General features: G+C 44.1%; 1 protein-coding gene across 2 annotated transcripts; it reads left to right on the top strand.

Annotated features, from left to right (window-relative positions):
• The first annotated feature begins 247,261 nt into the window (after positions 1-247,261).
• Positions 247,262-487,162, top strand: FSTL4 (follistatin like 4). 2 transcript variants are annotated; one of them, XM_075715510.1, is made up of 16 exons: positions 247,262-247,280; positions 247,372-247,514; positions 261,497-261,530; positions 320,170-320,418; positions 375,954-376,144; positions 379,712-379,832; positions 446,717-446,883; positions 460,226-460,346; positions 468,305-468,466; positions 469,497-469,631; positions 471,095-471,121; positions 476,295-476,413; positions 479,294-479,443; positions 480,045-480,152; positions 483,267-483,376; positions 486,460-487,162. In XM_075715510.1, the coding sequence occupies exons 2-16, from the start codon at positions 247,386-247,388 to the stop codon at positions 487,160-487,162; spliced, it is 2,526 nt and encodes an 841-aa protein (XP_075571625.1). In that variant the 5' UTR covers positions 247,262-247,280; positions 247,372-247,385. The 2 variants fall into 2 exon arrangements, with proteins under 2 accessions (XP_075571625.1, XP_075571624.1); XM_075715509.1 differs by lacking the exons at positions 247,262-247,280; positions 471,095-471,121 and having other exon boundaries at positions 247,386-247,514.
• The last annotated feature ends 89,554 nt before the right edge of the window (positions 487,163-576,716 follow it).

Raw genomic sequence — 576,716 nt, 5'->3', positions numbered from 1 at the left:
GCTACCAGAAAACTTAACTAAACCCAGGTATTAGATAGATATTTGAATATTAGCAAGCACTCAAGGGAATTTTTAAATGGCTGAATTTGTCAGGAGCAAGCAAGTCCTCACGTCTGTCTTGCATGTGTTTGACATGTATGTAAATGGCTGCACAGCTTCACAGGGCAATGAAAAATTAAATCCTAGGGGGAAAAAAAAATCCCAAACTATCAGATTGCCAAAAATTAGGAAGTTCAGGAACACGTTGCCCCACAGAAGCTGCTGCGTTGTCTGCCGGTTCCAGTTCACAGCTGCAGCGTATTTTCCTGGTTTGGTGCTCTTCTCTGAAGAGGGGTACTCAAGTGTGTGCTCACGCTCATCTAACTCTGGGCTAGACGAGACTTACAGTTTGATGGCAACTGTGAGCGTGTCATCTGCAGAAACCTCTTCTGAACAACTCTGTGAAGTGACAGGTTCACCTGGGGAGCCAGGGTGCGTGCATGATGTCTCCAAATTTACCTTTCTCCTGTATGACTGACATCCCGGCAGCCCTTTCCTGAGTGAAATCACAGGTTTTGTTCTCAAGATGTGCCAGAGATTTCATGGAGTCTCTTAGGAATAATGCTCTGAAAATACTATACAGGGAAGGCACTTGGCTATTGAGACAGTTTTACCTGTTCTGCAGTCTCTGGGGCTTTAGGTAGGGCACCTTTTCTTGCACCTGAGAGGAGGATTCACATCAAGGAGGACAGAAAGTAAATTACAGCATCTTCCTCCTTGGTGACACAGTTCATGGGTCACTTTCACATCTCCCATGCAGGACTTCTGCTGGGAGCTCTCCAGGAGTTGTGCAGACCCAGTGTTTTCTGACCTCTCCGGCCCTGGTCAGCCAAGTATGGGGCAGGTTCACCTTGTTTGCTTCCCAGATTTGGGCCTCTTTGGAAGGGCAGCAAGAAACTGCCACGGCAGGTCCCTGCTCTGCAGTGGTGCTTCTCAACTGCAGAGCTGTGGCTTGGGGATCTAGGTAGAAAGTGGTTGGATTTACTGAATGAATCTGTCTTATCCCATAATTGCTGGAAAATAGATATGATTTGCCAACAGTGACTTATACCAGGAGAGTTGTTGCTCCTTTTTTACCCAGAGAGAAAGTGAAGGAGAAGGATTAGTCACTTGCTCATGGCCAGGGATTAGGAGATGTTGGTGCCAACATTCAGGCATGGACAAGTCAGAAGTTTTGGCCATGCTTTGGGGCAAGAAGTCACCCCAGTGGGGTAGCAGCCAAGAGGATGGGCTAGAAATCTGTGCCTTGTTCTAGTGGAAAAATGTCCAATATCCACCATCTGAATAGACACAAAACCATGGTAATCCACAGTCCCTGATCTATTTAGAACAAAATAGTCTCAGGTGCCCAAAGTTCTGACGGAACCAGGATAAGTTGGCTTTTACTGTCCCGCGTAACTCAAGGCTGAGTGAAGAAGAAATCACATCATTTGGGATTTCATGTTGTGGCAAGACAATGAGGATGACTCATTTGGACATTTTATTATAGCCACTGGGAATGAAACGCGAATTATATACTTAAAAAAATGAAGCTGGTAAAAAGCAAGGAGATTTAAATAGGAAAGTGGCACATGGCAGTCAGATTGAAAGCCAGCTGGAGGTTATGTACTGGCAATGAGATTAGGAAAGCCAAAGAGAAAGCCCTGGGACATAATAGAGCTGATTTGTTATGGGTACATAGCTGAAATAATAATAATAATAATAAAATTCTATTCTGCCTGTTGCCACACTCTTCCCCTGATCTCATAATGTTAATAAGATCATAATGAAATGCTGGCAAATTCTGGTCTCAGTCATGAAACTTGAAGGGCATGCTCTGGTCTTCTTCTCCTGAATGTCATAGGACAATGCCTCTCAACGCTGCAGACTGATAATGGTTTCTTCTCATGCAATCAAGTTATGAATATTTTGATGCATGTTCTCTTAGGCAGGATTTAGTGCCTGAACTGTGATCAGTGTCAGTAATGAGATAATACCTTTCTTTTCCCTTCTCCTGTCTGTGCATAAAGAACAAGTATTATCAAATACAGCGAAGGGGTGAGTTTGATGCGAGCCGGGAGAACTTTGTGATTGTATTCCTTTGAAGGAAGCCTGATGCTCGGACCTGTCTGTGGACATGGGTTGATATCTTACGGATGTGTGCTAGTAATTTCCATGATGGAAAAAGATATTAATCTGTTATCTGGGAAGACATTTCTTGGTCCATTTGAATCGGGTTAATGTGTTTCCTGAGCTCCAATATCTGAACCTCATGAATCTGGGAAACAAAATGAGAGCTGTTGCAAATGGATCAGCGCAGAAGCTGGTGTAAAGAAAATATGGGCAAGCTGCTTTCAAAGAGTTAGTGTGGTCTGTGAAATCGGATTCACGGCTCAACAATGCGAGCGAATGCATGAAGAGGCCATGCCTAATCCCAAACACTCTCAGAGCCTGAGAACAGTCGCTCATGGATTTCAGGCTTTGCGGTCAGACGGTTACAGACTCCCTGATGCTTATCAGTGGTCCAGCTCAATCATTTTCTCATTCACTTCTGAGTAATCCCCGTTTAAAGCATAACTCTTTAGCTTTTAATTGCTCATTTTACTCCCGACTTTGGAGGGATGCACTCACGCCCCTCCAAACCATCCCTCCCTCTCCCAGGACAGGATTGCTGCCTCCTGCATGGCATGTCCTGTCCAGAGCACACCATGACCTGCGTGGAGGAGATGGCCGCAGCCAGTCTTGTCATCTCCTCGCTTCATTCTGCTCCTGCTTGCAATTACAGACATCTTCCTATTTCTTAATGCTTTGTAAGAATGAGTAAGCGTATTCCATTGCTGTTGCAACCCAAGCTCATTTCTTGCTAGGAGAGCAAGAAGGATTGTGCATTTAACTTCCAGGCTTGTTCAAAGGGAAAGCCGCGTGGCTGCAGGCAGTGGCGATGGTTGCTGGTGTTTGTAATGCCTCCATCTGTAGCTCTGCTCCAGGGGAGGCTTTGTTAGATGCCAGGATCTAATAGAAGTTCCTGCCTTGCTGGTACCAACGATGTTTTTATCAAATGCTTTCACAACCTTGCTCTGCCACACTGCCCGTATCGAGTGTTGCCATAGAAATTCCAGCTGTGCAAGCTGATGCTTTTACACCCATAAAAAGTTCCTAAGTTGGTAGCATGATAGCTTCAGACACAAACATTGCTGCTGCTTTTTTCTTCCTTCGCTTTCTTTCTAACTTTCTGCACATTGTTTTCTTTTTTTTTTTTTTACTTCTTTTTTTCCACTTCTCATCTCACTTCTCTCTCTGAGTTATTGACCCGTGGACTTACTGCTAGGCCAAGTATGGGGGCCCTCCCAGGCAAAGGACCCTCTCCTCCTTTGCTTTACAGCCAGTTTGCATGCTGTGAGTTTGTTGGTTAACCCAAAAGGTACAGAAATGGCATCGTACCCCACTGCTCCAGCACTCAGCAACTAGTCGGTGTTTCAGGTTAGTCTTTCATTAAAAGGTAAATGAAGTAGAAAAGTTTTTATTTTGACTCCTGAAGATAAGAGTAAATAATACCTTGTTACTTAATTGGATGCATGTCCAGTTTTAATGATCTGTTGTGCCTCAGGCGCAGCAGAGGAAAAGAAAATGCGCGACTGGGGAATAACCAAGGCAAAAGCTGGAGTTTAGCTGAGAAAAAGGTCCTCCTTGGATGTAGCTTTTTAGTTGTAATTATCTACGTAATGTTATCTCAAGAAAATCCCATTTTTTGGCTAATTAGTTAATCCCTGTCTGGTGCTAACAGAAAACTGTTTCAGGGAGGTTTGTTGTTGCACAGCTGAGGAGTAAGGCAATTAGTAGTAACATATACTAAAGCTGAGTCTCCAAACTTACACAAACTGTTTAACGAGACAACTGGGATAGATACAATTGGGAGCCAAATGTGTTGCAAGTTGCTTGCTGTTATTAAACCAAAAGCAAGTGGTTTGGAGCGTCTCCCTTCTATCTGCCCAGTTCCTCCCCGTGCCGCGTTGGCTGGGTAGTGCCTCTCGGGGCAGCGGCTGCTGGAAGCGGGGTGCTGTGATCAGAACTCCCTGTCCAGATGTTTCGCAGAGCTGTTGAGCGCTTTCTTTCGCTGCCAGGTCTCCAGCAAGGTGAACAGCTTTGTTGTAAGCACCGGATCGCGACGTCAATAATTGATTTTTTTCAATTCCTACTGAGAACTTGGCAATGAAATCCCTGGCAGCTTGGAAAATCTCAGCAGTGAGGTAGAAGATCTTTTGTCTTGGAAACTTGTATTTTCTGAAGAGGTATGTTTAACTGATGTGGCTATTATTTCAGCTGAAAGAAGGCGCGTTATCAAATAAACACCCTAACTGCTGCTTTAGTCAGGAGCCTTATGAATTCCTGTAATTCCAGCCTTGCACGGACCAAAAGAAACACATACCACGTGGATCTTGACCTACAGCCATCATTCACTTAGCTGATCCCCAAACACATATTTGAGGGCTGTTTCTCGGCAGGCCAGCTACCTGGCTGTGCACAGGCTTTGGGCTGAGAAGAGCTGGGTTAGGCAGTGCCGTTGGACACCGCTGGCGTGGGCTGAGCTTTGGGTGCAGCTTCTTCAAACTGGAGTTTCGTCTGGCGCTGGAGGGAAGCTGTTGCCCAAAGCGCATGTGGTGGAGGGGAGAGCTGGCTCTCCATCTGCTCGCGGTGGTGATGCTTAATTCGTGTCTATCAGTATCACAGGGGATAGCAATCGTTGTTCCTGGACCGTTATGGGCTAGTTGGTGAGATGCGTTATTCATCCGATGGTGCCTTGGGTGGGAGTCCAGCTCTTCATCCCCTTGGTGGTAAGAGGAGGCTCAGTTGGCTGGTAGGGTGGAGACTTACGGGTTTTTCGTTTTATTTTGGAGAAGTTGGACAGGACTCAGAGGCACAGCGTGCTCCACATGTGTGTCCAGTTCAGCTCATGAGCGTTACAGGTGCTCAGCAGAAAGAAAACGTCCTTATTTTGGAGGTTTTCTCCACGCGTGTCTATGAGGTCAGGATTAGCCCCTAGTTTCTGTCTGCTTGTGTGTAATGGTCTCAAAAATGACTTAGAACGATCGCTCTCAGATTTCTTTCATGTATGCAACTTCCACAGCGGAATAATCTCTTTTTCTTTTAGTTATAGAGCTGGGGGTGAGAAACAGTGCAGTAATTACAGCCATTACGATCTTTCTGCCTAACTTCCACCATCTCCCCCAGCTACACCCCAGCAGCATTATTATAAAACTCAAACAAATAATTTTCTTGAAAGAAATGACACGCCAGAATGAACTCCCAGGGTGTCTGTCTGGAAAAGTGGTTGGCTCCCTAGCAGTAAATCGCACTGTAGTAAATTAGGGAGGCATTTCATAACTTCAAAATTGATCATTTTTTTAATAAATGTTAATATATTCAAAGGAAATTCTGTGATCCAACTGTGCCAGCCAATGCAAGCTTTAAGGCAAAGAGTCAATCAAGACATAATTTTGTGATCATATAATTCAGAATGGCTGTGTATTCTTTCTAAGTCACTTATTTTTTATTGCTGAGGCTCTATTACTGATAGCCATAAAATGCTGTTTATGCCTATTTATTCATTATCTTGACCCTTATTTAAAATATAGTTTTTCACAATTCATTTTAAGCTGAAAACATGTCAAACTCTGCAGGTAATGAGTGTTAATAGGAAAACACTCTTTAACTGCAGGCTTTCTCAATGCATTACACATCAGTTGCTAATTGGACTTGGAGAAATTGCTGAAATATCTTATGGAAGTTGGGTCTGATCCACCGAAGCATTCCTCTGGATCTGTGTCAGGACAATCAATTGCCTGACATCTGGTCCTTTTCCAATTCCTTAAGCCCAAAATAGCCTCTGTATAGTTTGGGTTTGCAGAGCGCAGAATTAAAAACTGGCTAAAAGCTGACATAAATGATACAGGTCACAGCATGGACCAATTTATTTTTTTTTAAGCTTGGTTTCCTAAAGAAATGACGCTTGCGTTACCAACCTGCCAGTGTACACGCTTGCGTGAGGGTGTATCCTTCTTGCAACTTTTGAACCTGTTAACACATTTTAACCCTATTTTCCTATAGTAGAGGCTTTGAAGTGATGATATTCCTACAAATTTAGTGACAACAGACAGACAGCGGAGAAAATCCTTTTCAGAGCTTTAGACTATGGGAAGGGCTGAAGCGTTACCTCAACTCCTTGCTAAGCATCAGGGATTCAGCAGAGGAGAGGCATCACCTTGCTGGGATGCTGCAGGTAGGGGCAGAAAGCTTCCCCAAAGCTCGGGCTTCTGAAGGCAAGCAGGAGCTGTGCTGGCTCTTGCAGAACTGTTTGTTTAGATGAAAAGCAGAAGAGCCTTTTTTTTTTTTTAGCCAAGGCACAAGCCCTGTTGTTTTTCTTAATTGCTCTAAGACGTCTTTTACGCTCTCGCTTTTATCTTTGGATCCTTTGCCTTGGAGCAAATCCAGAGATAAAGCAATCTGAAAGATTGCATGAGTGCACATTTTTAATATTACTGGTCTCATGCGCAAGGTTGTATTTCTGGCTGCAGTAGTGTATTGGCTACATATATTTTTTTTCAACAATCCATCTATGCAGCACCTTTGCAGGGGCTGTGTCAGGCAGTAGCTTGCCTTCCTGTTCATCTGGTGGGTTTATTGTTACTCACAAAATACTCACAAGGCTGCTGGTTGCTTTCATCTTGCCTTTTTACTGCCTTGCTTATTTTTATCTTCATCCTGTTGTCTCTAAAGAGGTCTTTATAAAACAGTGTCTATCTGCTATGCACGTCTCTCTTTTATTAATAATTCATTAATCAATTTAGACTGGAGAAAAAAGGCACCAAAACCAACAGCTAGAAGTGATCACAGCTTGGGAACTGCGCTGGGCAGTGTTTGCACCTCAGGCTGCATCGTTCGCTAGCGCAACCTGCAATACTTCTGCCAGAGATAGCTGGGGGTCTTTCTTTGTAGATCTGCTTAAAAAAAAAAAAAAAAAAAAAAAAAGTAGTGTTCTTTTTCGTTACGTGGAAAAACGTTCCCTGGGAAATCGATTGATATTGAGCAGAAATGGCACCGTGTTTCTGGAGCTGGTGTTTGATTTTGCAGGGAAGCAGGCATTGGCGTGTGCGCTTACCAGAGTCTGCTGGGCAAGGCAATTACAGGTTCATCAAGAATTAAAATTCACCAGTGACTGCACAGTCATTTCACTGAAGCTTCTGGTAATAAAGTCAAAATTGGTTCGATGACATGTAGGAATTAATACCTAATTCTCAGCAGGCAGCTTGTTTTTACAGCCAATATCATTCACCAGTTACTTTTAATACACCCTGGAGAGGGAGGTTGTGACTTTGCGTGCGCGTGGGCCGGGGGAGTTCCTTGGTCTGAGGCGTGTGAAGGAGCCTGTCTCGTGCCAGGGCAGGACCTGGGCACACACCCCTGTGCTGCCCCTCAGTTTCCGTAGCTGTGGCAGGAGCACCCGATGGATAGCGCCTGGGTGCCAGCTGGAGACGCAGTGTGACCACTGCCGCTGTGCTTATAGCTAATTGCTCCCGAATAAGTGCTCTCCAAGACCCGACGCTGCCTCCCATGCCCCTCGAGCAGCTCGTGCGGGGCGGTTGGGTGATGCTGCTTCTCCCCAGCTTCGCCTGTGCACAAACTCCTCCTCCCTGGCATTCGCCACTGAATTGTTTCCAAACCCCGTTATTTTACCATAACCAGATCCGCTCTACGTGCCTCAAAGCTTCCTGTTAAGATTCACCTTTACTCCTGTCATCCAGACAGAAAATACAAAGACTTGCTCGGGTTTCCTATAACCTTCAGCGCGTTCGGTGCTAATCCTGCAGTGTTAAGGCAGTTTAATGCTCCATTAATTATTTTGGAGGCGGTCTGGGAACTGCGCATGGGAGCGACCGCGCTGCTTATTCAATGGGAAGCAACTTCTCGGCACAATGTGAGCCCCCATTAATAAATGCTCTCTGGTCACCAAGGAGAGACTTTTTTCCCTCTAAGGAAAGTTAAAGACTTTTCTCAGTCTGCTTCTGACCCAGAGTTTGCCTCCTATAATCCTCCTTTCAGTAGGCACAAAGCAGCACGCTGTGAATTAACGGAGCTTGAGCAACCCTCTGGAGGTAGATGAATCCCCAAATACGTAAGATGTTAAACAAGTTCCCATACTTCATCCAAGCTTCTGCCACTAAGTCACAGGAAGGGATAACATTATGAGTTTGTAATTTATTTCCATATTCTTTAATCATATTTCAGTGGCTGTTTGGTTTATGACCTTTAAAACCACCTTAGATTTAGATTGATAAATGGGTGGCAAATAAATTTAGCAAAATAAGCAATTTCAGCCTATGGAAGGTCAGCAGAGGGCTGTGCAATCACGGCTTCCATTAATATGTTATATTTCAGTCAAAAGCTTTTAAACGCTGAAGGTTTTCAGAGGGAAAACCTATAGCTTTGATGAATGGGTTCCTTCTAATAGCTGAATGGGAAATGAAAAGCAAAGTAAGGGAAAAACCACCTTGTATCTGAAGCAGAGATGAAGTTAGGCAGTGGGTTTTCCTCTGGCATCGGGGCAGGACAGTTGAGTGGGTTCGGTAACGAGCAAATTACGTTTCAGCTCGTAAGGCCATTTGCATAGTCTTGTAAATTAGTTAATTGACAGACATTATTCGTAATAACTGTTATTATTACTGACATGGGGCTTGAGCAGAGGGGAGCCACACAGGACAGGTAAACTAAACAGGCATCCTTATTAGCAGATCTTAACAGGGAGAGAGAGGAGAGCGCTCAAGGATGTTAACTCTCCATTTCCCACTGGCAGTGCTTCCAGCAGTGTCAGCTGAGGTCCGAGCTGCCCAGCCAGGGGATTAGGTCTCTTTGAAGAGGAAAAGTTTGTTAAATTAATTACTTGCTGCGTATTAGCTCAGTGACATTCATAACCATGTGCAGGGCTCCCCTTTTTGCTGGGATCTAAGAAGTCAAATTCATGGAGAAAGTAATGCAAAAGCTTCCTATGGGACTGAGATGATCTTTTCTTCGTGTTTAAAGCTATGGAGCTTTTGTGCAGGGTAGGAACTCATATCTGTCAAAAGCAGCGGTGAGGGAGAATCATTACAGGAGAGATCCAGGAGATGCACGGAAGCAGCATATTAAAAGCTGAGTTAGAGCTTATTTCTGATTCTCACAAAAGAGTATTTTTGCCACAAGTGGAGTTAAAAATCCATTGTACAATCTTTTTTTTTTTTTTTTTTTTAACAGTGAAATAAAGTCAGTTGTTGCCTCTAAGAGCTGTGGGTCAGATCACTGGCCCGGATAAAAATATCCTGAATAGCTCCTGCAAGTCAAAGTTGCCTTTGAGGTGATGTGACTTGCGGGGCCAGGGTTCGCGTGGGACAGGGAGCTGGGATGGCTCTGTCCCCTGCGCGAGAGGTCGCTGGGGCGGGCTGCGGTTTGCCTCTCTGAGGTGATCGATCGGGGTGGCCTCGGTCTGCTCTGCGCCGGGGCTGGCGGGGGGAGGTTTCACAGCCCCCGGCTCCGGGGAGGAGCAAGCAGAGACGTGCCATTGCCCCATTCCTCCGGTCCCGCAGGAGGCACGGCTCAGCTGCAGTCCTCTCCCAGCACCTACCACCAGCCGAGGTGGAGATGCGGGGCAAAAGGTGGTTGGGGAGAACGAGGATGGGCGCTGGCTGTTCTCCAACACGGGTGTCATTGCTGCAAAAATGCAACCTCCCGCTTACACTGAGCCGCTAAAATTAAAATGCGTGTGACAACCGAAGCAAAGGCTCCTCCGTGGGACTGACGTGCACAGCAGCAGCGATGTGGGACAGGGCGGCAGGAGCAGGGTTGGGGCTGGCTTCGCGGGGAGCCATGAGGTTTATGCCGGCAGAGGACCTGTTGTCTCTGGAGCGGGGAACTGGTTATTAATGCTTGAATTGCCAGCGGTGTTTGCTTCTGATTTAGTATCACTTAAGTAAGTGATGTATGATTTCAATTAGGAAGCAAAGATGCTTACTGCATCTCCATGATATGTTTGGATGGAGAAAAGTGCTTTGCACAGTCTTTCTGTTTCGGGGGAGGTAAATGGAGCACGGGGTGTCTGTGGGTTGCTTGCTGCAAAGTTATTTCAATGTCGGCTGGGGAAGCAAACTGCATCAAGTTCATCCCATGTGTGCCAAAGTCGATGTAAAGTCGCTGTGAGGGGACTCGAGGGCTCTGGCTGGCACTGGAGCCAGGCTGGCGAGTGCCATCGGGGGATGTTTTTTCCTGGGGTCGGTGCTCTCTGCCAGCTGGAAGCAGAGCAGCTCTGCCATGTGCTGCTGGCCCTGCACTGCTGACACCCAGTAGATTTTCTTTTAGGGCTGTAAGAACCTGTGGTTTTGGAGGAAAATGAAAGTTTTGTCCTTGTTGCTAATGTGAAGATCATCAATGTCTGTACTTCCAGTGGTCTGAGGAGCCCCTGGGTTTATTAAAATGCTAAAGCTTTTTCCTGCAATACGAGGCCAGCATTAGTGCCAAAACAAAACCCGAGGCTGAGCAGGAGCAGGCAGTGAAGTGAGGGAGGGCAACATCAAAAGGCTTCTACCCAAGACCAGCTCGGTGATGCTTGAGTCGTTCACATCTGAAAGGGCTTTGTGTAGCGGGATGCACGCACATTTCTGGCTGGAATTAGTGCAGCAGAGCTATCGGCATCCCTGCTGCCGCACCCGAGGCAGCACCTCCTGCTCCAGCTGCACCCTGGTGCCCAGCTCTCCTTCTGAGCCCCAAGCCGAGATGTCAGTGCCACCATCACCCCAAAAACACCCCCAGTCTCTGTCTGTGCTGCTGGTGTTTGCCTTCGTCTTGTGTGTTTCAGTAGGAAGCGGCTGGAGATCAACTGTGGTTTGTGCTGCCCAGCAGCTGCATGGGCAGGGGCAGAGATTTGGGAGCTGGCTGTATGGGATACACAGGAGATCCCTGGACCCACTTCCATTTATTAGGTCTCCATTAATTCTGCTTCCAAGTCTCTCTGCACTTCGCTGTTCTCCAAGAAATCCAACTTTTGCTCTCATTGACTTCTTGTTGGTGGCAGTCGCACAGGGTCCACTGTCTGACCCTCAGAGAATATTGGCCTGACACAGCGGACAGTTTTGCTTCCATACTAGTATTTCACCTGGAGTGACAATGTTAACTAGTTTGGTTAACTGCAACGGGGGGTTGAGATAAGGCTTCATCCCTGGAATAGCAGCTGGCATTTTCATGATGGTCTCTAAAGTCTTGCCTGTCTTCTCAGATCACTGGTTGAGAATGGAGAGGGGTAAGAATCAGACTGTATTGAGGAATAAGTAGTAGAGTCTCTCTGACACAATAAAATTTTAAATTTCAGGAGGGAAAACATACAGTGCCAAGAACAGCCAAAGCCAGAATCCGTGATTTGGTGTTTTTCACATGCTGCCCAGCATTCTTGCTTACCTGGAAACTGGCATTCTCCAGGTAGTTGGGCTTCAGCTGGGAAACATGCAAGGTACAGAATGTGTGTAGGTGTGGGTTTGGGTACCAGAGCTATGCTGGAGCTGGTGGGAAAATGAGATTAAATGGCTGGCACACGGGTCTCCTCACACTCTCTGTGCAAATGTTGCAATAGCGCTGTGTTTCTTAGCAAATTAGTTGATACCAGAACTGTTATCCTTATAAAAATATGCCAATGGTGATTTAAAATATTGTTTTCAGAACCTGGTTGCTACTACCTCTCCTGGCGAGAGATGTTCCCATGTTTCAGCCATATGAACTTTCAAACTGCTGAGCTAAACAAAAAAGGTATAATTTTCCTTTAAAATAACACGGTGAAGTGCTGACAAACAAATTAAGTTACCTTGCATGATTAGAGAAGTCGTTGGAAAGCCCCTCTAAAGCAATAACAGAGATCACTTCATTGCTCAGAGAGTGATGCAGCAGCAATTGTGGCAGCGTTGTGTTTCCTACCAGATCCCATCCGATGTGTAGGCAGAGCAAGTTTCCTAGAAAAGGAAAACTGCAGCCCTAGTGCTTTCCTCTGGTAGCTGGGAGCCTTTCTTTCTCAGTGAGAAGGTAGCAGAAATCTTTTATGGGTTCTGGAGTGACTGGAGGTGCTGGACAACGGCTGCTTTGCTGCCTACTGGAGTATCCTCTAAAAAGCGGGATCCTTTCTCTCCTGTCACCTCCAGCCTCTTGCGTGACCATTCCTGCTCTACCTGCACAGTCCATCACTTTCATGCATCGCTCCAGCATGCTTGTTCCACCTTCAGGAAGGGTTTTCCTCTTAATTAAATGTGATTTATTTACATTGTGCTGAACTCCAAAAGAGTGTGAGAAGCCAGCCCCCTCCCAACGGATGGGGTCAGCTCCTGGGCATGTTATCCATCCTCTGCCAAGGGATCCTTCAAGTCCAGATTCCAACAAGCCACATTTTCAAGTTGAAGGTGAGGCTGACAGCAAGCTCTTCAGATTCATGCACTATTCATGCAGTCCTCTAGGCTCCAGTGAAGCCCTTATAAGATAATAAGAAATTAATGAAACGTGGCAGTCTACACCTCCACTACAGTTTTCATCCAGGGATCTCTGCGTTTCACTAATATTTATTAACTGAGTCTTGCAATAGTCCAGCAGGGTCTGAGATTCATTTTAGATCCGAGGGACTCGCTCTGTGCAGTGAGTCCATGGCAGGGTTGGGGTAAAACCTCAACCCCTGCTTCCACCTACTGATCACTGTGTGAGGACACGGGCACCCCATTTCGGACTCCTCACCTCCATGGCTATCCCTAGGGTGCTACGGGGTTTGCTAACAGAGCTGCTTGCACATTTGGGGTACCTCTGCCTTCAGCACTGTGGGAGTGAGAAGAAAGCTTTAGATCCTGTGCCTAAGGAGGGTGAAGACGAGGGAGCTCAGCAATATTAAACACAGCTGCGAGTAGAGGTGGGTACAGCGGAAGGATAAAATGGGCGCTGAAATGGAGGACAGGGTCAAAAGTGATGTCCCGCTTCTCAGCTCTCCTGAGGTAGACATAGGGAACTGCGGTATCTTGGGACAGAAAGTTACAGATGAGAAAGGGCAGGACAGCAAGCAGGAGGATTTAGAGAAGGACAGACCTGAGTGAGAAGGGAATGGCAAAGACAGGAGCTGGAAGGTGAGGAGAAACAGGGGCAGGAAAAAGGCATTTGAACAAGGACAACAAAAATGGGCTGGGAAAATGAGAGTTACCGAGAAGGATTAGAAAGCATCTGTAGATGTTCATGTGCCCTTCAGTCTGTAGGATGGCTGTGACTGAGTCATTCCCTTGCACATTTCCTATTTTTACAGAGTTATAAATATTTTTTCCAGCTAGGTTAAGTGTGGTTTTGGCTCTTATTTCCATTTGAAGCTGACTCAGATCACCCAGCGCCGGGGGCCGTACTGCCCTGCTTTGGCACGTGGAGCTCCAGGCAGGGCAACAAGTTGACCCTAGCAGTGCCTCTTGCTGAGAAAGCAGAACCCGATACTGTTCACTTGAAAAGATATTCTAAAGAAAATTACTGCCATGATTGATACGAATGTGTATCTGCCACGTATTGTGTGTAGCAATGAATGTGAAGGAAAAAGTCCATCATTTTTCAGGTTATTGAATCTGTCTGTGTAGCCCACAGATATGAGGCAGTTGACATTCTGTGTTTGCTTCAGAAATCAGAATAATCCCAACCCACAGGCTGGCTCCCTTTCACAGAGATTTCATATCCTTTTTTGCTTTTTTAAAAAAGAAATTGGACAACTAGACTGAAAAATACCTTTTTATTCTCTATGCTTCCCAAGCAATGTTTGAAAGTAAGCTCCTTCTGTACTTGCACCAATTTAATTTTAAACTGCTTCTTTAGATCTGCGATATTAAGGAGCTACACATCTTTCCCCCATAGTTAGTGACATCTGTGCAGAGGCAAGGATGTTAAAAATCACCTGAGTGACTCCACTCCAGCCCTTGTTGAGTCTGAGACCTGTGTTTCATACGGTGGTGGATACCAGATGCTGTAAAAGCCCCACCATAGGCAGGTGTGAGAGAATCTACTCCTGCCTCTCAACAGCTGATCCTAATCCCTAATAGTCAGCGAGTGTCTTAGTCCCAGAAAACCCAAGGCTTGATATTTTTTGCAATGTTTTCTCCTGTTGTGAATTATAAACCTCAGTCTATTTGTTAATGTTCCGTTAAATGTCTGCACCTTCAGCTGCACCTTCAGCTGCAATCTTTGGAAAAAATCTCTTACCAGCAATTTAACTAAGACTGGTATTGTAATTTCTTTTCTTCACCTACTAAAATTAGATTTCCTATATATTATTTACAGTTGTTTACTGCTGTGATGAAGACAACAGCTTGGTGGCTTTGCTGCAAAAATCTGTTGCTAGCTTGCCATGACATCCCCTCACACAACTCTATGTGTCAGCACAAGGTTGTTCCTCATGTGGCATATTGAAAGCCAGAAACAATTTACATCTGCAGAGTGTCACTTACCACTGAGGTTACTTTTATGAAAATCGTGCTTATAACAGCTGCTTCACATGGGTTATTTGTGCATTGGTTGTTTTTTTTCTTTTTTTTGCGGTATCTCATCCTCTTCTGTTGGTTTCTGCTGGGGGAGGCAGCGCCTCATAGGAATGAAGAAATTTGGGGTCACATGGAGCTGTTCCTCTTCTCTAGAGCAAGGTGAGTCCTGTGATCAAAGCAAGCAGTGCCGGTGACAGAAGACGCCTGGCCATACCTCTCCTTTCGTAGCCCCGGGGCGCTGGTGGCAGCACACCTTGTTGCTTCTCAAAGATGCAGGAGAAGGAGGAATTTCAAAGCACCGAATGGGATCCTGCAATGAGAAGCCTAAGGGAGGCTATAGACCTGAAGTCTTGAGTTACTGTAGAATTGCTCTTTCAAAGGAATGTAGTGAGTGAGAGAGGAAGGTGTTTGGCTTCTGTAAAGGAAATAAGGTGGCTGAGCAGAACCCAATAGCTCCTGAGGGGCAGGACCAAGCCAAGCCTCTCCATCTTTGGGGTATGCTCACCATTCAACTCGGGACATTTGTGACACTGAAATCTCACGTCTGAGGCACTCATGGTGACCCAGATGTCCCCTGGCACTGAGCGGGGCTGGTGGCAGGGGCTGGCTCCCCCTTTCCTTGCCACAGACCAGAGAGGGGCTCTTTAGGGCACACTTCCACGTGGCTTTGAGTCGTCAGGTACCTCATGTATTACCGAAGATGCAGAAAGGTATATCCCACCTGGCAAGGTGCTCTGCCTTTGCACCTTCATGTGTGAGAAAAGGATAATTTATTTAAATTTATGATGGCTAACAGGCTTATCTAACTACAGTTAAAATAACTTGCTGAATTATTCATGTGATATTTGGAATCATGATTGTGGGAACAAATTAGCTGACTGAAAACTGGAAACTGATGTTGCTGCTCATTAATAATGCGTAGAGGGAGGCCGGGTGCTGGGCGAGCGGGCGGGCTGGCTCCGAGCATACAAATAGGATGTTTCCATGTTAGAAATATTCTTCCTGGGCAGTGGTTGTCTGGAAAAGTGTCACTGGCTCCGCTGCCGGCTGAGTGGTCGGATGTGCTTGCAGGAGCAGGAGTCTGCGTTGCATGGGGTAGGTATTCTGTGCCTGCTGCTAAGGGTGCTTCTGAGCTGAAGGAGCACATCCCACACAAATGCATGGCCATCCCATGGAGAATTTACGCTTTTTAAAATGTCTCCAACAACAGTCCAAATGTTGCCAGCTTCACTTGTGCAAGTGTTCCCAGCAAAGACCTTTTCTAGAGAGTTTCGTTTTAAAGATAAGGTGGTACCCTAGGCCACTGGGTATTTAGCGCAGTGACGCTTTCCTTCTTTCAGGTCTTGTTTAAAAACTCAGATAATGTGGTGGACGTGTATAGAAAGCCATCTTATCAGCTGGAGATCATCTAATGGGCATTGCTCTATGTAGAAATCAGTTCTTGCAGCACCAAAGAACTGGAAGATATTTAGGGACTCAGGATCACATTAGCTCTGAGGATTTGCCAGATGGTTTGGTGTGCCATCAGATAAGGATGATATAATACAAACAGGGCACGACTTGGATAATGAGGGGCTATATGTGAAGTGACATGATTGCTTGATTAAGATAATAGTTGAAGCATGTGGAGAAGGAAATTATAATTTATATATTGCTGATTGTGAAGTTTATTTTAAGGACATAATTTAAAGATTGTCAAAATCAGAAAGAAAGATCCTGAGCGACAGGGAGTCACCGAAAGAAAAAAAGAGAAATTCCTACTGAACAATAAATGTCTGAGGCCAAGCAGGAGGTGGGCAGCAAAGGCTGAAGGTGCTGGAGAAGACAAAGACAAGAGCTTCTGGTCTTAGCAAAGAACAGAACCAGGAGGCAAACACCTGTTGGGGTCAGGAAGGGCATTGGATGTATCTACCCCATCTTTTGTGGGTAGATGCTGCCTAAGTTCAGCTGGATGTGTGGAAGCTCCTGCCACCGGCTCTTCCAGCCACCCACGCCCATGTTGTTGGGGGTACCGGCACGCGGGTCTGAGCTAGCCGGTCCTGCTGCATGTCTCGAGCCATCTGCACAATGCCATGCATCTTCAGCTGTTGACAGATATCTGGAAAAATTAATTGCTGCATGATCTTAGAGTAAATCATGGTGTTTTCAAATCAGGCCAAAACATCTAGTGTGGGTGTAATTGCATCCAGCCTTTAGCATCTGGGTGATGCTTTGGTGATGATGAATGTTGATGGGGATGGGGGAACACTGCTGGGTGCTGGGGACTGGGGAAGGGGACAGGCTTGGTGGGCGAGGTGCTAGCATGGCCCACAGCCACCTGCAGCGGCAGATAGGCAACCCCGTGTCTCCAGTGTCAGGAGCATGTGAGGACTTTCTCCAAGGCAGCCAGTTTTCTGCCTGCATTGCTGATTTGTTCATCTGCAATGTCTTTAATATGATTAATGTAGAGGGTTTTGCAAGCTGATCAAGACAGACCTGGTCTGCCTGTAATTTCAGCTAAATTACAGTGATGTTCAATTTCAAACATACCTTTGATACGGTAATAGAAAAAGCTAATTTAGCATACTGCACAGGCTTCAGGTAAAGTGGAGGCAATACTGAATATTGATCAAACACACACACACATGTAGTGGTACTGGGGGACAGTGATAAATATTTCTGTAGAGACTGAGTAGATTTATATTGTTATCCCTCTGCAAGCTTGTACCTTAACTCCTGATACCTTTAATTAGAGCTGTTCAGGGCAGGCTTTCAGCTTGCTTCCATTGTATTCCCATTATGAATCAAAAGTTTATTTGCTTCTCTGGTTGATGTGTGGGAAATAATGATCTGGCGTATAAGCTCACAACTTGCGCAGCCACCATCAAAATGCCACGGTGAATGAAACTACCCATGTGTTATGACCTTGATGCACAATTTAAATAGATGATTTTTCAAGCCAAATAAAACCTTTCACATTAGGCAGTAGATGAGCCACTTAGATGTGCTACAAATGCAGCTCCCCCCTCCCCTAATTAATAATACAAAGTAGTGGTGGAATAGATTTATGCTTGTCAGCAGAGCAGTTAACTGTCATGCCACTGATGAGTCAATGGCTTGTTGTATCATAAGTGCTGATAATACCCAGATCTGGGCTGGGCACTAAGCTGTGATATGGCAATTTAGTTTTCACACACCATTTAGTTATGCTTTTATTTCAGATTAATCTCTGTTTTTTTCCCTTTTTATTTCAGTTCTAATGCAATAGGCTCAACAGTGACCCCGGTCACAGTGTGAGAAATTGCTGTCACAGTCTGAACTTCAGCCGTGACTGTTTCTGCGGGTTTTGGAGAGAAGGATGCCTGGCAGAGCCAGGGGAACAACCATCTCATGGGCCCACCAGCACCTGGCAATAACTAAGGACCAAAGTCCATCCTACAAGCAAGAGAGAAACACCACCACATGTAACGGAGGTTGCATTTGCCTTTCCACAGTGGCATCAAATTCAAAAATTTCAACAAATTGCAAAAGGAAGAGGTGTCCTGTTTCCCACCATGTGTTTTTTAGAGGGAAGGTAATGTCAGGGCTCTTGGACACTGCATCAACGGAGGGTTGTTGCTACTCCACGTGATTCAAGGTGGGATTTAGGGTGAGTTTAGGTAGCGCAGGATGGGCCTGGGTCAGAGCTCGGTGGAGATGGTGCTACGTTTGATTGGAAAAGGGCTGCAAGTCTCTCTTTGTTAACCCACAGACTGTCTCCAAAACAGGGGCTTGAAATATCAGCTTGGTGGTCTGTCTTATTTTGAGGGTCCTCAGCAGAGATTCTACTTTAGCAAAATACGTGAATGTAAACCATCAGAGATTGTCTCTGGGCAACCCCCGGCTGTATTTGGGATTTCACGCGTTTGTCCTGGGCTTTGTAGTACCTCTCAGGTACTTTTTCTTCCCCTGAGGACTGGCACACTGGTAATTTCCTTTTGGTTGATAACATCTTCACCTGTTTTCCTCAGTAAGGTTCACTTGGATTCCTGATGAACCCCGTTCGTTTTGCAGGTGACCACAGCCCTTGGGGCACTGCCGTACCTGCTGTAGACGAGCATTTAGTCCACAGCAGTGGAGTTTAAGGAGCATGATGGGTTCAGGAGATGATGGTATGTGCTTCACAAAGCTCTCACCCCACCTTCACAGGCCTGCAGAGACTCTTTGGCAAAATGGTCCTTGTGAGGTGAGTTTCAAAACCTTTTGTGCAGCAAAAGACTTTCCCTGCAGACGTGGAAATGCTCAATACTGTGCAGACCAGGGGTACCCTGAACCTGGTTTTAGCATTGCTCCATTGACGTTTCAGCCGAGTTGGACTGAATGAATTCATCTGGGGAAGGAAATCTTGTAACCCCGCACACACCCTTACATGTGGGCTTCCGAGTGTTAGCAGGAAAATGTCATTCAGGGATATGTACCTAAGACACTCAATCACTATTTTTTCAGGAGGTGCAATGACAACCAGAAAAAAGGAAAATCAGCCTGCAAATAATAATGCATCTTTTGAATGTTTTTTCAGTGAAACGATACCTATTATATTAAATCTATGTGTATTTTCACACATAAAATAAACAGTTCTCCTGATGCTAGCTTGAAGCTCTGTCAGACTGACCCTGACAGGTAGAGGAAGATCTCCCATGCATGTGGGACGAAGATGCCTGCAGCAGAGTGGAGGGCTCTCTGTCCAGCAGCTCTTCTCTGTATTTTATCACTCATGGTGATATTATATACAATTCAGAAGGATTCTTTATTTCTGCTGCCCCAAATCTCCAAGCCTTTTTAAAAATTCAACCTGACCATTCTTTGTGCTTGTGAACATCTTACACCCAGGAAAGGTTTTAGTCCTTCTGGAGCAGGGCCTGGAAAATCATTGAAAAATAAGACCTAGTAAAATTAAAATGCACGAAGATCATTGCTCCAGCTCGGTGGTGAGAGATGCAAGGTAACTTGCTGCTTCCTAAAAGCCCGCTTTGAGAAGGATGTATCTGACACGCAGTTTTTGACAGGGTTCCCATGCCGGTCCTCCCGTTTCCTAGTCGGTCACCACGATGCTTGGAGTAGAGCATTTCTGAGGCAGCTTTCCACACATTTGACTTTTAAATTAAGGTAGGATTATAGCGATAGCACACGGTTACATGCTTAAATGTGTGAAAGAAATTGCATTTTATATTCTTTAACCCTATGATAATGGGCTTTGGGTGAAAACTTTCATCAGTAATTTCAGATCCCGACTTTGCAGCTGGATTTGCATGGCTCATCCTTCCCACCTGGCCAGCTGCCGGTGGCTTCAAGGTGACTCCACGGGGCCGTAGGGACGCATCGCTGGCAGCACAGTCCGTGCAAGCCTTTGTGTCCAGGGTTAGTGTCCTCTGCAGTCGGTTCAGTGAGCATCTCTCCCCATCAACACTTTTTTTTTTGATTTTTTTCTTAAACATCTCAATTCAGAGTCCCTGTTGTTTGGTGCAGTGTAAATTAGGCTGCATGTCCCTCGCTGCTGGGAAGTCTACCTTTCCAAAAGTAGGCTTTAACATTACTATGATGATAGCCTAATGCCGGTTTCTCTTAGGGCATGGCCTGAATTTATGGATTTACTTTTAGAAGGAAACTAAGTGGGTTAAACTGAAAGCAACCCAAGTGCTCAAATGTCAATGCACGGCGGAATTTAAGCACAGTGAGTAGCTGGCCAGTAGCTTTTGAGCTACGGTATTCGGGCAGAGGATGTCCAAGGCTCTTCTTATTTGTTTGTTTCAGTATTTTTGCATATTGAAGTTTTTGGACATTTGTCTGCATGATTCCTGTTGAATTTTATGAATTATAAACTAGGTAAATTTTGGAGTGTGCAACACAATGGGCAGACAACCCCAAATAGACACACATTTCCCTGGTCATCCTGTTGTATTTGCATTTGGCAGACACTCCACAGCGGTGAACACCCTGCTCTGCCAATGCAGTGAAACTGAAGACTTTCATCTCATTTTTGCTCTTCCCAATGCCCTGCAACTTGCTTGGAATAGAAAAGTTTGCAAAGGTCACGTATTTGCAGAATAGGTATTTCTGATATATTTTCTGAAGATCTATGGATAACTGTAAGAAGGCGGCATTGAAAAAATACAAAAAATGGTAACTAAATGAGTTACAAGACCTGGAGTATTTAAAGTTTCTGTTATAAAGTCTAAAAGCAATAGAAATGCCATACAAATTCTGAAATGGAGAGGGGGCAACAAACCTTTTAAAACTAACTCCAGAGTGGAGTCCGTTTTGTTGCATGCTCCAAAATTTACCTAGTCTAAAATTCATAAAATTCAACAGGAATCATGCAGACAAATGTCCAAAAACTTTGGATGGAAGGGATGCTGGAAAAGCGAATACTGAAAGAGGAAATCTTGTGTATGTGCAGGTAACCACTAACACTGCGACACCTAGCCTGCTGCTCTGAAATATTAATGATTTATTCTATGTACAGTGGCAGCAGATGCTACCGGAGATAGTTCTGACCATTTCTTTATCTCAGTGCTGGAGCAAAACGCCTGTTCAGGGCAGATGTCCCACATGCTGCTATTTCCTCTGCTGCGCACAGCTCTCTGCAGAGGGTCCTGCAATCTCAGCAACAATAAGGAGATGGTTTGGTTTTTTTTTTTTTTTAACCTCATACTCCTGTCTGGCAGCATCAGCTCTGGAGCCTCCAAGAAAGGGGAGCCATGCGCAGTGTTTATGTTTTAGCTGTGTTCCGGGACCAGCATGTGAAAATACAGATGCTTTGCCTAGATGATAACCACTAACGTCAATAATTTTCATAAAAAAAGAAAGATGCAGAAGCCCTGAGCTTGGTCTTGGCAGAATGGCAGCAATGTTGTCCTTGTTTAATGGGTGGAGAACTGAGGTGCTGGAAAAAGCGTGTAGGTGTCTGAAAGTACCACCAAAGAGGGAAGGCAAGGCAGATCCCGCTTTGCTTTAAGCATCAGGTTGTCCTTCCCTCGGGCACTGCGCTAGAATTGTGTCGTATACCCGATGTGCCTTACGCTGAGGCTGTTCTATCTGAGCCCGGGGGAGCTGAGCTTGACTTGCCTGTGGCCAGTTAGGGCTGGTTTATGTTTCCACTACCCATCGCCCTTTTATATTCTTCCTTCATATACATAAGATAATAAGGCTGAAAGAGGAAAATGGGTATGGTGATAGAGAATATATAAAGAGAGCAGATGATGCTAAGTAATGACTGTTAAACTACGTAATAAATCCTTGGCGATAGTACAAAACCTTTGCATCTGCTCACAAGGTAGAATTATTTCATTGCTTCCAGGCCCCGTACATGGATATATAAGTCAGTGCATCAGCATCTTCAGGGACACATCCATAATAAAGATAATACTAATTTTCATAGCAATGTTTTTTCCTGTCAGCCAAAGGTAATTAAGTGGTTAAAGGAGAACTCAGTTTGCTACCTAATGTACAAAATAACTCATGTGTTTTATGTCTCCTAGTCTTCTAACTTTCACCAGTGTCAGGCCACATTGGTTTTGCATTTACTGTAACAGCCTTTCAGTAGGTAGGAGACAGAGCATGCTAAGTGTGGGGTTTCTAATCCCTTTTTTTGTGTCTGATGTCCCAGCTGTCCACGGACTTTAGGCATGGTCAGATCGTGGCTCTGAACTAATCAGATTTAATGTAGAAATAAAAGAATGGATCCAAAATGAGGTGGAGCTAACAAATGAAAATAGTAAGAAAATTAAACGACAGTAATTGAAAAGGTTTCTAATGTCTTAGATGCAGCACAATAACAATCCTTTACTATTTATCCAGCCTTAAGACCAGTTATTTGCTTTTGAAAATTTTTGCAAAGGTATATAGGTTGATACAAGTGCTATATTTTCTATACCTGCTCTACCTAGACTAATTGAAAAGCTATCATGGAAAGGAAATTGGGTTGGTGTTGGGAGTTCGTGCCTGTGCTCTGATCTTCAGGAAGCTATAGAAAATCTCCAGAAAATTAATTGTTTAGACTTGGAAGTGCTCCATTAAGCTGAGGTAATGGGCATATTCGGCATTCCTCAACAGTGATCTCGCGCTTCTTTCAAATCTTCCTACACTAATCATTATTTCTGCACCATTCAGTCCTGTATTTTCCAAGTTTGCAGAACTTATATTGCCAAATTACCTCTGCAGTTGACGAGGCATCATGGCAGAGGCAGGTACATTTTAAATTACAGCAAGTTTTGCACTATCCGTTTCAAAAGAGAAGATCATCCCAGGGTGGCGGCGTTCCCACCCCCCAGCACTAGGAGGGTTGTTAAAAATCCCTATAAGAATAAAAACAAGTGTTGAAGCTTCGTTTTTAATGCGGTTTATGTGTGCATATAAAAGGGGAATTTAAACCTTGTTTTCTGGCCAGGCGCCATGAAGCCCATCGCTCCGAGGACTGCAACCCTCCCGTGCTGCGGGAGCGGTCCCTCCGCCGTGCAGCTCCCCATCGCAGGAGATGTGTCCCGTGGTTTCATATCCCATGGTTTCATATCCCGTGGTTTCATATCCCTTCCAACCTGCAGTGCCTTCCAAGGGCAGGAAATTCTTTTCTTTGTTTGCTTGTTACGCTTTTCCTTTCAACGGTGTATTAGTGGCTGAGAAGCCCGTGGAAATAAAAGCTCTCCACAAAAAGGCTACAACAAAATACTTGATACCAGGGAGGGGTGAATGAGACCTTGAAATTACAGCCTGCAATATATGGCTCAGTCCTGCTCGTGGGTACTAAAGGCATTAATTTCTGAATACTGTCTGCTTTAGTAGGTAATTTTTGTGAAATGCCTGGAGAGGCTGGTGCATTTCACCATATACTATAATGAAGTATGGCAGGTTTTAAAGAGATGAAGGACTTTGCAAAGGTGCAGCAGCCTGACACCGGGATTCATTTTGAGCATGAGCTGGTTCCTATTTTATCTAAGCCTGATTCCGTCATCCTTGGAAAGGAGGCAGCTTGCTTTTGATGGTGAATCTTGTTATAAGTACTTATTTGGCATGCCAGTGAATAAGAAAAGCTATCATGATTTGACATGTGAAACGTGAAGTCTCAATTACTTTTATGTTGTTTTTCCTTCTGTAGATCGGGAGAGAAAAATATATTTTAATTAAAAAGTGAAATATGATATCCAGATCTCAGCGTGCCTGGTGGAGAACAATCTGAATTTTGGAGTGCTTCATAAGTCTTGGAGCAGAGCTTACGCTGCACTTCACAGGCATGGGCAGCAGCCGCGGCTGATAACGCTGACTGATTTATTTGGCCATTATCTGACAGTTTCTTTACTTAAGGGGAAAGGAGGCTGCGGATGACATCCTGCATATTCAGATGGCTGTTATTGTAATGTTCCTTTATGTATTTTATATTTTAATCTTTTTTTTCCTTGCAGGCCTAATGTTTTAAGGAAATGAGGGTTATGAGATTGTGCTTTTTGCCTTCCTTCCTCACCTCCTGCCCGGCCACTTCTGAATCCCTTCACCAGACTCACCTGAATCTGATCATGAGATGAAAGCTCAGAGACATTAAATTTCTGAAACTGCTGCACCAATCAGTGCCGAAGCAAAGATATTGCTCAGGTAAAACCAGGGAGAAGTTGGTGGTTATGCATTTTTGCTGATAACGTGTGGGTTATTAGCTGGTACCTGAGATGGACCGGCTGCAGCACGTGCTCTCGACCGTGCAGCAAGCCAAAACAAAGCCAAAAGCCACAGAAAATGCCAGGGCATTTCTGAACATGTTATGGTGCTACAGTCATGTTGGGAGAACGCTTGTCTCTGTATTAAGGAGTTTAGTTTCTGTCACCTATGTCAATACAGTATGGCATTATATTTTCCACTGACCAGAAATATAACCAAGTTAGCTCTCTTGTTCAAATTAATATCTAATTTAAAATAAAAAGGATAATTCTCGGCGCGTTGGGCAAAATGTCTCCTAATGCATTTTGAAGAGCCATGTCTGACAATGTAGAGGGTGTTTTCCTTGGCTGTGTTTCCTGATGGTTGTTAAAGTCACCTCACTATTAATAAATAGTAGCACGTTCCTTCCATCAAGCTATTTAGGATAAAGACCTCGGCTTCTCCTCCACCACAGTAAGTCAACCAAACCCAAAGCTTTTTGTAGAGCTCCCTCTAATTTCCAGCTGTAGTGCACCACCAATAAAGCAGTATTTGTTTTCTTAACAGAAAATTGTATTTACCCAACACTTTGCTAAGCTAAGTGTGTTGGAAGCTAACCATCTTTAATATCTAGCCCATAATGCTCCAGCTGCTAGGGGCTGAGATCACTGCATATTGATGGATACTTCAGCTGGTGCTTCCTCCAAGCAGCCTCACTAAGCAAGCTTAGATTTAGTCCACGCCTTACTGAGTAACACTAGAATCATAAAATCCTGTGCTATGAGGTTGGCAACCACTATGTTTTGTGGTGCATGGTTTAAGCAGTAGTCTGTGTATCTCGAGTCGTCAACAACTTAAAAAGGAATCAAAATCAGTTATGACAAAAATATAGATGGATAATTATGCAGTATTTTAATAGATTCATAAAAAATTCATTGTATTATCTGCATATCTTGCTCTCTTGAAAAAAAAAAAAAAAAAGAAAAATTTTAAAATCCTACCTCTGTTAAATCAGAAAGTGCCACTGAATTTTTTGTGCTTTGCTCCAGAAGTGACCCACTGGAAGTTCATGGCATAATGACCCCAAATCCCAGTGACATTAGGACTGCAGCAGGTGGGACTCTCAGGAGGAAGGAGGGGGAATGGGGCCCCTCGCCCAGCCCCTCTGGCATGCCCCAGCAGAAGCTGGCGTTGGGGTATCAGCACCCTTCCCACAGAGGTGGCAGGGTTTGCCCTTTCCCTGCCAATGCTGGAACTGGTGGAAGATGTGGTGGAAGATCTCTGCTCCCACCCCCTGTCCTCCCACGGTAGGTGTGGCCAGGGGACCCCAATCCTCTTCTCCAGGCGTGTGGAGATGGGCAGGACTTGCAGAGATCAGGGGTTCCTGTTTGTAAGCTTTCTGCCGAGTGCTCTGCTGCAGATTTGGTGGATGTAGCATGCACTTTTAATTGGGTTAAGGGACCCATGAGTGAGTAAACAGGGTCTTTCTACATTAGCCCTTTCGGCACTCTAGCTAGAGCTAATAATAATTGTTTATTTAGTACTTAGTTTATGTCACTAATCACCTTCACTTGCAAGGAACTGATTATATTTAAACGCTGGGAAGTCAATGAGTATTTTATTACGGCTTTCATTAAGACCAGCATTTTAATCCTTGCCATCTAAATCTCCACATTTGAGTAGAAATTTCTCCAGAGCTCGTTACTTTAAATACGAGAGCAATGGGTGAACCTTACCCGTCACACCATCTATTATTATATTTAGTACTGGGGTAGCTGCAGTGCTAGAAGGACTCTTCAAATAAACAGTCATTAAGTATGACAGTGATAATGGAATATGCACTGTGAAATTATCTAATTACTGGCACTTTGAGTCTGTATCAACAATTTGTTTTGAAATAGAATATAATTAAATTATTTTGCTCCAAGTACATCCCAAAGAGCAATAAACTTTCAGACTTCAAATAACAAAGAGTGAACAAAAGGTGCCATGTAAAAATGATTTTGAACATTTGGAGGATAATATTCTTGCAGAAAATGTACGTCATGACTACCGTTCTTGGACCTGTTTGCTGCGATCTATTAAAACCTGTGGATGGTTATGGAAATGAAAAGGGTGTTCCCAAAGGAAAGGGAGAAGATGAGAATAGTAACAGATGCTGCAGCACCCCAGAATGCTTTACTGTTGGCTGTGGAAGATATCTAGAGCCTGATTTGAACAGTAATTGCTTTATTGGGTCATAGCTTTGAAAAGTAATGTGGAAAAATGAACAGATGCATCTAATCTGTTCTTCAGAATAAGAATGATCATAGACGCTTCTAAGTGTGGAAAGGTCACCATTGCGATTTGTTGATACAGGCTGTGAAACAGAAATATGAGTCAGTGTGCTAAGTAACAATTAGAGTTAACCGGACACTTGGAAAGGTGTCTGCAAACATGTTTGATCCAAACGGGTTAGTTTTCCGCAAATCTGTTTGTTTTCCATGGATCCGAGTGTATGAGTATTGCGGAGAGCGGCTTGAATTTTGCAGGTGCGGAAGCTGCGGACGAGGCCGTAGGAGCGTGCCTGCGGTGCAAAGGCAGAAGGGGACCCGCGAGGAGGGCAGGAGCTGCGAGCCCATCCCTTGCTCGGTGTCGCTTGTGCAGCGGGTGCTGGGTGCGTGGGGTGCTGGCCCACAGCCTGGGACCCCGCGCCGGGCAGGAGGCTCACAGGAAAGCATTGCATTAGCTTTGCCAGGAGCCTCGCGTGGGGAACTCGACTCTAGAAGTATTTTGAGGGGGGTCTTTCTGGGCACTAGCACATGTACCCTTGTCAAGAGTAAGGGTAACATTCAGGAAAGAAAAGGCAGCAAAGGAAAGAAAAAATGTTTTCCAGATTACATTGCTTGTAGCTTGCTAGAGCTCCTCCCTGTTTACGTCTCTAACAAGAAATCTAGGTCGCGTGCATTTAAAAAAAAGAAACGTTGCTTTTCATCTACTAGCAAGAAAACTACGGAGTAGTGTTCTCTTCTCGTCATTTTTTGGAATTAATTAGAAAACGTATAACCCCGCAGTATAAACCAGCCGAGAATGTCATCTCTCAAGTATCACAGCCTTTAATAAAAGTCAGAGTGGCACCCGCTCGCGACCGTCTGACGTTTACGGCTGCTGCTTCTAAAGTGCATCGTGTTTCAGCGCCCACCTTGGCTCGTGTCCATTCTTGCTTTAACCTCAATGACTTTGGCACAGCTATTTCAGTGCTGAAGTTCGCCCATTTTGTCTTTGGCAGAATAAGAAGTCTGCTGCTTGCTTATCAAATATGAAACTGTGTACAACTGGGCAACTTAATGCTAATGGAATCGATATAGCAAAAGAGATCTCACAACCCCTCTGTACTTTTTACAATTTACTTTGTTCGTCACCCATTAATTCTTATATTGATTTTGCTATAAAACACAAACCGCATTCCTATCACAGCCCAAGAAAAAAGCACATTGATTATATTGGAACAAGGTATGTTGTAAAAATGAAATGCCTAAAACATTTAAATGTAGTAAGCTCTGCTAAAGTACATAAATCACGCTGTTTAATGTTGTAAATGAGTGGTGCTGCCTTAAACAAGGGAAAAATATGGCGCCATAAACCAATTTTGACACAAAATAACAGTCTCTGTTTCTCTGTACCTGCCATTTTAGAAATGCTATCAATAATGGTTACGGTTGTTTGCAAGTGGGAGGGGGGAAATGTTCTCAACATCCCCTTTAAAAAGTTCCTTCAAAGTCACTTTGTAAAATTGACAGCAGTGGTGTTTTACCTAGCTATAAATAAAGGCTGATTATTACTGTGTCCTGTTTACTTTTATCATTCACTCATCAAAAACTTTTTGATGCATCATTACTAATGACCGTTTCAGGAGCCGAAGTCGAGCCACGTGCTCGACTGTTGTTGATGGGGAGGGAGCTGCAGCTGCTTCCTACCACCTCGGTGACCACACCGTCTGCTAAAGCTCATGGACACCGTTCCACCAGCTTGAAGGGAACGTGGTTCCAAGGGAATTCATCTTTCCGCACCGCTTAGAGTTGAACCCCAAGTAGAGAAGACTACTGATGAGGTATAATTCTGCGCTGTGAGAGTGTCCTGGCAGCGGAGAGTGAAAAGGGGCTGATAGGAAGGGTGGGGGCAAGCTTTTAGCAAGGCCTGTTGGGACAGGACAAGGAGTGATGGATTTAAACTAAAGGAGAATAGATTTAGACTGGCCATAAGGAAGAAATGTTTTACAGTGAGGGCGGTGAGGCACTGGCACAGGTTGCCCAGAGAGGCGGTGGAGGCCCCATCCCCAGAACCATCCCAGGCCAGGCTGGACGGGGCTCTGAGCACCCTGGGCTGGTTAAAGCTGTCCCTGTCGCTGCAGGGCTGGGCTGGGTGGGCTCTGAAGAGCCCTTCCCACCCAAAGCATCCCATGATTCCATGAAAGGAGAATCTCACAATGATTACAAAATAGGTGCTTTTTGTCACCAAAGTTATGACTGCAGGAATCTATTCTGGTTGAGATTGCCATAGTGCTTCGGAGCCCTGGCCATGATCCAGGACTCCACTAAGCCCAGTACGAGCCCAGGAAAGGCGCTTTGGAGAGCCTGCAGTTAACGACAAGACAAGAGGCAGCGGCCAGGCAGGGATGGATTGGGGTCCAGCAGGAAAGAAGGGGAGGATGGTGGTAAGAAGGATTGGGAGTGGTCTCAACAGCTTAAAAACCTAAGCTGTTTCCAAGGTTTTCACGATCCATGGAGGTAGATTTGATGGGGAGGAAAAAAGAGAGGAAGGCAGGAAGAAAGCAAAAATGAGGGTGATTAAGGCGGGTATTGTGCATTTGCTTCGTATTTAAGCTGGTCAGAGCGGGGGCCTTGGCTTCCCGCTCAGTGCTGTGTCTGTGCACGACACTACAAAGTCATCCCTTGTGCCAGATTTTCTTGAACGAGCTTGGGAAGAGGCAGAAGAGGAATTAACTCATCTTGGATTAGAGATCATAAAGCAGGGATGAGACTGCTGTCCGCTGCCCAACCCTTGGATGTGTGCTTCTGTTATTTTGAGTTCCTGCTTCATCTTGTTCGGCACAGTTATCTTTTTGACTCAACTTTTCTTGTGTGTTTCTCTCACCTGTGAATCAAAGCAGCTGCTGCAGAATCTGGGATGGCTCTGCCAGGCTTTGTCAGCCAAAGCCTTCTTGCAGCCAGCTACATGAATCCAAAACCCAGCAAAACTCAAGTGACTGTAAAGAGGTTGCTATAGACCTTACCTAGCGAGAGCAAAATTTGGCCTGTTTCTCTGGAAAGGAGAGGAGCAGAGGATTTGTTTTAGAGGGTGTGAAAATTCACTAAAGCTGCTGAGACTTCCAACACGGGGCCTCCCCCAGGACAAGGCTGATGGAAATGAAGCTGGGTGACAACCCTCGGTGCAGGCTGCAGCACTAAACAAGTGCTGGGGGAAGCCAGCACACCTAGAAGATGTGCTGGGAATAACCCCTTTTTTTGGGGAAGGGAATATTATCTGTAGGGAGGTGGCAGATGTGAGACTGACTGTGTTCAGCAGGAAATCCGCAGCTGCAAAATTCCAGTTAATTCCTGGGTGCTTTGTTATTTGAATTCATTAGCACCAGTTTTTCCTGCGTGGCTGCCAATCATTCCTCCTTGAAAGTTATAACGTGCTCTGCTGATGGGAGGTGGCTCTTGGCTCTGTTGGGTCAGCACTGTTTTCTCCAATTCTTTGGGAAATGGCACTGTTGGCAGAGCACCGCAGGTCTGTTCTCCACAGGTTTGCAGGGCAGCAGGACTTCTTCCTTGCCCACCTCCACCCACTCTCTTCCTGCCAGACATGGGGGGAAAAAATTCATAGAATGACTTTAATGTTGAAAACCCTGTGAAATGGATTCCTGTTCCTGCAAGAGGGAACTCCGTGAAGACTGTGTTTATTTAAAAGGTCAGCTCCAAGGCTTTTCTAAGTTGACGATTAAAGGAAATTATCTCGGATCTCTCATCAGGGAAGGCTCTATTTTTCCAGGTTGAAGCTCTTAATTTTTTATTGCAAGGATCCTGTAAGATCCTCAGAAGTTCAGTTAGGGCATTTTGTCCTAATGACAGCTCCTTTGGTCAGCTGCTGCAAATGAAAGCAGCTGCCAAGAGTCCCCCAGGCCTCTGTGGGTGGTGGAGGGCTGGTCCCCATCAAAACAACTGTGGGAACACAGAAGACCTGAGGAACTGGAGAGGAAAACAATAAAGGAAAGAGCCTCATTTATTTTTTTATGAGTGTTAAGCCCATATAGCTGTCTTGCTTCACCTGCAGGCAGCACGTCTAGGAGAGCAGGTTCCTGTGATAGATGGACAGGAGCTGTAATTGCTCGGAGAAGTGGCTTTAGATGGGCATTTTGGTACAAGTTGCTGGAGCTTTTACGAAGGCACAGGTGCGAGGAATTAGAGGCAATCCTCTTGCAAACAGCAGGCAGCTGAATGTCTGGACCAGGCTTTTATGGGCTCTGCTCAAAACCCAGCTCTTGCTGCTCCATGGTGACTGTTTCCTTACCGGTACCACAGCCGCACGATGGAGATGTGTAATAATAACTAAGCCAGGAAATATAGTTTGTGGGGTTCTCTGTGGGATAAAATGGGGACTTTGTCCGAGGCCAACGAGTGGAGTTACAAAGGGGCAAGTTCAAACATCAGTCCCCGAGCTTCCCTTTTCTCTTTTGTGGAGGTTTATAATGAGCAGCCCCTGCAGTCCTCTTCCCTTATTACGCCCCCGCAGCACATCGTGCGCCTGCAGGAGGTTAATTAGTGAGCCAGGCAAAGCTGGGGCTCTCTACTCACACGTTTTGAGTCACTAAGTGCTTTCTTCTCTTAAAACTAACATGCATTTACAAGCCTGTCTTGTATTTATCTAACGAGGATAATTATCCACCTCCAAAATGACATGATCCATTTGAGCCAAGGCAGCTCTTCTGGAGATGGGGAAGGTGTTTTGCTGCTGGTTTCTTTTGACCTGTTTCTGCAGAGCAGCCTGGTGGTGAGCTGGCCTGGGGCAGCAAAAGCAAAGCTCGGAGCCCACAGGATGTTGATCCTGATCTGAGTAAGTTGAAAGGTTTTAATTTGTTTAAGCTGAATTGAGTACATATCTCCCAAAGTGAAAACTGAACTTGCTCTGTTGCAGTGCCAGGAACCTAGTGGTAAAGGTGGTGTTTGGAGGGGGAAACCTGGCCTGCCTGGTTTGTTGGTTTTTCTGGCGTAGGATTTTCTTTTTTTTTTGGTTTGCTTTACTGTTTCCCAGGTTTCTGTAGGTCAGCATCATGGCCATGGTATTAGTCAAGTAGCTGCTTGCACTTAACAGATACTGCAGAGAGGATAAAGTAGCCCAACCTCTGATGGGCTTTAGACACCTGGTTACCAAACAGGTCTTGTTCTTTCTCCAGGCAGTTTCTCTTCTAAGCAAGTTGTTATTAATTATAAGCGCTGGCTTGTGATGGCCCAGTCTGCGCTTCTAAGAAGGCGCTGAGCCCTCAACTTGAAGCGTTTCGTCTCTGTAACTACTTGAATTGCAATTTTCTGCCTTAGACATAGGTAATTGTTATTGCTGCAAAATGCTTTCTTGGATGATTATCAGCTGACTTGTATTAACATTTACAATAACTTTTTTGTTAGTCATTTTTTTGCTATGACAGGAAATGAAATGTAAATTAACGTAAATGTAAAGATTAAAACATAATGAAATAGGACATGAACTCCAGAGAACTAATGAATAAAGTGGCTCAAAGGCACAAGAAGATGTCCTTCAAAAACAAACATAGAGATAAATAATAAGATAAATAATTTTGAGGCATTAAACTGGCAAAGAGAAAGAAATACCAAGCATGGGATAAATTGTTTTGTGCCAAAGTTGTAATTGTATTCCTTTTTCTTAATAAAAAGATGAAGTTTCTCCCCAAAGTTAACCAACTGTGTAATTGCTGCATGGTAGATTTTTTTTCCTGACTTACAAATCAGCATATCAAAAAGTCTTTCTGTTTGTTTACCTTTACTGTCCTCATTTGGCTATTTGACAAATATATTGGGCTAATGGACAGAAACAACTTTTTAAAAATTTTTATAGTATTTGTCTCTTGTGCTTTCTGTTTTCTAAAGCGGAAATGCATATCTGAAGCTGCTGGGTGATTTTATGAGGTGTTTAAAGCCTGTCCAAGCTGATAGGTATTAGTCCCTTCTTCAGCAAAGCTCCCAAGCCCTGACATCTTTTGTCCTTCATGAGACTTGTTTTGGCATTGGCTTTAAGACAGTGCGTTGCTCCTTTGTTTAACCAAGGGCTGGGGGCAAAATCTGTGCGTAGGTGTTGCTGGCTGCTTTTTGGGGAAACCCCCTCGTTGACTAGATAGCTGCGTTGGTGCATCTGAACCTGGAGCTGACCCTGAATTCGCTTGCGTTGCTGTAAATCTGTTGGTAGTGTTTTGGCTTCATTGGTTTAAGTTGTCTCAGATCTTGTGAAATCATGAGATATCTCTGTTTCAGTGCATCTTCAGTACTCCTTCACGTGCTATTTAGTATGGTATAGCTTCAGCATGATGCAGGCCTCTGTACACCTCAAGTCTTTAGGTATGAGTCTAAAATACCTCCTCTTAAAACCAAGGAAGATGTTCCCAAGGCATTGCTCACGGTTGGGTTTATCCTTTAGACTGTGAATGTTGTCAGGGCTGGGGTTCTCCCTTCTGCTCATGGTTAAGCCATATACAGCTTTGGCATTTCAGAGGAGATGGAGAGGAGCCTTCAGGGAGCTGCTGCTCCATGACATAGGGACTTGGTAACATTAGGACAGCCCTTGTTGCCCAGGAGGATGCAAACCTCTCTGTAATCCCCAGCCACTTGGATTACCCAGTTATAGCCTGAGATGCTTTGCCTCTTGGTCTGCCTTCCATCACTAATGGTTTTGTTAGGGAAAAGGATTAAGGTTTGGATTTCTGAAATACCTGGGTACTCCCAGGTGAAGATACTTGCCTAGCTGGATTTTCAGGAGTGCTTGAGCCTCCCTGGAAATAAATTGAAGTTAACATTGAACCTGGCTGAATTCCCAGTTTTTTTAAAAAATAACTTTTTGCAATTTCCGCTCACCTATTGTTTGTGAATTTTCATGACACACTTTGAAGACCAAGGTGGAACCTCACAGTTGTTACTTGCCCAGGTGAAGCTTGTTTGCATGTGTGAGTCAAGGCAGCCAGGCTCTCCCATAGCTCATGTCTGGAGCCTGTAATTGTCTGTAAAGTTTCAGTTTGGTTTTACTCCGATTTTCTTTTTTTTTTTTTTTTAGCATCTTTGTTCTTGATGACAAGGAACAGTGTCATAAAAATAAGAGCCTCTTGTTTCTTAAGAGAGTTCATGCAAACACTATTTCTATGTATTCTCAGCCTGATGTCAGAATAATTCTGTGTATGATATCGCATTCATTATCATACATTGAGTTGTGATCGTAAACAGAGGGCTTCATCCAAAGAGCAAAGAGGAGGAATGAACTCTCAAAACTAGAGCAAACCTCAAAAGTTAATTTTAAAAAAGAGCTAGCTGTACAAAACAATGTGTTTTTTTTTTTTTTCTTTTGCCATTTGCACTTCAAATTCTCTTGCGTGGCCAAACCCTGGCACAGTAGGTATAGTAAAAAATCCTCTCCTGATTTGAAATGTTTTCAGCTTTTTATCATGGAGTCTTCTTGCCTCTTAAATGTCATCTTTAATCTCTAGTTGCATCTTTGTATCATCTAGCAGTTTTTGGTGGCCTCAAAACTGCAGCTTGATGGTCAAACTTAGTGCTTTCCAAGTTGGTAGCACCTCATGATGTCTGAGCAATTAGACCAAGCGTAAAAATAATATCTTGTACCCTATTACCTGTAGAAGGTGATCTGTCCGAGTAAATATATCTGGGGAAAAAAAAAGTCAATCAATATTGATATATATTCTCCTCCACCTTTCCATAACCTTGGTGGCAAGTTACACAAATATTTAATCTGCTGAATGCAGACTTGGCTTTAGAAAGTGTGTATTTCGGCTCTCCATAAATAAAAATAATGGGACTAATTTTCATTTTTGAGACCGCTTGTATCTTATTTGGGGATAGATCCTCAGCTAGTGTGAGTTGTCATAGTGTCGCTGTAGCTGGTGGATTTTGGATGCTTCGCACCTACTGAGGGTTCGTTCCTGGGTATGTCATGGTCCCATTGAGTAAGTGCAAATTTACACCAGAGCATTGCACAGGGCCTGAGCCAAAATGAGAAACTGGTCTAATTAAGTTTTGTAACTGAAATCATTATTAAGGTCTCTCTCATTTCCACTATACAAATATTCCAGCTGAAAGGATTATATTTACAAGTGCTATTTATAATTAAGCATTTCACTTGATTCACCTGCAAACAGAATGTAAATCATACTTTTGCCTTTTCCTTGCCTTTTAGCAGAGCAAAATGTCTCCAAGTAATTTATATTACATTTTGTAGTTAGCAAAAACACAGGTTTATGCAAATATGGATTACTTGAAGTCTGTGTATTTTACTTGTAAGAGTGCTTTATCTCAATTGGGCTCTGTTGGGCAGAGGAGAGGGGGGAAAAAGATGAACTTGCTCATCCTCTGTGGTGCAGCTGAGCAACCCCTGGAGATGCCTGGGCTCTGCAAGCCAGGTCGGGGGGTGAACGTGTGCCTCCATCAGCGGCTGTTGCAGCCAGGCTGTGCTCGCAACAGGCATTTGCAGCGGTCCCGGGAGGTTAACAGCTCCCTGAACCTCTGTGGGATGAGAAAGGTCCCAGCACATCTGTAAGGAGGCTGCCTGACATCCAGGGGATTACCTGTTTCAATCCAGTCTGTCAAGATGTAAGGGAAGATTAAACCCCTGCTTTGGGCTGCCTCGGGTAGGGGAAAGCCATCTGGAACAAGACACTTGGACGCGTAGGGAATCCTTTTATGCATGGATGAGATGAAGCTTGTCAAAGCACTGAAAGATGAGGGTAGCCAACTCCTTTGGTACCTCGTGGCTCTGCTACAGATCAGATTTTCTTGCAATAAATGAGCTCCTAATGTTTCTTAAAGGCTTCTGGGGTTTGTTCCTGAAGATGGAAGGAGACTTAAAGACTTAATGCGCAGAGGGCACTTCTTTACCCCACCACCTCGGGAAGCCAATGCCCAGGAGGTGACCCCTCAGCTACGCGATAGGACGCTGTGCAAGAATCGCTGGGTAATTTCACGTTGTTAGCGGTGTAGCCCATCTCCCTCCATAGTTCAGCTGCACTCCTTGCTCATGTCAGGGTGGATATTGCGTTTTGATAGACACCAACTTACTTGCTTTGTGAATCTTTTTGTAGCTGCTACAGCTATATAAATTAATTGATGTGAATGGTAAGGATGAAATGAGTTAGAAATTATACTCCTGATGTTAACTAGGCCTCAACAGACAGCAATTCATCTTCAGTTTGCACATAAACATCCAAATAAGATTGTTTTTTTTTTATTATTTTAGCTTGGTTACTTATTCCCTCTTGTCAGCTAGCAGTTCAAGGCTCTTGTGTGTGCTGTGTGGGTTGGCTTGTTTGTTTTTAAACAGCTGATTTAATAAACTATTATTTTTTCACTTCATCTGCTGTTCCTATGGGAAGAGGATCTTTCAGGAGTATTCCTGAATTTGCTACAGAACCAAATCCTGTAGCCTTATATGCAAAGCTAAGTTCTGATTTGCATTCGATAAATAATCCAAGATTTTTCTTCTTGCTCTTCACTGAGTTTCAGTAGTTGCAGGCTACCATGAGCCCTCCTGTTGAAGGTCGGAAGAGCCAGCCACAGGCTCACACTGATGAGATGGCTTTGAGGTGTATTAGGAAACACGGCATTGCCGACGCCCGTGGCTGATGAAACTTTTTGGTTTCTGGTGATGCTAACACCAGTGGAGCTGAAAAGGTGGAAGCAGTAGATAAGGGCAGTCCCTTATCCTCCCACAAAATGACGGTGTTTCAGAAAATTGCAATGATGTCTGAATGGCCAGGTAGGGTGGCGTGTGGCTGTGTCTGACTGTTGCTGCTGTTGTGTTTCCTGAAAAGAAGAGAGCCGTCTTCTAATCCGAGGGTACGGGCTCTGCATCGAAGATGAGGGAGCCTACCTTCCTCAGGTGTAACTCCACGCCCTGGGGATAGTGTGCTCGGGCTTTGGTGTTTTGTGGCGCATCATGCCATAACCTGGAAGTGTGGCCTCTGCAAAAGAGCAGTGCTATGCGGTTCATGGGTAAAATGGGGCACAGGGGAGGCTTGGACTCGAGCAGGGGGCCACGATGAGGTGGGCATGGGAATGGGAGCCTTGGGCTCCATCCCAAAATGTCTCCCATCCGAGCAGTGCTGGAATGGCCAGTGTTTGCTGCTGTGCAAGAGAAAACATGTGCAGGTGCTAGTTTTGGATAAACTTTCCTGAATTCCAACTGTTTCTATCTGACACAAGCTGAACAGGGAGAGAAAAACCAAACCCCCAAGCCAACATGTCTCGGAGCCTTGGCTCCCTCTCCTTGTGTTTTCCTGGACTGTGTTGCTTTTCCAGTTGCATTGCTCATTCCCAATTCCTTGGGCTGCCTGCTGGCCACTTGTTTTATCAGTACTTCGTTGTCTTCTGTGCAGCAAGGACTGGCGAAGGAAATCAGTGCATCGAGGGGGAAGATGAAATACTTCTATGCCACCATCTGTCCATGCTTTGGGTTGTTTTCCCTCTTTCAAATGTGCTTTGTGAGAGGGTTTGCTAAGGAGATTAAGTTGGAAAGAAATGGAGACAGATTCTGATTTATGCATTGATACAGACTGGGAATAATTCAGTGCTGAGTTATGGTGTTCAGGTACAACCAGATCGGTGGGATTCAAGTCTACAGAGATTCTGTGACTTGCTCAACTGTAACCACCATTAAATGGAGAAAATGTGCATCCTTGGCCTCCAGAGGCACTTCTGCTCTACACCCGGTTAAGAAAATGAAGCTTAAAACAACTTTAGTGAATTGTGAGCAAATGTAGATGCCTTGTTTCCTTATGGGTACTTAGTATTTTCTGCCTAGTATTAAGTGGGTTGTTGTAGCCTGCACTAACGTTATGGGTGGTTTAAGCTGCTCAAGATGCTGCAGCGGACAGAAGGGGTGTTTCTGACCTACCCTTGGCTGTAGCGAGTGTTTCCTCTTGGAGCGAGGCAGGGGATCCCATCCAAAAACGTTCCTAAAGAACTGGGAAAGAAGGAAACAAAAGGAAATGTTTCCAGTTGGATCTGTGAGCTTAAGCCTTTCCATGGGCATGTTGTCAATAGAGCTGACAACAAAGGGAACGTGCTTTTATGCAATAACTTTGATTTTATACATAAGCTATAAAAGCATATTGTGTTCAGTTTAAATTACACACCTTTTAAACCATATTTTTGCCCCAGGTATTTATCCTTTGGTTATCCCAGTTAATTGAGAACTGACTCTTCAATTTACAACTGAAAATGAAATATTTTCATTACCATGATGATTAGGAGCTCCAGCCAAGAGTCAGACTCTGGTTGTGTTAGATACTGTACAATCATAGCTCAAAAAGATGATACCTGCCTTAAATACCTCATAATCCAATAGGAAGACAAAGAAAATATATGTATCTAATTACAAGGGAAGGGTCTGATGAGCGGAGGTCTGGGAAGGCAATAACTAACTGACGGCTCGTGTGGGGCCGTCATCAAACCCTTCCTTACAGGGGGGAAGCGAGTTGCTCTGCCAGTTCTGCCTGAGCAGATCTTCAAAATTAGGAAAATTTAAAGGCCATCTGCTGGTAGATTAAGTAAATAAAAATATAACTTAATTGGATTGGGTGCTCGTTTCAGCCTTCTGGGTTATAAAAGATAGGGGAAAAGGTTGCGTTTCTTCAGGCTATCTGAAGTTGAGTGGGCTTATTGTCTCAGCTTTTCATAATCCTCAGTTTAAGATGTAATATCAATTTCATCGTTATCTTTTTTTAGCCGTGGAAAATCTCTCTGGTGATGCTGCGTGCGGCACGGTGCTGTCGATGCTGGCTGGACCTGTGCCAAAGGGCTGCGTGTTTATATCTCTCCCAACTGTGTTTGGAAACAAGCGGATTTTTAAATGACAGGACAAATCAGTTGGGCTGGAAGCTTCCAGCTCGAGTAATTACAGTTCTGTAATCTCCTGCTTCAAAATTTGGTGTTGCAGATACCAGCCTCCAGGCATTATGGGACTAGCAGGAGCTAGAGCTAGCACAGCTGGATCCCGACCGGAGAGATTCTACGGCACCGGGGGAGCGGGAGGGGAAATGTGGGGAAGGACGTTGCAGGCAGGAGATGTGTCATGTGAAGTACGTAGGGGATGAGATGCAAGCCTAACACAACAGTGATTGGCATTATTTTGACTTTCCTTCAGTTAATTGGGAAGCCCTGGAAGTGTATGGTGTGACTGAGGCAGAGAAGAGGGATGCATTAAATTATTTTCAAATGTGAGGCACCAAACCTGGAGTATTTGTATCTATTATCAGTGACGCCAGAAGGATGCCTGGTTTAAGAGAAAACACAAGTCAGAGGAATGCCATTGAGGTTTAAATCATAAGCATTCTGTTTAGAGAAAGAACCAGATTTGGAAAACAAAATAACTGCTCACGCACTGGTGTCCGTATTTTAAGAGCATCCTAAGGAGGAGAGGGAGGTTTCACTACTGTATCTACTGAAGTTCAACCAAATGAAAACATGACTATGTGGAAAACAAAGGACACTGAGGATGTACCTTTAGTTCTTTAAGTAACTTCTTCAGAGCTTTTATCTAGAAGCATTTATTTTTTTAAAGTTTGAAATAATAACACTACGTTTTTTACAGAATATTTGATTTTAATTCCAGGAAATAATTTAATCTCTGTGTGGAACTACACTACTCTTAAAACTTTCAGACTGATTCATCAAAGGTACATGTTTTGTAGAGAAATGAAGGAAATCAATGAAACGCGATTTATTTTCACCCCAATGGGACCAGTTTCATTACAGCACCATTATGCAATGGCACCACGCATGCCCAGCTGGAATTCCCGCTGTTTTATTTCTGATATTTTAAAAAGCATCCAAACAGTTTTAGGCCAGCTTTCTTTAGATACAGCCTCCCACAATATATACCTATGTCTTGTAAAAAGTCCAAACTATTGAAGGGCACAAGGGTGAGGATGAGGGCTGCTGTGTTGTGCAACCAGTAAGAACCCGGAGGAGGAGACAACCTCCAAACTAAAACGTGAAGGGTACCACATTGAAGGCAACAGACTCGGCGCACAAGGGTTATTTAGGCGGTTAGGAGCTGGGTGTTACATCCTAAGAAAGCAAAGCTCGGTTTTCCCCTGTTCTCAGCCTTAGATTTGCAAAGGTGCCGTAGGATCTCTCCGGTAAGGATCTGGCAGCCCCAAGGTAGGCAAAGTGGAGAAGCTACTGAAGAGCACGTTTAATAAAGTAGAATAAAACCAAGCAATATGGGGTGTGGGTGCACAAAAATGTAACTGAAGGGAAAAATGAGCTCCCCAGGCCCTGTAATGCAGACATTAAACAGCCCATTTCTCTTCATCTTGTTTTATTTATTTCTTGCCAATCTCTGGCAATGGCTTGTTTGGCCTGTGCCTGCAGAGGTAAGAGGAACCAACCCCATGCCGTGGAGCTTGGAGGGGTTGGAGCATTGAAGGGTTTTGGGGTGAAGCTGGTGTTTCTGAGCTCATCTCGCTGGCGGGACATACATGTGCCAGCCTGAACATGGTGGGATTTTTTTTTTTAGGTGCCCAAAGTACCCTGCTTGGGCCAGCGCAAACGTGTTTCTGGGCTGGGTGAAGCAAAGCCATGGCTTTTCCTGGCGGACTGAAACAAATCCGTGCGAATCGAGTCTGTGTTCAAGGAAACACAGCCTATGAAGATAAATAGGGCTAATCCCACCACAGCCTGCAAACAAACACCACTGTTCAAACCCCAGACAGATAACACAAACAGCCCTGGGAAAGCAGTTTGGAGAGTGTCACATCACATGACAAAGCCAATATATTGCTCTGAGACTTCCAATTAGAGACTTGCTGCTGTATAATTAAGTTTCTGACGACACTGTATTTAAAGTCATGTCAGTGCTTTCATTTATAAATACTGCTCCGCAGGTGCCTGAGCTCCCAGCTGGAATCTGGCTTTCAGGATCTAATCCTAGAAGTGATTTTATTTTATTTTTTTTTTCTTTCATTTCAATTTTGGGTTGAAAAAAACCCTCCCTCTGAGCAGTTAAGTTACACAGGAGGGAAAAGAATTAAGTATTTTCAGTACGGTTTAGTTCTGCTTGAGGTCCCAGCTGTGGATGTGTACATTTGGTTATTGGCATAGGGGTGTCTGTACCCATGTTTGCACATTTCTGTGAATTAGCAGTAATCAGACCTGGAGCCTGTGCTCTCTGGGGTATTTTATACTTTACATAAATTGCAAAGGACATCAGTTCACCTATTTGGTGGTGGTTTTCTTCTTTATTTATACTCCTTCCTTCTTAAGATTCATGCATGCAGAACAGAATGTCCTTGCTTTTCCTGCACCGCTTGTGGGTTCCCGAAGTCTGGGTGAGAGCAGGGCTCGGGTGGTAGTTGGTACCTGCCGGTGCAGGCAGGCCACGTGCCTCTCCGATGTATTTATTTGCAGTCACGGTCAGGATCTGATGGGCGAAGAGTTGGGGCTGGCGTGTGCCACGGTGTGATGGAGGTAGTATGTGATGTTAAATCTCCTCTTATGGCTTGGCGTTTAAAGCAGCAAGTCAAGTGGTTTGGGAAGCAGCCTTCCCCAGACACCAGTTTGTACCTTCATCTTCCAACGTGCGCAGAGCTGAGAAAATCCAAACTGGAGCCAGCAGCCAGTCCCAGCCAGAATGACCGTGCCTGCGCTCTCATTTTAACTCTTGTGTTTAAAAAAAAAAAAAAGAGGCAATAAGATGATGAGCATCACCTTTGGATTCTGTTTTGCCCCGAACACTAGAGCAGACGTAGTATTTCACCCCAGCTCATGCATGCATGCAAGCATCATCACGCAGGAGTGATGGGGATGAGGATGGCCAGGGCTGTGCCCCTCTGCCAGCCTGGGCTGGGGACCAGGCTCTCGCCTGGGCTTTCCCCTCCTGGGCAAACACAGCTCACAGCGTGGTGAGAGGCGTCGAATGCCGGCGACTGCTCCTTTGCGAAGGCTGCACCCCCCGAACCCGGCACGATCGCCGCTCTCGGCGGGCTCCTTGCCTCGGCGGTGGCTCTGCAGGCGTGGGGGTGGTGGTGTGGGGTGGCCAACTCCGTCCCTTCTCCACCTCCTCCTGGGCACTCGCTGCCCGTGGCAGGAAAACAGTCTAATGAGTTGGTTTCCTTTTGAATATCTTAAAAAGACACTCAAGCCGTTGGTCATTACAGTACATTTCAAGCCAGATGCGGATGCCCGCTGGTCCTTTTGATTATTAGTTTTTCCTGTGCTGATTGAAATTATGCGGAGCCCTGAAGGATGGGGAGTCTGCAGAGTCCCTTGGGGCTGTCGGCACCTTTCCGCAGGAGGGATGGCAGATGCGGGTGCTCCTCCATTCCAAAAGGCACTTGCTCCATCAAATTCAGCAGACATAAATAATGATACCCACAGAGCTGCGAAACCGTGTGTGTGCCTTCCTGAGGACTAAACCATTTGATTCGGTCTCGCTTAAAGGTCTGAAATTTCCGAATGGATAACTGAATTCCCAAGTCCATTAAGCAAGGCAATTTACAGTGTTCTCACGCTTTGCCCATGGAAACACATTAACACAGTTGCCCATTAGGCTTGTCAAAAAGCCATTATTATAAATACAAAAAGGGGAAGAAAAATAATTTTTTGCCTTTTCAAAGTTTATTTGTTGTGTTTGTACCAGCACAGCAGTGTCACGTGGTGCTGTGTGAAGCTTTGGACAATATTGGAGGAAAGTCTGGAGGAATGCTGTGTTCCCATTTTAGGAGTGCTCTCACCAGCCTAGATCTATCCAGGTAGCACCTGCTGCTGCCACAGAAATCTGCATTTTTCTGTTTCAGACATGACCTAGCAAATGAAGAATGAAGGCAGCCCTTGGAGCGGATCAGAAAAATGTATCTTGGCATACCTGACCACTCCTGAAATCACCAAAATATACATGAGGAGAGGTGCTGAATTGTCCCTTGTGCCATCTCTGATAATTTAGCATCTCCAAATAGATCTTTAAGATAATGGATCGCCTGTGATAAGATCAGTTGTGTTTGGGGTGTTTGGTCATGTTGGTTTTTTTTTTTTTTCTTCTTGATGCTCTGTCTCCCTCTTTACAGTGAAGAAGTATACTTCTCCTTTAGGTGTGAGAAGATGAATGGATTTCAGGGAAATAGGTGATGTGAAAAGAGGTTTCTTGGCTGGGGTTGGGAGTACTTTGTCTCCCTGGGTCTCAGCTTCTCCTCTGTAAGGCAAACCGCTGCTCACGACATCTAGTTTCTTGCTTGTGGCTTTGGCTCTCAATGGCATCTGTGGACAAAGCACAGGTACTGGATAGCTCTAGGGATGTAATTTGTTTTCTGCACATATTGGTTAGTCACTTCTTAATGCTAAGTTTGAAGAGAGGTGGAATTTAGTAGTTAATGCACTTTGTCTCAGAGAGGCAGCCCATGTAATCTCGCTGTTCAATTTAATGCATTAACGCTATTTTCCTTTCTGTCAGGGTGATGCAGCCGAAGGCAGGGGCAGTTGTGGAAAGGGATACCAAAGTAAACAGTACACATTTTTCAAGTAGATGGGTAACTTTAGCCTTACGCTGCTCCCTTATATTTCCAGCGGAAAACACTTTCAGCACATCAATATGGGGAATTAGCAGCAAATCTTGCTTATCTGTCGTATGCTGGCGACATAAACACCATGTATTATCTCAGGCCACCTATGAAAAATTCGCTTGAAGATGACAAAATGAGTAGGACCTTCTACCTTTCAGTGGTGACAGTATCTCCAGGAAGATCTACGTTAAGTTAGTGTTGTATAAAAATAGCTAAGTTGGGTAGTAAAGGGTCTCCTTCAGATGGAGTTAATTGCTGGTGACCTCTGAATTCATTGTGCTGGTCTGCCTTTTGCATTTTTAATTATTAGTTACTAATAATCCTTTATATCAGTAAGGGGGAAATACAGGTTTGCTTGAGTAACTGTGTTCCCTTGTTGACTTACGAAGGTGCTTCCCAGCTCCCTTTGATAGGATTTCACAACTTGCTGGTAGAAAGTTATTCTTTCTGTTGACTTCAATGGTCAATTTTTTTTTTTTTTTCAGTTTGTTGCTTTTTCAGTCAGATTGCAATAATCTGTCTGGTTATTTTTGCTTTACTTAATAGTCTCTAGAAACGCACACTACCTGGCAGGTGCAGCTGAAGCCTTATGGGTGGTCAATAAGAGGGTCTTATGACACAGCATCAAAAAGTGGTAGTTTATTTTGCTTTTATGTTCTAATTGCTATCTGCTAGTTGAAATTTTGGCAGACAGCTTATTTGAACAAGATGACGTGGACAAGGGTAGGAAAGAAAGGAGAATACAGACAGGATATTGCTGCAAGAGGAGATGCATTTGCAGGAGAAACTCGCTTCAAGCCTATTTAGAGGGATGACAGTCGAAAGATGACACACTCGTACACGTACAGGAAGAAATGGTGTTTAGAAGTAAGTGGGCACTCTTTATTATTATTACTTCTCTCAGTACAGGCGAAAGAAAAACTTTCTTCCAAGATATTTCCACAGCACACAAGTAACTGGAACTTGGTACCAGGAGGCAGAGTTGTAGCCAGATGCTTGAGAAGACTTAGGCAGGAAAGAAAATTAGAAAACGGTAGAAAAGAGAACTCCAGAAGATCTGGAGATGCTAATAGACTGTCTTTGTGAAAGAAGCAGCATAGAAACAAGCTGGTTACTTCAAACCAGAACAGTGATGACAAAAATGCCCAGACCAGGTATTTCACTGTGACTAGTAAGCAGTCGGTGCGTGGGCATGTGTGTACTCACGCTCATCTATGTATGTGTGATCCTCGTGCCGATAGGGATAATTTGAGCAGAAGTACCTGGTTGCATGGCTTTGCCTTGTTCTTTCATCCTTTCTTTCATGCTTTTTCAACTCTTAAAGAAAATATAGCTTTTAGAAAGGTGGGAAATGGAGGTTTTTCATCTTCTTTACCTTGCCTTGAGGTGCGCTCTCAGAGTAATCAATGTGGTGCTTCAGGCTTAATCTGGACCTTAGTAGACTCACAAACCTGGTAGGATTGTCCATTTCTGCTCATCAGTGAAGGCAGAAGCGATGCAGTATAAAAAGCTCCTGCTCCCAAGTTACCTTGCTGTACAGAGGCTTCATTGGAGTCCCTCTTTGGAGCTGTCTGAATTTCCCCCCGCTTCCTGGTGAGATTTAGAGTGTGTGTGCCTCTCGCAAAGCTCATGATTCATCACGGGCTTAATGGTGCTTTCACGCTAGCAATGCAAGGAGAGGTTTGCAAGATCACCCTCTCTGGAGGTCACAGTTTGAAGGTCTGGCAAGCTCCTTGCTGTGCCATGCTTTAAATAAAGCAGGATGTTATTTCCTAGATTATCTTGTGAGACTTACCACTGGGCTGCGGAGTTTGTCCGTTGCTGAACCGCTGCAGCATGCTATAACTAGAGTGATATGAAGGCTCTACAATTCCAGCTGATGATTCACAGCAGATCATTTGATATTTAGGGCTCTGTTCATTAATAAGTTATGCTCCATTTACCTTGTTTTCTGTGGAATTTATGAGTCAAAAGTGCAGAGTGCACCAAAAATGATGCATTCATCAAATTCCTCTTCTCTCTGTATAATTGGCTAACCCATCATCACAGCCCCCAGGGGCACATTGCACAAAAAGGTGTGTCCCGCATGAGAGAGCAAAGTGGCCTTAGGAGGCGAAACAAGGATTCGGCTTTTGTTCGAGTCTGCAGGTTGCCCCAGTTGATGTCTTTGAGCTGTGTAGGCAAGAACCTTCCCGAGCAGATTTGTTTCCTTGTTTGCTCTGTGCAGACCCCAGGCATTGTGACAGCAAAGGGGATGTCCTGCTTGTCTGTGGGTCCCACCGAGTGCTTGAATGCCAACGTTGCAACTGCAAAAGTCAAGAGGCAGAGGGAGAGTGGAGGGAGGAAAAGGCCGTTCTGATAATCTAGATCCATCTGCAGTTTGCTTGCGTGCACGTTAGCCTAACCAGGCCTGTGACATGGAATAAAGGTGAATGTGTTGAGCGACAGAAAAGCCCCAAGGTGCTAGAAGTCTAAGGGACTGCCAGCTGTGGGAACACAGGGAATCGGTGAGGGGGGCAGGTTATCTAAAAAGCAGAAGAAATGAGATGCCCCTGTGCTTGTAAATAACAGGGAAATGTCTGCAGAGCACATTGTTTCTAGCTGGCATCTGAACAACTAATGTTGGTTTTTTTTTTTTTTTTTAATGTTCTTTTAGTTAAGCACATAAATACTTACCTGTTGGCACAATTACTTACACATTGACATAAGCTAGAGAAGCAATTTAATAGCAATGAAGACGAAAGAATAACTATTGCATATATCCTTTTGATTTTCCACCACTTAATGGGTAAAGCCCTGAACAGAAGACAAAGCAAATAATAATTAGAATGTACTGCTTTACAGGATGAATTGTGAAAATGTCTCTATTGCTGTCTGCAGCGTAGTGTAAAGATACTCGCAATAGCTTTAAATGACCTGTCTAGCTGGTAAAGCAGGGAGACTAACATAGATTAATTCACCATTTGTAGCACTTGGTATCTTGTTTAAAGCTGCTTTGGATAACTACAGCGTCCTGCAGTATAGATATGCTGCCTGACTCCCTTCTTTCCCTGGGTTGCTTGATGAATAACCATTCAACATTGCGGGTATCTGGGATGTGGTCTTGGCTGACTTTGGGAGAACTGAGGTTGAGGGAAGTGGGGTTTAGAAATGCAAAATAAAACTTAATTTCATATGCAAAGAGCTGAATTCAGCTTTGCTGGGCAGCTCATTTTCATTCTTTTCAGATCTAATCTTCTCAGTATGAGTTGGATATAAACTCGGAATAACAGACCAGAGGTTTTATTTTATGGTAAAAGGAGATACTGAAGCTTGCCAGGGGGCTAGGATTCAGGTACGAGTAATGATTCTTGAGGAGAACATTTACATTTAAAAAATACCTCGCCCAAAACTGCTTGCTCCTTACCACAAGCAGGATGGGTTGGTACTTCACCAGGCAGCATCAGCGAGATGGCAGCCAGTCCCGGCAGGTCCTGGTCATGATTCCTGGCTTCTCCTGTTGGATAAACCTATCATTCCACCCAATTAAAAACATGTAAAAATGTCTTTTGGCTTTGAAGCTCAGTCAGGAGAGGCTAGACATGCTGCTTGGTCTCCCAAAGCCTGTGCTCCATTGGTTTCAACAGAGTTGCCAGGTGTCGAAGAGGTTTCTTGTGCTGAAGTCAAGGTGTGTTGGACAGTGGCTTAGACTGAAGGCGATGTAGATGGCTGCTGCCTTGGACAAGTCCTGGCTGCTGCATTCAACACGGCTGAACTTGTGTGGTTTGATTCAACACGGCTGAACTTGTGTGGTTTGATTCAACACGGCTGAACTTGTGTGGTTTGATTCAACACGGCTGAACTTGTGTGGTTTATATGATGCAGAAGTCTGCACTGATTTATAGGCGGCCTCAAAACCGATGCTTACGGGAGCTCTGGCTTCCCCACGCTGCCTTTGAGCAGGGTGCAGCCAAGGCACCGGCTTGGGGAGGGGAAACCCAGTCTTCCTGGCACATAGGCAGAACTGAAGTATGATTTTATTATGCACTTCAGCTCTGTGCACAAAGCATGCTTTTTTAGTGCTTCTCTTGAAGCAGGAGCTAACTCCACTTGATTCCAAGCCAGTTGACGATGTGCTCAGCTGCTTCCAAGAAGGAGGGCTCCAGGCTGAATCCGGCCTCTCCAGTGCAGCTACGGGACTGGCAGCTCACGTCTCCATGCACCTTACTGCACCAGGGCTTGTGTCTAGAGGTGCCAAGTTTGGAAAGATCAAAGATTTGCTTTTAAAATAGACCTGCTGCATGCAACTCATGATGTAAGCCCAAAAGAAGAAAAATTAATCTTGATAATTTGTCTTAATTGTTATAGTACTTAAAGAAGAAAAAAAAACCCTCTGTGCATATGAGTGGAAGCAAGAAGAAAATATTTGGAAGTGTTTTGGAGGTCATGAGTATTGGATTGGAGCTTGTATGAATGTAATTGCTATTGGGAGTCAAGTCTAATAGCAATGTAATTTATACAAAATATATAGCTGGGGGCTATGTCTCCGTTCTACTGAAGTTAATGGTAAAACTCCAGTGTCCTCAGTGGGGACAGGACTTGATGCCTGGAGAAACACTTTTTTTTATTAAAAGTTTATTAACACTTTGTATGGAATGGCTATCTTCCCTTGCCATGTTGTTTCTTCTGTGTAGGCTTAAGAGCTGAAGAACTGAACAATAGAAATAATGCACCAAACCTTCCTTTCAGTGTGAAATTCTCAACACAACATTGTATTAAAGGACTGTATTGAAAACATTTGGCAAATAGATTAAAATATGGCTCTTTTAGACAAAGACTCCTCAGAGCAGGGTATACAGAAGAGCTGTAATGGATTTTTATCCCCTCGAATTTTGCACTATAATAACTTGTACTGAATTACAACAGGCAACCTACGCAAACAATGAGTAATTTGACTTGTTAATTTTACATCTTCTGTCGCTGCTCCTGGAGGATTAGCTCTCACACACCTGACGAGTCTTTCCCTTTCCTTGGTTCTGCCTGCCTGGGATTAATCTCGCTCTGCTTTTGTCATACACATTTTGAAATATCTCTTACATTTTGGAACTTAAAATAAATTTTGGGGCGACACAAACATACTTGGTGACCGTCTTGTTCCAGGAGCGTCACATGTCATTTTCTTTTCATTCGCATGTACTTCAGTAGCACTTTTTTATGACCTTATAGTCCTAGCAAACCCGTACTGCAGTTACGGGTATTGCTCTGTCATATCACTTTAGGGGATTGTTAATCTTATAATTAATTCCCACCATAATCTCAATTAAATGTGCAGACACCTTAGCTTTGCGCTCCTGTCTATGGAAAATGGATGGTCTCTATTATTGCATGCTGATGACTGAAGGTGTATTGCCTGCATATGGAACTGCCGGCTGCTTTTTTAACCTTGAAAAAAGGTGCCGTGTAGTAAAAGGTAACACTTTGCACAAACAAAATGTTCTTTTTTTGCTCTGTTTCGGACCAGTTCTGCTGCCAGATGCGCAGAATTTGCGGGGGGCTTATGCATGCAGACGAGAAAGTAAATTGGAGTTACTCGCTTAAAGGATTTCGGCAGCTCTCCCTGGGTGTTTTTCTGCATCTTTAGGCAGCTAAATACATTTATCAACCTGACTGCTCGTCTTTGAGAAGTGGCTGACTGCTTAAATGCAAAGCTAGGATATCCCTGGATAATATTGGGATGGAGAATGTCTCTGACTTGTGATGGCTGAAGGACAGTGCTGGTGATCCTGTTGCTTGCAGTGGGGTGCAAGCTTGTGGGCTGCTGTTACCAACTGACATCCCGAAGACCCGCGGGACCAAAAGAGAACTTGAAGATCTGCTGTACAGCTCTTCATCTTTGTTAGAGGCTGGAGAGAGACAAATTTATTAGTACTTCACAACATTTTTCCTGTTAATATTTCATACAAGTAAGTTCCTGAAAGGCTTGAAAGGAGTTCTGAAAAATTACTGAGTATTAGTTGTTAACACTATTGATAGCAGTGGAAAATTCAGACTACTGAGCACTTGGGTAGGACCTGCCAAGATAAAAAGGCTGTGATTATGGGGGTGGATTTTTTTTGATGTATCTCTAGAGCTAGCCAAAGGGTTATAAGGTTGTATGACTTGTGAGAGAGCATTTCTTGTAATAAGCATTTGCAGAAGAAAAGCCTGTTCCTAATCAGTTTTGAAGTCTGCCTAATTCAAAAGCAGATATTACAAAACTAAATCCGAAATGACAGCTGTGTCCACAGCTGCTGTGCAGCAGGTTGTAACCTTTGCTGATGTCTTGAAAAAACAGAAGAAGAGTTGATTCTGAGCTGTCAGTTCTGCTTTCCTCCTTTTGGCTGCACTTTGAGATTTCCATTGACTGCACTATTTTCCTTTAAAAAAGCCGACTGGAAGATTTCTTATTCTGCCTCTTACTGGGTTTCTACTGTTACGTTATCGGTCCCAGAAATGTAGCTCTGGTGACATGATTTTAATTGGAAGCCATATTTATTAACTCGACGTCTGGTACAGCATGCAGGATCAGGGCCAGGGGAGATGATTTACCTTCTTGGGCTTTGTGGACCACCACAAACATGAAGGTGAGGAGCAAACAGGGCTGGTTCTCAGGAGTGGTGCTGCAGCTCCCAGCCCGAGCATCACTTATCTCCAGGAAAAGCAAGCTGGAGCTGCTAAATCAGCTGCCACCTGAAAGGCACAAGCATTTAGGAAATGGGATTTGGAGAGAGAGTGTTTGAAGCAATAGAAAGCACTTGAGGTCTGCTTCATCCATAGTTAAATGTCTTAGATATTTGCATTTGAAAAAGCAGCCACCCCAGGTAAGGCCTCTAGCCAGAGTCTGTTGTTAACAGCTTTGAAGTCCAATTCATATTTTCTTTTGCAATTTTTTTTTTTTTTTCCTGAAGGCTCCATTGTGAAGGCCTGGAAGCAAACAAATATTATCCACAATGTTTCATTTTAATTCAAATTAGTCCAAAAGCCTTCACGCTTCAATAGCTCCAATCTCGGTGACTTACTGGCATGTTCAATAAATAAATAATAAAAAAGGGAAAAATAGTGTCTAAGTGTTTAAAAACAAACCAAAAAAACCCCCACAATCTCCCCCCCAACCCCTCAAAAAACCCAAAACCAAACCCCACCCCACAAAAAAAAAAAACCCTAAACCCCCCAAAAATCCAAAAAAGAACAAAACCAAAGCCCAACAACAACAAAAACCCCCAGCCCCCCCAAAATGCCCTGTCATTTGGAGGTTGATTCTAGGTGCTACAGGTGGGCTAGGATCAGGATACCCCAATAGCATTAAGGATTTTCTGCTGCCTCGAAGAAGTCTCCGAAATGGATGTATCCAGCACAGATTTGCAATTCGGAAGACTGGCCATACGAACGTACTAAGATTTTTGTCCCCCAATCTCACTTTTAAATAAGACCTATAAACTTTATAGCTTTACCCAACATTTAATGAGCTTGGCTGGAACAATAAATTGTGGCTTATGAGACACCGTGAATTAAACCCATTTTCCTTATTTTGATCCTTTTCTTCCTATGTTACTGCTGAAGAAGGAGCAACACTCAATGGCAAGAGAGAATTGCATATAAATTGTGAGATTTAAAGTAGCAGCAATAGATAGCTATTTATTAATCAAACATTAGTTATGGTAGTTAAGCATTTAGGGGTAATAAAATGTAAATGTGCTTTCAGCACAAGTTTGTTTTTTTTTTTTTTTTTAAAAAAAAAATTCTTTAAGAAAAATTGTTGCAGTAAGGTTACGGCTAATATTAATTGCTGAATTTACTTGCTGTACCAGACACTTCTTATCCTAAACAACAACTTAAGGAATTGCTTTTATTAACATCTACAACATGACTTAAATCGTCTGATTTTCTGCAAGGTAAAACGTGAAGTCTTTCCTGGAAGATTCTCATTTTAGCCTCCTTGCTAGCGCATCTGTTTTAAAAGGCAGTAGACAAGTTGACCCTGTTCTTCATCTAGAGAATATATGAGCACAGAATATAGTTTGCTGGGCTCTAAAGATTGCTCTGCTGTGACAGGGGAAGTCAGACCACAAACATGCCCTTCGGGTTGGGATTTGGTGTCTGTTTTTCAGCAGGAACTATATGCCGTCTGTTGTTGTTAGCAGGCTTTGCGGTTGTAGAAGAAGATTTGCAAAATATGATGTAGGTGAGTTATTCCTCACCTGTTCTCCCATCTAGCTTTCTTGCATGCATAATGCCATGTTGGCATGGTAAACGCATTTAGTTAAAGCAAAAATGTAATTATATTTTTTGTAGGTAAACATAAGTAAATAAAATTCAATTAGGCAATATTGTGAATAGAAGTATCAGATACGGTAGATAATTGTGAAGCACGTCTGCGAAAAGCAGAAAATGAGCATATGTGATCTTGGTTGGTTAAGTAGGAGCAGCCATTTAGGAACGTGGAGTCCCTTGGTGGTCTGTTGTGGAGAACATGGGGAGCAGCTGCTTTCCCCCCGAGATGATAAAGATTTCTGCTAAAGGGATGCTCTATCATGAAAACTTTGTCTCTGTATCCAAGTGACTTGGGAACACTGGAGCGAGCTGTGTGTCCGTAACCATTGCCTGCCCCACAAGCACCCTGGGAGAGGTGGGGGAAGTCCCCGTGGTGGTGCCAGGCTGTGCTGGTGGGATCACAAAATGGGACCGAGGTGCTGAGACTGGGAATGGCAGAGCAGCTGTGCCAGATCTGGCCTTTTTGGGAGCCTATGGCAGAATTACGGCCGTGATCGGCAGCTGCACCTCTCCTTGTGGAGGGCTACCACGCGCAAAATTGCAGTGGTAACGTAACGGTGGAGGAAAATCCCTAAGGTGGAGATGCTGAAAGCCCAACGTTGCAGCCGAGCGCCCGCACCCGCCTGCTGACTGGGGTTGCTCTTTCCGTGTATCGGCATATTAGCTACATTAAAGAGATTTTTATGGGATAATCTATACTTTTGATTGGCTTTAATGATCTTTGCAGTCTGTTATTTATACACAGCATTATTACACAGCAAGCTTTGTAATGTATTAGGTCATTAATGCATTCGCTTTAAAGCTTGTTGGTTTTGCTGCTGAGCTAACCCGTCGTGGGTGTTCCTGGATTATGTGCCTTGCTTCTAGATGAGTCTCCTTTATTGATAAAGGCAAAAAAAAATAGTAATAAAATGAGAAATCTAAAATGGCTCAGTAAGTGAGGGGGTGGTGGCTGTCTGATGCAGCTCTTTCCTTGGGACCTGCTAGGACAGGATCTCGTTTGTCCTAGTCCTGGTGAAGTTGGAGCTTTGTTGACTTGTTCCTTGAGAGGATTGATTCCCCTGCAATATGTAACAGGACCAGACAAAAGGATTTTTTCAGTTTTACTTCTAATTCCTAGATAATATAATGTAAAATCCCTCGGTGAAGGTGATTAATTTTGTATAAAGCTTTATAGCCTCTTCACTACTTTTTGTTTTGTTTTTTTCCCCCCTGGACATTCACTATAGTTCTGAGAATGGGAGAAAGACAAGTAAGTGTACAACACCGCTTTCCATGGCCGGGTTTTGCAAGGTGGATCATCATCCATCAAATCTTGATGGAGGTAGTGTCTCACACCCTACAGCTGTGAGATAACAGGCGTGCTTCAGAAGGGTGCAGAGTGCCGAAGGAATACTGAAATACTGAACTCCCCTTTGCACCCTCCCTGGGTTGGGATGGTTTCTTTTTTTTCAGCTCCATTCTCTGCCACTATTTCCATGCGTTTCCCTTTGCTACCTTGTGCCACTGGGCTGGGACTTGTCCTGTTAGTGAACGTAGCAAAAATTGCCTGAATTATGTTTTATCATTAATTCTAAAAATCGGTTTTTTTGTAAGAAAGGTACAACTCGGAGGCTCCTGCTTTGACCTGTGAGGCAGAAATTGTTCCCCCACTGTGAAGTGTGGGGTCTTTAACATCAAAAATAAACAAACCCACCCGATGTGAGAAGGTCCTCATTAATGACTAATGCAAAAAGCTTGAGTAAAAGGCATTTCTGTTGTAAAAATGTTTTGGCAGAGCAGACAAGGCTGAGTGACTGAAAAGTAGAGCTTTTTATGCCAAAGGAAAGCGTGTAAGTGCAAATGTGTAGCATTTCTCTAAGCTGACTGACAAAACACAGGCTTTAAAGTATTGAGGTAAATTAATTTGAGACAAGAACCCCAAGTGACGTTCAGGTGTTCAACGCCAGGACTTGGCTTGGTGGGTACCGGAGCCGGGAAGCCGGTGAGCGTTTGGGAGAGCTGGTGTCTCTGGTGGTGCGGGCTGGCAGCGGGGCCCTGCCTATTTTTGGGGCTGGGTTTCAACGAGGGGTGCATCTCCCTTCCCCACCTGGGCTGCCGGCGCTGAGCCTGCCGCCGGCGGGTGCGGGGCGGTGCTGGGGCTCCGCTTGTGCCGTTGGGGTAGTTTTTGTACAGTCCACTTAAATGCTGATGAGTTCCTGATTTAGGGATGGAGCTGTTAAGTGCTGTAGCTCTGATTTCTACTCCTGGCCCTTCGGAGGGTTTCTGCATTTGCTAAGGGCGTTGCTCAGTCTGTGGAAGCAGCGGGCGATTTGATAGAGGCTATTTCCGTGACAAGCGTTTGGCAAAAAAGGATGCCTTTTTGTGTCCCCGCCTGTGGTGGGGGGTCTGACAACACCCCCCTGCTCCATACCAGTGTTAAGTTGCTGAGCAAATGAATGTTTTGAAATTGCACTGAGCAGCCAAAAAGCCTCATAAATGGAAATAACCACTCGCATCCAGTTTCTGTTTTATTTTCCCCGTCTTATAAATTAGCGCAAGATGAATTTTCTGTCAAGGACTGGAACCAGTCAGAAGCTGAAATTTTCTTCTGGTGGGAAATTCTGTCATATTAAGGCTTTTTCACCTAGAATTGGAATGAAAAGATAAAATTATGTGAAGAAAGAAAACTACTGAAGAAAAGTATGTGAACTACTCACAACTTTTTAATTATTTCAATAAGACCAAATTATTGCCTTCCTATAATTCTGAAGTTTTAGTATGATAAAAAGTTTTACTTAGATTACTTGAAAACATGTTATAGCGCATTAAACATATATAAGTGGAACAAAGTTAATATTTCAGCACAATATAAAATTTGAAATGAAATTAATTGAAATAACAGGTAAAATACAAGTTACATGAAGTTGCATTTCAGAACGCGGTGAGAATTGTCCACATTTTTCTTTTGACTTTTTTCTATTTGTCCGGGATGGATGTATTGCTACAGATGGTTTTGGTTTTACAGGCATGGGTCTTCTTCAGGAAAACAGCTCCATCGGAGCGTGGTCAGCAGTGCCGGCGGGGTGCCCATGGCACCTTACTTGACCTGTACAAAATGGGAAAGCAGTATCCAAAGAGATGTCCCTGCCCATGGCCAGTTTGACCAGCTGATGTATTATAACCCTGAATAGATCAGATATAAGCAATCGGCAGCTCAAAAATAGCTGCGGTGTTCTTATATGTATTCAGTCAACAGCTTGTAGGGATTTTGTAAGTGGATTCCAGGATTGTGCTATTAGCTGTGTGTTGCTGCTCCACAGGATCCCAGGGGTGGTTTTCGCAGTATTTAATAGTAATTCACAGTATTTAATAGTAATTCGCAGTACTTAGGGAACCTATGGCTGCGATGTTGGCAGAGTTGCAGTGTTGTATGTGGTACCGCAATTTTTAAAGTGCTTTCTAAAACAAGTGAGGCTTATGAAATTTCTCTTCTGTTGTGGTCTGCTGTGCAACTGCAAACACTTCCACCCTTCTGAGAATATAACCCGATACGGTTGAAATGCAGAATAATTCACAAATGGAGTTATTCTGGTTAAATAAGTAGCTCATTGATTATGTACTGTACCTCTGGTGACTAACTCTTGGGCAGAGCATGTCCATCAGGGTTATTACTATTGCACACTCGTAGGGCAAAAAGCCTTTCTGTTTTCTTCTGTTTGCCTCCTGTCCCTGAAGAGTGGGAGCTGGTGAAGGCAGACCCTGGCCTCAGCACCCTTGCCTGCAGCCGTCCCAGCCACCGTTGTCCCTGGGCTAATTCCTCTCTGGGCCCTGTGCTGTGCCTGCTTGGGATGAATTATCTCATGGCAAAGCACAGCGAAGGAAAGACCCAACCAGTGCCTCTGAAAGCAGCCGCCGTAAAGCACTGCAGTTTGAGAAGATGGCTTTGGGGTGAGATTGAAGGAAGGAAACGGGAGCGATGGGAATCCTGCAGAGAGGACGTGTTGTGTGTCCTGCGGCGGATGGTGGGCGGTCAGATCCTCCTGGAGGGGTCCTGGGGGACTGTCTTGGACCTGGCCGAGGTGGGAAGGACCCACACATGGCACCACTCTTTGCTTATCTCGGTTTCTTACGCAGCTCATGCAATGCAATGGGTGCAATGACCAGAAACCAGGTGATGTGCAGTGGTATCCCTCGTTAGTGGTTATTTTTTTGGTCCCTATGTGTTAAACGTGCTGACCCCACCCCGATTCACCCTGGCCCCTTGGGGCATACCTGTGTTCCTCCTAGGCTGGGTCCCTAACGCGGCTCCTCTCCTTTGAAGCAGGGGCTGCCCTGTGGCTGCCTCCCAAAAGTTCTATTCGGTGCACGTATAGAGCAGTGCCAGAACAAATGGAAAACCTTCAGCTTCTCAGTCTGATTTTCAGTCTATGCCGAGAGGAACAAAAACTTTAATGGGAACATGAAATAATAGGAACCTGCCCTGTGCTCACAGCACGGCTCTCCTCTCCCGGTGACCCCGAGCACTGGGGTGTTAACGTTGCTTTCTCTTTGGAGCACACAAAAATGAAGCTTCTGGAATTTGAGGCGGGCACTGCCTGTTGCTTGGGCTGTGGCATGCTGGGGTTTGAGATCTTGCTCTGAATCTAGTATTTTATAGCCCAGAGAAGAGCTCAGTGTGGAGGGTGGAAGTGGAGGGAAGGAGCCACTCTCGCTGGCTCAAAAAATTGTCCTTTCTGATAACATTTCCACTGGAATAAATAAACTTCAGGGAAACCAAAGAAGCTTTCTCCCTCCTCTGTGTCTCCTTGTGGATGATGATGGTAGTTGTGCTCAGCTGGGATGCTTTTGACAGCTCTCCTTGCCTTTGAATATCCAGCGAAAGGAGGCAAAGCGTTCTTAATGGACAACTGTTGGTGGTGGCATCTGCTGCCCGAGAGAGCCAGGTTCCATTGGCCTCTGAGCCTTGGTGTGTGGCTCATCCATTTCTTCAGGACTCTGAGGATGGAAACAGTGAAAAATATACAGAATTTCCTTTTGAGGCAAGAGTCTTCTGGACTGAGCATTTTTTCTTCCTCCTCCCCAATGTACCAAATGTGGTCTGTGTCATGAAGTGATGATGTTGATGCCAGAGAACTTCCTGATAGAGCGCGTGTTCCTAGTGGGCTAGAATTGGTGCAAGGGGCCCATGCCAGCTGAATGTGTGAGACACACACGCGCTGTCTTTGCTGCTGGAGTGGAATAAGAAATAAATCTTGTCCTGATATTAAAAAAAAAAAAAAAAAAAGCCAACAGCATCCAGGGATTTTGTGGCATCTCCTTAGCGAGGTGTTCTACCTTCTTTGCGGTGAGCTGAAGGCCGATCTAACAGCACCTGGCTCGGGGGGCTGGTACCTGCGGCGGAGGAGGATGCTGGGGTCTGTGCCGACACCGTGTGCTGAGCCCGTTAAGGGGTGACTCCTTCCCACTGGGGTGTGCCGGGGCTTTTCCCTGGGTGAGCCCCTTCCAGGAGCTCCTTCTGCCCAGAGGTATTGTCTAGTTTCAAAAAAAGACCCAAACAAAAAAACAACCCCCAAAACCAAACAATATTTTAAGGAAACACTTGTTGTAGCTGAAGGGACAGCCCCTGCCGGGGGTCGCTGGGGGGATGCCCACCTTCCCACCCGCAGCAGAGGCCGAGCACCGCTGCTCACTGATACAGCGGAGCCCCGGGGGGAAGCAGGTGTAGCTTCTCTGCTTGGGGGAGAAAGGAGGGGAGATGGCTGGCATTTGACTGGCATTTAAAGCCTCAGAAAAGCAAGGTGATTTAAGGTATCTTGTGGCAGGCACTTGGCTCAGCCAGTCCTGGGCTTGCTGTTCTGTCAGTAAACCTCTTGCCTGGGCTCCCTAATTCTAGCTAAGGTGGACAAATCCGGAACAGCAGAGCTATTGCCAGTGTAGTGCTGCCGAGCATCTCTGCAGCACGAATAACGGGGCCATGGGGTCCTTACCCCGTGTCCTGGTTTCGGCTGGGATAGAGTTAATTTTCTCCCTAGTAGCAGGCACAATGCTGTGGTTTGGATTTAGGATGAGCAGAATGCTGATAACACACTGATGGTTTAGTTGTTGCTCAGCACTGCTTATGCCAGGCAAGGACTTTGCAGCTTCCCATGCTCTGCCAGGGGCACAAGGAGCTGGGAGGGGGCACAGCCAGAAGAGTTGATCCCAACTGCCCCAAGGGCCATTCCATACCATACGGCGTCATGGGCAGTATAGAAACTGGGGGAGTTGGCCGGGGAGCAGCGATCGCTGCTCGGGGACGGGCTGGGCATCGGTCGGCGGGTGGTGAGCAATTGCATTGGGCATCACTTGCTTTGTATATTATTATTACTATTATTATTATATTGTTATTATTATTATTTTACTTTATTTCAATTATTAAACTGTTCTTATCTCAGCCCAGGAGTGTTTCTCACTCTTACTCCTCTGATTCTCTCCCCCATCCCATCGGGGTAGGGGCAGCGAGCGGCTGCGTGGTGCTGAGCTGCTGCCTGGGGCTGAACCCCGACGCCCCGCTTCCTCTGGGACGTGGGCGCAGGGGGCAAGGACACATGCTCCTGGCTGGCAGCAGGGAGGCAGCCCAGGATCCTGTGCACGGCAGAAAGTTATTTACAAGCCCGTTGTGTACAGATAACGAAATATTAATAAGCTGCGTGTGGAGTTCTGCACATGTCTTTGTTTAGGTCTTTGGTAACAGAGGCTGCGTGTCCTCGCGCTTGCCGTGCGGGTGTCGGGAGGATCCTGGGCTGGGACTGCTGCTGTGGTCTTAAGCTGCTCCGCAAAGAGATCGTTAGACTACGTGCTGTCTGCGGTGGGGATCTTGCCTGCCCTGCAGGGATGAAAGATCCGTGGAGCTAACGCAGGTGTTGCAGGAGCTCCGCGCCCGCCTCTTTCTGCTCACCCTGGCCGCGCTCCCGCAGCCCCATGGAGGGTGGTGCGGCGGGAACGGGGCGATGCTGCGTCCAGCTGTGCAGCCTGCAGACCTCTGCGCCTCGCTCTCCCTCTGTGAGGAGCGGTAACGATAAACCGTCTGTAAAACAAGAGAGATTTGTAAGGTTTACATTTATTAAAGTTTGTAAAGCGCTTTGTGCTGCTTCAGACATGCTGGTGCTGGTACACGGGATTATTTTACTTCTGCGCTGCTTTGGAGAGCTGCTGTGATTTGCTGTTCCCCCGACTCCTGGGGAATCTGCAAAGACTCTTGGCTTCTTTGCAGTCCCAAATGAGATTTTTTGGCATCCTTAATGTATTGAACTTACTGTAATACAAAGAACATCATGACACCCAGGAGGTTTCATATTAGATTTCATATGAATAGCGTTATGGCCAAGCTCAACTTTTGATAAGGAACTGTAACCCCCTGCTCGTGGATGTGTCAGTGTTTGGTTTTTATTGCTTTTGTAATGAAGAGAAATAGGTTGACACAAATGCACACCGAATATGATCACCAGCGGGGAAAAATATTGCCCTGTATCTCAAGTGTTGTCCAGGATGGAGTTTTCCGGTCTAAACATGGATGCATTCACGTTTTGGTTCCTGAATAGGACTCGGATAGGAAGAAGAGAAGCCTGAGCTCTGAGTGAATGTAGACCCAGGACAAACATTTGCACCTGGGCTGGGGCGGCGTTTGCAATTGCAGCAAGCAAAGGATGGGCATCGTTGCTGTTCATGGTTGCTACCAACGCTTTGTGTATAGAGAATGGAGTCAGGTCAGGAAATTCCTCATTCCTAATGCTGGATTTTCACCCCCTGGTTGTTTCTAGAAAACTTCCCTCATCTTTGTTATCGACAGTAATCACACAGAGTTTGTGAAATATTTGTGTGTTCTATTTTAGATATAAGGAAATAACATTAAACATTGAAGAGGTTTGTGTCGCATGTAGGGGGAAATGACGTTAAAATAGAAAATCCAGTGGTTTAGAAAAAGAAAAAAAGTCATAAACAGGACTGAACCAGTGCCTATCAAGACAACTTGAAAGAAGGCAGCAGGAGGAGAAGCCCTGCTTAGCATACGGCTAATGACTTGGCCAAATTGCTCTGAATTGCCATGCATGTGGCTGAGAGCAGAATAAAGCCCAGAGGTAATCTGCTCAGTTCAGGCCAGAAAGGTTGCAGGATGCTTTCTTCGGAATGAAGCTTTCATCTCTGGTTTCGGTGTGCTTTTTTCGCTGGGTGGGTTTTTTTGGTGTTTTTTTTTTTCCTTTTGCACAGCAGCTTTGATGTTAGATTGCGAGCCTGAGCAGCGTTGAGCGGAGCCCGCCCGTGCCGGGGCGGCAGACCGGGTGGTCCAGAGCCCCCTCCCCACCGGCTGGTGAAGAGAAGCTTACTTTTTTTTATTTACTTGGTTTTTGCAGAATCTGCGTTTTCTGTGGAAATGAGCTGAAATCTGCCGAGATAATTTTGTGCTCGGCTATTGATTAAGCCCATCCTGTTCCTCAGCAGGCGTTTGTTGTCCAAATGCTCCTTTTCTTTTCTCCTTGCTGATTATAATGGTGGAAATGTAATCTGTGCCCTTATGAGAAAAGAAAGGGCACTTCTTTATCTAGCCATCGATTCGAGACACAGCGCTCTTGTCCAGCTGTGCCCTTCTTCTAACAGCTGCTGGTGGGTGCCCGGCATGGGCACTGCAGGCGGACGTGGAGCCTCTGTAGCAGCTGAGCGACGGTTTGGATTTGGTTTTTGCTAATGAGCACATTTGTGAGTTGATTGAAAGGGGTGTTAATATTGAAAGAGGTGCTGTGATGCTGATCTGTGCGTGCAGACGGGTTGTATAGATCTCTGCTACGCTGTTCCAGAGTGAAGTTTGTCTTGGATGAAATTATGAATTAATGCCAAAGTGGGGAGTATTGAAATATTTAATTTATAATTTATAAGATATGTCTCATTATAATAATATAAATCTCATTTTGACATTTCCAAAACAAAGCGTTTCTCTCTTTGGCTACAAAAGTATGATTTGAGAGTAAAGTTTGTCACTATATAGATTTTTCTTTTAAATCAGAGGAACTAAAAGAGACATTCTGACTGCAAACAACACTTTTGTTTGTTCTTTGACTGAAGAGGAATCTGGTAGATTATTATGAGGATGAAAAATTTTTTTTTTTTAAGCACTTTTGGGTTTTCCTGCCTGAAAGCCCACTTTTGCCACAGCTCCACTTGGTCCCTGTTTCCTGAGTGTCCAGGGAAATGTGCTGCAGCCAAAGAGAGGGTGGAAAGGATGGAAAAGAAAAGGGCTCATCCTTTTCTGGGATGCAGCAGCGGAGCCGAGAGGTCCCTGTGACTTAACACGGCCGCTTTAAAATTCTGCCAAATTAATTTTCTCCCTGTTGTTAAAATGACAACCTCTGGCGATGGGATTGACTTGAAAGGCAATAAACAAGGAAATTGCATATTCTATTGCCAGTGTATTAATTTCATAATTTGAAACACGGACTCATTTTCTGCTGTTGCCCTGGGTGGTGTCTCTGTGAGCGTGTGTGCAGGTACCCAGTGCTTGGGAAGATCAATTCCTTGCTGTCTGCAGCCGTACTGCAGTCGCTTCCCCTGCAGAGGAGGGGAGACAACCAAGTGATTTGCTTGTTGGTATTTTGGCTGGAGACCCTCCTTGGCCCCTCGGCAGCCGGGAACCGTGCAGCTCCCTGGAAGGGGGTCCCACATCGGAGAGGGCAGGAGGTGTCTGCGGTCAGACTACCGCTACTTAGCATATGGGGAAGGGTCTGGAGCACAGGGCTGGTGGGGAGCAGCTGGGGGAGCTGGGGGTGTTCAGCCTGGAGAAGAGGAGGCTGAGGGGAGACCTGATCGCTCTGCAGCTCCTGACAGGAGGGGGCAGGGAGGGGGTGTTGGGCTCTTCTCCCAAAGAACAAGCGATAGGATGAGAGGAAATGGGCTCAAGCTGCGCCAGGGGAGGTTTAGGTTGGAAATTAGGAAAAATTTCTTTACGGAAAGGGTGGTCAAGCATTGGAACAGGCTGCCCAGAGAGGTGGGGGAGTCCCCATCCCTGGAGGTGTTAAAAAAACGGGCAGAGGTGGCACTTGGGGACATGGTTTAGTCTAGTCTACCCTTGATTGGTTTAGTGTGGGCTTGGTAGTGTAGGTTAATGGTTGGAGTGGATGATCTTAAAGGTCTTTTCCAACCTAAACGATTCGATGATTCTATATCAACCATTTATCCAAAATTTCTGACCTTAAACTACTGACTACTCCGTGATTGACAGCTTTGATTTGTATTGTAAGTTGTTGGCTGAAAATGTCCTTTTCAGAGAGATAATCACACCCAGGTGCAGGGCTGTTTTTGCAGTGTTATCCTACTGAATTATCATTCATGAAAGAGATTGGAGATGGTTTTCAGGCTGAAATTTAAAAATGCCTGGAATTGGAACAGAGGTTAAAAAGTATTTCTTGTAATACATGCTTAGTTTCACTGGAGAGCCTATTTTCTTCAGGTTTAATCAAGGTCATTAGAACTACACCAAAGTTGAATGTATTTATAATTTCTGTGTCTGGAAGCAGAAGTTGCTGCAGGTTCTTCACGTGGATGTGCAGCATGTGCTGAATATCTGGGCTGATGTGCCACAGAGGTTAACTGATTTATTGCAGTATAATAAATAAGTAACTCTCTGTAAGACCCTGAAAAACTGTGGCTCTGGACTGTAGCTGTGTTGTGGACAAGGTGACCATATTTTGGTAGAAATGAATCTATTAATAGATTCTTTCCCTTTTTTTTTCTTTTCTTTTCTTTTTCTCCCCCTTCTTTTCTTTCCTGGACTGACTTACCATTTTTTTTCATGTCTCATTACTGTGGTGCATTGATGCACAGGTGTTTCTGTGCTGGAATGCTACTTAGCTCCTGATCGAATGTCTAATTTAGAAATATCTATAAACTAAATTCTTGGCCATCTGTAAGAGCACATCTCCACTGAAGTTAATAGATATAGGAGAGATGCTGCGCACTAAAGACGAATGAAGAAATCGTAAATTCATGAGCAGCTGGATCAGTCCCACCTGTTTAACTCGTAAAGTGATTCTTTCTTCTATTCTTTGGGAAAGACTTTTCCATTGACTAAACAATTGGGATGCGGTGATACTGAAGCAGGGTGGTGAATAAAATGCTCCCCCTTGATGTTCAAGAAGCCAGATGACAATTTGAAGTGCTCCTGAATCCAATACTCTTCCAAGTTACATTTAGAACTGATGATTAAGCTTCCTTTAACTTTTTAATCTTGAACTGATATTGAGAAGTCTTTAAAAAGATGTTAGAGTAAAACAACGGACTTTCTAATCAATCACACAAAATTATAATATATTGGAAACTTATTATTAATAATGGACTATTATTCTTTATGTATCACGTCTTACTATCTAATCTATCTATATTAGTTACTTTTAAAAGGAATAGGGTGATAAATTACTCCATTAAAACAGAACGAAGAGGCTTAAGTTCTTCAACAGGGAAAATTATAAAGGGATTTTTAGAGTGACTTAACATTTTTGCCAAGCACGCTGCATGCAGTTGGTGTCCTGGGCGCTAAGCGCCGCAGGGGCCGTGGGGTTTGGGCCAGGAGACGGTCGCTTGTTTAAACCCTGCGTCGTGGCGGAGCGGTGAGCGACGCGAAGGCCACCTCCGCTTGGTGCGGCGTGTATGTGCTGACAGCAGCGTGCGGATTTGGTTTGGGTTTTTGACTTGATTATGATAAAATGCAAGTTTTAAAAGCGTTGTTTGGTTTGGGCTCCCATCACCTTTCATCAGGTCTCCGCTGTGTTCAGAGAGTCCATACAGTGAGTTACGGAAGCTTCTCTGCTTGACCCTATGCAGGAGCTGGTAAAAGGGAAAGGAAACATCAGCCATTTCCTCAAGCACTTGTGAGAAAATACATAGGAGAATTTGGTCAAAGGACTGTGTCAGGACATTTGCATTCCAGGTCTTGCTTTGTTATTTGCCCGTGTCTGTCTCATTTTCTATCACTTTGGGGTGAGTTTTGAAAAACTGACTGAAACAGTCTGCTCGTGAGTGGTTTGTTTCTGTGGGCACCTTTTCCTGACAGGTGTGGATTTATTACACCGTTTCCTTAATGCACTTATTTTTTTCCCCTCCAGCGTGCCATGCAAGTCTCTCTTCTCACGGTCTCTTGGGTATGTGCCACGCTTGAGGAGATGAAAGTAGAGAGATGAGCACATATGTGTTTGCATTTGTAATGGGTGGAGAAAAAGGCTGCAAAATAGCACTTTGTTATTTTCCTGCAGGCTGATAAAGAGAAAATGTTGTGGGTTTTGGGGAGAATCCCTTCCAGCTTTTAGGGCAGGTTCAAACCAAAGACCTGGACTGGGCAAGCTGCTGGGAAAATGGGCTGTGTGGGGCTGTTTGAATGCTCTGGGCACCCCAGGGCTGATAATATTCATAATATTTGCATAATAGTGATAATATTCGTACCATTATGTGCAGGCTTAAGTTCATCCACCTCCTCTGTTGCTACGACTTATTGCTGTTAGAATAGCACCTAAAAGATTGGATTGGCATCGCGCAGCACTGGGCGCTGTGCGCACCCCGGTACATCGAGAGGTGCTGTGGAAGAGCTGCCAGGTGCAGAAGGAGAATTTGGAAACTCAGATGAGTGGGGAGAGAAAAATCAAATAAATGAGCAGAATGGGATTCATCTATTTAAATGTTTCAGCTGCGTGGTGCACATATAAGGGAAAAATCAATTTACTGAAGTCCTAAATAAATAACTGATAAAAGATTACATTCATCTTGAATTGAAAACAAAAATGGAAATGGTAAATAAATGATTGTCTGAATGGGTAAAAGTGTTAAAAGCAGCAGTAGCGGAGTTGGAAGGCTAAAGGCACTACATTTTCATATAAAACAAAATATAAAAGCGGCATAAATTGAGGATAAAGGCCTACTAGTAAGAGGCCTTTGTTTGTTTACTGATGCTTTAAACAGCTCATTTTTCTCCTCATTTTGATTTAAAATAATCTAAAATGGTGGGGAGGGATTTGCTGGGAAGAAGCACAGTGTGCAGCCTAATCTTCCATCCTACAGACTTACCAGCATTATCATAAAAATGCTGGAGGTTTTCTTGGTTTTCAACTCATTTTGTGAAAGTCTTGACAAATGAGCCCAAGTGTATTAATAATGGAACTAGAGTGATTTTCATGTGTATAGGGAAACAGGCAGTCTATTTGAATTTTGTATTTTTGTTGTCTTTGACAGTCTTTGTAATGCCCCACAGGCAATAACAAACCCTTCATCTGGGGTTTGGTTTGGCTGGGCTGGGTTTTCCCAGTGCACTGCATCATCCCAGTTCCAGCTGGCCCTGTTTTAAACTTCAGTATCGATGGCTGGAAACTTTCCCGCTGATTTTTTGCGGGGAGTAAGCCGGGAATAAATGACAGTGCATCTGCTATTTGTATGACCTTCTGCATGGAGATATCCTATCTGTTTCCCAAATACAGTATCTGGGGTTGATTCAGCTGTGTCAGTCATAACTGGCAGTAGTAAATCCATTGATTTGGGGTGTGTCAACGGATTTACCTACTGCCGCTGCCGAATAACAGTGTGATGCCTCAGCTGAGGATGCGATCCTCAAAGCTGGATCTCCACGGCCACATCCTGAGCGCCAAGGATGCTGCAGGAGCCCGGGGTTCAGTACCGCGAGCCCTCCCTGCGCTCCCCACGCGCACGTACGTGTTTATCCACGCCAAGGTTTGTGCCACCTCAACATCCTTGTAGTCGGTACCTGGGCTGGTAGGTTAAAGCAAGATCTGTTACGCCCACCGCTGCTGTCCGTCTCCTTTGGCAGCGTAGGTGCGTAGAGGGGCTTGGGTCATGCTTGGATGTTGTACCAATAAAGCTACAGCTGGGAGCTGGAACCCTTAATGCGGGTGAAGTTAACCTGCCACAGAGGTGGTTTATTCCATTACTGTTATTGCTTACTGCAGTATCTGAGAGAGAACGCATTTGGAGATGTGGCAGGAAATAAACTCATTTCTCTTCTTTTGTTGCCAATTAAATGCACCGTTGTATATCTTGTGGCTAAGTTAGTTGTGTTTTTCACCGCAATGCTGTTTCATGGGGAACGGAAAGAAAATAGTAAAAGAAAGAAAGTGAATTTCCTGGGACAAAATGCTGTTTGAGTGGTGTTTTTTGGCTGTTACCCTAATCTATCAGAGTAGTGCTAGTAGTAGCTGTACTTGGAGAAGATTAAATGCCGCAGTTGTTCTGGGCTGTGGCTGCGCGCTGGGCACATAGCAGCTGCCTTTCTCTCCTCCTCTGAAGTGGGGGTCCCCAAATCCAGCTTGCTGGGGTCTCATCACCACCAGCAGCTCCGGGTTCAGTGCTGCAGGTGGTATCTTGCTATTCGACTGTACGTAGCTGTGGCTTAGCTAGCTTCTCATTAGTGGCAGATGCATTCAGTCTACCTTATTTTTTAAATTTTTGTTTGATACAGCTGCATCCTGAGATCCTGCGTACCTGTGTATGGTTTTCAAGGGTTGCTGAGCGTGTGAGAAGTTGGAGTGAGGTGGTCCACGGACCTCCATAAGCAGGACAAAAAGGCCTTTTGCTATTGCCTTTTTTTTATCAGCACCTTTAAATATATTCCTTTCGTCCATCCAGTGCCCCCCTGTAGATCTACTAGGGGGTTATTGTGCTTTTGGGGTGCCTCAGAGCAGGAAAATGACATTCGGGGACTCTCCTTGCGTGCGTGCCAGTGCTGTCGGTGCTGTGGTCCGTGCTCCCGCTTGTGCTGCCCGATCCCTTTGAGGTTGGGTGACTGGAAAGCAGGCACCCTTCCACCCGTGGGGTGTCACTGAGCTCTGTGACAACACCACAACACTTTCGGCCTCCCCTTCCCTCCTCCCTTCTCTCCTTCGTAGCGCTTGGTACAGAGGAACCAGTTATAATGCCTTTGTTTCCTTCAGAACTGGTTTTATTAAATTATAACATGTATGAACGCTTCAAAGAAAGGAACGTTTCATTACAATAAAACATCAGATGCTTGTTTTGGTTTGTTACGCGCTCTGTTTGACTTAAAGCGCAAAGACATTTTTCTTTTCCCGCGGCCAGGCACTGGCAGCTGTGGGAAGGACACACAGCAAACTTGTGAGAACCCCAGTAAAAAGGTACAAATTTGGAGGTAACTGTTGCATCAGTACCTGCCTGTTTTCCCTAGCTATGGATCTTGGAAAAATGCTTGATTTTTGGGGGTTTTATGCAAACTACCTAAAAAAAGCAAACTAGTGCTGGTGTGAGATGGAGAGTAACAGATTATGCAGCTTACCGTAACAAACTCCCTCTTTCTGAAACAGTAACTAAAAGCTGTAAAATACATTAATAGGTCCAAGTAACATGTCTAAAAGTTAGTGTACTACAACCTAGCTTGCTTTTTAACCATATTTCCCAGTCCAGTTTTAAGAGCACAGTACTTATGGTCGTGGGAGTTAGAAGCCTAAAATATTTATTCTGTATTTTGCCCTGCAAATGGACGGGGAAGCCACGGCTGCTGCTCTGGATCTTCCGAGTTGTTAGAGGTACTGCTTGTTATTGGGGAAAAAAAACCTGTTGCATTAGCTTCCTGACGCCGTAGTTTCCAGTTAAATAGGGCAATGTGTAAGAGCCACAGACTGGTTAATCCTACATCTTTTTAATTGAGTAGTTCAGCATCATTAGGGGAATGCCAAGCGGAGTCTATACCCGGACAACGATGCTGGGAAGGAAGCTGTTCTGGATAGCGGTCTGGGGAGAGTGATGGCAAGTAGTCTAATGCAAATATGATTATTCTTTTCTTTTTCTTTTTTTTTCTTTTTTTTTTTTTTTTTTAGGTCGGGTGAGTTCGTTTCAACACTGCAATACTCGCCTTCCCTAAACACCGTATTCAGTACTCTAGGAAAACCTACATTTCTACCTGTTTTGCTAGATAAAGCAGAATGTCTCTTTCTCTCTTGGCTTTTAACAATAACTGCGTGTTGCAGTGCATTTTGCCCTCTAGAACAATAAATATCTTGAAGGACAGGTGGAATTTTAAGACCTTATTTTGCTGCTGCTGCTGCATGTTTGAAAGTTCTATTGAAATTAATGGCAATTGCACTCTTGTAACTGTGTTAGGAGAGAACCCTGTGACCTTATAAATGCAGGCAATATTGTGAAGCAGCTAGCTGCCTTCAGGTGGTGAAGAGCAAACAAAACTGCACTTTATATTAGACATCACTCATTTGTCCTTTCTCTTCTTCTATTGCACTCCAGGTCCTGATCCTATTAGCCACTGTGTCTTTTTGTAATTTACAAAAGTAATGCTTCGCGCTGGGATCTGGGAGGTGATTTCCTGCACTGCCTCCATCAGCATCGCTCTTAACGGAGCCGGTGCCTGCAAAGAGTTGAGCTGGGGCAAGTTCTTGCAGCTGCAGTGCATGCCAGAGAATCTGTTTTATTTGCTGGCTATGATATAAATCTGTTTTCAGTGGCCTCTCTCTCTTTCTCCGGCCCTGTAGAGGCAAACTGATGGTATTTGAGGGAGGAGGAAATGCTGGGGGTGGGAAGAGGGCAGGAAAGTAGATAAATGCTCATGTAATTTATCTCCGATTCTTCCCAGTTAGTCTCCTCTTACCCGTTGCTGTGGTTAATGGAGGTTTTGCCCAAATATGACCTCTCCTTCTAATTCCCATGTGCGTAGTTTTCAGAATGGCCGTGTAACTTCATTCCCTATAGTCTCCGATGGGTGTTTAAGCTCCTAGGAGTGAGGGGAGGATGGTGAGCATCGCGGTGTTTCCTGAAGGCACCCCATTAGCAGCCATTCATTTTGATGTGTCATTTTCAGAAACTCGGGTGTTTCTTGACTTTTGCTAAATAATCTGTTTTGATTATTTTTTTTTTAATTCAAGTGAGGACATGCTTATCACAAGACTGCGACTCATACTCTCAAGTCACTTGCCTGCTCTTGAAAATGTCTTCATTTTTTTTTCCAGAATGCAGTTTTGTAGTGTGTTCAAATTTCCATAAGACTTAACCTTGGCGTTCTGCATTACTGATAGCAGTGAAAACGTTGCATCACTGTAAATGGATTTGGAGACTGTCGCTTTTCCTAGGCGGATCAGGGAACCTACGTTTCCTTCCATTAACTTCTTTAAAATGCATTTGAATGTTAGTTAGTTTTCCCCCTAAATGCATTTTAATCCAAATGTTAGAGCACAGCGCTTACCTTCTGAAAAACATAAAACTTTTTGGCTGCTTTAAAAAAAAAAGATTTGAGCACCAACAGTGATCAAGTTCTGTGGGGTTTTTTTGTGTGTTTTTTTTGCAGTGTGGTGGGTTTTTTTGTGGGGTGGTTTTTTTGTTTATTGTGGGGGTTTTTTGGTGTGGTTTTTTTTGTTTGGGTTTTTTTTTTTTTTATGGTGGGTGGGTTGGGGGAAGCAGTAGCTCTCCCTCCTCACTCCCCCACCCTACCTGTGGAGAAATCAAAGGATGTAGGGGTGAGCTGACCTTCTGCAGCTGGCACAGAAACCTGGATTAGATTCCTGCAGAGGTTTCCCAGCCCTGCCTTCATCACAGGCAATATTTCTGGAAAACGAAACAGTCAACATGTTTATAGCTCAGGTTCAAAAGACTTGCAAAAAGCGAACCCAAATAGAAATTCTGATTTGTTTCCCCTCCTTGTGCCCCTTCAATCACCGTGTGTCAAAGATGGTGCTGTTGGAGTAGCTCCTCTCTTCTCGGCTACCGAGAAGGGACGTTGAATCTTACTGCAACACTAATTACTGAAAATGTCTTGGTGTCCTTTATCTGAGTCTTCAAAGGGTGAAACTATTATTATAGAGAAATATCATATCACATGAAATATCGCAATTGAGTGTGCAAGGCCATGGATCAGGAAGATTGCCTGAATTAACTCGACTCGGTGATGAATTGGAAGGGTAATAACTTCTCAGAAGAGCCATAGGAGGCAGGCAGCAGCTTGATTAGCAGTGATATATCATGGGTAAGGATTTAAGGAAACACAGATCCAGAAAAAAATGTCAAAATTTGACTCCCTCATGAGGCCATGTTCCGGGGAAGAAACCAGCAGTGAAGGTAGGGGAGATGGACCTTCACGGGAAGCAAGAGAAGCGTTTGCTGGATGCCAGGGTCAGCAGCGTGCGGGTGTGGGGGCAACGTGCACCCGGAAAAGAGAGAATTGGAGAGGGGAAGAGTTCCCCATTCTCTGCAGATCACGCTAAAGTCTTCATCCTGGGAACAACTTATTATGACTTATGAGGCAGCGATAATACCTCTGAAATAGAGTTCCCGGTTTTCCCCTGGCTTACCCAAAGACAGATCAACGACTCTACAGAAATCAGTGGAGTTTATTCTGATTTACTGAGTTTAAATGAAAGGATTATGCCAAAGGACCCAGAGTCTTTAAGCTGCTGTACTTTACTGAAATCAATGAGACAGCATCACATTATACTAGCTAAGGACATGGCCTGATTTATTTTGTTTCTGGGATGCAAATACGAAATCTCTTAATGGGGACAGATATTCTGAGATCCTTCTCCATTTGCTCTAAGTTGTGTGTCTCTCCTAATTACTTAGTTCTACATAGGAATAGTTCTAAATAGGAAGAAAATTCAGCTGTTGATCGCTGGCTTTGTTATATTGGTTTCTAGGCATGGCGTAGTTTCAAACAGCTGGGATTCTGGCGATACTGTAACGTGGATTAACATTTCCTAATCTGATAACAGTATTTAATAGACCAATCATTATTTGTTAATTCATTGCTTCCTTTTTCTGTTCTTCCTTAAAATACCACTTTATCTTATTTTATTTTTAAATCCAGTAAAGTCTCGAGGTTCTTGGGCTGGGGTTTTGTATTTTCTTATAGTACCATGTAGCAAAGCTCACTGAAGTAGATAGGAAGCTTTTGATAGACGTTGGGTGTTTGCTGCTCACCGTGATGTCCAGGGGCTGCCGAGCAGTTGAAAGCAGAGCCTGAGCATGGGTGCCCAGCTGGGTGCACCACCCAGGGAGCGGCGGGCAATGTCAAATTTGCAAACTGCAGCAAAAAATACAGGGCTCTCCCTTCCTTCCCCCAGTGTGTGTTAATGGTCTTTTCATTTTACATTGGGATGCTTCATCTGTAAGGGGGGAATAACCCTGGGGTGGCAGGGAACGGGGAGTGAAACCCTGAGTGTCCCTGTTCCCAGTAGCAGGGGGTTTGCAGGGCGGTCACCCCAAGACCCCTCTGAGGTAGGAGGGAACTGCAGCCTCCCAGGGTCTCTGGTCTGTGCCTTTCCCGGTGCTCCCGCCTCCTCTCAAGCTGAGCGTGTGCTGAAGCACCCCTGGCTGGTGTATACCGTAGGCGCATCGCCTCTGTTTGGTGCTGATTTTTCCCGATTACATCACTGGACTCAGAAAAATCCCGTGGCTCTTTAATAACTAAGAAGGGAGGGGAGGCAATAAAGCAAGTCTCTTGGTAAAGTGCTTGTAAGTACAGGCAACCCACAGAGTAAAGTCAATGGGTCCCTCCAGTGCTGGAAGCACTTGAATTTCCTGCGGCGGGGTGAGAGCTCCTCAGCTTAAATGTTGAGCTGGTTCAGTGCTTTCCCCCCTTGCGCGCCTCCAGCAGATGCATCTTTAACAGCCAGCTCCTGAGCAGGCAGGAGGTTACAAACTCCCACTTATAGATTTCTTTTTTTTAATACATTAACCAGTTCGCTAACACAAGATTATCACTGAAACACAGACAATTTAGCTTTCTTCCATGACCATAAAACTGCAAGATTAATACAAATCCTGCTTCTTCCTTCCATAAAATCTTTGTAATACGTAAAGCCACTGTACCGTGACAATTTTTACGGAAGTTGCCCTGCAGATTGCATGTAATGTGTGTAGGGTTTGGGGTTTTTTCCTTTTTTCTTTTTTTTGGTTTGTTTTTGTTTTTACTCATGAAGCATTCAGAATTCCACCTAGTGTATTTAAACGCAGAGCTTTTCAAGATCACTCTAGGTGCTTTGGGATTAAGCTGCTGGAGAACAGTCTGGTATAAAGGGACTTAGTTTTGAAGAGCTGTGTGTGCTCTAGGGTGGGTGGCCATGTGAAACCTTCCTGAGAAGCAGATGTGGGGAGAAGCTGGGCGTGATGCACCATGCCCGAGTGCACACAGCCAGCAAGTTCTTTCAGCCCAACACAGTGCAGAAGTGGAAGAGTAACCTGGGTCATCTGCTAAAAAGGAAGGCTGAAGATCTGTGTCAAAGGGATTGGTTTATTGTAAAATATATTAGTGGCTCATTCCATGCCAAGTTTCCTTCTAGAAATGGACCTCGAGCAAATCTGCAAAGTGAACTGCCAATATTGTTGTGTTCTCTCACTGTCCCTCCCCAAATAGACTCTGCGATTACAACCTTAACTTATTCCAAATCCTTTATATCTGGGCTGGATGTGCTGAACGCCAGGTTTTTCTGTCCTGCCTGTCTCTGCTTGCAACACTAGAAGCCGATACAGCTATGACAGTGTGCACCCGGTGCTCCTGGCTATCAGGTCTACATGCGATGGAGTCCCTGGAAACAAGAGAAATTGCCACGGTCACGGTGGGCTGCCTTTGTTAGCTATTGTAGTAGGACTTGCTCCGGAAGGTGCTGCTTTGATTTATCTCATTTGAGATCTGTAGGTAGGCTGTGCAATTAAAAGGTGGAAGATGAAACAGCTGTCAGCAGTTCAGAGCGCCAGCCTTTTGCAAGGCACTTTGAGGTTAAGACACTAAAGAAACCTCTATCTGGGGTTTAACTTCCAAAATGAGATGAGCTTTAGGAAGCTTATGCAAGAAGCAGCAGATACCCAGCTGAGTGTGCAAGGATTAAAAAAGAAAAAAGCAAGGCCATTGCAACTACCAATTTAAGGTTTTCAGACAGACCTAGCAAAGTAATGGACAATATTAAGAAATGGGCTACACTTGACAGAACAACATTTTATTTTCTACCATGCAGAAGGCTTTTAGATCCTAAAGATTCCTTATGGTAGAGTCCTGAACCTTAGCCTTGCCCTGATTCAAGTTCTTATTTCTCCAGTTCTTATAAAATGCTGTGAAGTTAAAAATGTCACATTTTTAGAGATTATTATAATGAGTTTTAGATCCTTTTCCAGTTCATAGATAAAAATGCCTTGTTAAATGTAAGCAGTATTACGTTTTGGCTCTCACTGGAAGACAAATCCAAAGTAGACTAAAGAAGAGTATTTTTTGTAATGTAGGTTTATGGCAGCGCACAATAAAGCGCTGCTTCTCAGTTGCAGGTATTTTTGGCATTCTAGTTAAAAGTGTCAAAATAAATGATTAAATTTAAATTACCCAGTAGCAGCTCTGCTACCCCCATACCAAAGTAATAAAGCAAATACTAAAACTGGAAGAGACAAATCCAACAGCATCCTCCTGCTGCGGCATTAACTTTCTCCCAATTGCTGAGATATTTGCCGAGATATTTGATCCGTGTCTACAATACAGAGGAGGGAAACCGAGGATGCTTTTAGGCTGAGGGCAGCAGCAGGAGATGTCGTGGGTCGCCCCTCCAGGGGAAAAGCAGGGAAGTGGCGAGGTAAGGATTTAACTCTGTTTGTGTTTTCCCCAAACCAGACCCTGGCGGGTGCGAGGCAGAGACCCCGTACTGCACGCTGCTTGCTGGCTCTCTAATGCAATCCTTGGCAATTACAAGGGAAAAGGGGCCTGGAGTGACTCAGTGGGTTATGCCTGCATTGAATTAGGATCTCTGTTTTGAATTATATCCTTGATTTTACTTCTGTGCCTGAGTGGGGTCTTGGGGCAGCGGGAGGAGGCGTAGGGTAGCAGTGCCTGTCTCGTGGGGGGCCAGCGAGCCATGAGCCCATCATTGGCATGTGCTCAAAATCAATGGTCTTCGTGGGCAGAGCCTTCCCGGCTGGAAATATTGGGGCCTTTGGCTTTGGTTTGATGTGTAGATCCCACGACTGAGGAGATGAGCCTGTGGTTTGTTCACATTTATAGTCTTTTGAGGAGAGCAGAAAGAGCACCAGGTAAATTGCAGAGCAAGCGAAAGAAAAATAATGTTAATTTTAAGCCAGTAACATCATTTTGAGGCCCTGACTTGTAATTTTTTTCTTTTTTTTTAATATTTTCCCTCCCCATTAATCCAAAAACATTGGCAACACTGACTACATAAACCAAAGCCGGGCTAAACGGAAACTAATTCTCCAGAGAAAGATTGTGACAAAGCTAAATCTGCAATGAGAATTGCCAGATACTTGGGCTGGCAAATAAACAGCGAGCGCAGAGGTGAAGTTCTCCCGTTTTGTGGCCCACTGAGGCAGAGTGTGCGGTTCAGCTGCGGTGGCAACCGGCGGGCCAGGTGTGGCAGAGGTGATCTCTGCATTTTAAACTTGACACCAGGGGAAAACCACGTTGGTCTGGGCTTTCAATTACATGTGTGGAATGTAGAATTTGATGATATTCTATGAAAATTCAATAAACCTTGAGAACAGCATCAGGGCTGATATCTGTAATTTAAAATAATGGATATCAAGAAATTGTTTCTCATTTATCTTTACTGCTGAGTTTCAGAGGCACCAAAGAGACTTCATTAGGCTTTTTTTTTTTAAATAGCTTCATTTATCTCAATCAATGATGGGTTCTAGAGGTGGCTGACTATTATGTTTAATAATACACAGGACAAAAAAAATCCGCATCCTTTCACAATTTTTGACATATGTGGAAAGGATGTATGAAATCTCTTCTCAGTGGGAGATAGAAATAGACTTTTTTTAAAAAAAATTCATTATGTAAGATAAATGTGTTTTTGTTGCACAATGTGATCTGTAGGCAGAATATTTAAATCTTTGTTTTACATGGATTGAAGTTTCATTAGAAGAAATTACTTTGGGAGCTCGGGTTTAAGCAAATACTGCTACCTAAACATGACTTTATTTAATCCTGCGAACACTACCCCGGAGAAGCCTCTTCAGGAGATGCAGTTTAGCCTGGGCCTTTGAATAAAAGTTTTATGGAAACCTGAAAATTGGAAGTAGCTGGTTTTAATCTCCATCCCTCTCTGGGTGCTGGTTGCCTCAGGCAGGGGCTGTTTAAGGAACATGGGTTAGTGTTATTCCCAAAATACATAATCTGAGCTTTGGACCTGTCTAGCTCCCTGCAATGCCGTCACCCGTTCCCCTCCCCTGGGCCTTGTGCTCCGCTGCAGAAAACTTAAAACTTGAAAACTTAAAACTTAAAAACTTCAAACTTAAACTCAGGTCCTGCAGTTGGGCATCCCAGAGCGGAGGAGGCTCTGCGGGTAGGTACCTGCTGCTCTGGCTTGTTGTGGGCTGGTTCAGCCTCTTGTTGCCTGATGGAGGTCGAAACAGGTTTCACACCTTCCTTTTCTGCTCCCCTCTCAGAAAATTTATTTAAGGGTTTGGCACAGCTTAAGAAGCGATCCTGAGGAATTAAGCTTACTTTTGCTCTTTAGGGTCCTTCAAAAATTTTCAAAACAGTTGCCAAGTGATTTCTTGCAGGCTACCAAAGGCAGGCTGCTTGTTGGGTCTGACCAAAGGAGCATTGTGTTTGGGAATGAGGTGAGGTGCAAACAAAAAATTCATCCAGTGAAAAGGAGTAACGAAAAATTATGTCCAGGAAATGAAGAAACCCAATAGATCTTACTGTTGTGGGCTCACTGCCGATGCTACTGTCTCAAATGCTGCTCCCTGGGCTCAGAGGAATGAAAGGTGATGACATTAAGTGGGTTCTAAAGCAGAGGTAACAAACCTGACACCAAACATGGGTGGCAAGCTCACATCTGTGACTCAGTATGGTGATTCCAAGTGGACAGGTCCTCTGACTAAATCTGGTTTTCTTTCTCTGAATAAAATGTTAGTCTGCTCTTGCATACAGTGTGGTTCAAATCCCAAAGGCCGGTGTACAGGCAGACTGAAACCCAAGAGTTTCTACGAAAGGGGATTCTAAAAGGGATTGTCCTTCATGGTTGTTAGAAAGGTAACTTTATCTGGTAGATTTGAACACTGAAGTCTGCCAAACGAGATGCGTTCCTCCATTTGTGAATGAGGAACTTGGGAAGCTCCCTTTGTGCTCTAAACTTATTTTGTTAGGATTTGGCAGGGAAGAAAGGCTTGTTTTGGATTCCCCCAGTGCCACTGGGGAATGGCTTAGTGGTATAAGCTCTGTTTTGAAATAACTCGGATGGCATGACAGTGACATGTAACCAGTTCTGTATATAGGCAACAGATGCAAAATACATCTTTATTTCACTTTGATAAATTGTAGGTGAAACATAGCGGAGCTGTGCAATTGCCAAGAGAGAAAAATGAATTTCTGAAGAGAACTTTTGGAATAACTCCTCCTGGGAAGAGCTGGGCTGGCAATTTCCATGCTCCAGAAGCAGTTTATTTCCTCTTGCTGCAAAATCTGAATGTTTGGTATTTGGGAGTCCATGTTTGAACCCCAGGAACATCAGTTTGTTAATTCAAACCTTGCAGATAATTTCTATGCAATTTTCTGGTTGAATGGTCATGTTTCCAAAGGGTAAAGGACAGAGGAAAAAAAAATCAAATGCATGAATGGAAAGAAGGCCTTTGACTTCCGTTGGCATACAGGGGAATTGGGAGATTTGGTCTACTCCTGTATGGCTGCAGCGGTCCCAGCCTTTGCATCAACAGAGGATGAGGTTGGGAGATGCTAACCCATACTAGTTCTAGGGGATCTGGGTGTGCCAAGGAACTTGCAGAAGTAGGTAAGCAGATGGAGTAGGTGGGTGATAGTGAGTTTGTGGCAGCTAATGCTGCTGATTTCAGTTAGGATAAAAACATTATTCAAACACTCAGAGTATAAATATCCAGATCAAAGATAATGGCCATGTACCTTGAGGCTTCCTGCAGGACATCCATAAGTATCAGCAAAACCAATCTGATGAAGGCAGAGAGGTTTAAACTAGTGCATAAATAAGATTAAATCAGACAAGGAATGTGTGAAAATGGGGATCCTTGGAGGTTTTGCTGTATTAGACCCAAGATATATCATCTGGTGCAAATATTAAGGCTAGCAGTTTATCTTTGCATTAAGAGGCTACAGAATAATTTACGTGTTCTGGCAAGGATTATTCTGCAGCTGCAGAAGCAGGGAGAGGCTGGTTGGTGTGATGGCAATTAAGGGGTTAACTGGAGCGCGGAACGGAGGCAGATGTGTGCTGCTTTGGGAGGTCCCATCAAACGTTAGCACAGTTAACATCCGACAATGCAGTTCTCCAGATAAGGGCAGAAGATTAGACCCCTCTCATAACTTACACCAACAGTCCGCCTGGAAGGGGATAATCCGACATGATCTTTGCAAGTCACAGCTTGCTGAAATCCAGCACCATGTCTCTAAGTTGTTCCATTCTTAACACAAATAAACAATAAATCCCAGGGAATCTCTTTTAAAGGGATCTAAGACACAGTGTTTTCTATCAGAGTTTCTTTCTTTCAATTCACTCCTAAGAAAAATCCCATCCCTTTCGGTCACGTAGTTTTATTTCATCATCTTATTGCAGCTCGAACATGGATCTGCACTGACAATGCGTTTTCAACAGGCTACGTCTAGTATCATGCACAACTAGAGGTTTTCCCAGCATATATTGTGGAACAGTCTAATTTAACTTTCTGGGTTTAAACTACATCTTCTATTCTTACGGTTTGTTAAAAATCGAAGACTGGTCTTCAGGTAGGTGGTTCAAGGAACTCTTGAAACACCAGAAAGTCGGGGCCGAGCTCTGTTTCCAGAGGTAAAGCTTCCATTGGTTCACTGAGAGGGCTGGGGCAAAAGGGTGTCACTCGTTTTAAAGGCAAGGCGGTTTTACCTACGCTTTAAAAATGGACTCTACATTCATGCTGGGTTTCTCAGGCTTGTGGCTCTTTGAGATCCTATTCGTTCTCTTTGCTCAGTGTTATTGAGAAATACAGTTTTCAAAGGTTACAGCCGCTCCTGGGATCAATAATTCTGGCGCAATTGTGTACAAGAAATAAGTAAATCTCAACTTCACGACACGTTGGAGTGGAGGTTTCTGTGCGTGAGCAGGATGTGACTGATCTCTGGATTTGCAGGGGAAGGTGGTGCGCTCGTACCAAGGTTACTCTGAAGTTACTGCCGCGTGTGTTTGCTTAATTATGAGCTCCAAGCAACAAGGGAAAGGTTAATTTTGTTGCTCGTGGGGGAATAAGGGCTCTCGGCTACGTGTAGCGTGCGCTTGAGCCCTTACGGGCTGATCGTCAGAGGAGCTGCCACTGTGTCGTGGGTAGGAAATTTTGCAGGCGAAATGATGGACGTGACCTGGTAGAACAAAGCTTGGGGCCGCTGGTCCCCAGTGGGTGCTGCGGGGCTGTAGAGATGCCCTGCAAGTGGAGCGCTCCCAAGGGCAAAACCAAGAAACCGGGCAACATGCAGTAGTTTTTCCTCATGTTTACAGTGGAATTATGACACTTTGAGCAATGTGTGAGCTATAGAGACACTGCATTAGCTACTGTCACATCTAATAAACCCATCATTAATCATCAGTCCTTGTCTGTGTTCAGAACGTGTTCACTGTGTATTTGTACATATTTCTAAGCTAATGGTTCTTGATAAAGTTGTATCGGAGACCTAAACGTGTCACTTAAACTTGTAAAGTGCTTTTTATTAAATTCATTTTTTCATGTTAGTGTTTTCAAGGACTGGTCTGGAATTTTCTATGAAAATATTGGGCAAAATATTTTTTTTGTTTGTTTTAAACAAAACCTGCTGAACTGAATCAACCATCTAACAATGTACCAGACCATCTCAAACGGGTTCCCGCATGGATGTTGTCTTTCAAATGCTCTTCCATCCTTCTTGGTGAGGCAACCCATCCCACAATGCCTCACAGCCCTACCAAAACTGGTACCATCACTTCATATCGTTTGACCTGTTCTGGGGGACTAACCCCAGAATATATATTTTTTATTTTTCTTTTTTTAAACTATCGGTGTCTACACATACATGCTGAAGGCCACAGATTTCATCCAGGCAGTTTACCAAAACCTTTTTGAGATTAGAGTTTTTTTTTTTAATCCCATAAAAAAAATTTTGGCAAAGGTCCAAAATCTGCAATCTCTCTTGTTTGAAAGAAATGGCCCATTCCTCCCTGTTACAGATTATCTTTTCCCTCTCAAGGACATTTAGGACGTATAGCTTCTTGTACGTATGCTATTGTGAATGGTTTTTTAGCAAGACATTATGCCTAGATCCCACTGTGCTTGAACTCACTTGATGAAGCCTTCCGATGGAAAAACTTAAATTTATGTGACTCATTCTACCTGATTCATATAAAAATATTATTCCTTTTGAGTGATATTTATGATTTTGAAAATGAAATTCAGAGGGGAGCAATCAGGGCTCTCCCACTTCCCACGCCAGTGCTCTGACTCAGAGTGATTTTGCGTACAGGACCAGACAGTCTATTACAGGGAAACAGGACGTATTTTAAGACCTGTTATAACTCATCTGTGGCTCTGGCAGAACATCCATCTCTGCTGAGCTTTCTTCTCTATCTGCATCAGCAAGGGGAGTTTGGCTAAAATAATAGGCTTGAAAGCTCCCTAATATGAATCCTGTCAGTATAAAAATACTCTTCTCTCCTCTTAGGTTTTTTACTTGTTGGTTTTCCTTGAGATTTTTCTAATATATTTGAATTATTTCCTCCTCTTAATTTTATAAGATTCCTTCCATGTGAATAAATTCAAACTCTAAGACTGCAGCCATTCATACTGACTGTAAATCTGGAAGAAGCTCGAGAGAAATGAAACGCCGTTCCCCGGAGATACATTCCACTTTACTTAATTTTCTCGTGTTATGTTTGTGTCATGTCTAGTGGGGCTGATTACAACTGTCTATGTGGTCTTGTCATGTAGTTATAACAGGAGGTTTTTTAATACTGCTGTTACTCAGAAATCTTTATAGTACTCACTAGGACACAAGAAAGCTAACCTGGAACACAGCTGTCGGAGCCTAGACCCTCTTTTCACTCATTTTGGTGTGAAATTTGACTTAGCTTCAACAGGCTTCTGAGGCAAAATTTAAAATGAGCTACTCGCTGGAGAGGATTTTCTATCGGGGATCTATTCTTGAGCAGTTTTCATGCCTGCCTATCTACAGGGCTGATGGTGCATGTCCCTGTTCTGCTAATTAAACGAGAATTCAAGCATGTCTTCATGGTATTGTTAAAGCAACACCTGCAGGATGCTGTAAGTAAGGGTTGATCTTGCTCATGGCAAGAAAGATCTATACACAAAGCAGTGTGGTGGTATTTCTGCAACAACCAGCAGTCTGGCAATTTCGCTGGAAGAAAGTTAAAATAAATTGTTTCAGTTGTTGATTTTTCTGTAGTTTTCTGGGCTTGGGACAGTTTCCGCTGGTGCTATAGAGACAATATAATGTATTAACTGTGCAAAATTGGTTTAAATGGATCAGGCATCTGAGAGATGTTCAAAAATGGCCTTTGAGCCCAAGAGCCATCTTTGTTCTCCACGTTTTGGAGAATGCTTTCATGATCTCCTGTTTATCAAGCATTCCTCTTTTCCTGGCACTGAGATACCTACTTCTCAATGGAATTTAAGATATGAGGCTTAGGTACGTTATGGATTTTTTTTTTTTTTCCCCTAAATGTGTATTGTCTATGGCTGCTGGTGGATATCTACAGATAAAGATGACCACAATTCCCCAAAGGTCTTTATGACTGTTCCTAAATGGTTTGACATCGTTGAAGGGGAGCACTTACCAGTTTGAGTTATTTCTCTTGTCTAGTAGCTTAAATACAACCATGAGCTATCAAATCAAAGGTTTGCTTCAACAAATGTCTGGGTGATCTTGGTTTATAAGGATCATGGACTGCGGTGGGATGAAGTCATATTCAGTGAGGTGCATTGAGCTCTTCTAGAACTGAAAAGAAAGGGTAAGAAAAGAGGGGGGAAAAAGTAGTATTAAAACCTAAAAACGTTAACTTTATCACAATAGGAGTTCCTAAAGCACTGCTTCAGTATGGGGTGGGACAAAAAAAATAAAAAGCCAGAAGAGATTGCAGGCTTGTTACTACTCTTTGGAATCAGGTGGGACCAGTCTCTGTCCTCCATTTATACTCCTCTAGACATTTGCTCAAGTTTTACTTGGCCATCTAATTGGTTTATTTTCCTATTTCACCTCAGGCTTCCTGGGAAACCTTGGTTCTCTATCCCCTAAAGGTCACAAACTCTACGGTTCAGTAAGGCTGGTTTTGTTACACGGACTCCTGCTCCATTAACACAGTCCATAGGTTATTTCTAATCCCCAGAATTGATTTATTTAATCCTCGTAGATGCCATTTGTTATGCATTATTCTCAGCGTTTATTCACAGCACAAACAGATGGCCAACGAAACCAATTAACCTTTCCCGATCTCCCTTTCAGCCTTTCCATGTTTTTTTGAGTCTGTGGACAAATGAACAAAAACTATCAGGAGACTTCATGCCAGAACATGATGAATAGGAAAGCATACTGCCACGCGTGCTGCGCTCAAATAAACCTTGGCCCCCCTAGGCTTGGGCGCTGGAGGAGGACTATTGCTGACCAGACAGGGAGGAGAAAAGAACTGCCAAGAGGTGGAGTCACCTACGTCTGTCTGTCTGCTTGTTTAATGGTGTGGAGGGTAGGGAGAGATGACAGCTTAACCTCGTTCCTCAGTTTGGGTTGGTTTTGTTTGGTTGGTTCGTGGGGTTTTTTTTTGGGTTTGTTTTTTTTTTTTTTAAAGGATTTTCAAGATATGAGGAGTGTGTGTTTTGAGGTTAAATGAGAGGTTTTGTTATAAAGGGTTCTTTCAATCATCAAAGCCTTCACTAAATGCCATGGGAAAATTTAAAAAAATCTATTAGCAATAAATGTAATATATGTGTAATTATAAATCGCATCCCTGCCCTTGACTGATAAATGGGAAGACAGACCGTGTAAATTCAGAACAGTGTTCATTGTTAACTTTTATGACAAAACTATAAATAAGTATTGAGGTGGATCCTATCTCAATCTAGTTATCCATGTAGTAAAAGTGCAACCGCATTTGCATTGTACAAAACATCCTTTGATAGTTTCATGGCTGATTAGTTTATTATCAGAGCATGTAGCCTGTTGGACGGACACATCTAACTTGTCCTTTTTTCAAATTCTGAAGAAAAAGGACTGAGGGGACTTGGCAGGTGCAGTAGGGCTGTGTCAGGGCTCAGGGCTCTCGTTTTTGAGGGTTTTGTTAGACTCCCCGGGATTTCCTGGTCCTACCTAGCAGATACTCTATTGTGTGGAGAGCTGCAATTATTCTATCTCTAAAAGCTATGTCTGTCTGTGTAATGACCACAGTGATGTTTCTTACATGTCTAACGCTATCTGTGTATCCAACGCAGATTTTGTATGTGGTAAGTGGAGCCAAGACTTGACAAACCTACCCAAAATCCTCTCTCAGACTATAACTGGGACAGCATAGTCTGTCCCAGCAGGAATAACATCCCACACCAATCGCTCACCACCTGTTGGAAAAGTTTATTCAGGGTCTGAGGGGATGATTCATTGCCAGTAATAGCCACGTGCTTGTCTTTGCCCGGATACCTGCCATTTATCCCTACTTTGGCTTAGGCTGTCAGGGTTATTTAAGCTAGGAAGGAGAAAGCCAAAGGTATTTCTCTTTATTTACACCAAGCATGCCAAAATAAGTGACTCGAGGTATCCTCTCAAAAGAGTGCAGACGTTATTGATCCAGTCCACTGGTTCGTCGGATTGTGCGCCGTTAGCAGGCGAGGGACTGCGGGCCGTAATTACTCATTCAGCTTAATCCTCGTCTCAGATTAGTATGGAGACAAATGCACGGTCCTGGGGCTGTACCTGCTCTGCATCGCAACAGGCGCTGAAGTTCAGCCCCGGGTTCCTCCTCTTGGGGAAGGTGGGAAGTTGCATTCATTAATTCTGCAGATTCTTTTCCCTTTGTTTCCCCCCTGTGTTAAAAAAGCTGGGTCTGCACGGAGACAGCTGATAGAGATATTCCCTTCTCCCTCCAGCCCTGTGCTTTGATGCCTGGGTGTGCATTAGGCTCCGTCTGCAACAGGTCTAAGGCAGGAGGCTGAATCCCTCTTTGATGAAATGTGCGGCATAATAATGCAAACGAAACCTCTGCAGCTTGGGCCCCTCTCTCGTTATGGCAGGAAAGAAGCAAAGATTGAAGTAGAAGTGACTGTGTTGTTCTGCAAATCTGAGTCTGATCTCTTCTGTTTTACAGACTCTGCTCTTTTGGGGGGAAAAAAAAAAATCCTAGATTTTTCAAGTGGAATCAGGGCTCTCTTATGTCAGGCTGGATCTTAGCATTGATATGTAGAAAGAATTTCTATAACTGAAGTAAATGTTTGAGGACTTCTTGCGTTGTACTTCTGAATCCCTTTATGCTGTGTGCATCTCACGGGTGGGCAGCCCCTCCGAGCAGAGTTGAAATCAGCTGGGGAAGGCTTGCACCACAGACCCTGTGCTCCTGGGAAGGTACTTTCCTGTCCTGAGTGTTCCCAAAATTGGCATTTTCTGAAGAGAAGGTTATTCCAATTTAAATATCCATGCTCTGCTTATATGTTCAGTTACAGATGGTCATACGTTTTTTCACAAATATGAAAATGATTGTCTAAGAAGGAATTCTTAAAATCCCATTATCATACATAGTAAAAATAAATTAAGAAATTCTACCTAAGGCAGCAATGGTTGATGATACTTATAAACCAAACTATAAATCCATGCAGCTCTCGTGACCAGAGGAGGGCACAGCAGGTTTGAAGTCTCCATCCTCATCTTCACAAAGCGTGGCAATGGCGTGCGAACATGTCAGGAGGGGTGCTGGCCTTGTCACCACCTGCCTGTCGCTCTAACGGCAACCCCCAAAATCACCGCATCCCCATGGCATGCCGGGTTTGGCTCAGGATCTGCCCCGTGCTCTTATCCCAGCTGTGGTGGGTGGCCTGTAATTATATCGCAGTAATTGGAGGTGAAAGCTCAGTCATTGGATGTCCAGTGGTCTCACGGGGTGGGGGTCCAAGTAGGGTGTTTCTCTGATCTTGCGTTATATGTGAGAATATTAGCATTTACAGTAAAGACTTCTCAGCAGTAGAAAGATTGGTTTGAGCTACACTTGTTATTGTTTAGGTTTTGCATAAAAAAAAGGTGTTAAGTATGGTGGCTTTTTAAATTTTATTTTATTTTGAAAGCATCATTGAGTTGGCCTGGCTGCGTGATATCCTCCTTCGAGTCTTCCACAGGAAGCTCCTGTGTTTTGTGAGGGATGGAGGGGAAATGACTTGCCTATGTGCCTGCCTTTCAAAACAGGAATGACGCTCCCCCTCCTTCAAATGAAGGGCATTTATGGCTGATAAGGTATTTCATTCCCCAAACCTTAAAATCAGAGGCTTAAGTCTAATTTTGAACTTGACATTCTCTGATTAAAACTTAAAATTTAATAGAGCTCTGTATGTGTCCAGCTATAGGGAAAGTGGTATCTAACTTCCAGCTGGTTGCTCCATCTGTTAAAACATCTCTGCGTAACTGGTGTGACTGTTTGTAAGCTAACATGGAGAACAGTGCAGATGGGGTTGGCTTTCTTTTTTTTTTTTTTTTTTTTTTTTTTTTTTTTTTTTTTTTTTTTTTTTTTAGAAAGGGGTTATTGACACCTTCCCTGTTGGGTGGTTTTTGCAGCCCTTCTTTGGCCATCGCTTGTGTCTGAAACCAGAGCTGCTGCTCTTTGCCTGAAACTACTTCTCATGGGCATCAACCTTGCTGGGGCCAACCATATCATGACATAGCTGTGCCTGCAAATGAGAGCAAGAAAAGCTGTCAGAGAGCTGCTGCTTTGACAGAAACTCTTTAAGGCAAAGATATTTTTAATTTTTTTTTTCTTTAGTAGCCTACCTCTGGTTTAGAGAAAGCTGAAAGGCAGTAATGTTTATTTGCCGTCCCTTTGCTGGTTCTCTCCCTTGTTTTTGTTGTTATTTTTGTGGTAAATGCCACAGTTCAGGCTGCTGCAGAGCAACCGTCTCATTCAAAGCGTACATCAAGGGTGTTTTTAAGAATTTGTTAATAAAATCAAGTAACTGGTGAATATTTGCCTTTTAACTCCCATTTAAATCATATGTCAGAACATAACGGAAGCTGACGAGGGTGCTGTCTGGTGGAGAAGAACTTCTTATGAGTTATCTACCTGATTTGTCGTGGGTTTTATTTTTCTGGAAAAAAAAAAAAAAGACTGAACTGGGCCTCCAAGTTGGGTTTAGGAATCTGTGTATTTTGAATTTGCTAGAGAATGAGCTTTATGGCTCGTCTATAGGTGAAAAGATTATCTTTAATGCAAACAGATTAGCTGGCTTAGTGTTTCATCCCTGTGGATGGGAAATGACTCCCAGTTCTCCAACGGGCACCTGCCGTGCGTCAAGCAGGATACGCAGGCGAAGGCTGCGAGCAGTACGTGTAGGTACCGAGCCGGAAGGCAAGCTGCTGTATTGAAGCAAAGATGAAACCTGCCTCTTCATGAGCAGCTTCATCGCCGAGTTAAATTTATCCTCCTCTTTTCCTTTCAGAGGATCTTTGCAGAATATATACTGTAAAAGTCATTAAAAGCTTTAGAGAATAAAGACAAATCTGCCTTCACCCCTCCCTCTCTCGCCCAAAGAAAACCCTACCCAACCCTAAAAAAAACAAAAAAAAAACCCCACAAAATGTTCTCCTTTCTGTCCTGTGTCACTTCTCTCCATCCTCAGCAGAAACATAACCCAAGCAACACTTGCAGAGCTAGAAGATAATGTGCCAGTACTAGAACATTTCTATGGGCAGAAGAAATCCATAAGTAAACCCAAATTTAGCTTCAGACAGTAAATTTCTTAATTCCCTTCATGAACAGTTTCTTGTAGGAGTTAATTACATTTTAAAGTGATGATTGATTATCCTGATGTGGTTGAAACCACTGCAATTAAATGTAAGAGCAGTCAGAACAGTAAGAACAGTATTAATATGCAAAATGCTCAAAGAACTCTTTTTTTTTTTTTCAGCTCCCTCTTGAAACGTTTCCACACCTACGTGTGCTTAGCTCCATTTTTTTTTTTTATAGTAGGTAATTAGCAAGCAAATTAACTTGACAAACAGCCGCTGTTTTATACGATGGTAGTTGTGAGATATCCACTATAGATATATTTCTGCTTGCATTTAATGTTTTTAGATTAAATCTAAGCTGCACAACTCAAGTATTTTAGTGGCTCTAAAGCAAACTACATTTTACTCTATAGTTTTACCCACTCAGATTTGTGGATTTGTAGCTATTGATTTGTTGGGAAAATAAATATTTTGGGAAGTAATTCCTTAAATTGAGAGTTAGGTGTCTTGGTTCTCCCTGTTTTAAATCAAGCTTTGGTAGCTTTGCAGAAAATTCTCCTGCTCCCTCTTCCTGATTCCCAGCTGGAGGAGACTTAAAATCTTTTAAAAGTTTGAAACCAGTTCAGCTTTTAGCATAGGGGATCCAGTCATAAACGCGTACTTGTGTTAGCATTAAAGGTGAGCTAGGATAAATTGTCCCAGTTCCACTGAGCTCCATCAGTTTATTCCAGTTGGGAATACAGCCGACACATTCAGCAAAATCCTCCCTAAGACGCAGCTAACGCACACGAGTGGTTTCTGAGGGTTTCTGGCGGTCTGACCGCAAGCTTTTCTATTTTTGTCTGTTGAAAGATTTGCTAATTGTTCTGCCTAATGGGGCCTTGTAAAGCCTGGAAAAGTAGGCTAATTTCCTGCTTCACACAGGTTTTCTGGTTTATTTTTTTTCTTTGCTGTCAAAAACTCCCCAAACATCCATTAGTTTCATTTGCTATATAGACAATGAAATAATTTCCTATTTTTTTCCTGTCATTGTGCTCACTGCAGATTTAATTAACAATAAGTAATCTCTCTGTATTCTTGCTGCCTGTTGCTTCTGGGTTTTGGGGGTTGGGTTTTTTTTTTCATTATTATTATTTTTCTCACAAAGGATCCAGCCCCTAAATCCTTTACTGGGTCCCAAAATGACCTTTGGGAGTGACAGACCTTCGCGCCTGCTTCCCTATCCCTTGGGAAAAGGCTGTAAATACAGCACCGGGACAGCGCAGTCGGATCGACAGTCGTTGCACCTACCGACTGGAGACCCTAAAAAGCGCCCGTGCCAAATGCGTGCCTCCGTTAGTTAACAGCTACTCCCATAAGCACCACCTCACAAGGAAACTATATAACTGCCAGGATGATTTATGGTTTTCTATTGTTAAGCTCCCGGTCAGATAATTTTTCAGTGTCCACTTTTCTGCGGTACGGTGTAAAATAGAATTAAAATTTAGAATTCGGTTAGAGCCTTCACTTTGGGAAATGACTCGTTCTGGGGAACGACTTCTTTTTTTTGGGAAGCGGACAGCGAGGGTGCGGAGGGGTGGCGGCCCTCGGCTAGCAGCGTGCCCTGGAGCACGTGGCCGCTGCGGTGGCTGTTGGGTCTGGTAGGTTTTTGGGCGCCGTTCCCACGCACCCAGCTCTTGCTGGGGCTCAGATGTCACGGGGAGCCGCTGAAGTGGGTGCATGTGCTGCGAGATTAAACTGAAAAGCTGCCCAGAGCATCGCAGAGGGTCTGGGAAGAAGAGACCCTCGAGGTTTAGGTGTGAGTGGAGCAGCTTGTTTTTGCAGGAAGGTTTCTATGGGAAGGGTGCCAGTATAATCCTGGGCTGGCAGGATATCCAGCTGGAGTCTGCAATATAATATTGTAAGCAGAAACCTGGGGATGCGGCAGGGGGAGAAAGCCCACCTTTAAAATATGAACAATTCCAGGGAACTTCTTGGGTCATCCTGCCCTGCGCCTGCTAAATGTGAGCTTGTGGCTTCTCTGTCCTTATGGCCTGACTGTCCTCTGCTGCCAAGCTGGAAGCTTCAGGAATGAAAAGGCACGCATCAAGTGGTGTGGGAATACTTCATAAATACCCAGTCGTGACCACAACAGCGGATGTTGGTGCAATTCTGTTCCTCCAGGCTGGCAGCTGGGGGATGCGCCAGGTCCTCTCCTGATGGGACTTGGTGCCTTGGGAGGCCTGGAAGTGTTTGTAGCTACTTCTCACTCTCTTGGCTGTTGCAAGGGGCGATAAAATCGTGTTTACAAAACGAAAAGCATCATTTGCTACATCTTTAAGCCACTTTTCTGCAGTGGGTGATTGCAACAACTCATTCCTTCAGTGGATTGGTATTGCATCGTGCGCTGCTAAGTTCATTGCAACACCTCCTGTGCAATATTTTAGAGTTCCTGCTGCTAGCAGGTAAGGGAGGATGCGTTTTTACTAGACACACACATATTCGTTGCTATTGCACTTTATTTCTGATAAAGGTGCAGAGTATCCACCAGCAGCAGGAGCCGGTTGATGGCTGTTCTGAAATGAAGTGCTGAGATTTTCCTGGTGGGAACTTTTTCAGCATGTCATGTGGTGAAACTCCATCTTGCGTGTTTTTCCTCACAGTCTGGTTTCTGAGCTTTTATTATACTAGAGCACTGACTCTTCTGAATATTTGATTAATGAAAATCGGCCTTTTGCATGGGTGCACAGTGCAATATTTTATATTTTGTATTAGGCGCTGTAGTGAGCCTAGCAGCTCTGCAGAGATAGGGATTATGCAGCTCGATGATAAAGTGTGAAAGGTGACGAGAAGTTCACAAGAGAGGAAGGAAGGGGAAAAAAACCCCAAACCATAGGCAAATGTGTCTGGGTATTACAGCTTCTTGATGTAGCAGCTGCACTGCAATTCTGATATACAAGTGCAGCATGAAGCACTGAAACACCAGATTGAATGAGACGATTTTGCCCTTAGGATAAACCTCCAATTTATTTACATTTGTATAAGCGTGTGGTGATCTACAGATAAAAACCCCCTGGAGAGCTGCGTGGCTTGTAAGGGATGAGCAGAAAGTTCCCGATGCAGGCAGCAGCAGCGGGGACGGATGGGTATGCTTTTGCTATCCTTCTCCCTCCTTAGAAAGCAAGAAATGCCTGGCTTAGATAAAATAAGTGTATAAATCACCGTAAATGTGTGTAATATTTATGGTGCTAATTTGTAATGTTGGATTTATCTCCTGCCTGGCAAGAGAGAGAGAGAGTTTTTTCTGATGCCCTCAATAGCTGCTGCTTCCCAGTTTATATCACTTGTTGTCATCTTTTATATCACTTTTGAAAGGCTATGTGTGAAAGTGGAATTTGTACCAACATGTTACAGTACAGTTAAAAATAACTTTGGTGGTTGTCCAGGTTTCCTCCTGTTTGCTGGAGGAACAGAGGGCTTTCTCTCGGAGGACTGGTTAATTGGGACTCTGTCTAAAGGTATAAGTTTATTTCAAGATTTAAAACAAATGCTGTGAAGGACTCGGCAAAGCAGAAGATGGAACAGGATAAAATGTTCCATCCCATAAAATGTAATCCCATAAAATGTAATCCTAAATCTTGAAACTGCACCCAGTTTCTGAACTGCTTCTTCCTGGGAAGAGCTTGGTAAGATAAATAACCTTCCCCTAAGAAATGTGTTTTCCTTTGTGATTCCAAGAATAGTGATCAAAACCTCCTCCAATTTGTTTTTTCTCCTTTGTGAGAATTTGTGGTTCAGGTTGTCTCTGAAACATAATGCCAAAAAGTTATGCTGGTGCAAGCGCTGATGGGCACGGGGCAAGGTTGGGGGGCCAGGGTTGAAGGAAAGCCATCCGACCTACAGTGCTTGTGCTGCAGTTTTTAGATAACTGTGAGCGAGCTTTGATTTTTAAATACCTCTGGACAAATTAACATCTAAAACCTGGGTTATGTTCAGATCTTGTTCTTTGAGATAATATTCCTGAGGCCAGCAAGATAGCACAACTACTAAGGTATCAGGTTAAACCGTTTTACCTTGAACCCTGAGTATGAATTATTCAAAGCTTCCTCATTAGTATTCATCCGTATAACCTCACTTGTCACTCATCAAAGGTTACATTTTCCATCTATGCCCAATTCTTCTTGTCCCTGTCTAGACCTCCCAAACCCTTGTATTTTTTAATAAGCACTGAATTACAGGGGCACAACTGACGGTGCCTCTTCCCCTCTCTAACTTCTGCCGGTGCTGGAGCTTTTAATTTTTATCCAGGCCTCCTAAACGCCAAGCCAATGGCAGCACAAGCTTTTGTAGTTAAGCAAGCCCGTGAAGAACACGGACAAGCCGTTTGCTGGCGAGCGCTTGTTTTTTCCAAGGTTATGCTCTGCGGCAGATTCCATCGGGAATCAAACGGCGCAGGCTGGAGTGCTTTGGTCCCCTCAGGTCTGGAGAGAGAAGCAGTCTGGAGGAAGCGGTGAGGGACAGGTTGGTGGCGAGTGATTGAAGCAGGAGGTGATCTGCGAAGGTAGGGACAGATGGAGCGTGCAGGTGTTCAGCTGCCGAGGGCTTGGCAGGGAGCTGGGAAGACTTGAGACTGTTTTACTGAGAAGTTGCAAGTATTCAGACATAGCAGATTTTAATAGTTTGCTTTTTTTTTCTTCATTATTTGGAAGCTGTGTTCTATGCGTGCCTTAGAAATGTTGGATGAAGAGAGACCCTTCTTGCAAAGCCATCAGGTGACAAAAAGGAGCTGCTGGGGTCAGCGGGTGCTTCCCACAGCTCCAGCTTGACTTTTACTACTGTTGACAGCGATGGATGGTGCTTATCTGGTGACTTTGCTCTTCATTTGGGTGTTAAACTCCTTTTTTAAAAAAAAAAAAAAAAAAGCATGCAGTGCTCAAGAAGGAAAGACTTCTGCTCAGCTGCTCCCCAGGGACTTAGCAAGGACGCAAATGCGGTGGAGAAGGTGGCAGGGAAGGGAGAGGTCTTCAAGGAGGAACAAGGAGCCCCCTAAAATGGTGGTGGGATCAAAAAATGTATGGTGCAGGGAGCTGGCCGAGGGGAATGGGAAGGAATCTGTGCAGGAGGAGCAGCGGGTTTTCATGACATCCCATACACTTGATCGTAACTTGAACACCAAACCTAGGACCGCATCTGGGCGCAGGAGCGGGTTGTGAACGGGAACGGTGCCCCGGGGCAGCTGAAATGGGACTTCCAGCTGGCTCTCTGTTCTCCTCCTGAATCCCAGTGGCCTTTGGCAGACCCACAAAAAGCCCTCAGGAAAGGGAGGACTGAAAAAAAAAAAAAAAAAGCACATTCGAACTCCTGTCTGCCAGTCTGCCTCCACTTCCCCAGTGACTTTTGAGCCTTTTTCAAGTGCATCTTGATAGGGACCTGGAGGGCTTAAAATTCCCAGGAAAATTTGTCAGTAGAAAAAGCAGTTGGCTGGAAGGAGGAGACTTAGTGGACACCAAAAAATCCAGACAGAAAAGTGCCACAGGCAAGCAGGCGTCATAAACCTTTGTTTTTCCTGGAACACGTGGGGTTTTTTTGGTTGGTTTTTGTTTTTTTTTTTTTTTTTTTTTCCTGCTGGCTTCAGGAGGTGCAAACTTGTGCAGATGTTTTGCCCGGCGGTTGTGCCTGTAGCACCACCGGGAGCGTGTTGTGACGGGGGGAAGCGCTGTTAAGCCAGGCTGGGCCGTGCTCTGGCATTGCAGAGGCAGAAGGGCTGCAGGCAGTGGGAAGCTTTTGGCAGCTGCAGGCACCTGGAGAATACCCAACTGTATCACACAGCCAAAATGATAAAGCGAGAAAATCGGCGTTCTGCATCCACATGATTTCCTGCAGTACCGGTAAAGCCACCACTCGGTTTCATTCTGATTCGAGATCAAATGCAAGTAGTGCATTCAAGTTAATTATAAAATTAAAACATTTTAGGAAATAATGCATTTACACATGAGAACTACAACTTGTTTAAAGGTCACTGGGTAAGGACTGTTTAAAAATCTATTAAAGATCTTGTATCCGCAAGACTCTGAATTGTTTGCTCATTCGGTAGCAGACTTTTGTCAGTTATTCAGATTTATCCTTGGGCAAAAGGAGGCGGAAGGGGCCTTTTCAATTACTTTTATTTTAACATTTCATTTCACCTTTAAGGTAATGTGGATGCTGATGGTTCAACCTTGATTGCTATTGCGATGGTGACGCTGAGTTTTTTTCATTGGACAGTATGGATATATAATAAGAAATCTGCTCTGCTGCAGGTGTTGCTTTGCGTAATGTGTTGCTCGCTTTGTGTTTGTGTATTTGTGTCCTATCTGAAGCACGGCAGACCTACGCCGGGGCTTCTCGTGCTTTCTGCTGCCAGATCTGCCTCTTCCCCAGCCTGGGTCGCTGCTGCAGCCAGAGTCGTTTCGGGTCTCTGCTAATAGAATCCCATATCTGGTCATTTCCTCCACGTTGAATCCAGACCCGTTCTTGTGTCCACTAAAACTCCCGTCAAAGGTTTCACTGGTGGAATGAAGAACTGGGGCTGGACTGGAGAGGGGGAGTTTGTCCCATTTAACTTTAGGACTGGCACCTCTATGGCAGGGGGAGCCGAGAAAGCAGCGGCTGGATGTTGGGTGCCTGAATTGGTGATTGCTGGGATTGATTCCAAGGTATGGATGCTCTTAATGTGATGGTATTGGAACAGGGGAATTCCTGATAACTGGGACTTGTGAAGGGATTAATATCCTTATTGCAATCTGCTGATCAGCTGCATTGGCTCCCTGCCATCTTGGGGCTGTGCCACTGTGGTTTTTCTCTTCCTCCGCCACCGTGCATCGGCACAGCGGGTGGAGAGGAGTAAGCAGGGACCAGCTGAAACCTGGGCACCACTGCTCCCATTACAAGAAGTTGGAACCCACAACATCCGAGCAACTCCCATTTTTTTTTTTCCAGAATCAGCTGCTGTTATCCTTGCTTCTCTGGCTGAATGAACTGACACAGTTTTATTAAATTAGCCATTTGTTATGTCTCTTGTACACCATGGAAAGCAATTTCGGAGACTAATGACTGCAAGGCCCCTCACAATAGCAGGTGTGAACTCTCCCTGCTGCAGCTCGTCTTGCGGAGGACAGTGTCACCAGCGTTGGCATCGACGGGGCAGAGATGACAGAGCACTGGTGACTTGCAGCGTTTACCCTCTTCAGACAGAAAGCACCTGAACCCAGGTCACACATTAGTGGGGAGATGTCCCCTTACTTAAGATGAGATCCTGAAAGAGGTCATGGCATTTTTCTCCATTTCACACCCCAGCGCGGTGCCACCGGACCAACTGCCCTTTGGAAAAGGGGCTGTGGCTTATTCGGTAGATGGGTGCGTGACCTCTGCTCGCCTCCCCAAACCGCATCCATGAGAAAGGTAAAACAGCCTGGGTTGGAGGAAAGTATTCCCCGTCTCCTCCTACTATGACAGTGATGGCCTTGGAGAATACAAGAAATCAGAGACTGAAAACAGGAAGATACCATTTTATAAAAGCCATACATGGGAGGAAGGATGGCAAACCATGTGGTAAAGTCAGGAAACCTCTTTCTTTGAGGGACAGGAGGAGGGAGGAGACTGCGTGCAGGTCTGGAGGAGATGGCAGCAGATAGGCAGCATTGGTGCTACTGAATCATGTTTGCTTTACCATGGAGCTTTGCTCCTCCCTGCTGCAGCAACCACCCATTTTTTTGCCCAGCTCTTCAGAGAGAGAGGTAAGATGGTGCAAGAGCTCCGTGGCTGCCAGCCACTGCACGGTGCTATTATCCTCCTCCTGGCAAGCCACCAGTCATCATCCTTCTTCTGTAGCACCCATGAATCAGCTTTTTATTCCCAGAAATCTCCAGAGATGGTAGCTCTAAAAATGATGCCTTATCCTGCGTTCTGTCCCTGCAAGTAGGTGGAGTTAGGAATTGCACCCATTCCAGAAGGTCACTTGGGTTCCTCCGTCTTCAGAGGCACCACGATATTTATGGGGCACCTCGCAGTGTTTCTGTCAGGATCCTTTCTCCTAATATATGCGCTAGAGATTTTGAGCTTGGTGTGCAAGAAAGATTATAAAGCCTGCACAATAAATCTGCTCGTATTAATTCAATGGGTCTCTTGTGCAAAGCCTTTTTACTGCTACCGGTACCGAATAAACACAAAGCAAAGTCAAAGCACGCTGATATTTTGGAACAACTCATGGGTGATGCATAATGCTGAAGAAGCCCACGCAGACGACGTTAGAGCCAAATCACGTGAGATGTTAAGCCCTAATAAATGACTGGGCTTTTTCCTGTGTGAACGGAGGCAGAGGATGTCTAGCAGTGCTTCAGGTGGTCTGGTAAGCTGTTTCCAATAGAGGACAGTGTTGCACAGTCACACTGGCTGCTTATTAACTAGGATTCAGGATCGAAAGTTATAAAATTATCCAGTTTAAAAATCCTGACCCAATACCTTAACGGGCTCTCCTGGTTTTTAAATTCTTGCTGTTGCGGTGTTTGACCCCAAACCTTCCCCGCAGCAGGAACCACGCTGTGTTGGGCTTCCTGGCATCACTGCCCGCTGCTGGTTCTTTGCCTTTTTTGGTGGGTCCTGTCAAATCTCACTGTCTGACAAGGAGGAAGACCAAATTGAAAGGGAAGAGCGTCAGAGGAGGTGACGCTGCCCAAACTGCTGCGAGCAGGCATACCTACCTGCCTGTACCCATGGGCAGGGTGCTAGGCAATGTTCACGGACAGCAAAGCCTGGTGAGAAGCTCAGGTTAAATGATCGTGAAGTTCCTTGAGGTCACCTGGGCTGAAGTCATCTTGTTCCCTGCTAGTATGGCTCATGGTCCACTCCTTTGGACCATCCGAGTACTTTGCCTAAGAAATTCTTTGCTGTCGAAAAGATCTTGAGCACTGATGCATCCTCCTTTTCTTCTCGGGCATTTTGACTGGTCTCTTTGTTAAAGTCTTAGGTGTGTTATAGACTGTGGGGAAGTGTTTTGCACCTGTGCCCAGGGAGGTATGCTGTTGACTTTTAGTCGGCTTTGCAGATTCAAACACCCATTACAAGGCTGTGTGGGATTGCCAAGAATGGTATTTGTAAGGGAAGGGTCTTCCCCAGTCCTTGCTTCCATAGAATAGCCTGAGGAGTTCATAAATGAGCACTAGATTGCTGATTTAGGAGCTAAATTTTGTGTTTGCTGCTCTGTGGCATGAACAGCAGCCTCTGTCCCTAGTGCTGGGGTTTCACACCTTTTAGGAGCACAGGTTAATCCTGCTGTTGGGAGGCTGCTTGTCTCTCTTGGAAAGTGAGGTGTTCTGGATTTGAACAGGCAAGTAGCTGGTTTTTCCTTCTGGGAAGAGGTTCTTGCAGCATCCACTCACCCCTAACCTGGAGGGACGGGCACTTGTCTGTGCCATCAGTCACTGCCAGCTACTCGGGGAGAAGCCGGTGACATCTGGCACGGGATCACATACTGCTTTCTTATCATATTTCCGTACCAGAGTGGTTTTGGTTATAGTATCAGAAACCTGGGGGAAAAACTCTTGACAAATTGGGCAGATAGATGCTGCCAATAAACCCCGTAAGCAACAAAGCCTTTTTTATTGCATTGTGAGGCCACATTTTATTGCTGAATTAATAGGAATAACCAAACTATTTTAGTGGCTAACTGGGAACAGTATATTAGTAGCAGTATTAATAAGTGTGGAGTGACAGGAGACTTGTAAGAGTGGGAAAATGAGACACAGTATTTATCCCTTGTGCAAAATCTTTTATTATTAAAGACATTGGGTTAACTAGGGATAGATTTAATACTTCAACTCTATTTTTATTGGATAATTAGTAGTGAGCAATCCCAACCCTGGGACAAGGAGAGAAATCTGAAAATCAAGGAAGTCATGAAAGGAGGGGAAGGAAAAAGAAAATAGGTAGCAGGTTTGGGTTTTTGCCTTATCTTTTATGTAGTCAGTGATGATGGAAAACTTTGCTGGAGTAGGTGGAGGGGCAGCTCCTTGCTCCAGAGACAGAGACGGGGGGAAGGACGTGGGTGCCCCTTCGCAGCCCGGCGCTCTGCCTGTCTGTGAGATAAACCCTTGCAGGAGGGTTTGCTGACTTTTCATTAAACATCTCGTGCACTGCTAGGTCTGTTACAAGGAAGAACAAAAAAAAAAAAAAAAAAAGCATTAGTTATGTAATGGTGAACGTCTTAATTTTAGCTTGTCGGATAAAAGCAAGTACCAAGAATAATAAACCTAAGACGTGATTTTTCAAAGAATCAGAATAAGATTTAAAAGGTAGGAGTTGGAGTTTTGAAAGGTTCTGGAAATGTTAGCTGTTGATGAAAGGCACAAGAGATGCCAGTATTTTGGGGGGTTTGAAATGTAAACCACACTTCCTTAGGCTAATTGGGCAGAAAAAGAGCCTAGTGCTGCAGTTTTCCCCACAAAATGGTGCGATTGTGCAGCCGTACTAACGCTTACTGACTATGGAGTCTGCTTATTTCCCCCATCTTTTTATTATCAGCAAAACTTTAATTACAGCTTACCTACCACCTTCTGCCTACGTTTACAATGCAATAAATTTTCAGTCTCCCTTATGCAATCTGCATCTCAAACAGTGCAGTGCTCCGGCAATGGACGTTATTGATTCCTTGAAGAAATTATAACAGCATTTGTTCCAAGGAAAACAGGAACACAGAGGCATACACGTGTGCATGCCAGATATTAAAATGTCCCCTCTCTCCACCAGCACTCACTCGTCTGTGCTTTATTGAGCAACACAACTCCAGGTTAGAAACCCAGTACAATTATTTTAAGGTGATTGATGGGAGTCAGGAGGAGCAGAAGGAGGAACAGGAATTTGGACTGAATTTAATTCCTTACTTTCCAAAGACAGAAGCAGTTTTTGTTTGTTTTTCCCCTCCCTCATCTGTAGGACTATTTAAAACTGTTATGCAGGAAAAGATGGTTTCTTAATGATTTTAAAAGTAAATGAGATATTACTTTGCAGTGTTTAACTGATTTCCGCCCCCCACCCCCGTTTGAATACCAGGAACAGATGTGGCTGTGAACAGTAATTAAAGGTGGAATCAATGGGCTCTTAGCTGTTGGGAAGGGAAAAAATAGCTAGAAGTGGAGTAAATGAAATACTTGAAAAATATTGTCTGTCAGATTACTGTTGGCTTGAAAATATATACAATGGAATTCATTAAAAGAGTCGGAAGGTGAAAATTTGCTTCTCATTTATAGTTTGTGTTAATTTGTCATTAATATTCAATGACTTAATGAATGCCATAACTGCTGCAGCATCTGGCTGACCTCGGACGAAGCTCTGTGTGCTCCGGCGCGCTTTACGGAGGAGGAGGCTTCCCAAATACTTTCATCTAATAAACACGATGGCCACGTTCTCATTTATGTAAATGAGTTTAAAGTGAAATCAGCAGAGCTGTACTGATTAACATCCAGGGGCGATCGTCACGTGTTAGAAGACGCTTGGTCCGAAGGTGTAACCCAGCAGGTGTGTTAGTGCAGTGCTGGCATATAGAATAGAATCGTTTAGGTTGGAAAAGACCTTTAAGATCATCCAGTCCAACCATTAACCTACACTACCGAGTCTACTCTAAGCCAATCAAGGGTAGACTAGACTAAACCATGTCCCCAAGTGCCACCTCTGCCCGTTTTTGAACGCCTCTAGGGATGGTGACTCCACCACCTCTCTGGGCAGCCTGTTCCAATGCTTGACCACCCTTTCCATGAAGAAATTTTTCCTAATATCCAACCTAAACCTCCCCTGGCGCAGCTTAAGCCCATTTCCTCTCGTCCTATTGCTAACTACTTGGGAGAAGAGCCCAACACCCCCTCCCTGCCCCCTCCTGCCAGGAGCTGCAGAGCGATGAGGTCTCCCCTCAGCCTCCTCTTCTCCAGGCTGAACACCCCCAGCTCCCTCAGCCGCTCCCCACCAGCCCTGTGCTCCAGACCCTTCCCCAGCTAATATGGGAGCTTTTTGTTACTGTCCAGGGACGAAATAGCTAAAATACTACTAACGGGCAAAAAACTGAACTGTTGAGGTGATGAGTGAAACGCAAAGCCTGCGACTTTGCTATTCTTGGTGCGGTGATGAAGAGATCAGTCAGAAGGGTGATGTGATCCATTCAATCACCCAGCAGCGAAAGCCACGCCGCGGCTGTCTTGCAGCTCCTGCTCCTTCAAAAAATGAGTGGGACTCCGCATACACGTGTCGGGTGAGGTGTAGATCTGTAACAGCGAGTGGCTGCATGCCAGGCATCACATCGCGGCTCTCGAGTGTGCATCCTAAGCAAGAAAAATGTCCCTGTTCTTTTCTAGTGCCAAGTATTGAATGTCGATAATGATGATTTATCTCTGGAGTTAATCTGGAGGAATATTAGAAGGTTGTAATTGTTGGAGAACAAGCCTCGTTTTAAACACGCTGCATCTTACTCCCCTCTGTAATGAGGAGAGGAAGACAACTCCCTTTTTTCCGAATCCCCTGTGTTTGCATCATGCTCTGACCAGCACGGTTAGCTCAGTTAGTTAGAACGTGGTGCTAATAACGCCAAGTTCACAGGTTCAATCCCTGCTCACTGCAGGGGGGTTGGGCTCGATTATCTCTCAAAGTCCCTTCCAACCCAAAGTATTCTATGATTCTGTGATTCTATGATCTATCCCAAAGCAACATCCTATAACGTTATCTGATAAGACAGCTTTGAGGGGAAAAAAAAAAAAAAAAAGGCACAAGTGAGGGGTGCTAATTCATTTTACAAAAATATTTCTGAAAATGACGGTAGTGTTGGTGCTGGTTGGGCTGTCTCTGCCGGCCCCCGTGACCAGAGCATCGCCGCGGGTACGGGGTCTGCAGGAGGGGTGGTGTGATGCTGGCGCCGGCTGTTTCTGCTCTTTGAACGGATGTGCGTTGCGTACGGGCCGTGCCTCTTACTCACTATCAAATGTTGCTTATATGCATGAGAATATTATTCTGTATTTACAAATACTCCCGCCTAGCCTTGCTGGCTGAAGGTGATTGAAAGCAGAGGCTGGAGGATGGTTTTGGCTGAAGACATACCCCAGTTTGCAGAGAAATTAATTCAGTTTCCTTCGGTTCTGTGATTCTTTTTTATTATTATTTGTTTTCCCAATTCATGCACTATCTTCTGCGTCAGTTCTCAACCTCAGTGATGTCGTGAGGGTTCAATTTAAGGCTTTTTCAGAATTCTCAGGTATTGATGATATAAGAAAGGCTGGCATCTTTTGTTTAGTTCTTTTTTTGTTTGGTTGGTTGGTTTTGTGGGTTTGGTTGTTGGGGTTTTTTTGTGTATGGGTTTGGGTGTTTTGGTTTTTTTTTTTTGGTTAATGTAAGATGTGGTTCTTGGCGGTGGCACTAGATGGTGTTTAACCAAGCAGGAGTGGGGAGATAAACTGGAATCCCAAACAGAAAGTCAGTGGGGTTGAATAAAGGAGAATTACGGTTCAGGTGTTACCCAGGTGAATGAGCACTGCATTTTTGACTCCAAAATTTGTTTGCAAAATTCAGGTTTCAGCATCCCTTTTATTTTGAAAATCAATACCACTGACATGTAACCTGCTCTTAAAAAGGAGGGGGGGAGGAAGTTGAGATTCCAACTCAGCCCTGTCTTCAGCCCTTATATAATCAATAATAATAAAGGAATAAATCTAACAACGAACCTTATGGATTCTGAGAAAATGAAAAATATCATGCCTGGTTCCCTTGAGGAATTTCACTTTATACTAACTCTTAAACAGGAGGAAGATGTTTCTCAAAATGAATTACACTGTCCTTGTCCGAAAGGTTCCCCTCGGCGTGCGTGGTATATATGTGAGCATAAACCCTGCTATAAACAAGCGCCAGGTGGAGTGCAGTTACGCCAGCCCGGCTTTCTGGGGCCCTCTTTTATCTTCTAGGTGAGAGAAATCGGGTGCTGCGTCTTCATAGCAATAACAGGACACGTGAGGCCACCAGATGAGCAGACTTGGAAAAACCAAAACAAAATAGTAACAGAAGAAAATGTCGTGGTTTAGCCCCAGGCAGCAGCTCAGCCCCACGCAGCCGCTCGCTCACTGCCCCTGCCCCGCTGGGATGGGGGAGAGAATCGGAGGAGTGAGAGTGAGAAACACTCCTGGGCTGAGATAAGAACAGTTTAATAATTGAAATAAAGTAAGATAGTAATGATAATGATAACAATATAATAATGATAATAATAATAACAATATCCAAAGCAAGTGATGCCCAATGCAATTGCTCACCACCCGCCGACCGATGCCCAGCCAGTTCCCAGCAGCGATCGCTGCTCCCCGGCCAACCCCCCCAGTTTCCATACTGCCCATGACGCCGTATGGTATGGAATGGCCCTTGGGGCAGTTGGGATCAACTCTTCTGGCTGTGCCCCCTCCCAGCTCCTTGTGCCCCTGGCAGAGCATGGGAAGCTGCAAAGTCCTTGCCTGGCATAAGCAGCACTGAGCAGCAACTAAACCATCAGCGTGTGATCAGCATTCTGCTCATCCTAAATCCAAACCACAGCACTGTGCCTGCTACTAGGGAGAAAATTAACTCCATCCCAGCCGAAACCAGGACAGAAAACAACAACAAAAAAAAGAAATGCAACCCCCCCGATGTTAACAGTCCCCAAAGTGCTTCAGGCCACTTAGGCAAATTGAGTGGAGTTAGCTAAATACAGTACGCTTTGTGTACTCACTGGTATATAATCTAAAAATAACTGTCACAAGGCCTTATCTAGGAAAACCATTTACAAAAATCATACAAGAAGTGTTTAGTTTGGCAAGCCAAGTGTTTTCCCACGTGTTGATGCTGCTTAATACCTCGTGTTACAGCGTAAGCCCCAGAAAACTCTGGATTTGGTCAACCTCAAATGAAGTTCTGAAGCGCCGATAAACAGAACATGCACAATATTAATAAAAGGTTAGAAGCGATCATCCTTCAGTTGGATCTCAGTCCTAAAATGTATTTATAGTGATAGAATTAGCAGCTCTTATTTTCATTTAGGTTTAGTATTCCTAGATGTTTTCTAAACCCAGCACACACGGATACGTGTACAGCTGAGATTACTCATCTTAATATCCAGAAGTAGCACAATTTACCCCCAATCATTGTGACAGAGAAGTGCTTTTAGCACTAGATGCATTCCATTTTCCTTGTCATACTGTGGAGCAACAAAAAATAGCTGCAAACAGCAACATTTAAAAAAAAAAATAAAAAAGCTGAACATCATCAACAGCAGCGAAGGTGCGCTGGCAGGGGGTGGCAGGTTGTGGTGCAGGAGCTGTGGGGCCACCACCACCACCCCTTCCATCTTTGGGATGTTTGCTCTGAACGTGCCACTGTGACGGTGAGCGACAGTTGCTGTAACCTGATGGGTGCTGGGTGTCCGAAGCAGGTTTGGCAATTCCAAACCCGTTCCATGTAAACAGCACATGCTGCTGGCCGTGGGTGGGCTCTGATCCCCAGCCAGCTGGGGTGACTCGGTGCTCTCCGTGTACAGGTCAGGCATCCAGCATCACTACCACTCCTAATGTCCATGCTTGCACCTACCTGCTCATTTCGTCTCCCTGTCCTTGCGGAGGGATGTTGTGTCCCACCTCCTGGCACCAGCAAGGGGCAGGGTCCCCAGGCTTGGGGCCGCCTTGTTGCCTCTTGAGCTGGAGCAAGAGCAAGCAGCTCTTCTGGGGCTTTTCTGATGGACCAGGACTTCTGGTTTCATGCCTCCACACCATGTTTGTGCCCCTGCAGAGAGTCGATGTAAGGTTGTGTATGCCCAGGCTGAAGTGCTCTGAGCCACTTTTTGGTTTTAAGAACACATTGCCCTTACGTTAAGCTTTTTCTCTGTAGCTCTCCAAATGTTCCACGTACATGAATTGCAGCTGAGGTCCCTTCTTTGGGTGAATCACCAGGTGACTCGGGGACAAAGCTGGGAGCAGGGTGCAGAGCTCCTGACCCAGCCCTGAGCCCAGCCCATGGGCTGGCAGCCTTTGATGTGGTCAATGGGTTGGGAAGCTGCTACCAAACACTGGGACCAAAATAAATAGTGAAGCCCAAGGTTTACCATGTGAGATCAGACCCTCTATGTTAACGTTTGTGGGTTTTTCCAATAGTCTAACTCTTCCTGTGCTGATGCAAACCGAGTCCCAGCTTCAAAAGACCCTTTGTTTAATCAACTGATTCCTCTTTTTTTATTTTATTATTGGTTTACACATTTACGAATGTTGCTTTGCATAACTTCTATCGAGCCAGAGTTTCTTCCCCTACAGCTAGGACAATCGAGTGATGTATGAAATATATAATGCTCTTTGATTAATATTAAATGTGGAGAACAAATACATGTGGAAGATCTTTACCTTCTGATAGACTCGGTTGTTTGCAATACTGAGGCTGGGGTTTGTGACGGCTCCTTGGGGACACGTGGGGAGTCCTCCTTGTTTTCCAAAGCCTTATTACGATTTAGTGGAACTTAGACCTTTCCTCAGTACTGCTTTTTTTGTTGCGTTTCTAACATTTTAGATATTTCTTGGTTCTTTATTGTCTCACACTTCAAATAAGTTTTGTAATTGCTGCTTTTAGTTTACTTTTAAAAGGCAACAGTTTATCATTATTAAGGCTCCATCCTCCATTGCTCTGTCCTTCCTGATACAGCAGAAAAAAGGCTCCTTTACACTTTGGAAGTCAAGGTTTGCTTTATGTGCAGTACAGTACTACCTGAAATTTTGCTTGAAATAGTAAACAGGCATCTATAACAGCTTGGCTTTATTGCATTTTAGATTAATTTCATATTCTCTGGAGATGACAAATGTTAGGAGGAAAAAGGTATTTTTGTGAATGAAAGATGTATTAAGTATATAGGAAAAGAAATGCAATAGTTACACAAGGTTCTGCAAATCTGTTATTTTCTGGCCAGAAACAGCTTTCTCCTGCTTACAAATTGCTTTGAACACAATCAGTGGTATTACCATCAGTCATTACATATTTCTGCTATGTCTCTTCTGTCTTTCACAGCTTTTCTTGGCATTTTGTGTCCAACTGTTTGCTCAGTGAGATAAGGAAAGTGCTATATCTGTGAGTAAATATTCCAGACTTCCAGGAAACTCTGAAGAATTGTTGAAGAATGATACTGTGGGGGATTTGGGAATATTGCGCACTTCTGCCAGCATTGACCAGGGTCGGAGGTTATCAGAGAGGAAAGAAAGGACGTCTGACAGCGATAAGTACAAATGCTTTCAATACATTTTGACCTTGGAATCGGTGATGTTGGCTGTGGTGAATCAATAGCATCTCTCTGCGGTGGCACTGACCTTGGGCGTATACGGGTTACATGTGGTGCATACCCTTGTCTGAGGTGGGCAGGTGGGTCCGTGCATTGCTGGCTTATGCTTTCAGTAAGTCATGTTAGCAATTAAAAACAAACAAAACTAAAGATTGAGATAAAATCTGGATGTGTCAGAGGGACTGGGGGAGAGAAGACCTCCCCATGCCATAGGGAAAAGCTGAAGGCAAAGACTGAAAACTGCTGGCACGCCCACCCATCATTTCATCTAACATCCAATGTTGGACACCAAATTGGTGGAGCTTTCACTAGGGCTTCATCAGGCGAGCCGTATTATCTATTACAGCAAATCTTCTCTCGTTGTTGCTCACCTTTACAAGTTATTTGTAAATAAAAGAGCTTTCTTTTTGCCTAGAATAGAATTACATAGATAAATCAGTGCTCAGCTTCTTCCCCTTGCTGTAGCCTCCTGCAATTTTCTCTGTGAAGTCTTCACATTGGATGGCCTCTCCAGAGGCTTAAAATGAATCACAGAACAAAATGAAACCTGACCTTATGCCGTATGTATTTTTTATGACTAGAGCTTATCTTATCAGGTTGCCTACCTTGCACCGGAAAGAAATTCTGGCTGACGTTTCCTAGCAGAAAAAAAGAGATGTTGTTTCTTCAAGACTTGATGATACCATCAACCTTGTATATACATTTCACCCAGTCATGACCTCGCTTAAGAATAAAGCCATTTCTGAGCTCTGTGTTAAGTGTGACCTAGCAGAAGCCCACTTGCTTGGTGGCAGTTGAGTGTGGAGGGAAGGGGTGTTGTGACTGGGCTGACGGCGCCGCTGTTTCCACTTGGCGTTGATGGTAATCAGGTCGGGCAGATGTCTCCAACAGCTGTGGCTAATGGGCTGCCGCGCTGGGCAGGGACCAGACCTCGAAACACTTTCTGCTCCACAGCAAATGTATGGGCCTGAGTGCATGGGAAAAATAAAACCTGTTCTGCATTTAACATGACTATTAAATTCTGCCCTCACTAGTAAATCAACAAATTGCTGGTGCTTTACACTTGCAAGTTGGCCTTTTCTGCCTAAGGTTGGGGTTTTGGGGATTTTTTTTTTGTTTGTTTTTTCTATTTTATTTGTTTGAGAAGGCTATTTGAATTATTGATAGGATCTTAAAACTGAGCTAAGTCACTTCAATTTGTCCAATAGACAAAACTATTTATAATTAACGGAGAAGCAGAGGTCACTTCGGTGTATAATAGCTGCCAAGCCAAATGAATAACAATTAGGCAGTTTTTTATGCTAAGCTAAAAATTATGCAAGGACTACCTTCTGAATAGCCTTGAAATGATTAGCCAGAGATTCAGGTGGCAGGCTCTGGGGAAGGAGGAAAGAAATCCGGGGGGGTCCTGAAAACTGTGCACTTATTTATCTGGTTAGACTAGCTATGCTGGCACTGGAAACAAATGATCTTTTAAAATAAACCTTATCTTTAAATCGTAGCGACAGCAGAAGCTATTGTTAAGAACATGACCATACATAATTGAAAAGGACAAAGGGTGAGGGTTTTACATAAAAAGAACAGGGTTTGAGTGGTGGCTTGCTTCATCTGTCGGCATTTGCCTGGGCAGTTCCTAGGGCTGTTGGTATGCTTAGCTCAGGTGGAGACTACTGTTATCAGTTACACAACCTTTTGTTTTTCTTAACATTAAGACGGGGAGAAAATGTCCCTAAAATGTCCCTACCACCTTGCTATAGGTTCCTCTGGGGCTTGTATGCTGTTTGAAGAAGCAAGACGTGAAGCAATGGCCTTGCTCATACACTGTCTGGGTAATGTGCTTTTGTTTGCACAGCCTATTTTATTACTGTGAAAAAATGAATGGTTAAAAGAAAAAAAAAAAATTAATGTAGGCTACAATGCAGAGTTATTGCACCAAAGCTGAAAGAAGGGTAAAAAGTAGCAACAACTGCATAATGGAATGATAAAAAAGGCTCCTTACCTTTGCTTGCAGGACATAATACCAGTTCACAACACAATATAATTAGATTGCTACATCAACCCTTGTAAAACCAGAAAGAAAAGAAATGTAGGGGTGCATTAAAACTCCTTTCATTTTCTAATGCCTTTAGAGAGCTATTGGACATAGAGGAGTTGCTCTGGCAAAAAGCTCTAGTGAGCTATTAGGTTTTTAACTATTTTATAGGTTTTTTTATTGTCGCCAGGCCTAGTTTTTCAGTACAATGACTTTGTCCTCTCTCCCCCTTCCAGCCTGTCGCACGTTTATCAATCTTACAGATAACGTTCACTATAAAGATAAGTCCAGGCTCTTATGAAGCACTGTGTCCTGCTGACATATCCTTCCTTCCCCCTGCTTTTTTTAGCAAGTCTCACGTGACTTCTTTTATCTGATGATCTTCTGATACAGATTTCTTGTGGCAGCTCCAGATCCCACAGACAACAGGAACAAAACCCTGTCATGCAAGAAGTGGACACCATCACCTCTGGGCCAGGTTTAAGTGGAACACAGCAAAGGAGAGCAAAGACTCTTTTGGGTCAGAAGATGACCTTTCCTAAACAGTTAACCATGAGCAAAGCTCTCACTCTTGTTTCCTGTTAATTAATCTAATTTTTTTGCTCCGCATGAAGACTGTAAGGCTAAAATGCAAGCGACCAGAAGGGAAGGACTGAATGTTGAAAAGCAACTTCACTCTCTTGGTGAAGCTGATGAAATTTACTTCTAGAAAAAGACAGCTTTTGCCAAGGACAAATGGATGCAAAAATCGTTACATTGCCGTGGGTTGATTAGAATTGGGCCTTTTCAAAGAAAAACAATATTACTTATTAGTGGACCTGCCAAATTTTGTCCTGACTCAAATTTTTTAAGATCTACGGAAATGTCAGAGCTGCTATAAGCGTGCGCAGCTGACAATGATAAGTTGTGTGTATCTCTAACCAGGAGTTTTAAAATTATGCATAGGGAGAGCGGTTGAAAGAAAACTTGTAAACTGATACGAGCAAGAAAAATGTTCCTGATTAATGCAGTGGAAAAAAAGAAAGTTGAAACTTCCTTGTGTTTTTATGGCAGTGGGAGATGTAGGCTTAGCTGGGAGTTTAGGGATTGATCGTGACTGTCACCATCTACGCCAAGCCCTTCAAGGCTTCCCAGGCAGCTTGGGAGTGTGCTGCCAAAAGCAGACTGAGGAATAGATAGGATGCTGATCTGGTAGGTGAATGTGTCTTGATGTGTCCTAGTTCACCTCTTTCACCCCTTTCACATTTAAATGGCTGTGACTGGTCTCCAGAGCAGTATTCTTGGATCCATGATAAACAAATTCATGTTGCTGTAGAAAGACCAGGACAGCCTGCCTGGTTTCTTCCCCGTCCAGCCATCCCTCCTGAAAGCTGGCCCTTGGGAGCTGAGATGGGGTTTGCTTCCAAGGCACTGCTGCAGCTTCTGGGGCTAAGGCTGGACTGCCGTGTCTGCCAGCTTCCCAGAAGTGTTTCCATGACCTTTTCCTGGTCTTAATAACAAAGTTCACAACGTTATTTTGGCACTAGTGGAGACCTCAGCCGAGCATTTCAGTTTAGATCTGCATTTTGCAGTGAAGAGGAGATCAAGAGGAATCTGTTCTTCGCTCCATAGGTTGAATTTCCTACCTGAGTTACAGGACTAATGTGGCCAGCAGGAGCAGGGAGGTGATTGTGCCCCCGTGCTCAGTGCTGGGGAGGCCGCACCTGGAATGCTGTGTCCAGTTTTGGGCCCCTCACTACAAGAAGGACATTGGGGTGCTGGAGCGTGTCCAGAGAAGGGCAGCGGAGCTGGGGAAGGGTCTGGAGCACAGGCCTTATGAGGAGCGGCTGAGGGAACTGGGGTTGTTTAGCCTGGAGAAGAGGAGGCTGAGGGGAGACCTCATCGCTCTCTACAACTGCCTGACAGGAGGGGGTAGTGAGGTGGGCGTTGGGCTCTTCTCCCAAGTAGTTAGTGATAGGACGAGAGGAAATGGGCTCAAGCTGTGCCAGGGGAGGTTTAGGTTGGAAATTAGGAAAAATTTCTTTACAGAAAGGGTGGTCAAGCATTGGAACAGGCTGCCCAGAGAGGTGGGGGAGTCCCCATCCCTGGGGGTGTTAAAAAAACGGGCAGAGGTGGCACTTGGGGACATGGTTTAGTCTAGTCTACCCTTGATTGGTTTAGTGTGGACTTGGTAGTGTAGGTTAATGGTTGGAGTGGATGATCTTAAAGGTCTTTTCCAACCTAAACGATTCGATGATTCTATGACTTTTAGCAGGTTAAGTATGCCGAGCTGACAGAATAAGGCTAGACCACATGGTTCCAGAGACAAGATGTTTCCAGCTGGCCTAGGCTGACAGGATCTATATGCTAAATTCAATACCACAAATATCTGACAAGGACAGTGTGAGGCACCTCTATGAGACTTTTTAAGCTTATGCAAGTACTACACATGTATGAGTGTACACGCACGTATATGCCACAGTTTTTATATATTTATATGCGTAATATGTCTGTTGTTCAATTATTCCTGCTATTGTTAACTTTTATTTAACCCAGTGTGTTGACTTTTGCTGCCTGCAGTGCAGCAATTGAACAGCGTATTTGTAAGCATATAGAAGATAACAAGAAGAAAAAATAATTAACAGGAAGTCATGTCAAACCAATTCAGTTTTCCTTTATAGCAGCAACAGACCTTGTGGATAGTGAGCCCGTTTCACATAATGTTACCATAAGCAAACATTTACAGGGTAAGTACAAAACTGGCTAAAAAATTGTACTCCAGCACTAGAATATATAGCCTGCTCCGCACAGAGGGGAGTGAATGAAGGGAGAGCCAAGAGGACAGTTTTTGAGCACAAAAAAGCCTGTAATGAACAAAAACTGAACACTATGGTCTTAGAATAGCGTATTTCAGCTGAAAGGGACCTTCCAACTGAAAAGTCTTCATGTGGATTGGACTAGAAAGAATAGGCTTAAATTGAAATAAGGATAAATCAGGCTGGATAAGTAAAAAAAAAACCCCAGACAACAAACTAGAAGAGCAAAAGCTGTTGGATATCAGAGAGGTTTACCCAGGAAGGTGGGGACTATCACTGGGGACAGGTGAAGAAGATGCTTGCTCTTTTCCTCTCTCTAGGGAAAAATAACACCATCACCCAACGAGGGGCTGGGGTCTTGCTCCCTTTTTTCTCTCCCTTTACATCTCCCTTTTGCTAGACAAGGCCACCAAGGTCCCAGAATAACCAAGCAGTGTGCCCAAGTGAGTGGCAGCAAGGTGCTGGCAGCATGGTAGGCAGGAGGTGCAGGAATTGCCCCGGCTACGTGCTGGTTCGGTCCAGCTGGTAGTGATGCTTTAGGATACAACCTAATGACCATGTAAATGCCTGGGAATGCAGCCAGTATTTCTGCACTGGCACTCAGCATGATGGGAAATACCAGAGAAAATAAAATGAAACTTTAAAAGTGAAAATGTCTCTTAATTGTTCAGTGGTCGCAACCTCTCTCCATCAAACCCCCGAATGACGAGTTTCCCTTCAGCCCTGTTTGGCCTTGTCTTCCCAAATTAAGAATCTGACCTTTCAAGCATGAGTGACAAAATTGTCATTGTTTTCTAGACTTGTGTGAAAGGATGTGCTTTTGCTGAATACAGCAGCTCCTAAAAAGATGAACTTACCCCAGTTTTGAGTGATTTTTCTCTATGATGACAGTTCAGCAGTATAGGAAATGGTCTAAGGAAAGCAATTTTAAGAACATGCATTAACATGTTAATTATTACAGTGTTTCTGCACTAAATCACCTAAGTTTACTCAGAACATAAAGCGTAGTGCTCAAGTGCTGCTGGGTGATCAGCTTCCAGAAACAACCAAAGATGACTTTTTTTATTTATGTTTGATGTTTCTTCCTAATTTAAATGTCACAGCTCATATCTATGTCTCTGTTACCTCAAGGGTAGGCTACTCAAGTGTGAACTATAATAGAGCTGCATCTCAAACAGACTTGAAAAGGTACTTCAATGTGGAATGCCTCTGTTTACATTTAAAATGATATATTATTATTTATTATTTATATTGCCGTAATACCCAGCAGCTCCAGACATCTATTAGGAAGCCTTTACGGTCAGTGCAAAACAGACCGTAAAATAATGTCCCTACCTCTGATAGATTTCATTTATAAGTAAATCCAGCCATGAATATATCATGTCTTCTCAGAAACCAGATACCTCTGTGTTGCAGCATTGAGGTATTAGTTTTCAGTTATACGGCTGCCAATGGGCTGAGATTTTATGACACGCAAGGCTCCATCTTCCTTCTTCCACAGCTAAAATCACCTCAGGCGTTCAGGCTTGGGGCTACTCAGATAAATGAGACAAAGTAGTTGAAGGAGTATTTACGGTTTGGCTTTTAAACTGGCCTTATTTGGTGCAAATAACAACAATTTGATAATAGGCAAGTCACCTTGCAAATGTCCTTTGAGACTTCTGGGACATTACTGATGGAGGAGTACTATTGGGGTATTCTCTCTCTCTCCCCCTTTGTTTCCTGGAGCTGAAAGGTTAGAAGCCCACCCACACTACATGGAAGCCATTTAGATCTATTTACCCAGAGATTTTTTTTTTTCCCCTACAGATGTGTACAGACTGATTGGCTTTGACAGACAGTGCAGGCTCTGCCTCATCTGATGGGAAAGGGCCTGTGTTAATAAGGTAATATTCTCACTTGCACTCATAAATGATGCAGTGATCCCAACAGGCTTTTCAGCTGCTACCAAAGGTCCCTGATCCATATGTTTAAGTGCACTCATAAACGCTGCAGGAACAGGGAAGGTTTGCTGCTCGTATCAGGGAGCAGGTATGGCTGCTAATGTGGTGTTGCCCTTTTCCATTCTTCTATACATCTGTTGTTAGATGAGCTGAGCTTAGCTGCGCCGTGTGTTGTGGAAGAAAAAGGCAGTAGTACTGAGCGTGGAAAGACATTGCATCTGTTTTATCTCGAATGAGATGGCAATCTGATCTCATACTGGCAATACTTCTTGGTATTGGTGGATGGAAGGTGGGTTCTTTAATCTGGGTGCTCACACGTCAGAGGATATGGCACCCCAATCCAGGTGGTGGTGGCAAGTGAGAGAAGACTTGGGCCGAGGTCCTGGAGACTTCGGGCTGCGACCCAAGATTCACTCATGTCTTCTGAGACCCATAAGTAGCTCTACAACATGTCATAGAAGGTGTAATGGACAGGCTTCTTTATATGGAGAAACCAAAATTGCCACCCCTCCTTGTTAACCTTGCTAAGTGCTTGGTGGCATGGTCAGGCTAGTTGCTGCAGCAGCCAGGGACCCTTGCGTTTTGTGAAGTTAAGGCTTTCCAGAAACGTTATATTTTATGAACTTGTCAGCATCTCAAGCAAGTTGCGTTGTCTGCTGCCCAGGCTGGGGTCTTGCTCCTCCTTTGTATCATGTACTGTTGTTTGTTTTTCTGTTAAGAGAAAAGGGAGTTAATTAAAACTAGTATTTGATCTGGGTTTATTTAACATGCATCTATTCAATATGCTAGAGGTGTATCTTTTCCTGAAATTCCCTTTGTTTTCTTTCCTTGACACAAAGGCATTTCCTCCACAGTCTTGGCAAAACCAAGACTCTGCTAGAGCTGTCATGACCAGCCCAAAAGTTAATCCTGCTCCAAGTCAAGGCTTGTGAGTCCAGATTCCCACGCGGTCGGTAGGAGACAGCTATGCAGAAGATGAAGGAGAGCAAGGGACTGTTTGTGTCCGCTAACTGTACTGGAAATCTGGGGAGAATGGTGTCCTCTTGTTAGGTTCAACTTGCATATCCAATGATTCGCATCCACACCCACGCTAACCATCACAGTCATATGAAGATAAACACAAAATCCACCTTTCCTCATTTTTTGCTGCCAAAGTTATCTCCCCCCTGAGTCTTCCCTTTCTACCTTGAAAAAAATCCCCACGTGCTAACCTGGAGCCTCCCGTTTTGTGTGTTTGTCTGTTGACAAAGAGATATATTTTCAGGCTAAATTGTTGCTTTGCTGCACTACCCCAAGAGCAGATCAAGGCACGGTTTTTTCCTCTGTTCCCTTTCTGCCGCTTGAGCGAGTGCCTGTGTTTAAAAGCATTTGCCTGAATTGAACCCAGTAAATTCACTCGCAGTATTTAAGAAAAGCTGTCGGCGGTGCTGTGTTCCTTGCATTTAATCCAATAAGTATCATATATGTTCTGAAGTACCTAACTCAATGTGAGATGTCTTTGTGTGCCTGTGGGCATGTATCTGGCTATTTATCTTCTGTTTTTCTGACTACTCTTCAATAGCCTGGACATTAACGTGATCTGGCCTGCAACCGAAATTCCTTTGTCACACTATACTCATCAGAGTTGGATTTGATGCGAGGGCTCTGAGTGCCTGTTTTATGCTTGGCACTGGATTATGAGCAGAGCAGAGGGATGAGCTGCTGGAAGATGGAGCCAGCAGTGGCTGATGGTGGTAGACCCTAGAGGTTCCTCCATGGACTGCAGTGCTCTCCACGATGGCTCCAGTTCCAACACGCTGTCCCATAAAGAAGGCATGCAGGGAAGAAGTAGTGGGAACTTATAATAGGAGAGTACCTGGGGATTTGATTGATTTGTGTGGCTTTTGCATGACTAGAGTTGAGGATGTAGTGAAATGAAAGCCCTGCAGCTGGTGCCCCTTCACCAGCGCTGGTACTGTGTGTCTTTCCCAAGGATGACAAAACGCTCTTTTGGGAGGACAGAAGTCAAGGCTATGAGTAGCAAGTAAATCTGTGATAATTTGGAGCTGGATCAATGAGAGTCACACTGAAAATCCTTTAAAATCTCTCTTGTCCCCTTCCCCATCTCCCCCAACTTTTCATGTATTTTGGACTAGACTTTCAAAGATGTTTTTTTTAGCTTGGTGCCTTATGAGTCTTCCAAATGGTCACAGCCATTTCTTAAAAAAATCTTGGAAGTGGAAATATGGCTGTTAATAGTGGCTGTTATTAGGAATGGTGTCATAACGGGGAGACTTTACTTTGTGGATAACATCAGAAGAACATATGGTGGTAATAGATAGTGGAGCCTAATTATTCCTTGATGTAATAGCTCATGGATCTCTTATCCAACATGCCTTGAACCCATAGGAAGAAGTGCTTTCCTACACCTGGCTTTGTAGATTTCTTGGAGAAAATAACCTTTAACCAAGTGACATGAATAACTCCATTTAAATTAAATGGTATAATAAGAAAGATTAAATCTCTAGCTAATTTTTTACTTCAAAAAGGCAAACCTGAGAAGGTAATCTGTTGGAATGAGTAGCTCATGAGAGAGGCTTGGGCCATCTCTGTGCCAGAGGTATAAAACCTGCCTGCCAGTGGCATCCCTCCCCTGCATGAAAAATAATTGTACGTAATACCTCCAGGTGTGTTTACCTTTTCTGTGGATATGTAGGAAACTCGAAAGGGAAGGAAAAGTGAAATTGATTATGGGCTTAGAAACTTGCAGCGAGGATTGGTGCTATAAGGTGGAAACTCATCAGCTAGAAATGTCTAATGAGGAGAAAGACTCTGCTGTGGTGTTTGATCACAGGGTGATTATGAACCACTAAAACAGTATGGCTGTATAGAAACCAAATGCACTGTAAGATTAAACAGCTGAAGTATTTCCTCCATTTATACAGAGGCATTAACATCTTTGTGAAAATTATCAGTAAGGGTGCTGAATACAGCACTGATCCCTTATAGTCAAAATAGGTAGATTCAAGCTAAAAAAAAATGCAGAGCAAAGTGTAGAGACTTTGATAATGATGTGGGACAAAGTATTGTACAGGATGAAACTAAAAGAGCCAAACCCATGGCTTATCTGGCCCAGCAAAATGAAACCTTTGAAGGTTGCTCTATATAAATAGAGAGCAAGAGTAACGCACGAACTTCTTAACCTAAAAGATGATACTGTCATGATACTGTCATGACAGCAAATGAGAACAGATGAGCCATAAATTAACAGGAGCTGGGAGCAGCGTGGTTTTGGGAAGACCTTGCAGGAGCTGGCAGAGTAAAAAAAAAAAGTCGTCATGCAAGATTATGCTTGACCCAAGTGATGCAGCTACCTGCCACTCAGGGGACAAAGTGACCCAGGAGAGTCCTTCCAGTCCCATGTTTCTGACTTTTTTTTCCTTCTCTTACACTTAATCAAGTAATAAGTACCTTCACTTATTAATTGGATGACTTTGTCACTGTTTGCAAAGTAATTCAATTCAGATATCTGTTCAATAGCCACGAAAATATTCATGAATCCTGATTGTTTTGTGGATTTCAGTACCATAATCAGTCAAATAAGATGTATTACACCTTGGTGACTAGACAGTAAAACACTAGTTCTTTGCTCCATATAAAGTGACAGAGATTTTAATTGCATGCTTGAAAGGTCTGGGGTTGTTTCTGAATGAATGAATGAATCTATTAGTGCTGTTGTCTTTGACTATAAATGCTCTCGCATAATGATGAGGCAAAGCTATTACATACACTTGTACGGAGCACTCCCACTCCCATGTTGTTAAAATTGTTTTTAGCCCATGGTCAATACTGCACTGAAATAGTGATCTCAAAGTGAAGCGGAAAACTAATGTAAAGTACCACTGACCCTTTCAAAATTTAAATGGTTTTCAGATTATTAGAGGAAGTATACCTTCAGCTTACTCACACCTCATTCCCTGGCTGCAGAGAGTGTATCTTGCATGGCTTTAATGTGAAAGCCCTATTTATGCTGGTAGGCTTATTATGCTAGCAGGATTGGTCAGCTTAAGGGATCAAAGCCACTTTTTCTCCTCAAAAATAAGGAATATATTTTATTTGGCTCTATCTAGTATGATATCTTTGCAAAAGGCAATCCCTAATGCCCAAAATACTAGTGGAGAAAACCACAGGGAAGAGTTTTGTATCAAAAGCAGTATTGTATGCTTTATTACTGACAAAATATTACGATGCCTGCTGGCTGCATTGTTCTGAATCTTGCTTTAGCATCCAAAGTCTTTTAAGAGATTCCTCTGTAGGTACGAAACCCTGTGATACGTGGAAATCCTAAGCACTGGCTGCAGGACTTTCTGGCGTGCTGAAGAGCTTTGCCAAAACAGCTGGAATAAACAAGAGTTTGTCTTTGCTGCTAAAAAAGGTACATTTTTCATCTTAGAAATGAATGTTTAATATAAAGTAATATGTGTGAATGATGCCGGCACAAAAATCACCCTGAAGGTTGGGTGCATTAATTGCAGTGCCTTGACTACGGCAAGTTTATTTGTGGTAAAAATGAAGTGGTTTGCTTTTGCTGGAGTCTGTGCGCTGAGTATTTTTAGGCTAAAATGACGCATCCTTTTTGTTCAGTAACGACAAGCCCCTGCTGTAGCCACAGTTAATGTCAACCAAAGAGTGCTTTGGGCACTGTCATTATTTATATCAGTTCTGTGAACAGTGTCTTGCTGGGATAACTGGATCTTCAGTGGGGTTTTTATTGCTGCAAAATATCAGGCTTATAATTTTATGCTTGACTGGATCAGTTACCTAGCCAGGAGTTAAGTGTCCCAGTAAGAGTGAAGGGTCTGCAGACTGGGGGAAATTACCTCGAGTTGTGGGTTGACAGAGAGGGTGAGCCTTGGGCAATGAAGAAATGGGCAAAACGACTTCAGCAAAGGTTGATCCCCACCATCCTGCATCAGGGCTGGATTTCTGCTGCTGAATCCAACTGTTTTCCTCCTCTTTGTGCCAGACTCCATAAAACAGATAAAAACACTTCTATATGTCAGTACAAAACTCAGCAAGTGGCTATCGTAGACCATAGAGAGAGTGGAGAAGAATGGTAAAAAGATGATGTTTAAGGACATAACAATTATTTGCATGGGAAGTGCTACAGTTCAGAATAATGGATGGGGAGAGGGAGAGATTTCCATGTAACAATATTCTGTCTGGGTCAAAGGGACAGACAAAAATTTGGAATTAGACCTGGCCTCTCTGAGTACTTGTCTGCATATTTAGGAGCCTTAAATAGGTGGACCCTAAATTCTGTTCCCACTACTGCAGATTTGTGGGTTTTCTGCTCTCATTTCTTCTTCAGTGCATATATATCCTGAACAATAGCGAGCCTGAAGTTACATCTTTCATTCCTAGCTGCACAAAACCAATAAGATTAAATGACTGAAATACAGCATTATGGAACAAAAGCTTCCTCCTCCCTCATTTTCTTCCTACATGACATGAGCTGATGACATGTCCTCAGAATTGTTATATAGAAGAATATAATCGATGAAAGAAATCCTGAGCATCACTTCTTTCCTCTGTGACATGGGGAAGTGATATCTCCGTGGCACGAAATCAGCACGACTGGGCACGGCATCAGGTTCCAAATGTGTGATGATGTCTTAGTGTAATAGGATAAATTAATTCTTGTAAAAGAAAGCAGTATACTATTTGTCAAGGGTGTCAATAAATTTCCGCCTATGTTTCCTGTCGTGAACGGAAAGCAGACAACAAGAGAACTAACAAACAGTTCCTCTCTTTCGATGCCTCAAACATCACTGTAATGATGGGAGAACAATGGCAACTTCTATAACCATCATGCAACTAAGAATTTACTGTCATGTTTCTCATGGGATCTAATTTAAAGCAGTGTTCTTAAAGAAACTCAGGTCAAGAGTAAAGAAGAAAAAGTTGACGGAGATCTGGTTTGACAGCTGGAATATCACAGAGTGTACCAGGTTAAACTCTGAAGGGCTTTATGGAAAAGGACTTATGGGGAATGTGCTTGAATCCTAACTGACTGAACATAAATAGCAAAGCTTTTCTGGTTTTTTTTTGTATATAATTTCCCTTATGCATGCTGTAAGTGTAGACAATTTTGCCAGAAATGTTTTCATGATCTGCTATCTTCTTGCAGCAGTCCTGGGACATGAGCCTTTCCTTTCCTTAGGAAGAAAGTCCTGGGTCTTGCACTAGGGTCAGCGAGCAGATATGGCTATAGCTCTTTGAAGAGAATGCAATCTGATGGCAGAGCATACCTCAATCTGTTGCTGTCAGTCTTTCACAAGGATTTCTTACGTCTTGCTAGTTCGTAGATCCTGTAGCTAGCACGAATTAAGAAGTTATCTTTCTGACCAGTGAAGATGTGGCTTTGGTCACCCAGCAATGTGTTTAATCCATCTTCTGGACTTGAGCGCTTCTCTACTGAAGTCCAAGAAAATGCAGTAAATGCCTAAATTAAGCAAAACTTGACATTTTTGCTTCAGATTTCTGTGCACTGTGTAAAATTCCTTCCACAATTACCCTAGGACTAAATTTGGCACAAATGTTTGTCAGAAGCACAACAGCTATTTCTTTTTTTTTTCCCCTAGCTTCTCTGAAAGGATGGGAGAAGAACGTACCCTTTAGTCTTAGTCGATATTCCTAGCTTCAGAGAAGGAAAGAGGTATCCTTAAGGTCTCAATCCCTTGTAATTTGTTTTAAACTTTTGCAAAGGTCATGTAAGTGAAGGCGTGGGGGGTACCTGCAGAGAAATGTGTCTTTTTTTACAGTAAAAACAGGAACCTATAGTTAAGGTTATTTCTGTAGATTTTGCTAACAGAATGGGGTTTTTAACTGCCTTTATATCCTAGATTTTTTTTTTTTTTATTCCTAAAGGTAGCAGACCACTTAGCACTATTTAAAAAAAGAAAAAAAATGCCCCATAAGGTCTTCGAATTAAACGCTCCTTTTTCTTTCAAAGGTTCAAGACTTTGAAAACATGGATGGTGAGGCCTCCTATATTTGAGGGCTTTCCTTTTTGTGAAGCATCGCTTTTGCTTTACCATCCGAAACATCCTCTGGGATCCTGAAAACACTTTTACAAAGCATGAGTCCAAAAGTCACCTGTTTATGGCAAACCGCTCTCCGGAGGAGGGGAGTAAGTGGAACTGAAGTAATTCCCCTCAAATAAAGATAAAAATAGACACAAATATTATGAAGCTTTAATAAAAGATTAAGTGTTGCCAGATTGGAGAGGAGGAGAGTGGAGGATGAGAAAGAGAATGGGGATCATTGAAGAGCAGGGTCTCATCCTAGGGGGTGATCCTCCATTTATTGATATTGCTTATTTTAAGGGTAAGCAGGTCCTGGTCCAAGGCGATATTAAAGATCATGAGCATTAGGGACATTGCCCTTGTAATCATGAACTGGCTGGTTATGGTGTAAACCTCTGCCAAGCCTTTTAACAGCATTAACGTAAAAAGCAAACAATGTCATGTTTGTTTTCAAACTTTACAGTTGTCTTTTTTTTTTAAGAGAAGCTGTGTTGTATTGGCTTAGGAACTAGATGGATCTACTAGCCTTACTAAATGTGGTGCCAGTCCTCATCTTTTCAGTGAATAAAATGTCATTGAGAAATATTTTTGCTTTCTCTGATGTGGCATATTTGCTTAGAAATATCAGAAGTTTTCATGGGTTATAATCAACAAATTCGGGGACTAATGTATGCTACTGAGTTTTTTCACATGCTGGCCATATTGTGTTTTCTCTAAACAAACCTGTGCTCAAGAGCTGCCATAAGCTGGTAAAGCTAAAAGCAATGTGTCTACAGGAAAGTCGAGTTTTGCTGTCTTTATTCTTGTAATTTAAATGGAATAGCAAGAGCTGCTCCACATGACCCAAATTTTTTTCTTGCCGAAGTGGGACGACAGAAGATGGTTCTTCTCTATGAAGAAAATAGCTCAAGGCGGGCTAGAGAGAGATGATCTCAGCCATTAATGAAGCCAAGCTGCATCACAGCTCTTCAGGTCTTTGCTTTCGGTTCAGGCAAAAGACATATGCTTTTGCATGCACAATTTAGAAATAGTTCATTTGATCTGCATTGGAGGAGGGATATCCAAACCCAGGGACTTAGAGTACCCCCGAACATGTCCTCTCCTGGAGAGAACCCTCTCTCGGGTCACCAGGAGTCCTTCGCTTTGACCTCCTCTGTATGCTCTGGTCTTACATCTCATTGTATATAAAGTGCATTTTTTCACATAGAAACCCATGGTGTAACATAAAAGTATATTTTTCCAAAAAGACATTTTTGGCAACCTGACAAAGGTCATCTACACATGCCAGCTATGCTTTTAAAAACTCAAATTCTCCAGTCCAATAATGATGCTGAAATATGTTTTCATGCTTTAGAAACTTGTTTATTGGGTCTTTTAGTTTGGCTGCTACAGAATGAAAAAGATGATCTTCAGATTGGTTTAAAGTCTTAGATGAAGCCTTCTTGGATATACAGGTTTGTTAATGTGGTAAGTTTGGGAATTTTTGAGCTCTTAGTCTGTGAAGGTGAATTCTAAAAACCTTAACAGCAGTGGAATAATCAATAAATGGGTTAAATTTAAAAAAAAAAAAAAAAAGGAGCTTTATCTAAAGAAGGATATAATCCACAGCTATTATCCAAAGTTTATCATAAAATGATGAAAATAATCCCAGCTGGTGTTATAACTGCGATGTAATGGAAAAGGTTGCATCTGAAATGGACACTCGGCTTTGCAATTCTCAGTCGAGGCTTCTCTTGGGAGACTCCACAGCCAGCAGCCGACCTTGTGCGTTACTTCCATGTAGAGCTACAGCTGGATTGAATGCATCCCAGGTAGGGCTGCAATTTCAATGTGCCAATCACCTTCTCAAAACCTAAATGACAATGTTACCAACTAATAAGGTCTAATTTCATCATCCTTAAGTGCTAGAGATGAATAAGTGCTATGATTAGACTAACGCTGTCAGTGGCCTTCAGAGGAGAATTGGTTTTGAGTAAAGCTAACAGAAGCTGAATAAGAAAATAATCAGATTTATGGGCTTTGGGATGTAGATTTGATAGCACTTTTTGATGAATTGGCTAGTGTATAAACAGTGAAATCCCACAAGGGGTCAGGCATAGGAAGGGCTTGAAAGGAAGGTGCACAGCACCGTACAGCTTCTTTATAGAAGCTATAGCGATCTGACCTTCCTGCTGTAGGTCTCTTCTTGAGAAGCATCTGCATCCTTAGTCCACATTTTATTGTGATTCTCATGCACTAATCAGCTAAGAGTACATTTAACCTTAAAGTTAGAAATATGCAGGTCTGTTCAAGGAGCTGTTAGCTCAGGTAGAGCATGTTGACCTGGTCCTTCAATAGGTTTTGCCACCTGCCTAGTAGCAGCTCTTCCCCCCAAAAGTTCTTTGCAAATTAACTTAATTAGCAAATGACCTACTGTTAAAATACAATGCTATTTTCCATCCAAAGAATTTCACTGACAGGTCTCAAGGTACTGGAACATTTTTATCTACAAATCAATAGCAAAGCTCCCCAACACTTGTACTATCAGACAATCAAAGCTCTGATAGCACGGCAATCAGTCACAGCCACCGAGAGCACAATACTGGCTTCTAATGACACGAGTGTGTCCTGGTTTCGGCTGGGATAGAGTTAATTTTCTTCCTAACAGCAGGCATAGTGCTGTGTTTTGGATTTAGTAGGAGAAGAATGTTGATAACAGGCTGATGTTTGTAGTTGTTGCTGAGTACTGCTTATGCTAGTCAAGGACTTTTTCAGCTTCCCATGCTCTGCCAGGCGCACAAGAAACTGGGAGGGGGCACAGCCAGAATAGTTGATCCAAACTGACCAAAGGGCTATTCCATACCATATGACGTCATGCTCAGTATATAAACTGGGGGGGGTTGGCCGGGGAGCAGCGATCGCTGCTCGGGAACTGTCTGGGTATCGGTCGGCGGGTGGTGAGCAATTGTATTGTGCATCACTTGCTTCGTGTATCATTATTATTATTATCATTATTATACTGTTACTATTAGCATTACTATTTTACTTTATTTCAATTATTAAACTGTTCTTATCTCAGCCCAGGAGTGTTTCTCACTCTTACTCCTCCAATTCTCTCCCCCATCCCATCGGGGTAGGGGGAGTGAGCGAGCGGCTGCGTGGTGCTTAGTTGCTGGCTGGGGCTAAACCACGACAGTCCTTTTTTGGCGCCCAACGTGGGGCTTGAGATAACAACAGATTAATCAGAGTGTATTAAGGAGTCTGTTAACAGTTGCCGATCACGATATTAGTTCTTCTGATCTGCACCATGTTCTTTTTTTTGCAGCACGCGTTAAAGCTTGCTGTCAGTTTGTGTAGTGTGCTATGCTCTGCAGTGATTCATGATCTTTTGCTTGGGAGGCTCCTTATCAAAACCCTGACCTTGAGCATTCTTTGGTATTTGGGTTTCATACAGAAGTCACTACTGTACTTCGGGTACTACCTCATAGAGAGAGTTAGCAATTATACTTCTTACTCTGAGAGGCTTGTTGTGGAGGAAATACAGAATGGCACCTTTGCTGCTTTCTTCTATGATGTTTCCTCCTTCATTACAACAACTTTCCTGTATCTTGAACACCCCTGGGCAGTTAAGATACTTCTATTGATACTTCTTGGGAATGTTGTTTCCATTTTGATAAAGGTCAGTAAGCAGTTTAAAAATACCATCCAGAGATCTACCCCAAGGCTGGATAGTTATGAGTGGCAGGGTGTGTGGGATCGTATGCGCAAGTACCTAGGGCAGTGGGGACCTCCAGTGTTTTGGAACTTCACCCCTGAACAAGTGCAGAATCCTGAAGAATTAGTAAAGTATTTGGAAGAAGTATGTTGTCACCCTGGTAGCTCCAGAGAGACACAAATCATTGCAACATGCTGGGGACTGGCCCATGCCTATCGAGCCGTGGTCAACGCTAATCAGTACCCTCAAAAGAAAGAGAAGGTCTCTGGACCTGATAACAAAACAACAAGCACTGTGGCTACTCAAACCCCCACTACAGGCCCTGCGGCTACTCCAACCCCCACTACAGGCCTTGCAGCTACTCAAACCCCTGCCCCAGGCACTGTGGCTACTCCAGCCACAGCCATGAGCACTGCGGCTACTCAAACCCCAGTGACAGACACTGCGGCTAAACCAGAGAACCAACCTGCGCCGGTATCAGTTGCCCCTATACAGAAGAAAAAATACACGAGGAAATCAGTTCGTTTAGTAAGGGATGAAGATGAACCAGGGCCATCACGAGAACCAGAGGAGGAAGAACCCATAAATGAGATGGTGACCACCCGATCCCTATCCCTGAGTGAGCTGCGAGATATGCGAAAAGATTTTGGTCGTCATCCAGGCGAGCACATCATCACCTGGCTGCTCCGATGCTGGGATAACGGGGCCAGTAGCCTGGATTTAGAGGGTAGGGAAGCCAAGCAGCTGGGATCCCTTTCCAGGGAAGGGGGCATTGACAAAGCAATTGGAAAAGGGGCAAAACCGCTCAGCCTCTGGAGGCGACTTCTGTCAAGCGTGAAGGAAAGGTATCCCTTCAAGGAGGATGTTTTATACCGCCCAAGCAAATGGACCACCGTAGAGAAAGGTATCCAGTACCTGAGGGAATTAGGCGTGCTGGAGGTGATTTACAGTGACCTGAATGATGAGCGGTTAACCAAAGACCCAGATGAAGTCAGGTGCACACAATCCATGTGGCGGAAGGTGGTACGGAGCGCACCAGCATCGTATTCCAACTCGTTGGCAATACTAGCCTGGAAAGACGACGAGGCACCAACGGTGGATGAAGTGGCTAGACAACTCCGGGACTACGAAGAAAAGCTCTCTTCCTCCCTACGGGCCTGTGTCTCGGCTGTGGAAAAACTGTCTGAAAAAATATGCCAAGAGTTCCAACAACTCAGAGAGGATCTGTCCTACTCCCCACCTGCACGGACCAGTGTCTCAGCCATTAGGAGTCAACGTCCCTATGCTCAAGAGAGAGGATATAGAGGATACACACCACGGGGCACCCTGTGGTTTTACCTGCGTGATTATGGAGAGGACATGAGAAAGTGGGATGGAAAACCCACCTCAACCTTAGAGGCACGGGTGCGTGAATTGCAAGGAAAAACTATTAGAAAAGGCGGTTCTCCCAGGAAAATTGCAGCTCCAGTTTCCAGTGAGCAGTTCCCGAGACAGAGTAAGAGGGCTAATTTTACTTCCGACCTTGATCAGGGAACTTTTGATTCACATTTACAGGAAGTGAACAGCGAATACTGTGACCAGTGTTAGAGGGGCCCTGCCTCCAGCCAGGTGGAGGAAAGGGACAACCGGGTTTACTGGACTGTGTGGATTCGATGGCCTGGAACGTCAGACCCACAGGAGTATAAGGCTCTAGTGGACACTGGTGCACAGTGCACGCTAATGCCATCAAACTATAGAGGGGCAGAACCCATTTGTATTTCTGGAGTGACAGGGGGATCCCAACAGCTCACTGTACTGGAAGCTGAAGTGAGCCTAACTGGGAATGAGTGGCAAAAGCACCCCATTGTGACTGGCCCAGATGCTCCGTGCATCCTTGGCATAGACTACCTCAGGAGAGGGTATTTCAAGGACCCAAAAGGGTACCGGTGGGCTTTTGGTATAGCTGCTTTGGAGACAGAGGAAATTAAACAGTTGTCCACCTTGCCCGGTCTCTCAGAGGACCCTTCAATTGTAGGGTTGCTGAAGGTTGAGGAACAACAGGTGCCAATTGCTACCACAACTGTGCACAGGCGGCAATATCGCACCAACCGAGACTCCCTGATTCCCATCCATAACCTGATTCGTCGACTGGAGAGCCAGGGAGTGATCAGCAAGACTCGCTCACCCTTTAACAGTCCCATATGGCCAGTGCGAAAGTCTAATGGGGAGTGGAGACTAACAGTGGACTATCGTGGCCTGAACGAAGTTACACCGCCGCTGAGTGCTGCCGTGCCAGACATGCTAGAACTTCAATATGAACTGGAGTCAAAGGCAGCTAAGTGGTATGCCACAATTGATATTGCTAATGCATTTTTCTCCATCCCTTTGGCAGCAGAGTGCAGACCCCAGTTTGCTTTTACCTGGAGGGGTGTTCAGTACACCTGGAACCGACTGCCCCAGGGGTGGAAGCACAGCCCCACCATTTGCCATGGACTGATCCAGACAGCACTGGAACAGGGTGAAGCTCCAGAACATCTGCAGTACATTGATGACATCATTGTGTGGGGCAATACAGCAGAAGAAGTTTTTGAGAAGGGAAAGAAAATAGTCCAAATCCTTCTGAAGGCTGGTTTTGCCATAAAACAGAGTAAGGTCAAGGGGCCTGCACAGGAGATCCAGTTTTTAGGAATAAAATGGCAAGATGGACGTCGTCAGATCCCAATGGATGTGATCAACAAAATAACAACTATGTCCCCACCAACTAGCAAAAAGGAAACACAAGCTTTCTTAGGCGTTGTGGGGTTTTGGAGAATGCATATTCCAAATTACAGCCAGATCGTAAGCCCTCTCTATCAAGTGACCCGGAAGAAGAACGAATTCAAATGGGGCCCTGAGCAACAACAAGCCTTTGAACAAATTAAACGTGAGATAGTTCATGCAGTAGCCCTTGGGCCAGTCCGGGCAGGGCAGGATATTAAAAATGTGCTCTACACCGCAGCCGGGGAGAATGGCCCTACCTGGAGCCTCTGGCAGAAAGCACCAGGGGAGACTCGAGGTCGACCCCTAGGGTTTTGGAGTCGGGGATACAGAGGATCCGAAGCCCGCTACACTCCAACTGAGAAAGAGATACTGGCAGCATATGAAGGGGTTCGAGCTGCTTCAGAAGTGGTTGGTACTGAAGCACAGCTCCTGCTGGCACCCCGACTGCCGGTGTTGGGCTGGATGTTCAAAGGGAGGGTCCCCTCTACACATCATGCAACTGATGCTACATGGAGTAAGTGGGTTGCATTGATCACACAACGGGCTCGAATAGGAAACCCCAGTCGCCCAGGAATCCTGGAAGTGATCATGGACTGGCCAGAAGGAAAAAACATTAGAATATCACCAGAGGAGGAGGTGACACGTGCTGAAGAGGCCCCACTGTATAATAAATTGCCAGAAAATGAAAAGCAATATGCCCTGTTCACTGATGGGTCCTGTCGTCTCGTGGGAAAGCATCGGAGGTGGAAAGCTGCTGTATGGAGTCCTATACGACAAGTCGCAGAAACTGCTGAAGGAGAAGGGGAGTCGAGTCAGTTTGCAGAGGTGAAAGCCATCCAGCTGGCTTTAGATATTGCTGAAAGAGAAAAGTGGCCAGTCCTTTATCTCTATACTGACTCATGGATGGTGGCAAATGCCCTGTGGGGGTGGCTGCAGCAATGGAAGCAGAGCAACTGGCAGCGCAGAGGCAAACCAATCTGGGCTGCCGCATTGTGGCAAGATATTGCTGCCCGGGTAGAGAACCTGGTTGTAAAAGTTCGTCATGTAGATGCTCATGTACCTAAGAGTCGGGCCACTGAAGAACATCAAAACAACCAGCAAGTAGATCAGGCTGCTAAGATTGAAGTGGCTCAGGTGGATTTGGACTGGCAACATAAGGGTGAATTATTTATAGCTCGGTGGGCCCATGATGCCTCAGGCCATCAAGGAAGGGATGCAACGTATAAATGGGCTCGTGATCGAGGGGTGGACTTAACTATGGACAGTATTGCACAGGTTATTCATGAGTGTGAAACATGCGCTGCAATCAAGCAAGCCAAGCAGTTCAAGCCCCTTGGGTATAGTGAACGATGGCTGAAATATAAATATGGGGAGGCCTGGCAGATTGATTACATCACGCTCCCACAGACCCGCCAGGGCAAGCGCTATGTGCTCACCATGGTGGAAGCAACCACTGGATGGCTGGAAACATATCCCGTGCCCCATGCCACCGCCCGGAACACCATCCTGGGCCTTGAAAAGCAAGTCCTGTGGCGACATGGCACCCCAGAAAGAATTGAGTCAGACAACGGGACTCATTTCCGAAACAACCTCATAGACACCTGGGCCAAAGAGCACGGCATTGAGTGGGTATATCACATCCCTTACCATGCACCAGCCTCCGGGAAAATTGAGCGATACAATGGATTGTTAAAGACTACCCTGAGAGCAATGGGTGGTGGGACGTTTAAACATTGGGATACGCATTTAGCAAAAGCCACCTGGTTAGTCAACACCAGGGGATCTGCCAATCGAGCTGGCCCTGCCCAATCAAAACTTTTACGTACTGTAGAAGGAGATAAAGTTCCTGTAGTGCACATGAAAAATATGCTGGGGAAGACAGTCTGGGTTACTTCCCCCTCTGGCAAAGGCAAACCCATTCGTGGGATTGCTTTTGCTCAAGGACCTGGGTGCACTTGGTGGGTGATGCGAAAGGATGGGGAAGCCCAATGTGTACCTCAAGGGAATTTGATTTTGGGTGAAAATAGCCAATGAACTGAATTGTATAATATTAATTGCTTTATAATACTGTATGTTATCTCTTAACTATATGTTATCTCTTAACTGCATGTTAATATAATAATATAGTAGGTTAATATTAAGTATATAATACTATATATTATGATTGCTATATGCCGCATCAATGGTATTGCAGTAAGAATTGCCCAGCCTAAGGAAAATGAACTTTGATGAAACCATGTTGGAATGAGAACTGACTTCAGCATGCAACAGTCCAACACTGCACACCACCTGTCCTGCTCTGAAAGACTGTGATGACAGATGGAACCCAAAGTCATGGGCTAAATGAACTCAATGGACATTTTAGAGGGATGGGCCATAGACGAAGGGAATGATATCTGTGTGTATATCAAGATAGGGAAAGGGGTGGTGATTAATTGGAACACATTGGAAAGGGGAGGGCCTGTGCATGACGTAGATGGTATAGAATAAGGGGTGGATACTGTCCTGGTTTCGGCTGGGATAGAGTTAATTTTCTTCCTAACAGCAGGCATAGTGCTGTGTTTTGGATTTAGTAGGAGAAGAATGTTGATAACAGGCTGATGTTTGTAGTTGTTGCTGAGTACTGCTTATGCTAGTCAAGGACTTTTTCAGCTTCCCATGCTCTGCCAGGCGCACAAGAAACTGGGAGGGGGCACAGCCAGAATAGTTGATCCAAACTGACCAAAGGGCTATTCCATACCATATGACGTCATGCTCAGTATATAAACTGGGGGGGGTTGGCCGGGGAGCAGCGATCGCTGCTCGGGAACTGTCTGGGTATCGGTCGGCGGGTGGTGAGCAATTGTATTGTGCATCACTTGCTTCGTGTATCATTATTATTATTATCATTATTATACTGTTACTATTAGCATTACTATTTTACTTTATTTCAATTATTAAACTGTTCTTATCTCAGCCCAGGAGTGTTTCTCACTCTTACTCCTCCAATTCTCTCCCCCATCCCATCGGGGTAGGGGGAGTGAGCGAGCGGCTGCGTGGTGCTTAGTTGCTGGCTGGGGCTAAACCACGACAGAGTGTTATCTGAGATTTGCAGGACCTGATCAATTGAACGAGACAGTAGCTGACAATCAATAGTTTTCTATCATTATAGCAACCCCATTCATACTGCTAGAGTCAGAGGTTTGTCAGCATTTTTATTTCATGCATTTTCTGGGTTTTTATCCACTCAGATGTCAGAACTCAAACTCGATTTACCAGATGTGTGCTTGGAAGCGGGCTTTGCTCACATCCCAAAGAGCTGTGTGATATTTTTTTTTTTAATAATTACTTTTTATTGAAAATTATTTTTCTGCATATCCAAAAAAGGAAGGCCAATGAGCAATTACCTTAGAGAACATCTTTGGGGGGGAGAGCTGCAGAGGGGATAACGCTGCCTGAGGGACACAACTGCTGTTGTCAGTGTCGGTACCCAAGGCAAGGTGGCCCATATCCCACAAAATTGCAACCAGCTCAGTTGCTACTCCATCTGTGTCTCTCATCCATAGGTGTGCTTACATCAGTATTGGAGTACAGAGTTTAAAACCTTGAATTTTGGCATTTATTTTATGAATACTCCTGTGCAAGTAGAGCATGACATGAAAGTATTCTCAGGCAATATTTTTTAAAAATAGAAGCCAAAATCAGTCTCCTAAATCTGTAGCCAGGCTTTTAAATAGAAGACCTGATTTTCTTAATGCTAAGCCCCAGATAGCTCCTATAATTAATAGGAGTATCCAATTAGGATACTTAACAGTCTTGAAGTCAACTTATTTATGAGCTGAATTACACATTGAGGAGCTTAAGTTCGGGTTTCTCTTTCCAACACCCCAGTTTTTGTCATGCCCGTATTTTTAAATTTGGTGTTCCAGTCATGCTGAGTGTCTGGTTGAGAGACTCACCCCATCTGCAGTAAATATTTGCAGCTTCACCCTTGGGTTAGCAGCTCCAAAGTTGCTTCTACCCTTCCTCATGGATGCTGTGCTGAGCAAGGGGCCGTTGTTTTGCGCCCCTGTCCAAAATAACCGAAGCCTCGCCTCGGCTTACCAAAACAATGGTGAGTTTTTGGATTGCCTTTAAGTAAGGGCTGGAGCGAGACTTCGGTGATGACAACAGCTCTGCCAGGACTAGCTTCTCCATTAAATTTAGGACAAGATGATTGGATTCAATAAAGAGGAGGTAAAACACCCTTGTGCCCTGGAACTACTTTGTGCCTTTGCTTGTTGCTGGCTTGTTAGCTGAGGTCTTTTAACATGACCGCTGGCCCAAAGTAACCCAAAACTTTCATCTGGGAGAGGAGGAGTGCTTGGGATTTGCTGTTTGGCAGAAATAATATGTTCTAGCAGAGAAGGTGGCCCGGGAGGGTGATTCCGGGGCCAGCAGGTGCCTGCAGGGCAGAATGGGACCCATAAGTTACCTTCAGCTCCAAAGTGGCTTTCTTTGCTCGGCGCACAAACCATTGCCTCTGTTTGATGGGAGCTAAAGTTCATGGTCTGCTTATAAGACCAATGGAAAAAATGGTTCTTATTACATAGGGTCACACGCTTGTCCTTGCCCGTTAAAAAAAAAAAAATGGAGGTTTAGGATTAGATTCCCACCTTTGGCTGGAACTTAAACTGCTGGCCATGCGGTAAGCTCTGTGCCTTGCTTTCATTCATTATTTTGTTGTGTAAATAATTCAGTTTAATATTTCCTCGTGATCTCTTGCCTTTGCTGCAGTTTGCTTATCCCCACAGCCATCAATTTAATCGCATATTACAGCTGGATTTGGGTTGCTGGCTGGATATTATTTTTGGGCTCCCAGACAGGAGCATATCTGTTTATAAATTCTTTATCATATTTGTAGAGAAATATACTATCTCATTTGAATGTAATTAACTTAGTCACTACACAATTAGTTTATAGGATTTATTAATGCCACTATTAAAGCCAGCTAACAAGCTCTGGCAATCCCGATGTGGATTTTTAAACCACAATACAGACAGGCATAATAATAAAAGGGAAACTTTTTAATATTCTCCTGCGGGTGAAATCCTGGCTCCCTTACATGTTTTACGCTGTCTTCAAATTAAAGTGCCTGCCAGCAGTTCAAACCCCGAGGTCCTCACTCAGTTTTCACTTTGGCTGCTTTAGGAAAATTCCTATCGCCTTTTGGTTTTGGGGGGGGGGAATATTTTTTGTATTTATAAGAAAGGGTGGAATTCGAGACAAGTATTTCTGATAGGACTTTCCCCGTGTTTAAGCTGACACGATCATGGGAATTATCTTGCTCAGAAAGATGAGTATTTGTGGAGCTCTCAGTTTTTCTGGGTTTGGCCCTGGCTGTTGCTCTAGAAGTCAGTGTACTTTGAAAGGAAAATTAGGACTGCACTAGTTTAACAAGAACAGACTCGAAGCATGGAAATGTTTATGATTTCAGTGTTCTGTTTGAAAGAATGTGTTCTATGTTTATGTATTCATAGCAGTTTATATATAGGATAGATTTAAAAGAAAGAAAAAAAAAGAAAGTCAACCCTCCCAAGCCAAAGCTTCTACTTACCACACTTTTTATTTATGAGGAAATTAGAAAATGCTAGCCTTTTTATCTTCAAGATTCTTACTTGAGGTAAAATGGCAAAGATCAGGTTTTCATTGCAAGATTTGGCTTTATGTGGATTCAGTTTATAAGAATTAAAGGAAAGCTTAACTGTGCACCTTGCCTTGCCCCTGTGGCTCTCATGGCAGAGAAAGACATGTGATCTGTTCCCCAGAAAAACAATTATGCCCTTAAACAAAATATAAAATGAAGCAGTCATAGGTAAGTGCCATAAAGGCTGTGTGGTCCGACCCATCGAACGGGCGTCTCCATGCAGGGGGACAGCGTCTGCAGTGACCCCAGCCCGTGGGCATCGTCCCCGCGACAAGATGGGGATGTCTCCTTTCGGCAAAGCAGCACAGTGCAGAGCTGCAACCCGTGACGGGAGGAGAGGAAACCTGATTGTTGTAATTAAATCACGGGGTGCGTAAGGCCTTCAAAAGCAGCAATGGCTTGGCGAGCCATAACATGTACTTCTGTGCCTCGGTTTGTCTATAAATTGAAAATAACGTGACTTCACACCAGAAGGTCTAAGTGATGCTCGTATCTTGCTGTGAAATCTTTAGATGAGGAATGGTGTATGGGGTGAATACAACAAGTCTGGTGGATATTGTTTATTACCAAATGTGGAGAGAATTGATGAATATATCTGTCCACTAAAAAAACCCCAAGTTTCCTGCTGGCCATGCAAAGACCATGCTCTTTGTATGGCCACCCTGTGCCCTCCATTTCATACAGATTGGGCTGCTTTTCTTGCACGGGACTTGCTCTGCTCTTGGACTTGAGTGAGAGGTTGTCCCTGGAGCCCACAGATATCTCTGATGGGCCCAGGTTTTTCCCTAAGAGCAGAGGTTATCTGTAGGGGATATTGAGTTTGTGGAGCTGTGCGCCGCCTTTGAGGTCAGGAGCTGTGATTTCCCTGATTTAGACACGTGTTTGCTCTCTTTCAAAGCCTGTTATGCAGATTTGTCATGTGAGAACGGGTGCTCCCAGCTGTGTTGGAGGTGTTTTGCCATATGTCACGAAATAAGATTTCTGACTTTACTCCAGGTGAAGCATCAAATTGATTTAAATTTTCTATGGAGAGATGGAAGTTATTTTCAGAATAATATTTTTCTGTTTTCTCTTTAGTAGACCGTTATTTTCACAAAAAGATATAGGAGGAGCTGTTACCAGAAACATAAGTGCAGTCTTTGAATGGAAAAATAGAGGATTTATGTTTACATAAATAAACATAGAAGGTAAGTAGGACATTAGTTAGAAATCTCAGGTTTTGAATCAACATACATTGAAGAAATGGCTGAAGTTATAAGCATTAAAAATGAATAACAATAATTCAAGTTTGATAAGCCCAGGTCATTCTATGTAGTTTAGAGCTTCAGGTTTGGATATAGAGGCTGAAATTCTGGCTGTGCTGAAGTTAGACAGCTTTGCTGTTACCTTCAGTGTGGCCAGAATTTCACCCTGAGGGCAACTGCTGCAAGAGCACAGGATGATTTTCCATGGCAAATTCAGATTTTCTTCTCATTAGAGTATTCAGTTCAGAGCAGAGTAATAGATGTGAATTTCAGTGATTTTGTACATCTGAACAGTGGTAAAAATGGTTTCCCTTCTCCCTGTCCTGCCACCTGGAAGGGAAATCTCAGTTGTATGAAGGGGAGACAGAAAAATTACACAATAAATTCTCATTTGAAAATGTTTCTGTAAAGCAACAGTCATATAGATGTGACAAAACATTTGAAATAAACACAGTACCTGAGAGTCTGATTCTGGACAGATAATACAATTTCAATATTTAATACTATATTGTTATATTTTTTTCTAAAGTTCGTCAGACTTTCAGGTTGGATTCAATAACATCTGCCATTAAAAACTGGTTGTATTGCTTCTTTCTTCTCTCCTCATATTGAATAATTATATTTGCTCTTTGATGGAGAATTGTATTTTATAACAGTCATTGCTCTCTGAAAAAATATTTTCCTTGGAAGTGAATTAAGCTTAATTAGACTGACTTAATTCTGAAAGAAACTGTCCATCTAGAGTTGTAATGCTGTTTAATTTACCCATTCTTATGTTGTCCTTTAGTTAACTTGGAGGATCTTCCTTGAGAAGCTTGTTCTGGTTTGAGAGGTTTTGAACAGAGAAGCTGTGCTAAGTCATGCTCATGGAAGGTCTCCATCATTTAGAAGGGGCTGTATGGAGAATATAACTGGCTTTGCCCCAATGTGGGCTGCCCAGGACTAGGCAGGCATGGTCACTGCTTCCTCCTGAACCGTGCCCTCCCAGCTTCAGTCAAGTTTATGATGGTTGTGACCCTCAGGATGTCTGCATGTGGCTCAGTGAAGAACATAAACCCAGAGATGAGTCCCGGCGGGGCCAAGAACAACTTGTTCTTAGCCAAGCTGCTTAGGTGTGAAATTAATTGCTGGTGTAATTTGGATGGAGACAAACCCTGTTAGGACATGCCCATCTGTGAGGTGAGGAGACTCTTCCGCAAGTGAAAAGGTGTAAAGAAAGAAGGCAAATACCAGGAGAGTTTCCCAGCCTCCGGGGCGAGGAGTGTTATCGAAGAGCTCGGCAGGCTTTGCACCACAGACCTGGCTTACTGGGGTGTGCCTGGGGACTGGGCTAATCTTCCTTTTAACTCTGTGATTGTGGAGCAGTAAGAAAAAGTGACTTGCCCAAAATGTCAGTCGAGACACAAATTCAGCAAATAGCATTTTTGTATGTGTTGTACACAGGGACAGAGTTAAAGAGCAGGGTGGCACTTTAGCTCGCTGGAAACCCAGTGGTTTTTTTGTGTTTTGTTATTCTAGTGATGTTTCCTGAAGGATCTGATGATTATTGCAATCTTCCTTCTTCTCATTTTGTGGGTGATTTTGATAGGATCTATAATTCTGGAAAGAAGCCGTTTCTTGGAAGGCAGGAGCACCTTCATGTTGTAAGCATGGTCTTCCTGATAGCACCCGGGAGACCCTCCGGTAGCTTATTAGCCGGCACACCTCTCTGAGCTCGTCCTGAACCTCCCACTCGCAGCTGCTTCATTTCCCTTTCCGTGGCCCTTCGCCTTTACCTGCTCAGCCCATTTCTAAAACTGCCTGTGACAAAACCAAACCTCTAAAGAAAACAGTTGCTTCTCTGGTCAGAGAGCTGTCATCACATGCCTCAAACCCCGTTTCCACCCGGGTTATGCTGACATGCCCAATCTATCATTATTTTGTTTACTCGGCAAACATTGAGCTGTCTTTCACATGTATTGTCTTTTGGTCTTAAGTGTTCCCACGAAATTTTAAATGATCTGCATCTATTAATGGTTTTGGCAGCATCTCCGCGTTATCTACGGTGAGTCTATTAACCCTCTCTAAATGTGGCTATCTTCTCTCTTAATTTCCCGAATCAAACATCAGCACAAAGCCACAGACCTGCATTCAGTTAAAAGGCAGAAAAATCAGTATTTTTTTCCACATCGAAAGATATTAGGAGAGATTTGTATTGTATTTGCACTGACATTTACTTATACACTTCTGCATCAATGAGCTGTGCTAGTTTACTACTTTTTTTTTTTACTGAAACAAAAACGGCTGCAGGCATTAATGCATTGAAAAAAACCCCTATTCCCTGACTTCTTTCCTGCTTCTCTTCTTTTTCAAACTGAAATCTTCTCAAAATCCTGCCCTCCAAATAGCATATACTACACCCAAATCTAATTTAATATGCACAAGTGAGCAGTTTTGTACAGGCACATGAAGAAGCTGCATTGAAGCCCCTTTGGAAACATCATGATCCAAGGTAGAGAAGTTTAAAGCTTATATTTTCATGTTATTTTCCTCAGCTACATCTTCAGGAACTGAGAATCCATCTATTTAAACATATAAAGGATCACATTTTTCAGGCCATGTGTTCTGATGGAGATTTTCTAGGCACAAATAAATGGCCGTTCCAGCTGGCCCTGGCGGGGATATTGCTGACTGCCGGGTGCTGTCTGTGGTACAAAATAATTCCAATTTTAGTATTTGAAATTATACCTCTTCAGCCAGTACCTTATTTCACGTCTCTGTTGCTCAGGAAGCAGGCTTTCTACCGTGCAGGTGGAAATATGGCACAAGCTTGTGCTGACATCCAGGTAAGACGGGCACCACCTGGGAGCAGAAAATGTTGTTGACTCCATTTTACAGAGGAAGAACTGAGGCACAGAGTGAACAAATGCCTTACCTGAAAATACAGTGGAAGACTACAGTAGAGCTGAAATTGGACCTTGATAATTTAAAAGGAATACATAAACCTTAACTGCACATCTGTATTTTCTCCTGCCTCTCCTGGGGTGTCGGAGTTGCTTTCTATAGTCTCACCGCTGACAATTGCAAAGTCATCCTGAAGTACCCAGTTTGGTGCAGTGTAGTTTAAATTTTCTCTCTGATTTTACACTGAGCATCTCACACAGAAGTCCCTTAACATCTGGGCTTCCAGCTGTAAGTTTTTCACCTCACTCCCCCTCTCCCACGCTTGCTGCTGAACCTGAATTGGTTTTGTGATGAGATGACAACAGCCGTGTCCATTTACAGTTAATTTGTTCTGACTACCAAGACACAGACCAATGGTTTAGGTTTCCCACACTGGAAATGCCCCTTGGTATCTTTTAAAATGTGCATTAATGTTCAGTTTCCTTGTAGCTAGCTTTTCTACTAAGAGCACAAGCGCAGGATTTCTTTTCAATGAGATATTTAGCATGGAACTCCCCTTTGTGCGTCCTTGTGTTGAAAATATCCTCAGCTAGTCACTAGATTAGGCAATATAGATGCATATTCCTTCTAATTTTCCTCCTTTACTCGAGCTTTTGCTTTGCCCACATACTGGATGTTTTTCCAGTCTTTTAAATTTCAGAGTGAGAACAGATACCTGGATATTCCTTATTTGTCTTTGGTTAAAACAGGACTGCATGAATAAAGAATCATATTTTATATTCTGAACTTAAGGGAAACCTGATCGTTCTTGAAAATTAAAACATGAAATCGAAATTAAATCAAAGTTCAGTCTTTAATTAACCTGAAAAATGGGAAACAACTGAGTTGATGAAGGAGAGCCAGATCGCTGCATGACATCAAGTTGCACAACTGCTGTGCTCCTACGGTTCTGCGCCTTTAGGTTGATCAAAGGAACCCTGTCCCCACCACCACTGGCGTTGTGAGGTGAAACATCACTGTGCTAATGCAAATGCGAGTGGCTGCTTATTAGAATTTGAGTTTTAAAATCCGCTTAATTCCCTTTGTCTCTTCTCCTGCACAAGTGCAGCTCGCTGGTGCTGTGTCGCTTGCCAGGTCGTGAGCTGCTTTGCAGGTTCTCCCCTCCGAAGGCAGCTAAAAATATATTGCCAAGCCTTGCAGGATCAAACCTGGAGATTTGCTAAGCTGTCAAAGCCAGCCAACTCCGCAGAGCACAGTGGCACTGAGTACATCTAAATCCTCGAAGTAGAAGTTTCCTTTGGAAGTTCACTGGCAGATGTAACAAAAATCCGTCGCTTCTTGGAGTAACTCATGCAGCCGTGGATATTCACGCTGGCGTGGATGTGTTGGTGAGGTGTTGAGCACCTTTGCACGTTGATCTACCATATGGCATCTGCAAATGCTGAGTGGCTCTTACATTCCTCCCAGGTCAATCATGGTGGTCATTATTCTTGTTCAGATACTCTCAAAAGAACATGATTTCCAGGTGGAAGACCAAGAGGTTCTTTTGTCAGCCGTTCTTATGCACCCTGGCACAGCAATGGGATATTCCAAAGCAGGGAGCCGGAGCAATAATATAGACTTTAGTCTTATTTGCAGGCCAGTGAGGAGTGGCACTAATTTCTTACCTTCGGGGCAGTCTTGGGACAAAAGGAATTCCAGTGAGAAAGGCTCAAGACACCGCTGATGTGAGACCAAATAATTCTCTGCATTTTGACATTTGCAGATACAGATACTACTGTCAAAAACTGCAGCCATCAGGCAAGCTTTCTTTCTCTGAGATCAGATTTGGCAATTTCAAATCTTGGGGAAGAAGGGAATTATTGCCACTATACCATAAAGAAAAGGCTCGCTGCCCAGACTTTCACAGCCACTTCCAAAATGATCGTTCTTTCTGATGCACAGCGTGCACGTTTCCCCTTTGCGTGCTTGGCTGCTGACCTGATCCCCGATGGCTGGTTTTCCTGTTTGCATAGGTAGGAATGCACACCCCTACCTTGTGTACACAGTCATTACTGCCGTATTTTACACCGTGTGCGTGGGGACACTGATTACTAACCCTTAACTGTTCCACATGCCGATAGCTGCTTTGGCCAAGCTACTCCCACTAAGTTAATGTGGTCACTGCCTCCCAACCGAGGTTCATCCTTAAGGATTCAAATGACTTTATCCATCAGCTCCAGGAAAAAATACGGCAGGATAGAATGGCTTTTTTTTTGGATTATTATTCAGTATCTTGAGCAATTTGAGCGCTTTTCTCAGTGGAATTAGGTGAAGGAAATTGGAAAGGAATTGGATGCCTGTATTTCTGTGGGAAAACACACAGTCCATTTTCTTTACATTATCTCCTCTGAGGTCATGAAAGGATGATGAAATGGGTCCTAGGGGATGTGTTTGAAGTAATTATGTTCCCAGGTTATTTAGTGAGTAGGGTCTCCTTTTACTTACAGCTCTGCTCTTTAGAATTAAATAAATAATTTGCTTTAATAGTTAGTCTCCAATCATTGTATGAATTATGCTTGCCGCGCATAATGAGAAAATTGCACTGTGCAATTTTAATGTGTATGTTAGCATATTTATCGTTGGATGAGGTTTATGTTTAAAGAGATGAGTAATCATCTAAAAATGTGTTAAAATGATATTTGAATATTTTTTGATGGCTTAGCAACTAAAACAGGAGTCCAACCCTCTTCTCTCTCTGATAAGTAGAGATGACCTGTGGTGCTTTGAGTGGGATGAGGATGGTGCTGGTGGGGTTTGGCTATTGATTATCTGCTCACTTTAACTCTGCATGTTTCACTATGGCTCAGGGCATGACGATAAAACTGGAGGGGTAGGGAATAATATATAAAACCAGGTTTTAGTAATAACGCCTAGTGTGGAGAGAAGTTAATGCAGCAATAGGGCACTGAGGCACGCCGGGAGAGACTTAATTGATTTCATGGGTGCAGCCCCTGCCGTCCGCCAGCCAAGACTGTCCTGGAACTGGCACTGGGGGAAGTGAGAGAAGGAAGGAGGGTGGAGAACAATAAAAAGAAAAAAAACGAAAAAAAAAGAGAGGGGGGGAAATCCACAAGGCAACAGAGGATGCTGTGTGCGGTGTCAGAGCTGCACTCGGTAAAGGATTGGGCTGAGAATACCAGACTAGAAGAACTGGGAATTCGTGTCGCTTTGATATAGCTGTAGTTGTTTCCTTGGGCTGCTGATAATTCACTACGTGTGTGTCAGGGTTCAGCCCCAGCCAGCAGCTCAGCACCACGCAGCCGCTCGCTGCCCCTGCCCCGATGGGATGGGGGAGAGAATTGGAAGAGTAAGAGTGAGAAACACTCCTGGGCTGAGATAAGAACAGTTTAATAATTGAAATAAAGTAAAATAGTACTAGTAATAGTAACAATATAAGAATGATAATGATGATAATAATATTAATATACAAAGCAAGTGATGCCCAATGCAATTGCTCACCACCCGCCCACCGATGCCCAGCCAGTTCCCGAGCAGCGATCACTGCTCCCCGGCCAACCCCCCCAGTTTCTATACTGCCCATGACGCCGTATGGTATGGAATGGCCCTTGGGGCAGTTGGGATCAACTCTCCTGGCTGTGCCCCCTCCCAGCTCCTTGTGCCCCTGGCAGAGCATGGGAAGCTGCAAAGTCCTTGCCTGGCATAAGCAGCACTGAGCAACAACTAAACCATCAGCGTGTGATCAGCATTCTGCTCATCCTAAATCCAAACCACAGCCCTGTGCCTGCTACTAGGGAGAAAATTAACTCTATCCCAGCCGAAACCAGGACAGTGTGACATACTCGGTGGTGACAGGGGAAGTGTCTTTGGGAGCTGTGGCTGGGATGCTGCAGCTGTGGGCGTTACAGCTGGGCTCAGGCATTTCCCCTGGGCTGCTGGGGCGAGCCACGCTCGCGCACCCCTGTCCTCCCACCAGCCCGTGGGCCTTGTGCGCACGATCAGCTCCCAGCAAGCCACCTTCCGTCAGCCCCTAGCCAACGCGTTAAGGGAAACCTTAAAGAATGAATATCTTAATCGGGATTTTTAATCAGTTCAGGAGGAGAATAAATCCATTTCTCGCCCCTCCCCTCAACCCCAGCATGTTTCTGAGAAAAGAGGGCTTTAGTAGGTCTCAACCGCCAGAACTATGAAATCAGCAAAAGGCAAAAATATTAAGGAAGGAACGTTTTCTGCCACATGTAGTTTCCTCCCCCTGTGCAGCCAGGGAAACATCTCCTTGACTCATTTCACATAAAAGGTTTTAAAAAAAAAAAAGAAAAAAAATCCATGATTCCCTTTATTAAACTGATTCTTAGTCCGGACCAGTCTAACGTGGGGAATATGGGCTGCTTTTCCTCTTGTCCTTTGGCTCCCGGGCTTGAGGGAGAGCGGTGTAGGGGTTTAGGTCTCCGTTCCTCCTCCCACAGCAGCTGTACGGGCAGAGGTGCTGCAGTCTAACTCACATCCTGGGCAAGTTTTATTTCCAAAACGGAAGAAAGCATTACGGTTTGATGTCCATGAGAAAGGAATCAGAAGATGCAAATCTTTTTCGCTTTAAAAATCTCCCATCTCTAATGCGTTTGGATAAATGCAGACCTTGCGCGTGCATTCAGAAGGGCTTTAGTAGCCTAACAGGAATGGCTTGCGATGTTTAAAAGGTCTGAATCCCTAGGGCCCGTAGCAATCCAATAGGGCAGCACAGAAATTTCTTTTAGGCCCTCACAGAACTCCGTGGAGAAGCGAATCTGTTCGCTGGGGTGGGGGCTCTGCCCATCCCATCCGATTCTGACACAAGGATATAATTTTCTGTTCAGCTCTGCATTACAGGTCAAAAGCTGCTATTTTCTATCCACTGAACTGCTCTTTAAAAGTTGTCATGGAGGTTAATAATTGTACCTCTGGGGATCTAAGGTTAGGGATGTGATTTTTCTGTCAGTATAATAGAGTCTGCTTAAATTCATGGATTTAGCTCTGCAGTGGGATCAGTAGAGAATATTTCCAAGTGCATAATGAGCAAAACCTGTCAATAGCGATCAATATAATTTTCACCTTATGGAAGACAAATATTTCACCTTCATGTGCTTTGCACAGCTGTCAGTCCCTACTATGCACAGTGAATTTAGATCTTTCTTCATTTTACTTTTTTTTTTTTTTTTTTTTTTAATAACATAGCAAAACAAAGCAAAAACTTGGCTATTTAACCATGGACGGTCCAGCGAGAGCATGTCCTGCTCTGAGATAGCGAACATTATGTTAAACCGGCCTCTGGAAGCAGGCGTAAGCGTTTCCATATGCTTGCTATGCTTCTATAGCTACGGCAAATTGAATGAAGAGCAAGAGATTGTCATTTTCCAGGATACGCTTAGTTTCACTGTTTTCCTCCTATAAAACTACTGGATTGTTAAAAGACCCTGCCAGGGATTTTTCCCCCTCTAAGCTGATTTAAGCTGACCTGCTGCAAGCTGGGACCTGCCGCACCACGGTGCTCATCCCGTTCTGCTCATCCCGGGGCTTAGCAGGGAGGAAAGGTCAGGCGGGCGCGGAGGTTTCCCCATCACGGAAGGTTTTACTCCTTCTGCGTTTGCCAACGCCTATGTTTCCCTGCACTCAGATTGCAGGTACCTGGAGTTGCACGTTTGCCTGTATGTGAAGACAAAATATTAATTTAGTTTTCTCATCCTTAGAGCATTCCTGCATTTGTGAAATGTCTTAACACCGACTACCTGGGGCTGTGCTGGCTGCTCAAGGTGAGAAGCTATGGGGGTGTCTGGTGGACAGTTGCATGTTGCATTCCCAGGCTGAGAATTCAGAAGGGCTGGGAAAAGAGGTACAACAGGGACAAGGAGGTCAGAGGCTCTCTTGGCAAACATAGAAGGAGCTATTAAGACCACAGCTAATTGCTAGAACTATCAGTAGGGTATTAAGGGGGCCTTGGCAATCTCTGACTACGAGTCTATATTGTGATTGGGCTCCAAAAATGGGCTTCCTGGTATTCATAGACTTATGGACTATGAACATGAGCCAGCAGTGTGCCCAGGTGGCCACGAAGGCCAACAGCATCCTGGCTTGTATCAGGAACAGTGTGGCCAGCAGGAGCAGGGAGGTGATTGTGCCCCTGTGCTCGGCGCTGGTGGGGCCGCACCTGGAATGCTGTGTCCAGTTTTGGGCCCCTCACTACAAGAAGGACATTGGGGTGCTGGAGCGTGTCCAGAGAAGGGCAGCGGAGCTGGGGAAGGGTCTGGAGCACAGGGCTGGTGGGGAGCGGCTGAGGGAGCTGGGAGTGTTCAGCCTGGAGAAGAGGAGGCTGAGGGGAGACCTCATCGCTCTCTACAACTCCCTGGCAGGAGGGGGCAGGGAGGGGGTGTTGGGCTCTTCTCCCAAGTAGTTAGCAACAGGATGAGAGGAAATGGGCTCAAGCTGCGCCAGGGGAGGTTTAGGTTGGAAATTAGGAAAAATTTCTTTACAGAAAGGGTGGTCAAGAATTGGAACAGGCTGCCCAGAGAGGTGGGGGAGTCCCCATCCCTGGAGGTGTTAAAAAAACGGGCAGAGGTGGCACTTGGGGACATGGTTTAGTCTAGTCTACCCTTGATTGGTTTAGTGTGGGCTTGGTAGTGTAGGTTAATGGTTGGACTGGATGATCTTAAAGGTTTTTTCTAACCTAAACGATTCTATGATTCTATGGAAACAGAGGCGATGGAGCAGAATTTCCTTGGGTGTGTTATGAACGTGGAAATGTGCCACTGTCCTACTTCGCATGCCTCTGAGCTGCCCGGTAGCCTGGAACAGGAGGAAAATTATTCCTGTGTCTGCCAAAATGGTGGAGGAGTGAAAGGAAGGGTCATGTATGCTAATGTCATGATCTGGCTCATTGAACTTTTCTATTCGTGTCTCCTGTAAGGGACTGTGGACATGAACTAAATACGTTCTACTGATACAAGAGGTTTCAGCTTGTGTCTGGAAAGGTGACCTTTTGGATCTAGGGGCTTGGCTATGAAGAATTGTTTGTTGCTCTGGCACTGTCTGTGTTTTCAGTGCTGCAGAGATGCAGGATGCTATGAATATAAATCTTTACTAAGAAGAAAGAAGAAAAACAAGAGCAGTAGAACAGCAAACCTTCCAGTAAAAACTGTCAGTCTTAACACTAGAATGTATACATACAGTGTGTTCTTATTTAACGGACCTATCTGAAATTTAGCATTTCTGTTCCGTGGAAGACTGACAATTCAAAATGCAATGAAAAATTAGACATTGCAAATGTAAATGAAAAAAATATTTCCATGCAACCAAAATTTAAAATGTTAAAATGTTTCATTTTTATTTTGGTGCTTTAGCAATACATATTTTTGTTTTACCTGAAATTCCAAGTTATTGCTCTGAGAGATACACTTCAAATGGCGGTCTACTTGGAATTGGTAATCTAATAATAACTTGTTTCATAATTTTTAATTGGTATTCTGATTAATTGCTTTTCTCATTGGTATTTTAATTGGATCAGCAATTGGTGCTTGGTTTTCATGTGTGATTGGTATTCAAAGTATCCTTTTTAACTGATACCTAATCCCGTTAGGGTGGAAGAGAGGGACTGTGGTTTGGGGTTTTGTTCCAGTTTAGCTGCTGCGGTTAATGCATGAAAAGAGCAGAAACAAAGTCCCAGGCTCTTTTTGTTAATCTATTTTAAGTTTATTTCTTCTTTTCTACTCCGCATTTATTCTCACAGAATGGTATTAGAAGAGGGACTATGCTTCAAATGATACCTAGAAACCAGTAGTTTCTACCAAAAAGTTGCACAGGGTGCAGTTAATTCACTTTTTGCTATCTAGCTCAAAGTCATTAAAACAAAATATAACTCCCCCCCCCCCCCCCCCCAATAACACTTAAATAACCCCTTCAGTTCATTGTCGCTATGTTTTATTTAATGCACAAAATTATACTCTATAAAATACCAGAAGCATCTTAGTGCTTTGAGGACAGAAAGTGGGCTTGCAGAAATATTTTATTCTGTGCCTGGTTTCAAGCCTTTGTAATAAAACAAAGCAGGACCTGGTTACGAAATGAACCTTAATTCAAGCCGACACATTTCTCTCTCTCGAGGGGGACACGCTTTCCTGATCGGTATGTGTGTTGGTTTAGCCTTTATTACCGGGTTTTTGCTTCAGTGGTAGACATCCAACTTTGAGTGGAACGTGAGGGAAGTTCCCTTCTGGTGGACACCGTCTGGCAAAGACCGGCTGTGATGCGCAGTCCCTGGCTTGTCCCATTCAGGGAAAAAAATGCATTGGAGGAAGAGACTCCTGACATAGTCCGTGGGAATGGCAGATGTCAGTGGAGCTGGAGAAGGTGCCATGATGGTGTGGTGCCTAAAATCTTTACCAAAGGCAACACGCAGAGCTTTTTTTTTTTTGTTCATTTTGATTCATGTCATGAACTTTAAAATGCAAGTCTAGAAAGCGCACATCATATAAATAGCGTTTTCTTACCCGTTTCTGCAACAGATATTGATGAATTCCAACTGAGTGGATACGGATGACAGACAAATTCCTTCTGTTGAAGTTACAGGGGCAGATTTTGGTCAGGATTACACCTGTGTAACCCCATTAGTGCCCTGCTGATGTCAGTGAAGGTGGGAGTTCACCTGCAGCATCTCTCTCACTGGGAATGAGCTGAATGCCAAGAATAACTGAGCTGTATTTTTGAATTCCAGCTTGAGGTTCCGGGCTGCTCCGATTGCAGGTTTTTGGTAAGGACTTGCCATGAAGTTCCTGAAAGACAGTAAATATGCAATAGTGCGCATTGTTATCTTTAGAGCAATGCCTCACACTTGCACTACCCTTTTAGAGATGGCGTTTTGCATCTTCCTTTTTCTCACACTGGAGTCAGTAAAGAATTGTAAACTTGCCCAGCTGTGTGAAATCCAACGTGTAAAAATGTGTGTTTTTATGAATTTTTATGGGTTTGTGAAAAACCAGTTTGAGGTGAAAATGGTATTTATTCTTCTGCAAAGCAGCCTTATGTGATGGAGCCAGGAGATACTGTGACCATTAGAGGTGTCGCCGTGCCCACACTGCAAACATACAGAGTTGCTAAGCAACATCCAGAAATGCATTCATACCTTGGCACGTGGGCATCAATCCTGCAAAATTTTTCACGTGTACCCAGGCAGTTCAATTGGATTCCACCAGTCTATCCATGTAGTGCCAGACATCGACCCATCAGCAGAAGTGGGGCCCTATCTTCTGGACTAACTAGTGCTTTAGGGATAGGTGATGGGTGTTGCAGTCCGTGTCTGCTGAGATGTTGTCTGGGTGTCCCCATGGTGCTCCTAAGGTGCAGTTGCCCTCATCCTCCCTAAAATCCTGTCGTCAGTGAATGCTGTTAAGTGGCTTATTGGTTTTTGGTGTCCTCAGCTTGAGGGTAAAACAAGGGGTGCACAAGTAGAGGAAACCCAGTTATGTTTCAGTGATAGGTTCACAGGTTCCCAACACAATCAGTTTGTCCTCTGTGATCTTTGGCTGAAAGTTACTGACTAAATGTCGGTCTGTATCATCCTCTGCAGACCTTTGCAAATGCGTGAATGTTACTGTGTAATATGTTGCTTATTCTGAACTCTATTATAAGTTTCTATTTTTAAGGCTATTGAAATCAAACTAGATTAGCTAAAATTTAGACTACTGAGACAACTAAAAGAACATTTTGTTATCAGTTATTACTGTAACACTGAGCTTTTAAGATTCAATTATTGTTTTACTTCGCTGCTGACAGCTCCTACACCCTTCACCCATTCTGATTTAACTTCTCAGCAGTCCCTTTTGGTTTCCCTTGTCTGCCATGTATTATTTCATAAATACTGAGGAGAAGAGCTTTCTTTCAGCAGGTAGACAATAGGTGGAAGGAAACCCTTGGGAATCTATTGAGTTAAAACCACAGACGTGTAAGTGAATTATTAGCATTTTGAGTAATTCTTGGAAGGATAGACATTGGCACATTAACAATTTGTTAATTAATGCAGGCAATGAACATAGCTTGGAAAGGAGTTCTGTGCAAATCCTAAGCTTGGTTTACTACGTTTTCTTACCTAGCTCTTGCTCAAATCTCATATACCAGCTATGAAACCAAAACTCCTGGTAGAGTCAGTAACGTGTATGTCTGCATCAAGCATGGGATCATGCCTTTAGCACAGTAGCCCCACACCTGAGCATTCTTATTGACTTGCCTGGGGCTCCCTGACCTTCCCTGAAGCTCTGCACTGTGAAGGATAAATAGCTGGGTGTATTTAAACCAACTGCAAGAGAGGAAATTCATAATATAGTTTGCTCCACGTTCTGCCTAGTTTGTTTGGCAGTAATCAGGGTTACAAAACATTTATACCAGCTATTCTGGTAAGCGTACTTTTTACGTAAATAAGGAACAAAGAGATGAAGGTCCAGAGGGTATTCAAATCTGCTTGACCTCATCCCGTAACTGTGCCAAGATTCACGCTGGGATGCAGCAAGTACAAGAAAGGGAAGCACAGCCGATGATAACCATCACAGAAAATTCTCCAGGAGCTCCTGGTAGCCAATTCATCATAATGGGTGAATTTCACCCTGGTACTGAGTGTCACTACAAGCCCTATTCATCATTTATGTCTCAAAACGCTGTATTTGGAGGAGGTAAGTGGTGCGTAGGCATTTTGCTGGCTTGCTGCTCAGGATGAATTTTGACCTACATGCTCAGAGTTACTCTAAGCAAGCAGAGTAGAAAGCGGATGTATCTAGCCCTGAGAAAGAAGCTCTCCTTCTCGTGATAAGAGTTTCAGAGGTGACAGTTCAAAATGATGAACGGTGCGTACTGCAAACAACCGAAGATTAATTAAAGAGAGAGTTAACATTTTGCAGTATTTCATAATGCTGATATTCTCCTTGAAATATATACAACTTGTGTGTGCTGAAGTTCAGCCAGGCACAAGATATCAATAAATACTCTGCTTTGAAAAATAGAACTTCTTGATAAATATTACATTAAAGAAGATGATGCTGGTGTCTGCTCAGTGTCTGTTTGGTAGCCTGGCAAGACAATATTGAAATGATGTGCTGTACTCTCTGCATGTGTTGCATCAATTAGGGCTCGATCCATCTCCTGCTGAAGTCACCGCTTTGTTACTACGGTGGCTGGAGTACCTTTTGCTTTGTACCATCTCCTTCTGTATGGTTCCCATCCGGGAAGGAGCCCAGAACAGCCTTCTAGAAAAGAATGCTTTCTCACCAATTCTGCAAGCATTATTTCCATCAGTATCAAACTAATTAAAACCTTGGTGATCAATATTCTAGCCTTTGTATTAGTTTCTCTTATCTATTTAAACAAGCTTGCTCTCACTCTTCCTTTTTGCCCAAGAGGTCTTAATTCCAGCTGATTAGTTAATCTTTAATTGAATAAGAGCAACTGAGCCAAGGCAAAAATATGAAACCCTAATGCAAGCTTGGAAAAATTATTTGGGTGTTGGGTTTTTTTTTTTTTTTTGACCACTTGCAAAACAGCTCTTCTTCATCTCACCTTCATGGTGCCCTGTAGAGAGAGAAAGAAGCTCATCAGTGCCGCTCCCGTGTGTTTCTTCTGATGCAAATAATGGCATTGAGAGTGCTGTGGCTACCAGTATTCCTACCAGGAAAATACTTTACTGTTTATTTCAGTGAAGTGGGTCTCTGAATGTAGGAAGTGATTTGTTTTGATTTAACAAGGTTGTCTAAAATGTAACAAATTCAGGAGTATCCATAGCACCTGTCAGTACCACGCAGTGACGGGAAAAAGAACCAAAAACACTGAGTGGAGTGTGGGAAGACAGCAAAGACAGCGAGATCGTGAGAGGAGAGCTGCGGGTGTAGATTACAGATTATGAGAGAAGTGTGTCATGCCAAGGGACTGCTAAATTATCATTAGTGTTAACTAGTGAATAGGGAACATGCATATTTGTTTTTGCTGAAGTTTCTTAGCCTGACTCAGCAACACTTCCAAAGGTTTTTGAAAACTAGAAAAAACCTCTTTGTGTCTGTTGGACCACCTCAAGACAAAGGCCAATGGTTCAAAACTGCCAATGAAAGCTATTTGGGGTTTGAACCGAATTCCAAATTTTTCCCATAGTCTTGGTGGTGTCTCATGCCACACAAATACGAGAGGTTGAAGCTGTAATGAGCATGAAGAAGAGTCTTCCTGAGGCTAAAAGCTCTTCTCTCTGAGCCGTGCAAGATCTTGGTGGTTTCCCAAACCCTGACCTAGACCTTGCACTTAGAGACCTCTGTCCTGCAGAACAGCCACCACCCTTATAAAGGGGTGCGCAGCCATCCCCAGCTGGAGCCAGTGCAGGCAGGGGATGGGCCAAATCCGCATCTTGGTTTCACCTCACCCCAGCGTGAAGAGCTGATCAACGTAAACACTCTTATTTTATTTATCCCTTTATTTGAAGAATCAGATCACTTGGCAGTTGATGATGTTTCTCTCTTCAGCTACACAGATACAGTGCCAAAAGTGAAGCTTCTCCTCCTCCTGCTCCTTTTTTAATCTGTTTTGTTTTTTTTTTTTTTTTTTTTACTTCTTTGGCTGAAAGCAGCAAACGGATAAATGTGTTGACAAGCAGTAGCTCAGCAGAGAACAAAAGTGGAAAAGAACAGCTTGAAAGAGGTAATCTTCTCCTGCGTGAGAAGCAAATGCACATGGGAGTGAGAGATGAGCAGGTAATAAAGGTACTTTTGCCTTTAATGCATCCAGCTCCTGGTATGCAAGCAGAAATGAAATGAGAGAAACTATTTCTTATCCAGACAGAACAAACATCTGGCAGCATGGACTACATACATGCAGTGCTGTTGGGTCTGCCACGGACTTGCTGCTTTCTCCGTATCCAGCCCATTCAGAGTTACCAACAACAAGAGATAGATGGATGTCTTGGGGTTTTTTTTTCCCCCCTTTTTAGTAGGTATATAGAACTGTGAAAAAATTGCAATAAAACTTGCAGCAATAAAGGAGAGAGAAGATGCAGACACTTGAAAGAGTGACTCGGTGAGGAAATAATGGGAAGGATCACACCACAGAGTGGGATTTTCCACCCATGCTATTTTTGTTGTTTTCCTCATAATTGTTAGGTTTTGTTCTCTGAGATGGACCTTTGGGATATACAGGCTGCTTTCATCCACCATAACCATCCATAACTTCCCTGCTATCTGCTCCTTCTCTTTCACCCTCCTTCTCTCTTCACCTCTCCTTCACCCTTAGGAAACAGGAGGTAGAAATTGTTTTACACAGATTCCTGCTTTAGTTTGTGCTGAGGTTGTGTCATGCTTAGACTAGGACATGGTTCTGGTTCTGGTTGTGGGTGCAAGTAGAAACAAATACTAGTAGCCAAGCAAATCCAGAATGTCTGGGAGAAATACCAGCTGGAATATCAACATTAAAATAGAAATTAATTTTAGAAGTCTCTGCCCACTGTGGGTTGTGCCAATACACAAGCCAAACGTATTTGGAAGTGGCGAGGTCTAGGTCTAGTCCTGTGTACCCCTGCATGGTCTCCACATCCAAATGCTTTTCTAGCCCATACCCGTCTTGCATGATTAGACACGTTTCTCTTATTCAGAGTAGACAAGTGGTAGGATATTTTTTTTTTTTTTTTTTTCTATTGAATCACATTTATGAAAACTCATGCTTGCTTTCTAGCTGGTGGGGCCATGGTTAATAGTGCTTGTTTGGATACTGAACAGAAGAATATTTAGCTTGAACCCTTCTCAAACTAAAATGAGTTTGCAAAAAAGAAAGCTTGGCCAGCATTTCCTAGGCCCAGGGATTACCGAGATGGCCTGCACTAACTGACCTTGTCACCCACTGTCCCTCCATGCCAATTAAATGTTCTGCAGCCTTCTGGGTTGGCAGGTAAGAAACCCATTCTCACACATTATTTTTTTCTCCTCTGTTTCATTTGGTTTTTAAAGAGATTAAATTTCCTGCTCTAATATTTCCAGTTTCTATTGGAAAGAAATGTCTCCCTCAAACAACCTATAAACATAAATAACAATGCACAGAGACTGGAAATATATGTACAAACTCTAAGATGTACATGCAGAAAATGTAACAACAGAGATTTAAAAAAAAAAAAAAAATCCATAAAACATAATGTAATCTCACTCTTGATTTAGAATTATGCCACCCCTTCTACAAAGCCCACCAGGCAAAGTTTATATTTACAAATCTAGTAAATGCCCGTGCAAATGAGTAATTGCTTATAGACTTACCTGTTTGGTGCCTGCAGCTTCCTTTCCACAGGACAAATGTAGCAGATGGGTGTAATGGGTGCTCTGCTGTTGGCGTTGAGCTGTCGTGAAAAACAAGTAGACCAAGATTTTGCCGTTAATAAGACTCAATAGACAGTTGCTGAAGACTATCATTCAGACTAACTTTGGATAAACAGTTTGTGCTGTTATGGGTGAACACAACATTTCCAAAAGGTTTCAGTTGTCTTTCTGAAAAGCTGAAGAGTAGTCTGAAGGTGGCCAGGGGAGAGGAAAGCTGCGTCTCAGCAGGTAGCAGGGCTTTGCCGTCAGCTGAAGAAAGGGGCACCGGCAGCAGCTGTGAAGAGGTCAGCAACATCTGTACGAGATCAAAGCTGCAGCTTTTCTGTCTGAGGATACGATGCAGTCCTGTGGGTGCCGGTCTCAGCAGCTTCCCTAACCCCAGCAGAGATGGACGTCTGTGTGGTTCCCGTCTCCGCTTTGTTCAGGTCTTCGTTATGTCTTGAAGCGTTCTGCTATGCGGGAGAGCCCAGTCCACAGCCTGTGTGTATGTGAGGTCTGCAAACTGAATTATTAAATCCCCATAGTTCTGAGGGGAATTCAGACGTCTAAAAGTTTTCTGAAGGTTTAGGTATATCCTTGCACCAAATGGAAACGTGCCTAGGAGGTCAGAGTGGATGAAGGCAGTCATTCAGCTTGTCCTGCTATGATTTTCTCCTGCTCGTCCTATTTTGGAAAAAGCCTGCAGAGTGTCTTGTTCACAAGGCCCTTGCTAAGCTTATGTGCTGTTTAAGCGTTCAAAATAGGGCGTAAGTAGAACTTAAATAGTTCACGGACGTTGGCCCAAGGGGGAACGTCACACCAGCAGTATTCAGATCTCCCTATCTTCCTGGCTGTGCCTTTAGCTTTTATTCTGCTTAATAGCATTGGTGAAAAGCCAAAGAAATGATAAAAAATCTAACCAGGTACAGAACCAGCAACACCTCACAGTAATGGATATATGACTTCTTTTCCCCCCTCTAGACCTTGCATGTAAAGGAAACATCAGCAGTTTGCCTATGCGGAGGACCAGAATCGAGCAGCATGACCGAAGAGGTAGATCAGTTCTCCCTTCCGTGCTGTTACAATACTGATATGGGTTGTCACAGTGAGAATTATTTATTTAAGGAGATTGAAATGAAAAAAAAAAAGTATATAGCAAACTGATTTTTTTTTTTTTTTAATGTTTAGTAGGATGGTGGACTTAAGCCCTAAGCAATTTGCAGTGGCTTAAATCTTTTCCCTACTACACAGCAAAGCAAAGCTCTTGGCTATATATAAAATTTGACAGCTGCTCTCGAGCCCATCTGCATTGACAGCAGATCTATCTGTTACAGGGAGCTTCTCTGTTTGGAACTGATACACATCTTAAACTGATAGGAGAGGTTAAACCAGCAAATTTTGTAGAAAGGATTTAACAAAAATCTTGAATGAAATCTGGAAAGAATAAAAAAGTATTTATAAGCTTAAACAGGATCCTGTGAAAAGGTGATAAGTATTGTGCAGTTCCTGCTAGATTGAGGGGTGTTTTTGTGCTGGCTTAGAAAGAGATAGTATTCATCTTTATTTGTGCTACAGCTTCGATAGAATGGGCTTAAAAGGTAAGATATATATGAGCTGTGCTCCGTCTCCAGTAGCAATGACAGTTTGATTTTATCACTGCCAAATGCAATATGCAGTCTTGTGTTCAGCAACCCTCCAGAAATCGAGATGCAGGTGTAAAGGATTTTTTTTTTTTCTTCCCCATAAGAAGCAGCAAAGAGCCTGGCAAATGCTGTGCCTCTTACAGAACTTGATCATTACCTGGAGGTGCAGCTGCAGGTGGGATTTGTGTTTCTCTCTCTCTATGACTTTGGGAGATGCAGAAATGTGGCTTCTAGTCAGTGGGCTGTGGTAGTTAAAATCTAACTTAGGGGAGCATGTATCCTTGGATTCCTGTTGCATAGCCTTTTGGTTATATCAAAACAGCTGGCATACAGATAATAGTCACTGTCATGAGTTTGAATGGGGTTATTGAATTGGTGCAAGCTACTGTAAATTGAAGTGAGCTCGGCTTTTCAGAGAGCCTAAGAGGGAAGAGAATAGCTAGGCTGAATCTTCTTGCTGTAAGAACACATGTACGTACCTTTTGGGAGGAAATAAATATGTTCCCATCCAGTTCCCTTAAAACTAAAATCTTCCTCTTGCCAGCTTTGAAATAGGCAAAGGGGCCGTGTACTCCTGAGACAGAGGCGTTAGCAATTGCCGAGAGAACTGCTCTGAGATAAAACATGTGATTGTTTTTGAAACCTAACGTTGGAAATGAAGCAATTTGGATTCTATTCTTGATTCTGGCCCAAACATTCAATTATAGAAAAGTTATTGGAAACCCAGTAAAATTTCCTTCATTTCAGTTTCATGGTATATAAAATGGGAATAAGTGCACAGGTTCTTTGATACTATATTAAACATTAAGTGACAACATTATCATAGTTAGTCATCAATATTTGTGAAGCATGTGGAAATCTTTGAATATGTAGCTGTGTTTTTGCTAGGTAATGTTGATGCTGTAAAGCATAAGTAAATGAAGAAATAAATAAAGGGAAATAACAGCTTTGTAAGATGTTGCTGATATTTGCCTCCCATAGATATTTTAGGTAATACAGCTCAGAGGTTGGATTTCTGGGAGTAAATATAGCCTAGCTCTGCAGCGCCTGATTTGTGTGGGTATTTTTCAGAAACAAACAAGATTTTGAATATACCCTGATAAAAAAGGAAACTATTGCATCACAAATATTTCCAGCAAGGCAACCACCATATATAAGTGCATATATACACAATCTTGCAAAAGGAAGTCATGATCAACCCCCTGTTGTTTTAATGCATTACGACATGACAGATGGTGTAATATTTTATATATTGCAGTAACACGAGAAAATTATGTTTCACAACTTTTGTCACCACGGAAGTACGTTACATGCTTGAGTGAGTGGGAGGTTTTCTTTAGGGAAGGTCAGATATGGGGTAGATAGTCCGTGCTGGCGTATCTGTTGAACTATTGTTACATGCCTTTAGAGCAGAGTACGGTTTAGGCAGAGAAACTTATGTAGTATCAAGGTCAAGAAAATCCTGTTTAAGTTGGATATGGTTAAATACTACTGAAATGGGTAGAAAGAAGTGGAACTGAAGGAGCCCAGAGAGATCACTTGCCGCCAGCTTGAGAGACACACACTTTCTGATGTTTTTTTAGTTAAACAGGGTCAAAAAATTTGTCTTTGTGAGTACGATTGCTCTTGGTGGATCTTCCTTCAAAAAATTTGCAAACTTTTTGGCCTTTTCATTCCCTCCCATCTTCGGGCAATGTTGATGGTGAATCCATGGAGTTTGCCTTTTTGCCTCTCGCTTCTGGGTGCTTATGTACAATGAACATGAGATCGCAATCCCCGTAGCTGACTCCATGCCCTGCTTCCTCTGCCCTCCTTCACCTCACTTCTAGATTTTACTCTCTTTGGGGAATCTCATTTGCAAAAATATGCTTTTTTTATGAAACATTATTTGCAGGCCTGCTATTAAACTCTCACTGCATTTATATTTTTGACAGTGTGCACCAAATTGCTCATAATTCCATTATGCTCCGTATATCACCGAGTTGGGAGAGTAATTCTGGCATATGCTAATGCTCCTTGGTTTACACACATAAAATGCTATTCTGGTAACAAAGTAGTGAGTATGTTTTATAATGGGATATATATCATTATAAATGGAACACTGGTTTTACAAAATATTTTAAGAGGAAGGTAAATTAGATCATGAAAAGTGCATAAGGGCTATAAATTATGCAGTAGCCTAAAGAATTATTATAAAGAGATTTGGTTGTGGCCTGATCCCATGAAACCTTTAACTGTGGCCATTAAAATAAACCATATCAACTGCTTACAGCCACAGAAGATTTATTACATCCCATGGAATGCTCACCTGAAACTTCAAAATTGCGTATGGCATGAAAATAATGGTCGCCCCTAATTCTTGATGCAGATGTTTTTAACGAGTGATATTAAATGGGAAATGGTGGTAGTTGCGACTGGAGTTTTTATAGCTCTCTCTCTTGACATTCAAAACATTTTTCCCTTAAGAGGCGCCTAGAATTTTTAGATAGGAAGAGCTTTAATGTCTGATTTGGCTTGCAAAAGATGCTTGGGGGTGACACACTGAAGTACTATGAGATGGAGCAATGTATTTGAAACCATCACTGTCTTTGAAGTTCTTCCTTGGGTATTGTGAAAAAAATTCAGTTTTCCTCCTGTCTAAACCAGACATCTCTTCATCTTTCTCTCTCTCTCTTTTTTTTTAAAATCTTTTCTGCCCCCCCCCCAATTTATCTATTCTTTCTTTACACCATCACATTGTTTGTCTTTTGGCCTTCTTCAAGCTTATGCAGCCAAACCTTTCTTTCAGGAGGATTTCCTTCAGAGTCCGTTCATGGACCTCCCTGAAAACTTCTTGGTTAGGTGTCACATCACAGCAGCAGGACAGGAATAGTCTTTAAATGAAATTCTTGGAGAATTAGCAGCACTTTCGTGCCCTGCTCCCTGCTGGAATGGGGCAGCAGGTCAGTCCCAAGAGGTCTAAGTCCCCAGTAAGTGGCTTGGGCCATGCAGGAGGGACTTGGGAGACGCATCCCTGTGTGCTTCTGTGGTGTTAGAAACTTGCTTATTTTTTATGCTGATGAGAGATGAAATTGCAGATTATAGTTGATGATTATCATGGAAAATGCCCATCAGGGAATCTGAAGAAGAAACTGCATTTATTCAATTTGTGAGCTGGAGGAGTTTTGAATCATGGCTTTTTAAGACCCGAAAAATCCTTTGCTGCTTCAGACAAATGTAGTGATCGAATCCATGTTAGTGCTCTGGCACCTGGGCTGAAATTTGGAGTAACTTCTCTAGACAGTACAGCAAAGAAGTGCCGCAGAGGAAGGGATAAAAGGAAGTGTCTTTGAAAGAAATGAAATTAGATAATGATTAGGCATTAACCAGGTCATTAATTTCTGGGCTATTTTAGGGAAGGAGAAAACCTGCAGAAATGTGTGGAGGAGCTGTGCTTCTCCCCACGGTCCAGATCTCTCTGAGATTCCCAGATTCTCTCATCCCTATTCCCCAACCTGGGATCAGCAGTTACCCTCCCTGCGGGTGGGTCAGGCTCCCCATGTGTCAAGAAGTTGAATCCTTAAGTCCCTATAAGTTTCCATTAGTCACTAAAAATTGCCACTTTTGTAACTACACTATGTGGCTTTTTGTCAGTGTAGAGTAGATTTAATGTTGCTTCTTGATCATCATCACAGCAGTGGATAACTATTTTTTTAAAAGATGCACGTAATTTCAGTATAGCTGAATTAGTGCAGAAATGGATCACAAACGAGCAGGCTTTGCAAGGCAGAGACCCAGCAGCCAGCCGGGCTCATCAGGGGCATGTTCTCACTGGCACCCAGAGAGGGTCAACGATTTGGGCATCCTGCTGAGAGACTGAGTGTGGCCGAGGACTCTGAGCACCTCGGATGGCACTCAGCGACTCCAGAACTTGTCTGCAGGCAGCGTCTCCAAGCAGGCTGATTCTCAAGTCCCAGTGAGATGTGTCGGGTGCCACAGTACGAGCTGCAGGGGACTATAAATGTTACCTTTGAAAGCAGCTCCCCACCAGTGTGCCTGCATTTAACTGCGGGGCTGTGCAATTTTTGATGCAACAGCCTGAAAGCTCTATCATCTCAATGAGGGAAACGATTCTGTTTATTTCTGTTATTATATTTCCTTTTTTTTTTTTTTTTCTCCTAGGTACATGTAGTAAAATCCCATTGATTTCAATGACATTGTTTATACTGCTACAAAATAAGAATGAGGGACAATCTGGCTTTATAGGTGGCCACTGTACTTATCTGTCTTCCTTTGACCCTCAGCCCTCAGAAATCTGCGGGGAGAATGATCAAAAATTAATGCTGCTTCCCATCTGCAGCTGTTCTTGGTGCATTAGTGTCAACAAGAAAGCAGTCCTGCGCGCTTATATAAAAAAATGTTTTCTGCATATTATATATCCTGTGACAGTCTGCACAAACTTTCATTTGAATGCGTTTTGGTGTTTGTGCTATGTGACAGCATTGCCAGCTCTAGGGATTTTATCATTAGTCTCCTGACAGGTTTTTTTGTTTTGTTTTTCTTTAATTTCTTCTGACAGCAGCACTATGTGGCTTTTGTCAGTTTAGCCTAGTTTGATGCTAGTTGATAATAATTGTACTAGTAGTTAATGATACTTTTATAGGATGGCTACAATTTGTCTGTAATTATAGCTGAAATGATAGAAATACATCTCCCTTTTTAAAGGAAAGTAAAATTCTAACCTTCGTGGTGCTGGGGGAAAAGAGCTTGAAAATGTTATTTTCAGAAGATTAAAAGCTGGAGGGCTAAAATTAAGCCTTCAATGATATTAAAGCCTAATCTTGTGATACTAAATCCTTTTTTATGTTTTGGGCATCTGACCTGTGATTTTCGTGTGTCTGGAGCTGACAGTATCAATTACGTTACAGCAACCCATTAAGCCAGTGGCCTTTGGGCATTGACCTTTTCATCTCTAATGTTAAAGGAATTTATGCAGGCAGAGTTTGGGACGAGTATATTTGTTTGCTTTCTCATTTTTCACAAGTTGGCACTAAAATAAATCGTTAGTAGTTTCTGGGTATTTTGCCTTGCGCTGATGGCACGCCATGGTTTCTGCAAGCCCTTCTCTAACGTCCATTTGCTGCTTTGCCGTGCCACCATGCAGCATGCAGTAACTCTGCAGTCTATATTTCACTCTAGAAAAGAACTTAGTGTGTATAAGGTGCCCATCAGGGAGTTGGAAAGGCTGGAAATGTTTCTGCAGCAATAAAGCAGGTGTAGTGTCCGTGCCAGCCATGCAAACGCGATCCCACCATCTCACCAGCACAGAGGGTCCTACAAGACAGGGATGAGAAAACGATTCAGTGTTGTCTATTTGCAATGCTGTCAAGTGGGGTTTTTGCCATGCATCATCACGAAAAGAAGTTCCTTAAAAGGTGGAAAGAGGCTGGCAAATTGCTTCCTAAACGTTATAACCAGGTTTTGCAGAATTAGGCTGTTTTGTCCTTGTAATTTATGCCCGGCTGCCTCAGCTCTGGTGACGCAGCACGTTATCTGGTGGATGGGGTGAAGGGAGAGGTTCCACATCAGCTCTGGTGATGACTTAACCCTTGGTTTTGCAAGTCTGTAGAGTGTCCTGAAGCCTGTGGAAGCTGCTGGATAATCATAAATGGTAATAATGTGAGGCAACAAAAGAGATTAAGGCTTTCGATGACTGTTTTTTTAAGAACTGTGTGAAAATATCTGAACAAAATAAGGAAAAAATCCTTTTTCTTTTTTTTGTGTGTGCCTGTCATCCTGAACCCTTATAATCCAGAAATATTTCCTGGAAGTTTTTGAGCCTTACCCTTGGGTAGATTTAACTCTTTGCTTCAACCTGTGAGTCCTCTTGTGTTTTCAGATTGCTTATTTGATATTTATCCTATTTGAGCTGGAAAACATGCTCCTTTTGTGGGTAATTTGTTTTAGCCAATCCACATGACTAGAAAATGAGCTCAAATGCCTCAGAGGAGCCAATTCTTCCTAATGTGTTTATTGAATGTCACGTATTTCTTCTTTACTCTTTGGACATTTACCATCCAGTCTTACATAGGGCAATGCCGTAAGTAGAAAAATGCTTATAAATGTACCATTAAGCAGAAGAAAAGCCTCCAGCTAGTTTTAGTGGTGATTTAATTAATTATGAACAGCACAAATACTATGTGCTTTTAGTCATTCTTCTTACATAGCAATTATGTGTGTTATGAGTCTTTATCCCTGCTTTCTGCATACGGACAGACAAATATCTGTATAACTTAGCATTAATTATGTATGTATGAACCCTTAGTATATTCATAAGTATACATCAGCTAATTAGAGCTACAGCTGAGGCTGTAGGCTGAGTCTAGATACTCTTTGCTCCTTTTCTGCCAGAATTGCCCTTTCGCTCCCATCTTCCTCCCAACAGCAATGTGGAAGGTTGAAGCCAGTCCAGCCCCCAGCTTCCTGCTCCCCAGGATGGAGCATCGTCACTGTCAGATTTTCAGCAGCCTGCCCTTCCTTCATCACTGTCTCTGCCTTGCCAGGTCCTCTGAACACCTTGATTCTCCTTTCTTTGAAGCCCTGGCAATGCGGTGATATGTGATCTGACCATGTATGACTAGATTGTATATTTGTGGATTTTTTTAATTATTGTTTTCTTCCTCCAGGTGGTGAACATATCTTTGTTTAGAAGCTCAGGGGCCATACCTGTGACTGTAGGGTTAACTGGTAACCAAGTCAACTCTAGCTCAGCGTGTGTCCAACCAGCATGCCCACCTAGCTCCTGAGACCCTACCCTAACCCCTACTCCAGAAATTCCTGTAGATATCAGAAAAGGCCATGAAATCCCTAATTTCCCTAATGAAACCAGTGCAGAGACACTGGCCAGCCCCTGACCTAACGTTAGCAGCTGGCTAAGTAGTCCAGGACCAAGCAGACTGCAACACATCTTTATAAACTTACCTGTCTCTAATTCCAGGGAAATCGCAGTTGCTCTTTCAAGCACTGGTGGTGGAGGAGAAGCTGAGGATGGCTGGAGTTGGGGAGTATGACATGAGCCACTCCTGACACTTGTCAAATCTGATTTTCTCCAACTGGTCATCCAGTATCCGTGGAGTAGGTCACATATCTGGAGGGAAAATGGATTATCTGGTTTCTGAGCTCTGAGGGAGGCAGCAGCTCAACCATGACATCAAGATTACTTTTAAGCCACCTTAAAAAAATCTTGTAGGAAAAGGTCAGAGGTAAAGCACCAGAGCAGACAGATAGTCTGGCACATCTGGAGGAGAAGACAGAGTTGTACCCTGGAAGGTGTAACTTAACCTTCCTTGATCTCCTCTAGCAAGGGAGAGGGAGCAGCTTGAATTGCAAGGGGAGGACAGGCAATAGGTCACCTACACCTACAAGAGTTTCGCAGCTCTTGACCTACCATCACCAGGGCCTTAGCCAGAATTTTACAACCCAGGGAGCGAAAACTGGTACTGTGACAGAAGAATGAGTGGAGCCATTTGCAGCTTTGGTGAGGGGACGGCGTCTCTGCAGGTGTTTTCAGTGTGTCTGTTGGGCTTTCACTGATGTGACCATGTCACTAGGTGAACACATTGCACACTTTTTATGACAAACAGCCATGAGGGTATTAGAGACCCAGCCAAGCCTGGGTCCAGACTGTCAGATGGCTTTGGGGAGCTTGTTAAACAGACTGAGGCTTTCAGGTGTTTCATTTACACACACATGAACTGGACTTCAGCAAAACTTCCAGTGAATTTGAGATCTTTGGTAAACTGCTCAGCTTCAGTCCTCATGTTGGTATCTGCCTCCTTCCGAGCAATCAAAATGGTTATGATAAAGGAAATAAGGCTACCGTGTGAGATGGGGCTGCTTTCCTCGCTGTGCACCTTCCAGCTCTGAGACTGTAACGTTATAGCCGATGTCAACCAGGAGCTCTCAAAAGCAGATTGTTAGAAAGGATTAGGGGCAGGACCCTTCCTCTGTCCCTTTGTTTCTAGAACTCTCTGTGTCTTAGACTTTTCCCTGTTTATAGTTGTTTCTAAATTCTTAAAGATTACTCTAAGAAGAAAATCATTGAGGAAAGGGGTAATTGAAATTTCCCAGAGGGAATGCTTTAAGGTGGCAATGACTCAATCGTTGGCCAACACTGCTACGAGGCTTCCCATCCCATTGTCAAAGCTGGTTAACTAAAAGGCTTTCTCCCGTCACGGACTGTCAGGCTGAATTTGTCTTACAGCATGAGGGTGAATCAATGAACTGATTAGCAATTGTTGAGTTGGGTATTTTTGGAATTAGCACTGGTATGATTTCCATGGCTTGCTCTGTGGTTTTGCATGTAAAGGATCATGATCAAGCCAAGTGTAAATAGAAATAACTCTTGTAATTTCAATGGCTGGATTTGTCCCAGGGGAGGTTTTGCCCACTGTGCAGCAGAGAAGAAGTTGGAGTAGAAGGCTTTGAAATAAAGTAAATTCCTTCCTGTATTCCTTTCCCTTTTCTGTTTTAATATTATTGATGAAGTGACCAAAATGGTATCTAGGCATATCTGAAAAATCAATGAAAAAGTAAATCTTAAAAAAAAAAAAAAAAAAAAAAAAATCAATTGTCCTGCAGTGTGAATTCAAATGTGACCTGTTTTTGCTGTACTGTATATATACTACATAAAGTAGCTGCCTGTCAAGAGATATATTTTGCTTTATTTCTTTCAATTGGATTTTTGTAGGAGCTAATATCCTAAGAGAAGAAGAGGCTGTTAACTTTAGTTTTTCCAGCAAAGGTCCCAAATCCAAGCTCAGTATGTCAGAACTCTTCTGAACTTCCGAGTCCTCTGAGGACTTCAAAGAGCTTCCTAATTTTTTTCAGTTAGGTAATGGTTTAACCAGTTTTATTTAGATTTCCTTCCTGTCTGTTTTTCCCAAGCTTTGTTCTCCTTTTTCACTGCATCTCTCAGACCACTATACAGTATTTTTATACCTTATGAGATAATTTTATTTTGGCTTAATCTTCCAGTTTCTATGTCTTTATCATTAATGGGCAGGTTCACCCCTGCTCCATGCAATCTCCCTCTGATGGCTGTCCAGGCTTGTTTCTGCTCCTGGCTGTCTCCTCTGCCTGTGCATGGCTGCCAGCATTGTGTCTTCTCCTGTCCTGCACCACGTCTGCTGTTTCCACACGCTCTGACTGTTGCCTCTGAGCTCAGGTCATGAGGATTTACACAAACCACAAAGGGGACATTTTATATAAAGTAGAACAAAATAAAAAAGATATGAGATCTGCTGTGACTATTGCTGCTGATGGAATTGCATTGGGGAGGTCTCAGAGCCCACGTGGAAATATGTATTTTCTGTATTTATTATTGATGATAGAGATGTGCACAGAAGCACACTTGTAAATCCCTGCTTAGACAGCACTGCTCTAAGAGCATGATCTTCACATGAGGCTCTTCAATTGAACACGTATTGCTTTGACCAAACCTTTGTGTTTTATGAGGAACCAAAGGGTGTGTAGCAGATCCTGGCCAATGATGGCTGGAAGGGTGCATTTGTAAATGTATAGGGAATGTGGTCTCTGCTTGTCCAAAACAGGCTCTGTGCATGTACAGAGGAGCTGTCTCAGCCTGGTGACTCCATTAAAAGGGGTTTATATTGGATTTTACAGAATGGCAAGTAATTTCACAAGAAATTCTGATGCTGGCCATTTGCAAGGGTGTGACACACAGCAGTCATCATTTTTCCTTTGCCCCCTCTTCCTGACAGGCAAAGCAAAGCACAGAAGCAACTTGTCCAGAGTTACTCAGCACCAGGAGCCAAAGTCAAGTCTTCTGAGTGGAAGGGCAGTATTCAGTTCAACAGTCCTACTTTCTGTGGGGACGTGACAGTATAATTTAGCTGCACTGTAATTCACTATGCCCTGCTATGTGTTCTACACTGCAGCGAGGCTGACCAAGTTTGCAATTTTAGTGTAGATGATCAACATGCTGCTCATTTTTCCATTATCAGGGAAGTCTGTAATTCATCTCCCTCACTTGCGTCTCATACCGGAGCATTTCATTTCCATGATTCTGAATTATCGGCATCCAATCCTTGAAGGTATGATTGGAGACAATAGCCTAAAGTTTCCCAGGTGAATAATTACTTCAGCTGTCCAACTCGTGACACCTTTGAGGGCCTATTTTTGCCTACAGAGGAAAGTGTTTAGCATTTTCTGAAGACCATGATGTTGTACAGTGACTAAAACCTGCTTTGTTTGAATTCTTATTTGTACAAAGTCTGTCATTACATGTCGTCAGTTTAGTTCTCCCACTCAGCCTCTAAAGTGTTAATAAATGTGTGGCAGAAAAATGAACAGTGCTTGTGCTACTAGCCATTTTTTTCCAGGTTGCTGCCTGTAATATGTATTTTGATATAAGGTTTTGCAAAACCGCCTGAATTACTCTGGAGCATAAGTTCCAGTGAAAGTTATTGGGATCTGAGCTTCTTCATTTGCGTTTATTTAAAAATCCTGTCCTTGTTGCCTGGCAATCGCTATGTACAACAGTCAGAACAAAATGATCAGTTTGATATTTTGAAGGCATAAAGGCAATTAACTTCTCATTTCACACTCAAAAGGAATCAGGTGCTGTTAATGAAGTCCCATTTCTATCTTTGAAACTCTCCTCTAACATGGAAACATGGTATTTTGTGCAAATATTTGTCCCAGTTCTACTATATATATTGTGCAATAAATACCTGAGGCAATCTGTACATGAATCCAGTCTCTCCAGGGCTTCTGACACAGCAGCATCCCCTAAATGTGTGGTCAGTCTTAATATCCTTGTCACAGATATGATTTATTCTGAGTGCAGAGCCCCAGACGATGCCTGCAGAACACTCGGTGACACGTGTGTTGAAATACAACGAACCTTGTTCTTGAATCAGCTGGTGGTTACCCCAACTATTCTTGGTCTGCCTTATGCAAAAGCTCCATTTTTTTAACAGAAGCAACATCTGGGAATTTGGTCCAGTGAAGCAGAAGGTCAGGCTACTTTCTAGCAAGCAGATGTTGTCAAGGGATTGCTTTATCTTCTCAGCCTGTGTAACTTTCAAAAGAACAAGTTGTGAGTTTTAAGGATCCTATAAAAGCACTCTGCGAGTTGTTAATGAAGAGCACAGTGAAATGCTGAACACGTGGAGAGTGTGTATTATTCTGATACACTTTGCATGTGGTTACTGTGTTTTCAGAGACATCATTCCTTATGTATACAAGTCGGGAGCTGCTTGACTGGCCACTAGTGTGCACAACTGCTAGGTACCTGTTGTTTTATATGCGCATCTCCATGCCTACAGTTAAAAAATTGGGCAGAGTTTTAGTGCATCTACAAACACAATGAGCCGTACTGAGCCATCCACAAGTTTTTCCTCCTGTTGGTACAGATAGCAGCAAGCACAGTATTTCCCTGGAAGGACAATTTGCATGGTCTATCATCTGTGGAAGTGAGAAGATTTAAAATGTTCCATTGTAAATTATAGGAAAGCTCCAGCATTGACACTGTGGGACTGTCAGGACTCAGGTAGGGTGTAGCTGATCTCTTCAGTGTTTCACTTATCTTCCTGGGTACATCTGTTCAAAATTAATTTCTTCTGATTGTGCGTCTTTGTTCCGTGGCTTGCCAGATTCACTAATGTTGATCACTTACTTCCATTAATGTTGAGACAATATCCATTGACATAACTGGACAGACATGTCACTATAATTGGTCAAAACATCTCAGAAATGTAGGCATTTTTCTGAAAATGGCTGTTACTTGTCCTAATGATAAAATATTATTCAGGTTTGTTTTAAGAAAGTGGAAGCAAGAAAATCACTTACCTTGATCTTGCAGAGATTTTGACTAAGCAATGTCATTAGATTTAAGAAAAGTGGTTGACTACAAAGATTCACTCACATGCAATTTATTAGAAAATGTTAAGAATTTTCTTATCTTTTAAATACTCCAGCTTTTTATTTGCCTGCTGTAAATGCAATGTAAAGTTCATTATTTGTGAGAGGTATGTATTTCCTGGATATTTTAAAATTCACAAAAATGCATTTGCTGTGTCATAGCTTAGTGTTTTTATTGATACTTAAACCAACATAGATGTTTTATTGATCACAGGTCATGCTTTAGGAAGCATGGAGCAGCTCTGACCCCAGAGAGTGTCATGGTCTGGGCGAGAGGGTGCCATTGGCTCTTAAGTACAGCTAAAGGTGAACTGGCAGTCCTTTTCTGCTGACAACATGACCACAAAGAGCTGGACAGAGCCCATAAACATCTTAATGGTCATCAAATAGTCATCATTTGTAATGGCTTTTCATTACTGACCCATGGACTCGAATTTTCAAAATCAAGTCAGGCTCTTGAACCTGTGTCCTGATGAGTTGCTTGGATATAGCCCTCCTAATTCTCAAGGGTCATTGTTTTAGAGGTGTGAAGTCAGTGCAAATCTGGTACATAAATGCTTGGAAAGGTCTGCCCTACCATCGGTTTCGAAAACACTCAAGTGCTGGAGTGAACTATACTGACACACTGACAAGCAACACAGCTCTCCCTCCCATCCCCACCCACATAATAGAGTGAGCCGTTAATTTTCATACGCCACTTTGTGAACTGTGGTCTCCTGGGAGCCGCTACACGCGCATTTCGTGGGAGCAGAAAGCCATGGGGCGGCTAGGGTGGAGAGAAAGCAGCAGGAGTTGGCTCAGCCCTTGCAGTAAAATCAGCCACCGTGCCTGAACCCACACCAGAACGTCGTGCCGGAGAAATGCTTGGCCTACATAGACACCACGGACTGTAAAAGAATGTGGAAGCTCTCTTATTGTATCCTGAAGCAGTCCATTATTCCTTGGCTGATTTAGTTCTTGATTTTTGTTTCTTTTTTTTTTTTTTAAATAACCTGGCACTTTCTTTCTTTCCCAAATAGCCACACCATCATTATTGCAGTAAATGGAAAGAAACATCCCCAAAGTTGTACACTTTTTAATCAATATTTGGAGTCACGTCTGGTTAGAATTACAAGCAGAGTCACAAAGATGTGTTAAAAAAAAGTCTTTTTTTGTCAAGAGCTAAGCGAGCAACACGTGATTATAACGGAATGACTATTGTAATTGGGCATTGTATCACATTGTATGGCTTTAATTTAAGAAAACAAGCAGCAATTTAATAACATAGATGCTGGTATTGCTTTTGAAACACTTTCATGCCTGAAGGATAAGTAAATATCTTAAAAGAATTGTGCGCTTTCTCTTACAACACCTACAACAAAAGAAGGAGCACAAATAGCTGGGTTTTGAAACAGCCCAGTACTTGGTCAGGGGAGGCATCCTGCACCCCGCACCTCCTGGGGAGAGCTGCGGTGTGATGCGGATGGGGCAGACTACGGCAAAACGCCTGGCCGTGACAGTCACCCAGCAGAGCTAACAGTCACGCGTATTCTTCTATACCCAGCTTTTAGAAAAAAGCTGTTTCTAAAAAGTTGCTTTGGAGAAGTAAACCACTGCGAGCAACACTACACCCTTCCTTTCCTAGCAAACCTGAACGCTTGTGTCGGTATTCAGCGTGGGCGTTGGTACTTAAGCCACTTTGAGTTCAGGTTTTATATCGTGGATTGCCTTTTGTATCATGCTCATCACTTCTGTGAAAGAACAGATGCAGAGCATGAAATTTAAGGCAGCTTTTCTTTCTCGGAGAGATGAACGTTGAGGCCTGGGTTGCAGCTGTTATGGCCCAGCAAAAGGACAACCACTACTGGCACATTCCTTTCTTCTGGTATGATGAGACCCGTAATATTTGGTGAAGGGATGAGGTAAAAATCTAACATGTTTTCTAATGGTTGCTACACGCAGAATCATAGAATCATGGAATGCTTTGGGTTGGAAGGGACCTTTAGAGGTCATCTAGCCCAAACCCCCTGCAGCGAGCAGGGACAGCTTTAACCAGATCAGGGTGCTCAGAGCTCCATCCAACCTGACCTTGAATGTTGCCAGGTTGGAAGAACAGAGAACAGAGTGAGACAGAAAGGGAACTCTTTTTTTTTTTTTTTTTTAGGGAATTTATATCAGTGAGGGGTGCCAGCAGATGAAAATGGAGACCAAAGTCTGAAAAGGTACAGCTTAGCCAGCAGATTAGCACAAACTTCTCTAACAAATGTGCCTCAGCCCCGCTGGTGACACGCACTCACATCACTGTCACCGCCTGTTTCTGCTGCACTGCATCACGCCCCGCACCGCGTGTCCATCGTCTCCTGCGCGCCTACCAGCTGCGTGCTCTCTCCTCTGCAGCTTCCTCCACGCGGCTGCAAGGAGGATGATAGGCTGTGAAGCTGTAAGCGATGCATCGGAGGAACAAAGCTTGATATAAATAAATTAGCCCCCGTGTTGCTTAAATTAATGATGCTGTTGATGATGACAAGCCAAGGTAAACTGGGAAGGCTCACCTTTCCTGAACAGGAGCTCACATCATGCTTTTTAGGTCTATGAACTGGAAAATTAATATGAGGTTTTGCAACCTCCTGTTGTGCTTGGAAATGGAGGGCTGTGATATGCTTCTCAGAAATATGTATTTTTAAAATTATACTTCAAAAATATGGATTTCTTCCAAAGAACTTTTTGTGTCATATTAGTGATTTTTGCCATACACTTTAAGTGCGTAAATAATTTTTACAAAATGTTATGGTGTTTTATAATGTCACATTTATGCCAGTACTCCCCAAAAGCATCTTCAGAGCAGTGGGAAAACTGTTATTACTATATGAGATATTCACTTGCACATATCTACCTTCCAGGTTGTTTTTTGGTACCCTGATGGGCTACTGCAGCATTTAATTTCTTTCTCAGTCTCAATGTACCTTAATTTTAATTGGGAATAGTGAATTGTCATGGTAATTTGAGATATTCTCAGGTAGAGATTTACAAATAGCAGGAAGTGATCAACATTGTTTGTTACTCGCTGCTGGGAAAGAGGCCTGGGAAGATGATGGTATGAGGGGAAAACTGAAGAAAAGCAAATTATATGTTGCATGTGAATTAGAAATGTGAAAGCTAGGAAAACAACTTGTAAAGGCATCTGCTTTTTCCAAGGAAGGGGAATGCAACACAGACACACAAAGTAGAGAGGAAAATAACAAGCACAAGCTTGTCCTCTTTCTTCACTGATTACCAGTGCTTTCTCCAATACGTTGGCTTCCTGCATGATTTCATTTCTTCCACCAGTGATTATTTTGGTGACTATCATGCTTAAATCAAAAGGCATTCTTCTGTCCTGAGAAAAAACTGTGAGTCTTGGTCCAAATTGCTTCTAATGTGTGCCTCACTCTGGATTTCTAACATTATTAATCTTTTTTACCCTACAAAAATATCCACAGTTTATGGGTACGGTACGAAAAAGAAGGGCCCATCAGCCTACTGTTAATGACGCGTAGTCTGTAATTCCACTGTCTACCTAACTGGTCGTATCTCCACCTGCTCCTGCTATTCTTGTTTTTATTTCTCCTGCTACTAGACTAGAAGGGGAGTTAAACCTTTCCACCTTCTCCATTGAATTTTGAGTAACAGTTACGTTGGGTTCGTTTGTCGTTCTTACAGTTGTATATATCCTGTACTATTTTCATGGAAATTTTTTTCCACCTCCTTTCAGTCCTCCCCTATACCTGCTTCTTTGTAAGCAGAAAATGAGAAGTGTCTCTTGCTGTCTGCAAAATTGTGGGTTGTTGGCTTCCTTCTTCCAGTAATTTTCTAATGAACAAATGCGCGGGTACTGGAAAAGCTTTGCTTGACTCCGGTTGCTGTTGTGAGTCTCTTACACCAGTCAGGGTCTCCATAAAAGTTTGCTATTCCCGCTGTCTCCTGAGGTCATCCACATTTAGCCTTTATCTTCTGGAAGCGTTTTTGTTGATGCTATCAAAGGCTTTTTCAAAGTCAATAAAGTTAATGATGATGGGTGCAGAATTCTCCTCTGAAACCTTGGCTTTCTTTTAGCTGCTTGTGTGTCTCTGATTTCATCTGTGATAAAATTATCCTCTTACGAAGTTTTGTCTGATGCTGACAGTAAGTCTATGCTGCACCGATTGGTACAATCTGTCAGGTCACAGTAATTTGGCACTTTGGCAATTAAAGCCTTTTTCCAGTTGCTTGTTACTTTCTTGCCTCTCCGGGTCCACTTGTGCTTGTTTAGCAGCCGCACAGTTGTTTTCTAACATCCTCCCTTTAAGCACTGTTTTGCTAGCCCCAAATGATTTCTGCTGCAGTCTGCTTTCCTGGAGAAGTTTCCTCCACAGCCATGGTCCTTGGTTTTGGTCTGTGAAGACGCTCTTGAAAATATTCTCCCTATTTTGCTAATTCTTCATCCACAGTGCTGGCATATGCCACAGCAAATTCTTCGCTGGTAGTTTTCCCCTCCATTTATAACATTTATTTAGTCTCTTTTTTTATACCATCTTCTATTAATTTTCTTTTTTTTTTCCCCCCCCACTCAATTTATTTTCTTTGTCTTTCTACTTGTAGCTCATAGAGATCTCTTTGATCACCGTGTTGCTGTGGAGGAGAGGCAGTGGGCTGCCTTCTCAGCCCGGCGTGGGAGGACGCCAGTCCCAACAGGACACCCGCTGCCGCGGCATCTTCCCAGACAAGATGGACTTTGTTCTGCTGAACTAAGCCAGAACAGGCAATAATCTGGGGGGCAGGGGAAAGAAGGGAATTTACTGCTTTTTGCATCAGTTCGTATTTGATTAAACCGTAAAAGGAAGATACACATATAGGGGAAAGGTTTCCTGCGTATAGGGAGGAATACTCTCAGTGCAGTATTTTTGTCCCACATCAAAAAGCACGAGGAAACGTTTCTGCCCTTTTGTCGCTAGGTTTTTTTGCTTTATTAACGTTTGCTTCACCCCTGGAATCCACGCAAGGATGAGTTTTACTCCTCTTCTGTGGGTAAACTTTCGCCATCCCAAATAACGCCCGTGCTGCCCAGGAGGCTGCCAGGCACTTCTGCTTTCTCCTCCCTCTGCTCCCTCGCAGCGAGAGGCAATTGTGGAGTCTCTCCTCTGGGTGGCTATGCTGCAGCACTCTTCCTTTTCCCATTAATCGGAGATTTAGGCGAGTCGTTATAGTCTTTCTCTCCAGGGTCAATGGTATAGATTCTTTTTGTGTGATTTTTTATTGATGTAAATAAACACTTGTAAGTAGGACCCACATTTATCTATTCTCTGGCTATAAAACAGAGGCCGGGATCTTATCTCGTTTTGTGAATTCAGCACATGCCTGATGCTTCAACTGGTCGAAAGCCCCTCGTAAAAATCAAGTTGGAATTTCCTTCCTATTTTAAGCTTGTACTAATAGTTCCTTGATTGCTGTTCTGGGTACCTGAGAAAGCAAATGGGCAGTTAGACATTTTGATGCTTATTAGCATACGCTGGTCTACTAATTTAATGCAAATTGTTTAACCTGCGTGGGAAGATTAGACAAATAGTAGCAGATGCATTTTTATATGCTGTGTTATGTGCTTGATTTTTTTTTTTTTTAAACCCAAATATTCCTAGTGTGAGAACTGCATTATTTGAATTCCTTTTTCATCCTTTTTTGAATACTTGGGAAGTAAAGTTTTGGTACGTCACTCACAGTAACCGTAGATCAGAGCTGACCTAGGATCACTGTTAGGCAGAAATACAGGCTGGTTTGAATACCGAAACTCGATGGGGTCCTATTCTAAAATACCCACAGAATACATTTATTCTGGGATGAAAAGTGAGAAAAGAAGAAATGCATCTGTAAACTGCTGGGCATGGTAGAGCGCGCCATTTTGGAAAGAGTAATGATGGGAATGACATAGAAATCTGTGCAGAAGAGTTTAAATAAGAAAAGAGGCTGGTGGCAGGACCGTGCAGGGTGTCCTGGTCCTGTGGAAGTCATGGTGCTTTTGGACAATCTTTGCCCTTGTCACTTATTATTTAGCTCATTTTTAAAACAAGCTCTTTTTCCTGTCATATTTTGCTCTTGTATTAGTAAGATGACTTAGCTCCCAAGGAACTCCAAAGTTAATGGTAAACTTAAAGTAGTTTCAAAGCTATAGATATAGACACATGGACACACAAACACATAAGCATCACTTCTACTGCTGAAGCACATCCTCAGAGTGAATTTCAGTAGCTTTATAAAAATGCTGGTGGAAATAGTTCAAAGCAAGTAAAAATATCACTGTTCTTACGAAAAACATGAAACATGCCGGGCAGATGCCTCTTCTGTTTAAAATCAGCCAACCAACCAAAAAATAGAGAAGATAAGTCCTTAGAATATTTGAAGTCCTGGCTTGAGACGGTTGATCTGCAGGCAGGGAGGGGAGCTGTTTGCTTGTCCTTTGACGCAAGGGCTTTCTGCTGAAAGCGATGAGGGCTTAAATGTGACTGAGGATGAGATTTTGTCTGAAGTAGGTCAAGGGAAGCAAACCTTTACGGTCTGCCTACATCCCATCTCATCTCTGGAATAGGAGAGACCAATGAGAAACACCAGCTTGTGCCCCAACAAATACAATTATTGTGTACTGTGTCTTCATTTGGATGCCACGCTCAGTTAATAACCAGATCTCCACCATACTTCTTTATTGCTTAGGCTGAAGGAGAAAGTAATTAAACTTAATAGGTATTGCCCTTGCTTTAAGGCCACTACACATTTAAAGTTGCCAGCATGAGTAATTAATACTAATAGAAGTCATGAGTCCTAAACAGACACATTTGTATGCCAAGTAGTCTACAACATGTACTTTTTGGAATAAATTATTTATATTCTTATACATCCTTATGAACATAAACTTCCTGCTTCATGGGGTGCATTTTCTCATTCTCAAATTTGTAGTGAATTTTCTTTTTTTGCGTCTCTGAATGCCGCTTCTCCCTCAGGATTTCTTAAGGAAAGCTATAAGCTCACCATAAATTTGATTTTTTTTTTTTTTAATGTTAACAACTTCTAAATTCTTGCTTGCACTCAAAATATACATCTCTGTGTTGTAAGTTCTAATAATGCTGGGCAAGCATTGGGCATAGCTAATTGACCATATGGCTCTTTGATATTCACAGAGGGGGGAGATTTGTATTATCATTAGAAATATGATGTCAACTTCTTAATGCAGCATTGATAACAGCTCAGCAGAGGCATGAGTAGAGTTAGCTGAACTGCTCAAGAAAGCTATCAGTACTACGTTCAGATGTAGCTATATGATCTTTGAATCATGATAGACAAGGTTTTGCTTAGAATTAGTGTCATGTTTTCCCATCGTAAATCATTTTCTACTTACCTGCCAGTCAAGCTTGGCTTGGTTGGCTGCTTCATGGGAACAGATCAATTTCTGCATAAAAGAAAGACAGAAATTGCTTCTAATTGTTTTCTGGGGGAGCCATTAGATCACCCACGTGAAACCTAAGCCTGTACAACCTTGATGTATTTCCATGAATAACCTGTTTCAATACTTTAGTGACCCAATTATTTTAGTTCTTGAAAAAATGAACAAGTAACTTCAACTCTTGCCAACTTCCCAAGGACAAAAAGCCAAGTACTTGCACATATTCTCTCTACTGTCAGAATGATGTCAAAAGACTGGTCTGCCGGGTGCAGAACTCCCTCCTCAGCTTGTGCTGAGCAGAAGAGGAACAGCACAAAGTCAAGTCAGAGCGAAAACTCCTCTGCAGCTCTGAAGCACGGCTTAAAAACTCTAAGTGGCAAAATGTGAAATATCTGCCTTGGGTTACAACCTTTAGTCAGTGCTAGGAAGCTGTATATTTTCTTTTGAGGTTGAGTTTGTCCAACTTCCAACACTAAATTGTCATTATACCTTTTTCTTAATGTCAAATGTTCCCTAATAGCAAACAGCCCTGTGTGTTGAGTGTGCTTGCTACTACTGTTGTGTTGCCCTTAGGCCAACTCAATGAGCTCAGCTCGATGAGCTTTACACATAAATAAGGTGTGTTTTATTTTTCTGCCACTGGGTATGTTCTGGGTCCTTCTTGTAGTCTCTTCCCAACGCTTCCATGTCCTTCTTGAAGTGTGAACCCAAAGACTGGACACAATATTTAACAGTGGTTTTGCTAATGTTGCTTTAGCAGGCAATATTACCAGTACGTGTTGCTTCCTGTCTGTTGAGGTTTTCAGGGAACTGGGTAAGGACAGTCAAGCCCCCACTGGAGAATAAATGCCCTTAATATTATTTTGGTAATATGTTCTCTCTGTACAGATATTGACAAAAAGGCCATTAAAAATTACTAGGCATCAAGAAGGTTACTGAAGGAAAGCAAAGATCTATTGATTTTTTGCTTTACAAATATGCTATTTATCCTATTTAGCCATTGCACTTTTGCTGCGGTATCTCTTGTAAGGGCAATTATCAAACCAGTGGAATTAATTACGTGGCCAGGAAGATCCTATGGAGATTTGTATGAGGAGAGGGAAGGAAGAGAGGCAGCAGTCCTATGGCTGATGAGGAGCATCTCTTTCTCTTCCTTTTGGCTGTGTGGAAGCGATTCATCAGCGGTGGGCAGGCGCTGGGCTTCATCATCTCTCTTTGATGTCCGAGTGCCTGATTCAGACCTATTACTGTGACAGGCCCTACTCATAGGCGTGCAACAAAGTGTCTGCATTTCCCCGTGCACTTGCAAGTGGGTATGTGTACACACATATGTGTACCCTGACTGTTTACAAAAAGAAAGAACAAGACTTTCAAGAAATACCCTGCTGAGCCGGAAAAGATATCATCTTTGTTTTCTGCTTTTCATCTGACAGTGTCACAGTGGAGTCTGTTCTTGGTTTTCTCTTCCATCTCTTTTCCCCCATAGCTTAACACTGAAGCTCAGTTTAGGATTGTGTTTGCAGTATATTTTGTATTCTTTCTTTCTCTCATTTTGAAGAAGTTGATGATCTCCTCTACCACTAGTTTTGTCTTTTGAACACTGAAATAGGCATGATAAAGATTTAATATGACTTCTTGTTTCTCTTTTTTGCTTGTATTGAGCAAGCAGATGGAATCAAAACAGCATCTCTAACATCACAATTCAATGAAATATGTAAAGGAAACTCCCAGAGGCTTCTCTAAGCACAGTCCTATGGAAAGCTTTCCAGATCTGTTTCCAGAGACTACAGAATCCGAGAAAAGGGTTACAGTGAGTTGGTACACAGAAATTATTTCCTTCCTGCCTCTCTTGTTCTGTATTCTTTCAGAGCAGCGGAGACGGAAAAGATCTTGAACTACTGGTTACCAGGCTGCTGGGATGCATGCAAGCCTAAACCCAATGGAAAGTCTTGGACGTGATCTTGATTTGTTCAGGAGGCAAAAGGTCTCAAGAGAGAGTAAATGAAACATGAACCTCATTCTGCTGGCAGGGATCCACCTGCTCTGCTCCATGGCTGCCCCTGCGCTCTCTAACTCCGGCTCCGTGGCAATCTGCCTCGCTGTTGCTGCCTTACAATTTGTTTTCTCCTTAGGTGACCAATGTCTCTCAAGTTCCTTTGTAATGTAGTCTAATCCTTTCATTTTTAAAGACTTGTCTCTTTATTAAGTTGCTAATTGGCTTTAATAATTCAGACCTTTGTTCTGTCTCTGGTCTTGATGTCTGACAGGTTGTTTCATTGCCTCTTCTCCACTTTCATCCTCTTCTGGGGTCTTCATCTCTCTGCCCTACCTCCTCCACTTTTCCTCATAGCCTGAAAAACTTGACCCTGCTTTTAATATCTCTGCTGGCATTTCACTTAATGATCCTATTACACATTCTTGAAGCCCTCTTCACTCAAGATTCTCAGGGCTCTATCAGTATCAATTAATTTCCAAACACCTCCATTTTATCATGCGGATTTTACACATGGGTAAACTGGGGCATGGAAAAGTCAGACAGTGCTCAGCATCACAGACAGAAGTAGCACAGCTTAAAAAGTGGCGTGATCTTCAGTGCTGCCAAGCATCTCCGGCTCCTCTAGGCTTCATTTGTAGCTCTAAGTGGTAAAAATCAAACCAGAGGGGATTTAATACCCATGCGCTCATCCATTTCCTATGTGTTGATGTGAATGAAGCATCTCTGCTGGTCTGTGCATTTACAAAATGCATAGCTGAAGTTAGCATACTATTAAACTGAGCACTTCAAAGATAAGCTATAGAGTGGAGGATAATATTTAAGCTCCTGAGATAAATATCGGTGTCCCAAGCATCCAGCGATGACATAAACAATTAAACATCAGGAAAGCCACTCTTATCATATCATTTTGGTCTCTTCTGCTTTGTCTTGTTCAAAGTAACTTGAACATGTTTATCACGACTGAGCTGAAATTTGCCACTTCAGTACCAAATCCTTTAATTGCTTTTTCATGTGACCAGCACTGCAGGGGTCTTGTTTTGATGTTCAACAAGAAGGACACATAAACGTAAATGCCTTGCACCTGACTCTTACTTATTCTTTTAAATTGAATTCGTGAGTTTTCATGTCAATACAAATTAGATAAATAGCTGGAAGAACTTGTTAGCCTGTTTCTGGTGTTTTGGTTTTTTTTTTAGTTTACTAGACTTGATTATGCATTTGTTGACAAAGGGAAGGGAAAGAAGAAAATCCATCACAATTATGCACATTTTGCTGCAAGGCTTGAAAGGGCAATTTGGAAATCAGATGATAAAGTAGTTAAGCAGCTATATTAAAAAATGGCAAGGAAAAAAAAAATCCTGCTTTTAAACTGTCAGGCAAGTGCTTATGCACTTGCTCTGTGAATGTCATCAAATTAAACAGTAAAAGAATCTTCATCTCCTAAAATGTCCAGCTAATATCTGGAGATGACCATGAGGGATTTTTCTCCAATCTGTGCTGGACCAGACATGATAGAATATGGTGGGCTGGTAATTGTAAGAGGCTTGAACAGAAGTCAGAGCTATTCCCTCTCTCCCTCCCCACTTGAAGCCATGACAAAGCTCGTGGTGGTTAATTGCGGCAGGTCAGGGGCACTAAGAACACCCACGTTGAAGTGTCGGCGTTAAGCAAGAGGTGAGCAGGGAAGAGGCGCACAGTTTGTGATTCTGGATGCTATGCAAGAAACAGACACAGTTTTTCCTTCTCAGTTAAAAGTAGGAAAATGTGGCTGGCCAGTTTTCTTCTCACACTTTCTGATTACTACTTATTTTCAAATAGTCAGCACTTGCCTATTAAAAAGTAATATACAGCAAATCTTGTCCCAGTGTGGCACTCGGATAATGAGATCATTCACCAGAGGTTTCATGTTGTGGTCAGGGAAAACGCTCCTCAATTAGGACTTTTCTGCGGGAGGAGAAGGAAGTTCATGAAAATTAATTTGCCTCTCTGATTTTTACCCCTTCTGACCATTTATAGTTCATGACACTCTCCTACTGATGGCAGATTTTTCTCCTGAGCTTTCTCTAGCTCCTTCTGTGGAACTTCTCCCCTTGTTTCAAAGCTTGTTTTCAAGGTCTAACGAGGAGGGTGGTAGTATCTGAGCCAAACCCTATGCTTGGAATCACTCAATGGAAAAGACATGTGCCCATTCATGCATATTTGATACATCACTTCTAAAAATAAAAGGACTTTTTAATCTAAGAACAACACATTTTCCAGTTTAAGTCAGAAGTAAATCAGATGACGCTGCTATTCTGAGCTGTCTTGGTGCACCTTTGACTGCAGTGTACATTTCCTAAGCAATACCTATGAAAAAGGAGAGCAAAAGTTGATTCTCAGCTTGTTGCAGGTTTTTTTTCAGTGATACTTTAGGATGTTGGGGGTAGCTTGAAGGAAACGGTGGGTGTTGCAAGTCCTATAAGATAAAGTTGAAGGACACAGCAGAGCCTTGGAAAATAAATATAAAAGGACCTGCTTCCTCATTTTTCAGGAACAGAGCTGTGACCTCCCCTAGGAGATCAGGATTTCTTCCCCAGGCTGCTCTGAGCCTTTGTCTCTCAGAGCTTAAGGGAATGGCAGGGGGCACCTCTGCCGCATTTCCAGGCAGCCCAGGCAGATGCCTTCTATGTTTGCAGGTTGTAGTGCTGCTGCACCACAGCTCGCTGCTGAGCTACAGGATACGCAATAATTAAAAGAATTTATCTCCTCTTCCCAGGATCCTGCCTACCACGGCAGAAAAACATTCCTAACAAAATGATCTAAATGAAATGGGAAGGAAAGGGAAAGCTTTATGTGCTCGGTGTTAGTCCACAGAGGCACAGACTGCCATTTTTCTGGGTGAAAGTGAGCTTTGCTCATCTGAACATCAGAAGCTCAGGCTGAGACTCTGGATTAAAATGAATTCATAAAGCAACCCGAATTAGGGGCCGGATCCAGCATTTCCACTGCGTAGGATGCTCTACGTCACCGCAGGTTTTTTCTCTCTCTGCATGTATGTGCACCCTTGTATTTTTCTTGTAATTGTTGGGAGAGGCTTTCTCTCTCATTATTTTCCCTCAATTCGCAGAGATCTTGTAATCTATCTCAGGCCACATAAAGGCACTCTTTCATGCTTGCTGTCCCCATAATGATGGCTTCTGTTATGCAGGAGCTACTTTCTATCTGCTGCCGTATCCTACCCTTTGTGGAAGAATTGATATTGTTCATTTGTCTGGCGCACACCACTATTAGGAAATGTGATGGAAGGGCTTCCTTTCCGAGATGTGGCTCCCGCTTTCTTAATAAGAGAGCAATACATGCAAGGTCTTCCACGCGTTAAGAGAAAGGGAAGAAAAAGCAGGAGCAGCGTCCTTTTCCTCCATGCCCTATCTGTTAGTGTGTCTACTAGTCCTGAATTACCTTCAACTGCACAAAGGCAAAGGGCTGAGGTGTGCCTTTGTCTGCACAGACAATGAATGCAGATATTTCTGGTAACAGCAGCTTTTTTATTTTCTTCTTCTTTTTTTTTAGCTATTTGGCATATTTTGTCTGAAATCTTAGTTAAGCCTTTGTTCTTGATTATTCCACTGCAGTTTTGTATAGACCAAAGGAAAAAAAAAAAATAGTTTATAGGAGCTGGCCAGAGCAGCAGAGTTGAGAGAGTGCGATCCTGGTGTGCAGTTTAGAAGGTTGCTGGAGAGGGCTGTAAATTATGTCATGTGTGGTTCATCAATTATATAGATAAAACTGTGAAGGAGAGTGGTTTGTCAGAAAAGATAAGAAAAGAGGGACTGAACCTAGATATATATTCTGTGCTGATGATCTGGTCGTTTTTAGAAGTGAGAGGAGTCACTTGTAGAAGCCGCTTAATAAATTTAATGACTATTGGAAGGGACAGGATAAAAAAGAGCAAGGATAAAATGTTAAGTATGCTTGCAATTGCAAGATCAGTGCCACTTTTCTTTAAGTTTGTTAATGACTGTAGGTGTGGTCTGGAAATAAAGCACGGGTTGAGAGGATGGGGTTACCCTCTTCTGACTGAAAGGGGAAGGGGGCCTGTTTTGGGGCTGGATTTGGGCAGAGGCCGGGGCATCCCTTGAAGGGCTCCCAGGCTCATCATGTGTTCTCTCTGGTGATTAGACCGCAGATGTGACAAGGTCAAGACCTTCCCCCCGCCCCAGGGTTATGTGTGCTTCCAGATGTGAAGCAACACAAGAAAAATGTGGGCATTTTTATAATTTCTTCCCTTTTCCAAATGGAAGTAGGAAGGAAGAAGGGAAGAACAATTGGCACATCCAAGAAAACGCACATAAACCTTCTTGGGTATCGAAATAAGCCTGGGCTGGATTCACTGGCTTTACTCCTCTTCCCTTACCCAAGTGTTCATTTTACCCTGTGCCCCTTTGCAGTGGGGAGGTGTGGGGCAGAGCCCCCGCTCCTCAAAGGCAGCTGCAAAGAAGGTGAAAACCAACCCCCCTGCAACTGCTGTCCCGCTGGCATTTTTCTAGAGCAGAAGACAAAATGACTTCCTATACGTCAATGACAGAAAGTCCTCTGAGCTGTATTAGAGAAGGGCCCTGTGCGGGGGACAGTGACAGGGGCAGTTTTTCTTCACTGAGTTGCTCTACTGCTTTCGGTGAGGGGAAGGTCCTTGGGGAAAAGAATAAAGGGGACCTCACCAAAAAAAAAAAAAAAGGGGGAATTGGGAGGAAGAGAAGGCTGAACTGTGCAGTTGTCTTTTTGGTTTTAATAGGCTACCCGTCCAGTTGTTTAATGGCCTCATTTCTGTGGGTAATAAATTGTAATACTCAAAGCCCGTGGATGGGATTGTGGGGTGTTTCATCAAGGACCTTAGCATTAAAATAAAACAACCTCCTTCCAAAACCAGCCTTAATAACAGGTGTTATCCATACACACTAGGTTGTGGCTTTATTTGCCAAAAGATGGCAATATGCAAATACATAAAATTGTCCAAAGGGTAGAAAAGTAGATTTTTCCACTGTACTGTGACCACTGCTGCCTCTGCTCTGTCCTGGCCAGAGGACGTTGTCATTGTCCAGGGCTGAATTCCATCGTCGTCACCTGTTGATGATTATTTGTTGAGCTCATGGAGCTGAATACTTAACTACTCCTGGTGGGTCACTGCATTTTGGCCCAGATGTCAGCATCCTGTGCCACCTCTCAAACATCTGGGGTGACAGCAGAGACGCCGGGGTGCTCACTGAGGCCGTCCAGCATGCAAAGCCTTGCCAGCTCGCAAGTCTCATGGAAGAATTCAATGGGCAGCTTTTCATTAACAGCAAATGTGTTTGAGAAAATTCACCTCTGCTACAAATCTGCATATGACTGCTGAAATTATATCAAGTTACATCCTCTGTCAATTTGGGCTATTATTTGATTTTATAAGTATGTATCAAGACAGTATTTTTTTTAAAATTAAACCAGATCATTTCCCTCTTCTGTACCTTATTGCTAGCAGAAGGCTCTCACACAGCAAAGTTTACCTTTCATTTGTTCCTGTGTAATAACCCATTAGGTCTGCTGAGAAATACCATGTTTCTTATGCAATGTCAACACCTACTTCCATTTACTCTTTCGCTTCAGAAAACACAGCATGAATCCCAGATGCTGCAGCATGCTGGTGTCCTTGACCCATTGGAGTGCTAAGAGAAAGTAATTAAAGGAAACAAATTGATGAGGATTTAAGGCTGGTAAAATGCACAGCTTTTTGTTTTCTTTTTCCCTGTTGCCGTGGTGAAGTTCAGTAGGCAAAGTGAGGTTGAAGGGTTTCCAGCTGGGTCATAGACTCTGTATTGATACTTCCTGAAGGCCAGAGGTCTGAATAATTTCAGGAATGCTTAGTTTTATTTTTCAGATTTACTTTTTATAGTTTGCATTGAACAGACCTCTGAGATTTCCTCTGTTACTAAATAATTTTCTCTGTTGGGTGAGGAGAGAGGCAAGGTTAAATGGGAAGATCTCATCTAACATTTTTATCTAGGATGTTTACCAACTGAATCTACCAGTAATTTGGTTTTATCTCTAACTCCTATCTTCAAGACAAAAATCTACTGTATCTTTTGTGGAATGTATCAAAGTCATGAGATGCATTTCATATACTTGAATAATTCAAGTACTGATGTACGCTACAGCTCGTATTTCCCTGATAGAGTAACACAGAGGTTATGCTGTTAGTTTCAAATGATTTATTCCCATGTGTTAATAAAACAATGATTCTGAAAGACTCTTCCAGTCTCCTTTAGTTAAATCTTGAGTACTCTACCAAGTTTTCACACTACCATCTGCAAATAAATCCAATGCAAACACGTGCTTTTAAAGAAACATGGGGTTTCTTTAAAAAAATACTCTTGCTTGAAGGGTTTCTTAACCAGTAAGACTGATGATTGGTGCAAAATAACTTCCAAAAGCTGCAGAACACATAGTCTCAGCTAAAATTAATGTTTCTGGTAGGTATTTTGGGGTTTACCTTCCTTTATTTTACTTTTGGCTAAATAAATAGAGCAGGGGCTGGACATCAACCAGCTCTTCGGAACTTTGAAATTGCTGTGTACGTATTTACTGTATGAGATCTGGGGAGTCTTACTGGACCCAGAAAATACATTAGATCCCCTGAAGCCCTTCCCATCACAGGGGTTACTCAAAACATCTAGAAAAGTTCTAAGTTTTCCTTTTTTTTACCCGCTTAATTGGATTTATGCTTTTCAGGTTTCTTTTTAACTAATAACTGGGTCCTTTTGACTGCTGTTGCTCTGGCTTGATGGGCACCCAGCTGAACGGGGGGTGGAGGGGCTTGGGACAGCTGCTGCTGGGGAGGTCATCAGGGATACGGGCAGTGGGAAGAGATGAGCCTCCTTGATAAAAGGGGAGTTGCAAAGGTAGGAGGGGGTGAGTGATTGTAGGGGCTGCAACTAAAATCCTTTGTAGAAGTTGTTGAATGAGGGAAAAGAAGGTTAGCTGTGGCTTTGTCTTAGGCTGGAGCGGTTTGTTAGAGAACTACGCCATGCTGGGATGCTTGGGAAGCGGAGCAGGGGGAGTGGTTTCTGGAGGCAAAGGAGTTAAGGTGAGTCCTGGGGATTTTTATATAGCGAGAGGCTCCATGAATCAAGTGAGCCCTGAGAGCTGCCAAACACCAGGTAACTGAGCAAAAGACATAGGTGTGCAGTCAGCGATGCAGAAAACCAAGGGCTGGCATTGCAGCTGGAAAGCAGCCTGTTTCATTTGTGGGTTATGGCTGGAGCAGGTGATGCTGTGCTAATTCGTCTGCGCCTTGCCGTGGTGGTGGCAGGAGCAGTATGCTGAGGCCACCTTCATGGCTGTATCTTGCATGTCCTTGTCCAATGAAGGATTTACCAGGCGCATGCTGCTCCTGGCAAAGACCTGATAGCGCTGAGTAGGGAGCCAGCTTAACCCTGCTCCTGCTGCATGCAGGAGCTGGGTTTTCTAGTCTTGTTCCGTAACATGCTGTTTGGTTGGGGTGAGATAGGACGAGGCTTTGGAGATGGCTTGTGGACAGTTGCCTCAATGCAGAACAACTCCCTCTTGCATGTTAGAGACCTCTTATAGCAACCCCCAACTCTGCAGAAACGCAGCACTTCTGACCTTGACCTCCTGCCACGTGTGTGCCAAGAGGCTCTTGGAGCTGGATGAGAACTGAGATAATAAGTGGTATGCCAGAAGAGGTAATGGAATAAGGACGGAGGCTCTCTATTGTAAATATTTTGGGTAGGGGAAAAAAATATTGCAGACCTGTGTATTATAAAAATGCTTTATTGCCATTAGTAAGACTCTAACTACACCTGTGGAGGAGCTAACTATTACAGCTAAATGATAGGTGTTCAAGCTGACACCAAAGGGGGTTTTTAAGTTTTGGAGCATAAAGGCAAGCAGTCGGTATGTAGGCACTCGAATAAGTGACATCTGTGTAGTTTAATTAGGTTAACTTTTGATGTTGGTGCTTAAGGAGGGTGGCCTGTGCAACTTGCTCCAAAGTCAATCTGTAAGTCAGCGAGGCAATTCAGAGCAGACCCCAGGAGTCTTCTCCGCTTGTCCCGAGCAATGTCATCTCCACCCCGTTCGGGACTTGTTCTAAATTAAGTGTTAGAAATTTTATATTTATAATGTATAATTTATGTTTTTAATATGATTTAAAAGCTGAAATGTTACTTCCACTGAAATCTGGGGTTGAAAAGTCCCTTGAGCACTTAAGCAGTTAACTTCGTACAAAATGTATGTCGTGAAGAAGTGCCGAATTGCGTCAATTTAATTCCCAGGTCACTGGATTTCTCCTGGTTCAACCAAAGTAGCACAGAGTGTGTTTTGAGAATTTTCTCCAGTTCATTTGTTCATTAGTTTATTTTGGATTTGAGCCCACAAAAATCCCTGTGGAACGTGAACTTGGATTGCACAGCTTTTTGTATTGAATTTCTGTTCAGTTTAGGGCAGGTAAAATGAAGCTGTTAATCACATACCGTAAGAAATATCAGTAAATGTAATATTTAATATGCACATCTTCCTATGCAATTACACTGAATATTATGTGTACTTAAAGACCCTCATAAAATTGGTGGAGGAGGGAGTTGCTTTATGCCAGTAGGACATAGTAAGGCAAAATACTTTGGAACGAAAGACCAAATGGACTATAGATGTAGCACGATGTGCTTATTTCACTGGAGGACCGGTGGCCACTAATCCAAACCACAGAGTTTGTTCTGTATTCCCCAGAGCCATTGCATTAAGTAGTTGAGTAGGTATTTTCCATTTCCTAAGAATAACTTGTTTTCCACCATCTTTGGCCAGGACCACTGTCCTGGCTGATTGGGCGTCAGTGCTGGAAGATGCAGCTTTTTGTTACCCCCCTGTGTGCTCTTGGTGTTGGCTGGGAGGCGCAGGACTTGCCCTTCAGCTGCCTCGTACTGTTTAAACGGTTGCTTGAGGCACAGCACAGTTAAAAAGTGCTCATCTATAAAGCACCATCATATGTACAGACACGCATTTATTTACCTCCTCTTTCTTTCCGTCTGTCTCTATATTTCCAAGTAGTCATCTGAGTGGACCAAGGACAGTGAAGGATGTCTGGTTTAGAGATGTGTATCAATGGACATTTGAGAGCCAGATGGGATTTTCATCTCCTCCTTGCACTTGATACTTCTTTCCTTTTTCTCTCTTCCCCTCACACAGTAACAGAAATATCAGAGAAAGAAAAGACACCCACTCATCCTGACCCCACGTAACCCACCTGGATATCCTCCACTGCTGCAGGAAATACAAGCGTGTGAGGAACCCAAAACCTGCATGGACTACGGTTATTTCCAGTGGGCAGCGATGCGTTTCAGCCAGCCCTAACAAGGGTCTGGACCCCAGTGCGTGGGATGTCATTGCTACCTTTCCTGTCAGTCAGAAAACTTACAGAGCTCTTACTTAAACTAAGTCATCCTCATTTTCCTAACAAATACTGAAAAATAACTGCAGGTTTTGGAAAGAAAAGCAGGTTGGGTTAAAGGAGAAAGCCTTTAGATCCCATTCTGTTGCATCATTTTGGAAAAGTCTGAACTCAAGACTTCAGGCATTTTCCCAGCAGTGAAAGCTTATGAAGGCTGTGCCTCTTTCTCTGTTTTTTTCTACCTTCCTACTTAAATCCCTGACACTGAAATGTTAAGTAACAGAACGATTAAATTTGCATGTTGGAACCCTGTCTATGAGTTCTATGGTGTTTTGGTAGTGAGTCAGTAAATTGACCTGCAGGTTCACAGGTGTTGCCTGATGGAATAACAGATCAAAGGATCTGACAGTCAGATCTTTGTTAATTTTACAAGATGTTCTTGTGGCCAAGGACAGACCTGATAAAAATAGGAAGGACGGTTGTAATCGAGGTCTCAAAGACAAACAGAGAACCGCAGCTCCAATAAGTATTAAAATTCCTTCTCTCTGTCTTCTATACAGGGTTTTGGATGTGTGTTTAGGTTAAAGCTCTTCACATATGAATCTTAAAATAATCCATTTTTCAAATTTTGAAGCTGTTTGGGAGTAGCCAGGGAACACTGAAATCCATGGGATGGCTTCAGTATGGATTGAATCCTACGGACCCAAAAGTAGTGACTGGAGCCTATGAAAGGATGATTTAATAGAAGAAGTCTTGGATTAGGATTTGTAGATTAAATTTTTACCTTGGCCACATGTCTCATGTCTGGTCAGTCTGTTCCCTTTTTGCTAAAATAGGATGGATGTTTCCATTTGTCAGGGGTGGTATTAAGAGAGCAAAATCCAATAACTGTGAGTCTCAGATGCTGGTGATACAAACTGCCCAGCTATTTGTGCAGGGGATTGGGGGTTTCTGGGCTTTATACAGCTGGTCAAATAGAAAAGTGGCCACTCTCTCCCGTTTTTTTTTCCTTTCCTTTAATTTCACCATATGCAAAGAAAAGGAGTACTCGAATGACATCCTGGACAGGAAAACAATTATATTGCTTGTTTTTCTGTTTCTCATTTAATTTTTTTCTTTACTTCCACTTTGCTTATGATTTACTCTGTGTGCGTGTTCAAATTTTAGTAAGCATTTGTGCAAGACAATGAATGTGACGGGTTGGGGAAAAGAAGTAGAAATTACTGAATGCTGAAGCTTTTTATGAAATGTATTGACTTAGGAAGGTTCTCTGCTGCTATCATGGTGATGTTCACCTATGCTGGAAGAAAAATTTCACAGATGCATCCAGGTTCATATTGAGTGACTATCTCAATTTTTATACATTTACTTACATCCAAGCTGCTGAATTTAAAAGACTTGGAAGAAGTAACATGCTCATCTTAAAATACAGTTTTTAACCATCTTGGTTGTTGGGAATAGCTCCAAACCAAGTAAATATTTATTGAAGTCTCTGAATCACAAAGCTAAATAATCCAGAATTTAATATTTTTAAGTCAGTCTTATGATTTTTGATGCAGTCTTGTGATTTTTGCAAAGGGGGGGGGGGTGGGGTGATGCAGAATATTTTCAGTTCTCGTGCTGTCAGTATTGGCAGACAGAGACAATATTTTCTCCTGGGCAGTAACATTTGTCATGGATGGGAGTCCAGATCCAGGCTCTCTGCCTGCATCAGGCTGAGCCGCTCGCAGGCAGCAGTTCAGAAAGCCCCTTTCCCAGTGCTGAGACAGGTTTGCATACAGTGGGCTTCCCAGTACTTCCACAGGTTGGGAGCTGGAAGTAAGAAATTCTTCATTTAATACCTGAAGGGCTGCAGATGTACCGGGCACTCGCTGAGATCTCGACAACCACATCAATGCGCATCCCCATAGTATAGAAAAAGCAAACTGGACTACGCAATATCCGCTGGTCTTTTGGGGAAAGTACATCTTGTTTGGCAGGTGTGTGTAAAGACTTGGATTTTGTTGAAGGCATAAAGACCCATTGCTCTGCCTGGGTTGGCTGATGCTCTACACCTCGCTGAACTGCACTCAAATGGCAGTGTTGAGGGAAGGAGGCAGCTGTATTCCCCTTTCTACTGGGGAGAAAACTGATACCCAGAAAGGGAAACCCACTTCCTTAGGTCGCTCCGTATTGTTTAGTGTTTGAGGGTTGGTTTTTTGGGTTTTTTTTTTTTTTTCCCCACAAGGCTCTTATTTTTCAGCGATACTCTTAGTCCTTAAGTAACTCTTCTTGCATGCTCAACTCTGCTACCTTATTTTCCATATGCTAATGAAATTTGGGCTGTTTGTTACAGTTCCCTAATCAAACTTTAAAACATCTGTGTATTTAATGAGTAGTACTGGCAGTCTTAACTATTCAGTATGGCTGGATGATGAAAACATTTAATTTTCTCAGTAAGATATATACAAGTCAAAGCTTTGCTTAAGAATGGTGCAATTAAATCCAAGTGGTCTATAGTTTTCCCAGACAACAAAAAAACTTGTTTTAGTTTTTGAATGTACATCTTCAATGGGGAAAGTTGAGGCAACCAAAAACTAATCACAGCCGAGGAATTGGCTTTAAAATTCATGATCCGCCTTGAATACAAAGCTTTTCACTATGGCAGATGATGAGAAGATGCAGGTTTAATGCAAGTGGGGTGTCTGCTACTTGAAATGGCACAAAAGAAACAGGAAGGTGGTCACAGATGCAATTGCATTATCCCATAATTTTATCTGTTTCTATGGTAATGTTTTAACATCAGCATGGAGTAGCCAGTTGTGTTTCTTATCAGAGCAGTTAAGTTTTCCATGTAAACTGATCAGTTTAGCTGAAATACTGGCTTTCTTTAGTTATTTTGCTTTTCCTGTATAAAGACATAATTTTGTGGTTTAACTTTCTTTTTTTTTTTCTGCTTAATGTAGACTGTCCACTTCCACTTCTAGCAAGTACCATTTTACAACCTGCCACATAATTTTTGAACTTGAGTTGCTCCAGGTGGTCCTGACCTGGCATCCCAGCTGCGGGTGCCTGGGGTCGGGTGCATGACCTGGGCTGCTGTCCCCTCCTGGCCAGGAGAGCCAGAGCTGTGCAAGATGAGATGGTCTAATAATATAATGCCTGAGAAATCCCAGGAAGATAGAAGGGAGAAAAGGTGAAAATAGAGGTGAGGGGCAGTTCGGGAAAGGGGAAAGGAAAGGAGCAGGACGGATGCTTTTTGCTTGGCTTTCCTATCTCCTGAGACATACAGCAGGCTTCACAAGTTCATAAAACGGCATTTTAAAATATAATCTTTTCAGGCAAGAGAAGTAGATGGAGGGGATCTCTCAGTGACTGTAAATCAGGCTGGTGGCAGGAGCAGCAGCAGGAGCCGGCAGGTCCCTGGGAGACCAGATCAGTTTGGCAGGAGCTGAATTTCCTTTTGGAGCCCAACTTCAAGCACCAAGGGATGTATTCAAAGGTACAGATCACAGCTACGCTGCTAACTGAGATTTGTGCCTTTGAAAACATCCTTCCTAAATTTCAGTGCCATCTCCCCACTCCTGGTAGATCATGAGATGCTTTTTAGTCTCCTTTTATGCTTACCCCGAGGTAAACATGGGGGAGAAACACCTTTTACTTCCAGAGATTATTGTGAAATGAGGCCACGGGATACTCAAGATTTAAAATCAGGATCTCTTGCTGGTTGAGTTGAAAAAAATTCATTAATGGTAACAGGCTATCATCCTCAGCTGATGAGGGACATGCATGGACTGAGCAGGTCAACGTGGCATCTGGGTACCCCCCATCCCTGACCCACCTGCACCTGGAACGCTGCTGAATGGCTCTGGGAAACCTATGGCTGATGACACTTACTAGGGAGGGCAAATTCTAACTGGCAAAAGTTAGGTATATGAGTTTATTCCATCTAAATCTGAGTTTGTTTATTATTTATTCCATCTAACCAGGAATTTATTCCACCTAAATCACTAAATATGCATTTAAACACTATTGAAATGAAATTGCTATATTTAGAGAATTTTTTTTCCTTTTCTTTGCAAGATGAAACACTAGAGAAACTTCAATGAATTTATTCAACAGTTTTACATTATGAAAACATACCAAAGAGGTTTCAGCCTCCAAGCAGGCAAAATTCCAAGCTAAAGAAGATGAAACAGACCCAAAGTAATTATTAATAGCCAGCAAAAATGTAGGTTTGCCTACATATGTAGGCAAACCTACAAATATGTAGGCTTGACAGTGAATATGGATGATAATATTTGACATGGATTTTTCTGTATCAACTAATTGCATTGCTTCTATCATATGGTTGGACTCGATGATCTTAAGCATCTTTTCCAACCTAAACGATTCTGTGTTGTTATATAATATTGTGAAAACCCCAGAATATAAAAGAAAAGGCAGATAGATTTCTGAAGAGAAAGTGTATTTTTAATAAAATTTGGAGACTTCTAGATTGAAAACAAAAACCAAACCAACCAACCAACAAGCCTCTTCTGGAGGGTCTTGTTTCCCCAGAGAGATCTGAATTTCCCCATGCCCATGACCTGTTGTCTTCCTCAAAAAACTGAGTGTTGAGACTGATACCACAGTCACTTGAAAGGCACATATTTGCCTTGGAGTACTCACTAGCAGCATGGGTTTTTGGCTTTGATTTGATGATTTCCCTGTACTAACCCAACACTGAGAAAAGAGCAATTAGCAAATGTTGCAGTTCAAGGAGTTCAAAGTGATGGAGGATACCTGGCCAGCACAGCCTCAAACCCGCACTTCATTTTCAAGAATAATGATGCTGTTCCCTCCGTAATTGATACAGCTCAGCACTGCTGCCAACAGGAGTTAAATCCACATTTGAAGGACTGTCCTAACTATAAAAGATGGAAGATTACTGCAGAACGTCAATGGGCTTTAAATCAAGGAAGTTGTATTTGCAAGAAAATCTGTCTTAACAACTAACATCAAGTAACATATGGTCTTGGATTGTCAATAAGATGCATCCGAGCTCCCTTTTGGGAATATTCTGAGAAGCTACTAATTGTTGATGAGAAGAAGTGGTAGGTCTTGTGATTAAAGTGATTAAAGTAATCTCCTGTTAGAGAAATTGCCCATTTGATATGAGTCCTTCAGACTTTGCCCCACTTTTGCGATTACTGTAAGAGCAACTATTTATTGTGCTGACAGGGGGCTTGGTGCTTTATGGATTGCAGCACTTGAACCGAGACCTCCTGTATTGCAGCTAGCGTGGCAATCACTGGGCAACAGTGTGGATATTTTCCCCTTTTCTGCTTCTATTCCTCCTTCTCCCGCTTCTCTTGAAGCGCCTTGTTTTCATTATAATGCAAATTGAAAACCATTTCCAAGACCTTGAAATAATTTTATGAAATGAATCTTTGTTTTCCAGCCAGTCTTAATCAAAGCCCCAAGTCAGGCTGTGTTTCTGCAGTTTTCTTTGGGGTTGATTTTCAGTTGTCTCTAAGGGGACTTGCTGCCGTTGCGAAGAGCCCTTGAAGTGCTGGGGGTTTCAAATGCCATTTACACTTGCTGGAATACCAGAGCATTTGAAAGGGTTTAGCAATTTTATCCAATCCTTCTGCTGTTGAATCATGTGCCCTTGATTAACAAACATTTACCATAGACCCTCACTAAAAATATGATTTTTTTCTTTTTTATTTTCTCTGGAGACTGCAGTCGCTAGGAATACTTGAATTTTCATGCAAATAGCTCTGTATTTTCTCTTCTGTCTTCCCTTAAGTTTACTCCTTATCTGCAGTTTTGCCATTATTCAAGTTTGTGTCAGTAGCTGACACCACGATTTTCCCAGGTTAAAGACGACAGAAAGCAGCTTCGGTCTCCCTTCCCAGTCCCACCATTTTGATGCACAGTTAAGCAGAGCTAAAACTGGAAGCTATTTCTGAGAAGAGTGTTAGAATACACGGCAGAAGGAGGCTGCTCAGCCCCCTGGCTCCCTCCAGCTGTAGAGTGACAGTTTCAACAGTGAACTTAATCCGTGTTTAATCCAATCTTCCCAAGCTAAATATTTCTTTTGATGTTTAAAGAGCAAAATATGTCATTTTCTCTAATTCTTTTTGTCAAGGGAATATATCATCTGGAGATGAAGTTCTCTGCATGTCAGAAGGCCTCCATCGCTTATTATTGTAGCATTTCACACCTTTCTTCTGCGGCCACCTTTTCTCGCCCTTTTCCTTGTGTCAGTGCCCAACTGGAAGAAGCCGCTTCAACAGGTCTGTGGTAAACTGGCATCAGGATGGCACGTATAAAACTATAAATTATTCTATTTCTAAAGTGTTGGTATTTGCCTACCTCCTTAAGGAATTTAACTGTTTATAATGTTGTGAGTAGCAATTAATTTCCCTGTCTAAGGAAGGAAGTTCACCTCTGGAGAATTGCTTCTACTTCCATTGAACTCTTTCAGAAACTTGGATCTGGGTGCTACCTATAGCCAGAAGCAATGGTGATGCATACTTATAGTTGACAACTGCTATCTTTTCCTTTTGGAAAGATTATTAAACAATCTTTGTTTTACTGTTTCCTTCCTCTTGTTTTGTTTTTTTGTTGTTGCTGTGGTGTGTTTTTGTTGTTTTCTTTTTTTTTTCCTCTTTCTCTCTGCGGTGCTTTTCTGTTTTGTTTTTTCTTTCTTGCCTCTGTTGGACGAGAAGAGGAGATGAAATATTTCCTCAGGGTTCTCCAGCACATTGCAGTTGCTGATCTGTTCTCAGCTTGGGTATTCACCAGGATTTCTAGCTGTCCTGTTTGGATCAAATGCATAGCAGAAACAGCTGAATATATAGCATGGAAATACTGGTCAGTAATCCATGGCAAACTGCAGTGCCGACGGTGTGTTATGTGCTGCACGGGCCAACAGCTGGGTGGTATTCTGTGCTCCCAGGTAAGCCATGCAAAGGGAGCTGTGGCAATGATGCCGAGTTGTTCACCAGTAGCTTCTTCTTCTGTCAGATTTGTCTTTTAGGTTTTTTTTTTTCCTTCTCTTCTTCTTTTGTTGCTGTGGTTGCGCCAATTATACCAAGAGCAGTAATACTGCTTTCTCATCATGAGAGGTTAGGTTTTCTCCTAAAAGCTGAAGGAAAAAAAATCTCCCTAGCAGTTGCTAGTTCCAGTATAGGTCTAGAATTAAAAATAAACAGGAACCAGAATAATATGCTGTTTTATTTGCAGTCAAGCCTTTTGTTTCTTAAAAAAAAAAAAAAAAAAAATCCATAATATGATACTTTAGGAGTCTGGTAGGATTTGTTCACACATAATCTCTTCTCCACCCATAAGTAGCTACATCTGTATCGAACTTTTCCTCATATGGTTGCACAAGTGAAAATGAACCCCATATTTACCACAGCTAGCTGACTCGTCTGTGTGTTCATGGCACTAATATGTTTTGACCTCAACCTGCAGCCTGGGTTTTGTTATTTAGAGGCATGTCAGTACAGTGACATTTAGATTTGACTTGCTTTGGTCACTGTTTGCTCTTTATTGATCAAACCTGCTGTACTGCGGGTAGGTTAGTCTCCTGAGCTATATATTATATTATATTATTACCAGTGATAAGAGAGCATCCGTTGGTGCTATTACTGATATACATCTTTAGCCCATTAAAATGCAAATTTTAAGGTGTGCAGCAGATAGAAATCTCTGCACCTGAAAGCACTGAAAAGGCTGGCTAATTATGACTCCAACTATTTTTCAGATAACTGAGCAGTAAGTCATTATAAAATTCGTAATGTGAATCCTTTTATTTCCCTTGTCCCCTGACTATTGAGCTGCAGATAATCTCATAAGGCAGTCTCTTGTTTCCAGAATTAGTGCCCAAGAGTTTATTCATTACTCTAAATTTGAGAGCATATAGGGCTACGTAAACCAACCCATAGTGCCTATTATTTGTCTAAAGCTACATGACTATATGCAGCCCAAAGATGTATAATTTATGTCAACAAGACCAAAGATCAAGGCTTTTCTTATCGTGTAGCTATTGGATGCCTCTTTCATTTGCAGAAATTATTTTTGGGTAGTCCTGTTTCTGGTATCTTCTGTCTCAAGGCTCAGCAGGAACCTGGAGATTTATTCTATTAAATATGACTCCGGGACAGACCTGATTTCTTTTCCAGCAGAGAGCTGCCCTCTGAGGACAGACCCTCTCGGCTGTTGCCTAAAACCCTTCCGTACACTAGCACCCTGTGGTCTCCTGTGCTGCAAAACTCCTCGGGAAATTCCTGCCCTGACCACTTAACTCTGCTGAACTATTACTCCAGTGTCTGCAAACATATCGGTAAAAGAATACGGTTTCATCCTAATTCAGTAAGAAATTGCCAGGATCATTTGTGCAATGGCATTTATGTATGGCTGAGCCTGAACGTCAATTTTTGTACATGTGAATACTCAGCAGGCAAAGCATACTATAGATTTCATTCCATCTGAATTTATTTTCCTACTGAAGTGTCTCGATCTGGTTGGCCTGGTATTTTTATAGTTGTTCCTTTTTGAACATGGATCGCCCCATTGTGTTGCGGTCTGCGGCATGAATGCAGTTGCTCTGATTAAAGACACAGGAAAAATCTGATCTTCTGCTTTGCAACTTATGATCTTCTGATTTAATACAACATTTATGATGATCATTTTTTCTCTTGCTCCCAGGTTTCCACTTTTTGGCCAAGAGATTAACTGTGTACGTGTTAAGCCAGAAATAAGCCCTAGGCAATATGGCAGAGTCACTTTGCAATAAAGCAGGTCTCAATATTTGTTCCAAACTGAAGAGGAAACGTTTCTTTGAGTTAAAGTTTAGTTAACTTTCCCCATGTCGATTTTTCTTTGACTCTGTTTGAAGAGTCCACCTCCAGCTGGCTTTTGAGACACAACCAAGATCTTTGAACGATCAGCAGCTACATTAAAGGAAGAACAGAGAGCAGTTCCGATACAGCAGGTTAAATAGGAAAGTCTGTCAGGAGCTTTAATTACAAAAATGACACTGTATGGCTGCCCTGATGTACTTTGTGTTACTTGTATGCAGAGCCAGAGAAAGGGAAAGCAGATAACCTCGGAGTAGGGTACGAGCAGGGCGAGATTTTTATAAATGGCACTTCTTGTTCCAGCTCCCACCGAATTTGGGGCACAGAAGGGAGCAGTCCTGAACCCTTCTTTCCAGTGGGGATTGGGTACCACCTATCACCAGTGTGGGTTTGGGATCCTCTCCCATAAAAATATTGTCTCTGCCACTGGGATTCGGTGGGAGGTGGAAGGCAGCAGGCAAGTGCTCCTTGGCCACAAAATGCTTGAACTCTTCTGAGAAAGGCAAATTCAGTTCCACGGTCCTGGAAAAGGGCTCTTTAGCTCACTCGAGGGAAGGAGGGCTAGAGGGAGAAAAGAGAGTTTCTGTGTTGAAAAAAATATGTTCTGGTTTTGAGGCGTTTTCTAAATGTAATTGGACAAGTGCAGCTCCCTCAGCGGCTGCTGCCGGAGACTTTGCAAGCAGAGAACTAAACGCTTTTATGCAAGATCCCCTGTATGCACATAGTTGCTGGCTCGCCTGTGGGGCTGAGTGTCCCAGCCTTCCAGGGTGCCTTATATAATGCGGATTTTTATTTTTAAGTTCTCTGTCAAACAATGGAATAGAAGTCTGGATGGCGAGGGGAAATAAATGCCTTGGTAGATTAAAAAAATAGAGACGGGGGAAAAAAACCCGTCCAGACCTCGACTCCATTTATGCATGGATGAGTCGTTGTTCCCCAATTTGCATACGGGCATCGCCTCTGCCTGTGGGAGTGCATGGGCTGGTACCAGTTCAGGATCTCTCCCTCCACTGGTCTTGGGAGCTTTCTGGGGAACAGAAGCTCCCCCTCAGCCTCAGCAGCATGGGAGTATTTGACTTTCTGATTTGAAGTGCCTGGCTTGAATCCTGCTTTCCGAGGCAAGTCTTTGGCATGGATTCATTCTGGGGTGCAGGTGGCATTTCTCTTTGTGTTAAGCTGTAGTGGACGGGAGACAGGATAATGCAGCCAAAATTGGCTTTTTCTGCCCCTGGCCACTTCAGATCAATGAGAAGATCTATGGAAACCCTCAGCCTGGAGAAAACAAAGAAAAAACAAAGGGGAAAAAGAAAACTCTTCTCCTGAGTGATTGTTTAAACCCCTCTGACAGCCCTGGAAATGGAATTTCACTTTCTCCTCTGCAAGTCCAGCCCAGATTGCTTACTTTTATCTGCCGGCTTGTCTTCACTAGTTTTTCACCTTGAGTTAATTGATTGATTGCCACAAGGTAGTTAGTTAACAGAATTGCAAACCTGTCTGGGTACTCCCCAAACAGTTATCGCAGTGCTGTTACCCTGAGCCAAGTCCCAGCATTAATGCTGGGGACATATTTGAATGGAAAAACCTGTAGCATCTTTCTACCTGTTGGTCTGTGTCAGTACAATATCTGCAAAGGATTTTTAGATGTCACAAATGTTAAAGCCAAATTTGTGGCGGGGGAAGTAAAGGTGACCTTTCCTATTAAATAAAGTCTTTGTAATTTTAGCAGCTAAGGTAAACCTTGGCAGGATGCAAGTAACGTGAAAATACTGATTCCCATAGTGGAGATTGTTTGAAAGTATACAGTAACTGTGCACAGCACAGGCAACAGACTGTAGAGGAGCATCCTTACGTTAAAACTGTAAGTTTAACTATGTCTTAGCAGAAAGCAATTACCCAGGCTGAAATCTGACCCTGCCACCAGGATTAATACGCTATCATTCTTGAAGAAAATGCTTTTGGATATTTAGATTTCATAAGCAGATAGAGGACTGGGTTTATATCTCGAGAGAAAGAGACAAATAGTAAATAGCAGTAGCTCTAGCAGTTGCCTTATTACAGAAAACTATTAAGATGTCACCCTTTGTATGGCTAGTGCCACAATTCCCACCACCTCTCTGGCAGTTCAGAGCATGATTGCAGATGTGGTTAACACCTTTGTCCATCCAGCTGTGTTGTTTGCACGCATAATATAAACCATCTTGCCCATACACCATTTTTTTCTCTTACATAATTTGTTGTGTCTGCATAATAGTATATATTTTTATTCAATCTTTTACATATAAATGAGTTTTATTGAATAAATGTTGCCATTGTCCATTCTCCACACCATATTTCAGCTCTGTAACTCTACTGAGTTTATGATTCCTCTTCGATTCTATTGCAGTAACAAGTTTGTTTATTGCTTTTTAAATCTCCTGCGCTGACACTGTGTAAAAATTAAGGGCGTGTTTAAATTCTTTATAGTTTCAAAGTGTTTTTAAAATCTCACATTTCCATAACTTTGGATGCTTAGTGTCACAAATCAAACCCGAGGCGTTGTGGATATCTGGGTCCAAGCTTGTGGCAAGCTGCTTCAATCTGCTGGCAAAGTCGCTGCAGAGCTTTTGAGGTTCCCCGTGCAAAGGCAATGCACGCTCGGCTTTAGTGAGAAGGATCGAAATACTGCGCAAGCATTCTCGTCTAGTTTGATTGCTTCTCCTTTTGTTTTACAAGTCTGTGTAAATCCACGCTGGGGATCCGTGGAGGTGTGTGGCTGGCTATATTTGAAGATTCTTCTGAGTAAGCCAACTTTTTGCTTTCCTCTTGGATGACAGAGGATGTTTGTGTGTATATGAAATGCTAAGAGCAATGCAGCGTGGATTTGAACAGGCTCATCAGCTACTATTATCGACAGAAACTGATTATGCGGCCAGTCTCAGGGCTAATACATGCACAAATAGTGTAACTATGACACGAGACATCTGCAAACATTCAAAATAAAATGAAAAACCACAGGCCCTAATCCTCTTCTTCCTTGAGTCAACAGGAGTTTGCCTTTCCATGCGGTAGGTTGTGCCCGCGGTATGCCGTAACCCAGCATCAGTGCTGAGAGCTGGCGGCAGGGCAGGGGCAGAACTGGAAAAGCAACGCGGGTTACTCTGTTCTGGTGGAGCTGAGGATGGGACTGGTGTAAACTGGGGCAGAATGGGGCTGGTCAGAGTCCTCGTGTGCTGTTGGGGTTAATCCAGTACTGTGCTGCAGGCAAGGTCAGGTCTTTTTTGGAGAAGTGTTCTGCTAGCTTCAGGTGTCCTATGCTGGAGGCTAGAAGGCTTCATGGACCACTTCCAGGATCTTTGTACCATCGAGTTTTAATATGAAGTTAACTAAAATATGATTTATCATGGATTTTTCTAATGCAGAAAGGGGTTTTTAAAATAATGCTGTAGTGACTAAAATGGTACTTGCGTGTGCAAGTACGTGAATGTAGTTGTGTTCTGTGTGTAGCTCAGGCTTTAACGTGGGACCTTGTAATAGCTGAGATGTTAATTAATAAAGGAAAATCAGAGATTCAGGCAAATGGAAGACTTTCAAACAGTCTTTTCAAGAATGTAACTAACACATGTTTTTCCTTTTCAATTTTGGTCTAGTAAATGGGGAACATTTCAATCCCTTTGACTGCCACACTTGAAATCGGGGCGGCTTTTTGGCTTACGAGAAGATCTTTGTGGCTGTTTGGCTCTATTTCATCTGTGCACTCTTCTCTTCCAAACGTAGAAATGCTCTTCCCTGTTAAAGGTGGTTATTGAACTCCTCACGTACAGTATAGCCTTTGCTACAAAGCACTACATTATGGGGTCAAGAGAGAGGACATCAGATAAAAAATGAATTGCAGCCCCTACGTTCCCAGGTAATTCAGTGTATTAAGGAAATAGAGGAATTTCCATGGGAGTGAAATGGCAACTAAATACCAGTGGAAACTAATGGCAGGACTCCCACAGCCTCAAACGGTGTGAGAGTCTGGCCATAATTCAGTGGCCGCTAAATTACCGCTGCTGTTTCAGAGGTGGTTAGTGATGTTAGTTTATTATAAGCACAGTAATAGGGAGGAATTCAGGGGAAGAGGACAAGTTTCAGGGTGAGATGAAACAGCAGAATGAGTCGGTCCCTCTCCCTCGGCTGGGGAGTGAATGAGAAACACGAGGGCTGGGACCTGATTCCCTACTGCCGCGATCTGCTGGAGAGGGGAAAACAAATTAACTGCAGCAACAAGGTGGAGGTGAGTTTCTTCCTGGGCCTCCCCGGAGCAGAGGGGAAGCAGGAGCAGTACTGCAGTTTCCAGCAAGGCAGCCTTGCGTCTGCTCCCTGGGTTGGATGCTAATTCTACCAACGCAAGCTAGGGAGTTTTTTGGATGCTGGGCTTGGTTGTGTTTTTTATGTGCCTTAGCCTCAAAAATGAGGGTACTACATTATACAGTTATAGGTTGGAGTCAGGTCTTAAAAATGAAACAAAGTGCATTTAAAAGCTTTTTTTTTTTTTTAAACTGGAAAATATAGATGCCAATCTACTCTTCTTCTATATCACTTCCCTTGCTGCACTATCCGCTCTTCCAGTAGCGCTTTAAGTGTTGTGGCTAACATCTGACACGTGTTTCATTCTTCCTATCATGCAGTATTTAAAAAAAACGCAACAGTAAATTCTTTGCATAATGTATGGGGTGCTTTCCTCAGAGTAAAATTGTGCTGTGCTTCAGGGAACAGCCTCTGCCTGCCGCTCAGCGATACAGCCCTGCTCGCAAACCCGATCCGTCGCTCCCTGATGAAATGTTTCATGCCTATAAATGTGGCGATGTTTTATGTGGTCCACACTCAGTCTATGATCTGGACTGCTCCCCAGCTGCTTCTTTTGGTGTCTTTGCTAGAGATAAAGGTGTGACTGAAGCCCTTGCAGCTGGATCCCAGTGAGCTGGGAGGTTGCTCAGCTTGGCTGGTAGCGACTGCAGGGAGCTCAGCGCAGGCTGAGAAATCTTCCCCCAGGAAATGTGCTGGGAATAGAACTAGGTGGTGAGTCCAGGGCAAGCCGCATGCTGCTACAGTCAGCCTAGTTAACTAATTCGGTTCTCCTAAGTGAGCGTAACCGCAGCTTTGGTCCTGATGTAGGGATGCAATGAGAGTGCAGCCGCACGTAGGGCAGTCAGGGGTGTGGGGCTGCGGCAGCATCCCAGGGATTTCTGCACTTGGCTCTATTATAAGAGCAGAATGACATTGAAATTAGTCATACAGAGGCTACAGTTGTTAGGAGGATGTTTATTTGCAGTGTGGATGTAACCGTATTTTGGAGGTGGCGAATGATGTTAAGTCAAATACTCCAGGGGTCAGGCCTAATTAAGATGTTGGTATCGGATTCTGAACTGATTATGCAGGGAAAGTGAGCTCTCCATCATTACGTGCAAGTTGTTGCACACAAAGGTAATGCACGCTGGCGCGTGCAGTGGAAGGAGACGTGATGCATGATGTACACGTTGTGCTGAAGTCAGACCAACCACCCAGCCTGAGCCACGCAGCAAGGGGCAAAGGGGCTGAGGCAGTCCCAGTCACTTAGAGTTGCAAAAGCTAATTGAATAGTGATTTATTTTTAAGGAAATAGTGGTCTGCTGGAGGATATTCCACAAGGGAAGAATGAGGCCGAATTTGTCGGATGCCTCGTTCACTGTAAATAATTCACTGGGCTGTAGATGTGTGGCGAGGGCACCCTGCAGCCGCTCTGCTGAGCAGCCTCAGAGCACAGCCAGCTTCCGCAGCGTAGCGGCACCGCTCCCAGCACCGAAAACACAGCAGAGTATCGAAATGCTTTGAAAGGCAGCCTCTAACAGCCCTTCCTCCAGCTTACAACAGCTACTTACATTTTGGTGATGCTGCTCCTGTTGTACAAACACACAAAATATCCGACATTGAGCCACAATGAAAATTTTCTGAGAAGCAGCATTTAATGGCTGTTCTTGCTCCCACGGGCACCGGTGGCCAGTTCCACTGACTTGATGAGTAGGCCTCAACTGGCATTGCTTAAGCCAAAGGATGGAAAGCCAGGATAGAAACGAGAAGTGTCCTCAAGGATGTAAAAGGCTGCTACAGAAATAATGGGAATAATCTGTTTTCCCGCACGTCAAGAGGCAACAGCTTATGCTGAAGGAGAAGCAGGTTGGGCATTAGGGGACAGCTTTTCTAATGTGAAAGATAGGAAAAAGTGGGAATGGTCTTTAAAATTAGACACCACCCTCTCCATACAATACATCTGAAAAGGCTTCAAAACTAGGTTAGACAAACATCTGGGACTATAGCCCAGCGACAGCCGTGGAAACAGTCTTGCTGCTGCAACTCCTCCTCCTGCTCTGTGGCTTTACCTGGCCCACCCTTAAAAGCCCCGTGTCCTTAAACAAATTTCTCATAGATAATCTCTGTAAATACATAACAATGGCTTAAGAAGGGCGGTTTCGTATGGGTCTTGCTTGCAGGCTGTGGTCCAGAATGACTTCTGCAACAGCCATTTTACAAGGGACTTTTCAAATCCTAATGACGTTTCATTTAAGCCAACAAATTTCTCCTCAAACCAGTCAAAATTTGGAGTTTAGTAACTTGAACTCTCTGTGCTTCAGAGATTCCTGGTAGACAAGACAGCTATGTACAAATGGAGAGCAGGACACTGTGTCCTGGTTTCATAGAGGCAACCCATGTCAGTGCGCTGTCCCTGTTGGTTTTCATCAGGGCATTAAAATGATCCACCTTTCTCCTGCTTTGCTCTTATCCTCCCTCGCTTATAGGTATTGGTGATGCTTAAACTCATCCTTCTTCACAGAATGTCAACTGCTAAGACATCAGGACAGGTAGTGGAACTTGCTGATAAAGAAGAGCATCCAAAAAAAGGTTTCTGGACTGAAGTGATGCAGATTTCCGTAGGTAGCCTGCTTTGCTGACATCCATGCCGTGATGCAGTGGGCTTGCTGCTTTCCAGGCAGAAACCATGCCCGAACAGGCAAATGGTTTGGGGAGGCGGTAGCTGAAATAAAGATGTGGGTGACAACAGAGGTTGTCATCATCACGTCTTTGGACCTTCTCCAAGACAGGAAAAAAACCCCGATACTAGCACTGCATAATAAATGTGATATAATCAGAACCTATTATAATCTAGTTCTGCTTGAAATTCAAGTGGTTTGGACTGGAGTTCATTTTGTATATGCCTCCAAGTAAAGTTAATGTGTTCCCTACTTCCCCTTTCCCCTTAGTCTATACTGTATCTTAATGAATAACAGGCTTAATCACTCCGGTATCAAGATAGCCTTTTTACAGCCATGCAAATGTTCTTTGGTATATAATTTGTACATGCTTCACTCATCTACTATCATTGTTCTTCCTAAATGAGAAAATGCAAATGTTACACCAAGGGCCCCATCTTCATAGCTTACCGAATATAATTCCTGACAGCAACATGAAGCTGTTTAGCATAATTTTCCTGTTAATAAACTGCCAATTACAGTAATTTAGTTCTTAGCTTCCAAAGACCAAAAGGTATATGATGATTTCCAGTACCCTCCCAATTAATGTCTCAGTTTATTATTTTGGTATGTCTGAGAAAACAGAAAAATGGGAAGGACTCAGTTGTTTAAAGATAATACTAATATAATTTCCTTTCACAAATTCAGAAGCTTTTCTCACCCGAGAAGCAAAATGCAATTTTGCAGATATGCACTCCCCCACACACATTCGCACGTGTAAAACACTAAGAACAGTATCAGAGATACCTATATTACACACAAATGTGAGTCAGCTTGAAAAACTACCGAATTAAACTTTATAAAAGCTCTTAGAAACACCTGCTGGCAATGAAAAACTTTTTGTTTTTTTCCCCCAGTAACTTCTATTTGCTGTCCAAATGCTTCCTAAACTCGGATGGTTGTGCAGCACTTCGAGAAAGTCAGTGGGAAATACTGCAAGGGGCTGTTGGGGGAGAGAGTATTTAAGGAAACGTTTATAGCTGCTGGAAAAGATTCAGGAGTATTGTGTTTAGAAGCAATGATGATTTGAGCAGCTCTTCACGTAGTGTTTTCTGTTCAGATCTCTTCTCAACCTTTCTTATTAAAGGGAATTTGCATGAAAACAGAATCCTTGTTTCTTAAGAGTTTATCTGATCTTCCTGCTTATTTCCTACTCCCTGCTCCATCTGCTCCTGAAATCATCGTTCTCTGTGATATAACAGAATCATTTCTGAGGCAAGTCGGACTGATTTTTAATCGAGGAGTAAGCAATAGAGGGGATCTCGGGAATGAAAGGTCCCACTTTCAATGCCAGAATCTCCAGTGGGTAAAGGTAGGAAACAGAAATGTCTTTGATTTGGGGAGAAGCTGAAGAAAATAACCTAGCTAGATGGAACCTTTCGGATGGTTTGGTTTGGATACTGCCTTTTTTCCCCTCCTATTTGGAAGTAGCTCAAGAACCTGTCCTGTGTCTTCTGAGCTATTATTTCTTTTAAGAATATACCCACAGATTCTGTGAACAAATTTTGCAAATTTTGTCTCTGGTAATTACATCTCTAAAAAAAAAAAAAGGGGGGGGGGGTGGGGGGGGAAGTGAGATTCCATCCTTCCCACAGCTGTGTGCAATCCTTTGCAAATGTAAGAAACTTGGCTGAGCCTCCTGTCGCCTGCCGGAGGACAGAGGCAGGCTGCAAGCGATTAGACCCCAACCGTAATACTTATTAGACATTTGGGAGTCAGGTTTGGCAGAAAAATTTCCATTACCTGTATAACTACTGGAGTTAAAGCCTGCTCCGGCTTCTCTAAACACCTAGAGTGGGCTGTTTCAAAAGACTTGGCGTTGGCGTCGCTGGTCTCAGTAATGAAAACGAATTGACTCCTGCGGAAGCACGGTTAGCTCAATGCTGAGCGGTTACTTTAATTCCACCTTCCTGCAAGCTGTGTTTAGAGCACAAAAGCGTGTGCAGTGCCACCGCCACATCTTATTTGCCCAGTTGCCTCTCGGTGCTAGTGAATGCATCACCCAGGACCTCCGGCATCTGAATCCAAGCAGCCCCTGTGCCTAAATAACTGACCCTGCCCGCTTGCTTTTGGTAGCCAGCAGAGCAGCTTGCTTGCCCAGCTGGCTCAGTGCATGGCCAACGTAGGCAAGAGGCTCATCCAGAGCCTATGGCCGGATCCGGCGTCCTGCAGCACCACCTGCACGAGCACCATGATTACCATCAGGGACAGTCCAGCCTGAGCCAGTCGCTACAGCAAGACATGCTCTTTGCAGAGAAATTGCAGTAGCTTTGAGGGGGAAAAAAAAAAGAAAACTCCAAGCGAGCTTGTTTGGGGACTTTATTCAAACAGAGAGCGCCCTGTTAAGCTGTTTGCGTGCTTTTGATGTTGTTGATGGCGTTGGCCCGCTCGGCCAACTCCTCCCCAGTGCAGTGCCTCAGGCAAGGGCTCAAACGAAAGAGGTTCCTCCAACGCTTTGAAAGCTAAATTGAAACAAAGTTGTTGAAGTTATTAAACTTTAAGAAGGTGCAAGTGTATGTGCCAGCTAGTTACTTTTTGGTAAGTACATACTATTAAGAGCACTTTAAGAAACCCAACTCAAGATCTGCAGTATAGGTTGTCTTCAAGATACTTTTGACTAGTCTGAGATTAATGGATATGGGGCAGTTTGGAACTGATGCATTAATTTTAATCACTTAGCTCAGTCTGTATTAATGAGAGAGAAGTGGGTGAATCCTATAGAAAGACATGAGAATATATACCTTAAAGGCACATGTGGCGATTATGCATTTTGTCTCAGAAAATTATTGCTAAGCACTGGAAATAACTGTCAGCTGAATTTGTCAGATGGATACATCGAACACAAAGGGCGGTGCAGCAATATATATAACAGTGGCAATGCCACTTTTCTATTAGGTTAGGCAAATTCTGAAATAAATCTGGGGAGCGAAATAATTGTATTTCTTCCCACTGAAGACCTTCGTATGTGCGTATTGGGAGCATGCTGGGGTATATTTGCCTGTGCTTTTACCACGAATGAGGGCTTATGACCATGTTATGGGTTTTTTATACACTTGGGTGTTTGGTTGGAGCTGAATGACTCAGATTAATCATATCACTTTTCAAGTGCCTTTGGTATCAGGGGTTTTTTTTGTTTACTGTAGAGCCCTAAGTCTCTAGTCTATATTTCCTTGCTGGCCTCGAAGCTCTTCTTTTCTAGCCCGACCTCTCTCCCCTGCTCTTGCTGTAAGCTCATCGCCGTAGCCTGAGGCTGGAAAAGCCTGACAAGGGGCTGCCCTAGAACTGGTGTCAGGTTATTAAATGAAACAAGGAAAGAGCTCTATACGGGAGCGACACCCCTGCGAATCTGCCTGGGGGCACCGCCTCTCTGCCTATGTGCATTATGTCTATACGTTATCAGCCTGAGGACCGGGAGCCCCGCGGACGCTGCCAGTGTTGCACCTTGTGTAGGGCAGGCTGAAGTGCTGCTGCCATCCCGTTGGGTTTGCGCTTCGTTCATCAGACATCCCAGAGGTGATTTAACATGATGGGATGAGCTTTCATCACTAGGAAGCCTACAAATGTTTGTAGTAATAATTAGGAAAATTGCTAACATTCATGTTAGCCTGATTGATATGAAGTCTTGGTTAGGCAGAAACCTGATTTTTTCCCCAAGTGACTGCAACAGAAGATCAATTTAGTTTGAAATGGGAGTTATAAGGAGTGCAAATTTCTGGGGATCCCTTTAACCAACGAACAAATAGTTAGGTACATCTTCAAAGATTTGTAGTGGTGGAAGAAACCCCAAAATGAGGAGGTGTGTTATAGGAGGGCAACATTTTTTTGTCCTATAGATAGGACCACAGCACAGAGTCTGGATGGACAGCCCCTATGCAACCACCGTGCTCTGTCCCAGCGCCAGGCTGTGTCACTGATCCGAAGCAAAGCTTGCTGACACTGCGCCATCCTCACCAGCTATCAAATTTAGGACATGCCTGTCCTTCCAAAAGGACAAGGTCATTTTAAAACTGGGAGCGGAACAACCACATAAAAAGCTAGGCTGATTATACCAGTGCACCAATACAGGCACATAATTCGGGACCCAGGCTGGTGTTTGCACAGTGTCGAGCTCTCCTGGCCACCTTGAGTCAATGCTATTTTCGATGTCTCTGTACCGTCTTCCACGGCACTGTGAAGATGTGCCCTTGCTGACCTAACAGGGCGATAAAGAAATGTGCTCTCTTTTTAATGCAATTCTGGGAGAAAATGGCTGCTTTTCAGAAATAAAATGGTTTCTGCTAAAGGTTTACCCAGTACAAATGCACTGATGATGCAGCTGTAGCTGTAGCTGTGCTGTGTGGCTCTTCACAATGCAAAGTTTCTGACCTATGGAAGAGCTTGTGTGCCCAAAAGCTTTTTTGTTCTCCAACTGCATTCACTACTCTAATAAAAGATTGTAGCTCTCCATGCAAACCTTGCTGTCTATACCATGAATTAAACTTCTATGTCCAAAAGGACTTGATGTTGACCTTAAAAACCTTGAAAACCTGTTAATGCTAGGCAGCCTGAAGAAGGTATGTAGACTCAGGGTAGATAGTGTTTTACTTGTACACAGGCAAAGAAAGTTCTGTAATATAATCAAAGGCGAAAAATTAGCTCTAAGTAGATGCAATAGAGCCACAATGACAGTTATTGGACAGCACTTTGTCCCATTATTATTTATGTATTAGTTGAAGCCACAATAATATTAAAGTCACCCTCACTAAACATACAGCACTTTGTATTTTGACAGCACTTCATAAACATTAATGAATTAAGCTGAAGTAAACACTTCTCTAATATCAACCTTTCCTCAACTGATCTGCAAAGGCAGATTAAAGGCAATGAGGAGCACATTGCAGTTCAAGTGCATAAAAACCCCTCATTGCTTGTCCAGGGCTTGAGGGAAAAAAAAATTTGGACCTTCCATCTGCTGCAGACCCATTAATGAAGTGTCACTGGTGGGTTTTATGTGCCCTGTCCTTTGGACATTATACTAATACGGGGAAGGAGAAGGGTCAGGATAAAAATACGGTCCAAAAGGACCTTGCAAAGCTCAATGGATTTGGGCTTACAGTGATAGAGAATATCTGCGCTTCTGGGCTGGAAAAAAAAGAAAATTGTACCCCAACCTAGTCTTATATCTCACCGGTTAGTTGTCAAAATTCAGGTGATGCCACCTTCAGGGATTATATTCATGTTAAAATAACCCAAGCTGTGAACCCATATGCAAGAGCAGCAAAGTAACGCAGTGGCAGTCAGCAAAGACTGCATGCGCTGAAACACAGGGGGTTTTATGTCTGGAAGGAAAGTACATAGAACTGCTTGCTGGCTGTGGGTTTTTCGACTGTAGCCGGTTTTTGGAATGAGCTGTGCCATCGCCCTGTGTTTAGCGGGAGCAACGTGCCCTTTGCTGGCAGCCAGTGGTCCCGGATCCATTGCGGGTGGCTTCGTGGGTCTCCCAGCTGCAGGCTGAGCCAGGCAGCGCTGGGCTGGCTTTAGCACGAGGGGCAAAGTGCTTAACAGGCCAATTGTCTAAAGAGTCATTCACACAAAATTGCTAAAGTTTTACTTGTCTGAGTTTTGGACAAGCAGAACTTAAATATTGGAGTTTTTTTGCTGAACTTGCAGAAACTCCTGAATGTAGAGTTAATTCCCCCCAAAATACAGATAAAAAAACTTCCTTAGCATCTTAATGGTCCCTTTGGGAAAGCTGGCCAAGTCAGACGGTAACGTTCCGTAAATCCTTGTTATCTATGCTTGCTTTACTAATGAGCCCGAGTGTCATATTTAAATCCTTGTAGCTGCATCTCATGCATTGGCTGGCGTGAAAATAAAATATTTCCGTTCAGCATTTGGTGTATATCACAGGCAGCTCTGCTGTGCTCCAGAAATGCCTTTCCTGTTATTAGCACGTTGCGGGCCTTTGAAGGGTCACGGTGATGAATAGAACAGTGGAGGCCATTGGAGGGCAACATTTCAAACTGAAAATGTTACAGCGATTGCAAGGTAATTGAGATCCTGTATATTTACACAGGTCTGTCTCAGAAATACTCCTTTAGCACAGGCTAAGTTTGATTAAGGGCTTTCCTCCTTGGATCAGGGCAAAGACAAATTCAAAGAGCAAGAGGAAAGAAAGAGCAAGGGAGGCTGGAAAAATAAAAGGGGACATTTCCAGCATAGCCCGGCTAAGGGGGAGCTGTCCATATTGGTCGGGAGCAGACGGATGCAACTCCATCGCGGAGGCAGGATTTTCTAGTGACACCTTGTGTGAGTTTATCACGACCCATTTTCTTTTGATCAAATCTGTGCCGCGTTATGCAGAATATTTTAAACAACATTTTCCTGAAGGATTATTTTTAGTAGGACCAAGCTTCAGGAACAAGCGCTCGTTGGGCAAGGGTCTGCTTCCTTCATGTGTTCTGCTGCTTTTCCAAGCTGAGTTAAGAGGAACAAATTATTACTCGTAGATTTATGGAGGTCTGCGTCCCCTTTAGGTCATTAGTAAAATCAACAGGCTCGAACCCATGCTGAGGTGGTGTTCGGGGCGCTGTGTTTCGTCCCCTCGTTCTCAGCAGGGGCTGGGGCTGCCATGGGGAAGGCAATAGGATTTTAGAGGAAAAACACCCAGACAGCTTAGAGGATAATCATATTTTTCTCTTCCAACCTCTGGGAATACTCTTAAATGAGACGGAGGAAACGGCACGAGTGGTTATGAAGAGCTGCTCCCCAGCGCTCGCAGGGAAGGTGTGCTTCGAGGGGAATTGTTGGTTCTGAAAACACGGGCTCTCTTTGTATGCAGGAGCTTTTATGTCCTGCTGGCTCATTATCTCGGTAACTTATTATAGTTTTATGTCTGTGTTGTGCTGCAAATGGACTGCCTATAATCCCCTTTTTATAGACTTAATCTGGTTGGCGATAAACGCCTACGGAGTCAGCATAGCATCTTCCTCTTGGTGGTGGGGGCACAGCGCGAGCCGCTCCTGGGCAAGCTGAAAAACACCCCTCCCGTCTGTATTTTCAAATCCCTTCTATTCCAGTCTGACTTTAAAGAGGTGTTGGTGTTGACATTTCGGTGTGAAATACAGCTGTGTGTTTGCTTCTGGAAAGATCACCGCCAGCTGTCATAGCTGCAGTCTTCTGTATGAGCACAGTGATGATCTAATTAACATCCCCTTTGGTACCTGGAAGCTAACATCGGACAAGTCCCTAAAGATGATTTTTGGAGATTTTAGTAGCTTAGGTACTTATTGAGATAGGCTGGATGAATTTTAGAAACTGCCTTCTCAAACATTCTGCGAAATAACTATTACGATTCCACATCACCTGTACACACAAGCCAGTTAATTTGTTTTCAGTGAACATTTGTACGAGTGAATTATTCACCCATCTGCAATATTTATCTTTAAAATGACTAGACAATTCAGCTCTGTGTGGAGATGTGCCTCCGTATGAATTCATAAATCCACGATCACTGGCAGGACATTTTCTGCAGGGGCTGATGATCTATTTATTCTCCCTTTTCTTCTCTCCACGGGTTAGCCCAGGCCCTCTTGCTTTGACATGAACTGCAAGCAAACAACTTGTATATTATTTTACTACTTTCTAGTTTGAATATAAAGCTCTGACAATGCTCTCCGCAACTGCAGCTTGTCAGGTTAGCAGCTCTCTCGGATGATTATAAGGCAGCAATTTTGTGTGAATTTTTTTTCCTCGCGCACACAGCAGACATAATGAGCAGAAGGGATTATGTGATGAGCTGAAATTACTGAGCTAAATGAGGAACTGCAAATGCAAATTCGGAGCCTTTGCAACTATTAGTGGTCAGCTCTGCTAGCAGAAGGCTAACTTTTGGGAGGGGGTGTCCCTTTTCCTGCTGAGAGATGCTCGGAGCTTCCACACTCTGGAGCCCCACAAAGAGGACAGAGAGGGACATAAAATCTCCAGTCTAGGTATTGAAAATCATCCTATCAAAATTGGCCTTACTCGCCCTAATGGCTGGGATTGCCCCGGCTGCGTTTGCCCCGGGGGTGCTGCTCCCCCTGGCCGGGAAGCGACCGGGATTGCTCTGTATTTTGATGGCCAATGCTTTTCCTGGAGAAGACTGGGAAGAGTATTACTGGCAATTGATAGTTGCCTAAACTAATGATTCAGAAAATTGTTCCAACAGCTTCATCTGAAGAGAGTCTGGGTTTTAAAGAACAGTGAGGATCTTGCTTAAATGGCATTCCTCCGTGGTCATTAATAAAGCCATTCTTTGTCAGGGAAGATCCAATATGATGAGCATGAGGGACTCCATCTTACCAGTCTGGAGATTTGGGGCTTGATCTCAGTTTGTACGAAGTAGAGCGGTTCCAGTCAACTGAGCAGTAATTTCCATAACTTTAGGAAGCAATCCTGAATATCCATGTTTTTGAAGAGCAAATTTTCTGAAGCATTTACTTAAGAAAATGCATTCTTTGGATGGACCAACATTTACTGAAGTGCTAAGGACTGCGTAGTGCTCTGAAATATGCTGTGTGAGGGATAGCTTTTCCTAGCAGTTACTAAATATTAGTCACAGCTTTGCCTAATTGCTGATACGTGGCATACAAAGAACTAGACCTGAATTTCTCTTCTAAGAGTCTCTTTCTTCACATATTTTCTTCAACCCTTTCCAGAAAAAGAAAAGCATGCTACTCTGTGACAAGAGAGTTTTCTTCATCTGCAAAGGAAAGGCTGTATTTGCCCTGGCTTTAAATTATTCTGAAATGACTCACAAACCTTGCCTTGAAAGCGAAGCAGTTCGCTACATTAAAGACTCTTGTGAAGAAAGCAGCTAAAATACTGTAACATTTCCACTGATTTTAGGATTTAAGTTCTGCTAATATATGTGTACCCTTTGTTAATGTCTACATGGAGAACAGAGTGATTTACACTTGGACTTTAGTACCTGAAAGTGAGAATGGTGCAGCTGCAGTTGTAGTCACAGAGCAGAAATGATCCCACCCACCCTGGCTCTAAGCACTCTTAAGCACCCAAAAAATAACCTGATGCAGAGTAGATAAGCCTTCTCCTGGTACAGGAAAGATTTGCCTAGTAAAAGAAGAGTCTAAATCAAAATTGTCCTGGATTGACTAGACACCAGCTCTCTAACCTGTATAATTCTGTTATCTGAGCTGTTATCTGTGGTGTGCCCCCGTCCATGCTGTTCTAATTAGAAGGATAACTAACGGAGCAGTGTGACACCACAAATGGGGAGACTGAAGTTGTAGTTGAATGCACAAATTAGCTTTGAAGTTTCCTGCAGTCCTAAAGTTTTTATGGCAATTTTCCATTTCTGCACAGGCATTTTGCATGACAGTTTAGCTCTAATCATTTGTCAGATATTGCCAATCTGTTGTCAGTAGGGTAGGGCCACCAACTTAGCTTTTAATATTACCGTGCCCATTGTCTTTAATGGGCATCTGGGAGCTGGCACCTGGGAACTGAGCATGGCTATTCCAGAGCAGAAGAGGCATTAAGGCATCAGTCTGACGCAGTGAATCGCCCAGACCAAGTCTGCAAAATGCTGTCACCAACCAAGCAGGCATATAGTATCTGACCAGTAATGCATTGCAGAGCATTTGTTACCTCCCACCCTTGTTTTCCCATTTCCCTTTGCTGCACAGGATATGCCGGTCTGTTCAAGCATGAGGGATTGTGTAACCCCTGATTTTGGCAACAGTTAGAGACATCTATAGGTACTTACCAGAAATACCAGTTGTATGAACAGCTTTTCCTTTGGTTACTGCTATTGGAAAATGAAGGAGCAAATTGAGAATAACTTCGGAGCACAAAATCTCTGGATATCTCCTCTCCTCAGCCAGGTCCTGTTTTCATTACGGAGGCTGGCGGAAGGCTCTTGCTCCTTGGTTCTTCTGCAATATTGAAATGTAGTTTCTATTATCAAACTATTAAAAATGTGGCACCTCTGTCACCTGTCTTTTATTTATTATTTATTTTATATTCTATTATTTATTTGTCAGACTGGGGTTTTTTTTGGTGCTGTGCAGCATCCCTCCTCCCCTGAGCTATCACCTCCTTATCATGTCACATATTTCCTTTGCTTTTCCAAACCATCCCTGTTGACTCAGTCCTACCTCTTGGTCTGCTTGTGCATCACCTCACCCAGCAAGTCATGCTGGGGGTTCACTTTTACAAGGCAGTAGTAGGCTCTGATACCAGTGTCCCGCTAGAGTGCTACAGCTATGGCACCGGCATAACGTAACACGTGCCGGTGGCTCAAGGCATGCCTTGTGTGCGTCCCCTGCCCAGCAGCTTCATTTTTACCTCTTCCAGTTCTCTACTGTTGCTTCCTCCAAAAGCTCATTCACTCCAACTGGGGTTTCTTTTTCTGCCCAAGCCCTCTCCAGCCCTGCAACGCAAAAGTCTCCTTCTAGATCTCTGGTCGCAACCTGCACCTCTCCAGACCGCGTGCAATCAAGCTCTTTCCTTGCCTTGCAGTGATGCCTCTCCCTGGTCCCTCCTCTCCTGGCTCCTCTCCGCTGCAGCAGGAAAGTGTCTCCTGGCTGCTTCTTGCAGCTGTAGCCCCGTTTGTCAGCTGCATGTTTTCCTGCCTCACTGTTTTCAGATCATGAAAAAATTCACCCAAACTCACAGTTCCTCCTTCCACAGCCCTAATTGAACTTTAACCAGCTGCTGTCACAGCCCAGGCCACATTTGTTAGCCAATGCCTTGTCCAATTGATTTCACTAGCCTTGCTGTTCTAACAGCCTTATTGAAGTCCATGCAAATCATATCTCCGATCTCACTCCTGCTCTCTTCTGTTGTTCCTTTCTCAGAGATATGAATCAAACATGAATATTGATCAGCATTTAATGCCAGGGACAAAGGAAAATCTGCTTTCATGTAATATGAAATATTAATAAAACATTAATGAGGGCAAAGGAGATGGTTGCAAACATGATGGCCAGCTCATCACTTTCCTTGTGCTCTAATAGGGTATTAAGTCTTGCCTGCATTATGCGGTGGTCTGGGCTTTCCAGCTGCACTGAAATTTGGATTTGATTTCTAATTCCAGACTTGGAAAAGTCAAGGGACTTACTGCTCGAAGGATTGACTGGGAGACCTTAGGTGTTTTTATCCTCCGTATACACGGGATGGTTCCTCAAATACTAGTGCTCTGAATTTTAACATCAATCATTTTATCAAAGTTGGATGTGTTAATCACTTTCAAATGCTGTGCCTCATTTAGCTGGACGTTTACTCATGTTCTGCTGTGTGTTCCCAGTGAAGTACGGTCATATTTCCAATGGTGTAAACTGGCGCTCAGAAAGCAGCAGCTGAGCTCAACTAGTCAAAGGGACTTTGACAGGTGAGTCCACGTTTCAGTTTTGGTTAGGCATGGGCTTGCTTGAGGTTGCTCATCAGGAAACTCTGAGGTATAACTTGAATACTGCAAGTGCTTTCTTGTTATTATCCCATTAGCTTGAGACCGTGGTGAGGGAGAAAATAATGAATTTAGGTGTAAAGAAAAGAACCAGAAAGTTAAATGCGGTTAAATCTGTTTGGAGGATTTGGAAATAAGGAAGCTAAAGTGATCGGTAGAATTATACTTTTATCTGATTTATAACCACGGCAGAGAGATCACATCTGAGCTGCAGCAAGACAGGCAGTCTCACTCGCTGCTGTGTAAAGGTAATCAGGGATAAAGCTAAGAGAAAATAGAAGGGTAGGAAAAAATGAAAAATAGAAGAGGAATATAGGATGAGAACAGAGGACCCAAAGAGAGGATGAAGAACACAACCGTAATGAAAATTGCATCTATAAAAGAAAAAGACCTCAGAGTACTACGTCTGTTGTGAAATTAGTTTGTTCAGTGTAGATTGCAGAGCAGCTCCGCTGCATGAATCCAGGTACTCTGGATATACAGAAGCATTGCGGAATGCACTTTTGGTGTGTTGGGTTTGATGCTCTCCTGGGTTACACCTGACTTTGATGTGGTTCATGCAGGTGTGTGTGAGGGAAGAAGCTGTACTCTGAGAGCAATTGTCAACTAATAGCCGGATATAAGAAAAATAGGGCTAAAAAGATTATGAGAGCTGCCTAATCTGGAGATCTATCATTATACGTCAAACATCAGATCTTGCTAGGAAAAAAAAAGCCACTCTTACCCCAGGTTGTTTTTTTTTTATCATGAACTTTGAAGATTCTTCAGTGTTTACCAGCATCTGCTGATTGTTTGATCTTCAAGTGAAGTGTAGCCCCTGCTAGATTTATGAGTTGCTGAAAGACAGACAAGCAGAGTTATATTTCTACCACGCTACAGAGTAACTAGAGATGCTGCAGTCTTCTAAATCATTATTGCTTATTAGGAAAACTTCTGTTTTCACTGCTGCTGCATGTCAGTTCGTTTTAACTTTCCTTTCTGAGGATCCTCTCAATCAATGACCTGCAGTCTGTGTAAGTGGAAATACAAAACAATTGACAGGAAATCAATATTCAGGAGCATGTTGGGGTTTTTCCTCCTTTTGTAACAGATACTTATCAGGGTGTTACAACCTGGCAGTCTGAAGCCATTGAGCTTCCAAATGCAGGACTCTGAGGCTCTCGGAGGGATGCTCCTGAACGAGCACAAGCAGTGTCCTTTGGGCCATGGTTGTGTTGAGATTAAATGTCAGTTTTGTGTTCTTGCTTTTTATCAAAACCAGTCACTGCCGTTTCCAAGACTTAGAGAAACTTGTCTAAACTTCACAGCTGTTTCACTCATAAATCTGTTGAGCAACTGCTTGGTTTGGTCGGTGTTTGAGTAGCTTGGGTCAGGTCTGGTTTTATTTTGTTTCATTTTAGGTGGAAGTGGAGGTAGAGAAAAATATAGGGGGGTTTTGTTGTTGTTTTTTAGATAGGTCTAAAGCAGACTTTGTCACTTTCTGAACCTAGGATCAGGACAAGACTTTCCAACCATCATAGCAGAGATATTAGAGCAAATTGTAAAGGAAGCTCAAGCAGATGTTGCTGGGTTTTTGTCGCGGTTTCTCCCCATGTCTAAGAGGTTAAGTGGAAGGAATCTTATGGACGTAGGAGAGAAAAGCTGATGCCTGGGGATCAGTTTGGCATTGGAGTCACTGAGGATGCTGTATCAGTTGGCTATGCTGAAGACTAAGTTATGAACAGTTTCCTATTTAAAGACAAGAATAAGGTATTGTAGATTTGAAGCAGGTAACACTGGAAGGACTCCAAGAGGAACTTGCTGCGCAAAGAGCCAAGATGATTTTAGGGGCAACACATCAGGAGACTGAGGGGAAAAAAGTCTGCAGTGCAGATGACAGGGGAAAACGTTCCAGTCTTTTATCAGCACTAATCTAAATGGACAGCCTTGTCAACAGAGGTTGACAGGAGATCTGGTGTTTATTTCTGGCTTTGCAACTTTTTTTTAACCTTGAGCAAGTCATTTTATTGCTGTCAGCCTCAGTTTCCCTTGCTCAAAAAAGGCATCCATGGTACTACCTCCCTTTATAGTGTACTTTGCTACATATTTCATAAAAGTGTGTAATAAAAGTTTAGCACTATTTGCTGCACTCGGGAAAAGCTTTTCCAGCAGCTATAACCAATGGGGAAAGTCCATCATCCAAGGAGGCTGGCCACTAAGCGTCTGTCTCGTCAGCATGAGGAGAGTGGCAAGCTGAAAGGCTGCTGTGCAGATCTGCTTTCTGCATGCCATGCCTCCAAGAGGGATGGAGGATTTTAGTTTCCAGGGCTGTTAATCTGGCACCTTTAACCAGGTATCCATAAAAAGTGGGGAAAACGATGAATCATCAGTCTCAGGTGCTTGTTAAGTGTTCTTGTTAGAGACTGTTTCCAATGGTCCGTAGCTTTAGTCTGCTAAGAGTAATTCTGTTCATCCTCCTGGCTGCCCAGCAGATGAACAAAATGACTGACAGCAGAAATATTCCAAAACAGGGGATATTAAGCAAGCATACTGATGACTGATGTCTGCTGTTCTCCCAATGGAGTTATCACTCATGTGATTTAGGTTGACTTCAGTGACATTTTTGCCCTTGAGGTTTTCTCTCCTCCTTTGCAGAACTGTATGCACTTTACTTGAAGTTTTGTAAAAAGCCATGCGGGGAGGTTCTTCCCGCTGCGGGGCTGCGTTTCCATCAGTGTCACAGGCATCAGTCGAACAGGGCTCTTCCAGTGACGGCAAACGTCACGAGTGTCCCAAGACCTGAGCCAGTTCTCTGCTGGCCACTTGATCAAAGCTAAGATCCTGATGTCAAGCTGTAGAGTCCTCAGCTGGCCTGGGGTTGCCCTAACTGAGAGTCCATGGCATTGTCTCACCGAAACAGCAGTTTTTGACAAAGGGGAGTCAGCCTGATTTCCCAAATTAAGGCATTGGTAGCGACTGGGGAGGATATTTAAGCTCTGCAGTTTGTTTCCTTCAAAAATCCAGCTGGCTTTCAGGACATGCTGGCCAGAGTGGCATTTGCAGAGGTTGCCTATAGTGTCGTTGATGGGAACACACAAAAAACGCAGGGGAACTATTCCTGTTATACTGGCCAAGGCAAGGAATAAATGCATCTTCCTACATCGACATATGCATCAAAGCATATAAATAGATGAGTAAAGTAAGTTCATACAATATCAAAGTAGAAAGATGTGATGTAACAGCTTCATTATCATATTTATGTCTTCCTAATTGCACTCCACTGAGATCACTTGCAAGCCTATGATGGATTTCTGTATAATAGGATCAAGTTGTATTTGATCTTAAGTTTTTTTCAACAGGAAGCCAAAATGAAAGTTGAGATTCAGAAAAGATCATGAAAATCATTGCCTAAATTTAATACTGAAAGTATTTTCAGCTCTATGCCCATATTTTGGTTTGCACTGTGGGCTCTCATGCAGACAGGATCGAACACGGCCGAGTCTCAGGCCCTTGACCACCAGTCATAGGTGACCCTCCCTCCTTCTGAAGAAGTTGTTTTTACCAAATTGGCTGGTGTAGAGGACTGTGGCCCTACAGTATGATATAGTGCTGCATTAGAAGCACTCCAGCTAGATATGCAGGCTGGCTGCTCTGAGAGGTCCTTGCCAAAGAGGTTTGTTTCAGGGACAGTAAGCAATGACAGAAGAAAATGAACAGGAGAAGTCAGAGGAACTATACTGAAGAGTCTTGCTGAAGGCTCTTTTATTCAGTATCAGTCTTATTCACAGCTGCTGTAAGTATGATAATTGCCAGAAAGACGTGCAGAGTTCCTGCTTTGGGAACCATCACTCAAAGTTAGTAAACAGTCCATCGGCTGGATCGATTGCTGCCCACTCCAGCTTGCTGCAGGCAGCACAGGGCTGTGTCTGCAAGGTCTACCCAGGGTGCCGAAGGACTTCTTACAGCTGAACTGTGCAGCCTGCGCTCCCAGTGTAGCATCTCAAAGTGCTTCCAGGGTGGCTAGCAAAGTTAAAAACGCCTTGGCATAAAACCACCAAGCTTTATCCTCCCCATAAATTTGTCCAAGGACTAGGAGTGTTTTAAGGCACATCAACCTAAAGAAGTTTTAGAGTGCGCTGGAAAAGAGCTATAGTGCTGCGATTTACAGCCAGGAACATTCACCTGGACAATAAGAATCCTGGTGCATTGAGCTGAAAAATATGCTGCAGTGTATGGTATTGGCTTGTTTGTAATAAAACGCTAGCCTAGTACATTTTATTGGTTTTACAGCCATTTATTGTTTTGTTTTCAGAAATACAGTATGTAAGCAAAACTGATAAAATAGTTTATTATGTAGTAATTGTTCAAGAAGAGAAAGGCCTATCAGAAGAGATATCTCTTAAAAAGTATTCCCTGGGTGTCAGGTATTAGGAGACAAAATGGAGGAGATGGTTGAAGACCATCCCAAGTTCTCCACTGTCTTTAGCGGGGCTGGATGGAGAGTTTTTCACAAGGCCTTGGACAATTGCCTGTGAGCTTTATCAGTGGGAGCCCAAACGAGCCAAGAATGCAAAGCAGAAGCACAATATTTTCTATTGGTTATTTACCAGGCTTTTATTAAAAGGTTTCAGCTGCCCAGTGAGAGAGCAGAGAGAACTAGAGGACATCTCTGAGACCAGGCACAGGGAGAGCAGCAATTTGACTAACAAGTATTGGATTCAGGTTGCCAGCTGTGGTCCTCCTACCCCTTCTTTTGGATTTTTCTCTCATAAGATTAGATATGCTTGCTTAAATTCCAGTCTAGGCTCTACAAAACCTTATCTACTTGCTCACCTCTTCTTACCTGGGCAGTCATGTTACCACGGTGCATATGATAAAATAACAAGTCCATGTGTATGTTTGTAAGATGGGGGCCCTGGATTTCAGTATTTGTACAGTGAAACTTGTTAATGACAAATGAGTGATTAGTGCCAGCCTCATAGGACCAACTCCAAGGAGATGCTGTTGAAAGAAAAATCACCAGAGGTCTGATGACTTAGGACAGAACTGAGTTTACCATGGTTTACGCTGGGAATTTTACCAGAAATCTTGAGAAATGGACAAAATATATGGCAAAATGTTGCATCAAAACACTTAGAGACCAGACAGTCTTGGAACCCTTTTTTTTCCTCTCCTTTGTCCATGGTTAAATAATTTATGTCAGTCTTCAAGTCCTCTGGAGTAGCTCAGCATTAGTGTCTAATGTATTTGGAAGAGCAACGTCACCACCCTGCCTTTCCCTGCTCAGCTTCTGTACACAGGAGCACCCAGTAAGCAGCAGCTTTTCCAGTTTTACGGTAGAGTGTTCATCTTTCCAGCCCCATTGAACAAGACTCTCCTCCTTTACATTTCCAGGTAGGTAAGAACAAACAAACAAACCAACCAACCAAAGAAAAAACCCCACCACATTTCCTGAACTTCCAAAGGTGCAGGTGATTTCAGAGGTACAGAACAGTCGTGGACCATGATGCCTAGCTTTGGACATGCGAGTTTGGACTATCAGCCATAGAAGGACTACTTCTCCCCAAAGGATGCCTTTAGGAAGCCAGATTCCTTCAACAGATGCCAAGTATCCTAACTTTCATCCTGCCCTGAATCTGGAAGGAGGAGCGTTTGGTGCGTACTCAGTCCCACCTGTAGTGTTTCAGCAGCTTGAAATGTTTGCTGTAGCCTGCGTCCTATTTAGCCTTTCTATTCAGCCGTCTGTAATTGAGCAGCTCTTTCCAGCACACCCACTTCAGCTTCATCCTTATACTGCAGGAACCAATTCCAAGCTATTATTGCACTGCTTAATGATCCCGTTCAGGCTGTTTTGGAAGAGTAGTCCTTAGCTCTGCGTCTCACCCCAGGGATTTAAATGGGCTCGTACATCAAGGCCAAGCCTTGATAATTCCTTTATTTCTGGTGGCATTTTAAATCACACAGGAACCAGGAGCTTCTTATGAGCAGGGAAATGACTTCCTGCCGTTAGGCAGCACCTATCACTGACCAAGAACACTCTTGAAATTTATATTCTTAACTCTGGCACTTGCTCAGATCTAATGAATTGGGCTGGGACAAACAAATCGCTGTTTCAAATGTTAAATTTCTCATTCAAAGGATTTGCTTTCAACAATGTGTTTTACTAGTAAGTGGTTGGTTTTTTTTTCTTTTCTGTGTTTTTACTTAGTTTACAAGCCCATACGCAATTCCATGTTGCTATTTCAAACTGTCTCAGAGCTATCACACCGAGTCTGTACTTTAGTATACTCTTCCCTATGTGCCCATATACTCTGGTTTCTCCCTTCTCCCTTTAATTTCTTTAGCCTGTGAGTTAAGGGCTCATGGTAGTGTGGAGGGAGCAAAACACTTTAAATCTTTCAAACCAAAATGAGAACTTTTCTTTTGAAGAAATAATCTGCATTATGGCAATAATGAGCAATTATAAGAAGTTGGTAGCATTTCAATAATTATACTCTTATTGCTTTGTTCAATAGATGTTAGTTCACATTTTCGAGGACTTCTTTATATGCTACTAAGATCATCCTTGTAAAATGACAAATTTCCTGACCCTTTTCCTCTTCAAAGGATTTTCACTTGAGCACGCTTGTTCTACAGAATAATTGTTGGTAGCACTCCTGAACTCCAGGTACTTCGAGTTGAACCTCTAGCAGTATGAAGTTCTTTATTTCCAGAATGTGAAATTCTCTTGACCCTTCTTGAGCACTGTCAGAAATTATTATAGAAGAATTTCTTTGTGAATATTGTTGTATAAATAGAAGTTTATCAGCAAGGCAGGAGAGGATGATATAGCTCTTTCCTCAGAGACACCTTTATGGGATTCAGAGCTTTCCTTGCATAAGGGCAGGAGGATTGTGCCTGGAGGATAAAATTAACTTCTAAGAAAACACAGAGGTTGAAAGCAGTAGAAAGAAGAATTAATGTCCAATAATTCCATTCAATCACAAAATCAGATCTAGATTTTGTTTAGGATGCAACCAAAAGCTGACAACAATCTAAATATGTACTGAATTTTAACATGAAATTTGTTATACAATGCAAATATTCTAACATAATCATTACTCAATATTATCAATGTAATTGGAAATTAATTCATTGATATAATTTGTTTATGATGGTCTGTTAAAAATACTCAGCATCAGAACTACAAAGAGTTGTGCTGCGTTGATGAATGATGGAAGAATTTTTGTCAATCTCTCTGCTCCCTGATTAAATTCTGTAACTAATTAATTCAGTACCTGTTTTGGATTTTGCTATTTTAAGACTTAGAAAAAATACAGATTTTTTTCAAAATGGCTCATTATAAACTGTTGAAATTATAAATCACAGCACTCCCATGTTTTTAAGACAGTAAAATTAAGAGGATTGAAGGCGAATTAGAAGCAGACCCAGCCTAGCTAAAAATATTGGTTTACTTGGTTCATATTGATAGGTCTTTACCCCTCCTTACTAATGCCTTGTGTCAGTCGTGTGATAAGCTACTTGTGCTGTTTATTGTCATGCGTTTAGTCTCGCTTGCAGCACTGGGATAACAGTGTGTCTCAGAAGCAAACACAGATTAGGCACAGGGTGGAGAATGGGGCTCAGCCTTGAGTTCCCGTCCCTGGCTCCGCAGCGATGCTGTGAGTAGCTCTCCACTGGCAAAGAGCTCTCATGGGGTCATGAGATCCACCTCTAAGGAATGAATATGTCCCGAGGTCTTTCAGACCACAGACCAAAACCACGGATGCGCAGACCTGCACAGGGAGATGCACCTAAGGAGGGGTTTTGGGAAGCAGCAGGCACCCGTAAGGGACGTGAGTGAGCAGCTAAAGGCCTCTCTGGGTGCTTCCTTCCCATGAGGAGCTTTCGAGACCATAGACATGAATGAGGGCCTCACTACCACGCTTTGCCAATGTGGAAGGAGTTGCTGGGCAGGGTCCTGGTGGCCCCATGGCAGCAGCAGCCTCATGGCTGTGAGCGGAGTCTCTTCGGTTGCTGTATTGCTCTCGTAGATATAATTCCCGAGTCCTGAATTTCAGTACTACGGTCATTTCAGTGTTCAGGTCCCTGAAATGAGAACATGAAACTGTTCCCTTGTGAACACTGGTGCGAGTGGAGTAGCAGGTGACAGAGCCCAATCCCGCACTGCTGAGACCATCAACCATACGTGCCTACTGTAGCTGATGAACCCTATGGTGCCATCTTACCTCTCCCTACAAGTATTTCTCCACATTTTCTCTATGAAGTTCTCAAAATACATCCTGCTGCCACATAATATCCCTCTGCAGCCTCGTTCTGTACATTCTCTTTCTCCACTGTAGCTGTTTCCTCCTGGCCAGCAAAGAGGTGGTCAGGATTGCTGTGTGTCCCTGCGGGTGTTTATCACACAGGCATACGGTGATGAATAATGCACTGAACTCACTTAATTGTGCTTCCATTTCTGATGCTAGCTCTTGAACTCAAGTACGTCTTTGGTCTTTCTTTGTATTCAAGTTGATTGAGAGGGTTTAACCATATACAATATTCAAATTGCTTTTATGCATGAAGAGATTTTCAAGAAATCAATGCACTCTTCGAGTGAAATAATTAATACATGAACTGACTGCCCTTTAAAGACAGTAGTAATGCTCCTTACCAAGACCAATGCACTAATATTACATCCAGTAATGTACTTTTTAAAAGTTAAATTCTTCATCATTGGTATTTGAGTAGGACACAGAATTAGGCATGCCGAGCTGTATTTATTAGCAGAAAACTGATTATTATTACTGACCAATCTGCTTTTTAATGATTCAGCGAGCATGTTGGTTTTTATAGTAATGAATACGGGGCTCTTAATCAGGTGATCTGACAAGTGTGCAATTTGCCTAGAAAATTATGCTGGACTGAAAGTGGTTTTGTGAAGAATAAAAAAGGGAAAAGAACCTATGAAATGTTGGCATTTAGAAGAGAAAGAGACGGGAAAAGCTGAAGGAACAACATTGCAGTTCTTTCTGTCTATCGTACATATGCAGAAATTTGGCCAAAATTCCCAGCTAGTATCAGGGTAATGTTGTGCCCAATTCAAGGCAAATTTCAGGTCTGGTTTTGCTGTTTTCCACTGGAGGTCAAAAGAGCAGGAGCATAATGCTCTTTATGAGCAGGAGGGTAGTGTTGGTGCTACGAAAGGCCACTGTAAAATCAGATGGCTGCAGTCCCCTTGTGCTCTGGTGGCATGTTCACCTTCCTTTAGTTAAAAAGGAAATACTTGTTTTTATTTTGAGTGCATATTCGTCTCATTCTTTACCTACACACGTGCTCCTAAGGCATCTTAGTCTTTCTACCAACCTGATCTATATTCTGATACTTGTCTTACACTCCTGAAAGACGCCTTCGCCTACATTCAAGAGCCTGGGCTGAAGGAACAATGATGGGGTCATGTGAGCTGCTGTTCACACTCACCACAGTCTAAAGAGTTTCTCACACTGAGGAAGTCTGCGAAGTGAAACAGCTGAGATGCATCTGGCAACAGAGATTGAACAAGTCTCCTTGGAGATGACTTCTTCTGACTTTAATGGCCTTTGGTCAGTCAATAAAGAGTCACTGACATCAGTGACCTTTACCAATGTGCAACCTGAAAAATAGGTATACTACTAAAAAAATACACCAAACCTTTTTTTTTTTTTTTATTTGCCTTTATTTAGCAATCTCTCTCCCTGTTCTTCTCCCTATGATTGACTAGATAGTACCATTGCATTTCATTCTGTTGATCCAGTTGTAAGTGGGCATCCAGTTCTGGGGTTCAGCTTAAGAGGTACTGGACACTTTCCATTCCAATTGACTTTATAAAGAAAGCAAATAAAATCTATTCTTAAAAGAATGATACCAATAATTTATTCATGGAGGACTCAATGTGGTAAGCAGGTAGATAGGAAACTCCCTAGGGATCTACTTTTAGGATTATAAACTAGTGGTTTTCAAATTCTGGTGTAGCATCAGAATTAACACACCACCTATTGTCATGTGTTTTATGCCCCCTACGGCATTTGAATAATGAATGTCAGTCTGCGTCTGCTGTCTCCCAGGTCACTCACATGCTAAAGGCTGATCAAAGGCTCACTGAAGTCAGCGGGAAGAGCCCCATTGATGCCCGTGTGCTTTGTATCAGCTCTAACTCACAGCACTGAGGTCCTTCATATTGCGCACAACTTAATACGAGGCAGGGTTTTGCCTGGAGGAGCCACCTGTGTTGGTATCAACTTTCTGAGTCTCAGGTATCAGAATTTATGCTTCAAGAGAATTTGCACTGAAGGCATTGGAAATTATATCTAAATAAAAATGTCGGAGACCATAGTTACCCATCATTGGAGGACCAGGTGTACCTATGCTTTTTTTCTCCTTCCCTCCATTTTCTCCTCTTCCCCAGCCAATATGCAGAATACTTGATTAGAATTTCAAGGTAACAGGTGTGTTTTCTTTATTTGCTTTGGGAAACAAGTCATCGAATATGACAGACAACGGAAACAAGGCATGAAAGAATTCTGCATTCTTGTTCTTAAAAGACTAAATGAAGCAGGGAGGCAATTTCTACTCTAGTCTCATAAATACCCTCACTTTTTTTCCTCCTAGGTCTAGTATTATTTTTATATTGTGCACTGACCTTATACAAAAAAAGGGTGTGTGAAGCTGATAGAGAATAAGCACCAGCAGTGAATCAATATAGGTGAACTAACCTCGACTCCAGAAGTAGAAGTGCATTGGAGAGAAGCAATATTGCATTATTTTTGTATTGTCTGCAACACCTGAGCCTTGAGTATCATTTGGAAATACAAAAATGTCCTTTTATCTACATTGTTAAACCGAAAGGATTCCCTGTCTATTTGCTCTTTGTCATCAAAAGCTGTTGTCCATGATTGCACAGTATTTTGTATTGTCTTCTGTAAAACTCCAAAATGACTGTTTAGATTGAATGCCTGAAGTGAGCACCAGGTAAGTCAAAGCACATTGTATTTCCTTTCCAGACTTGGGAGACAGATGTGTCACTCAATAGCATCTTTTCTGTATATTACAATCACAAGGTGCTTTAGTGCTTTTGTTCCACAATGATGAAAATTACTCTCTTTTTTTAACCTGTCTTGAAAGCCACTTGGTGGTGTGAAATTTGGTGTAGAGAAACTGTAAAGATTAAGCTTATAGTTACATATGAGTTGGTCACTGATGTCGCCCACAGTTGACCTTCCCAACAAGTAAATAACTCAGAAACGCTCACCGTAATCTCCATCCTCACAGACAAAACTCCCACTGCTGCTAGAGTTATTCATTATTTTCATTATGGTAAAACTTGGGTAACTATCAAAAACTGGGCTGTGTTATACCAGGAACTACATAAATTCAGAATAGTGGATGTCCTATGCCCTGATGAGCTCACAGTCTAAACAGACAAGACAGCCTTGGGCTAGGGTTAGAAGTATAACTCTGTTTTTCAATAATCTCATATCAACCTATGGATTTTTTTAAGAGTGATGGAACACAGTCTTCAAATGTTATGATTCCCTGTACAACTTAATATCTTCTTAGTCTTCAAAACTCTATTTTCTTGACAAAAATAAATCAGTGACGCAGCGAGCATTTCTACACACATAGCCTAGCCAGGAAAGAACAACTCAACTTCTCCTCTAAGCTTCCAAGGCTGAACACCACAGCCACTCGTCCTCAGATAGCTGCTGCCCCTACGGTGAGAAACTACAGCTTTCTAGCACAAGTTTAAATCACACCACAAAGTGCTACCATAACTGACTGGCCCTTTCATGAAACCTTCCCAAAATTTAGAGTTGCAGCAGGTGTATGCTTTTATTGCACAATTTGTTAGGTTTTCTCTGACTTGACCAAGATTTCAGCAGGGACTTAGCTTGGGACTGGCCATGGAGGGATCTCAGACAAACTTACGGCTGACTTTGATGCTGACGCAGTCCTCTTCAAGTTGAGTCATTTCTGAGTGTTTCTCACATTAATAGCTGCAGACTGACTGTAATTCTGAAAGTTTAGTTCGTTACAAGCAACAAGAGGAACAGGGCCAGCAAAATCAAGCATCCATCAAAATGCTTTGCTCAGGTAACAAATTTAAATATTGAAAGTACATTCAATTCCATAAAACATGAAAAAAAAATGCATATTACCTAATGTTAGAACACTTTTAGCCTTGGGGGGGAAAGATTCAAAATTAATCATCATCTAGGGTAGGCCAAATGAGCTCATGCTTTGCATTATTTATTATGAAGTTCAGCTATCATTCTTTCCAGTGTCACAGTTTTAGACATTCGTTGTTTTGACACAACCTCAATGGAATAGCTTTCCCATAGTGACAAATTGGGAACCAGTAGAGAGTCTCACCAGCAAAGGTGGCTTGTTTTTACGTAACATTGTGTTGATAATCTGGAAATTTTGTAGTAAACTAGTAAAAATCAATAGGAACCACAAGAAGGGGAATTGGAGATCTAATAATTCTACTTATGTAGAGTTGGTAACCAGGAAGAGCATGAGAATTAATAGATTTTAACAAGATGTTTGTGTTGTTTCCAGTGTGGAAGACATGGATGACTAAGAACATTCTATGTACCATTCTCGGTGCTGAGCAGCTGTCTATATTTTGATCCATGTTTCAGTTGTACTTTGAAAACTTTTCTCTGTAGTTAATGGTTTTGTCACAAAGTACGTGTTCACGGTACTTTGCAAACCTAACACCTTGTCCCTGAATAAGAGCCTATTATGGCAATTAAGAGTTGCTGGTAGCCATGGAAATAATCGCTTTTCTTGACCTAACAAAGGTGGTGTTCTGCTCTCCTGCATGAATTGCATACCTCAGCTTTTTGGATAATTTACATGTTTCTGATTTAAATGATGCAATGCGGCTGTCGCACTTTTGAAAATATAGGGCATAAATCAGTGAGAGTGGTTGTTCCATACAGAACAAAACATAGTCCTTGGATGTACACATACGTCACTCGCTGACTGAAATCAATGCCGTTTTGCTCACCTAAGGACAGAATTTGCCTCGTGCACCAACTGGAAAAACTGAGCTGGTGAAGAAACGATGGGACGTGCACAGAGAGAAAAAGGCTGATATCTTGTGCCATAAAAATCAAATGTGAAAAACTTCATAATTTAAAGCTGCCCCAGGTCGTAATAAATAATTCAGTCCTCAATTATATGCAGTTTCTCCTTAACATAGAACTCTCTCCCCAGTTTTTTTGTAAAAATCAGTCCATAGACCTTTATCATATGTGCAGGTGTGTATATATATAAAAAAATATATTTATATAAAATCTTATGTCATGGTGATAATTTACTTTAATTCATCAAGATTTGCTTTTTGTCCATGAATGGTTATCTTGTTAGGTTCTTTGTACTAGATGATCTACAACAACCCAAGCGGTAAAATAAGGGTTTTCAAGTGTGACTTCATTGGATTTACGCCCATATTCTGTATGTATAGTACAGATGCATGAAGCAGTGCCAACATGAGATTTAACTAAAACAATAAAGCTGAATGCGTGCTTTGCCAGTAGCCTTAATTCACCCTCGCTTTCTCTTCCTAGGATTGTCACTAATAGGCAATGACTACTTCTTAATTATTATTTAAGTTTAATAGCTGATTATTATTGCTTAATGATACGAATATTTTTAGCTGTGGTTGGTCAGAGAAATCACTTTGCATTTCAGGTTCCTGAATGGATACGTTTGCAAACATTTTGCCTGGCACATTTATTTAGGAAGAGTTGAAATCCACATTTCATGAGCATGCTTTCCGAGTCCTTTAAATTCCTTTTCTACAAACATGTCAATTACTCTGGGAAAGGCAGTGAACTTTTCTCAGATGTGAGCAAAAATAATTTAAAATCTGGATGAATATAGGCTTATTTCTTTGCTTCATTGCTTTTTCAGTTTTATTTGAAATAGAAAAATGTATATTGAATTAGGTAATAGGAGCTGTATTGGAAAGTCTTTGTCATGCAGCAGATGCAGAAGAGCAAGCTGAGTCAATGTGGTTTGGCTCATCCCACCTAATTTGGGATTTAATTGAGGCACACAACTGAACCTTGTTTTTGGCATTTGCCAGAATTGCCCTATGACGTGTGTCTCCCTCCTAGGACAGAAAAGGGCATATTATTGTCTGAAGAAAATAATCTCCTTCCCAAGTGGTCGTGACCTCAAATGCTCATTCTCCTTTTCCACAAACCGGAAAACTCAGCTCTATGGAACAAAAATCATACATTAGCCAGCCGGCAGCCTCGTCTGAGGAAGTAGGTAAATTTTGCTCCTACAGAGAGGCTCAAGCAATTAAATTTGTGAGCTCTTCCACAGAAGAGTTATAATGCTCATAGATTTGCTTCTGGGTTTTTTTCCCTACCGCACCTTGGCTTCTCTCAGACCCAGACAGGCAGGATTGACTTCCACCAGTCTGCGGTGCCTCTTCGACTGCCAATGGACTTGTTAAATTGTGATAATAATTTTTAGGCTGTTGGCCACACATTTGTTATGAAATGAAGTAACTCTCTTCACATGAGCTGTCAGACAGAAATTACTTTTAGTCACAATCAATCTAAATTTCAGCTGGAGACTTCAAGGTGAAGGCTGTGAACTTTGTTACCTATTAAAGGCCCATGAAGCCATCCAAGCTTTTTCATTTTTAGCTAGAACAGTATTTCTATACTCCTGTGCTGCAGAAAGTATTGTTTATATGCCAAAACTCCATAGCATTAAATGCAATAAATCCTGTGTTTCAGAAAACTACCTCCATCAAAGCTGAGGTTTAATTTCTTCAGGCCAAATTCTGCTCTCCCCTCCTTCTCCTGTTCAAAGCAGTAAATGCTTTAAATAAACTCTGGGGGAGGTTTCTGGCCCCATGGCAGTAAAACCCAAAAAACGTGATCAAAAATTATGTATTTATAACATTTCATTAGGCTTAAAATTACCTCTGTTCTTCTCATGTGAACGTTTAGGATTTATCAAGCAAATGGCAGTCTCGTTATGCTCGTTATAACTTATTCAGTCTTAAACCATTGGAGTATGGAGCCCATGAACATCGGTTTTGTGATCTTTAAAGACTTGTGGAGGAGCTTAAATAAGAGACAGCGAGCATCCGTAAGCGCTAGATAGTTACATACATGAGAATCTACACTGCGCTTTGCATTTGAGTATTTCTCTTGAATGCCTTTTGCTTACACTTCATTTTTAATCAAGTGAGTTGAACGCAACCCAAAACAAGACCTTTACCTAATGCTGAGCTTAACGACCCTTTTAATACCAGTCAAGCTGGCTGCCTTCTCTCTGCTGTTCCCGCATAGCTTTGGAGCGTTAAACGTGTTATAAAAATGACTTTTTGGTACGGTCCACAAATTAACCGAAAGGCATGCAGAAGCAGTATACTCATCCAGCATGAAATCAAAATCTAATCAATGCAGATTATGTTAGATTAGCTAAGCAAGTAAACAATTAGCCAAGTTAATGTTACCTACCCTGTCCTTCAGCATTAAACAGTTAAGGAATTTATCTGCCCAGACGTGCTTAGTTCCAGCTCAAGTTGGTGACATTGCAGGTTATTGGATGAATTTTTCAAAATAGCACCTCCCGTCAGCCCGTTATTTTCATTCTGTTGTGGGTCTTGAACAAAAATGAAGGAAATGTTGGTAGGAAGAGGGGAGACAGCTGCTTGGGAATGAATTGTGGATTTTGACGTGAACCCATGATGCAGGCTAAGGAATTATCATCGTGGCACACAGCAGCCTCTTGCCAGGCTGGATTACGCGGGTTTAAGCAAGGTTACAATGCTGCTCACTCTTGGTAGGGTTGAGGGGCTGGGTCCCCATGAACCACCACCCCACTGTCTCAGAGGCTCTGGCAGACTCAGGAAGGCAAAACTACTCTAACCTAATATTAAAAGTTTTTTTGGCAAATATGAAAACTAAATAAGTAGTTGGTTTTGGTTTTAATTTAGTTGTTGGGGGGGTTTGTTATTATTTTTACTGATGGATGCATGCAAGTGTCTGATTCCTCCCTCTGAATTCCCCATACTGTTTAGATTGGCTTTTTCCTCATTAAGGTCACAGTGAAAATGAAATTAGCATCTGGAATTCTGGGACAGAAAAATCTGCTCCATCGCTCTGCCCTTTGCTTCAGGTCTCATAAAGCTCACTGCTCAACTCGTGTGGACTGATGGTCTTTGAAACGTATGTTGTGCATGCACAGGTCTTTCTACAATATTGCATTTCACTTTTGATTTACTCTGCCTTGCTTTCATTTCTCTTTGGATTAGGACAAACACACCAACAAAAATAATTTAGCAATATTAAACCAGTTTCAGAGCATCTGTTTGCTAATGAAACTCTTACCAAGCTACAGAAAAACTGAGTCTGACTATACACAGTAATGTAGGAATTAAATTGAGTTTATTTGCAAAGTTAATTCCCTAAAAACAAACATAATCCATTTTTAGCTGCTGTTTTTATAGAATTGTTGATGAAATAGAATTCATCCAGTGGTCATATCTAAAATATTACATCTATCTCCTATCATCAACACAAGCTGTTTCAACTTTTTTCATTCTGAGGAAGTCTTGCCAACATGATATACCCACCTATATTTCAGTTGTCTCCATTACTTGCAAAATTTCAGATCACCTCAAGTTTTTTCATGTTATTATATGCTTTGTAAGGGGTTACATCCCATGTTAAACAGTATTATAGCCACTAAAAATTTTAATTGACATAATGTATTAGTATTTAACTCTAGTCAGTGACTTCCAGACCAGGGTAGCTTATCACACCTTTTCAGTGGGGTGGAAGGGAAATCACAGAGCTTTTAAGATGTTTGTCATAGGAGCTGCAGTTCTGGTTTGGTTAAACCAGCCCTAACTGCTTTTTGTGATCACGTATGCTGCTGAAAATATGTTTTTACCTGTTGAATTAAACTTCATTAAGATGTGACTGCTTAGGGCCAGCCACCACCAGCCATTTCTTTGGTTTGGATTTTTTCAGAGCTTCCAGCAGCAGAATTTGCTCAGATTTGGTTTTGTTGGTTTTTTTTCCGGTGTCGGGGGCAGATGGTGGGTATCTCTGCATTGCAGATGGGCAGTACCTTCGCTCTCCCAATATTCCCATCCCTGAACAGTCTTGTGTGCCTGGCACATTGAGCAAGGTGATCCTCTGCCGTGCGTATTTATGGTGGTCATTAGTACCTTTGCCGTTAAATGAGATTTGGTGAGCAAGTGGCAGGGGCAAGCGCAGATGTAAGTGCATTACCTTATATAGTGCCATAAAACACAGTCTCATAAACTCCATGGTGTGGGGTTTTCACTTCTCTCAGCAGGGAGGACCCTGCTGGCATAAAGTAAAAAGTTTGTCTTCTCAGCAGAAGAATACAGAAGGTCAAATACAATTTCGTTAACAGGCATTTGGGGTATTTTTCCACTTTAACAAATTAATTATGTTTCTTTTTGATCTTCAAAGGCTTTGCTGAATCATTGTTTGTTCTTTTTTTTTGGCAGGGAAACTTATTAGCAATTCTGAGAAATAAATTGCAAACATTTTCTAACCCGGGGCCAAAACCTGCTGGCATTTAGGTGTTTCCAGATGGCAAATATATGAGGGATTGGAAAAAGTAAACTAATACTAACAGCTACAGAATAGTTTTTGGTTTTATCAAAAACAAAAAGGAGAAATGTGTACAGAGATTCTTAATCCATCAGATACTAACTACAATTTGTAAAGATAGTTTCTTAACTTTGAAATTAAGGGCTTTGTGGCTGGCTGGCTGGCTGTGTGGGGGGAAAAAAAAAAAAAAAAGAAGAATGCAAGCAGTGATTTCCATTTTCCAGAAATTTCTGACTCCTTATCAGATTACCACCATGTTGATAATGTGACAAATACATTCTCCCACTGACCCAGTAACGGGGCCAAACAAGGCATGGGCTTCCCATGCCATGGGAAGAGGGGCAGGAGCAGAGATGGGCGTTCTCGGGGCTCAGCTCCAGCTGCCTGCTGTGTTTTACCCCTCCTGCCTTTGTGCTATGTCGGAGGGTGCTGGCTGAACCCCTCCGAGCTCTGTTTCAGTGAAAATATCAAGAACAGGTGCCAGTTTGTGGGTAGGGGTATGTGAGGGGGCCCCAGTGAGGGGGCTTCATGAGCCGTATCAGTGATGCTCTGAGACCTTCTCTTCCCAACCCAGGGGAACGACCATGGATTCATCAAGGATTGCACAAGGATGCTGGTTTTTTCCTTCACATTGCAACTCACATACATAATATGGTCTTTCAAAAAAACTGTGGAAACTTTCCAGTCTACAGACTCCTTTTCCATATTTTATAATTTGCTCTCATATTTTTTCGAAGGGATATTTTGTTGAAAACAGTAACATTTCCAAAGCAGTCTGCCCTCTCTCCCTTTAGGTGGAACAGAGGAGGAGCCATCCCCGGAGCGACCCAGCCCCATCCCACATGACACCTGCAAATCTTTACCCTTTCGCTAAAGCGATGGTGGCTCCAGGGGTGCTCCTCGTCCCCTCTCCAGCCCATCGCACGCCTGGTGCCTTTGGTCCCGATTCTATGTGCTATCTTTACTCACGCTGTGAGATCTTATTCAGCGAACAGTCTCTTTGAAATATGAGTCTAATCCCAGGGTAATGTACTATTTCTCTCAGATTTAACTTTAGCTGATCCCTACAGAATGAATTTTTTAGCAGGACAGTGTAATCTGTCTGTGAGATCTTGACAACAGGGTCCATAAGGAAAATGGAAACTTCTCAAACTTGCGATTTAAATGCAAACCCATGAGGATGCGTTGTGGTCGTAGGTACTGTGCAGAGAGGGCCAAATCCTGCCAAGCACCGGTGAATTTTGCTCCCAAGAAAGGAAAATGCTTGGCATCATCTGGACACTTACTGTCACCGTCCAGCTCCTCGCAGACCTTCTGCAAGTGCCGCGTCCAGCTCCTGGCCCCGCTGCTCAGCCACAGCTGCAGGATGGGTACAGGGACTGAGAAACAGGAACGGGGTCTGTAACGCTAAAGGAAAAATGTCTTTTTTTTTTTTTTTTTTATCTTTGGTTGTTGCCAAGCCTACAGCTGGACCCTTGCCAAGCAGATCCTTGTGGCGAAATGGATTTCCATTTATCTGACTGCTTGGCAACACCTGGGGATCGTTGCAACTGATTGTTATATTAGCGATACCGGCAGTGTTTATTCTGTGACGTGGGTCTCTGGATGCCACAGTGGCATAAATAGTCCAAGGAACAACATAGAAAAATGTTAAATGCTGCAGCCCAATGCGAGAATACTTCTAAGGCAAAAGAGGCTAAATATGAAAGCAACCTTTGATTGATACAAGTTTTACTTGGTTCGTAAGTAAGACTGATTCATATAAAAGGATTAAACTTTGTCAAGTAATAGTCATAGGCTGACCTCAGTTACCTGAAAGTCTGAACTGATTGAAGCTTTAAATACAGTTATTTGCCTTTTAAAGTTTGAATTTAAAAAGAAAGCTTCTTTGAACAACTGGACTTGTAAGGACATTGTACCGTGGTTCATTAAGGAAATTTTGCATTCCCAGTCGGTTTTTAAAAAGAAAAAGACAATGAGAAGTTTTGCAATGTGTTTTAACTCTAAAGCTTTACATTATTTAAGTGCTTTGTTAAAATAGAGAAGTCTCCATTATAAGAAGGGAGAAAGAAATTAATTTCTTGGTAATTTTCCAAAATTTCCTCAAACACACATTTTATTATTTTGCTCTGGACAAGGAATCCAGGTTATGAGATCAGTTCAAATTTAACAAGATGGAAGCCATGAAAGTGTAACATGCAAATGAAGAGAATGGTTACCAGGCTCAAGGGAAGTAGGCTGAATTGCATCCTATTTTGGCAAGGTTTTACACCATTTTTGAGACTTTGATATTTTCAATGAAATTCTGTTTATTCATAATTTTTTTCAAGTTTCTTCACTTCTACAGCTTGATCCTGGTCTTACTGCCTCCTTCATGCTCACTTATTTTGCTGGAGTCCATTGTGATTTACAGAGTTGTTGAGGTGGAGTGTTAAACTACTCCAAATTAGCTGGTTTTGTGTATTTGTGTGGATTAATGGACAAAAGAATAACCACCATTGAGATTTACAGATGCTTCCTTTCTCCATAACATTCTTAGGATGTTTTCTGACAAATATGATGGAACAAAAAGATTCAGATTCGCTTCTGATCTAGAGCAGATGCTTTTTGCATCCTGAAAGTCAGAGGACTTCTGCCAGCTGGTTGCCACGACCCGTCCAAACTCCAGTAAGTAATTGTGAAAGTTTGTGCGCTCTGATTCACTTCAAACAATGTGTTGTGCAATGACAGTAAAGAACAAAAGCCTATCAATAACCAAGGGGTTGCGGTTAAAAAAAATTAATGGCTCTTGATATAAAATTGGATCTCCGGGTCCTCACTCATCCACTTCAGAACTAGTTCAAAGCTATCCAAGGTAATAAAAGACCTTGCTAAAATAAAAGACCTATCCAAGCTAATAAAAAACTTGACAGAGTTACTGTGTGTCATTTTCCAGGGAGCTGTAACTACTGCGTTATAGCCAGTTCATTGAGAACTAAGTACAGAGCCCAAACACAGACGAAGCTTTGGAAGAAAAATGAATCATGGCTGGATCAGATACAGACACAAAAGTGCTGTGTTAGAGGTTAAAACCATTCCAGGAGCTGAATGTCTTTGCTGCATAGAAAAGGATGTGACAATGAGTTTCATTTAAAGACTGAATTCATTTGCCACGGGAACAATGAGGTTTTGCTTTTTTAATCAAAATGCAGACAAGTAATTTCTTAGGCAAGCAAAGCTCTGAATTATGCTAGGGAAGATACAACGTGAGTAAACAGTCTTTTCTGTAATGCATCTATAAAATATTATAATATACATATACATGAAATAAAGAAGTGATTGAACTTGTCATTTAATTGTATTATCAGATTTGTAGCTTGTGAAAATGTCAGGGAAAATAACACAGTACGTAGGATGGGTCAATTTATTAATTGTGGATAATTTTTGAGCCAGCTCCAGTCAGTGCTATTGTATTTCTTACTTGTAAGTATTCACCGAGTGGCTTGGATAAATAACATCCAGCCGGCAGGTTAGTTTTTTGTAGCCTTCCCATTTTGACTACTTCCTGGTGGTCTACCAGGATCAGTGACTGGTCTCCGAGGTCACACAGCATCACTTCTACCTCGATGCCTGTAACTTTTCCAGTGGGAGAGTGTTGTGGTTCAGCCCCAGGCAGCAGCTCAGCACCACGCAGCCATCGCTGCCCCTGCCCCGATGGGATGGGGGAGAGAATCGGAGGAGTGAGAGTGAGAAACACTCCTGGGCTGAGATAAGAACAGTTTAATAATTGAAATAAGGTAAAAATAATAATAACAATATAATAATGATAACAATATACAAAGCAAGTGATGCCCAATGCAATTGCTCACCACCCGCTGACCGATGCCCAGCCAGTTCCCGAGCAGCGATCGCTGCTCCCCAGCCAACCCCCCCAGTTTCCATACTGCCCATGACGCCGTATGGTATGGAATGGCCCTTGGGGCAGTTGGGATCAACTCTCCTGGCTGTGCCCCCTCCCAGCTTCTTGTACCCCTGGCAGAGCATGGGGAGCTGCAAAGTCCTTGCCTGGCATGAGCAGCGCTGAGCAACAACTAAACCATCGGTGTGTTATCAGCATTCTGCTCATCCTAAATCCAAAACACAGCAGTGCACCAGCTACTAGGGAGAAAACTAACTCTATCCCAGCCGAAACCAGGACAGAGAGTAACGTTCAGCACCTGGCCAGTTTGAGCTTTTTGACGCGCTAACATTTGTGACTCTAAATATTTGTAACCTTCCAAATAACAGGAGGAAAGGTTTGTGTATATCTTTGTAATTCTTGCCCGCTTCCCCTTTCTCCAAACCAGCTCTATTATAGCTGGCTTCACTCACTTAAAATCGAATCACATAAAAACTCCAGTTAGACCAGTCCAGCTGGGGGCCAAATCTAGCTGTTCATTTTCACTCCAACACAAACAGGGAGGTTTATCTGAATAAGAACTTTGGACTCAAATCTATTAACCAACAAAGCAAAAATGCCGGTTAGAGATCAAAACGATCTGTCAATACATGCTTATAAGTATAAGTCGTTGTTATTATTTTCACCAGAAAAGGCACGACGACTTGCAGGTTTCTGCTTTTGTGAGGAGCAACACTCGCATCCCTGCTATCAGCAAGAGTTTGGAGGAACTGCCCCCACAGCAGCACCAATAAAATCAGCTGCCCCAAATAAAGCCTCATCAAGCTGTGCTGGTCAGGCTGTTTCTTTGCTTTCTTGGTGATGCAGAAATGATCGAAATGTCTAGAAACAATTTGGGTCACCTGAGATGCAGAGATGGAATGCTGCTGCTGCAGGGGCTGCACATATCCTCCAGCGGGATTTTCCAAACTCGATTCAAGGTAGGCTTTAGAGCACGGAAGTCACCAGGTTTTCAAACTATTTCCAGGCCAGCTGTACTTTTGGTAATCCTGTCAGTTCTTGAAGTGAATGAGAGCAAAATGGGGGAGCTAATCTAAAGCTTTTCCTCCCTTCCCAGGAGAGCGGCTCTCCACAGGGAGCTAACACAGCTCCCCAGAAAGCTCCCGTATATCCAGTATGGAGCAAATACTCTTTCTTGTGAGGTGAAAGGAAATTTGGGGGCATGGAGAGTGGGGCAGGAGGAAAACGGGCTATTTTACCCACTTCCCATGGGAGTGCTGCTGTAAAAATAGGTTTTGTCCTGGCCGTAGAAGCCTTTTATTTCACGTTTCAACAGGTTCATGCCTTGATTCTAACATCCCTAGAAGGGTAAAGACCTCTAAGCTTGGCTGTATTTCCTCTTTATGCTGTGGCTCGTTTTAGGTTTAAAGCCCTACTTATTTGCAGAGACTTGTTTGTATGTTGCTCAGGAAGCCTGGAACAAACTGTTTCCTGGTTTTTAGATCTCAGATTGGGGTTTGAGGCAGGGAGAGAATATTTAAATGCAGATATTAGATGGTACCCATGTGCCCCTGGGGAGACAGGATTGCAAAATCTTCATTAAGGCCATGTGAGAGGCAAAAAAAAAAAAAAAAAGAAAAAAGGATTTGGCTCTTCATATTATTCATAGACAGGAATACATTGTCTTGAATATTAGCTGTGGGTCTTGTCCCTCGAGATCTGAACATGCTGACAATGAGGAGTTTTGAACAGGTTCCCCGACATTAGGGAATTACACAATACATGAAGAAGGTGAGATGAGAATAGGGACTAGAGATGTCCCCATTCTCTATTTCTTCCTGTTTAAAATGCATCAATATTAAAAAAAAAAAAAAAAGAAAGAAAGAGAAAACCAGAACAGCGGCAGATTTTGTAACCCTGCCAAAGAAAAAGGAAAAACAAGATATATACAGCCTGCAGTTGACACTAACTTTTTCCTTCCTTTTCCACTTCAATCTGAGCTAATAGGAATAATAACTATTCTGCCTGCCCACTGACCCAAAAGATGTGTGTTATTGTGCTAATCCACTTCTACCGGTATTGACTGCTGGTCTCTACGGGTTTGCCTTGCAGAGTCAGAAATAAATTACCCATCAGAATCAATGAAACTCATGACTGTGGTTTACACAGATGTAGCTATGTCACCCATACTTGCAAGTGATAAGTGCTTGCAGATTACTTCCATACTTCATCTTTTGAGTGCGTAAGGGCATGCAAGCCACCCTTGGGAGAAACCCACTCATCAGCGTATGGTCACTTTGGATCATTGCTATTGCTTCACAGTACCGTTGGGTTAGACAAATGAAAGCATCTTCAAAATCAGCATCGCTTTTGCTCCTTGGTATGGAAACAAAATAATAAGTTAATTGAGGGTCGTGATGCTGATGTCTCGGTGGCACTGAGGTTATTGGGCTCCCCCCAAAGCTCAAACTAAACGGAGAAAGGACAACTGCTTCACAGCCTGTGTCATGCCTGGTACACCGTGAGTTTTAGTTAGTTTAGTTCATTAGTTATAAGCTGCCAGATGCAGATAGTTCACCGACTGCAGGATTGGTGGTGTGAGTGAAAGAAGACCTAGGTCACCGAATGGGCAACTGCCTCGTGACTTTGAGAGACCCTCAGGTATCACTAAAATCCACAGAAGAGGGATGTATATACTGAGAGCGTGCCATTAAGTTGTGGAAGAGACGGATTCAAGAATTCAACAGCAGCACTAGTAGTATTTAAAGCCAAGTCAAGCAACCTCAGGCTGAAGAGAGCTGCAAGCTCAAGAGAGAAAACTCTTGAAGATGCTGGGTTGGTACGTTGGCAATCTCTGCTGAAGCAGCAGCAACCACACGCAGCAGCATCACCCAGAACACGCACAACCACAACAGAGCAGAGACCGGTGAGAGCAAAAGATCCCAGTTCAGACCTCATCGGGAGTTTTCATAAGGGTGAAAATGAAATATTAGCTTTTTAACATGTGTTAATCTTACTTAATATCACAGCAGCAACTGTTCATCATAATATCCTATGTGTAGTTTTCAACAGAACTTCTGGTTCTAGACAGAAAATAAGAATGTCTAGATCAGTTTTCACTCTTGATTTGGAGTATGAGCCTCTGCTTTGTTTTTTTTAGTTAGAAGTCAGCTGGATACTTGTTACTTTCAATAGCATTAAAATATGCATATAGTGGCCTGATTGCCTGAAAGCGATCATGGGATTAGTTGTTTACCTTCACTAAGTAACACTCCTTTTTCTAGATGCTGATGTCAAAAGCTATTTATAAACTCACAGAATTGTAGACTAACTTAGGTGGTCGGGACCTCTGGAGGTCACTGAGCCCAACCTTCCACTCAAGGCAGGGTCTGCTAGAGCAGGTTGCTCAGAGCCTTGTCCAGACAAATTTTAAATATCTCAAAGGAAAGATCCCACAACCTGTCTGAGTCCCTGTTCCAGTCTTTAAGTGCCCTCAGGGTCATTTTTTTCCTCTTCTATCTAACCAGAACATCCTGTTGCACCTTTTGGCCATGCATGTTCTGCGTGCCTGAGGCACATCGGGGTCCACCTCCCTGTAGCTGCAAGTGCAGTGAGGTCCCCTCCTGAGCCTTTCCCTCTTAAGGCTGAACAAACTCATTTAGATAAGCCTTTATTCTTTCATTTATGGAGTTACAGTGTAGCAAGTGTCATTAGCACAGCGTAGCTATAGAGAACATTAGTTTTTTTCATTCATTGTAATATTTTCTCCATCTGTGTTTGTAAATAGCTACAATAGGAAGCCATAATTGTGCCATTTCCTTTCATACAAAGCTTGTTTTGGCTTCTGTGCAAGCTGTACATTTACAATTAAGGTGGCCCATCATGTTTTGGCTTTGTCTGTCACCCATTTTGGTTCCTTCTAACCCAGAGTAGCCCCAGCAGTGTGACTCCTAAAGGCAGAAGGAGATGAAACTGAAATTTATCCCGAGGACCTGATTAAGAGGCAGGTGAAAGGTGCTCTCAATTAGAAAGGATGCTGAGGGAAGTGGTCGTTATCTCAGTGTTTCACCATGGGCTGTGAAGCACCCACTGCTTTGGGTGGTTGTCGTGGTTCAGCCCCAGGCAGCAGCTCAGCACCACGCAGCCGCTCGCTGCCCCTGCCCCGCTGGGATGGGGGAGAGAATCGGAGGAGTGAGAGTGAGAAACACTCCTGGGCTGAGATAAGAACAGTTTAATAATTGAAGTAAAATAAAATAGTACTAGTAATAGTAACAATATAATAATAATAGTAATAATAATATCCAAAGCAAGTGATGCCCAATGCAATTGCTCACCACCCGCCGACCGATGCCCAGCCAGTTCCCAGCAGCGATCGCTGCTCCCCGGCCAACCCCCCCAGTTTCCATACTGCCCATGACGCCGTATGGTATGGAATGGCCCTTGGGGCAGTTGGGATCAACTCTCCTGGCTGTGCCCCCTCCCAGCTCCTTGTGCCCCTGGCAGAGCATGGGGAGCTGCAAAGTCCTTGCCTGGCATAAGCAGCGCTGAGCAACAACTAAACCATCAGCGTGTGATCAGCATTCTGCTCATCCTAAATCCAAACCACAGCACTGTGCCTGCTACTAGGAAGAAAATTAACTCTATCCCAGCCAAAACCAGGACAGTGGTGCATCCAGGAGGCACGTGGGACTCTGCAGCCTCCTCAGCGGCACTTGCACAGGCGTCCCCGCACCACGGCTGAACCAACACCGTGGGTGCTACGGCACTGCGGCCATGACAGCACACAGCTGCACACAAGTTCATGGTGCAAATAAATACCACGGGCTGGGGTGGGTTTTGCAGCCCTCTGCTCTGCTCTGTGGTGCCGCGGCTGTCAGTGTTTCCCTTAAACCAGCTTAAGTACCTCCCTGTGAGTTGTAGTGGCATATTTGCATCGCAGCACAGATGTACCCAGTGTAACACCACATATAACTCTGCAAAGCCAACATCTGGTCCCATTAAATGCAATAGAAATATTGTTATTCATTCCAGTGGGCCTGGTAGCTCATTTATTTATTTTGCATTTTTTTCCTACAGAAAATAAAAGTCACTTATATGATTGAGTAACCTGTCTGGACTAGTCAAAGCTCTGACCCAAAGGTTCGGTCGGTATGACCAATTACATGGTTGCTCGTATGACTTTCACAGACTTTATGCTTTCTTCCAGGTCGCTATCTGTTATTTTCAGAATGGCAAATTCAAAGATCTGAAAGCACCTAATAGATTGAGAGAGACAATGCCTTATAAAAATATTATTGCTATTGACTTTGTGGAAGATTTGATTACAATGAATTGGCAGGGAAATGATTTAATACTAAACTTTGATGACTGTGATATCCGAGAGTAATTCTGGACAATAAGAGACAAGAGGAAAAGAAGCACTTTCTTTTTCTGTGGGAGAAACTTGCTAAAGGGATAACAGAGACTCAGTATAGTAACTACTAAGAGTGATATGCTTCTAATAACAACACAAAAGCAACCAAAACTGTTTGTGTTGGAAGAGTTACAGTAGAAATTTGGCCAAACAGGAAAAATATATAAGGAAAAATAATTCCATAAGCAGCTGAAACATGCAAAATTAATTTTCTACTCCTTAAAACATTTTATCAAGAACTGTTACAAGTGAATGGCCATAAATAAGGCAAAACCACCAAAAATCAATGTCTACACAAGCTCCCAAGACAGATTTGCTGAAGCCATTCAAGCCCTTGCTTTCTCACTGGTGTGTGTTTGAGCCTTAAGCATGAGAAATTTCGACTGCTGGCTCCAACTATGGTCGCAAAAATTCTCTGTCAAGCTCGATTATTTCCCCCCTTTCTCCATTCTGCTGTTACACCTCCCTGCGTATCGTCCCAGCCAGGGTTTTATAACTCGCTGTTCCAGTTCAAGCTCGAGATTGCGTTACGGCGCAGCCAAATAGCTGTCCACAAGAAAGTAAAAATCTTAGTATGATTCCAACCAGAGACTCTTTAGCTTTAAAATACAGCATTGTGAAGCCTAATGCCCTCCCGTTTTATTAGCTATTCTTGAGGGGTGCTTAGCTGGCAAGTGCAGCATCTGCCACCGGCTCATCGCGGCTTTAACAGCCTGAGCGCAAACTTCCCAGCCTGCGCACAAATAACATTTTACGGGGCCCGACGGCTGGTGGTCGTGGCAGGTTTTGTTGTTCCCAGGCTGCCGATTCCTCTGGGACCCAGGCACCGCAGCAGCGTGCAGGATGTGACCCTGTTCTGAGCAAAGGAGAAGACGGGACCTGGGCCCCTGGGGAGAGCAGTGGCCCCTGCCCCTCTCCGCTAAACCACCCTTTTTTTTTGCAGTACCCCATCCTTTTTACCCCGTTCTAGCTCACTGGGGTCAAGGGAAAAGGAGGGGCAGCTGTTGTGGTTCAGAGACGATTCTTCATGCATGTCCCGCAGGTACAAACCCTGTGCTGGAGCCTGCTCGTGCAGAGGGGATGGTGCATAGCCCGTGACATTAATTTACCATGAGGGGAAAATTCCAGCGTAAGTGGTCTCTACTGTGTATAAAACACTCAGTACCAGTGACATTTGCCTCTTCTCTTAGTGATAAAATATATTTATTTGTGAAGTAGATCTTAATCTATCTCGGAAAAGTGTTTTTAGTTTTTCACAGTAGCATTTATAATGATTGAAAGTGTAGGCTAGAGAGGACATCTTTCTGTAGCAATGAACAAAAATAAGAATAACTTTTCAGCATTACCGTATATCAATAGCCAATTATTTTTGTATGGATGGGTTCTGGCTGGCTGCTAATGGACTGACAATGAGATAAGTCTTCCAGGAGAGAAACCATCATTTTAAAGATGGAGTGGCTGGCCTTTTAATTTTAAGGTATTACCAAAATCACACCTTTCACCTTTAAAAATTGTAAATGATCACAGTCTTGCTCTAAATCATTTAATTGCTGTTTGAACTGAGCCTGGCTAATGCTTTGCAGGGGTTTGTCTTTCTTAGCACTGATGGTGCCATTTACATTTCTTAATTTTTTTTGAAGAACGGCCTCCTCCTTGCTTGCACTCTCCCTCCCAGCCTGCTTTCTGGCCATCTGTCTGCAGAGGCAATTTAAGGAATCTGTAGCCAATTCACCCTTGCTCATATGTATTTCTTGAACTTGATATACAGCATGGATATGCACAGGCGTAAAGTAAAACCTATTAAGCGACGAGATATAACGTGGAGATGCTTTAGAAAACTTTTTCGAATGTTTCAGATCAGGCAAGCTCACATTTCTTGCTGGTTTTTCTTCTGCTTTGGTGCATATTCTTTCATCTTCACCCGTTTCACTCATCTGCCTCTTTCTCTCTGACACGGGGAGTTTTGACAGCGTGGATCGGGAGTCCCGTACCTCTGACCGACTGCCTACTCGCCTGCTGTACAACCTGCGTCGTAACAGCTCTGCTGGAGCTCCTCACTTTAAACTTCCTCTTGAAAACAAGCTTGAAAGAAAGATCACCATATGCTCCAGAATATGCACCAAGACTTTCCTATGACTCGCCTGTACATACAAATAGCCAAGGAAAAAAATTGAAACACCTTATTATTCACTGTGCCCATGGACCAAAGTGCTTTCTTGTCTTCAGATAAACCCTGCCCATTGTCTTTGACGATCTCTCCTGTGCGTCTGGGAGAAGAGACCAACAAACTATTCAGAAATGGGTAAATCAAGGAAAATAGGAGCCATTTCCAAAGCCACAAGTTTGGTCAACAGCCATGGGACCTGTTCGTGCCGTTAGCCCTACAGTTAGCCTTGCACGTTTGGTTGCCCAGGGCAATGGAGATGGAGGAAGCTGCTGAAAGTTGCCGCAACAATTTTAATTCAGGTATCTGGGGCTCTTTTTTTGAACCCTCCGCATGTCCCCTACACAGGAACAAGCCAGCTGCTCTGACAACTCCTAAGAAATAAGAAATGTACTTTGAGTTCCTGTGACATTTTATATTCCAAACTTTGCCCAGTGGCTGATGGTTCCTTCCTCAAAGTGACATATTGATTGTGGGTACACGTAGGGTGAGTATGATTGTGTTCTGTATTTTGAGCTCATCATCTGTTATCCCATTCTCATTGTCATCCGAGGCCCAGACAGTATCAAATTGGAAGCAGTAGTGTAGAAAATTACGAACAAATCAAAAAAGACTACAGCTGTGAAATGAATCAAACCACTGTTTCTACATTTAGTATTTCCTTTGGTATAAAACATCTTTTACAATTTATTTTTTTATTATTTTGGGCTTACAGCTATGAGGGCAGGGACAAAGCACTGCAATCCAGCATCCAGCGCTTGCGGGCGCTTACCAAGCAGAGCAATCGTTCACTAAAACATGAGGAAGACAGAGAGGGATGGGTCACCAAGGGCAGCACCTACCTAAGTCTGGGATTCAACCTATTCCGACCACCCAAAGGACTTGCTACTGCTGTGGAGGCTCATCCATAGATATCCGGGCTGGTAATGCCACGGGAGAACAGCGCCCGCAAAAAAACTCCTGCGTGTTTCCAGCTCTTGACCTTGGTCCTCTCCATTTGTTGCATTTTACATGGAGTGATGTGGTTAGGAAAGTTCAAGTTTGAGCTCCATGTCAGCTTTTCAGAGCAGCCCCTCGGTGTGCTACTGCTGTACCGTGAGAGCAGGCTTTAAATACGTGTGTGTTTGTATGAAGATGACCGCATTAAATTTAAGCAGAAATAAATGGTAATTTAACTGGCACAGATACACAAGGCTGACACAATCTCTAAAGGTTTGAGGCTGCTATTAAATTTGTTCCTCCTTATTAATTTGTGACCAAGAGGATAATGAAAAACTGGCAAGTCTAAAGTTGACATAAAAAATAAGACATATACAGTTGGCATGGATAATTTTATGCACTGTCAAAGTGAAAAGGCTTTGCTAAATGTATGTAGGCAAAGATACACACTGTCATCTTAATGAGCAATTAAAAGATGGACTCCTAATAATTGAATCATGACTCTTGTCACATTTGTATTTGTTTAATATCTCTAGTTTTGGTTGAATCTGGTTTCGAGTTCCTATTTTAATCAGGTCTGATTCAGGCTCTTGGTTCAAATAACTAAAAGTGATGAGCATGAATCTTGTTGTCCTATTACCTCCTCAGCTTCTTGTTTCCAGCGAATACAATGTTCTTTTAAAAACTCGTGTTTAATTACTGCGTTTAGATAGCAGGACTGGACAAGGAGGGGGTGGGTGGGTGATTCGCGGTCATTCAAAGTTTGAATTTTCAAAGGCAAAACCTTATCTTCCTCTTCTGAACACCACTTAGATTTTGGAAGTACTTCAGATGGCTCAGATGGTTACCGGTTAATTCCTTTGCTGGTAGAAATCAGGGAGTCTTGGCTATGTGCATTGCCCTATTTGTTTTTTTTTTTTTTAATTTAAAAAAAAAAAAAGCCCAATAAACCGAGACCAGCTGTTCTGCAAAACTCTTTGCCTTAAACTAACTGTTGTGGTCACCCTTGAGTGCTATTGTACCTTCAGTGACACGGAGCTCTGCCTCGCCAAGCTGTTGTTTAAGATTTCTCATCAATTTCCCAAAGTCGCATCAGTCAGAGCTGACAACAGGTTGCACATCTCCAGCTCCTGTCACCGACGTACACGAGACCGGGACTGGCCCAGGTCTCTCCTTCTTCACAGTCCTCGTATCTGCCCACGTCATACTCAACATGTTGTCACTTCCAGCTTCAAGTCCTCTAAACTCCCTGAGTGCTTTTACTTGTTGTCTTGTTTTCTGGTTTTAACGTTTTTATTTTTAAACTGAAAGAAGGGGAGGATGCTTAATTCTCAGTGAACTGGTTATCCTGTATTTCAAGAAAAAAAATTTTTTAAAAATTGCAAACTTGTTTTTCTCCTTTCTCTGCATAGGAATCTTCCCCTCCCCAAGTCTGTCTTTAAAATCATCCATTTTTCTTTTCCTTCTCACTCCAATCACTGGGTTTTGGGCCTCTCCAATTCCCAGTTCAAAGGAAAGCAACAATTATTTTGCTTCAAACTCATCCAGCCCTGAAGATGAGGAATTTATCAGTTTTTCATTGCCAGCCCGCTCTGGAGCAAGCAGCAGTTCATTTCTCCAGTTCTATAACAGAGCTGTTTGCTTTGCCCAGCTTTTGCGGGCGGGTGAGCCAGCAGACCCCCCCCCAGCAAAGCACCCACAGCATCCTTTCAAAAACACCCCTTGGGATGCAGCCAGGCTTCCACGGGGCTTTTGAAAGGTCTCGGGACAGACTGAAAGCGTTTGAAAAGGCGAGGGATGGAGCTGGCAGGAGGGCGAGGGTGCGAGGAGGGGTGCGGGCCAGTAGCTTTTTATAAATAGTATTTTTGAAAGGTTAGCAAACATCAAAAGATTTTGAACCAACATACCAGGGAATTGCATAGGACCCAAGCGTGCAAGGGAGGATGCTAAAAAATGACTGTTGGTACCCAACTGTGCCAGTGGTGGGGAAGGGATATCCGGGCATCCTGAGATAGCTGGGTTGGGAACACGGTCTCCTTCGGCACCTGGTAGCTGATGGAGGAGCGGACGGGCACCTTACATGAGCCGAATTGCCCAACACATCCATGCGCAGGGTAAATACGCTCCTTATTCAGCTGTCGAGCGCGAGATGCTCGGGTTCAGGCACGGGGGGAAAAGAGCAGGGACCAGCGTTCCCGGGGCAGGAGGTGGCTGAGCCCCGGGGACCCGGCGCGGGGAGCAGGCAGCCCCTCGCTGGGGGTCGGGAGGGTGGGCACGGCTGCCGGCACGGGGAGGTTGCAGCGGGCGTACGGCACTGCCACGCCGCGCCCTCCCGTGCGTCTTGGCGCCGGGGTCACGGCGAAATGCAGCCGCTCCAGCCTGGGCACTTCAGACTGCATCAGGTGGTGATCAGGGCCGGAGCCCCTCTGCTGCGGGGCCAGGCTGGGGGGCTGGGGGTGCTCAGCCTGGAGAGGAGGGGGCTGCGGGGAGGCCTGAGTGCGGCCTGGCAGTGCTGAGAGGGGCTGCAGGAAGGGGGGGGGCAAGCTTTAGCAAGGCCTGTTGGGACAGGACAAGGAGTAATGGATTTAAACTAAAGAAGAATAGATTTAGACTGGATATAAGGAAGAAATGTTTTACAGCGAGGGTGGTGAGGCACTGGAAGGGGTTGCCCAGAGAGGCGGTGGAGGCCCCATCCCCAGAACCATCCCAGGCCAGGCTGGACGGGGCTCTGAGCACCCTGGGCTGGTTAAAGCTGTCCCTGGCACTGCAGGGCTGGGCTGGGTGGGCTCTGAAGGGCCCTTCCCACCCAAAGCATTCCAGGATTCCATGATTCTATGATGTAAAATGAGCAAAATGTGCCTACCGCTACGAATGTCTCGTGGCAAGTATCACCCGGGCAAGCTGTTGGTGGTGAAGAAACACGATTGCCTCCCTTCTCCGTACCCTCCAGCGCGCGTGGATATCAATAAATCGGGGCTGTGCGGCTACTTCAGATGTCTACTAATGCATCTCATGTTTATGTCCGTCTTTAAGAGATACAGAGAGATTACTAAATACTTCAAATTGACAGCACGGACAGATATTTTCATAGAATAAACAACGTTGGTAAGTGGCAAGACTTTTCTGCCTTCCCTTCAGGAAATGGGGAAGAGTTGTCTTCACTGATATTATTTCCCATTTTTTTCCCTCAGGAAAGAGAGAAAGATCTCACTGAAGATAACGTATTTGTCTCTGATTAGATTTCAGCTTCATTTTTTAAAACCTCAGACGTCTTAAACCTATAGGGCAGCTGTGAAATACGCACTCATTCCTTCTTTTGGGACACTCTACAGAGACCTCCTTCATATTGCCCATGCACAACTCACAGCAGATACTCAACATTTTGTTACATTTGTGATTCCTTTTTTTAATCCAAACCTTAAACCAGCAATTTCAGATCACTTCCTTCCTAAAGAAGGAAACCACAAAACCAGGAGTTCCTACGGGCCTTTGTGCACGGTTTGAGTAGAATAAGCTCCATTTTTTTTGTAAACACTGAAAATATTTCAGAGGTGCTGCATTTACCAGGCCAGAGCTAAAGGTGTGAAAAAGCCCAGAAGCTGTCTGATCACTTGCTATTTCCTGCAAAGAAAATGAAAAAAAAAAAAAAAAAAAAAAAAAAATCCCCTTACTCTCATGAGAAAGAGCCTCTTCTGCAACCTCGTGCCTAATTCCGTGGAACGATTTTTTAGTAAGCAGATTTCCTTCCAAACTAGACCTGGTTTCTGAGAACGGCCTGTGTCTTTTTAAACACGTGAATTAGGGGGTCCTGTCCTTTTCACTCCAGAGCCAGCGGCAAACCCAATTTAATCCAGCAGGATCCAGCTGTAAGATTCTTTATAGGAATAGACGCCCCAATCGGCAGGTTTTACCAAGCCTTTTAGACCGCTCGCCTCCTTCCGTTGCTCACTGCGGGCGTCACATCGCCTTTGCGACGCGCCCGGCGCGCGCCTAGTCCTCCCCGCAGCCTTCGAACCCCTAAATCCTCTTTGCTCCTGCGGTCCCGTCGCGCCTTCCTCCCCTCTAAAGACCCAACCCTTTTTTAAAAAAGGAGAAATTCTTACACCCCATCGGGTTTTTTGGTTGGTTCTTTGAAACCAGGCGGGACGGTGAAGGGGAGAAGGAGCGAACCTCAACGCTCGCCCTCCTGTAGGGCGGGGGGTCTGTGGGAACGGAGCGCTTTGGAATCATCGAATCGTTTAGGTTGGAAAAGACCTTTGAGATCATCCAGTCCAACCATTAACCTACACTACCAAGTCCACACTAAACCAATCAAGGGTAGACAAGACTAAGCCATGTCCCGAAGAGCCACGTCTGCACGTTTTTTGAACGCTTCCAGGGATGGGGACTCCCCCACCTCTCTGGGCAGCCTGTTCCAATGCTTGACCACCCTTCCCGTGAAGAAATTTTTCTTAATTTCCAACCTAAACCTCCCCTGGCGCAGCTTGAGCCCATTTCCTCTCATCCTACCGCTAGCTACTTGGGAGAAGAGCCCAACACCCCCTCCCTGCCCCCTCCTGCCAGGAGCTGCAGAGCGATCAGGTCCCCCCTCAGCCTCCTCTTCTCCAGGCTGAACACCCCCAGCTCCCTCAGCCGCTCCCCACCAGCCCTGTGCTCCAGACCCTGCCCCAGCTCCGCTGCCCTTCCCTGGACACGCTCCAGCACCCCAATGTCCTTCTTGTGCCGAGGGGCCCAAAACTGGACACAGCATTCCAGGTGCGGCCCCACCAGCGCCGAGCACAGGGGCACAATCACCTCCCTGCTCCTGCTGGCCACACTGTTCCTGACACAAGCCAGGATGCTGTTGGCCTCCCTGGCCACCTGGGCACACTGCTGGCTCACGTTCAGCCGCTGTCCACCAGCACCCCCAGGCCTTCGCGCGGCGCAGGGCCGGGGCGGGTGGCGGGGTCCCACCGGCGAAACCCAAGGCCCCAGGAGGGCACCCCCCATTTTAGGGACATCCCGGGGGGGTCAGGGCTCTCCTCGAGCAGCCTGGGGCGGGGGGAGCGGGGGTGCGGGCAGCAGCACCCCAGGGCGCTGCCCACCCCGGGGGGGTCCCCCCGTGTTTCGGGTCCCCGGGGGGGGGGGGAGGCCCCGCCGCGCGCCCCGAGGGGGCGGTCCCGCCCAGGTGCCGGCGATTGGGTGGAATATGCAAATGCGGCGGTGACGTCAGGCGGCTCCGGCCCAGAGAGCAGAAATAGGGCCGGCCCGGCACGCGCCGCGGACTCCTCCGCCGCCGCCGCCGCTCCCGTCCCGGCCACGCCGCTCCCGGCCCGCTCCGCCCCGCCCCGCTCCCCAGGTGAGTCCCGCCGGGGAGCGCCCCGCGCCCGCCCGCTCCCCCCCCCCCCCCGTACCGCGGGGCTCCGCGCTGCCCCGCGCCTCTTGCGCGCCCGGGCTGAGGGGCGCCTCTGGGCGCTGCGCTCCCCGCCCGGGCGCAGGGACCGTGCCCGCGGGGGCTGCGCATGGGGCTGGGGCGGGGGGGCCCGTCCGCCCGCCCGCGGAGCCCGGGCTGGGCGCGGTGAGAGGTGGGCGCCCGCCGCGGGGCTCGGGAGGGTGTCGCCCCCTCCCCGCGTTTCCGCAGCGTGGGGAGCCAGGGGTGCGAGTGCCGCCCGTGGGCTGGACGCGGCTCCCTCCCCTCGGGCGCGGCGGGGGCCGCCGTGCGCTGCCCCGCTCCCCCCGCTGCGGGGCTGCCGCCGTGCCTGGGGGGCGCGGGGGTCCCGCCGCGGTCGCGAGTGGGGACGGCGCTTCCCCACGCGGCCCCTGGGTGGCGCCGTGGGGCCGCGCCCGTGGAGCGCCCCGTCGGGGCCCCCGCCGGCCCCGGGCCCCTTCCCCGGGCCCCCGCTCCCCGGGCCCCGCTGGCTGCCCCCTGCCCCGGATCCCCTTCCCCATGTGCTGCTCCGGGCCCCCGCTCCCCGTGTCCCCCTCCCCGGGCCCCGCTGACTGCCCCCTGCCCCGGACCCCCCTCCCCGTGTGCCCCTCCCCGGACCCCCCTCCCCGGACCCCCTCCCCGTGTCCCTTCCCCGTGTCCCGCTGCCTGCCCCCTTCCCCGGAACCCCCCTCCCCCGTGTCCCTTCCCCATGTCCCGCTGCCTGCCCCCTTCTCCGGACCCTCCTCCCCCGTGTCCCGCTGCCCGTGTCCCTTCCCCGTGTCCCGCTGCCCGTGGGGCCGAGGTAACGCAGCCGGCGGGAGCCCCCCGGGCCACCTTCAGCCTCCGGTGCCCCCCTCCGCGGCCAGCGGGTTGAGTTTGCAGCCGGCAGCAGAGTGTGACGATTTGTTTGGTTGGTTTTTTTAATTTTATTTTATTTATAAGAGATACCAGGCTCCCTTCCCAACCTGTCTAAAACGCTTCTGCGTTTGGGGAAATAAATGGCTTTCCGGTGGTGGTTGACGCTGGGTGCCCAGCTGGGTCACGGGGGGGATGGTCCAGGACTCCTCAGAGCAAAGCTGTGATTGAAACGTCTCGGAGTGTCACGGAGGCAGCCTGGAAAAGAAAGGTTAAATACCTGCGAGGTTTGGGAGCTTCTTGGCAGTCCTTCATCCCTGCTGGATTGGTGCTCCCCGAGTTCCTCCTGGGAACGTTGAAGTGCCTTGGAGAATTTAAAGGTTAAATGAAATATTCTTGAGTATGCTTTTGCGCCAATTAAATATGTGGTTTGTGCTTAAACGTTGCAGCTGATTGCGATGAGTTCCTAATGCGTCAAAACTTTAAGTATTTGTCTAAGATACTGCAGATAGCTGGCTGAAATTGCCGTTTGGCTTCATTATGTCTCGCCGAAAGGTTATCTTAGAACGGATTGTCTCCTTAATTTTGTAGCACTTGTAGCTCTCCCCAAGAAATTATGGACATCAAAATTCTTTTGCAGGCCATAGAAATGCTGTTTAGATAAGGCTGAAGCAATTGGAGCCGTTGATGGCAGAGGAACTGAGGACCAGATTCTTATCTGGTGTTAATAGAGCCAATTTATGTAGAGGTAACGGGTTAGGCTGAATGCTTCCCTTTTGCTATAGCAACAGTCGTAACTTCAGGTAATTAAGTTCAACCTCTTTCTTTCTAATGTGGAGCTTGTTGGAAATTATTGAAAGCTATTGTGAACTATTAATTTCTCAATGCTAAAAAAACGCCCAAAAGCCGCAATTTAAGTAGCGCTGAAAACAAACCCAATAACTGCTTTTGGCAAATTCTTTAGTCTTATTAGAGCCACCATAATTGAATTCTTAAAGCTTTCTGAAGTGTGGAGGAAAAAGTTGCGGGATCTCTGCAGCCATCTAGCTGTTTGACGGCTCCTATTGCGTGTCACAGAAGGGCTTTGAACAAATTGTGGTTTGTCTCCACTCAAATGGCCGATGTGAGTAGCCCTCTTCCTTTTTCAAGGTGACCCTTTTTGCTTGAGCAGCTTGCAAACCTGCGCCCGTATCTTTGGCGTGGCTCTGCGCGCTGTTGTTCCTCTTCGGAGGCATTACACCAATTTCCTTGCAGAGTGGAGACCCTCCCTGCGCGTCGGGGTCTGCACAAACCCCTCCGAGCTCGGGATGGGCGGTGTGCGATCGCTGCTGCCAGGCTGGGCACCGCACGCGTGAGCGAGCCGTTGTGTTTTGAGTTTTTTCAGATAACGGCGCATGGTGTGCGACCGCTGCGCTCCTGGTAGTATTTCTTGGTAAAGCAAGACCAGCTGCAAGGAAGGCTGTAATGCCGTTCTAGCTCAGAGGAGGAAACTGCAACCTTTAGGTAAACTTTTAGGCTTTGCGTAGTTATCTTTAACATAAGAGGCAAAACTGCTTTGGAAGCAATTCCCCTGAAACCAAAGGAAATGCTGCAAAGTGGATGTGATGCTCAACTTTGTTTACTTTAAAATAGTCTGGCTTAATTCTAGCATCTGCATTGCAATTACCAATTTCTGCATTGCATACTGGATTAAAATCTGTTTGCTCACGTGCATTGCTAAGAGGGGGTGTGTGATAGACTCCTCCATCCATCCCCAGCCCTTAGACTTCCAACATTTAGCCACAAATGTCGTTAATTTATTTTTTCTCTTGTGTGCAACAGCTTGTTTTAAGCAAGCATCTCCATATGCCAGTTTCGATTTATCTGGGCAGCGTTGTCTGTACAGGCTCACATCCCACAAATCTGTGCCTCGTTTGAGTGAGGAAGGGAAATCGGTAGTAAAACTTGACTGAGTTTACGGTGGTGGTCCAGATCTATTCAATCAATTTGAATTTTTTTCTCTTGACTCTGGGGAACTTTAAACCGCAATCCGGTAGCTGTATCGCATGATGCGACTGCAGACCAGGCTCTGCAAGGAGCCTTCCCCTTAGCTCAGGGCGAGGCGATGCCGAGGTACGGTTTAGGATGCCAAGTGATGTGAAAATGCTGTGTATTTCAGAGTTAACCCTCACGTGATATTTATGGTGCCCGTTCGTTGCTGGGTTTAAGCTATTCAGACATATAATGTGTATTAGTGTGTCCTCCTCTTGTTATGAGTGAGAGCAATTAGTGTACTGTCAGTCAGTATGCAATAAAAGTAAGTAATTTCTAAGCTGACTAGAGAAAGCTGTTCTACAAATTCCGTTTATTAAACAACCGGAGTTTCTAGCAGGTGGAGGCTGCCCTTTCAGTTTCATCAGTGTTACAGGCAGCCTAATCCAAACACCATCGTGTTTTCCAGCAGTTAGTTATTTACTAAATATACATTAAACTAGCTAGTCCCCTGTTTTGATCTAGGATTGTAATTTCGAGCAGCGTATGAGTCAGAGGTCTCCAGAACTGCAAAGTGGAATCGTTGTATTTGCTGTGATGATATCAACTGAGCATACAAAATACCTATATAAAAAAACATGAGAAACAGTATTGCTGTGCAGGAGCAATTCATAATGTAACAATGTACTTGTCGCTTATTGATATAGTGACTTTGGTTTATTAAACATTTATTTGTAGCCCCAGTAACATTACATCTGAGGCTTCTAATTGGAATTTGGAAAGCCTAATAAATTTTGATTTCATCCCGAGTGCTCTGAATTCAGGGTGTTTACATGAGTGCTGAGAAAAAGCAACGCCCGAACGCCGCGGGTGCACGGCGTGCGGCGGCTTTAGGCTGCGCTCGTTCTGTTGCTGGTGTGTCTTTGGGCCGACGAAATAGCTTGGGACCCCCTCAGCGCTGGTGTAAATGGTCACGGCTCCAAAATTAATAGCGATGCACCAAGGCTCGGATACACCCCGCAGCGAGTACGTGGCATGAAGGCGCTGTCAGATGAGTGCTGTCAAGACAAGGTACGTCATGGTGACTTAATTCAGCCAGGCTTAATTTTGCCATTAGCAGGTAGCTCGCCTTGTTAATGTGTATTGCTCAAACCAAGCAGCAGCCTGTCACTTGCGTGCCATAGAAATGCCATCGCTTGCTTCATTAAGTGGTCATTATGCTTCGTTACGGGTCCGCGTTAGCATCCTCTGCAGCTGCTGGGAAAGGTCAAAACTTCCCTCGGCTACGGTGGAAATGGTACCAGGCCTGAAGACTCCTTTGGTATTTTTAATGTGAAAAGTAATGACCCAATCTGGTGTCCCGTTCCCAAAAAAAGTTCAGAGGAAGTACAGAGCTTTCCTGGCTGAGCTTCCAGGGCACCGGCATGGGGCTGTGCATGTGGGCAGCACACGGTAGTTCCATCTGCCAACGCTTTGAGTAACTGCCTTGGTTTTACTTCCAAATTCATTCCAAAAAAACCGCACAAGGCAAGAACCACTGCTCGCAGTGGATGCTGTTGTGGTGGAAATCCTTGCTGGCCTCTTTCCCAGTCTGTTGGGGCTGTGGTGGGGCACTGCCAAGGAGCAGGATGAGTCTGGGAGGGGTTGGAAACGTCTCTGTTTGGGACAGAGGCAAATGAGTGGAGCAATCACAGCCCCAGGAGGGGAGCACCTACGTTGTGGTTGGAGAAACGCATCAGCCCTCTCCAGCACAGAGTTTGTTTCAGGTCTTGCAAGTTTTAGTGGGTTTGGTGACTGTCTGGGCACGTGCCCTCATCCCGGGGAAGAGTGACTGTTCCTCAATTTTGGGTGTCAGCTGTCGGACCCCAGCTTGCTGGCTGGCCCTGCTACCTGATCGTAGCCTAAGGGGGTGGCAGTGGCTGTATCTGCTTGAGGCAGCATCGTCCTCTGAATCTGAGGGGAGGAATGAGATTTTGTCACAGTGCTGGAAGCCTCCAGTGGTCAAAGAAGTGAACGCAGGTGTCTGAGGGTACAAGTGCGAGTCCCTGAGTGAGTGACACTGTGCTGCAAGGGGTTCTGGAGATGGATAAAGTCACCCTTTGGCTTCCGCAGTACCATAATCCTGTGGTTTGGTGCGGTTTGTTCTTGGCCGCAGTAGTTGGATTTAGAAATCCCAGAGCTCCCAGTTCTGCAGGTGCTGTGTGGGAACAGGCTGGGATCAGTGTGTCCTGTGGAAGAGAGCTTTGGGGTAAATATCTCACAAAACTGCTACACTGCGGGAATTTATTGCCAATAATGGGTGCAAACCAGGGAAATGGGTGTTTTGCTGCACGTGCTGTGGGAGCCTGCAAAGCTCCACCGGCGCTGACCGAGCACGGATGGGCATCATCGACTGAAGCTTCTGCTGTGTTGCTGAATCTGAGCTGAGTTGAGATGACTGTTTTATGACTGTTCTCTTGTTTTTAACAGACGTGAAATGATGAAATCAAGAAGCTTTTGGTTCTCTCTCATATTGCTTGGGGTTTTCCTGTCGGTCACGAGGGGATGGATGGACGTGGACAGGAGCAGAAGGCTGCACTCGGACGCAGGGAGGTTGCACGAAGAGGTATTGTACATCAGCTGCTGCTGCAGCTACAACTCCTGTTTCTGTTTTTGTGCTGTGTTCAGGCTTTTCGTACTGTGAAAACAGAAAACAAGTGAGGGCTTATCCATGTATATTTGTATTAAACACCTGCTGAGGAGGTCAGCAAAGAAAGTGATTGGGTACAAACTGTGAAGCAGAAGCTCTTACACTTTTTGAGTATGTTGCCATCATTCTGGGAGTGAAATTGTGCATCTGGCTGTTGTGGAGATGCCATCTTTGCCCCAAAGACTTTACAGTACACTGTCCTGGGGCTGCTGGGACCAATGAAAATAAATTTAATAAGCAAACTTTGTCCTGGCTTTTCATTTGGGTGACCGGACTTTCAGGTGAAACCTGAATAAAGTCCTTTTGCTCCTTAAAAAGGAAAACTGAGCCGTAGGTGGTTCTGAGAGAACCAGCAAAGTTATTGCCCGGAGCGTTTCCCTCCTGACTGGCTGATGCCAAACCCCTGCAAAGCACCAAGTAATCGGAAAGGGACCAAGGGAGCACGGTGGCCAGCGGTGATCCTGATCCAGCTGGAGAGGACCCCTAATGCCTGGCTTGGCGGGGAGGTGGGGCTCCTGATGCATTAACGCAGGACGGTAGTGACTCTTCAGCGTTCAGTCCCCGGGCTTGTGGGCGCGGAGAAGCAACTGAGCCCGTTCTCAGTGCTAGAGGTGACAGTGCTGGCTTTTGCTGCAGTGATGTGGATTAAGCGGGTCCCCGTTCTGATGGGCGTCCGGTGCAGGCTGTCCCAGCAGGGACGGTGGCTTTCTGCACCACAGCTCCCAGTGGGGGTTTGCCGCACAGGTGCGGGCGGGCTCCGATTTTTCGTATGTCTGAGTCTGAGGCATGCGAATAAGGCCATAAAAATTCAGAAATGTGGCTTTCATGAAACGAAAATGATGAATGCCGAAACGATTTTAGTTATTTAATTAGTTCCTGATTATCATAGGCTTGCTAAATGATCGCTCAAATGCCTGAAAGTGGGAGATAGCGCGGGAGGCAAGGGAAAGGAGACTTTGGTATTTTTTATTAACTGCCATTGCCTACAACACTTACGTACTGGCAGACACATTAGTTAGTGCCAGGCTAACGATGAGCCCTTGATGGATTCATGCTGCAATTGGATCTGTTTAAGCCTCAGGATTTTGTTGTAGCTGGAGAATCCCATTTCTCCCAGTCTCATCCCATCTACAGATACCCACAATTGTGTGCATTGTTTCAATAAAGCAGTTTAAGCCAAAGAAAAAGACGCTTTTCACTGCTCAGCAGGACATTTTGGTGGAGTGGGAGATTCTGCAGTTCTGAGTTCTGTCTCGGGTGTACTTTTTCCTTGAGGTGTCCATCCTCTGTTCTGTAAAAGTGAAGAAAAACAGTTCCCCTCCGCACCTCCGCTGTTGTTTTGTTGCTGTGTAGACTCAGGTAGTACACTGGCACCCTGTTAAACATGTACTTGTATTGTCTCAGATCACTTTTGCTTGTTTATTAAAAATAATTAAATACTTTGCATACTTTTGCATTTAAAAAAAAAAATCTCGTTCTTCACTAATGCATATTAGTTTTGATTTTTTTGGAAAAAGTTACTCTGAGGAATTAAATCCATTACTCAAATGATTTACTTTAACATAAATTGTAGAACTATCACACTACTTGAAAGACACTAATTCATTTGATCTTCCTCTAAAAACCATGAAGTTATTGTAGCAATTACTGATCTTGCTTGAGGTGAAAGGATCTAAGCTAGAAATGCATTTGTTCAGATTTGTGCAGAATTTGTAAGAGGTGTGACTATTAAAATTTTTAATGTACAAAGAATGCAGTTAAAATAGCTTCAAGGGATGTAAGTTATAACGTAGATTTTTAAAAAAAGTAACTGTACAGAGAGCTTGTTCCACAAGAAATAGTGTTTATACAGTGTGGCACCAAACACCATGAATCTGGAAGCCCTGAACGTAGCTTTCAGGTAGGTCAGTGAAATTGAGATAACACATTTTGAAAGAAAACAGCCGTTTAGTTTAGCTTTCAGAAAGTAGCCTAGCTATAATGTTTTTAATAATGATAAAAAAAATCACCTGAAGTCCTTTTCTAGTGATATTGGGCTTCATTCAATTTGGAGCTCCTTACTCATGAGAAGTGTTTGTTAGTTACCAAATTTGTTGTTTGATTAATATGTAATTCCATTAACATGCATTTAAAACACTGAATCACAAATAGAAAAGCTCATAGCAATTCACTAAAATTGCTTTTAAAATATGTGAAGGGTTAATTTACAGGTCAAATAATTTGAAGTGTGCTCTGATCTAAAATTCCTACGAACTTCATGAAAGCAAATACTTGGGTATGGGTCACTGACCCTCACTAATACTTGTTCTGATCTACATAGGAACAAGTTTACTGAATCAAAAACATTGCTTAATTTATGTTCAGATTGCTAAATCGATTTCTTCATGGTCTGTGGTAGAATTATTGCAGTTGTGCTTTGCATTTAGAAAGGAAAAATAAGTCTTGAGGCCATAGACTGCAATATACAGCCCTTCTGCATGAGAAATTAACTCTCCAACACAGCAGTGGTGTATGTTTTCCTGATGCTCAGCCTTCCAACTCTCAAATTTATGGGTTCTTCCTGAGAAGAGGCTTGTTTTTGCAAATATTTTTAGTCCTGATTAGAATAGTTAGTAAACATGTGCATGCAGTCTGAAATTCCACTTGTGGAGAATGAATTAGAATAGAAAACCTAATTAAAAAAGGACAATGTTTGTTTTTAACTGAAAAGCTGCAACTTGCCTGGTCCATATTTATGGAGAATATTGCTGTCACTTTTACAGTGTGAAACTTTACATTGTGAGGGTGCTGGAAAGCTCTTGAAGCTTCTGGGTGCTGCTCATGGACTTCTGTGGAGCTAGGAGGTTCAGCTTCCCAGGGTTGAACCATCATGGGACTAAATCCTCCTGAGTGGAGTATATGCCAAAATACCTAACCAGAGAGCTCACCTGCTGTGGGGTGATGTTTCTGGACAGGTTTTGCCTCTGCCTTCAGCAAGGCTGATTCCATGCTAAAGGTGGACCGTTTAGAGGTGGCCACATTTCATGAGCAGCTCTGTGCTGGCTTCTGGGGTCACCTCTCCCTTCTTGAGAGGAGTTCTCAAAAACACAGCTCTGCGAGCCATTGCCACCGGCAGTGGCTGAAGGGAGCGTCCAGCATGAGCAGCAGAAAGGAGACATGAACAACCTGGATCTGAAATAACCCTGGAGGTCAGATTTGAAGGAGAACTTGGCCAGGAGATTCTGATGGAAAGCCAGTGGTACTACTCCACTCAGACTCTACGAGGTAATCCACACTAGGAGCTCAGACTGATTTTTTCAACCTACTGGGGTATTTTACAAAAGCATCTTATGAAATATTGCAAGTTGGCAGCTAGCTTTCCTTCTGTCCCCTGCTTTCCGTGCGAGAGGCTGCTTTTCTGTATGTGCTGCAGCCAAGCTGGTTTTGCCATGGTTCCTGGGGCGAGTTTCTCACCTCTTCTTCTCAACCCATGGTCCAGCCGAGCAGTGCTGCAGGACTTCATCAGCTCTTCCATGAGCGGGTCTCCCATCTGCTGCAGGGAGCTCCTCAAACATGAGTCGGCACAGCGCTGCATCTCAGAAATTAAATTCTGTATTATGTTTTCCAGGGCACTGCTGGCAGGTAGCCTGAACAATATTGTCCTAGCTGGATAGTGTGAAAGTGGAGAACAATCCTGTGCTGTGGTACATGTATAGTTGTTTTGTGCTGAATTGTTAACAGAAATATTTGGATGTCACCGATAGCTCCTGAATGGTTACAGTGCACGCTTGCAGGTGTCCTGCAGTCTGCTCTGGGCTACAGAACCAGAACTGCTCTGTGGTTTTGTAGAAATAATTAATCGTTCTTATTTGGCTTTCATGCCATGCTCTATTTTTGCCACCCATCCTCCTATTTAAGGAGTCTCATGAGACACCAGAAATCTGTGCGCAGCACCCCACGCTTCTGCGGGGAGAGCTGTGTCCCTAGGGAGGCTCCTGCAGTGCAGCGCTCAGTGATGCTCCCAGTGCTCGCACGAGTACCAGTGGCTCTTGCGGATCCAAGCACTGGCACGTTTGCTTTTCCCCGCTCCGTGCTGCAAGGTGTTCATACCTCACTGAAGCACCTTAACTGTTGGTTCCCCGTAAGGAGCAAGACACTGTTGGTGTGCAGTGCTCCATCTAATTTGGGCTGCGACAGCACAGTTCAAGGGTAAACTAGACCAGCTGTGCCAATATTTCAGTTCCTTGATAATTTTCACCCATTATGTTTGTCACCTTATCTGGCTTATACCTTAAATTATATTGCCAACCTCAAAGTATCATGTGTAGTTATACAAACAATTTGTTTTATGCTGATGAATGTGGCAAACATGCTCATTTCTTTAAGGTACCATAACTTTCTTCTTGGCATTTGGAAGGTATTGGCTGTATAGGACTCGTTTGACTTGTTCATTATGTTCATTAGTTATTACTTGCATGGCACCTGAACTGCTTGAAATCGCTAAGTAATAAATGTCACCTTAACCTGCAGACAGCCAGGCCATGGCAGCCCTTCAGTGCCATCCTGCACAGCATAAAGCACCCCTCTGGGGTCCCCTCACGGCCTCAAGTGCGCTTGTCGGGGGGTATCAATTATTGCTGAAATTCCTAATTATCTTCAGATTCTTAAATGCTGTTTCGCTTACTGCTGCAGCTGAAGACCGCAGTTGGTTATTCCAAGCAGCGGGGGAGTCATGGGGATGAGATTTTGTACTCTTTCCCCCAGCGAAGTCGTATTAATCTGACAGGAGTGCTTTGGAAAGTAAGGTACAAAAGGCAAAGGCTTTTGATAAAAGCTTTTTCTTACAATTCAAATAGAGGCATAATTTCAGAGCATGAGCTTGGAATAAGACAGGCACAGTGTACCAGTTTTATATGCAGTTGAAGATGTAATATCCTGGTATTCTAAGAATTATTATTAGTAATATATTCTCTGCCATGTGTGCACTCTTTCTGCTTGTAAGTCAGTTTGGAGAAAGTAAGGAAAGAATCAGATTTGAATTAAAATCTATACTGGGCTACAGCCTGCTCATGTTTTAAACATGAATGAAGGTAAAGGGAGACAAGACTTAAATTTATTTTTGTATCACTTTGGTATGTACTGATAATTCACTCCTTGTTACCTGCGTTTATGTGGTATCTCTAACAAGCTGTAATTGCTGTTTGTAGACCATTCTAAATCTTAACTAGTATATTACCCCTACGGAGGTGAGAAGCTTTTGCCCTGGGTGCTGGTTATCAGAGTATCTGCAGTTCAAGGTGCTGTGGAATGTTTTCATAGTATTTGGATGCAGATGTTGGGGTCCTTCCTCTGCATCCCGAAACCCCACCTACCCCCTGCCATGTACCTAAGAGGGTTTAATAAATGTTCTACCTTATGGGACGGTACCCAGAGGGTTTAATAGATGCCATATCTTATGTCATGCTATTATGCTTGGAGTACTAGAAAATTGGAATGTTGGGTTACTTGGAACAAGGCAGGTACTGTGTACTTGAATAACAGCATAAAATTTGAAAAATTTTAGTTGATATAGATGGTTATGGTTCAATAGTGGGAGTCAGGGATTTTCAGGATTTTTCTATAGCACGACTTAAAGATGAAACCCTCTTGCATGCAGTCCCTTACAGAACCAAAATCCTGTTTCCTTCATTTTTTTTAAACTTCTAGTAAGATGCAGTGTGTGATACCTCTCGGTGGTCCTGCATTGCCCAACCTGCTGGGGGCTACCACCTTGGAGCCAGGCCCACCAGCTGCTGCAGGGGGGCCCTCCCTGCAGGTTAAGAGGTGCCTTGGATACTACTGACCTCGAAGTTTGGTGCTCTAGCTGGAGGTAGAGTGCTTGGATGCTGTCCCCTGGGGAGCAGAGGGACCGTGGGCTCGGGCTGCCAGGCTCTGTGCTGAGCTGTGGCACGAACTGACCACGGGAATCACACTTCAGTAAGTTTTTTCTCGTGTCACAGTTAAGCGACTGTGAAAAATCCTACCTAGGTGGGGAAATGCTTTTATATTCCTGCAGTGGAGAATAAGACCAGAGTAAAACATCTTGCAAATAAAAAAAAACCACCTAAAGCATTTTTAACTGGGCTATGATGTGGCAGAGGGTTATGTTTTCTGATACTCTGTTCAGAAGCTACTTAACCTTAACAGACTAAATATTGACTAATTTTTCTTCCAAACGTAGCATATCCTCCCTTCAAAAAAAAAAAAAAAAGCAAGCCTGTAGTGGTAGTTTTTAAAGTACTTCCTACCATCAAGCAGGAAAATTCTTAGGTTTTTTGATTAGGAGGGGTACCTCTGCAAATTTGAGGTTTCTGAAACAGGCATCCCATGAGCTTCCCTATGACAATGTGGAAATTTATGGAGCTGTACCTGGTGTTTCTCATCTGAAGTCCAGAAAGACTACTGAGTAAAATCAGAGATGCAGCAATTATCTCAATTAGCTACCGTATGGGTGAGCAGATGATACTGTGTGATGTGAGACATCAGAGCTTCTCTCAATGTTTATACCAGACAGGACAAATCTAAATTGCCAGCATCTGTACTGATAGCAAGCTTTCTCTAAACAGCAGTGCGTGATTTATTTTCTTCCTCGTGCCTGGCTCAAAAAAAAAAAAAGTGGATGTTCTCTGCCTCATTAGCATCTTTTTTGAAAATATACTGTATTCGTGGTTGTAAACAGAAAATCCTGATTGTCAGACTAAGCTGTGTATTAGTCATAACCACTGCAAATGCTGCAATCCATATGCAGAGCGCCTCACCTAGCCCTGTACTGGATGTCAGTGTAATTTTCTTGACCCCTCACTTGAGATAAGGAAGAGCATGCTCTGAAGGGAAGGAAAAAAAAAATCCCTGGGCTGATAATCTATTAATAGGAACAGCCACTTCTTTATTAATTTGCTAAATGAGTCAGGGCTGTATATTTAGAAATTGTACAGCGGTTAGGCTGATCCTGAGAGCAGGTCCTGGGAGACTCGGTGTGTGCAGAGGTAACATCTAATTTAGTGATAGACCCAGCATGAGCCCAGCTGCATGTGCTGAATTTGATTTATCCCCCTGCACAAGCACTGCAGTCTCTTCCACAAAGTAGCTGGTAAGAGGGTTGCTACAGTCCAGCAACACGGACAACTTGGGCATCTGAAATGTGTTCCCTGTTCTTCTGCATCTCTCCCATCTGCTGCGTTGTTTTTGGCAAAGTCCCCTCTGTTAAGCTTTGCTTGTGGTTGTGAAAAAGGGATTCCTTTTGACTAAATCTCCATCAGTATTAAAGGGCAGGAGACTGAAAACACTGCAAGGTTATCCGATGAATTACTGTGCTTAAGGGCAGCTGGTACCTGTTTGGGACCAAACTTGGTGGTGCATGTTAAGCATCGTGCTTGCGGGATCAGAGGCTGCTAACAGAAAGAGGATGGCAAATGCACAGCCATGTACGAATCTCTGTAAGTACTGGTCTGTAAATGGAGGGAGGTAGAACAAATGGAACTACAAAGAGACGCTGTACTGTGAAGATTTGCACCTTAAAATACTACATTGAGCTATTGCTCAGTGATTCCTGCTTGTGATGTGCCTCTGCGCATGTCTGGGTCATAAGCGCGCATCCTCTGGTTTTAGTCAAAGGAAAATTGGGAAGAAATAGCAGGCAGGAATCTGTCTGTCCTGATGTCAAGCCTAATTGCGACTGTTTAATAACTAACCTTGCAAAGTGTGCTCACTTTTCTCTTCAAATTAAAATGCAGGAAATTGCATGTGGCTACATCTGGATGTACAGGGACAGAAGGAAGAACAACTTAGAGAAAAACCAGGAAACTGGCCTTTTTCCCTCCCTGTTGGTAGATTCCCTATGTGCATTGCACATCACTTACAAACCAGGTATGCAGTACTATGTAGGTCCTGTAGTTTGTAACAGTGCTAGGCTCTGGGTGCATTTCAGAGCAGCATTTTAGGGCAGGGAGCCTTGTCCCCTGCTCCATCTCTTGCTGTGCCTGGTCCGCAGCGTTGGGGCTGTCCGAGTGCCTCGTGAGCAGGAGTGTGCTGCACAAATACATCCAACCAAGCGTATGACAAAGCGTGTGTGGGTGTGATTGTTGTCAAACTATGGGCGATTTTAATAGCAGGTTGGCATATTTTTATTTAAAAGGCTGCTAAGGGTGTGTATTATACTCCACACCTTAACGTCTGGTCCGCGGTTGTAGGATCTGGGTTAACAGATTGCTTTTAATCACGCACAGCAGCTTCTACTGATGTGATTTTATACATGTATCAAGCAATTATAAATTCTAGATACCTAAGGACACTTTTTTAACCTGCTGTAGCTGGTTAATACCTGCCTAAAGGCTGGTCTATGCCACTTCCCTAGAGTTGAGGAGAACTTCAAGAGCAGCTTGATTTGTGTATCCATGTCTTGTCCCCAGTCCCACCGGTGTTTTAAAGCTTTGGAGAAGCTCTGCTTCGTATTGTGCTTCCTGCAGACAGTCCTGGATTAGCTTTGTTTCTGAATGACCTCCCCTTGCTCGTGCTGCAATAATCATCTCATGTAGTTAGAGCATCCACATGACTGTTCTGCTCTGCCTGCTCATTCCTTGGCTGGAGAGGGTGTGCGGATGTTATTAATAGGGATTGCCCTTGAGGTGTGGGAATTAGATTTCTGCATGTCAAACGAGTCACCACAGTTTGGTGCAGCAATTTCTTGGGCTTCATAGATCGTTATTTTCCAAATCAAAAAGTGGCCCTGCAGGGCGTTGCTCTTGCCTGTAGTTAGAAGTCTAACAGGAATGTGCATGTGGTCCTTCCTTGCCCACTCCCCCCCGACCCTGTTTACTTGAGTGCAGCTCTACCAAGCGCAAATGGTCAACTGCTGGTTAGCATTGGTGTAATAAAGCTAAGCTGAAGTGATCTTAACAGAGAGAGTGGTATTCTTAGCGTAGTGGTGGTGGTTCTACATTTCCTGGGCTTCACTTGTCAAAGCCATTCAAAAGCAGCACCCCGAAGGGCGTACACGAAGCCACCGAATAGGGCTGTCCAGCAAACTTGAGTTTGGTCAACTACAGGAGGGTTGAAACCAAACCTTCCATTATCCGAGAGTGGAAAAAAAAAAAAAAACAAGCCATGAATTCAGTGGAGACTGAAGTAAAATACAATATTTGAGAAAGGAAACCTTTGACTGTATTTTGGTGGAAATGGGAGGGCGCTGTGTGCTCCCTGCAAAAGGTGATGCCCCCCCCCTTTTCCAGTGGAGTCAAGCGATGAGGGGCCTCCTGCTTCAGCAGCAGAAGAGCAGCAGCTCATGTAGTCTGCTCTCCCTGCAACAGGGATTTACAGGAAGGAGAGAGCATTGCTGTGCTGTGTGGTGCACAATATGTTCTTTGTGGCTATGTAGGACAAATGTAGATATGTTTTTATACAGAGGCGTTTAAAGGTTTTATTTACACTGATAACAAACAGCCTGAAAGTGGTTTTGCTGCTCGGATCCATCACTAATGCTTGTCAGTAAATCAGTTTGCAGCACATCGGCTATCAAGCACCCTACTATATTGTGTATTCCCCCTGTGTAGTTGTAGTTTGATGCTGCACAATGAAGTTCCCCCCACTCCGTGTTTGTTCTGAATGAAATCTGATTCTTCATTCCCGAAGTGCTCTGGCTTGTCTGTGGGCCCATGATTCGGCATTAATCAGGAGCCTACAACACAAACCGGCTATTATGTCTTGGCAGGACATCTAGGTGCCGTCTTCTGAAAGACTGGCATTCCCTTTCTGTAAGAGCAGAAAAGGACTTTGTGTAAAACCGTTGAAAATTGCGTAAGGTTCACGCAGGTGTTTGATGTGCAACACATGGTAGCTACGGGGGAGTGAAGCTGTGTGGCAGTGGGTAGTGAACTGTATTTCTGATTTTTGTTTTTATTTTTGTCCCTCTTTATGCAGGCAGGGTTAGTAATGGTACTTGATGACGCTATATCCGCTCTTATGCGCTGACGCTGCGTTGGTGAGTCTTTTGGAGATGCGGTTTTTCAGTAGCTACGTGTCGGGTGAAAAGCAATACTGGAGCACACATACTACATTGATTTCCACATAACAATGATTAGGCACTTCAGATACAGAACAGAGGGGCCTTTTATTCTGCGTTCAATTAACTAACATTAAAAAGGAGGAAAATAGGTGCTAAAAGCGAACCTTGACAAATAAAACTGTTGTATTGCATTAATGAAATACTATTTAAAATGGTAGTCATGAAGAAGCTTTATAGGAGGAGTGAGAAATCTGAAACAAATTTTTCCCTTCAAAGCATATGATTTATGCTCTGATAAAATTAGATTTTTAGTTAAAGGAATTTGCAGTCATTAAATGGTGCCCATGAAATAAGTCTCATTTATAACCATCTGCTTTATGGCTTCTGAAGAAAAGTATTCCTCCTCGGGCAATGCATCTGAGAACTTTAGTGTCATTTTTATCAAAATAGTTTGGTTCTCTACTAGTAACATGATTAAAACCGCCATGTGATTTTTTTTTTAACTTGAGAGCAGTATTTTACACTTCAAAGAAAGGGTGACCACTCCTTTTTGTGAAGAGATTGCCCAAGTCATAGCATGCACCACGGTGCTGTGCCTGTGGCCAGGCTTGCTGGTAATGTCTCTTAGTGGTACATTAGATCACTAATAGAAAGGTCTTATGTTCAACATGCCCTCAAGGAGAAAAATTAGCATTGTTTCTTCTGTGCTACAGAAGAGGGAAATGATTTGGCTGAGGCAAACTAAGAGAAATGAGTCTGGGCCATAGTTTCACTTTACTAGAGGGATGGAAACAACAGTTGCATCTCCACCTGGAGCTGACGCCTTTTTTTGTGGCTGCTCTTTAAGCCCTGCCGTCGTTGCCAGTATTTTTCTCATTTTTCTGAAGTGTTAAGCATTCTCAATGCCATTGGTCTTTTCTCCATGGAAGGGGATGTTTTGGGGGACATACCAAGTGCTGGTATTCTCCCAGGTAGTGAGAAGTGATGACTTCAGGGGAGGTTTAGATTGGATATTAGGAAAAATTTCTTCACAGAAAGAGTGGTCAAGCATTGGAACAGGCTGCCCAGAGAGGTGGTGGAGTCTCCATCCCTGGTGGCGTTAAAAAACGGGCAGACGTGGCACTTTGGGACATGGTTTAGTGGGCATGGGGGTGTTGGGTTGATGGTTGGACTGATGATCTTAGAGGGCCTTTCCAATCTTAATGATTCCTAGTTTTTACTTTCATTATAAATAATCCAGCCACCAAGCCAGGAGGCGTGGGGTTGCTACTCTCCCCTTAATTGGTTTAGTGTGGACTTGGTAGTGTCAGGTTAATGGTTGGACTGGATGATCTTAAAGCTCTTTTCCAACCTAAACGATTTGATGATTCCATGACTTGCAGCCTGACCTCACGTTCTCCCTTTGCATTTCTAACAAGCTTTTCCTCTGAATCCTGCATCTTTTTTTTGGGTAGTTTACATTCATTAGAGCTTATAATTATAAGGGGAACAGAGTAAAAGCAGGGAAACTTTGAAGACCATCCTTTGTTTTTCACGATGTCTATGTAGTTCCTTTCATGGAAGTACCAAAAGGGTATTTAATACAAGTGAGCTGACACTTGAATTTTTTTATAGAGTGTGATTGTCTTTTTTTTCTTTTGATCAATGTAATAGTTGTAATTAGTTTTAGTGTTTCTAAGCTTTTGAACTGCAGAGAATTCAAGCAGCTTGTTAAAGTGAGGGACTCCAGGGGAACTTTAAAACTACTCTTCCCTTTTGCATATATTACATGTACATGGGCTTAATGATAGCAGGCTGTATCTGAAATTTTTTTTTTATCCCGTGCCCCACCTCTCAAACTAATATTTTGAAAAGCTCTGAAAGGTCCCTGGAGTGTAACTGTCTACACAGCTCAGAGCTTTGCTGCGTAAAGAGGATAAATGCTTTGAAGTCTGTACTAATCCTGAATGCTATTTTACATATTTCTCAAGATCACTGAGGTAGCATCCTACGGGGAATAATGACTTGGTATTCTTATAAGCAAATACCCATTTTTTTGTTTATCCCCCTCCGTTGACTCGGAGGGTGCCAAGGAGACCATTTCTGCTGTTCTGATCCTTCTCGGTTTTGGCGGAAGCTTTGTTTTTGAGAAAACCAGCTTGCTGGTCACTTGTAGGAGAGAGCAGCAGCATCTCCTGCCTACACGGCTGGTGACAGTGGAGAAAGCAGGGATTGTCCCCGTGTTGGAGCAGAGCTGGGCCAGGAAGCGCGCGGTGATGTGGTCCCCGGGCTGGAGGAACGCGGGGTCGGAGCTGGGGCCTCGCTGGGCTCGCGGGAGAGGGGCAGGAGGCGGGAAGGAGCATTCCTGTGGGCACTAGATGAATGACGAGCGCTGTGGGTGATACTGCATCCCTGAATAAAACACCGCATTCTGAATTGCCTGGTGCCGTCTGCCCTACTCGGGTGGGGGAGGTGAGGCCTTCCCGAGCTAGCTGGGCAGGTACTCTTGTTACTTCCACAAGCTGATTTTTTTTTCTTTTTCTTTTGTTTATTTCTGTCTTCTTCCACTTTGAAAAGCTCCGTATTTTTTATCGTGGGCTCCAGTGGCAGCTCTCCGTATTTTCAATTACCCTGTGGCAGAGCGCTCCGTACTGCAGACGGGGACGGGGGATATATTTCATTAGATGCGTAGCACTCTGCTTCCCTTTGTCTAAATGTGGTCTGCAGGGAGGTGCTTTTTTTTTAAAAAAAAAAGGGAAAAGTACAAATGAAATAATAATAAGCATCAGGTGGGCCAGAAAGCTCAGATGTCTGGGGAGGCCTTGTGTTATTTCCCTATCAAAAGGAGGAGAGAAACAAACCTTTCTGTTGTTTCATTCTCTGATAAACAAATGTCTGGGAACAGTGAGCACTAAGGGAATGAAATGAGGTTAAACGAGGCACACCACAAGAGTAAAAACCTGCCTTACGAGCTTTTTGGCAGGGGTTTGGAGAGCTTGCTCCTCTTCCCTGCGTCTGTGCTGTGGGGGGTACCATGGTGGAGTTGGTGCTGGGGCCCGATGGCACTTTGGGGTCTCCCAGGTTTAGGTTTGCATTCAGGGCTAATCCTGCATCATCCATCCATGGGCGCTGTCCAGGTCAAGGTGGCTCCAGGCCAAGATAGTCTTTTAGACTCCTCGTGATTCCACTATTTTTAATGCTGGTTGCAAGAAGTAACTGGAGTGATGGAAACTATAAGTATTTGTAATTAACCCATACATAATGTTACTGCTTGGAATTAAATATTTATTCCTCTGGAGTCTCACCATTAGTATAAGTAGTGTTGTCAGGGAATGCAGTACCCTTTAAAACTTTATGCAATGTCTTTTTAAAAGAAGTTTCTTTACTAGAGATGGTAGTGACGCTCTGCAAGACGTAGGGCAAATGATGTGGGTGTGCAAAGATTGAAATGAGCCCTCAGCTCTAAGCATGAGTAGTCCGGTTGCTTTGAAATTATTCAGGTATTTGAATAAGTCTCTGCTAAAAATATCTGTAATGGCTCCTCCCTCCTCTACCCTAAATCCTTGGTATATTAATAACCCTCCTAGCTGCTCCCTTTTAACATCAACGGGGGCGGGGGGGGGGGGGGATCCAATTTAATGAAAGATATTGTGCTCTACCATGTAACTTATCACAGAATGGTGAATCATTTTAGGTGATATATTGATCCTTTAAATATCTGTGGACAAACTGAGATGTATGCTTGTAATTACTCCTTAGTTATTGTGTAGAGCTTCATAGATGTTTCTCTGGGACAATGACCAATATTTTTAGGGGTTTCTGTTCATGCTGCCTTTGAACAATTCTTGTATATTTAAAAAAAAAAAAAAAAACCCACAAAAAATTCTCTTTTTCCTTATAGGACTCCAGAAGGTTTGAAGTTACAAGAAGAAAAGGTAGGAAAAAAACCCAGTTTTCTTTCAGTGTGTGTGTTGGTGTTGAGTATTCTTACAGTAACTTTTTAAAACAAACATGAGTTTACACACTTGAAAGAGTGTACTGCTGTGGGATTTCAAAGAGACTGCCTCCTAATGCTTGCCTGATGGTTCTTAGTGTCACAAATTGTAGATCCCCCCCCCCCCCCCAATGAAAAGTTGCTCTTTCAGCACAGAACTGCATGATGGTATTGGGGATGCAAGTCAAGGTTTGTTGGGGGCTGGCAGAGTATTTAAACTCTGCCCCTGGAGTGTTTCAGGGAGGAAAAGGGCCAGAGAAGGCTTTCCATGCATCAACCCACTGCAAATCCACCCAAAGGTGCGGCAGTGTTAAATGTGAGTGGTGCCGGTGCCCTGAGCGCAGATCCTGCTCCTGTAAACTCTTGTGTTAGTAAGTAATTGGCTGCTGCCGTGAGTGGCTCTTTGATGGTTACCGGCAGCTGGGTGAGAATCGGCCATCAAAGAGCTCATTCTGGTTATCATTAATTTTGATTTTGTTTAGCAGATGTCTTCCGGATCAGGCAGTTGCTTGCCTCATCTGTCTCGGTATAATGTGAAGCGGGTTGCACTCTCCTGTTCAACAGATTAATGCATTCCCCTGTTTTGTTCCAGCAGCTTCTTTAATTGCTTCAGGCATTCCATACATTGGGAAGAGGTTGTAGCTATCACTGTTTTACTGCACAAATGAAAAAGGTCAGGTCCAAGCTTTAACTTTTCATCTGGGCAAATAATCTCCTTTTGTGTTTTTTATGGTTGTTTTTGTTTGTTTGGGTTTGGCTTTTTTGCTGTGAGGTTGAGGCAGCAGAGTCTTGAATAAATTAAATACATGGCTGTTGCTAGAGGTGAAATCTGTTTAGCTCAGGTTTTCAGCATGTGTGTGTGTTTGGTCAAACTTCTGCCACTCTCCAATAAAACTGGATTTCTTCATGAACTTCCCTTGATCAGACTGAGGAGGACTCTTGGATGGTTCAAAGTTGCTTTGAGATGCAGAAGAGTATCTTGGCATCCTAGATGTGGAGACACTGCAGTCGTGCTCTGGCTATGGAGTTTGTGGTGCAACTCATCACAGACATGGAGACTGAATCCAGCCTTGTGAAAATGGACTTAATGAATAACATCTTGTGGAAGTACTCCTAGTCCCGTTTCAGATATGATTTGGGTCTCCAAAGTTTACTTCCCAGTCAAAGTAACCAACACCTACAAGAACTTAAATCCAGCAATTCTTGAAAGCAGGACTGAATTTATAGATCATGTAGGTGCTTGGAAGATGTTAATTCAGAGCAATAACTGGGTTTTGAGATCAGTGCCTCTAGACACCAGATTTCCAGGCTCAGTTAGGCTGATTTCTCATTGCCTTCACAGGACAGGTAAGACTTGACTTCCATCTGGAAGGGTGAAACCATACCTTTTTTCAGAAATGAATTGAATATAATGAACTTCTCTGTCAGAAGGCTTCTTAGATCCATGGATGGAGTGGAGGGGATGATAATTGGGGAGTTAAGGTCTATAGATAAATTTGGTTTTTGCCCAGCAATGCAATCTGTGAATAATCAAGTGTGTCTGAAGAACTGCAAACTCCTCAAGTCAAGAAGAAAATGCTAACAAACATGGTAAATACATCTTGGTCACAAAAGCCTGTGGATTTGTGGAGCTACCTGGGGACTTTCAGCAATGATTAAGTATCTTCCTCTCTGGAGTTAGTCCTCAATAGTGCCTATAAAATAATTCAACAAAAGCCTCCTTCAGAAACCTGTTCAGTATTAAAATGTGTGCAGAGCAAATGCCACTCAGTGCTAGGAAAAAAAAAAACCAGGAAGGTTGAAATGTTTAAGCACATGAAAGGATTTCTTATAAATTTTGTGATATGGTATGATCTGATTTTAAGATTCAGGCCTTTTAGCTACAAAAATTACCATTTTAGGGAAAATGGGTTGTACCTGAGGAAACTAGATGATTGGAAAATGTTTGAGGGTGGGGGGTTATGCTTGTTGCCTTCCCTTGGTGGAAGATTTGACTTTCTGTTGAAAAGCTGAAAAACTTTGAAACTTAATATCTAACAGAAACCACCGCAAAGGTGAGAGCTGCAGCAAAGTTGCTTTGTGCCTGCTTTTATTATCCCATGCTCATGGATGAACCAGGATAATTAAAAAAGAGCTTCTGGTGAAAGGAGGGGCAATCCTGGCTTACACTTTTCAGAATTTTTCTTCTTTTTTTTTTTTTTTTGACAAAAGGTCTGAGTCCTTTAGACTGAAAACAGACACTTTTCTTTCAAAGCAAACAAAGCTTTGATTGTTGTCAAATGGTCCACGGGTAAATACTAACTCAACATACTTATTTCCTTCCACAAATAGTCCATTTAATAGACAGTTGATGGTCAGTTGTGCTGGGTTGTGTTTATATTAGATGAAAGAAAGAGATGTGAAAACACTTTCTTCCTTTTTTAGCTGTGGATGAGTGTAGTTAAACGGGGAGGTTTTTTGTTTCCAAAGTGTCAGGACTACATATGCTGGAGAAATTTTGAAGCTGCTCCAAAGCCCATTACAGTCGATGAATGGCTTTCCTTTGACTTCCGTGGGCGCTAGATCAACTATAATTACATGATCTTTTAATTGCCGTGGTACGGAGGCGAGATGCTTCCCTGACTGCAGCTGGCAGCCATCTTCCACTGTGATGTATGAAGAGTGATTTCCTTCTGAATTTAAATGGAAATGGCTGCAGGTCCATTTTGTTCCTGGGATGCCTAACTGGTGTTCACATGTTACCCTTTTTTGACTAAAAATGATCTTCTAACCCAAAAAACCTAATTCTGGTAGTTGATTAGAAGCTGCAAGAATATTTTCCTTAATTCAGTTTAAGCTCATTAAGTTGAAATTTTCTCAGTGGGTCATGCATATGCCCCACTGCAGTTTCCATCCACATTATCCTCATGTAATGGGCAACAGAATATAGTGTGAGCTGCCAGATTTTCTGTTGCTAGATTTAAAAAAAACCCAACAAAACAAAACCACAAACTCAGGAAAACCCAGCATGTGGTAAACAAGCACAGGATTTGAGCACCATCTCTTTATATGGCTCTTAAACTAAAATTGGAGGCCAGGTTAGAGCAGGCAGACCTTTTTGCAGTTATCAAGTCTTTTATCTTTCCCCATTTCTATCTAAATACTTTTCCATTATTTACTCCATATGTTTACAGGTTTCAGGTGTTAGCATTGTTGCTGGTTCTTGTGCACTACCTGCCCTTAGTGCACAGGAAAGGGAAACTGAGCAAAAATGTTAATAACCTGCACATCAGCTGCCCAGGGCAGTGAAATAGTGCGGGAAAGCAGATGGGGAAGAGCAAAACAGGAGTTGGGAGCCAGGAAAAGCAGCACACAGGTGGACACGACAGGCATTTAGTGCAAAGGATGGAGAATAGCAAGCAACAGAAAATTGGGAGCCTAAAGGGTTTATGGTAAATTGGAAGAAACACTGGACCAAGCACTGAAGGGAGCACCTGTAAGCATTTGGCTTGACAGTGGCAGGGCTTAATTTTAAAGATTGAGTTTTCACTGTGTAATGAGTGTTGTTGAGTGTGATACTTATCTGTTGCTGTAAATTAGACTTCACAATATATGTATGTAAAAGCCATATACATTCATGTCCATCAAATTCCCTATGTCTAGCAGTACAGGGCCTCCAGTGGTTTTCCCAACTGTTTTAGTTGCAAGAACATGGGAACTAAGTCTGCGACTTCTGGAGGTGACAAATGCTCCTATTCCTGTTGGCAGTGTTGGGGCTAAAGGATGCTCATACTAGAATAAATTCTGCTGAGTATAACTCTATGCCCAAGAGTGTGTATAGTCACATTAAGCACAGAGAGCCAGATCTTCAGCAGATACAAATGAGCAAAGCCGTGCTGTATTTAATGGACCACCTTTGCTTTTTACTAGCTGAGGATCTAGCCCAAGCACTTAAAACTTTTCATTTGTTTTTATGTTGCTCACAATCATCCATTCAACAAATTAGTGTCAAAAGATGCTTTTGAAACCATCCAGCCAAGATATGTTCAAGCAGATTGCTTCCACTCTGTTTGTCCATGTAATCTTATTAAATGAGGTGCAACTCCAGATTTGGTCAGACAGATGACATCACACTACCATAAAGATATGAACTTTATCTGCTTTGAATGAAAAGGCTGAATCCTCTCTGAAGCTTTCACAAGCTCCGTGTTGTGGATGTCCTGTTTGTATTTATATATTTATTAAGGATACACAATCCTCATTGTTACCGTGTGTTTCCTAATCACAGTGAGGAGCAATAGAATAGAGCACACCCTGAGCTTTCCCAAGTTGCCATGGTTTTATTGAAAATCTCTGGGGCTGCATCAATTAGCAGTGGTGGAGGATCCAGCCAACAGCTTAAGAAATATTTCATTACTTGCCACTTGACATCCATTCTTATGCCCTAGATGAAAAACTGACTCATGGTTATAAAACAGTAATGCCCTTTAGAAATTCTATTCACTTCATCCTTTCTTCTTGCACATTTCAAATTTCCACCTATCCATGGAAGATGAAAGGCTCTCAAAACTTGGCAGGAATGGCAAGTTTCTCTCCTCAAACCCTTCATGAACACAATGAAGTGATCAGCTGTAATTACTTTTGTAGTAAATCACCTATTAATTTCCCATCGTATTGTGCTTTTCCTATTGCAAGAGTCCAAGAAATTTGGTTTTGTTCCTTATGACCTCATCAAAACTCACCAAAATCAGTAGCTGTGTGGCTGTATTGCTCCTTAGAAGCAGCTCTGTTCCCAGATCTTGGTTGTCTGGCTGTCCCAGTGACATCCAGATTATATGATACTATACCAGATATGTATATCTATATGTATATGCTATGTACATACAGAGTTGGCATGTTCAAACATATGACCTTTATCTTCAGGACATGCCTCAAGTTCAGAGGATGGGTTATATATTAAAAATATTAGTTTTGTAGGATCACAAGTAGGAATAATTTCCACGTTTATACTGATTTTAACAATTACTCAACCTTTACTTAAAGCAAATGTTCATGTCTGTCCATCTCAGCTCCTTTGTTCTCATAGAAATTTTTATTATCTCTGGCTTTCCAGGGCATTTGTTGTCAGTGAATGGCAATCTGTTACCTGGGGAAGGATATTTGACTGGGTCAGAATATTAATCTGATGTTCAGCTCCTGTTTTTCCAAGTTTGAGAAACTTGAATCCCTCAGCACTTTTTGTACCTCATCCCACTTGAACATTAGTCTTTGAATACATGATGCAGTGGGGATGCCTAGTTTTGCAGTGTTGGCAGGAGATGAGGTAGAAATAATGAAGGTAAAAATATTTTCAAGGAGTTGCCCAAGGCATTTTTAAGCTTGGATTTTATTTTAGAGTCAGGCTAACCCAAACTGTGTGTGTGCATGTGGGGGGGGCAAAATTGTTCACTCCCGTGCATTGATCAACAATGGTGTTTAATTATAACTTGACATATTTTGTGGTTCTAAGTGACAAGAGTTAACAGAGGGAGTAGAACCATGTGGAGGGGGAAGAACCCCAAATAATCAACTCATTAGCCAGTGTCAGGCACAGCGGTAAATTAAACAGTGATACGGATACTCCTAGACAGTCTTACTGTAGCTGTTGGTATTGCACACGTGTATGGGACTCCAGGCAAGGATGAGTAGCTGCAAACACTGAGTAGTGAATTGCAACTCAGGGAGTTTGTGAGCAGTTTTCTAAACCAAACAGTGCTGGTTCTAGTGGTCATGTTTGGCTTCCGAATGACTGCGTGTTCACTCGGATTACTTCTGAAAACGTGAATGCAGCTGTGGTTTAGCCCAGCTTTGCTAGCAGATATAGGAAACCCATTGCATGCCCAGCTCTTGCATTGCTGGATACAGAAAGGTTTTGCAGACTTAAGGCTCTTGTAAATTGATAACATTGGTTTCTGTAGTTAAGTACTTTGGGGCAGGAGGAGGAATGAATCCTGTTCATGCCCATGAATGTTTAGTACGTAAATATAATAGTATATGGCTTTGCTAAATCAGCAGATTGATGGACCTGAAGGAGTTGAAGCAAAAACTTCTTGAGCAGTAGGAAACTGGGCAGCTGTTACCGGCAGCAAGTTGGAGGAAGGAGCTTGTAGGCAAGCTTAGGAAGTGGCCAGACCTCAGTTCCCTGGGTGGGGAGAGGGAGAAAACAGAGATAAGACAGAAAACTAAGATTTTGTGAGGATTTACAGGGAGATGCAAAATAATGCATATATGTATTCCATACTACCATACTTCATAAATAGGTATCCCCAATGCAGAGTGCTGAGGCTGGATGTGCCCGAAGGCATGTCTGTCTCTCCATCTGAAAGCAGAATAACCTGTGCTGGTTTGGCAGCTGAATAAACCGCTTGTGCTGCTGGGCTGGCTGCTGCACCATGCTGCCCACCACAGCCCTGCCCCATCTCTAAAGAAGTCCCCAGTTCCTAATTTGAGTGGGGAATAGCTGGAGATCAGTCAAATTTATGATCTCTTGGCACACAGGGGAAGTTACTAAAAAAGACCAAAAAAAAAAAAGCAGGGTGCTGCCGCTGCCTGCATTCCTTGTATTTAGTATCCATGGGTGGATGTTGCACAGCAGCATCGGATCCTAAAACCAGACATGCAGAAATCTCAAACTGTGTTTAGCTCCACTGCAGGGTAGTGGAAGATGCTGGAGTTGTCCCTCAGTGATGCTCATTTAAAGCAGATAACATGGGGCATGAAACCGTGCACTGACCTGCAGCGATACAATAGCCTTATCTGCTGGCATGGTCCAGAAGGCTCCTTGAACTACTTTGTGTCTAGGAAGCTAGAATCACTTGAAGTGTTTAGGGTTTTTCACAACCAATTGTATCACACATGAATTGCCGACTTAAAGCTTGTGACCAAAATACACACCACGAAGCCCAATTTATCAACCCAGCTTCTTGGAACAGTTAACAGCAAGCTGGAGTTTACTGAACAGAGCTTTGGCTTTGGGCTATGCAAGAATTTTAAGTCAAAAGCATGCAAAAAAAGATGCAGTCATCTTGAGGGAGGCAGCAGGAAACATGTAGTGTCCAACCTGGAAGGTAAATCCCTCTTGCTCATTAGTTCACGTTATTTGGAAACTTTGGAAGATAGATGACCGTATTTCCTGGAGTTAAAGGAGAGTTTGGTTTTTTTCTTGGTATGTGCCAAGCACCGTGCCTCTCGGGGCACTTCTGGCAGTGTCTGCCCCATGCCGGTGTCCCCCAGCATGGCACATCGAGGGCCTCCTCTGCGATCTCAGGGAGGAGATCAGTCCCACCAGGTCATGGTTGGTGCTGTGCTGGTGGTGCTGCCAGCCTCTGCCTGAGATGGATGACCTCCTCGCTGCCTTGAATGCCAAATTTTGATGAAGACTTAATAGAGAGATTAGTTTTATTCCACAGGGCAGTCTCTCCCTTTTTTTTTTTTTCCACCTGTCCTTCTAATCTCTCTGTGCTCCACAGCCTGTAAATTACCTGTCTTTCCCTGAGAGATAACCACTTGAACATTTTTCCCTTCCTTAGCATCCATTGACTCCACAAGCTTCTCTACTTTTTCCAGCTAAACTTTGCAGTCTTTTGGAAGATACCACTTTGTCCTACAAACCTGCTCTTGGCTGCATCTTCACCACCACTCCCCACCACTTATCTCCAGCTGACCCAGAGCAGCAAAGCAGGATGGGGTTGCACTGGTCTTTCAAGACAACCTGTCTTGAAGAATAAGAGAAGGAGAGATCTTCAGACAAATGGGCTTTTGTTGACTTAAGCATGCTTAGCACCAGGCAGGTTGAAATTCAGAGTGAGATTTGAAGTCATGTCGGCTGTTGTTCTGGGTGGTGTATTGCTATTTGTATGAAATACTACTTTTTCTGCCCAGCCACATAATTCTGCTGAAGTACCGTTGTTATGCGGAGCAGTGCATGATGTAGAATCCTCTCTCATATGGAGAGGGCGCATAATAGTGAAAGGTACAAATGCATTAGAAATCCTGAGTTTTCAGACCAGCTGTAAAATAAACTTCTTTGTAAGGGTTGAATAAAAAAACCTGGCAGCAGATGTTTCTGATAATGGCAGTATAATGTAATATGCAGATACTCTCCAACAAGTCAGTTTATCCAGTATGCCTCAGAAATTAGCAAAATAAGTAGCTCAGACTTTGCGCCAGAAAACCCGAAGTCCAGGATCACTTACAGGCTCCATCAAGTTTTTGAGTCATGAGTTTTGAACATGCTGCTAGTCTACTTAATGTGCAAGAGTATCGTATATTTTCAATTATAGACTATTAGGTTTCAACATGCCATTTCTTCCTGAACTGAGCTTTAACCATAAGGCAGAGCAATTATGTTAATATTTCAGAGCTTCAACTCACTGCCCAAATAAGAGATAAGACAGAAATTACTGTCCTGGTGCGTTGTGCTTTACGGTAGGGGAGGCTCTGATGTGGCTCTGGTGTCTTCTCCTGGAGGTGCCTTGCTTTGCTTGGGCAGTGGCCGAGGCAAGCATCAGTAGTCCTTGCAGTACTTACCTATGGATCTGTTCTCTTCTTCCACCACATCCAATCCTCACCAAACCCCGCAGGATGTGCAGAACGAACCGTTCAGGTGGTTGGTACCATTGCAGCAAATACTCTGCTTAAATTAGTGGCTTTCCAGGGGGCTCTGCTTTGTTTGTAAACGTTTCCTTTAGACTTTACATTTCCAAGCAAGATTTCAGCTCAGTAATTAGTTTGTGTCAGTATATTTTTTTTAATAAGAACTTATGAGCCTGTGAAATGGTCCAGTTGTTGTTGTTTGGGAAAGAAAAATCTACTGTGTGTAAGGTAATGTAATTACTTTTCCAAAGGAGTTTTTATTATGCACCTAACTGCACATTTACTGTACTTGATAGACCAAAATAAAACCAGAACAGAATGAATAAGCTATTTTGGTCCATTGGGTGAATAAAACAGCTAAAGTGTTTATAAATGTGTATTTAGTCAGCAGAGCTGATTGGCGACTCTGCAACTGCTCCAGTGTCTGAGCTAAGTAATCCAAGTTTAATAACCTTCCATAAATATTTCCTTGTTTGTCACGAGGCAGTATTTATCCATGCCACGCTGCTTGTTTGTTGTGTTTGATGAGATCTTTTGAAGAATATTAGAGAAGTTTGTTTTGCATATAACAGAAGCATGGGCATTATGTGTGTTTATAAAGTAGCATGAGAGTGGTCCTCATACCTTGTACCTGTCCCCTTCTCCTTTCCGTCCTTGCCTCTCCCTTGCAGGGCGTATGTCTTTTTGTCACTCCTTTTACTCTTCCAGGTTCGGCGAGGTTAAAACGTGCCTTCTTTCTGCTGAACTTCTAATTTCTGTCTGCTGAAGTGGCCCCAAATATGTGGCATTCAGTAGGGCTGAATCTCAGCCCAGATGCTTTTTCTATTTGAGTGTAAAACTACCGGACGCATATGATGAAACTCACCTAGTAACATGTTTTACCAGAATGAAATTAGTATGTGTGAAAAGCAATCTGGACCTATAGACTTCAAAGCTCACTCCTTCCAAAGGCAAAAGTTGGATTCTGGCTTTTGAATTTGTTCGGCATGTTGGTCCAGCTCTGTCGAGGTGATCAATAAGTGCCTGTTCCTGTGGTTTGTTGCGTGCAGCAGTTGGTGGAAAGGCCGCAGCTGAAATCTACCTTGTGCAGGCAGCAGATAATAGCATAAAGTTATGCTCTTGCTTGGAAAATAAAAAGTACAAGAAAAAAAGTGCCATGTTTTCCATCTGCAGAATTGGAAGTTTTTCAAAATGTCACTTCTTACAAGATTTCAATTTAGTTTCTCATTGCAACTGCAAAGCAGGTGACAATAGCATGCAATGCCCCTTCTTCTATTTGTTTTGCTTTTCCCATTGAAATTCTATGATGTGAATTGCCTATAATAAGAATTTTTTCTTTACTTTTCATATTTGAATGTTTTAAAGAATAACTTTTCTCTCAGTTACTTAGTTTTTTTTAACTATCCTTTCTAAGTTTCCCATTTTGTTTTCCATAGTATTCTTTCTTCTTTACCCATATTTATTTTTCCAAAAGTATTAGTTTTCTTTAAATTATATAATAGTCATATTTAGGTTTTAACTCTCACTGCCCATTAAATACAGAAGTTCATCCACCGCTTTTAGCAGAATCAACACTGTGGCAAACCTTCTTCCTTGGGAATAGAGTCAGCGAAGCCAGAAATTGGAAGCAGCCCTATACAGCTTCTCAGCCGTTATCAACACGTCCAACTCTGTTGGCACCCGTGTCAATGAGGGATGATCCATTGCCAGAGACATTTGTACGGAAAAAGAACAGTTCCTGAAAACAGAGGGTTGTTGCAATTAGAGCAGATGTACCGCTGAGCGTGCGAGGTGACCGTTTCTGCACCCCGAGATGCTGATGGGACTTGCCTAGCGTGCAGGAGTCACAATCCAGGCTATGTCTCAACACTCTTTGGCAATGAAACAATTATATGACCCGTAGAAAACCCTAACAAAGGAAGAACTGTATTCTCTTAACTATATGGGCTCAAGCTGTGCCAGGGGAGGTTTAAATTAGATATTAGGAAAAATTTCTTCACGGAAAGGGTAGTCAAGCATTGGAACAGGCTGCGCAGGGAGGTGGTGGAGTCACCATCCCTGGAGGGGTTCAACAAACGGGCAGACATGGCACTTTGGGACATGGTTTAGTGGGCACGGTGGTGTTGGGTTGATGGTTGGACTGATGATCTTAGAGGTGCTTTCCAACCTTAATGATTCCTAGTTTTTACTTTCATTATAAATAATCCAGCCACCAAGCCAGGAAACATGAAATTGCTACTCTCCCCGAATTGGTTTAGTGATGGACTTGGTAGTGTTAGGTTAATGGTTGGACTGGATGATCTTAAAGCTCTTTTCCAACCTAAACGATTCTATGATTCTATATAATAACGCTTTAAACAGTGAACCTCTGCAGCAGCCGATAACTGAGCTAAATTAATGGATGAGCCTATGAGCGGGTCTGTCTGATGGGAGAGCTCACAGCCTCGCCTCTGCTCCATTACACGCTCCTCGGGGTGGCTGGACCAGTGTGCTGGGTTCCTGGTGCTGGGAGCTGGAGTGATGCCCAGCAGCCAGCATCGCAGACAAGTTGGCGAGAAGGCTCATGGCATTCTTGTAACAACAAGGTTATTTCTGCCATCGTGACAGGGTGAACTGTCCATCCTGGGCTGCAAAACGTGTACTGGATTTAGGACTGTCACAGCTTACCGTGGTCTATTGGTCTCAAAACCAGTAAGGAGCAACTCCTCACTGTAAAGCACAGCATGGGGAACAAGTGAAAGCCCTTAGAAGTACATTAAATTATCCTCGAAGCCCTGACTGCTCCTCAGTACTATGAGGCATCTTAGTTAGAGGTAAATCTCACATGGAGGTAGCAGTAAAAGAGCAGAGACAGCAGAAAGCCCTCTCTTTTCCTTTTGGAAATATAATAAATGCTTCCCACATTTGGATGACATCCCTAAATGTCTTCAAAACAGGTCAGCTGGATTAGAGGGATCGTAAAGTGAGCATTTTTGGTAAGTGACAGAGTTTGCAATTACTGCTGGAATGTCCTAACACATCTCTGGGAAGTGTGGAGATGCTGGCGAAGTAATCAGGCTTTGAGTGAACTTCAAACAGATTTCTGTTCGAATGAGAGATGTTCCTGAAAATGACTCTTTACCACCTTTTAATGTTCACCCAATATAAATAACATCACCAGAACAAATCTTCGCTGATCTGTGTATCGGGCATTGCAATTCTCCCTTCAAAGGAATTGTGTTCATCAGGGCTTGTTTATTATCGCTGAGCTGTATTCCCTCTGATGAGATGACCCCATCATCTTTCAGACATCTTTAACTGAGCACTCTCCAGTACTTTAAAACAGAAATAATAATTACAGCCCTCTGTCTTTTCTTTCACCCCTCTGCCTTTCCATCAGGCAGAAGCTCTAATGTGATTATTTCACAAGATGATGTTTGTTCACTGGAGGGTGAGAGGCTGGTCTTGTCATGAGAGCAGCGCTGCTGGCCTTGCTGGGTGCCTGTGCGCAAACATGGACTTTTGCCATGGTTTTTCTCCGTTTGGGAAACCGGAACGATTATTTTCAGTTTCAGATATCACAGCAATTAATAGTGGGAATGACATAACTGAAACACGTTTTTTTGTATTAATTTAACAACAGGAACATGATGAAAATCATTAAAAGTATCCAACTTTTTTTTTTTCCTTTGCATGGAGAAGCTAGTATTGACTCAGTACTCTAATGGTGGAGTTCCCATTTTACTTTCGTGGGTTTGTAGCAATGATTTTTGGACCTTCCTTAAACCAAACCCGTTGTTCATTCTTTCCACGTATTCCCATGGGACAACAGGATTTCTGTCAAAAGGGCAATGCAGTTCCTTTCAAGAAGCTGACCGGGAGCAGGGAAGGGAGGGCGGAGGGGGGAGCGTGGCTCCGTGCGCACGTGTCCCCTTTGCTGATGTGCTGATCAGCAAGCGGCTGATATTAATGGTGCTCTCCGGAGAGAGGCAGCTCTAGCGGGAGAGCCATTAATATCCAGCCAGTCTGTCGGTGGGAGCTAAGCATAGTGCACTTACTTAATTTAGACATTAAATCTTTCTCTTAGTGCAAACAAACACTCCTTCGCTAGCTTAAAATTCTCCTCTGCAGCTTTGGAGACAAAGCTTTTGTCTGCAAATCTGCTCTTTTGGGAAGGGTTCTGAGGAGGAGGTGATGGGTCCCTGAGAGCTCTCCTGAAGCCCTGCTGACCCGTGCTGGACAGTCGCTGCTGGGGCAAGGGGAAGGGACTGTGTGCCCTTGGTGGCTCCAAGGGCTTTAGATTGCTAAATAGTTGAAGGTAGTTGGTCAGAACTGCTCCGTTGAGTTTGCAACTGGAAAAAAGAAGCAAACAAGCAAAAAAAACCCGACCCCAAACTAGATGTTTTTAGCTTACCCTTGCAAAATCTCATCTGCGACGTGTATAGAGGCACCCTGTAGCCTTACTTATAGCTAATGGCCATGTAAGCAAGAATAAGATGAATAGAGCTAATAGTTACTAAAACTGGGACTTGTGCTGACTTCTTCACTGTGAGGGTGGTGAGGCGCTGGCACAGGTTGCCCAGAGAAGCTGTGGATGCCCCATCCCTGGAAGTGTTGGAGGCCAGGTTGGAGGGGGCTTTGAGCAGCCTGGTCTAGTGGAAGGTGTCTGTGCCTGTGGCAGGGGGATTGGAATGAGGTGATCTTTAAGGTCCCTTCCAACCCAGACCATTCCATGATTAAATACAGCAAAGTTTGGTTTTTTGGTGGTGTTTTTTTTTTTTTTTTTTAATTTCTGGTGAGAAGGGATGAGTTCAGATTTTGCTGCTTCATGAACAGAGACGAAACTAAGCGTTGTCTAGATCCATAAGAAACAAATTCCTCATCATTTGATGCTACACGTGCTGCTGTGAAAATAAATGTGTTATTTTCCACAAATCCCACCTATGCTAGTATTTCTTTTTAATTACTGGAAAGATTGCTGGTGCCACCACCGTTTTCCTTCAGGCATGCCATATGGCAAAGAGAAGATCTGAGGTTTCTGGGAATATACCCATGAGCTACTGGCAAAGTTCTCTAAAGTCAAAGGGTTGGGTTTCGTTTAACAAGATTCAGTTAGTCCTTGGAGAGAACACACAAACTTTCTTTTTTAAATTCAGATAAAAATCTGTGTTTGCTGTGCTGGTTATTTATCAGGCACTAGCATATGAAAGTCAAGGTTTGTAGGGAGAAGTAATATCTTTTATTAGGCCAGCTGAGATAGAAGCAAGCCAGGGAAGCTGTTGAGCACAGGAGCCCTTTGTCAGGTCTAGAACATTAGTGGCAATCGTCAGATTCTGGATTCCCTCACTTTATTCTTGAACAGAATTGGCTGATTTTAAAGTTACTGTAAACATAGTCTTTTTACTTGCTATTAAAATCCATTTATGTGTGTTTGCCAGCTGTTATGATCAAGATGGCTTTCAGGTCTCCCATCCTTGTCTGTCTGGGTTTTTTTAATCTTTCCTTTTTGAATGAAAAAATGTTGATAATTTTGATGGAGGGTGTTTAACGTGATACTGTCTGACTGTAGGACTTCAGATAGGACTGTGATCTGGCAGCGAGGGCTTTGGGGGTACACGGTAATGGTGGGACATCAGGGGGAGCCCGAGACTGGCATATTTCTACTTTCTGCTTTACTTACTTTGTATTTTAGAATTTAGACTTGATACTTTGGAATTTTCTTTTTGCTGTGGTGTGGAAGGGGACACCCTGCTGTAAGTGTTCTCTAGAGTGTGGGGCCAGGGTTGGTGTCTGTCTGGGGGTGAGGAGCTGTAAGTGCTGCTGACTTCTCGCTGTTGCATGACGCAGGACTGCTCCACGCGTGGATGCCAGCCTGGGGTATTATTTCACCCAGAGTTACATCTTACTTGAGAGTTTACCTGTTAGAAATGAAAATTTACGGAGCAGATAGTCAAACTAGAATATGCTGGTCAGGGGGTGACGCTGCATTTGCGGATTCCAGCTCTTTTCTGCAGCCCAGCCCTTCCCCGCTGCCAGCTGGCACCGAGTGCAAGTGTTTTAGCTGCAATTCTTTACTTGTTTCTTGTCCTGAGACCTCATTCAGGATTTAATAGGAATTAATTCTGATAGAAGTTAAAAAGTAATAATCGCTTCTTCAGTCATGCTCTTGGGTACTTTTTCCCCTAAGACTTTCTTCTTCTGCATCCTCTGATAGGAAAAAAGCACATGACAACATGATTCACTGGAGTGTCAACATCACCAAAGCTGGTGCGATTTCTGAGATAAAATCAACTTAAAACTAATTATCATAATATTTAACTATATAATACTAGCACAAATGTCAATCTCATGTAATCCGATAGTCATGACATGCCTTTCGCTTACAGAGTGGTAGCGAATCCTTTACGTCTTGCTTAGGGTTTAGCTTGTCGCTGCCTGCCAGTGGCAGTCTGTCGTTGCTGATCCAACCCTGTTGACTTTGATGAGCTCCAAATAATGAAAATTGTGTGCGTATACTATGAAAAAAGGCAGGAAACTTAAGTAGCAGAATATCCTCCAAAACTGGAGTATAGCTTTTAGTATTTTCCCCTGTAATTGGGGTCACTTAGTTTGCAAGAAAGATGTGAGCCTCTGAGGGAGGCAAGCTGGTTATTAGTGAGAGTTGCAGTCCCACAATTATTTGTGCAATTGCAATTACTCGTCTAAAAAAGGAAGGTTTTTTTTTTTTACATGGTGTGAAGAAAGCTGTTCTCTCCAGGTGGGTCTAATCTGTAGCATGTTTTTAGTGCATCCCCTGAAGGAGGAAAATGCTCAGGAAGGAGCTTCTGCTACCATTTCTTGCTTCTGTTTGTGTTTTGTTTTCAAGATTAGGAGCACAGCAAAGCGGTCGATGCATTGAAGGCTGCGAGCTGTGACCCCGTCCCTGGCACGCCGTGTCTTTCTAAAGCTTTTGCGGAAGCAAACCAAAATACCATCAATTGGACTCTGTTGATGCCTGAGAGGCTCCATCTATTCTGGTACTTCCAGTAGCAGAAGCAAAGAAGAAATTTATGAGAATGGTTAAAAATATTCCTATTGATTCCTGGAGCTATATTAGTCTGAGTGATTTGGTACGCTTTACTTTGTGTGCAAACCTCATTCGGTTGCTATTTTGTGCCTTTGTCATGATTTCAGTGGGACAAGTTTAAAGGGGAAGTAGTATCAATTGATCTACTACAAGTTGTAAGTGGAGAAACAGGCTTTGCTTTGGGAACAGCAGCAAGCGGATGCTGCCTTCTCCGGGATGCTGGTGCTCTGACACTTTGTCCTGTATCAGCACTACTTGTGCCGAACATATGGATTTACTGGATTTGTGGTAGTTATTTCATTGATAAGTTGCTTTACTTTGGCAAGTCAGGCTGTAACCTGCAAGTACACCCTGTCGTTTGGCCCTAATGGGTTTGGAGGCCCGAAGATGTATCTTGACTATTATAAGCTTCATACCTACAGCTGAGTGTCCCAGATTTAGAAATAATTTAACTCCTGTTCACACAATTTTGAAAATAACAGGAGTTAACAGGAATTTCTTGTATCTTTACGTTGACTACATATGTGTCCTCGGATGGATTTCAGCATTTTATACTGAATTTCATTGACTATTGGGTTTTTCCCCTAAAAGCTACTGTATTATCTTAATCACAGCAAGTAACCTTTCTTCTTCTCATGTGTGAAATGGGGATAACAATAAGTAAACTTAGAAACATTGCGTGGGATGGTTGAAGTGTTTTGGTATCTTTAAAATAAAGCTGTGAAAGAAACTCTGTGTGTGTGTGTGTGCCAGCGATGTACTTTGCTCTGGGCAGGCAGCACCTTTCTACCCAGGTGACGCTGTGTGCGTCAGGGACAGATTGAGATGGCTACAGCAAGCTGCTAAAATTATTGATGGGTTGGGGACCACCACGATGGTTGGGTCAGAACTTGCCTGGCATTGATGTGTGGGGTTTGAATGTTCCTCAGCAGCATCGCTTGCGATATCTGCACGACACATCTCTATTATTTAAGTTGCCCAGAGAGGCGGTGGAGGCCCCATCCCTGGAAACATCCCAGGCCAGGCTGGACGGGGCTGTGAGCACCCTGGGCTGGTTAAAGCTGTCCCTGGCACTGCAGGGGCTGGGCTGGGTGGGCTCTAAAGGTCCCTTCCAGCCCAAAGCATTCCATGATTCTAAGTTACTGGAACGGGAGGGGCTGGGCAGGCTCTCACTAAGACTGTTGTCCCCCACCGATGGAAGTGCAGAAGCAAATGCATGTGGCAGGACCGGGGCTTGCCTAGAGAAGAGGTTCCCTGCCCCGCGGCGAGCTCTGGACTTGGGGCACCAAGTGAGGGCAACCATTTGCTGTGCTCCTCTGGTCCTTCACCCAGCAGAGCACCTCTCCCTGGCATAGTTCCTCCATTTGTAGGCTGAAGTGTGCCTGATACTGTCAGATATTAAGTGTAAAATTATATGGAGACGTTAGGTCTTTGGGAGCCTAATTAAAATGAAAAAATGAGGCTGTTTATTTCTGGCCTTGTGCTGTACCTGTCAACGATGCTGGAGGGTGTTGGGGCTGGCGGTGGCTGGGGCAGAGGTTGGGTCTGACCCAGGCTGGAGCGGAGAGGTCCCCGCTGCGGGGTCTGCCCTCAGCTGCGCTTCATCTTCAGCAGAGCCTGACCCTTCAAACGCTCCGGCTCCTGCCGTGCTTGCGCTGCAGTGCCGCATCACGTGCGGATGGGCAGAGAAAGTGATTCTTCAAGTCTCTTAAGAAGGAGCTTTAAGGCTCTCTTCTCTGGAATTAAATTTATTGGCTAAAGGAAGGTTGAACGGGATCACTTGTGAAAGAGGAGCAGCAGCGGAATGAAAAGGCTGTCAGGGATCCTGCGTGCTGCCGGGGAGGGAAACCTGACAGGAGGTGCAGGAGGGTCAGGGAGATACACTTTCTGTCCTGTGGCAATTAGAAGGGGTGAGAGGAGGGATTGGGTGGAACAAAGGAGAACCAAATGCTTTGAAAGAAAAAAGCCCCAGGTCTAGTCCGGCTTACTGATCTAAATCTTGATTGAATTAGTCATTCGTGGAGGTGAGGCAGCGACTGCAGGAGGCCAGGAACCTAGGAGACGGATTTGCTCTCTGCAAAAGTTATTTACTGGGCAGCTGCTGGTGCTTATCAGTGCTTTCCACTGTTTCTCCTATGTGCATATTTGGAGCAGGTGGTTTTCCTGTTGAAGAACTCTGGCTATTGCAAAACAAAAAGAAGCTTGACACCGTTAGGTGCACTCGTCAGAGCAAATCTAAAGGGAAGCCCAGGGCATTTTAGCATCGGCATGCCGTGGCAGATGTTGGCATCCCTTCAATGCTGAAAGATTGCCGCGTGCTCCGGTCCGCAGGGCATTACCAGCCTCACTTCTGCATAGGAAACCTGTCCTTCTGCCCCAAAGTCCCTTGGAAGACGTGGCCTCCTTCCCATCACCCCGCAGCGTCGCTGGGGGCCAGACCTGCTCGCGGAGCCGCCTTTGCTCCCCGCAGCCCGTGCTGCTCGCTGCCGCGTCTCGCCCCTCCGGCGGCAGCCGTGCGAGTTGTGTGCCTGGCTGTGTTTGCAAATTTGGCCTTTAGCTGCTTGGTCTCCCATTTTGTTGACGGCTGGAGAGATCATGCAGAACATACAGAATGATGCGGTTGTGTGCGATGAATATTATTAAGTGCCTGGTTTGTGGTGTTGCTTGAGCCAGGTTTGAGAGACAACCTTTGTGGCGTTTATGTTACAGAGCCACTGTTGGAGCAAGGGCAAGCTTAAAGAAAAAGGGACAAAATTCAGTATCTCAGCCCGTGCCTCCAGGACCAGCACCCTCCTGTCTGTTAGACATCATTGTGCGCCCTTCCAGCAACCCTCCCTGCATTTAATGAATAGCACCAAATATGCTGGAGGTGGAGTATCTTTAGAGGAGAACGCCACTGTCAAAGTCGCTATGACTTTTCTGTTTAGCTGGGCTGAATTATTTTTGATAGATGTTGCTGTGGTATGGACCAGCCTCAAATGACTTTCCTCTGTACCTCGTCGTGATACACAGCTCTGCAAAATAGCTTCTTACAGCTCTCTCTGGGGAAGGCAGGGCTTTACATTGAGCGAGAGATGAGATTGCAAGGTCTGCACTTATCTCCCTTAAAAACAAATAAAAAAAACATTTCAGCAGCCCGAGGTAACTAAATGTTACCCTGCTATTTTGTAGCAACTTTTTTAAATAGAGGGAGGCTTTGTTAATATCATAGTACTGGGGCAATATTTTACAGCTGACATCTGCAAAATCTCTTCAGTTTTGTATGTCATTATTTCAACAGATCTTACTCATCCCTAAAGGTCTTGGTTTAGTCTGAAGAAAAAGTGGATGCGCATATGCGTGATACAGAGTCTTGAAAGGAGAACATGGGTACGCATGCTTGCTTTTTGCTTAGGAAGTCCAGGCAGAAAACCAGCTATCATTTCATGACCGTCTGTGCTCTTCCATTCAGTTAAACGAAGGGACCCCGAATCCTGTGGGTGCAGGAGGCAGCGCACCGCGTGCCAGGGATTGGGAGCTTGCACGTGTGTCTGCAGCTAGTGTAAGTGCAGTAACGCTTCAGCCAGGAAGACGTGGCAGAAACCCACCTGCTCCTGACGTTTTCAGTGCTGACTCTACGGGATTTTGCTCCTGGTTGCTTACCTGTAGGAGGTGGGAGAAAACTGAAGCCTTTACAGATTTGTCTGTGGTCATGGGGAACACAGGAAAGGGCACGTGGCGGCATGGGCAGGAATAGATCTTGAGCGCAGCTCCTTATCTGGAGCTTGTGAAGATTTCACCTCAAATAATTCATCCTGCTCTGTCCTTCCTATCTCTCCCTCAGCTCTGCAAAATGTGCGTCACGTACACAGTGTCTCCCTGCTTGAGCCAGTTATCTGGCTCTCAACAGCTACTTATTCTTTCAAAGTACTCTATTACTGCTAGGATTTGATTTTTATATATATACAATCATTTTGCTATTGCGCTGGTGGTGTGTGGCTGTGGATGCAAAAGCACCTTAGTTCCCTGCTTTCCTGTACGCTCCATCTCTCACTGCACTATTGATATTTCTGTATGTGGTGGTAAAATTAATTAAATTATGTTCTCTATTTATGAACTAGTTTATTGCTTTAATTATTTATTGCTACTGCAGCTAATTTGATTTAGGCAATATTTAGTTCTGTTTCAGTAACTTTTCATTTTAAAAACAAACTGCCGGTTTGAATTCATTGGCATTAACAACCTGTTATTGATTAGTTTGGCCTCAAACTGTGTGATGAGGAAAGAGTGGCTGTATGCCACGCTAAGCCTTCAGACTAGAGCGTTAACAACAAGTTAAAGCATATTTTTCTGGGAAGAGTTCTTTCGAAAGTGTATGAAGACTTGCAGGTGTCTAAGGAAGGTCAAAGCCCCTCAACAATTTCTGTGCCTTGAGCTTATCTTTATAGGAAAGAATAAAGGATGCAAAACTAAAAAAACTGCAATACCTCCTCCCACTTTTGTACCTCAATCAGAACATCCAGGCATGCCCTTTACTACAGAGTTTTTTGTTGTGAATTGGTAATAACATCTGTAGTGGTGGAATTCGGTCTGCTAGTCTGTGTATCTCTTAAGGTCTGCTCTCCAATTTGGAGAGTTTAATTCAAAGCCTGTTAAAATCAATCAGAAGGTTTCCTCTTTTGCTTGTGCTTTATTTCATAGCCTGTCTCCAATAATGACTTGCTAGCTTTTCTCCGTGTCATTACTTTCTGCTGACTGTTCATGATTTAAAAGACCAAGAGGTTAAATAGCTTCTCTTCCACCATCTCTGGTTACCTGTGAGAAAAGCTCAAGAGCTACACTTGAGAGCAGAAAATGAAGGTCTTGTTTGTAAATTATAGTTCAAGGTCAGTTTGAAGAGTGTTTCTTGAGGGACTGGGGCTGATCCTTCTTTTCCATTCATACCATAGTGTCATAGCTTGCATTTCACGTGTCTGACATCAGCACGACTCTGGATTTTGGTGAGCTGTCCTGTCATGACCATGTGAGGCTGTGCCCAAAAGATGAGGAAATGAGCCCATATTTAGAGGCACAGGCCATCGAGAGCATGGGGATTTGCCATGGTGCAGCTATGACCTGAGCAGCGGACTCGGGGGAGAGCATCAGTAAGAGGGTTTTAGGTAACTGTATGGAGTTTGTAGCTCATGGGCAGCATATGGTCTGCACTGTCCTGTTGTAGAGCCCACAGCTGTGTGGTCTTTCCACCTTTCAAGTTGCTATGGGATAACATAAACATTTAACTTATGACATCTTACGGACAGGGCCTTTTGGTCTTTTCTCTGGTCACTCCATGTTGATCAGATATTCATACAATCATCTTGAAGACTTTAATGCCTGTTCTTTTGATCTACAGTAACTTCTCTGATCACAGTCCTTCTCTTTGGAAGTGAAGGCGGCCAACATGGTCAGAAGGTGGGGGCTCTTGTCAGGTGGTCATCACGGCCATGGCATTGGGTTTGTGTTCAGCCAGTTTGAACGTGTGCCAAGTCCAAACCTCTCTTGGGGCCGAGCCATCGTGGTGGTCAGAGCGCTGCTGCCCACCCGCTGGAGGCTCTGCTCAGCTCCACAGTCCTTGCTTTGGGTCCAGCCAGCTGCAGTTCCATGTCTGTGCCTCAAATGAAGCATGTGCTTCCCAACACATATAAAGAGCTGTAGGTCCCCATCGTTCTCCTGCCTTCTAGACGTGCAGGTCATCTTTTTTCTGTCCTTGAGCAATTTTTTGGAAAAGTAAAAGGTTGAAGGAGGCTTTTCTGTAACCTTCTTCCTCTGACAAATATCCTTTATTTATTCCCTACTACAGTGTGTTGTTTACAGCATATGCAGTGATGTTAAACAGCTGCCATGTCTCAAGCCAGAGGTAGCTGCAGCAATCCTGGAGTGCCTATGTAAGCTCACGTTGAATCCCCAGGGATGAAGGGCTCTATTAAAAATGTAAGATCATTATCACTAATCTTGAAAGTGGACTGATGCATTTAACATATATAATTATAAACTTTCAAACAAGATGATTTCATCTGGTGGAGCATCTGGGAATTGTTTTTTCATTATCATGTTTCAGAGAGTGAAAAATCTTCCTATCCTCTCAGAGGATTTTGTGGGATTAGTTGCTGCTGTTTGCTGTTGCGTATTCCTGCAAATGTTTGTATAATTATGCACATCTCTCATTCATTCTGCATCCTTTTGGGGGGTTTTGCGTTGCCTTCCCCAGTGATGTGCTGGGATGGTCCCCTTCAGATGGCAAGGAAAATAAGGACAGGCTTTTCCCATAATCAATCTGAAAAATGGTCTGACAATGTGTCCAGGAGTTTACTGATGCGGCAAAGTACTTGCTTGTGCAATCAATTTGGGAATAACCATACTCCCTCAGAAAATCACCTGAGAAGGTGTTTTGCATGAATGATATTTTCAGCATGAAATACAATAGTAAACATACACTGCTGCTTTCCTCGAAGGATTGTCTAAATTCCCTTCTGAGCCCCTGGTAGCAGGTCACGCTCTCCAGGCAGCAGCTCTGACCACTTGTTTACAGGGGTAAGGTGTAAAAAGAGGTCTCTGGTCCTGGTGATTGAAAATTTTGCTTCATGAAGGAAGTGCTTCCTCAGTAGCATTTTAAGATAAATGGTAGAGACAATCAAAAGTTGCTATGAGAGAATGTTTTTACCTGATAAGAACAGCTCATCCGACTTTGGATTTTCAAAGTATAGGGCTATTTGCTATTGTGACAACTGATCTTAAACTTTTCTATTAGAATAAAACTCAGTAAAGGCAAACCCACGGCATTAAGTTAGTAAAGACTTAATTTCATCAATAACCTTAATTCCCTCTACCTCTAATACTAACTTCTATAGGGAAGGTTCCCGGTTTTGACAGTGCTGGGGGAAAAGTTGGTTGTGATGGCCCAGGGTTATTGTCACAGTTGTTTAAAGTCCAATTCTTGGAGAAGCAGCAAGGCAAATATACGTAAAAAAGAAAGGCATGAAAAAGGGGGAAAGGTGTAGTTTTGTGTGGTGCTTGCTTATAAGCATGTTGCTTAAGAAACATATCTGCCATGCACAACCTGACTAACGTGTGCCAGCATTGGGGTTTTGAGGCAGGGTTCTTGCTCTCTGTTTAAGGATTGTTGGCACTGTAGCAACAAGAAGACCTGGTGAGTGATGCCAGGCTCTTAGCAGAAGGCAGAGTGGCAGGGAAGGGAAGGAAAGGCTTGGGGAGAAAGCGGCACACAGAAGAGGAGGCTTGTTTCTTTTGCAGATGGGATTTCGCCCGTGCAGCTGAAGGTGGCGATGCCGTTGGGGTGCACCCTTTTGCTGAGGTGCCCCTGGGGCTCTTGTTGAGGGACCCTTAATGGAGGAGATGGGAGAATGATGGAAATTTATTGCTTTGATCTCCGTTCTCCTGCCATTTTGATCTTTACAAAACTCAAAGGACATTAAGAGTCCAGAATGAATCCATCCTTTTCATGTCTTAATTCTTCTTAATGCGCGATATCAATAGATACTTTCAGACACACTGAAGGATTTATGTCTCTTGTTTAACTCTTTCTGAGTAAGGTGCGCAATGATGGGCTGTTGAACTTCTTTGGCACCCAGAGCCCATTGTTACTTGTGGGATTTGCCCCATTCTGCATTTGTGACAGAGAATTCAATTGTAGGGCACCTCTTTCTTGTAAATAATATGACTTGCTTTTAAAGGTGATCTTGATCTTTCTTAGGTTTTAGGGTCAGTAAAGTTATAAAGGTGCTGTTGGATTTTCCATTTGAATGGTAGTTCCTGCCAGTTCCTACTGAGGAAGGATCATGGTGGGTTTACCTTTTTTTGCCAAAAGTGATCCATTTCTGGCCAGCCAAGCGTGTTTAAATTAGATCAGTGCATAAGGCCGTTAAATCACATTCTTTTATAGGCTGTTTTAAGGGTATTACAAGTTTTTCTTGTGATACTGCTTTCCTGTTCCCAGAGAGTAAGACAGGAGATACTGATGGAGGAATAGGCAGAGCAGGCTTGCTTGGGAATAAGGATACTCCAGAGAGTCTTAAAAGACACAAGTTAAATGGGAAGTTTCTCCTTGTTCTTGCAAGGGAGGGAAGATGCATTGCAGCTGCCTGCCAAGGGCAGAAATGTAGCTTGCCTGGCAATCGGGGAAGCTCAAGGTTTCATGCAGTAGGTTGATAGAAACCTGTGTGACCCTCTGTACAGCGTTGGGAGCCAAAGGACTTTGGAAGAAGATGGAAGAACATTTCTACTGGTGCAAACATTATGGAAAACAGTTTTAAGTCTGTCTGTTAGGAGTCCCCTCTTACCCTCTGCAAAGACCATGCTAGTGGGGATTTTCATTAGGATTTATTGTCCTTTTTTGGTAGAAACAGTACAGAACCACAAGTGAAAATAGTGACAGAGAAAGAAAAACTCGCACATATTTTAAGCAATATGAGCATGTGACACCTCTTTTTTTTTTTTTTTTCCCCTCGTTGGAAAGGTACTGTAAGGCTTGCTGGCTTTACAACAAGGTCTCAACCAACCTGTGATCTTGGTGTCTTAAGTTTAAATGATCTTTTCACAAACAAGATATGAGCAAAATAGAGTCTTTTCGTAGACTTGTAAAAATTATTTCACAAGGGTAAACTTAATTAATAGAATTCATTGACACCTGCAGCTGAACTGGCTAACACATTCTCTTTCCTCAAATGTTTAACCACTAGTAATTAACACTGTTTTGCAGTCTGCTAAAGCATCCCCAACTTTCTTCAGCCTTGGAGAAGCTGGGGGTTTCTTTTGTAAGAACTTAGCTGTAACACCGATTCCAAATGCCAGATCTCCACTTTTACTTGGAGATGCCCAAGTTCCAGAGAAAGAAGAGTTTAAGATGCATTTTTTTTTTTTTTTTAAATGGGCTAGCATTATTGCTAGGTCTGAATGCACAGAGGCTGTCTCTGTGGCTCCACATGGAGCCCATTCGCTCCTCTAGAAACCCTTTCAAATAATTTCAAAGTTAGAAATTTAGGAGCACATACAATATGTGAAGTGATTCAATGATTTAATGCTATTTAAAACAGAGGAACTCCTGTTAGGCTGCTCTCTTCCCTTTTAAGCATTTCCATCAAGAACATGAAAATCAATGACTGTGCATCTGAATGTCTCATGGAAGGAGCGAGGATGTTGCTGAAAATTTAAATAATGACTTTGGAAACCAATAGCAACACGAAATGAGTACATCTGCCAGTCACTGCACTCCCTGTGTGCAGCAGCAAAGGAAAAGTAGGCTTTAAAATGCACCTGGCAAGACAGTGCCCTTAGTGACATTGCACACCTAGTTATACTTCTCTTGATCAAGATAAGTGCGCGGGTTGTTTTTTCTGTAAGCACAAAACAGGTGATTAAAGTCAGGTTAAGTTTTGCATTTGTACAGTGGCTTGATTATAACTTCAAAACATGATGGTTAATAAAAAGGATCAGAAGTAAAAGGGGATATTAATTTTACTTGGGCTATAATACTGTGGCAGTTATGTTCAATCATTTGTAAGACAGAAGGCTGTAAAATACGTCCTGTGATGAGGTTATAGTAAAACTAAACAATGTCATAAATAACAAAATTCAGCTATTTATTTACTGATCTCTAAATAAGGTGTGATTGGAGTAAATACGATGGGAGACATTTAATTAAACTGAATGAAGGAGTGTTGTAAACATCACAACATTGCCAATGAAAACAGAAAATTAATGTGTTGGCAGACCACATAGTTAAGACTCTAAAATGCATCTGTAACTATGTCCTTTTGATAAATGTTGCAGTACCTCTGTGAATGCTTTCAAATTGATTCAAGGACATCCAAGTGCCATAATATCTTGCCCAGCCTCTGTCAGGGCTGTGGTGTTTCTTATTTCAGTGAAAACATTGCAAGTAAAGAATATATTCCATAAGGAGAAAACTGGCTAATACCCACAACTCTATAAAATGAAAGTACAGTTTGCATTAGAAGGATTGATGAGTGTATTTTCCACAGATGTCAAACTGTTCTGGTCTTGGTAGTAGTAAATCTTTTTCTTTGGATTGCTTCTTTTCTCTTTTTGATATTTTCAGTAAAACCATCAAAATACATTTTAATTGATCCAGTGTTTGCTGATATGGTTCTGCTCTTTCCTCCGGTTTTATTTTGAAATTGCTGGATCCAGAAATGGGGGAGGATTCCTCCTGTGTCACAGGGAGGAAGCCTTGCCTAGAATGTGGCTCCTGCTAGAGGTATTATTTTGAATAGCTGATAAAACAGCCCGAAGTCTTCTGCTTTGCTGCAGTAGAGTTTATTTCTTGTCCACACCATGCAAAACTGCTCTGTTGCCTCCATTTAGATCCCCCTCCCTTTTTGTATCCTTGTTTTAATTTTTTGAGGGTGATCTAGTCAGTCATGCTCAGATTCCAGTTTCCCATTAGACAAGCTGTTGTTGTCCTGTTGCTTGTAGTACCACCACAGGCGAGCTGCTCAGGGTACGCTGATGAGTCTGACTCTTGAATGTGTCTGCCTTTCACAATGTGAACAAAAGCAGCATCTTTAGTTTTCTTTTCTGCTTTTCAAACCAGACCAGTGCCTAATTTGTGGGAAGCCCATGCGCAGTCTACAGAGCTGTGTTCATTAAAAAAAAAAAAAAAAAAAAAAAAATATTCTTGTTGCATACAAAATAGGTAGTAGGAGTTAGCATTCGTAGGAGAGGTGTCAGCACTATGAACTTACCAAGTTGGTAAGTACTGACTTTGTGCTTTTGGAGGACTTTCTCCATAAAACGAGGTGGAGAGGAGTTGAGGTTAGAACACCAAGTACACTGCACAGACAGATGAAACCAGAGGCCATTGAGAGCCCTATCTCTTGAACTATGCTTTGTGATAGAAGTACATGAAAATCCCTCACTGCAGGTCCCTGTCTGTAACGATGTTAATGGAGCTTTGAATAACACAGTGCAGCGTTGCTGCAGTCTCATGGTTTTATCATGCTTTATCCGTTATTTCTACTTCTTTTGTGGGAACCAGATTCATCCTTTCTATTCTTTCTGGTTTTTTTGGACATAAAACGTGTGGGATGCTGCCAGGTGGGCATCCCTGCCAGGAAGATGGCAGCATCGCACTGTACCTGTGCAGGCACGTTGAATTGTCCCATGCGGCTTTGCACGCTCCGTAGCGCAGATCTTGTGCCCAGCAATTAATTCCTATTTCTGCTCTCCCTTCTTGCTACTCCCCCGGACCTGGGCTGAGGGGGACGTGCAGAGTGCACCCCTGGGGAAGCTGGGAAGCGTAACTGCTTGTTTCTCCTTCCATGTGTATTTAAATGAGTTGGGAGCAGAGCCCCTGCGCTTGACATTTCATCAATACTGTCTTCATTAGAAGTTCACTTCTGTTCATTAAAGTTCCCTTTTTAGATGTAATTTGTCACTTCCGTTCGAGTGAGAAGAAGGGTATCTGGAGGAATGGGCTGGTGGCATTATTTCTTGATGTTGTAGATTCACAAAGAAATGGGTGGTGTCAGCACGTTGTCCGATACTCCCCTCCCACTGCTGGAGTTGATTCAGGTCCGGATTAAAACTCCACAGGTTAAGACCCATCAGCTGTTTTGGCTGGTACCAGCCAGCTGAACTTGAAACAGTGGGTTTCATGGAGCCAAAGCATCCTCCTCTTCCCTACCCACATCTTCTATTTGACTTGCTAGAGAGCGGTCATGGGCATCACCTCACCAAGGGCAGATTTCAAATTCAGTACGTATTTGTAGTGGTAGGTTTGTTTAGAGTCATGTTCTTTGCTTAAATCTAGTCTGTGAAACTTCACCTGATGATTCCTGTAGTGTCTTTTCTAATCTGGACATCAATGTGATGACCTGTAGGCTACTGGACTACTAAGGAAACTCTTAGGAAGACGTTCAGGCTTCATTAAAGACTTCAGAAATGTTCAAAATATGCTATATGTTTTTAGCTGTAAAGGAGGACATAGTTGCTTTTCCCTCAAACATACAACAGTCAAGCTGAATGTGGAAAATTGGATGAAAGTCTCTTACCAATAAAAAACTCTTATATTTGCTGTGCTGTAAGACTTCCTACTCTGTGCAAAAATGAGCTGTTGGAGGTAGGTGGTTGGTCATCACAAAATGCAAAACTGAAATACCGGGTCCAAACTACTGGGGTGTGTGTGTACATGCTTGAAGGAAGGACCCAGCGTAGCTTTCCCTGCTCTCTGAAGTGACTATGCCTTGATTCATATTTATTAAGTTATGATAGAAAGGCTTGGTGGCTTCTTGAGAAACAAATACGACATTAATGTTGACAATTAACCCAGTTGTTCTACCATGCAAAAAGGTGCAATCTTCCTCTTCATGAAAAATTAAGATCTCCTTTGATTGTTTGGAAAGCGTAAAGTCAACTAATGAAGCAACTTCAGTACATGAATTCCAATGTTCTTGGTAGGTAAACACGCAGCATCGCTCCTTGTAGGCCCAGAGGATCTAACTGCAATCTCAAAATAGAAAACCACAGAAGAAACTGCAATTAAATTTGCAATGCATTCAAAGAGCTGAAAGGGGATGGTGTCATGCTTGAAAATGTATCATTTATTCTCTTTGGTAATACGTACAGTTGTTTCCCCTCTCCATTGGAGACAGCACCAGCTCTCCAAATAAGTAGAGAAGCTGGCACAAAGGTGCTTTCTTGCTCATTAATAAAGTCAAGAGTTTCAAGCACAGATTCAAGATATCAACAGAGCAAACTGCAGCGTGTGCAGGAGGATGTCTGGATGTGCATCGTAGGAAACGCAGCGGTGCTGGTATTCTGCTGAAGAGTAAGACGTGCCCACTGTGTGGATTCATCTGGTGAGAAGAAAAACTTGCTGGGTCGCGCCTGTGTGGGATGTCCTAGGGGTATCTGAGATAGGTGATGAGTTGGGGGCTAAACCTACATTTTGGTTTGCCATAAAAAGTAATGCCCTTGAAAGGGAAAGGCGGATTTTTGATGCGAGGAGGAGTCTGGCAGAGCTGTTGCTCACGGTGCTGGCACAGGCTGCGGCTTGGGCAGCCTGCGAGCAGCTTCAGCAGGTGCTTATTGGTAAGGGACTGCAGCTTCCCAAAATGCCTGAAGACAAAGCCCATCGCTGTCTTGTGCGGCTTAAATGATTCCTTGAGGAATATATGTGCTTCATCTGTTCAGGGAAGAAAAGGATGGTAAATCACAATGGTGCCAACTGATTGCTGTGGAAAAATTTTATATCACTTCCATTCTGTAAGTTAACGGTTCAGCTACTGAAGTAGAACCAAAGTCTGCAAGAAATGAGGAATATTCATACCCATCAGCATTTGAGGACTATGTTTATTTAAAAACCTTTCAGGGGATATAAAAATTATTGCTGCTGTGAACCTTGCAATAGAGCTGTGAATAACTTCTTTTTGAGGTCTAACAGCTGCATCAAAATAGTGAGACTTACTAAGTGGACGTGCCGGCACAGCCAAAAGCCTTGCAGGCAGCTCCTGGCGCGCATGTCCTCCTGCCTCGTGAAGAGCAGCAGCAGCAGCGGAGGAGCTGGGGTGAGTGGGTGGAGCTGTGATGGGAGGACCTGCGGCACCTGGCCGTGCTGGAAGTTGGACCCAAGGCGTCGTGTGACCAGGAGCCCCCAGGAGCCAGTCTGGCATGGAAGAGGTGCCCATGCTGAAATAAATACTGCTGTCCCTGAAGCTCGAGAGAAAACTGCCACCGATAGAGATTCAAGCTTAGTGACAAGGTAGGACAGAGGAAGAGAGCATGGAGAGTACAGTTCTGAAAAGGACAATGCATCCAAGGATTTTTTTTTTAATACTTCGATATATGCATTGACATATCTAAATGAAGGAGAAAAGTATTAATTGCATTCAGAGAAAAGTGCCAAGATGTGTTTTGAAAAGCATTCAAATGTTTTGATAAGTTCTGGAGCACTTCAAGGGGTGACTTGGGTTTTTTTCATAGCTTGACTGGATGTGAAGAGTATCTCTGCAATGTGAAAGGAAATTGTATCTTGAAAAGGCATGTAAGTTTACGTTGACTGTCATTTTCATGCTAATAGGTTATTGGAGGCTGAGTTAAATTGAAGACGGGAAACCTTTAGGGTCTGTTTAAGGCGTTGTAAATATGAATACTGCTGTCTCTTGTCTTCATGCAACTCTGTTTTTATTATGCAAAAGAAAAAAAGGAGAACCATCATTTTTCTTCTAAAGACCTTACTAAAAAGAATAATTAGTATGTTGGTTTATTTTTTGATATTTTTTCCAGCCTGAAAGTTTCCACACTCGGTGATGTGGTCTTACCCTCTGTGGACTGGCGTGCTTATTTTGCACCAAGGTTGCTGACACGAATCTGATTGATGGCACCTGTGCTACGAGAGGTCTGGCTGTGCGCTGAGCTCCAGACAGCGGGGAAGGCTCTGCCTCGGCAATCCCCACCAGAAAACCAGCAGGGAAGCTGTGCGTACCTTTTGCAGCAGGTTTAATTTGACCGCCTTGCTTTGCAGTGTCAGGACCCAGCAATGTCAGTTATGTGACATCTACCATCCGCTGTCGCTGGGCAGAGAGGAATTGGAAAGCAGGAAAACACATCTTTAGAGACAGCTGAGTCTTACAGAGTTAATAGAAAATGAGGTATGGCAATCTGTTCTTTCAGCTGGCGAGCACAGTGTTTCAGTTTACTTAGGGTCATTAATGTTTTCCTCTTGCTTCAACGTGGAAAAAGCATATGAGGTCTGGGTGCTAGAATAGTTTGGGATGAGGAGAAGCAATCCACCTGTAACGCTTCGGATCATGATTTCTAACCTCATCACTGTGCCAAGAATCCAGTTGCTATTAAGCACTGCATTTTGATAAGATGTTTACGCACAAGGCTGGGAGATAAGTCCGTTGTCTCAAAAAATTAGCACTCCTTGCCATTGTCTGCATCTTGCTCCTCCACCTTTTTCTGGCACAGTCCCATGCAACAGTTTTGATGATGTGACAGGAAAATGTGGAGGGTTTAGAAGGATTTGTTCGCTTTGGCTGCTTATGGACTTCTCTGCAACAAGGATAACATTCATTAACACCTACCGCACAGCGATTAAGCTGAGTAAGGGTAGTTAATATTTATGTGGCATTTTGAAGGAGTATGGTGATAAATTCCTCTCTGATTTTCTGGAGATAACCTTAATATGAAATCCATGAATAAACAAGAAACAAGCCACAAACAAGACAAAGGGGATGGGTATCAGCATTTTGCATCCCCGGCCCTTCTGTCGTCTGTCCTTCTTGCTCCTGCCATATTGCAAAGCAAAGGCAGTGGAAGTTGGGATTCTCCATCAAAGAAAGTTTCTTACTCTTTACTCCGATTTCTTTACTCCATAATGACCACTCCCTGTCTTCTGGACTTTAGATCTGTATTAATGGCTGTTTGTTCATTCTTCCGTAAATAGACCAGGTAGATAATAAGTAGTTATTTCAGAGTGCAGATCTACACACTCAGCAAAGCTACATGCAAGTGAGACTTGCCAGAAGCAAAATCAATTGGTTAAACTTTGAATATTTCAAACAAGTTCAGTGCTGCATGTGAACAAAGATTAAAGATGCTGTAATGCGCTCGAGCCATTTTTTCCAGCTACAAAACCATATCTGATGGAAAAATAGCATTGCTCAAATATGCAGAAGTAAACGATGCCACCCAAAAATAAATTAATTACTGAAATGGCTGGTCTCAGTCCTCTAATAATCCAGCTCACATGCAGAGCTTTGATAGCCTGTAAACTGATTGTAATGCGACTGGGCTGCAGAGCTTCGAAGAAGGAATTGATTAAAGCTCAACCCGTCTGAAACGTGTTCCCAATTGTCCGAATTAGTTGGGCGCTGGCAGGGCACGGGTGGTGCGAGTGCCAGCGCCGCTGCCAGCATGCCCACGCTCCCGCAGGGGACCTGCAGCCCGGCAGTGCGTTTCCAAGCTGGATAATACGCGTGTCCCTGCTGCGGCACGAGCGAGCCCGCTGCCGCGGCGTTCGGCTCCTGCAGGGTCTCCAGCGTGGGTCGGTTCCGCAGGAGCAGGGCCCCGGGGCATGGGTTTGATGCCGTCGCGTTGGGATGAGGCTCTGTCTTATGGCCGGAGGGATTCCACAGAGACAGGGATTCCGCCCAGCCAAGCTGATGCGCTGTAAATATGGGACTGCTCCTGTGAAAATCTCAAGGACTTCTTATTTATTATTGGTTTCTTAAAGCCCCTTTAAGTTGTTTGGTTTTTTTTTAAATGATTTTTTCACATTCTTTGTTGGTCCTTAAGGCTTATGAAATATCAGCATCTTTAAGGTCAATAATGTGCAGGCAAGAGCCGTGAGCTCTCCTGTCCTTGAGCAAATGTATTTCTGTTATATTCAAAGATACAGCCCTTTCTCTCTCCCGAGCCTGTTGCAGTATACCCTGGTTAGTGTTTTAGGAGAGCTAACAGGGAGAATACATTACCATGGGTTTATATTTTAATTTAAGTACGACAGATGGCCTTGGTCTGCAAATCTCCACTGTCTTTTTATTGTCTTACGTAATGTTAAGTGCTCTTTGTGAACAGCCTTTTCAATGTTTGCTAGAAGTTCTTAGCTGTACAAACTTTTAGTAGTAAAAGATATTTAAATTCCCTCTGGAAAAAGCGATAAAGTATGGAATTAATTTTATTCCTTATATTCTACGATAGTCATTCCAAATTTCTGTGGGAGAAGACATATAATAATGTTGCAGATTTCTCTGAATTTTAGTGGGATAATATTTGCTGAGAGCACTGGTTTTGGAGCCTTTTCATACTAAACCTCTGTGCATACAGCTGTATACATTTTCTCCTTTTCTATATCCATTTTGTATTCAGTAGCAATGAATTAAATCTTGCCACTCACCTGGCTTCTGTGGTTGCCATCTCTAAATACTCGACCGTGCTGCTTTGCCTTGTCCCTCTGGCTTACAGGATTCCCAGGGAGCCCAGCAGTGAGCAGTATGTAACTGTGTAGCATCTGGAATTAAAAGCAGTTTAAAATGCAACTAAATACATAAGGAAAAGACGTGCATAAAACCCATATGTTTTTACTGTAAGTTTTTGAAGCTTGCTTGTAAGTGCGGTTGTGTTCTTCTGAAATATCTTAACCTGAACGTGAAAATCCTGCAAACAATTCTCACCCATTAACCATACCTGATTAAAGAGTGGGAAACAGATACCGCAGGGTATCAGTTTTTTGAAGATGGTGGGAAGGTGGCTGCTGCATTTGTAAGAATGAGGATTTTATCTGACAGCACAGTGTTGAGTTCTGGCTCAATATTATTGCTTAGAAAATTCCCGATCTGGTGCAGCAAGCAGAGTCTCCCAGCTGGGCCTTTGGGATCATCTTAAACTGATGAGGAAACCAATTCTCCATCCACCAGTTGTGCTGCAAGGAAATCCCTGCTCTCAATGTGGAAAAACCTCCCTGTTCTTGTTTCCAGGGGCAGGAGCCCTGCCCAAATCACAGGGGAGATTCAGCACAAAAAAGTGTCCTGGACAATTAAAAATTTTTCTCATCCCTCTTAATCTCTTTTCCTTTTTCATTCAGCAAATGCTACAGTTCTGGCAAAGGCTGATGCCTCTTTTGACGCTGATGGTGTCTGACACAGCATTAATGTGTAGTCAGACATGAAAAGCAATGCAAGTAGCATTGATTTGTTGTTTTCCAGGTTGGTTAAGTTCCTTCCTATTGAGGAAAGGGATTTAAATATAGCTTGGTAGGCTGGAGGGAATAAATACAACCAGGAGTTCTCATTCCCAGTGACATTAATAGCGAAGCTCCCACTGCTTTCAGGGGATTCTGGATGGGACCCTGATGATGCTTCCAGGTGTCGTGGTTCAGCCCCAGGCAGCAGCTCAGCACCACGCAGCCGCTCGCTCGCTCCCCTGCCCCGATGGGATGGGGGAGAGAATCGGAGGAGTGAGAGTGAGAAACACTCCTGGGTTGAGATAAGAACAGTTTAATAATTGAAATAAAGTACAATAATAGGAGTAATAGTAACAATATAATAATAACAGTAATAACAATATCCAAAGCAAGTGCTGCCCAATGCAGTTGCTCACCACCCGCCGACCGATGCCCAGCCAGTTCCCAGCAGCGATCGCTGCTCCCCGGCCAACCCCCCCAGTTTCCATACTGCCCATGACGCCGTATGGTATGGAATGGCCCTTGGGGCAGTTGGGATCAACTCTTCTGGCTGTGCCCCCTCCCAGCTCCTTGTGCCCCTGGCAGAGCCTGGGAAGCTGCAAAGTCCTTGCCTGGCATAAGCAGCACTGAGCAACAACTAAACCATCAGTGTGTTATCAGCATTCTTCTCCTACTAAATCCAAACCACAGCACTGTGCCTGCTACTAGGAAGAAAATTAACTCTATCCCAGCCAAAACCAGGACACAGGAAAAAGGGATTTTCAGTTTCTCCATCATTGTGGTAGGTGTTAAATGCAGCATCTGCCATCCACACTCACACCGACTCCACTTTCATTAAATTCAGCAATACTTTACATGGGGCAAAATGCAGCTAAAGATGAGCAGAGGTATTAAATGCAGTCCTATACACATAATCAGAATTATAGTTACTGGGTGTAACATCTCCTCTGGATGAGACTGGATGATTCTCCTGCACTTCTTGTCACACTGTGAAATCTTTCCTTTGCTCCAGTGATGTCCCCAAGCCAAAACGTGTTGCTGGAGCTGGAGGGCCAAGGCGACACCATCACTGAAACATCAGTAGGATCTCTGTGCTTGAACGCTGACCCAATTTCCTTTACTCAGCTAGTTCACGTATCTAGCAAACGGGTTTTGAAAAACCTACGTTTGTCCGAGGCGTGGAGGTGCTTGGCTGAAGATGTGGCTGGTGGCACCGTGGGATGCGTCAGCGGCGGCTCATCGCTGATCTGCACAAAGAGCCCTCTTTGTATCGACACCAGGTGCAGCATTTTGGGGTAGTTTCTGTGGGTGGAAATGTGGAATTTAGCCGTCAAAATAACACCACGCAGCCAAACCCACTCTTCTCGCCAACCAAAATGAGAACATTTTGCTACGCTAATGGCTGAAGTAAGTTAGATTCCCCCCCGCCCCGCAGCGCTGTTATGTTTTTACAATGCGAGTGGTAAGCAGGGATAAAATTTTACTGGGGATCAAGTTCACAAATGCTCAATGAGTTTTTGCAAACTGGTGTTTACAAAGCAAAAGCCAGTGGGGGCTGCTTGCTCCAAAAACTCACATTGCATTTGCAAGTTCGTCTGGCACTACTTTTAATTAAAAGTAGGAGTAGTTTGTCTGTGATGCTTTAGGAACGAGAAGGCATTTCACTTCCTTCTTGAATTTTGTAAGCTTTTTTATTAAGTCTTCCGTGTTACATCTCTGGGAGGTTTCTGGGCCTCTGTATCCCTTAGGGATGCGTACTGCAGGGAGTTGCTGATCTATGGTTTCTCAGCTGATCAGAAGATGTAGCCAAGTCTTATATGTGATACCAGAAAATCACAGCGGAATGTAAGCTAGCTATGTGTTTGCATGCTTCATGGAATCTAAAAAGTGTTTCTGAAGTATGCTGAGAATGGGCTTTCGAGCTGCCTACAGGCACGGGTGCTTTGTCAAACATCGCATCGTGCACACCCGTGCGAGGGGCCCTGGGTTGCCTGGTTTGGGATTGAAACCATTTGTCATTTAAATTAGTATGAGGGAGGAGACTCACCGCGGGCGTTACCTGTGAAGTTGCAATGAGCGGAGCAATTAGAGCAGCCTCACTCTCTGTGTCTCAAAATTGAAGATAAAAAAGCATCAGAAGTCAGCGAAGACGTGAGTTTTCTGTGCAGCACCTCCTACCTAGCTCTGAAACAAACACCTTATATTTTAGTCTTTCACGTGTTTTCAAAGGAATATTGTTACCATGCTGAATGAGTGAATGGTCTGACTTCTCAACTCAGTCGGCAGGGTGAAAGCACGGACTTGCGCTGAACGTAAGGAAGATTTGCAGCACGTGTCCCATGGCCAGCAGTGCCCCTGCTCCGTGGTTAGCCGAAACCCCGAGGCCCCATGCTGCGGAGCAGGGGGCTGTGTCGTGGCACTTCGCACACGTGAGAAGCAGTACTGAAGGTCTGTGATCCCCAGAGGTTTTAACTATAAAAGTCACTGTAAGGATCAGGAAGGGAAAACCTTCACTGGGTGGTTCTGCAGGCAGCCCGTGTTAGTAGGAAGGGTCTCACAAGTAGAATTGCTTTGTCCCTAAAATGTTTTGGATTTAAGAACTGTAAATTGGACACTTCCAAAGTTTCACTTTGTGTGCTTCATTTGAAGTGAGAAATACATTTCTGCCATGTAACCTGGCTAAACATTTACTCCCAGGGGCGTAGATCAGTTGTGTGAACGTGACGGGGCTCAGGTGTGGGTGGAGCGGGAGGAGCGAGGTTGAGTCTTGCTAATGCGCTGCATCTGGTGGTGCTGATTGGGGAAGGGGTGGGGAGAACCTTCCGTCCTGATAAATCCAGGCTCCTTCCAGTTGCTTCCTTGTTGTTCCTCTGTGTAGTCATGTAGAGTCAGTATGGAAGAGGCTTGGGAATAACAAGGAGGAGGCAAAATACCAGGCAGAGGTGGGTGTCCAGGTGAGCAAGCTCTGGAGCGTTACTGTAGCAATGGCCAGATGCTTCCTGCGGTCTGATATCTGGCGTGACCCGGCGGTGGGGCTGTTTCCCACTGCTGAGGACACTGCCTGGTCTGCTCTTGGGAGAGAGGCGGTTGGCCAGCCGCGACGTGAGTGCTGAGATGGCTCTGCTGAGCTTGCCAGGCTTGGGGAGCAGCTGGGTGAGTTGGGCGATGCTGGCCAAGCAGCGGCATCCTTTCTGTGCTGGCCGCTGTCTCCGGAGCGTGTCTGAAGGACCTTGTCGGGTGTGTGGTCCGAGTGGGAGCCCCAGTCCCCTCTGCGGGCTGGTGCTCCCCAGAGCGCGTGGCAGGGCAGGGCTGAGAGTGCACTGGTGCCGTGCCCCAGGGGACAGACCGAATCGGACCGAATGCTGGAGTCCGTACAGCGGCAGAGGGAAATAGAAGTGGGATACGCGTGCTGGAAGGCATCGTTCTTGCTCCCGCTCAAACAGGAAAACAAAATAAGCCTCGGGCAGGTTCGTGTTGGGTGATGGATGCTCCTCGCTGCCGGAGGAGCAGCTGCGTGCCCTGGGCTGTGCTCGTCCGCTCTCGCCAGCGAGGTGAGGCAGAGCCCGGCTTATTTGGTGGGGGCACATCCGAGTGCAGTCAAAGTACTTCAGGGAGTAATTCTGACTTGCAGTGCAGGACTTCTTTCCCCCCTAGGTCAGTGAAGCGGGGATGCTTTCTTCTCTCCTGAACGTGACTTTGGATAACTCTTTACCGCCTGTAGCCCTCTAAGAGCTCTCGGGGGTTGCTGCAGCAGTATCAGCCCTGTGCTGGACGTACCCGTCTGGCCCTCCTGCTTACACTGCCCCGGTATAAATCTTCCCCGCTGACTAGTTTTGCTTCGGTTTATTGTTTGTAGTGAGGCATCCATCGCTCTGCTCAGCCACGTGGCTGTGAGATGACTTGGGGAAAAACTGAAGGGACCCTGCAGCAGCGACCAAGTAAAGGAATGTTTTCAAGCCTTCGTGCAGAGGCGCCCTTTGGTGCAGAAAGGAGGCTGCAGGAGTCCTGCATTTGGTTGTTCAGGTTGGAGTATGGGGTTTTAGTGGTTTGGGTTTTTTTTTCCCCCATGTTTTCATTACTCAGCTGTAGGCCATCTAGCTCAGAGAGAGATATTTTATCAAGCCGCTCATCTTATTAATTTGCTCGAACTGTTTGCTGGTTCCAGACGTGCCGCTAATTTTAACAGTGTCAGTATGAGGTGGCAGCAGGGATGCCATATATTGTGTTTTGTTAGTCAGGGGTAACGTAGTCCAGAGCTTTCGCTGAACTTCATGGGTGCGTGGAGGTTCAGGTGTTCAGAGAAGCGCTGGAAATACCTAATTTAAATTCTTCTCCAGCTACTGGAAGAAGGAGATACATCATAAATAAACCTAAATTATGTTCTGCCTTCTTTGCAGATTTCTTTCCCCGCTGCATGTAGTAGAAAAATGTATGTTGTAAATCCCACGTGAAGCACTTTACGCTGGCGGTTCACGTGCCTATGTTAAAAGGGATGCTCGCTGCCGTATTTCAAACTTGCACCTTTTATTTTCCACGCGCAAGTGTGCTCCTGGGTGCAACTGGCGGGGAGAGGGAGCAGTTTGTCTAGGCAATGTGCTCTGCAAGCTCAGAGAAGAATATTAGCTCATGACCTAGAGAAGAGGAAAAAAGGAGGAAAAATCCCCATAATTCAGGGGCCCTCAGTCCCTCGGATAATATGGGGCACTGCTCAGCACATCTGGGCATGGAGACTCATTTCCCTGGAAGCACCGAAGTTAAAAAGTGGTGGTGCTGCTCACCTCTGGAGCAATAAGGGTAAAAAAAGAGAGATTTGAGGGGGGTTGGGTTTCTTTTAGGTGACTGATTTCTGAGGCTTCACTCCTCTGCTTAACTTCCACATTCTGCTCTGAAAGAGAGGAGGGAGCAACCGTGTCAGTGTTACCACTTCCCATCGTACCTGCTCTGTGCTTTGCAGCTGACACTTGTTAGCTGAATCAGAAGGGGAGAAAAATACCCTTCCTTGTTTTTTACCTGCTCACCAAGTGTTGCGTTTCAAGAATAAATCGGGAAGTGTCTCCTCATCTTTGTACCATGGAGGTGCTGAATCTGCACCCAGGATGTAGAAAAGGACTTTCTGACCGAAGATTCAGACTCTGTGCTGATGCTGACTTTTTTTTCTTAACGCAGCTTAGCTATATTTGCCAGCTGAGCACAACAGGAGGGAAGCAAAAAAACCCCTGCAAATCTAGTATTACAGCATTAGCTGCAGAAAAGTGGTATTTAGACTGATAATGATGTGATGGAGTCCCGATATGTGCAGGGTGCTGTGAGACCGAGAGGATGATGGTGATTTTCATTAATTGCCTCTCTTTAGGGATCTCTGTCTTCAAGTTCTCTATGGTTTCTGCAAAATTCCTCTGTTGAAAAGAGTATGGCTGAAGAGCAGGAGCCATGGCCAGGCTGTAGGCTTGGCTTGAGCTTTCTAGGCTACGTGTTCACCAAATTTAGTTCTGCATTTGTGGATGCTGTCAGTTATATTCTGCCTCTTTAGGGCCATCCTATGACTAATTGCAGAGGGACTGATGAGGCGGAACGAATCAGTTGAAAAAGCTGATTTACAGGTGGGACTTCTGCCAACCCTGTTCCTAGTACCTAAGCCTGCTCTTGGGTTCATGGGATCCTTCATTTCTGGGGACTTTAGGTTTTTCCCTGAATATGTAGGCTATGGATGAACCTGAGGACGGTGGGAGGAAGCAGTCACTGTTCCAGCTTTCTCTCGTTTCAGTTAGAAATATTGACTAAAAGCTGGTTTAGATTGAACGATCAATTAATACCCCTCAGCGCGCACACACACTGAATTGATTTGATAATCCCTTGTGTAAAGTCAGTGGAAAGAAGAATATTTTTTGTTAGTTTATAACAGGAAGAAAGTGTATCCTCCAAAGGTAAATGTCACCATATTGATCAAAATTCACAGCAGCATCTCCAAAATTTTGCGCTGTTGCTGGAAGACTGGCTGTATTTTCAGAAGAGATGCCAATACTTTTTTCCTTTCTTTCCTCCTTTAATTGTAAAGGTAGCACTTTTCACAATTAGCTGCATCACAAAACTTTTCAAGGTGTGGGGGGTTTTTTTGTTGGTTTTTTTTCCCTTTTTCTTTTTTTCATGCCGGTAGTACCGAGTAGTTTGTGCTTTACTGATCATTCTTGGGGAAATCCTGCATTAAATGGGCTGCTGGTGGGGCAAGGGTGGGGGTACTGAGCTAAGGCAGGGTTTGCTCCGTGCCGTAATGGAGCTAATGGCATTACGCGCAGGACAGCTGCGGATACATCTGGTGTTAAACTACCGTTATTTAAACTTTATGATGCGAGAGACTGCCAACTCTCCCACTTGCAGCATATAAATTATGTCAATTGCTCGTGCACTTTTTTTAACCCTGATTTCTCGTGAATTATGGATGATAGACAGGGCCAGAATTTGCTTTTAGTGTTCCCTTGTGACCGTGTGTGCGCCGAGTGCACTGAGCAGTCATAATCTCAGCGTGTGCAGTCAGGGGATGCATGATATAATTTGGGCTGCGACCATATAGCTTGTATGCTAACCATTAAGGGAGTTACAACATCTGAAACTCTGAGCTATTTTGGGGCAGGGTGGGGGCTTTGATGCCAGGTTTGTGCAAAAAAAAAAAAATATGGTTGAGGCTGGAAGGGTTGGTAGCTGTGAACTCTGTGTCCCAGCTGGGTTTTTGAAAGCCAGCGTGATGTCCCCTTTCAACAGAGCCCTCCACTGTGGAGATTAGAGACTGTTTTTTAAGCTTCATTGTGGTGAGAAATAATAGCTCGTGTCTTTAATGAAAATATTATGTTTGGCTTGCTTTGAAGTTTTCAAGCCCGTATGCGTGGCGGTGGAGCGTGTTCATCGAGCCATGCAGTTAGTTGGCTGAATACTCTTGCGTGGGTAGGGGACAGGTTTGATTGGTGCAAATTAAAGTCGTACGCTCCAGGGCTGATGGGGACCCTGCTGAAGCTGCTGGTGTTGCTGTGAATTTGGACTACTCGTACTGCTCCTCAGAAAGGGAAACCTTTTAAAAAGAGACGTTAATGCGGTGTGTGGATATCATAGTGCTTTTGCAGAAGCGAGTCGAGGCACTGCCACTTTTAAGATAATTTCTACAGCATTTATTGAATAATGTGTGTTTTTTAGGGTGTACTAACAGCAGGTGTTTGTAAATTATATAAAAACAGCTACAGATGCTGACAAACAGCATGTCTGCACTCCTGTGGTTGCATTTGAATGCTACATAAAATTTAAGACACTTTTTTTTTTCCCCCCATGCTTAAATATGAAGAAAGCTTCACTTCCTAGCATATTGATTTCACAAGCATTAGCTCTTTAATCAAACAGCCCTGAAGTTTTGCACTTCATTAACTGGTCTTTAGGAGTAAAGTGCGAACTGTTTGCAATGGGCTGCCTGGGCGAAGTCTGTCCTTGCTAATAGCACGTGAAATGCCCAGCGCTGGAAGACTTCAGACTAAAGTTGTGCTTGGAGTGGAGAGAGCAGAGGTTAGAGCTACGGAAATGGCTGGGTGGAAGAAATGAGGATGGTCAGATGCTGGGGCAAGTATTGCTAAGGGGAAAAAAAACCACAGCAGGTAGGAGAAGAGGTCTTTAAGAGCTCTGAAGCTGTGTGGAAGTGAACCTCAGTTTGGCTCCGAGGAGATGGGGATGGGATGAAAAATCCTTTCCAAATAAACCCTCCCGCGGGTCCCGTTGCAGAAGGAGGTGCTGGCGGAGCTGCTCGTGCGTCAGGTAGCAGGAAGGCAGGCTGGGTGCTGCTGCCTGCCCTGCCTGCACATCGCTGCACGCCCAGCTGTCGAGGGCGCTTCAGCTGGTTGTATTTATAATGCCAAGGGTAAACAGTTTGCACGCATAATTATAAGGGCTTATTAATACTAAGCATTGTATAGCAAACACATTTGCAAATAACGGCTTCATAATGTTGCCTAAATCATTGCTTTAAAAATGGCTAGAGCATTACCTTGTTAATGTTTTTTTTGAAGTATGCCATCAGAGCTTTATTTTCCTTCTTATTTAGTTTATTTTTCTGGTTTTTTTAATTTTTCTTTCTACACTTCTATTTTTTGACATTCAGACCTATCCAGACAGTCACCAGTAAGATATTAGCTAAAAATACTCTAGAAGCACTTCCAAAATACTGAGCTGTGTCTCTTCACAGCCTGCAGTCTGTCACTTACACGCGTGCATGTAAAATAACCGTGTTATGAGATGCATTTAATGGGTGCAATTCATTAAAAAGAGTACAGAGCAGTGGCTGCTCTTCGCTGCAAAGAGCCGCGCGGCCCCCAAGACGCTTTGCAAGCGCAGACCTCTCCAAAGGAAACCACTTAATCCTTGGGTGAGCAAATATGATGATAATGTTCTGTGCTTTGTTGTGTACTATGATCTAATTGAGATTTAATGCATTCTGCTTTGTCCCTGCCGTGGACTCCCTTTGGACCGTGCAGCACAAAGCTCGGTGTTAGCAGCTTTCTTTGCTGTATCCCAATTTATGTCTTCAAAGACATTCAGGCATTTGTTACTCCGTTTGAGTGCATGAAATAGTTGTGCTGGCGAGGCGCACAAGGGAAGAAAGGAGATCCTTGCTTTTTCTTTCAAAATGCAATATTTGCTTTAAGCAAGAGTATTGAATTATGAGTCTTTCTTTCTTCCGCCCTCCCTGTTTAATAACTCTGTATTTGCTACTAATTGTGTTAAATACAATCTGCACTTCACACGATGGTATCTAATCCCACAGCAATATTTCAGTATAAAATCAATTTAAATTGCCAGCATAAATGTGCATAACAAATCCGGTGGGAGAAGGTCTCAATCAGCTTTTGCGGCCTGTTTGTTCTGACAGGGGTGGCCCAGGAAAGGGGGTTTGAGCCCAAAAAGCCTCCTGTGCTGGCTTGGGGACGCCGAGCTGCTGACCCAGGTGCTCGCCCTTTCGTTGCCAACCAGGGATGTGCTTTGGGTTTTCACATTGCAAAACAAGAAAAACGGTCCCCCCCCTAAACTCTGTTCTGTGAATCTGGGCCCTGTTTCTAATGGAGAGGCATTTACACTGGAATAGAGCTTGTAATTTTTAATTTTTCATGCGTGTTATCCACTTAAGTGGGCATTGTTGAAACAGGTACGACTTTAAATGTGAACTTTTGGAAAACTTGATTTCAGTTCAGGATCGCTCCTGCCATTGCTCTCTGATAGCAATTTTCTTTATTCCTATTTTCCCCTTTTCGTCCCTCTCCCCTCCTTGCCAGCTGGTCATTCACTCCATTTCACAGTGAGACCCGAGGGATTTCTTTTCATTGACAGTTTCAGACCTTTTTTCCCCCCAGATGGGCACTGTGTGTGTTCTTCCACCTGAGTAACCTGGAGGCAGCCATTTAGTGGCTGCAAGTTGTGTTGGAGTCAGTAAATCACCCTCCGGAATCCCCATGGAGACCTGCTCTGCAAACACAACTCCTGTTGGTGTTGGTGAGGATTACGAACGGGAATAGTTGGCAGCGGTGGTTTGTACTTTAGCTAGAAACAAATATTTCTGTTGAGTAGTACGGTTTTTTTTTTAAGTCAAAGCTGTGCTACATTATTTAGTGCAGAAAATTTTCAAATAAAAAACCCCACACAGGTTTTATTTTTTTCCCCCTTAAAACATTTGCTCTATCTGTTGGACAATCCCAGCTTGTAGCAGCTATGAAGTTGTTTGAATCTCCCCATGCTGGGTGTTAATGGGAATGGGAGCAGTTGAACACATGCACATCAATAGGAGACTTGGAAGCATAAAAATTGAATTCTCGCCCTGCCTTTTCCATTCCTATAGAGAAAATGGGCCCCATTAGTACAGAAAGCTTTGGCAAGATGGTATTTGCAGTCCAAGGCTGGAAAGCAGCTGCCATCCCCAGTGTGTTGTTCAGCCGAGGACTTCACTTTTCACTGCTGCCAGTAATCCTATTTACCATGAGCACAAAATACCAGCTAGATTTTGCCTGCTGGATATATTGTCCCATTACGAACGGGTTGAAGTCGTTCCGTGCTGTCGCTGATCTGGCAGAGCCATGCGCGAGGAAGGCGAAGGCGCGAGGAAGGCTGCGTCGCCCGGCCGTGGCTGGGGGCTGTCGGCAGCTGCGGATGCCACCGGCCCTTTCCCAGCCACAGTGCGATGTGAGGAGCCGTGCTGGCGGGGGAATGAGCGCTGGTTTTGTCTCTAGAGCAAATGTTTTTGAAAGTGAACTTCTCCCCAGGCTGTTCCAGTCGTCCCTCTCTTGCCGCTCGTGTGTTTCCTTTGCAAGCTATGGGCTCCTGCACCGCAATGCTGAGCTGCAAAATATTGCAGCGGGCGTGCGTGCGCCCCCGGCTCGTGGGGAGGTGGTGGAGGGTCCTGCACGGACCCTGCAGGGTGGGAGAACCCGGGTGCCTTGTCACGGGGCAGCACCAGTTCCTTCTCTGCTGATGCACCCGGCGCTTGAGCTCTATATGCGTAGGGAAAGGGCTGTGTCCTTAGCGTGGGATGTTCCCGTTTACCTCGCTTGACTCCTGTAGAGTCCAATATAGTGCCTCTCGCTTCTTTTTTTTTTTCCTTTCTGGTCAGTTGTCCAAAGCGGCTGAGGAAAACGCTGCCCCTCTTGCATTTCTCTTGATCTGATTCCTCATTGCATCTTTCCCCTGAACCCACCCGAGAGCCGTGCGCGCTAATCCGAAGGGGCAAGTTGCAGTGACAGAGACTGGGGTGACAGGCTGGGGAGGTTCTTGCATTGTCCCTCAATTTTAGAATGAGTAGATTTACTTGGCTTTTCTAAGGCACCAGGAATGAATTTGAACTGTAAGCTGGTGGAAAAACCTAATTCTAGCCTCCAATTTGAAATTCAGCATCTACCCGTTCTCGGCTCACACCGCGTGCTCCGTGCCGGGCAGCTAGTGTCCCTGCTTTAAACTGGTGGCACCGGTTTTCCGGGGCTTTCGTGGCACTCATCTAACCTGCGTTCAGATGTAACCACTGCCTTGGCCTCGTGCGTGTCTCTGCACACCTTGCCCTCCTCTCCTCCTGTAGTCGTGCCGTATCTGTGTGGATCAGCTTAACATGTGAAATGTGCCCTGCACCGAAATGCATTTTATTCCACTCCCTTTCTTGAAAGAATAAAAAGCCCCTTAATGCTGCTTTTGCCCAATATACTCTGATGTTGATGACTGATGATTGCGGCTTATTCCTGCTTTTTATCCCAAGCTTTTCCTCTTCCGCTATTAAATGTGACCCTCTTGTTTTCATTTGGTGCCTTTGTATTCAAAGGGAAACGATGTTTTGTTGACTTTATCAGTTGCTGCTTGTTTTTATTCCTCGTACAGAGCGCGCTTTCAAAGGGAAGGCAGCGAATACGTGTACTCTTATTTTATATCTACCCTTTCAGATCCAGCTCTCCACACACTTTCCTGGTGTGAGGGACCGAGGAGCGCTCCCGCACCCTCGGTGCAGGCTGCAGTCGCTGTGTAGCAGCAAGGTGAGCCCGCCATGGACGCTGCGGGCCGGCGCTGATGCCATGCGAGGGGAGGAAGCTCGGGGTGGGTGGCTGCAGGGCTCTGCCCCGTGCAGGGCTCTGCCCCGCTGGGCAGTTTCCTGGCCCAGATGCCCAGCTGTGCAAATTAAGAAAATTCAGATTCAGGTCAAAATGTTTGAAACAAAAATGCACCCACTGCAGAAACCCCTAATTGGTTACTGATTTTTACCTGTTTTCACCTCTTCTGGATTTTTCTTTTTACCTTGCGCATCTCAACCTGAGAAACTGGTGGAATTCCTACTCCTCGGGATAAAAAAAAAAAAGCAGCTAATGCTAGCGTTTCAGTGCTAATGTTCCATTTCTGCACTGATACCCTCCGAGCCAGTTTTAACAGTATGTGAAGTTTAAAGGCTTTTCACTTTCAAAATAGCTTTTTAGTAGGTTTTTCATTCTGCTGCGTTATCCTTTCAACAGCCTATAACTCCTCCATCAGGTAAATGTATGTTAAAATGCTTCCTTTGGCACGGAGTGAATACAGAGGGAGTAAAAGGTTTGTAATGCAGTAGAAATGGCATTAATTCTTCTGCCCTCCTTTGTATAAGAAGCATGGGGAGAAGTAACTGCTGGAGGGTAAGTGGGGATAAAAAAAGACGTGTTTTGTTTAATTTAGGAGCTTAAGGTGTTGAGGCATATACTTCCCGCTGCTTGGCGCAGGTCAGGGTGATGCGGCAGGACTGGCAAAGGAGGTGAGATGTGTACCGGGAGTATTTACCTCGGGAACAGGAAGAGATCTTGAGATCTGGAATTTGGGAGCAGGATTGTTAGTCAAACTGTCTTAAAGGGATAAATGTTCAATCACAGTCGGGGTGATTTCCTTTATTGATGAGAAAGTACAAGCCTCGGGAAGGGGGCGAGAAATAGATGTGCCCTGAGGACAGAGCCTCAAAAGGCTCGGTATTAACGGCGGGCTCGTAGGTCTGGGGTGCGTTTGCTGACAACGACCAAATGTCAAGTTGTTGCTCTGTACGAGATGAAGGTTTCTGTGCATTAACACTGGCCCCAGATGGAGTAGGCAGTGAAATGAAATGGGGTGTCCACAAAACACAGGAGTGCTGGAGTGTAGCAGTGTCCTGGAGTTGGACAACAAATAGAAATTAAACCAGTGGAGAATTGCAAAATCAGCATGAGGCGCAGAAAAACTGGATGCGATTGCTTAAAAAATAGTATTTCTCCTTATTTCTTAGGCTTGTGTCGTGGTTTAGCCCCAGCCAGCAACTAAGCACCACACAGCCACTTGCTCACTCCCCCTGCCCTGATGGGATGGGGGAGAGAATCGGAGGAGTAAGAGAGAGAAACACTCCTGGGGTGAGATAAGAACAGTTTAATAATTGGAAGAAAGTAAAATAGTAATGATAATAGTAACAATAAAATAATAATAATATCCAAAGCAAGTGATGCCCAATGCAATTGCTCACCACCCGCCGACCGATGCCCAGCCAGTTCCCAGCAGCGATCGCTGCTCCCCGGCCAACCCCCCCAGTTTCCATACTGCCCATGACGCCGTATGGTATGGAATGGCCCTTGGGGCAGTTGGGATCAACTCTCCTGGCTGTGCCCCCTCCCAGCTCCTTGTGCTCCTGGCAGAGCATGGGAAGCTGCAAAGTCCTTGCCTGGCATGAGCAGCACTGAGCAACAACTAAACCATCAGCGTGTGATCAGCGTTCTGCTCATCCTAAATCCAAACCACAGCACTGTGCCTGCTACTAGGGAGAAAATTAACTCTATCCCAGCTGAAACCAGGACAGCTTGGAAAAGAACTTCATTAAAGGTAGCAGAGATGGGAAAGGGGAATGCGAATGGTTGTTGATTGGTGTTGCGCCGTGGCGATGTTTCAGGCTGGCTTCAAGCTCACAGAGCATTTGCTGCTCGCTCACACTGACCAGCACTGAGTTAAGGCTTGAAGGCACAGTGGTGTCTCATACTAGCGGACGGGGAGTCACTAGGGCACTTCTATAGCTGGGGAATCTGGGGGGTATGTTGTATTTTTTTTTTACATGTTTTGGTGACGTCCCAATTAAAATTGGCTCACTTAACCTGGCAGTGCATGCATCTGAATCCCCTTTTCCCTGCATGTGTTCACTTAAGCAACAACCTCAGAACATCCTGAGAACAACCCACAGCCAACACTACTTTGCTCGGCCTTTGAGCTGCTGAGCAGATCACCACGGTTGGGCAGTAACGTGTTCATTTGAGAGTTATTTGCAGTCTCAAATGTGTACGTTTGCCTTTTGCGACTGTCCTGCTGGCAGATGTTGGTTTTGTTGATTTGCCATCATTTTAAATGGAACGTACTTTGTTCCTGATAGAGTTTTTATGTACCTTATCTGAGAAGCATTGCATAATGCATATAAAAATAATATTTTAAAGACACATCTTGTTCTTACTAATTTTAAAGGCAGTCCTGCTTTTTTTTGAATTTGCCTCTCTTTCTACCAACCAGCTAACTTTGGGCTCAAAAAGATAGGTGGCTTTTCAAGTAATGAAGTATTTGGCGTAAGTTGTGGTGGCCACTGGCTCTTTGCCTGTACCCTCCTCTCCTTGCCGTCCCTCCCACGGTGGGACACGGTCCTGGACACGCTGACAGCGATGAACCCCACACGCCTGCGATGCTCTGCTCTCCTGCACATCCCTGTTTGGTGCGGTCATGAGGCAGCGCTCCTGTTGTTCCTGTTTATGCAGAAAATTTTAATTTCTCTGGTGCGGTGTTTTTGGCAGCAGGGCTCCCAGCGTGGAGGGTTAGGAGGAAAGATCTCACCGCTAGCGTGGAGGTGGTGTGGGTGAGGCTGGGTCTTTGCTCTTTGAAGTTCAAGTTTCACTTTTGTTTTAGAGCAACGGGGGGAAAAAAAAAAAAATCGTTTCAGCTCTGTGTGAGCCAGACCTGGTGGGGACAGGTTTGAGCAGTGCTTTTATAGAATCATAGAATCATTTAGGTTGGAAAAGACCTTTAAGATCATCCAGTCCAACCATTAACCTAACATTACCAAGTCCACACTAAACCAATCAAGGGTAGACCAGACTAAACCATGTCCCCAAGTGCCACGTCTGCCCATTTTTTGAACACCTCCAGGGATGGGGACTCCCCCACCTCTCTGGGCAGCCTGTTCCAATGCTTGACCACCCTTTCCGTGAAGAAATTTTTCCTTATATCCAATCTAAATCTTTGCTCAATCTGATGAGGCATCACTTTTTGTATTCAGAGAGGGGTTTGGTTCATGTTATGGTCAGTAATGGTTGGGTCTTTTCCTGCAGTGGATGTCTTAAAAAAACCAAAACAAACCAAAAAACCCCAACCAAACCAAAACCCACAACACAACCAAACCCCAAACAAAAAAACCCAACCCACCTACAGTTTTCTTTTAAAATGTTTCTGTGAGATTGTTCCAGCAGCTTCAAAGAAGCTTGAGTTGGAAAATGGCCAAGTGATGGCTGGGGCATCTGGCGGGGTTTGTGGCTGGAGTCCCATGTACTGTCCCAGCCCTGTGTCTTGTGCCAGCACAGCCGGTGACTGGAAGATGCTCACTGCTTTCTCATCACTGTCCCACTGACCTTCTCCGAGTCCCTCTGAAGCCTTTTCAGGAGGAAATGTTTTCATAAGTGCAGGGATCACCGTGGATGTGGTATGCCAAAATGTTTTTTCTCCCTTTGCCTAGGAGGAAATCACTCACCACATCAGCTGCGGCAGCATGTGCCTAGGTCAAACTTTGGGTAAAGCCTCACTTACAAAAATGCAGAATATCCTGCTGAGTCCTGTGGGTGATCTGCAGGTCACCTGTGATGCTCTTGGAGACTGCAGTGGGGTTGTAGGCAACAGCCAGGAAATCTTTCTGTTACACTGTACCGGCCAATGACTCTTCAAACTGATATTCCCCAGAGCTTCACCTTTTTCTTATGTTGGTTTTGATTGCAAAGCTGAACCAGCAAGGGAGAAGGCGACTTTGGAGGCAGCACGAGGGCAGCAGCCAAGCTGCTGCTGATCCATTGCTGCAGGCTCCTTCCGTGGCTTTTGTCTCCTTAGACCATTTGCGCGCTGCAGTTTTCTCAAAGATTGAAATTAAATGATTCATTAAGAATGAAAAGAGGGGATGCACGCAGACGAGCAAACAACTTGCATGGAGTCGGTACGAAGGTCCCTCCACCAGTTATTGCCCTTTCTGAAGAATGGCTCAAAATTGATTTATAAAAACGTCCTTTCTTCTGTGTCCCAACGCAGATGTAATACATCCTCGTTCGGTAGTTGCGTGATTGTAATTCTCCCCGTAATGGACCTGTTTGGCTCCTGCCGCACACTTCTGTTATATGGTAACGCTCCTACGCTTGTAATCTATGAGGCTCTAAGGCATCTAGTCGGGAAAACATAAATGAAATGTCTTAGAAAAAAAAAAAAATGTGAAAAGACAGTGTGCAACCTCAACAGTTTCCAGCAGGGAGGTTTATGCTGATTTAGATGTGATGCAGGAATGCCGCTAAGCCTGCTGCTGGGGCTGCCTCTTCAATCAAGTAAAGTAGCCATGAGTCAAACATGCATTACACTTCACCCAGAAGTGAAAAACGCCCAAGTACAAAACACCTGCACTAATACAAACCCCATTACAACTAAATAGCTTTAATACTTTTTTTTCCCCCCCTTTTCTCTCCATTTATTTCCAGCAAATGGCAACTTTTACAGAAAAACATCAGTGCTCGGAAATAGACTCACAAAATGAAGCCAGTCCCTAATTTTCACACAGCTCTCTGCCTTCGTTTATGTGTAGTAGTAAATGACAGAAGTGTTGCAAGTTGTACGTATGTGCAACTATTGATAGACTCCCTGTGGAAACTTTTATCCTTGAAAATTAATCTAGTTGGGAGAAGGGGGCAGGAGAAGGGACAGTAAAAGACCCCGTAGATTTATTGTCTTATCAGACCAAGCAGAATTGTCCCTGGAGGTGGATTTGCAGATTCATGCTTGCTTCCTTTTGAGGGTAGGAGCTTTCCTTCGGTAAAGAAAGGTGCCTGGTTGGAGAATTTTATTTCTGGGTGTAGGGGCTCAGAGAGGCGGCTCTGCCATGGATTCACCTTTTGAGTATTTGTCCCTTACTGTTTGCACAGTTAAACACTTCTGATGGTGGAGCAGAACGAAGTCCATTCCTCCAAGTCAGAAAGTGTTGCCAAGTAATGCTAATAACCAGGTGGAATGTGGAAGTTACTGGAAGACCTGGTATTTAATTACTGTGTATTTAGGTTGTACGCGGTGCCAACCTCCATCCTTTTCTAGCAGCGAGGGAGACGGGTGAAAGTCTGGTGTTTCTACCTCTTTTACATTTTCTGGACTGTGCTTTAACATAGCTTGAAAAATGTTTTTCAAGAATGTGACTTCATTTGTAAGGTTCGAATGTGTGATGTGCACCTCTCAAAGACAAGGAAATGCTAATGGAAGTGCTGACACGGGCATCGTGGTGATGACGCTGATGGAGGCCTCTGTAATCAATCACGGTGAAACCTCGTGCAGTGGCACTTGTACAATTTGGTGCAAGACAGATGATTTTTTTTTCCAGAGAGCAGAATTCAATAATAATGTAATAAGGAAGCTGAATGGATATTAATTATAAAAGCTCATTGTTTATTCCTCTTCCAACCAACAATAAATAATCAGAATAACGTTCTTTTTTTTTGAGACAAAGACCATGATGAGCTGGCTTTCAGTTTCTGTTCTTTTTCCTCAATGAGCCTTATAAACTGGTGCACTGAATGAGAAAATAAATAGGAAACTGAAAACGTCTTTCCATCCAATCTGAAATAACATTTGGTTTGTGCATATGTAAGGGGAAAACAGGCATACAATAAACAAATGCAATCATTTTCTGATAAATGGTCTTACTGCAAAGTAATGAGTCAAAAGGTCTTTTCCAACCTAAACGATTCTATGATTCTATGAAAAAAAATAGAAAAAGGAGAGATTCCTGTGAGGCTGTAGGACACTCCTCAGATGGAAGCTTGGCATTTTTGGTTTTTGAACCATTTTTAATATTGCAAGGTATCTTGTGCTTTTACATAGGCGTGATAAGCGATGGCCATGCGTGTCCCCCTGCCACTGCAGCGGCCCAATACACTTGGTTTATGGATTTCACCCTCCTCCAAGTAGAAATGGTCAAAGCGAGGGTAAAATTGTTAAAAGTTTTGGAATCGGATGTTGAAAAATGGGTGGAAGTGAGAGACTGCTGCCTTGTGCCAAGGAGGTTTGGGGGCAGCGCTGCGTGGAGGACTCTGGGTTCACGGCAAGCTGTGGCTCCGGAGGGTGTGAAGGAGCCGGGGAGGTGAGATGCAGGGCAGGCAACCCCCGGGGGAAGCCTCGGATGGTGTGTCCAGGGGGAAAGGGGAGCAAGCAAAAGGCAAAATGCATGGACAGATTTAAAGGTTAATGATGCAGATAACTGGGAAGATCTAGACTGTTCAGCTTGCCTCCGGCAACTCCACTGGTAATGTAATTGGAGAATTTGCCAGCAAAACAGGCAAGTCATCTATAGTTAGTTTATTACTGGATTCTAACCTCCTCGTAGTCTCTGCCGCAAGAACTTCATTGAAGGAGCAGCAGAAAGATTCATGACACCATGCTATTGATTTCTCATGTCTTTTATAGTAGCCCATAGAGTGCCAGGGCTTGCTGTGCTGGTCAAAGGATAAAAGACCACTGAAAACAAGGAGAGGAGTAAGGCTGGTCCTGAGAGTAAGAGTGAAGGAATGGGGCAGGCAGAAGATTGATGAGCAAGATTAAAGGCAACAAGACTGATTTTGAGCGGTGACCTACGGGAATTTCATTGCCTTCCTTCAGAAGAGCATACTCCTCTGATATGGAGTTTTACCAAAGAAACCAAAGTATTAACACGGCCTGTTCCCTCCAGATCTGATACTGGAAAGTTTCTCCATTCTTTGGACTGCAGTACTGAGAGAATTAAATTACATGATCAAGTAAAATACACAGGCGTGTGTGCGCACGTGCGCGTGCTACCCAGGCTTCACTGCGTTGCTCACAACACTGCAAATACGAGTGCCCAAGGAAACATGAAATTAAATCCTTCTGATCAATGCGGGCGACATACTGGTCGTATACTAATGTTGTGATGTCTCTTGGCTGGCTGGTTGTGGGGACCTGCTAGACAGCTTGCGAGCCCAGGGCGAGGTGTGGTGCCAGCCCGAGGTGCGCAGCACGGGAGTCCAGCAGATCGAAGTCTCTCTCTAGACTTGCTGCACGGTGGTAATGTAATAAAATTGCCTTCAATGCAGCACCTGTCACAGATAACTTTATCTAAACATGTAATAAAGAGCAATTTTATGAATTGCCTCTTTAGTAGCTCTTCCAAAACGAGAACAATCGAGCAAATTGTGCATGGTAGAGTTTCATGGCAAGGATCTAAATATATATGGTCTTGTAGATTGGCTGGTAATTCCTTCTCAGTAATCTGCATATATGCTTTACATAGTTGGGATCTTCTGATTTGTACATGTGTGTTGCCTCTTTTTTCATGTTAGTACCCTCATAAGCCGTGACACCATCCAAAAATAATAATTAATGAAGCTTTTGATCTCATAATGGTTAAATGGATTTGAAATGGGACAAAATTTAGGCTAATTACACTCGGAATAGCATAGTTACTTGAAATTTTCAAATGCCTTTTCATGGTATCACCTCTAATGGGTTTCATAGTCCTGACAGATACGGAAAGTAACGTTAATCCCCACTTTCAGATATAAAAATTGATGGAGAAAATTTTCCAATGATTTTTGAGTGCTTCCTTGGTGTTATTTGCAGAATACCTGCATGTTGTTACTGAATTTTGGTTCAGCAATTCCAATTTGTTTGTATTTGATGTTAAACTGTGGGCACAGATTAAGCAGCTCCCTTGGCGTTGGTGTCATTGGTGTAACTATTTGTCGCAGTATTCCTTTCCAGAGCAGATTTTTCCTTTCCTTTTGGTGTTTCTGTTTTGTTTGTCAAACTCTGCAAGAGTCCTCCTGAAATAATGTGACCATCTGGGAAGGTTTGCTAGCTTTTGTTCTGAGGAGGCTTTCCACATCATCCTGTCTTTTGTTTCGTGTAGAGCATCTAAATTAGTAAAAGTGATTTTTTTTTTTCTTTTTTTGTCCTTCCCTTCTGAGGCTGATGTGTCCCTGTCTGTTCTTCTCAAAGATGCACACACACATAGACACACGCACACACAGAGTTATCTTCTGCACCTTGAAAGAAAATAGTTTGCATCCGTAGCAAAACGTATGCTTGAAGCACATCTCATTTTCTGTATTATTCTCCAGGATAAGTCACTGGTTTTGCTTTATAAAAATAAATAAATTATAGCACCAAAGGCTAGTAATGGAGATAATGAATGCACTGTTGTCATGCCCCTATTCCAGGTGATTTACCATGGCTTTTCTGCCTCTCCACTTTCATAACAGGCATGCAATGAAAAACCGAGAAACTCATATAGCAGATTATTATGAAATCCCTGCTTTATGTTTCCTTTCTTATTTTATTGCGGTAGTAACAATGTATGTAGCACACGCATTTGCTAACTGAACAGAAGCCAGGTGCGCTAGTCATGCACCTGAACTTTTGTTATTTCCAGCCACGAGTTATTCAAGATGGATATTGAGTATGTGCTGAGGAAGGAAGGTTTAAGGCACCCTGCTGCCGCATCTGACTTCGTATCAGCAGCAAAAGCGAAGTTGCGGCAAGTCGAGTGTATGGGGAGTGTCGAGGTGGTCTTATACGTGCATATATTGGTGTATGTGAATAGAGGCATGTAAATGCATACTTGAACACATACATGTGTGTATGCATTGTGTGTGTATATATATCTGTGTGTACTGGCAATGTATATTTTTCAGCAGAAAATGGTGCTTACAGGTGTGACATTTTAGACCATAGAAGATTATTTAATGTGGGAAAGGAAAAATGCTGGAAAACTGATCTCAAGATGCTGGAGGAATAGCTCGTGACCTGTTACCTCATTGGGTTTCCTAATGGAAGTAAAAAACTAAGTTGAGAGACTGAATATTTTTATCATGTTATAGAAGGTTGGATTTTATTTTTATTTTACTACAACGATTACAAGGTGCAGCATTGCCTTTGAAGGACTTGGGGTAGGAGCTTCCAGTTTGAGTTACACCAGTCTCCAGTGCCCCGTAATTACAGTTTCCAGTTTTGGCTCTGGTCCTGATGTAATGCCTAAACTTCTTCCTTCAGCAATAAAGCTGGATGTCCACCTGCCTGCAGGAGCTCACTGTTACTTGAAGGCAAACTGGCTTTTTACATGTAAATGTAGTAATTTACATTTCTGCAGTGTATAAGCAACTTTTTATGAGTAGCAGTATGATAGGGCTGTTTGGGTTTTGGTTTTGCTGTTTATGTGATGGGTTTGTCTGGCTGGTCTTAATTGAAGTCAGTGCTTGTCATGAACCTCAACCTTCCCTTGAACTCTTTTTGCTGAAGTAAGGAATAGGGTTGTATCTGGGAGTAAAAAAATTGTCCGTGAGCCTTAGTCTGGTCTGTAACATATTTACTGGCGTGTAAAAGGTAGACGAGGTCTCTGTCTTTATGAATTAATGAGCAGCCAGAGGACGCATATTCTCCAATGTGGCAATAACATCTTCATTTTCTTATTAAAGTCTTGCTTTGAGATGAAGGCAGCATGCTAAACAGCCTTACGAAATTCCTGAACTCAGTTGTTTTACTGCCTGCACCAAGCTTTTGTCGGTTTTCCGCTGGAATTCTAAATTCTGCAGGGGCAGCCAGAAACCAATTTGAGAAGTCAAGTGTTTTCATGGGTGTATGTGAATGGGCTTCCTCTCTCCATCCTGCTGGCTTTAATACAATATAACAACTCAGACTCTAGCCACGTTGCGTAAACTTAATTAGTGTTGAAAAGTGGCTTGTTTTGCAAGATGATCAATTTTTAACCTAAGTAAATGACTTTCTTGGTGACTAATAAATTAAATAAATTATGCTTTTTTCCGTGCAGTACAGTGGGGCTCGTAAATACCATGAGCAGTTAGTTGGTAGTTTCACTTGATTACCTTTCCCATTTCTGTTTTTAACAATCCTTGTAAGAGTGGGGAATTCAGTCACTTTTAATAATGTGACAAAAAAATAGCGATGGCGGGCACATTGCGTGCCGTTGAGCTACGTGCTGGTGTCCTTCCCGGCTCGGGTGCTGCCCATGGGATCAACTGGAGCAGGCGCCTCGATGCAGTTGAGGAAAGTCCCTTTCCGTGGTGCTGCTCTGGATTAATTAATTACCTGGATAAAACAACAGTGCTTTTACAGTCAAATACCTTCTTTCCTCTCGATTTCCACTGGCTCCCTTCTGTTTCGCATCCTATCGCTGTCCTTCCTGGGCGGAGGGTCCGTCTGTACGGCTGAGTGTGCTTGTGGGGAGCTTTAGTTCTTCAAGGATTACGCAAATAGTAATTGAATTAAAGAGCTGCTGTCAACATTATCAGATTCTGGCAAAGACGTCCCATGTTAATACTCTGCTTGCAGACACACAGATTTCAGAGGACTTGGACGAATAGAAGCCCATCAGGGTTCCTGAATACACAAATCTTGCCTTTCTGGCTGTTTGCAGGGTATCTTGCCTACCCCCTTACCCAACTTAGGTGTGCTTAAACAGGAGTTCTCCATCTGGGAACACAGAATAAACCAAACTGTGAACAAAACAAATGAGGCATGAACACAGACAGGCTTTCTGTGGTTTCTCCATAGTAACCAGGGTGGACGTAGAAAAGCCAAAGTATTTTGTCTTTTTTTTTTTTTTTTTTTTAATAAGGTGGTGCTTAACCAAGTCTTTTTATCATGAAAAAACTTAAAACTTGAATTGCAATAGGGATAGTGTTTGTCTTCAGTAATGCTAAGTTTATATTAAAAATCAAAATACCAAAAATAAGTGAGGCTCCAAGAGGATTTTTGCTGCTGCTGGGGCCTGCGGTAGCTGTCGGGGCAGGGTGCAGCTGTGGCCTGCCCAGGTGTGACCCGATGCATTAAATCAGAGCAGCCCACTGTGAACGAGGAGGCAGGAATAACCTTCAGCGAGATGCATGGTGCAGTCCTTGGCTGGTGCTAGCTCCGAGAGATCAATTTTTAGCGATCAAGACAGCACAGGAAGGGCTTTGCTGTAGTTTGTGTCTGAATTATGTTTATATAGACAATAATAGCTTCTGAATCTTGATTTTTTTTTTTTTTTCTTTTAATATGTTTATCATCAACAGCAGTCTCTGGAATATGTCTTTTGAGGGATGTTGTGATGGGTGAGCCAAGTGCCAGTACAACTGCAGGTCCTGCCACCGAGAGGAGGAGGAGGATGCTTGACAAAGGGCTTCCTCAAGCCCTGGTCCTTCCTGCTGCTCTGATCTACAGCAGACACCGTAAATGCAGATGGCCTTGGCAGTGACGTCTCCCGGAGGTCACAGAATTTGCATTCCTGAGGATATTTTGCAGAAACTCTGGAACAATTAGTAAAGTAAATAAAGAATATTCAGATGCTCCTTCCAGGGACTGTACTTTTTGCACTGCTCGGAGATGCTTTGACCTTCTAGTTTATTACAAGTCAGGAAAAGTCAATATTTCTTAGCTTGCCAAGTTGGAGGAATTTTAATGAGTTATTGAGTCAAATAGTTAATCCTCCAATAACAGATTTTTTTCCTTTTCTGATTTACAGTGATAAAAACAAAAGCTTAACAGGGACCAAGAAAAATGGGGTTTTGTAGAAACTTCTGCTTCTCTTTGTGCACACGCTTTAACCCCTTGATCACTACTAGTAGATGAAATGTAGCTTCAATACTGGAGTATTTCATATTGGCATGAAATGCTGGGCAGGCAGGGGCTGCATCGATGTTAGCAAGGAATTTAGCATGATAAAAAGGGATCAGTAGGTTGAGGTAGCTAGTGCTGATGCTCCTCGTGTCTCCATTACATGTGATGAGGGGGGTCTTTGGGTGAGATCCGCTCTGCTCTCCTAGGCTGAACATTTCTGCTACTTGAAAAATCTTTGAAGGGCAAAGCCTTGGGTGTATTTTGGAGGATGTTGTGGTGTTGCAATCGCTGCAGGATTTGTCTTGTTGGATGCTAGAGCACATCTGGAGCAGTGCTTCCACTTCAGCTTCCTCTGAAAGCTAGCACACACCGAAACCCTGCCGAGAGCCCAACCTACATGTGGTAAATGTAGACAACGGGGATTTGCTTCAAAACTGCCTTGCTGGTCCAGACGGAGTCACTGGCGTGGGTGCTGCTGTTGGAAGGCTACGCAAGGCTGGCAGCGGGCTGGGCGCTATGAAATGTTTTATTCCTGCTTTAATTACGCCTTTTGCAGCATCCCTTTGTAATTCTCAACTTTGTGTACTCCAATTAGCGTAGAATAATCTACTTTCCTGAAACTCTCTTCATTGAGTATAATGCTAATTATTGCTCTGAGTAGCGGCTTGTTTGGAAGTACTCTGTCCTGTATGAATTTATTATAATGTTCTGTTGTAAGCCTTTAAGCAAGGAGACTAAAAAATGTTATAGCACAAGGGCAACTTCCTTAGCATTTTAATAGTATCAAACAGCAGATAGTACATTAATGTTCAGAACGTTCTATCCAATGAATTCTTAAAAGGAGTAGAAAGTTATTTTTCATTATATGTCATGGAAGAGGCTGCCCAGAGAGGTGGTGGAGTCACCATCCCTGGAAGAGTTCAAAAAACGGGTAGAAGTGGCACTTTGGGGCATGGTTTAGTGGGCATGGGGGTGTTGGGTTGATGGTTGGACTGATGATCTTGGAGGTCCTTTCCAATCTTAATGATTCCTAGTTTTACTTTCATTATAAATGATCCAGCCACCAAGCCAGGAGGCGTGGAGTTGCTACTCTCCCCTTAATTGGTTTAGTGGTGGACTTGGTAGTGTTAGGTTAATGGTTGGACTGGATGATCTTAAAGGTCTTTTCCAACCTAAACGATTCCATGATTCTATGACTATTCAGAGTGTAGGGATAGATACTGATAGTCACTTTTACAGTAAGCAGCATCTTCCCTTAATATTCCCTTGACTTCAGTGATACGTCTTTCTTGGGGGTTACTTTTTCCAAATCTCTCAGCAATTGTCAGTCTGAGCTTTCATTGAAACCCATGTGAATTTTAGCCTTGGGGATGTTCTGCTCTGGCGCAGAGGGTGCAAGTTAGACTCTGGATGTGGGCAGCAGCACAGAACTGAAGTGCCATCGCTTAAGGCACTTTGCTGCCTGAAATGAAGCTTCTTGTGGGTTTTGTGGCTGGAGGAGTGTAGGTTTTCAGAATTGCTTTCTGAGTGTAACTCATGGCCAAACTTTGGGTACTGGGATACTCTCTCAGGATTTTATTCTGGGGTATAGTTTCACAAAGGGCTGAAAGAACAAATGGCTCCGTGTCTATGGCTTTTCGGTAGAGGCCTTTCGGCGCATGCTTGATGTTGTGACGAGAGAGAGCTGGAGGTCTGAGAGCACAGAGGTGAAGATGCTCTCCAAACTGCAGTTGTGCCGCTATTCAAAGGGGGGGTGCTTTTTCCCTCGGAAACCTTGTCGCTCCTGCTCCTGTAGTTGTGCTGCTGCGTCAGCCGAGTATGGTCTGCTAGGCAAACGTTGCTCACACTGACGTTTTCTGCTCTTCCCAGTGCTTTATGGGCAGGATGGCCTGCGTGCATCGTGTGAGAAGAAGTATTGCGGCCGGGGGAGTAAGTGTGTCGTGAACAAGGACACCAACCAGCCCGAGTGCAGATGCGTAGAGGAGTGCAAGTCCAGCTACATGCCTGTGTGTGGATCTGATGGCAAATTTTATGAAAATCACTGTCAACTGCATCGAGCCTCCTGTCTGCAGAGGAAGAAAATCTACATTATCCACAGCAAGGACTGTTTCTTCAAAGGTAGGGCTTCGTTAAAAATAAATACTTTTGTAGACCTTTCATCACTCATCTTACTATAATCTCGATAAATAGCCAATTGGTGTCTTTTATTTCTGAGCAATAAATTTTTCAAGGATGATTTATTCTAGGACACTGTGGAACACAACACAATGTTTTATGCAGCTATTAAGCCCCTGAGTGTCATCACCACCCAAAATGTAATCAAACAGGGAACTGGTAAATAATTAACGTCACTGTATGCATTGTGTGCGCTGTAGTTGTGCCGCTCAGTACTTACGACTTCCAGTGTAATAATTTTTTACAATCTAATTCATTTGGTAAGGCTTTGAACAAGACAAAGACGTTAAGAAAAAGTATATGGTATTACAAAAAGTTTGTCGCAAAAATGAGAAACAAAAACCTACTTAAGGAAATGACACGGCCAAAGGAAAGGAGCTGTTTAGGTGAAATAAGAGGAGTGGGGAGTGTATTTCCAGAACAGACATTTAAATAATTTTAAAGACAGTTCCGGTTACTGTAGGATGCATACATCTTCAGCTGTTTTACTGGTTTAATAGCAAATTTCATTATCATCGTTGCACCAGATCACCAAAGGGATGGAGTCCTGTGTCTTTTCCATTAATATTTCGTATGCCATGTACCATCCTGTCACAAATCAAGTGAGGCTGCAGTAGCAGGAGTGTGTGATAAAATGCCAGGGAGCGGAAGAAATTGTAAATTATGTTACTGCTAATGAGAGGTCTTATAAAGGCCTCGCTGGAGTATATCTTGAAAACTCATTGTCACATGTGACTCCGTATACCTACAGAAAGATTTGAGTGGGTTCTTGCAAATATATCCAGTGACATTTATGTGATCAAATATGAAAATAATTCCTTTATCTTCAGCTCACTGGGCTCTTGAGCCCCTGAGGAACTTGGCTCTATACAGAGCTATCCATGACAGGTTCTCGTTTACTAACACATGCAAATGCCCGATGCTGGAAGAGCCTATTTAAGAAACAGGAACCCATTTGAAGAGTCTTATGAATATATCCTCGTGATAGTCTTCAGAGGTAGAAAAGCATGACCGTTCTTGCGCCTCGGAGGAGGCCCAGAGACTGAGACCAGCCCAAAATTTCCAGAGCTATCTATTTCGCTCAGCATTGCAAAGTCTCATTTATTTTGGGGGTCTGGCTGTGGATGGGACAGAGGAGCTGGTCAGAGGATTGACTTGGTGAACACCAGCTGAGCTGGGGTAGTTTGTGACAGGCACGCTCTAAATTTACCAAAGCAGGTAATTAGGTCTAGAATCAATAGACCTTGTATGAAGTTAATCATGGAAAGGAGTCACCTAAAGGCATATTTGGAGGAACAGCACATGAGCAGGTCAAGGTGAAGAGGGATTTTTGCTTGTCGCTTTAAAAAGGAGCATCTGTAAAAGATGCTTGTGCCTTGCTCCTAGTGCTAGTGTTTCCACCTCAGGGCACTGAGTCAGATCAGGGCATGGATCTGGCTGGAAACTGCCTCCATCCCTGAACAGGATGCAGATGGGACTGCAGCATGAGAAACCTCCCAAAGACCGGGGAAATACAGATCTGAATTTCAGAGGTGCTCAGCAGCCCCCTGACCCCACTTGGTGCAGTGGGTTTTCTTCCCCAAAAGGTGTCTTCAGACAGTTTTTTTTCATTCTTGTACATAGCCTACCTTTTTACAACGATGCTTCTGGCCTGGGTTTTTATTCATTCCTTATCGCATATAGTGTTAAAGAAAATGAGTTCTCATTGCAGTAATCAGTGCCTCTGCAATGGCTGTATTATACCTAATGATACAATGTCACGCTTGAATACTTTCCTGAACACACCATGAAATGATGTCAGAAAGTAGTAGTTTTGTGTCCCAGTTTAAAGTAACCCTTAAACTCTTGCCACGGAGCACTGCTTAAATCTGCTTTTCAGCAGAATAACAGCTTTGTGGAAGGGAAGAAAGAAACAAACTCGCTTCTCTTCCCGCATGAATAAATAAAAAAAGTATTTCACACCGCTGTCTGCAGAGATAAAACGTAGGAAAAAAGTTTACCTCCCACAGAGTGGGACTCCATCGGCGTATTTGGCTTCAGCCCTTGTTTCTGCCATGCAGTTCCTGAGTAACCTTCTGTGTATCTTTTCATTTCTTCTTACTTTAGTCTCCTATTTGTAAATCAAGAATGATAGTGTTTTCTTTTAAATAGACATTTGTAGTAAGCAGTTCAGCTACAGGTTTGTAAGCAGCATTATAAATGTAACATAAAATGTAAGACCTTGACCGGAGAAGAATCTTAAAAGGTGCAAAACATACTGTTTCAGCTGGATATTAGGTGCACATCTATCCATAGGCACATGCTTTCTATTTGTTTTCTATCAAGTAGATAGTTCAATTATTTGAGTACAATTAGGCTGATGAGTGGGCTGCTTCATGGTTTTTTTTGTCCCAGTTGACTTCTTCAATTAAGACTTAAGTCCCTGTGTGGAGCTGAGGGACGCTGCAGATTGCATCTGTGCGCTCTGCCAGTTTACCCAGTTATCAGTGACAAACTGGATGGCTTTAAAGTATGACAGAGATCAAATACTCCGATTCCACTTTGACTGAGCTAGGTCTGTCCCCAGTAAACTGATGACAAAGCAAACAGCAAAGATCTTGTTTTGTTTTCCATATTTTGGGAAAGGATTTTTTAGGTCTTTCAACATAGTCATCGCATGGGAAGTGCTTTATAAATGTCGGTGTATAGCAAATAATCCCATGCGACTAGAAGCATTGCTTGATTTGTGTTACCTCACTGGCATTTCATTCTGTCGTAGCATTAGCATTAGGAAGAGCAGAAGAGAATTTGGCTCTGGGCAAATGACCGATTTCTCCTTTGCCTAGCCTAGAATGAAATGACTCCTTGAAGCCTGCAGAGTCCAAGTTAAAAAAAAAAAAACAACTTGTGTGCCTTCAGACATCCAGATTTTCCCGTGGCATTGTTTGAAATTAATACATGTCTCTCGGAGCAATCTGGAAGATCACACAGACCTGTTGGGTGAGGGTGGGCCGCGTGGATACATCGGCTCTCTGGTGTTGGCAAATGTGGGGAGACTGCATCAGTGTTGTGTTTGTGAAAGATGTCAGAGCGAGTGTCAGTCCTTGGTGTGCAGACTTTGGGCTGAGCTGGCCAACGTGGCCAAGGTTTGGTCTGGCTGGGCTGGCGAATGGGCACGACGTCCAAGGTGGGAGCACATGGAAACGTGGGCGAAGCAATGAGAGGTCCCAGCAGGAGAGATCTCCCCAGGCTTCATCCTGCACCCTCTGGTGCAGCACAGTTCCCCAGTGCCGCCATGTGCAAAAGTACAAATGCCATCCCATTTTCTCAGTTGACAAAGCAAATGATAAATAGGTGGAAAACTTCACTTTGGAGTTTGGGGCCCAAAGGGAAATACCATAAAGCAGAAGTCTTACATCCAGAGGTCTTGGGAGAAATGTCACTCCTACTTATAGGTGTTCAAATTCGCTTTGATTGGTTGTCTTCTCTGATATGAAACATAGTTTGCTTTTCCCATAGGAGAATGTTCTATTTGACTTCTCTACTATGTGGCATGTTTTTTTGGTTTTGTATGTTTTTAGTGTTTTGTGAGTTTCCATAGTCATTTGATTTGAGCGTTGGTGATTTTGACTGGGTAACAAAATACACGAGGATAAAATGCTTTTGCTCTTTGCCAAAGAGGAGAAGAAAGAAGTTTGTCTTCCCCAAAAGCACTCCCAATACCCATGAAAACAGGAAAGATATCTGTGCTCATAATGACAATTGTCCTACAGATGTCCACAATGAGCAGTTGGCCTGGAAACGTTCCTATTTGAATAAATGCCTTGGGTAATGCAGCTATATCATTTTAGCGCAGTGATTTGGACTATGCTTTGCTTTCCTATAGCAGTAGTCTCCTTTTTTCCACTTCTATTCATTTTTCTTTCCTTTTGACTTTTTACACCCACTCAGTCTCTTCATTCTTTTTTTTCTCTCATTATTTTTGGCCAGCAAAAGCTGCACATACACCACTCAATACAGTTTTTCTTCCCTTATCTCCTTCCTTTCTCCAGAAACATCAGAGCAATGTACTTCTCTAGCAGAGTACATACTTTAGAGAAATTCTTTCTGTTCAGAGCTATGCTTTTCCATTTTCAGGATTTAGGACTAATTTTTTTTCCCCTTTCTTTCCCTCCCCACTCTTTTCTGTGAGATCAGCAATCCTGAAGCACCGCTGCACCAGCCAAGCCCCGGCTGGAGGAAGGCAGCCACGTTGCTTGCCCAAGCTCATTCCTTATTTTCTCTAGTTCTGACATCCTCCCTTTATCCAGGTATATTGGTTTTTTTTTTATAAAAAGCTCAGCTTTTCTTGCTGGGTTGTATAGCAGCTTTGTACTGCAGCCGGTCAGATTTAGTTTGTGCTCTGGCATGAATTCGGTCCCAACCCAGCTGACCAAATTCTTGAACTTCCCACTATGTAAATGCACTGTACCTGTGCCGATTACTTTATTAATTTTTTTTCATTCAGTCCAACTTCTACTAAAGCTCTGATTTTATGAGCTCTGACAGAATTTTATGTGGAGAGATGGGGCATTGTAAAAGCATGTTCATGTCTGGTATTCCAGTCCTGTTCCCTTTCTTCTTCAAGTCTCTCCTGAAATGTCAGTAGTAAGTTTTTCAATAATTTGGTCTCATTGCTTAAAATATTTTTTTTTTCTTTTAACCAAATACATGGCAATAATTTTCTTCCTCACACAAGGTCAACATTTGCCTGATAATAAATCATAATTTTGTGCAGAATTTGGAAAGAAATCCCAGTGGAAAAACCATTTTCCTTTCTCCTCTCCGTTACACACACGATCACGCTGCTGGGTTTGAGCCTTTCACTGTTGCTCAGGTCAACATTTCCTACCACAAACCTCTATATAGTTTTCCAAAACATACGTGCCGATGTGCTGGGGTGTACGTGCATGTACACACACGTGTGCGAGCGTGTACGCACATTGAAAGAGCGAGAATAACTTGTTGTCTCATGACATTTTTGCACATGTAGTAGAGAGGACGGAGCCTGGCTCTGCACGGGGGTGCCTGGTGGGAGAATGAGGAACAAGGGGAAAAGCTGAAACGAGAGGTTCGGCCTGGATGTGAGGAGATCGTTCCCCCACGAGGATGGCTGAGGTGGGGCGGGCTGCCCAGGTGCCACCTCCATCTCTGGGGGCTTTCAAGACCTCTGGCTGGGAGCAACCCTGAACAATCAACCCAGTCTGACCCTGCAGTAAATGTCTAAATGCCAAGGCCTCTTCCAACCCGTATCATCCGAAAATCTTCCAATTTCATGGCCTAAACGGCATCTTTCATTTTCAACCTCTCATATATCTTTCCTCCAGTTCTCAAAAAGTTTCTTTCTAATTATGGAAAATGATAATCTTCTGCATGTTGACAGAAAATTTTCTATGCTTGAATGTAAATAAATTACAAACTTGGAAAAAAACCCAAGCAGCCTAATAACTCGTGCAGTGTATCACTGCAGTAATCTCGAGTAGATATGAATTCAGCCTCAGGTGGTGGTGGTTTATTTCCTCTGTACTTTATTTGTCATCCATGTGTTAGTTCAGTGCTTTGTTACTTCCAGAAGTAATTTGTTCTAAAGAATAGCATTTCAAAACATCTCTGAGACGGTGTTGAATGTTTTGCTCATTTAATGCTTGCAAAACAGGCAAACCCTTTCCGTCGGCTGGTTTGCAGACTGCAAAGAAATCTGCTCCATTTAACACTCCCTGTCTTTCCAGCTGGAAAAAGTCTGAGTGTGAACTAATGGCAGATTTCCCAGCTGGCAATTAATATTTGCCGATTTAAATTTGCAGCACCGCTGACAGGCTGCTTCGGTGGCAGCGAGATGGATTCAGAGCTGTTGGGAGGCGTGCAATTAATCCCTCCGTGGAGGAGTCTGGGGTCTTAGACATGTGGGTCTGTCCTATAATGATCTTTTCAGTGTGCAATGTAAATATATTAGGAGTTTCAAATGTTATAAAGAGAGATAAGTGCTATATATAATGGAGGTATGTGTTTGCTCTCAGTAGAGCTGATACAGTTCTCGCTATACTGAATACTCCACGACTCTGAATACCAAAGCGATTCCTTACTATTCCCATGCTGCTTTTTCAGCTACCTCCACTGAGTCTTTTGGGGAGTGATCAATTTTACCTGGCTTTTCAGGCTGAATCCTCTTAAATGTGATTGACAGCTTAATTCCTTATAAACAGATTGCATCCATCTTTGAGGTAAATTATGGAAGCTCCATTGATTTATGTGAGGATGTGAACATGAGACGGTCTGCTTCTAGCTTTGGTAATAGGAAGTTTGTAGGAGTATGTCTAAAATCTTTAAAGAGTATTTTCCATCCATTTTTGTTTTAAAAGACCTTTGCTCACACTACTGAAATTCATGGAAGGCAAATCTTGGCCCTCTAAGAGTCAGTTGTGAAACTCTCCCTAATATAGTTGAGCTTTCATTGGAAATTAAATGCTGATAACAAGAGAGCGTGGAAAGTTTGAGCATGAGAAAAAGAATCAAAATTAGCAAAGGTCCCAAAATTAGTCCCACAAAAAGTCCCCAAAGAAGAAATGTATGTAAGAATTGGGAAAAAAAAAAAAAAAAGTCTTTGAGACCTAATACGTATTAGAAATAGGAAGTCTTTGCTGAGGACCTCATGGCCATAGAGCTAACCCTGCAGGTTCCAAGGAAAGTGGGACTGGAGGACTGCGGTGGACACTCAATTTGAAATAGTCAATCAAAAGGTGAATTATGTCCACTGTAAATCCTCACAGCGATGCCGTTACCTGCATCTGCTTCACCAAATAAATCTCTATTTCCCTGATGCTGGGACTCTGCATAGGCTGGTGACAGATTTCAGATACAGTAGGTAAAGCTGAAATGAGGGAAAGCATGCTATGGATGAAACCAGTGGAAAAAGTGGTGTTATCTAAAGTGATCCCTATCCAGCATTCCCAGTGTTTTTATAGCTCCAATTTGAGGCAATGGCCATTTGGGGAGAGCAGGAGTAACCATAATGTGGCCTTTTGTTTTTAATATGAAATTGTGTAAAGTTTGTTTTTTACAGCGGTCATGACTGGGGCCCCCGTGAGCAGTTTTATTCAGTGACTGTTATCTGTTTCATCTTATTTAAGGACCAGTGTATTAATCTTCCCCAGTTGCCAGTCTTGATGTTTATGGCCATAACATCTCCCATAAAACCAAACAGCTTCATATTATGTATCAACCAGTGAACAAAGGAATTAAAGGATATTTCGGCAGCAGTATTAACCTCTTTTTAAAAGAAGTCAGTATTCTTCTTTCAAATTTCTTTTCCCCTTATAATTTAGGGTGTACTGGTTGAACTGGAGTCACCGAAGCCCACAGTTAATGAAATACGCAGCCTGTCCGCCTTGCTGGAGGACCACACCAGCATCAAGCACCGCTTGGGAATCCCTGCTCTGCCCGAACGGACGGGAGGGTACGATAGGCGATTAAGAAAGTGGCTTAAGGAACTGTTTACACATTGAAAATAGAAAAGCTCAGCCTAAAACTCCGTGGCATGGAGGAAGACAATGGTACGGTGAGACAGTCTCGGTTTAAAGCATCCAGAGTTGCAGCTTAACGTTGTTGAGGGCAGAGAAACGAGATGCAGCTCGTTATTCTTTAGGGTGGCATCTGCTCAGCCGGCTCAAAGCCTGGCACTGGCAAACCTTCACGGCACTGATTTCGGGAAAGCTGAGAGGTGATAATGAAGCTTCTTTTGATGCGTAGCCTGAGCAGTTGTGATGGGGAATGAAAGCAGAGGAAGAGGACAGAGGAGGATGGCGAATCAAAGAGTGTGGGAAGAGGCACAGGGATGTGGCTTGCATTTGCCGGTTGGAGTTCCTATGAAACGTTGGTGTGTCAGGGGATGTTGTTTGTCTTTCATTTTTACCTGTTTTTGTGTACTGTTTGCATCTGACACATGCCCGTTGTGATTCGATGGCAGTCTGGACTCGCTGTGTCCACCTCAGTTTTCTTCTTTGCAAATCAGTTTAATAATATTTACATTAATTTGGAAGCTTAAACCATAATTAAATACTGAAGGGCTCTATGTAGGAAACGTTAAAGAAAAATTTTGCTTTTTTATTCTGTTGAATTTAATGTTAGCTCTCACTATTCTATCACCGGTTTTTCAAAGCGCTCGTTTCTGGGTGTTGAATACACAGGAGAAATGCCAGCAAAGTGGGGCATGATATTCTGAAGTCATGATTAAAAAGCAACACATTTACTGAGCCTCTGCATTCCTGAATCTCCCACAGTACTAAAAAGAGCTTGGATGCACAAAAGTACCTGCTTTTTTCCCCCAGGTGTTGTTAGCCTAACAAAAGGCATTGCCTTTCCCTGTAAACCCTGCGCACATTTTAGTTCTTAGACCATCGTGGTTGAACCAACACCACTACACCACCACCACTTCCCCCCCCGGCTTATGTCTTATTTCTTTTTCGACTCTTCTCTTGCTTCCGCAGTAATTTGGAGGATTTCTTACGTGTCAAATGTTACGAAAATACAGTTGTGCCAAGCTGTACATTTCAGAATGCGATTTCCCAAAGGGTGCTCGTGGGGAGGACTGTCCCTCACCAGGGCGTCACTCGGCACACACATGGACGGTGTTTGCACATTCAAATGCCCGGCTAACCAAGCTTCTGGCAAAGCCCTTGCTGCTACCTGCCATTTCGCGTTGACTGACTGGAGCTAATAGTAAAATTGGTGATCTGAGTATTGAGAAGGATCAAACCTGATCCTGGATGTTCTGCGGCCGCACTCAGCTTTGCATACAAACTCCTACTCAATCTCCTAATGAAGGGATATTTAGATTAAAGTTTGAATCAGTTGAGGTTCTAGGTCTTGTGTCAAAAATGAATGAAATCAAACAATCTTATGGTTGGACTTGATGATCTTAAATGTCTTTTCCAACCTAAATGATTCTATGAAGTGTCTACATCCATGGTGTTCCCAGTGGAAGGGAGGGATAGCACATGCCATGTGTTACCCAAGTAATTTCAGGTGAAGTAAAACAAATATTGCATAAAAATAGAGAACGAATAGTTTTTCTATAGTTCACCAGCAGAGAACAAGAATTCCTATTGCTGTTTCATTCAAGCATGTTCTGTGTTGGAAAACCTTCAAATTTCAGTGCTGAACTGCAGCAATTCAGCGTTTTTGGAACATTTTTTAAGTGCTTCTGCCTAGAAGAGCATCAGGTGGAAACTCAGGGTGCTGGTTCAAGAGAGGGGGAACTTACATATGTCCAGAGTGTCACCTATGGACAGTATATCTCACAGCTTCGTTTCCGTGTGACCACAAAGAACAAAATATTTCTCTGTGCCAGGAGGTTTATGTGAGAGCAGGAGGCGGTGAGGAGGAGGAAGCCTGGAGTTGGCTTGGTTGGGAGCAGGAGCCTGGACCTCAGAGTGTGGAGGCACATGTGGAAATTGCACACAGATCACTTCAGATGCACAGCATGGCTAACTCAGTTGCATGTAAAGAATATCCTATAGTGTGATTTTTCTCCTAGGTCGGGGTTTCTCCCCAGGGCTGGTTGCCTTTCCTGGCAGCCACTGCAATTCTGCGAGAAACCGAGTCCCAGTTTGGCGTGAAATTGCTGCTGCAAAAAAGGCCAAGTCATTTGAACAGATTTCCTGTGAGCCATTGTTAGACCGAAAATTAAAACCATGAATGTTTTCTTTTCCCCTAGTAAAAAATGCTGGGAATATTCCCTAAAAATTTGTGTTCTTTCAGAATTAGGTGTGTTGGACCACGGGAATTGGGAGCTGAGCTCTTCAACGCTTTTGTGACACTTGTGAAGTTGCCTTCATTTCTCTAAAAAGACATAAATTGTATTCAGAGAAAAATTACTGATTTAATTAAGGGCCTCACAAGTCACCTTTTGAGAGGTAACGTGTGGTTTGGTGCCAGGAGATTCTCCATGGGACACCTCCAGCTCTGTGCTGAGGCAAAGGCCAGGGAAGACCTTAATTACAAAAAAAACCCCCAACCAACCAAATAAAAAAACCCACCAACCAAACAACAAACCCTGAGAGAGACCAAGAGATTGCTTTAAAAAGAAAACTGGAAAGGTTAAAAGGTAGAGATGAGCATTAAAGATTAAGACGATTAGATTGTGGTAAAGGATGCTGGAAACTGGATGTAGGAGAACAAATATATAGAATAAATTTTAGGGCTAGGGGAGACTTGGGCAAGGAGATTTAGAAGTGCTTTAAATAAAAGGACTGACGCTTGAGAATAGTTGATTAAAAGCTATTCAGCACAAATGCTAATTTTCCTGGGTGCTCAGTATAAAAATCCATGGAGCAAATTGAAATTCTGAGTGCTGGGGAATACCAACAAGCTGGATGCTGCGGATTCAATTAAGTGGCTGCAAGGAAAAAAAAGCCTGTGCAGCTTCCCCCAGCCTTCGCTCCTTCCTGCCTCTCCGCTCTAGGATTTAACAGGCACTTTTTGCTAATATGCCCGAGAGGGCTGAATCCTGCTGGAGGTGTCGTGAAGTCAGAGGAATACTATTTAAAATAAGCGCTCTGCCAGAGCTTCGCAGCATGAGGTACTGCTAAAGCCCTTTGTAATTCCCCGGTTGCTTTTTTGCATATTGTATTGAAGCTGTGTTCTCGTTGGAGGCGCGCAAAGTGCCGGCGGTGAGGTTACCTGCCTTCCTCGCCGATGTGAAATGAAACCGTTCCCACGAACGGTAAAATTTGACGTAGCGAGCTAACGAACGATCTGCACATTTGGTCGGTCTGCTAGTGACTCGAAGGCTCTTTGAGTAGAAACTTTTTTTTTTTTTTTTTTGGTAAAAGGCTGAGTCACGGAGAGGAATTTCAATCGTAAAGTGCGTAGCTAATTAAAAGTGCTGCCGCCGCAGGGTTTGCGTAGGGATGGGCGCTGCGGTGGCGGGGGAATCCGTGCCCCATCCCCTCGCCCGGCGCTGATTTGGGCGGTCGCTGTGCAGTACAGGGATGCAGCAGCCAGCCCTGGCTCATTGAGTTGCAGGTACCGATCGCCTGGCTGCTTCGCGTGAATTAGCACCGACGCTGTCGCCGGCACCTTCCTGTGGGGTCTGCTCCGCTGCTGGAGCGTACGTGTAAATCCCATTACCTCTAATTGAGTGGGGATCAATCACAAATTAAGGAGTAAGAGGAAGGTTTCCAGGTGAGATTTAAATGGGAGGCTTTTACTGATAATATTTTGCATTTTCCCTCGAAGTGTCCTAGAATGCTTTACAAAGATTAATGAATTAGACCTTGCAACACCCCAGCATGCCGGGAAAATAGTAATTCTCCTGTTATAGAGGAGGAATTGCAGTCCAGAAGAGAGCTTGACTTTCTCAAGGTCATAGAAATGACTAGCAGAGCTCTTGTTAAATCATCCCAGTTCTCGGCTCCCTGTCCCTATAGCGTGTGCTGTTGATGGGTGCTGGTTTTCCTGTAGGTTTTGCAGGGGTGAAAGAGGGGCACGGGCTGGCTGGGTCTACTGAACACAGAATCCCTGTGCCCGAGCAGGGATGCAACAGGTAGCGGTCGGTAGAGGTGTGATCGTGGTGCGTAATGCCTACAGGCATGGAGTTGTGCCATCCTTGGCATGTGGGATGGCAGGTTTGGAAACCCGTCCGGCTGCTGTACTTGCATAAAGAGTTGCCCCATGTTTGGGTTTGGGGCTTTGGAAGGTGTCGTGGTTCAGCCCCAGGCAGCAGCTCAGCACCACGCAGCCGCTCGCTGCCCCTGCCCCAGTGGGATGGGGAGAGAATCGGAGGAGTGAGAGTGAGAAACACTCCTGGGTTGAGATAAGAACACTTTAATAATTGAAATAAAGTAAAATAGTAATGATAATAACAACAATATAATAATGATAATAATAATAATAATGTACAAAGCAAGTGATGCCCAATGCAATTGCTCACCACCCACCGACCGATGCCCAGCCAGTTCCCGAGCAGCAATCGCTGCTCCCCGGCCAACCCCCCCAGTTTCCATACTGCCCATGACGCCGTATGGTATGGAATGGCCCTTGGGGCAGTTGGGATCAACTCTCCTGGCTGTGCCCCCTCCCAGCTCCTTGTGCCCCTGGCAGAGCATGGGAAGCTGCAAAGTCCTTGCCTGGCATAAGCAGCACTGAGCAGCAACTAAACCATCAGCGTGTGATCAGCATTCTGCTCATCCTAAATCCAAACCACAGCACTGTGCCTGCTGCTAGGGAGAAAATTAACTCTGTCCCAGCCGAAACCAGGACAGAAGGGAAAGGAAATATTGCAGTTTTGCAAATGCGATGGCAGCCTCCTTATCTCATAGCAATCTTGCTGAACAAAAAAAATCCCCACGGTAATGAAAGCGTGTGATGGAGAAAACCACAGCTCATTCCTCTTCCGCTCTTTCAGTAAAAAATTCAGAGCAAAGAACTGCACAATGTGGAGCGAGAAACTTGCTCGCTTACAGTTATATTTAAATGTAACCTTTGTAGTAAAGCCTGTTGGCGTGACAAGCCCAAAGACGGCCATTTGTTTTCCTTTCGAGTGAGGGTTGTTTCCACTGAAGACAGCCCGGTGGGCTGAGCAAAGGCTCACCTGTAAGAGGTTTGCCATGTAAAATGCGTGGGGTTCGCCTCCTCCCGCAATGACTGCAATCTCCTGTCAGGGTCTGGCAGAGTTTTCTCTCTTCCCTCCTTGCTTGCTTTTTGCCTGCCACGCTGGCAATTTAGTTGAGAGTTTAGCGAATGCAGCCGTTTTTCAGGGATAATGCAGGGCATTTTATTTTTTTTTAATTATTGCAGAGTAATACCTGAAATTTTAGTGGGGTTTTATTTATTTACCCTGCTCAGAGGGTTGGGATCAAGATGTAGAAAAGCTCAAGGGGAAGAATTTGAGCGCATCTAAAATACACGTGGGGCTTTCGCTGTGCTGTTGGAGATGAGGCGAGGCTCTGCTGTAGCAGCACCGTCGCTTCTCTGCTGTTCGGGCACGGCAGCTCGCCGGGGAGGTTTTGTGATGGGGTTTGGAGGAGGTTTGGGTGCCCCGGCGCTGCCGTGGTTCCTCCCTGGGGGGTTAGGGCATGTGCAAGGACCCTGCGGGCGCGGGTCGATTCGGGGGGCCCTTCTCCAATGCGGCCGCTCTCCTCACCGGGGTTTTTCAGTGGAAGCCACAGTGCCGAATGCCAGGCATTATTATAGGGTTTTTTTCCCCATTAAATCCAGAGCAAGCCAAATACTGTGAAAACATTTGCGGTGAATATTTAGTTGCATTTTTGTATGTAAGCACTTTGGCTGTATCCATGGCCCTTTAGTTTGCTATTCATGAATATTTTAGCAAATTGGTTTACTAACAGGAATGGTGCCAGGAAGCAAAATGTTCCTGAATATTTGTAGAAAACTGGATCTAACTTTGTATTTGCAGTTACTTGCTGTGGAAGCCCCATCTTAGTGCTCCTCGGGGAGGACCAGAGTAGCCAATTAAAGCAAATCTTGTTTGGAAATGTGATTCTCAGAACCTGCCCATGAATAAACTCAATCAAAGACTGCCAGACAGCCAGAGCAGCTGGGTATAGCTACCCGTCGGCACAGCACCTGGGTGCCCTGCGGGTAAACTGGTAGCAACAGCAAAATCTCTTGCGGGCTGGCAGGAACCTCTGATATTTGGCTTTTTTTTTGGATCAGAGCTCTGTTCAGGGTCTTCTGAGGGCAAGATTTAGAAATAAGTATTTTTGGTTTGGGGCGTCCCGTGTAATGTGAAGGGTTTTGAAGTGTAACTGGACTCTGGGTTCTGCCGAGTTTCTCTGGCTTGAGTTTTAAAACAGTCTAAAAGAAAATTGCCACGGTGCTGTTTTCATGTGGCCAGCATTCGAGTATTTATAGAATCACAAGCCGTGAATACCCACTCAGCTCGAGGACCCCAAGTGCTGGGAACTCCCCGTGAGCTGTGCAAAAGGCTGTGGCAGCGCAGGACCGTGGGGCGGGCATCGCACGCTCAGGTCCTTCTGGACGGGGACTTCAGGGGTGCTCCTGCGCAGGGGGTAGAGGCTTCTGCTCCCTCAACGTGGAGGATGATCTCCGTCCCAAAGGACTCCGTGATGCAGCAGTACGGAGGCATCGCGGCAGTGCGCGGCGAGGGAGCTCTTTCCTGTTGGCCTGATGCTGCTGGTGAGTCGGCACTTGGGATGTCTGCATGGGGGAAAGGAGGTTGGAGTGAGGAATACTTACTATTTAGAGCATAAAATCCGCGCTCTAGACTAGAGCTAAGTGGGTTTGTTCAGTTCACGCACTCCGACGAACGCAGCCCTTGTTTGAGGGGCAGGTTTGTGCCGGCACCGCGTGGCTGCTCCTGCTCCGCCGGGCTGGCGTCGCCCTCCTGCCTCCCGAGTTTGTCTTTTCTGTCCCGAGAATGCAGCAGGCGGTGTTAACAAAACGTCAGGCTGCCGGAGCCCTTGATCATCTGCCCGTTTCTGATGCTGGATGGTTTTCATGCAGTTTGCTCAGCTGGCTGGTACCTGGAGCGCGGGTGTGCAGTGGGGAAGTCATGCGCACAGTGCTGCACCTCTCCATCCACGGCTTCCCATTACTTTCCCATTCGTTCTGTACAATGGTTATCAGCAGACTTTATTCCTCACCCTGCTGTAGGCATTTGAGATATGTGGCCGTTGTCTGGAGAAAATTATTCTTAAGAATAGTTTCCCAGAAGCAGAAACTTGGGGTGGTCAACCTATCTAAACACAGCAGGTACAACTTGGGTAGCATTTTGGAAGAGCTCCGCCTCCAACATGTATGGAAGATGCTCAGCACATCTGGAAAACATCTGTCTTGGACTCGTAATTTGACATAGTCGTTCTTGGAGTCACTGTAAAACAGGGCCTGGTGGAAAATGTTTAATACTCCTGTATTAAACGCATTGTGTTTTGTTTTAATGGTAAAATAGCTTGTTAGGTCCAAACAAACGGGCAGAAAATCTTGCTGAAGCTGTACAGTGTCGAAGTAAAGGCTATTAAGACAAAAATCTCAGCCCCTCTGAACCCATGAGATTTTGGCTGCATTTTTGCTGGAACAGAACTGAAAGATAATTGAAGGCATTTTGTGGCCCCACACTGGCTTTCAGCTGGGTTTTATTTTGCATAATGAGTCGGTGAAAATCAGAGTACAGTTACTTTGGGTTCGCTTTAAAAATGTGAACAGGTTGCAGGCTGCAGCTTTGGGCTCATCAGTTATAGCTAATTCCTTCGGCTCTTTTAAACCTGAAAAGCTTCATTTTCCTCTGCAAGAGGTGGCGTGGGCACGGGCAGCGCGCGGGGCTGCTCCAGCCGCAGCAAGCTCGGGGGAGCCGTCGGAGCCCTGCTGCTCCCGAGCAGCCGCCTCCCAAGCGCATCCCCTTTCTGGCCTGGTGGGATTTTTGGCAGATTTTTTTTAAAGCCAGATTTCACCACTTTCTTAAATTGATGGCAATTTCTTAATGGGCAGAAATTACTCAAAGGGCTTCTGTTGTGCTTCAACTCCAGCTGGCAACTAAGCTCCACCCAGCTGCTCACTCGCTCTGCCCTGGTGGGATGGGGGAGAGAATCGGAAGAGTAAAACTGAGAACACTTGTGGGTTGAGATAAAGACAGTTTAATAAGTAAAGCAAAAGCTGTGCACACAAGCAAAGCAAACCAAAACAAGGAATTCATTCCCTCCTTCCCATCGGCAGGCAGGTGTTCAGCTATCCCCAGGAAAGCCGGGCTTCGCCATGCGTAACGGTGACTTGGGAAGACAGACGCCATCGTTCCAAATCATAGAATCATCGAATCGTTTAGGTTGGAAAAGACCTTTAAGATCATCGGGTCCAGCCAATGACCTAACATTACCAAGTCCACCACTAAACTAATGAAGGGGAGAGTAGCAACCCCACGCCTCCTGGCTTGGTGGCTGGATCATTTAATGAAAATGAAAACTAGGAGTCATTAAGGTTGGAAAAGACCTCTAAGATCATCAGTCCAACCATCAACCCAACACCATCATGCCCACTAAACCATGTCCCGAAGTGCCACATCTACCTGTTTTTTGAATGCTTCCAGGGATGGGGACTCCCCCACCTCTCTGGGCAGCCTGTTCCAATGCTTGACCACCCTTTCCGTGAAGAAATTTTTCCTAATTTCCAACCTAAACCTCCCCTGGTGCAGCTTGAGCCCATTTCCTCTCGTCCTATCGCTAGCTACTTGGGAGAAGAGCCCAACACCCCCTCCCTGCCCCCTCCTGTCAGGGAGTTGTAGAGAGCGATGAGGTCTCCCCTCAGCCTCCTCTTCTCCAGGCTGAACACCCCCAGCTCCCTCAGCCGCTCCCCACCAGCCCTGTGCTCCAGACCCTGCCCCAGCTCCGCTGCCCTTCTCTGGACATGCTCCAGCACCCCAATGTCCTTCTTGTAGTGAGGGGCCCAAAACTGGACACAGTATTCCAGGTGGTCCCCCCCTTCCCTCCTTCTTCCCCAAGTTTTATATACCGAGCATGAGCATTTTTGTGTTTTCAGTAATACTGTTGTCTTTTTTCTTTTCTGCATTGGGCTAAGGTGTTTTTCATCATGTTATATAAACAGGCATTTCACTCAGTTTGGTTTGGTTTTTTTTTTGCCTTTTCAGTCTGGTTGCAGAGCATGTGCTCTGGAGCAGAGGACGCCATTTATCTGCTTAACGCTTCCTCGCACTCACCTTTGTTTTGGAGGAAATGCATCGTTACCCCATTCGATACCGTTATGGCTGTGAGAGCGGATCTAGTTTGTAACGGCGTCTGATCTCTACTGTCTTACCTACACAACTGAAAGTCTTTGGTAACCCGAGCCCTGGGAATGTAGTAATATAACTTATTTTTCCGAACTCTGAGATACGTAAAATAGTAACAGTTATCCCAAAAGAGCACGTGACAATGGGAACTTAGAAAGGAGCTGCCGTGAATCCCCAAATCTTGTCTCCTTGCTCCTCAGACAGGCTCCAGAAAAAGCAGTCATCCCTAACGAGGAGCCAGAGAACTCTGACATTTTGAAGTAATCAGGTAGAATTACTGCATCTCTAGGTATCTTAACCTATTTACTGACATTTCGTTCACATCATCTCATAACATCCGTTGGATCAGAAAACAGCCTGGAGCCACATCTGCAAAATGCTTCATGAAGTGTTTTGATCTGGGAACGCAAAACCTTTGTAGAAGTTTCTTCTGGAATATCATGTATCTGCCTCTTGGGTTTTTTTTAATTTAGTATTATTTCTATGGTTTTCCCTGTTTATATAAACTTCTAATTTTCTTCTCCTTCTGGTCACCCAGCAAACGCTTGCATACTCTTTGTGCCAGGCCATAGACTGCCACGCTCTTTGAGAGGATTTTCTTAACAAAGCGTGAACTGGAGCCAGCCCGTAAGAAGTGCAGAGATCCTGGCTTGGGTAGTTTTTTAGCCGTATTTCAAAAGTTTGGCTGTGTAGAGGGTCCTGTTGGTCAGGATGCAGAGCTCAGAACTGCTGCTGGAGCCAGCGTTGCCAGGCAGGAATGAGAAACCGCAAATGTAAATCGGGATAAAAAAATCAGTGCAGGGTAGAGGAGAGCATCGTCAGCGGCAGCATTGGGATGCTCAGGCTCCTCTGTGGCTGTATCCCGCAGTATAAAAAAAAAACCCTACAGTGGCTTTACCCAAGTTCAGAAGCGTAACTGATGGCAAAATATATCAGCAATCAATAAGTTAAAAGGAAATGTGAAGAGGATTGTGAATGTTTGGGTTTTTTTTTTTAAAGGAATATCAATATTTATTTGAGGGTTTATTTTAAAGGAATATCAATATTTATTTGAAATGCAGGAAGAGCATTTTGTAGGGGCATTGAAAATTGTATTCAAACTTTGTAGATGGCCGTAACTCGCGTCTTTTGGCACTAGAAGGGATAATCTTTGTAGACTGCTGTGGCTTTTGAATGATGGAGTTGAAAAACCTTCTAAAAACTCTTGTTCTGAGGAAGGTTAAAAAAAAAAATCTAGCTTAATGTGTTGAAGAAAATACTTTAAACTGTTGTAGAAATAATGCTCTAACTTACAGTTTTGGGCTGAATGAGCTTTTGAGTGAGTTGGTGTTGCATAAAGCTGAGCCAAGTGAGCTTTATCCCTATTGAGACATTGCAAATACCGCATAAGCAGGAGATTTATCTACAGATTAGTTTATATAAGTCCTGCCTTTATATGCTGCATGAAGTTATGTGCGTTTCTAAGGTACGTTAGCACCTGAATGAATCTTTTCTTAAAGGTTAAAAAAAAAAAAAAAACAACCCACTTAGCATTGACATATATCTTCTACTCTGAGATCAATGGTAAATAATGTGGAGTGAGGAAACTCCTGAGCACTTTGGAAGATGTTGGTCTTAGTTTTTCTTTCGTTATTGCATTTGGCTTGGTGCTTGTTACAGTAGGAAAAAACCAACCCCCTGAACGTTTCATAACAAAAAGCACAGAATAAGTAAAACATTAGCTATTGGCTTATTGCCATTATATTTCTACTGGCAGTTTATGGTTGTCTTTGAGGAAAGCATGAGCTCAATGATGAAAATCACTTATTGTCAGTAAAGGCTGTTTGTAGGAATTTAGCACCTGTAACAGGTAGAAACTGGAAGCTTTTTTTTTTTTCCGCCCCTCTGTGTCTTAATACCATGAATTCTCCCCAAATTTTCCTGGTAGTGAGGAGCCGTAAGGATGACGGGTGACCCGAGCAGGTTTTTGTCAAGCCACTGACACTTGGGTCGCAGCTCCCTGCTCCCACTGACTGTATAAAAAGTCACTTTGCCACTGTCTTTGCTTTGTGCTGCTGATCAATACAGCAAAAGGTGCAGATAAATGGAAAAATAGATTTTGTTAGCGTAAAACAGGGAGGAGAAGTGACATGCCTTTTTTTTTTTTTTTAGGCTGATTTACTCTTTTCTGTATATTGCTTGTGCGATAAGGGATCTTCTCAGCAGTTTCATTCCAAGGGGTCTTAGGTTTCAATCTAAGGGATCACGGATCCGGCATGGATCCGGCTGTGAGACAGGTAGGTGGCATCAGGCATGCAATGGAAAGCACGAAATAAAAACAAAACAGGCTGTTTATTTTCTTCCTGGGCATTATTGGCCCATTTTTAGCAGTTTTGAAAAAGTTATGATTAATTTGGTATTGTAATTAGCTGCTAAAGAGTTCCCTACTTAGATTAATCTACTTTTTCTGTATTTTTCTGTCTTTTTCATGTAAGGGAGAGCCTGTGTCAGTGCCAACTGCTGCCTCCCAAGTCTGCCTGTACCACTGCAGAAAATCCATGGGAACGGGCTCTCCCTTCTCCCTTATTTTTATTTTCAACTCTTTGTGTGGGTTTACAGACTGTAATTCTTTTCTTTGTAAATCGACTTATATGCATCAACTTGAAAAAAGGAGTTTCTGAGAGCTGAGTGATGCGAGCCTTTTGCACACTGCCATGTTTAAGCCTACCAGCAAGCTACAGACCCCTCTTCTCTGCAGGTTTTTATCCCCTTTGCTCTCTGATGAAAGGGCTGAGGGCACCTAGGGACTTTTCTGTACCGTGACTGGTTTTCTGTGGGTGCTGTTCCCAGGTGTGGTGGTCAAATGCTCTGAACTGTCGCCGGCACCAGGAGACAGGACGGAGTCCCCTTGCTTCTGCTGAACCAAGGACATGCGGAGAAGATGCCGTGCTTGGGTGGAAACCCAGTCAGAGGCTGGGGCAGGAGAAGCAGCTTGAGTAGCATTTGAAGATCTACACCTTGTGCTCTTAGAAAATCACCCTTCAGAGAGAACCCTTCGGTTATTCTTGCTTTTACAAAGGCCTTGAGCCACCCACAGGAGGAGTGCGAATGGCTGATCCAGGAGAAATCAGCCCATGTGAAATGGGGGTCAGTTTTGGAGACTGGGATGAGGGAGAGGAAATGGGCTCGAGCTGCACCAGGGGAGGTTTAGGTTGGATATTAGGAAAAATTTCTTCACGGGAAGGGTGGTCAAGCATTGGAACAGGCTGCCCAGAGAGGTGGGGGAGTCCCCATCCCTGGAAGTGTTCAAAAAACGGGCAGAGGTGGCACTTGGGGACATGGTTTAGTCTGGTCTACCCTTGATTGGTTTAGTGTGGACTTGGTAGTGTTAGGTTAATGGTTGGACTGGATGATCTTAAAGGCCTTTTCCAACCTAAATGATTCTCTGATTCTCTGTTGCAGAGGTGATTTGCGAGCCTAAGGTCTTCCAGCAAACCATCGCTAAACCCTGCGGTGCCAGGAGCACCGCGTCACCCTGCCCTTTCCTCCAGCCGCCGCAAAACAGGCAGCGGCCCGTCCTCCAGCAGGTGATGCTGGGCAGAGACATCCAGCCTGGGGCGAGCCTGGAAGAGAAGGTGCCAGAAAACGGCATCCCCAGCCGGCCGCCATCTCGGAGCAGCGTCGGTCGCAGCTGCAGGCTCCCGCAGTGCAAAGCACTTTGGCTGCTCACCTCTAGTTGTCCATGTTACCATGCAGGGGAGGAGAAGAGCCTGCGGAGAGCTCTCCAGCAGGGAGGGCTGGGATTATAAAGCTTGTATGGATATCTTCTGAGTAGGGAAAATTAATTTAGATACAGTCCTTCAGCTGAACTCTGTTCAATACATTTTATGGGTTTCTATATTTAATATATATTAATATACTAATTAATAGATATTTAATATTTTATATATTATATATCTAATATATATTTAATATTTATATATTTATATATACAGCAGTGTGTGCTGTAATCTGCAATAATAACAAAAAGCTTCAGCTTCCCTCTAAAACTGACTTTTCGCATACCGTCCCCTGCGTTGCCGTTGTCCTCCGGGGTGCAAGGGTGAGCGGGGTGAGGACGCGTTGGCTGGGCTGTGTCCCAGGCCGTGGGGTGCCCGACGGCCAGCGCTCCTGCCTCGTGCAGCGGGATCATCCTCGGCCCCGTTCTGGCAGTGCTTTCCCCCAGGGAATCGCGCCCCTCGCTGCAGCCCTCTGCCAGCTCCGCTCATCCTTGTTGTTTTGCAGATTGTTGCACAGCCGTGTGATAAAATTCACTCCGACAAGGTCATGTTTTCTCCCTTAATGTGTCCAAGACCTTCATCTCTCTTATTTCTTCCCACATGTCTCTGCTGCGTATCCTGGGGCAACCTAGAAGATGCTCCCCGTCCCGCTTTGCAGATCCGCCGTCACTTCACGCGTCTCTGTTTCCACGCACTGCTGGAGATTGCATTTCCATTTTCTCTTGGAGCTGTTCGGTCCGTCTTTCGAGATGGTCTTCCACCATTTCAATACATTTTGTAACGAAAATGTCAAACTCTTTGAATTCTGCGCGTTAGCATAGAAATTATTAAAGCAGCCTGGCACTGATCAATAAAAACTGATACGGGGCGGTCACTGGCACGCTGTAGTTAGCTGTGACTGTTAGACAAGGGGTTTAATCCTTAACTAAACAGGGAACACTTAGGAGAATTTACTGCCAGGAGACTCTATTCAGGTGAGGTACTGACATTCAGAATTTCAATAAAGTATTAAATCCCTTTTAAGCCATAAAAAATGAAAAAATTTATGAAGGAGAGTAACTCATACCTTTTAATTTTAGTTCTGTGAAGTAATTTCCCCTCCAAACACCACTGTAAATTAATACTTCAGGAATCAAGTCTGTCGTTTTGAAACAAAATAAAATTTAAATAGTTAAAGTGTGAGAAGTAAGATTGAAAATTTGTGGAAAAAATTGTGGAATTAATACTTCTGTAATTAAGTCTGTCACTTTAAAGCAAAACTAAAATCATTGAAGAGCGAAAATAAGATTGAAAACTTGTGGAAAAATGCAGTTTATAAAAAAAAAAAAAAGTAAGTTCTCAGCTCGGAGGATTTGAGCCACTGCAAGAAGGGATTCTCTGCATGAATAAACTGTAATAATTTTTAAATAATCGCCGTTAACACTTTTGGTGACTGCCTAAGTACATGATGGCATATGGTATGTCAGCGTGAAGCAGTGATTTAGAGTTTGATATTATATACCAGTTTTCAAGCTGTTAGTTATAAACTAGAAGCAGCTTTATATAAGCAGACAGGTGGCGAGTATTCAGCAGCTTGGCGGGCAGGTGGGATGCTGCGCGCGCGGCTCGCGATGGAAGCCACGTGCTTTTCCTGCTACCTCATCGGCCTCTTTTCCCCCTCTCCCTGGTTTTTTGTCTCTCTTGCCGCTGGTTATTTCCCAGCATCTTGTGCTTTCGCGGAGGAGCTCTGGCGTCCCCAGCCCAGCGGAGCCTTCGAGGTGGCCTTGGCGTTATTGCTGCTCTTGGGGCAGGAATTGAAATGTCCTTGGTTTTTGGGCAAGGGAGGAGAAGGAGGTGGAGTCTCCTTTTATGCCAATGAAAATACTTCTGAAAGCTGCAGGTGAGCATTGCAAACCAACCCTGTAAATTTTGCTGCTCAAAATGTGTCCTATTTATTGTCATAAAAAGCAAGCGCTTTTTCCTCCATGAGTTAGAAAGCTTGCAGGCTTGAATAACCACCTTTCTGTACCTTTTGTGTAATCTCTTTATGTGACAGTTGCAAACGAAGATGCTAATAGCTATCTTCTGAAGCTTTAGTAGCCAGCTTTTGAAAAGAAAATACTGGCAGTTTTCCCAAATTTCTGCCATCTGTTAGGGGCAGCCTTCAAAAGTACAAACTTGCAACTACTCTGTAAAAAATTTCCAGGTAGGAAATCATGGTAATATAGAGAACGCGTGCAGAGTAACACCATATAGTGCAACATGTTATATGCAGCCGCTTACCGAGAGGGACAACTTCTAGATGTTTCAAACCCACAGGTGATGGGGACAGAGCCCCCCCGGACCATGTCTGAGCGTCTTGGGTCACTTTGGGCCCTTCAGGGATTACTTGAACATCCTGATGATTTTCAGAATCGATTTATAGAAATCACTTCGCATCTACCAGAAGATGCATCCAAGATGCTTGGAATAGAGAAGGAAGAGGAGCCAACGTGGAGCACCATTTCCACTTTGTCCCAGGCTTTTGCTGGTGAAGCTGTCATCCAAAAAGAAATAGTCCCACCCTGGTGTAATTAATGTGGCCTCGAGGTCTTTCTCATTAGTGCAAGAGGGAAGTTGTTTTTCTCGTGGTCAGGGCACGTGGAGATGGAGAAGGGCATCGTGAGTACCTAGCTGTATCTATTTGCGTGCGTAGCTCTGCGAAGAGGAAGGTGCTTGTGAAGTCGCAGTGAATTCGGGTGAGTTTGTATCACGAAGCCTTGAGGAACTGCACCGAGGGTGAAGTGGAGAAGCAGAGGCCATCTGATAGAACTTCTGATTAGAGAGGACAGCGTGCAGCCAGCAGGATGCTTTGTGGAAGTTTAAGAAAAAGTTTACCTCCCTTTTTTTTTTCTTTCTTCCCCCTTCCCCCCCTTTTTTTTTTTTAACTCAAGCTGCTGCATTTTTTTCTGGGGAAGCTTAACGATAGAGCTGTGCTGACTCTTGAGCAACAGGAAATCCAATCTGTGATGTGAGGAAGAGTTGAAGACTTCTCAGCTGGAAGCAAAGCTCCTTGCCAGCCTCACTACAGCAAAATTTTTGTTAGTGCTCCGCAGGCAACAGAAGATGTTCAACTGCTGTGGAAAGCGGCTGAGCAGGGCTGCGCGGAGCCTCGGGAGAGGCGGGCGGTGGCAGCCGGGGCAATGCACAGGGGAAAACCCGGAGCTCATCTGCAGGGTGCTGGGATATGGCGTGTGCCGGCTGTCGAGCTCAAACGTCAAAGTCTGCCCGTGTCCTGCAAAAGGCGTGTGCTCGGCGAGGAAGGAAGCTGGTGTGTGCCCTGGCTGTCTTACAGGAGCTGCAGGAAGGGTGAATCTGGTGTCGGCGATAGCGCAGTGGTTTTGCTTAAATTCAGAGCTTCAAAATACCAAAGGGGAGGCTGCTGCTGCGTTGCTTCTCGCCACGTTTGTCTCTCTAATCTCAGTGTTACGGGAGATCCTGTCTGCCGAAGGGAAGCGTCTTGGCTGGATGAGCCCGAGGGTGTCTGCAGATCTGTACCACGGGAGCAGAGGATGAGGATTTTCCTATAGCCAGTTGCTGTTAGGTGAGGAGACGTGCAGGGCAAAGTAGGGTGTTATAGAAGATGATGTCTTAATACTTCCTCAGGAGGAGTATTTTTTTTTTTCCTATGCCCATCATCTGTTGCGTGCACAAACTGATTGTGCCCAAAATTTTTTTTATATATATATACGTTGTAGGAATCTCAGGTGCTGGTTTTGAGCATGTGTTTTAAAGACACCATAGAGTAAGAGTGGAGTGAGGCAATAAGAATAAACGTATTTTTATGTACTGTAATGATGTAGGTTTTTCATTGGGCTTGGGCTTTTGGGGCCTCGTACAACTTTCGCTGAAGTCGGGATTTAATTTTTTGCTTTTGCTTTTTATTACAGCTGGGTTAAGCCTTAATTGTTGAGGCTTTCAACAATTGCACTGCAATAAATACATGAAAAAGTGAATGTAAATATAACTTGGAGAATGAAATGCAAATATGTGTATTTGTGTAAAACGTGTGCTCGTATCTTGTAGTCAAATTTACATTTTTAAGTAGCTGCTTTTAAATGCTGTCTGCAGAAATCCCGTAATATTAAATAGATAAACCTTTATCTTCAGACCAGTTTCACATGTAGAAATAGCCAAGTATATTCTTAATACAAAGTAACTTTACAGGGTCGCGCACTCTATCTAATGCCTTGTCATTTTAATGGATTCTGGTTTAATTGCTCATACCCCACAGCTGAAAGCAGTTTTTCCTCATTTTTCTGAGGACTTGTTGCTACCATAAAATATTGGTTGGCGGCCGTAGCCTAGGCTAAAACAATTTGCCGAGCATTTTCCCTATGTTTGGAGTAGGACTACAGCCGCTGAGGCTTGCAGCGAAGCTCGAGCAAATCAAGCTGCCTGCCGGGGCTGCGGGCGGATGCTGAGGCTGCACGCAGGGCAGGTCGGGTGCTCACGGAGGAGCCCCCGTGTTTTGTACCCCGAGTTGCCTACGGCCTGAAAAAGAGCAGCTGATGCATCAGTTTTTTTCTGGAAATCAATACCGTATGCATGGTGAGCTCAGGCAGAATGGTAATAATTCCTAATATCTCTGTAAGTCTCAATATAACAATGAAGCTTTGCCAATTGATTATGGAGGCTTATCCTAAATCAGCCTCTGTAAAAATGGAATCGTTGGGCAGGAGTGAGTTGTTCCGGAGGGAGCTTAGTGGAAGGAGATGGACAGCCTGGGGAGCTATTGGCTTCCAAATACACCGATGCGTCCTAGTAGCTATTCCCGAATTCTTGTGGACGCTTTAATGCTTTCTCAGCTTGAGCTGCGTATGTCTTGCCTACGCTTGGCCATTGGAAGGGTGAGCCCAAGAGGCGGGTTGCCACGTGGAGGAAGGGCAGGGGTTTAGGTCTGAGTGGCCCCAGCGCGTTCCCATGGTACAGCAGGAGCAGAGGCTCCCATCTGGGTTTGCCTGTTGAACGTGATGAGTCGAATGCTTCTCCTGATGAGTCTGGGTTTCTCTCAGTGCCCAAATAATGACTCCGCAGACAGTCGGGGGTATGTCGAAGCCGTGGCTGTGCTCACCGTTGGCACTGGGAGCGAGTCAGTGGGTGTGAGGATGAAAGTGAATAGCTGTTGGATGGTGTCCGCTTAAGCCTTTGATAGCTTGTAGTAAAATCTTACCAGCAACTCGGCTCACGTCATGTCTTAAACTGCTTGTGAAATAAATATAACTGACAGATCAGCAAGTAACAATGCACAGTTTGTGCACAGAATATTTTTCATTTGAAGCAACCCAGAGGTAAAAATAGACGAAATGCTCTGAGCACCAGACTGCATACCTGCGGTGTCACTGCGTGTGAAGGATGTGACACGTGTCCTGATGTATTTTGGATGGCAGTCACTCAGACACTTCTCTGTGCTGATAATGAAAACAAAGTGACCAAGTTTGATTTGAGATCTGAAAACGCGGAAAGCGATATGGCAGCTGAAGTGCATCATTTACCTTGGAAGTCTCCTCGATTGGATTTCCACAGGAAAGTTAGTGATAGCAAACACTCCCCAGTCTTCGGCTTGGCTCCCCGAGTACGAGAGACCCAGGGATGTCAGCGGGGCCGCAGAGCTGAGCGCACAGACGAGAGTTTGCAGGGCAGTTAGCCTTTAAGTTGCACCAGCGTGACAGACCTTTGTCTCGGTGAATTCCCCTGGTAAAACACCCGGTTCTGTGTGACGTACTTTTCCCATCATTTTTTGACCCTACTCTAATATGTTTTCTTTAAAGAGAAATGAAGGTGCGTGGCCCGGTCCCAGCTGTCGTTCTGCTTTGCTGGCTTGCAGCGTCGTGTTATTTCCGTGGATGGGGGTTCCTCCTCGGCTGCGGGAGGCTCGAGCTGAAAACCAGCTGTGTTCCCTGCTGTAGATCTGTTGATCATCTCCTTGGAGGCTGGGGTGAAGTACGGTATCTGTTAATGAGAGCTTGTCATTAGCGCTGACATTATTAGAATGCCTCATTCCTATTTCAACAGGTGTTATTTTAGATATATAATAGAGAAAGGGAAGCTATTCTGCAGTTAAAAATACTCGAGAATGGTGTATTTATGGCTCTTATTACACTTTGACAGTTGTGGGTTGTTTTTTGCTGGGGAAAAATGTTCTTTCTGTTGTATTTTGTGAAGAATTGGTGACATCTGGTGATCACTTATAATGAGCCCTCTCAAGACTGCCGACAAAAATAAACGTTTCAGTAACAAAGATTTGTCTTGCGGCTCATCTAGGAGAGCGACTGCAATTAGCACGTAATCCTTACCCGCTGCTCTGCTTGGGGAGACGTTCAAAATCGGTGTCAGAGCAAATCCTCTGTTTTCAGCATATTATGAAATGAAAAAGGTTGTTCCCTGGCTCTTAGGTCTAATTGAATAAAGGCCCATCCAAATGAAAAGGGCAGCGGTGATGCTCTGGTCCCCGCGAGACGGGCGCGCAGAGCTCCCGTTAATGTCAGAGCGGGAGTTGTTTGCGGGATCAATACTGCCTCCGTCTTCAAGTTAAATGCGTTTGTATTTGCGGGGAGCGCGTGCAGCCTGTTTTACTTCAGAGTTTTGTCATTTGTCTTTGAAGTACAATAATCCGAAAGTGAAAGAATTAGAAAGCTGGCTTGGAGTGCTGCAACGTCTCAGTTACGAACTGATCGGGTAGGGAAGCGTCTTGCCTGCTCCAGATGTGCCTGTGCATAGCGCTGGGCTTCCCAGCTGGCATCGAAGCACCCGCAGCACATGCGGGCGTGCTGGCAGCAGACATACGGGCTTTTATAAGCAGGACAATCTGCATTGCTTGTCTTTTTTTTTTTTAAATTGACATCCAAACTGCTAATACCTTTTTTTTGGTAGTTTTTAACATGGAGAAGGTTGGATTGCTGTGGTTTGTTACATGAATCTGAACAGTAAGGTAACTGTCCTGGGTTTGGCTGGGACAGAGTTAATTTTCTCCCTAGTAGCAGGCACAGTGCTGTGGTTTGGATTTAGGATGAGCAGAACGCTGATCACACGCTGATGGTTTAGTTGTTGCTCAGTGCTGCTTATGCCAGGCAAGGACTTTGCAGCTTCCCATGCTCTGCCAGGGGCACAAGGAGCTGGGAGGGGGCACAGCCAGGAGAGTTGATCCCAACTGCCCCAAGGGCCATTCCATCCCATACGGCGTCATGGGCAGTATGGAAACTGGGGGGGGTTGCCCCGGGAGCAGCGATCGCTGCTGGGAACTGGCTGGGCATCGGTCGGCGGGTGGTGAGCAATTGCATTGGGCAGCACTTGCTTTGGATATTGTTATTACTATTATTATTGTATTGTTACTATTACTACTATTATTTTACTTCAATTATTAAAGTGTTCTTATCTCAACCCAGGAGTGTTTCTCACTCTCACTCCTCCGATTCTCTCCCCCATCCCACGGGGCAGGGGCAGCGAGCAGCTGTGTGGTGCTGAGCTGCTGCCTGGGGCTGAACCACGACAGTAACTCAGGGGTGTTTTTTGATATTTTTTAAGAGGAAAAAAGAATGTTGTCTTGATGGTAGAACTTTGCCTGGTTTTACTAATAGTGTAAACAGAGTTTCTGCATGTTGCCTTTGTTTGCAAAACAACATAAAGTTTCAAAAGTGTTTTCACTTTAGAGCACTTGAAGTTACTTTGACCTTGTAAAATGTTTTGTGATAGTTTGAAAATTTGACTACAGTTTCTTTAATCTGGACATGGCTTTATTCAGTGAAATTCATGCGTATGTCAGAAGCCTGATAATATTTTTATTTTTTAAATAGTAGCCTTGCTCATAAGAAAACTATCGGTTTATTTTAAAAAAGCTGTGAAGAGAATTACTGTCCATGGGTTAATTAAAATACTTCATTGAAAATTCAGACTATGCTCTGAATGACTCCTTGTCTCTAGCTGTACTCTGCCTTAGAGCTGTCTTATGTTTTTAAACAAACAAAAATTAGCATTCAGAAAAAGGAAAAATGCCCCTCAAGTAAATACCACCCATTTTGCGCAAAGCTAGTTTTATTGAAGAGATTTGGGTGCTTCAATTCATTGAATGCGAGTGCTACAGTTGGGTAAAAATAGAGGCATGTGATGCATCTTTGAAGAAACAGTTTTAACTCAACTTTGCTGCATCATATGTGTTTCTGGTGTGGGGGAGGCGGCAGCTTCTCGGGTGCTTCGTATGGAACCAACCTGCGTCTGCTTTCAGTGAAGGGAAAGCTCTGGAAAAAACTTGGGTTGGATTTATTTTTAAGAAAGATCTCTCCAGATTGTCTGAATTGTGCAAGCCTAAAGCCTGCCTACATAATGCCTGGAGAAACCACGGTCTCTCATGAATAAAATGAGATCTGAAACACAGAACTAATGGCCACGGTAGCATTTCTTTTGTTTCTTTGACCACGGTCTGCTCTCGCTGTTCGGTTTGGTAGCCATTTTAAAACCAGCATCTTTCAAATCAAAACCAGAGAAGTGCTTTTTCTTTTCCACCCGCGTGCCTTTCTCTTTCCAACCCTATGAATAGATAATCAAAGGAAGAGGCTCGGTGTTAGCCCTGGCCGACCCTCCGTTGTTTTCTGGTGCCACAAATAGATGAAGCTACTGATGATATCTCTGGATTAAGTGAAAAACAAAGCAATAGCTGGCTCCTTGCAGACACGGGATAATGCACACACTGATACGGAGAACAATAAGCATATCCTTGTGGGCTTGTCATCTCGCTGTTTTTGAGGTTTGCCAGGGGAGATATGAGCAAGCAAAAGCTTTGAAGCAATAGTCCCTTAATAACTCCTGTTCTGCTCCGTGCGCTTGGGTGGGACTCAGAGCGGTGTGACCTTGGGGTGGGGTTTCTCAATGTTGGGTAGTCCTTCCTAATGTTGCGGGCCATTTAAACCTGCTTTGCAAAAACTGGACACGGATGTAGCGTGCTCTGTACTAGTTACCTGTTCTCTCCTAATACGTTTTGAACTTTCCGACTAATTTCAACCAAATTTAACAGCAGAAGCGCAGAAACCCAGAGGACGGGTTTCATGAAATTTGAGCACCCGTTGCGGTTGTCCATGGGAGGCCAAGGCTGAAGCTGAACGTGGTGAGAGACACTGGAGAATTGACACAAGAGGGAGCCATTATGTATGAAAATACTTGGCAATTAGCTCAGTAAGTCCTAGTGCTCTGGGAACAACTTCTTGTCTGTGCAATTGCACAGGAGGAGCCACTCCACTTTTGGGCCAGGGCTTGGAAGGAGAGGGATGGAGGAGCTCTGCTCCTCTTGAAAGTCCCCAGGGAAGGACAGCATTTGGGGCACGCTGTCCCTGGATCCAGTTTCTGCTGAAGGTGCTGCTGCGGAGCTGCTTGGCTGGGTTAGGTTTGGTTTTCCAGCCCTGTGGACAGCAAAGAGTGATGGATGTGGGGGTAGAAGTTTGAAGGATGGGTGGAGGCCAAGTCCAGGCCCTCCTGCTCCTGACCTATGGGTGTTTTGCTGCTTATTATAATTATTATTATTTAAGTGTGATGTTCTTCTCATCTGAAGTCAAATGGAAAGCTGTGTTTGATCTCACTTTAGCTGCGTCTTTTCTCTGTGTTGTCTGGCTGTATGTTGAATATGCTTCCACGTTTGTACGACTGTAGGTAGCAAGAGGGCTGCTTGGCCACATAGCGCTGATGTGGTGCCACCTCCAGTTCCTGTCACCCCAGGAACGTGTATCGTGATGCTTGAACAAGGCATCATTTTCAACCAAGAAGGCAGACCCATGGCTTTTACTGTTTGATAGTATTATTCGTTCTCCAGTTAATTTTGTTGCCAAAAGAAGAGTTTGCGGCTGTTGCTGAAGCATGGTTTCACTGCTGAAATGCCCTGGGAAAGATTGTCAGTAGTTATTGATGTGGGGAATTGCATATGGCCTCTCTTCCAGCTATGCAATTTCCGCTGTCATTTAGTTGTTTTGCCATTTTTTAGTGGATTTTATTTATGAGCATTTATTACCTATCACAGTGAGCCCTGACAGGAGTCAAAGACCCGCTCCAAGTCCTGGAGCCGGTGTCCGCTCCCCAGTCGTTTCTGCAGGGCCGGAGAACTCGACCACTTCTCTGCTACGCTCACCAGCAGCCAGGCTGGATTTCAAAAAAATTGCCCTCATGATGTTTTTGATGCTACCAACACCTAGATCATGGAAAAACAAGGAAAAGCAGAGCGAGAACCAGGGCGTGAAGAGACTGCTCCCAAAACGTGGAGCGAGAGGGATGAAAGTAGGTTTTTTAAGTTATTCTATAGAATGAATGGGCATTAGAAATAGCATATATTTCCTTCCCTTTAGCCCAGTTTTAATTCCTGGTTCTTCATGACATTAAGGATGTTGCTCTGTCTCCTCTGAAAAGGAAGATACCATCTTTGGGTTTTTTTGATGAGGAGATCATCTGCCCGTAAGGGAGATATCATCTGCTCGATTCATGTTTGAAAAGTGTGGGCCCTGGAGAAAAATTCCTTTCACCACGTTTTAGTTATTTATTTAGAAAATGGAAATGGGGGGGAAGGTATATTTAGATTCCATATTTCTAACACTTTTTCTGGCCAGGAATGAAGGAGATGAACTGCACGGAGCACGTTTCTCTGAGGCTGCCATGGGGGTACCGGGAAGAGATGTGTGCGACATTATCTATGTTGGTTTCTCCTTGCCCTCCTCCTGCCTGTGCCGGCAGCCTCCTCACAGCGGGACGGGGTCGTTTCAAAGCTTGCCAGGTTCTGGGTCCTCTGTACTTACCCTCTAACAGGCTCTTGCTTTCTATGGGCCACCTGCCAGCAAGCACCCTGGAAGACAGCATCTGATTTCCAAATGGCGGATTTGTTTCGGAGGTCAGCAAGGGCAGCTGTAAATTACTATATAGCTCCTTATTCATTGTCCGGATAAAAGGGATACTCTTGATTTTGAAATAATGGTGGAAGAACAGCAGACTTTCCTGAAGATCTTTTTGTATGTGGACTAGATCCTCCTGGTCTTGCTTTGTTTCAGTAAAACCTTTCTGCCGTTTGTGGCATCTGTAAAACCATCTGCTCTAGCGGGAATGTGCTACCAACAGAGGTGAGCAGATGCTGGGCCAGGTCAAGGGGATGCTCTAGCTTTTGATTGTGGCTGGTTGCAGCAGGGAAAGCCTGGGCATAACGGAGAGGAGGAGGTCTGTATAGGAAGACTGTTGGAAGTTTGTTACCCTGAAAGACTGGAGCGTTTTCTTTACAAATTTTAGTCCAGCTACTGCGCTGGGAAATGTCTGTCTTGGTCCACACAGATTGTCTGAATCCGTATGAGTCATAACTGCCTGGATTTATGTGAACAGATATTTAATTGAACTGTGTCTTTTTCTTCTTGTTAATGTAATGTTTTATTTGTGAGCAACGGGAAAAAGCACTGAGGGAGGTGTCCAGCCAACTTGGAGAGTGCCGCTGCTGATACTGGCTGCTTCTGTTGTGTTTCTTTCTACAGTCTTAGCCATCTTTTCCAAAACCTTGTTACCTTACCTGCAATTTTACCCTTCTTGAAGGTACTGTTGGATTATCTATCCTGTTTTCTGCAGATTCAGATTATGAATTTGAGTCATCTCTATTTACTTCTCAGTCAGCTCGGTGTGGTCAGAAGACTGTGAGAGAGAAGGTTTGACTCTTAGCACATAGGTTGGCTCTGAAGCTCATCAGAAATCATCATCACAGAGAGGGTTTTTTTTTTTTTACTGGGAGGTGCTTTGACTTGTTTTATGCTTCCCACATCTCCACCACCTTGAAAGGGCATTTGACAGCATCACACCTTTCTCCTGAACCACCAGGACTGGCTCAACCAACAAGTGGTGTTTTTGCCACCACAAAAAATCATGTCTAGATCGCCTCAAACCAGAGGCAGCTCTCTGAGAAAATCCTGGTGATTTGAAGGTACCCCAAGGCTGAAGCTGGGGGAAGCAGCGGCTGTGTACGCAGGCATGAATGTAGTGGTAGGTCCCAGTGCCGTATCATGGCACCGATCGCATCCTCCTCCTCCTCAGCACATGAGCCTGTTGGGCAGTGTTGAGGAGGGTGGTGGGGGAGAGTTGAGTTGTTGTGGAGCAATGTACGTTCCTGCTTGCTTGAGCATCAGAGATGGGAATGGTAATGCTGCCAGGCATCGCCCGCTGAGCCATTGGCTTTGTGCTGCCCTCGGTATCAAATAAACAACTCTTACGCGTGAAGCTTGAGGACCGTGCAAATAGAGCAGAGCCTGCGATAACAAGCACAGCTCTACAAACTACATGCCTCGGGTAGGTTTTACAGACTAGAGTGCTTGCTGTGTCCGAATAATTGCACTAAAGAGGAATCAATAACCTATAGATTTTACAAAATTACAGTATGTTTCCTGTCTGGTCCAAGTAGCCATGACTTGGGTGGACGTTCAAGTATTGTACCTCTTGCAGGCATTGCTGTCTGGCAGGCTGGGTAGCTAGTCACTGAAGTACTTGCCTTTATATTTAGTTTTAATTTAGGTCTGATTTTGTGATCTCTTAGCTACGTGAAGTTATTTAGGAGTTATGATCGCAGTTATTTTGGTAAGAATATATAGACAGTAAGCATGGTATGAATAAGGCCTTTCCTCATTATTTCTATCTGATTTAATGTGCTTATATTATCATTTCAAGATACTGATTTGAATTTAGTACTGTTTAGAAAACCAATACATGTCCAAATTGGCTCCAGATGTCATTCATTTCATTTAGTCCCTTTCAAGATGTTTTTAACAGCTGATGTATGAGTGTGGTGGGAGATTGCCAAGAGACATGCTTTTTGATTCAAGTCAAAGAAGCAAAACTCTTCACCTAAAACAAGATAGGATTTTTTCCCAATGTTTAAAAAGAACCCCTAATTACATATTTTAATGAAAGGAGACTTCTTTCAGCTCTGCATTAAAATAATGAGTGTCAAATGTAAACAGTTCTTCTGCCAAGATACATTCATTGCCAGGTATTGCAAGCACTCAGGTTATGATGGCTTTAAGGCTGGAAGGGTGATGGTGTGACCAGCTCTCTGCAGCATGAATACAGCTGCATGCTCGGATGAGCTGAAAAGAGATGGATCCCTGCTGAAGAACACCATGTATAGACAGCAAAGGAAAAGAAAATAATTAAGCAAGTAAGTCCAAAACAGGTGCCGGGGATGTTTTGAAAGCTGTTGGCTTTGACTCCTTAGATGCATTTTTTGCTGTAGAAAATAGTAATGTTTCCCTTGCAGCCCGACGTACAGCATTAAGGGAAGAGAAATTCATAAACTCGCAATACAGTTCCATTCCTAGGATTTTTATTTTTTAATTCAGAATGTATTTTTCTGAGAGCTTAAACTTTCGCATACAGGGGATGTTCACTGCAAAAGCAGATGTATGTCCGAAGCTTCACGCCTATTAGGGATGCAGCAGCCAGCTAATACAGTTTAGGGCACAATTTACGGCGATAAGGATGTCAGCACTGAATTAGCCAGCAAGCAGCTCCTCTGTGCTTCTGTCTCAGACCCACTGAGAGTCTGGCCCATACTATTGCTGCACCGTATCCTTGCGTGTGCAATCATGTGCATAAACGCATATAAAGGTATTAAGACGATACGCGTGACCTGCTGAGTTGGCTGAATTTTGGGCAGTGTGCTGCCACCAAGTTCAGGAGAGTTTAAAGAATTCCTGAATGTGTAGGTCATGCTGCTCCCCAAACCCACTTCTGGCCTTAACAGACAGGAAGAATTATGTTAGTTTAATGTCTTCATAGTCTGAATCCCAGTAGGTGTTTGAGTGCCTTTTAATTAAGCTCCGTATTTAAATTTGTAAGGAGCAAAAATAATCCTACCCGTACAGGTCAGTGTATTTTCCAGGTTCCATCCAACAGATGCAGCTGATTATTTCATTTTCATAAGCTTAGTAGTCGTTAAAACCTTCAACTACAGTCTCGTAAAGGTGCTTCTCATGGTGTTTTCCAATGCACGTAATTGAGGCGAGTTGGGAGGATGGTGCGTGCAGAGGAGGACGCGCTGGTAACGTCCGCTCCGTGGGGGAAGAGTGACTTTCCTACAGACACAGGCAGTGGGGCTTTTTGAGTAGTGATACTCATGGCTGTGATTGTGAAATTAGAGTTTTGAGCAGCAGCTTGTGAAAAGTACTGTTGCAAGGTGGCCTCGACTCCTCCTTCCCTCTTCCCTCCCAAAAGCCCTTGATGCGCATTTGAGAGATTTTCAAGCTCATAGTGGATTAGAAAAGCAGAGGTGCAGCTAAGCAATAACTCTCAGCTTTGAAGCTGAGAGATTAGCTTCATTAATAACACCTCCTGATATTGTTAACAAAAACATGAAAAGGATAGCAGTGTTAGGAAGTTTGCCTTGATGTTGTGGCCTGCTCTCATTTTTTATTGACCGGTGCAATCTCTACAAGGTTAGACACTGTCTTACAACAGTACCATCGCGGTGGAATGATGGAGGACGTTGCTGGTGGCATCCTTCCTTAGAAATGATCATAATCTGTCAACCTTCTTATCTCCAAGGCTTCTGCAAGTTGTAGTTTTTCAGCATTTCACTCCTCGAAGGAAATACTGTAGCTGCAGCCCTTCCTTTCATGACTTGAAGGAGTCCCAACTGGAGATACTTCAGCCAGGTGTTGTTTTAAATGTGCCATTATCACAGTCTTGAACTGTGCTATTCGTGTTTTATCTCGGGTTCTTCTCTGGTCTTCATTGCATCCCTCCCTTGCAGCGTAACAGCTAAGTGAGCATGTGGGAAGTGAAGTACCAGGGAGTATGGCATTAGCCAAATGTGTATTAACATTTTTTCTTTCTTCGCCTCCCTCACTTCACAAATATGTATGCATGGAAAAAGCATGCTCTTGGAGCATACCGCTTTCTCAGATAAAGCTTTTCTAAATGCCTTTTGAGGAGTTAATAAATTAAAACTGGGAAAATAAATTGATTTCAGGGTGTCTCTGGTTTCTAATAACGTTTTTTTTAAAGTTCAGGCTTAGCTGTCTTAAAATGTCTTTTAACCTAAAAGACTGTGGAGATCTTCTACCTGATGTGAAAATTTAATTTTTTTGCAAGACTTAATGAATAGAAGCAAAGGAACTGTTTTGACATTTGAATATCTCCAAGAAAGCCGTTATGCCATAATACGCCGCAGAGCTCCCAAGACAAAAGATGCTGATTAAGCGTTGCAGAGGAAGGCTGCCCATTATCAGGCCGAGACCCTGCATGGTTTGTAAACCTCTGGGGTTGGCTTCTCATGGAGCTTCAAATGCTCGAGCTTTTCTATAATGGCTTCCTCCAGCCTGAATGTACGGAGGGAACAGCAAAAGAGTCTGTCGGAAGGGAACGAATGAACTGGAAGCCAAAGGCGCTAAACAAGATGTTAAAAAACATGGAAAAAAGGTGACCTAGGGAGCGGCACAGTTGGCCAGAGAACAGTATCGGTTCTTTGTGTGTCGTAGGAAACGATGATCAAAATTTAACGAGCATCATAAAAAAAATATTGCTCTGCTGACGTTTGCTGGTTTGCTCAGGGCCTTGGCAATATGTTGTGTTTTCCATGCAAATACAGGAGGTGAGAAATGGCGGGCACAGTGATTTGCAAAGAAACAACTGTGTGAAAATGCATTTCCGTAGCTTCTCTGTATGTTTATGTAATACAGACATCTCAGACTGCATGGGCTGAGTCGCTGCTGACCCTCTGCACCCCTTAACAGAGACCCAGATATGCAATCTCTCTAGATTTTGTTTTTTAAAAAAGTGTGACAGGGTTACACTGTTGCTACAAATCTACTCATGTATACCACCGTCGCATTTTGTGTATTGGGTCACTTGCAATATCTCTGAAATATGAATTAGGCCAACGGGCTGTTGGCTGGTATCTTTGGGGTGATGGGATGCTACCTTCCGTTAGATAGCAATATAATTTTTTCACAGCTCGAAATAAATTTATCTGACAGCGGTAGATACATTTTCTGCTTGACTGACTGCAACTCAAAACATTCTGTGATATTACAAATCCTAGCATGTGAAGCATAAAATTTTAGAATGTTAGTTTTAAAAGTTTTCAGATATTTGGCTGCTATTATATAAAAAAAAAAAAAAAACCAACGACGAAACAAACCAAAACTCAAGAGGTTACTTTATTTGTTTGGATAAGCTTGAGCTGGGAGTTTAGTCTCATTAATGTGACTGGCCACTGCTTGTCAGAGCGCATCAGCCAACCGAAGGAATGGTTAATTTATTTTGATCCTGCTCATGTAGATGCAGGCAAAGCTATCACGTGATGGTCTGAATCTTCTGCTATTTTTCTTAGGTCATTCCAGAGTAGGCAGAAGAAACGAAACGAACTTGTATCTTACATGGGTGGCAAATTAAACACAGAAAATGCATTTATTTATTTATTGACTGCAGGGAAAAGATACTGAAATAAATAAGCACAGACCTTGATTCCAGTCTTCTGTGCTACAAATGAAAGCCATGTCCTGCAAACTCACTGATGCTCCACCGTCGTAAAACTGGGGCAGGCAGGGTGGGAGCAGTCTTCTGCAAGAAGGGCAGTCCCTGGGAGAAAAATGCAATCACCCTGTAATTGCAGCATTAATATGTTACCTTTAATTTACTTTAAAAGCAATGTGATAAAGACGTGGCAGACTTTTGGTGCTGTTTTAATTTGGCTGTGGTTTTGAGGTATTTGGAAGACAGGCAGGGGCTGTAGGAGGATGATGGGAGGCTGTGGGTGCACAAGTTGTTTTCATCGCCTGTCACGTGTTTTGGCTAAATTTTTGATTAAAGCTAGAACGCTGAATCCCCTTTTTTTACTTTTTGTCACGTTTCAAATGGTTTAACAAAAACCTGTAGTGATACATTTTAGTCTGTACATCAGAAAACCACACGGCGTGTGAGAAAGACCTGACATGACTGAGAGCCTGACCCTGCTTCTAATAAATGGCATTAAATTCCTTGGCTTACCTTCTAGAGCAGGAACTTTCAGTTGTTTTCTATGTTGTATTTTATGTGGTGCTAAAGACAAGGAGAAAAGCATTTGTGCAAGACCATGTATAAACTGATTTGATTCTCTCATTAATGTAGAGTCTTTGTGCACTTGCAGAGGGCTTTAGCAAGACACCGAGACGATTAGAAAAGGTGTTCGCTGGGGAACCAGGCATGTTATCAACAAGTCTTACTATCTGACAGAACCTGCCGCGTTGGAAGGACTTCCTTACATAAAACTTAATTACATCGCTTCTTCAGAGCACTCAGTGCCCAGACCTTTGCTCTTATTGTAACGCCAACGCAACCGCTCCGCGATGGCCAGCGCGCGCGGCGAATTGCGCGTGCCTCGCGCTGCAGGTTAAGCTGCATCCGTTTGCTGACAAAGGAGGAAAATTGCTTTGGGTACCCGGTGGCGGGGAGTGCAAGGCACGAGCATCTCTTCTTTCTTCAGAGCCCTCGACAAATAGAATTTATGTCAATAAAACTATGTTAAACTAGACGTACCATTATCCAGCCACTTCTCTGAGCGAAGAGGAGCTAAATCTGTGCAGCATTTTAACGTCCTTCTCTACTGCAATATTGAATTTTAATCTCCCAGCTGTTATAAGCCTCAGAGTTTTATCCTCTTCAGTGGTTTGAGTTTCATTGGTGGCCCGTGCTGTTTGGACACAGGTAGGTGGGATTTCGATGATCTCTGTGGGAACGAAGGCTGGCTGTAAATCGTGAATAATCCCAAGCCCGTGTGACGCTTTACGGTTACTGCGAGCGTAAGGGCGTGGAGTCGTGTCAGTTCATCGGGCGGCAGAGCCCTGGGAGCCAAGGGGTATGTCACGGTGTTACACTTAATGCACTTGAAATAAATACTGAGTGTTACGAATACGGAGCAGAGAATGAAATTAAAAGATCATAGAATCCTGGAATGGTTTGGGTGGGCAGGGCCCTTCAGAGCCCACCCAGCCCAGCCCCTGCAGTGCCAGGGACAGCTTTAACCAGCCCAGGGTGCTCAGAGCCCCGTCCAGCCTGGCCTGGGATGGTGCCAGGGATGGGGCCTCCACCGCCTCTCTGGGCAACCTGTGCCAGCGCCTCACCACCCTCACTGTAAAACATTTCTTCCTTATATCCAGTCTAAATCTATTCTTCTTTAGTTTAAATCCATCACTCCTTGTCCTGTCCCAACAGGCCTTGCTAAAAGCTTGCCCCCCCCCTTCCTGCAGCCCCTCTCAGCACTGCCAGGCCGCACTCAGGCCTCCCCGCAGCCCCCTCCTCTCCAGGCTGAGCACCCCCAGCCCCCCAGCCTGGCCCCGCAGCAGAGGGGCTCCTGGTATATGAAACAAATTCACCCCCATAGCCGGGGGTCTCTGGTGTAGTGCTGTTTGGGCAGGAAGGCGTTAAGATGGTGGATGTGTTTTGAAGGCTCTCCTGTAAATGGCTTAAACTTGTTCTTTTGGAGGAGCCTAGTATTGTGCTTTCCTTTTCTTCCCTCTTTCCCCTCTACCCCCAAAACTCTCCCTGAGGCTGGAGGTGGCTGTCGGGACGCAGCGGGGCACCGAGGGTGATGCCCTGTGCTGCCGCCATCCTCTCCAGCGTGGCCGTAATTTGGGGGTTTCAGCTGCGGCCGGGGCAGAAACAGGCAGTGAGCGGGTTTGCCATGGGAGAGGCAATCCTCATCAAATGAGAGATGGAAGTTTGGGGAGCCCCTTTGTTCAGGGGGGCCTCCAGGGAGCCTGTTTAGGCAGAGCACGAGCCAGAGCTTTGCAGGATGGGACAGAAGCGCTGGCACCAACCGTGCCGCGCCTGGGCGGGCAGCTCCCGCGGGGCCATCGCTCCCTGTGTCCCAGCTTTTAAATTGTGCTAATTCCCTCTCGACAGAGGCTCAGTGTAGTGCTCTCGCAGATCAAAACATAGTGATTTGTCATTCGTGCTTCACCCTGGAATATCTGTCACTCTCTGTGCTGAAAATCTTCAGGAAAAACATGTTTTCATCCCCTTATTTCTGCAGTAAGAAGCTTCCCTCGCTTCCCTCTGTACTTCAGTGACATATATAATGAAAAATCCCGCTGCCGACGGTTCAGTGTGGGGATATTGTTATCTTGACAGGCCTCCAGCAGATCTACTCCAGAATTGGTACCCTGAACTGCAGAAAGGTTATTTGCGTTGTCAGCAGCAAAGCACTTCCAGTGCTTGGATGACTGTCCCATTCATCATCTATCATTACAGCGCTTAAGAGAAAAGAAAAAAAAAAAAATCCCACGAAGAAATAGGAGAGGAATTAATCCCCAAAATTCAGCCTGTTGCCTTGGTGAGCTTTTATTTATTCATTCTGTTTCCTGATCTGCTGCGTTCGCTTCTCATACGTGGATTTAAAGTAGAAATACAAATCTAATTGTTTCTGTTGTCTGGGCTCCGATAGGAGAGGGCAGGAGGAGCAGCATGGGTTTGTCTTGGAAATGGGAAGTTCAGGTAGCTGGTTTTGTATTTCTCTCTCTGCGTTGGAGCCCTGAGAGCTGTAATGCTGCAGCTGCCTCGGTACAGGCAGGTCAAGGTGTAGCTGGGTTGAATGTTGTGGTCAATTGGCCGAGTTGGTGCAGTAGGAATCAGAGTCCTTGTTTGCAGCGTTCATCACACAGAACGGACCTGATTTAACGCTTTATGGAGTCAGGACGTCCTGTCGTTAAGTGGCACATTTGGACTATCTGTCATGGAAGGCTCTGTTGATCTCTGGGGTGCAATATATTGTGCAGGATGGTTATAACAACAAAAATCCAACTGAACTGTTGGAAACCCTTAAAACTACTACAGTGGAGTAGTTTTGACCTTATCAAATTCTGGAGGAGTAAATGGACTCTCACGCATACATGTGCGTATTGTAAATGTGTCTCTTTAATCTGTTGTTGCTGGACCAATTTAAGAGTTTTCTGTGTAAAGTTTCTTACTCCTTTTTATTTTTTTTTTTTTTGTATGTAAGAAGTACTTTCTTCCACCTTGTGCATGTTTTCCTGTTTAGAATTTAACATTTTATAATTACAGTAACGCCCTTTAGGGTGTATGTTATGATCTACTAATGAGATGCCTGAGAGGTCTCCCAATGACATCTGAACAACAGTCATGGCACATCATTATTGGACCATTACACACGTCCTTAGCAATAATAAATACTCCTGCTTACTGTAATCATATTGTCCTGTAGTGCTCACGGGAGGATCTGGGAGACTTCACAGTTCAAGTGCAAGGTGGGGAAGTGCCTAAAATCAGCAGTCGTTTTGTGGCGGGTTTCTCTGACTGCCTTTGATTATGAGGATGTGGAAGGACATGCAGTCTGGGGAGAATTATGGTGTTTTCTTGTTGCAGTTGGATTGAAAATGTCACAAGAACTCGTTGCCAGCGTGTGCGCGTACGCTCTGCTCTCCCTCTCTGCAGGGGTGGTCATAAACATCACGCCCCTTCTGAGTGGACGTATTACTGAGAGAAACAGGGTAACCGTAAGCAATAGCTGGCTCAGAATTGCTTAAAAAGTTACTGTGATCGAGGATGAAGCGGTCCCAGGGCAGATCATGTCGTCTCGTGGTAGAAGCAAGAGTGTCTCCAAGAAGGCAGCGGGGAAAACCTGTTTACACAAATACCCAGGAAAAAGATTTAATGTTCTTGTCTATATCCATCACCCGGGATGGCATGCGGTAGCCTTTATCGTTCATATTGCTGGCCACTTTTCCCATGCGTACTTCATGGTACAGATAAGAAACCAGACAGTAAGAAGCAAAGTACCTTTACCAGGGAGTCAGATTCATGGGAACCATAGCAGAGAGTGATGGTGAAGTGCTCCTTCTGACAGTAGAAGCCAATGAATTGTTTGGAAAGGTAAGTGTTTCAGAGCACAACAGGATCAGTAAAATTTACATCAGTGCCGGAGGGCTTTAACATTTATTAAAGCTTCCAAATAATACGTTTGCTATCTAGAAGTATTTGATAGATGTGCCAGTCAGCCATAAAAAAGTGAGCATTGGTTACTTCCCGGAGGAATCCAGACAACTTTGCTTTCTCTAATAGGAGTAAGGTAGAGGATTGTAAAATGTCAAACAGCAGATTGCATAGCATCATCAGCTGAAGCAGGTGTAAGGAGGAAACATACCATTTATCTAACAAAAGCCCGTTTGGTTTGGTTAATTTAAATTACAGGATGTCTGGGTTAAAGTCATGATGAGATTTTCCGTATAGAAATGAGGATCACCAAGTTGGCTACACTGAAAAGGTAGCCAAGGCTTTCTGGTCGCTCAGACCAATGGACCAGGACTCTTCCCCATGTAACTACTGAGGTGAAGAGTAGCTAAGTTAATAATTGCTGTACGAAAATTGGCTCTTCCAGTTCATGATGACAGGTGGGATGTGTCATAGATGTCCTCAGGTGCTTCAAAGTGCCAGAAATAATTTTTTTTTTTTTTTTTTTTTGGTCTGTCCTGCAGATTGCTCATGAAGATTTGGCGTCAACATTAATAAAGCAGCACTGCCCAAACGTTAACAATCTTCCAGGTCTATTCCCTTAATTTAAAAATAGCAATCTCAGGTGCAAAAATTAAAACTGAAACATAGCACTAGGTGTAAACTGATGGTTACAGTAGATGCATTGCAAAAGAGGTTATTGACTTTACAAGTCTCCCTCTTGTTTACCTGTTGATGTGTTTCTTTTGGTTTTTCCCTTCTCTCTCGCCTCCAAACCATGTGCATCAAACCAAGGATGATAGCTCTTAACTTCTTTTCCATCTCCTGCTTTTGCTGCTTCTGCACTTGAAGCTGTAATCCTTCACTGACAACCGCATCTGACGCTACCGTGTTGGTAGATAGAAGGGTCCCAACAGATCTGTCGAGCCGTCTTTATTCTTATTGTTTGTGTTTTGGCAGTGTTTGGAGGCTCTAACCCCATGCCAGGAGCTCTCTGAATGCATGGCGAGAGCCTCATCTCAGAGCCTCTAAATGGACTGGACAGACATAGGACAGGGAGGAGTCTGGGTTAGTGCAGGCTGCTCCCCAGCCCCACTAAAATCCCCCCCAAATACTCCTTTTGTCCCTCACAGCGAAACCACGCCGATCAGGGCCTTCCTGCCATCGCTGGTGGTCCAAAGGATTCACCCCATGGAAGGAATCCTCTCTCATCCAGCCATCCTTACAGCAAAAGCATGAGGAAATATGTAGAATAAATACAATCTAGTTAATTTTTTCTAAAAGCAGGGGTTTTAGTCGTATGACTCCGTACAGGCTGAATATGGAGCTTGTCCGTGCGGGAACCTGCAGTGCCACGTCACGCTGCTGCGTGGAGCTCGGAGAGGCACCAGGCAGGGGACAGCCAGGCCACTGGGATGGGCGATTCGACCCCAGGCAGCACGGATCACGCAAGTGGAGATGTCAGTCCTATGCGGTAGTGTCGGGGCTCAGCCCCAGCCCCAGCTCAGCACCACGCAGCCGCTCGCTCACTGCCCTGCCCCGATGGGATGGGGGAGAGAATCGGAGGAGTGAGTGAGAAACACTCCTGGGTTGAGATGAGAACAGTTTAATAATTGAAATAAAGTAAAATAGTAATAATAATAATAACAATAATAACATACAAAGCAAGTGGTGCACAATGCAATTGCTCACCACCCGCCGACTGATGCCCAGCCACTTCCCGAGCAGCGATCGCTGCTCCCCGGCCAACCCCCCCAGTTTCCATACTGCCCATGACGCCGTATGGTATGGAATGGCCCTTGGGGCAGTTGGGATCAACTCTCCTGGCTGTGCCCCCTCCCAGCTCCTTGTGCCCCTGGCAGAGCATGGGAAGCTGCAAAGTCCTTGACTGGCATAAGCAGTGCTGAGCAACAACTAAACCATCAGCGTGTGATCAGCATTCTGCTCATCCTAAATCCAAACCACAGCACTGTGCCTGCTACTAGGAAGAAAATTAACTCTATCCCAGCCAACACCAGGACAAATAGGATTGCCTTAAACTAATTAATTACCTTTGATTTGTTGAAGCAATGAAACACAAATCAGTCTGGATTTGTGCAGAACACCCTACTCTGTTTTTAGGAGTTCTGCTCAACCTTTACCACAGAGCATGGCTTGTCATAGAAAGGTATTTTTACCTTTCCATTGTTTCTTTGTGGTTGTTTTTTTTTTTTCACATTGGAAAGTGTAATAATATGAAAGATCCCTTCTGGGCCAGAGTGAGCACAACAAAGTCCCGGGCTCCCGCAGCAGGAAGAGCAGTGGTGTCTTTCCTGAGGACACAGTTGAGATGATGGTGCCTCTCTGAGAAATTACTTGCATTCAGGAAGCGAACAGCTGCCTCAATATCCCATGACAAGTTTGTTGAGCTGCTTTTTTTTTTTGTCATGCTGCTTGGCTGTTTGCCTGCTCCCCAGCCCCTTTGTGGGGGGCGAGCAGCCCTGGGAGAAGAGCAAGAAAAAGGAGCACTTCGGGCCTCCAGATGCGTCTGGACCTGTGCGAGCCGAGCAAAGCACCTTGCTGCACTCCCTCTGAAGTGCCACCGACGGATCTGCCCTCAGTATCTCAGGGAATTTGCTGTTTGAGTCCTGCTGTCGCCTCTCTGCATCTCACGTTCCCCAAGGCAGCTGGCAGCCACGCACAATTTGATCCTCTAAGTCCATGCTCTTCAAAGGCATGTACGACAGACCTACTTCACTCTCCTTCAGAAGTGCTGACTGCTCTGCTCCCCATCTAGGCCAGCCCTCGCTTTCCCAGCTCTGCTCCCGTGCCAAATCCAGCCCCTTGGACCCGACGCGCAGCTCCCTCCCCGCGTGCGTGTAGGTCCCTCCTGGGGGTGGCAGCCCCAGCACCCACCTGGCATCTGCCCAGACACCTCTCTCGACTTCTTTCCTTCTTTTTCTTAACCTTTACAAAAGCCTCGCTGTCTTCCCAGGCTATTTCAATGCAGTGTTTCTCAATAATTGAATCAATTCATTACGCTGTGAATTTGTTTTGGGTTGGGATCTTAAGTAATTAGACATTCTTTAAGCTCATTTTGCTGTTGCTGTTAAAAGCAGCTGCGTATGGCACATTTTCCTCTCCCGCTCCCCGCCCCCCCATCTGCAACTTGGGATGCAGCATCGCTAATTTAGCTTAATAGTTTTTTACAAAGAAAAACAGTACGATCTGAAGGCAAAATGCAATTTGGAGAGAGTATAAAACAGGCGCGTAGAGTTGGATGTGTGAACGTGCGTGCGTGTAAGATCATGTCTCTGTGCAGAGCGATAGATTTATAGCGGAGCGGGCTGTGTTGTGAATAAATTAATCATTAGACGTAGCCAGTTCTCTGTTTATGAATCATGCATAATTCACTCATGATTTCTATTACGATATTTGCGCTCACCAAGTAGTTTGGACGAGCAGCGTAGGGGTTACTTAGGAGTTGTTTGCCTTGGCTGCACGGTGTTCCTTCTTCGTGCGCTTTGCTGTTTATGGCACTGCTGCTGTTTGACATTTTTACTTTTTTAACATGAAGATAACAGCTAATACTCAGTAGGTGGCGAATAATGAAAACAGCTGTAGGAATAACCTTGTTTGCTCATGGTATCACATAGAAAACTTCCCCAGCCCAGGCACTGCTGTTAGTTGCATCATCTTTGTGCTAAATAGCATTTGGGAACGCTGTCTGAGTGCAGCTTTGGGAGTGACGTCCTTGTGGGATGAGAGCAATTCTTCACCATAATCTTCTAGAAATCCCTGCTTGGGAATGGGCTGGGGCTCTCTGCGGGTGGTGGAGCATCACCTTGTACCACGAAGGCTCCGAGCCAGCTCAGGGGTGGGCACTGAATCGTGGTAGAGTCGCCCGTTGCTGACTAGAAGCTGAAGGTTCTTGTGAACGTGGCTGTGGTCGTTGTGGTGCTCACCGTGGGATGATAAAATTCCCAGAAAAGAGGCAAAAAAGCCCCAGTCATTCAGAACGTGAGCTGCCTTCGTGAGAGCCGCTGTATCCCGCAGCTCATCGGAGAGGACAGGTAAGGCGTGAGCTGAGCCCGACATCAGTGCAAACCTGGGAAGATGACTTATGGGATGTAAGACTTACGGTTTGATGTACCAGATAAATGCGTAACAAAATTCAGTAGATGGAAATTGAAGCTAAACAAATTAAAAATAAAATATGTTTGCCCACTGAGACTAAGTAATCATTTGAAAAATTACTCTTATGTGCTTAAATCAGGGCTGGAAGCTGTCCTAGGAGGTGTGCTATAGAGCAAACAAATTATGGAGCTGCTGCAGGGAAAATCTCGTTGAGTTTGGTGCTTGTGTAATGGAGGAGGTCAGAGTGTGCACATGATCCCTTCTGGCTTTAAAAATCTATAAATCTGTGGCACGCCGACTCGGTGGTGATAGGCACTTGATAAATCGCATTTATCGCACGCTTTCCCACCTGCAAGCTTCCTCCTGCCTCCCTCCCCTGGGGCTGCTCCGAACATCTCCTGCCCGTACCACCGCCTGCTCCCTCCTGGGAAGGACCCAAATCTAGAACTTGCTTTCGGATTTGGTAAACCAAGCTGTAATTCTTGGGAAAGGCTATGAATCCATCCGTCTCTTTTCCCATGCATTTGAGGCTAAAGCATGTGATTCGTTTAGGTTTATGTGGCTTGGAAGGTAATTGTGTGAGGTGGGAATAGAGTTTTTGTTTACAGAATGGGGAATTTGTATTCTGATGCTGTAATTTTTTAATATATTTTAAAAGCTCGCAGAGTAATAGATGGGTGCTCTTGTAGTAAAATGAAATATTGAAATAAATACACACTGAGGCAAGTTTTAACTCTTCCAGGTTGTAAATGTCTATTGTTTAATAGTATCTACTTCATAATATATATTCCATTCCATTTCTGCAATATATTCGGTGAGCTCCCAGTTGCTGCTAAATTATATATGGATATCTGATAAATGTACATCTTATTAACTGAAACATATCCCTAAGATAAGCAACTTAGTTTGGGCTTTTATTGTTAATTGAATTTTTTCGGCAGTAGCAGCTGAAGGATTGCTAATGTTCATGAATTTGCATGATGTTTAAACATCTGCTCCTCTTAGCGGGAACTTTACTGGAGTTTCACTTAACTTGTAAATTCAAATCAGGAGTAAAATAGGTGCTCAGCCTTCGAGGGGTTTAGCCGTGTGGAAAGTAGGCGGGCAGGTAGCGCTGCGATGGGAACATGTCACGATCGCCAGCTTTGCCTAAATGTCACGCCTACGGCACGTGGCTTCCTCTGTGCACGGCGACGGTAAGGACCGTGGTCTTCGGAGGCAGCAAGGATGCTCCTGGCGTTATTACCAGACACTACAGAAACATCGCAGTGCGGTCACCTGCAGTGTAACTGCTGCAAAGCACTGCCTGGTGTTTTATAGGAAGCTTTCTCTGAGCGATCAGAAGTCAAATGGTTGATAGCGTGACTTCTTATAGATTAAGATTTGGGTTAGTTTTTCTTCATCCTGAATCAGTTTGCTCAGACCTAATACTTAGAGCCTATAAAAATTAGAGCAGGGGAAGGTTCAAAGCTCACACATGTTTCCAAATTGCAAGAAATCTCTGAATTTCACAAAGCTTTCTTGATATTCTCCTCTCTCTTACTGCAGCGAGCTGCTACCCTTGCTCAGAGGAGCCTGTTCACACAACTTGTTGAGAAAAGCAGTTCTTTCCTCCTCCTTTTCCAACCACACAGGAAAAGTAGGAGGAAAGTCCATCCAATCTCTCCATCCATGTGCAGAGAAGAGCAATTAAAGGAAGAGGAAGATAGATGGAAAGAGACAGATATAAAATTTGCATGGAGGAATGGGGATTTGCAGTGAGACCCCTGAAGAATCGAAGTCATCTTTAATTTTCCTGTCCCTGTGTAAACCTGCTCTGTCAAATCAAACGGGCCGCAAGGCCACGGATTATTGGTCTAAAGAGTTCACATAATCGTCTCGCTCAGATTCAGCAGTCTGATATTTTGGGACCACATTTTCGCAGTTTAGGGATGCCAATGCTTTCATTTTGTATGCATGAAAATGGGCCGTTGCTGATAGGCAATTTAGCCATAAACGGCACAAGAATTAAGGAGCCGCGCTCATAAATAAATTTGTATCCCCCAACATTTTACTTTAGTCCTTTTCTGATGCTTCTAACAATACCAGATTAAGCCGGAGTAAAGCATACAAAAGGATGGGCTGTTTGAAAACAAAACCTGTCTCAAATCCCTTTAATTTTGTCTAGAAATGTTATTTTTGGTAGCCGCATGTTTTTTGCCTCATGGATACGGATGAGAAAACAAAGCTTAGTGCTCCCATCTCCTGCACTGAATTTCTTCCTGGAGCTAGAAAACTGCCTTAGGAAGAGCCAAAAATAGCCATCACGGTCTAAGAGGAACTGTCAAATAAATTGACACCCCTGGTGCCTCCTGCCTTAGAAATGACACTTTTCAGCCTGCTCCAAACAGCTCCTTATTACCGCATTTGGTGGTGGCCAAGGGTTGCCTTGAAGATGAGTGCCACTGGAGTTCACCTTCGGTGATGGTTTATTTGTACTGGGTTGTTACTATACGACCCCGGGGCGGCCGTGAGCAGGAGCGCGGTCCTGCCGTTGCGGGCGGAATTCTGGCAGCCGATGGTGTGGGATGCAGGGAGGCAGGCGGGGCTGGCAACTCCGCACGGCATGCCCGGTGGTGATTGTCCGAACTCGCCCGCAGCGACAGCACACCGGCTCTAGTCCTGGGTCGGGATTGTTGGGATTAGCAGCACGGCTGCAGATTCTTCAAGGGCTGGAGCCCAGGTCTGAGAGCGCGTGGGTAGCTGCGCCCCGGCGTGCGGAGATGCCGCCCAGGGGAACCTCCTCCAGAGTTTTTGGAGGGTCACAAGAAGTGTGGATCTCCGTATATACCTTTTTGTGCGGATAAACACATACTCTTAGACTCAGCCTGGATGCTAACGACTGCGCAGCTTTTGTCGCAGATTTTACAAAGAGCTGCTGGTGCCGCGTGCCATTCGTGCAGCCCCTGTAGTTGGGCTGAAAAACGGCTCAGTAACCAGCGGGGCTCAGATCCCCTCAAGACTTGTATACGTGTTTAGGTTCACACGCACAGTCAGCTTAGCTCTACACCAAGGGCTTCAACCTTGGTGCTCTGTAGGTGCTATCAGATCGTGTTTGATATTTGAAGAAGTACTGACGTTTCTAGTGATCGTTGCGTTGTAAGGCACCTTGCACAATAATATTTTACACTGAGATTAGTTTACCCATCAAAGCAAGCTCTGCACTTCCTCACTTTATTCTTATTTTATGTTAACTGCATTCCTTTGAAGGACGCTTAATCCCCCGACTTGCTGTTGTTTCTCCCTTATCTGCTTTGACTCAGAAGTGCGTTGAAGATTGCTCAGGGATCCCACTGTAAAAACCTGCTACAATTCACAGAAACCAGGAGTAAAATTCTTAAAGAGGGCAATTATTGAGGGAACTGGATTAATGATCTGTCATCACAATTTAGCCACATTCACCACTGACCTTTCACGGAGAGGATGCTCTTGATAAATGTAGTTCATTACCGAGTTCTGACATGAAAACAGAATGGCACTCTGTGTTTCTTGGCAGGCTGATCAATATTTTATCTGCCAAAGCATGCAGAAGTGCTAAACAGGATGAATTACGTAGCCGCTGCAAAACAGAGCAAGAAACAGCATTGCTCGGAGTGAGCAGAGCATGTAAATGTGACAGTTATTGGCCACACTTTAACACTTTAGCAATCAGACTTTAATATGCTGGATTTTTCTTTTACTTTTATTCTGTCTTACTGTTTTTCTTTGCCTCTCTCTCTTTTTTTTCTTTCTTTTTTTTTTTTTTTAAATTCAAGCAGTGTCAGGCTTCACTTGTTTTGGAAGTGCTGTAAATGGATAAAAAGGGCTTGTTTCTTCAGAGATTTCGCCTGACGTGGAGGGGGGCAATCACGGGCTTTCCTGGCCAGGGGTGTTGCAGTGCGGGTCCTCGCTTTCGGCTCCATCCTACATCGCACTGCCGTGGCTGCTGCAGGAGTAGCGCTTGGGGATGGAGAGCCACTGCAGGCTGCTGCTGGAGAATGTGTTTAATGGTCCGTTTCTACAAAAAAAATTGCCAGAAATCCCTGTCTTTTGAGTGTGGCGAGTATATTGAAGTTTTATCCAAAGAGCACAGGAGGGAGCTGCACCTTGTGTGAGGTTTGTTTGACAGTCACCAGTGTTTTCTTCTTAGGGCTACAAAGTGGGATGTAGAGCTCACAGGAGGGATACAGGCTGACCTCCAGCAGTGGGATGGGAACAAAGACATCTCTGCCCAGAGCATCCTACCGCAGGACAAAAACCATGCAGCTTTTCCTGGGGAAGGCTTGTCTTTGTTCTACAAAGCATCGCTATCAAATTAGGTTTGTGTTCAAAGAGTAGAGTGGCCATCAGTAGGAGTGATACAGCGTCTCCTGAAATGGTGAAGGTGGCCTTTATTTTTATTTTTTTTATTTGTAATTCCTAAGCTGGATTCCAAAGATAGTGGCATTATGTGTTGTTATTAGAGTTCATGTAAAAAAAGTCCCTGTGTTAGATGATCAGCGTTTTAGTTTTGATGTCAGGATGCCTATGGTTTGCCCGTAGCTCTCCTCCTGTCCTGGAGTCAGCATAATAAATCATACCGGGGTCATGGTTAAAGATGGAAAAAGAACATGTGTGACTTCTTTCTAACCAGCCCTCGTATAAAGTAGTGGAGAAAGATGACCAAGTAAATGGAGAACTAATTTAGGGCATGAAAGACAAAATAGCGGTTTTAGTTCATCCTGAACCTGTGTCTTCGGCTCTCTGTGTCTTGGTTCTCCAGGTATGTGGTGGGAATGGTGCCCTGAGGCCATCAGTAGGCGGTACTGACAGGGGATCAGCTGGCAGTAGTACAACACAGGCACTTAAAGCACACGTGGTGGCATTTCTAGCCTTCAAAAACAGGGAAGGGAAGAAGTCCTTTGAAACTCATCTCAGAAGAGCGGTGGTGGTCACCTCCCAGCGTGCATGCTGGGAGACCCACCGAAAAGCAAGCCACCTCTGGAAATACAAAACTTGTCTGAGCCAGTCGCAATTGCAAACAGAATCTGAGTTCCCTGGGAAGCGCTAACAAGGAAACCAAGCTGAGAGACATCCCTTAATGAGACCTACCAATGAGAGCAGTCTGAGGTGAGATAAACTGCTAATGATGAGCTCATGTTGTAAAGGAAGCTGCTGGGGGCACTTAGTGAAGCAGAGACAAGAATGGGGATAAGTGAGAGGGCATACAGATGTTTTTCCTGTGATTCTTTTTGTTTAACAGCTACGGTTGTAATACCTGGAAGAACGGCAAACATGCAAAAGGCAGCAGTGCTGCCGGAAACCTAAAGAGACGGTATTTAGGAGGTAAAGCTGGTGGATCCCAGCCACAATATAAGAAGATTACGAGTGTCATTGACAGCAGGAGATAGACAGGTGGGAAGGAGAGAAAATACAGAGCTGTCCTTTGCAAGACCTATACAACAGCTCTGAAGAATGACTGCTAGCAGTGTCTGTAGGGAAGATAAGTTATAAGATGAAAGAATAGCGTCTAGCAAAGGACGGGAAGGATCTTTACCACCGGAGAGCCTAGCTGTCCTTGGCATTGGCTTGCCAAAAGATTCAAGTTGCCTGAATGTGTCTCCTCCCTTCCGTGGCGGAGGAGCAGGCAGCATCTTTTATAGCGTGCCTCCAGCATCCACATCTGGTCACTGCAGCGCCTTGAAGTTGTGTTTGAAATAGCATTCGGTCCAGGTTACGCAGCAACACGTCAGCTCAAACGTCCCAAGCGTGGATGATTTTGGAACTAACGCTTCGGCCAGACTTACTCTGAAGCCATAGTTTCAGGTCAAGCAGAGTATTTCCTTTGACCTGGAGTGGCTTTCCCCCTGTTTTTCCACTACAGTGAGATTAGCTATATAAATTTTACACATGTATTTATATGCACATATGCATATATGTATAACAGTTTTAGTACATTTTCCTATCAGTCTTTTAGTTCAGCCAAAGAAATACAAATTATTAATCTCACACCCCTGGGACAGATCTTTATTGCTTTTAGTCATTGCTTTGCACATCAAGCACCGCTGAGCTCTGAAGCGGCTGCTTGTGCGTCACTGCAACCCTCGGATGTCTCAGATGTCAGGGGAAAACGTTCAAAGGTGCGAGACCCGTGGAGTCTGTCGCATTCGCACTGTGGGGAGATGCTGAGGGATCCACTTCCAGCAGGGCTGAAGAGTGTAGTTTTCTCCGGAGAGAAGTGAAGGTAATGAGGTTTTGGAGCAGTTTTAACAGGGGCCAAGAGCACCTCCTGACCTTCCGACTGTGGTGTGTGTTAACAACATGTGAAACTGAACTTATTTTTTAAATAGGAGACATAATTGGCTTATTGCCGCTTTTCTTTGCTGTGTACACAGTGGAATGGCATTATCCTGCCGTGCAGGATGGGGCTCTGCTGGGTGGATGGTCCCTGGCCCCAGACACAGCAGTAACATGGTGGGGAAGAAGAAGTACTGCAAGTGAGTTTATAGCAGGATTTGGGAATTGCTGCCAGAGGCTGTCACCAGCTGTGTCCTTCTGTGGTTTCCTTTATTTCATTCTTCGTGCCCATCACATTTGCCTGGAGGCTGCAGCGACTCTCTGGAAGTCCCAAAGTGGGCACGCTTACCTCAGGCTGCCTTGCAGCCCAGAGGAGCGTGTACTTTTGCGAGAAAAGCAGTTTTGTGGTGGCTTTGTTTTCACAGCGTGGAGAAGTCGAGGAGGGTCGTAATGCAGTGACAGGAGATTGCCATCTCCTGGCTCCCACCACGCGACGCAGCGGAGAGCCTGGGTGCGTCACCCATGGGTGACCTGGTCAGGTCCCGCGGGTGCAGGACTAGAGATGCAATGTTTGGATTCAAACATCTGCTCCTTGCGCATATGGCTTACATTTTGCCGTTGCATTAACACGCAGGTCGTACTGGGAATTCTGTTTAAATGTGCAGTTGTGCTGGGTTCTGGCTGAGGCTCCAGTGTTCGAGGAACTCTCGCGCCCGGTTAATTCTCCAGGCAGGTGCATGGTATCAGACTGGGGTCAGGGATAGCTGTTAGCCAGAGAAGTTGTCAGTATAAGCTTAATAAAGCAAGAAGGGCTGTTAGAAGAGATGAGGGGGCTTCAAAAGCACTTAGGTCCTTTCCCAATTCTGCCTTTTGTGGTCAGAAAGAAGGTTAAGGTGGAGGTGAGTCAGAAGGCCAGCAAGGGAGGAAGGCTGGGAAAGCACTGCCCCAGGCAAGAGTTAGTGAGTATCCGGAAAAAAAGACCTAACTGCAGAAAATAAAAGATCTGGAGGGTGTAAAGGAAGAGCTGCTTTGGCAAGTGTTGATAGGAGGAAGAAGTGAGAAATAAAAAGGGCTTAAAGGGAGCTGTCAGGGTGGGTGGATCTGGTGGCTGCTATGCACAGGCAGACCTGGGCGCGGGGTGACCGGGGAGGACCGTGCAGGCGGGTCAGCCCACCCGGGCGTCACCGTGCGCCTTGCCTGTAGCCGTGCTTGTGCTCATGAATGGAAACCGCAAAGCAGAAACAGAGGTGGAAGCAAATTAAATAGATTTCCTTGTCTTCCTTAGCCTTAGAGATACATCTCTGGGATTAAGATTTGACTGAAGAGAAAAGAAAACTCAAGTTCAGGAAAAAAACTATTACTGCAGTAGCTAAAACGGTATTTACAACAGGATTGCAAAATTGCTTGATTACACTGGATACAGCAATCAATTTTTCTCTTAAATAAGCACGTGATTGGAAGAAAGAAATTTCTTCATACTGTCTTCACAGTAGCCATCAAGTGACATTGCTGGTGGAGGAAAAAAAAAGCAGAAATAATAAGCAAGACTAATAGTAGCTGAGTAGCCTCATTTTTCCATAAAATGAGACTAATCCCATTTGCGATCAAGAGCTCTATGGAGGTTGTTTAGAGAGAAGGAAAAAATTTTGCAGCTGCTTAGTATCCCTGAGCAGTGAGAAACTCTGAAAACTAGAAGGGTCTGAGTTCAGGATGGAAAATAAGCCTTGTCTTGCAGTTACTGCTCGTGTAGCAGTAGGGCACTGACCTGGCGGGTGAACACATGTCCAGCCTCTGTGTCCTCTCTCACCTTGTCAAGTCATGGTGCTTTCGAAGTTGCGAGCACAAAATATGACAGGTGAAAAAAAAAAAAAATCTTGACAGTAGTTGGGTTTGCTATCAGAGAAATGCCTTCCACCTGGAATTTTAATTGGGTTTTGGTTGGAGTGGGACCAGAGGACCAAAAATGGTGCAGCTCAGCAAGAAAAGGACAGGAATACTTGTTGTCAGTATGCCAGCCTTCTGTTATTTTTCAGAGGAGTAATAATAGAATCATAGAATCGTTTAGGTTGGAAAAGACCTTTAAGGTCATCCAGTCCAACCATTAACCTACATTACCAAGTCCACACTAAACCAATTAAGGGTAGACCAGACTAAACCATGTCCCCAAGTGCCACCTCTGCCCCTTTTTGAACACTTCCAGGGATGGTGACTCCACCACCTCTCTGGGCAGCCTGTTCCAATGCTTGACTACCCTTTCCGTAAAGAATTTTTTCCTAATATCTAATCTAAACCTCCCCTGGCACAGCTTGAGGCCATTTCCTCTTGTCCTAAATGTCCTAATGTTTGGAGTCTTTGGGGAGCTGGTCTACAAGGGTATTGTCCCTTAAATGGAGGGGAGACCAAGTTCCCTCAGATTTAATCCAACAAGGTCAGTGATAGGACTTTAAAATAAAAAAGTTGGTTTAAAACCGTCATTATAGAGAAGGGCATCTACATTCAATACATTCTAGAGAAAAGGGCCTCTAACGGGAACAGCTGGACGTGTGGGTACTGTTGGTGGGTGATGGTTGATGCCCGCGCAGCGTGGCACAGCTGGAGCATGAGGGTGCTCCAAGGCAGAGTCAGCCAGGTTGCTGCAAGGCACCAGCCGCTGCGGTCTACGCTAAAGCAAATAGATTTACACAAAAAAGACAGTTGCTATTCTTCATTCTGCCGAGCTCTGCCAGACAGCAGTTGAGCAGAAAAGGGCCATAACATCTTATACTGCTTTTGGGCATGTGGATATGTTTCTTCTCTAGAAGGATGCCCTTAAATCAGAGCAAGGCACTCCCCCGAGAAGAAGTGGGGAAGAGCTGGCTGCCGCGAGTACAGCGGGAGCTTTCAGGGTCGTGAAGGTTCAATCTGATTCCTCCAGCCAAGCAGGTGTCACTTCAGAGCGAGCGCCTTGAGGGCTTTTCCGTGATAATAACCTTTTTCCCTGGTCAGGGGCTGAGGAAAGCATTAATGTCGGTCTGCAGCGGGGGGATGTTCACGGGCACCAGTGACACCCCAGCCGCGGGGGCTCCCCACAGCCCTGCGCTCCTCCCTGCCCTCCCTCTGGCCGTCTTACCACTCCAGGCTGCCTTTAAAATTCCTTAAGATCAGACCCGTGTTTGGCACAGGATGGCATTCAGGGGTGCCATTTCTTTGCGTTTGCGGCACTTCCTAAAAAACTGGTTCCCCGGGTTTATTTTTTCCTTTATAATCACAGGATAGATGAATTTATTTTATCTTTACAAAAATCTAGAGCCAATTCAATCTGGGTGGGGATTACAAAAAGCTGAGTGTGGAAGTCTGTAACCGAAGCCCTATAATCTGGAAGGTAACATGCTGGAGAGCATCCTTGACAGCAGGATTTAGAAAAACTGCCAGCTGTTACAAAAGGTAACGACCGCAGGAGCTCCTCACGCACAGAGCTGAGCGGTGCTGTATATGCAGACAGCCTGTCTTCGACTGTGCCTTATTTTTCCCTTTAGTAGCTCAGTCCTTTAAAAAGATCAAGGCGAACGTACGTGGTCTGGTAATGCGGTCTTATCTTCTAGGTGACACCTGTACCATGGCAGACTACAGCCGGCTCAAAAGCATCCTCCTGGACCTGCAGGCTCATCAGCAGAGCCCACTGAGCAGCCCGGCCGAGGACAGAGTATCCCAGAAGCGCTTCTTAGTTGAAGAGATGTTTAAGCGCTTGGATGTAAACAGTGATGGGCATCTCAGCAGCTCTGAACTGGCTCAGGTGGGTTTATTGTTCAATGAAAATGGAATTATGAAGTGAATTGCATTTTTCATTCAAAGTGTGAATTGAATGTAACGCAGCAGCACTCTTGTGAGAACGGTCGTTTGTAACTGTCCGGCCGGCAGCAGGTAAAGGAGGGAAATCTACTGCAGCGTGCGAGTCTCTCTCTGCGTCTCTAGGGAGACGGTGTTGTCGCAAACATTTGAAGCTCCTCTACAAACACAAAACATGGCAGCTTTCCAGCCCCATCCATGCTCATGAAAATAGATACTAATCCTCACTGCTAACCATCATCTTCTGAAGTATTTCCAGCTAGCTGGCTTGGGGAGAATTAATTTGGGTTTTTTAGGTGCATGTAAGTTATGCAGAGGTCTCTTAGTTCTTCCTCCCTGCCTTCTGGACCGTGCATTAGCATGCATTAATGTGACAGCAAAGTTGGAATATTGTTTAACAGGTTTATTTTCCCAAAATCCCGAGGCAAATGCTGAAACGTTGATTAGCAGAACCTAATAACGATAGAAAAGGTGAGAACTTGAAAAAACCTGTTATTTCTAATTATGGGCATGCTGTGCTGTCGGAATTCATCTAATTGGTAAAATGAACCGAACACACAGCCCAGGCGCTCGAGCTGATTTCTCTGTGTCCTGAATTTGCTCTTTGCACATGCAGACCTGAGAAAACAGTGCTGTAAATATGAGAAAAAGCATTATGCCAGATGTGGGACAGTGTTGTCTTCTCATTGTGTCATCCATGAGAAGAATTAGGAGCAAACACCTTTTCAGAGCCTTTTGGAAGCCAGTACCTGCCTGGGACCTGTTCCAGTTTCCAGAGCTGGCACTTCACCCTTTGCTCTGCACGAGCGTCTCATCTGCGCTCACGCTTCCCAGCAAACACGAAATGCGTTGCGTTGCCAGCGTGTAAATGCAAGCTGTGAGCAAGCAGGACAGACACCAGCTCGCTCCTCCCTGAGCTCGCTCCCGTGTAGGACAGTTTGCACTGAATTTTAATCCTCAGGCTGTTGACATGATGCATGATCCTTTCTGCACAATGCAAAGTGTCAGCGTAAATTCCCTTAGATCTCAGAGCTATGAATATATACAATACCTCATCTAGATGCAATGATTTTTTTATAAAGACATGGTAGGTATAAGAAAACACTTTTATCTGAATTCAAAGCCAGCTTTTGCATAGTGACATCTAAGTGTCTGTTCTACTCTCCAGTTTTTTCCCCTTTTTACATGAAGCTTATTCCGTCAGGATGTTAAAACTCAGTTCACATGGAAATAAAGGTTTCACAGCCTGCAAGCCATTACCATTAGGAAGAAACAATGACCTGCATTTTAAAGGAGCAGGATTCAGCGCTTTGAGGTCTGCCGCAAAGTTACAATGGGCTTCATTTGCAGATGTGCTTGGAGCCCAGCTCTCTCTCACAAAAGCAAGTGTAGACCTCGGGCTACTGTTATTTTAATTCTTCTCTTCTCAGTGTTACCAAATTCGGTAAGCATGCTTGCACATCTGGAGCCCGCTTCAATTTGATGGACCAGAATGAGCTCAGCCCTTTCACCCAGACATCCTCCACAAAGGCTTGCCACCAGCATTGCTGAGCTGACAGCATGATCACCCCTCAAAAGACAAAATAATGCCAGTTAATGCAGTATATAGATAAGCCATGAATACTTTTAATTCTGAGCTGAGTGGCACTGATCTTGGGCCCCTTGGTGGGAGCGTGGCTGAAGTCCTGACAGGGCTGAGGACACGTCTGCAGGGAGCTCTGGGGCTCTCGCAGCGGCAGTATTCAGTTTACATTTAGCACTTCAATTCTTTATCTTTCTTGTTAGCTCTAGCAACAAGATGATTTTCACATGCTCTTACATGACCAGTTTATTCATCCAGTTTTCAAAGGATTTTTTTTTAGGTCATGAGCAATTTTTAGTTTTCTGTGTATATAGTCTTAAGAGAAATTGTCTTGCCTTGTTAGGTAGCTTTGTGATTGATTTGCATTGGCTCTTTAATTTGAAGCTCTCTGCAACCTTAAAATTCCCCCAAAGATGGGAATTTCATTGCCCATGGGTAGAGGCAGCTGAAATGAACGTGGTGCAGTGGGATCTCGTTCTCTCTGGCTGCTGGATGAGCTGCTGCTGTGCATTTTCTTTGTTTTATTTAAAAGAAAAATAGTCTCTCGAGCACTATAACCTTGTCTGCAAGGAAAAATGCGAGGCAGGTAATGTGCACTGCTGCAGAAAAAAGGCATTTTTGAGACCTGGAGGGGGATCTGTCAGAGGCTCATTGCAGAGGCGCTCGCCCCAGAGGAGAAACTGGAAGCAGAGCCCTTCCAGAGAGGACAGTCCTGCGTCGGGGCAGCGCCTGGCGCTGGGAGGTGCCCAGAATCTTTGCCCACTTGTTTGTTCTCCACAACAGAATTGCTTTGAGCAGAAAGATGGCAGCAGATGGTCCGTCCCCCTCTATTTCGAGCTGCTTTGCCTCCTGGCTGCTGGCAGACCCTATCAAATAGCTTCCCTCCAGACCCAGCGGTGCGAAAATGCCCGTGTAGTTTTGCAGCCGTGGGTATGCAGGGCTGTTAACAACGGTGGTAATTGGAATGTTATTTCCATTTAAAATGTTAATGAATTTCAAAGTCGGATTCATAAATCTACTGAATTTGTTGCAGCTGAAGTGTTTTGTGTTGGACTTTTTTTTTTCCTGACGTTAAATCAAAAGGACTAGTAAAAACTTGTCAGTCTTATGAAAAGTTAATCAATTTTCAATACAAAGGTAGACAAAGGGAAATTTCCATCTTTAGAAGATTGATCTTGGAAGTTACGGTTGATCTCACTTTTATTGAACATTTTTACTTGCTAGGTGAAGGGTCATTTTTTTAGCATTATTACTTTGAATTGCTTCAATATAATGGGCCAAGACTGGAATAGTAAATATAAGAGTCCCTGGACTACAGCAGAAAGCCTTCCTGCCCAGAGGATGCAACATTTCAGCAGTTTTCTTCATGTTCTACCATAAATTCAGGGAACCTAACATTTTCATTATGCTTAGATCTGATTTTGGCTATTTGCTAACTTGGATGTATGGCTTCTAAAGCCCTCTTCATTTCTAATGTAGAATGTGTGAAATGTTTAGAATACATAAGAAACAAACTGTCAGGGGCTGGAAAAACACATTAGTGTTGAATTACACCATCCGCTCTTGCCCATTCTAGTCCTAAAAGCAAGGAATACAATTTTGTCCTTACCTACAGTGGAGAGAGGAAAAACGGACTTCCCTTTTTCCCTGTTGAATATGTATTTTTCAATACCTTTGCAAAGTGAAAATGTGTTTCTGTGCTGCTGCTGAAGGAAGAGGGTCCTCCCCCTCATCAGTCCGTGGCCCATGAATTGCTGAAGGAATGCGAATATCAGTTGTATCTTGATATAAAGCAAATACGTAACAATGGATACGATATGTCTATATATATATCTCCCCAAAGGTCATTTAATGGAAAATCGGCTGGGTGAGCCAGGATGACAGTCTGCAGCTTTGCATTATAGCTAAGACTACCTGTTCTCTTTGCTGCAGGTAATGAAGAAGGAGGACCTGGAAGATGATTTATCGGATTGTACACTAGAAGACCTTCTCGGGTTTGATGATTACAACAATGACGGCCGCTTAACCCTGCCGGAGCTCTATACAGCCTTCCGTGAGTCCCGATGCTTTTGTCTGTCCTGTTGAAAGCATGTGAATAGCTGCGGTGGCAATGTTGTCTTCCCAGACGTGGTCAGCAAAGATAATCCCTTTTTGTATTTAATGCCATGAAAATACTACGGAAGGCTTTTTTCTAACTGTGCTCCAAAGGGTAAGCATGAACTAGGAAGTTGGTAAAAGTGTGGGGGGCTTATTGTTTTCTTGTGTATTTTGTTGTGCTTCTTGTTGATGGCATCTTGTTCGTGGCAATGGAGAGCTGTTGGTGAACTGTCCAGGTCTGTAGACCTGAGTATGAGGTTTCTGAGTAACCCTGAGAAAACAGGGTTGAGACCTGTCCAAATGTCTTGTAGTAATGTCAGTTGGTTTGCTGTGGGGAAGGTGTTTCACTGAATATTCTGCCTGGAAATGATGTTTTCTGCATTTTGTTTCCATGTTAGTGAATTATGGTGTGCAGTCTCGATACATATCTCAGCACTGTTTGCAAGGATCCCTAGATCACTGAGCTGCTTAAACAGCATAAAAAAAAAAAAGTACTTGTGTTACCCCATTTATCTTCATAACTTTATGTTCAGGCTTTAAGTTAAGCATTCACTGAAGTCCTTCCCTGGAAAAGGCCCACATTGTCTCCTTCACCTGGATGATAAAAAGTTTTATTGAAGCCTGTCCCTTTGGCATACTGAGACAGACAGACAGAAAATGAGGGGGTTTTGCAACAATCAGGACAGTGAGCTACAGAATATTTGTATGTGGTTCATCAAAGACGTTGTTAATGCTCTTTAAACAAAACCAGGATTCAGCCGTTGAACTGTTGAGTGCAGGCAAAGGCTGATAACAGGCTGGTTACCTCTCAAGCTGGATTCTCAAATCTTTGCATGTGGGATTTTAAAGACAAAGTCATTTCAATATCTCTTGATTTCACTTTCTAAACCAGGGCACCCTGCTCCAGTGCCTGCTCGGTGGGAAAAACTTGGTGTGTGTGAGAGTCACCATGTTCCCTGCAACAGCGCATTCTTCCTTGATGCTCTTTGGTGAGCCACGATGCTAATGCACAACCTCTATTTTTGCCAAATACTCTGTTTTCTAAAGAGAGTGGTTTCTGTTTTCTTGCCTTCTGGCTTTTCATTAAAAAAAAAAAAAAAAACCACAAACCAACTTTGCATAATAATGTTTAAAGTGCTTTAAAATTAGCCCCGGTTGTCACCTTGGACCTGTTTGAACCACATATGCATTTAATTCAACAGAGCACACTCAAACCAGCGGATATACAGTAAAACATAAAACCTCATACATTAAGAAGGCCATAAAGTGAATTAACCCAGCTATAAAGGCTTGACACGCAGTTATTTGGGAGCATATTTGGATCAATGGGTTCTCAAAGTCACAGCAACTCAAAGCTAAATTCCAAGAGTCATTTGTATGAGTTTTTGGTTCAGTGAATTTTAAGTAGGCAATGAAAGTAAGACAAGTACAAAATATTAGCCAATGAACAGAGGTAGTAATCAATAAACTGCAAAAATACTGTAACAAAACCCAAGGCGTAACAATGAGTGTCGGTCAAAAGGATTTGGTATATGAAGAGAGTTGTTCTCCATCTGAAGCTGAAAATCAGACTTGTTCTCCATTCTCAATTTTCCCAGAATCTCCACTTTTGTTAAGAGCGGTTAATGGCTCATCAGTTTTTAATTTAAACACAAAGTTTATTGCTTGCGACTTTAGAAATTTTGGGGACTCTGTAAGCGAACTTCAGCGCTTGGGGAAAGTATATCTTTTTCCTTTATTACACAATGTAGGAAAAATATCTCAAAAATACTTCTAACACTTGTCTTAATCGCACGCTTCGGTTCTCAGTCCTTTAAGTGTTTGTAAAATTTGTGCTTCATAATGGCCCAGAATTTGGCTTGCAACAGTAGTTTAAAGGTACAACATCCTTCACATTTTTCATATTTGTGGCCCATTAGGGTGATCCTTTTGTTGCTTGAAACTCACCCAAGACACTCATTTTTGCATGCTGGCAGCAGACTGCGGGGATGGCTGCTCAGCAAGCCGGGGAACATAATTACCAGAATTCAGTGACATCAGAAAGTCTCAATCTAATTTATCCTCCCAAAAACTCTGTTACATCTGTTTCGGTGCACCGTGCTGTGGTGTAGTGTCGCAGTGTTGGAAAGGTTTGAAGATGACCTTGATAATGTGAAGAGCTTTCCAATTTGTTATTCTTGTGCTGCTTTAGAAGTTGCATTTCATTTCAAAGAGTCTCATGGCCTTTCTGTAACTTACAGAGCCACAGAATGGTCTCTTTCTTCCACTCCGTGTGTGTGTCTTGCTTTCTCTTGACCCATCATCTCTCTTCAAGACCCGCAGAGATTCAAAGGGCATTTTTGATCCCCATCCATGTTGATCAGTTGTAAATGACTGAAAAGTGCATGGATGAGAAGAATCCAATCTCTTTTTTGAAATGTGGTTTCACCATTACAAGCGCTACAACTTATAGGTGCTGGTTTGAGTAATGATTTCTAATCACGTTAATCATTTGCATACACATCTAATGCACAGTTTTGGATTATGGACAGAAATAGTGCCCCTCCTACTAACCCTATCTAATGCGTCATCTTTCTTCTGATTTTCTGAAAGCTCTTTTGTTCCTGAATCCCAAGAATACACCTTTTAGGACTTTGCTTATGTGTATGGCAATAATTAGACATCTCTATTAACACAGGATTAAAGTATTACTTTTCAAATTGCCTTAATCATAATAAGTAACGTATGAGATGGATGAAATGCTCTCCTGGCAGCTCTGGCAAGAAAAACTTGTAGGTACCTTCTAATTTCTCATTAATAAATCTTATTAGATAAGCAGGCTCAGAACCATAGTTAAAAAAAAAAAAATTAATATGATGATCTCAATATTTTCACATTCCAAAAATAGAGTGCTAGCAAGTATATTTGTCTGTTGTCTTTTCTTTATATTGTCACAAAGATTCAATAAATGAGTAATAAATGAAAGGCTTAGTTGTTGTAAGAGCTAAAGTGGAGCATGCATCTAATGAGCATGAAGATAGCCTGGTGAATTGGCAAGCACGTCACCCAGCTGAGTCATACTTTGAATATGCTCAGACGAGTGATTTTTGGATATAACTTCTGGAACCGTGTCTGACTGGAGGTCATTAGAATTAGGCATGTCACTTTTGGCATTCCTGTTGCCTTTCCTCATGGGAAAGTAGCAGGTTGGCAGATGCCTAGCTGAAGGAAAAAAAAAAAAAAAAATCAGCGTAATCTTCTAGATCTATATTATCATCAATGTGGACAGGTCAATTTGTAATACAAATATGTTGAAGAGAGGGAAAACATGCATTCCATCAAAATGGCTTTATCTTGTCAACATTGTTTAGCTAATAAGCAGTTATTAGCCCTACGATAAAATCCTCTGAAATTCTAGCTCATTGCCAGTTAGAGCGCTCTCCTAATCAACATCCACTTCTTTGCATTTCATTACGTTTTGAAAGCGCAGAAAAGGCCTTTTGCAAGCACCTTTGCTACCCACAGCAGCTCTTTCCAGTAGGTCACACTGGGTTTAGAAAGCAGCTGAGGTTGCATAAAAGACCAGGTTAGAAATTACACCCCAAGATAATTTCCCCGTCTCGACGCCGTCATGGCTCACCAAGGTCGCCCTACGCTTCCCAGCGCAGCTCTTGCTGTATCACACGGTTTCTAGTGGCTCTGCGGTGATGTTTTGAGAGCCATGGTGACATATCCCGACCAAAAAAACCCACAAAGGCAGTTTGAAAGAACAACACTGAATTGTTATTTTTCAGTCCAGTCGTTATTTGCCAAGCATTTATGCATATATGTTACATGTAGACAGAAAGTTGCCGTTTCTCTAAGATGAGAGATACGTTCTCATCTATGGATACGTTGTTGTCTAAAGAACACAAATACTGTTTAGGAGGAGCATATTTCATGCAGGAATGAATGCCGAAGAGGCTGCAGGATCAATGTGCTCTTCTCTTAAACTTCCTCTTACAATGCTGTTCATATTCTTTAAAAGGAGTTTGCTTTCTTCCCTGTTTCTGTTTTAGTTCATATTTTCCTTTTTTCACCTGTCCCTAATATTTATCAAAAGAGCACAATGGAGAAATATGAAAATGGGATATACATGCTTGCAGCGGGAGGTCAGGGAAGCGCTGGATACCAGCCAGGGAGGGCGGATGGTACCAGCTCACGGCGTGGATCCGTGTCCTGGGGCTTCCCGGCACTGCCGCTGGGGACTGGAAAACCACAGAGAAGGGTGAATTTGAATAAACTAGGCAAAAAAATGAATCGGGAGCTTGGGCTGGGCATGGGTGTTGGATAAATCACTGCAGAGAAGCAGCATTGGAGTGGCTCCGGATTTACTGCAGTGATCTGAAGTCTCCGGTAGCTGTATTCCCTGCCAGGCAATGCAACCGCGCAGCGTAGAGGAGCGAGCCGTCCGTCCCTGGCCCCTCCAGGCATCCTCTGGAGGCTCGTTAGAAGTGCAGAGTATAAAATGGATTTATTTTTGAGGTGTGCATATTTCTGATTCGCTGGAAACTGCTTTAGGGCAGGGCTTTGTAATTGTCCCATAAGCATGGAGATTGATGCTTGCCGGGGAAAAGCCGAGCTCTACCTTGAGGAAGAGGGAACAAAACCTGAAAAGGGGCTCTTGGGTCAAGTGGGAGAGGGAGTTGTTGAGTGAGGAAGGAAGCTTTCAGAAGTGTGACTGTTCTTGTTAGACATCTCATCTTAAGGAAGGTGATGAATACATTCTGTGCGAGGGAAATGAATACTTGTATTTGGAAAAATACGTCCATAATATATGTACCCCACGTACGCCTGGCAAGCCAGCTGTTCCAGCAGAAACTGCATCTGTAAATTCCATGCTCAGATTAAGTGTTTACTCACATCTTTACGAAGCTGCTCTCCTCGATGGCATGGCACGTAGGGTTGGGTATTTGTTACTGCTACCTTCCAGATAGATTGGTCAAGCCCAGTTAATTACATTGGACAACTATATTGTGAGATAAAATGTTTTGCTTGAGGTGTTCTCTTAAGCAATGTCGTAGCAACAGTTATCCACAGGATCAAATCATAGTCCTAAAATATTGACAATTTGTGCACCATGCTCTGCCTCTTCAGCTGTAATCTCCCTGGTATGTGATTTTTCTTTCATGTTGCTGCAGATATTGGTACAAACTTGGAAATAATTCATTAGCTTACCAACATTGATTTGCTTCTCCTGTGAGCTGTGTGATATCTCAACTTCAAACACGTCTTAGCAAGCAGAGGAGCGCCCGCCTCTCCTTTTGGTTTGAGGCGGTGTTAGAGGTGATGTGAACTACTCGGGAAAGAAATGAGGTTTCCTTCGGTTGGCCAAAGCAACCAGTTCCTGCTTGCCTTGAAGAATGATGTGCAGCCGTGTTACTGAGGATAAAGGCAACTGATTGGGCATTTTGTGGAATGATGAATTTAATAGTGCAGTCTTACAGCAAAAACAAAACTAAAAGTTAAAAATCAAGCAAAAAGCGGAAATTTAACACTCTTTAGCTGATTTCTGTAGCAGGTGCAGACTGGCTGAGCAGAGATGACGGGAAAAACCAACAAGCATTCAAGTCACCACAACAACATTTAGTAACCAGTGTTTCCGCAGCCGAGCTGTGATCCTGCTCTGGGTTTTTAGGCTTTATTAGGACCGAGCCAGCAGTTTGGCGTCGTAGGTGGATGCAGCAGCTTAGCAAAGCGGAGATACAGAAAGCGGTGCGCAGGGGCTCCCCGTGCATGGGCTGATGCCCGTGCTCTGGTGCAGGGCTGAGCTCCAGGCACATGCTTGAGGTCAGGGGTGCCTTTGATCAGCTCTTGGGATCTCCCTGCTCAATGAGTTCCAACTTTTTAGATCATCTTCAGAAGCACCTAACTCTTTGCCTTGCTCATAAATGGGGTGTAAGATTTGTGGCTTGAGCACTAGGAATGATCCTGTTGCACCTGGAAATGTAATTTTTGACTGGTAGGATGCCTCATCTGGGGATATCTAAGTGAGTTCATCCTTACTCCATGTTAATGGACAGGTAATTTCTGAATGTGGAAATGCTTTGATTTTCCTTTTTTTTTCCTCCCCCTCCTTTGCTATCAAAGAAACACATTCTCAAGGAAGGTGATTTCTTTTTTGCTCTCTTTTAAAGCTCTTCTTATTGTGGAAAATCTTCAGTTCTGAGCTTCAAGTCTCAAATCTATCACTGGGCTCCAGCAACGTGCCCTGCATTGTTTGCAGTTCCACAAAACAACTGCCAGAGTCAGGTTTTGGTGTGTCTTCTCAGTTGTTTTGCTGCATTTTGAACAAAGTAAAAGGCATTTTCTCGGGGCGGGGGGGGGGGGAAGAATTAATTTGTAGCAAGAAAGACAAATTTGTTCTAAGCAAAAATACTTCAAATGCTAAAATATGGTTCCAGAGAAAAAACTAAGAATGCTCAGATCAGGAAAAAATACGTTGCATGTGGATGCATCCTTAATGGTGGAAAGAGGGATGTGGTTTTGCCTTAGGCCAAAAAAGGGAATTGTTTCCATGTTGAGATCAGAGATCAATTCATCTAACCAGGTTTGCTGTTCAGTTTTGTACTTAGTTTGTATGTTCTGGCATTATGATTTGAATTAACACAGTCTCCTGGAATAAAATTCTGGCAGAATTGATGGTAAATGTAGACACGGTTAAAATTACTGATTTCATGCTTTTTGGTCAAGAACTGCTGTCCAGATTTTTGCAGGAAAAGACAGAGTACCTGACACTGGTTTTGCTGTTTCTTTCTGCGCAGACGTATCAGTTGCACGCTGGAACCAGTGCACTCGAGCGTGACTTGCCAAACTCCGGTAGTTTTTCAAATACCTCTCATTTCAAAAGATACTGTCTGCAAAATGTCAATGGGCTTAATATGTAATGACTGAATAAGAGAAAATGAACTAATTACAAGTTGTTATTGGAAATCAATTGTCTACAAATTGCAAAGAAAACTCAATAGAATGCAACATATCGGTGATTTGAAAATGCTTTTCAAGGTGCATTGATTTGTTAATCTTGGTTTTAAATGCAAGAATTTGCAATGTGGAGTAGTGCTTCAGAGGTAATGTAGTACAAACCGTATCGAATGTCTACACACAGTCTTGCAGGAGTAGAATATTTAAATATTTATAAGTCCTTATGAGTGACTCAGTGGTGCATAAAACCAGGCAAATACCGTTTCTCAAAAAATTATTTGTTCCATGCCAGCAATGTTCACTGAAGCAATTTCACAGACACAAATAGTAGTATTTTCGGTTGCTTGCAAAATTACGTCAGTGAACGGCAAATACAAATTTTGGTGAGACCATAAAATGGCTGACAGTCCTAGACATACATGTGCACCTTCAGATCACATAGAGATCTAAAAAGTATAATTTGCTTTTTCAGTGAGCTGGGAGTGTGGAATTGCAGGCTTTCCTATGGCTTTGTTCTGGTCTTGCAAAAGCAGATGCCATTTCTGAAAATCGGATCCAAACTTCCTGCGTTGCATTTACTTTTCTTTTTTTCAGTTAAAGTCTGGCTTTCTGGGGAATTTGTGAAGCAAATGCAGGATAGTCATGAAGCAAAAATGTCTTTTCACTAAAAATGGTGAATATCATAGTAAAAATGCATAAGATTTTACATGAAGTCAAGAGGTGTGATATGGTAGCATCCTGGGCAGGCTTTCCTAGGTCTTGTTTTATTACGTACAGACTGGAACATCTTAGCTGCTGTTTTCCTCTTATTTCTTGTTTTCTCTACCTGTTTTTCCAAGTGGGTAATTGCTAGAGCTGTGTTTTTCTTTTGAAATCTGCCTTCATCTAAGGGAAGCTGCTGTGGATGTGCTCTCTCTTTGCCCTTTCAGGCATCTCATGGATGCTTTGAATCGCTTCTCCACCTACGTGCTCTTCATCTTTTCTTTGGCCAGTTTAGCAGATTCGTAGCTTTCAAAGCCAAAAATGTTCCTTAATGTATCAGAAAAAGTCTGTCTAACATCTGTCTCAGATGCCTCTACTGCAGCTACCGCTCCTGACTCATGCTGTATTTGCCTCGGGTAGCTCGTGGTGCGTTTTAGGTTCAGTACCAGCAGCGTCGGTGCAGAGGGTAGAACCTCCCACATTGCCTGCATCGCCCTTCCCCGCCATCCGGGCAGGGATCGCACTGCTCTTTGGCCACTGTTCTGTGTTTTGTCACTTACTGACCCTTTTCCCTGCTAAAATCAGGGGCAGGATTAGTTACCTCATCTGGTTTTCATTTTATGGTTCTGTCCTGCATTCCTCATTGCTGGACATGTGGTCAATGTGTTATATATAACTATATGTGGTTATATTAAAATATTTTATTGTGCGTGGGCGCGGGTTGCCAGCCAACCCAACAAGCTCAGTACATCAGTCCTGCCTTCCGCTCTGTCACTCTCTGGTGTCCGTGGTGTCAGCTGGGATTTCTGTGTTCGTTCCAGATCTCGATGGAGATGTTGAACAGATTTGGGCTCTGGATGACTCTTCGTTGGCACCGCTAGAAACGGCCCTGTTTGAGTGGTCCCCTCTGAGAAATGCTTTTTGAGATCTGTCTGTCAGCCAGTTCTTAGTTCATTTAGCACGTACTTTATTGATATTGTATAGCACCACAGAGCTGCAGTGCTAATTTTTTAATCAAAATGGCAAAGCAGCCATCAGAAAATTACCAAGTACAGTACATATCCCCAGTGCAATGATACTATTTATGTAGAGCCACAGCTGAGATGTTTTTATTTCATCATCTTCACAGGAGAAAATCTCCTTGACAAATCCAGGATGTCCAGATAGAAAGTGAAAAAAAATAGCAGTAGGAAATTGAATAAGCTGAACTCAAAGGTTGGTTCTGCTTTAATACTTCCAAAAGGACTAAAAAAAGGTGCTAGCCTATAGAGAAAAGTAGAAAAGCTTCAGCGATGTTTCAGTGGCATCAGGATTTGAGGTGAAACTCAGCTGTTGCCAATGTCTGTCTTTAGCACCATCATAAAAAGCTCATTCTGAAGTTTCTTGATGATCAAAACTTCAGAAAGAACATCAAGAGCCATCAATGGAAATAAATAACTCGGAGCTCAGGCCTGCCGTGCCTCCAAAGCACCGCTTCTGCCATCGTATTTTCCCTCTGCAGTATAGAAAATGCATCTGCAGAATTTTTGTTTCTCTTTCTGCAAACCAGAAAGTACAGGTCCCATGGAACTCATGCTTTAAGCCTCACTTAGATCCTGTATCTTTCACCATGGTCCTTGCGCTGACATCCCAGCAGTATTATTAGAAACTTGCTGCTTAGAGAAGTAATTGGAGACTGTGATTTACCAAAAAGAAATGTGCTAAGCATATGTGGCTTATTTCTTTTTATTTGTCATTCTGGTCATCGTACAAACCTGAATCAAGTGTTAGAAAAGGTCCTGGGTACCCCCCTGGATGCTGAAGGGCATTTGGAGCAGCGTCCCGCGCCGTGGCCAGCTGAAACCCGGCATGGGTTTGCAGCACTGTGCATCACAGCCCCAAAAACTGCTGAAGGTGGGGATGGAGCGCAGGGGGGGGACAGGAAGGGGAGTGGGAATGACAGTAACTTCAAAGCAAAGCACCAAAAAAGGAGCAGGGTGAAAAGAGAGCATAAAAATATCATTTTGTGATTTCATAAGGTATACGCACCTTTTAAATATGAAATTAAATGGGAGAATCGAGAGCTTGAAAGACCGGGGTAACATTCAAAATATGCTTTCAGGCTGTATTTTGACATGAACTGTGTTTCACAGGGCTTTCCCCCAGCCTGATTTCATGTAGTTTCATTGCAAGTCTCGGGTCTGATGGAGCTGCTGCCAAAATTGCTTTCAGGTAGAGACTGTTACTGAAGTTTTTCCTGAAAGACCAACTTTGGTTTTGTTCTCCTGTCTGGCTCTGTGACCTGATTCTCCATGTCATTCATGCTTTGTTTTAATTGTGGAGAAAATAACAGTATTCCCCAGTGTTCAGTGCTACCACGAAGTGGAGTTGTACCTGCAGCCTGGTTTGCCGTCCTGCTGTTTACACATGGAAGCAAAAAAAAAAAGCCAGATTAGTTTGACCCTGGTCTCTGAAAACCCAAGAGCCATTGCCAGTCATGACACTGTATCCGCCAAGTTCAGGCAGTGCCACTGCACTGTTTGTTTTTACAGCAAAGGTGCTATATGTCTATTTTTAATATACAGTCTCACAACTATTAATTGATAGCTCTTGCAGTTAGAATACTAAAAATTTTGCTGCACAAATGTCTCCCTTTTACATTCTGCTCACCTATGAAAGGCTATTGATCGAAGGAACCCATTGCTGGTTGGAGGGGGGATAAAAAAAAAAAAAAAAATTCTGCCCTGAAAATTCAGGAGCTGTGTACGGAGCCCTTAGCAATCTGATGAGAGGAAACACAGCAGTACTACTGCCTGGCCAGGCTTAATGTTGTTCTGGGTATCTAATCTATCTCCATTAGCACAGCTCTTGAATGCCCTGAATAAAATTGGGGGCTGGAGAAAACATATTTGCTAATGCTTTTTCGATGACACTGGAGAATGGCATGCTGTGTCACCCGCTGCTCAGCATCTTCCCAAAAACCTGGTGTTTTACGTGCCCGGGAGAGAGTTCCTCTAGAGGATGATTACTCATTTGTGGGTATAAGTCCACATGTAAGGTTGTAATTTCCTGCAGCTTACAGCAATGAAGTTAAAAATGAACCATCCAGCAGGGCCTGATTGGCAGGACGGGAATCAGCATTGCCAGGCTGACGCCTGCCAACTTCTCCATCCCCTCCCAGCTTACGCTGGGAGGTCCTGCTGCATCGGAAATAACAACTCTTGTTCCTTACGTATCTCATTTCTTTCCTATTCTTAGGAATGCTGATGTCTTTTTCTTTAATATGCTAGTCCTGCAGCAAAAGACAATGGTTGCCTGTTGAGGACACCTTGCCTTGGGTGGGAGACGTGGACCTTCCCATCCTGCACAGCTTCCTGCAGTAGGGCAACCCAGATTCATAAGCGCACCAAAGCAGATGGGACCAAAATTCCTTTTTCTGCCCTAAAAAAACAAACGAGAGCATGGCAGTCCGGACATCTGTAGCTGATATGCAAGCATCACTAGATAGGGTTTATATTCCTGTAGGACCTGAAGGCAAAGTTATTTCAGAAGTAGTGATACCATCTGGTTGCATTTGGTCATTACTGATATCAGAGGCTGTTGGCTTCAATCTTTTCTCTTCAGGGGACTGCAGTTTAATGTAGCAACAAAAAGAGCTCTGTGCCAGGTTCTCCTGCAGTAAACAGCATAGAAGTCTGTACTGTCTGTCTTGAATTCATGTAACACCGTGGTAGCCACCGAAATTATCTCCAGCCCCTGAGACAAGCCCACTTGATAATTTATGGGCTTTTAAGAAGTTATAAAATGGGCGTGTGTTCTGACTGTTTCAGAGAGCACATCTCCACTTATTTCAGCACTAATTATTACTGGTTTATTTTCACCGTTAGTCTATATTCAGTGAAATATAAACCATGAAAAAGTACACGTTTCTCCTAGATAGACTGGTTTGGAGTCTGCTGTGAGGTGTCACGCGTCTTCTGGCAGGGCTAATAGAGTTGTTTTGCTTTTAATGCAATTTGCTAACCGATCATCTACTAAAATATGAGATGTATACGAGTCTAGATTTGTTACAGAATCGCTATTATCCTCCTTATTTTGTTTTAAGATGTATTTTTATGAACCCATTCACTCCAAGTCAGGCAAGATACATTCATGGAAAGACTCCAATACGTTAATTGGTATTTATTGAATACTTCAGTGTAATGTGATGAACAGGCACTGTGGGTTGTAATTAATACCTTGACATCCAACAACTATAGCTGAATGGAAGATGAAAGCAATTTATAATGGACATAGCATGCATTCATCTTGCAGTGCTACGTGGACACCCACCAAGTCAAATAGCTTTCAAAGAGAATGGAAATGCATTTTCTTTGCTAGGCGGGAGTTCCGTGGCAATAGCGAAACACACTGACGCGGCAGAAATACAAACCTGTGGGCGCTGGAGAGGCTGCTAATGCACCGACTCCTCCGGAGAGCCGCGCATCCCTCCAGCGTTATCGGGCTCCCGTGAAGGAGAGGGATGATTAGGACATAAAAGAACAAACTTGGCTGCTGCCAGCCAGGTGAACACCACTGGTGTCTCCTGCTGCTCTCCCATGTTTCCCTTACCCTACCCCTCGCTGACTTGAATTCGGTGAAGGCAAGTGCGTTGATTGGAGGGATTTGGCTCAGAAAACAGTTTTCTCCTTTCTTTAAATAGAGTGAGAGTAAGCCACTTACTCCTTCGATGCATTAGCGCAGGTGGCCTCTTGAATGTAATGTATTAAACAAATTACATGAACCGCAAATAATACGGTTTGTATTCTAGCGCATAAACGGGGCTTCAGCAAATAAATAAACTGATGGCAAAAAGCCGCTTTTCAGATTTCACTTTTCAAGCCCTGCAACGAGGCACTAATACAATTATGTCAGAAGTTTGTTGAGCAGGTAGAAGTAATGAACTCATGGATTCCTTTTCTGTAAGAGCTCTTTAGCAGAGGACGCTGGGGGATAAAAGATTTTCCCTGCAATAGGCATCATGTGTCCAAGAGCTTTAAAAAATAAAAAAAGAATGGCAGGTTAGCTTCATTCTTCTGGCTCCTGGGAGAAGACCAGCAGCTCCGAGCGATCATTGATCAGCTCGCCTTTTGTTAAACATTAGGCAAGGGAAGGCTTGGCAGGGATAATTTCCTTTAAGGAGAAAGCAAGAGGGAAGGGAAAAGGAAAGCTGGGGGACTTGGTACCGCATCGTAGTGAGCCCTCGCTTTAATCCTCCCATGTGGTGACTCTCCAAGTTGCAGATCTTCCGTCAGGCTTGGCAAAGCAGTCTTCTGCCCAGGAAACGAAGTATTTCAGTAAGTGTTAATTAATCCACTAATTTCCTGTAAGAAAAGAAACTTTGAAGAAACCAACAGGGCCAGTGGCGAAGCAATTTCATTACGAGTCTATTGTCAGTGCCCTGGATAATTTACTCTGAGGATTAGATACAAGTTGCTCATAGAAGAAGTTGAATTATTGGTGAAGCAGTTACGCTTCTTGTGGGGACGTTTGGTTTCCTATCGTTATTATTGCTGCTGCTGCTGTTATTAGTTTTTGCGGACGATGCCCCATAGGAGCTGGATTGAGAGGCCCAACTAATTTCAAATTGGCTTCAAAAGTTGTCAGATGAAAACCATTTTAAGTCGCTTGAAATAACAGGTTGGGTTCAGCACGGTGGGGATGGCTGGTGCTGGGCTCTGCAAGTAGCTGAATAAATGTTATAGGTGTTACAACAGCAGTATCAAGATAGTAGAAGTGTTATCTGAGCCTCACCGTTTCTCTTACAATTATCTTGTGAAGAATTGCCTAATAATGAGTCAGGCTAAGCGAGATGATTTTGCTGTGCTACAGTGTTATTTAATTAGTCGTCTGGGTGGTTTTGCTGTCGGGAGCCCGGGTGAGCCCCGGGTTACGCGGGGCTGCGCTGCTGCACCCGCTGCCGTGCCCAGCGCTCAGTCTTCAGCAAACCCAGCGGTGGCCGACTTCCAAGTATGTTATTTCTTGTAAATCTATTACCTCTTGTATCGGGTTTGTATATGAAACGCAAATTCTGCATACTCTGATGGTATTTGCCTCTTCCAGGTTTAAGCTGGTATGACCTCTGGCTATCTGATTCCCCTCGCGTACACCTGTAACTTCAGTCATTTTTAAAAAGCTCATTTGCTTTCAGTGGAATTGCTCATGTGTCACAACACACCTACCTATAAATATTTGCAGTCTCGGGTGCTGAGAAACCTCCTTTCGATCCATTTCTTCTGCCCACTCCATAAAATTGCCAAGACATCTCTCATTGGGGCAGCCCGCCTTATAAATAAGTAAAAAAACCCCCGAAGTGACAGCCCTGAAGGGGAAAAAACAGCACAAGGAGTAACAGAAACTGCTTGGTTTTTTGTTTGGGTTTTTTTTAATCCCTCCCTGCCTTCAGCAGGCTAATAAAGTGCTGGAAGAAGGAGCCCGCATGCCATTTCGTTGCGTGCCGCAGCTCTGCCGCTGCCTCCCCGGCTTGCAGCGGCCCCGCTTGCCGCTGCCCACGCAAGCAGCTGCGACCTGCCGCTCCGCCCCGGCGCTTTGCTTGGCTGGCTTTCTCTTCTCAGTTCGCTCAGGTGTTTTTCATACCTGTGTCTTTCTACGCTGGTGGAAATAAAAGGAAAGGTTTTCAAATGAAGACACGGGAGGAACGCGAACAACTCCCATTTTGGCAAATTACGGGATTCCTAAGCCTCCTCCTTGCATACCTCTTGAAAAATGTGACTATCAGTGTCTAAGAGATGTTTCAAAGACTTTTTTTTGATGCTTAGAAATTATTCTGTGTCAATAGCAGATGGGTCTCAGCTGTCAGGGGCTATGGCATCTCTCTTCAGTTCACAGACACTGAAAATCTGGAAGATTCAAGAGCAATTGCTGTCTCTCATCTCACAGATCTCTTTCTAACCAGAGTAAGAAAGAAACAATTTCTCCACTATTTAAACCCTTCCTAACCATATCTGTTGCAGGAATTGCCACGTCCTCCTCCTCCTCTGGTTGTCTTCTCCAGAGCAGAAGGAAATGCATTGGTACAATACGTGAAAAAGGTTGCAAGTTCACTCATTCCTGTGCTACAGACTTCTTGGACGTGTCCACGTCAGCATTAGTTCCTTATGTTACAGCAGGTGGAGATGTGCAAGTAAGTGTGACTCTGTGAGAGTGAATTAGGTGTTGCTGGCTCTGCTGGCTCTAAAAAGGGATGCTGGCGGGAGGCGTCCATGCTCTGGTGGATGGACAACATCCCCCTGCCATGATAAAGCTTCACGAGTTTCTTTTCTCTTAATTTTATGGGCAGTAAATCAAGAACTATGCCCACATTCCACATGATGTGATTTTCCTATAACTGCTCGTGGCATTGGTGGTGTGTCCAGTGCTGGCTGGAGGCTGGTGGTAGCTGGGTGGGAATGCCCCTGCCAAGTAACGGGGTTTTTCTTACCAGAGTATTAATGCGCGTGAGCTATAGCTATGGGAGCGGTGTTTCCTTGGCAGGGTACGTGTCCTCTAGAAGGCGAAGGAGAGAATCATCCGTATATTAGAAAAATTATTCATAATTTTGTATGCTTGAACAATGTTACAATGTCAACATCATGATCTCGTCAGATCGCAGGGTTTTAGTTAAATCAAAATGACAGGAAACTTCCTTGGGTTTTACCCATCATCTGAAGAAATTGGTTAGAGTCTGAGTTTGTAGAGCAAACACATCCAAATGAGTTTGAAGAACTGCTGGAAATAGAAGACCTACATAGGTAACTTTCCTGCAGTTTCTTTCTATTATTAAGATTTAATTTCTAAAATTGCCTGAAAATTATGACTGGGGATCTTGTGTTATACTACCCAAGAAATTTGTGGGTCTTCATCTTTTTGTGAATAATTTTTTTTTTTTTTTTTACTATGTTCAGCAAAGGGGCTGATGACTTCTCTGTCATAGCTACTGACGCGAGGTTTGCATTTCCAGTGAGTCTAATGCTAGACTAGTGGGATTCAGGCTTCTCCACGCGCTTCTGTTTGTGGTGGTGTGTCGCAGGACGGCGGAGCGGGCGCTGGCGATGGGAAGGGGTTTGGGTGCCGCGTTGGTCTTATCGAAGCTGTCGGTTTTCAGAAAAGTGTTTGTTGTGTGGGTTGTTTTTTCTTTTTTTTAAATAGTGTTAAGCTTTTTTCTTTTTCCACCCTCCAGAGTTGCACTTTTCTATATACTCTGTGTCTTTTAAGACCCTTTTCCTGCAGCCAGCACCCAATGGATGGCTATTAGGACTCTCCCGTTAGAGCTGCAGCAGGGCCAGCGCCTGAAGATGCCCACGGCTTCGTGCCGAGCGCAGCAGAGCTTTGCCTGCCCCGCTCAGGGTGCTCCTTTGCTGATGGGACATCCTCGGTGCCGGCCGTCGCCCTTGCAAACGCAGGTCCCGTTGCAAGACATTGCTGCTCGCTGCTGCAAAGGGTTTGCGTGCTGAACGTCGTGGGGTTTTTTTCCCCTCTTAGAAAAAGCCCAACTGCCTTCTAGTTCAAATGGAAACTTTTGAAGAAAACTTTACCTTTACTTCATTTTCAACGTGCCTCAGAGGGACTTTTCCCCAGAATGTGACCTTGCCGTCGCCGCTCGCTTGTCACCACCTGATGAGCTGCTTGTGTGAGCCGGGGGTCCGGGGGAATCGCTGCCACCAGCCACTATTTATCTTTCTCTGAAGTGCAGCAAGCACGGCCTGAGACAGCCACCCTTGTGTATCACACACCAGGACTGGCGTAACTTTAAAGCCGAGATGACTCTAATGTTGAGGAGTGATTTACAAAGCGGGTAAAGGATCATGCTCTGGGTTTTTAAAAGCAACGCATTTGCTGTAGGTGGTTTCTCTCAAAGCCCCCCTTTCGCCAGGAAGAGAAAGAAACCATGGGACAGAGGTGCCAGATTTTTCTATGATTTAAATGCCATCATTTCATTGCAATATATAAACATAGCCTGATCATGGTCATAAAAGTTAGAGGACCGTGGACCATGAAAGAAAGTTTTTCCAAGAGAAGATGTTGTTTCATTTTTATAGAAAAGAGTAAGCCGTTCACCATGTATTGGGTACGCAGCAGCTCTGATGCTGCAGGGAACCGATGAAGTTCCTTACTGTCTTCCTGAGCGTGCAGGAAGATAAAGGAGTGTTTGGTCCTGGGTGGGGGACACCAAGTTAGGGCCCGTCTCTGATTAGGGAAGTCGAGGGGGACACGGGAGCTGCTGCCTCCAGACGTGCACCCGCAGGAACGGGCAGGGAGAGCCGGGCAGGATGGGGATGGGAGCGGAGCGAGGATGGCCATGTGGAGGAAGGCAAAGAGGCAGATCCTGGTTTCCAGAACTGGCCAAGGCTGTGTTGCACCAGAGCTGTAACCACCCCAGTGAGACCTGGGGGTGAGACCTGCTCTGGGCGCTCCTGGCAGGGGACTGCGACCACTGAAGAGTTCCCTGCTTCCCCCCAGGCTGTTGCAGGGTAATATTTGCGGCTATCGGGGAACAGCTCTGTTAGCTTCTTCTGCAGCTAAATCGACTCTAACGGTGGCAGGAGAAGATGAAGAAAGGGTTCTTGAAAAAAAACCTCCGAGGCTGAATTGCGTAACTTTGCCCTGCGGAATATGGGACTGTCCAGCCTGACTGTCTCCCAGAAAAATTACATCTCTTGTAGGAAACAGTAAGAAAGAGAATGCGGTACTGTCTGTGCTCCAAGGCTATGTCCTTAAATCAGTGAACCTGAATTTATAGAAGTGCCCCACCTGTCAGTTCCCTTGTAGGGGATTTTTTAAAAAGCAGCAGTGTTCCTTTATATCACTAGCCTTGTCAGAGCAGTGCAAACAATGGGTCTTTCTCCATCCTATTACCCAGCTGGAAACAGCAAATAAGAACATATAAAAAGACTTTTTTCTGAGCAAGCTCTCGTGGGCGGGGGTGGGGGGGGCGCAGGGAGGAGCCCTCGGCTCAAACTTGCTGGGCTGTCTGGAAAGGCTCGGTCTGGGATCTGGTGGCAGTGTTTCAGTATTGGTTGGTCTCATGCATCGGGCAGGTATCTTTTTGCTTCATCTCCCCACCTCCCCCAAAATTGTTGGGCCTATCTACTATTTTCAGTCACTTTTTATGAGAGGCAAAAGTTTTAAATAATGCTAAATCTTAGTAAAAAATTGGAAAAGGAAACAAAAATTATCTTTTTTCCCAACTGAGGACAACACTGGAGAATGAGCTCAGTGCCTGGAGACTCCCAGGGGAACGCACCGAGGACAAGCCCTGCTAAACCTCCCACGGGCAGAGAGCGTCCTTGGGAGCTCCCGTCACCTTCGGTACCAACGTCAGCACACCCGGGGCTGGTGCTGGATAAAGCGAAGCTGCTTCAGTTCCAGTGCTGATGGAGATGCTCCTCTGTAAGCCCAAGCAGCTGGTCAGATGTTTGTTGTTGAGTAAGTCACTCCGTATGGATTCATTTGTAATAGCAGTAGCAGCAGAGTGACTTAGCTATGAACCATGTTTTACTTTCCGTGGTAGACCATGCTAGTTAATTGTGAGATACCTGCTGCTTATCTGATCTTATTTCATGGAAGCTTTTCAAAAATAATAGTTCAAGCAATTTGCCCAACGCAGTTCAAACATGTCTGACCAACAACTGCGTTTCAAACCGTTTGTCTCTGCTTTGCTCATCACTGAGCATTCAGATTCAAAGAGGTTAAATCGGCGTACGGCGAGAGAGGAAGCAGCTTGATTGATCTGCCTTTAAGCTGTCTGTTCACCTACAGAAGCCGATAGCCTAAACAGCTTCCTTGCTGGCCGAAAACAGATTAAATTCCATTTCATTCTTTTGCTCTCCTTACATCCAGACATTGTAATATAGAATCATTAATCCCGATGCAGCTCACGCAGCAGTTTGCAGCTCTTGTTGGTATTGCTCTGTTGCTCCAAGCAGAAGCAACTTGCATGGTTGCTTAACAAATTGACTGCTTAGAATTGTTTAGAGTACTCATTTTTCTTTTAGACTATTCTTTTCTTGGAGGGATGAAAAGCTTTCAGTAGGCTGCTTTTTATTGCATCTATGGGCAAGCAGAAATATGTTAAGAGAGGACATAGAGTTTATCTTTACTTCATTTGCATAAAAATACAATTCAAGCTATTTTCTTTTTCCGGTGCTGTTTTCCATATTTTTCTCTCCTCAAAGACTGCAGTAGAAATATCAAAGCAAACAGAGTTATGTTAAATTAGCGCGTGTCATAACATGGCAAGATCTTTCACACTAGGATCCTGAGGGCAAGAACTGTGTCCTGATACGTTCTTAGGAAGTACAGAATACTTGGACTTGGGAAAAACAGTTGACTTTGGGTATTCCTGTATTAAGATAAGCGATACATATATCTGCCATCAGATGCTATCCTGTGTTCTTGGAAGTCAACAGAAATTTTTTAGCAATCTTAATCTGTTCGCTGCTTGTGCTGTGTGGCGGTATGTTCACAATTTCAGCGTCATCTCGTGCAGAAAAGAAAGAAAAGACTGGAAGTTGGAAATCGGGTTCCCTGAACTTTTCAGATTTAGTCTGGCAGCCATAACTAGTTGAAATTACTATAATAGAGTTCTTACTACTTTTTTTTTTTTTTTTTTTTTTTTTGGGTGGGTTTTGGGTTTGGGGTTTTTTTTGTTGTTGTTTTGGGGGTTTTTTTGGTTGTTGTTCATATGACACTTGAACAAGAGTGCAGGATATTCTGGTAGCTTGAAGTCAAACTATTTCCCCCCTGCTTAAAACCAGTCATTTTGAGTGATTTCAGGTAAAACACCTCTCTGTGGTTTTCCATGTTGAGGTATCCATTTACCTTTTCTGAAGATTGGGTCTCTGCCCAATTTTGGTAAAGAATGCACACAGCGGGTGTGTAAACTGTCTGAAACAACATCTAGTACTGAAATAAAAGAATGTTTTCCCTATTCCTTCTTAGTCACATTACTTCTAGGAACTCCAACAACAGTAGACTTGAAGGAATTAGTAGAATCATAGAATCATAGAATGCTTTGGGTTGGAAGGGACCTTTAGAGGTCATCTAGCCCAACCCCCCTGCAGTGAGCAGTATTTCCTCTATCTTTTATTTCTCTTTGCCCATTATTCCTTCAAAAAACGTAGCAGCTTTCCCATCTAGGTTTTGTGGCCCTTACTCCATTACATAAGGTATGTATTTTACCGAAAATAAATACTTACGGGTTGTGCTTGGGCATCCAAGCTGAGGGCTTGGTGAAAGCCTGCAGGGTGTGTTGCAGACATGTCGTGTCCCGAGGCTGAGGTGAGATTGCTTTCGCCAGATCCTCCATCACACGTCCTAGATGAACCGTTCTGCTCTGACGGCAGATAACGAGTGGTCTGTGGGCGTATGCAGCTTTGTTGGGGGATTTTTGTATTTTTAATGAATTTTTGCTGTTGCTTCAGAGGACTGCGTCACTTAGGGATTGCTTGTGTCTGCCTGGAAACCGGAGAGAATGAGTACATACAAGTGTTTTGAACAGGCGTACAGTGAAAATCTAATTAGGCAATCATGCCATTGTTACAATTTCATATTTACTTATTTAGGGTCTATCATATCTTTTGAAAGCCTCAGTTCTTTACTGCTTCATTAAATACTACCGTCTCCTCCCAGCTCCCTCCCATCTCTATTTAGATAGATTGGACAGATCTTGTTAGCTTTCTCCTAGTGATGATGGGGACCAAAAAGTCATTTAAACATATTTGGCAGGCCATACATCTTAATGCTAGCCAGTAATAATTCAACAGAAAAAGAAGTCTTGTGACTGCAGGCTAAATGAAGTGAAATTAGGGCTCTGTGCTCCCTGTGGGCCAGAATCCCCTTGTCTCGCTTGATGTAAATGAGATGGGCATTTGAGCTGCGTAATCAAGACAGAGGAATGATGTTCAGGGTTCTTCACTGGAGAGCCGATGTCTGAATGCCCTTAGGTGGGCAAAAATGCAAAAAGTTTTGCAGAGGTATCTCAGTGACCCAGAGTGCTGGTAGCTGATGCGCAAACCCTCTGGAAGATGCCAGCCATACCTGGAAAACTTGGAATCTCCTTTTCCAGCAATAAACAGGAGGGGAGAAACCGAGAGCAAACAGGGATGACAGGCAAGGGTGTTTCCATACTAGGAGGAATCAAATGTGTTGTTCATCACCGCTGTTGCAGGAGAAGAAGCTGAGGTATAAACAGGGCACAGACATTTTTATTACTGTGCCGTCAAACCCTGCCCAGGGAGATTTAAGGCGTTATGGCTGGAAGTAGCAGTCAGTGTAGTCAAAGAAGCATCTAACCTCAGTAAAGAAATTATCTAAGCTTTTTGCTACAATAAAATTTATTTTCCCAGCATTAAATAAAAGGGGAGGATGTGTGCCTGGGGCGGGAGACGTGCACGCTCTATGCTGCTACCTGCTGTCACTGAGCCTTTGTTTCAGCTCTAAGCTTTCCCTAGCCGTTACGTTACTGTCTGGGACAGCAACTCCTTCTGGGTTGCATTTATTTATATGAGCCCCACAAATCCTGGGGTTTTATTACCCAGCTTGTGGCTTATGCACCGTTCAGGCTGAATGCCGTGCGCAGTGCCGAGCACAGCAGGGAACCAAACTGCCCGAGAGCGCTGGGTGCCTCTTAACCAGGTTTACTAAATTACAATCACCTTACATGCATCAGAATTTTAGGTTGGAGCCCCAGTTTTGTGTGTTGGATGTATTATATGCAGCCGAGCAGCGGAGTGAACGTCGGGGGCTTGGATGCTCCGGGCAGGCTCTGCCCCTGCGGCAAGGCTGGCCATCCATCCCCATGGCCTCCAGCCCAAAGAGCATCAGTTGCCACTGATGGCAATGATTCTGTTTTGAGGTGTTTAAATGCAAAGGGACAGGTAACATCAGTGGAGCTGGTACCGCTACTGGAGTCAGTGGAGCTTTTCTAATGTACAGCCGGTGTACGGCTAAAAGGAAACTCTGGGCTGCTGCGCGCACGGTTACAAATGGATGGGAAGGCACCCGTGGCCACCAAGCAGCTGTCACGGGCGGTGATGCCAGGCAGCCTCTTCCACGATTGTTTTTGCTACCGTGAACTAATTTCCAGTATTGTGTCGTCAATATTTGTTCCCTCCTTCCATTAAACTCTTTCTCCATCACCCTCTGTTCTCGGGCTCGGTGGCTTCAGCGATGCTTTGGTCGCTGTTGAAGGATTTGATCTGCTTGTAAAAAGCTCCGGGACAAAAAATCCCAACTTATTCCAGGCATCAAATCTGATGTCAGATTCTGCAAGTTCTTTTACAAGTGTTTGCGTGGTTGTAAAAAAAAATCAACAAAAACAACATCAAAAAACCCGTACAAACAGAACCCTGAAATTAAAATGACAGCATTAGGAGAATAAAGGCGTAAGAGAAGGGGATTTCAGCTCTGTTGTCATTTTAGAAACTTCATTATCCAGTTATGGGCTTTGATATTGCTATTGATTTCACATAGAAGGTGCTCAGATACCACAGCGATGCGAATCGTATAAAACCCTAAGACAGATCACTGCAACAATATAACAAGGTGGTGCTTACAGCTTACATTTCTAGTGAAAACTTCCACTAATAGATAGAAGTCTGTAATAAAATTGCTCCTTAAATGAGTTATTATTCCAGAAATTTCTGATTAATATAAATCCCCTATTATGCCACAGTCCAATTAAATTAGACAGGATATTATTTTATGTGAGATTGTAATTAACTAAGCTGGAATTTGGCCAAGTAGCCATAATTTATACCTGGACTGTGGTGAAGAGATGTATGAGACTTTTAATATTTACAGTTGATTGAGAACTACCTGAGTTTTCCATTCATCCAGAAGACAATATTTTGCCTTTCATTCACAGTTAATACAGTAGAACTGACTTAGGACTTCTTTGTGACTCCTACCTTTAAAGTCTACCTTCTTCTAAATATTTCTGTGGCTGTGAAACATCACCTACATATTTGTTTAAGGGGTGACGTTTCAGCCAAGTTAATTTTTTTGGGAGGTAAAAATAAAAAGGTAATGGCAACGTTTTGTGCTATGCAGGCAACCAACCCAGCTGAGAGGGAGCTTGAAGTCAGAAAGATAAAAAGGTGTCTGGAATTGATACTTTTTGAATTAGGTTTCTATTTTATAGGATTAAAAATATTTAATGAGTGACTCAGAGGAAAAATGTAGACTGGAGGCAAAGTAGAAATTATTACTGTACCTAATAACTTCCAGGTGTCCAGCAATATTTTGAGTAAAAGGGTGGAGTGCCAGTTTCCAAGCATTATATACTATGAGTTTCAAAGTGGCGTTTTGGTCTTGTTGGGTTGGTTAATTGTGGGGTTTTTTAAGTTGGTGCAAAAGCAGCCTTAGCTGGAGAACTCTTGAAATAACTGCCTTCCTTCTTGGAGATGAATGACTTTATAAACATGATCTTTAATAGTTATGAAATGGGAAGAACATAGTGTATTTTCTAACGTAGTTCTAAATCATTCTAGTCGCAGGCTTAACACTTAAACAAACCAAATCTGTTATAAAGGAGTATAAATTAGCACACAAGGTGGGTAGACCATGGTCTGCTCTTACAGCATGGCAAGCCATTTGTGGATCTTTACGGGACTTAATAGATTTGTCACGGACTTAACGTTAGTAACAGCATAATATAGTTCGAAGTTGCCCATCATCATGGTATTTTATTTCTTTGCGGTGGATTGGCTGGTCCATTGTGGCAATGGAGAGAGGAAAATTCTTGAAAATTCCAATGTTTGCATGTGTTTCCTGATTTTTTAAAAGTAGTCCTTTGGGTACGCCTGGAATGGGATTACCTGTGTGGAAATGCCTATAGTTTCAATTTAGGACAATATTAAATATGACAGGTCCAAGTCATAGACTGTAGTCAAAGCTGTGAGATCTGTTGTGCACAGCAACTCGTTACTGTCAGCAGCGGAGTCATTTTATAACCTCGCAGAAAAAAATTAAACAAGATAATACTCAAAGATTAACAACCTCCCCCCCCCCGCAAATGTTAAACTTGTCAGCATATATTTGCTTAGATCCCAGTGAATAAGAAACCTATTGGTTCTTTCTCTGTCTTTAATAAAAACAAATTCCCTTTCTCACCTGGCAGCTGTCAGCAACGGGGAACTTTACCCTTCAGATTATCGTTTATTGAATCTTCAAGAAATTGAATTGTTCATTATGTGTGTCAGCTGCAGTTTACCAGAACACTTCTGTCCCTCCAGGAAAGAGCTGATTGCTGTAAACATACGACTGATTTAGTCTAAAATTTTAGAAAGCCAGATGCAGTCCTAGAGCGTGTGTATTCCTCCTTTCCTTTTAACGTCATCGTAGAAAATGTATTAATATGAGTGTATGGCACTGGCTGCCCATCACCCATAAACCAGATTTAATTTAAAAGACGAAAACATGTTTTTAATTAAAACAACCCTTTCTTTTTATGAATACGGCTTGCATTAACCTTTGCCTTTTTCTCTCCTGATACCATCCCTCTTAATGCAAACGTATAGTTCACGTCTCCTCATGTCTGTGTGCATCCCAACCAACCAAACTTCCTCTCAATCTCAAAGGTCAATGATCTTTTCAGAAGAGAGAGATTCAATTTTTCCATGACTTAATACCCACGTGAAGACGTGTCCACCTCTTACTTCTCCTAGGCAGAGCTGGGGGTTCCTTCAGCTCCGCGCCTGGGGGCTGTTACCGGGTGCCCTGGGGTTATTTCGGATGTGCAGTGTAATTCACGTTCACTTGGCATCGCTGGATGGGACTCATCCTTTCACACGCTTTTTGGAAATCTGTGCGAGGACCGTCCCCTTCGCTGTGCGAGCCGGTGCGTCTTGGGATACGCTCGGGGCAGATCAAGCCACAGCTGCTCAGTGTGCACCGCTTTATTCTCAGCACCAGTTTGGTGATGCCAGTAGGTGCGAAGACACTCACTCTCTTCCCAGCTCAGGTCAACCTCCAGACCAACAAAGAAAACACCACAGTACTTAGCTGCAAATTTTTTAAAGCAAATTACCTGATTTGTTAGTTCCTTCTGTGGATGACGTTAATGGAAACTATTTCAGACTTGGATGATCCCATACACTGTACAACACGCACCACTGGGCTTATTGTAATGCCTTGATTCAGTGGAAGATAATATTTAGTAAGCAGCGTGTGGGGTTCTTTTGCAAGTATGTTACATGAAATAATAGGACTGTGAAGCTACAGGAAAGGAAACTTAGAAGGATTCATATATCAGACCTGAAAACCAGATAAAGATTCAAATCCTAGCTCATTCAACATGACACAATCCTTTTTTTACTCTGTAATGATTGTGGAAGATAAATGCTGTGGCGGTAGCTTGCATAGTATGAGAAATCTTGTAAGAATAAGAAAAGGCGGTTAGTGGAAGTCCCAGCAGGAACATATTCTTCACAAATTGCAAAGGGATTTACGAGGATGAGGGGAAGGAGCGAAGCTGGAAGCTCTGTGGCATCAATTAAAGGGCTCGGCGGTACCTCTGCGTGTGTCGCTGGGACCGGCGAAGGGAGCCAGGCGGTGCTTCACGGGGCATTTGCAGAAGACTTCTGTGTTGGAAAATTAGGATATTTATACAGTGATACTTTTACTGCTTTTGGAGAACTTCAGCCGTTGGCTTTCAGTAGGAGATTGAACATGGGATTGAGGTTTTAGGAAGGATGTTTTCTGACATTTTGTAATAGGTAGTGTGCGGAGGTGCTCTATTTTGGAGAGAAGCATCATGAGATTTTTTTATGTGATTCTGTAAGCAGCTTGTAGCTGGTGAACAATCATACAGAAATGGAGCCAGGAACTATTTCATACCTTTGCATAAACGCCAGCGTTGGGTTTTTGTGTGTGTTACGCAGTAATACCTAATACAGCGCTGAGCAGGGGATAAAGAAAATATAATCCTAAAGAGATTAGGTTAAATGGTAGTGGCAGGTATTGGACAGGGCATTTTGGGACTAATGCTCCCCTTGGGTTTTTTCGGATAGCGTTGTTTGGTTTATCGGTGTGTGCTAAATTGCGCTGCACTGTATCCCCCACTGGCACAGGGCAGTGGCTGGAAGCAAAGCCCGACGCCAGCGCTGCCGGATCCCGTGTTTCGCAGCAAGTGTTCCTACGGAAAGCTGGTCCTTGCCCAGAGGGGAATAACGCAGCTTGCTGTCAGAAGCGTACAGGGTTTCTTGCTGCTTATGCATCTCCGGTTCTCGGGGACATTTCAGCATCTTTGCCTTGTGTAGAAGCTCCCCTGGCAGCAGCGGGATAACCAGCGGCCCTCCGTGCTGCCGGTCCAGAGGGAGAAGGCACCACGGCACGGGAGCAGAGACCCCGGCCGTCAGCGGGTGCGGAACGCCCGGGCTGCGATAGCCTCAGCGAGGGCAATCGCTCTCATCGGGTCTGTTCGTGAATGTAGCCTTTCGGTGGCTACAGAGAAATAATCAAGTGAGGGCTGCAGAATTAGCTTTTATATTGGCAAGGCCGACTCGGTAGCGGAATTTAAAATCCTTTTATGCAGTTTGACCTTTCTGCTTGCGTGAAGCAATAGGGTGCTGCTTCAGCAGAGAGGGTGTACGTGTGTGTGACAGCCCGCGCGACCCATCGGTTGCATCAAAGCCGACAGCCCCTGAGATATGAAGATATCCAAAACCTGCCAGGGCAGGAGACCGAAGACTCCTACTCTGAGGTGACCAGTAAGATCTCAGCTCTTCTGAGATTTCTTCTTCTGTCTCCCAACCCTTGTTTTTTTTCTTCCTGGCCTCCTTTGGACACCAAAAATAGTTCCTGTGATGGAAAAAAATCAGTTTAAGCCTGTTTTCTCTTGAATCAGCAAACAGATTGATTGCATTGTGTTGAGTGCTCAGCAATGGAAGTGGTAAGTGCTGGGTTCCTGGATGCCTGAATCAACACTTAGGACGCTGTCTATATAGCCAGCCGCAGCACAATAATTATCTAAGCCTCGTATGTGCGTGTGTGTGTATATATATTTTTGAGGTTTTTAAAAATTCATAATGTTAATACAGCAGTCTTCCATGTTTTTCCAAGACGTTCTGTTTAAACCTTCTACGCAAATGTGGGTATGTTTATTCTGCGAGTGTCTATAGAACATGTGCTCCGTTAAAAACACATGGGGTGTAGAAGCAAGAGCTGTGCGCATAAAATAGCTGCCCCAAGGCACTCTCTGGAGGTCCGGTGGCGTTGTCATTTCGTAAATGAAGAGCTGTAAAACTTGTAGCAAAAATTGTTGGTTTATTTGGTAAGAATTCTTTGCCAGGTATGGATTGCAAGCTGTTTTGTCCTCATCCAAGCCCCGATGGTGAGAGCCCACAACGTAACCGACAGCTACTTTCTCACTACTCATTCATTCTAGGACAGTACCGCTGCCGTAGGACCCTGTGTATTTTTCTTATCTCATGAGAAACGTTGCCACTTGGGGTAAATATTATGCTGTGGCTAATGGGCTTAAAATTCATTTCAAGTTTTCCAATTACATATTTCATTTATTTCATGCATGTGAAATGACACTGCAGGGAGCAAAGCTGTTAGCTGGCATGCGCCGAGTTAGGAAAGGTTTCGCTTCTGCATTTTGCATTTAAACACGCCAAATTAACTAATGAAATGCAAGTTGTTCTCGTTTACCGTGAGGTGCCTTGCATTTCTCTGGCTAAGATCCTGATGTGTACCTACCCCTTCTGGTTTATGTAGCAGGGAAAAAAAAAAGGATGCTCCCTAATGGCCTGATCTAAGATACGCTGTACTGACCTTGGGTGACGGCTGGCGATGTGTTTGGGCGTTGCTTTGGGGACAGGAATACTTTGCAATGAGCAACAACCTGTGATGGAGCAAAGTATGTTTTATTAGTTATTTGTCTTACGCCACGTGTGGCTTTTGCTAACAGACAGAACCACAGATAGCACTTGGAAAACTGCAGAAAGCACGCTGGCTGCACCTTCAGCTTGCTCCACCCTCACAAACCTCCCAGCACGCGATGTCGCCGCTGGTACAATCGCGCCGGTGTTGAACTGGACCGTGTTTTAATTGCGAGCAGAGCCGAGGACAAGCTGTCCTGCGAGCCCGTTTGAGAAACCGCGTGGTCACCACAGGTACCTTGCTCGTCGCTGTGGGCCCCTGGAGGCGTTGCCCTCTGCCACCCAGGCTGTGCTGGATGGGGACCCGTTCCCCACGGCGCCTCTGGCTACGCCCGACGTGCAGCGAGAGCTGCCTTGCGCTGTACCTATTGCTTTAGCATCCCCTCTTGTAGTTCACAGGGAGGTTTTTCTTTCTGGCTTCAGCAATAGCTTGCATGTCAATGAAGCACCGAGAGATGCACCCCAGCCCTCGCTCCTCTCTGCCATTAAATATTCAACGCCTGTCTGGAGCCTCTCTGGTAATGAGGGATGAAGTCTCCACTCCCTGTAGGATATCTGGTGCTTGGAGGCTTGAGGCAGGGTGGGGTAAAGGAGAAAAAGGTGCATTCTAGTTGTTCAGCACTTTGGCTTCTTCTACAATGCAACCTACAGTATGGTTTTCATATAAGTCAGGTGAAGGAAAAAGTCTGATACGTTATGACCTTCCTTGACATAATTTATCTTGCCTCCCCTCTCGCTCCTGCACATCTAGCGCAGAACAAAGATTGCCCATCTGCATGTGAGTCTGCTCTCACCTTTTCCAAAATCTGGTTCAATGAACCTCTTTGCAGATGGCATCTGTTGTGCGCTGCAGCTCAGCGGTTTACTGCTGCAAACCATTAAAATGCTCCTTGTACGTCGGGAGGGCAGCAGTGAAGCCTCAGCCTCTGCCAGCCGCTGTGCGCAGTGGCGTTGGGGATCACGTCCACCGTCACGAATAACCCCGTGCAAAGCAGAGAAGGAAGAAGCTGGCTTGTGCTAACCCCTGCTTTCTGTTGTTCGGCCAGCGTAACTTTGGCACAATAAGTGTTTTAGGACTGAAATAATTACTGATGGAGCATATGGAGCTCAACAAAGCCCGAGGCAGTTTCTAGACTCCTACAGTTTATACTGTAATACATATGTTAAACCTGTGACATTAAAAACAAGCTTTTCACCAATTAGCTTACATTTGTTACTTTTCCACTTAAATTAGACACAGCGCTGCTGCTCACGCCACGCAATTCAGTTAAAGAAAAAAGAATTACGGAGGGTTACTGAGAGTTATTGCATACTGGCTGGATTTGCGCTCAGTGCAAAAATACCTGTTGCGTTGTTCTAACCTACTTTGTCCTCTACCCTTCCTTTCCAGGATGTCTGGGTTTAGGTTTGGGGTCCCTTTTCTCTGTGTGTCCTTCTCAAGATCATGGGTTTATGTCCATTTTTTCTTACAACGTGCCTGGCTCTGCCTGCGAAGCTGTTCCTTATTGTAGTGTAAATACTGAATTAATTGCTTATATAGTTTTGAAAAACGAAATGTCTTGCTGGTCCTCACTCTTTGCTCCAGGGAGTGTTGGAAGAGAATATCAGGTGATAGGGGCCACGTTATCAAGTGCATTTAAACATCCAAAAAGAGCATAAATACATGGTGGGAGTTCAGAAGCACGAGAGCAGATTTTCAGTGGCTTCTCAGTGGGAGCTGGGGATCTGCTTGGGTTTCCCTGCAGTTCATAGAAGGTGTTTGTCCAAATCTTTAAAAATCCAAACAATGTTAAAAAACAAAGAATAAATGATAATAAATAATGAAATGAGAATAAATAATGAAATCTAGAACAAAAGAAAGATTAGACCATCCTGATTTACAATTCTGCATTGAGTGAAGCCACAGAATCCTGCCCATTTTTTAGCTGTTGATGAATTGTGGCAAGTTCGTAAAATCCCGTTTAGGGCCTTAATATATGGGTCTTCTGCTGTGTTACACTTGGAGACGGACCCGAAGGTGTAGGTGTGTGAATGCCATTCACTGATTAAATTTGCAAATCAAGTGTAGGTCCTGGGAGTACAAACCCAGGGACTAGCAGAGGTAATGCGGTTGGTCCAAGGCCACGATAAAGAGCCGTGCCGTCTTCGAACATGAAATCCCAGTGTTCGAGGGGTTTATTCTGAAGACTGAAAAGAGGAATTAGAGTTCTTTGTTCAGTGATCAGGGGAAAAAAAAAAAAAGCGTGTGTCAGAAAAATGCATTCACATCTTTATTTTTCATTTGTGCATGAAAAGGATCAATGAGAACAAATGCTTGGTGCAAACATTACAGATGATAAATTATTTTGGATATCTTTTTCACAAAGCATAGGAAGCAGTCAAGTAAGACCCAGCAGCTAACTATCCCAGTGTTTCAGGCATTAATAAAATCTTAACACAATTCTTAAACCCACGGTTCATCCCCAGTCTAAGGCACGTAGAAAGATAGATAATTTATTTCATCTCAAGCTGAGAATTTTACCTTTTAAAAAATGGCAAACTGATTTTACAAGGTTTCTCCTGTAAGTTCCTTAAAGTAAATTACCTGTCACAAGGGTCGTGGATCCCTGTCTGCATGTTTGAATAAAATGCGTAACAGATTTACAGCATTAATAATGGGGCTGTCTTGGAAAGCTCTCAATTTGCAACAGTAAGAGTGGAAAGATGGCAGTTTGGTTATTTAGCACCCTACCTGTCTGTCTTCTGAAGTTCTGAGAAGAACTCAGCTGCTGATTATTTAAGTTGTGCTCAAGAGCTTTGACCTTTACTGGAAAGCCTAAAAATCCTGTTACCTGAATGGAGAGTCAGCACTGGCAAAAGCTTTGGGTGGAAGAGGAGAGAGCTTGGAGGAATTGGGTGGTCCCATAAAGCAGTGCCTCATCATTAGATTTTGTTATTTTTTTCTCCATGACCAGAGAAAATGTGCCATGAAAGCTCCGCTTTTTTGTGCCACTCATACCTATTTTGCTGAACTGAATAATTTTGTCAGAAAAGTGTAGGAGGAAAAATTTCTTGACATCCCCATCCAAAGAAGAGTCCATCTGCCAGTGGTTGCTTCTGTGGCAATCACCATACAGGAAAGTTTGCACACAATAAAATTAACCAAATCTTGTGGGAAGGTAGGAGCAGCCTTGTCTTCATCCCTGATGGATTTTATATGAATTCAGAGTATCCTCTTTAGCCCAACCATGAAATACCCTCCGGCCATCCTGGCATCTCCTCCTCTTTGGACACCCTCCCATCATTCTGATTTCTGACGGGGACCTCCCTGGCCTCGGCTGTCCTCCCACAGCGTTTTCCAGTGCTGCCTCCCCAAACCCAGGAGCGTCCGTAGCGGCCCACATCCCGGTCCAGACGGCTGGTGGTAGGTGCTGAGCATACGAGGCACAGTGCCCAGCAGATGAGGTGAGGATGCGCATTTTCATTTTCTTCCCCTGTTCTTCAGTCGGCAAAAAGCTCCAGATCAACTGACTGATTCAAGCCACGTGGATAAAATTTGTTACCGTTCCTGCAGAAATAGAAATAATGAAATTGCTATTTTAGAGCCTCTCTTTAATAAAATACACTATCATCAGACTAACATTGTATCTCTGCAGAAATTCATATACTCATGTGTACATCTCTGAAATTAGACTGGAGCACTTGAAATAAAATCCTGCACTTTACGAACAATTCCAGCTGGGGCCTGCTGTAATGATACTTCTATATCAGACAGGGGATGAGTGTCACCACAAAATAGAAGTAGCTGCTCTTCCATGCATACATAGGCTATTGTTTTATATAAATGCATGTTGCAGAGCCCCAGTGACATGGCCTGTATATCTTACTCATCTGAAAGGAGTTTACATTTCATTCTCGTTTATCTGTAAACAATCCACACAGCTCCATGGCAAGTGAGAGATGGATGGAGTCACTGATGGGAAATTTAATGCGTGTCTGAAATGCATGCAGAGACATTCAGATATACGCCCTCTTCTTTTTTTTAACTAGATCAGCTCGCTAGAAGCTTAGACAAAAGCACCGTACTCTTTTGATGAAGCAACGGGTTGTACGTGGGCAGAGCTGCCTATAGAAACAGGAACACAAGGGCTCAGAGCTGGTCAGCAGCTGCCATGAGTCCATACCTAAGCTGCATCTTCTTGAATCTATCAAAAGAGAGCACGGTCTGTGGTTTGAGGAAGTAAGACCTTTCCATCCTGCAGGAATGAACATCCTTTTGCCCATCTTTGGCCTTTCTTTACTCAACTTCATGGAGTTCCTGTTGGACCATTTCTCCAGCGGGTCACGGTCCCCCTGTATGGTTCATAAAATCTCTTCTAACCTGCTCCCTCGGGTCGTTGGGTAAAATCTGGCTTGTACTAATACAACTTTATCAAATTGCATCGTGCCACTTTATTTTTTTCTCTTGCTGTTTATGTCACCATGCCCTGATGTATCTTCAGGATGAAGATCGTGCCCGTAGTTCACAGCCTGTGCTGTCATGTTGTACTTTCACCCGGTGAGTGAGGTAAGCGTCTCTGGGAAGACCATCAGCAGAAAATCACTGGAAACCCTGCAGTTTCACTGGAAAGCTTTCCCTACTATTTCACTAATATCACTTCCCAGTGCCAGAGGTATTTAGGGCATGAATGTGAAGTCTCTAATGGTGGTGTAATAGCACGGGAGGCATGTTTGTTGTTAACCCAGGGTGAGCTGATCGGGAAAGCTTTCCTGCATTTTCATTAGGTGGAATGTGAGACACTGGAAATACCTCCAACATAACGAGGTTTTAGGAAATGTAATGAAATAGAAAAGAAATTCTTGAAACTATGAAACAGTTGCCATCACGGAAACACGGTGGGATAGCTCGCACAACCGGAGTGCTGCAGTGGATGGCTATAAACTCTTCAGAAGGGATGGGCAAGAAAGGAGAGGTGGTGGGGTAGCCCTGTACTAACAGGGAGTGTTTTGGTTGGTGCTCAGTGATGGTGATGACAGAGTTGAGTGTTTATGGGTGAGAATCAGGGGGAAGGCCAACAAGGCAGGTATCATGGTGGGAGTCTGTTGTAGACCACCCAACCAGGATGAAGAGGCGGACGAAATATTCTATAAGCAGGTGGGAGAAGTCTCACAATCGCTAGCCCTTGGTCTCATGGGGGACTTCAACTTACCAGATGTCTGCTGGAAATACGACATGGCAGAGAGGAAACAGTTTAGGAGGTTCCTGGAGTGTGTGGAAGAGACCTTCCTGACACAGCTGGTGAGGGAGCCAACTAGGGAAGGTGCCCGGCTGGACCTGTTGTTTGTGAACAGAGAAGGACTTATGAGTGGTGTGATGGTTGGAGGCCGTCTTGGGCAGAGCGATCATGAAATGATAAAGTTTTCAGTTCTTGGAGGAGTAAGGAGGGGGTCAGCAGAACTGCCGCACTGGACTTCCAGAGGGCAGATGTTGGCCTGTTTAGGAGCCTGGTTGACAGCGTCCCTTGGGAGGCAGTCCTGAGGGGCAAAGGAGTCCAGGAAGGCTGGGCATTCTTCGTGAAGGAAATCTTCCTTCTTGAAAGAAGCTGTCCCCATGTGCTGAAAGACAAGCCAATGGGAAAAAGACTGGCCAGGCTGAACAGAGAGCTTTGGCTGGAACTCAGGAAAAAAAGGAGAGTTTATAACCTTTGGAAGAAGGGGCAGGCCACTCAGGAGGACTGCAAGGATGCCGTGGGGTTATGCAGGGAGAAAATTAGAAGGGCCAAAGCCCAGCTAGACCTTAACTTGGCTACTGCCGTAAAAGGCATTAAAAAATGTTTCTATAAATGCATTAGCAACAAAAGGAGGGCTAAGGAGACTCTCCATCCTTTACTGAATGCGGGAAAAATGTCTGAACAATTACTATAATAATTTTGAAAATACTGATTTAAAAAGCCTTTATTGTTAACGGAGACCACAGCAGATTTCAGTGCCATCATTTCACCGGATGCTGACCACGTCCATGCAACTTATTTTAAAAATTGAAAGAAAAATCAGCCTAGGGACTGCCTTCCTGGGGAGCAAGGTCAGCTCGCCGTGCTCCTGTGGAGCTCCCCGGGGCTGAGCGGATGCAGCCCAGCCCAGCAGCTGCTGCTGAGTGCCCTTCCCGCACCAGCATAACTTCACTGCTGACATCCAGGTTTTCCTCTAATACCTGCCATTAATCGCCAGAGAATTATGCAGTAGAAAGTAAAGCAACCATAAATATCTTTGGAAATGGGGATGGTTGCGTAGTATTTACTTCAGCATGGCTCTACAAGCTCCTGTTCCTTGTGCAATTTAAATATAGAGATGTTGTCACCTGGCTTTGAAAGTTTGCCTGGAGGTTAATGCTAGCACATAGGTGTGCGCTAGCGTATAGGTGTATGCCTACTCCAGAGGGAAGGACAAGAGGGGGTCAGGCTGGGAGGGACATAGCATCTGAAGGGCATAGCAGAATTATTAGAGGCAGACAAGATGACCTTTCCGACATTTCTTCGCTGCGCCGAGGAGTGGAGGAGCCAATGCCACACGACTGCTCTTGCCAAATAATGGGAAAAGCTGCCTGGACCAAAAATGCGGGGCGGGTAGTGAAGCCGAGCGCTCTCCTCTTCTCATCAGCCTGCGTGGGTGCTCCAGGGCCACTCTTCTCCAGGAGGGAAACATCATTCTCCAACAGGTCAGTGAAGGGGAACGTGCACAAAGGGTTTCTGCCGCCGCCTTCTGACCACGCAGAAAATACAGAATATGGTTCTGAATTTTGCCTACAGACAGCACTGGTATAATTTACACCTCGTTTGCTTTGCCAGAAGATTTTGCTGCTTTATGTATACGGGTGTATTTGAAATAAAGGATGTAGTTACACTCGGTTGGAAGAATCATATTGATGTGAGTTAGCGAAATTGGAGAAAAAGTAAGGTGGAACAATATCAGTCATCTTTATACAGGTATAGAAGGTATAAACTTGAGAGAATTTTTGCCAGTATACGTGATGGGACAAAAAATTACACTCTGAACTGAGATAGTCCAGACCGGGCTGGATGGTCCTGGGCCATCCCGCTTCTTTGGCAGTGTAAGGGAAATTCAATCCTAAATTAAATCTGCAGCGTCTTCCTGTGCTGGGCAGTGACTTTGCCAGCACTGATGTTGGAGAGTCGCACAGGTATTATCTACCTTGTGGCAGAGCTATAGTGAACAAAAAAAAAGATAGTAAGATAAAACCACAGACAACCTTGAAATTGTTAATGCATTCTAGAAAATTTTAGTGGAATACCAACACTAATGTGATTGTTTCAACACTATTAATAGTCCCAAAGTAGTATTTCTGTATCATGCTATTTAATGAAATAGCGGTGCTGGCTATTTTGGCTTATTTGCAAACCTCCTGCCAACTGGATCTGAATCAAAAAGAAAACCAGCTTCCAGTGGAGTAAGAAATAAGGCATGCATAGAATATTAAATTTCCACAACAATTTATATTGCATTTTTTTTAATTACCTTAGCTTTTCTGCCACATAATTACTCTGCAAATGTATTCCTGAGTAAAAGATGCATAGATTTGTTTGCACTGCTATCTTCCATTCCAAAAGTGTAACGGTACTTTTTGGTATGTTTTATATGGGCATAACTTAACTGGGAAATTTGTTAGATCTCTAACTGCAAACCGTAATTCTAATAATCGCGTGTTCTTTGGTGAGTTGAGGTCGCTTTGGCTGTTGCTGATTGCATTGCTCAGTTCACGCTGTGCTGCTGATTTCACACGGAGTGCTGTACTGGCCAGGAAACTTTTATTTTCCTAAGAAAATAAGCAAATGGGGCTTTAAAATGAATGCACTAGGAAGGTCACCTCCACTGCTGTCGTAAAAGTGGAAGTTCAGTGAGGAGGGATGGTGATATACCACAATTAAAAATACAAAACCGTAGAGAAAGGTACACCTGGTATCGACTTCACCTAGCGCAGAATCAATCCATTGATTTATTTTCTCAGTTGCACCAACTTGTAGCGCGTGTGGCTGCTACAATAGGTTTTTATCCAAATGTCGTGTTCTTTGTAGCATCGGGGTAACATCTGCACATCACCTTGCGGTAATTTAAGATGAAGTGATACCTATAAAATGTGAAGTTTGCTTGCATGGTCGGTGTCTAGATTAAATTATCATAATTTAAAATTAGGCTATTCTAAAGTATTAGAGCCACATGTGGAGCTGTTAATTTAATTTCATTACCTTACTACTTGTCCGTTCAAGTAGCATGTATGGTCCTTTCCGAGGAGCGTGACACTAATAATGTAATGCAGCGAGAAAGGAAATTAGCATTAAGATTTGATGTGGTTTTTCTATCGATCCTTCATTAAATGTTTTCAGGGGTCTGCTGCTAGCCCAGGCAGAAGTCCTGGACAGAGGAAATGAGCTGCTCAAGATCTGGGAAATCAGAATTGCATTTAGCATTTGCAAAGTCTGAGGAGATTGCGAGCAAACTTTTCTCTCTGCTCCCAGCGGTCTAATACGTGGCACTGTGTTGTAGAGAAAGCAGTGAATTGATCCCTTAATCAGTACTCAGGGATGATTCAGTGATTTTGGTAGAAAAGTGGACGTTTAGGACTATTAAGTGTGAGTGTCTGACTTGGGAACATCAAGCGGTGCGAGGCGTTGTACTCCTGCAAGGATGACCTTGCCCAGATTTAAAGGAGAACCTTAACTTGAATAATTTCGGAGTTCTAACCCTACATAGTTATCAAAATATTACTGATCCCTGCCTTATAAGTTTGGGTCTTGATATAGTGCTGTAAAAATAACAGCGTGCTTTGTCCTGTTTTCCATATGCTGGAGAGGATTTTGAGATGCTTGCCGTAGTTGACCTTTCCCACCCACGCTGCGCTGCACCTGGCCGGTATTTTCCTGCTGTTAATTTAGAGGTTTGCTCTATTTTACCCCGGTGTGCCCTTTTTCTGGTCTTTCTTGGGCTGTGCAAGCCTGCGTCCGGCTTTTTTGTGTCTGAGGAGCTGGAGAGGGTTTATCTTTCTCTGATGTGGCTTGAGTCTGTCTATAGGAAACATCCGCATCCTTCCCGTGGGATGCGAAATGCCAGTGTGGTGTGCTGGCAGCATCAGTATTACTCTCAAATGCTATGGGATCTGGGATGCTTTTTTTTAATAAAACCATTTTATTCAAGGGTGTGCAATTAGGGGGGGGAAAAAAAAAAAGTCCAAAATCTGTAGTTTACCTACCAGGTAATGTGCGATATTCATTCCTGGATTTGGGGTTTGTCTGTACTCTCACGCAAACTAAATGAAAATAAAGCTGTAATATCCAGCAGGGCATTAATGCTGAATTGCTGCTTTACATATATTGCTGGAATTTAAACACTATGCAAGAACCATAACCAGAAAGTTAGAGGCATGCTCTGCTTAAGCAGCAGTCTGCTAATTAGATCTCCGAGCCTTGAAGTAACCTTGTCTGGGTTTTGTGTAGGTTTTTACAAGGAAAAATCTTTAAAACCTTCCTTCGTAATCTAAGTGTTGAATTTGCTTCCGAGGGCTTTGACACAGCAGTAAAATCCACGCTATAATATTTGTAATATTAAATTTACTGTGTGCAGTAACATTTATCACTGTCACAGTGATTATCTGCCTCTAATTAGGAAAGAGCAGAGGAATCTATCAGCCCTCCGTCACCGCAGCGGTCGGAGGGGCTGGTTAACCTCGCCCCTAAACCCTACCCGTGGAAATAAGGCTTTTCCGCTCAATCCGTGTGGCTCTCTCCTGACACCTGCGAGACGCCAGCGAACAGAAACTCATTAAAATGCATTCTTTTAAATTTCTGATGCAAATTACGGCGAAGCGTACTTCATCAGGTAAAAGCGGTAAGCACGTGCGTCTTACTGCTCAAGCCGCGCGAACGTCCCCACCCCGCAAAGCCCACGTGAGACGCGGTCCCCGCGCGGGCTGTGGGACGGTCTGGGCTGCCTGCTCCTCCCGGAGGCTTTGGAGCAAACACAGCTCCGCTGTGTTGCACGAGCTGGGCGTCGCACGAGACGCTTGAGCTGAGGATGAGGAGGCAGCGTGCGTTGCTGGTGCGTAAGTGGAAATTTGGGGTGATTGCAACATGGTGTTGTCAAAATCCTCCTGGACAGAAGACGCTGCTCTCGCCCTCTGTCCAACCTCCGCACGTCCGTGGAGGTCCAGCCAGCGTCGAGTGACCCGGTGCAATGCCACTGACTCGCTAAGCAGAATTAGAAACAGCGCTTTGCTTCTTTCAACCTGTAATTTATGTACAGTTACTTAGGCACAGGAACTATTTCTGATTATTTTTCCTTGCAGTGAGGGAGAATACTAATAAGGGCGGGTGCCTCGCTGGGAGCGTGGCCGGTGGCTTAATGCAGCGTCTCGTCACGGGAGCAGCCCGCGGTGCCCTGCGTTGCAGGCGTGCCCTCTGCTTCCGTGGCTTCATGCGTGCAGAGGGGCTTTCCGTGGCGGTGTTTGGCTCACCACCACTTTCGTTTCATTGGGCGAAGCCGTGGCAGCAGTGATGCCCCTGTGTAGAGGGAAGCATGAAGCTTTCTCTTTAGAAAAAAGCAGCAATGCTGCTGGAGGGTCTCGCATGCGGTCGAAGCAGGAGTTCGAACAGCTGTTTAAAATAGATGTTATTCTGGAGACCACAGAGGGGAAAAAGCTTTTGGCTTCAATTCGGAAAGGCGTTAAAATGCATGCCTTAAATCCTTCCGTATTCAGCAGCCAGTTGAGCATTTACCTGGGATCAAAACCCAAGCTCCTGAAATGGCACTCCTGTGTCCGTCTGGATCCGGAGAGAGCGCGCAGGAGCGGGAGGGAGCAGAGCAAGGCTTGAGTGATGCTCAGATGGGAAGGAGGCACAGGAGCCAGTGCGGTTTTAAATATTTCAAGAGATTTATGGAACAGGATTTGATTTGTTTGTTGATTTATTTCAGTCTGCATAACCACAAGCAAAAAAAAAATACCCAAGACTGTGCTTTAACAAATTGAATCTCAACTGCACTGAAGTGATCAGTGGGGTGGGAAGTGAGCCAGGCTTGCGCTTTGTTTTGCTACCGCTCGCTGTTTTAGGAGACGCAGGGGATGGCTCCGGCGGGCATCCTGCCCTGGGCATGGCGCGGGGTGGGGAAGATGCAGGCTCCCTTGCACGCTAAGGCGCTGCTCAGCGCTGTCCCCATGTGTGATGAGGACAGGGAGCCTCACGCACACCACCGAGGACTTCGGACCTTGCAAACACCACTTTCATCTCCCCTTGGAGAGCCACCTGCCGTGCCGAGGGGCACTTCGGTTTGCTCAGCTCTCGCTCCAGGCTGTCGGGAGCTCCATCAGTGCAAGCCCAGCCTGAGCTGGTAGGTCCCGCTGGGAGAGGAGCTCTATGGGCTGCATGGGACCATATAGGTCCCCATATGGGGAGCATGGCCAGCCCCAGTGAGCTGCCCCACTGAGCCGGCCGCACTGGTGGGGAGGAGGAGGGAGCAGAGCCTGGGAAGCACCAGCCATTGCCTCCCCACTGCTCTGCTCTCTACAACTATCTGACAGGAGGGTGTAGGGAGATGGGTGTTGGTCTCTTCTCCCAAGTAGTTAATGATAGGATGAGAGGAAATGGCCTCAAGTTTTGTCAGGGGAGGTTTAGATTGGATATTAGGAAAAATTTCTTCATGGAAAGAGTGGCCAAGCATTGGAACAGGCTGCCCAGAGAGGTGGTGGAGTCACCATTCCTGGAAGCGTTCAAACACCGTGTAGATGTGGCACTTTGGGACATGGTTTGGTGAGCATGGGGGTGTTGGGCTGATGGTTGGACTGATGATCTTAGAGGGCCTTTCCAACCTTAATGATTCCTAGTTTTTACTCTCATTAAGAAACAGTCCAGCCACCAAGCCAGGAAACATGAAATCATTCCTCTTCCCTTAATTGGTTTAGTGGTGGACTTGGTAGTGTAGGTTAATGGTTGGACTGGATGATCTTAAAGGTCTTTTCCAACCTAAACGATTCTATGAGTCTATGATTCATCTTTAAAAAAACTCTCTGGAGCTGCATCTCCCCTGCTGGGACAAGCGATGAAAGAGCCACCGCGTATGGACCCACCACTGCAAAGTGGAACGAAATCCTGTCCCCAGCAGGATGCTGCCAGGCCCGGCCGCGGCTCGGAGGCAGCTGCCGGCAGCCGGAGCAGCGACAGAGCTCAAACGTTGCCCCGCAAGGTGGGCGTTTGCTGAACGTTGCTTTGCAGCTCTGCACAGCAGAACATGATCGCTGCTGAGACCAGGGCTGCTCTGGCGAAGGTCGTTAGTGGAATAACACCGGCCGGGGTGGAAGGTTTTCTGTAATATTTTTATACCTGGAATAACCCCAGCGTGGATGTGTCGGACTCAGCACATTAGTGTTTAGCCGGGATAGGTATTTCATTGAGGGCTGGTATAAGCTGTAGCAGCAAAGCTCATTTTATGCCCCTATAAATGGCATGTGGACGAGGCAGATTTGCTGGCGTAGCTTATCGTTGCTGGGCCACTATCAGCGACTTTTCCTAGCAGGCACCTATCTTCAATTTAGACTTTGTCCCCCTGCCCGCTCTATACCCAGAAGACTTTTGAAAATCTTGGAATAACTTGCTGAAGGCCTTTGATCCAGCACTGCTATTAAGCATTTAATATTTAAATACCTTTTAATCATCCTAATATTCGTATTGTCGCCTGCGCATACTGCTGTTCCCTGGGATCTTTATGGATGCAAGTCGACTGAGGAGGGCCCAAGGGCAAACCGCTCTGCTTCCACCCTGCTGCTGGGCCGGGGTCCGTCACCCGACGCAGCGATGCTGATGGGGGTTTCACAGTAACAGGCAAAACCCTTTTTAAATGTAGCCCCGGCAGAGGATGGAGAAAATGGAAAGCAAGATACACCCAGCTCTTCCGATGGCTGTTAAGGGGTGAAATATCATGTCTATATTTCTGGAGTAGTACAGTGAGTTACATGGCTATATGAAAGTGCCAACAAGGCTACAGTGTTCCATTAATAATGAGCATGGAATAAATTATCTGCAGCTGACGTTTTTTAATTGAATTGCAATCTAATATCCCCGTAATATATTACAATAATAAGAATATTAGGATGATTAAAATATATTTAAAACCTGAGCTAACTGAAATGCTAGGATCCAGTGCTGGCTAAGAGGCACATGATATGTATTTGTCTCATTGATTGTCAAAAATGGGCAGGTAATTTGGTGGTGGTTGGCTCTGCAGTGTCATAAAGTTCCTCTCTGCTGTGTGCTTGAAGTCTCTTCGTTGTCAGTTTTAAACGTTTCCTCCCAACAACAGCAGTACTGGGGGCTACCTTAAGTGCAAGCGTAAGCTATAATATATTTTGCATGCGTCTAGCAGAATACCTAGGTAATGATCGCGTGGAAAAATCTTAGTTCCTTTGCCGTTTCCTCTGGGAGAGGAGCGGGTGCTCGGCATCAGAGCCAAAACCCTCTGGAGCGAGTGAGAGGGTTTCTGTTGGTGTTGGTGGATTAGTTCAGCTTGTTTATACGCATCTAGGGTTGATGACTCTCCCTGGGTGACCTGCCTAAATGCCACGAAGCCAGCATGGGATGCATGGTTAGGGAGCGGGTTGATTCCAGTGTGATGTAAATGTCTTTTGTTTGCCCTGGAGATTTGATGAATCGCTTCAATGTACCCATCCTGCGCTCCTCTGTAACTCGGGCAGTTCCATCGCCCGTCACGTTAATTACTGGCAGGTGTAAAGCATTTGCTGTGAAAGCTGCAGGTAGGAAAAATACCGCACCGGCTGATAGTGCCCAGTTTGTGTTAGTTACCTTGTCAGCTTACGTCTTGTAGCAGAAATGCAACAGCCTGCGAAGTCAAATGCATGTAAAATATGTAATTTTATATATAAAATTTATATTTATATAAGTCCTGAAATGGACATTCCTGCTTGGCTTCAATAGGAAGAAAGGGCACAACGTTAACTGCATCCCTTAGGAAACTCAGGGGCAATATACAGCGCCCTGCCGCTAGCACGGCATGGTGCATCCCAGCCTCTTCCCACCCTCCACCTCCCTTCTTTCCTTTTTCCCTCCATTCTGTATCCAAACAGACCATCTCCATGGAGTAATCCAGGAAAACCAGGAAAACTGTCCATCGTTCAGCTTTTCCTGTGCCATGAGGTTCAGTCCTTGGGCTGAGAAGCACAACAACCTTCTGTTGCCACAATCTATTATAAAATTTATTATGCCTTAATTGATCTTTAATCGTCCCGGCTTGGTTAGCGCTTATTTATTACTGAGTAACACGTACTCCAGAATCCATTGAAATAAAACCCATTCCAGGAACGAAACTGCTGACTGAAGACTCCCGCTACCAGTCACAGGGGAAAACAGCACAGACAGAATCCCATTAGATGAATGCCTATAAAGAAAAAGCCAGCCTTCTGTGAACGGAAAGATAAAATGCAGTCATAATTTAAACTGTTTGATATAGAAAACAGTTAGAATATGTTTTGCAAATTCCTTACCGTAGGGGTGAATCACTCCCAGTTCACTTACTGCACAAATATCAGGCTTGTCAAAGAAAAAGTATTTCCTGTGCATTTCCATTTTGGAATTAAATGGGTTTGTGGGGAAGCGCATATACTGAAGCATGCTTTAGGGATGTATGACCGTGCGTGCATCCGTATATCCAGGAGTTCACGCGTTCGCATACCGTGGACATCTGAAAGGCTGCTGCAGAGGCTGCCGATTCAAGAACTTGAAAATCGTCGTATGCCAGATTTACAGTTAGGAAGAATTAAAATCAATTGGATTGCGGGCAGTGGTAGCAACCCCAAACCCATTCGTTAGCAGAGTTTGAACCCTCGGTTTTGATCGCTGAAGACAGGCCGCGGGTGTCGAAGCTGCGGGAGCAGCGGGAGGCTGCTTGTGCCGTGGGGAGCGCGGTGGGTCGCGTGTTCCAGCTGCCGCCTCGCTGGTGGGGTTGGTGGAACGGAGAGAGGGTTGGTCCTGGAGAGGGGGAGGGATGCAGGGCTGGAGGTGGAGGAGAGGACTTCGTAGGAGGCGGGTTAAGGGCCAAGGCTTTGAAATAATAACATGTTTTCAGACGGAGCCAAGAAAGGGCAAACAAGGCAAGAAAAGAGGAGAGTTTTGGAAAAAGATGGAGCTTCCTGCCCACCCTCTGCGGGGCTGTGGGTGCCGGCGTGCCCCACGCAGCGTGGTGGCATGGGGCTGCCTGGCTGGGAGCAGCCTCCGCTCGATGCTTCCCATAGAGAGATTTTATTTCCAGTTCTTATGCCTTTGCCAAACCGAATCTGTTCGAGCTGAAATGCTCCATGCCAGGAACATGCTGAAAAGGAATTTGTCTTTTTTATTTGCTTTCTGGAAACCACGGTGAGAATTGCTCAGCAGCTTTAGGTAACAAGATTAGAGAAATGTCCAGTGTTTAGTCCATGCTACAGAAAAAAAATCTTATTATTACCACTACAGTGTGAAGCTCTAATATTGGATGTTTTGCAGTATTGGATTTAAAGCTGGCAGTTGGGCTGCACTTAGTCAGGATTTTTTTTTCGGAATTTGCCATACATATAAAAAATTAACCAAAATTTGAGAACATTGCGAGTCTTTGATAATGTTACTTTGCATGTGCAGAGCAAGGTGGTCAGCAGAGAGAACCTGGCAGGGATGTATCCTGACCTGCCGTTATCCTGTAATTCCTACAATCGTACAGACTTCTGGGAAGCTTCACATCACCGAATTTTATAAAACCGTCACTAAACAGTGATGTTTCCCCTTGCTCCCCTCCCAAATTTTCTTTTTTTTATTTTCCACCCAGAATTGCGTTGCTAGCAAATTCCCACCTGGCAGAGCAGCAGGCGTCAAGTGTAATGATTTATGACTCATTAGCATGGTGCAACTTCCATGAACGTGGAAGATAATCATCTCGATTTGGAGAAGTACAACGCTTTCAACCTTTGGTTGTACAGAGATGGTGGGCTTTAAAACTGCAGCTTTGGAATGGTAAAGATTATTTCTACACCACCTGCAAAGGGTTCAAAAGATTTAGTTTTTTTAGATTTTAGTTTTGCCCAGGTGGCCAAGAAGGCCAACAACATCCTGGCTTGTGTCAGGAACAGTGTGGCCAGCAGGAGCAGGGAGGTGATTGTGCCCCTGTGCTCAGCGCTGGGGAGGCCGCACGTGGAATGCTGTGTCCAGTTTTGGGCCCCTCAGCACAAGAAGGACATTGGGGTGCTGGAGCGTGTCCAGAGAAGGGCAGCGGAGCTGGGGCAGGGTCTGGAGCACAGGGCTGGTGGGGGGCGGCTGAGGGAGCTGGGAGTGTTCAGCCTGGAGAAGAGGAGGCTGAGGGGAGACCTGATCGCTCTGCAGCTCCTGGCAGGAGGGGGCAGGGAGGGGGTGTTGGGCTCTTCTCCCAAGTAGCTAGCGGTAGGATGAGAGGAAATGGGCTCAAGCTGCGCCAGGGGAGGTTTAGGTTGGATATTAGGAAAAATTTCTTCACGGAAAGGGTGGTCAAGCATTGGAACAGGCTGCCCAGAGAGGTGGGGGAGTCCCCATCCCTGGAGGTGTTCAAAAAACGGGCAGAGGTGGCACTTGGGGACATGGCTTAGTCTAGTCTACCCTTAACTGGTTTAGTGTGGACTTGGTAGTGTAGGTGAATGGTTGGACTGGATGATCTTAAAGGTCTTTTCCAACCTAAATGATTCTATGATTCTGTGATTTTCTATAGGAGTTGCGAATCGAAATCTGTTAGAGATCTTTGAAAATGTTTGGGTCACGGCACTTGTGAAGACGAGGACGTTGGAGTTGAATCGTGCTTTGGGGTACTGTGTGGGAATTTCTGTGCCTCTGCAAACCCGAGTAGCTCAGGCTTGCTGCTAACGTGTCCTTTCTCCTTCTTCCCAGGGAATAATAAATAGCTGCTACAGTTCTTGAGGTGCTCACATTTTACAGTACAAGGAATTTTCTAGGTACCGCTAGGTGGGAATAGTCAGATTTACTGAATTATTTCGCTACGTACTTGAGTCAGTGTCTTTGGTCTCCAAGTATAAAAATCCGCTGGTGGTGGCAGGTTTCGGGGAGAGCTGATGGCATCCTACCATTGAAGTGCCAGCCTGCTCCTCTCTAGGAAATCATTATGAATAATTACACTTTTTAATTACAGCTCCGCTCAGAGCCTCACATATGCCCTTAAATAGTACTAAAACTCCTTGACATCCTGCGAGGGATGTTTCTCTGCCTAGTGGTGATTTCAGGGGATTTAACTCGGTTTATAATCTCACTTCAGTTTTAAAGCTGGAGAGTTAGAAATAAGCTGAAGGGAACCACTTTAGTGCTGTTTTCCATAACAAAATGTATGGCGTTTTCCATAACAAAACACTCGACAAGCCCTGCCAGCTAGAGAGCCTGACCTTTTAGGGTTACAATTAACTCCCTTGCCACCCTGCCTTTTATTTCAGCTTTTCTGGTGGGCAAAAAGTTTCAGTGCTTTAATTTGTGAAAAGCCTGGGAGCTAAGGAACACAACAGGGAAGAAGAGAAGCAATCATGGCTTTGTCATCTGAGGCGAAGGCTGACCCTTGAGTCCTATCAAATTTAGTCCTAAATATATTTTACCTTTATTGTAAAATGCCCTTCAGCTGGCACAAGAGTTCCTCGTGCCCTGAGCTAATGCATCCAACAGCACAGGCTCTTTAAGGTGAGAATTGAATCTTGTTGCCCCTTGACAGTGACGGAATAATAGTGTAATGCAACAGAACATTTTTGAAATGCTAATACTTGCCACCTGCAACTTAATTTTATTTTTTTTCTTATTGCCTTTTTTTATGACATTTCACAGTCCCATAGTCTCAATAGATGGATCTGCATCGTAAAAATGACACATTGATGATTTAAGAAGGATAGTCAGTCTGAGCGAAACGGATGGAGTGCTTTAAGAGTGTCAGTTTAGCACCTATTACATAGGGTCAATGTTCATTTTCAATACATCATTAAAGCATCCTGCTAAATCACTCAGAAAATATTCATGTTCTCCTTTTTGAGCCACCATGTTAGATTACAGGGATAATGAAGTGTAACTGCACATAAATGGTGGTATTACACAAGCATATTTTATTGTTTTCAGGGCCACTGTTTTAGGTTATTCTGAATATGAAACATTAAAAAATCCACAATGAAATACTGAGTACTTCCTTAGGTGATAGTTCCCATACTTTTGCAGTCAGCTACCAGCTCCATCAAATTTGATATCCAGTGAAGTCATTTTCCCACTCTATCAGTTTTACAATATACAGTGTTCACTAAACTAATATCAATAAAATCAAAACTGCCCTCAGCCTGGTAGCTAGTTCTTAAATTACATTACAGAAGATGTATTTCTATTATTTTGAGGAGAACCTGGGAAGCTCAGTTATTTCAATAGAAGTCACTTTGCCAAGGTCATTTCAAGTGCAAGGTGATTTTTGCTGGCTCCAGATGCTATTAGCAGTGCAGAGTCTCAGTGACATCTGTCACGATCAAAATTTTGATTATCAGGGTAAGGTTAAAAACCAGACTTTGGAAGGCAAGAATCAAGACTTGTGAACGGAAGATTTTAAGTATTTAAATAAATCATTGTAGTTCATCGCTAACACTGACCCTTCCCAGAATACGTGCTGGTAACCACTTGGTATGAACCTGCCTCTACGGGTAGCATATATTAAAACTGAAAATATTAACTTCTGTTGTACTGAAACAGGGAGCACAATGCTGGCTGAAGCTACCTTCACTCTAGTAGGGAGAGAAAAAAAATGTCAGGTTCCCTCTGGCTTGTAAAATGTTTATTTTCTTTTATTGCATTTTGTAATGGAAAACATGACTTTTATTTACAGAAAGGTGATGCAAGTATGTCCCGAGGCACCCGTTCTTCATCCCACCTAATCCAGGACATCTAATTGAGGGGCTTAAATTAATACCTCTCTTACTTTGGGCTTTCTCTACCTTCACTAGGCAGGGATGGGTACCTCTGACTTTCTCTTTGTTAAGTATGGAGGGAATGTCTAGTTTCAAAGTCCTAACTTGCAGACCAGACATATCAGGAGTCACTTAACTCGGTTGGTCTGGGTAGTGTCGTTGTGGTGTCTTACAAATAATAACATAGGAAGGCAGAATGAGCCGTGATGTGGGAATAGAGAGTTGTGAGGATATCATTAGGGGCAGGATGGGGAGCTGCTGGAGCAGGGCTGGGGAAGAGGAGAGCGCCAAGAAGAGGGGTGCTGGAGGAGGGCCTAAGGGACAGCTATCCCAGAGGATGGGAGCAGGACTGGGACAAGATCTGGCAGGTGGTTGGGCCATATTTTCAGGAGGAAAATTTGTTGGTTTGGCCAATTTTTTTCCTGTTGGCTTTTTCTTACATAGAGCTGCAGTTGCTGGGGTCATACCATTTTTATCCCATACATCAAGCACCTGAATGTGCTGCGGGTCATGACATGGTGGCCTTTTTTCTAGTCTTCTAATGTTCTTCTCCTCAGCTCCAAGTTAGTGCAGGTGTCCTCTTTGTCTGCAATGCAGACAGAAAGGATCAGCACGACGGAGCCATGAGAGGCTTTGCAGAGAGTAGGAATCACTATGGGAAAGGCTCCGGGGTGGAAGTGGTGCAGATGAGTGGAGCAGAAGGTAGCACTGGCCATTTTGACATGGAGCTGGGGAGAGCAGAGGACCTTTCCAAGGCAGCTAATGATGCAGGCACTGCAGGTTTTTTAATGCTTCAGTTGGGAAATTCCTACCATTAACAAGACGTTTGTCTTAATGACAGGCTTATTTTAGAAAACATTCAAAGCTAAGAACTATACTCAATAATGATAGTGAACATTATTGAGTTTTCCCCATTCACCTGTAAAGGATTGTAAAAGTCTTCTACCCTACTGCCAATAAAGTCTTCTGCAGGCTATATACTCTGCTGCTCAGCTCCTCTAGACCCGCCTTCTTACCAAGGCGGGTGCTGGTTCACAAAACAAGGAGGAATTGTGGAAAGAAATGATACTTAAGTAAAGTTTTGCCCCATTACAGATAAAACAAGTGTGATCTGCAAGGGGAGACTGTTATGTGAAGAGCAGAGGGTCATATTCCTTATTTCTGTTCCCAAGAGCAGTGGGTGTTTAAGCACATGGTATTTCTTCTCCAGGACAGATTTACATGGGTTTGAGCATCCTTGCAGGAAGGGGACCATGGCTCTGCTGTTCTTTTTCTAGGATCAGCTCCGAGCCGTGGTTCAAGGTTGGCACAAGTCCCCTGCCCCCTCTTCCCCCCAGTCCCCGAGCTGTGGGGAATAAACCCTTCAGCGTGAACTGGGGTTGGGGAGCTCCCTGCTCTCCGGGTAGGGGGAACCTTCATTTGGGTCCAGGGAAGGACATTTACGTTTGTATTTTTAGAGCAAACTGACTTTCTACAAAGTCAGTAGAAATGGTCCCATGAGCTACGGAATTTGGGTCCTGAGTCAGAGACAATTTTCTTGTCCTTTCAATTTATTTTCTAGCCTTCCTTTTGGAAGCAAGCCAGTGCTCCCTCCATATTCTTGACTTCACTTAATTGCCTGAAAAAATATTTTTTAAGATCTATTTGTTTTATTTTATGAAGCTGCTCTGAGTTCTCCCGTCTGCCCATATTTCCTTATTATAGCACTCTCTTACTCTTCGCAAGTGTGGCAATATATCAGTATTATCAGGTCCCCAGTCCTTTCACATTTTGAAAGCTTCAGTGGGTAATCCTGATAGTTTCCTCTTAAATTAGTGAGGACTTTTATTTATGCCCTACCCTCAACCTTTCAGGTCTTGGACTGGTTCTGGGGCTGCGGTATCGGTTTCACAGGGCAGTGACACAGTGCTCCTTGCCATGGCCACCTAGGTACAGAAAGCAAGAAGAGAAGTCACAATGTTTTGTTTGTTTTCTCGTGCCATAATAGCTTTGCTTTGATTTTCTTACTGAGCACTAAATGATGGTCTCAAAGGTTTCTGTTAAAAAGAAATAAATTAATAAATTAATGCTCAAGTCCTGTTGAGTGTTGCACATGACTGCAGCAATTAGCAGCTGCTCCCTCGATAGGTTCTCTGCTCGTGTGCTAATTATTTCCTGTTTGTCTATGCTGATGAGCAGCTGATTTCTGCAGCTGCAGTTCCTTGTGTCACGCAAAACTTCTGGTAAGACAGCTCTAGCCTTCCTCATGGTTTACTCTGCTTCTAGACTTAGGGAAGCCTCTTGGCCTTTATGGTTTTCTGTTGCATGGAGAAGGGGCCATACTTGCCCCAACTCCAGCGTGGAGTATGTAGCCCCAGCTTTTCAAAGGAGTTTGCCCTTAGCTGTTAAATGCGCTCCTTCCTCCCTCCCTTCTCCCCCCGAGGAGGGCTCTCCCCAGGCCAGCGCTGGCCATGGCTCGTTTCATGGTTTGTGAAGCCAAGCACCCTGAGGGAACTGCAGCACCTCCGTGGGAAGCAGTGCGGCCATGAAGGTGTATGCACAGGCTGCCGTGTCCTGCAAAAGCGGTCATTAAAGCATCTGGAGCACAGTTGCTCCTGCGATAAATACAGCCAAAGAATTTAAGTATTACCTTGAGGATTACTGTACTGTCTGATTTAATTCTTCTGGCATTTTACTGACAGGTCAAAGACAAAAGTGATTCTGTTAAGAAGCACTGCACTTGCTCAGAAATGCTGCAGCTGAAGCTTTTTAAAGGATTGTTATTCAACCTGTTGTATGCAATGCTGTACAACCATAGAATCATAGAATGCTTTGGGTTGGAAGGGACCTTTAGAGATCATCCCGCCCAACCCCCCATCATACCTTCTAGCAGCTAGCCCTCAAATACCTTCTCTAAACCTTTGAACCAATGGTTTGTATGATACGTCTTGTCATTTCTATGGCAAACCTTGTTCCACAAATGATCTTAGCATGAATTAGAAGAAAACCTTGTACCTCATTTAATACAAACACGAGATCCTGAGCACTGGCATCATTTGGTTGTACAGGCTCAGACGTGGTCTGATGGCTTGGAAAAAATGGCACTTGTGTCTGTGGATCAGCATAGCTCTTCCTCCAGTGAAACCCAACTGAACTGAACCATTTTGGCCTGATTCATATACATGCCTGCATCTGAATGTTATGCCACTGTAAAACAAAATACTAGGGGATAAAATTTTAAAGGTTGGTAATAAAAAGGTAATAAACGGGGATATACAATAGGCTGATGGGAAACTTCATTTATTTCCCTGAGTTACAGATGACCTCATAACTCATGAGTGGTGGAGTGAGGCGGAGTTATGAAAGTCATGAAAGGTCATCAATAACAAGTGGAAATAAATGAGTTAGTCTGTTGTATTTTCTGTTTGCATACATCGCTCGATGATAAATGTGACAGCGGTGTTGGGATGGTGAGGCTGGGAAGGAGCACGGGAGGAGCAGAGCACCCTGCAGCAGTGCTGCCGGGACCTCAGTCCTGACCTGCATGGGGGACGCCCTGCTTAGGACATGGGGCCATCTTCTCCATCAGAAATGGGGAATGAAGAAAAGTTTCTAGCTGAAGTAGAAAAGAGGCAAGGAAGGTGCCAGTACGGCCGAGGAGGTGACTTGTCCTGGTCCCGCAAGCACCATTGCCATGGGGTAGCACACCCTATTTTGCTCTTGGGAGGGGTAGCTGGTGCAGGTCTCCAAGAGCACGTGCAAAAGCCGAGCAAGGATCAAAAGACTCCAGCAATACCGGCTCAGATGACTTATAGTGTAATGTAACAGCGTGAAGGTGCAGAAAGTCTTTTGATGACATTTCTTGTGGTGTTAGGCTGTTAGTTCGGTGGTCGTGTATTTTAATCCAGCCCCCTCTCAGACTGTTTTATCAGGTTCCATGGTAATTGTCCCCACTCTGCCCTTCTGCAAACCCTTGTAGAAGCCAAGGTCAAAACAAGGCATGACGACCACTGAAAACTCAAACCTTGCTCACATTTTAAGACGAGCACTCCAAGAAGGCAGCTGTGTGTATGTAGCTATTCCACCCATAATGGGATTATAAAGTAATCTCAGAGAGGCTGGAAGAGTAACCTTGGGAAATAAGGCATGTGTCTGGTTCTGGTTCAGATACGCTGTGCAACTGCAGCTAAATAACGTCTGTCTCTGCTTCAGCTCACCATCTGTAAAGCAAGGATTTTTACGTTCTTTCCATAAAGGAATATTACTGGGGAGAGAAAAAAACCCAACTATGAATTGTGCAGATATTCTTGTCCTGGAGAACCAGCAACAGAGCAGTACTTGAGTGGAAAGTCACTAGAGGAAACTAAAAGAACGGTATTTTGATGAGTCAGTTAAAGAGCCAACACTCTTCCTGCTGACAGAGTATTGAACTTCAAAATTTGGTTAGAAGGCACTGTTTTGCTGACAGTACTGTCTTTCAAAGGACATGCAAAATCAACACCTGACCATCTGTAGTCATTTAAGATTCACCCATAACGGTTTTTGTAATAGAGGGGTTGTTTTTAACCTTGACATCCTGGAGAAATGCCAGGGTCTCCCACTCTGTATTAGTCATTGAACATAAACTACTCACATCCTCTTCTGTCATCAAATACCCTTTTGAGTTGTTGGTCATTTGCTGCATTTGATGCCTCAAGAGCAAGTGCGGTTTTGCATCTCCCACTGCCGTTGCAGCAAACCGTAAGTTTCAGTGAGATGGTCCACATAGTCCTGGAGTGAGACTACTTCAGGCCAAAAGTCTTCCCAAGACTCTGTTCGCAAGAGACCATTCCGTGCAGGCTTTTCCTCTGGTGCGCTAGCAGTGCTCGGGCAGGGGTGACAACCAGGCTTCTCCTCGGGGTGGTATTCAAGGACGTGCATGGCTGGTGTGCAGACCCCTTGTGCCGTATATTAAGAGAAGACTAGGCAGGAGGGATCAGCTGACTTTTACCTTCCAACCTGTGTAACCCTACAGGAGATAAGCATGCTTTTTGCTTAAACATGTAGCATAAATTTTGATGAGCAGTTAATACCCTCAGGTATTGCTAAGTGAAGAAGCTAGGAGAAAATAGTTTAAGGCAAGTTTCCACCACGCAGTAGGCAGACAGTATTACAGAAGATCATTGTGAAATATGTCTATGCCTTCCTGCTTGAAAATATTGGGGAGCACTCATTTACTTGGTTTAGTGTCCTTGGCTTTTCTCCTTCCTTCAGTCACTATTATCTGTACCTTGGGAATAAAGGCTCCATTCGGTCTGAAAGGAGCAGTTCTGCCATGGTTTATGAATGCTTTGTTTGCTGAAACATCTGAAATATATTACTCTGAATCATTAAGAGCCTTTTTTCACAACATGTCCCTGACTTCAGTACTTCATCCTTGACATTTCTTATATAAGCATCGCTCTTGATTGATACTGAGAGTTAATGATTTGCAGTGCATGAAGTATAATGAGCGTGCCACGGCTTCAGAGGGGGGATTTAAAATTACAGGCATAGCTTTCCCTTGGGGCAAAAAGCAGAAGTGCCTATGCAAGTCAGTCCTCGGCGCACACCTTGAGACACCGCTGATGTTCTTCGTTTTCAGGCGCAGTCAGGGGCTTGCTGCAGGGGGACAGCCAAAGCGCAGATGAGCAGGGATCATTTCAGAGCGCGCTTGAGTAGTTACGGGACCTGAACCTATACTTCTGCTCAACCTATAAACCCTGCTCGGCGAGGTTTTTCAAGCATTGCCCGCAGCCCTGGCTGTGCTGTGAGCCAGCGCAGTGAGCCAACCGACCACCGCTTTGGAGAGGGTCTGAAGGAATTTTCCTGAAAAGTTCATATTGCCCGTGGTTGGAGGTGAGGTTTGCCTTACTCGTGGCAGCGCTGAGCACTGCCGTCCTCTGCCCTTAATGGAACGGGGGTGGAAAATTACAGTCCTCCTTGACTGAAGGACTGAAGGACCTGGACTGAAAGAGCGGTGTCTCTCGGCTTTTGGCACTAGTTGGAGGCATTTTTGTTTGTGGGACGCCCTTTTTATAGGATCAGAAGCAATCTTCTCAATTCCGCGTGTTGGCATTTTGCTGTCTTGCTCAATGTGGCCTTAGTAAAGGGAAGGGAGAAAATAGTAGATAAGGTAGAGAAATTAGCGGTTTGGCAAAAGATGAAGAGTAACTCTAAGAGAAATGAAAGAGTGTTCATGTCACCTGGTTCAAATCGCATCATTTAGCTAATGCTTATTAAATCCCTTCCACCTACGGTTAACCACTGCCAGAAACACTCACTCAGGCACCTGCGGTCTTGCCAGAGACAGAGGAATCCCGAATACTTGTAGCTGAGCTGGTCACCATAATGAAAACATCTAAAAGCAGAATACAGGGATAAGATATAAACGATTCTTCCCACAATAATTTATGACATTTTTTCAGGTTTTGGCAGTACCACTCACGAGCAGGGAGGCAAGGTTTGCTCTGCTCGATGCAAGTTATTTTATCTAACCATGCCTTGGTTTCCCATGCCGTCTTCTGGCATTATGGCATATTTCCATTGCAGCTCTCTAGGGCATGAACCGTGGTTTTTATTAGATGTTTGAACAAAGCTTTGCCCCATGAATCCCTGTTCGTGGGCCCTTTTAGTGTGCCTCATCTCACTAGCCATGTATCAAATCCAAACCAAACCTTGTCAGGCATCGTGTCTGACGCTGCAACAGGGTTAAGACTAACTAAATAATAGCTCCATAAATTACCATTAATTGTTTACCCAAATTAATAATAATACAATTGAGCCAATTAAAAATGTAGGATTTGAGATTGCTTTGAACGGATGTAAGCCACAAAGGACTATACATCAATTAAAGTACTGCAGAAGGCTTTTCACTGAATGCCCTGCAGGTATGTGTTATATCTTAGTGAATTAATGTCATGTTGCGTTTGTGAAAATCATTTCATTATCAAAGCCATGATTTACACAACAGATAATATATACTGGCACATACAAACCAACCACTGATCTTATTAATACTTGTATTGGCTGCAGGTTTTATGTTGGAAATTTTTAATTTTGACGTTACCTTCGTGAGCAGGAGCTACACTTTAATACCGTTTTCTGCAGCTTTCCTATGACAGACCTATTATTTAGGTAAGATATTTGCAAAAGCAATTGAGCAATCGGTGCTGATGTTCTGCGCAAGATAGCGGCTTTTTATGTAGTACTAATTTGTAGCTGACCTTTGGTGAGCGAATGAATATATTTTGGACATTGTTTCTGTGTCTCTGCATAGCTGCATAAAATAGAGGGGGAGGAAGGCTCTCGTTCAGGGAGCAGCCAGCTCCGAGGATGGACACCACTTGAACCACTTCTTGCTTGTGGCGGTGGTGTGATGTGCACCTGGACTCAGAGCCTGAGAGAGCTTCTAGTTTTTTCTTCCCATTAAGAGTGAATTGTTTCTTGGAAAAACAGAGCATCTGGTTGATAATATTTGTGATGAGCGCGGTGCTAAAGATCTTAAAAAGAAGCTATCCCCAGACTCTTGATGTGACGAATATTGTTATTTGTGGCACTTGGCATATGGTGGCTATGCTGGCAAATAATTCAGCGTTAAACAAGCTTTGATTTGGCCCACTCGATTGCTGGGCTGTTGTAAATTAAATATATGCTTAAAGATTGTGTTTGTACTTAAGTTATAGACTTAACCAGCAATAATTCATTATATATAGCGCAATGTGCATTCCTCAAATGTTCAGTTTATTGAGCTGATTTTAATTTGTGATCATTAAAGGTAAACAAGGCATGTACCTACTGCAATCAGCCTAAAAAGTCAATATTTAACAGCCATTACCAAAATGGTGATATCTAAGATCGTATTCTGTTAGTACAAGAGAAATCTCTGCGTTGTGGTCTATAACCACCTGTACAGGGAGGAGGTGGCGGGCAGCACGGGGCCGTTTAATGTCACGTACAAAGCGGCAGTGAGAAATTGAGAAGGGAACAATTAAAAAATAGGGGGGAAAAAAGATCCTTTCTGTAGGAAGAAGGAATGGAAATGTGCTCATTATTTTAAATACTGTCGGTTGGAACAGACGATGAAAAACATGTCGCAGCATTGGCAGGAGAGCAGAGGTGGGCTGAGGGCTGGGGGCAGAGGCAGCTCATGCGGGGCCGAGCTTTAAGGTGCAAACTTAGGGGTAGCTTGCACGGACTTAGAATCATGGAATCCTGGAATGCTTTGGGTGGGAAGGGCCCTTCAGAGCCCACCCAGCCCAGCCCTGCAGCGACAGGGACAGCTTTAACCAGCCCAGGGTGCTCAGAGCCCCGTCCAGCCTGGCCTGGGATGGTTCTGGGGATGGGGCCTCCACCGCCTCTCTGGGCAACCTGTGCCAGTGCCTCACCACCCTCGCTGTAAAACATTTCTTCCTTATAGCCAGTCTAAATCTATTCTCCTTTAGTTTAAATCCATTACTCCCTGTCCTGTCACAAGGCCTTGCTAAAAGCTTGCCCCCCCCTTCCTGCAGCCCCTCTCAGCACTGCCAGGCCGCACTCAGGCCTCCCCGCAGCCCCCTCCTCTCCAGGCTGAGCACCCCCAGCCCCCCCAGCCTGGCCCCGCAGCAGAGGGGCTCCGGCCCTCGGATCGTTTTTGCGCAAGGGAAATACTTCTCAGGTTTTGGCAGGGAAAGTCCTCAGGTGGGAAGCGGTGGAGGCTGTCCCTTCAGAGCCAGGAGCGGGACCACGCCACGTTTTGTCCCCGTCAGCCTTCACCAGGCCCAGGAGGTGCGAAGCGGGGCGATGTCGAACCTGAGGCGATGGGAAGAGCCGTGCCTTGGCGGTGGGGAAGGGAGACTGGGGCCAGCCCGCCACGGAGCGACTGGGGCTCGGCAGGGACGGGAGGTCTCGGCCAGGTCGGAGCTGGAGCTGAGCAGAAATGCGGCAGAGGGGCTAAAAAGCACTTTGTGCCGAAGAATCCCTCTCTGAGGCCGCACAACTCGCTTAAAGCCAACATGCCAAAGGTCCTCACGGGCGTTTCTGAAGCAGATTTAACGGTGACGGGTGTTAGAGAAAAATCCAGAGAGAAACGAATAATTTCTACCTTCAGAGCTGCATTTGAATAGTTGAAAATAACGTTGAGGATACCAGATAAGAAAAACAAAATATTGAATAGCTGCTGTCTAAACAAACCCTGTCTATTCTGTGCAAAAAGGGTGTACGCTGGCGGAATGAAGAGCGCGTGCGACCCAAGCGATGCAGGCTGTCTCCGCGCTCCTTTCCTGCGGTTGCTTCCCTTTGCAACCTGCGTGTTCTTCTGGTGCCAGGGGCTTTTATGTGACATAAGACTTATAAGCCTGAATGATAAAGAACAGCTTCTATAAATCATTCTGCTCTGCGGATTTAAAAGTTTCAAGAAGCTGATGTCGGTTGGTACACAAAGTATGACTGGCCACATTTGATTTTGCCAGCATATCTTGCTTTTCAATATGCCTTTTAATATGATAGTCTGGATGATTTGTTTTTCCTGTTACTTTCAAGGATGCAGCATTTATCATTCTTGCATTACTGGAATTTAAGTTTCTCACAGCAGTAGCCGCAAATCTCTGCTTCAAAGTATTTTTGTGTAATTAAATTTCGGTTTTAGATGTGGATTTTATCTGCGAACCTCTAAGAGTTTTTTAATGAGAAATCCACAGACACGACACGCTTGTGGGTATTTGTGTGGCTCCCATTACTGTGGCTGCTGAGAAATCTTTTCAAATGTGTTATTCCTAGAATGGCCCAGAGAGGTCTTTCCCATGGGAAACGGAGGCAGAGCAGGGGTTATGGTCTTTCCAGGCGAGGACTTAAATCTGCTTCTCCTGCCATCACCACCGCTCATCCTCATCTCTGGAGCTCGCTGCAGAGGTTTCCACTCCACCGGAGAAGCCACCTCGGCGGCCGCCCAAAGCCTGTACTTACCCCTTCCCTGCTGGTCCCTTCCAAATCTTTTGTTGTCCATCCTGCAATTCCCCGTGGAGACTAAACCCCGGGAAACGCCGAGCCGTGCCGGCTTTGAAATGCTGATTCAAAATTTTGTTAAAAAGTCCCAGCTGCCTGCTAGGCGTCGCGCAGGAGTGCTGATGAATTACCCGGCCCTTTCTGTGCGGTTGTTAAAAGGCTTTTAACTGCAGGGGATTCGGCTTGGAAAGGTTTAGCCGGGAGAAAACCTGCCCACAACAAGAGATGTGCTGATAGCACGAACCAGGGGATTTTCTTTAGCTACTGTTCTTTGCTCTTGGGTTTCCCTTCACCCTCCTCTCCAGAAGGAAATGTTATTTAATTACCTGGTTCTTTGCAAATCACCGCTGTTCGCCCACACGTTTCTGACTTTCTCCTAAACTTTAGTTAAGTGCTTTTGAATATGGGAAGGACATGGATGAGAGTGCTGATGCAGAACTTTTTATCAACTAATGTATTTTTAAAATACAAGATGTTATCTGGATAAATGTTGCTGCAGAGCAACCTTGCCGTAACCTTGCACCGTCCCCCCAGCCAAATTTGCACCGTTTGTGCCAGCTCCAGAGCTGTTCCTCACTGCGGCACGCATTAAATTCATCCGAAGCCTCACCCTCCCAGGCAGGACCGGCAGCGCCGTCGGAACGAGGAGAAATGCATCCTCAAGATGCCCATTCAGCTGAGCCCCAGCATAGCTGGACTCTTTATGTCCACGATCCTGCTTTGCAGCCCGGGAGGCAGCATTTCCGAACGCTATAATGCGAGTCCCACATCCAGCCAGGGGTGCGTGGCATAAATATCTGGCTATGCCCGATAGCCCCTCGCTTTTTATTGCGTTGGTTTTTCCCTGCTCGTGTAACTATAATTTACAAATGAAAGGCGCTCTGATTTTATACTGCTGGCCTGGGACCCGGCAAGCTGTTTGTAAGGAAAATCACCAAAAGCCTCGGAGAGACTGAACTCTGACTTTAATGAGGCCAAACCCAAATGGGCAATGGCTGGAAGCGGAAGGCAAAGTAGGGGGATGAAATTGGTGAGGTTCTGGCTTGGGACAGCGTCAGCACAGGAAAGCAGAGCCCTTGCACTTATTAAGTATCCTGAGCGTAGCTGCAGGGAGAAAAGATGCAAAATCCATATAATCACCACAGCTAAATTTGCAGTCATCCATAGAAAGAGCAATGAAAGCTCCATGAAAAATATTACTAATGCTTATTTGCAACTGGAAAGGTATGCTATCACCGATTTGGTTGTTTATGAATGCAGTAAATGTGGGAATATGAAAGAAATAAATACACCTGATTTTAAATGCTTGGGATTTTTTTTTAGAAACCCTTAATGCGGGGTTTAGAAGCAGTGTGGGGCTTTTTCCTAGGCTCCTTGTTTCCTGGTTCATGCATTTTTCAGTGTATCGCATTTATTGCGTAACGCTGGCCGAGAACCCGGAGTAAAATGAACGGAGAGTGAGAGATTGGAGCAGTTCAGTGCAGCCATTTTTGATGTCTCAGTGGTTTTAAACTATATGTGAATGCTTCTTGAACCCCAAATACCCTGTGGCCTGCCTTGTCTCTATTTTCAAAGTAATTTACGTACACATTACAGCGGTTCCCACAAGTCATGCTGGACTTAATGGTCTGACAGTATTTCCATGATAAACCCTAGGGGTTTATAGAGCAGCCATAAAAATTCACTCCGGGGAGAAACTTGGCATGCCACATCCTCCACCAGAAGCTATCTTTTTCTGCCTTAAATCAGGTATAAATCAGTTCAGCTGCTGTAACTTACAGAAGTTACAAAAAAAAAAAGTTTAGAGGTTTCATATGTTTTTTGGTCCTCTGAAACTCTGAAATACCGTAGTTTAAATACAGATAGTGGCTGTTCTTAAAAGTTTCATTGCTTTGAAAGAACCTGCCCATGCTAAAGAGTTCTCCATTTCAAAGCTAAGGTATTTCTGAAGGACTGGGAGGAACTTTTAAACTCCTAGAAATGCTAAAATAAACCTTGTACAAGAGACAACTGTTGCTTTTGTGGCAGAGAAACAACTGATGCTCATTATTTCTGTCAATTCCAATAGGTTCGACTAGAGAGTGCGAAACGCAGAGAGCAGCTGTAACATCTGTCCCAAAGAACCATAATGTTCTTTTTTTCTGTGGGTTCAGTGAGAGATTTTACCACTGCTCTCCCATAGTTATTCAGAGAGTATGTATACTATAGTATATAGTGTATATATATAGTATACTATAGTATGGTTTTGACTCTTAAGAAAAAGAGACAGATCTTTTGAGTCAAATGTTTAACTGGCATGAGAAGTAATTAGGAGAGCCTATTAGACCATTAGCAATTTTACTTTTCAATTTAATAAATTGACTGGGGAAACGCGTGGCTGTTACAATCTAGGCAGGACACTGTTGACACAACATGGTAATATTTTATCAAAAATTAATCATATCAACATTGGCTCTCAATCTGTGGGAAATAGGAATTTAAAATAAAAGCAAATGCGTTTATGTAAACTATTGTCTAAAATAGACTACTTATGCCTATTTACATAATGAATCCATCACTTATCACCCTCAGGAGATTAGATAATTAAGCACTGAACAACTTATATTTATTCATGTACTTTCAAGAATGAATGAATTATCCCTTTCTGCACAAACTAAACGTTCTCCTGATTAGTAACAGGAGGGCAGTGATGGGATTTTATGATAGAAAGTGTGTTGCTTGGGGTTTTCTTAAAAAAAAAAAAAAAGAAAAATTGATCTTTAGAATACAGTACATAAAGAAGCTGCACTTGGTTAAAAGTCAATATAAGTGATTTTTAGCAAATTTATTCACTATGTGAATGTTCTTGATACAAATTCATATGGGAAACCTGGGCTGCTTTTCTTGAATGTGTATAATTTTTTGACAGAATTTGTATATAATTTAGATGAATATCTAAGCAGCTGTTTGAACAGAGTTTGCCTCTCCAGATGTAGACGTTTCCAGTGCAGGTGGCTCCATTGGAGTTACTCACCTGAAGTTTCTCTATAGTCAGTGTGAGAAATTGGCCTTCCTTGGGTGCAAATCACTCCATCCCACGACGCGTCCAAGCCAGGCACGGTGACCCAGGGCCCCGCGCGAGCTCCGGACGGGATTGAGATACCGGCTTGGAGGTGATCCCAGCCTCCAGAGCTCTGAAGTTCAGGAGATCGGAATCCATCCTCACAAAGCTGTGCAAGAAACCTCCTCGGTTGCTCTCAACTCCAACAGCTGGAAATGACGCTCATCCTCCCCTGGGGACATTTCTTCACCCTTCCAGAGGGTTCGGGAGAATATGCAGGTGTTGCACAGGAGCAAGGGCAGCTTGCTCTGCATGTGACGTCCTAATCCCTCTTAGTGTTAGAAACTGGGCCAGGCTGACAGGAGATTTTTTCCCCCTGCTTCAAGTTAAGCATTGTTTTAGTCTCCATATTCTCATTATCTAAATAACCAACTACTTTGAGCAACCTGCTCTAGTGAAAGGCATCCTTGCCCAGGGGAGAGGGTCAGACTAGATGATCTTTGAAGGTCCCTTCCAACCCAAACCATTCTATGATATGTCAGTGATAGTGTATTATGGACACGCAAAACATCTCAGTTGCTGAAGAAAAGTAAAAGTCGTTGTAATATTTAATTGTTTTAATAGCTGCTTTTCTCTTACGTTTAATCTAGAAGTCATGGTCACACAGACTAGAAGAGTTTTTTGGACTTGACAGGGATGAGAGACAGGGTCTTGTCCTCTGGTGCCACGCGAGAGCTGAATATCACTGGTGATTTCACACGTTATTCTGAATTCCACAAGAAGGCAGGTTTTAGCTTTCAGTGCAAGCTTGGGACCTACCTCAGGGAGTCATAGCCTGTGGCCTTCAAGAGTAATGACAGGAGAGGGCTTGAGGTGCTAAATTCTTTCTTACTGCTAGAAATATGATTATGCCTTTTTATGACTTAGAAAACAGCATTGCTAATTTAGTAGAGAATTTACAATAAAATACTTCCTGAAGTAGCATGCCCAAGGTCCTGAGGATTTATAAATTATCTTCAGAACTTGAATTATTGCAGTTACAAAATAAAGATGAGATACAAACATTTCTTCTTAGCTTTAGAAATCATCTTATTATTCACATTAATTAGGCATACAAGCCTTAGAGGAATGCTGTATTGTGGTACCTTTTTTTGAGGGAAATCAAACTCCTAAAATGTCCCGTGGAGGCCAGCTGGGCAGTGGGGGGTGACACCAAAGGTGGCCAGAGGCAGAGCCAGCTCTTGGTGGTGTTTTTCGCAGGTTATAAAGCCAGAAGACTCATCCCGATCACCTGCTCTGAACTGATGCAGGAGCTGTAGGAATTCTCTGGGTTAATTAATTGTGAGCAACTTTAATCATGTTCATTAACAGCTGTAATGTTGTTAATTAATAACATAAACATTTTTAGTAGCATGACTGGCTTCCCTGTAATTCTAAGTTGGTGTTCAGAAAACGGGGCTTTCTTCTGGGGCTGCGTGATGGATAGTCCTTTCACCTGACTCTGGACAGGTGAGAAGACAGCAAATACTTTGAGGTAAGACTGGCTTGTTGAACCTTAATAACCAGCGAAATGTGACAGCGTGGCAACATTTCTTGTGGAGATAGTCCTAAAAACAGCCGGTGTGACAGGTTTGCAAAGGCACGCAAACCCAGAGTGATTTGTGTACTAAGGGGTTTTTTTAATTCATTTATTTGGTCTATGAAGTGAGGTAGAAACTAAATCACATGCTAATACAAGTAATTTATAAGCATATTATAAAGTGCTTTACAGGTTCAGACCCGCTCTGAACTGCCCTTCATTTCTTTTAATCTCTCTCTGTGGGGACTAATTAGATGACCACATCTCATCCCAGGGCCTCCCAAACAGAATCACCAGAGTCACTCTTTGGCTGGCCAAATCTCATGTTCAATTGTGTGTTTATAAATACATGTCACATAGAACACGGTCATTTTAAAATCCATTAGCTGCGGTTGGCTCAGATTTAAGAGGGTCTAAAATTGCTCTCCCCTCTCTGTCCAAAGCCAAATACACCATCAAAATTCTTAGGGAAAAAAATAATCATAAAAGGTATACCCTGGTTTTTCCTCTGATCCGTTAATTGTTTTGATTTTCTTGATTCAGTTTGCTCCTCACCTAAGAATGTACTCAGCTAGAGAAGACTCTCTTATCTGTTGAAACAAATGCTAAAATCACCATTGACCTTCATGCCGCAATATTGGGCCACAAGGCAATAAACAGATTTTACTAATGCAATGCAGTGCATAAACACAGCTGCAGGACTTGGGGAATTGAGTGGAGGCTCAAGTTTTCATCCCGTTAAATTAATCCTGACTCGAACCATTGCTGGAGAAACGTGGCGTATTGAGGGCTGCGTTACCCGTGCTTCAGTTCACAAGCAAAAGGGCTCTTGGCTCAGGAGCATTCATCTGGGGGCAAGAATCTGTGCTTCAGACTTTCTTTGAAAGTCATCCTCCCGTTGCTTCAAACAAAGCTACATTTTGGTTCATTGTCTCCCCACTGAGAGCAAGTTACAGGATTAAAAAGGTATTGCCTTGTCCCCTAAGCAGAAGCTAAGCAATAGAGTCAGTTGTTCCATATTCTGTTTTAGCAAGGCAAGATATCCATGAACAAATGTAACAATGATTAAAGGTGGCAACAATGTATTAACAAGTATATTTTCTTTAGATTTAAGGGAAAAGATCTAATTAATGATATTAAGCACTTTATAAAGTGTGAAATCTGTTTCTGTATGTAGTGTAGCATGAGCAAAGGCAGGCAGGCAACCAACATTTACTATGTAAATTATCTCCACGCAGTGCTAAATCAATGAGTTTTTCTCCATAGATGCTCATTCCAGGTTGCTCCCTATAATGACCTCAATTATACATGTCTTCATTGTGAAATTATGATTGCCTTTGGCAGGCTGCAAACGACAGCAGAGAAAAAGATTTCCGTGATAAAACAGCACAACAAGTAATACCTGCTCGCATTAGTATGCACAGCTTGCAAAGGTGCAGTGCAACTCCAGCTTAGCACCTTAAGAAACAAAATTGGAGTGGAGGAGGGGCCGAGGAAAACGTTCGACAATATCTTGACATTTTTAACAAGAGAAGGAATTAGTAAGACTTTACATTCTCAAATGTGTCGCCGTGGGACCTGGTATTGCAAGAAGTCTAACATAAGAACATCGGAATGGCTACACCTGGGTCACCAAAGGTCTGCAGTGCTTCGCAGCTTCTCTCAGACTGAATATAATGGCAGAAAGAAAAGGTGTGAGAGACGGGAGAGAGCGATCCTTCCCCTCAATAACCTTCGGCACCGACCGCCGGCGCATAGGGAGTGATCCCTCAGCCTTCTGAACGGGGGAGAAAGGTTTGAAGATGGCGCTGCCCTAATTCCTGGAGCTGCACAGTTCTCAGGCGCTGAGCTGCTGCTATCACCAAAGAGAGTTTGCAATGTTCTGGCCGCCTTTTACTGACCTTGATTTTGTTCTACACTTGGTGCAGTGCCTGATGAAAGATTACTCCTGGACCACCGATACACAGAGACACGGTTACACCCGTTTCTTCTTAAAGGTGGTCGTTACAAAGGCTTTACCCCTGACTTGAACTATTAAAAGTTGAGTCAAAAATGACAGCATCCCATTCTCTGATGATAGCATCTCTGATGGCAGAGTCGTTGGCAGGAACTTTTTTTTTATTTCCAGCTGGAGTAGACTGAAGAGTTGCTTCAACTGAAATCCCAGAGAAGAGTACCAGGTTTGACATGACTTGATAAATACGATCAGCCAGGACTGATACTGCTTGAATCTATTGAATATAGAAAGCTGTTTTGCATGCATCATCCCGCAGAATTTCCAAGTGAACATAAAATTCCTTGATTTTAGGACCAAATTCCATTCCAGCCAGGGTTCTGCAAGTGAGCTCAGTTTGAATATTACCCATTTGTTCTGTTCAGTTTTATACAAGTGGTAAAAATCCTTTTATCTCCTGAAGGTTTTTAAAAATAAAGAGTGTTCAATACTTAATCTAGAGGTTCTACACAAAATCGTTACAGTGACTTGAATAATTTGTACACATAATCCAACTAGCATCAAGTGTGTCTAAGCTCCGTAACTTAAGTACAAGATTCTGAGGTTTTTAGAAGATTTTTAAAAAGCCCAGCCCTTGCATCCTCTTCGGGAATCTCTATTTCCTCCCCAATACATCTGATTATGTAGGGAAATCTTTTCTATTTGATAACAATAAAGCAATGACTAAAGCCACACAAAGTAATCCTGTATTAGTAGAAAGGCTTTTAGATGTTAATAAAATGCCCTCAAACCTACTCCACAGAAATACTCAGAAAAGGAGCGTGTTTGTGTTGTTAAAGCGGTCTGTGCTAATTACGTGCCTTAACATAGAAAGTCATCTCTTGGCCTGATACGGTTCATCCAAGAATGGCAGCTATGCAAGGTATCTTCTTAATTAAAAGTTAATGTGTTTTTCATTAGTGTGCTTCTAAAATGTAAAACCAAAGCCTCTTTAGCTATCATTTGGAAGGTGGGCAGGGAGCCTTACATTCTACTGCAACACTCAAAAAATGTTGCTGAAGAGGGAGCTGATGGGACCCCAGCGTGAGCCAGGGAACTCAAGGCAGTGTGAGAAACAGCAGAGGGAATTAAGGAAAACAGCGGTAAGCTTAAAAAAACCCAATTCTCCTGTAAATGAATGACCCTCTATTTCATTTCTCCTCAAGAAAAGATGTCCTCATTAGCCAGACTCCATGCTACAAATTATTGTAATTATCAGTTCTTTATCCTGTCAAGTGCACTCCAAATATTTTACTCGTAAAAATGATCTCTCTTTTATGCAGAAAATAACTACATTGTTAGCCCCTGTGTGCTGTTTACACGCTTCAGGCAGGCGGGTGAGGGTGGTGGGATGGGGCACCCCCACCACTTTGGGCAGCTGTCCGTGGTCACGGGTGGCCCCGTCTCTCATCTCCTCCAGCAGGTGCCAAGGGCGACGTGATTTCACGATGCGTTATCTATCCCTGGCTTCGCCGCTAACCTGCTCAGTGACCTTGTGTGGGTGATGTTCTCCTTCCCTTCCCAGCCCTCGTCCATCTCCCCATTTGGGTTTGAAGGCTTCAGGTGTAGAAACTGCTTGATGGTCTGACTGTGTCAGGCCCTCTTCTCGTGTAATGCCTGTGGGAGCCACCGCAACCCAAATAATAGCAGCAAGTTGGTCAAACGTTCCTATTTTTGATCACCCGTATATCAAAATTATAGCTACCGTTTCTTCTCAACAGCTTATGCTCTTTCTGAAATAGCGCTAGGAATATTAAGTGGGAGAACAGCTAACCGCTGGCAGACACGCCGTGCAACGCTGTATTGATCTCTGCAGCCCTAAGTCAGCCGCAGATCTACAGTGGTGAATACAATTTGTGGCACATTCAATTAGCCCCTTGCTTAGGTGGAAGAAGCAGGAAGAGGAAGGGCGCGGAGCTGTTTGGGTACGGCTGCACAAGCAGGTTTTGTACTAAGTGGTCACAATCAGTTGCTAGACCAGCGGGCTGAGGTGAGTCCTCCCAGGCTTCCCAAGGCTACTGAAATGGACCGAATATTTTAGTGAACAGATTTGACAGATCTACTACTCAAGAGGTGTTTAGGCAATTTTTCCATTAGAAGGTATGAAGAGATGAAAAACGATGCTTGCAAAAGCAGATGCTGGGGTTGTTTTTATTTTTATTCCATGCATTTCTATAGTGTGAGCCCCATAAAAGAGTGCAAGATTTTCCCACCAGAGCTGTTAACTTTTAAGGCAAAATCACATCTTAAGCTGTGAACTGACATGATAAAAATGAGTGTTTGGACTCACTGAAAGTCAGCACTTGTTCAGAGGGCTGGAAGAAAGCGCACAAAGCATTTAGATCTTACCAATGCAGATACACTGTGATATGCAGATCTTGTGCGGGTCGTAACGACGGAGATGAGAAGCAAGCTGTCAGGATGACAAGGAGTTTTGCCAGCTGATGGGAGGGAGTAGCCTGACCCCGTATGTCATTTTATAGTGTCAGCACTGCTTCAAGTGGTTTTTCCCAAAGTGCATGGCCTTGGGTGAGGCAGCATCGGTCTCTTTGATCCCTGTTTTCCTGCAGTTAATGCCAGTGCACATGAGGAAGGAGGGGCCTTGGGGCCAGCAGAGGGTGTTTCGTTTCCCAGTCCAAAGTTCTGAGTTGGCTGAACATATGTAACACCAAAATGCTGTGAACGTTCCCTGTTCATCTCAACGGGCCATTACCCTGAAAGACTGGTTTTCAGCATTTATATGCAATATAGTTTCAGGGCTTTCTTATTGCAGAGCCTGTGAATGAGAGTAAGCAAAAAAACATCATGGGAATGATAAAATTGTGAATGCGGCAGCTTTGACAATGTGGCCTGATTGCCCTGTTGCTGGCTCACTGCTGCTGAAATGCTTAATAATGACAATCTGCACCCGCGGTAATTCTGGTATCAAATGTCTTGCCTGTCGTGTGGCCACACATAGCAAAATACGCAGATGCATCTTGTGAGCATTGGCCAGAAGGAAACGATGCGACGTTGGTGTGGTTTCAGAGGGACGTTGGTGTGGTTTCAGTAAGGCCTGCTGCCTCAGGTGTTTCTTTTGTGTGGTACATGTAAGTCAAGATATTTAGTCTTTTAATTTAAATAAAAGATGAGAAAGCTTCTCACTCCTTGGTTAGAAGAACATCTGTATCTCGGGTGCCATAGGTGGCTGCATTTGGCAAAGGAGTTTTCGTGCTTCATGACTTCCCTATTTTTGGGCAATTTAAAAGTGGGTTTGTTTATATTTCAGCGACAACAATCTTACTTTAATTCTGCTTCTTCAAGGAAAGAACCTGACTCATTCTTGTGCCTTTTCAAAGGACCTTGGCAGGAGTCCTCTAGAGAAACAAACGCAGACAGTCTCAAGCGGGAGAGCCTTTGCTTGTCCTCCTGCTGCTGACAGCTTTGTAGGTTAAATATTGCAGCCAGGTTTGCCAGAGGACCCATCTTAGTGCCCTAACGCCACAAGTACCGCTAGACATCTCAGGAAAATGATGTAGGGAGTTTGTTGCAGATTCAATTTCTATGTCTCTTACGTGGCTTTACTGCTTAGGGTTTTTTTTTTTTTACAACATAGATATCCATCTCCTTGCCAGAATCCTTCAAAGTTATTCCTGGAACGAGGAAGAAGGAAGGCAGAGTGGGGAGAAGGGGAACAGCTTCCCTCTGTAGTATTCAGTATTATTCCTGTTTTGTTGCCTTTTGCAGAGGTGGTTCAGCTGAGCCTGCCGGAGGACAAGAAGATCAGCGTTACCACCATCACAGTTGGCCTGAGCACTGTCCTGACGTGCAGCATCCATGGGGTGCTGCGGCCCCCCATCATCTGGAAGCGCAACGGCGTCATCCTCAACTTCCTCGACTTGGAGGACATCAATGTAAGTCCTGAATTACTCTTCTCATTTTCTTTTTAGGGCATTGAATATGACTTCATTTAACAGATGTTAGTTTTAAGGGAACAAGTTTTACCTTATTATTATGGAAAACTGGAAGCTGGCGTGGTATTTTGGGTTTATGTGAATATGTCTCAGGAATAAAAGCGAAACAACATATGTGCAGCTGAGAGCAGGGGTACTTGGAATATGTTATTATGAAGTTAAAACTCGGAACTGTAATAACCCAGCATTTACTTAGCACTGGTACTTCATCCTTTGTTGCTCATTCAGTTGGCGCAGCCTGTGGTCCAGAGACAGCAGCCCTGGAAACCCAAGGGAAGTAGCTCTACAGACCATTAACTCCTTAGGGATCTCTTTCCCAGTATGAAGAAACAGGTTCATCAAGAGCATGAAACAACGCGTTTATGGCTGGCAATGAAACCTCTCCTCTATCTAAATGAAATAATACATTTTTATCTCTGTTCCTCCTGTTTCACTTACCTTTCAGCCAATTCTCATATCTCATTCCTCCACTGCTATTTCTGATGAGCATTTTAAAACATGGGATTATTCAGCAGGGTGTGGCAATACCCTCGCAGGAAAGATGAATCTCTTAATTCACAGTGCTGGTCTGATGTGTGAGTCAGTTTGTAGTAAAGACAATACCTGAATAATGGTATAAACTTACTCATTTATTTAATAACATTTAATTACAGAGAGAGTGGAAAGTAGTGTAAAAAAATGTGGTCTGTATTTCATTTCTCTTTGCATTAAAGTACACAGTAAATCAGGTTTTATTTTAATTACACTACAGCAAGAGTTGATTTATATTTTTGTTCAGCTCTTGTTAATTTGATAACCACTCAGTTCAGAGTTGTTACAGTCAATACTGCAGCTCCCTAAATTGTTGTGTATCCAGGATTGCTGAAATGTGAAAAATCTTTGGTTTACTCTTCTGCATTAATACGTGAAAATTACAGCCTACAGGACAGAAATACGCACTGCAACTTGGTACGTTATTTGTTGACTCTACCTTAGCAAGAAAATCATGTGCACTATGTGTATGTGATTACTGCGTGCACAAACAGTAATTATAACCACCTAAACTTTCTTTTCTTTTCATCAAAGCAAGTATTACCCTTCAAAAATGCGTTTCTGGTCACCATTTGGAGCATGACATTGAAATGCAACATGAAGCCAGCAAACATCCCACTGCGGGACTGGCACAGGACTATACAGGAACCGTAACGAGGACACGCCGGGTTGCCCAGCCAGCCTGAAGCTGGCGTACCTGACCAGATTTCTTATAGACATCCATCAGCGCCAGGGTTAGAATAATGACCTTCGGGTCACTGGCGCTAAAAATACATGGAAGCCTGCCAAGCTGCGATGCACAGTCAGGCGTTCCCCGCTGTAGTCGGAGCGTGGCGTAGTGAGCCATGCAGGTGGTTGACCTGGCAGCTTATTGCCTGTACCGCCTTGTGCAAATATTCTTCAAAACAGATCTATTCCTTGACACAGATTAAACTTGGTAAAGATTACACACACTGCCAACGTGCTTAGTTTAATCTGTAGTGAGCAAATTCAACAGCTTTGTGTAATCAGAGTTTAGAAACAGCCTTTTCTTTTGGCAGTTATATTCACTGGATAGATCTGAGACGTTGTGTTTTTAGGCTCAGTTTTGTTGCTGGGTTCAGGACTGAGCTGGGGTTAGAAGCGAGGTTCAGCTGTTCTGAAAACTTATTTCCACACACTCTGGAGGCTCAAGAGCAGTCTTAGAAGTTTTTGGCCAAAAATAATGAAAATTCCAGATATTTGTCTTACCTTTATGAAATTTTGGTTGTGATCACATTAATCTTAAAAGATTAGAAGTTTATGTGTAAACTGAACACAAAATGACAGCCCAGGAGTTGGAGTACAAACACATCCTTGAAGGGTAGGTAGCACGTGGCTATGAGGCTTCATTTGCAACTCCTACTATTTTAAATGGAATTCTGAAGAACAAATTTTCAGGCTGAAATGCCAGTTCCTCCCTAATTTAGCGCTGGCCCAAGTGGATTTCTGGTTTACTTGTAAGTAATTCTCTTTCTCATTGGTTATTAAATGTTAAGAGGAAGAGCTGTGTCCTTGCATGTAAACTGACTGGTTCCTGAATGATTCAACACCCCTAGGAGAGTGCCATGCAATACAACAGAAAAAAAAAAATAATCACTTTTTCATCTGTTTGAACTGGTATATCACCAAGAAACTGTATCAAAGGAACACTCTGAGATTCTTACAAGGAGGAAAAACAGGATTTATGTCTCAATTTTCATGTTTCACGTGTCAGTTTATGACCTCTATCACCTTGTCATGTAACACCTGCTACTTAGTGTGCATCAACTGGGTTTTTTGCCTAATCAACACCTCCACACTTTTTTCATCTTTAATTAAACTGTAAAGTTGTTGATGTTCTGTATATATCACTGCCATCTGTATTCTGGTCTGGTTACTTGAGGTGACACAATTTGGGGATTACTGTCTTTTATTTTCCCTTTTCAGCTGTGGGCAGTCTGTAGGACTCTTGAGCTCAGGTGTGTCCCCTCTCTGGCTACCAGGGATGGGCATCTGCATGTCTGAAGCACTTGTTCATAGCAGGGATGAAGAGATGGTCCTTCAGCTGGTGAATCCAGTCTTTTTATTTAGATTAATCCCAAGTTTTAAAAGTCCTGTACTGGTGGGGCATGAGCCACATTCATCTGCAGCATCAACACACTTGTGTTTGGGGTTGATACTCACGTGTAGCGTGGAAGTAGCATCAACGTTCGCTTTGAGGTTTGCAATGTGGAAATACACGCGGCCCTGCGCGCTCAACATGGGTCGGGGTGGGTGGCAGCAGACGGCTCAAAGCTTCAGCCTCTCGTGGGTACAGAAACTCACATTAAACAATAATCTATTTAAAGACATTGACAGCAGGAAAGTAAAGGCAGTGTGCTTCTTAATGTACTTGAAGTCAGTTAATTAAATTACTTCAGTTTTCTTTTAGTACGCCTCAAGCAGAAACTCAATTGCATTTCTGCTTTTCACAATAAGGTTAGCAATTTGGCTAATTGGAAGTGCAACAGGAGATTAATTGTACCTTTTTAACTTCAAGAAAATCCTCCCTGCTCCTGGCACAGTGGTAATCACATACAAACCTACAGGATATTCGCACACTTGGAAAAATCCTCATATTATATTTCAATTAAACTCGTTCTCTTCTAAATGCTAATTCAGGAAATCAGATGAAAATAGAAGCCCAATTCTGGAAAAAACAGAATCTTTCCAACAAGGTGTGAGAGCAGCACAGGAGAAGCACAGCTGAAAAGTCCTTCATGGCTTTATTCTCTCCAGATTGTTGACAAATGTGCTATGAGAAGGTTGACCGTGTTCCAGATTAATACTAGAAGTGACAAAGACAGTCAAGAAAAACCTAGATAATCCTCAATTTGCGCAGAACTGAAAGGTTGAAGATTACTATAAAGCCTGGTTGTTTAAGTGCATTACTTAAATCATTTTTACGTGATATCTTGATTGGCAACAAAATATTAATATCTTTTCATTGCTCTCTTCATCAGAAGCTTTCATAAGCAACATATTAATAATTTGTCTTGTTCTGTCTGTGAAGAACTCTGTTAATGAGTTGTCACATAGCTATTGCAGCAGAGCCATCGTAATGGTATGTGTACTTAAACTATTTTCCTTGCAAACATTTAAGGTTCCTTTTAGCATGAAAATATTATTTATCCATAAATTACCCACCCATATTATTTATCCATTAGAAGTTCCTTTGCAGCTATACTTTTAAAAAGTCACATCAACTTTTCTCATGCAGAAAATAACTATAATGTAGCTGAAACTGATAAGATTGCGATAGCTGTAAATTGATTTCTGGCTACAAATAGTGAAGTGGTTAAAATGTGTCATCTTTCAAAATAACATACTTTTGTCCCCTAGACAAGCAGTATGTTTTCCCACATACGTGATTATGAAAGCATTCCTCAATTTGAAAATATAATAAACTCCTCATGGAGTCAAACATATTTATGCAGTATTTATAGGATATTGTTTCACATGATTTGACATTCTCTCCAGAGAAACGGATGTACATTTATAAACAAAATTTATAAACAAAAGTTTATCCTCTAGAAGCATGGTGAAAGCATACACAAACAACAGAGAAGAGAATATTACCGTAATAAAGCAAATGTTACGGAATACAGGTAGATAAGAATTTGGTGAATTACCAAGTGTAATGCAGGTAACAGAAATTCATGAGTGTCTTTCATTATTCATTTCTTATTAATCCATACACTTTAACTCAAATCTGCATTAGATCACTAGTTCAAAAGTAAGCTTTTCATTACAGATCATTGACATACGGGTTTCTTCATTTCTGCTGATGCAGAAGGGGATTAAAGGCAGGGGAATGAGAGTGCTTTGCAGCTACTTTATGACTTGTCTGTCTCCTTGTTTGATGAAAAAATCAATAATTGCCCTTAAAAAGCACGCTCCCACGAGTTAACAAAATGCAGCATATCATTTGTTGAGTATCGTCACTTGTATCAATCAGCTCATCTTGCACAAAGTACATGGAGGAATGTCCAGTAAGAAGTCCACATGCCAAATTCTTGAAGAAGTCGTGAATGTTCCTGTCCCAAAGACCCCCTGCATCAACTTCATGCATATTCAGTTTTGTATTGTGGTGTCGGGGTGTCACGCAGGCTGAAAGGCAGATTTGAAGCTGCGATGAAACAAGTCCAGGGTTGGGGGGAGAAGCTGTTCATCAGAAGAAACAAGTCCCCAGTTTGGGAAACGGCTGAGCAGCAGCTGATGGGCACGCAGGAGCGTGTCCTGCTAAGGCTTGCCCAGCTCCTGTGTGTCTCTTCTGCCATTGCCCCTGCCAGGGGAAGGAAACTCGGTTGGAGGGACCTCTGCTCTCACCTTCAGCCATTCTTGCCTTCGTTAAGACCATGTGAAGAAAGTCTGGGGTTTGCTGCTGGGGTTGCTGTCATCACCCAGGACCCCTAGTTTTTACTTTCATTAAAAAATAATCCAGCCACCAAGCCAGGAAATACAAAATTACTACTCTACCCTTAATTGGCTTAGTGGTGGACGTGGTAGTGTTAGGTTAATGGTTGGACTTGATAATCTTCAAGGTCTTTTCCAACCTAAACAATTCTATGATTCTGTGATCCCAGAGGCACCTGAGATACGTAGGCTGAGCTTGGAGATGTAAGTCCCTGCTTGGAGGAAAAGGAGTGATTCTCCTCTCCAAACAGGTTTTCCTCCTCCCCATACAAATCTGCGTGCTTTACTCTGGCTGAATCCAAGCCTGCCTGCATCTCTGCCCACCAAGCCTCTGCCAGGTCCACGGCGCAAAGGGCGTGTGGAGGTGGCAGAAGTGAATCTGGGGGGGGCACAGAGCACCTCCTAAATCGTTGATTGCTCATATTCCACATCTGCCTGTGCACCAGATTCACCTCCCTGTGTATCTCATGGCTCTAACAGGATCTGTGCCTACCTGCCGTGATAGGCATTTCATGGATCTTCATTTAAATGTCCGTTTTTCCAGGTATAGTATTTGAAACCCAAAGCAAATGGCCGACCTTTAAAGTGCACATCACTTGGATTAGATTTCTCATTAAAACAGGCTGTATGAAGGCGATATATTCCTGTTGATGGTTTTAATGTAGTTTGACTGTTAAATAATAAAAAGATCATGTGTGAATAACCCCACTTAATACCCTGCTAATAGAAATCGGGCCGTTAAAACGATCAAACCCTGTGTCATCCTAGGTGCTGCAGTAATGCAGCGATGGGAGTAAATTACAGGAAGTTGCATGTTTAAAGCCAAGTTTTTCCTCTTTGAAATCAAAGTTTAAGAAATTGCACAGTGCTTATAGTATCTTAGGTCTTCGCAGGCTCTAAAATAGAGGTTAAGTGGAAAATTAATACAGTATTTTCAGAATATGTATATGTAGATAGATAGATAATCTCTCACTTTGCTATAATGAAGATCACAGAACTTGTATCCACTTGTGCCTTCAGGGGAATAGCTCATTTTTGGGTCACAGACCGAAGTTTGTAGGTGGTTATTGCAAATGCAGAAATACCTTCATGGAGATAATAGAGTTGTTCACCTGGTCCTCAATAGCTGGTGGAGTATAAGGCTTCACCTTCCTAAACAGCCCATTTTTGTGGAGGAAGGTGTTACTCTGGGGTGGTTTTGTTTTGCTTGCATTTTTTAGAGGCATATAGGGCACATACCTGGTGACATTTTTGAGAAACCTGAGGCATTAGATGCAGCTCTCCTATAGATGAATTGCATGTACTTGGTCTGGATATTATAGCAGAAAAGCAGAACTATGAATGCAGCGTGAATATTCAAAAAATGAGCAAGAAGCAAGGAGTGAGCCCATGTGCTGTGAAGTATTAAGGTAACTAGACTGGCACGCTTAAAAAACTGCATTAGAAAATAATTGCGAATGAGCTGGAAATCAGTTGTACTCTCTCGTACCTGCTCTGAGTGTTGCAACTGATAATTGAATTACAGACCAAAATCCATTAATCCCAGTTATCTTCCCCTGTAGTGTAGGGGAAAAGTTGGAGTTTATGAATATAATTTCCTCCCAAGATTGGTACTTGCCTGTTCAGTCATGGTCTTTGCATTTCTCTGAAATGTCCGGTAGATCCAATTAATAGAAACATTTCACTAAATCCCTGGTATGCTAATTCCTCCCCTCCAACAGCTCCAGCAGGATGACCTACCATTGATTTTCCTCGTCGTATTGTCTCTGAGTTTCTCAGGATATAAAAGTCATCCATTTTTATCTATATTATAATTGCACAACTATCTAAAAAGTTCATTTCCATATGTTCAAGCCAAAAACTTTTTTGGCTCACCAGCAAAGTCTTATGTTGTGTGGAATTCTTTGAGCAGAAAAACAAGAAAAGATAAATTAATACCCCATCAGTCGGTGTTTGCAATAGTTTTCTGGCATTTGCTTAAGGCTGAATTTTTCTTCATGTAAATTACTAAAGTGATAGCATGTCTAAAACCAAGAACAAATAATATTAATGAAGCATAAGTTCTCAGCTTGTCTCTGGAAATGAATTATTAAAAGCACCAAAGAAAGTGATTTAAGAGCCCATGACTAATTTAGTTTTTATTATTTTTATATGAATCACTCATGAATCTATTGTAAAAAAGATCAGAGACATTTGATTAGTGAGGAGAAATAATTTTCAAAGTGATAGCCATTGTTGTAGATTTTGCATAATAATAATCTCATTAAACGCTTGGGTACATTTTGTTTTAAAATCCTGTAAACATTATCAGAGAGAGATTTCTAGGACTCTGAGGATCAGGCAAGGTTTTTTCATGTGAACTGGTTAATACCTTTTTGTCGCTGTGCTGGTTACTGTGAAAATCGTGATGGTGTTTTTCTTTTCTGGTGGAAAATGAGTGCCGGGACTGCTTTTGTCAGTAGGCGCTGAAACCCGCGGGGAAGGCTCCCGGCTTCCCTGGACTTGGCGGAGAGGGCTGAAAGGGAAGGGTCTAGAAGTGAAGCGAATTATTATTATTATTATTATTATTATTATTATTATTATTATTATTATTATCATCATCATCATCATCATCATCATCATCATCATCATCATCATTATCATTATTTAGGAAGAAATCGCAGCAACCCGTGGATTCTCCTAAGAGAAGAAACCACTCGGGGAGCTCCATTCCCTCTGTCGTTATTTCAGCTGTGGACACTTTTAAGTCAACATGGGGAGGGGGCATCGGCTGTCTTTGGGACTCGCCCCCAACCTATATTAGGAGCGTTCAGTACCTAACTGGTGTGGTTTAAAATCAACTGTGTAGGTTTAAAATCTGGCTGCTGCCCGGGGAGCGTGTACCCCATAGTGCCGTGCTGCGGTGACGTGTGCCGAGGGCTGGGGAGACGGGGAGCTCGTCTGGTTTTGTGTCCCTGGGACTTGTTTTTCTGTTCCTTCTTCCTATTTATAGCTATAAGGCAAGTCTTTTTTTTTCCTCAAATAGCTGGAAGTTATCCTGAAAAAAATAATAAGCCTGAATCTACTCTACGTTAATTACTCCTCAAACTAAGACTTCCTGGAAAACAAGTGATCCTCTTTCCCAAAAATTTAAAGGGTTTTAAATATGTTTCCATTCTGGAACAACCCCACCACATGTTCGAAAGCTTGATGAAAAAGCATCTGAAATGGGCAAAAAAGGCGGGCGGGCGGTGCCCTCACCCTCCGGCATCGCCGCCGGCTCGGCAGCCCCGGGTTAATGTGGGTTCCCTCTCCGCCGGCTGCGTTCCTGGGTGTCAGAGCAGGAGATTTGTGGCATTACAATCACATATTGGATTTCACTGGAGACAGAATGTGAACGAGATTTACAAGCAATATGCAATGCTTTACACATTTCTAAGCGCGGTGTCTCCATGCCGTGGCAGATTGCATGACCAGGGAATGCATTAGAAGGGAATAATGGGATAAATAAATATGAAGAATCTTCTGTTTGGAGAGACCGATGTCTTGCATAATCAGTAGTGATGGAAAGGAAATACGATACCAAAAAAAAAGTGCATATCCATTTTCTAGGATCTGCTTTGTTATTTTTTTCAAATTGACTGTGTGCAGTAGCAACCTTTTTTTTCTATTTTTTTAGATTACTGAGCTCTTATCAATTTAAAATGCAGGGTGCTGCATTTTTTTTAATCTTGCAAAGTTAAAACATACTCTGAGGTCACTTAATCAGTCCTTTATTTGAAGGGTAACTGCAAGACATAAAAGAAGCTCAGGAAGGGCAGAGAACTTTTTATTCCAAAAAAGGGAGAGAAAACATGAGACAAACTGCTGGAGAAGTCAACTTATCATCTGCCACTGGTCGACCTTATCAATTATGAGAAATTATAAGCACAGCTTGCTGAATTATTATTTTTACCCGAACGTGTAACATTATTTTATAATGAAATTCATAAAATAGAGGTGATGAACACCTTATCCTTATCTGGCCACTTTGATGCAAGGCTCATCAGTTTGTGGGGTTGGAGTGGTTTCTGCCTCTTGTTCGTACATTTTCATCGCTTCTGCTTCTTCCTCTTCACAAGAAAATGCCCCTTCAGTGGTAAAGGAGGAAAACCATGTCCCAGAAGTTACTTCCTTGCCTTTCTCCTGGTTGCCTATCCTTTTTTGCGGGATGATACATCAAAATGCCTTTTCAGTGACCGGTTGGGCATTGCTGGGGCAGGGGCAGGGGCAGGCAGTCCCAGCTCCCGGGGGCGTGCAGCGCTCACTGAGACTCCTGGGCAGCCCTGAGATCCTCTGCTTTAGAGATGGGATCGTTTTAGGGAGAGAAGAATTACGTTACATCCGTTTTATAGGTGTTTATGGTTCCCTCTGACTGCTTTCAGGCTCGTGGTGGCTTGGAAAGCTGGCTTTGCAAGGAAGAGCCATCTGAAGAAAGTCCAAGCGTGTGAAACGTTTCCTCTGCCTTTTTCCAGCGTGAATTCTTCCCATTCCCTCTGGCCACTCCATCCTCTCCCCTGCCAGTTCTCCCAGCAAGCTTACGTGTGCGTGTTCGGGTGGAGGGATGGGGCTCAGCACCCGAGTCTCTAGAAATGTTTTGTGCGAACCAATTTCTGAGAACTTTTGTTCAAAGAGCTCCCACTTGCCTGGTACACGTTTTTGAGAGGCAAAAAGTCCTTATTGACCTGCCTCCCTTCTCAGCTTGATAAAATTGTGTTAAACCTGTCGAGGACTGCTTCCCAGCAAACCCCAGTGGCAGCCAAGCACTGTCAGCGTTAACTTACAGCCCGGTTAATACAGTGGCAGTGGCAAGAGGCACACCGGAGCAGCTCCTGGGAGCTCCCCAAGGCAGCGGAGTACGGAGGGGTGTGGGAAACAGCCCAAACAGCAGGGCTCCCACTGCCTGCCTGCGACGGCTTCCCGCTGCGCTGCAGGACTCTGGCTGAGGTGAGTGTAAGATGCGGAGTTAGAGGCCATTAAGCAATCAGTCATCATTTCCTAACGCTCTCGGGCTTGGGTTTTTTACAGCACTTCCAAATATACTTTTATAAAATATACGCAGAAAGTGCTTGTGCATAAGAATGCACACGTATATATAAAATGTAACTGTGAAATCCTAATGTACTAATTATATCCGTAGGGAAACATAAGGAGAAACCGTGAGCTGCAATAAATAAACCCACAGAAAGAGTCATTAATTTGTTAGCGAATTCACTATTCTTTTTGTAGCAACAAAAGGTTCAGTATTGAACCTAAATTTCCTAATCACTTGTTTTCTTCCCACATCTGATACTGGTCATTCTTAATAATCTTGTACTCTTACGTGAACTTACTGTGTGCACGCGCAAGTTCTAATACAGGGCAGATAATTCCTTCTATGCCTGACCTAAATGATACGGTGTTAACCTAAATTGTATTTGATAACCTTCTTTACGTGCTGGAAGTCAGAAGATAGTTTTATAAAGTCATAAACCATGCTTTTACCAATATAAGCTTCTCTTTACAAGAAAAAAGGCATTTGGAGAGGAAGAGAATAATAATATAATCTTGCATGAGTTTGTTTTTGTAAGGGTCTATACTTATATTAATACATTTGTATGCATTGGAAAAAACAGATCACCCATAAAAAGACAATTACAGAGCACAAACCGAACATTCATAATATTTTTCTGAGATATCTTAAAGGAAGCAACATACTTAAAACAGAGAAGATTTTATTGTCCTGGTTTTCTGCAACTCCTTATAAATCATTCCATAAAAGTAGCCATGCTGCTTTTATTGATCTAAACTCAATTTGAGTTGCTTTGGAATTAACTTTAAAAGCTGTTATTAAGCCCCCTCTACTGCAAGCATTTTCTCTCTCTCATGCAAATATCATTCGAACAGGGTTGATATCTTTTCTATTTGCAGTTACTCATGCATCTTTGCTTTCTGGCAGGAAAGATCTAGCTGACCAGAAAACAGGCAAATGCTTGAAATGGGAATTTTTGAGTAGGTATTTGTAGTAACGTGTTGGGTAGCTTAACCAGCTTATCCCATAGTGTAGATGCCAAATCTGCCTGACGGCCAAGGTGGCGACAATATCTGAGATGTTTTTGATTATAGATAATGAATTTCAGGATCTTCTGTGGATTTACTCTCATTCTTTGTAATTGTTCATACATTTGCACATTGGGGCAGCACGTGCCTTAGGGTAGCAGATGGCAGAGCCGGGGTGGTTATGTCTGTACCCTCTCGGGTCAAGGTCTGTGCTTTGGGAAGGGTCGTTGTCCTGCCTCTAAACTCTGTATTTCTCAGCGCTCCCTCCCAACTGGCCTTGTAACATGTCTAAAAACTAGGCAAGTTCTCAAACTTCCCTTCCCCCCTGCCCGTGCTGGCCTGCCACTGCGGGGAGAGGCACGAAGACGTTTCTCTGGTGCCAGACAGAAGTTATTGGAGAAGATTCAAGAGGCAGCAGAAGTAGTGCCAGATCAATCCCATACTGCAAGAGAGGGGCTACTCTGTACTTTCCTTTAAGGGTGCCAGCTGGCATTGCAAGTCTGCCTCAGAATCGCAGCTTCCTTCAAAAAATGTTCAAACCGTCATGGCTGGAAAGGAAAGCTTCGAACTGTAAAGCAGATGCACCCTGAAGAGGCGGGAAAAGTAAGATGTAAGGAGTGCCAAATTATTCTAGTTTAGAAAGCAGCCCATCCGATGATCAAACAACTCTTGCTCATAATTTCTGAGCACCTGGCAGGGGGTTTGGCAGTAACAGCATGGATGAGGATGCTTCCTTGTGGCATTGGACCTGCCATGGGGGCAGCAGGGAAAGGGAGCGGCATCAGCACCTCTGTGCATGGATTCCCTTTCTCCATCACAAAACAACTGGGACCCAAGTTCTTGACTCCCAACCAGCAGAGCAAATCATAGAATCGTTTAGGTTGGAAAAGACCTTTAAGATCATCCAGTCCAACCATTAACCTACACTACCAAGTCCACTTTAAACCAATTAAGGGTAGACTAGACTAAACCATGTCCCCAAGTGCCACATCTACCCAATGTGAAATTTGCGTTCCTATTTTATGCCGTCCACCCTGGTAGGTTCGATCAAGTTGTGCTGGAAGACCCTGGCTGTGACTTGTCACCTCCTCACCGCGCTACAGTGCTGCGCTTCCATGTCGTTCCTGGTGGCCGTGCTGGACCAGGGTGGCAGCAGGTGCGGTTTTGCGGGCGGCTTTCCCAGTACACCCCTTGGCTGCAGGCTGGCTTTCTACCTGCACAGTGGAAACTGGAAAAATGATCCTTGGGTTTTCACGAGCAAAACCACTCTTCAACGCTCACCCTATTGTACCGGGTTTGTGCCGCCCTGATTCTCAGTTGAATTTTACCGTACTTTGTCAGTGAAATTCTGCAAAGAGTTTAGTTTAGCGTGCTTCACGCATGGAGCTAATTAAAGAAAACCCATTCTGTAAGCCCATTAACTGGTTTTTAAATGTATCCTTCTGGGTTTGCATAGAAGTACAAACATTCCGGAGCTGCAGAAGTCTGAACATTAATGGAGTAACAAGAGAAGCTGCTTCATGTACCCATCAGTGCTGTGGTTCTGTTAAGTATAATTTGAAACAAATTCTTAAGCAGGGCACTTGTACAACATATTCAAGTGCCAAAACCTCTCTACTAACTCAAATTCTTCCCATCTATAATCAAAAATTGAAGTAATGCAAGAGCAGATTCAGGAAGATGAAGGGGATAAAGAAAGATACTTGTCAAGCAGTTACAGACCAAAACAAGTTTCTTTGAGAAAATGCTTTTTGTCGTCTTCCTTGTCTCCTGCCTAGGATATTGTCTGAGATAAGTGACAGACCGTTTCAGTTCTTTCTCATCAGGTCTCAAGGTTACGGTGCATTTTCTAAGAACCCGCATAGATTAAGGAAACCTTCACCCACCCAGAAGTTAGCATTTTATGCGTCTGAGGTTAACGCGCAGGTATTATTTCCCCCATAAATTAAACAGCTGGAGATTGCCATCTTTTTTCTGTGCAAAGACCACCTTGTTAGCAGCCAGCACTAAAGTTCACGTTCTCAGACGAGTTACTTTGCCTTACTCTTAAATTGCCGCTCATTTTCTCCCTGCGTGTTGATTTATGAACTTTAAAACTTACTGTTCAAAATTCAAGCTGTGTTTCCAAGCTGCGATGCTATCAAAACCACTGAACAGGTAGTCTCCCTTCATGTGGCGTTTAAAATATTTTTACTAAATAATAAGGCGCCTTTCCTTTCCTGTCTTTTGTTACGTACAGGATTTTGGAGAAGACGATTCCCTCTACATCACCAAGGTAACAACTATTCACATGGGCAATTACACCTGTCATGCCTACGGCTATGAAGAGCTGTATCAGACCCACGTCCTTCAGGTGAATGGTTAGTAAATGGCATAAATGACAATCCATGAAAACGTTCCTGTAAGCAAATTTGCGTGTTAATCCCACTCGCGCGCAGACGTGAGAAGCGGCGCGCCACACGGTCTTTGTACGAGCGCGAACGCAGCTGAGGGTTTGCTCGCTCGTGCTATCGCGCAGGCAATCAAAATAAAGGTACCAAGGGGGGCCGTGTATAATTACCTGGGCTTCAGTGGGTATCCGGACTGTAAAACAAGCTGTCAGTAACATTTCCGTAGAGTTAAGAGCAGCGTTTCAAAGCATCTCATAGACTAATGACTACTTTTGTCAACAGAAGTGTTGCTTCAATAGTTTCTTCTTCCAGAAAATCATTTCTGTTGCCTGAAATAGCCCAGGATATTTAAATAAATACAGCACAGCGTTTCCAAAAGTAGCTACCTAACTCACAGCTGTGTATCAGATTATTACCTGGTTGTAGTCAGCTTGGTTCACTGAGGGCTATTTACGTTGGCTAAAGATCTGGCCCACTGGCTTGCAAAATGAGGGCAAGCCATTTTACAGGGGAGAGAATCACACGAGCCCTATTGCGGCTTTCTCATTCACCTCCGTCCCCTGGACCGCATTTGCGCCTGGTGGAACTTATATTCAGGCATTTGCTATCTTTCTTCTGACCTCAAACTCAGTCAGTTGCATTTATTTTAAAATTACAGTAGCTTAAACTGGCATTTCATTGGACCAGCCGGTGGAGTATCCAGCTCCCCAGCAGCAAAATCGTTATCCAACTTGGAACCCATATTCCCGCATGCTGATATGGCCAGCAGTATCTCCAGAATAGGAGACAGGGTAATCCCTTGCTCACTGTGGGTAGATTTGGACATACTCTGGTATGAAAGTATTTAGTTTTACAGGAAAATTCAGTAACTTCTTTATTACAGGGGATATATTATAAGGAAAATTAATACTTAGTTCTTTATCTAGACGTGCTCAGCCCTTTGCAAAGGAGAGCTGTCAACTGGTAAGAGCAGATAGCTACACACAGGTTAACAGAGAGTGGCTGACATGAAGGGAAACAGTAAAAAGGGATATTTATGCACTTAAAGAAGCACCATGGTGGACGTGGGGTTTAGGTTTGACTGCAGCTCAGGTCTTCTGGATGTGTGTAAGTGCTCCCCCCCCCCCCACAGCGAGTACTTGGAGGAGAGTACAAAGCATCCCGTTGATTTGAATGAAAACTGACTTAATGTTTCTACATCATAATTTGTCATCTTTTGAGACAGCAAACTGTAAAGCCTCAGCAATGTGGATAACTAGATTGTGCATGCTGCAGCTGGGAAAACAGGTTTCCTTCCTCAAAGTGCTATTTGTTTGATGAATGGCAGTTGAAAGAAACACGAGCTAACAACTTAATCCTATATATATTATGTGATATATTATGAGGCCTGAATGGAGTTTAGTTGGCAGACAACAATGTAGGCTTTATCATCACTGAAAATGTAAGGCCCAAAGGCTTTGAAACTAAAACCAGAATGAGAGGAAAGCTAGGTGGAGCGTGGGGAGGGGTTGATTCGTTTCATGCTCATGCCCACCACTTAGATTTAACTTGCTGTTGAAAGATCCCGTTTTCTCTTTAAATGGAAGTTTCACACCACAGCTGCATGTGGGTTTTCTTATTAATACAAGAACACTGTTATACAAAAAACCCCACTGTCCATGTTGGCTTTTTAATGTTGCTATATAGTCACTAAATACTGCAAAAAATGCCATGCATGCTGGTATCAACCCAGGCTTGCTAGAAAACACTGCAGGGTCTAGAAATCTTTGTCCTACAGCATCTGATATCCCCATATGAGCCATTAGGCTTTGCAAAGCCAGGTTTTGCAGTTTTTGATGTGGCTGGCTGGCTGCCCACATCACTAAATTCTCTCCTTTTCTGCCCGTGTCATGGCTTCCTCCAGGAATTGATGCTGGGGCAAGAGCACCGATGACAGGACAACGTCGCTTACCTTCCGATGCATGGTGGGGTTCCCAAGGCAGAGCCCTGCTCAGGAAATCCTTCTCCGTTTTTAGTAACATAAAGGACAAACTGAGGAATTTCTCTTGACAGGAGTAGAGGGAAGAAACTGAGCCGAGCTGAATTGAGTGAGGATGCCGAGAACCTAAGTATAGTTGATGGGCTCTGTTCAGCGCTGGGGATTGTCTCTGTCTGTCTGTATCAGACTAAAAACTCCATCTTCAACACAGGAGGTTTTTTGTTGCTTTTCTGTGTTGGACTAAAACTGTAAGAGAATGTGACAGAACCAAGTCAGCCAGAACTCGGGTGTATCCGCTCGCCTGTCTCCTCCAGGGAGGGACTGATACACTTTTAACATCAAAAACACTGGGGTTTTTTTTATTCTATGAAAACGACCAGAATTTTTTTTTTCTTTTCTCTTTCTAATAGAGAAAACTCCAAGTTCCTCTATTGGGAAAGAGTAGAAAAAGAAGAACCAGCTGGAAGTAAAGGGATTTATCCCCAACCCTTCCCAAGCTCATTGTGTCTGTACAGGCAGGTCCCGACTTTTAGACTGCATTTCAGTTAATTCAGTGTTTTTCAAAGCTGCAGTAACTCTTCGAGTGTTCTTTGATCCTTTTTGTACCACCTGGGCCCTGGCTTACTGTTCCCACTGAGGCCCATCAGTCCAGCTTACAAAATATTTTCCTTTTATTGCCTTTTTCTCCTTACAAGAATCTGATCCTAGTTATATGCACCCTCTTTGTATGCTTTTATCCAATATGTTCTCTTTATCTTACTTTCTCCTTTGTCTCTTTTTAGAACATGACACTGCCTTGTAACAGCTCATTGATTAGGGGATACAGGAAATTAGGAGATACAAGCTTAAATAGAAAGCTTAGAGCCCAATCTTGACAAGAATTTAAAGTTTTTGGGATTCAGAGCTCTAGCTGAATGTATTGCAGACTAATCAAATTTATCAGAAGTTTACCCACAGAAAGCCTTGCTTTCTATGTATTCTATGTATACTATGTATGCTAAGCCAGTATATTGTCACGGTTGTTTCTTTCCTTGCCCAAGGAAAGTAAATTCACTTCATCGCAGTCAAATCCTGCTGGAAGACAGGCACGCGCTTGTCCACGGCAGGCAAGCGGTGTCCTTGCTGTCCCTTGCCGCTGTACCTGTGCCACACAGCCCAGCCACGTGCGTGCAGCACTGTGCTCGGGCCCTTTAACCAGGCTGCAGTGCAATGCTAAAAGCAAGTCCACGTTGTCCGACTCGGCATCGGGCATTGCACAGTCTAGGCTTGCCTGAAGATCCTCTCCAAAGCAGCCTTTCTGAAGGGGACAAGAAGGGTTGTTTTGCTCGACTGCTGAATGCCGTGCAGTGCTTCCCTTCGTATCAGCTGGTTCACGGTGTCAGAAATAACACGGGCAGATCCAGATGCTCGTTTTGACAAGCAGAGATGAGAATCCTGTTAGGCAGAAAATGTGAAGACCATCAGATGAATGCCCCAAACTGCCGGCTCGCATCTTCTGGGCAAGAAGCATAAAGCACACATGTGAAATGCAGCCCACACGTGACATTTGATGTGGTAGGTTTGGGTTGAGCTCCTCAATCTTAGGATTCACAGCAGTTGTAAAATTTAAGTCAGTGTATTGATACACCTGGCCCTTAATGTCTTTAGAAGAAAAGAACGTGCTGAAAGGCAGCACAAAGTTTAAGAATGAAAAATTCATCCTATGTGCTGGTATCTTTGATCAGGAGAAGCCAAGAACAGTAGGAAAATTATGTTCTTTCCTATGTATGGATATTGCTTGGGAAATGTGTACAGCATACACTAACTGTAGGGAGGAAAAGCAATTTATCACTTTCAAGAAGAAAAAGAGTTGCTGAGGATAAAGGATCTCATAAAATTGCAATCAACTATGAGAATTGATAGTTTGCAAATCAAGAGACTGCTGAGTGTAGGGCATCATTTTCCTTGGTCCTTGCACTCTGGAAAATACCAGCATAAATCAGAACATTATATTCCTTGAAAACGGTTTTAAAAAGCCATTCGAACCTCGGCCCAATTATAAGGGTCCAATAGGACAAATTTTCTAGTAACAGAGAGATGTTTTCAACACAGATGTTTTGTTAATGTGGCTTTTCAAGAGAAAACATATAGTGCTGCAAACTCCTTTCAAATCATAAATGGAAAGATTAAAACATCTCAAGTAAATGATTAATCTATTAATTATTATTAAGCCTTGGAGTATATAGGTCCTATAGCAGCAATGTACGTCTTTGGGGCTTGATACCACCATCTGTGCTCATCGTGTGCTTTATCACCTGAGCTGTTTTATTGTAATAAATTGGTCTGCTCGCAAGTAAGGCACTACTCAGTATGCAGTAGTAGGCAATCTACCCAATCTCTTACTTGTTTGAATACCTCTTTTTTTCTTACTTTGCTTAAGATAATAGCATTTTTATATTGCCTTTGGCTGCAGACACAGTAGTGGTTAGCAATGATATATATTCACCAAGGGAAATAGCAAAGGATAATCCATATATTCCAAAGTCTGGAGCTGAAATCTTTGCAAGTTTAAAGTAAAATGTGCTTACTTAGAATGTATTAATTTGTGGCAAGGACAATAAAAATGCATTCTGCAGTTTGCTGTTATCACGAGGCAGTTGCATGCAATAATTTACCTGTGCAATGGATTATGTAAGACAAGGGAGAAGAAATGAAAAGTTTAAAAATGGAAGGAGCAAGAAAATGATAAGAGAGCAGGAATGGAGGTGCAATGCATATTTTTGTAGGTGAAAACAAGCAGTTTCCTTATCAATCACTCTTGAAAAGACATCTTGCTGTAATTTCAAGTTAAGCTAATTTTCATGCAGAACATTGATTCAGCGGCTAGGACCCCTGAGCTACTTTTTGCAATATAAATCTATTGTGTTTTCAGCTCTGCAGGTAAAATATGTGGATTACGCGCATGCAGACTAACATGGTATGAGGCAAAAAACTGGGAGATGCAAGTAAACTCTGCTCTGCGAAGGAGTGCCCTGTTTCTAGGGAGCATGAGCCTCGGGGCAGTCACTGGGAGTGCTGACGTGAGTGTCCATATGAAGAGGAAAGCCTAAAGCAAACCCTTATAAGAAAACCCGATCAATGCGCACTGGTTTTGAGAGCATTAAATAGGTGATGTCTGGGACGGGCTCTGTCTGTTAAGAGCTGGTGGGCGCAAAAACACCACTAGGCGTGGAGTAAAATTGCTCTGGTGCCTTTGGCCTCTTGGGTTACGTTAGAGAAGGGCTTGAGCCCATCTGGGTGATCTCCATCTCACCTGGAGCCGGGCAGGTGCAGGCAGGCAGCCGTATCCTGGCAGGAGCAGAGCTCTGCATGGGGCATGGGACCTTGCAGGCTTCGCTCCAGAGCTGGTTTTCATGTAGCTAGCTGCAAGCATGGGCGCACAAGTCTGTCTGCGAAAGGCTGGGGCAGGCAAACCCTCAGGCAGAGAAGGTCAGCGTTGCTTGTGGACTAGAAGAGGCAGGTTTGTGCCGTCTGGAGAATTAGGAAAGTACCTGGGAACATTAACTACTAACTGCCTATTGACTTCACCAGGATTTGGACATCTCACCTGCTTGGGTATTGTAAGTTTTTTCCTATGCATTTGTAGGAGACAAACCACCTCTCATCTATGAGTCTGAATGTCAGTGGACGTAGACTTTCAATGGACCTCAGTTCCTAAACCATTTCATTCTACAAATGTTACTAGTAGCAGGCAAATCATAGGTGAGACAAGCACTGAGTGCAGGACCTTCATAAAATTCTGTCAAAGTGGACAAAAATTACTATCTTTATCCTATCACGCCTGGAGACACTGACTCGGAGAAATCTAAATTAATTTTCCGAGGTACAGATGGCATCAGAAACTCCTGACTCTCAGTCTTATCCCCCTGAATTGCTTGGACACTGTCCTTTAAATAAATGCAGGGAAGGCTCTGGCAGCTGCCAGCCATTTGCAGCAGCAGATCGCATTCGTTGCTCTCCTTCCGCTTGATCTGCCACCTCCTGAAGTCAGGAGGAGCTGTAACCCTGACAGCGATGGGAGGAAGAGAAGAGAAGAGAAGAGAAGAGAAGAGAAGAGAAGAGAAGAGAAGAGAAGAGAAGAGAAGAGAAGAGAAGAGAAGAGAAGAGAAGAGAAGAGAAGAGAAGAGAAGAGAAGAGAAGAGAAGAGAAGAAGCTAGTAAATGCTTTTATTTAGAATTTGCAAACTCAATTTAGTAAAACAAACCTTGTCTTTTTGATAACCTCCTGATTAAAAGAGCTCTTACGTGGTGTTTTACTCATTGCTCTGCATCTTACAACACGTTTTCTTTTCTTCTCGAGTAGAGGAAATGGAAGACGAGGAAGTAAATCCACACGGCCAGTGCAGAGGTGAAGTTTAAAGCCATACCTTTGCTAGAAGTCCCCATTTTTTTGTCTCTCCAGTTGCCCCTAGGCATTTCCTCTCAGATTACACTTGAACAATCTCTCGCTTTTAAAGCTATAAAAAACAAGTAGACTTGAGGGCTTTCCGTCGTGGCTGATTTCCTTCCAAGCTGATGACTCAACTCTGGTTAATACTTGGCAGCTGGTAGGTAAGACAGAAGTAAAATACATCTCTCTCTGGTAAAGGCCATAAAAAATAGAAAGATGGAAAGTATATGCTAGTGAATGTAATTATTTAAACTATCCCCATGCGGATATATAGGCGCATAGCAAGCTGCAAACACAGATTTCATTTTACTCTAAAGAAACTGTTAAGTCAATTTAATTTTGCCAGTCCTGGAGCCTAACAATGGACTATATAAAAAGACAGCAGTGAGTTAGGTACCGTAAGCCAGTGATTTCCAGTGGAAGTTTGTTATTGACTCAGGCTTTCTAAAAAACCCCGCAAATTTTCCTCAGTATTCCACGAGTGCTAGCAGAGGTTACTCATTTTCCTTGAGGAAGAAGTTAGGCCCCCAGTTATCACATCCACATTTGGCTCTGACTGTGGTTTTACAAAACTCCACACCTTTCAATGGTTGCATCATGAGTCCCGAAATCTCCTGATCTGGTAGAAAAGTTGACCACTTGATTATGAAACACAGCACTCCATGACCACCCGTCGAATACCATCAGCTGTGATACAGCACATCCTCACATCCCCTTTTGTTGCGTCCCTTGAGGTGCAAGGAAGGAGGGTCCCGCTGATACTTCGCACTGATACTGCAAATTCTCTTTAGTGTGGGTAGATTGTTAAGAAATAGTTAATGGGTGATATTAAGACTTGTTGATTTGAGCAGTGAAGGCAATGTGATTGAAAATCAATGAACTTGTCTATAATTGTAATATAATTAGTAGTTCTGCCAACTGAGTATTTAAATAGTTCAGAGGGGGCTTCCTGAAACAAAGCAAGTCACATTTTGAAAGCCTCAGAAAAAAAGAGAAGTAATTTATAAACACTTTATTTGTTCAGAATGACAGGTAGTGAATGTACAGGCTATTTCCTGATGGGTATTTAATTAAAATGTTGAATAATATGCTACTTCTAATAGGCAAAAACTCAAATTCCTTCCTTACCAGATTCAGTGAAGGCTTGGAGTTTATACTTTCATTTTTAAATATGTGAGTACCCACCTTCAGTTTTACTTAAGTTCAACGAGTCACTTAATGAAAGAAAGCAAGAGCAAGCAAGAACAGTCTAATTACAAAATCAGATCTCGAGGTTGCTCCCTGGCATTGGTTTATTAGTTTACTCTTTTCTATTATTATTTTCTATTTTCTGCCCCCAAAGTCGAGCTGTAGAAAAATTGTTACTGTACCTCGCGCTGAAAGCCAGGACGTTGCGTATTTCCCCGGTTCCTGGATCAGACCTCTTCTGCAGCGCCGTCTGAAGGCAGCGGCTCTCGAGCCACCGCCTAGGGCTGGCACCCGGCGGGTGAGTTTAAAGTCGCCGATTCTTTGTTTCCCGCAGTGCCGCCAGTGATTCGCGTCTACCCTGAAACGCAGGCGCAGGAGCCTGGCGTGTCGGCAAGCCTCAAATGTCACGCCGAAGGCATCCCTAATCCCCGAATTACCTGGCTAAAGAACGGCATTGATATCATGCCAAAACTATCCAAACAACTAACGCTCCTAGGTAAGAACAGAATTTTGATTAATTAAAGTATTGTATACGGGGATTAAGGAGGATTATTTCGCACTTTAAACTAGAAGTTCTTGTACTTTTGCTAAGCCACAGTTGTTGGAAATTGTGTTACAAACCCCCTGTTCTTTCTTTTTATCTTTTTCTCCCGTGAATTTCTCGGGAAAGACAGTATTGATTGATACAAGCGGTAACAGCATTCTGTTAAAGATAGCGGGCCTGGTTCTCCACTGCCTCACCTCTTGTGTACAGCTGCACAAAGCAGAAGAGAAATGAATTAAATTATTTGTTCAGGCATAAGGACTACATTGGATGCAAGTCAGCTGAGAATTGGGCTGCAGTTTACCTATCACGCCCACCTCTGCGGAGGGAATCAGGCTCGTGACCCCTGTTGGTTCTTGTTCAAATGAGGGTGCGACAGACACGATGAAAGGCAAAAATATTTCTTTGCCATTTTCTATGTAAAAATATTAAAAACCTCCCCACACGCCCCGCAATCTGGCTGTGGTGTATTGCAGCCCTCAACCAGTGTTGGCAACACAGATATCCCTGCATGGTTGGGTGCGATATCGCAAAATCTTCCAAAGGTTTTAGGCAACAGTCCCACTCCAGAAAGCAAAACAATAGGAGGAACTGTAGAAAGATCCCTCCCAAACCCAAGTTTTTAATGATCTGATGAAAAACAGCTTGCAAAATGGAAGTGAATTTTTCTCCCCTAAAGCCAAAGCACTTTTTTTTTTTTTTTTAACAAGAAGAAATAAATGAAATGTAATTTATTGTTTGCACTTGGGATTGTTCTTTGTTTGTTTCTGGCACAGACTGTGTATGTGCTAATGGAAAGGAGCAAAACAGCAGCTCTCGTGAGAAAGCCCCACGTACCTCTGTTTACATATGGGGAAACATCATGCGGTGAAGCCACCCTGCCCAGCCGTCGCCGGGCGGCTGTGGCAATGGAAGGCAATTAAGGGCGGTGAAAGCAATTAGCAGCAGTGAGGAACACTGTTTATGGGTGTCTTTCTTACAGCAAACGGAAGTGAACTTCATATCAATAGCGTTCGATATGAAGACACTGGCGCCTATACCTGCATTGCTAAAAATGAGGTGGGAGTGGATGAGGACATATCTTCGCTTTTCATAGAAGATTCGGCAAGAAAGACCCGTAAGCTTAATTTTCCATGTATTTATTTCTTTAAAGTGTATCTAGATGTGGTGGTATCCGTGCAATTTAATAGTTCAGTCCGTTGCATGTAGTAGGTTGGAGTCTTACTTATAAGGTAATGACAATTTTGCCCATGCTTTGATCAGAGGATTGGATACTGTTTTGGGAAGGAACCGCGTGAGGAAGGTAAAATCTCCTCGTCCAGAACAATGACGCCTTGAATGTGCCAGAATTTTACTGGCTGTGGTACGGGTAACATCTTTACTAAAGGAACACATTGGCAATAGTTTTAGATGTAAAAGAATCCAAGTCCTAATGGTTTGTCGAATTATATGTGGTTTCAGAAAACAGATTTCACTGATTTCTGTACAAGACTTCCCCTTTTAAAGCCAGTTACGAGTCAAAGTTCTCAGATATTTAGACGCTTGAAAAATGGTCTGATTGAATTATTTATTTTACCTGTGTTGACATCACAAACTAGCAAAATAGGTTTCCCTTCATGTGAAATTACCTTGCACTTCAAAGACAAATATTCTCCCAGCCACTCGGAGCTGTGTGTCTCCCGTAGGAGTACAGCAGTGTTATCTTGACCACGCTGTCCCCAAAACACAATTAATGAAGGAGGCAATTAGTTGCCCCAGTGGAAAAGCTCCCAGAGGCCTGATCCTTCCTAATTCTGCTGCCTTAACTACTTGGGAGATCGCCTGGGTTCATGGCGATAATAAAAGGCTAGGTGCAAATGGGATTTTTGCTGCTTTTCTGGCTGTTAATATAGAGCAAGAATTGAAAACGAAGTTAGCCATAAATACGTACTCTCATGGCGATTCTTTGGAAAATATATTCTATTCCTCATTAAATAGATTTATGTACTCTTGTTAATATCGGTCGTTTTCCCTTGAATACTTGAGCAAGGGAAATTACAGTGTGTTGAGAAATAATTGGATATATCTTAAACAGAAATTCAAATGCAGATGTGCTTTCGAAGAGTATTTGAATCCTAAAAGAGAATGTAGTTGCATGAAATTCCAAGAAGAAATGCAGCAAAGTGTGTAGCTGCTGTAACAGCCAGTCTCAGGCTTCTGAAAGATGTCATGCTTGCTTATTGAACCTGTACAGAAAATCACAGCCTGTACCATGCCTCCAATTATATTTGCAGGTAACACCTTCGCTTTGGTAAGACTTTGATCTTTGCACAGGCTAAAGTTGGCTTCATTTCAGTGAGGAGTTTTCCCATGTCAAAGTTTCAGAATTGTCTCTAGAAGGAGCAAATGTATTTGGAAATACCTGTCTTTCCTGATATTTTATTTGAATGAATGTTGCAGAGTTTTCACAAATAGTTCATGTAAACATGAGTATTAATTCAGTTACTTGCTACAATGAAAATTTTGACATTGTTTTGTTGTGTTTTTTTTTTTTTCTTTTCCTGATTATTTTCTGGCTTTCCCTATTTTCTGATGCTGCAGTTGCAAACATACTGTGGCGAGAGGAAGGTACTGCAGTAAAGTTCTTTTGTCGTAGTGATAATGTGCTTGTCTGCTTTAACAATTCCATGATGGGCCATTCTCCACTGACTTGCCACTAACTCTATCAACTTCCACAGTTACCAGATTAAGTACAGACCAGGCATGTAAAAGCTAAACTATTCAAATAAGAGACGTCACTCTTGTAATATAAATCATACCTATAACTTCTTACATTTTCCCACTACGAAATAATAGATGACCAGAAAATATATAAAAATGTGAATTTTGTATAAACTGCCACCCAGGTGAGTAGCCTGAGATTCTCAAGCTGCATTAACAATTGCACAAGTGTCAGAAGTGCTCCCAAATTACCATAATTGAACAAATAAGACATAAATTCAATACACTGCATTTTTAAGCGAGTAATTCAAGCTCTTCCTCCTCAGTAGCGCGTATTGATGTTTACTACGTGAGGAACACAAATTGTGTTCTTGACTGTTAGGGAAAAAAAGCCCCACAACAGGTTTTTCTTCCCTCTATCCTTCAAATCGATGCAGGGTAAAGGTTGCCCCATTTCTCCTTGCTTTAATTGGCAGTTAAGATCTCTAGTTTGATCAGATTTATAGTGTGCCCTGCACAAGGTCAACATCTGTGTATCTTGGAAGCCAAATTAGAAAAAAAAAAAAAAAAACCATCCTAAACAGCTAATTGACTCAAAGATATTATGGAGGCACTTGAAGTGAAAATTTATTTGATTTTGTGCACGCTTTGTGCTGGCATAATTTCCAAAACGCACAGTAAGACGCATCACGCGAAGACCCGAGGAGCGCTCAAGCAGCTCGCCCATCTGCCTCTGCAGGTACGGTGCCCAGGTGCGTGGATGGGGAGCCTCCGGGCTCCGGGCTCCTGGGGGCTGTGAGCAGGTTCTTGGATAGAAGTCCAGGCGTGAGCCAGTTCTTGCATCTGCCAGTTGCACAGGAGGAGGCTGGGACCTTGGTGTCCTTCCAGCCCTGTGCACATCCAAACTGCTCTCAACCGCGTCCCCTTGCCCCCTGCAAACACCCCTCCCTCCCGTCGTTCCTCCAGGAAGGGCTGCACACTCACCCTGCCTTTGGAGGGTGCAAAGAGCCTTTCTTAAGTAGTGCCTCCAGGTACCCAAAACGGCAGTTGTGCTTCATGCCCTTGGCTTGGAGCTTTCTGGTTTGCTGTGGCTTGGCCCAAAGGATTTTAGGGGCAGAAGGAGAGTGCCAGCCCTTAGTCACTGGCGCTACCTCGGCCAGGTATGCAAGCACCCGATGCATACCTGCTGTCCCACTGTTGGCTGCAGACACATACATGCAGCAGATGCAGCTGACTGGAGGTCATGAGATGTGGCACGGCCACCTCAGACAGCTCTCCAGCACTTATTTCTGAGCACGCCACCTGCAAGTGCCTGGTGCACGGCAATGAAGAGTGCCTCTTTACTGCTGACGTTCCTGTAAATGGCGTTATGGGCACTAAGAATTGCTATTTCCCTTCTGCTTGGAAGTGAAATCTCTAGCGCATCTAATCAGTCCAGCATCATCTGCATGATGCTACGAGGCTGTTTATGTGCTGCATCCCTTACGCTCCTTTTTAAAAAAAGTAGTTGGATAACCTTACCAGATGTAGAAGTATAGTAATATTTAAAGAACAACTAAGAAGTTGGTTGCAGAAAGTCGTCTACAATTCTGCTAAACAGTATGGACTTACTGCTTATCAGCCTTGCACATTTTAAACAAAAGTATGAGCAATGTACAGGGAAAACATGGGCAGTAAAAGCAGATTTACTATTGATGTTCCTAAACAATTCAGTATCTTTAGAGCAGGTTTATTCCCCTGCCTGTGTTGTTCTATACTATTTGATTGGCACATGCATTCTAGACAAAGAATCCATCGAACATACTTTAGCGTGTGAAACCTTGGCACAGAGGAAGCTGGAAGAGAGGAATGGTATTTTTGGTTTTGCATTTTAATCTGTTCTTTCAATTCCATTAAAATGAAAACTTAAGTGTAAGTAGCAATATTAACAAATGGATTGGTAGACTTGAGCTCCTTTAAAATGATCACATCCTCATGCCCACAAGGTCTGTAGTAACTAAAGTTATTGGGAAAATGCCTAGGCAGAATATTGTATAGAACAAGCTTTCGCTGCAAGTCAAAGTTTGAACACAAGGAGCTGGTCATTTTAAAAGCCAGTCTATCAGCCTGTTCTCAAAACCTTTCCCAGACCATGCGCAAGTAAAACCTCAAGAAATGAGGGCGCACAGCATGACCATAGTTAAACATGGACCTGGAAGCATGTGCAATATTTACTCAATGTACAAACTACTTCTGAATTTTGTACAGAGAAAACTACCAGTAGCCCAAATGTAAGGTAGAGATTTGTTTCCATGCCAGTGTTCATTTCTGTAGCGAGTGTTGCCTTCTTTATACCTGGATAAAAGGAGCTTATGGTGCCAGCAGGCAATCATCAGTTATATTAATGTATGCATTTAAAAAGCTGAAAGCCTTTTTGTTACCACATTTAAGTTCTAAAATACTTCCAAGCATTTAGATTAAATTGAGGAAAATTATTCAAGTATCAGAGCAGAGTATTCCACGGTGACAAATTTGCCCTTTGATCTCAAAGGAGGGAAATACAAACGTACACTCAGATGGAGACTGTATTCCTCAAATAAAGAAAACTCTTTTTATTGTCAGGTGGCCTCCTGAAGTTTTTCAAAAATAAAGATGTGAGAGTGAACTTCATCTGGAATGGTTCAAATAAGAACTGTTATGTTTAGGAGACCCTCCCCATTCTTAATTGGGTTTTTGTTATAGTAGGGGTTTTGTTATACAGATGAGGTATGTTGCCTTTAAAAAGCCTTTAGTTTTTGAACTAGTTGTGTCATCCAACGTGAAATGCCTTCAGTTAAAAAGGGGAAAAAAGAAAAACTCTCCTCATTAGTCCCCCAGTTCCCAATCTAGTACCTGCCTCGCTAGTATAAATAACACAACTGAGCCAAATTCTCCGCTGCCCACCTCTGTACTGAAATAATGCCCCAGACCAAGGAGTTGCAGCAGTATAATCAAGAGCGGAGTCTGTTTTACCAATGTCCGTGAGATTGTTTTGAGATGTACCCCAATCAAGACTTGGCAAATACTTCGTAAGTCACAATAAAACACCTAGTTTGTCTAGTAAAAAACCTGCTTTGTCTAAACATCAGTGTGAAGATTACTCTCTGAAAAAGTATTTTAATTTAAATTGGTAAACTTTTTTAAAAAGAGAGTACCTGAATGTTATTAGTAATTTATATCGTATTTTAACCAGTCAGCAGAAAATCTTGCACTCATTTTACTGTAAAATAAGTGGTGGGACTTGCCAAGTCACTAACTCTAAACCTACTGGGGTAAAATTATTATCAAAGTATTTTTGTGACTAATCATTGTAATAGGATCATCAGACAAAATCACGCTACTATCGTGCATGGAAATAACAATAAGCATCTTCACAATGGTCATAATTTGTTGCCTGCCTGTTTCCACTTCTTAGGATTAAAATCCTTTACTCATGAAAATATGTGCACTCATTCCAGCCAGGGTCAAATTCTGCCCTCTGATGTATTCACTCAAATCCCACTGACGCAGGTGGGAGTTGCGTGCATGCTGTGAGCGCGGATTTTGGTCCAAAGCGCCCGAATGAAATGTTTTAACAATATACTCGGAAAAAACTAGCCCTTAGTCCATAAAATAACTTAGTCCTTGATGGAAGTTTGGTAGCTTTTTTCCTACGTGCATGATCCCTCACTGTGGCATCACATTTAAGGATCACGGCTCCTGTACCTGCCTGATGCCCTAACTGGGGTATTTCTGTGGTATGGTTTAGAGAGACTCAACTTGAACATTGTCAGTACAGCAAACACCGCATGCTGAGACGTACTCTGAAGCCACTTATTTGGCGCAAAAAGCGGGTTTTTTAGCACCAAAAAACCCCTCCTAGCCTTACATGTTTTACAAAATTTTCCAAAAATGCATTTATCCAAATTATACACGTTTTTACTGTCAAGTTTTCCTGCGATGATTTAGACCTCAATCCTGCAAACCCTTAAAAGATGTGAGAAACTCTGTAGACGTGAGCAGCGTTCAGAGCTGCCACCACAGGACCAGCCGAGGGAATTGTAATGCTGAACGTTGTTCAGATCTGTAGAACCAGGACCTTATTTCTCCATGGGTAAAACGTAATTAATTAGAAATTACAAATTATCACATCACCATATTCTTGGCAGATAAGTACACTATCGACATTACTGGGGGTGACAGTGGTCATTGCAAACACTTCTTGGTGGTGGGATGAAAAAGATGAAATGGCGCTTGGATCTTTCAACTAGAGTGTTTGAAAAGATCCTGAACATTTCTTAAAGATGCTCGTTACTGCAACTGTATGCAATTATCAGTGTTTTAAAGGCATTTCTGCATGACAGAAATGGTAAAATATCATCTCCTAACAGCAAAGCAATGACAGGCAGCCAGTTTTCCAAATCTCCTGGAATGCCCCAGTTGGATAAATGAGTGCTATTGCGATGCTGAACTACTCCACATTTGTGAATTACACTTTGCAAGATTTCAAAAATGTATTTGTTTTGGTGGCTATAGTTAGTTCATCCAGGTAGTTTAAGAGAAAAATATGTATTTTCATTCATGGAACAGATGTTAAGCAGTTCCATTTTGCATCACTTGACAAGAAGTCAAGTTACCTGCAACAGGACAACCTTCAGATTAATTTTAACTGAAGCTTCTCTCTCAGTTCTCAAATTATTAGCAAGTTATTTTTAATGAAATAATAGAACAAACAAAGACATCATCTGAGGGAGTTAACAATGCAATACAGGAGCTTCTTTTAATCAAATCCTGCTTTGGTACGTATGCACAAGACCTGAACATAGTTATTTGTGTACAGCCGCCGCCACCAAGGCAATGCATTTTTGAATGTGTCTGTACCTCTTCACTCCTTGAAGCCCTCGTTGTGACATGAAATTTGATTTTGTGAATGCACCAACTGCATCCAAATGACCAACTTTTATGTAAGGCAGATTTTGTGTGTTGGGGGAGGAGGGAGAGTTCTTAAAAAAAGTCCTAACAACTATGGATACATACCAAAAAAAAAAAAAATCCTACTTCTTTTGCTTTATCCCCCTTCAAGGCCTGAGTGTTGGGAATATGTTCTATGTCTTTTCTGATGATGGGATCACAGTCCTTCAGCCAAACGAATGTGAAATCCGGAGACACATCAGGCCCGAAGAGAGGATTTTCACAAGTTATGTAAGTCCTAAACCTGGCAGCTACAGCTGACGGCTGGGAAACTTTTCCTTAATCTCTTCAAAGGTTGTTATTGCTGAAGGACCCATTTGACACAGTGATGCTGGGGCTTGGCGGGCTTCATGTGGCATCCCTGACGTATCCCATCTTCTCCTCTTGAAAATTAAGGGAACCACATATGTTATAAGACTGACATGGAGGATTACTGACATGCTGCAGAGAATTTGAATACGGTTACCGTGTCAAAATGTAGGCACAGATTTTCACTTGTCCTGTTTGACCTGTTCACATATCAATGCCCCAAAGTTGTAACTGGGTTTTAGGGAAAGTACAAAAGTCAATAGCAGAGAGATGCACACATCACTCACTGGTGCTGATGGCTCCATAGGCAAAGGAGCGGGCTACTTTCAGCTCTTCAGAAATAGTTTAACAGCTTAAACCACAGCAAGGAGGTGGATAAGGATGCACAGAGGATGGTTGGACCGTGGTGGTCCTCTGCATCTTCTGCTGCTGAACCGGGGACCCGCGCCATCCTTGTTTGCTCTCTGGCATTTTCTGCCAGCGCTGAGTTTACCTAACCCTTGCTTTAGGAAATCACAAGGAAAATTTGTCCGAGTGTTAGCGAACATCAAGCACTGGCTTGTACACAGTGGAGCTCAACATGGCAAGTGGGGTAACATGTGCCTGGAGGCCCTGTGAGGCCAATGTTTTCAGCAACTGTATTCTTGTGCGGTAACACACATCATATATATGCTCGTGAAACTATCAAATGTCATAAAATACAGGTGCTGAAATACATCTAGAAATGCTTTGTTAGTCACTCCTTTATTTAGGTTTTTTTTTTAAAGGCTCGATGTACAGGGGAAGCTGAGAATGTGGCTCCCTTCTGTAGAAAAGGACTCAGCCTTGCTTTCCATTTTGGGAGGAGTAAAGGGGGAGAATCACTATCATGAGCCCCGCAGGCTGGGTCAGGCTCTGCTGCCATGGGTCAAGATCTTGTGAGTCTGTTCTCAGTATTTTTTAAATCTCAATAAATTTGTGGTTGATACTGGGTTTTTTTCCACTGGATTTTAATATACCTTGGTAGAAACCCAGACTGATGCTCACCCCAAGATTGGTCCTTAGCATGGGCTTAATATTATTAAGCCACACTTGAGCTGTTGCTACTCAAAGACAGAAATCTTGTGTTTCTTTTCCAAAGAGCTGTAAATATTGAAGAGGTGGTTCTGGAGAAACAGCTTGAAAAGAACAAAGGAGAGAGGGCACTTAAGGAAATAATGTCAGCACAGTGGTGGGCATAAAAGGGATTTTTAACGTCATTACTTGGCTGCCTTTCAGAGAGACCTCTAAGGGTTTCCTACAGCTATCATAGGGCCTTTTGCCTTGGTACAGGGAAGATTGACTTTTTTTTTCCTCCCTTTCCCCTGTTAGTATCTTGAGTGTTTGCCACATAAGACAGTGACAGCAGCCTGCAGCTTCAGGAGGGTTTCTACAACAAAGGTTTCTTCATGCGCTATTAGAGGGCCTAGAAGCAGATAGAGCAGCTGCAGCTGAGCAGCGTAGTGGAAAGGCCGGTGACCTTTCCCTGCTCTCGTTGGTTTGGGTGGATGCTGCGTTGTGAGATCCCAAGCCCCGGTGCACAGCCAAGGATGAGGAGGGCAGTTTGGAGGCTGTCAGGTGCTTGGCTGCGTGAACGGCTGCTGGAAGCCCAAGGCTGGGCTTCTGTAGCATCTTTTAGCTTGCAGTGGTGTAGGTCCCCAGCCTGGCTGGAGGGCTAGAAAGGAAAATGCAGCCAAGCTGTTGAGTCTTGTATCTTCAACCCTCACACGTGGTCTCCACCGCGGTACCCAGCTGACAGAGCTGGGCTGCTTAGAGGTGAAATCTTTTTATCCATAACCATCTCTCTGATAGAGACCCTGTGTTGTCCCTGTTTTTCCTTGTACCTCCTCTTTCCATGAACAAGATCTGCTGCTCTAATCACTGTCCCCTTAGGGAGGTTGTGCTGTTATTTAAAGTGACCCAGCTGTTTTACTGACAAGATTTAAAACCAGCAGTTGTGCTCACTGGAATATGTATGTGTTCATTTAGTTTCACCCTCCTTTCCACACCGCAGCCTGGTGCCACAAAAATGCTCTTTCAAACAAAGCAACTCAACAGAAGGAAGAGCGATGAAGAGTAGCCAAAGTGCAGAGGCTCGTTGGTGAGATCACATGTGATTCTTCAAACTTAGGGTACCAGTGAGCTCCCACTAAAGCTAATACAGTTTTGCACAGGACTGAGTGGAAGATCAGAGACAAAATATGGCAGCAGGCAGCTGTGAACAGGATTTGGTCCAAAGCGGCAGGATTTGGTTCCTTTTGAACAGGGGAAGCTTCTGTGTTGGAGCAATAGGCTGTAGGACCCTACTTGTTTTTGTTACTGTTTCCCTGAGCACAAGCGTCTTGGAGCACACTCCCCTGAACCGAAAATGAAGACTTTATGAAAAATGTAAAGCTGTGATTCAATTAATGTAAATCCCTGTTTTTTCAAAGCACAGAGTGATATTTCTATTGCTTATAAATGCTGACAGCACTGCAAGTCTTGATGAACCACGGTGTACTTCAAAAGATAGATCCATAGACTGTGTGGTTATTTAAATTCAGTGTCAGTCTGCAGGAGGTCCAGCCGTTTAATGTCACCGGGTAGAGCCAGGCTGCAGTGTGGTACCTGATAAAATAATTATTTCATGTTTTCCAGGAAAGAAAGGAGAAAATTACCATCTTAATAGAATCCCTGGGGAATTTTTTCCTATGGTTTTCAAGGCTAAGCTTCTTGCTACTCCAGCCCCTGAACTTGTAGAAATTAAACCCTTTCTGCTCTTCTTTTTTTTTTTTTTCCCCTCAGGAAGAGATCTGTCCTAGAGTGGAAGGTGAAGGCATTCAGTCCTGCCTCTGGGCTTCGGCAGTCAATGTCAGAGACAAGTACATTTATGTGACCCAGCCTAAGCAGAACAGAGTAATGATAATTGATATCCAGACTCAGAAAGCCATACAGGTACTTACAAGGGGAACTCTTTATTCACTGATGGCAAAAGACTTGATATGGGACAAAAAAAAGTAGATCTTTGCGCAGTGGATCTGCTGACATGACGAAAAAGTTGGGTCTGTGTTGCTTTCACCCATGGGGTCCCACTGTGTCGTTTGCTGTTCTGTAACCTCACTGGCAGGAAAAAAAATCCTTTATGGGTTGGATATCATAGTCTCGAGGCTGCATCTGCAGCCAGGCTTGCAGTTAGTGTGGTAAAATAATGCTAGGATGAATTTCTGGCTTACGCTTACTGAGCCGCTGCCTGACCTCCGTTATAAGCAGGTTGGGAAGAATGAACTGGTGTGGGTATAATTCAAGTAGAAATTGGCCCCTGATCTACTGGCTATAAGTAACAGCATAAGATGGAGTGATGTCTAGCCGAAAAATGGCACCGAGCAGCCAGGTTTTTCTACTGCTGGTGCCGCTCCTGATCCCCCAACTGATTAGAAGGCAAAGCTGCACAAATGAGTGCAACAGTGGTGCATGGGAATGTCTGCAGTAAACTAACGTAATATTCATCACGTGCTTTTGGGTCACTATGTAAATACCTATCTCTGGTTTTTTTAAGTCCTTGGATGTTGACCCATTGCCAACCAAATTACATTATGACAAGTCCCACGACCAAGTCTGGGTGCTTAGCTGGGGTGACATGCGGAAGTCCTCACCAACGCTGCAGGTAAGTCCCGATGAGCCTGAGCCTTCGCCCTTCCTTGGCTTGGCATCATCGGTAGCAAGCTGGTGGCCGGGTGGTTGCAGGTAATTAACAGTATTTAATGGTCTGGGTGTAAAGCTGCTCTTTCATTTACATATCTAGTGTGTTTTATTCATCCCTCCTCCGTCCATCCTCACATATTTTTCCTGCTGTTTAATTTGTTTTTGAGCAATGACTGTGCCGTAGGCTGGCAGCAGGACTGCTTTGTTGCCAAGGTCTGTTTTGATTTTAAGGCTGATGACAGAGCCAAGTGCCATAAAGTCATACAGCAAGGGCTGGCAGCTGACTGCGAGCGGTACGAGCCTGCGATGCTCCGAGTCATTTGTGCAGCCGGCGTGAGTGCGGCTTCTTTTTAACTCGATTGAGGTCTAAAAGCGGTGGGTACCAAGAAGCCACAAAGAACGCACTTTCTGCATAGAAATCGCTTACTCTCTAGGCTATCGGTAGCGTTTCATCGGAGGTGTAAGTCAGGCTGAGCAACACATTCAAGGATAAGCCTAAGGCAGGGACTAAGTGTGTGTTCACTGCAGAGCTGCAGCGCACCCTTCTCAGACGTTATGGTGACCTGCAATCTTTTCTGTCTGCAGAGTTTGGGGGCATTGCCTGTAAAAAGAAACATTAAAAGGTGAATGCATTGTACGGTGCCTCAAGACTCATACCTCTTTCAGGATTACTAGCCTATCACCCTCGTTATGCATTGAGCAAAACCACCCTATTCTCCAGTTTGGTAAAGGCATTTACCTCTTCTTATCTTCCACATAGGAGAAGTCCAGGTTTTCTGCCAGTGCACTAAATTGCTATTTATTTTCTTTAAAATCATTTTGTCACTTGTCTCTCACGAGCCTTCAGCCTCCTTTTGGATGATGATGGAGCACAATGTGGTAGAATTGTTCCTCTCACAGTAAAATGCAAAAAGCAGCTCTCTAGGGCATGAAAAAAACATGAACAGCAAAAGTAAAACCTTTTTTTTTTTTTTTTTCATCCCCCCCTTTTCACGGGGACAAATTCTGCTGTTGGGTGTCAGTGTCTGCACTGGAGGGGTGCCAGCAAGGTCCCTGGAGCATCTTCATGCTCAGCACTGTCAGACCCACAGTGATATTGGGGCACAGTAATGCACAGAGATTTGGACAGCTAAATTAAATTCCATTTCTGGATTGCCCTGGAGGATTCACTCTTCTATTGACGGTACAGAAACACTAAGTGTAGGCATCTAAGCGGGCATTTTGCTGGGGGTGTGGGTCATATGACAGAGTTGACACCCAAGCTGATTTAATCCATCCAGACATACCGTTCTCTAGTTGTTATCTTCTGGCACCTGCTGCCCAACCTTTCTGGAAACATAGGTGTCATGTGAATACTCCTTCTACCAGAAATGTTTGCTTCTAAGTCTACATTAAAGCACTCCCCAACAGGCAGAGGAGAAGGGTGCCTGTGCTTTCTGACCTAAAAACTTACAAATCTGGAGTCTACGTTAGTCATGGGGTTGGCCCAAGGCTTTGCTGGAGGTGCTGGCCCGTGAAGGTGGGGTGAGCCATCCCCACCAGCCACATGCTCCGTCCAAGATAACGGCTGGAGCCTGCCCATTTTCAACAATAAAGAACGGACCAGCAACTCAACACGGGCATTTTCAGGAAAAGACGCCAGAAACTGAATGTGGGCAAATAAATGAAGGTTTCTGAGGCAATGCCACCAGCTTGTCTCACCTGGGGATGAGCAATTTCCTGTACAGGGTATAAGGAGACAAAATGGGCTCTCTTTACCCTTTCTGACTTAATTTCTTCCATCCAGCTGTGAGAGGTTTCTGTAATTAAAGGAGAGATGGCACAAGCATGTGATTATTAAGAAGAACATACCATCTGCTCAGTTGGAAACTTGTTATAAGGCTCCAGCTCTCAGGTAGTCCTTTCTGTTATCTTTATGAAGTGCAGTTACACATGTAGAGAATGAGATTAGCATCAGCATCGGCAGATCTTTTCTTTTTTTCCGACCTTTCCCAAAAGGTGGGCAGTGACTAATTTGGCAAAGTTCGTTCTTAAAACCTGCAGTGGTTAGTTGCAGGTATGCAATAAAATATCCTTTTTTAACAAAGATGCTACTGCAGAGGTTAATCTAAATTTCCACTCGTTCTTTGGAAGTCAGGGATTTATCAACCAGCCCGTGCAGCCAACTAATGGGATGCTGTTGTTTAGCCATTACTGGCTTGTGGGAAGCAAATGCCTGGCCTCATGGAAGCACTGTGCAGGAGGGGGCATCTTTCTTGAGCAATCTAATTGGAAGAAATCTAACTGGCACGACCGGAACAGCTGTCTGAACTAAACCTTGTAGGGTTTTAGCGTTGCCTTAATGAATTATGTAGCTAGAAATTCAAAGCAACTACTGTTGCACGTTAGAGCAGCAGAAGTTCCTAATGAATGGACTGAAGTCATCTTGAACTGAGCAAACAATTTGAGTATTTAACGTTTTAATTATTGAAAACTTCTCCCTCTCCTTTTCCGGGGCGGTGGAGGAGCTGAGTTAGCATGAGCGCAGGGGTGTGCACTGTGCTGGAGGACAGCACGAGGGGGGGACAGCCAAAGGGCCTTTCTCTCCTCTTCCCTGAATTTTGTATGGTGCAGTGGATGGGTGAACAGTTCTTCTCCTTCAAAGTGATAATTAACTGCTGTGTGTTAGTGTTTGATCCTTCAAGCTGGTAAATTATCACTGTGCATTTAAGTGAGATTAATAAATATGACCATGAAATAAATGTTTATTTTAGACAGCGGGGAATAAATTATTACAGTCTTAGTGTTGTCATACTACTTCAGCTCCCGCATGACTGCTCTTCCTCAAGACATAAACATCTTATGAAAGCGGAGTTGTGTACTTACCTTACAAATGTCAAGCCTCAAATACTATTTATTAGCACACCTTTTTCAAGACAGCTACACCAAACAATATTTTGAAGTCATTAATCAATTTGAGTCTACTCCATCCCTGGGAAAAGCTACTTGGTACCATGTATAACTGTGTAATCTGTATTTACCTTTCTGCCTTGCTTGCTGCTTGTCCTGTACTCAACCTTGTGTGTATTTATTGTAGGTAATACCAGAGGCAAGTGCAGGGGAGGTTCAGCGTGTTATCCGCACACCGTTTGAAGGAGTGGATGATTTTTTTATACCACCTACAAATCTTATTATTAATCACGTGAGGTAAGAAATGATCTTAGTGAATAGCAACAATGACCATACTGCTCTCTTCTAGCGGGCATCCTTCTCATAATCTCAGAGCACTTGATGAATGTTAATGAATGAATTTGTGATCAAGCTAGCTACTCTTATCCCCATTTTCCCATGTGAAATAGAGAAATCGTTGAGCAAATTACCTGTAGTTATTCAGCGAATCAGTGAAACAGCAGGAAAAAAACCGGACTTCCCTTGGACCACGCAGAGGTGTCCTAACCTCCTCTTGGTCAGCGATGCCTCCGTGCAGCAAAGCAGGGGCCACGCTGCCCTGGCTTGCTTGTGCCGGGAATTTCATGGCCAGAAAGCTGGCTTCCCTCCTCAAAACCGCTTTAGGGATCTGGGCAGAAACCTATGTCAAAGATTTATTGCCTGAAGTGGTAAAACTTTATTCTGCTTGAAGGATAAAGCGTGGCTCTTCCACGTGTTTCCAACTATTTACTTGTTCAAATATTGGATCTCCATGTGAGGTATGCGGTTTGAGCAGGAAAATGTTATGCGCTGCATATTAAAAAAACCACCTCTATGAACCGTCAGTTTTGAATGTTAATGTGATGTAGTGGTTAATGAGATTGTGTAACTAACATACTAATAACTTGGAGTAATACTGGCTGCTTCCCAGCAGGAACAGGAAGCCTCCCATTAACATTATCAACATTGATGATAACTGTACAGCAATTTATACTGTTCTTACCATGTCTTCTGCCCCCAGTATAGTTTAACTAAGTTAAACACTCAAAAAATCATAATGCAACTCCTTACATTAATCTTGGGTTCCCTGCAGTGAACACTGAGGACAGGGGGGTCACACTTAAATGGTTATGTGTTGAATCTGATCCAAAATAAATAACTTTACTTCCTGAAACACAAAATAATGAGACATACTTCATGGCTGTCATTCTTAATTTTTCCCTACCTCATTTTTCCAGTTTGCTTTCAGAATATCGTTATGACTAATAGTAGTGCCAGGAGGTAGATGACACTGCTGAATGTTAAAGCCTGAGATGAGAAGGTATGGTCTGGGTTCAAAGACAGGAAGGTGGAACAATTACACATTTTTTTGTTTGTTTTATTGTCTTTTTGCTTCAGTGTGATTCATCGGCTGTATACAGATGATCATCCGTAAGAAATATCAAATGTAGATAATTCTTTATAGTTTTCCATGTGCAAAGCAGAGAACGCTGTGCCTAATTTCCTATTTCATTTGTTCAGGGCCAGATCTTTGTCCGTTCTCTCTCACCCTCAGCACAGAAAAATAATTGCTTACAGTCTAATGAGACATACTGAGATCATGTTCTAAATTCTCCACTCAGAAACAATAAATGGCAATACCAGCATTTCCCAGGAAGGTGAATATTTAAGCAATCTCTTCCACAACCCAAAAAATATTTGTATGCAAATGTTCCTGCATATGTATTTCAGCTGCCTGTTATTTCAGATGGATATCTAGGAATGTATCCATTTTTATTAGTTCCCAGGGTAGATTGTTGTCTATTAAAAACTCTAAGTGTGAGGCGTTTTTTTGAGATTTCAGATCACAGATTTCATGCAAGCGCTGCACCTCTTCTGCAGATGTATGCACATAAAACACATTCTGACCCACTTTTTTAAATTAGAGTTTATGATAAGAACCATTTTTTAACTTCTTCGGGCATTTGGCCAAGTATTAAGGAAGTCTTGGGAAAAAATGCTGTAAGGGAAAGCATTTTTTAAAGTGTACTTAAAATGCATTCATCCAGGAGAAATACAAGTGTCATATCCAATTTCCCCCCACACAGTGCACTACGAATCTCCACTGCAGATGTCTTCTGAAGTCTCTAATGGATGTGAGTGTAATGGGAAAATGAAAGGCTTAGCCCAGTGATTTTCATGGGATCATACACTACATTGGCTCATTCTTTAGAAGTGAAATCATTGCTGAGTGTCTCATTGACTGATGGATTAAGAATAAAGAAATAAACGCAGTGTTTTAAGCAAAATATGTATTATCTGCACGCAAGCACGTGTCCTCCACATTTCACAAAGCAATTTTACACCTTTTGAGGAGGAGATACAAAACTAAGCACTCACTTCATTTCCTTCGGTCTGCATTGAATGGATGAAAAGATACTTGATGTAAAATGAGTTTTTGTAAGTCAGTATCAGTGACCTGTGAATCCAGGGGAACACAAACAGGCTGTTTCTATGGGCTCCCTCTCAAATTAAGCAGAAACCTTTCTTGGCTATTCTTGACCTTTTCTTGTCTTCAGCAAAGGTCAGATGTGCTGCAGCATATATCTTTTACAGAGCGTTTATTCTCTGCTCACTGTTGTCTGCCCTCTCTTGAGACAGAAAACAAAGACCCCTTTTCTTCAGTGCACCCTGGCTGGTTACGTTCCTCGAGAAATGTTTTACACCTTCCCTGGGCTGGTGGGATGGTGCTTAGCAAATTCTGTTCCACACCTCAGCCTTGCCGGCTCCTGCAGTGGTCCCCAGGCACCACGGGTAGCAAACACGCATCACAGCTACCCTCTGATGTTATAATGTAGGAGATGGGGTTGGACACGGTCTTCACTCAGTGGTTATACATATAGCTCGAAGTTGCTCTCTGGCTCCAACCTGGCAGGGATACGCTTTATTTTGAACAGTTTTCTATTCTGAGATTGAAGAAGTCTTGAGTATGTATTGAATTACATCTCTCTAGACCCGATACAGATTAAATACAAAACTGGTCAACACTAGCCTACAAAACACCCAAGTCTTGATATCGTTCCTATTGTAAATTGGCCTTCTCAATAAAAGGCTTCAGCTCTTGACAATGTTACTCGAATACCTAAGCCCATATTCAAGCTTCCAGGATCAGGTTGCTAATTTTAACTGAAATATATACCTCCTTTTAGCACATTTTAGAAGCCCTAAAAGAAGAGAGTTTTCTTACAAAAAAGAGACAGCGTTATTGCACATGCTTCCAAAACCAACAGGATAGAGTTTCCCAGTTCTGCTGACTTTTGTCTTTTCTCAAGCATAGCACTGTGTCTCCAGAGATGACTTCAGTGTCATGTTTTCTATTTCAGGTTTGGCTTCATCTTTAACAAATCGAAATCAGCAGTTCACAAAATTGACCTGGAAACTGTGACCCACATCAAGACTATCAACTTCAAAAACTATAGTTGCGTACCGCAGACCATGGCTTATACCCACCTGGGCGGTTACTTCTTTGTCCAGTGTAGGAGGAATAGGTCGGTGGCTGCGTCGCCGCAGCTCATTATTGACAGTGTTACCGATGCCGTCATCGGCCCCAACAGCGACGTGTCGGGCACACCTTATATCTCACCGGACGGACGGTATTTGGTCAGTGCGGATGAAGACAGTGGCAGGATGAAAGTCCAGGCTCTATCTGTCCGAGGAGAAATCAAGTTGATTTATGACTTACAAACAAACATACGCGTATCTGATCTGACATTTCAACCCTCTTTCACTGAAGGCAATCAGTACTATATATATGCTACTTCACATTTGCAAACAGATGTGCTTTTTGTAGAGCTGTCAACGGGGAAAATGAATGTACTGAAGAATTTAAAGGACCCTATCACATCCAAAGACTGGCCCTGGAGCAACTACAACAGAATTATGAAAGACAGTGGGTTATTTGGACAGTATCTCATTACACCAGCTAAAGAGTCACTGTTTGTTATAAATGGGAGGCAAAATACGTTACGCTGTGAGGTTTCAGGTATAAGAAGGGGTAACACAGTGGTCTGGGTTGGAGAGGTATGAAAGGGCAATAGCAGTAGAGCCTTCGGCAGGCAAGTACCGGTTGGACCTTTACACTGCAACAAATGAGCAGTAGCATTGTATATTTTTACACTGGGGGAAAAAAAAAAAGAAAAAAAAAAACTGTATAGGCTTCATGGTACAACACTGGTCTACTTGCAAGTTTTATAATATAAGGTATGCTCTGCTGATAGGAAGTGGTTTTGAAGGGATATTTTTTATTTTGGGGGTATGATTTGTGGTTATGAGGAAGATGCTGGGAAGCAAATAGTATCTCCACTGAGATATCGTATAAGCCACGAAACCTAGTGATTCTGTAGAACAAAACAGATTTTGAGTTTCCATACTGAGGAGCTTTTATGTTATGTTCAAGCCATCAGTTTTCTTTCCTGTATACCTTGCCCATTAGCTGTGCTGACTACCCCACCCCAACACAGAGAGGCTACAGAAGCAATGAGTGCCGTTAAAATTCACCTTTGGATGATGAGGGAAACTAAGCATCAGAGAGCAGTTTTCAACCCACAGAAACCTAGGAGAGCGATTTAATGAAAACTGATCAGTTTTCTCTGCAGGATGGCTTTGGGAGGATTCTCGGATGTGGTTTCAGAAGGAGGCGTAACAGAAATAGTAACTGTCAGCTCGCTTTCTTCTGCGCTTAATTTTGCTCTTGGTACTACTGAAGGCAATGTTATGAGTCCCCCACCCTCTCCTAATGCATATTTGTGTGATTGTATTTGAGCATTTGGCATGAAATATCCAGGCCATTAGAGCAGGTAAAAGCCAGGAAACACTGCGGGGAGGGGTCAGAGTTTGTAAAAAATTCTGTTGAGAAGGGGGCTTTAGTCTTTCAGCAGCTTGTGAGCACGGTCAGCTTGGGCCCAATATGCAAAATCTGCTCTTCAGGGGCAGAGAATTAGTTACGGTTATTCCATGGGAGGCAGTAACACTTCTAGAAATTGTTGGTTTGTCTCATTAAATATTTAGTAGCACTGAAGTCACTTGGTTCTTTGTAAAATAATAGCTACAATGACAGAGGGTATTTTTAATAGAAAATTCACTCATTTTCTAGTCGTAGCCTTAATTTGCCTATTTCTTCTCAGACATCCTGGGAAACAATTTTTCTTTGTGATTTTTTTTTCTTCCCATTTATAGTACACTTGTTTGTAGTCAATTATCTTTTAGTTATGAGCAAAGAGGTTCATGTAAAACCAGCTGAATTACCCTAGAATGCAACAGCTGGCATTGAGAAATTTCAGTTGAGTTCCCGTAAAAATATAGATCCATTTGCACATTTGGAAGATATAAAAAACTTTTCTAGTTGCATTTTTGTAACTTTCTATATCCGTCACCGTGAAGTAATGGGGGCGAGAGCAGCTATGGCTCGCAAAGCGGCGCGAACCAGGTGAGCATCACTGCCACCACCACCGGGCGCATCCGAGCGGTTGTATCCCACGCGCTGCTTTGAAAACGGGGTCTTGATGTGGGTGAAAACTCTCTCTGAGGGTAAACATCTGTTGCATCGGGGCGGCCCGTCGGCCTTTCGAAAGACCCAGCTCGGTTTGCGAATGACCTTGTTGCCCAGAGTTGGTACGGAAGCAGCTGCTGAACGCATCCAGTGATACGTAGTGGCGCGGTAATTATTTTCTGCCACAGATGCTTAAAGTCACCCATTTCACAGTGCACACAGAGGGATTTTAAATGAGAAGGACGCAGACTAACACTGGTAATCTTTGCTTTAAATGTTAAACTTTACCGAAAGAGTAGCATTTTACCATGGCTGTAGACCTGAAGTAATTTAAACCATTTCGGTTCTATAGAGAATATGTAAAAAATCTGTTCAGACAGACAAAGAAGGGGAGCTGAATCCTATGAATTCATGAAACGTGGAGTCCTTGAAATTGCCCCTCGACACCCATAGGCTGAGACCTACATCTCTTTTCACTTACGAGCCATAGGGGTTAGAAGAGACTATCCCGTCATTGCAACACAGACGTAGACAACAGATTGGCATAGCCTGCCTTTAGCACTGCATGGTGTCCCTGGTTTTCTACTCATCTGGTTAGGAAACGTGCCCATGTCAAGGAAAGGAGAAGACCAGCTTTGTAAGTACCTTTAAATATGCACAACTCCTTTCTTGAACAAAGCTGTATCCATACATTGCAGTCATCCTAAATCTGTTTTACCAAGGCCAAACACTGCTCTCGTGTTATCTTTTATGACTTCTTGAATATTTTATTATGCCTATGGTAAGTTTCCCTGTAGAGATGTTCATTGTGTCATAGATCAAGCAAATATTACTTTTTTAAGAATATTTAAAAAAACCTGTATATATCTGTTCAGGTAAATATTCTCGAGGCTGGTTTATATGTAGGCTGTGAAGGATGTGTAACAGACCTCACTTCTTCCTGTTTGTCGCAAAATGTTGGAATAGCGTTCACTTGAAAAATCCCACTTGGACCTTCCAAAGATGTTCCCTTTCTTCCCTCTTCAGCCCAAGTTCTGGTGATGTGTTTTCTAAATTATCCTAATGGTTATATATCATACTTAGAAAATGAAGTACAACTTAGATTGTCCACACTACTTGTGAACAGTTCCAATGACAGTCAAATCTGACATTAAAGTGCTGCACATTTGTTACTCTGATTTTATTTTTTTTATGGCACAGAAAATTTATATATGCTCAAACAATGTTTCAACTCATTTTTGCCTTTCAACTCTGTCAAAAAGAGACTACATTTCCTCGTTTGCAGTTTCTTGCCCACTCTCTTCATGTTCTCCACCAATTCACTATTAATTCCTAGCTAATAAATTAATTAATCACGGTGATTAATTGAAATGAATTTAAATTGAATTAATGACCATTTAGTTATCCTATAACACTCGTATATCGGTTGGGTATTCTGACACTAGAAGCACGGGAAAAAAAATAGTCCCTGGTTGACAGTAAGACTCTAGTCCCAAGGTCAGCTGTATTTTCCATTCTTCGATGAGGTTGAACAGCAGTATAACAGAAATACTGTTTTGTCGAGTATTTCCCTCAATATTTTCACTTTCTGAATGAGCGAGAGTTTTTACTTAACATCTTTAACTATGCAGTTCAGTGACTATTTAGAAACCGTCCACTCGTCTTTTAAATTGTAGAGAAAAGTCACCAGTGCCTTAATTCGGATTTTGTGACCATAATTAACATGTTCTTATCATTTAATACTTTGATTAAGTTGTTTTTTTTTTTAATCACTACCAAAAAAACCCAACAGAAGTCCCAGAAGATTTCAGGGGGCAGAGGTGGGCATGCCCGCAGGATGGTGGGAGACGGGCAACTCGCAGGGCTGCTCGGCCACCCCTGCAGAAGGGGCTTGGCGAGGGGGGCTACAGAAAATCACTTCACCCGCCCCGAAGGAGTTTGGCCGTTGGGCTGCGTTGGCCTCCATGAACATGGCTTTGCCCGAGAGACACGCGAGTCCTGATAACCTGCCAACAAGTACTTATTTACTTGATTTATACCATGATTAGGTCTTAATTACTAGAGTGCCCGGTAGCGTGCTACGTACTGCGTAAAACAGATAAAAAGGCCAAGATCTCAATTCTGTAAGGAGATAACAGCTAATTCCCTGTATGACCCTACAGCAGGTCAACAAAATTAACAGGAAAGCGGGAACTGAGGCTGGGGGAGACAGAAGAGTTGACATGAGTGCAATAACCTGGTTATTCATCAAAGATACGGGCATGCCATGACGCCTGTATATTTTTTTCCGTAGGACCCCCTTTGTCCCTTCCCATTCAGGGCTTTATTTTAAGTGAGCATCCCTAGGGTTGCGTGCATAGCTGTTGCCTGTCTTCATCGAACCCCTGCGACTGGGACTGGGCCACTCGACCCCAGGGATTTCCCTCTCTGCTGCCTATCCTATGACTCCCCACCTCATACTCGGGGAATTTCTCCCTTAGAAAACCGGGGCGTAAATCCTGCTCGTTCTAACGAGTTGCATCCCGCAAGGCAAGCAGCCAGCGCCCGGTTTCCATGCCGGATTACAGCTCCCACTCCGCCTCCCATCCGAAACCCGCATTTGTTGCTTGACTCGCTGCTTTGCACATCCTCTCTTGGACTAACCAAATATAACCCCCCCAAAAAACCCTACAACGTAGTTAAGTTACGGCAAACAAAGCAGCGCTCGGTGTCATATTTACCTCTTCTAGTGCTGCTGCTTGCTCCTAAGAGCTCGTCCCCCGAGCCCGGCAAGCCTCGCGGCGTGGGCACGGCTCCTGCCGCATCGCCGTGGTGTCCTCCCACCTGGCCGCTGCCCACTTCACCCAATCCCCTCTGGAGGAGGAGATTTTTATTTATTCCTCCCCCCCCCGCCTTGTTCCTTTTTGAAGCAGACTGAAATAAACCCCAGGGAAATGTCTCCATCCGGAGACCAGGAGAACCTGGGTGTTTCTTTTAAAAAGGAGATGGTGCAGTGGTATTTGGTGTTGAGGACGGGACAAATTCCCAGCCAAGCGCAGTGAGCCTGGGAAGAGAGCGCTGCAATCTGCTGGAGGAAGAAAAAGGCACCTGAAATGCCACCCTTTCTTTAATCTGCCTCCGGCAAGAGGGTTGGTTCTTTTTTAATACTCATCTCTAAAAATAAAGAATGAAATAGCAAGGCTATGAGGATTTTTTTCTTTTTTATTTTTTTTAAATGACCCTGAAAACAGAGAAAAGAGACAGACAAGCATCAATCTCACCTCTGCTCACATCTGGTAAAAATCAGGATGCCCCCAAAATGCAAAGGCGCTGACTCAGCGCCTGTGCCCGAGCGGTGGGACTGACCTGCAGCCCGCCTGATGAAGGGGGCTGCAAATACAGAGCTGCAACAATTCATTTGATTTTTTTATTACATGCAATGCAAGCTGGCTGTTGCAGCCCAGCCTAATACATTTGCCAAAATGCCTTAGACGCTGAAATCCCAGTACGATGATGATTTACAGCCTGGACCACCAGAGCAGGATGGTTTGAGCCTGACCAGTGCAACTTGCTACGTTCTTGGCCCGATCTACTCCCTGCGCCAGCCGAATTGATGCCCGTAACTCAGCTCAGCGGTGTGCACGGCACGAAAGGTCGGCCCCGCAGAGCCCGGTGGGACGATGTACCGGTGCCTTCGCGCAGGGCTGTAATGACCCTCGCACTTCGACGCAGAGTGCTTGGCTGACTTATAGTCCTCACAGACATGACCAGCTAGTAAAGAAGCTCTGTTTCCCTTTTTTTTTTTTTCCTTCTTGTAATTTTATTTGTCTCTCATTGTAAGAAAAAAGCAAATTGCTGAAAAAGGGATGAAAACTCATCCTGGCGACACAAAACTCAAAGGCGAACAAGGCTTTTGCATGTCTCATCTTCAGTTTGGGAAACATTGTGGGTCATATTTTCCAAATGCTTGTGGTCACAAGACAAAAAGCAAGACCCAAAGAAATTATTTTTTTAACCACTTCCTAATACTAACTTAAAAAAAAAAAAAAGGAGGAAAAAAGCGAGCCCTGCTGTGGTGCTTCTGCCCTGCAAATTGCCACTGCCTAGAGGCTTGTTTAATTAAGCACTTCAGCATCTAACCCTTGGCAGTCTATAGCATCTTTGACGCCTGTCCAAAGCCATCAGATAAAGGCAGTAAGCGCAGCAGCGAGCAGAAAGCCAGCTGCGCCTAGTAAACAAGAGAAGCACTAAATCAAACAAGAAGCCCATCCCCACTTACAAAGGTCAGAGCGCTGGCATTTCCAGAAGTAAAACTCAAATTCCCAGATTAGCAAAGGTTTCTGCCTGCAGTTGGACGCGCGTGATGCCGTGCGTGGCTTGATGGCCACATCGCTCTCTGCGCCATCGGACGCTCAACTCGAGCACCGTGTGCTTTCCAGTTACTCCTTAACTTACAAGAGGGTGCAACGGCGGCTGGCACGTCAACCGCCCTGTAGTCACAGCAGAGCAGAGTGGCGCGTCACCTGAAGAGGAGGGTTTTGCTGCAAGGAGTGTTGCAGAGGGAGAGTTTTTAATGTTTTATGTAAGGCCACAGTAAACTCAATGTTGAGTTCCAGAAAGTGAAGTTTCTGCGTAGGGAAGCACATCATTTCTGCAGAGGATTTGCTTCCAGGGCTTGCAAAGCCTGATCTGCGTGGGAGACCAGGCTGGCATCTCGGACTCCCACCTCTCTTTAGGCAGGTCCAACCAAGCTAGCAAAAAGTAATAAGGCATCTGCTAGTCATTTTTATTTTTTTCAAACAACTGTATTCTTTTCTACTTTCAACCCTCATCTGTTTTAGCACAGCTGCACCCTGCAGGCCAGTACCTGCTGGACCTAGGGCAAGCTGTTTCTGAGCGTTAAGGATGCAGAATTTTCCTGACATCAGCCCTGAACACCCTGTTGTGCAAACAATTCGATAATAGCAGCTATATGATATTTATCTGTATTCAAAGTGGTGCATTGGGCTCCAGTCTTACTTTTACATGGAATCCAAGACAATGGCTTTAAAATATAGTGTCAAAATGGTGGTGGTCCACAAATAGAGGCTAACTACTGGCTCATTACTTACCCTCCCTAGCATCACTTACTTTCAAGTGGCTGAGCTGAAATGGTCTATACCCCACCTCACAGCTAAGCTTCAGGTTGTTCTCTTCATCCAGATCATCCGCACGTCCAGTCCTCGCCCAAATAAAATTCCGCGCTGTGTCGAGCGCAGCTGAACTCCTCCAGGAAGATCCCACATACAGACACGGACAGCGAGCGCCAGCCAGCCCCGCTCTCTCGGCAGCTTTCCGCTTCCCCAGCTTGCCCAGCCCAAAGTCAGCTCTGCATTAAACACGGCTTCAGCTTTGAAGCTGGCTGGCTCTGGCATCCAGCCGCTGGCACGCAGGATGCCGTCTTTATCCCATAGCCAAAATTACTCGGTATTTTCTCACTGTAAAATTATTTCAATTGGGCGAATACATCAGCTTCTTTACAATTTCTTAAGCAGATTTTAGTCTTTCAAGGCAAGGCATTTTCTCAAGCCTGAAAACTCTTTATGTGATTCTTTCCTTTTTTTTAAAAAATGTTCATATCTTCATTAGCCTTTATTTTTTAACGGGGGGGGGGAAGGGGATGTGGTCACGCTTGTAGACAACATCCCGGTGCGGCACTGCCCTTTCTCCCCTCACACGTGGACTGCATTGGCACAAATCACAGTGGGTACTGACGCTTCCTAAAGCCAATAGGGCAGGAAAAACGCTGGAGTAGAAAGCACGGTGCTGCCCTGCATTGCTACCACCGTCGAAGAAATACAGACTTGTGCACTGTGCCCAGCAAGACTGGGAAGCATCACTGCTGAGCTAGCTGAAGAGTCTTGCAGTAAGCTAAAAACCCTCTCCGTCAGACACTTAATGTATGGCAGAATACCATATGGGAAGGGGGGGATAAGAGGATTGATGTAAATATAAAGGGGGTTTTAGGTTTAGGAAGGAAAGCAGCGGTTGCTGTGTTAAACGTGCAGGATCCAGTGTTGGTCCGTGCTGGTTCTTCCCCGCACCCATCCAGTGGCTTCGTTCAGCCCCTACGTGCCGGAGCGCCGAGCCTGGCACCGGTGTCGGCCCCGGTGAGGAGGTGGCAAGGCCATTGAAACAGGGATTTGATGGAGTCAGTTTGCAGAATGCTTTCTACTTGCACGGCTTAAACCACGCTAACCACTGGGAGCTCTGAGTGTGCCTGGGAAAGTTAATAGTATCCCTAAAGTGTCCTGACCACAGCGCAGGACAGACCAAACATCCTGCCCCTTCCTCATGGACAAATATTTGGGCAATCATATGGCCAAAAATAATAACCCAACAAATTATGACTCTCTCCAAATAAAAGGTGAGGGGGCTGCAGGCTAAGCACTTCTTTTCTTTCTTTCCCCAAACTTCATTGAGGATGCTGAAAACTAATGAAAATTTGTGATTACATTTGAAAGCTATGGCTGAAGAAAACGAAATTCAAACACTTTTGTCAACACCTAAATCATGAAGAGCAGAGAGCAACATTTTAATACTCGTTTGCATTTTAATAGACCAATATCTGCCTCTTGTGCTACAGCTTTATATAGAATCATTGAATCGTTTAGGTTGAAGACCTATAGCCGACACACAACCTGTGATTTGCCCGTATGGATTCCTTATTCATCCTGGACTTCAACGTGGCCTTTAAGTCCACCATGAAGCACAAGTCTAGAAATAGCACCAGGAATCTGGAGGGAAATTCCCAGGCAACCACGGCGATGAGCCGGCATCGAGGTGAAGGCGCGAGGAAAATAAAACAGGCAAAGCCTTGCGATAAATGCGTCAAGTGGCCTGCTGCTAATTGATATAGGGCTGTTTCCCAACCTGGGTGGTTTTTTACCTTTTTTCTTTCTCCCCTTGTCTCTGAACAGCATTTCCAGCTGCTTGTTCAACCCCGCCACCGATTTCATCAATCTCCAAAAATCTCTGTGTGCTCCCAACTCTCGCCAAAGCCAGGATCCTGCGCGCATCCTGCAGACAAAAGCTTTATTCAGCAGATGGATCGAAACAACCCCGCAAGACCTGCTGAAAAAGCCTCAGGAGCCTTAGTAGGTGGGCTTGAGGTGGGTTTTCTTTTCCCCTTGATAGAAAAACCTCTACGTAGATGGGCCAATTCACACGCCGGAGTCAGTGGTGCGCTGTCCTGCGCGTACGCAGCTACGGCATGGCAACAGCACATCCCTACCCTTTAAGACTTGCTAAAAGTCAGGTTCATTTGTCTCAAGACAGACTAATAATAATTTTCAGCACTGAACACACACACACGAAAATGTGCAACGGAAAAAAATAAAAGTCAGCTTTGCCTGAAAAAGCCTCCTCTTGTAACGCTTGCACACGTGAATTTTCCCCCTTATTTATAAAATATATGAAAGTATTTTTAATACATCAGCTTTAGTAGAGATTTGTACCAACACAGTACCAGCGTGCAACATTTGCAATACACTGGTATTTACTTTGATGTGTTACAGAGTACTGCTCACACAGTGTATTTGCAGAAACCCGGTATAGAAGAGGAGGGGCAAAGAAGACTCACGCAGAGTGCTCTCTATAGATACTGTAAATGCTCTTTTTCTTCAAATTTTACAATAAAACTTCACAAAAGCTCGTGCTGGCAGTGTCTGTTTCATCCTTTGGGTGTTAGGATTAGGGCTGGCAGGAGACCGGCTCCCGTTTGCACTGGATGTAAGCCTGCGATCGATGGCTTTTTAAACTGTGGGTGGCTTCATTCAGCTGCAATACAGCCGAAGTGACGAGCAGGGCTCCCCTCCGCCCCAAAAAAGCAGCTGAGCGTAATTTCTGTATGCGGGCATGCGTTGTTTGTATGCACAAGTTATAATGGTTTATCTGCAGCTGAGAGCTTGCGGATCCAGGCTGGGCAAATAACACAGGGAAAGGTGCAGGAAAGGCTCGAGGCGTGCATGGGATTGGTCACCTACCCCTGGCAGGGATGACCTTCCTTCTGGAAGGTGCCGTAGCCCAGCGCAGGCAGGACTGCAATTCGGCGTACCCTTTTCCAGCATATTCGCACCGCGAAACTCAGCCCAAGCCCCGCACAATCCTGCAGCAGCTTCTGGGATCGTGCAGGCTGCAAACCAAGGCAGCCTTTGCCCCTCGCTGATTGATTCGAAGACGTCAATCTGTCTTTCTGGGTTAGCTGTGCAGCTTACCACACACTTCTCCGGGAGCCTTCCTCCTCGCCGTTGCAGGGAGAGCGATGAACAGCCAGCACCGTACCTGGCACCGGCCCCTCCGCGGGTCGATCTGGTGGCAGACCTTCTCCTAAAAGCAGTAAGGCTGGAAGAGGTTTTCTCATGCACAGTGTACTACGGCTCTATGGTTTGATATTTAAGCAGCCTGCCATGTCAGTGCATTTAAGTTATAATTATAATTTTGGCCTGGAAAAAAAAAATCAGTCTGTCTTCACATAGAGCTATTGTAACACTGAGACGCAGATGGCTGATTATCAAAATGTCTAATAGCATCTTTGCAATTGTCCTAAGGCAAAAAAAACCCCACTTTTGACAAGTGTTATTTGCTGAAACAAATTCCATTTAATTAAGACATGAAGTCTGCACTGAAAGACATCCTAGCTTGTCAACAATATTAACTGCAGCATATACTGCTAGAGGTTAGGCATTAAGGCTAAATGGTAAAGGACAGGAGCTTTTTGAAGAATTTCTTAAGTTTTCCTGTGTAGCAAGGCTAAGCTGGCCATTTTTCTTCAACGCTATTTTACTTTAGAAGCTCAAATCAGTGCTGATGAAAACACCCAACTTGACGGCTTTGGAGCCTAAAATTTTCTCTGTCTCCTAAAAACTCATTTCACCGGCACGGGCTGCTCTGCATGCCCTGCCCCAAGGCCTGCAGAGCCCGGACATCCCGGAGTGGCACAGCCAGCTGATGCGCAGGCGCTGTCTCAGCGGGGCCATCACCGCTCATGAGCACTTCTCCTACCAAGGTGGGTGTTAGCAAAGCAGCCCTCGTGCAACTGCATCAGCTGGACAATGTTGCAGCCCAGACTCAGCAGAAACTGTGGGCTCCGCCCCAGGTTGGCTGTGCACCGCTCGTTGAGTGAGACTCGTTAATGCACGGAGGGGTTACGCGCCGAGCCGGCAGCTCAAGGTCCGCAGTATCCCATATGGCAGTAAAACTATTCAAGGAGAAATTATGCAGATAGTCAACATGTTCAAGCCGAAATGAATTATGCTGAAAACATCAGCACAAGTAGCAGTCAATTTGCGTTACGGTCAACAAATGCAGCTTCATTTGTTTTCTCCTGTTAGAGGCCCCGGGGGCTCAGGAGCCTGGGATACTCGGGGATGCTCTAACGAACACCCTAAGGCTACTGCTCCTGCGTCGGTGTGCGACAACACTTGAAAGTTAGCGGGGGGAAAAAAAGTTCAGCAGCAACAGCCACCGTGCATATGACACAACACTGCATCCACTAGCAGGTCATCCGCTGGTCTTCCGGACACACCAGAGAGCATTTCCATCGAGGCAGGATGGGTTTGGCAAGTGTGGGAGGAAAAAAGGCAGCAGAGAAGGAGTTACTTTTAATTGCTGCAATTTCGGCTACAGGCTGACTCCCCACTCCTGCTGGGGCCTCGCAGTTTCCCTGGATGCGATGGGAGCTGCAGGAGTGCAGCCGCTTTGCAGGACCTGCCTCTCCCAGGCAAGAGCAGGAAAATGCACTGATCCGTGTTCTCATTACGGCGGGGAAAGGACAATTAGCAGACGCACTTTGCCGGCATTATATTGAAAGTAAGAGTACAGCACTCTTCAGAGCAAAACTGGCCGCTGACCCTCCAACAAGGCAAGAGTCTGCTGATTGCTGCAAGCCAGATTTTTTTTATAACCAGGCTTGCATTGATTAGCAACTTCTCCTGACGCCTTACGAGTGCGAGCATCAGCGGCGGGACTGCCGACGCAGAGTCCAACAGCCACAGCATCAGGTAAAATGGACTCTGGATACGTTTTGGGACCTATAATCAAGTTTGTGTCAAACATCCCTTCAAATCGTCACCAAAGCAGGACGGAGGCTGATACAGTCTACACAAAACACCGAGTGATGATACAGAATATGTTAAATTTGTGTTTATTTACACCCTTCCAGCAATAAAGTCAAACCCACTGGTAGCTGTTTCAAAGCGTTTCTTTAAGGCAGCCAAACAAATCCCTGAATTATCATCTGCAGCAAACAAAATGCAGACATGCTATTAAGCCGGGCTGTAAATACCATTGAAAAGCACACCCTGACCAATAAATTAGGGGCTGCGGTGGCAACAGTGTTAATGCAAGCCTGGAAGGGGATGCTCACTGGGGGCAAATAATGCATTTGCGGTGTTGCAGGAGAGACGAGGGAAGCGGCTAATGGATGCCAGTTGTGTAGCACACATTGTTCACTAAACCGTTCAGACTGCTGCCAAGTGCCTTGCGATCGATGGGCGAGTGATAGCTGGTAAGATTTACGCTCGCTTTCACATCTCCTCGGGAAGGCTGGGAAGGTCTGGAGCGTGCCGTGAGATTGCTGAAAACTCAGAGCCAAAAAAAAAGCCCCGGGTCACCCAGCCTCGGGTACAGGCTGCCGGTTTCCAGCCCTTCAATAAAGTGAATACGGCATCTTCAAGGATTTGCTGTCCTCTCCCCCAGTCAGAAGGAAAATACTCGTTAGATGAACTTTGTGAACGGCTGTAGCAAGCTGCCTGCTGTGGAGCTGGGAGCAGAAGGAGCACAGGAGCCCCAGCCACCGCAGCAGGGGGCCCAGAGCCGCCCCGATCGCCGGCGGGTGATTTTTCCAGGTAACGGGGACAGGCTACCATCTGATTACTAAGGCTGTGCCGAACACAAGAAGAAAGCCAAGAACTGTAAGAAATCTAATACAACATTACTATCATCCTTTAACAGATCAGGACATACTTCATGGTTTCCAGCAAGCTTCTAAAGCAATAAACTTTTTTTTCTTTTTTTCCCCCCTTACTTATTTACTGTTGCTCTTGAGGCAAGATTCAATCGAAGTGTCAGCTGGTTCGTGGAAGATAATAAAGCTTTGCAGGATGCAACTCAGCACATGGTAGAGGTTTCAACCTTGCAGGGCTTTCGGCAGAGGAGTTCCCACCGGCGGCAAAGCAAAGCACTGCAGGGGCCCCCGCGCTGAACGTGAGAAACGTCTGCGACAGCCCTTGGGTTCAGGCCCGGATCCCATCATGAGACAGATGCCGGGAGTAATGCCACCTCATGGAGAGGCTTTGGTGGGGTGGGAGGAGGGACAGGGACCTACCCCTGCCGCAAAATGTGCACGGGAGCTGCCGGGGAGATGTTAATCCCTGCTACAGGCACATGAAAAACTGAAGCAGGAAACAAGCCATCGGCAATGGAGGTCATTGCAGGCTTGGCATCCACCACTCCGACTGCTCCGTGTACGAAGCGCGGATGTCCTTCCACCTTCTGCCGCTCTGGGCAGTAGTTCATGGCAGCAAGCTGCTTTCCCTTCTCTGTGCAGTGTCCAGAACAGCAAGGATCAGAGCCCTGACTGGCTGCTTGTATAGAAAAATAATTGGAAGGAGCAATGGCATTCTGAATACGGAGCAATCAATGGGAATACTGGATTTGCCAATATTTCAGGTATTGGTGAAGGTGAAGGCATTTTCAAAAAGGAAGGAAAAAAAAAAAAAAGAAAAAACATTTCTACCAACAGCCCTTAAGATGGCTGTTAGCAGTTTCAATAATCTGATCACTAATGGCTTCCATCCAGCATATGGGGATTTCTGCCCTTGATTCCCTTTGAGGGTGAGGTACTGCCGTAGGCGAATCCCTCCTCGGGGTGAAGCAATGTCCTGCTCCTGGACGGTGTCAGCGTGCCCTGTGCCTCCGGAGCCCTGCCTGGCCCGGGGATGAATCAGCTGTAGACTGTGCTGCTGAGCCCAAAGTTCAGCAGCTGCAGCACCCATTTGTAATTAACTGCAAAACCAGAAGTTGAAATCTTTTAAGTTTAAATGCTGCTTTTTTTTTTCTTAAGATGTTTTATGGTCACTACATGGGGCATGCAATTTCTTCTTCCTGCAGTAACAGATACTTAAGCTAAGTAGCGTCAGTTCACCGAAGATGATGTTTAAATCTCCATTAAACTCATCATTCCCTAATACATATTCACTAACTAATAATATTTTTAATGTCTTAGTGGGTGAACTTTAAGTTATTTAATAATTTGTGCCATTTTATTTACTACATTTTTGGTTGTGCCGTCACATGATTTCTCCCAAGTAGTTAGCAATAGGACAAGAGGAAATGGGCTCAAGCTGCGCCAGGGGAGGTTTAGATTGGGTATTAGGAAAAATTTCTTCATGGAAAGGTCATCAAGCATTGGAACAGGCTGCCCAGCGAGGTGGGGGAGTCCCCATCCCTGGAAGCATTAAAAACACGGGCAGACGTGGCACTTTGGGACATGGTTTAGTCTAGTCTACCCTTGATTGGTTTAGTGTGGACTTGGTAGTGTTAGGTTAATGGTTGGACTGGATGATCTTAAAGGTCTTTTCCAACTTAAACAATTCTACGATTCTATCATTTAATTATTTAATGACAGGGCAAGGCAGCAGCCTCTACCATATATTGGTAGACCACAGAAGTCATGTATGTCAGGTGCACTAATTGTTCCTATGAAGACTGTGCGAAAAACATCCTGTGACGACAAAAACATCAAGAAATAATTCTTCACGTACATTTGCTCCAGCGGCAAAGACTGGATTGTGATTGTATGGCATAGCTTGGGGTTACATGTAGTCACAACCCTTGAGGGGCAGTCCAGGATCACTACTTAAAACCAGCCATATATAAATATAAATAAATACAGCAATTGCTATGGCAACTGGAAGTCCACATATGCAGATTACACCTCACCCTCCCGTGCCCTGGCAGGTTTGGTCTGCACAATCCCAGTATGGACCAGTCAGGCATTACCCAAAGGTGGCCTCATGGGTACCCTGGGATTGGAAACCTTGACTTCTGGTTCTGCTTTGGTAGAGCAAGTCTCACTACATTGACTTGATGTACGAGTGCACAAAGAAGGAGTGGGAAAAAAATAAGGAAATTTTAGTAGAGATAAATAGGATTTACGGTGCTGTCATCTCCAGCAACTTTGGTGTTTCAATTCATTAAAAGTCCAGACGAATTAGATGTTTGTATTCATTTAAAATAATTTCTCCTCTTTGACCTAGCTTAATTTATCATTTTATGTCTTTCTGCAGTGCTTAGGAGAGCTGCTGTTTAAATGAACCCAAAGGAATGAATAAAATATTAAGCAGTTATCATTAACAACATGGTACATTAAAACCCAGCACCATAGCTTTCCTACAGCTATTTTTGCCAAGCCAAACACAAAGTATTCTCCTACAGATGTAGGATTTGTATTTCTTGCAGTATTGAAGCCGAGACACCTTGTGACAGTGTTTTCACAACTAACACACGTAGCTCAGGAATTCAGCTGTAGTCACTGCGGAGAAAAAGAAACAACAAAGGGAAAATCCTGCACCTCAACATAAACTAAACCTTATTCAAATAATATTTTTAATTGTTGTTTTTCTAATAAAAACCTCCCATGGTTTATTTCTGCCAGTTTGTATAAATTTTGGCATTTTATGTGCTTTTACAAGTAGCTACCTTTTGGTGATGATAAGTGCTATTTATAATGTTGTACATTCAAATATTTTCAGAAAGGAGCGGCTGGCTTATCAACAAGCATCTACCCAAACATTCATATCTTCCATTTCAGAAATGAATTTTTGTTTACGTCAGCCCTGGGTGTACTCTGACAGGTCCAATGCAGAGTAATATTTATGCACTCATTCGGAGCTACAGGTAAGACAAGAGTAAGGCTCTCTCGTAAAGACAAGAGTAAGGCGCTCTCATAACCGTGTTATTAATTTCTCCATCATCAGAAATAGATAGTGCCAATGAAGGCTATATAAATTATATTTATCCAGAAGGCTTAAGCAAAGGCATAAGGAATCCTGCTAAGGCTTTGTTATCTTCTTTTTAAATGACGTGCATTAATGTGGTTGTCAGGTGGAGAGAGGGATAAGGAAAAGATAGAGGACTTCCCCAACATCTTGAGCAAATCAGGGACAGAATGGAATAAAGTAGTAAAGACAATACAAATATTAGCTACCTGAAGGTGATGTTACTACTCTTATCACAGTGCTTCCTGCATAACACAAAAACATACAAAACTCTAAACTGCAACAAAACCTAACATGATCACCAAGCAACTTCTTCCATAAATAGTTAATCTGGGCTGCACTAATGTCGTCTCAAAAGATCCTTTCCAGGATGGTCCTCTATTAGGTGCCAGCAAAAGCGTGGCTGTGGTCTAATGAGAACAGGGCACACATACACGAGTACCCTGCATTGGAAAACAACATGGCACCTCTGTCCAAAGCACAAAGAGTAAGTGCAAAGAGGCAAAATACATGTAGGTATATATTTACATAGACATACATATCTATCTATCTATCTGAAAAATCAAGTAGCTCTCTGGAGATGACGTGGATTTTCATTATGCTTAGCAGTCAGGACACGGTGTGCAGCACAGGCTGCTCTTTCCCATATTTCCCTTACAGCACCAAAGTCTGTGATGTGGCATTACTGCTGCTCTTTCAGCCCTTCCTTATTAAAAGCTTTTTATGGAAGACTTAATTTAAACGTACGCTTTTGCTGCTCATGGCCATGAGTTTCTCAGGTGAGAAGGTTGACTCTTAATGTCACAGCTACCATCTGTTGACTGTCTGAGATGTTCAGCGGGATCTTTCCATGTGGTCTGATTTGATTTCTGCCTAAAATCCATGCTCCTTTCTTTGGATGACATCCAGAAAACACCTGCGATTTTTCATTTTGAAATACCATTTTCAGCTTGCTACATGCTGACTTGGGAGTTAAGAGATCTGTGGGGAAATGAGTGACACCAGCATGAGCAATTTGTTATAATGACTCAGAAAATTACAGGATAAAATGTACATAGCAGCATTACAATAAAAGCAGGGCTCACTTGTTGTCCCCTTCAAGTGCATGGGACTTCCTGCTCCAAACCAAGAGCCCTCTCACCCTGTGCTGAACACGAAGCAGAAGGCAATGGGCCATGCATGGTTTGCAGAGCATTCCCAGGTGATGGACACAGCCTCTCACAGCCCCGACTCAAGAGCCTGTGAGACTGAGGGCAAAGATGTTTGCAAAAACACGCGGAGCTCAGAGAGCAGGAGGGAGGTGGCACTTTATCAGGTTTGGAAGCAGAATGGTCAGTTAGGTGTGGAGAGAGGAATTAACTAGGAGTAGTAAATAAACACCATTCTGGCCATCAGCTAAGCCGACAAACCGCTGTGGTCTGCTTGGAGCGTTCCTGTTTGTTCTGTGCCGCGACGTCTCTGCAGGGACCTGGCAGAAGATGAACCCTGTGAGAAGGAGCACGGAGGAGACGTCGCAGCAGAGCTGGGCGCTCGACCGCAGAGCAAGCTGCCAAGAGCAGCAGGACTCTGCTAGGTGACAGGTGAGCAGGCAGAGGGACAGGTATCCACAGAAAAATATCTAGAAATAAAAGCATAGTCCAGCGGGTTCCCCCGGGAAGACTGTTGCAGCTGAGCTCTAGACGTGTCTGTGTGTGAGCAGAGGTTTCTCTTCATGTTCAGTAGCTGTTCAGAGCTTAGAAAGGGACCTCTGCCATGCTGGCTTGTAATATAATAATATATGTGTAATATCTGAAGATCAAGACCATCTCTCTATTAAATTAGATAACAAATAATTAGATAATTTTAATTTACTTTATGAATCTTCCAGAGAGTAAACTGCTTACAGGCAGCTAATGCAATAAACTTACTTTATAAGCAGAGCGCAACATCTGTTACAATGAAGAGTCTGCAGCACACATTAGGATTCCGTGCACGCCCAGCCGTAGTTAGAGTAAATGTATCATTAAGTTGGTATCCTTTCCCATTCAAAGCACACTTTTCAAGATTTATGTACTGCAGACAATAAGATAGCAGGAGAATCAACTCGCACTCAACTCTTCTTGCATTCACCCTCTGTCCCATGGCAAGATAACGTTAATAAAAAGGGTAAGACAGAGCGTGGAAGGTAGGTCACTTCTACGCATGGCAAAGGAAATACAATTTCTGCCCCACACGCGTCCAAAGGCATGGGAAAGGCAGAAGCTGTGCTAAAAGGGCATCGTTAAGGTCACAATATCAGGCCCTAAAAAAAAAAATCAAGCAGCCTCATCATACAGCCTTCCTTGCATGCACGTTGCTGTCAGAGATGCAATTGCAGGGAGTGTCCCAGACCACAGCCTGCCCAGTGTGGGCAAAAACTGAGATTAATATGACTTCTAAAAAATCTTAAATATCTTAGCTGAGTATGTGCAAACTGCAATTTTCCCAAAGGTTTTTAAAATCAACAAATTAGGCAACTAGAAGTGACAGAAAGGCATGTTCTTGATACAGAAATCTACTCTTTGATGGATATGACATGCCTATTCCAGACCTGAAGGGTGCTATAAAAGATCAACAAATACATTTTCACTTGGGTAAAACAATATATCTAAGGGAACATGTCAATCTGAACACCTACCTTTTTCAATGTTACAATGATACCACATTTTCAGAAGAGACCAGTGATTTCCTAGGTGCCCTTGCTGTTTGAATGGCAGAGGAACCTGTTTTTCAGAGGATGGATGCTTTATTACCATTGATGCAGCTTGTCTATATTTGTAATTGAACTGGCAGCACAATGTAAAAATAAAACCAAATCAGCCGTGCAATGCTATTGTGCATCTTAGCAGTAATAGAAAACCACATTGTCCCTTCAGGCAGATGAGCACAGCACTAAAGATATCTCCTGATGTCATTTATGTGCAAGTTGCACTTTTTATTGTAAATTAATCTACTGTGTCAGTCACACATGCAAACCCTGTCAATGGTCATCACGCACTCCAAGAAAATGAGCCTTGCTTGCTACTGGATTTTGCAGCAGCTGACTTCCTCCGTTTAAGGAGAAGTCAACAAGGTAGTATTAACGGGCAGGAGTCTGGTGATAAGCACAGTTTATCTGTCTTGGTAGGAAAGAGAGCCAGCCCCCGGCACAAGCACAGGGCTGCATTGCCCATGAGCTAGCTGTGGGTGAAGGGGCTGCAAGATCCATGGCAGTGGACTAGTTGGGGAGAAAAACCATTGTATCTGCACTTTCACTAGCAATCATGGGCTCTTATAATCCCTCTCTTCTTCTTTTTCCAGTCTGGGGCAAGTCCCAGTGAGGGTGTATGGATGGTTTGTATCAACACTTTCAACTTTGTGTCAACATCTTCCCTCCAGGAAAATTAAAGGCTTTGGGGAGAAGGAACTTGAACAGCATGAAACAAAGCAAAATAAATCAACACAGGGGCCACATCAGAGTCACCTATGCCACAAAATCCCATACCAAGATTTTGTATGTGATGGAAAAATCCAGCAAAGACAGCAAAGACAGAGCTATTGGAGAGCTAATCTCCATGCTGAGCTCTAGATAAGATGCAAACAAAGTTCCTTTGCTGCTGGAAGGTGTCACTTGCTCTACATAAGGACGTAGAGATACTGGCTTGATGGATGGCCAAGAAATGATCATGACAATGCTAGCACAAGGTTACTGTATGAGTTGCTGTACACCGACATTGGAGCTAACCGCATCTTGCACACGGAGCACAAGGCCCTGTGATGTCTAAGAGAGTGGGAAATGAAGTGCTGAAATCTTGGAAGTTGTGGCCATGATGCACCATTATGGACAAGAACCCCTGTTTATACCTCACTGCTATGCTCAGCAATGACCTGCTAAAAAGACTGGGTTTTTACCTCCTGAAGATTATTCCATCCTAGACTAGAAGATATTAAAAATTCCTGGAGCTTTCAGCACTGAGGAGCCAGTCCTTGTATATTTGCTACCCTTTGCCCAGTGGATGGGAAGAGCCTGCGTGTCCTGTGTCCTTCTCCGGGCAGTTACCCGTGAAGCAGATGAAGGAAATGTGCGAAATTCACTTTGACTCTGACCGTGAGTTTTCAAAGTAACGTTCAGTGCATGTCTCAATGTGGAGCTCGAGGTCAGCGTTTGTCAATGTGCATTATATAGGAAACAGGTTATTTTTAGTCTCATTGTTCTTCTGGTCCTGAAAAATGCGCCTCTTCCCAAAAAACTCAAGCAAACAAAATTCACAGAAAAGCCTACAACTGCACACGCTTTGGAGGATGGCAGGTACCTCTGTTACTGTGTACTAAGGCTTACATAGGGATGTTGAGCCGTGCTTTCCTGTGCGATCCAGGAATAACCGAGCAGGAAGATGCCGAAGGGTACACGAGTCTTACCAGGAGAGCATTAGAGAAGATGTATGTCCACAACCCTACGCACCGGCACATCTCTCCCAACACTGGACCTGGAGCTTGTTCAGCTTTAGCTACTCCAGACATTAACCTAAGGACCCTGTGATCACAGCGCTCTGACTGTGAAAACTGAGGTGAATATGGGGCTTCATGCTCCAGATGTTGATCTATTATCTGTGGTTGGGTCAACTGGCATAGAAACACATGTAAAAGAGCTGCCTCAAACGAGCTTTCAGCCTCATGGGCCTTTCAGAAAATTGCAGACTCCCTGCGATTCCTGTATGTGCAGAAAACCCTGCACAAGCTGTGACACGAGCTGCTCTGTGGGGAGCAGGAGGGATCAGGTTAAGATGCACTGAGAATTTGATACCTGGATTAGGCACAAGAAAGAATTTCCTGAGGGGGGAAAAATCCATATCTTCTCTACTGAGATAGATTTCTAGACCAATCTCATTTATCATGCATTCATTTGTTAAGTAAATATTCATAATATATAAAGGCTGGTTTCACTTTAATATTCTGATTAACATGCTACATGTTTTCCTCTGTCTAGGTAATGGTGGAAGTCATACTAATTGAAGTAATGTTGTGTCAAATGATATAGAGCTGATTTACTTAAGACTTGAATGTCTGCTCCAATTAACTTCCAAAGTAAATTACACCGAAGTTCCTTTTTCTGTCTTTTATGAAATAGAATACATAAGAAGTATGAGTTGCAAAGCAAATCTGCCAAATTTCCCTCATATTACCTCTCCACATACTCACTGACCTTCTGCCAGTCATTTCCAAAGCGGAGAGAAGCCTGCAAAACTCAAACCAGTTATCCCCCGCTCCTGCAATAAATTCATATCTATTTGCAAATACAAGATCAGCGCGCTGTCTTGTTCGGATTCCAGGCTTTTCTGTACACTGCACAGCTGTTACAGCAAGCAGCCATTCAAGAGAGAAAAAACCCTGTACATGGAATAAAGGATGCGAGAGAGAGAAAGTCCATATGGTTGAGTGAAATAAGATCATTGTGTCTAAATTGCTTTTTTAGCTGTTGGTGGATGTGTTTATAATCCACCTTTACAAGCCGCACAAAAAAGCGTCACTCGGGTGGGTTACCACTGAAAGCCTGACCTTATTAACATCCACTGTATCTTGTCATTTGGGCTAGCACTACATTGTACAAACCGCTACTATATTTTTACAGTTCAGAAGTGCATTTGAAATGTAGTTTACATGACAATCAAGCATCAATTTCAGGTCAAGTGGATGGGATGAATAATGAAATAAAAGGAAGCATTAGCTGGGCACCAACAGTAAAAAGAGAATTATTTTGGTCACATCAGTTTCTAATGAAATGAAATACATAGAACAGAATATTCAATGGTTGCACAGATATTACTTAAGAATAAAGGGGGGGGAGGGTAGCATGAAAGACCGGAATCCTAGTTCATTTGATTTTTAAATAGCAAAATTACTATTTCAGTTGCCAGCACATTGCTCATATCTCAAGTAGGAGACCTTATTCAGGCTCTGATTCAAAGCACTTCAGCCCAAGGTGTAACTCCACACTCAAACCTAAACTCAGTCCTACTCAAACCCACATAATCTCCTAAACGCTAAGCACTTGTTCACGTTGCAGTCATTTGAAGGGAAATTTAGATACAGGCTTCATCACTTTGCTGAATCAGCTCTTAGCAGATCTTCTGGACTTCCACAGTGTGTAGTGTCAAATCCCAGGAAAGGGTTTACGCAGTATCTACACTGTCTAAGTGCAGAGCGCGCATGAGGAGATGCCCCGGCAGCTCCGCGGGTGAGGGTGCCTGGATCCCGCGGGGCTCAGGTGAGGACCACCACCACCACCGTGCCCATAGCCCCGGCCCCGGGCGCTCTCCTGCTGCAGCCCAGCCGCTCCTCAGCATTTAGTACCACTTCAAATTCTTCTGGCAAAGCAGAGGTACCTGAGAAGGAACAAGTAAATATTTAATCTACTGTCTGAGTTCTAACAGGTAGTTCTGTGGAGAGCTATTGAATTTCTATCTGAAAAGATGATTTGTGTGCTCAGAATATCAGAATCTGATGCTCACACAGGGATGTTCAGAACAGCGAACTCTCCCCAGAAATACTTGAATTACTAACATTTCAGCTGCTTTTTTAATGACTCTTGCCTAAGACGAGGGTACTTTATCAGTATTCATGCAACGGACCGGTCGGGGAAGCTGCAACCATACCTGACTTCTCAAAGCTGGGGATGAAGTTGATTGGCACCGATCAGCCACCAATAGCAATATCAAATTCCTCTTAATCAATAGCAGCTGACAGCACTGGAATAGCTTTGGCGATGCAGACATGCACCCAACCGCACGCTCAGTCACGGTGGTGGGTACCCGCACGGTCGCCAAGGGGACCGCACTCCCACCGGCTCTGCTCCAGCAGCATAACCTTCGAAAGGACAGAAGCGAAGAGACTCAAGCCTGAACTTTCTTATTGTTAATTAAATTAATTCCTTGGGTTCCTTTAATTTAGCAATTTGTATTTAATTTCCTGTTCAAGGGGGGAAAAGGATGAGGAGAAGCAGATGTTGCCCCCTGCAGTCTGTAGAACAAAAAGAGCCATGAAAACTCATCTGTCCGTCTGATTCCTTTTTTATTAAGTAACACAGATGCTGGGAAGGTGGAGAGAACTGAGGTATGTCAAAACATTAACTTCTGGTTTGGGGTATTTTTTTCATTCTGATTTGAATTACCCTGTAAAAAATAAGATGGAAAATAAGGTAGCAAACCTGCTTTCTCTTCCAGCCATTGAATACACAGCAAACATCTGGTTTTGTCTTTTTTTCTAGTATATGAGAGAGGAGTGTGACTAGGGACTTTTTTTGCAATAAAGCACTGATTTTTCTAAAGGATGTGTAAGCAGAGATTTATTTATGTGCTTCATCTGTAAAGGGTCGGTGGTTTTGTTTCATGTAGAACTTCAAAGTCATAACTGCTAAAAAAGGTGCAGGACTGATTTAATACAGGCTGACATAAATGTAAGTTTTGGCCACGCTATTTGAAAACTTGTCAAACAGTGTAGCATTTTGATGTATCCTCTATGCAGCTTGGTATGGGTTGCAAATGCAAAAATCGCCTTAAGTTACAAAGCAAAAGGAAGCAGGCGTGCTTCTGCACCAGGTGGGGCAGGAAGGTAGGAAAGAGAAAAGAAATTCTTCACATCTCTTTGGGTTTAGCTATTTTGTCAGATCTGTCAAACACATTAATAGATTCAAAAGGCGTGAAATTCTGTAGCAACAGATGTGTAGGTTAAATGGGGAATGGCCTCTTCTGAACGTGAAAGTCTATTAATCTAAGCTCTCTGGTCGTAGTCAAATGAGTTTAAGATGATACAAATGAGATTGTTATAACTGTCCTTTGATTGCACGTCCAGTCATCATGAAATGAGGAGAGCTGAGAGCCCGAAGGCTGAGCCTCGAGGAAATATGGAGCGCTACTCCAGAAGCAGAGTAGCCTTGGCCATCGTTTTGCTCTGTCACCTCTCCTGCTCTGCCAACAGAACTGCGTCAGACTCCCGGCTTTGCTCATGTCTTCCACTCGGCAATTTCCTCACTGGCTCAGCCATGTCTGGTTTAGAGAACATTGTCACCAAATTTGGCACAGACCCTCAAGATCTCTTGGCTAGACCATTTCTGCTGAGAAAGTTTGACTATTTCTGCTGCACTTTTCCAGCCAGAGGACATGCCTATCCTACATCTTGTCTATGTAAAGATCTTTTTATCGACTTCGGTTTAACCAGTCAGGAAGCGGTGTGAGCTCTACTTTCCCCCAGCTCCAGGGGATCAGGGATGCTCAGACCCAGAGTTTGCAGTAGATTTGTTCCTGGTAGAGAGGAGAGCACGTAGGGAGGAGGCAGTCTGCAGGCATTAACTGGGAAGAGAAAAGTCATAACTTTGCCCTGGGAAAGAGTGCAAGCATCACATTTTTAGGGAAAAAGATCATCCTGCTGGAAGAACATTAGACTCTTTTCTTCAATAAAAAAAAAAAGCATTTCAACGCACTAAAATATGTGAACCATTCTCTTATATTCCACTAGCTCCAAACCGTAAAAATTTACAGCTGAAGCCAACTCCGTGGCGGGCTGACGCTGGTAAAGGAGACTAGACCATGACTTGTTATGTAAATAAGCCCATAAAAGTCTTGAGTTTTTACATGAAAATCAGATCTGCAACAACCATTCTGCCTTTAGCTTTGTGGATTGTTTAATTTGTATGTACATGATTATGCAGCGTTATTATACAGAGAAGACATTTTATAAACCTTTAAATGATCAATCAGTTAAATAAATAAAGCATCTCTGGTGATGCCGTACTAACTTTTTAGGAAGAGCCTCATCCTTCTGTCATTAACATAATAAGCTTGAATAATGTTTTCACAGCGATTACCACCAGTGAGTCAATGTCTGCTATTAGCAACCTTTCCTCCATGGATCATGAACATAATAAAGCATGACAGCCCCAGAAGACAACGTATGTCAGAAGACTTTCTCCAGTGCCAGTGCCAGGCTGCTTTAATGTGGCACGTATTGTGACAATAGATTGTCAAGGATCATCCAACGCAACAACAATTTACTGTCTCAGTGGGAGTTTTCTCATTTTGAGAAGTTCAGTGAGTGTTGTAAGTCTGTAAATTATATTAGACGTAAGAGGAAAGTACATATATACCGAAGTGTTTTGTAACAAATAAAAGTTGTACCTGCTCAGAAACTTGCTTTTTCAAACTGTGTTTCCTCTCCCTGCGTTGTTACCTTTTGGCATCGGTTCATGTGGGGTCAAGCTGGCACAACATTCAGGCTTTAAAGCATTTTGTTGCAGAAGAAGTGCCAGCAAAATGTTTTAGAACAAGCAGTACTTGGCCACTAAACTTAATTAAAAGTAATGTGATTTAAACCCAACACCCGGGGGTTAACTGGGGGTTGTGAAGGTTAATTGCAACGGCTACTGTATTACTTTCCAAACTCAAATTTTCATTCCTTGTATGCAATAAATCCTGCAAAGTCGGGTTACAGAAAAAAAAAAGCTCTACATACAAGACATGCATCATCTCCAATTCAAATATAGGAAAGTGCTCTGCAGACAGTAATTAAGCCTCTCCACACCTTTGCACAGCTGGAAAATCACCCACTTTATGGGTTGGTGGAACTGATACTGCAGACTTCAGGCCAAAGCCCCGGTGGCTTCAGGGCAAGCGTGGGAGCAGACCCCACATCTCGCTCCCGAGCAGCACCCCAGAGGTGCCACCTCTCAGCAGAGAGGTTTCAAAGCAATAGGGTCACTAGAAAATGTAACGCTGCAAAGTCTTCCCTTGGCATTCAAATAGATAGTTTTCTCAAAAATATATTGAAGGGGGGGTTATTTTCTTATGCATAATAGCTGCGCAGACAAATTCATCCACAGAAGTAAAAAAATTTTTTCTTTATTTTAACAGCGATAGGTTGCCCTCACGGGCTGAGCCTCCAGCCTGGAGATTTGGATCCTCTGGTGGGTGCTTTGGAATAATTTGCTCACTTCTTTTTGCCACCAGCCCTTGCAGAGCGAAACTGTCACCTTCTCCAGTTCGGGAAAGTGAGCTGGGGCTTTGTACAGGCAAAGGTGCTGCAGGAGATCTGCTCACCCTCTGCAATGGGCACTAATCCCTTGGTAAGCAATAATGTCAGATTTTCTGGAAAGTGTAACTTTACTGAATAAGCAAACAACAACAAAAATCAAGCTCCTACAAGTGTGTGGATAATATCTGAAGTACTGATTTGAAAATAGATTTTGCCTTATTTTTTAAAATTCTTTTCTCCTGCCATTTTGAAGTAACAGCCATGCAAGTCTCATGTTTGGTACTCTAACATACAGTAAGTTGCTGTATATAGTCTGCAGAACTTAACAGGATTTATGCAATTCGGAGTTTGAACAACAAACCCCACCTCTGTCTTCTCTTCCTGGAAACATTTCAGTTATTCCCAGTTTCAATTATTTTCAATTCCACCAGTGTGATCAGCATATTTAAAATTCAATCAGCCTTCTCGTTTAAAACATTTCATGTGTGTGTCACACTAACAATCAACAAGAGTCCTGAATTTAACATCTGTTCCTACTAGTAAATGGTTTTAATTTGAGAATTGAAAAAATATATAAAGTAATTACTAGGCATTCAATCACAATGAATAATGTGTTTGCTACCAGCAGTTCTGTCCTGTCAGCAAAAACTCTGGAGAGGCAGAGCAGCAGAAAACTGGAATTGATAGAAAATGGGGAAAAAAACTCAAAATACTGAAACTTGGAGCAGGATGCTGCGATGCCTTTCCCCCGGATAGACCTGGGGAGTGCAGGGAGTCAGTGCTGAGGGGGACACAGGCTAGCTGGCTCATGGGGTGTTGCGTTGGCTTTTGCATCTCATCACACCTTCCCACTACCCGTATTCTCGCTTATATTCCAAAACCAGGTTTGATTTTGTTGCCGCAGAAGGCAGGGCAGGGACAACAGCCACAAGCGACCTGCTGCTCCGATGGCTTTGGCCAACAGAGCCCCCTCTCATCGCCTCCTCAGCAAATATTACGCATATTGGTAGACACTGACATTTTGTGACTTGAACCAATGTTTTTTCTGCAAGCAGTAAACCTGGTCTACTCAAGAATAAAAGGAAAATCTGAAATAAAATCGCAATAAGAAGGTCTGTGCCCTACAAAGCAAGTCCTGCCCAGCATTTTGCATACAAAGAGATCGGATGCCCTGCCATAAAGAAGTACCTCTGCCACGCAGGCAGGGAAAGCAGAGATAGAGAGCTCAGATATCGTAAAGCAAAGTCCTGTAAAGGCTTCCAAAGTGGGGGCTGCTCAGCCCAGACACCCTCGGTAGCCGTTATCCCTGGAGAGCTCTTGGCTGCTGCTCCAGAGCCACTCTGCAGCTTCCCAGGGGAGATGCCGTCCTCCTGCCAGGTCCACAAACAAAAAAAAAAAAAAAAAAAAAAAATCACTATGTTTTAAAAAACATGAATAGATATACATTATACAAACTTTTAAACAAATCATTTCGTCTGCTTGGTTTCCCATGTGACTAAGCTCATCATGCCCCTGGGGTTTTTTAGAAATTAGAACTTGAGCAAAGAATTACTTCTGTCCTTCTGAGCATTAAAAGCTTTAATGTTAAAGACTTCACTGGGCTGGGGGCATTTTCACCCCAGGTGTTTCTGGAGAATACGGGACTGGATGCCAACACGTCTCTGGGAAAGCCTGGACCAAGAGCGCAGACAGATCAGACAGGAATGTGCTTTTTAGCCTAATGTAAAGAAAGCACATTTTTCTCTCCTGCTTTATATCATTGCAGGTAGCATTAGCACAGCTCAATGCAGCGGATTTATCCCCTGAAGAGGCTTACCCCGCTACTTGGCCTAGCAAACAGCACCCGCCGCCGTTTGACACGCACAGCTTGATTCATTTTATGTGTTTATTCTTTCCCAAATCACTTATTGGAGAGGATTTACGATGGCTTTACGCACCACCCGGAGACACCGCCGGGCATGTTCACAAGCCGCTTGCCCCGTTAGTGCCGGCAGCTCCTCGAGTCCAATGCGCTGCGTGGTGTTTCAGGGTGACAGACCGACGGGGGCATCCTCTGCTGCCCGAAACATTTGGAACAAACCTTTCAGTTCTGCCCTGATATTGCTATTTGGCGTTGGCACTTGATGGGGATTATGGTGGTTACTGAACCTTACAGAAATGGAAACTTCTTGCGTGATGTTTGGGGGCAGGCTCTCCGTTAAACAGCCGTGTTTGCCACTAGAAGTGATCCCTTGAAGCCTGCAGATGGATAAAAGTGGTTTCAAAAGCCATCATGCCTGCCACGTTACAGCTCCATCCTATAATGCTGTCTTCCCAATTCCTGACAGCCCCTCACACAATGGCCCCAGAAGAGCTGATGCTCATTTGCAGCGTCAGGGAAAATGGCCCCGTCCCAGCAGTTTGCTCCATTGACTCGACCATTACATGCTTTTGTTATTTGGGGAGTAAACTTTCTCTCCCCAGGGGAGCGGGGATCCCAGGGCAGAGGATTGGGTTATTTATCCGGGACACGCTGCCCTTTGCACCCACATCACGTTAAATCCCAGCAGTATGTGGATCCTTTTATGAGCATCTGATAAGAGTAAGCAGTTTGAAAAATAAATAGAAGTCAGACATCCTAATACAGTTGGACTTCACCAAGAAAAAGAATGACTTCTTGCTTTTCTGAAGTGCACTGTTTACTCCAAGCCTACCAAAAAGGGACCTTTCATGTTGCTGCTAAATGCAATACCCTTTACAAAGACTATCTACTCTGCGCAGAACCACTGACCTTGCTGGAATAGGGAACATTATTCTCTTTTTTCACGTAGTCCTTGCAGCGCAAATCCTCAAACTGCAACGAAAGGCTGCAAAACATTCCCCATATGGGATTTCAGTGTTTGATGCTACTTTGGAAGCCCAGCTACGGCCAACAACAGAAGAGGGAAGAGATTTGGCCTTCAGACCCGTGAATGAGCATGAACTTAAGGATCCCTCCAGCAACACAGCTGGGAAATCAGCACATCGGCCCATTACCTGTCAGTCAGAGGTGTTCTGCAAGGTGTTTGGGGCAGGGATCAGCCCCGTGGGGGTGGCACCATGCCTGGTCCAAGGGAAAGTGTACCGCCTCCACGCCGATAAATAACAATAAATCACACTGCCACCCCTGTTCCTCCCACAGGTCAGCTTGGTCAGCTTGGGTCTCAGCATCCTCCTTTGTAAATCACTGCAATTCTTAAACCGCCATTTGAGTCTCCCATCATTATCAAAGCATTTTATGAAATTATTAAGGTTTTCATTTAAAGGAAAAACGCCAGCGATACTCTGCATCATGACGACTGAGCCTTTGGGGCTGCTGGAACCTCCTTTGCTTGTGCTCCATGGAAATATCTTCAGTGTTAAATCTGCATGCACACCGAAGGAAGGAAGAAGCCGCAGTGTGCACTGGAGCACAACTGATGATACTTGTCAACACACTCACATTACAAGTGGTAATTTTAATAATTTTCAATCCTTTGAGAAATTACCAAATTCTATGCAATATTACTGGTTTTTAAGTAACCACATTCCTCTCAACATTTCTTTCATTCCAGAAGTAGTATTTTTACTTGCAAATCCCTAATTCTTCCATTGCAAGTATTTTAGCTGTCATTAAACAGCAATTAAATAATAAAACATCCTAAGCCCTACACGTTCTCTCTGCTGCGAACATTACTGATACCAAATCCACTGAAGGCAATGCAGAAAAAAAAATCGCTCCTTCCAGCTCATTGGACTTAGCCCCCCCAACATACATATTTTATAGAAACATCTTCTGATGATTCACTCTATATTGAGGAGGAAGGGGAAAGTACAGAAGGAAATATGGGACAGATTCCAAATTATTGCCATTATACTGATGTCAAATTAGAGCCAACAGATCCGTTTGGAGTGTCTAGAAATAGCTTTTTTTTTTACCAAGACATTGTTTTGTTGGGTTTAACACAGGCAGCTTTTGCTCATCCCTTGGAAATATAGAAATAAGATCACGTAGCACTTTATTCCTACGAATTAGTGCTTGTGGAGGTGACGCAAGAGTGGCTGGATGCTCGCTGGCACAACATGATACCTGTATGAGACTAAACACGTTCAGTAGCTCTCGCTCAGTAGGTATCCAGCTTTGCTTTGGAACTAATATCAGATTATATATATTGATATTAATACACTAAACCTCATGCAATGCTGCAGTCAGTCAAGGCCGTATCTGGCGCAGTTATTACCTCTGAGCATACCGAGAGGTACAGCTAGCCAACGCTGCAGAGATACTGAAATTTCCCAATATTGCTTGAACCTGTATTTTAGAAAGTTTTTATTATTTTTAGCACATTTTCAGACACAGGAAAACAAATGGAAACAAAACGGTAATTATTTTGAAATATGGTGATGTAGAAAATACATATTCATTCCTTTTTGTCTCAGAAGTGAGAAAAGTATTTCACTTCTCATATTTGCTGGCAATGCTCCATTCGGTTCATAATTTAGATGTATGATTTTGTACTTCGGATCTGCTCAGTCAGATGCACAACACAATTCTTAATTATTTCAAAATTATTTAAATGGAATAATAAATCTAGCGTTTGATGTAACATGGCTGCCTGACCCAACGAAATATGTGGGCAATTATCATGCTTCCCAAGTGGAATTTTTTTTTTCCCCAAATCAGTCACTAATTATTGGCTACACTCGCAATGATCACTTGGAGTAATTGTGATGTTTTGCTGCATTGTTTCGGACAAGAACAATATAATACCCTTAATGAAAATAAATGTATAGATTTTATTCCTAGGCCAAAATGCAAATGTAGGTGGTCTGATGGTTATGAACATAATAAACAGAAGTGACTTTAAAAACCCAAAGGTTAGGAACTTGCGATACTGATTTTCTAAACAAGTGAATTCAGTATCAACCCTGGACACAGGCAATTTGTGCAGACTCTGGTGAGCCCACCGCAGTGCCTCCTCGATCAAAAACCAAAGCCACCCAGCCATGACTGCACCACGCTACGGAGAGCTGTGCTGTTTTTTTTTTTAACTGAGCAGGGAATTAATGCTATCTTTGAAAGTATCTACCATTTCATTATCATTGCAGAACCCTTAACAAGGTCACGGCAAACGGAGGTAAATGTAGATCAGCCTAGTGATGAAAGGGTCTAGCCATGAATATAAATTTTTGGTTAGAAGAAAAATCAGTGTACCTTAGTTATGTTTTTAAAACTTTTCTGTATAATAACGCACATGTGATAAAACACCTTTCAAAATCACACCTCCTCAGTCCAGCACAACCTTCTAACTTCCAACTTAAGGTGGCCAAGTCCTCTTTAAAGGCCAACAACCTAAATTACAAATAACCAGCAGTAATAACATTGATTTATCATCTCTAAAGGTATATTTTTCACAGGTGTTTAGTTAAACTTCAAGTAATCTCCTCAATTAGGACATTTTTACTCTCAATGCAGTTACCCAAGTGCAAGTTTCAGCTGCATTTAAAGTTGCTCTAGGGCTCTAATCCGTGCTCTGTCTTTGATTGCTCTGGGAAAAAGAAATAAAAAATAGGTTGCTGAAGCATGAACAAGGATGAAGAGAGCCAAGAAGAAGACATGAAACAGAAGCTCTGCCCCCAGTCCTGCTCCATTTCATAAATCCTTGATTAAATGTGGAGAGGGTGACATAACCTCAAAAAAAATTTCCTCAGACTTCTATAGTATTTCAGATGAAAAGAAATGGTCCTTCACACTTGCCTTTTAGTCTGAATAGAGCTTTTTTCTTACCGTGTTTGCTTTAAAGAAAAATACAGCTTTGCCTGCATGCTATGGTATTTTTCATTCTTTAATTGTATTATATAAATATGTACGTATACACAAAAAGAAAGGGAAAGAGCATCTCTGCACACAGCCCTACCTTTTTATACTGGGCTTCCCGCATGTTTGACTTGAAAATGTCCCGATAGCCTCTGTCTTTGCAAGCATGATACGTGATTTACGTGGTGTGAACCAGAGTGCAGAATGAAGGTCCCTTAACGCAAGCGGTAGTCTGAGTTGTGCTGTTAAAAAATGTGTAATAGAAAAAAAATATATGTTGTGTGCTACCTTCAAAATAACTGCCATATATGTGTGTGCATATGTGTATATATGTGTGTGTATACACACGCATATTTATATGTATAAATGACAAGTTGCCCTATCTATATCTATAAAAAATAGTGTATCCTAACTATGATCTCTTCAGTAGAAAACTTTCCAAAACGCGGTAAGCAAATCAGTTAAATAAAACCTAGAGATACCTTCTGTGATAACACGGAGCTGTTTGTATTGACACATCGGTAAAGGAACTGCGCTACCAAAACCAGCACAAACGTTCCCAGCCAGGCGACTTAACCCATGGAAGAACTAACCAAGCGACCTGCAGAAAACGCATTATGACAAACTTTGCTTTGCGGGCATTTCATAGGAAACGCGTGATTGTAAATGTCTGCCAAGACAACTTCACCCCTACTTCTCTTAGATTTACTGTTTGCTTTCAAAAGTGTAGAGCGTGAACTAATCACAGCAGCAATTAGCAGCTCTTTTAAAGAAGGAAAACACTTAGTGGGTAGAAATAACAAAGGTTGGTTGGTCACTATCGTCCATAAGTTGGTTTTCTGAACATTTCATTAGTGAAACTCTCCCCCAGCCGCTGGTGAAGGCGGCGCGTTTCCCCACGCCCTGTCTCCGCTCAGCCCGGATCATGCTATAAACCCAAACCGCTGACCCCGGCACCGTGCTGCCATTGACACAGAGGACGCCAGTCGCCCCAGCCAGTATCCTGCCTCTCTTTGCTATTCCGCGTCTCTTTTGAACGCATTCACGTAGAAGCAAGTCGTGCTAATCTTACTCTTATCAGCAGTTGCCAGGGCTTGGGATGGTAACTTTGAATTAGCATGAAGTGAGAAATTCCCCGAGTCCTTTGCAAGAGCTTTAAGCAATAGCTGCTATATGAAATTATTCATTTCCCATTGCTGTCAGCACTCCTTTTATTTACCATGATTTTTCTGTCCTTTATCCCCAGCCCTAATTTTGACCTTTAACTCATCAATTACGTTTTATGCTTTCCACAGCCATCATAAATTTGTATTACTCCAAGAGGCTGCAGTGGAAGATGCTGTGTGACAGCAGCTACTGCTGCTCTTGCTCCCCAGCTCCTGGGCAGAGGTTCTTTGTATCAAGTCCGGTTTTCGCATGTCTGCCTCCGTCAGAAGTGCTGATATATAGGAGCAACCGATCATCCCTGGCAGGGCTGCAAGAAAATGCCCCCGAGGCATACAGGAGGGACTGGAAATACGGACACGCATAACACTTTGCAGCTTGTCTCATAAACATGCACATCACAGAGGCAAAATTAAAGTCTTGCCGATGGCAAATGCAAGGCAGGGAGCTCAGCAGCTTGGTCCAGTCCTGTCCCTCAAGGCAGCCTCTCTTGGTCGGTGTAAGGGGCTCCTGGACAAACGGACACATCTAGCAACAACATTTGCTGCAAGCAAACCCACAGCCTTACATTGCCATGTTGATGGGTTTATCAAACACAATCAGCCTCAGTTCGCATCTCACCTGTGCCCCGTGATGGTGTCAGTACTTCATGGTTGTGAGATGTCACACCACTAGCCCTGGTCTACCTGGGTTTGGGGACCTGGTTGGCACCCAGAAATGCCAGCGCTCACCCCTTGCTGAACACACCGAGCGATGGCAGTGGAGGGCAGGGACCGCTACAGCTTTGGCTCCTCTCACCGTGACATATTTCAATCAGAATGGCTGGTTCTTTAATTATTTCCTCCTTATATATGATACAACACCACTTGTGTGCGAGCTGTTTTAGCTAATGTGATTTTGCTATGGAGAATGTGAAAGAAAGCGCTTCGTTAATTGGCTTGCCTGTGAACAGCAACCAACAGGACTAATCCACCCCGCACGACCAGGAAAATACAAATTGAATCATTCCCGCAGCTTTCATTTATGCACTTTCCATCCAGGTGCACAGAAGACACATTTCATATTAAATCCAAACTACATAGTGGACATAAATTTATACAAAAGTATTAAATTGTTTCTATTTATAAAGTAATTCTGGATGAGATTATAGACTCCTGGCTTGGACTGACTGCAAATTCGCTATCCCGTGACTTGATTAAAACGCATTATGAAAGAAAGATGGCAGGAAGGCAGCCTGCATTTTAAAGTCAGGAAAAAAGCACCCGGTTTGCCCTGCTGAATGTCCTTTTGAGCGGTAGGAGATGCTTTAGCAGACTGCCGTATCTTTGCTGCACACTCAGATAAGCCCGGCTCCAGAATGCCACATTTTCCATTCCACATTTCCATTTAAAATTCCTGTTTCATATGCTATTCTGAGACCAGTTACTTGCAATCTGGATCTTAATGCAAATATGTAAAGCTTCAGATGGAAACAGGAATAGCTAGCTCAAGAAACTGATAAAGCATTAGAAAGCCTTTTATCTTTCCAAGTTACCATTTCACGTTTGATTCGGCATGGTAAGTAATTGTGCATGGGCCCGTATGCGTATCCTCATTAATGAAAATAAGGACAACAAGAACAAACAACTGAAATAAATGTCACATGAAACGGCACTTTTTAGTGAATGAGAACATTGCCCATTGCTGAGCCCTGGGGGCTGTGAGTGGCAAGGAGGGCTGAACCGAACGTGGGGGGCCGCAGCGATGCCCCAACTTGCCCGGGACCAGTGGGACTGGGGGAGAGGGACTGGCCAGAAAAACACACCACCACCAAATCTTTTAAATATATATATTTGTGTGTGTGTATATACATGTACTTTATATAGGTATACTTTCTATATGTGAAGTTTATATATATAGAATCATAGTATCGTTTAGGTTGGAAAAGACCCTTAAGATCATCCAGTCCAACCATTAACGTAACATTAGCAAGTCCACCACTACACCAATCAAGGGGAGAGTCATAATTAATGTCATGTTTCATGGCTTCCTCACTGGATTATTTTTTAATGAAAGTAAAAACTAGGAATCATCAAGGTTGGAAAGGGCCTCTAAGATCATCAGTCCAACCATCAACCCAACACCCCCATGCCCACTAAACCATCTCCCAAAGTGCCACATCTACCCGTTTTTTGAACACTTCCAGGGATTCCTCCACCTCTCTGGGCAGCCTGTTCCAATGCTTGACTACCCTTTCAATGAAGAAATTTCTCCTAATAAGCAATCTAAACGTCCCCTGACGCAACTTGAGGCCATTTCCTCTCATCCTATCACTTGTTAATTGGGAGAAGAGCCCAACACCCACCTCACTACACCCTCCTGTCAGGCAGCTGTAGAGAGTGATGAAGTCTCCCCTCAACCTCCTCTTCTCTAGGCTAAACAATCCCAGTTCCCTCAGCCATATATGTATATATACACATATATATTACAACAAATTATGAACTCATCAACTTTGGTTTCATTCTGATTTGACAACTCTTTAATTTTTTTCTGGCATGAAACTACCCTTGAAATAACTGATACCATCAGCTTTTCTTTCAGAAGGGGAAGAGCCAGTGCCAAGCCCTTGCACTGCCTGATTTGGGCAAGGTCTGATCCTGCACCTCCTGCTCACCCTGCAGGCGCCTTCCCTGCAGAGAGATGCGCAGTGATGCAGAGGGATCGGTCTGCTGGAAATCTTTAGTAAAGAGGACACCGGCTTACAGCGGTGGGAGGGAAGGAGAGCTCTTTGGACACTTTTCTTGGACACAAGAGCTGCCAGAGTCACAAAAGATGCTGAGAAACCAAGTTTTACCCAGCCCAGGTAAAGGGCCAAAGCAGCCAGGAACCTCGCTCCTCACCGGCTCCAGCCACACTGCTTTTACAGACTCATTGCCAGCAAACTGATATTACCAGGAACGATTTACCAGAAGACTCTCGATGCTCCTGGGTTTGTCCTCATCTTCAGCCTCTTCCTTTTTCTCCCTTCCCATAGCACTTCCTCAGGCTGTGGCTGCTGCGTTTGGGTTTTCCCACACAATATCCCACTTTGAGGAATAAGTGATCTTCATCCGTGTATTGGCAGCAGATACAAACATGATAAGAAATTCAATTAAGCCGGCAGGCCAGGCGAGCAGCGTCGACATAAACCCATTCAGGCCGAAACAATAACCCGAAGGTAACACTGCCAGAGCGGTGACTGCTGCAGCACGCTGCTTGCTGCAATCACTGAAACAGAAACAAGTTTCAAGAGATGAAGATATCGTTACTAGGAGGCAAAAAAAGCCCCAAACCTGTAGGAAGCTATGAGACTCAGCACTGTCCTTTGCCATTGGCCCTGCAGCATCTTGGTTCTGGCTGTGCAGAAATTACTCAGAACTCACACTGGCTGCAGTCAAACAAACCAACCTTTTCCCTTTTCTATTTGCTTTGCCTGGTGCCTCCAGTTGAGCCGCAGCCAGGACCTGCAGCACCTTCCAGCAACCGGCTCCGAATCCCAGACCCTGTCTGAGACCCAGCAATGTATTGGAGCAGAGCAGTTTGCTCTGTCCTGGGTGTGGGCAACGTGCGTCAAGGCTGGGGCTCTCCTCCAGCATCACAGAAAACACCATTTTGCATCCTTCGCTAAGTGTTTCTCTATCCTGTGAAAGAACTTCAACAACTGTTTTGCTACTGCTTCCAGCAGGACTCGCACGCCCACTGCCACTGGTCGTAGCACAGAGAAATGTTCCTATCAGATCAGATCCAAGATCACTCTTCTTTATACAGTATCTGAGAGTGTCCGCACCTCGGTGTCTCGTGGGAGGGATGCACAGACCCAAGTATTGCCCTATATTCTCTCCACTTGATCTCCTGGTATTTAACTTCAAACCAAACCCCATGGTTTGAAAGCTTTCCCAAGTGGTTGTCTCCATCAGGTGTAATTGTGGGCATCCCTTGTAGCCACAGGAACAGCTAATCTTCCTGGAATCTGGAAATCTAACATTTCAGATTTATAAGAAAATTCCAAGAGGGCATTCCTGCATTGTGTTTTCAATTTCTTCCTCCCTTACAGAGTTAACAGCAAAATGCCCCTAATGTCGCTTTTATAGAGATAATCAAAGATATGTACCATAGCAAATATACCTCTAATGAAATGAAATCTCTGAACTGAATTAAGTGAGATTCTGTTGATATCTTTTGCTGGAAAATCACCCTGGTTTTTTTCTTAAATTAACCTGGCCTTCAGTTTCTTAACACCTAATTGTTACTTCCCTGGTATCCACTAATGGGTTTGAAACCAAAGGAATGTGAATGATAATTGGAACTGGTTAAATTCCTTCTCATTGATCCAGTTCGGTAGTTTCCAGCTTCTTGACTCTGGCTCTGCCAATGCACTCTGTGTGCGTGAGTGCACACATGTGCGTGTCAATGCATGTGTGTGCGCACACGCGCGTGCTTGCATGTGTGCACGTGTGCGTGCTCTGAAGATACATGCACACGTGTATGCTGCTGGTTTTGTACTCATGCAACACACGAAACCCAGCTCTGAAATGGCTAAACCTCAATAAGGTGCATGCAGCCAGTGCTAAATTTCAGTTTGGGGATCAGATTCTCCAGGTCTGTTAAAATGACATCTAAACGTGTCATTTTCCTGGTATTCGATACTTATGAAACTAGCAGACTCTCAAGTGATTTTTACAGTCCTGTATATGACCATCAGCGTGGGGTGAGGTTGTGCTATAGGAGACTGGGAAGCTGCGTTGCTTACGGTTGTTCTCAGGGTACGATTTGGGGTCGGTAGCAGCTATAACAAGTACCCGATGCTGTACTTTATCTGCTCATATTTTAACCTCTAGTCCCAGAAGGTCACTTGCTTCCAAGCTGTCACTAACTCCAACATGCAATGACATCTTTGACAGTGGCACTCCCCCTCCCCTTGGGCCCGTTCAGAACTTGCTAAATAAATCATAAAAAATGACTTTAACATTCCAGTCACACCCCTCTCCTCATCTGGTTTCAGTAACACCAGCCAGGTGGAATTTATGCTCAGTGTAATCAATCCAGGTAGTTTCTTTCCTTGATTAATTTTCTGCCTGATATTTTGATCTGGTGTTAAGTCTGCTCCCTCTTTTAATCCTGCCATTTTGTCACCAGGCTGTGACTGCCAGGCCAGCTTATAACCAAGCCTGTGCCTTGGAGCTGCCCACGGTGGTGATTGCCCACTCCTGTCCCCTGCCCCCTCGTGTCACTCCCAACATCACTCTCCTTCCCCAAACCACACTGGGTCAGGGGTCCCACCGGCACGGGTGTAATTCCTTCTCCTTCCCAAAATTTGAAGCATTGCCTCCAAGCAGGAGCTTCCAGTCTATTCTCTCCCCTGCTCATTGCCTGCATGGCATATGCTAATCCAGATTTTAAAATAGGTACCTCTTCAGAGAGAAACAGAGATTGCATATTACAAGGGAAGAAGAGACGCCCAGCAACACCAGCACCTCCAAGACCCATGCACGCCCGACAAACAGAAGGTTTATCTCTGCGTAACTGTGTATTGGAAATATTTCTCTGCTCAAATGAAGAGATACAGCTGAAAAGCAGAAGATACAAAAAAGGTAGCGCTTCTAACACCCAGCAAGATAAAAGGCAGTGTCATTCATGCTCACAGATATATTGCAAGGATTTGAAAAAATCCTGCGATTTGTCGCTTCTTCTGACAGAGGATGCCGGTGACCTGTTGCAGCCGCGGGTAGTGCCGACTGTAACAGCACAGATCCAGGCCTCGGCACTGTGCTCAGAGGGCACGTTTCCCCCGATGGGGTATTTTATCTTCAGAGTGAAAACACCTTCTCTCCACTCCTTGCTGCAGAGCACAAACAGGGGCAAAAGCTTTAATTGCTCCACATTGGGCTGCTTGGTCCTGATTTCCAGAATACCTTGAAGAATAGCAATTAAAAAAAAAAAAAGCATCCCTGTTCTTTCTGAGCATTATCCTCTATGTACACAAAAATATACTACAGATATTTTCAGACATGGCTCCAGCCATGTCCCCAGTATTTATTTACTTAATGTTCAAGCAATGCCAGTTTTAACCCCCCTTTTTTAAACACAGTTCTTACCAGTCGCAGGGCGAATGCATACAGCCTGACGTCTCACACGGCGTGTCACCATAGGAAGACGTGATCGGACAAGACAGTGCTCTCCGTTTGGGATGCCCGCGGTGGCTGGACGTACCGTCGCTGCTTGGTCGTTACTGGGCAAAAGCTTCGTTATAAACCCTCCACAGCAGTGGCGGGGGGGCACAGCTTTCAGACAGGGATCTCCACAGCTCTTTAACCACACTTTGCAGCCTGTGAGCTGAGAAAATACACGTTTTAACATGACCCCAGTCCACGGGCTCCAGGCTATCCCTTTTTCTCAGAAAATGCGTAGCCATGGTTCTCTGCAGGGCGCTGAGATCCTGGTGCAGTCTCATTTCTCCCCTACCAGCGCTAACACACAGCTCTGCGCTGACCCAATGTGTTCGTACATCATCGCAATAATTTTGACACCAAACCAGGCAGGTGAGTTCAGTCCATCACTGGAGCTGCTGCCGGAGATGGAGATCTCGGAGACCCCGGACACACAGAGTGAGAATTGCCTCATGCGGAGAGTGATTGCCCTTTGGGTGGAGCCAAGCCAACGGGCAATGTGCAAAACACAACACAAGACTGAAGAAACTGAAGCAAAAAAAGTGCGCCTTTAAACTAGGCAAGGTGAAAAAAAATTTTTTTTTTTTTTTTTTAATGCTATCGGTAATTAGATTTTAAAATTTTCCCTGGAATAATGATGTCTGAAATATGGATCATACTCATCATATGTTTTCACTGGAGAAGATAATACAGGTATTATATGGTGCAGCACACTTTGAAGCATAGTGTCTTGATCCCACTTGTTTTTAATTAAAAATACTGTGGGCCGGTATCGCATTAGTCCTTGTAGGTCTTCTGTCAAAAGCTTTCTGTAATCAAAAGGTGCAAGGCAAGTTTAAAGTAACCAAATTGCTGTCTCCATCATTGGCAGGGTTTACTGAAAATAGGAACATCTTTATGCACTGAATATTTTCTCACTCAAGGCAAGTTGGATATTTTCTATCAGATTATCAGCAGGCGGTAATATTTTGATGCTCTAACGCTACTGAAATAAAGACATCACAAAAAGCGCACTGTACGATTTTTATCTCAAGGAAATCTAATGCAATACGCCACTTTGAATTTTAGTTATATATCCTTATGCCATAAAGAGCAGTAGGTAGCTTGGCTGCATAGCAGAACCAATCTTCCAGGTACAAACTTTCCCAGCTGCATGACATTTCATCCTTCCCTTTTTTAATACAAAATTGTAAGACAAATATTATTAGCGCAAAGAGCTTTAAAATCACAATACTTGAAAATTTAGACTCTTGAGGAATCCAGCTGTCCCCAAAGACACCAAGCACCACCAGGATGAGAAGCAGAGTAGTCCTTTCCTGCTGTGTCAACAAGTATTTTAAATACTCGTTGAAAAAGCTCCGCAATTACATTATGAGGGAAAGTATCTGAGCAAGTAAATACTCCGTGATTTCCCCTGATACAAGGGCACGCTGCCTGCGAGTGGCTGAGACATTTCAAGATCACTTTGCAGTTCAGGCAGGAGCTGATGAACAACTCATGATGGGTAATGAGGAAAAAACTTCATCAATTAGAGAGCTGGGAAACATTCTGACAGGAGAAGGGAGCTTTCCTCTTGATGTTACAAAAGATCCCTTGCAATGAGAGGGTTAAGGAAAATGGCCCGACACACACATGCAGCCCGTAGCAGTACCCTCCCGTTGCTGATGATTGTCTATATAAAATGCCAAATATTAAAGTAACTACTCCCTGGGATCTAGAGGGGAAGACTTCATCTCAGTTTGTTTGGAAAGATAAATCTTCCCTTATTTCATAGCTCAATCATAGAGAGTGGTCAGAGACACATAGGTGAGAAGAAGGAGAGCAGGAGACCTGCTGAGGAAGGGGAGAACTGCACAAACGAGGAGTGGAAAAGAGAGAATAGCGCGGTGTCCACTGGATGAATCCATGTCTTAGTAGCAAAGAGTTTTTTCCAGCCTGGTATTTTGTCACAGACCTTCCTGCCTACCCATAATGAGGGAGAATAAAGTCAGCATTCACCAGTAAACGCTGCTGGGGCAACGAGACGATTACAGGAATCAAATCCAGTCCATCAAAAGAACTGATGGCCACCTACAACCTAAAACCTACTGGTATTGCTGACAAAACAGCTGTTACAGGTAATAAGGAATGGAGACGTACGTTGTTGATGTCTTTGTTAACTGTCTTTCCCTCCTCTGCAGTGGTGCAGCAATACTGCTCCTTGCAAAAGCCCCAACAAAGCAGCAAACGTTACCTGAACCAGCCTTTTTGGTAAGTGTTTTAGCTGCCCCTAATGTAAGAAAATTAAATTAAATAAAAATACACCCAAACCACTAACACAGCAGGATGAGAATCAATTTTGCTTGAAAATGATTACTCAAACCTGGTGCCAAGCTTATATAAGCAAAAATATTTCCAAGTTTTGCACTTTTCCTCAACTGCCCTCGTTCCCTACAAGGTCTCATGGCTCCATGCAGAAACTCCCCACCCGGCCGCAGTCCTGCAGTTGGGCCAGGGCGATGGTGCCAGGGGCCACGGGGTGCCCGGGGTACCAGGTACCCCCGCAGACCTGCCCAAGAAACTCAGGAGCGTTCATGCAAAGAAATTTCTGAAGCCAAATATATGCAGCAGAAGATTGTTTCCAAGGGTTATGCCCAGCTGAGGAATGGGCGTTTAGCAGGAGCCCAGCACGTTCCTTCTGCACTCCAAGAAATACCTTGTAATGAAACATCCTTGAGAAAGTCTGTGCAGCTTTGAGGAATTATTCAAAACTAACTAATGCTTAAAACCAGCAACTTCTTTGTGGATAATTCACATGCAGTAAAGAAGATGGGATTTGTCAAACAAATTGTGCACTCAACAGAAGCTGCTAAAAAAGCTTCTGTAGGTTACCGAGCCATTTTTAGGCTCAGGATGCCTTATGAATATTTCTCTAAGCTGCCTGGTTTCCAACCAGCTGCACTAGTGCATCGTCCCACTAGATGCAAGTTGAATTTATACAGCGTGTTCAGATAATCAGAGTTGTGATCATTTCCATGAAACAAACGAGACAAATATTTAAACAAATAAACAGTCTATGGTTTTATGAAAACATGATGACTGCATAATTAGTTCTTCCCAGGCACTGTGAATTCCTGCATGGTTTGAACCAATGTTTTCAGAGTCTGACATTTAAAAAAGAGGAGAAAAAACACCGGGGCAAGTCTGAGAAGATTGCCTTTTGTGGTGCTTGTGCCTCGGCACTGCAACCAGCCAAGAGGACTTAGTGGGCAGGTGGGTGGACTCCTACCCCATTCCTCGGCATTGTCCGGGCATCCGCAGCCCATGTTGCACACCAGGAAGAAAAGTCTTCCCACATCTTGAAGAGCTCAGAGACCAAAGGCTGAAACATACCCAGGGGTGCTGAACACTACAGCTGGAATACCTCCTCTGCTATCTTTCATTTTCTCATCCTCCTGAAACGCTAAGATTAATGACTTTGCGAAGTCTGCCCAAGCGGTCTCCTCTGGATGTTCCACTTGAAGACTCCCCGTTTCCTCAGCCACTTCCACATGACCCAGTCGCTGGGACAGTAAGCCCCATTTTGATCTGAAATTCTTCATATTAATAATATCATACATTACATTTGACAGCCTCTAACTGATTCTCTGACTTTTATATGGCAAAAACTTCTGGTAGTGTTATTGGCTTTCCCTTTTTTATTAACTGCTCTGACTGGCAGCAAAATCCCCAGCAGAAACGGATGCTCCCAGGGGAATTTTTCAAAGGTTAGATCCTCTCATGCTGATGCAACGTTTTTGTCATTATTCAAGAAGACAGATTAATCACTTAGGCCTATATCCTAATCACAGTAGGGAAAAAAAAGTCAGTCAGGTGCTTAAAAAGGGTTTAAGCATTTAAAAATACTTCACAAATTTAGTCCCTGGTAATCAAGCACTGAAACAGGGAGAGCAGCAAAGGGGGAGAATGAGACAAAGGAACGGACGTTCATTACAAGTCCAAAGAGAATGAAACAATACGGCATCAGGAATGGAAAACATAGCTGGTGAGATGTAGGAAACTCTGGGTTTTTTCTTAACAAGAAGGCGGAGACTAGCACAAAGAGCACCAACCCTGCAAGCACAATAAAAACAGTAATAATTCACGGCTGCTGAGAACACTGAAGCTCCAAGCCAAAGCCACTCACACACGGATTCTGTAGGTTATGCTGCAAAATAGCTCCATAGCTTCTCCAGAAAACGTAATGCTGTACTGCATTCCTACAGTGGAAACACCCAAAAGAAAACACATAGGACAAGAAAAAGCAACATACAAACTAGCCTTGAAAATTCACCTCTTATTATAACTCTATGCTCGGTCCATTATCCACCTTGCCCTTCTACATCCACAATACAAAAATAGGATCATAGTTACGTTTTGGAGACACTCCTTGTAGAGAATCCAAGTCACCTTAAAAGAACTTGAGATTAACGCTCTGAGACATTTAACTACCTTGATCACAGAGACTCTTGTGATGGGTGAGATATTTTTGACAAAAGTCTAATGAAATTAGTTATGTTGAATATGTTTATGGTTAACGGAAGCATGGAGCAAGAGCCGTTTTAGACATCTAATGTATGAAAATGAGCAACTCCCTCCTGGAACATCGATGGGCCACAGAAGAGACCTTTTAAATACGGCCTAAATCCATTATCAGCTCCCATTTGAACCTCTCATTTTGGATGTATCAATGGCTATTGACAATTTGTCTTCCAGAACTTACACACTAAAACACTGTGTCTTCCATTTTCTTGTGTACTGGGGGGCCAGATGGTTAGACTGCTTCCCAAGGTGGAAAGTCCTTATTGGCAATAGAAAAACATGCTTTAAATATGAATTCCTCCCCAGGTACACCTTCAGTATGGCAGGACACTGCTGAAATAAAGGACCTTTTCTCTCATTTTCCTTCCGGAAGAATTTCTGCTTTGTTTCTGCTCTAAAAATTCTGCCCTTAAAGGGATTTCTGTTGTCTCACCAAGTAAATGCTGCAACAAACATGTTGACTTAGCCCAAGTTTCTTGGGATGCAGATTACATCACTTCTACAGGCAAATGCATGATTTCTTTCCAAGAAGTTTACAGTGCCCCTGAGATAGCTCTGAGTAGATGGAATTGAACACTGAGGAGCTAGAGCTGAACATTACCTCCAGTACAGGAGGTGAAGGAGCATTCTTGGCCCTTAGTGATGGCAAACTTCCTCTGTGGAGCTGGGCCTCGGCTTTTGCATTCGCACAATTAAAACATTTATTGAGGTGCCTAAGGAATGCCCAACAGAGAAAGGCAAATTTCCACCTCCCATGACTGACAGTGAAGTTTCCTCTAACAAATAGGAAATGGCATCTTATAAAAGTATAGCAAAGGCAGCCTGGTCTTTCACTTCCAAGTGAAGAAGAAATATTCAGCACGATGCATTATGATTTTAAGCGTTCCCTAAAGACAGTGATATCCTTCCTCCACCAGCATATCGGCACCAAGCAGCCTGTTGTGTCCAGAGTACACAGACAGCTACACAAGAAGATGAATTAATGAGTCTTTTCCATGTTATGAGCAATTATTTTGGGACAGGAGAGAAAAGGGTGCTCTGGAAAGACTAAACAAATTGGAAGCACAGTGCCCTGAACACTCTTCTGCATGACAGTCACTTCAGCTGGTTTAGGGATAGACTGAGAATTTTGGGTAAACTTGAGTTTTCTTCATGTCTTCACTCTAAGCTCAAGGCTGGCTAGCTGAAATCTGTTGCGTGTAATGAAACCTCAAAGCTTTATAGTGATATCCCTCAGATGGACAGGGAGTGAACAGGTCTCTTGGGACAGACTCTCTTTGCCAAACATCTCTCTCTACCTTACGTTATAGTGCCCAAAGTGCATTTGTCCTCCCTACCCCCTGCTGCTGAAGGGCAACCCCTCCTTTCCTTCCCTCCCTGCCCCACAAGGCCAGTCAGAGGAGTCCATCTCCTTTCCCCAGTTCCCTTCCAACCCAGCTATGGATCATGCTCAAGGTCCACTTGGCTGAGCAGTGCAGTCTCTTAGAGGGCTCTTAGAGGCCAGATCATTGCTCCTGCAACAAGTTTATCTTCCATCGTACTGAACGCTCTCAGCTCATAAATTGTGCAAAGGTGTATTTTGACAGGTGAAGTGTATTTTCTTGTTGCTGAGCCATGGTGGAGCTCATTTGTTCAAATCAGCTCCCAGATTGTTTACATTCCTGTGACAGAGTCCTCTTCATCCCAAAGTCAATAAGAGGTCCGATTATTACAGTGAAATGGCTCTTAACTCTCCAGGCAAGTCAGTCATTGATCTCTGAAAACCCCTGACACTACTTGACTTCAGGCCTCCATGCGAACTCTAGATGAATGACCAGAGCTGCTCCCACGGGGCTTGCAGGCTGTGCCTGTTCCAGGCCACGTACGGTTCCCTAAATACTATCACTTTATCCATCCCTATTCCGGGTTTTGTTGCAGGACTCTTAGTTTGGATGGAATTTGGCTGAAAAAATGTATTCCAGCTCATGCACAAAAACAGTCAAGGCAGCATCCTGCAATAATCTGAAGTAATTCTCTTCGGTGCCCCGGCTCAGAGAGGCAGAGCTAAGAAAGGCTTTTGCACTGTTTCCACGTACATATGCAGGCAGACGTTTTCTTTGTAAACTCAGAAGAATCACAACAAAAGTGTTGGGACTTTGCTTAAATTCCAGACTTTTAATTCCGTCACATAACAAAGCTGACATGCTTTGTCTTCCTTCCAGACATTACAGCAGTAGCCAGCAATTTAAACCAGATCATTCAGTACTTGTCAGATTAGCGTAGATCCCTTCCTAACATGCAGGACAGAACAAGCTTAAATTAATAAAGAGAAATGGGAGCTTGCCCAAAGTTATATAGACTATATTTCATGTTTAAAGGCCTGATACAGGCTCTATTGGAATGTTCCTATTAACTTCATTAGATGCTGAATCATACTCTTGGACTACTGCAAGCAGATGTGTACAAAAATGAACACAAAAGAGCAGCTCGCCTTCCATCTCTGATCGCTACTCAGAGCGGAATGCCTGGCATATTACAGGAAAGTAAGCATTTTAGAGGAATTTATAAATCTTTTACATTTATAGATTATTTCTTCAAAATAGGAATTTATCACATTCAATTGAAAATGAAAATCTTAGTACCTTTTCATCCGAAGTAATGAGGAAATGCATTTATTCTTTACTTTGCAAATCTCCTTATTTCAGTAGACAGCACTTTTTAAATGCTGCAGTACATTTGTCATGGCGTAGGCATTTCTTTTTCAGATTCCCAAGTATACGTTCTTCTGGCAAAAAGGCTCTCCTATCATCGTAGGGGTATTTTGTATAGGGTACAGACAAGGGGAAATGCATTTTCACTGTTCTCTGAGGAACTGAAGACGTTACGCTTCAATAGTTAATCCTATCCCTTCCTGAAGCACACCTTGTGCCTGTACAGACCTGCACTCAAATACACGGTGCATTATAGCAGAGTTTAGGGAGCAGAATCTGTCCATCATTGTGGTGATAAAATTTCATGCAAAAAGAAGAGTACCCTGTGCACAACCATACTTACAGGTATAATTATAAAACTCAGCCAAGTATTCAGACTAACCAATAATTTATTTGCCAAGTTTCATTTGTTTGTCTTAAAAATGTTCAAGAGAAGATGTTGAATTTATTCTTGACATTCCCCCCTTGCAGATAATAGCTTGCATAAACACAGCATGAATATTCAATGTTCAAGCCTTAAAATTTGGTCTGTCAGTTAGTTACATAAATCATGTAGTATTATCGCTTTTACTTCATGACATATGTAACTAAGCAACAAATCATGAATTTAAATATTAAATTTATTATATTCTGCCCTTTTCACAGTGATAAGTGATATAGAGATCTTAGCTCAGCAGGAGGTGGGTCATGGTGTCCTGAAGTGAAGAATCAGAGAAACATGTCAACTCAAAACCCAAATGATGCTGCCTATTCTGGATTAGAATCCACATAATGAGCATTATTGTCCTGGCAAGGCTCAATTTCCCAGTTATTCCCCAAAATTAATTCAAAAATACCAAGAATGTTGTCAAGTCTAGACTTGTTCTTGAATTCAGATGATGATGCAGAAAGACCTACATGTCCGTGGCCACCACTTCATTGCTGGCTGTAAATGACCAGAGCACCTAAAGAATTGGTAAGAATTGCTGCAGTTATTTGCAATCAAAAATGGAAAGTGCTAAGACAAAGAGCTGGAAAAGCAGTGCAAAATGAGCAGCTCTCTTCAAAAGGGGTTGGAAGAGACATTTGTCATTTAAAAGAAAAATTGAAGACTTCTGAGGGAAAAAATGGCAGAATAACCTTAGAGTAAGAGGTATTAAGGTACTAAAGGGAGTAACCTTTAAAGCCTGCCTACGAAATGGATCCCTGAAGTCCTGAATCATAATAGCAGAGGGGAGGAAGAGAACCTTGAAATAAATGAACATTAGTCCAGAAATTTCGCAGAGACGATGGAGAGTGCAGAAGTTTCATGCTAAACTATTTATTTCTGAACTCCTAAGTAGCATGGAGTGCAAGAGGAAAGGAGAAAGGAAGGATAATAGGAGGGGAAATAAATCTCTTCTTTTAAATGCATTTAGTGGTGTAGTGATAGGGGTAGGTATTACACTCAATTTAATCTGAATGGATAACACAGTCCAGGATATTATCTGCAGTTTTCTTAAAATCTCCTTTGAAACACGGCTTTAGCATTTCTTTCTGCAACAGTAGCTTCGCTCCCCGGCTGTGCCATTTACCATAGCACTCTGCTGTTCAGTTTAGACCTCTGCAAAATGGGCCTTGTGGCACAGCACAGAAAAAACTAGTTTAATTCAAGGGAGAAATTGAACTAGTGAATCGGGTGGCAGGAGCCCTGAGCTGGTTAATTTGGGGAAAATTACATGAACCCCTTGTGTAAAACAGCATGGGATCCACCAGTCGCAAACGTAAGCTGCTGCTGTTGTTAGCCAGACAAGAAGAGATAAAAGGGACTGCAGGAAGACCTACCCACAAAATCAGCTATTTGCCTTCACCTGCTTTGTGCAGTCCGTGAAGCTGAGAAACCATCCACCCTTTCGCAATAACAGGTTGCAATGACAGGTTGTATTTGTAATCTTGCAAATTAGCAAACCTCAAGTTGTGCAGTCCAGATGGGTTACAGCTCCTGCTTGCTCCAGCTTGCCACGCCGGTCAAAGACGCGCGTGACCCGCCATCGCAGGGATGTAGGAATGGGAGACCCCAGGGAAATTCAGGAGTTGTTTGCTCTGAATTTGCTTCACTCATTCACTTCAGTGAATACCCCGTGGCAGGATTACACCTCCTGAATCTCTCACTTTGCTTCACTTTCACATCTTCTTCTCAAGTTGCTACCCAGATACCAGGCCCAGATTATTTTATGTGATCTAATAACACAGTGCCACACATGGGATAGACAAAATAGATGAAGAAGATTAGTTCTATTTTTATGGCAAACTTCCTACCAGTGCTTAATTAACAACATTATAATGGCTAATCACTTGGTGGTTCCTACCTCCACTCATTTTCTCGGTGACACAAGGGCATGAACAGGGGCGAGCAGCTGTACCGCGTCTGCTCGCAATAATCCGTCACTTCACAAAGGGCTGTGGTGCCATTAACTGGGTTAATTGGGTTCATAATTGTTGCCAATCCGGACATCTGTGCTCAGCTGCTGCCACTGAAGAAGGAAAAAGAAGCTAAACACAAGTTCCTTGAAACGCTGCCGATGCAAAACTCGCCCCCAGACAGCTTTTACATCCCAAAGGAGTCACGGAGAGGAAGGGCGTGCACAGGGGAGAACCCTCTTGGCTGGTGAGATTTTCCTAGTTTCAGAAGTTATTTCCAGAAACACGATTTCCAGAATATGAACCCCTGATTTCCCAGAACAGATGTTGGAAATTTTCTAGGTAAATAAGACTAGAAATGCAAATGGGATTTGGCAAAGGGAAAATATCAAGGGAATTCTTTTAGCTAGCAAAACATTTATTTTTAAGTCATCTTCAATCCTGGAGATGTCTCAATTCCTCTACAGTACCTTTCTCAGAAAAAAATACTGGGAGGAAGAATTTCTTGTTTTCTAGCTCACAGCAATGCTATCTCCCTCTTTCCAGTTGAGGTGGGCATAGGATGAGGAAGCTTTAATTACTGTGGGTAACAGAAGAGTTACAGGTAAATGGTGATTTAACTTACTGATTTAACTTAGTGAATGTATTGAATTAGGCAGCATTTTATGAAAGCTCACAACTAAAGAGATTTTGTGAACAAAATCGAGAGGTTTGGGCTTTTTCTTCCCCTGTAGCTAACATTTAATGTATTACTGTTCTCTGTGATTGACATTACCTTTCAGATGAGAGTTTTGTTTTGGTTTTTTAGCTGCTCTAGAGAATGACACTAAACTATTTCATGGGATTAGTGATTTAAGTAATGTGAGTAGGTTGGTTGTCATGATTAGCAGAAGCTAAAGCAAAGCAGCATTTGCTAACTGCAGAGAATTGAGGCGATGTGGCCGGCCGCAGCAGCTTATTAAATGTATAATGAGCTCAGGCAACTTATAAAAGGAATAAAAATTCGGTAACACAGGGAAGCAAAGTTCCTAAGTACCAGCATATTCCCGTAAGACTCTGAGGTGACATGCGTTTATTATAAAGTATTTAGTGAACAGATATTTAATTGAACACATGAGTATAGGAAAAAGAATTTATGACAGTGTGTTTTTCTGAGAAGAGCTTCAAAGTTTGGCTTAACCAAGCCAATAAATGTTGCACTGCAATGCTGCTGAGGTGGGAATCAGCCTCTCTTCTCTCATCACAGACCATCTTTTCCAGCCACTAATGTATCACCATTTGAATCTGTACATTGCTTCTGGAGATCTTCTTTGGCTTTCTGTCATCTACTATACTTAAATTCCCCCAGCATCATAATATTCCCACTTTAATCAGACCCTGCTTTGATTTCAGACATTATCCTCCTGACTTTGCCTTGCAGACCTTTCTCTCTGCAGCTGCTGTCTCTCAAAGAGATCTCAGCACGCCTGCCTCCAGCCTTCCCGTTTCATTTGATGCAGTTGCTACCAGTCTGCAGTGTGAAATAATAATGTTTTCCACAATTCTTAAACTGTTGATTTCTACAAAGCACATATAGCTTACCTTCATCGTCTTCCTCCAGATGCACCACTTCCAATGAAGTTAGACTTTGTTTGTATGGCATATACATGGTATGTCCCCAAAGAGACACAAACCTCAATCTCCAGAAAGTGTGGTTCCAGGGTGCTGTTTCAATATGTGGGCAGGTGGTGTAAATCTCATCAGACAGTGTAAGACATTGGAAACTGCTGTAGGCGAGTGAGAGCGCTGCCCAGAGCAGCTTTACTGAGGTTACCAGTCTGGGGGGGTTTCTTGCAGTCAGGCAAGAGACTCCCCATTTCCATCAGGTTACCGACACCCCCTCACTTCTCAAACCCAGCAGTACTTCTGTTACCAAGCCCAGCACAGAAACATCCCTGCTGCTTTATGATCATGCCCTGCAGTAATAAAGCACGTGTTCCTCCTGCCTCCCTAACTCCTCATGGCTATTTGGGAGCACAGGGTGAGACTCTCCAGAAGATTCCAGTAACCTTTGGGTTTTGCCAACCTCTGAGTAGGTGAAGAAGCGAAAGATACTGTCAATGGTGGTGCAACCTGGGGGTTGCAAGAGCTCTGCTCCCTTTTTAGCAGTTAACTCACACAGCATCATCCCAAGAGACTTGGATTCTATTTGCAAGTTCTGTCACTATCGATACTCTCCAAACCATCACGCTGAGAGTTGCCTCCTGGTGTAGGGGTCAGAGGACAGACGATGAACACAACGTACCACCAAAGGTGTCGGAGCAAGACTTACAGGAGTACGGCACGGCACGTGAACCAACAGAACATTAAGGATGTAACTTGCTTTAGCAAAATTCGGGAATCTGCCTCCTTTTTCCTCCTCAAATATCTTTAAAAATCCCATCCCTAATGAAATTCAGGTGCTGGAATTGATGAGGGTCTGCAAGTGAAAGGAAAATATTAATTTAGCCCAGACTCCATAGCATTGTGCTTATTAGGCAGTTCTCTGATTTGGGGAAATATGCGCTACCTCAGGGGTTTTTTTAACCATCTTTCTCCAAGAGCAAGGAAAAAGTTTTTTCATTTCCTTTTGTGGAGAAATATATACAAGGTAGGCAAGAGGAAGGCCTCAGTTCATGTAAAATGTAGGAAGATATAATGGAAGTTTCACAATACCCTTTCAAAGTACCTTAATACACATTAGGCAGACTATTTCAGCTGCTGAATTCATTCAACATTTCCCTACTTTCTGTTCGTAACTTGTGAAATATGGTGGTTTTATGATTAGAGCACTGTCATTTACAGGTTTGACTTTGTCCGGCCAAAGAGAATAATTTCATCTCTGTCCAGTTAGGGAGTATCTACGGTGCTGTTTGGCCACAGCCAAAACTCGGGGCAGAGCGTGCCACCCCATCTTTTATTTTCATCTTATTCCTCCCAACTCAGAAAGTTAAACAAATTATTTTAAAATAACCAGCCTAAAGAGCTCATTCACTGGCAGCAGGTGGAAGAGAATTTCCTGCTTGCACAGAAGATACTATTCCAGAAGGGAAGTGGCAAAAGAGACATTTACTATTCAATTACAGACCCACTCACATGCCAACAAAGGTGCTACAAAATGCAGTCTTGGATTTCCGTGCAAGAGGGGAGACCGAGTGCTTTGAGGTACTGCAAATATAACACGGGCTGCTTTGTCAGGGGCTTGGGTTCAAGCCAGATCAGATCTCACTGCAATGAAATAGCAGAAATTTTATCATAAAATACGCACCACCTCCTCTCCTTGGATTTATAGGGGATTTGATAGAAATCTTACGCATCCTGTTTTGTAATGGTGATGAACTTTCCTTACCTTGCTCTAAACACACAGGTCAGCAGGCAAGAGCACCCAAGGGAACAAGAGGCAGGCAGCTTGCATCTCCAGAGGGTTTGGCTTTCCTGCACACGTTAGTTGAATACACCCATGATTTTAAAAGAAACCCTTTGATTTAAGCTGAAAAGGGAAAAAAAAAAATATTTGAGTTAATAATTTCAGGCTCCTTCTCACAGCAACTCTCTACTCGGAGGAAAAAAAAGTACAGTCGAAAGGTAGTGAATTAGCTGTAAAGGGCAGATTTTGACCTGATAAAATTGGCGTGGCTATTTAGGGAGCAAGATTTCATTAGAGTTGCTATAGCAATTGGAACAGTTTGACAAAACCTAATGAAGGATTATGACAGAAATAGAGAAGGCTATAAGCTGTCAAAAGCTATAGGAACAGGAGCTTCATAGGTTTCTGAGCAAAATCCCTCTGGAAGTACACTGATCTCCCTGGAAGATATCACACTCATTTCAAACATTTCTCCGGGGTATTCACTGAGCAATGACTGCAATACAAAACCGAGTGCCCTCTCCACTGCAAAGAGTTATTCGCGGATTTTCCCCTCTGAGAGGCACAGTTTATTATTAAGTGCTTTATAATAAAAATACTTGGCACTTGCATGGCACCTCTCGTCACAGAGCGGTGCAGAAGTTACTCCTGATGCTGCGTGTTAACCTCCTCAAAGTGGTATTAGATACGTCCTGTGGCTGAGTAAACGGAGCCCGAGACATGAAAGGACTTTGCTGCAGCCTTTCCAGGGATGAAGCAGGGGTGTGCATGATGGATGGGCTCCCAGATGCCCAAATAAACTTCACGGCACATGAGCAGGGGGTACCTGCAAGAGCTCTTGCCTGTGCAAGGTGCCCCCATGGTGGGCACATGCTGCAAAATGTCCTCTGGGTCCAGCTGAGCTCCTGCTGTGCCTCTCCAAGGTGTAAAATCAAAGCTACTGTTCACAGGGGGTGTTGTCAACTCAAACTCTGCATGGGGCCAAAAGCGTGGCTCAGGAGCCGCATAATATATATATATTTATTCCATTAGATAATGCCCAGCGCAACCTCTCCCACCAGGAAAGAGGGTTTTCCCTCAGATCTGTGACTGAGAAAGGAATTGCCTCCTGGCCAACAGAGCACACTTAAAACAATTCCCAGCCCAATCAGCATGCACCGAGCTGGTCCAGCCTGCAGCTGCTCACCCATTGCAAGAGCAAGAAGGAAGGAGGCTTCCTGCCTCACCTTCAGCTCTCAGCCCATCCAAGTTCCTGTTGGTTTTGCTCTTCCCTTATGGTCAGGGCTCTGATTTCCAAAGGCACATGCAAACCTAGATCTCAGGAAGGGGAACAGCACTGATCTGAGGTGCAGGATTTTTAGCCCGTTGGATGTGTTGAGCAGCGACCCTCCAGGGTTCAGCAAGTGGGAACTGCTCCATGGCTGGGCAGAGCTTCAGCACGGGACGGATCTTCAAATGACAGACATTCACCTGGCAGCCCTGCAGCGGGGGTGAAACAATTTTTTCTTTCCTAGAGACTGCTGGGTTGCGTCTTTACAGCATAAAAATCCAAACCAACAATAAAACTGGTCCTTCACATAGTTTCAGTAAAGTTAATGGAGTTAAGTGGAGGATAGCATGATAATGGGCTCCTTGAAGCCTCCAACCCCAGAACAGCCCCCAAAGCCTCCTAGAAGGGTACTATAAATAAAGATTCAAATCCAAAAGTGGATTTCTTTTCAATTTTGTCAGAATTGGGCAGTCAGGACCTGGGCAGCTGGCCCCAGGGTGCCGTGGGGGACAGCTGGGACAGAGCAGTGCGGCGGAGGGCATGCAGATCTTCTCTCTGCTATAGGAAATAGCAGATAAAACATGTTTTCCAAACATTTCTGCTAACGGCTCTATAAATGAATTTCCTCTGTTTTTTCAGATGTGTCAGTCAGCTGCTGGTGAGTGTTTGGAACGTGCCTAAGCATCAAAAAATGTATTTTGACATTAACTTTGTTTCTGGCAGAAAAAACACAAAATATTTAACACATTGGAGGCCTTGACGTGTCAAGTCAGTATGCTAACTATGCCGTGGTAGCTCTAAATCACTTCTGAAAAATTACCTTCAGACTGCCTCTGTCAGGCAGAAGCAAAACCAAACAGCATTTGCTCACCAGTGTCAGTGCAGAGGGCACACGGAGCACAGCACACACAACCATTTACTGATCGCTGTATTAAACCTGCAGGTGATGTCCCACTTAAACCAAAGCCATTAGCCTCCTAGGTACTATGTCTTTAACTATATTAAAGAAATAAATATCTTGTTACATGATTTGGAATATGTCTGATGCTGAAGTCCTATCTTATTTTTATCCTGCTTTAAATACTTTAGAGCTAGAGAAAATAATGAAATTTTAATTTTTAAATGAAGGAGCTTTGTCTCTGATCATGAGCCGTTACACTCATTTCCTGTGAACCTCAGGATCCTACCTGCGGATCCTACCTTGCATTTGCATGCAAGTGCGGATGGAAACGCATCTGGAATTCACACCCAGCATCAGGCTCCCTCCTTTCCCAGTGGGGAAAGCCTCCTGAGATGACCCACCGCCACACAACATCGCACCCCACACCCAGTGTTTCACGTTGCCGGTGAAGAGAAGGTGAGCAGGGTCCACCCACCGTGTGCCAGCCCGACCCGCGAGGCTGCAGGAAGGATTGGGAGCGAGGTGACAGAGATGTCATTTTTGTGGGCATTGGGTTCGGGCCACCACCAGCAGAGCTGGGCAAACCAAGCACCACCAAAACAGGCCAGCCATTTATCGGAAAAGTCAGCATCTGGAGCAGCCGCTAACATGCATTTCGGAGTGTTGTGGTTCAGCCCCAGGCAGCAGCTCAGCACCACGCAGCCATCGCTGCCCCTGCCCCGATGGGATGGGGGAGAGAATCGGAGGAGTGAGAGTGAGAAACACTCCTGGGCTGAGATAAGAACACTTTAATAACTGAAGTAAAGTAAAATAGCAATGATAATAATAACAATATAAGAATGATAATGATGATAATAATATTAATATACAAAGCAAGTGATGCCCAATGCAATTGCTCACCACCTGCTGACCGATGCCCAGCCAGTCCCTGAGCAGCGATCGCTGCTCCCCGGCCAACCCCCCCAGTTTCTATACTGCCCATGAAGCCGTATGGTATGGAATGGCCCTTGGGGCAGTTGGGATCAACTCTCCTGGCTGTGCCCCCTCCCAGCTCCTTGTGCCCCTGGCAGAGCATGGGAAGCTGCAAAGTCCTTGCCTGGCATAAGCAGCACTGAGCAACAACTAAACCATCAGCGTGTGATCAGCATTCTGCTCATCCTAAATCCAAACCACAGCACTGTGCCTGCTGCTAGGAAGAAAATTAACTCTATGCCAGCTGAAACCAGGACACAGAGCAAGATAGAAAAAGGTAAATGTGGGATACTCCTCTCCTAGAAAAGATGCCTCCAACCTCCAGCAAGGGGAAGCTGGTTCAATACCACTTCCCATGGCTCCTCCTGTGCATGACAGCCCAAACGCAGCTCATCCCCCCGCAGCGAGCCCCGGGACAGCGCCGCATCCCACCGCGCCAGCCGGCGAGGGTGGCCCTACGCAGACACGTGTCTGCTTGCCCCGGACCTGGGGAAATGCTGGTTTAAATTCAGAAGCACGAGCTTTTAATCTCCCTCCGGAAAATTTTTGTCACTGTTAACTCTAGTAACACTGGTTATTTCTCTTTGTCATATCAGATGGCTAATCCCTCTATCAGATTCAAGTCCTCAGTCTAAATGCTACGCCATGGCTTTCCCACTTAGCATTTAGACTAAGGACTCAGCGCTGATAGGGGGATTAGACATCTTATATTGCCATGTTCCATATTCTAATATATTTGAGGTCAGAAAATTATTTCCTTTGTGCACTTTTGGATGGCTGCCTTTCAATTTCAGTGAAAGTTGCTTAGTAATGCACAAAGAGACCAGGAAAATGGCATTTCCCAGCCAGTGTGAGCATATAATGTACTCTTGAGCAGAAAATGGAGAAGAAAACACATGATTTCCATTTTGCATTATTCATTCAGCTTTAACTATCGCTCTTGATACCCACCGTGAGCACATGCAGGTGTGGGAGGGAGCTCCTACTGCCTATTTATCTAATTGTCTTACAGTTGGGCCAGCACGGCTCATCAGCGAATGCCATTTTGGAAGTGGCCATTGTTAATTCATGAGTTTCACGTCAAATATCCATTGTTCAAAAGGAAGGTGATAACCTTAAAAGAGGTCCATAATCTAATCATTTCTACAGAGATTTAATACATGCAAGGGCATGAGCAAGCTCTAAAGAAGAAAATACAAAATTATAGTGGTGTGCATATGAAGACAGTTGCATGCTGATGATCTGCAACATTTTGTACAGAGAGATTACAGTTTGGTTGTGTCAATTATAACATCCTTCTGGCAGCATTGTTTTTTTTCTCCTTGAATGAAAATTCTTGCCCAATTATTACCAAGAAAAAAGAAAGGAACCTCTTGGGCTGGATGGGCTACAGTCCTGCATTATAACCTGTTTCACTTTTCACTTCTTAAATGGTTTTATTTTGGGTAAAAAGCCTGTTCAGGACATTTGCAAATGCAAAAGCACAGTGTTATCCTGACAGCACAACCACATTTCGCTGATAGCGTGAGGTAATCTGGAGAAAAAAAAAAAAAAAAACCAAAAGAAAAGAAAAAGAAAAAGAAAACCTAGTGATAAGGGGGAAGAGATCTTCATTTCACTTCTTCAAAGGGATGGGTAAGGGAACCTTACCAATGCCTGAGGGAAGTGAACTCAGCGTGTGAAGTTTTTAGGTTGTTCCAAGCGTGTTAGTGATAGAGAAGGAAAAATATGTGCACTGACTTCTCTGTGGGAAAGTAAAAAACCACAGAGCTGGTCCTAGCTCTGCTGTAAGGAGGCTCCTGGTGGTGCAGAGCCAGGCTCCAGCCTGCTCTGAGAAGGGTTGAGTGCTTTGGTAATGCTGAAAATGAAAACCATGAAGCCTCCTCCTACAAGGGGCCATTCCAAATTCAGAAGAGACTAATACAAAATATGTGTATGCTTTAGGGACTCAAATCTAACACAACTTTTAATTTTCCTCCATTTAATCATTAAACTCCTCAAAATTTATTATTTTAAAGTAACAAGGGCCTGATTTCACTGGAGAAAAGTAACTGCATATTGCAAAAAAAACCTTTCTGCCTTTTGACTTGAGAGCAAATTTGAATGAGGATTTGTTAAAAGTCATTATCAAAGAATAAAAGTTTGAAAAAAATGAACAAACCGAATTAATCTGAACCCATACAGCTGACACACAGTTCTGCTATGGCTGTGGGAACACTTTCTCTGTTCCACTAACCCAGAAACCAAAGGGAAGTCAAGAGGTCTCCACTCCACTCTATTTCTTCTGGTGCTGAGCAGTGATTGATGAGAAGTTAGCCGCCTGCAGAAACAGCAATGCATCTCTCCGCTAATAAACCACACGGGTGGGAATGAGATGAGCCAACATGCAAGCAAGAAGACCTTGAGGTGACAACAGCGTTGGGCATGACAGGGACTGCCCAAGCAACTATTTTAAGATATTGATATTTTAAGATATTTTTAAGATATTGCCAGGAGCTGATGGTACTGGGACCTCAAGCTACACTACATCAGCTTCTTTATCAACTACATAAGGTTTCTTTACATAGTCGTGGCTTGGTATGGAGCTGTTACCGTGAAAGGACCAAAAAAAACCCCTTTCATGGGCTCACTGTTTCATACCAAATTGCACTACTGCCGCTCCTCACATCCTTAAAATAGTGGAAAGAAAACATGATGACGTTTGCAGGCTACTCTCATGCCTTAATATCTCTGCTTTCTTGCAAGGCCATTGATAGAACCAAACATAGGAGCAAACTGAAGGGCAAGACAATTAAGGCAGGTAGTCATTCAGGCCAGCATTAGCCCCGTAACCCAATCTTTTCAGTCAACCTCCATACTCAATGAATGGCCAGAGTGAATCACCCACTTCAAGAACCTCTCTGTCCCCACTGACTACAGAAGCAGGCAAAACCAGACTCACTAAGCTAAGCTTAGCTCCTCTGAACACCCAGCAAAGGGGGTGGCTCAGAAAACGTGCAAAAACAGTGATAATAACAGGAAAAGAAGCAAGAAGCCTTGATTCACTTAAAAGGTAATAGTCACAGCATCTCCCGAACACTTGTCTTCATTTTCCTCCCCGCAGTCACTTGCCAAGCTTCCCTCTGCTATTGAAGCCCACTCCTGTGCTTTCCATGTGTTTAGGCTCACCACAGAGCCGCGGGCTACAACATGTCTGGCACAGTCTGGAGTAGCTGGGGTCGCACCATTAGACTGTCATTTTCTTAGAACTTCAAAACAGCCCCAAAAGAAGAAAAAGTAGCATTCGGGGAAGTTTTCAACATATGGCTACATGAGCAAATTTTAAACATATGGGCTATCAAACGCATGCAAGATGTGTTAAAGCCCATTCAGTGATCCCCAGTCAGTGATTACATCAGATTTCATAAGACTAAGGAGCTAGGTGCCCTTCCCAGTCCCACAAATAGTCCAGGGGCACTGCATCTGCAGGAGAAAGATTAGAATTCACCTCATTTAAAGGGTATTCATTAATTTATTGTCTGGGAATTTGAACAGGAACTCACTCACCTTTGGGATTTCTCATCTTTGGTTCTGGTATTAAATAATATCCCTTAGCTACTGAAGAAAAAAAAAAAGGAATGATCAAAATATGTATTTAATTTAACTTCATACAGGATATATAGAAGAGTTGGTTCATGCACCCTCTCTTAGAAATGAAGGCGATAGTAGGTATTGTTGATTATATTTTCCCACTGGGAGACAGAAATAAACCTGAATGCGGAAACCTAAATCACAACTTGCAATTTACTAAACCAAAACAAAAACTGAAAGAAATGCTGTGTCTTCTCTTTTTATAGCAATATCCAATGTGAAAATGACAACGGCAATTCGTAACTATGAATAAGTAACCGATGATAGTAGATCTTTTGTAATGCCAAAAAACTGTTATATAAAGCTGTAACATGTTTTCCTCTGAGAACTAAAGGGCTTCCTATTGTCTTAAGTATTACAGTGAATCACAAAAATTATTCGTTTGAAGGGTGAAACTAATGGGTGGCTTGTAAGAGCCACCTCTTTCCTATAACACTTTCCTACCTCCTTCCTATAACACAACCCCGAATGAAGACGTGCGTCTTAACTTACTCAACAGATACTCACCAAGACAGCTGCAAGCAGTCAGGCTAGCAATGTGAATTTTCAATTTGTAGACTATTAACAACTAACTCAGAGAAGCTGCTTAGCCTTAGCATTTCAGCAATATCGGCTTCAAAAGAGAGAGATTTTTTTTCCTTTCAGTTTCACCCCGTTCCTCTGTCTTTGGTTTTGCCTTTGTCCTAGGACTTGCCATCTGCACGTGGTAGCGGGTGAGCGCATCTTCTGCTGCAATAGGCATGATCCTTGCCCTTCAGCTCTGCTCAGCTCCAAGTGCTCTCTATGATCACTTCCAAACTGTCAGCTCTGGTGTTTATGTCAGCACTGGTAAATCAAGGGAGAGCAAAAAATCCTGAATTTCTCCAGAAGTGCACCTGAGATTCACTGCTGGAAACCTCAGTCTGCCCCAGTAATGACGCACAGACCAATTCACAAATCTGATGATGGGGATGCTCTGCATAAAACTGTGTTCCCCTTCTGAAAATCAAAAAGAATACTGCTGGGTAGTTAGAGGCAGTGACCAGGCATGGTGGTTTAAAAGAAAAAAAGAAGGGGGGGGTGAGAAAAAAAAAAGAAAGAATTTTTAAAAGGAAACACCACCATGCTGGAAGGAGCCTAGCTCTCCAAGGCCAGCAATCCCTCTGCAAGCATCTCCATTTGCAACCATCTCCTCTATATCTGCACTGGCTCTAGAAACTAAAGAATCTTTCAGCAAATAGTGTGCAACTTCTGCCAGGTTATCTTCCCCGGGGAGAACAGCTGGGACTCGATATACTTCGGTGAGCATTTGCTTTACAAGGTTCATTAACACTTACAGAGAGTGCACAAAAGTTTGGGTTTCACCTCTGACAACCTGTTCACGGGCATTGCTGGTCCCCACCGGGCTGGGAGGAGGAAACAGCCGGGCTGGCAGCGCGGTGCTGAGTCCGGCCGACGGCTCCGCAGCGCTCCCGGGAAGCACAATGAGCAGCATGGACAGACCGGAATGCACGCATGGGCTTTCAAACATCACTTGCAAAGGACAAACAAAATTCAGAGGCTGTATTAAGAGGAAGACTAGAAGTGGAAGGCCAGCGGGACGGCAAGATAAATATTCAGCAATGTTCAAAACAAATAAGGAGGGAGGAACCCTGGGAAGCAGCAGGACCTTTAAACAGATTGCCGTGGTGGAAGTAATGTGCTGGAGAAACGGTGTAAGGGGGCATTGGTCAGAGCTCTGTGGCTGTTCCCTTTGGCAGTGATATTATTCAGCCCATTCCCAAGGTCCGTAACCTTTGAATTACCTTTGATTTTAAGCCATCTCTTGGGAACCGCATTGGCTGGGCACCGTGCCGCTGGCACGGCTGGGCATCCCCGCTGGCTCCGTGCCGATGGGCACAGCTGGAGCTCCTCATTCACCATACCGTCAGCAGGATCCCCGGGGGGGACCTGGCGCAGGGCGGGCTTCGTGGGGGCCAGGAGCCGGTCCCTGCAGCCATGGTCCAGCTAAGAGGTCTTGCTCTGTTTTACCAAAGGGAGCATCTCCGCTCGCCCAGCCCTGCTCTCATGCTTGGAGGGGCTGCTGACTAATTTCCATGTCCAGCGTGCTACGCTTGCGGAGAGACCTGTTCTTTACCTTGCCCTTTCTTTATTCAGTGAAATGCATTGTGCTCACAGATTGAAATCCGAGCTCTGGCTGAATTTAAACTTGTAATTTTGGTCTGCTTATTTAGTCTGTCATTTCCCTATCCATTTACCATCGTTTTTCCTACCTGGCTGTGCACGTGAGAGGGAGGTTTGACTGAAGGTCATTTACACAGGAGCTGTTGAACTTGTGCGAACCCAGGCACACAGCACGTCCCCCGCCAGCGGCTTTCGGGAGGCTCTGCAACGTCCCCATCACAGCGCTGTGCACAACTGGGTGCTGGGGGGACTTCCTCCTCCATCTCTGGTAATCAGTCACTGGCTTATATCAGCGTGCAATGGGAAGATTAATATGTGGAGGAGACATTTTTAAGGGTAAAATAAGAACTATCACAGTCAGCGTGGCAGTTCTTACACAGCAAAACTCTCCACTGATGAAGGCTGAGGAAGCAAAGCGTAGGACGTGACCCTTAGCAGAGGAGGCTCTTTAAAAAGTCAGATCTAATTGAAACCCTTGGAAGCCCTTCATTTCTGAGAAGTGGGCCACATTTTCCTAACACTGAAAACAGGAGCTATGTAGTGGAAGCATGAAATTCAACACTCAAAAGAAGGACTATAATATATAGTAAGTGCAAGCAGCCATTGGATTCCTTGGAAAAGCCAAACCAGAAGGATGGTGTCCTCTGGGAGTGCCTCCTCCAGACCGCCCGATCGATCTGACACTTGTGATTTAAACAGCTACAGTTTCTGGATGTTACTACAACTCACACCAAGTGATTCAAGCATTACATGGTTCACAAACAAACATAAAATATTCAGTTGGACCAAGGCATTTTTGTTTGGGAAACCAGGCAAACAAATAAAATGCTTAGGGCAGGAAAACGGAAGAAGTGTACAGGGATAACTCCCTGGCCCCGGGGTTTCCATATCACAAAGTAATTGTTGGCCAAATTAGAGATGGGACATCTCGGTTAAAACTCTTTGAGAAAGCTGTTTCTTCTGCAGGCAGCAGTCATGGAGGGACACAGTGTTTTGCACAGCATTTGCTCCATGCCACCCCAGGTGCAATCAAAATTGGGTTTTCATATGGGCTTCCTCGTTAGTCAGATTAATGATTCCACCTTAGTGGTGCAGAAAAACAAGGATGGTGGGTCACTAGCTACCCCAACCACTCCCAATGTGTTTGCTTGGCCATGCTGGAAACCAGCAACGAGAGTATAAGGATATTCTGTTTGGGAACGGCACAGCCAAATTTCACCCAGTGTACACTGTCCACACGTAGTGTTTCTCGGTTCTCAGCTGTATTCGGAGCAATGTATCCCTCATTGCCCCATTGCTACCACTTTTTGGACTCTTGGCACCTTGAGGCAATGACTCTTTCCATGTGCCGACCAAGGTGGGGCCCAACTTGGCCGTCCTCCAGCCTTTAACATCATACAGAGGAGTTTAATAAAAATCAACAACCTTCAGTGAAACACCATTGCCCACAAATACCCCAGTGACTCGCACCTCGGCGTACAAGCAGTCAAAAAAGAAACACAAACAAAAAGCGTTTATGGCAAGACAAACCACGTCCCATATTCTTTGAATGTGCTGCATGTTATAAATCACCCATGAAGGTGATAAATGTGCGCACTTATAACAAAATACATGCTCTCCTCAACGGGGCTGTTCAGCATAACAAAGCTGCCTGAGGGCAGCTCAGCTAAAATAAGCGTATTGCTCTTATTGGCATTTTTTGTGGTCTAGATGAGCGCACAGCAGCAGGGTTTCCCAACCCACCGCTCGGTTTCTCCCTTACCCTGCAAGATCTCCCCGCCACGTTGGCCTGAATAAACGCGGAGACCAACTGGCCAGGCAGGTGCTCTGCACGCAGCGACGGGCGCTGGGACGGGGCTGTTGCACTTGGCATGCAAGGCTCGCCACCCAAGCAGGCTCCGCAAACTCATTCCAGGCAGTTAGCGACACTTGTCCTTCTGTTACACAGGCTCCCTTTCTAACACCTTCATCTCATTACCTGGAAGGTTACGTTTTACCGGAAAGATAATTATCTGAATCTGTCAGCTGCTGTTTGATTTCTGTATTCCATTCCAGCGACATTTTTCTTATAACAATGTCTTTGCTAATGGACAGTGCTCCGTGCTGCCCATTTATAACACCTTTCCTATTACACCTGCTAGACAAGGTCTGACACCACACAACAAACATTACTGAATTAAACCTTAGCTGTAAAGTAAGCAAGCCTTATTATACCCAATTTTACAGTTGGGTAAACTTACGTACCGGAGACATTTAAATGACTTTCCACAGCATTACAGAATGAGCTGGGGAAGGCACAGAGCCTAGAAAAGTCCAGCTCTCAGTCACTTGCTCCAAGCCCCGCTTTGAGAAAGCAAATTTATTAAGCATGTGGTTAATGTTAAGCTTATGAGCAAGGGGGCATTAAGCCATTACAAACCTCCCTTCCTTCAACGTGCCAAAAACCTGCTGCCAGCCAGCAACAACGGGATATTAATCGTGCCTTCTACCATCCCCACGGTCAGAAGGCAGAGGTGATTTATCGCTTTGCAACAAAAGGATGTGACATTCACGGCTTCTGACACAGAAGTGAAGGAAAGCAGGCCGGGTCAGGGGACATTTGGGGCCTGTTTGACCCCAAAACTTAAAGGAAAGCTACAATAAAGCAGGCAAAGCGATAAAAAGTGATACCGCTGTCAGAAGCGGGACAGAGTGTTTTGCAAAATTCAGATGTCCCTTATAGGGATGCCAGCCATCCCAGGATTTGCTTTCCTTTAAAAAGCATCAGTCTCCAAAGACTAGCTAAGTAATCTGGTGTAGGCACCAATGGAGCCAACCGCTCGGAGGCAACAGTCATGTCCGTGGTGGCCATGGACACACACTGGCCAGAGGGCTGCCAGGAACCAGCTCAGCGGGTGGAACCGAGCCTCAACCTGCAGCACAGCCCAGGAGCAGAGCGTGAAGACTTACTTTTCCATATTGCCCCTGCTGTAAGACTATTAAAATCCCCGTTTTTTTCATTACCATCCTTTCCGATTACCTGGCTGTCTGTTTCCAGATGCATTTTCCCTTCTAATTGCCCAATTTGTCCTTTTAGTTTCATTCAGCAGTGCTGCCGCCTCGCCTTTTTCACATCACAGGCCACGGAAGTTGCAATTGCATTACAAACGTTGGATTGCCATTATTGGCAGAAGGAGCTGGTGGTGAAGAGAAGAGGGTTTTATTCAGTAATATCCAAGGCAAATTAATAACTCCAGAAACAATTGCAGTCAATGCAAGCGCTGCAATGGAGACAGGAGGGGACTCTGGGGTGTAATATGTGGTTTTCAGGGTTTGGGGGCAGAGCCTGCAGTCTGGTTAGAAAATCAGCTGAGGAAAACAGTCTGCAGTAGGAAACTTTGAACTGAAATTATTCCAAACCCAAGAAACCGAGCCACTGGTGTATTTGGAAACTCCTTGAGATGGGAAATTGCTCTTCAGCTTAACCTGGAATTTGTCATCAGACAACACATGTGGAGCCGTGTTTCACACCTCCTTTTAGCAATAATTAATAACTTGAGAAACTGGGAAAACAAGAACTAATTAAACATTAAGGGAAGGGAGGCCACTACACAATTGGAATAGGAATACCAGGCCGGACTAGAAAGGAGTTGGGACTTGGTAACAAATTCATCCTTCAAGATGTCCTCTCTATGCCAGAGCCCAAGCCCAACCTCTGGCCTGCAAAGCTCTCGAAAAGAGGTCGCGGCCCAGGAGCAGCGTTCCTTTTACCTGGGTCTAGCTTACTTTTGCTGTCCTAATTGAGTTTTTGTGCTGAAAATACATTTCTTCCGGAGGAACAAGAAAAGGGCAGGACAAATCCTGGCTGCCTTCCAGGAGGCTCTAGTCATTTCATCATCCTGAGATTTAGACCCTAAAATGAATTATAAATGGACCAATTCTGCACTGCATAATGGAGGCTTGTACAAGGCAGAGTGGGGATTCCAGGTCTCCTGACAGCTGGGACAAAAGCCTTAGAGGTACCATACGTTTCATAACTCGGGAAAAACTCATTTGGGATTCCTTAGCAGCAAATTCAGGGTGCCCACGAGCCAGGTAGTCCTCTCATTTACACTGGCATAAACCCAAAACGCATTCTCTAACCCATGTGGAGGGAGGGAGAGGAGGTAGAAGTGAGGAGAAACCAGGTTGAAGTGAGAGCTTTGGGGGTCTGCAGAGAGGGGCTGCGGTGAACCCCACTTTGTTTTTTAACCAAACCCAAATGTAGATGGGCGAAGGATGCTTGTGCAAACACCAGCTCGGAGCTTGAGCCCTCCCTTCTCTTTCCATGACGCTTGCTGAGCTGGATTGAACTGACATCCCCAGAATTTTGTCACCCAACAGGATCATTTGGGACAGGTGAGGACACAGGCAATATGTTAAACAGGGCTGCATCTTTTGTCTGAACCAGTCAGCGCTCACCATTCCCACAAACTTCTGCCAGATCTGTGAGACCAGCACTTCAGAAATAATCATGCATAAGTTATTCAGCCAAGGACAGCTGCCCATCATGTGGGATTGGCTCCTTTTCTCCCCACATCAGCAGCTGCTGAGGACAGACGAGCACCAACATACTCTTTGCCCACCAAAACACATGGGGAAAACTCGCCTTTCTCAGTCCAGATGACATTGCACCCCACGTAGGAGTTGTGACATTAAAACCTTCTCAATGCATATTACACAGGGACAAAGGAATGAGCTGCATTTCATCACGTGAACTTTACAACCAGAAAAACCAAGCACGTGTCGGTACCACTGCAATTTCATCCGCTCTCTTGTCTCCACAGCATATGGTCTGATGGTGCTATTCCATTTGCTGTCCCTGAGAGAGCAGTTTGAAACAGAGAGAAATAGCATGGTACATTTGAGTTTATGGGGTATTAAAAGGGCTACACTGAATGGTAGCCAAGGCACTGAAGTGAATTATTTATAGTGCAATTGCACTTTCTCCTAAACTACCCTTCAGACAGGTCAGGCCTCGGACATTCAGGTCTTGTTAAAGCCAAGGAAGCCAAGGCTGTATCCAACAATGCAGATTCCCGAGTTTTACATTAAATTGTGTTCAAGTAAAATTCCTTCAAAGTAGCACTCTGAGAATGACCTTACTCAGTTCTCGGGTTAGGGGCAGACACAGATTTTACATAAACCTCCCTTCATCTAATTTTTTCCCCTTTTATTGACTGGGATCCCTTAACATACCATGATCTCTGTATTTTCAAAATGTTAGGACAAAACCAGACTCCCTTTCTTTCCCCTGCAATACTGAAGAGTTAGCCAAGGGATCTCTTTGAGATCAGGTACCAGCTAGGTCCATGAAAATCTAATTTGGACAGAAAAATGGCACCAGTTCTGCACTGCAGAGCACTGCAGTGATTTGCTGCATCACTTCTACGCTGTTGCGACGTAGACCTTGTGGCTGCAGGAAAAAGCGTTAGCCTTCCCAGGCCAGCAATGAAGTTTTTTGGCGAGAGAAGATCTCCCCTAACCAATGCAGAATCCGGACACTGCTCAGCACCCTGCAGAGCCCTCTGTTTTTTTGTGGGTAGAGTTTGCTTTAGGCAGGCTGGAAGAAAAAACAAACAGCCTAGCAAATTAATCGGGGCTTTCTATGACAAAGGTAGTACAGAAAAGGGCTCAGAACAAACCCTTAAGCATAGTAAGGCTACAATTCTCGAGGAAACACTAATATTAAAGACTTACTTCTTAGCCTACATTTTCCATCCATTTACGGCTGGTAACAGCTTGTCTCGCAGTCCTGCAGGCAGGTGTTTCGGATGCTTTCTTTGGGGCGCAGTTTTGTGGTTAGAAGAGGCCAGATTGCATGGTTGGATTTTGGAGCAGGGCTGGAAATCACCGCTGCCCTCCTGTCCTTGGACTCCCAGGCACCCCGCGCAAAACCCCACCCAGCTGATGGGTGCCCAGCTCGAAGGATGCGCGCGGGACGTCGGCCACCTGGGCTCTTGCACTATGGAGAGAAGGGACCCTGCTATTCCTGGCGATGCGCGCTCCTCCTCTGCCTTGGCCATCAGCAAGTAGAGCAGAAATACTGTCTCAGCAGCAAACTAATGGGTACATATTTTTATGAGACTTGATAGCACTTTAATTGATTTTATTGCAATTTATGGCATTTGCATAATGATGTGAGTCAATATGAATACAGTGAAGCAGGAGGTTATAAAAAGCATTTCAGAGTCTCATTCTCAGGGACCTGAGTCCAATCCCAGTATTTTAACATTTCAGTTTTCTTATTTTTGGTAACGCAGTTGTTTTGCATAACTTTCTGAAGCAAGTAGCAGCATTCTGACAATATGCTGACTAGTGATAGCATCTGACAGTGCTACCTAGGAAATATCTGATATCATCAACTGATGGAATTAAATGTCTAATTACAGGATTTTTAAACCAGGAAATCAAATTTACCTTGTAAAATCCCTCTATAAAGGGCTTCTCCATCAACCCAGAAGCAGTGCCACCGTCCTGCTCCAGCCAAGCCGTGTGCCTCCACCAGCCCTGCCCTGCAACTTAAGCTGTGCTCTTGCACCGGGGACACAGCCCATCTTAGCATCCAAAGCACAAGATGCAAAGATGATTAACGAGACAATATCACGCTTTAAATGCAACTGAAAAAGATCTTGTTACCTGTGACCAATTCCTTAAATTAAACAGTATGGAAGAGCTTATATGTTGAATCAATGCAATGGGGATCCATTTGAATTTTAGACTTGTAGGTAAGTAAATATAAGATTATCATCATTGTTAGAGGGTTTTTTCCAGCACTGATGGCAGAGCAGTCATGATCTATAACTGCATTAAAAGCAGCACTCGGTAAACAGGGCTTGGCCAGCATCACACAAAATGAGTGCTGTAAATGGGAGCGTTGCCCACAGACACCTCATCTGACAGGACTTTCTACCTTGGCAAAAATCAAACAGGCCCATGAAGGATCGGTTTCCATCGCGCATTACAATCCACTGGCTTCATTCCATTCACTATCAACAGGACTAAACCAGGAGATTTTTCTTGTTCTCCTGATGGACTCCCGCAAATGTGAATTGTTGGAATGAGAATTCTAATTATAACAAATAACAAAAAAGCTGTAATTAATGCTTGTTAACAAACTTGTGGAAGTAATTAGACTACCTTTCAGCAGAAACTGTTACATCCTGATATATTATTATTATTGTTGTTATAGAATCATAGAATTGTTTAGGTTGGAAAAGACCTTTAAGATCATCAAGCCCAACCATTAGCCTAACATAACCAAGTCCACCACTACACCAATCAAGGGTAGAGTCATAATTCATTTCATGTTTCCTGGCTTGCTGGCTGGATTATTTTTTAATGAAAGTAAAACTAGGAATCATTAAGGTTGGAAAGGATCTCTAAGATCATCAGTCCAACCATCAATCCAACACCACCATGCCTGCTAAACCATGTCCCAAAGTGCCACGTCTGCCCGTTTTTTGAACGCTTCCAGGGATGGGGACTCCCCCACCTCTCTGGGCAGCCTGTTCCAATGCTTGACCACCCTTTCTGTAAAGAAATTTTTCCTAATATCCAACCTAAACCTCCCCTGGCGCAGCTTGAGCCCATTTCCTCTCGTCCTATCGCTTGTTCCTTGGGAGAAGAGCCCAACACCCACCTTGCTGCCCCCTCCTGTCAGGAGCTGCAGAGCGATCAGGTCTCCCCTCAGCCTCCTCTTCTCCAGGCTGAACACCCCCAGCTCCCCCAGCCGCTCCCCATCAGCCCTGTGCTCCAGACCCTTCCCCAGCTCCGCTGCCCTTCTCTGGACATGCTCCAGCACCTCAATGTTCTATTTTTATTAAATATGATCCTTTCTAGACCCTCCTGCTTCTCTGGATCCTGTCCCACATACAAAAATCCAACAGGCCAGATTTTTAGTAAACTCACACAGTACTTCCATGGCCACATTACAGCCCAGGAATTGCTATTTTTACACCAGCAACTAAAGAAATTAAAGTAACAAAACATGAAAGAAGACATAGGAATTAATCAAGTCTAAATCAAATCCAAGTATTTGTTTGTTTATTCAAATGCATAAATACTGGTTTGGTGCTAATAGCAAGCTGGTAGCAGCTAGCATAAGGCATTCTTTGAAAGTAAAAGAAGCAAAATCAATCCTTTTATGGTAGAGTCATTTTTTAGTTCCTCTGTAGCTGGAATGACACCCAAGAAAACAATGCATGTGATCACTAATCCATGGTTTGCTCTAATGCCAAAATCCCACGTTACCGCTTTGCCTAGGGCTGCAATGGCACCAGCTGGGCAGCAAAAAGCTGTCAAAAAGCAGAAAGCAGGTCTCACGATATCCATGGGTGAGACGAGGGGGACAGAGGGAGATTGCACCCCCCTTCTGGGAGCAGGAAGGGGGAAGAGCACAGGCCAGCAGCCACCCTACGGCTCCAGCAACTCCCCGGAGAACGCCCTGCCAAAGCCTGAGCGGGGACTCGAAGGGGCTCTGCCCAGCGGGCTGTAGCGGGGGGAACACGTCGCACCCCACCACGCGGCCGCTCGTGCGTGGCCCGCGGGGACAGCGCCGAGCCACGCGATATGCAGTGCCTCTGCTCCTAGCCAGCTCACCCAGTTTTGTTCTGGCAGCTCCCCATCATCAAACACTGTCCCAAATACAGTTGCCATCTTAATTAATTACAGAAATCGAGTAAAGCCCAGAAGTAGTATTAGTCAATACTTGGACTTTCTTTCAACTGACAGTCCAAAACCACTTTTAATTTAATAATCCTCAGAGCAGCCGTATGATCTAAATGGGTTTCATTACACTCCTTTTACAGATGAAAAGTGCAGGGACAATAAAATAAAGTCACAATCCCCCATAAGCCTGACTTCAGGTTAGGTCATTTGGCAGAAGGGTAGCTGGGGTAGAAAGCAGAAACCCTGAGCGAGAGCGAGGGAAAAACCTGACCCATAGCTCTGAGACGAGAGCATTTCTCCTTCCTTCCCCCTCGGAGGGGACGAGGCACTCAAGTCATTCCATGCAACGATGGGGTGTGCATGTACTCTGCAAGATAAAATTACATCTACAGATGGTCTAGACAAAATAACACAGCTAATTTTAGCTTAGACAGAACCTCGTGTATGTATCTGGGGGAATAAAATTAGATGCACTTTATGTACTTTCTCATTTATCAAGAACTTACTCCGTAAATAAATATCAGCCAAAACCTAATATTGTGCTCTATACGATGCAGTTCAGTATTTAGGTTTTTCCATGAAATATCACAAGCAGCATAAAAGCATATTTCTCTTTGTACATCTACACAGACACTTTTAGAGCCGGCTATTTTTTGTCTATCTTGTAAAATCCCATTATCACACAGTAATGTGTCCCTAGTACCCTTTATAGATTATTTTTCTGCTTTTCCAATTCTGTTAAATAATTAGTGGTAATCGCCCTAAGCAAATGGTTACCAAGCAATCCAATACTGTCAGTAAGCAATTTGTGCTTTTGAGATGCCCTTGTCTTCACCTGTTTGTGTCAGTGGAGCCCAGAAGAAGACAGCCAAGATGAACACCTACTGCACTGCTCTCAAGATTCATGGAGGCGATTAGCTGGAGGGTTTCCATCCACGCCTCCACTTTTTGGCATAGGTGGCATTGGAGAAAATGAGGGCAGGAGGGTTGGGGTGAAGGATGGGGCTGCCCAGCTCTGCCGTGCTCTGTGCTGGGCGCTGCTGGGGCCAGGGAGGAGGCAGAGGCACCGTCGTCCCGTGCTGCCTGCCAGGAGGTGGTGGGTTGTCCTCCATCCCCAAACTTGCACCTGGTGCAGTCATACAAGTGAACAAGTCTGTGGAGAAGAGCCAAGAAGTCTGTGGGTAAGGGGGTAGAAAAGCCCGTGCTCTTGGGAAGCAGGTCCAAAGGGGACATCTGCAAGAGAGCATCTCCAGAAGGGACAACGAGGAGGAGAGTGGGAAGAGGCTGTGTCTGGAGAGAGAAGCTTCACACCCTTCAGCATGAGCAACAGCTGAATTTTCCAAAACAACCATGAAAGCCTCCAGCCTATGTACTTACTTCTCAAAATATCAGATTCCCTGTTAGTAACTGAAAAAGCAGTGTTGTGATTCTCCCCTGCGCACCAATCTCGTTAGTCAGAATGTTTTTGTTTTAACATTTTTAACATCCTTGCACAAGCTAAGAATAAAACCAGACTGATAACTTCTAGTGAGACTCCAGATGTGCTGTGCTTACCCCAAACACACTGAACAACCAAAACACAGTACGTGAAAAGAAAACCGGAGATTTATTATGCGTGTGGCATCGCTATTCTGCACGTGGTGCATCGGCTCCTGGTTACACAGCCCAGGACCGACTGCGTTGGCTGCTTTAAAGAGCCCAAATGTTCAGTGTCAAACATCGGAGGTTTTCAAGCCTGCTCCTTGGAGCAACCACAGAAAAATAACGTTAAAGACTATCAAGTATTTGTGCCATTGCATGCAATGAAAGAAATCCAGGCTTACCTGGAATACCTCTTCTCTGGGATTAATTATTTTTATTACGGACAGTGATCTTCAAGTTCACTCTCAGCAGTCAGCGGGTGTGAATGGTAAGTACAGCCTGTTACGCTCCAGACAAAAGGGAATTTGCGGCTTTTACACAGTGGTATGCAGAATAATGATACTGTTTATGCTATTCAGTACCTTTCATATGAAGAATTTGAAGCTCTTTGCAAACAGTAACTCTTAAAAACCCTTCGTGTGAGACATTTTACCTTCTCTTAATGGATAAATGAGGCAAAAGCTGTGTTCAACCTCTTCGGACAAGGCTGTCAACAGTGATGGTTTCTCTGCTCTGATGAGAAGCTGTGATGGCAAATCATGGCTCAGGCTCCCAGGACTACTTTTAAAATAACGTGTATCCTTCATTTATCACTGTCATTTTCTTGCTTAATTCCTCCATGCTACTCACTTATTTCATGCTCGCTTTTTCCGGGTGTACAAATTCTCCATTTCATACAACACCCTTTAACAGTTTACTAAACATATTAGTGCTACGAAGTACTTACACGTAGCGTGGATTCTCAGTACTGCCACGTGCTACTCTAATTTATGTTTTGACCCTTCAGCTCTTCAGAGATGAAAATCAAAACCTTCTAAATCTACTGAATAAATTACCGTCTTTATAATAAAGATATGACTAATATAATTCTAGTCAATTCAGACTATTCTGAAGTATTGCTCATGGCACTGCTTCTGGATAAAAATAAATGTTCAAACAATTTCATACTTCAGCATAGTGATATCTCTGTGATGCATCATTCTGGATCCACATAATTATGAAGTAAAACTAAAGTGTATTTTAAAAGACCTTCTTCTCATTTCTCATGTATGTAAAAGTCTCATCACTCATGCATGCACGATCCCTGTAATTGCAGAAGTGGCATTGTAGCATTGCTGTTTTGACAGCATATTCTAAGCAATTTTTCATTCTGAGGGACATTTTTTTTTTCTTTCTTTCTTTCTTTCTTTTTTTTTTTTTTTTTTTTAAATAAAGTAAGACAAACCTAATAACCCATTAGGCATTGCTTCTAGCAACATCCAAAATACTCAGTAACAATTAAAGGGAAGCGGTCTCCCAGCATCGCTGTGCCATTCACCAAAGCTGAGCGCTGCCACTTGGAGATGCTTGGGCAGAATCATGGAATCCTGGAATGGTTTGGGTGGGAAGGGCCCTTCAGAGCCCACCCAGCCCAGCCCTGCAGTGCCAGGGACAGCTTTAACCAGCCCAGGGTGCTCAGAGCCCCGTCCAACCTGGCCTGGGATGGTTCTGGGGATGGGGCCTCCACCGCCTCTCTGGGCAACCCCTTCCAGTGCCTCACCACCCTCGCTGTAAAACATTTCTTCCTTATAGCCAGTCTAAATCTATTCTTCTTTAGTTTAAATCCATTACTCCTTGTCCTGCCAACAGGCAGGAATGACCTGGATTAATGACAACCAGCCCTGCAGTCCAGCAGACTTCACCGAACTCGCATCCCACCTCAAGGGCAAAGCAGCTGCAGCGCTGACCAAGACAGAAGAAAAAAAAACCCAAACCAACAACAGAAATAAGGAGGTGGCCAGGCACTGCAGGGCTGCCCTTGTACCCCAAGCCCAGGGCTGCCAGGCTGCGCCAGGAGCCGGCTGGGGTGGCCAGGCGAGGCCACCATGGCTCTACCACCACAGCCCTCTCTCCTGATGCTTTTCCTTCCCTTCTGCACGCTAGCACACTCACCTGTCATATCTGCCCAAACCTTCTCTTGCAGAAAGCCCTCGGATGCGCGCCCGCCTGCGCTGCTTTTGCTAAGTCCCACGCGGCACAGAGCCCCAAAAACCAGGGGGCACGGAGCAGGAGCAACCCCCTTCTCCACTGCTGGTGAAAATCAAGGCACAAATTACCATTCCCCACAATGCCAGACCAAGGCTACAGCACCCGAGAGCCCACCTCCCCCCGAGCATCCTCACTCCCCCAGACCCAGAGCTGGAGAGGTAGCGGGATTTGGCCGCAGCGCAGCTCTGATATAGGCTATCTACCTACCGGAGCCACCCATCTAGATAGGTGTCACCAACTATGCAGCACATAAGGCACAGAAAGTGGGCATTATTTCATGCCGATAAGTATTTTACAGCTATATGTCCAATCTCGCCTTTGGATTTCAGTAAAATCTTATCAAAATAAATAAGTCATTTATATGCAGGATCGTATAAACACTCTCCACTCTGTCTTTGTCTTCCTGAGAAACCGGCAGGCTACATTCGCCTCTCAGTTACCTGGATAAACAGATTGCTAATATAACCAATATATGTGATAATATTCCTAAAGCATCATTTTACAAAAGGGCAAAATTATTTGACCCAAACAATTCCCAATATGCTTTATGTGTTACTGTTGATAGAAATCTGTCCTGCCTCTCACTTTAGCATAAATGAAAAAACAACTACAACAAAAGCCCTTCAAAATACATTTTAGAAAAATAAAAATCTGCACATCTCCAGAAATTACTTTCTCACTGGCATGAGCAATTTTGACCTCATCACAGGCCTGAGGAGTTCTGGTTCTCATTTTAGAAACTGCTCAGATCTAGAAACATCTGTTTTATCCGATGTCTGATGTGCCAGATCAGTCCCCAGCTCACGAAGCACTAAGAGGGAGATTTGCAGAAGTATTTAGGTGCCTAAAAATGAAGATAGGCACCTCACGGGATTTGAAATGAACGGGAACGGGGCTATTTTTGTCAGCCTCTGTACGAATTCATTTGGGCTTTGTAACTGTCAGCAGCACAGCCGACACCTCCGTCATGTTCCAGCACAGATAGTCCAGCACCCACTCATGGCCGCGCACCTGCGCGTTCAGCAAGGTCCGTGCCGTAGGGCTGGTCCTTCGCCTACGTGGCTTGAGGAGAAAGAGGAAAAACATGAGCGCAGCACATGTCAGGTAGAGTCCTGGAGCTCTGTCATCCCTACAGGAGATGTCCCGAGAGGCCACTGCCATGGCAAAATGGAAACCCTTGAAGGTGCACGCTGCATACGTGGGTCATCATCTTCAGTGGGTGTTTCGTCAGTGGGTTCTGTGGGCTGGAGCACATTAATCTCTTGGCCAAAGGCTGGGGCTCGTTTCACTTCATCCACAGACATGTAGATAGTTTTTAACCAGTCAAGACAGACCAGGACATCGTCATTGCTTCCCATCATCCTTGACCTGCTATCTCACCCTGCCTCCGAAGCACTCCTGCCAGCACAGGCTCCCGCTCGCGCACCAGTTAACATGGGAGGGGACTCCAGTGGGGCACAAGACCTGAAAATCCCACTGCAGCTCAACATGCGAGTCAACTCTGAGAAAAGGCTGCCCAAGTCTTCGGCAGGAATTACGTATTTTGTGATCCTGAAAACGCTCGCTACTGACTCATGGTCCCACTATTGGCTTGGGCTGGAGTTTGCGCGGCAACAAGCCATAAGCCCTCCGCTGCCTTTCTACTCCTGCACATCAGCAGGGTTTTGTCAATCAAAACAAGCTTAAAATAATGAAATGCCTCACTTGCGTTAGGAATACCAATTCAGCTTAGGAAAAGGCGAGGCTGTGCAACGAAACCGTGGGTCAGGGATAGCAGAGGGCACCGGTCGGTGCTGTGCTCCGCCAGCCAGCGGGGCACGTTCCCCATGAGGTTGGGGCACCCGCTTTGCACTCAGGGTGCAACGCAGACCTGTCCTAAGGCAATTGGCCTTTTTCCCCGCTAATCTAATTCACAGTTCACCCTCGAGGATGCCAGCGCGCTTTCCGCTCAGCCCAGACGCCGAGAACAGACCAAGCAGCGTGTCATTCATTTCACCCCAGGTTTGTGCCCTGCTCTCCGTGCCCACGAACAGCCTCGCCATACCTGGTTTGCTCTTCGGAAACGTCCGCATCCGCAACCCAAAACCCTTCTCCCTTTTCTAACCGTTGACAACCGGTCTGTGCCTAAATCCAGGGCCTGTGCCCCGTGGTTCTGAGTTTGCATTACAATCAGCTGGCCGAGAGATCTTTATTTCTGTTTTATCTTCCTGGAAATGTGTGCCACAGCCTAGAGACAGAAGACGGGCAGCGAGGAGCCCTGCATCCCAATCAGGGGTCTGGCACGCAGCGGCTATGTGCGGAGAATCCTGAACATGAAAACTATAGAAAAGCTAAGTGTGATTAACCTTCCCTTTCCCTACCCCGCAGTCTCCACCGAGGCAAATTTGTACATGCTTAATTTTCATTAATAAAATCAATATGTATGCACTTGCACATGTACCACTGCAAATTAGCTTTCAAAAAGAAAAAAAGTCCGTGTGTGAGTCTCTTCCGCACAAACGGGCTCTCAGAAAATATTTTCACTGGCTGTGTTTTTCTGAAGTTATTAGACGACCCAAGATCTTTGGCTGAAATGTTCACATTTGGGGGCCAAACACAGACAGTTCAATTCAATTTATGTTTAAAGAAATGGCCTCTTTTTTTTTTTAAAAGCTAAACTCAAGAGATCTCAGAGTTATATTAAAGGGTAGCATTTAAGTGAGAAAACAGTTTCTCTTAGCATTTATTTTTTGCCATTATCGTAAGCATTCTGCAGGAAGGGTTTTTGTCCTTGGCATAATGATATTTAATAAACCGTAATGTCACTAATTTGCCTAGCTTTCTAACGAGGCTGGTCTGAAAAGCTCTATTCCTTTATTCCCGCATTTTCTTAATGAAATAAACTTTGTTCTCATCCTGTCATCTTTGCTGGGGTCTTTCATCTGCTGTTCAGCTATTCGTGAGCTTTTCAGCCCGTCTCACAAACTGCAATACAGACGTTGCCGGATCAAAAAATGCTGCATTATCAGCTCCGATTAAGCAATCAGGCTAAGTGAACTCACCAGGGAATAGGAGCGCCTTTACATCACTCAACCTGGTGTCTCTGCTCCCTTCGGCTTTAAATTTTCATTCCTTGGGTTGCCGCAGGCAGTTATAGGGACATTATGCTGGACAGAAATATTGCCATCGGGTATCCCAGCCAGCTGCCAGGGCAGGGGGGATTTCAGAGCCTGGCAAGGCCAGCCCAGCTAGTCTGGAGGAAACCCACGGCATGACACAGCTTCTTCTCAACAAAACCCACGCAACCAGACTATCCCAGTCCTCCGCCGATGCATAAATACCTAACGCTGCAGAGTTTTGTATGCGCGGCACTGGGCTTGGTCTGAAATATTAAGCCACGCAGGAGCAGCACGATGGGATGCATAGCGACGGGGAAACGGGAAGCCTTTAGAAAACCATTGCTGGTCTCCAAAGGTCTCCAGCCACCGGGCAGGGTAACCGCCAACCCCGCCGGCAGCGGGAGAGGGCTTCTGGGCAGGGTCAGAGCCAGCAACAAGCAGCCAGAAAATGCAATATTCCAGTCAATGGCAGTCTGGGGCATTTTAAAAAAAAAAAAAAACAACAAAAAAAACCCCCAAAAACCCCAACATTTTACATCTCACTTTTAAAATAGCCTTCAGAAGGGATCTCCTTTCTGGGGTTTCACCCCACACGAGGGGGACCGCGCTCCGGACAGACACCGCATCTTGACTTTTTCCATGGGAAGGAAAAGGGCAGCCAAAGTGTAGCATCAACAACAACAGTAACACGCCACGATCGAGTGTTTAAATCCTATTCTGACCCTAAATAATTCATCAGGCTCAGAGCTGGATAACCGGAGGTGAGGCACCACGGGACCCGTCCCCGGCTCCCGGGAAGACACTTGACCTTTGCAGAAAGGAAGGAACCTTTTACAGCGACCGGAGGGTCAGGAGCCTTCTCCCTGCAGCAAGACCTCACGTCTATCTTGGCTAATACATGAATTTTTTATGTTAAGGGCTCACAGGGCTATGCTGGGGATGCTCCCACCCGGGGAGCACCCCAAATACACCCTGCACTTCGCCCTCCCCTCCCCGGGGATGGCAGCATCCACATCTGATCCCGCTTCTCACGGCGTGCAGCTTCCTTTCTTTAATATTAGGAGGGGTTTTAAATATTCCAGGGCTTTTCTTTGTAAAAGTTATAAAATGCCAGCTGAAGTGCCATTCATGTTCAAAAGCTGCCTCTCTCCATCAAGGTTTCTTGGACTAAACACAACAATATAACAAACATTGGCCATTAATAATTGAGAAAAACTCCTTCCCTGCATGTTATTTTTCATCAGAATGATGTGTTATTAGTTTATAGATATATATTTTTTTAGCTGAAGGCTTTTTTGGCAGCAATTTGGCCTTCACAATAATGGACTTTACTGTATGTAAAGCCTTGGGAAAATAATGTTTTTGAGAGAGGCTCAATAGTGAATGAATCTGGTTTGGAGAGGGAATTTGCTTTCCAGTGAAATAGAAAAATAGTGCCATCTTTTGGGCTAACCGGCTCTGCCAGCTTCCTGGCTGCGTGTCGAGATACCTGAAACCACTTGCCACCACAACAGCTGGATTTAAGTCCGGCTATTGCTGTCGCAAAAAGTCTTATTTTTCCTGAAACCACAATAAGTTCTGGATTCAGTACTTACACAAAGGAAAGAACATTTATCTTGGAGGTCAGGGCTCCGCTCTTCATTCTCCTTGCCATGCCCAGCTGCATCCATACTTACACCGTATACATATACGTGTTCGTGTGCTTGAAAAGCACTGCAATGACAGGGTATCAAACTTTTTTGCCGGGATCTCACGTAACTGAGATTCCAGCCGTAAACCAAAAGGGCAAATACCATGAGTTCCTGAGCGGCATGGAAAGACTAACAGCTGTTTTACAAGCATTTTCAGCAAAAAACACTTATATTAAATACAGTCCAAAGTTTTTTCCTCTCTCTTTATATACACATATATCATATATACCTCCATCAATCCAGCCAGGTGCTCTGTCATCTTTTTGACGATAGCAGCAACTGAGTATTTAGCCAGCAAAGGAGTATTTAGCCGCTCAGCCCCCCGAGTTGGTCCCTGCAGAGCTGCTCCCACCCCTCGCTCCCTCTGCACCAAGAAACCGGCTTTGGGGGATTTAAAACTGCTGATATTCAGGCCCGGTTTGACAAATTGCCAGGATTAATTCCAGTGCAGGGCTCTGAAAATCAAGGGAGAGAATATGAGCCCAGCTCTACATTCAGTTGCTGGCTGATTAAGGGTAGTAGTAGCTCAATAATCAACTACATAAAAAGGTTATACTCCCAAAGCGCAACACACGATATCGAGATATTTTGCATTCATCTCATAAGGATGAGTGTAGCTTTTAATCAGCATTTTTGCCTCTAAATCACCTTTTCTTTGCTGGTCTCACCAATTAGAATCTTCAAAAACTTTCCTTTTTATTCTATAAAACTGACATTGGAATGATTTGGTAAATATTTGTTGTACTGAGGAAAGGACACATCCTGGGGCTCTTTCTCTGGACAAATGAACATTACTCTACAGCACTACATTTCACAACGTGATTTTTGTTTCCTAGGGTCATAAAGAAAATATTCTAGTTTTGTTCCGAAGATCGGGAGTTATTTGACACAGAAAAAAATCGTAGGTGAGCCAGCATCCAGACATGTCCTGCAATTAAGATCTTGAGTTATTGACTTTACATTGACATCAGGAAGTCTATTAAATGCTGCTGTGGGCAATATGTATTTGACATTGTACAGGTGCACAACAAACTGGCAAAGCATCCAAATGAATGACAAAACCCTACAGAGCTGCAAAAATACCCTCCAGCTACGAGAACGGGACAAAGCTACGTCTTGATTAGTCAGCAAAAGCTGCTAAGGGCGGTGATGGAGAGTCATCACCAAGGAAAATCACCGTTCAAAGGCAGATGACATCTCTTAAAAGGCCGCAAGAACCCAAACAAATAAATATGCATTGAATTTTATAGATATACATACAGATATAGCTTAAAGGCAAAACAATTGAAGGACAAAAGTCAACGTGTATTTAACAGAGTCATTTCAACTGCTGAGCTCAGTAGAGATGTTCATATTCCATGGAGGGAAAAAAAAAAAAGACGTGTTCCTTCACAGTTTAGCTGTCCAAAGCTTCCCTTTTTATGCAGGCTTTTATTATGTTGTTTCTTTAGGCATCGGGGTTAGCTTGGCTTTTCGGTGGAGTGTTTTCTTTTTCCTTTTACACAGATAAGCTCTTACGGGGAGTTTCCTCTGACCTTGGAGACGTTACGACTAGCTTAGCAATCATCTCGGATTTTATTCAAGCTTTAAAAGTGAGCAGGAGTGTTTGCACAGACATCACTGCGATATAGAGCTGGCTTCTGAAATGTTTGTCCTATAAAGGCTCTAATGACATTGTGCCGGTTTTACTACTGCTACAACGCTAAACTGTATCACAGCCGACACCAGACTTTTGTGTGGGTAATGACTGTCATCTGCCAGCTCTAGCCAACGCCTGATTATCTTGCTTAACCTTCACTTCCCAGCAATTAGTAAAAGCAATATTAAAATTCCTCCCTAGGCATTTGCTTCCCAAAGACAACAATTTGAAGCTTCAAAACTGCTGGTAGCTTTTAAAAGAAGAGCAATCAGAAAAATCTAAAAAGCAAGAGGAAACCCAAGCTGCATCAATCCTTTAACCATTTCAGGTATCACACTGTTTATTAGTTCTTTGGCTAGAACCTGTCCAAGATTTTTTTTTTTTTTTTTAAATCCCTTTTAGAGGAGGCAGCATTTAAAAACCAGCTACACAGAATTAAATGCATGATCTGGAGTAAAATCGTAAGCAACTCCCCTGCAAGCTCTACACAAACTTTGTGCCACAGGATCTTTTTGCTCGACTCACTGCTCATTTGAGTTTCGTGAACATGAATGTGAGAGGGGTGTCTTCTGGGGGATGAACCCCCCCCCAGATAGAGATCAAATATTGTTCTGATGCATGGCAAATATCATCAGCCTAAGTGGAAAAGGAGCTTACTGCAGATTGCAGATCCTGTCCATAAGGCAAGCAAATTCCCTGCAGCTCACAGAAGATATTGCAACGTAAAAGGATTGCATTCTCTATCCAGGGCTTATTTCTCTAGGAATAGCAAAGAAACTCTTAGTAGGTGCTGAGGTCCTCCACCACTTTCAAATCTCACATTTACAGCTCTCACCCCTACGAGCACTGACAGGTAGCAGCAGGGAACGAACAGCAACGTCGTGTTAGCCCAGCACCAGTTCGTTGTAGCTCTCGGCCTCTTCAGTTCAGGAAGCCGCTTCGCAGGCAGCCGGTGAAGCTGCACACACACCTCATCGCTGAGCTGCCACAGCAGGCAGGCTCTTGTGCTATGCTCTGGTTGTCTTTTAAAAAACTCCTGTTTACAAACTGAGATTTTAAGAATAAGGTAATGCATCTAAGTGGCTTTAAGAACCTCAACACCCGTCTTCAAACATGGCTTGGTCTTTCAGACCAGAAGTGCTGAAGTGCCTTAGGATGTGGATAAGCAACGATAGGGATGCAGAAACCACCGTCCTCCCACCAAAACCTCCCACAGGCAGCTACCACGACCAAGCACATTTTGGAAATCCACTGCATGTCCCAAAAGACCTGGCAGGCATTTACCTCGATTTGACTCTGTGGCCTTTGGGAGCCTACATTGACTCAACACCATGGAGAAACTCAAGTTACTTGTTGCCTTGGGAAATTCCTTCGACACCCAAGCCTTAACGATTAGCCTTGTCCCTCCCAGCAGGCTGGCCAGTTTTGACACCAAAGCAATCTAGTTTAGTATTATGGCTCCCAATTCCAAAATCCCCATCAAACCACAGCATGGCACAAGCAACGTGAAGGGCTTTTGCCTTTTGCTGTGCCGTTTATTGTCTTATCACCCTCTCTGGTTCATGTCTGAAATTGAGACAACAAAATCAGATGTGGAGGGGGGACACCATCCAAACCCCTGAAGTGTGTCAAGACAGATTTTCCTTTGTCATTGAAACACTTGATTTTTGTGAGAAGCAGAAACAGGATTTAAGGATATTGCTCCATGATGTCGAAAGGCGCTAATTCTCCTTGACAACTTAGCTAAGCACATTACGGTCTCACCAGAAACTGGTGCAGTTCAGCTGTGCCTACCTTCCAAAGTGGAGCAAAATCAGGAAAATCTTGACATATTTGCACCTTACTCACTGCTGCTTAAACCTGAAATGGATCTGGAGCAAAGCTACCCACAAAGCATCCAGGAGACGCTGCAAATTAATGCGCCCCCCCCCCCCCCCCCCCCCCGCCCCATCCCACCAAAAAAAAAAAGTTAAATTAGAAACCTCTTAATCTTGTTAGAAATGGCTTTGCATCCTTCCTCCTGCTCTCTGGGGAAGGACCGTGGATGGGCATGGTGACCAGGTATGGCATCGTGGAGGCAATTGGTCCCATCTCCCGGATCCATTCCCCAGCGGCTGGCAAGTCCCAGAGTTCAGCATTTCCCCTTCACTTGTCAGAGGCCACGTACTCACATGGCCTCGTTCTCCCGCAGCGCTTAATATTCACACTTACAGTACTGACACGGTGATAGAGCTCAGCAATTCAGGCTCCGTGTTTCTTCGATCCTTTGCAATAAGCAGAACAACTATGTCGGGCTTAATGCTATTTCCAAGCGCTCCAGCTGCCTGTCACTGAATTATTGATCTGAAGAATTCAAGCTGGCCACACATCATTTGCCCATTGAAAAAAAATCTGGCACGCTACTGATACTTGCTGCATGCAGTCCTGGCTGCCGGAGGCATCGGTGCTGCCGGAGCGGACGCCCCTGCCCACTGCCCGGCTGCCTTAGAAAGCGGAGCCAGCCCGAAACCCAAAGTCAGCGGCAGCACCGAAGGCAGACCTGGGCTAACATGCACCGTGGCTCTTCCTCCCACAGTCACCTTTCTTGCTTGACAAGACTTGAGGAAACATTTACCAGTGCCTGCAAGTCATCCACTTTTGCGTTACCCATCCGCACCCACCGCGTAAATACCTGGTACCAAACGCCGGCACGCAGACCACAGCGCTGAACTTCTCGAACTGCCAGGTTACCCATCTGGGGAAAAATAATTCAGATGAAAAACCTAAACCAGAGTATTTCTCAGTCCTCCCAGCCTTTGCTGCAGCTGGTAGCAGCAACCCTTCTGCACCAGCACTGCCGTCCATCGCGGATCTGCGCGGTGCCAGACCGCAGGTCGGGCTCCTTTATTCCCATGCAATAACAAATACCGCAAATAAAACACGCCCCGCAGCTCGCGGTTTTGAGGGCCAGGGCTGTGCTGCATGTTTAATTCCCCGCGAGGGTCCGGCTCAGACATTCCAGGGTGACATTCACGAGTTCAAACAGCCGAGGGCACTTGACAGCGAGTGCCAGCGCCACCATCCCCGTCCCCGCTGCCGGGGCTCCCACCGGCACAGCTCGGCTCCCTCTGACCGCAGGTGACATTTCCACATGGCAGGAAAGGGCGCGGGTAATGGAAGCAGCAGTGGCTGAATTTGTTGGTGCATACTTTCCCTAGGCTTGAGGAGGAGAGCTTTATTTATGCCGTATTTAGTCTTTTTAATTGGCTAATTTCTAATTGACCAAGTTGCTGCACTTCTGAAAACTGTACCGTCACCAAAGGCCAGCTTTTTCGTTTTAAACCATATAATTGGCTGGCAATTACGTTCTTTTTAATATGTGCTTCAGTCACTAAGGGCTCTTCAAAGCAGCAAAGGTTTCACAGCAAAGTCGGTCGACGAAGCGCCCGCCCCTAGGTGCCTCTGCAGGGAGCCCGGCACTCGGCAGCCTCCTCCAGGGAAAGGGCACCAGGAATCCAAGAACTTTCTTAGCTTCTGCTGCTGCTATGATTTTTAAAAACACTGCTTTGCTGATGATACACAAGGTACTCTAACACCAGCAGATTTCTCTCACCCATTACTGGCCGGTAGCATCGTTTAATTAAGCTGGGACAGAGGCACGCTTCCCCCGCGCGGACGCCACCGATGAAGACGGGGTAAAATGACGGCTTCGCTCCACACACCGCTCCTGCGTGTCCTTGGTTATTTGTTTGTTCTTCCTGATGTCAAACGTACTGCTGGAAAAAACATACGGCCTTGTTTAGAAGTCACATCTCCAATTACATTTAATTACTACTGCTGTAAAATCGAGGGTGACTTCTATTAAATTTAATTACTTCCCTCCACAGACGGCAAAGGCGGATGGCCGAGGTGCGTCTCGGTAAGAGACACCGAGTCACGGCACCGGCATGGTGCCTCCCGTCGAGCCGAGCTCGGAGGCAGGGCGCGATGCCGCAGCCCCGCGGGGTGAGGGAGAGGACCGGGCTCCGGGTGAAAAGCCCTTGCAGAGAGCCCGAAAGCCTGCCCGGGTGCTGCTGCCCAGCACAAAGCTGCAGAAGCAAGAAGAGTTTTCAGCGTCCCACCGTGCGACGGCTGAACAACAGCACAGACAAAACAACCTGCTCAGCACCCATAGGGTGCCCGGGGCATCTAATCACAGGGTGCTGCTGCTCCCCAAAGCCGCCGTCGCTTGCAGGAGCAGCCTGGAGAGCCAGCGTGGGGATGGGCGCCCGCACGGCACCTCCTGGGCTTGGCTCGGGTGAAGGCAGCAGCAGGCACCAGGTCCTGCTGAGACCTCCCCGCACAGCCCCTCGAGCTGGACCTTCCTCTCCAGCAGCTTTACTGCTCGTACAGAAAATAAAATGAGAGAACGCAAAGCAGGCGTCGCATTGCAGCCGTGCGTTAGCGCCGTACGTTCCCAAACATGAGATATGTCGAGGTGGAGACAAGGTGTGCTCCTAATCCTGGGCAAGCAGGTCATGAAGGTCTCCATCACCCTCTGATACCCCAGGAGAGCTTTTCCCAGGTCTGCAGCAGGCTTCCCCGATGCTCGTTAGCCACAATTCCCACAGGATGGGTAAAACACCCACACCTTCTCTGGAGGATCAGCGCTGTTGGCCGTCCTCTTCCTCGGGGAGCCTTGAATTTTGTTGTGTGTCAGCATCCTGCTAAAAACAAAGAGGACTTCCGCTGCTCCGAATTCACTTACCGTCCCCAGGACTATTGCACTGTGGCCTTGTTCAACACAAGTCATGTTTACTAATAAATGAGTATGAATTTATAATAAACTTGATGGTGCCTAACTGATAGGTCTAAAAAAAAGCCAATTATCTGACACTCTCAGCTATGATCCTAAAACAGATGTTTGAGTATATAAAATTATGTGGTGAGCTTTGAAATTGCAGATACAATTACAACCTTCATCTTTATTGCTGCTCATAAGTGTTAAATGCAACTACATCTACATTGGGAATTCAGTTATTACCATTTTTCTTCATCTCTCCCAAGCTAAGACTGACTTGCAGCATTGTCACACTGGTAATTACTCTCCTCCACTGATGAATACAGGGGAACGAACAGAAATGTTTGTGGAGCGCATTTAACATCCGTCTCGTACGAACAACTTGGTGGTTCTTACGTTTCCAGGAGCGTTGGCTCACCCAGAAAAACAAAAGTCTTCGGGGCGATACCCCGGGGCAAGACATTGTGCGTTTAGGCTGCCAGGGAAGCAGAAAGCCAGCGCTGGGAGCCAGCAGCCCAGCAGCGACCAGAGCCGGGGGAGGTTAAATCATAGAATCAGAGAATCATTTAGGCTGGAAAAGCCCTTTAAGATCATCCAGTCCAACCATTAACCTACACTACCAAGTCCACACTAAACCAATCAAGGGTAGACTAGACTGAACCATGTCCCCAAGTGCCACCTCTGCCCGTTTTTTGAACGCTTCCAGGGATGGGGACTCCCCCACCTCTCTGGGCAGCCTGTTCCAATGCTTGACCACCCTTTCCGTGAAGAAATTTTTCCTAATATAAATGTGGCTCTTCATTTCCTTCCCATTCGGTTTTTCTTTTTTTTTTTTTTTTTTTTTAAGAATACTTTTTACAGTTTGCATTTTCAAGGTTTTCTTCACAGCAACAAGAGCTGCTTTACGTAACCCCCCAAAAATGTCATCGGTTCATGTCATCACATGCCTCCAGGACCTGGATCTTCAAGGAAGCTAAAAACGCTGCAGATTCTGGGGCAAACAACAAGAGCTGATACCACAGCCTTAAAACGCACGGAGAAAATAGCACGGGCCCTAAGTGCTCCTCCCGAACGGAGGTCGGACGAGGAGAAACACTTTTTCTCCAGCCCCAAAAGTGCAGGAACTCGACACAGAATCAAGGAGAGAGTGGTGCAGAGGCGGGTTTTAGCACTCCTTGTACTCAAACACGGTCTCTCCGGCACATTTTATCCTCTTGATAAATGACGAATAGCTGCGAGCATCCGACTGACCCTGCCCGCAGAGCCCCACTGGCGTGCCACCACGTCCCTGGGCGGTGGGGACAGCCCGGGCTGCCGGCCCTGCCACCACCAGCGGGGCTCCTCGCTTCTCCCTTCGAGTGAACAGAAAGTGGTTTTCTAGCAGGCAGCATCTGCTAAATGAGCAGTCTTTTGTGCTAGGAGAGGGGATTAATCTCTCTTTTCATATTTACTTTGGAGGGACAATTCTCGACTCTTCTTCGAGCACATAATACACAGCATTACTGCAGTCAAACAAGCACTTACTAATTCTCCCCAATAAAATCTGATTGATACTTGCTTTCCAGCAGAAAATTAGAAAATACATCGGTTGAATGCCCTCGGTAAATGAAACTCAAGTTTAGGCCGGCAGACCTGGTGCACTGACTGCTATTTCAGGTGACCTGGAGACCTTGAGCACACTACGAAGCTGTGTTAATGCAAGCAGCTACCCGCCACTCCGACAGCGGCAGGTCGAATCCAAAAACTTGGAAATGGGAAGGCGAGGACACGGGGAAATGCAGTCGGTTGTGCGTTGGGTTCCCCCCCTGCGGCAGGGGAAGGAGGCAGCGAAGGTCGGGGCTGCAGACCCCGGACCGCAGGTCCTGTGAGCCACTCCGGGCAGCCGGGGTCCGATGCCTGTTTCGGACGGGCGGTTGCTTGCAGCCGCCTCCGCCACCGGCTCCGGGTTTCCCTCGTGCCGAGCCCAGCACACACTACAGCGATTTTTGGACTCAAGCCTGTTGCAACAAGGGGTTTGCCACGCTCTGCCCACAGCCTGAGTTTTGTAAAATCTCGCTCCCCAGGCGCAGGGGTGAAAGCAGCTCAGCGGCAGAGCCGGGCAAGGCTGAAACTGCATCAGGGGCCAGGGTGCCCGCTTCCGCCTGTTTAAAGTAATTTCAGATAAACATCCACAAATTGGGCTGTGCCAAATAGCTTTTAAAGCCACTAAAAGGGAAAAAAAAACCCAAAGCAAAACAAAAAAAAGGTAGAAGAAAAGCCTGAAATCAAAATAAGGCATTAAGCAGGAATGCTCGCTAATGAAACTGCTGCTCCTTAATTTGATTTTACACAGCAAATTGCTCGCTGCAGTATGGCCGTAATGACGCTGTGCTTCCCAATAAAACCTGAGCGCTACCTGCTGCCTCCCCAGATTGGCCTGCCGCTTTGCCGACGTTCCTGCCGCGCGGACCCGCAGCAAGAAAAGCTTTACAGCCTCCCGCTCGGCACGGCATGCCGAGCACCCGGAGACAGATGGAGAGAAAGGGCCCCGGCTCCTGCAAGGTGGGATAAATATTATGGATGGAAATGGATCATCCGGACAAGTGAGGAGGAAATTTGGAATGCGTATCGGACAGCCGTGGGAAGCCTGAAGTGCAGAGCGAGTTGCCGAGACCCCGCGCCCTCCCTCACCTCCTGCTCCACCAGCCACGGCTCGGGGAGCCGCCTTGTCCCCACAGACACCAGCGAGGGGCCCAGGGCAGCCCACGGGCATGGGCAAACCCCAAAATGTCCCCGCTGCCACCCCCGAGGGTGAGGGGTGCTGGCTGAGCATCGCAGGGACCAACCCGCATCAGCCCGGCCTCTGCGAAGGGGATTTCACAGAGGTAAAAGCACAGGCAATGCTGTCCTCTTGTGGCAGCTTTTTTCTTTTTCCTTTTTTTAAGAAGAATGGTAATTTTCAGAAGTTTAAAAAAAAAATTTAACACCTAACACCTCCCCAAAACCGCCCAAAATCAGGGATCCGGGTACACAACGGAAAAGCCCCACTGGGGGAACTGCGATGGTGAACGCCATGGAGCTCGGATCTCGGCGGCTCTGGCAGCGCCTGCGCAGCCGCGTCCCCGCGTACGAGGCGGGGAAGGGGCTGCACGGGGGGACGAGAAAATGCCTTTTGGACTGGGGAAGCAAACTAGAAGCTGCAGGCTTCTTGTACCCCTTACAGAGGTGCCATGCTCCCCCAAAAAAAGAAAAAAAAAAAGTATTTATCCATAAGGTTCCCATGTAGCTTACCTCTTGGATGATCAGTAAATAAATACAGGGAAAATGAAGTTACAAGCTGGCCCTGAAGCCGGGGCAGCGGGGGTCCCGGGGCAGCTCCTGCTCCCCTCATCCGTCCCACCCGCGGCACCACGCCGGGGGGCTGCCAGGGGCCATGGGCCAGTCTGCGAAAATGAGGAGTTAAAAAAAAAAAAAAGAGAGAAAAAAAAGAGCATTTTAATCTCTGTGGCTCCACCCTGCACCTCTTTATTTGTATTTTAGAGGGTGCAACAGTCTGCAAGGCACCGTACGCAGCCCGGTGGCATTTCTGGCTTCGTCTTGCTCCGCTTTTTCTGGGTTGGACACGGCGGCAGCCGTGCCGGGACAGGGCCACGGGGGAAAGGAGGGAAGCTGGGAGTCCCCGTCCCTGTGGGCAGAGCCTCCCCGCACGTCCACGCGGCCCTTGGTGGCCCCGAGATGGCTCCCCAGGGCTCATCCCAACGAGGGCTCCAGCGCAGTGCTGGGGAGGACCATGGAATCATGGAATCGTTTACGTTGGAAAAGCCCTTTAAGATCATCCAGTCCAACCATTAACCTACACTACCAAGCCCACACTAAACCAATCAAGGGTAGACTAGACTAAACCATGTCCCCAAGTGCCACCTCTGCCCGTTTTTTGAACACTTCCAGGGATGGGGACTCCACCACCTCTCTGGGCAGCCTGTTCCAATGCTTGACCACCCTTTCCGTAAAGAAATTTTTCCTAATTTCCAACCTAAACCTCCCCTGGCGCAGCTTGAGGCCATTTCCTCTCGTCCTATCGCTAACTCCATGGGAGAAGAGACCAACACCCATCTCACTACAACCTCCTTTCATGGAATGGTTTGGGTGGGAAGGGCCCTTCAGAGCCCACCCAGCCCAGCCCTGCAGTGCCAGGGACAGCTTTAACCAGCCCAGGGTGCTCAGAGCCCCGTCCAGCCTGGCCTGGGATGGTTCTGGGGATGGGGCCTCCACCGCCTCTCTGGGCAACCCCTTCCAGTGCCTCACCACCCTCAGTGTGAAACATTTCTTCCTTATAGCCAGTCTAAAGCATGGAGCCGCAGGCAGGCGGCAGGGGCTGGCAGGCGGGAAGGGGCCGTGGGGAGGGAAGGAAGGGAAGGGGCTGCCCGCCAGGCACCTGCGCGGGCAGGGAGACAGCGGGAGGAGGATGGACAAGCAGCTGCGGGCCGTGGGACGGGCAGGGAGGGAGCAGCGGAGAGCTGTGAGGCAGCGGGTGCTGCCTGTGCCGGCAGCGGTGGCCCCGGCTCCGAAGGCCGCAGTGCTGGCTCCCTCCTCGCTCCCTTGCCGGCGCCCAGAGGCCATTTCCCTGAGGCAGGGAGGCTGCCGTGGCCAGTGGGCCGGCTGCCGTGGCCAGCAGGCCGGCTGCCTGTCCCTGCTCCCCCCGCGGGCCAGGCTGCGCTGCTCCCGCTGTCCCCCGCGTCCCAGCCGCTGCCCAGCGAAGGGGCCAAACACCAAATTCGGCTGCACCCCGGGCAGCATGGGCTCCGAACCCGCTTTTGGGACAGGGAGCCGGGAGCGGGCTGCCGCCGTGCCCACCGCCTCCTCCCTGCACGGCTGGGGGGTCTGACCCTACCGGGGGCTCACGTACCCCCGTGCTGAGGTGGGGGAAGAGAAAGCCAAAATCTGAGAGGCCATCGCTCCCTGGGCAGACAAAAAAAAGAACCACAAAATTACTCGGCGGCTGCTCCCCGCCGGGCACGGGGTGAGCAACGCTGCGGCCACGCTCTCCCTGGCTCCGTAACTCGGCTGCCGTCCTCCGCTGGCTGCCAGAAAAGATCTGCTGAGAACAATTAACGTTATGTAGATTGTTTATTGATTCCAACATATTAATAGATTGGATAATAAACAGTACTTTTAAACATTCTCTTAACCAAAAATATAACAAATATTTACAATCACTCAGTAAAAATACAAAAAGCATACGGAGGCACTGTCTTTCTAAAAGACATAATTGTTAAGAGGTATCAAAAAATAGGAGACAAACATTGCTTGTTACAGAATACTTTACAATCACCGATTTGTGCAGTACAATTGCTATTGAATATCATTACATCTGTGCAGTTTTGCCAATATGCTCACATATTTAGAATTTAATACCA

The sequence above is a fragment of the Pelecanus crispus genome, chromosome 8 (genome assembly GCF_030463565.1).
Source record: "Pelecanus crispus isolate bPelCri1 chromosome 8, bPelCri1.pri, whole genome shotgun sequence".
NCBI lineage: Eukaryota > Metazoa > Chordata > Aves > Pelecaniformes > Pelecanidae > Pelecanus > Pelecanus crispus.
This window is presented reverse-complemented; position numbering and strand designations above follow the sequence as displayed.

Excerpts from the sequence above, each read along its gene's own strand:
- FSTL4 (XM_075715510.1), top strand. The coding sequence starts at position 247,386 with ATGATGAAATCAAGAAGCTTTTGGTTCTCTCTCATATTGCTTGGGGTT. Across the intron at positions 247,515-261,496 it reads CAGGGAGGTTGCACGAAGAG|GACTCCAGAAGGTTTGAAGT; the intron begins GTATTGTACATC and ends TTTTCCTTATAG. Across the intron at positions 468,467-469,496 it reads CAAACAACTAACGCTCCTAG|CAAACGGAAGTGAACTTCAT; the intron begins GTAAGAACAGAA and ends TCTTTCTTACAG.